Source organism: Sorex araneus, chromosome 4 (genome assembly GCF_027595985.1).
Source record: "Sorex araneus isolate mSorAra2 chromosome 4, mSorAra2.pri, whole genome shotgun sequence".
Taxonomy (NCBI): domain Eukaryota; kingdom Metazoa; phylum Chordata; class Mammalia; order Eulipotyphla; family Soricidae; genus Sorex; species Sorex araneus.
Genome location: NC_073305.1, coordinates 64,399,313 through 64,976,028, shown reverse-complemented (window position 1 = coordinate 64,976,028; position 576,716 = coordinate 64,399,313). Strand labels below are relative to the sequence as shown.

Here is a 576,716-nt window from a genome sequence, read left to right as displayed (position 1 = left end):
AATCTCCTGAGTTTATCTTTAACCTTTCCTTTGTATTTTGCCTCTCATTGTTACATTCTCCAAGTCAGTCTTTGTTACTTATATGTCAAAACTTCTGGTGATTCTGGACTTTGTATTTGCAGTGAATTATTTGCTTTTCTGTTTCCCCTATAGCTTTTTCATATTTTACTATAGAACAATGTTCTTTGCTTAAATGCAGAAAGACTATTGATGCTGTGCTCCTAATATTTGGGAGTTGATAGACTCTGAAATATATCTACTCCTGGACATCCATCATAATACTTGACTAAAAAAGTTTTGGTTACAGTAGTTCTTAACACCCCGCAAAGGGAGGTCCTGCCATTGGACTGGGATGGACACTTGGAAAGCGGCAAATCTACTCCAGCATCAAAATGGGACAATCTAGAAAGCAAAAAAGCATTGTCTTGACACCAGTCATTATAACTTAAGAGACAGGAACCCATGGGGAAGGAAGAGCTAAACAGGCCTGAGGACCTAGTCTGGGATATACAGTAAAAGATTTGCTTGCCCTTGGAACCCAGAGAGCTAAGTTTTGGAATCTATCTCTTACTGTGTTTATCCAAATAACTGCAAGTATTAATAAGAAGTAAAAAACTTAATTGTTTAATATGTACAACTAAAGGGAAAGAGAAAAGCATATAAGTGTCCCTGGGAGACAGAGTGTCTCCTTGAGTTAATCCCCCCAAGAGAATTGCCTCCACCAAAATGTTTTGCCTCTATAAATGATCACACCTACATTCAGTCCTACACCTCGATCTCTCAGATGTGCTAAAGTATGTCAACAGTTCTGCATTAAATGGGCCACTTTGACTATCAATCTGTGGTCCCTAGACTCTTGGTTCCTTTGCTGGGGAGACCAGGGAGATGGTACTCAGCCATCAAATACACACATAGAACACTGACCCTTTCTAAAATTTTTAAAAAAATTTTTTTTGTATAACCATGAGATACAGTTACAAAGCTATTATGTTTGAGTTTCAGTCATACAATGATCAAACACCCATCCCTCCACCAGTACACACTTTCCACCACCAATGTCCCCAATATCTGCCCTCCATGCCACCCTTCCCCCTGCCTTTATGGCAGACAATTTCCTCCATACTCTCTCTATACTTTGGGGCATTATGGTTTGCAATCCAGATACTGAGAGACTATCATGTTTGGTCCTTTATCTACTTTCAGCACCAATCCCCCATCCCAAAAGATCCCTCCAACCATCTTTGACTTAGTGATCCGTTCTCTATTCTAGCTGCCTTCTCCCCCAGCTCATGAGTAGGCATCCAACCTTGGAGCAGACTTCCTGGCCCTTGTATCTACTGCCCTTGTCCCCACACATTTGAAGTCATTCAGATGGATGCTCCACCTCTTTGCAGAGCCAACTGAACAGTTTGGTACTCTGTCCAGGTACACAGCTCAGCTTTACATAGAAGTTACAGGAACACAGGTAATGGTGCTCAGATGACCAGACATTTACCAATGCTAAGGATCAAACTCAAGGCCTAAAATATATCAGGCACATGCTTCACTTCATGAGTTTTCTCCTTGATCCTATACTTGGAATTTTAATACAATTATAGTGTCATAACATTAAATAATCCAGGCCTCTCTCAGAATGTACCTTCTCTTTCAGAGTTTGTTTAGAATCTTCATCTTAATTTAGCATATTTTCTCTACCTAATACTGTCTCACTCTAAGTTACAGTGGCACAGTGGCAATGATTGAGACAGTATTTTCAGTATGTAAGAAAACGATCCTAACATGCATGATTTACCTCTTAATGATGATTAATGCTGGTGGTCTGATGCTCAATTAAATTTATGAATTTTAATGTTTGATTTTAATTCAAATTGTCTCAGAGACCACCATTGTAAAATAAAGGCCACGCAATTAGTCCTGGAAATGGAAGAGCGTTTGTATGTAGATGATCGAGTGTTCAATAGGTTTAAAACTTTGGAGTGGAACAATACAAATTCCAAAATTCTGACTTAAATATATGAAAGTGAAGAACCTGCTTATTTATCTCAAAGTAGAGGCTTTTGATTGAATAAACATATACAATAGAAAATTCCCTCATGTTCATATCAAGTTAGACTTTCCTAAGATAATTTTCCATTCATTTTCCATAAGAATTATGTCCTTACAGTTCAGAATACAAACTCATGGAGACTTTGGAACCCAGCCAACCCTTGTAATGAAAATCACTATATTTTTTCAAAGTCTAGAGTATTTTAGTCCTTGCATTCTAATGAGTAATTAGTACTACTATCAACCCATTAATCACACATATGGCTGCTTTAATAAGTAATTTTTCTGTGAATATTGCTTAAAGATTATGATTAAAATGAAAATTCCCTTGCTTTATCAGCTTATTGATATTCTTGATGAATTAATTCAAGCCTCGTGTTTTCATGTATTTGGAATTGGTTTCACAAAATAAATTATGTCATTTTTCATAAATGTTCATACTCCTAATGTTCAATATTCAATCTGATCAAGCATTACGGTGTGAAATATTAAGATCCAGTGAAAAGTCTGGCTGTCAATTTGTAATAAGATAACTCATTTTAGAAATATTCGTCTTTATTTTTTTGGAAAGGATGCTTGTTGATTTACAAATAAGACTTTAGACAGAGAGCATTTTTTGATATTAAATATTTACATGCATCTATTTCCCTCAACTACAGAAATCCTGGCCTGTCAGCCTTCGGTTGTTTTTAGCTTCCAGCTGGGGCATATGACTATCAAGAGAATCAAGTTCTACGCTTTATTCTTCCCTTTTAAATTGTAGATCTAAGCACAACTTTTCCTCAGAGCTAATATTTGTCTGCCAAACCACAATCCACAGGAGGGCGAGGAATTGTTTTCAAAATAAATAACTTTCTAATTGCAACTATTATACCAATGCTTTTATTTTTCCAAATGATAATTCTAAGTGACTATTTTTAATCTATTGATTTTTAAATTTTAAGTGATATCTAAAGAAGTTAAACTTTGAACAACATAGACTAAAAAATCCATAAAATAAATATGTGAAAATCTATTTTTACATACTTCTTCCCCTACTTCATGAAGTTAGTCCTTATTGTTTTTAAAGCTTTCAGACACTTTAAAGTCCATTTTTGAATTTTAAAAATATATAGAAATGTTCATATATTCTTACATATATATGCATATATGTGTTTATATACAAATGCAGTTTCTAATACCAGCAAATTATTGTCCATTTTAGTATTGTAGAATTTTTAGTATTAGCAAAAGTGTTGGGGAAAAATACATATTATTAGGGTACCAACAAATGATCCATCCATTTATGTAATTTTCTAATACAAAAAGAGAAAAGTTTAGAAATTATTACATGTAATGATTAATAGATTTAAAAGTTATACTGTCAATGGTCAAATTATAAAAAAAAGTATTGTAGGCATACTTTTAAAATTTTCTTGGTTTGTGGCCAAACTTGTACATGAAAATTTCCCTTAGAAAAGCAAACCTGATAATCTTAAAGAAAGAGAATTCAATGACTAGGGGAAAGGCAGGAGTCACATCAGAGTTCATCTTGTATTTTTATTTTAATGAAGTTTAACATATTCTGTGAGATTAATATTTTATGTGAACAGAAATTTCGCTGTTAAGTTTTTTTCTGTGATGTTTTGAATTAACAAATTTTGCTATCTGGCTGATTCTTCAGTGAACCTTGCAACAGCAATGTGTTATAGTTACACTATACAGCACGGTGATCATAGTTAGCAAGACTGCATTAGATCCTGACAGCTTCTAAGAGTAAATCTCAGTTTATTCTCACCACAAATGAAGTGATAGTTATTTGGCATGATGAAGGTTTTATCTAATGATATAGTAGCAATTATTTTGTTTTATATATATGTATATGAATATCACGGTATATGTACATGTATATATGTATGTATATGTATATCACTGTATCACTGTCATCTCGTTGTTCATCGATTCGCTCAAGCAGGCACCAATAACATCTCCATTTGTCCCTGTCACGTGCTAGTATAGCCCGATGGCATATTGGGGGCTCTTTCAGGATCAGGGGAATGAGGACCATTGGTGTTACTGTTTTTGGCATATCAAGTACACCATGGGTAGCTCGCCAGTCTCTGCCCTGCGGGTGGGATACTCTCAGTAGCTTGTCGGGCTCTCCGAGAGGGACGGAGGCTTTGGGGGTGGCCTCTAATCACTTTTACAGGTGTTCCCAGTCTACCGAATGTAAGCTTTTGGTTGACTGGCATGTCGTTATGATCTGCACACTGACACACACCTGCCTGCATTTCTGGGCAGCACTTGGGACTTCTGTGGCCTCAGGTTGATCTCCTTGAGGTTGATAGAGTGCATCCAGAGGTTGTTGAGCAGCTGGCAGAGCAGGACCCTATGGAGAAGGGTCTGTGCCAGGTCAAACACCTGCGCTGAGTCCTAGGTCACCCGATGGTTGGCTGACAGCACTCCACAGTGGATGACTCACTGCACACTGCCGCCATGGCTCTATGTCCAACTGCACTGTGACTTAGCCAGGCCAGGGCAGGGGGCAACGCTTCAGCCACCATCAGAGTTTCTCTGTGTCTCGCCGACACCATTCTGTTTGAATCTTGCAAAACAGCTGGAAATGTCCATCAGGAATCACATGTAGTGCTTCAGCAGGGATCACACGTAGAGTTCCAAGCCTGCCGTGCTAGGCCACCCATTGTCTAAGGCAAGATGGTGAGCTGGGTTCAGGTGAGCACAAGGGGTTTGGGTGGTGTCAGCACCATCTTGCCTCCAGTCAAATATGATGTGGTAATTACGGAAAATGAGTAGGGAGTGTCTTATGATGTGTTGGTTTACGAATATGTTTACTCATACGTGAAGCTCCGCCCGAGCATATGGAAAGCGGCATGGAGTGTGGTGGCAGTTTGGTTGTGGAGGTTGGCTGCCACGGCTGGAGCTGTAGTAGATGTATATATAACATATATTATATACATGTATATCGGAAAACAGAAACGAGCTGGAAGGCAGAAGAGAGATTGTGAGAAGCTAAAGTCTCCACCCCCCCCCCCCCCCACTGAGCCATACTCCCTTCCACCTCCTTTCTAGAGTGCTGAGATGGTGGGGACACGCGAGTACCCCTCAGGTGTAATTTGGGAGCACTGCCTGTTTGATTGCATAAGGAAGCTAGATTTCCAGGACCACACTGAGTAATCTTCTAAATTTTTCTCTGCAAAGGGGGTGATGGTAGAGCAGGTAATTCTGGGAGCCTTTGAGTTTGAGGGATGGAGTGGGACAGTGTTGCTTCAAAGGTCTTATGGCCAAACTTGCGGTCCTGTCCTTATCTGATTCATGTGTGAAGCCCGCATCCCAGTATGGTGGAATGTGACTGTACTCGGATAACCCAAGAGTAATTAAATTAAAACGAGGCCATTACAGTTGCACAAATTTTGACTGACCAGTATCCTTACAAGAAAGGAAATTTGAAAACCTGGGTGCCAGGGTTGTATGCATACAGAGGAGAGGACCCTCGTGACGCACAGTGACACAAAGAGAAAAGGGAAAGACTATGGGAACTTGAAAGGTCTCCTGGAGTTAGCAGAGAGGGCAAAGAGGAGGAACACCAGATTTTGAGTGTAGGGCAGTGAAAGCAGCCTGTCTGATGTTATGTGGGTAGCTATCTACCACGGACAGCCCTTAAGGGCCCTCAGATGTAAACCGTCAAGATTGAACCCTAATGTGGACCCTGGCCTTTGGGTGATATTGATGTGCCCTGTAGATTGATTGATTGATTGATTGATTGATTGATTGATTGATTAATTGATTGATTGGAACAACTGTACCAGTGTTGTGGGATGTTGGTTGTTGTGGGAGGCTGTCTACACAGGGAAAGAGGTAGAAAGTAACGCCGTACTTTTGGGCTTAGTTTTCCCACAAATTGAAAAATGCTCTGAAAACTAAGACCTATTAACAGCGTCCATGTAAAGCTAATCTGTATGCATCTGTTTCAGGGTCTAACTATTATACATATATTCTTCATGATGCTTGGATAGATGGAAAAAGAAATTTCTCAGAAAACTAAAGTATTATAGATAGTACTAATAAAAAAGGATTACTGGGGTGGGGACATAGCTCAACAAATAGGAGCCCTTGCCTTGCATTCATAGACACTAGGTCTGTTTCCAGCACTGTAGGGTACCAAGCCTGAAGCAGACTCCTCACCCCTATGTCCAGCTCTGCAGAGTATGACACTTACCCCCCCAACACCAAAACAAAACAAAAACAGCTATTGGTTAATAAGAAATGACATCGTGTCAGAGGCTTTCTTATATTAGCTCAATTAATTCTCCTAACATAACTAAAAAAGGAGATGTTCTGTTTTTCTATTTTAGCTAATTAAGAAAGTCCCACTCAGCAGAGCCTGGCAAGCTACCCATGGCATATTCGATATGACAAAAACAGTAACAAATCTCACAATAGAGACATTACTGGTGCTTGCTTGACCAAAATCAATGAACAACGGGATGACAGTGCTAGAGTGACGGTGCGTTATTGTGTATATATGCATATTATATACATGTATATATAAATCCATGTATTTATAATGTATCAAATCATTCCACTATATACCTTAAAACTATGCAATATTACCTAAGAATTATGTATCAGAGATAAATATATGTTTTAAAAAATGGAGTGAATTTCAGTTGCAAAAGTAGACAAAGAATCCAACTCTAAAAACTGGACTTAGGAATTCATTACCTTTCTCTTGATATAGCTAAATGACAACACTGCCTACTGTCTTGAAATACCTGTAACTACTCTATAAAAGTAAAAGGCAATTCTTAGAACTTCAGAATATTAGGTGTGCATATTTGTACCATTATGGTTGCTTGTAAATACAACTTGACAAATGAAAAACTGGATGAATAAGTGAAACTTAAGGCAACTGTGAAAAATACCGAATGAAAAAGTCTATGTCTCAAAGTAGTGGATATAATCGTTATTTCTGTAATGCTTTTTTTATAATATGTAAAGTCTTAACAGGATTCTCCCTCACCACAAACCCGAAATCGTGTTCAGAAGAGAACATTTTTCACACAAGTGTGTTACTTGTGTATATACACTTCTCCCCATGGTCTCTGTGTTACTTGTGTACATACACTTCTCCCCATGGTCTGTGTGTGATATTTTTGAAGAAACACAGCTTTGTGTTCAACATTTTCTAAGAATTTTAATTGCTGCCTTGTGGTTATTATTTTAATGTGGGTATTTTAAAATATTACAAAGTAATTTTTATAAACTGGAGTCCTATCTTCACAATATATTTTATAGTGGATATAAAACAACTTATAAATAATAGAGACCATGGGATCAAAAGCATAAATAGCTATTATACAGGTATTCCACAGAATCCAAATGTGTTCCTGAGTTAGAGAAAGTTAATACAGTAAAATCCAGTAGAAAAGAATTTTACTTTATTTAAAATATTTTTGTACATCAGCAGCTTGATGGTGCCTCCAGGCTTCCTGATACCTCAAAATTGCTGCTGTACCTATGGCCAGACCCCAACATCTTGGGACCAAGTTTACCAAGAAATTAAACAGCCAAAAGTTAGGTATGTGGGAGGCATGCCCACAAACCACCTCTGGCTCAGCTATACAAGCTGATTTGGACTGATTTTAAAGACCTATAGATAAATCTCAAAAGAGATCCAAAGCCACAGTTAATCTTGGACCTACACATGGTTAAACAGATAGGGGTACGTCGAGAGGGGGTGGGTTAACATGTGCGTGCCCAAGCAGAGTCCCCGGCAGCTGCTTGCTTCCACAATCCAAAAATCAAGGCCATACCGCCAGCCTGACTCCACCATCTCAGGACAGACCTCACCAAGATATAATCTGATGAAAATTTTGTAATGTGGACCTGAGCACACCAATAACCCTGACCCAGAGACACAGAAGGAAGTCCCAGAAGACACCACAGCACCAGAGATCTCTCTAAGCTCCATACCAAGCCAGTTTCACTGGGACACCCCAGACGGAGCAAGTGTGCTCTCCCCACCTATTCCAGATGAAATCCCAGTGACCAAGAGCTTCCACAAGCAAGGCCCAGGTATGTGGGTTCCAGGACTAAATCTCCAGGCTGATTGACAGCAGAGGACCTGAACTGTTCCTTCCCGGGTCCGCACCCACTCAGAAGACTGCCTGTCATGCCCATAGTTTGCCTATGGGCTCCATCTTAGTGCACCAACAACCCTCCTGGCCAAAAGATTCCCAATTGAATCCCAAAATGTATTAGTGACATACAAAGATGTCTCTGGAACCCAATCATTTACAATCTAGAAGTTTACATTTACAATTATGGCTGTGTGAGCTCTCATGACACTCAAAATGAGCAATGGAAAATAAATTATCTAGCATTTACCCTTGGCAGGTAGGTTTGAATGGTGGTGGGAAATTTTGAGCAAAACATAATGCCCAAAATTAGAGAGACAATATTGGGGAAATCATCTGCCATAGAGGCAGGGTCAGGACTGGGATGTGGGTGGTGGAAAATGTGCATTGGTGGAGGGATGGGTGTTCCATCATTGTATGGCTGAATCTCAAACATGAAAGCTTTGTAACCCTATCTCACAGTGATACAATTTAAAAAAATTAAAAGTAATGTGGAGTTCATGCCCAATTCAATCAGCTTAATCAATGGCTGAACAAATAACAGTGCTCCTACATTATTAAAAATAATAATATTTTTATAGACTTATTTAAATAGTAACAAAATTATCAGAAAATTTATACAAATGGTTGGATGACACTACAATTCTAGTGGTAGGTGCAGTGAATCCTGTACAATATAGAGTCTATATTGTATAGCTATGCCTTGGAGATTATAAAATCTTGCAAAGTAGTCTTAACATGTTTTTAAAACATAAAAAATCGTGTAAGAGAATGAACAGAGAATTAATAAACCATTTGTGTCCTGACTTCAACCGTGGTCAAACTCAAAGTTTAATTCAAGAATGAATGGTGGTGATGATCTCTCAGTATCTACCATAATACACCAAAGTAGAGAGAGAGTAAGACGGAAATTGTCTGCCATAAAAGCAGGGCAGATGGTGGCTCTGGAGTGACAGGAGGGATACTGGGGACATTGGTGGTGGAAAATGTACATTGGTGGAGGGATGGGTTTGGGATAATTGAATAACTGAAACTCAATTATGAAAACTTTGTAACTGTATCTCACAGTGATTCAATTAGAAAAAAAAATGAATATGAGGGACAGGGAGAAAATAGAGCTGGTAAGGTTGCTGCCTTGCATGCTGACAACTGGTGTTTGATCCTGGACATCCCATATGATCTCCTGAGCCTGTCAGGAGTGATTCCAGAATGGAGATCCAGGAGTATCCCCTGAGCACTGACCAGGTGCAGTCAGAAAACAAACAAAAAGAGAATGGATGTTATTTCTTAATCATCAACAATCAGGATGAGATTGAAAGTGATCAGGTGATTTCTTTTCTTCTCTACTCCCACAGTCAGTAAATTTCCTAATCATTTTTGAGTGATTAATTTTGTTTCAATAAAATAATTTACTAGATGGATCACATTTCAAGATTTTTTTAAATTTTTAAATAAATATTTTAATTAGTATCTGAGATATTCTCTGACCATTGAATTTTTCCTTACTTGAGATAAAAAGCATTAACTAATAAGAGACATGTTTTTGATCAAAATAAGATTTGAAGGGACAGAGAGATAATATAGTGGGTAAGATACTTGCTTCATGTACAGCCAAGCTGGATTTGATTCCTGACACTCTATATACCAGAGTGATCCCTGGTACAGAGCCAGAAATAAGCCCTGAGCACAGCCATGCGTGCTCACCCCTTAAAAAAAAACAAAACCTTTTTATGCCGCTTGAACAAGGAAGAAATATTAGTTTTATATAAATTTTACTTCTAACTATCCTGAAACCATTCTGCATTGCCCTGAATAAAATTAATCATTTTTACATACTATAGTCAACCAATAAATTTCTCAAAGTAAAAAGAATCAGTAATGAAATGGGAAGTAAGATTATTTTTCTCATAATGACTGTGTTTTTAAATCAGGTCACTGTGAATTCGATAAAACCAATCTATTTTTGCTCTGTCTCCCATGTTGAGATCAATTCTTCAATTATAAAAGCAATAAAAGAAACCCCACATTTAAATGTCTGAATTAAAATCAATATAATTTATTCTAAATTCACTCCCATTTTCTAGAACTGATGTTCTTTGGAGAATCTCTACATGTCAATTTATGTGAATATAAAAACCTTATCCTAAATACAGTAATGTAAGTACAGCAGTGGTAAAAACAATGAGTCATTTATTGAGTGTTCATGATCTAAAAGGTATCATTAAAGGCAGTAAAAATGCAAATTCTCAGGTCTAAAAGTATGAGATATGAATCCTGTGTGCCAAAAGTTTAAACTCTTAACTAGGTCAGATGAAGTGCACACACACACACTATATCATTTGGAGCATATTATTATAATAATGAAATAATGACCCCTTTAATCATAATTTATGGTCACTCCTCCTATCAAGAAGTCAAATCTATTTTTCTCTTCAACTAAATTTTTACTGGCTTTGGAGCATAATTTAGTGGAGAGAATATGATAAAAGGGACTTTGTGCATATTCAAAAAATTGACAGCTCTTATAATCACTTTTTCAAACCCTGAGAATAGTAGATGAATAAATAAAAAGTAATTCCAATGAAAAATATGTGAAGAGGGACTGTTAGCTTCCCTACTCCAGCCTCATCCAGGTCTGGTCAACCATGAACCTAAACATGAAATAAGTAAGTTTTCAGCTGCTTTGTTTGGGGGAATTTTGTTTTGTCTTATGGATTAATTCATTTGATAAGTATGCACTGGCCATGAACTATATTCCAGTCACTGACACTGGGAAAACAGTAGTGAACATCAACAGTGCTCCATTTTTCCATAGAGTTTATATTCTAATATACAAAGGTAAGAAAATGTGAGGCTGATAAATAAAACTCATAAGTAACTGCTTCACATGCAAAGACGTTTGAATTCTGTAACTTAAACAAACAAACAAACAAAAATAAACAAAAGTACAGAGGGTGACGAGGTGGGTAGATTAGGGTAGGATAAAGATAGAAATAAGAGGACCAGAGAGGGCAAAGTCAAAAAGGGAACTGCACTCTCTGAGTCAAAAGGAGAAATAAAAATACTGGATGAGCTCAATCCTATGTGGAAGAAGCAAAGCATGTAGACCAAATCAACTGAAACAAATCCAAACCACTAGGCTCAAACCAGAGCTGTAATCACCAGAAGGTGGTGGGTAGAGGAAGGATGAGCAGATAATGAAAGGGAACGGTGGTTTTATGGTGTTGTGGTAGCATATAATTTGAAGGGGTGTGAAATTCTACTTCTAATACAGACACATGGAGTCATGTAAATTCAGGATATTTAATGAAAATTACTAAATGTAAATATGAAGTGAAATCATAAGATAATAAGGTCACCATTAAGATGCTAAATTCAGTGTAAATGAAATTGAGGTTCAAGAAGCAGGAACTGAAAAAATATAGGACTTTGTGTACTTTAGTGAGAAGCTATAATATAGTTGAAATAGGTAAGATTTTCTTCAATTTTTGCATTTATTTATTCAGAAAGACAATGCATAATATAAAACGTTTAAATGATTCAGCAATAACTCTTTCCCCTTGTTCCAAAAAGGTCAGATTTAAAACAAAATGTGCATCTTAGTGAGTGTTGGAAATAGTTTCATGCATGATCTCCACTTGATGAGCAAACACTCACCAGTAGTAGGTGTATTTTCAAAGAAACTGTCTTTACCTCTGGAATCTCTGACACAGTCGGGAAACAAATTCAATTTGAACTTGGGTACACGATTCAGGGCTTAGAAAACAGGCATATTGAAAATAGTTGTGTAAATGAAGATGCAGTCATTGGGCAGAAACTCAGAGAAATTTAGGCTAGCCACGGCAGCCTTTCCTAACTCCATACACAAAGTTGAAGAAGCAGTTAATTTTATGACTAATATGGCATTAAACTTATTCTCTTAAACTGTCCATATTGTAAATAATTGTAAATTGGATTTGCTAAAATAATAACTTAAGGAGGCAAGACTAGGATGTTGTTGGAGCAAATCAAATGATGATGTGGAATTTAGAAAGCCACTGGAACAAGTGTCTTTGAGTACTTTATTGATCTGCCAGAAGAACTCTCGTGGCCCCCAAGCTTTGCTTGGTAAATGGAATTATTGCACATTGATTATTCATCATAGAATCAGGTTGTAAGATTGCTCCAGGTGAATTGGTCATTTTCTTTTCTACCCTTTGACTCAATAAGAATAACTGACTTTGGAAGAAGCAGGTAGTATATCCCTTGGATTCAGAGATTGTTGTGACACATTTTTCAGGAGGAAAAGTGCATGGGAAGCAACTGAATACTTTTAATTTTGCTGTTTAAAGAATGCAGCTATAAAGGTGATTGTGTGTCTTCTTTCACTGGAGCTGTCATAACAAATTTCAACAAACTGGATGGCTTATCCAATAGAGATATGCTGTCTCATGGTTCTTTTGGGGACAGGTCAATATAGTTGAGGTTGGTAATTAGGACGAATTTAACCTAATCTATGGCAGAGAATCTGTTTAAGGCCTCCCTCCTAACTTCTGGTGGATGTTTGACAATCTTTGCCAATCCACAGTTCATAAATCCATCACTTCAATCACTGACTTCCTCTTCACACGGTATTCTTCTATATGGGTGTATCTGCAAATACTCTGCTTTAGGGGGGCAGAAATTAAGGCGTTAATGAACACGCCTTGCATATGGCCAACCCTTATGTGCTCTCCAGAACCATATGGTTCCCTAAGCATAGTTGAGTGTGGTACTGGAGGGCACCAAGCATTTCTGGTGTGACCTTGGAGATCCCCAACCCCACCAGCATGAATCAGGTGACACCTAGCACTGAAGAGCACTTAGGCCCCATTTTAACCCATTTTTATAAATACCTTTCTCCAAATAAGATATAAGGTCATGGTTTGAGGTACTAGAGCTAGGAAACCAATACATGATGCAGTGAAAAGATAACTTTTCAGCCATTAATGCAAATACATTAAAATATTAGGGGATGACTTTGTATTTAAGTCTTATTTGTGCATTATAATCTCACAGAAGCTTTGATAAAAAGATATTACCTGAGTTTCACTCATAATGATTTTGATTTAATTTGTTTGCATCGGGTACCATGCATAACTATTTCATGAAACCTTTGTCTAAACTGCTACCAGAAATAAAAAAGCACTCATTAATAAAATTAATAAAATATTTAAAATTAGAGTTTGATATTACTCGAAGGGGCAATGTAAGATAAACCTATTTTTTTACACACCAGTACAGCAAAGACTATATTATGCATTGATGTATTGTGTTTTGATCACTAGTGTATTTTGAAAATTTAACAACAATTATACTAAGTTAGCTGTATCCTAAAGATTTATGTGTATATATGAATAAAAATAAACATTCATTAAATGTCTATATGTTAAACATTTTAAGCATTAGATAATATAATTTTAAGTGAATGGATAAATAAATCAAAAAATGATTTCATATCAATATCCTCTTCTGGTTTAATTACAAAGTAAAATGTTGCAACAAACAATTCTGTGTTTTCAGTATATTGGAACAAGTCAACACTAGCTTAAAAAATTATTTTATACCAAAAAGCAGCCTGTTTTTGTCAAATTTTTTTCTAATTTAAATGGTTCTTCTATAACTAGGGCTTCGGGTTATGCTCATTGGTTATAGACACATAATAACCCATGGAAGTTTGGTTGACACAGCTCAGCATCCCTTTGCCATAATTCTGTGGGAGAAAAACAGACAATAGACACAAAATTATCACAAGAATGCTGGCATTTAAAATAACACCAAATGTCATTGTCAATGAAATAATTCAACTCATTGGCCAATATAGATGTCTGGAGTTTAAATAAAGAAATTAATTCTTAGCTTCTGAATTTGGTAAGTTTTAATAGCTGCTTAAAATTTTGCCCGGTTACAATGTCTTTTTATTTTTATAATCATTTTAGGGCATTGCTATTCACTTGCTTGTCCATAAATCCACCCAGGTCAACTATTAGCCAATACACCAAAGAAAGTTATACAAAGGGGTCCTCTACCTTCAATAGAGTTGACAAATTATAAAATCAATACCCATTTTAGAATTAATAGAGTTCTATAGCAGAGTATGCATTATGGCAAGCTAGATTTCATGTTTTTCATGTTACATTTGAAATAAAATATTTATTTTTAGGAAATATGAAATAGGAGAAAGAAGAGAGAAGAAAAACAGTTTCAAGAGATAGTACAGGCTTCTCCAGAGACAGAGAAAGAGAGGCCAAGTTAGATTTAGGTATACTGTCTCTTAGCTATATGTGTTATTTAAAAGGTGGCTCATTGTAGAAGCCATCTTTGCATCCAATAAACTTTTATGAGGTACCTCAGACCTCTGAATGTCAGGGGTATGTTGTATTCCTGGAGATATAAAAATGTATGAGGTTGGGGCTGGAGCAATAGCATAGTGAGTAGAGCGTTAGCCTTGCACATGGCTGATCTGGGTTCAATTCCCAGCATCCCATATGGATCCCTGAGCACCGCCAGGGGTAATTCCTGAGTGCATAGCCAGGAGTAACCCCTGTGCATCTCCAGGTGTGACCTAGAAAGCAAAAAAAAACGTGTATGAGGTACTGTCTGTCCTCATGAGACCTACTATAAATTTGGGCTGATCCCAAGCCAATATAATAACTGTAGGGTAATGTAACCTGGGTTTCTCTGTGGGTTCCTTCATGTGTGAGGCTCATCCGAGTGTATGGAGAGTGTCAGTCGACCAAAAGTTTGCATTCGGTAGACTGGGAGCACCTCTAAGGGTGATTAGAGGCCGCCCCCAAAGCCTTCATCCCTCTCAGAGAGCCCGGCAAGTTACAGAAGGTATCCCGCCCACACAGTAGAGCCTGGCAAGCTAGCCATGGCATACTCGATATGCCCAAAACAGTAACAATAATAAGCCTCATTCCCCTGACCCTGGAAGAGCCCCCAATATGGCAGTGTTGGGAAGGATGGGTTAGGAGTGGCTGATAAAAGCATGTGATAGGGACAAATGGAGATATTACTGGCACCTACTCCAGCAAATCAATGATCAACGCATGGACAGTTGATACAGGTGATACAGGATAATGTAAACAACAAAGGCAAAAGAGTCTGTAAAGACAGTCACCATCTTATAAAAAAGGAATAGGGCCAGAGTGATAGTACAGCAGGTAGGGCACTTGTCTTGCACATGGTCAACCTGGTTCCATCCTTGGCATCCGGAGCACTGCCAGGAGTAATACTGAGTACAAACCTAGGAGTAGAATCACTGATGTGGCCCACAAACAAAAGAATAAAAAATAAATAAAGGAAGAAACATTAGGTGTTGAATAACATTAGTTTGTTCTTGGTCCTCCTGCAGGGAGCTTAAGTTTATTGAGTTTCTCCTACAACAGTGCACCCTAGGCACAATCCAATACCATCAGACACTAATAATCCTATATTGCTTTTCTCTTTCTTCTATTTCCTTCTCATGGTTTAGCAACATCCTTTTTGTATAAACACGGGAAGACAATTGATGCGATGAGTTTGTAACATAGGAGTTAACTCCGAATAATATTTGTTCCGACATGCATCGTATTTACTTGACATAAGCCTCAGTTGCCCTTGTTTCCTAACAGCCCCAAAAGGAGGAACCCAGCAAGGGACAACGATGAACCCAGGGCAAGCCATAAGCTACCCTGGCATCAAAAAGGGATAGGCTAAGCGCCATCAGAAATATAATAAGTTAGGAGCACAATCTTGGAACAAATTCTGTCATGATCCAAAACTAAGTAAATAAATAAGGACCATGTTGGGGTTAGGAGAAACAAACATGGCCTGAGATATATAGTGAGATGTCCCCAGGAAGAGCTACTTTTTTATATTAAATCACCATAAGCTACAGTTATAAAGCTTTAATGTTTAAGTTTCAGTCACACAATGATTAAAGAACCCATCACTTCACCAGTGTACGTTTTCCACCACCAATGTTCCCAGTATCCTTCACCCCATCCCCAGTCCACCCTTACTCCTGCTTCTATGGCAGACAATTTCCCTCTTACTCTCTCTCCGCTTATGGGCATTATAGTTTGCAATACAATTGAGAGGCATCATGTTTGGTCATCAATCTACTTTCAGACACATCTCCCATTCCAGGCGATTCCTCCAACCATCATTGACTTATTGATACGTTCTCTATCCAAGCTACCATCTTCCCCAGCTCATAAGGCAGGCTTTCAGCCATGGAACAATCTTCCTGGCCCTTGTGCCTACTGTCTTTGGGTGATAGTCTCATAGTATGATATTTTATATTCCATAAGTGAGTGCAGTCATTCTGTCTGTCCCTCTCTTTGACTCATTTCACTTAGCGTGATACTCTCTACATCCATCCACTTATAAACAAATGCTATGACTTTATCTTTCCTAACAGTTGCATAGTATTCCACCGTGTAGCTGTACCAAAGATTTTTTTAACCAGTCGTCTGTCCTTGGGTGCTCAAGTTGTTTCCAGATTCTGATTATTGTGAACAGTACTGCAGTGAACATACAGGTGCAGATGTCATTTCTACTGTGCTTTTCTGCACCCCCAGAATATAGTACCAGAAATGGTATTGCTGGATCATATGGAAGCTCAATTTCTAGTTTTTGAAGAAATGTCCACATTGCTTTCCAAAAAGTCTGGGCCAGTTGGCATTCCCACCAACAATGAAAGAGTCCCTTCTCCCCACATCCACCCAGCACTGGTTGTTCTTGTACTTTCTGATGTGTACCAGTCTCTTTGATGTGAGATATTTCATGTTATTTTGATTTGCATCTCCCTGATGATTAGTGATGTAGAGCATTTTTCATGTGCCTTTTGGTAATTTGCATTTCTTTTTTGAAGCTTTTTTGAAGTATCTGTTCATTTCCTTTCCCCATTTTTAAATGGAGTTGGAGGTTTTTTTCTTGAACAATTCTACTAATGTCTTGAATATCCTGGATATAAACCCTTTATCTGATGGATAGTGGGTAAATATTTTTTTATTCTGTGGGCTCTCTGCATTTTGGTCATTTTTTCTTTAGAGGTGCAGAAGCCTCTTATACTACAAATGTCCCAGTTGTTTATGTTTGGTTCCAATTGCTTGGTCAGTGGTGCTTCATCCTTAAAGATGCCTTTAGCTTCAGTGTCGTGAAGAATTCTGCCTACATTTTCCTGTATGTATCTTATGGACTCAGGTCTAATATTGAGGTCTTTAATCCACTTTGATCTGATTTTTGTGCCTGGCATTATACAGAGGTCAGAGTTTATTTTTTATGCAGGTAGCTGTCCAGTTTTTCCCAGCACCACTTGTTAAAGAGACCTTCCCTGTTCCACTTCACATTTAAGAGTCACTCTTTAAGTTTAACATATATCTTACTGTGTTTATACAAAATGACTAGAAATAATAAGAAGTAAATTTACTATTATCGTTTAAATGGATTATTAGCTGAGGAAAGGAGAAAGCAATATGCCCTACGTGGGATCCTACCCTTGAGTAAATCTTGTAATAATCAAGAGTGCTGAACTCTCAGAAGACATTTTGTCCCTGAGTTAATCTAGAAGAACTTCTCTTGAAGGAGTGGCTTTACCTCTGTTTGTTGTTATGATATTGTTCAACTCCACCTATATGTAATTTACACCTCTGTGTATTTACCCTTCACGATTTCTATATAACTATGCTGTAAGGAGGGAGAAAGGAAAAGGGGGAAATAACTAGGTTATAAGGGAGAGTAGGGAGATGAGAGAAGGAGAATAAACCATCCCTGACTACCAACCAGCCTGTGGCCCCATTTATTCCTTTGTTGTCACCTTTGGCCAGCCTGGGGAGGCGGTTCTTGGTTAATGAATGCAGGCATCCTGCACACTAACACTTTTTGAACTCATAATTAGGAAAATTCTACTCAAGCATAAGTAGAATTTTATTACAAAAAAAAAACAACCCACCACAACCAAAAAACATAATGGAATTTGTAATGCCAGTGTTTGATCACATCACAGCAAGATAAGACCATCAGGTAATACTGCCTACAGAGCCAGAAACAACAATGAGCACAATAGAACGATCGGGACAATGCGTTTGTAAATGTTTATGGCCATTGGAGGTAGAATACTTAGATTATCTAGATGATGGATAGGTATAGATAATACATTAAAGATAGGAGAAAATATTTGGAAATCAAGAATCAGGGTGATGTTAGACATCAAGACTTAGTAATCATTTAAAAAATATGTTCTTTAAAGTAAATCCCCAAAAAGAAGAATCTCCAGGACTAAGCTTTTCGTCCCTTAATGCACTTTTTACAGATCACTTCCATCAATCACTTGGGTCATCAGCAAAATGAATTTCTCAATTTTCCACGTTGTAATGCACTTAGGCTGCTTTCAGTAAAGGGAAATGGAGTCATCTACCTATGTTGGTTATGTCATGTTAGCTTTAGCTTTTTAACTCAGTGGATAACTTTTCAACTGCCTCCTTTTTATAGACAGAAACACTATCATCATGTGATAAGTTTAAGTCAGCTGAAGAGATATGTAGATTATTTGGAAGAATACTTATCACAGGGCTTCTTACCTCTGAGTGTGGGTATATTCTCTAGTCAAAGGAATATGTTCACCTACCATTAATTTAAATATTAAATAGTTTAGTTTGTAGGCACCATTGGATGCTTATGAATGTCTGAATACTTCTACCTGAGGAAGCAAAGAAGCTGTTGATACTGGGGTAATAAAATAGCTTTTTCATGAATAGCAACTTGTTATTAGTAAAGGTGGAAAAACTCTTCTGAGCTTTTCTTTTATGACCTTCTTTTGTTTTTCATTGCTGTTTGACATCTGCAGAGCTGTATGATATTAAAATAATTAATAAACCCAGTTTTAGATTATTGCTTTGATATTATGTTATTGTAACAATTAGTGACTTCCCAATTTCCATAAAATTTAAAAATTGATCACAGTTTGATGTCTATTTTCTTTATTTTCTCAGTACCTTATTTTCCCCAGTGTTTTATATTTTCCCAGTTCCTACTCAGCTAAAACAACATGGAATCTAATTTGAAAAATGCAGTGGAGTTTAACTATAAATTATTCTGTATTATACTCAAAGGCTAGAGGTTTAGAAATTGATCATATCAGCAATATTTAGCTCTAATTGCATTAGGTTATTTGATAATGTTCTAATATACAATTTTCACAGTGTTGCTTGAAAGATAATTCTTCAAAATGAATGGACATGTCAGACATTGAAATCAAAAGGAAGCTGTCAGATTTGAATTTATACAAAGGGCCAAATAAAATGCGCTGTCGGGAAATATAATTGACATATATCACTGCAACTATGTGAGTTGGGAGACTAAGCATGAATCATTTTTAAAATAATTCTGCATTCCTATCAAAAATATTTTTGTAATATTTGTGAACTCCCTGAGGATAAATTAAATAGGAATTACCTTTGCATCCCTACTGCTTGGTCTGTATTTGCATCTATCAAGATTTTTTAAAAAATTTTAGTTTAATGTAGTCCCATTTGTTGATCTCTGTTTTTACTAGATTGCTTAGTTCCGTGTCACGTTTGAAGATACCTTTATCTTCAATATCGTGGAGGGTTTCGCCGACCTTGTCTTCAATGTACCTTATGGTTTGTGGTCTAATGTTGAGGTCTTTAATCCATTTTGATCTGACTTTTGTGCATGGTGTCAGGTCAAGGTCTAAACCCATTTTTTTGCATGTGGTTGTCCAGTTGTGCCAGCACCATTTGTTAAAGAGGCTTTCCTTGCTCCACTTCACATCTCTTGCTCCCTTATCAAAGATTAGATGGTCATACATTTGGGGTTGTGTGTAGGGATATTCCACCCTGTTCCATTGGTCTACGGCTCTGCCTTTGTTCCAGTACCATGCTGTTTTAATTGTTACTGCTTTGTAGTAAAGTTTGAGGTTGGGGATGGTGATACAGTGACCAGAATCCAAAGACTATCCACAGAATGGGAAAGGATATTTACACAATACCCAGCAGATAAGGGGTTGATATCAATGGTATATAAAGCACTGGTTGAACTCTACAAGAAGAAAACATCCAACCCCATCAAAAAATGGGGCGAAGAAATGAACAGAAACTTTACCAAGGAAGAAATACGAATGGCCAAAAGGCACATGAAAAAGTGCTCTGCATCACTAATCATCAGAGAGATGCAGATCAAAACAACTTTGAGATACCACCTCACACCACAGAGACTAGCACACATCCAAAAGAACAAAAGCAACCGCTGTTGGAGAGGATGTGGGGAGAAAGGGACCCTTCTTCACTGCTGGTGGGAATGCCGACTGGTTCAGCCCTTCTGGAAAACAATATGGACGATTCTCAAAAAATTAGATATTGAATTCCCATTTGACCCAGCAATACCACTGCTGGGAATATATCCCAGAGAGGCAAAAAAGTACAATCGAAACAACATCTGCACATGTATGTTCATCGCAGCACTGTTTACAATAGCCAGAATCTGGAAAAAACCCGAATGCCCCAGAACGGATGACTGGTTGAGGAAACTTTGGTACATCTATACAATGGAATACTATGCAGCTGTTAGAAAAAAGGAGGTCAAGAATTTTGTAGTCAAGTGGATGGGCATGAAAAGTTTCATGCTGAGTGAAATGAGTCAGAAAGAGAGAGACAGACATAGAAAGATTGCACTCATCTAGGGTATATAGAATAACAGAGTGGGAGACTAACACCCAAGAACTGTAGAAATAAGTACCAGGAGGTTGACTCCATGGCTTCGAGGCTGGCCTCACGTTCCGGGGAAAGGTCAACTCAGAGAAGCGATCACCAACTACATTGTAGTCGAAGGCCATGTGGGGGAAGGGAGTTGCAGGCTGAATGAGGGCTAGAGACTGAGCACAGTGGCCACTCAACACCTTTATTGCAAACCACAACAGCTAATTAGAGAGAGAAAACAGAAGGGAATGCCTTGCCACAGTGGCAGGGTGGGGTGGCGGGGAGATGGGATTGGGGAGGGTGGGAGGGACACTGGGTTTACGGGTGGTGGAGAATGGGCACTGGTGAAGGGATGGGTTCCAAACTTTGTATGAGGGAAGTATAAGCACAAAAGTGTATAAATCTGTAACTGTACCCTCACGGTGATTCTCTAATTAAAAATAAATAAATTAAAAAAAAATAAATAAAAGTATAAGAACTCTGAACACAAAAGAGCTAGACTTTGGAGATATTATTGAGGACTAAACTTAATGGTGAAAAATTATATGTTCTAATATGGAAAATTCTACTTTGTAAAAAATGTTAATTCTCCCCCAATTTAATCTGCTTATGAATGTAATTCCTCCTCAGCAATAAAGTTAGAAAAGTTTTAAAAAAAAAGATTTTTTAAAAAATTTTAACAAATAATCATGATGATCACACTTTCCTATATATCAAACTACATGAAAAAATGTTTTATGTTAATTTTAACACTCAGCCTTCAAAGTCTCATAATGGAAGTTATTACCATTTGTTAACTTTACAGACGCTCTGACAGTATAGTCACACAGCTGGTGAAGGGTAAAGAGCACGTTTTGGTAACTATGTGATCCAAATTTCCAGTGACTGTGTAATTCTGGGCAAATACACAAAAGGTTTAAGCCTATAGTGACTTACATGTGTGTGTCATTTTTGACCAGTGTTACCCCATTGTGACCAATACAACCTTTCTTGTAGAAATATTCCTTGTGTGTCTTGTTCACCAATTTTTGTATTCTACGTCTGCTATTTAAAAATAGATACATCTGTATCTATACATTTAGGTGGGTAAGTTAAAACACATTTACAGTTATTATTCTGTTTATTATAGTAAACAGAATGTTTAAAATACTTTGAGAAATATCCAGAAATTAGCTATTTTTAACAGAAAAATAAGAAAATCAGTTTTGCTGAACTCTAGACCCTAAAATAAAAATAAAAACATAACTATTTCTACATAATTTAATCAATATTTATTTTAATTGATACAAAATAAATATTGAGGAATTGCATATGATATCTATGATATGTTGGCACACTGATTAATAACAGTTAATGACTTATGGTTAAATTGTTTAAGACATGGAGATATCATGTTGAAACTGATGGCGTCAGCATGAACTCAGGATTTTTCTTTTTTATTCCCATTTAGGTAAATCTGGGATCTTTGGGATAAAATTAACAGTGGAGGTGGGTTCCAATACCAAAAGAAAAAGCATGCAGGGACTTTACAGAAAGGGGCGGAGACCAACAGAGTTCTGCTTACTAGCCATGCTGAGCTGTTCATGTCGGCAGACAAAATGGGCTGTGTTGCATGATAAAAAGTGTTAAGAATCAGAAAGTAAGTAACTGGTAGGTTAACTGGTCTATATCTATAGATAATTTGATGGATATTCTGAAGTCAGGTGGCATAGGAGGGAAGACACTCTCCTCTCCCTATGATATAAGGAAATCCTCTCTAAGATATAAGATATAAAGTATATCCTAAGATATAAGATATAAAATGTTATATCTTATATGCTGAGATATAAGGAAATACTCTCCGTAAGATATATATCCCTAAGATATAAGGAAAACCAATTAACTTTCTAAGGCTAAGGGCTGTAGATCCCTAGAATTAAAATTTATACCATTTAGTTTCATTTATAAATATAATTCTTATAAATATTAATATTTACATATTCACTAATTTAATAAAAATTAGGGTTAAAAATTGCGCCAAAGTATTGGCAATAATATTACTATTTTATTTAAAAGTGCTCAGATAAATGAATGCTCAAGGCCACCCTCCACACGTTCAGACGAGCCTCATGCATGAAGGAACTGGCAGAGGAACCTAGGTGTGCGGGACCTGGGGCCGAGATCTCCAAGGCTGCTCTGATGGGGACTGGGCCTTCTTCCACCCAGGTCCCACATTTTCCAGTAGCTAGGCAATCATACCCAGAAACTGCCCCCGGCGCCATGTAATCCCATCAACAGCCAATATCCAGAGACTGTAAAACCAAGCTCCCGGCCATTGGACATCTGATAGCCTAGTTCTCCCTCTTGGAGAACCTGGCAAGCTACCAAGAGTCTCCTGTCCACATGGGAGAGAGTTTGGCAAGCTCCCCATGGTGTATTCATATGCCAAATACAGTAACAGTGATGATTCTTATTCCCCTGACCCTGAAGAGCCTCTAATGTGGCACCATTGGGAAGAACAAGTAAAGAGAGGCTGCTAAAATCTCAGGGCTAGGACAAATGGAGATGTTACGGGGCCTGCTTGAGCAAACTGATGATCAGTGGGATGACAGTGACAGTGTCTCTTGATCACAATCAGAATTCTTAATAGCCAGTGCTATTAAGCTGTTATTCATGCCAATCAATTATCTGTGAAATTATGGTGTGACTTATGATTCAATTCCTTTCTGATAGAATACACATTTTGTGCAGGTCCCACAAATTAAGGGCTCCATTACTCAAAACCTCATACAGGCTTACCTCGGTTGCAACTTGCAGATTGTTACCTGTATTTTTGATAAACAAATGTTTTTATTTGTTTTGTTTTTGTTTTAATTTGGGGCCATGTTGTTCAGGGACTACTCATGGTTCTGTGCTCAGGGATCATTTCTAATGGTTGCTCAGTATTGCTCAAGGATTACTCATGGTTCTGGGCTCAGGGATCATTTTTCTAATTTTTTAAAATTTTTTGATGAATCACCATGATGTATAGTTACAGACTTACAAATTTTCGTGATTACGTTTCAGTCATAAAATGATCAAGTACCCATCCCTCCACCAGTGCACATTTTCCACCACCATTTTTCACCACCGATGTTCCCAATATTCCTCCCGACACTCCCACCCATCCCCCCAACCTGCCTCTGTGGCAGGCACATTCCCCTTTACCCTCTCTCTCCTTTTGGGTGTTATGGTTTGCAATGCAGGTAGTAAGCAGCCAATATATTTGGTCTATAGTCTACTTTCAGCATGCATCTCCCATCCCGAGCAAGCCCTCCAAGAATCCTTAGTAGTCCCTTCTCTTTCCCAGCTGCCTTTTCCCCAGCATGTGAGACCAGCTTCCAAGCCATGGAGTGATCCTCCTGGCCCTTATCTCTATTACCCTGAGTGTTCGTTTCCCATTCTGTTTCTTTATATTCCACAAACGAGTGCAGTCATTCAATGTCTGTCCCTCTCTGACACATTTCACTTAGAATGATACTCTCTATGTTGATCTACTTATATGCATATTTCATGATTTCATCTTTTCTAACAGCTGCATAGTATTTCATTGTGTATTGCCAAAGTTTCTTTAACTAGTCATCTGTTCTCAGGCACTAGGGTTTTTTTTTTCAGATTCTGGCTATTGTAAATAGTGCTGCAATAAACATACAAGTGCAGATGTCACTTCTACAGTAGTTCTTTGCATCTTTGGGATATATTCTCAGAAGTGGTATTGCTGGGTCAAATAGGAACTCAATGTCTAGTTTTTTGAGAAAAAGGCTAAACCATTTGGCATTCCCACCAGCAGTGAAGGAGAGTCCCCTTTTACTCACATCAACGCCAACACTAGTTGCTTCTGTTCTTCTGGATGTGGGCCAGTGACTGTGTTGTGAGATGATATCTCACCGTTGTTTGATCTGCATCTCCCTGATGATTAGTTGTGAAAACAAATCCCGCGCCTTCGAGGGGCTGTGAAAATTCCCACCTGACTGGGCTGTGTAAGCCACTCACGCATGTGGGGATTACACGTGAAAGGATGTTCACGGGTTCGTTGGGGAGCTCACTCTCACCACCCATGTTCGGTGCTCTTGAGCCGCTTCTCCATCTGGGAAGGCTTTTGCCTTGGACAGACGAAGGAAGAACAAGGGCCAAGCTGGTTTCTGATTAGTTGCCATTTATTCTGTCTCTCATCTCTCCCAGCTCTCTCCAACCCTTTCTCTCTATATCTCTCACTCTCTCTCTCTCTGTGTCTCTGCCTAACCACACAATTCTTTCTTCCTGCTGTATCCGTCTCCTTTCTCTTTCTCTCTCTCTCTCTGCTATCTCTGTTTCAATCAATCCAACCAACAATCGAACTATCCCATCAATCCAATCCTAACAATTCCCTTGTCTCAACAATCCCCTCCTTGCTCCTCTCACCACGCATCCACAATCACACCTCCCCAAGGGAAGCGTGATCAAAACTGTTTTTCCAGACTTCTCAACCGCCTGCAGCCCATGAGGGCAAAACAGCCTTTAGGTGTGTTTCGCCTCTCCTTAGACTTACAACTTAATTATCATTTTTAATTTTCCTAATATTTACTCTGGGCTAGAGTGATAGCACAGAGGGTAGGGTGTTTGCCTTGCACACAGCCGACCCAGATACAATCCCCTCACGCCCCTTTTGGAGAGACCAGCAAGCTATCAAGAGTAACCATCTGCACGGCAGAGCATGGCAAACTACCCGTGGCATATTCAATATGCCAAAAACAGTAACAAAAATGGACATCATCCCCTTGGCCCTGGAAGAGCCCCAATATGTCAAAGACAAGCAAGGAGAGGCTGCTAAAATCTCAGGGCCAAACTAGGCTGCCAATACAAAGCAGAATTAAAATGACTGTCTGCACTTTAACACACTTTGGCTGGCATCAGAAGCATCCATTGAAGACCTGATGATGCAAGCACAGAAGATCAAGTATGATGTCATTGGATTGACCGAGATGAGAAGGCATCAATCACATCACTCCATTTTTGACACTGGAGAAGAACTGTTCCTCAGAACATGTGACAGTAGAGGTCTCAGGTGTCCATAGTGTCGATGTCCTCATCAACACAAACTTGGCCATGAGTATTGATTCATTCAAATGCCTAACAACTCAAATAGGACACTACGTTTGATAGATGTGGCTCATTGCCGGCAGTTTCCATCTTTGTCGTCTATGCACCAACATCCAACTATGATGAAGATGATGAAGAAGAAATTGAGAATTTCTACATGGAACTGGAGAAGTTCTATGAAGGAGACTGCACCTTCTACAAGGTTATTGTCGGTGATTTTGATACCAAAATAGGACCAAAAAGGTCACCCAAAGAACTCCACATCAGGACCCAGGGCCTAGAATGGAACAAACAGGGTGAGAGACTGAGTTTATCATGCTGGCATGCGGCCAAGACCATCCATGGTTACTTGCAGTTCCAGAAGGTCGAATCTAAACATTGGACATGGGAGTCTCCCTGTGGACAGGCCACATCATACTCAATAAATGGTTTTGCATGGCAAATGTTACTATTGTCCCCGAATTCCAAATGGGATCAGACCACCGTCTCCTTCATGCGAAATTCTACTTCACGGAGAGAGGAGAAAGGGCTGCAAAGTTTAAGAAGAGAACTCCCAGAACGAACACCAACTGGGAACTCTTTGGCACTATTGCATCAATATGGGAAGATGCAGTCGTTGACAACATCGACGAGGTATAATACAACCAACTGGTTCAGCACCTCCATGATTCTGCAAGGAAGGCCAAGAGAGAAAAAGACACAAAATGACACCTGTCCCAAAAGACACATGAAAAAATGCTCTTCATCACTAATCACCAGGAAGATATAGATCAAAACAACAATGAGATATCACCTCAGACCACAGAGACTGAACCACGTCCAAAAGAACATAACCAACTGCTGTTGGAGCAGATGTGGGGAGGAAGGGACACTCTTTCACTTCTGGTGGGAATACTGACTGGTTCAGCCCTTTTGGAAAACAGTATGTACATTTCTCAAAATATTAGAAATTGAGCTCCCATTTGACCCAGCAATACCACTCCTAGGATATATCCCAGAGAGACAAAAAAGCATAGTCGAAATGACATCTGCACTTGTATGTCATTGTAGCACTGTTTACAATAGCCAGAATCTGGAAAAAAACCTGTGTGCCCAGAAACAGATGACTGGTTAAAGAAACTTTGGGTAAGTCTACACAATAGAATAATATGCAGCTGATAGAAAAGATGAAGTCATGAAATTTGCATATAAGTGGATCAACATGGAAAGTATCATGTTAAGTGAAATGAGGCAAAAGAGAGGGACAGCTATAGACAAATTGCACTCATTTATGGAATATTAAGTTACATAAAGGGAGACTAACAGCCAAGAATAGTAAATATAAGCGCCAGGAGGATTGCCCCATGACTTGGAAGCCGGCCTCATATGCTGGGGCAAAAGGGAGTTCAGATAGGTAAGGGATCATCAAGTGAAGGGTGCTTGGAGGGCCTGCTTGGGATGGGATATGCATCCTGAAAAAAGACTTATAGACCAAACACAATGGTCACTCAATACCTCTATTGCAAACCACAATATCCAAAATGAGAGAGAGAAAGAGAGAACAAAAGGATATGTTCTGCCACAGAAGTGGGGTGAGGTGGGGGGGATGAGAAGGGTGTGGAGGCACACTGGGATCATTGGTGGTGGAGAATGGGCACTGGTGGAGGGATGATACTGAGCATTGTATAAATGAAACGCAAGCATGAAAGTTTGTGAGTCTAACTGTACCTCATGGTGATTCACTAAAAAAAATGTTTTTTTTAAAAAGGCACCTGCCTTCAGAAACTCTCGAGCTTATTCGCCAACATGGTTTAGGGCAAGCCTCAGGTATTCACAGGCTAATGTCAGAGCTCACAAAGCTATGTAGAGAAGCGATAAAGGAAGACCTCAAAGAGAGAAGAGCAGCAGTGTTGTCCAATCAGGTGGAATCCGGGAAAAGTAATCCTAACGCCTGCCTGTCCTTCGCCAACTATGTCCAAGATGACTGCCCTCCGACGTACTGATGGATCTATTACATCATCCAGAAGGGCAATGGAAAAGGTTATCCACGACTTCTACTCATATCTCTTCGATAGCCATGTCCACCTGCCCACATACCAAATTCCGCAGGATGGAAATGTCATTCCCAGCATTCTCCCTTCCAAAATCCAACATGCCATTCATCAGTATAGAAGTGTACAGCACCCAGTCCAGACAAGGTCAGAACTGAACACCTGAAGAATCTGCTGCCAGTACTCGTCAATACACTGGCTCAGCTCTTCACACACTACCTGTCTGAATGCAAGGTTCTGTCCCAGTGGAAAACCAGCAGGACCATTCTGTTGTACAAGAAGGAGACATACATGACATCAGCAACTATTGCCAATCTGCCTGTTTTCCATCGTCTACAAGTTATTCACTCGAGTCGTCCTGATTAGGATTGGCAGAATACTAGATGAAGGACAACTATAACAGCAAGCCAGGTACTGAAAAGGATTCAGCACAATCGACCATATCCACATGGTGACCAAGCTCATTGAGGTTTCATGAGAGTTCAAGATGTCACTCTATCTAATGTTCATTGATTTAAAGAATGCCTTTGATTCTGTTGAGACTGAAGCAGTCACCGAAGCCCTAGCCAAACAGGGTGTTCAAACTCAATACATCAGGATCCTCTTCAAGCTGTATTATGGATTCACCACCAGGATCTCACCATTCTACAAGGAAGTGATCATCGATGTAAAGAGAGGGGCTCAGCAGGGCGATATCATTTCACTGAAACTCTTCAGTGCCACCCTTGACAATGTCATGAGATAACTGGAATGGGAGTCGGCAACTACACCACCTCCATTTCACCAAGCGACATGAATTAGCCAAGCAGCATGAATGCTGGCCAACTTCGACTGTTAGCGTGGAAAGGTCAGAGTGCAGCTGAATCTCATGAAGACAATGTAAATGAGAAATGGACTAGTTCCTGATATTCCATTTGCTTTCAATGAAACAAACATCTCGAATGCAGCAGTTATGTGTACTTAGGTCAAGAACTTAACATGACAAACCTGAACTGTGCAGGAGGAAGAGAGCGGCCTGGAATGCCTTCAAGAGCATCAAAGAAGTGGTTAAGAGGACGAAGAACCTCCAGCTTCGGGCACATCTTTATGACTCCACCGTTGTTCTTACACCAACATATGCCTCAGAGACCTGGGCCCTATGAAAACAGGATAAGAACGCTATTTGGGTCTCCCAAAGAGGAATCAAAAAAGCTATGTTTGGAATATCACGTTTCACTCAAGTGAGAGAAGGAATCCAAAGTTCTGGCCTCCATTGATGATTGAGAATCAGGGATACTATCTCATTTGCCAAGGCATCAAAAATCAAATGGACTGGACATGTAATGCCTTCCACCTAAAAGATGGTCAGAGTTCTTCATCAAGATCCTGAGTGAACGGATTGAGGCTCTTCATGTTCCTGCAGTGAGCAGATGCCATTGGGCTACACTAACAAGCAATAGGGTTGAATTCAGACATTACTGGCACCTGCTCAAGCAAATCGATGAGCAATGAGATTACAAGTGAATTAGAAATTATATTGGTTTACTTAATTAGTTAATTATATAATAAAATACTAAAATCCTACAGATTAATTCAGATTAATAGATACACATATTATCTATAAGTAATCACAGGAATATAGCAAACCAAGATTTTGGGTGCACATTTTCTAGTTATAGGAATGTGTTCATAAACTTTGATACTCTTTAAATTTCATAATCTTTGTACTTTATTGGAAGATTTATCACATAGATATGTTCAATTGTTAACTCAATCACTACCCCATATCCCATTCCTAGAAAATAAGAAGGTAGGTTTAAAATCCCTACCTTTCTAATCAGGGTTTTAAATTTCTGGTAACCAGTACCAATTATTTAGTCTATCCAGATTATCTCACTAGAAAAATTTTTGTTCCTATCACCCTGGAAATTCAAGGGTTTTGGAACCTATGTGCCAAAAAACTAAGATGGATAACAACATATGTTTACGTATATATTACCATTATTTTTTGGGCCCATATTATCTCCCTCACCAACTACTCATAGGTTATAATGAAATGCTGTGTGTAGAAATACCATTAAAAAGATATCTGGTACAGGGACACAAAATATACTTGTCCAATTCATGAAATCATAAGGTTTTCTTAAGCCTGGTACAGGTGGAGTAACTTTTATTTATTTATTTATTTTTGCTTTTTGGGTCACACCTGGCAATGCATATGGGTCACTCCTGGCTTTGCACTCAGGAATTACACTTGGCGGTGCTCATTGGACCATATGGGATGCTGGAAATCAAACCCAGTTAGGTCATGTGCAAGGAAATGCCCTACCCGCTGTGCTATTGCTCCAGCACCAGGTGGAGTAACTTAATTACCTTGTTTACTGACTATTGATGGCATAACTATGAGAGTTATTAAGGGTAACTATTGAAGGCATAGGGAAATCCATCTTTTACTCCATAAATAATAATCATGCAAAATTGTGGATTTTTCCCAATGCATGTTTTTTTTTAATTTTTTTTTATTTCATTGAATCACTATGAGATAGTTACAAGCTTTCATGTTTGGGTTACAAACACAATGATCAAACACCCATCCCTCCACCAGTACACATTCCCCACCACCAATATCCCGGGTATACCAGTACACATTCCCCACCACCAATATCCCGGGTATACCCCCCTTTCCCACCCTCCCCCTAACTCCATGGCAGACAATATTCCCCATACTCTCTCTCTACTTTATGGGCATTATGGCTTGCAACACAGACACTGAGAGGTCATCATATTTGGTCCGTTATCTACTTTCAGCATGCATCTCCCATCCCGACTGATTCCTCCAGCCATCATATTCTTAGTGATCCCTTCTCTATTTTATCTCCCTTCTCCCCTCCGCTCGTGCATCAGGCTTCCAGATATAGGGCAATCCTCCTGGCCCTTGTATCTACCATCCTTGGGTGTCAGCCTCATGTTATGCTATTCTATACTCCATAAATGAGTACAATCCCTCTATGTCTGTCCTTCTCTTTCTGATTCATTTCATTTAGCATGATACTCTCCATATCTATCCATTTATAAGCAAATTTCACGACTTCATCTCTCCTAACAGCTGCATAGTATTCCACTGTGTAGATGTACCAAAGTTTCTTTATTTTTGTTGTTGTTATCCTTCAAAATTTTTATTTTATTTTTTTATTTTTTAATTGAGTTACCATGAGTACAGTTACAGGTCTTTTAGGATTGAGTCTCAGTCATACTGTGCTCAAACACCCATCCCTTCAGCAGTGCACATGTTTCACCACCAATTACCCTAGTGTACCCCCCCTTCCACTCCTCCTCTACTTGTGTGGCAGATGATTTTCACTTTACTCTTTCCTTACTTTGATTACATTCAATTTTTGACAGGAAACTCACTATTATTATTTGGAGTTTTTCCCTCAACAGTCAGACCTGTCGGAATGGCATCATTAAATCGTATGTTTTCTATTGTTGGTAACAAAGACCATATGATTTGGACAGTCACGAAAGTGGCTGCCCAGATTTGGAATTTTGGTATTAAGTCCAGAGGTATTTCTGCCAACAGCCGCTGCATTCCGAGATTGGTTTCTGTGGCACTGGGATCATGGCTGTTCAGGAGCGGAGGAGCTGTTTATGGGCGACCACTCGGGGTCTCATTTGGGCAGGAGGCAGGGCCGATTCTGCCTCCCCCATAGCAAGATTCCCCATGCATCCCGTCCCATCGCTGCAAACTCCTACCTCTCTGTCCAATTGGTACTGAACGGTGGCAGTCACCATGCTGTCCGGGGGAGGGGGTGGGGAAGGTCAAGGGACAGAAACCCTTCCCCTCCCGGGGCTGCATGGGGCCATAGCTTAGTTCAGAGTCCAGGTGTATATCTGCCAGCAGCCACTGCATTCTGACATTGGTTTATATGCCTCTGGGATAATGGATGTTCAGGGTGGCAGAGACATTCCTGAGCATATATTTTGTATTTTGTATATCAGGAAAGGTCACATGGCCACATAAGCGGCCGCACAGTTGGGAGATGTCCCAGTCCTGCATACCGAAGCCGTATTAGTAGAAGTTCAGTGTTGCCAGGGCTCCATCTGGAGAAGGCGTGCTGGCTGTATCTTCTCCGTCTGGCACCCCGGTGTTGTTGGCCCAGTCTGGGGTCAGGAGCAATCTCCAGCTTGCGGTGCTGCTGGAAAGACCCAGATTCTTCACTATTGGTTGTCCCCAATGCATGTTTTGTTTAAATAAGCAATACCTTAGAAAGGTATTGTTATAATTCACATTTTTCAGAACATAGAAAGATAGCATAAAGTTTCTAATTATAATCAGCTACCAAAATATAAATGATTCAACTATTATTCCTTAGAAAAAAAACCCTAGAAGTAAAACTTATGACACACACAAAAACAATATCTGCATAAGAAAATTGGGATTTATTTTTAGATTTATATAACTATATAGATATGACATATGGATACAATGATAATAAATATATATGATAGAATGACACTTATTAGGAATTCTAATATTTTCTGAGAACAGTAATTCTGATTTATTAATAATTCTGACAACTTAGTCTCAAATACAGTAATAATTTATGTGAAGTGAAGTAGTGAACAAGGTCATTACCGTGCAATAAATAGATGTGTGTGTTAACCTAGGCTCTGCCACCTCCTACATGCATGCTCGTATTTTCTCAGTTGGTTCATTATAAAAAATGTGACAATTTCATTGTCAATATCACAGGTGACTCTAAAAATAATTAAAAAGCAATTATTTATTAACACTAATAGTAAATCCAATAACCATATAACTACTTCACTGCTAAAACACACACTATTATTATAATACCTATGTTGAGAATCAGAAAAATTATAACTTACCCAATGTCACACTATAGGAAGTGATTGAACTGTGATTTCAAATCAAGCTATCAACTTTGTAAGATATTTTAAATAGTTTTATCTATTTAAAGAACTGTGATTTGCAAAGTAATTGATAGCTGATTTTTGACATATAACTTTCTGGCACCAATTTCACTACTAGTGTCAACTTCTCTACACTGGTGTTCCCGAGTTCCTTCCCAGTCTGCCATACCAGCACCCGCACCCTCAACCTGCAATTTTGACAGGAGTATTTTAAAGTTTGGTGGTTATAATTTGGATCTCATGTTTTCAGTGTGGTTTAAATACATAGCTACACAACCATCCACATTACCAATATACCCAAGGCTCCTGACTTTTATTCCTGTTACCTCCCTTTCTCATATTCTTTCTTTCCCTCTCTATTTGTTTCTATTTCCGTTCTTCTCACTATCTTGTGGAATCAAGGGCTTTTTAATGTATATATTTTACACTTTAAAAGGTAGAATGAAAAAAACAGGTAGAATGAACAAAAAAAGGAAGACATACAATAAGAAACATTATGCTATAAAAGGAAATAAAAGAGATGGGAGGAAAGAAGGATAAAAGACAAGCAGGAGGGGGCTGGAGAGATAGTACAGCGGGGAGGGCGTTTGCCTTGCACACGGCACACCTAGTTTCGATCCTCGGCATACCATATGGTCCCCCGAGCTCCACCAGGAGTGATTCCTGAGTGCAGAGCCAAGAGTAACCCCTGAGCATCGCTGGATGTGACCCAAAATAGCGGAAAGAAAGAAAGAAAGAAAGAAAGAAAGAAAGAAAGAAAGAAAGAAAGAAAGAAAGAAAGAAAGAAAGAAAGAAAGAAAGAAAGAAAGAAAGAAAGAAAGAAAGAAAGAAAGAAAGAAAGAAAGAAAGAAAGAAAGAAAGAAAGAAAGAAAGAGACAAGCAGGAAAGGTGAAAGGAGAAAAAAGGAAGAGGAGATAAATGGAGGGAAGAGAAGGAAAGGAGAGAAGAGAGGAAATTCCACAGGGTTGTGGTGAGGTCTAAATGAAATATAGTTATAAAACCACATTGTGATCTATAAAGCAAATTAAATTTGCAAGATATTATCAGGTAATAGAATTGGTACACATCAGTAAGCTTTGGGAATTAACTGTCAATACCAATGGAGGAAACTACTGTAAATAAGGCACCTAAAAGCAAAGCAAATTAAAAAGAATGACTTGACTAGTTATTTACCAAAATTATAGGTAAAATGCACTCCACTTGCCCTGACAGCTAACCCAATCAACTCAATAGTCCTCCTTCTTCTCCCCCCCCCCCACCTGTTTGGTCCGTTAATCATGGAGGATAAATTTACTCTAACAGGGGAAATGTTTCTCTCTGCTTCAGTTGCAGCCCAGAGTGACAGCACAGAGGGCCTGACTTAAATCTGTTGACATCTAACAGATCTAAGTACTCTTTGGCAAATAGCCAAAGAAGACAGCAATTTGATCAGGTTTACCAGGCTGTTCATATAACACTGGGGAAACCTAAAACAGTCCTCCTATCTCCTATCAGTCACAATAAAGAAAAGAAAGAATTAGTTTTCAAGAAGTTTATTGGAAGTAAAGTCTGTGACTACAGGTAAATAAGTATGTTTCCCATAAAATGATTAACTGCTTCCCCTTAACTTCAACACAGGGGAATGGCCTTCTGGAAGTAGTACATGCTGAAAGTCATACAGTCACTGTCACTGTCACTGTCATCCCGTTGCTCATTGATTTGCTTGAGCAGGCACCAGAAACGCCTATATTGTGAGACTTGTTGCTACTCTTTTTGGCATATTGAACACGCCACAAGGGGCTTGCCAGGCTCTGCCATGCGGGCTGGATACTCTCGGTAGCTTGCTGGGCTCTCCGAGATGGATAGAGGAATCGAACCTGGGTCAGCTGCATGCAAAACAAATATACCTTACCGCTGTACTATCGCTCCAGCCCAAACAAACACAACCAGCAAAAACTGAATAAAAATTTAGCACCCAATACAGCCCTAGAAAGATAAGAATGAGAAGTTTAGTGTCTGCTTGATGTCTATGCTGAACTTGATACCTGAACTGTGCGAATATTCACCAAAGTATCTAAAGAATCTTGATGAAAAACATCTGAAAGACTTTCATGGTCCATTACAGCTTAAAAACCACATTCTGAGAAGTCTTTTTTGCTATTCTTCTGGGCCTAGGACCTCTGCATATACTCTCACAACACCTCTACTTCAGCCTTTTTAGTAGTTTAACTTTTTAATTCTATGTTATAAAAAAAATTTAAAAGAATCAAGAATGTTCTCTTATATGCTAAATATTTAAATTCAACAGTCATCTAATTGTGTCACAATTTGGTTTATTTACCTCATCCTTATTTTTTTATAAAATAAGAAAATAAAAGCCACTTTCTTTACCCATTCATGCTTTTATGTCTTGGCTACTGTGATTAGTACTGCATTGAAGATTGAGGTGCACATATATTTTTAATATTTCCTCTAAGTTTTTGGATAAATATCTAGAAACAAAATCGGTAGATCTTATTCTCTATTTTAGTTATTTTCACAAACCTCCATACTGTTTTCCAAGGGGCAGCTCCAATTTACATTTCTACCACAATGCACAAGAGTTCCTTACTCTATTTTTGCCTACACTTATAATTTTTTGTCTCTTTGATGTTTGAAATTATAACAGATGTGGAGTTTATCTCATTTTTGTTTTGATACAGCTGCCAAGTGATTAAGAGTGTTGAATATATTTAAGGTAACTTTTCATCTTCTGTATATTTTCTTTAGAAAAAAATGTTATTTCAAATCTGCCCATTTTTAAGTCATAGTTGTTATATTCTTCCATTACTGAGTTATCTATTTTCTTTATGAATCTATTATCAGATAGTTTGTGAACATTTCCCCCCATTCAGTTAGTTTCTGTTTTCTTTGTTGTTGTTGATGATGGTTTCCTCTGCTTTATAGAAGCTTTTAAATATCATAGTCCCTCTTATATTTATTTTGCCTTTTGTGAAATATTTAAAAATCAATTGCCAGGGCTGGAGCGATAGCACAGCGGGTAGGGCATTTGCCTTGCACACGGCCATCCCGGGTCCAATTCCTAGCATCCCATATGGTCCCCTGAGCACCGAGAGGAGTAATTCCTGAGTTCTGAGAAGGGAGTGACCGCTATGCATCGCCGGGTGTGACCCAAAAACAAAAAGAAAAAAGAAATCAATTGCCTAAACAAATGTCAGGAGCTTATTGTATATTCACCTAAAAGTCTAATGGTTTAAGTTCTTATGTTTAAGTAAGTATTTAATCTATTTTAATTTTCATGTAAGTTCTAAGTCCACTGGATAGAATTCCAGTTTCAATCTTTTACATATCTCTATTCAGTTTTCCCATTAACACTCATTAAATTGTCTAATTTTTACATGTTATATTCTTGGCTCCTTTGTAATTTCTTTTGATCAATATTATACTGGCCAAAAAATCCCATATACGCATTAGTTTATTTTGTATTTTCCAGTTTGTCCAATTATATATGCATCTGTTTATATGCCCTTATCATACTGTTTACAATATCTCTATAATATACTTTTAAATAAGGGAGCACACTTTCTCAAGGTTTGCTTTTCCATAAGATTGTTTCAGGTGTCCTTGTAGTTCTGCAAAAAAGTATAGAGTGTGTGCTGTTTCTGTAAGAATCTCAGTGGAATATTCATATTCACTGCATTGACTCTATTGGTTACTTGGAAAGGCATGGACATGTTAACCTAATTAATTCTTCCAATCCATCAGCACAGAGTATCTTTCAATGTTAATTTTTCTTCACTTCTATTGCTTTCATTAATATCTTATAAGTTTCAGTATATAAGTTTTTCACCTTTTTAGCTAAAATTATTCCTAGCTACATATTTTGATTTTTTAGAGGGCCTCTCCCAGCAGTGGTTTTTCCTAGTAGTCTATTTCTGACTGTCTAACGCTTAGGGACTACTGGGCAAATATTGTAGTGATGTCGTCACACACACAGCAATTCTAGGACAGCAACCAGAAGGGAAAAGAGGAAATAGATGAATTCCCCACTACTATTATGGAAGGAAAGCAACACTTACGGATTTGGAACTTCTTGCCACCAGAATGTTAATACAATAAATTTCAGGTAAGAAGATCCCTGAGAGACAGAAAAGTTGATGAGGTGATGACATTGCTCATGGCTAACTTCAGGTAAATCTCCCCTGCATATGGTCCCACAAGTCCTACCAGGAATAATCTCTAAGCACGAAGCCAAAAGTGAGAATTGAGCACCAGCAGATGTGGTAAAAAAATAAAAGAAAGAAAAGACCAGACATGGTCTCTTCATGGCCAAGTTTCCCATAAGTTTATCTTTTAAAGATTCCATTCCATGATGAATATGACCCTTACTACTTACTATTTAAGGGAAATAAAATAACACTTGAGTCTTTAAATTCTTTTCCTTTCCTTAGTAACAGCTCTTTCATAAAGAATTTCCCCTTGTCATTTTGGGCTCTTACCCTAAAATGCACTTCTTAACAAGAAACACAAGGGCTATAAACTTAGCCTTTTAATTGCCATAGTCCCAGGAAGGAGTTGAAATTACCATAATCTAATTCTTCTTTGAGTATTTTTAGGCCCAAGGAGATAATTCAAAAGACTGGATTTTGTGCCTGGCATGCACAGGGCTCTGAATTCAGTTGGTTGGCCTCTGGAATAGGAATGGGTACAGCTCTGATGGCTACTACCACAGCTGGTGAGACCTCTTCCAGAAGAAATAAAATAGTAACTTTAGTTAGATTCATCCTAGCATTTATTTAGCATAATGTGCGAGGTGTCTCATAAACCCTGTCATCACATAGATTGTTTCTTTTACACTCAACATCCCTTCCAGATCTATTGTTTATACAAATCTATTGTTTATATCTGGGATCATTTGTGGATTTAGGCAAATGTATACTCACAATTTTAGTATCCACCAACTTAGTATATCATAATACATGGTTGATTCACTATCATATATGTCCCTATGTTTTGTTTATTCATGATAATAATTTAAATTTTATTTGAGATCAAATAGCTATCTTCATCATTACCAAACCTTAAGCTCTGAGGAGCAAAAGTTGTGTCAAGCTCCTTCACTGCCTAATCTCTATTACTGTCACAGAGTGGTAGGAACACACCAAGATATTTTCATAAACAAGAATGTCAACAGACCCTAAAAAATCTCAGAACTTCAAGAGCCTTGGTTCCCTGCCCCCTACTTCTGCTTGACTTAAAAAAAATTAATATAAAGTAATGAATGCAGTCTAGTGAAATTACTTTTGCTCTGTCCCAAATCAAGACAGCAAATCCTCTCAGAAAATATTAAGGAGTCCCTATCCCTATAAACCAAATTTTAAAAGGAATGGATGTCGGGTAAAGTAGGTGGTTTCTCTCACCAATCACAGGGTCAAAACTTTTAGACATTTCAATTCAAAAATAACACCACAGTAATGTTAATAGTCATCCCATTGCTCATTGATTTGTTCGAGCAGGCACCAATAACGTCTCTCATTGAGAGACTTATTGTTACTGTGCTTGATTAAACTGTTAATAGTAGTAATAATAAAAAATACACCATGACAATTTCAAAGTTAACCAAATATTCTACAGAAAAACCTCAAGAAATTGTTTTTTTAATCTACTCAGTACTTCTTTTTTTAATTTTAATTTTTTTATTAGTGAATTACCGTGAGGTACAGTTACATACTTACAAACTTACATGCTTTCGTTTCAGTCATACAATGATTGAGTACCCATCCCTCCACCAGTGCCCATTTACCACCACCAATGAGCCTAGTATCCTCCCACTAACCCCACCCTACCCCTCCCTCCCCACCTCATGTCTGTGGCAGGGCATTTCCTTTTGTTCTCTCTTTCCTTTTGGGTGTTGTGGTTTGCAACAGAGGCATTGTCTACTCAGTACTTCTGATAGACATATGTAACTTTGAATTTGGATGATTCTGCTGTAATTGAAAGAGTTAAGAAATATTTTTATTTGGTTGGTTTGGGGGCATACCCAGCGAAGCTCCTGTGTTACTCTTCATTCTGTACTTAGGAGTCATTCCTGCTGGTGCCCGAGGGACCATATGGTATTCTGGTTGATCAAAGTTGGGTCAGCCAAGTGCAAGGCAAGTACCTTGTCTGCAGTGTTATCTCTCCGGTCCGAGATTTAAAAGATATATAATAGAAATCTTTGGTAAATCTCCATTAGATGTCCAGTACATTTTTAAAATAATTTATTTGAAAAATTCTGTGTACTAAGAACCAGACACTGTTCTTATCATTCCTGACTCTTGGTAGATTCAGGCTACAAAGTTGCTCAGTTGGTATCTGCTCATTGTGATTTACTGTATCTCACCTCATTAAGAGCATCAACTATTCTCTCAGCTCATGTTTATCTACTCACTCTCAATTTTTCTTGTTATTCCTGAAACATACATAACACACACACTGACTTAAAGGTGTCTGTACTTGCAGTTCCTTTTGGGTAGAATTCCCTTCTCCCAGAAACCTCTTGTTTTGGTCTGTTCTTTCCTTCAATCATCCACATAATATCACCAGTTTAAAATTCAATCTCATATCTCCCCCACCACCTTCTAATATTCTTTCTTCTTTAAATCTCCCCAATTTTGTTTCTGACATACTTATGTATATGCTCAGGTCTTTCTTTCCTCACTAGAAGAGTCCTTTTAATGATGTGAAGTAGGATTTTTTTTTATTCATAGTTATACCCCAGCACATAACAGTGTCCAATATATTATAAACTCTCACTAAATCTTGGAAGAACATGAATACATAAATATATAGGAACAGACCTGCATTCAGTAATTCTGTATCAACTGCAGAAATTTGCAGCTTTATGTCCGTCACATACCCCTAAATTGTAACTGCCAGTGAATGAAGTCTCACTATCTGCATTCAGATTCTTTCCAAGTGGTGTTAATGAATACTAACAGTTAAGATTCATCACTTGAGTGTTCTCCAAACACCATATAAATGCTCCTCCATGGTACATTATATTGACTGTTTCAGGTTAGTTGGTCTCATGCTTTCCTCTCAACCATTCCAGACATTTTTTGTCTAGACACATTACTCTATGAGATTTCTCACCATACCCAGAAGCTCTGTCTGTGTAATTCCCTTCAATTGTTTTCCTTTTAGCTAGGTCTTGCTAGAAAGTGGCTCTCTAACCTATAGCTTTCTAAAGACACCGCAGAGTTTTTTGACAAGTAATTTTTACACATTAAATCCTACCTTATCTCCAGTGTTTCTTCCCTTGGAAAGCAGTTTATATGAACTGAAATATTGTGTTGTTCAGGAAGCTGATCTCAGAGTTAAAAATTCACCCAATCTCTGTGTTTCTGTCCCATGTGTTTTTCCTGTTAGAAACCAGATGGCACATCTGTATATGAATCTCCAACAGACTGTTGTATTAAAAATGATGTGTGATTGCAAGGCAAAGAGTGAAAAAGAGCTTGTTAAATGAAAGAAAGTGATGTAAAAAATATTTTGGAGTGTGCACTTGTTAAGAGATGAGTAATACATAATGGATACCTTCTACTGGGGTTCTATGGGGAGTGTACTCCTACGCTGACCTGAGTAATGGGGTTTTGTTTTATTAAACAATAAAAGGAATTTTTCACTTTAATACAAATGTTCCCTACAATGTTAATTATTGTGTAGTTCAGCTATGTAAGGTAAGAACTTGTGCTACTGAGATTTCTTGTATTGTTTTTAAGAAGTGAAAAAAAATGAAACTCAAAGAATCCTGGAGCTTACTTTTTAAATTCTTAGGAAACTGCTTGATCATTGGTTCAAAGAACAGTGGGAGAGACAGATAATAATCCCCACTAAAGCATTTACATCCCAGTTCTCAGGATCTATGAATATGCTACATGACAAAAGGCAAGAATGAATTTTGAGAAGTTTTAAATATCTGAAGTAGGTCAGCATTTGGTGAGCATAGTACTCATTTTTAGAATAACAAATTTCTTGAGATTCAAAGAGAGAGATGTGACTATGTATAAAATATTAGAATATAGCTTCCAATTTCGAAGGAAGGGGCCATGAGCCAGGGAAAATGGGTAGCTTTCAGAAGTTGGAAAAGGCAAGGAAACAGATTCTCTTTGGAGACTACAGAAATAAATATTGCTCTGTCTGCATCTTGATCTTAGCCCATAGAGAACTTTTTGAGACTTCTTGTGCCCGAAACTTTAAGGTGATTTATTTGGATGGTTTGAGCTGCCAAAGGTGCGGTAAATTATTGCAGAAATAATAGAAAAGCAATAGCACTAGCATACAAATATAGCAAAAAAATTCAAGAGCTCAGCATTGTTGACAAAATCCCCAAACTGCAAACAATTCAACATATTCAGAGGTGATTGTTTTGTAAACCCAGTTATCATGCTGGTCACATGAGTATAGAAAAATATGTAAAAATTTAACAAACTTTTCTATATTTTACATAACTTTAACTTCTGTATACTATAATACAGTAAAATTGTTTTAAAATGCAATGGTAAGAGTATCCATCGGATGTAGTACTATGAAGCATTAAAAGTCATACTTCTACTTTATTTATCCACATATCTGTGGTATAAAGAAAATCATGACAAAGAAATGGAAAGTATCAAAGGTGAGAAAAAATCCTGGATTACAGAAATAAAAGGAAAAGGAGAAAAATGAAGTTAAGAGTAATAATAGGCAGTCTGGAGGTAACATGGGGGCAAGGGTTCGGGACCTTGGACAAATAATAATGCAGAAGCCAGCAATCTGTATATTTAAACCACTAGGGCCAACATTACCATAAGCATGGACTCAAACCATGATAATTACACTTACAAATATGCTTGTTAAGGAGCCAGGCTGAGTGGGAGAGAAACTGTGTTCTGTCAATGGAGACACCCGAGCACCTCATCGCCACGGTCCTTCTCCTCCCCAGCACAGCCGTAGAAGGAAAAGGGAATTCTAATGTTAAAGCTACAGAATCATATTGAGGCAAATTAAAAGAGCTAACCCAAATGTATAAATGAAAAAAATTCTTCAAATAACCATTGCAAATAAGATAAAACTTGAAAATCAATAATTATGAGTGTAATATTAAAGAAAAAAATAGAAGTGGAGGCATTTGTAGAAAAAAATGGTAAAGAACTATTATAACAAAAGTAACACTCAGTGAATCTCAAACACAGAGAGAAAAGTGAATACATATGTATATATTATGCATGTATCTATATATGTATATGTAGACATATGTATATGTAGATATATGTGCATATATACATATCAGTTGTCATCCCATTGCTCATCGATTTGCTCGAGCTGGCACCAGTAATGTTTCCATTTATCCCTGTCGCATGCTAGTGTAGCCCAATGGCATCTGCTCTCTCCAGGAACAAGAAGAGCGTCGAACTGTTCAGGGTCTTGACGAAGAAGTCTGACCATCATGTAGGTGGGCGGCCACAAGTTCTTTTGATGTCCTGTGGAATCCAGTCAGTAACAGCTCTAGACCAGCGGTCATCTCCAAATCACATTACGTGTTTGGCCCATCTGATTTTTGACGCCTTGGCAAATGAGACAGCATCCCTAATTCTTGATCATTGACAGAGGTCCAAACTCCAGATTCCTTCTCTCACTCGAGTGAAACGTGATATTCCAAGGTAGCTCTTTCAATTCCCCTTTGAGAGACTCAAATAGCATCCTTATATATAAATATATGTATATTTATATATAATATACATTTATATAAATATGAAATATTTTATAAAATATTGTATTTATTTTATACAAAGATATAAATATTTTATAAAATATATAATGTGAAATATAAAATATATATTTTATATGTATGCAATATACATGCATATATAAATATACATTACCATATAATGTTATATACATATATATTTGAGGCGAGAGATACATGAGCACAAGGAGCTCTCCAGCAAAAAGCTTGAACTAATTTTAAAAAATTTAAAACTGTTAATACAGCAGAAAATGGAATGAAATTAAGTCTAACATAAAAAGTATAACAAGAAGAGTCAATCTCATAGCAGAATCACGATCACAATCACAAAATCCCAATAATCATTGATTTCTCGAGCGGTCTCAGTAACCTCTCCATTCCTCCTTTTTCTGAGATCTTAGAAGTCTCTCTCGACTCAGCCCTTCCAACGATGTCACACTGGAGACTCTTTCAGGGTCAGGGGAATGAGATCCAGCTTGTTACTGGATTTAGCATATGTATACACCGTGGGAAGCTTACAAGGCTGTCCCATGTGGGCAGGAAACTCTCAGAAACTTGCCAGTTTCTCCCAGAGGGAGGAGTAGGCTACTAGATATCGAGCGACCGGTTGCAAAGCGCTGCGCGCTCCTGGGAGCTCAAATTTAAGTCTCTGGATGTTGACCATTGATGGGATTGCACACACCTGGGTTCCTCTGCTGGTACATTCATGCATGAGGCCTGTCCGAACATGTGGAGAGAGGTCTCCAGCATGGCTGTAGCTAGGTTCCGGTGGTCTTTGGCCACCGGGATCTCTGCTTGGGGTAGGGAGAGAAGCTGGAGCCCATCCCCTCCGAAGGGCCCTGGGGAAGACAGCCAGGTGTGCAGGCAAGAGACTCTCTGCAGAATAATGGATATTAAAAAATTGAAGATGAAATCATGACAATGACTCAAACGGAAGAACAGAAACACGATTTAGAATACAGGAAAATTGAAGAAAATAGGTTTGATTTTAATGATACTCCAGGCCCAGAGATATAGTACAGCAGCTAAGACACTTGACTTGCTCTCAGCTAAAACCCGATCTGATCACAAACACAAAATCACAGAAAGGAAAGAAAGAAAGAGAGAAAGAAAGAAAGAAAGAAAGAAAGAAAGAAAGAAAGAAAGAAAGAAAGAAAGAAAGAAAGAAAGAAAGAAAGAAAGAAAGAAAGAAAGAAAGAAAGAAAGAAAGAAAGAAAGAAAGAAAGAAAGAAAGAAAGAAAGAGAAAGAGAGAAAGAAAGAGAGAAAGAGAGAGAAAGAGAGAGAAAGAGAAAGAAAGAGAGAAAGAGAGAAAGAAAGAGAGAAAGACAGAAAGAAAGAAAGAGATAAAGAGAGAAAGAAAGAGAAAGGAGAAAGAGAGAAAGAAAGAAAGAAAGAAAGAAAGAAAGAAAGAAAGAAAGAAAGAAAGAAAGAAAGAAAGAAAAGAAAGAAAGAAAGAAAGAAAGAAGAAAGAAAGAAAGAAAGAAAGAAAGAAAGAAAGAAAGAAAGAAAGAAAGAAAGAAAGAAAGAAAGAAAGAGAGAAAGAAAGAAAGAAAGAAAGAAAGAAAGAAAGAAAGAAAGAAAGAAAGAAAGAAAGAAAGAAAGAGAGAGAGAGAGAGAGAAAGAAAGAAAGAAAGAAAGAAAGAAAGAAAGAAAGAAAGAGAGAAAGAAAGAAAGAGAGAAAGAGAGAGAAAGAAAGAAAGAAAGAAAGAAGAAAAGAAAGAAAAAAGAAAGAAGAAAGAAAGAAAGAAAGAAAAGAAAGAAAGAAAGAGAGAGAAGAGAGAAAGAGAGAGAGAGAGAAAGAGAGAGAGAAAGAAGAGAAAGAAAGAAGAGAAAGAAAGAAAGAAAGAAGAGAAAGATAGAGAAAGAAAGAAAGAAAGAAAGAAAGAAAGAAAGAAAGAAAGAAAGAAAGAAAGAAAGAAAGAAAGAAAGAAGAAGAAAGAAAGAAGAAAGAAAGAAAGAAAGAAAGAAAGAAGATCCCTATAAGGATACCCATGACATTCTTCAAAGAAATGGATCAAGCAATCCTAAAATTCATATGGAACAACAAACGCCCACGGATAGCTAAAACAATTCTTGGGAAAAAGATGATGGGAGCCATCACCCTCCTTAACCTTAACTTTACCACAAAGCGGTAACAATTAAAACAGCATGGTACTGAAACAAAGGCAGAGCCGCAGACCAATGGGAACAGGGTGGGATATCCCTACAAACAACCCCAAATGTATGATCATCTAATCTTTGATAAGGGAGCAAGAGATGTGAAGTGGAGGAAGGAAAGCCTCTTTAACAAATGGTGCTGGCACAAGTGGACAACCACATGCAAAAGAATGGGCTTAGACCTCGACCTGACACCATGCACAAAAGTCAGATCAAAATGGATTAAAGAAATCAACATCAGACCACAAACCATAAGGTACATTGAAGACAAGGTCGGCAAAACCCTCCACGATATTGAAGATAAAGGTATCTTCAAAGATGACATGCAACTGGCCAACCAAGTGGAAACAAAGATCAACAAATGGGACTACATTAAACTAAAAAGATTCTGCACCGCAAAAGATACAGTGACCAAAATACAAAGACAATCTACAGAATGGGAAAGGATATTCACCCAATATCCATCAGATAAGGGGTTGATATCAAGGGTATATAAAGCACTGGTTCAACTTTACAAGAAGAAAACATCCAACCCCATCAGAAAGTGGGGCAAATAAATGAACAGAAACTTTCCCAAGGAAGAAATACGAATGGCCAAAAGGCACATGATAAAGTGCTCTACATCACTAATCATCAGGGAGATGCAGATCAAAACAACCATGAGATACCACCTCACACCACAGAAACTGGCACACATCCAAAAGAACAAAAGCAACCGCTGTTGGAGAGGATGTGGGGAGAAAGGGACCCTTCTACACTGCTGGTGGGAATGCCGACTGGTTCAACCCTTCTGGAAAACAATATGGACGATTCTTAAAAAATTAGAAATTGAGCTCCCATTTGACCCATCAATACCACTGCTGGGAATATATCCCAGAGAACCAAAAAAGAATAGTGGAAATGACAGCTGCACTCATATGTTCTTCGCAGCACTATTTACAATAGCCAGAATCTGGAAAAAACCCAAGTGCCTTAGAACAGATGACTGGTTGAAGAAACTTTCGTGCATCTATACAATGGAATACTATGCAGCTGTTAGAAAAAATGAGGTCATGAACTTTGCATATAAGTGGATCAGCATGGAAAGTATCATGTTACGTGAAATGAGTCAGAAAGAGAGAGACAGACATAGAGAGATTGCACTCATCTGTGGAATATAGAAAAACAGAGTAGGAGACTAACACCCAAGAATAGCAGAAATAAGTACCAGGAGGTTGACTCCATGGCTTGGAAGCTGGCCTCACATTCTGTGGAGAGGGCAACTCAGATAGAAAAGGGAACACCAAGTAAAATGTGGTTGGAGTCCAAGCGAGGGAAGGGTGATGCGTGCTGAATGTGGACTAGAGACTGAACACAATGGCCACTCTACACCTTTATTGCAAACCACAACACCTAATGAGAGAGAGAGAACAAAAGGGAATGCAGGGTGGGGTGGGGGGAGATGGGTTTATTTGTGGTGGAGAATGGGCACTGGTGAAGGGATGGGTTCTCGAACTTTGTATGAGGGAAACATGATCATGAAAAAGTATAAATCTGTAACTGTACCCTCACTGTGACTCACTAATAAATAAATTAAAAATAATAATAATAAAGTAGAAAAAATGTTAAAAAAAGAAAGAAAGAAGAAAGGGAGTGGGGAGGGAGGGAGGGAGGGAGGGAGGGAGGAAGGAAGGAAGGAAGGAAGGAAGGAAGGAAGGAAGGAAGGAAGGAAGGAAGGAAGGAAGGAAGGAAGAAAGGAAGGAAGGAAGGAAGGAAGGAGGGAAGGAGGGAAGGAGGGAAGGAGGGAAGGGAGGGAGGAAGGAAGGGAGGGAGGGAGGGAGGAAGGAAGGAAGGAAGGAAGGAAGGAAGGAAGGAAGGAAGGAAGGAAGGAAGGAAGGAAGGAAGGAAGGAAGGAAGGAAGGAAGGAAGGAAGGAAGGAAGGAAGGGAGGGAGGGAGGGAGGGAGGGAGGAAATCACACTCTAAGTAGGTAAATGTCAAAGTTATGGGAGTACCAGAAGTTGAAGAGAGTTACAAAGAGGACACAGGTCATGTTCATAGACAAACTTGCTAGATAACATACTGGATCAAAGAAAGGAAACTCTTCATAGATGTGTAGGAATATGAGTAAACAAACATTTTTATGACATATATCCAGAGAGAGAGAGAGAGAGAGATTCTTGCCTTACATGTGCTGACCTGGGTTCAATTTCCAAGACCAGATATGATCTCCTAAGCACGGCCAGAGTTCACTACTGAGCACAGTGCCAGATGTACCTTTTGAGTACTGCCGGGTATGGCCTAAAAAACAAAGAATGACATATCATTTTGAAATTATCAAAAGTTAATTCTTTTTAAAAATGCGGAAAACTGCTAATGAAAAGGAAAAAGGTTAACTTACAAAAGCATCTCTAATCAGGCTTTCAGAGACTTCTTAGCAAAAAAAAAACCCCATACAACCTAGTAGAGCATGAAATAGCATATTTCCACTACTAATAGACAAAAATTGCCAGTCATGAATATTTAGGACTTTTAAAAGGAACATAAAAATATTATGGAGGAGTCAAAGCGATAGTACTGCAGGTAGGCTATTTGCCTTACATGCAGCTAACTTGGATTCAATCCCCAGACTTCAATATGGTCTCCTGAGCACCACCAGGAGTAATTTCTGAGTGCAAAATCAGGAGTAAACCCTGAGCTTTGCCAGGTGTGACCCCAAAAAATCTTATGGAGAAATAATGGATTTTGTTATGCAACCAAATAAGCGAATAGAGTTTATCATAACTAAGCCTGCTATATAAAATATGTGGAAAAGATTTATTCTGCATGTAAAGAAGAAACTGAACTCCCAGAATTTTTAGTATGGGGATAAATAGCAAAATTGTAATAGAAACAAAGATCATTGTTTCTATGGGATCATCAGTGGTGGAGAAAGGACACTGGTGGTTGGATGGGTACTCAAGCATTGTATGACTGAAACACAAGCACAAAAGTTTGTAAGTCTCTATATGTAACTCATGGTGATTCACTAATAAAAACAAAACAAAACAGAAAACAAAGATAGCTGAGATATCAACAATAAAAATAAGGGACATAACTGATATAGCTGAGTGATGACAAATTGACAAGTATAAATGGGATGTTTCTTAAGATATAGGAAAAGGATACAATGGTAATACACGGTAATCATCAAACAGGCTTCTTCCCGCCCTAACGAGGCCCCAATTTGCCACCCATGAATGGCTCCTGGCTCCTGAGTGGCCATGACCCCAGAGACACACAGACCAATCTCAGAACCCAGTGTTTTTTGGTGGAAAAGCATCTGAACTGAGCATTAAACTATGGCACTGCGCCACCCCAGGTGAGGAAAGGTGTTTGTCCCTCCCGTCTTTTCTCCCCAGTGGCATGGTGGCTACCACCTTTTCAGAGCCTATTGAACAGCCCAGGTATGAGACTGCAGAGAGGAGACACATGGGACCTCATGGGATGGGGGTGGAACCGGCCCTTCTCCCCACCCCAACAAGGCCCCGAATTGCCACCCACAAACGGCTCCTCTGGCTCCTGAATAGCCATGATCCCAGAGGCACACAAACCAATCTCGGAACCCAGAGGCTTTTGGTAGAAATCCCTCCAGACTTATTACTAAAATATCAGAAATCTAAAATCATGCAGCCACGTCATGGCCGCACGACATCATATGCTCTTAATAACCAGCAATAGAAAACAAATTATCGGCTCCCCTTTTCAGGTTAGTGGAGTGAACGGGTGCCATCCCATCTGCGCCTGCACCTCCCCCCACCTGCGCCATCTTCCTCGGACCCTGGCTCCACCTTTCCTGAACAACACCCACCTAGACCCTCATCACCTTCCAGCGCCGGCCCACTGCTCCGCTCCCCTTTTCAGGTTAGTGGAGTGAACCGGTGCCATCCCATCTGCGCCTGCACCTCCCCACCCGCTGAGGTCACCCAGCCACATTTTGTTAGTGGGCGTGGCCTCAACAAAAGTGGGCGTGGCTTCAACAAAATGGGCGTGGCCTCCACGGCTGCAGTTATTTTTTTTTTCAAATACCAAGCAATTATTTGGTACTTATCAATATTCATCACCTATATCCCTGATTATCATCTTCGAGGGCCTTAAAATACTTCCTAAATAAGTTCCTAGCTAATTCCAAATTTCAAAAACTACCAATGAGTATAAGCAGCTATTCAAGCCAAACCTAACGGACCTCACTCTCAAAAAGTATTGCTTGAACTTTCACATAAATAATAGAGGAACATCAGAGAGGGACATCTTCTAGAGGGAGTACAGAAGAAATTGATCACAACTGACCAAGCCCATTTAGAATCCTTTTTCACAACCAGAGGTGAACTTTAAGGCCCCTTTGCCATACTACCACAGCAATATGAAGAAACAGCACAAATCCCCGCCATAAGGGGAGGACGAAGAAAAGGGTCTTGATGCATCACTAGACCTTACCTACAAACTGGAGCTCTCCGATAAAGAATTCAGTGCTGAAATGCTCAAGATGTTCAATCAACTCAATCGAAAGTTTGACAAGGTATTCGTTACATTAAAGGCGGACCTCACAGAAACGATACAACAGACAGCTGAGAAATTATGGGAAGAAATGAGAACAGAAAGAAAAATCCTACAGAGGAAATTCACAAATCAAGGATTCCGTAGATGAATTAAAAATCTCAGTGGGAATCGTCCATACTGTTTTCCAAAAGGGCTGAACTAGCCGGCATTCCAACCAGCAGTGTAGAAGGGTTCCTTTCTCCCCACATCCTCTCCAACAGCGGTTGCTTTTGTTCTTTTGGATGTGTGCTAGTCTCTGTGGTGTGAGGTGGTATCTCATGGTTGATTTGATCTGCATCTCTCTGACGATTAGTGATGTAGAGCACTTTTTCATGTGCCTTTTGGCCATTCGTATCTCTTCCTTGGTAAAGTTTTGACCCAGCAATACCACTGCTGGGAATATATCCCAGAAAAGCAAAAAAGTATAGCCGAAGTGAGACATATGCACTTATATGTTCACCGCAGCACTGTTTACAATAGCCAGAATCTGGAAAAAACCCGAGTGCCCTAGAACAGATGACTGGTTGAAGAAACTCTGGTACATCTATACAATGGAATACTATGCAGCTGTTAGAAAAAATGAGGTCATGACATTTGCATATAAGTGGATCAACATGGAAGGTATCATGCTAAGTGAAATGAGTCAGAAAGAGAGAGACAGACATAGAAAGATTGCACTCATCTGTGGAATATAGAATAATAGACTATAAGACTAACGTCCAAGAATAGTAGAAATAAGTACCAGGCGATTGTCTCCATGGCTTGGAGGCTGGTCTCTCATTCTGGGTAACTCAGGGAAGGGACCACCAAGTAAAATGTGGTTGGAGGTCATGTGGGGGAAGGGTGATGTGGGCCGAATACAGACTAGAGACTGAACACAATGGCCACTCAACACCTTTATTGCAAACCACAACACCTAATCAGAGAGAGAGAACAAAAGGGAATTCCCTGCCATAGTGGCAGGGTGGGGTGGGGGGAGACGGGACTGGGGAGGAGGGGAGGGATGTTGGGTTTACTGGTGGTGGAGAATGGGCACTGGTGAAGGGATGGGTTATCGAACTTTGTATGGGGGAAACATGAGCACAAAGATGTATGGATCTGTAACTGTACCCTCACGATGACTCTCTAATTAAAAATAAACTAATAAAAAAAATATAAAAAAAATCTCAGTGGGTGCCCTCAATAATAGAATGACTGCAGCAGAGGATAGAATCAGTGAGCTTGAAGATCAGCTCCAGGAAGCTGATCAATGGGGCAACAACAATCAATGGGGAGATACCTCAAAATAGCTCTAGGGAGAATTAGAGTTGTAGGGGATGAATTCAAGAGGAACAACATTAGAATCATTGGACTACCAGAAGGACAGGGAACCAACCCCAATGAAAAAGCCACAGTCAAAAAAATCATTGCTGAAAAGTTCCCAGAGCTGGACAATGCAGACATCCAGATTCAAGGAGCCAGAAGGGTACCAGCTAAAAGAGACCCTAACAGAAAAACTCCAAGACATATCATAGTTAGGATGATGGACGTAACAGATAGAGACACATTACTGCAAGCCGCAAGGTCGAAGAAGGAAATCACATACAATGGAGCACCCCTTAGGTTCACAGCAGACCTATCGGAGGAAACCCTTCAAGCTCGAAGGCAGTGGTGGGATATAGTGAAAAATCTCAATGAGATGAATGCTTCACCAAGAATACTTTATCCTGCCAAACTCTCATTCAAACTCGAAGGAATTATACACTATTTTGGGGATAAACAACAACTCAGGAACTTCATAGACTCTAAACCAAACCTAAAAGAAGGTCTAAAGGGGCTTCTATAAGACAAGAAAAACCCCTACAAGCACAACAAATATTTACAGAAAGATGGCACAAAACCCTATGACAATAATCTCTCTCAATGTCAATGGTCTTAATTCACCAATTAAGAGACACAGACTGGCAAAATGGATTCAGAGACTCAACCCAACATTCTGCTGCCTGCAAGAAACACATCTGAATAGCCAGAACAAACACAGACTCAAAGTCAAAGGATGGAAAACAATTCTGCAAGCAAACAACTCCCTCAAAAAAGCTGGGGTGGCTTTACTAGTATCAGACAACATAGACTTCAGGTTAAAAAAGATTGGAAGGGATAGTGAAGGACACTTTCTATTAATCAAGGGATATGTACAGCAGGAAGAAGTCACACTCCTAAACATGTATGCACCCAATGAGGGGCCAGCTAAATACCTACAACAGCTGCTAACAGACCTTAAGAAGGACATTGTGGGCAACACGATAGTAGTTGGAGACTTCAACACCGCCCTATCACCTCTGGACAGATCAAGAAGATTAAAACTCACCAAGGAAATAATGACTTTGAAGGAATAAATAGAAGAGAGAGGGCTAATAGATATATACAGGGCTCTATATCCAAAACAAAGGGAATACACTTTCTTTTCCAGCGCACATGGAACATTTTCCAGAATAGACCATGCGCTGGGCCACGCAACATACCTCAACAGAATCAACAAAATAGACGTTGTACCAGCTATTTTTTCAGACCATGATGCACTGAAAATAGAAGTTAATCATGGACAGATGCAGAAAAATAAATCAAACACCTGGAAATTAAATAGCTCAATGTTGAACAATGAGTGGGTCAGGAAGGAAATCAAGGAGGAAATCAAAAGGTACCTGGAAACAAATGAGAATGAAGACACAAGCTACCAGAACCTGTGGGACGCAGCTAAAGCCGTTTTAAGGGGAAAATTTATAGTTCTGCAAGCATATCTCAGGAAGGAAGAAAGGGCCCGCATAAATAACTTGACTTCACAGCTCAAGACCTTAGAAAAGGACCAACAAAAGAAGCCCAAACCAGGCAGAAGGAAAGAGATAATAAAACTTAGAGCAGCAATTAACGACATGGAAACCCAAAAGACAATTCGAAAGATCAATGAAACCAAGAGCTGGTTCTTTGAGAAAATAAATAAGATTGATAAACCACTAGCAAGACTCACAAAGAAAGAGAGAGAGAGAGAACACTTATAAGTCGAATCAGAAATGAAAAGGGAGACAACGCAACAGAAATCAATGAAATTCAAAAGATCATCAGAGACTACTTTGAAAATCTGTATGCCACGAAACAAGAGAACCTAGAAGAAATGGATAAATTCCTGGATTCTTATAATCTCCCAAGGCTGAACCAAGAAGACCTGGAGTTCCTGAATAGTCCTATTAACATCAAGGAAATTGAAACGGTAATCAAAAGTCTTCCCAAAAACAAAAGCCCAGGTCCAGACGAATTCACTAGCGAATTCTTCCAAACATTTAAAGAGGACCTATTGCCAGTTCTTCTCAAGCTTTTCCAGGAAATTGAAGAAACAGAAACCCTCCCAAACAGTTTCTATGAGGCTCACATCTCCCTAATACCAAAAGCAAACAAGGACACCACAAAAAAAGAAAACTACAGGCCAATATCCCTGATGAACACAGATGCGAAGATTCTAAACAAAATATTAGCAAACAGAATTCAACAACTCATCAAAAAGATCATACGCCACGACCAAGTGGGATTCATCCCGGGGATGAAAGGATGGTTTAACATTCGGAAATCAATCAACATAATCCATCATATCAACAAAAGAAAAGATAAAATCATATAATCATATCAATAGATGCAGATAAATCATTTGACAAGATCCAGTACCCCTTTATGATGAAAACTCTCGCCAAAATGGGTATAGAAGGGACCTTCCTCAATATACTCAAAGCCATCTACCACAAGCCTACGGCAAGCATCATCCTCAATGGGGAAAAACTAAGACCCTTCCCTCTGAGAACAGGGACAAGGCAAGGATGCCCACTCTCTCCTCTTCTGTTCAATACAGTACTGGAAGTACTTGCAATAGCGATTAGGCAATAAAAATATATTAAGGGCATTCAGGTAGGAAAGGAAGAAATCAAGCTCTCACTATTCGCTGATGATATGATATTATACTTAGAAAACCCTAAAGCATCTACCAAGAAACTCCTAGAAACAATAGACTCATATAGTAAAGTTGCAGGCTATAAAATCAATACCCAAAAGTCCATGGCTTTCTTATATGCAAATAGTGAGAGAGAAGAAAGCGACATGATAAAAGCTATCCCATTCACAATTGTGCCTCAAAAAATCAAATACCTCGGAATCAGCTTAACTAAGAAGGTAAAGGACTTGTATAGCGAAAACTACAAAACGCTACTTCAGGAAATAAAAGAAGACATGAGGAAGTGGAAAAATATCCCCTGCTCATGGATTGGAAGAATTAATATTGTCAAAATGGCAATTCTCCCCAAAGCATTGTACAAATTCAATGCGATCCCTATAGGGATACCCTTGTCATTATTCAAAGAAATGGAGCAAGCGCTCCTGAAATTCATATGGAACAATAAGCCCCCACGAATAGCTAAAGCAATTCTTGGGAAAAAGAAAATGGGAGGAATCAACCTCCCCAACTTCCAACTCTACTACAAAGCGGTAGTCATTAAAACAGCTTGGTACTGGAACAAAGGCAGAGCGGCAGACCAATGGAACAGGGTTGAATACTCTGACACATCACCCCATATATGACCATCTAATCTTTGATAAGGGAGCAAGAAATGTGAAGTGGAGCAAGGAAAGCATGTTTAACAAATTGTGCTGGCAAAACTGGACAGCTACGTGCAAAAAAATGGTCTTAGACCTCCACCTATCACCATGTACAAAAGTCAGATCAAAATGGATTAAGGACCTCAACATCAGACCAGAATCCCTAAGGTACAATGTAGACAAGGTCAGCAAAACCCTCCACGACATTGAAGCCAAAGGTATCTTCAAAGCTGACACGCCACTGGCCAAGGAAGTGAAAACAGAGATAAATAAATGGGACTATCTCAAACTAAGAAACTTCTGCACCTCAAGAGAAACAGTGACCAAAATACAAAGACAATCTACAGAATGGGAAAGGATATTTATGCAGTACCCATCCGATAAAGGGTTGATAACAAGGATATACAATGCAGTTATTGAACTCCACAAGAAGAAAACTGCCAACCTGATCAAAAAATGGGGTGATGAAATGAACAGAAACTTTCCTAAAGAAGAAATCCGAATGGCTCAGAGGCACATGAGAAAATGTTCCACATCACTAATCATCAAGGAAATGCAGATCAAAACAACCATGAGATATCATCTCACACCACAGAGACTGGCCCACATCCCAAAAAACAAAAGCAACCGGTGTTGGCGTGGATGCGGGGAGAAAGGGACTCTTCTTCACTGCTGGTGGGAATGCCGACTGGTTCAGCCCTTTTGGAAAACAATATGGATGATTCTCAAAAAATTAGAAATTGAGCTTCCATTTGACCCAGCGATACCACTCTTGGGAATATATCCCGGAGAGGCGAAATGTTATAGTAGAGATGGCATCTGTATTTCTATGTTCATTGCAGCACTGCTTACAATAGCCAGAATCTGGAAAAAACCAGAGTGCCCCAAAACAGATGACTTGTTAAAGAAACTCTGGTACATCTACACAATGGAATACTATGTAGCAGTCAGAAAACATGAAGTCATGAAATTTGTATATAAATGGATCAACATGGAAAGTATCATGTTGAGTGAAATGAGTCAGAAAGAAAGAGACAGACATAGAAAGATTGCACTTATATGTGGAATATAATGTAACTGAGAAGTACAAGTTGGCAACGATGCAACTTCTGGCAGATATTTCTCTGGACTTAGTTACTAAAATACAGAAACCCAAAACTGAGAGCCCGCTAAGTGTGGTCACTCGACCTCATACCTCTTCATCCTCAGCAATGGAAAACAAATTATCTAATGCTTCCTTTTCAGCAAGTCTGACTTTAGGGGAGAGACTCTCCAAACAATAATAGTGAGTTTTGTTGAAATATTGTATGCAATCAAAGTGAAAGTAAAGTGAAATTCATTAGTTACACAGGCGGGGGGGGGGGGCTAAGGGTGGGGGGATTAGGGGTGTGGGGGGGTTAGGGGTGTGGGGGTGCGGGGTGGAGCTATACTGGGATTCTTGGTGGTGGAATATGTGCACTGGTGAAGGGATGGGTATTCGAGCATTGTATAACTGAGATTTAAACCTGAAAACTTTGTAACTTTCCACATGGTGACTCAATAAAAATTTTTTTAAAAAAAAGAAAACAAATTATCTAGTCATGCCTTTTTGTCAGGTCTGATTGTTGGGAAAAATTCCAAATAATAATGGTGGGTCTTTTGTTAAAATATTGAATGTGATCAAAGTGGAGAGAGAGTAAAGTGGAAATCATCTGCCACACAGTCAGGGGGAGGGGTGGGGTAGGCAGTATACTGGGGTTCTTGATGGTGGGAAATGTGCACTGGTAAAGGGATGGGTGTTTGATCATTGTTTGACAGAAACTTAAACTGGAAAGTTTTGTAATTGTTCTCATGGTGATCCAATTTTAAAAAAAAAACAGAATCTATCCATACTATTCATTTAAGAGCTTTATTGCTCAAGCGGGCACCAGTAATATCTCCATTGTGAGACTTATTGTTACTGTTTTTTGCATATCAAATGTGGAAGTCGATGTGGAGGTCTCGTTCTGTTCAGCAGGGAGAACCCTTCGTAGGGCGCAGCCGAAAGAACAGACGCAGAGCCCGGAGGAGGGAGAAAAGGCATTTATTCTATGGCAGTTACAGTATTTTATACCTCCCTGTTGGGAGGAGGTGGTGCCAGGACCCCCAACAGAAATGCAGGGTATGGCACGGGATTTAGCTAGTAATAAACAAATGCTGATAGGATAAAATCAGTAAGATTAGGAGTGGCAACCTTTGCTAGGTGTGGCATGGGGTTAGCGAGTGATTAAACAAATAGTGACAGGATAAGATCAGTAAGGTAAAATGGCTCCCTACATCTCCCCCTGTTTTGTTTTAAATTAAATGTGGTCAGGGGAGGCATTGTCCGGTATCCCTTGTGACATAAAGACTCCATTTTTGCAGGGAGAGGAAGGAAAGGATGATAGGGTCTATGCAGGGGCTCCTCATAGGCCCCATCAATCCTTGGTTTTGGAGTAACCTCTAAGCTATACCGGAATACCTCGCAGGGAGCCGGGCCGGGGTAACAGCCCTCCCTTGCAGTGCTTTGCCTGGCAACCTGATCCACAAGAATAAATCCTTGGGAGCCCGGCATCCTCAAGGTAAAGAACTGGGGGAAGATGAGGTCCTACAAATCAAGCCAAAGATCCTTAAACACTTGAAAATCTCATTTGTTACTCTAAGATATTAACCCAGCCCTGGACCCAAAGTAGCACTTGCTGTAGAGTGTCCAATTGTTGCTCAACATCATGGTTGACAGTAGCCTGCATTGTCCCAAGGTGGTAAGAGTCATTTTGTCATGTTTAGACGAAGTTGTGTCTCTGGACTGAGGCTTGAAGAACTATTCCTGCAACAGCATCAGTGGTGGTTACAGCAATGAGTCCAGGATAGCTGCGATCAGGGGCCCAAGAAATTGTCAGGAGTGCTGGAGCAGTTGTGTCAGGTCTTCAGTCAGGAGCTCTTTATTGGGGGAGCGTTGCCATTCTCTGGTCAGGTTCACTGGTAACCATATGCGATCTGGCCCTTAATAAAATTATACTGTGGGGAGAATCTTGGATTGAGAGGGAAGAATTGAGACAGGTAAATAATGCACAATCACCAGAAAAGAAAAATCTTTTTGTGAGTGATCAGAGGTAGTATGAATTTGGGACTTGGTATGAATCCAAGTCTGAAAGTGAAGAGGGAGACAGGGAGGCACTCCAATGCAGACAGGATCAAGTGAGTATCCTAGAGAAAAAATTAAAAGGTGTTTCTTCTTTATTCGGCAGCTGAGGCATCTGTGAATCCCATGGAGGGGGTAAAAGAAAGGAATTGTTAGCCCAGATACTGGGTCCTGGCATGGTCCAATCTACAACCTGTAAAAGTGGAGGGTGAGGAATGTAAGTCCAATAGATATGTTTAGCTTACTAGAATTCAAGAGGATTTCAACTGTTAATAACTATTAATGTTCTCCCAATATGAAATCTGGATTGAAAATTTCAATTTCTTTGTAGGTGCCACATTCTGATTAGAAATCTTTGTTTAGACCTGATCTAGCAAGCTCCAAAGATACTTAGATCTTTTAAATTGCTGGGCTCCATATCACTCTGACCTTCCTTGATTTTGTTTGCCCGAATCTAAGAATTACTGACTTTAAACTAGCTCTAATACTCGAGTGTTCCACAGACAGAGAGACAGACAGTCAGACAATAAACATCATACATGTGCACAAATATATACTTGATCGATCAATCTGACCCTTCAAGAATGGCAGGAAAAAACTGATAGACTGAGAAAGGAAAGAGCAGTCCCCAGGGCAAAGTGAGCCCTGTCGGCCGATTGGGAACATTGCTCCCCGTTTCTCTGCCTGAGCAGCCAGTTTCCTGCTTGTTGAAAAAAACGGGTCAAGAAAGCACTTTTGTTGATATAAGCTGGCAAAACCTTCTCAAAGTTGTTGAAAACTAAGCAGAACTAAAGATAATGAGACAATTGCACACACACTAGGAGCACACGCACAAATCTTACTCCTGCACACGCTCGGACCGGTCCTTCTTTCACGCGGGTGCGCATCCCACTCACCACATTCACCCTGAGACTCCCGATCCTGCCCTACGGGCATCATCTTCGGTCTTGAAGTAACGCTGGTTCCTGCTCTAGCCAGGCCAAGTCTGAATAACTGTTCTGTGAGCGAGACCACTAGTTGGTCACTCCTGACGCGGCTGACTGAGCAGAAGCAAGTTCCTGGGCAGTGGCAGAAGTGACACTGTCCTCAGAGGATTCATTTATTCTCTGGGTGGAAGTCGGTTCAGCCAGAGCAGGTGTGTCGACCTGCCTTATCAGTCGTTCGGGGAGCCAGCGGGCTACACTATTAGCAGCATCAAATATACAGGCTGATCCTCGGCCCCATATAAGGACTGGATCAGGGCCCTTCCATAGACCACTCAGAGGGTCTTTCCACCTTACTTTTGCATAAGTGTGGCTGGTGGAAGTATGCCAAAAACGGTCCGCTGCGCTGCGACCTTCTTTGTCCAGTATAAGAAAGTTCATGACAAACAAAGCGTGAGATAGTAACGTCTTAGGGGAAAATGAGGCTGGGTACAGTTCCTTTTCTGTCTGGAGCTTTTGAATATATGTTTTAAGAGTGAGATGGGCTCGCTCCACTATCCCCTGCCCTTGAGGGTTATAGGGGATCCCTGTATGATGGGAAATCTGCAGCTTCTTACAAAAATGCTCAAACTTTTTCCCAGTGTATCCTGGACCATTGTCTGTTTTTATTAGCTGTGGTTTGCCCAGTACAGAAAAGCAGTGCAAGACATGGGCAATGACATTTTTTGAGGCCTCTCCAGTCTGGGCTGAGGCGCAAATAAACCCACTAAAGGTATCAATAGTCACATGCACATATTTAAACTGCCCAAAGGAAGGAATATGAGTGACATCCATTTGCCAGATGGCATTAGGGACTAGTCCTCGGGGATTGACCCCTAAGTGAGGCACGGGTAGAAGGGATACACAGGAAAGGCACTGGCGCACAATCTGCCGTGCCTGCTCACGCGTGATTTTAAACATAAGGCGGAGAGTTTGAGCATTCAGATGGTGGAGGGCATGTGCAGTTGTGGCCTCCTGCAGCGGATCTGCTTGTAGAGTTAGCACTGTGAAAGATCGGGTGGCCAAATCTGCCAAGTGATTACCTGCCGCCAGTGGCCCAGGGAGGTTAGTGTGGGCACGAAGATGACCTATGAAAAATGGAGCTCGCCGGGAGCGAATATACTGTTGGATTTGCAAAAACAATGACGTTGCGGGGGAGGAGGGTTTTATGTAACTAATAGTCTCCAGTAATGGTATAGAGAAGGCCACATAGGCACTATCCGTGTATAAATTGAAAGGAAGAAGGGAAAAAATTTTTAAAAACCATTAGAACAGCTGTGAGTTCAACCAGCTGAGCAGAGGACTCCTTTGTGGAAAAAGAAACAGTCTCACCCTCACAGGCATAGGCGGCCTGGCCGTTAGAGGATCTATCAGTGAAAATCACTTTAGCCCCAGGGATAGGGCTGGTCTTAGTGACAACAGGAAAAACCCATTGATGTAAAGCCATAAATTGTATCAACTTATTGGGGGGATAATGATTATCTAAAATTCCTGAAAAGGAAGCGCAGGCGATGGGCCAATCATCAGTATTTTGAAGAAGCCAATCTATCTGTTCCTTATTGTAGGTTTGAATAACAGAAGCCGGTTCAAGACCAAAGTGTCTGTGAGAGAAACTCCTTCCTTCAATAATTAAGGATGCCACTAAGAGATAGTAGGGTACAAGAACTTTCTTTGGTGTGTCAGGAAGGTGAATCCAAGAAACAGGGTTTTCCTGCCAAATTAAGCCTGTGGGAGAATGAGGAGTAGCGAAGATAAGGAGGTGAAAAGGGCGCTGATAATCTAGAGAGCAAACAAAGTGACCTTCAATCGCTTTTTCTATGAGAACTAGGGATTCTCGGGCTGCTGGTGTCAGACTCCGAGGGGAAGAAGGGTCAGCATCACCACGCAAAAGGTCATACAGGGGCATAAGGTCTCCTTTGGTAAGTTTCAGATAGGGACTGAGCCATGTAATATGCCCAAGCAGTTGTTGAAAATCATGTAGTGTCTTTAATGAAGTAAGCTTCAGCTGCGTTTTTTGCAAAAGTACACGGGACCCCTGAAGACGAAATCCAAGAAAGGTATAAGGGTCAGCGATCTGAATTTTTTCGGGGGCAATTTGAAAGCCAGACTGAGTAAACGCACGGATCACCTGATTGCAACAGAGCATAGTGGCCTGTGGGTCAGATCCAGCAAGCAGTATATCATCCATATAATGGATCATATAGATGTCGGGCCGTTGTGCCCTAATGGGAGCAAGAATTTGAGCCACAAATTTTTGACACAGTGTGGGGCTATTTGCCATTCCCTGGGGTAAAACCTTCCATTGAAAACGTTGCATGGGCTCTTTATAATTAATAGCTGGCAAACTAAAGGCAAAACGGGGGCGATCATCAGGATGCAAGGGAATTGAGAAGAAGCAGTCTTTTAAATCGAGTACTATCTTATACATTTCTGAAGGGATGGCTGCTGGGGACGGTAGTCCAGGTTGAAGCGCCCTGAAAATGACCATGGTTTTATTTACTGCTCGTAGATCCTGTAGCAGTCGCCAACTGCCATTTTTCTTTTTTATAACAAAAATGGGTGTGTTCCAGGGGGAAGAGGTGGGTTCTATGTGTCCCGCTGCGAGTTGTTCCTGCACTAACAACCTGGCGGCCTGTAAATTTTCAGTGGGAAGCGGCCATTGGTCCACCCATACAGGCTCATTGGACTTCCATATGATCTTATCCGTATGGGGTGCAGGAGGAGCCGTGGCAGTTACTGAAAATAAACCTAAGCCTGTGCGGTCATTTTTCACTGGGTCGAAGGCTAGTGGCGCAGGTGTGCCCTGGAGGTATTTTCCTAGAACCTTTCCGGGAGATATCCTGCTTCAAGGAGCATGTCAAGGCCCTTGGCATCAATTAGTATAAGGTCCACTTGTGAAAGAATATCCCTGCCCCAGAGATTGAGTGGGAGCCCGGGCAGAACATAGGGGTGTACCATCCCGGATCTTCCCTCCTTGGTGTGCCAATCAAGCGTAAATGAGCTTAACATAGGGTTTTGGGATTGAACTATACCCTGAAGGTGAGTCAGTGAGGGGGTGAGGGGCCACCTTTTTGGCCAGTCTTTTTCAGCAATGACCGTTGCATCCGCACCAGTGTCAATTAGACCTAAAAACTCCTTCCCGTTGATCTCTAAAGTCATCAGGCCCTTGTGATTAAGAATGCGTTGGGCAAAAAATGCAAAAGTCTCTGACATTGGGGGTGGTTTTTGTACTGTTGTTATTGGAATGAGTATTAGCTGTGCTAGCCGCGCGCCAGCGTCCAAGACTGAAAATGGGGAGAGTGATTCAACTACTACTCCAATCTGCCCTTGAAAATCAGCATCTATAATCCCGGGGAGTACTTGCACGCCCTGAGGGAGCATATTGCCTCGCCCGATAATTAGGCCAAAAGTTCCAGATGGCAAAGGGCCACAGGCGTTGACATACACTATCTGGGGACCCTGTTCTTTAACTAATATTGTGCGGGAGGTGGCACAGAGATCCAATCCGGCTGAGTATGGGATGGCTCTGCAGAGGGGTTGGGTGCCAATGGGTTGAACAGCCCATGATTTTGAGGTGCCCCGGTCATGGGAGAGGGAGCGAATTGGGGGCTGGACGCCGATGGGTTGAACGGCCCATGATTCTGAGGTGCCCCAGACACGGGAGAGGGAGCGGACTGGGGGCCCTGGGGCTGGCCCTGTATCCAGTTTCCCGGCCTGGCCTTCTGGCGGCACTCTGACGACCAGTTGGAAACCCTGTTTGCACTTAGGGCAAGGACTTCTAGGTCTGGGCCGCGATTTTTTATTGGGACAGTTTCTTAAGAAATGTCCAGGCTGCCGACAGCCAAAGCACAGCTTGTTCTGACTGCTCGATGGTTGAATAGAGAACTGTTTGAAGGCAGCCCCTATAGCATGCCCTATTTTTTGGGTGGTGGGATCAACCTCGGAGCATAGCCAAATGTATTCTGAGAGGGTCTTCCCACGCTTATAGGGGCGGAGTGTGGCCTGGCAGATGGGATTAGCATTCTCATAGGCCAAATGGCGGATCAGCTCATTATCTGTCTCTTCGTTTCCCATGAGTTTTTCAGCCGCCCTATGAAATCACTATAGGGCTCGTTAGCTCCCTGACGAACCTTGGCTAAGGATGTTACCACCGACCCTTTAGAGGGAAGTCCCTTCCAGGCCCGGAGGGCAGCCACATGTATTTGGGCAAGTAGCCCTGGGGGAAATTGAGCCTGCACCTCATTAGAATCAAAGGGTGCCTGACCCTGAAATTTAGCAAAGATCCAGGATGAGGAAGAGCCTCCTGCCTCGACATTGCGGCGCGCCATTTCTTGGCATCGTTCTAAATAATCTGCTTTCCACAAGAGATAGTCTCCCCTACTCAGGACAGCCTTAGCAACTGAGAACCAGTCGTTCGGCGTGAGCCATCCCTCACTAAAGGAGTCCAAAAGGCCAAGCGTAAAAGGAGCAGTGGGGCCGCAAGAAGAGACAGCAGCCTTTAAATCTTTCAGGTCTTCGAATTTCAATCTACGGTAGCTTTGGCGGATTGGTGCCTGCGGAGCTACGTCCTGAGGGGAATTTTCCTCTTGGGAATGTGCCCCTTCCTCAGGCTGATCGGCCTCCTCAACTTCTCTGTCTGAGGGATCATCATCAGGTGGAGCCGTGGCAGAGGTGGGGTATTTGGGAGCCCGAGAATGGGACCTGGTAACTGGGAAGGCAGCCATAGGTTTTGAAGCTAGAGTGTGGCAGGGCAGAGGAGAGACCGAGTTTACACTAGATTCTTGGGAGAGGGTAGAAGGCTGCAGGGCACTCACTAGTTCCTGAACCAGCTGCCTTATTAAGGCGGCGGTGTCCTGGGCAAGCTGGCGGGGTGCCTCACTGGCGTATGGGAGATTAAAAAAGGCAGTGTCATGGGACAGATAATGGAGTGGTGGAGCTGACGGCTGACACCTCTCCTCCTCATCTACCTGGGTAGCCTTGTCCTCCAGCTTACACCTCTCCTCCTCATCTACCTGGGTAGCCTTGTCTTCCAGGGGCAAGGATTTAAGTTCCGGAGGAGAGGGATCGGGGATATCAGAAGTCACAGGATAAAGTCTCGGAGGTGCCTCTGCTCGGGAGGAGTCAGTCCCCTGCATGGGGGGTGCCTCATCCCCAAAGACTGAGGAAGCCTCTGAACTCTCATACTTTTTCCTCAAAAAAATCTCAATTTCGGAAACACGGTGCTGAATCTCTGAAAATGGCTGACTTTTTCTCGCCTTAAAAATCTCATTTAAGATCCAAATAAAATTAGCGAGACAAAGGATGCAAATAACTGGGGATTCCCAGGAGTAGGTAGGGATGGAGGAATCAGAGGGTAAGTAGGCCATTCCCGCACCACGGTGTGTGCCAAGAGAAAGGCGACCCTCGGAAATACTCACTTTTTCCGTGAATTCGACAGCCACGTTGGGCGCCAGGTGTGGAAGTCGATGTGGAGGTCTCGTTCTGTTCAGCAGGGAGAACCCTTCGTAGGGCGCAGCCGAAAGAACAGACGCAGAGCCCGGAGGAGGGAGAAAAGTCCTTTATTCTATGGCAGTTACAGTATTTTATACCTCCCTGTTGGGAGGAGGTGGTGCCAGGACCCCCAACAGAAATGCAGGGTATGGCACGGGATTTAGCTAGTAATAAACAAATGCTGATAGGATAAGATCAGTAAGATTAGGAGTGGCAACCTTTGCTAGGTGTGGCATGGGGTTAGCGAGTGATTAAACAAATAGTGACAGGATAAGATCAGTAAGGTAAAATGGCTCCCTACAATCAAATACGCCACAGGTAGCTTAAGAGCCTTATATAAGACACAAAGACAAACATAAACTCAGAATGAAAGACTGGAGCAAAGGTATTCCAATATAATAATATAGAGATGATGGTACTATGTATATATTTATTATTCATGTTCTCTTATCTTTTAGATATACATGTATAATTGTGAGGAAAATTAAGAGAACTTCAAGAAGCTGTGGTATGCCTCCCAGATATATTCCCATCTTTCCCAGAACTGAAGGGCTCAATCCCTCAGCCTCTGATAAGGTTGTTACTAAGATTCCAAAACTCAGGTTCCATTTAGAAAGTGCCCTTTGATTAATATTGTTTCTTTCGCTTCCCAACAAGTACTAACCCCAAGAATAGACACCAGTAGATACTTAGAGTCTGCTTACTCAGGAATCCAATAATCAATGCTATCAATAGCAACAAAGTCAAAATAACATAGCCTATAGGTCCAGGCATAAAACAAAGTGTTATGGGTCCAGAGACATAGTACAATAGGTAGGGTGTTTGCCTTGTACACAGTCGACCTGGGTTCCATCTCCAGCATCTCATGCTTCCCCAAACACCAGGAGCACTGCCATCCCACTGTTCATCGATTTTCTGGAGCAGGCACCAGTAACATCTCCATTGTGAGACTTGTTACTCTTTTTGGCATATCAAATTCACCACAGGTAGCTTGCCAGGCTCTGCCATGTGGGTGGGATACTCTCCGTAGCTTGCCGAGCTCTTTGAGAGGGATGGAGGAATCAAACCCAGGTTGGCTGCGTGCAAGGAAAACGCCCTACCCACTGTGCTATTGCTTCCCCAAACACCACCAGGAGTAATTTCTGAGTGCAGAGCCAGGAGAGTAACATCTGAACATCGCTGAGTGTGACACTCCTCCCCGACAAAAAAACCAAAGGGTTATTTGTAAGACTTTCTGACTTAGTTTGATATTATTCACAGAAATCTGCTCAATGATTATAAAAAGAGCCATGGAGCTGAACTTTTTAACATCAGGTTTGCAGACAAGCACATTATTGTACGATGTGCTTCAGAACCAAGGACAGTGTGAGGGAGAATGAGTGTGAGACCCATTGTGGGCTGCACACGTAGCCTAGGAAGGCTTTGAAGTGAGATGATTCAACTGAAGTAGCGAATCCTAGGGTTGACTGAGAAGTTTTCTAAATGATGGCAGCTATAAACAATTAGATGATTTATTATGTTGAAGTTGAGTACAGTTTCTTCATATACATTCTGAAGCAGAGCTTCAGGAACTAGATTAACTAGAGCAGTAATTAATATAATAAGCTTCAGATTAATCTGCTAAGTTCTAAAGTGATGATATCCTGCTGATCAGATCACTGACCAACTGTTACTAAGATATTCGGGTGGACCCAAGTTGATGAGTAAAATGTGTTTTTTTATAAGGTTTTACCTTTGTAACTCCTTTATCCTGGTCCTGGAAATTTACACCTGCTGCTTACTCTCTCTCCTTGATCTCTTTCATTACTCAGGGAAAGATATAAGCTACACTCTATAGACCAATTTCAACCAATTACCTATTTTTAATTAACTGTTCTCAAAATTTGCATAATTTTAAGTGAATGCACTTTAAATGATTCTGCAACAAATTTTCCTGCAACATTTGTGGTCAAGCTCACAAGGAACATTTCTGAGGTGAAAAGATAATAAGTGTCTATCATTAGTTGTAATAGAATTATTCATAAACTAGATGCATGACGGATAGGTGTCCAGATGAAGTATCAGTATGATCAAGATGGAAACTTGCCTGTCCTAAGGCTATACCTTGCCTCCTCGTTCCGAGTAGTTTCAGTTGATGTCTTTTCTTGCGATTCATGAGCATAGTTACAGAGTTAACTATGTAATTTAAAATACTGAAGTAAATAAAATATGTATTCCCAGTGCCTGATGAATATTCTAATACCATCAATCCGTATAGGAAGTTCAGGTGTATCTGGTCCCCCATGAGCATTCTATGTCCCAGCGCTATCAGCATCACCCGAAAACTTAAAAAAGCAAATTCTCAGGCCCCACATCAGACCTGTTGGATCAGAAGTTGGAGAACAGTCTTCTGAGATATTTACCAAGCCTCTGGTGATTTTGATATTTGCTCAAATTTCAGAGCCACTGAGGAAGACTAATAAAGCTTAAACTGACTTTTTAAAAGGGTTTTATGAGCCAGAACCTAAGGAAACTATTTAGTGTCTTTGAAAGAAGGCATTTGGTTGAGCCATAGTAATAGTACAGCGAGTAGGGAATTTGCCTTGTATTTTTCTCACCGGGTTCAATCCCCGGCACCATCTAGGTTCCCTCAGCACCTCCAGGAATAATTCCTGAGTGAAGAGTCAAGAATAACCATTGAGCATTGCCAGGTGTGGCCCAATAACAAACAAAATAAATGGCATTTGGCATGCCTCACTGCCCTATTTATTTATTTTTACAAAGGCTATAGTAGAGAGTTAAAGCATCTCATTAAATAGTCTTTAGTGGGTGCAGTCACTGAACAAAGCACTACAGAAAATACTAACAAAGTAAAGGTCACTTGATGTCTTGCTTAATTTCACTATGGAAAAAACAGTAAAGCTATAGTATCAGCATTATTATATATGAAGTATAAGCAAATGACTTGTGAAAATCCATATGTTAAATATTTTAGTCATTGTGAGCAGTTTCTTCTCTTTTGAGGCTATGCAACTCTTACAGAACTATTCTGTCTGTACAGAAAAAGCATTATAGAGCTTTATGAAATGCAAATGAATAGGAATAATTGAGTCACAGTAACACTGTTTACAAAAGCCATCTATAGACTTCTGGGGTCTAGTTTGCCAATCTCTGTTAGATGCCCTTGACAATTCATTTCAAATGATGCCACAAACCATCCTATACATTTTCTCTATTTTATAGCCCACACTTCTTACACAAGTCTTTTCCCTAAATGTCTATTATCTGATCACCTAATTGTATCTATATTTATAGTCTATTTGCTAAAAAATGCTCAGTATCATTTAAGAAAGACTCGTCCTCTTAGTATCTGTATTGCAAATCATAATGCCCAAAAGGAAAGAGAGAGAGAAGAGAGAGAGAGAGAGAGAGAGAGAGAGAGAGAAGGAAAGTGCCAAAGAAGCAAGGTGAAAGGGGGCAGGGGTGGCAGGAAGGATAAGAGGGACATTGGTGGTGGGAAATGTACACTGGTGGAGGGATGGGTGTTGGAACATTGTGTAACTGAAACCTGATCAATAAAGCTCTGTAACTGTATCAATAAAAATTAGAATTAACAAAAAAATAAACAGCCTTGTTCTAATTATTGAACAAACATATTTCTGTCTCATTATCAAAGTATTAATTACTATGATAAAAATCCTGAAGTTAAAATTATTAATAAAGAATAAAAATTATTGCTAAGTAGATGAATAAATAATTTATACAAATAATAAGTTTAGAGTCAAGGATTAAACTGTGTTTTAATTCTGTTGCAAAAGTTCAGCCCTTTAACAGTACTGGGTATTATCTCCCTATGCATACAATAGACCGTAGGTGATTAATATTGACCCATAATTGAATTAATGATGTAAATGTAAGACTTGTACTTAATTGACTAGTTCCTTCCTTGACTCCATTTTAAAAGCCCTGGTCTTTGTTTCAATATGGTGAACATCTTTAAGTCTAAGTGCAGAATAGTGAATATTCTTTAACAGCTCAATAACCACTATATTATCAAATGTGATATGGCTTAGAAGTTACTTATTCTGAGTCTAACTGCATGTGGCCATTAGAAAAGTTTTGCCTCCTTTGACATTAATTTCCCCCATAAGACATAGGTCTTACTCTATATGTTATAAAGGAGACTATCTTTAAGTGCAAATTTCTAATTCTACAACAAAATGACGTTCTTTCTTCAAGTTTTCTACTCATATAGACAATTCTATGTATTTTTCCATGGTTACAGAATGCACACTTCTGTTGACACATATGTTAAACCAAATGTCCAAATATGTAGGGTTTATAAGTCTAAAAATTAAGAAAATAGTCATTGAAAATGTGGAGAAAAAATGGATACCTGTGACAATGATTTTTTTTAAAAATTTGAACAAAGGCAAAGATGATAAAATTTTCAGAAAGTTTGTAGGTGCTGTTCTGAAAGTTTAAAGGGGAATGAAGAATGATAATATAAGGCATGTAAAATCTGAGAATATGAGCAGATCTGTACAGATGGGAACATCAGTGAACAAGCACCCATATGCATGCTTTCAGGTCATATGGAGAGCCACTGAAAATAGATCGGAAAGTATCAAACAGAAAGGGGTGCATTTGAAAGAGAATTTAAACCCAACCTCAGTGGAGGAGAAAATGCCCCATTACCCTACATTGCTAAAATGACTGAATTTCTCTTATAAGAGCTACTCAGTGTGGATCATTAAAAACCAGCAACATTCAACCAAAGAAGAATACCATTTAGAAAGCATCCCCCCAAAGTTCACACTATTTCAAGGATTTATCAAATTAACAAATGTCCTATTTCAATGATGTTTTCAGAAATTATTTTTATCCAAATCTGTTTGTATTTTAATTTTATTTTCAATTGATATATGAAGTGCTCAGGGGCTCAGTGCTCTGTGGTTACTCTTAATTGTGTTTGTGGATAATGCAGTGCCAAGGAGTGAAACCAAGTCTCCAGCATATTCAAGCTCTTTGTGCTACCACTCTGTCCACACAATGGTTTTCATTTTAGTAATAAATAATTATTTTTTAAATGTAAACTTTTTGTGAAATTGTTTATTTTCTTTAACTCATTCCCTTTTTGTTGCTGTTGCAAACATTTTTCATTTTAGTTGAAGCCTTGAGGTATACGGCACTTGGTAGGCCTTTCTTTTTATCAGAAAATAAATTAGCAGAACATAAATAAAGCTTTCAAATTCAGCAGAATATAAACAAAGCATTCAAATTTTCCTTTGATTCCATAAAAATAAGTAAGCAAAACTATTGCAGTTGATTAAATCCAAGTGTAGGAGACTTTATTTTAGTGGATAGTATTTTGGGCTGTCACTTTGTAAATCCTCACTCCAGCTTTGATTTGAGTGTCCATTTGATCCAAGCATTTTTACATTTGATTTTATCATTGGCTCATAAACCCTGCATAACTTAATAATGAAGATATATAGGTCAAAATGTTGAATCTTAAATAGCTATTAAAATTATCATTCCAATATTAGATGTCATCATTTTATATCATATGTTATCAGAGAAATGAAAATTCAAAGAAACAGTGACATTCCACAAAACACCAATTAGAATGTCCAAAATCCAGACAACTCCTCCACTTGTTGAGGATGACAATATGGAGCAAGGGAATTTCTCATTCATCAGACTAGAGATATAGTATGGTGATTGTCTTATACCCAACCAACCAGAGTTTTAGCCCCACCATCCAGTATCATCCCTCAAGCACTGCCATAAGTGATTCTGCACTGTTTGAGTCAGGAACAACACCAAAGCATTGTTGAGTGTGGCCCAAAAGGAAAAAAAAACGGAAAGAAAGAAGGAAGGAAGGAAGGAAGGAAGGAAGGAAGGAAGGAAGGAAGGAAGGAAGGAAGGAAGGAAGGAAGGAAGGAAGGAAGGAAGGAAGGAAGGAAGGCAGTTTTCATTCATAGTTTGTGATAATACAAATATTATAGTATAATTGCTAAGTAATTTTTAGAAAACTAAATATACTTTCACCACATGCACCAACCATTTTGCTTCTTGGTTTTTGCCCAAAATATTTTTAAAATTCTGGGACTGAGTAGATAGTACTGCTGTTATGGTGCTAGCCTTACACATAGTCAACCTACATTTGATTCCTAGCACCCCATATGGTGCTCTGAGCACTGTCAGGAGTGATTCCTAAGTGCAGAACCAGAAGTAATCCCTGAGCATTGCCAATGTGGCTCCAAAACAAAATCAAACAAACAAAAAAACCTTATAGCCCCACAAAATCTTGTGCTCACCTAAAACAGCTCTATTCATAATTATCCAAGCGAGGAAGCTAGGAGTAAGGAGACACTGCTGAAAATCTCAGGGCCGGGATGAATAGAGACATTACTGGTGCCCGCTCAAGTAAATTGCTGAGCAATGGGATGACAGTGATACAGTAATACAGGAAGCAATCAAGATGTCTAGTAGTTAAATGGATAAATACACTATGTAGTGTCAGACATTCATACATCACGCAGAACTAAATAGAACAGTCAAGGAGGAACTTACATATTAACAAATGAATGAAGTCCATCTAAGAGGACTACATACTGTATGACATTCTGGAAAAGACCAAAACAGAGACAGTGAGAACATCAGTAGCTGTCAGATTCATGGTTAGGGATGAGATATGGTAAAAATAATTTTTGGGGGCTGTGTAAGTTTTTATGCAGATATATTATTTTACGTGCCCAACACATAGACTGCTTACCACTAAAATTGAATTATCACCTGAACTATGGTCTTCAGGTGATAATTATGTATGTCTATTGCTTCATCAGTTATAACAAAATTTTTGGATGAAGCATTTGATGGAAGGGGAGGCTGTGCATATGGAGGGTTTGTGGATTGCTATAACTTCCCCCCAGTTTTCCTTGGATAAAACTGATTTAAAAAGTAGAATATGATTTTTTATGTTTATCCCAATATATATATGACTTTCCTCAGAGATAATGTGGCCCCTGGTCACTAATTCGGATGACAGGACCTTAGCCAGCCTCATGAAAAATGGCAAAACTCATTCCTAACTTCAGTGGAAACAATAGAGCAGTGAAACTCTGAACACATAGGCCACTCATTCTCATCATAAGCTTCATGATTCAAATATTAACATTCCTCTTCCACAGTAAAGAAGTTGCAAGTGATTTTTAAATGGTTACAAATCGTAATATAGCTCAATTTCTCAGAATGCTCCATAACATTTTGGATACACTCCATTTTGGAAGCATTGGAGAAACAGTTGGCAGCATTTTGTGCACTTCATTCTAATTTAGAGAGGGACATTTGAGATCCACAATTTAAAAAGTTTGGCTGTGATGCACTGATGTAAGTCCTAATTTGAACTCATTAGAGGAAAATAATACACCACAGAGTTGTGAGAGGAAACAGTTTGTTGATAGCACTACAGATTAGACATTGAAAGGGCAGAGCCTAGAGCTATAGTACAGGTAAGAGGGCTTGCACTTGGTCAGCCGAGGTGTCAATCCCTCCCATCTTTTAGGGTCCTCAGAACACTGCAAGAAGTGATTCCTGAGTAAGAACCAGGAGTAACCTGTGAGATTCGTCAGGTGTGGCCCAAAACCAATAAAAAAGAAAAAAAGAAGAAAGAAAGAAAGAAAGAAAGAAAGAAAGAAAGAAAGAAAGAAAGAAAGAAAGAAAGAAAGAAAGAAAGAAAGAAAGAAAGAAAGAAAGAAAGAAAGAAAGAAAGAAAGAAAGAAAGAAAGAAAGAAAGAAAGAAAGAGAGAGAGAGAAAGAAAGAGAGGGAAGAAGGAAGGAAGGAAGGAAGGAAGGAAGGAAGGAAGGAAGGAAGGAAGGAAGGAAGGAAGGAAGGAAGGAGGGAAGGGAGGGAGGGAGGGAGGGAGGGAGGGAGGGAGGGAGGGAGGGAGGGAGGGAGGGAGGGAGGGAGGAAGGAAGGAAGGAAGGAAGGAAGAAAGGAAGGAAGGAAGGAAGAAAGGAAGGAAAGAAAGAAAGAAAGAAAGAAAGAAAGAAAGAAAGAAAGAAAGAAAGAAAGAAAGAAAGAAAGAAAGAAAAGAAAGAAAGAAAGAAAGAAAGAAAGAAAGAAAGAAAGAAAGAAAGAAAGAAAGAAAGAAAGAAAGAAAGAAAGAAAGAAAGAAAGAAAGAAAGAAAGAAGGAAGAAAAGAAATAAATTAAAGGGCAGGTCAATTCCCCATGCACAATCATTTGACATTTTACAAAATAGAATGGAGATATTATTCAACAAAAATTTCTAAGGAATTTGTCCAAAAGGATTGGATAATGATAGTCTGTGCACAGCTATAACTTAAAGATGGAGGAATGAAAGAGGAAATATTTCACTTTGAATTGTTAAATTGAGAATAATAGCTGGAGTCCTGAGTGACGGGAGAGATATGGAAAAGGCAATCCTAAAGGAAATTCCTTCCATTTCCTCCTTTGACATGAGAATAAGCTATCTAACAATTTGAGATTTTAAATCCCTGGAAAATTTTTAATAGCTAGGTCCTTTCAGTGAGCCAACTGGGTCAGACAAACTAACATTTACCTCTTGAATGATTTTTGAGAAAGCCAATAGCCTTGTGCCGCTTACTGCAACATTCTCTACCTGAAAAATCACTGCCAGCCAAAGAGCCGATGTCAGAACATGGTTTCCTTCCCTGCTTATGCACTGGGAAAGAGAATGACGTTCAGTTTTGTTTCCATTGAGATGAACTTTATCTATGGCTCCAGGTTTTGAATTTTTATCCAATCAAATAAGTATTCAGATAAGAAGGAAATTATAGTTTTAATATCAGATTTTATTTAGTTTCTTGAAAAGCTGTTGATTTCCTTGATCTTTAGCACTTTTGCCATGAAGGTTAGGTCAAGAAGTTGAGACAGATTGACTCCGAAGAAAGAGGCTGATTTGATTTATAAACAGAACAGATCTGGGGCCAAAGTGATAGTACAGGGCATAGGGCATTTGGCTTGCATGCAACCGACCAGAGTTTGACCATTGGCATCGCATATGGTCTCCCAACACCTCCAGGGCTAATTCCTGAGTGCTAGAGCCAGGAATTACCTCTGAGCATCACCAGGTGTGACATAAAAAGCCAAAGTAAATAAGAACTTGCCTTATTTTTTTTTAAAAGAAGTTTCCCAAAGGAAAATGAGAAAACTTCTTTTTATTATAGGAATAAAAGGAAGAGTCTTTGGGAGACAAGGAAAGAGGTGGTAATTCAGATACACATACCATAATAATATGGGAGTACCCCATAAGAAATTAATCTTTGACAAAGGAGCAAAAAATGCAAAGTGGAACAAGGAAAGTCTCTTTAACAAGTGGTGCTGGGAAAACTGGATAGCTACCTGCAAAAAAAAAAATGAACTTTGACCTGTGTCTAATGCCAGGCACAAAAGTCAGATCAAAGTGAATTAAAGACCTCAATATGAACTAACTTGCTTTTATTCAGGAGAATAGAACAGTTGAGATCAAAATCTCTATATACCACAGAAGGCAAATGAATCTGATATTTATTTTATGTAGTAGGAACATGAGTGGAGACAAAACATGAATGGTAGGTTGATTCCAGATGGTGAAAAAAACATGCAAGATTTTAATAAATTATTTGAAGGATTCCTCTATGCTACTCACCTGTTGATAACACTTCAAGGTGGTAAAATTTTCTGAAATAGTAAAAAAGAGCTTTGCAGCATATTGATCTTTTGTTTTTAGGGCTTCTTGTAAGCAATCAACTATCAGTCAGTCAAATGGCAGTAAGCAATGGTGTACATTCTTAAGAATCCAGTGCATCTTATTGTTAAATTTTGCCCATCTCAATTGGCATTTTTCTCTCCTGAAGCTGTGAAGAAAATTAAAATATGCTGGATTACATTTCATCCCAAAATAATAGATTTTTTTAAATGCTGACAGGAGTGGCAATCTTTGCTCACCGTGATCATCAAATCTCTATTCAAAGATTTTGATCTACTGAAATAATATCAAAAAACACCATCTAAATAGTGATATTAATGCATAAATCTCAGTAAAACATCTGGGAATGTTTGTGCTATAAAAACTAGAATAATTCTGACTAATACGGTACTTTTTAAATTCAGTATGTGTACAGCAATAGCAAGTTTAGAGAGAGGCAATAAACAACAAAAAGTAGTGGGAGAGGAAAGTTTATAAAGCTTATAAAGACATTTATTCCAGTGTTTGGGTAATTGGAAATTTGATTATGGCCCAGACCATTTGGATCCATGTTAAAGGAGAGGTAGTGAATTACAATAGTTAATGAAGTCAACATTAGCACCAGACAAACAAAGGCTCTAATATTAGCTCCCTCTCTTCCAAAATTCAGTTACCCTCTGACCCTCACATTTCCCACCTGCAAAATGAAGCAAGACATAGTTCCTAATTCCAAGGGTTATGAGTAGAAATGGAATATCAGAGAAGTGCCTGACACATGGTCAGAGCTCATTAAATGATGAATATTTTTTATCATTAGATCTTTGCACAATTATTGAGCAGGCATACATGATGGGTACTAGAAATTCATAAGTAAAAATCAACTGACTTGAAAAATTCTATGATAGAATGCATAAATATTATCTAGAAAAATGCAACATTATATAGACTTAACAATTTTTATGTTAAGTCTTTATGGCAATTTTTTGTAAGGGGAGGCACACCTGACAATGATCTGGGATTACTCTTGGCTCAGAGTTCACTCCTGGTGGTGCTTGAGGGACAGTTAGCTGTGCTGGGAATCAAATCTGGGTCTGCCACATGCAAGGTAAGTGCCCTAGCCACTGTACTATCTCCTCTGGCCCTTCTGTATTTTTCGTTTGCTATTTCCCATATCTCTGTGGTTCTCAGTCTTGGCAAAGTTGGCATTTAAGTTGGGATAATGTGTAGTTACACAATGTAGATGCTTTGCCACATCTTTGAACTCTACCTACAATATTTCACTTACTTTCCTCAGCTATGACAACCAAGTCTCCAGACTTTGTCAGAATTTCCCTCAATACAAAAGAATCTTTGATTGAAAAACGTTGCCACAATTTCATGGTTATGTTTTTTCTAAGTCTTCATAACATAGGTTTGTATACACTGACAAATGAAAATATGAAACATTATACCATGTAAGTTATGGAATTTCATTCTCATTTGTGAAAGATATTTTGTCTAAATATCTCATTTTTTTCTAAATATCTAGCATAATTAATATTTTACTTGGCCATCAAACCTAACTCCTACTTTGCATGGTGTTCACTTTCTGCTACACCATTATTTGATCCTTTTCACCTTTCACTATGTGGACAACCTCTTCCCTAATCCAAACTCCCACTAGGTATTATCAGAGCTGTTGTACAATTAAGATGACATTGGAATTTCTTTTTTTTTCCCCACTCATTATACACATGGTAAAATGACTGGTCACCCTAAATTACATCTTTGATTAGATGCGCTCCTCTTCAAAGCCCACCATGCTCTGGAAGTGACTGTAATGGTTTCAGTGGCAGTTTGAGAGCAGCCCTCAGGCTAGAATTTTCAACACTAAAAGACTGAGGGAATCCCTTTGTTCTGGACAGACTAAAAGGTCAGGTCACTCACAATAGACAGCCTGATTATTTCCAGAAAACTCTGTAAAATTCAGAACGTACATAACAGGTAATGAATCTAAGACTCAGACTCAGGGAAACAAAAAGTGTTAGACCTTTGATTTTCAAATTGTTTACTTCGATGACTGACTCGGCTCCTTAGTAGTTAAATCTTTTCCCTTTTTCTAACCTGTGAAACATGCCACATTTCTAGGTTTGAGCCACAATGCTTCAAATCTCACTGTCACTGTCATCCTGTTGCTCATCGATTTGTTCAAGCGGGCATCAGTAACGTCTCTCTTGTGAGGCTTATTGTTACTGTTTTTGGCATATTCAATACGCCATGGGTAGCTTGCCAGGCTCTGCGTTGCGGGCACGATACTCTCGGTAGCTTGCTGGGCTCTCCGAAAGGGACAGAGGAATCAACACAGGTGGGCCGCATGAAAGGCGAATGCCCTACCTACCGCTATGCTATCGCTTCAGCTTCAAATCTGAGCATAGAAAATAGGTTGGGGATTGGATGGCATTTTTCTGGTGTTTTACTATTTAGGTATCCCAGGAAGTGGCTGCTGAGCTCTCCCAGTGTTCCTGCTCACCCGGAAGCTTTCAGAGCACAGGTTCTTGCTGTTGTGTCCATGTGATGTCTCCCAACACACAGCCACTTGTTTAAGCCCTTGTGACAACCAGGACAGTTCTAATGAGAGACATTCAGGAGAATTTTATGCCACTTCTTCCTTCCTTAATGTATTCAAATGTCCACAAGTTTAAAGGAAAGGAATAGGGAAATTACAATTGCTTTGTGTCTTTAGTATAGTTTAGGGTCCCAAGAAATTGTGTACTTTTGTTTCTATGTCACCCTTTTTATTCAGTTTTAGCATAGGTTAGTTTAGAGCTCAGAACAAGTGGCTCTGGAACAGATTACAAGCCACAGACAAGCTTGGTGTGTTTTCTCAGTGTTTTGTTTGTGTGTTTGCACTGAATCTTGAATTCTTTAAAAGAAGAAAAAGCACTCTCCAATTTCCCACAGACATTGCCATTCCTTGTTTGTTTATCCTGTACCAAATCAACTTGACCTGCTTGAATTACCTTCTGGATCCTTCTAGGCAATTGCATTTCCTTACCTACACATTGCAAAAATAAAACAAGAAATAATCAGAGAGAAAACCTTTATTAGGATGGAATTGAATACACAGGGGGGAAAAGCAGCATAGATTCATCTTTCAAAATACTGAGTTAGCCACATATGAAAAGAAAAAGCAAATGGGCAAATGGGGCTGCACTGGATTTGGTAAGGACAAAGTATCCAAAGCTATGACACTTATCTCTCAAGTTAAAATACACAGACACAGACACACAGACACACAGACACACAGACACACACACACACACACACACACACACACCTGCTAAAGAAATGCAAATCTTTACAAAGCCATTATAGGTTTCTGTTAGAAGAAAACTATTCCCTTTTGGAATTCTGTCTCCATCTCAACCTTAATGATAAACTAGATACTTGCTCTCACTACATCTGTCCTGCTTACTTTGTCCTGAAATTTTAGTTCATTAGGCTTACGTCACCCCTGAAGGTCCTCTTTACTGGTATTTAATCAGAAGCTTAATTATCCCTCAAGTAAGAGCTCAAAATTCCTTGTCCTGTGCTCTGATAAAAGTTTCCTGTACCTATTGAAGTTTATTCTCCTTTACCAGCACATGAGTTGTAGGACATCTTTAAGAATATTAAGCCTTGAGCAGAACAGATAGTGTGTAGGAAATTTACCTTGCACGCTACTGAACCGAGTTTGGTCCCTGGTACTGTATAAGGTTTCCCAACATACCAGGGGTGACTCCTGAGCACAGAGCCAAGAATAAGTCCCAGAACCAGAATGGATGGCTCAAAAGCTAAACCGTAAATAATCATCGGCCTTCTTCTGTTCCCGTCCAAAGATCCTCTTCCTCACAATCACAGCTTCAATGAGGACTTTAATGTAGATGTCTTTAATGTAGATCTCTCACACGTATATTTCTAGTTCAGCGGAGACTGTGTATTAAGCTTCCTTTTTCCCATCTCCTTTTTGTATATCTCAAATTTATACAAAGTTAAGGTCAACATGATTTAACTATTGTTCTTCCTTTACTAAATTTGAATTTCCTTTTCAGCAATGGTTGCCAGGATTCAGCAATGGTTAGCAAGTTTGAAGTTTGGGAGTCATCTTGAGTGCATTTCTCTTCATCTATATTTGTAAATAACTACAATTTTTGACACATTTCTCTTAACCTATCTATGTAAATAATTACAAATTTTACATGCTGATGTTTTGTGTTTCTCATAGAAATAAGCAGCGTTTTTATTTCTCTCATCACTGCTTTTTGAAAGCATCACTTATCAATACTGGGACACTGTAGCACTGTAGCACTGTCCTCCAATTGTTCATCGATTTGCTCGAGCAGGCACCAGTAATGTCTCCATTATGAGACTTGTTGTTACTGTTTTGGCTTATTGAATATGCCACGGATAGCTTGCCAGGCTCTGCTGTGCAGGAGGGATACTCTCGTAGCTTGCTGGGCTCTCCAAGAGGGGTGGAGGAATCAAACCGAGGTCGGCCACTTGCAAGGCAAATGCCCTACCTGCTGTGCTATCGCTCCAGCCCCTGATAATCAGACTGGAACAATGGCAATTAGAATTTAGACTTGGTCAGACTGAAAAGAGAAGTGACAGAAATTCTACTGGTTCCCCAGGACAAATGTCATTGTGTGAAGATCTGTGTAACCCATTATTCCAGATCCCCATGCTGCAACAGTCTAGATTCTCTGAAATTGATGCGATTATGTTCATTTTTAATTTAAGAGCCCAATCCAGCAGTGCTAATTTTGTTTGCATTTCTCTGATAAGTGATGCAGAGAATTTTTTCCATGTCTTTTACCTATTTGTATGTTTTTGAAAAATTAAAACACATCTTCTGTTCATAGGTTGGAAGGATTAATATAGTTAAAATAGCTGTATTTCCCAAAGCATTATACAGATTCAATACAGTCCCTTTAAAAATAGCTGTGATATTTTTCAAAGACACAGATCAAACTCTATTGAAACTTATAAGGAATAATACACCTTTTGCCACCTCAATAGTCAATACAACCCTAGGAAAAAGATGGGAGACTTATCTTTCCCATCTTCAAACTATATTATAAAGTTGTTGAAATCAAAAGAGTGTGGCAATGAAACAAGGATGGACTCTTAGACAAATGGAATTAATTTGAAAATCCAGAGACAGTTCCTCAGGCATATATGTGAACAGTAATCTTCATAAAGGAGAAAATAGTATGAAGTGGTTTGAGGACAACCTCTTCAATAGTGGTGTTATGAAATTGATCAGTTAGCTGACAAGCAGAAAAATCAGACCCCTTCCTAATACACTGTACAAAAGTCAAATAAAAATGGATTAAAGCTCTCAATATCAGATTCGTATCCATAAGTTTTATAGAGGAAAACACAGGTAAAAAACTCCATAACATTTAAGTTAGAGGTATCTTCAAGGATTCAATGCAATTAGCCATGCAAATGGAAACAAGGATAAACAAGTGAAGTTACAGAAAATTATCATTTACACTTCAAAAAAAGAAACTTCTGCACTTCAAAAGAAATGATTACCAAAATAAAATACATGTCACAGAATGGGAGAGTATATTTGCCCACCACTTATATGAACAAAGGGTTAACATCAGAGTTATAGAAAGCATTGATACAACTTTACAAGAAAAAAAAACAGTCCTATTGAAAAATGGGGTTATAAGATGAAGCAAAATCGTAATTTAAGAGGTAGCTATTAGCAAATGTTGAGAAAAAGACATATTTAGTTAACTAGAAAAACAGTAATAACAACCACTACAGCTTCTGGGGCTAAGTAGGTCATAGGCACTAATCCATTTAATACTTCTAATGAAAGAGACAGATATTTTTATTACTATTTGACTAATGAAACTGAATTTGAAAAATTAAGAAATATGCTCCAGTTCACACATTACGTGGACGAGTCTGGTTACCTTCATGTCTCAAGACGCCTACCACTTCTATGTCTTACATACTATCAAAACTGTCAAACGGCTCTCTTGCCATTACTCAAAGCACAATTAATGCAAACTTGCAGGGATTTGACCCAGTGCCTGAGTCATTAAAGGACAAAATCCTTGGTGCCCCCTTTGTGAGAACAAACTCTCAGAAGAACTGAGAGTCCTCAAATATTGTCCTTTATTCTGGTAAATATTCTTTCATTGGCCTTCAAGGCCTGAATGTGTCAATTAAAATATAAGACCATAACTGTGTGTCCTCAACTGATTATACAACAAGTGACATAACCCTGGCCCATGCTCCCTGAGAACAATGATGTAAGTCTTTATGTAACCACACCTATTATCTATAAAAATGAATGAACAATGTATCTGAGTGTGACAGTTCCAGAAACTGCTCACTGTGTCTCACTTGTTTTTTTTGATTTTGTTGTCTTTTGTTTGGGGGCCAAACCTAAATATGCTCATTGGTTATTCTGGCTTTGCACTCAGGAATTACTCCTGGTGGTGCTCATGGTACCATATGGGACACTGGGAATCAAACCTGGTTGGACACATGCAAGGCAAACACTCTACCCACTGTACTATTGTTCTGGCCCCTCACTTGTTCTTTTAACTTATTTCTTCACAAAACTCACCCAGCAGACCTGTGAAATGTCGGCATCTTTTTCTTAGATGTATTTTTGGTGTCCAGGAAAGGACTGGGTACACTGAGGGAAAACTTGAAAATTTGTCAGGATTTTCCCCTTTATTTGTTGTGACTCTTAATGTCTTGACATGTGGTTTTTAAAACGAGCATTCATGGGACTAGAGTAATAGCAAAGCAGGTAGGGTGCTTGCCTTGCATGCAGCTTATGTGGGCTCAATCCTCAGCATTCTATACAGCCCTAATGCTCCTTAGGAGTGATTTCCAAATGCAGAGCCAGGAGTAACTCCAAAGCACCATCAAATGTGGACCAAAAAGCTAAAACAAACAAAAAGCTTTTGAAGCTATAGAGGTGGTGCAGTGGTTAAGGCATTTCTCTTGTATGTGGCCAACCAGATTCAATATCCAATACCACATAAGATTTCTCCTACAGCCAAGAGTAAGCTTTGATCACAGATAGAACTTGTTCCACAACAAAAGCAAAAGTAATCAGCATTAGGTCTCCAAGAAGCGCTTGCAAAAGTCAAAGCAAAATGATACTGTGTTCTCATTTCTGTCTGCCATCCATTCTGTTCTCATTGATGGTGTTCTGATGAAAATACTGTGACTGAACATTCTATTTGGAACCTTTCATTATAGAAGAAGGAAATTCAAGGAGATACAATATATATATACACATATAATTTTAAAATTTGATAACACACTATTTTCCTTGTTCTTTGAATATATGTAATTTATCTATTAGAGCAGGCTGTATTTCTTATTCACTTGTTTCTATATCTTTTCCATCTGTATACCAGAGAGAAGAATTTTAATCACTGATGGAGCATTTGTATAATGAAAGTGATCTCTGCTATTCCTTCAGTGAAGAGCATGAATAAATGATCTGTAGATTCTTAATGCATTGCTCCAAATATGAGTTTCAATTTACACAGAACTTTCAATAAATTGTTTTGTGTCCCTAAAGACTATTGGATGCCTCATGGGATACATTACAAAAAATTACATTTAGAAATTTTTTTGTTTATCAGTAATATATTCTCTGCACTTTTCTCCATTCTGTTAGCAGCTGATGACATTGAACAAAACAAGCATGCTATTTTCCTTTTTCTTTCAATGAGAGATTCCATATTAACTTGAATGTAAAGTTGCTTAAGTATTTTAATTCAGCACCAGCTTTTCATTCATGGATTTTAAAACAAAACAACAACAAAACCAACAAAAGCCCCAGAAAATGAGATCAGAATGAAATTTGTATAAAAATTAATTTTGCACATAACAATAATATTCACACTTTTGTTCAATTTTTTAATATTTCTATGATAATGATACTGTTATACCCATTTATGGATTAATGGTTTTGAAGGGCACATAAGAAGGGAAGAAAATCCATAAACTTGAAGAACAATTTTTAGACTAAAAGTTCACACAATTATTAGAGTATTTAAATATTACCAATAAATCTCATCATCTTTAACTTTCTTTTTAATTTAATTTTAATTTTTTTGCTTTTTGGATAATACCTGACGATGCACAGGGGTCACTCCTGACTTTGCACTCAGCAATTATTCTTAGCGGTGCTCAGGGGACCATATGGGATGCTGGGAATCGAACCCAGGTCAGCCACGTGCAAGGCAAATGCCCTACCTGCTGTACTATTGCTCAACCCACCCCTCGTTTTTTTGAAAATGTAGTTCTACTATTTATTCAGTCATTGATTAAACTGATTAGATTTGGCATGAACTCCACATTTATTTTTTCTTTTTTTCTTTTTCTATTTATTAAATCATCGTGAGACACACATACAAAGCTTTCATGTTTGAGATTCAGCTGTACAATAATCGAACACCACCAATGCACACTTTCCACCACCAGTGTCCCCAGTATATCTCCCCTCCCCCGAACCTAGTCCTCATCCTGCCTCCATGGCAGGCAATTTCCCCAATACTCTCTCTCTACTTTGGGGTATTATCTTTTGCTCAAACTTTTTCACCACCATTCAAGCTTGTCTGCCAGGGGCAGATATTAGATATTTATTGTCCATTGCTCATTTTGAATATCTTGGGTGCTGTGGCCATATGCTTCTGTAATTCTAGATTGTAAGTGGTTGGGTTCCAGAAACATTTATGTGGGGCTTCTGGAATTCTAGATTGTAAATGGTTGGGTTCCAGAAACATTTCTGTGGGGCACTAATCCAATTTGGGATTCAATTGGGCATCTCTGGACCAGGGCTGTTGGTGCACTAACATGGCATCCAAAGGAACATTGTGGGTGTGAAAGCCACGCTGACGAACGAGAGGGGAGCCAGGGAGGGACAGCCCAGCACCTCTGCTGCCACACAGCATGGAGATTTAATCCTGGAATTCTCATACCTGGGCCTTGTTTGTGGAAGCTCTTGGTCACTGGGATTCCATCTGGAGTAGGCGGGGAGACAACACCTGCTCCATCTGGGGTGCCCTACTGAAATTGGCTCAGTATAGGACCCAGAGAGTTCTCTGACTCTCTGGTGTCTTCTGGGACTCACTGCTGTGTCTCTTGCTTTTGATCTCTTTCTAGATTTTTTTTTATGGGCATCTGAAGCAAGGCCAGTAATAGAGTTTACGGGGTGGCACTGGAGTTGGTTCGTGGAGGTGACTGTCAGTGCTTCCATGTGTACTGGGAGGTGGGGGGAGGTAGCCCACTTCAACTCTGTGAAAGCCTGGAGATTTCATTCACAAAACCTGCATACCCAAATTTTCAGCAGATTATATCTTGGTGAGGTCTGTCCTGAGACAGTGGAGTCAGGCCAGGAATAAGGCTGAGATTCTGGATTGTGGAAGCAAGCGGCTGCTGGGGCCTCTGCTTGGGCAGGCAACCTGCACCCCTCTGATTTACCCCAGTTTGTTCATCCATGCATGGGTTCTAGATTAACTGTGGTTTTTGGACTCTTTGGAGATTTATCTATGGGTCTCTGAAATAAGGTTAATAAATGAGCTTTTATAGCTGAGTGGAGGTGGTTTGTGGGCATGGTTCCCACATACCTAACTTTTGGCTGTTTAATTTCTTGGTAAACTTGATCACAAATTATTGGGGTCTGGCGAAGGGCACAGTGACAATTTTGGGGTGTCAGGAAGCCTGAAGGCACCATCAGGCTGCTGATGTATTTGCCCCGCAGGTACAAGTTGACCTGTTGGTGCCATTATACCCCCTCTCTTACTTTCATTGTCAGTAATTTTTGGATACTCTCCTGCAGTTTCCTATTAATATCAAAACTACGTTTTTAAAACTTGACATTTGTGCTCAAGACACTAGTATATAATTTACATTGTGTGGTTGAAGGATCACCATATGCTTTCATTGATAAATTGGAGTTTTAACATATATATGATATCCAATTCATTTTAATTTATTTATTGTTCATGTTTTCTTTGCTTCAGTGAAAAGAAAAACTCAGGAACTCAACATACAGAAGTAATGATACTTTTCTGGATTTATTATCCTCTAATAATAAGAGAGAGTCTCTTACCCACGTGCCTGGCTGTCTTCCCCGGGGCCTCCTCGGAGGGGATGGGCTCCAGTTTGCCTCCCCACCCCGAGCAGAGCTCTCAGTGGCCAAAGACCTACGGAGCCTAGCCACAGCCATGCTCAAGGCCCCTCTCCACACATTCAGACAGGCCTCACACATGAAGGAACCAGCAGAGGAACCCAGGTGTGTGGGACCCAGGGCTGAGACCTCCAAGGCTGCTTGGATCGGGACTGGGCCTCCTCCGCCCAGATTTCCCAAGTCTCAGTAGCTAGGCGGTCACACGCAGGGACTGCCCCCAGGGCCATGTAATCCTGTCAATGGCCACCATCCAGAGACTTAAAAGCAAACTCCCGGAAGCTTATCTTATAATTGAGGACCTGGCAAACTACTGGGAGTTTCCTTCCCACATGGGAAAGCCTGTCAAGGTCCCCATGGTGTATTGAAATGCCAAAACCAGTAACAAGCTGGGTTTCATTCCCCTGACCTTGTAAGAGCCTCCAGTATGGCATCGTTGGAAGAGTAGAGAGAGGCTTCTAAAATCTCAGGGCTTGAACGAATGGAGATGTTACTGAGACTGCTCAAGAAACTCGATGATCAACGGGATGATAATGATGATGATGATGATGATGATGATGATGATGATGATGATGATGATGATGATGATGATATTAAAACTGTAAACCATAAATTATTATAGAAAGATATTCTTTTTATTGAATTTTCATTTTAGTATTTTCAGACTAAGGGTGTTGTAAGACTTTGAGTCTGACTTCTGGAAGTTTATATACTCTAACATTAACCAAGTTCTATGTTTAGTAATTGCTTATAAAATTTCAATAAAATAAGAGGGAGAGAGACAATATGCTCTATTTTTTTCCCTCCTCAGATCTCTAATTTGAGACATGTTTCAACACATTCTGCATTCATTCTATTGTTATAACAACCATGCAAAGCAAGTACTAATAATCCAGCCATTTAGCCATTTTCCAAATTCTGCAAGGTCAGAGAACTTGCCTAGCAAAAGTCATCGAGAAGAAGCAAGAAGATTTGAATCTTGGACAAGTTTGAGGGAAGCTCCAGGATTTCCCCTTAAAGAATAGCCCCATACATGCATAGCAAAGAGCTCTAATCTAAACGATGATGACAGGTTAAATGTGTAAATAAGATTTTCATTAGAAATAAAATTAGGGCCTGGAACAATAGTACAGTGGATAGGGCATTTGCCTTGCATGCGGCCAACCCGGGTTTGATTCCCAGCATCCCATATGATTCCCCCAAGCACCGCCAGGAGTAAATCTTGAGTGCATGAGCCAGGAGTGACCCCTGGGCATCGCCAGGTGTGATCCAAAAAGCAAAAAAAAAAAAAAATTAAGAAATAAAATTAATTTGGGTGACAATTGGCAGAAAAAAATGAACTAGTTTTAGTTTTGGGTTTTTCAATGCCTATAATATGTTCATTCACAAGCTAATTTGGACAGTTCCAGTCAGATTCTAATGAGTCACACCAATATTCTACCATCCTCTGGGTGCACATATCTTCTCCCTTTGAGTTAGGGTGGGATTTATGTCCCCCTGTAATTAGTCTACTTTATATGGTTAAAAGAGAGAGAGAGAGAAAGAGAGAAAGAGAGAGGATTCCAAATTAGTTGAACTTAAGTTGAGTTAAATGTAAACTTCATATTTGTGGTGAACTGGAGCGACAGCACAGCTGTAGGGCGTTTGCCTTGCATGCAACTGACCCAGGTTCAATTCCTCTGCTCTTCTCAGGGAGCCCAGCAAACTACCAAGTGGCTTATTTGATATGCTAAAAACAGTAACAACAAGTCTCACAATGGAGACTTAACTGGTGCCCACTCGAGCAAATCGATTAGCAATGGGATGACAGTGACAGTGACATATCTGTGGTTCTGACTTAATCAGGTGAAACTCCATAATAGTCATCCTGATTTTGAGAAAAAATTTTAAAAAGCAATCAATGAACAAAGAGATGCCTTAAGTTCTAGAGCACAGACCTTGCATATACCAGGTTCCAAATTCATTTCCTGATATTGCATGATCCTCCAAGGGCTTCTGGGTGCAACCCTGGTGACTTCTGAGTGCCACTCACTGATGACCTCTGACTGGAAGTGTACTAGTGCAAATCTAAAGTAACAGCTATATGTGACTGTGAATGGTAAGGATCTATACATAGTTACTCAGGGCCTCAGATAAATCTCATAAAGAATTAAACTCTATCAACAACTATAAAGCATTGAAGGAAAACTGAAAGTTAGAATAAGAATACAGCTCAGTCACCAACGGGATTTCACTCCTATGAAAATCTGAGCAGAGTACAGAGTAAAGACAAACTTGAACTTCTTATACATCAACACTGCAGTATGCTTACAATGTAAGCCTATGTAAGGGAGATGGAGTGTTTATCCACCTTCTCTTTTATACTGGTTGAGCACTGCTTCTGTGAAATTCGATTTTCTGTTCTTCTGTCCTGTCCTGCATGTGGGTTTGTCCTGCTCACAAAGACAGAGAAATGGTCATCAGTGGTAGAGAAATAGAAGAGATGTTAGTAATTCAAACCTTCCAAAAACAGAGGTGACTGCTAGGGTAAATGGGCAGAGCCCCAACACCACCTGCTGTATTCCTAAACATGAAGACTGTAATAAATTTTCCCCTTGTTTCTTGAATTCCTATCTCCTCAATTCTCACTCCTTTTCTGAAATTATTAACATATAGGCACACTCTTTCCAATAGAATTGATAGGCATTTTTTTAATCTAAAGATTTTAGGTTGCCAAGATAAATTCTAAGACTAAACCCTTTATAAATGCTAGTTTATGCTGATTGGACTGATTGAATTTAACATCTGAGCTTAAATATCCAGATTTTATACAGGATTGATTTTTGTAGATGCTTTTTAGGAGCTTACAGTTGAATTGGGAAACTGGATATTCCCAAGCTACACTTGGAAATTTAAGATAACAAATAGATGCAGTGAATTATTTTTTAAGAAGTGAGGTATGGGTTTTGTCATTAAAAAACCTGAAGAAATTCCCATTTCCTTCATCTGGTATTATTTTCCACTTTATCAAAAGACTTTCCAGCTACTGAGTAGGGTCCATGAATGGAGCTAATGTCTTAAACTACCAGTTATATATTCCAAGAGAGATGGGCATATGATTAGTAGAATACAAAACATCAAATATATTTTTCAGGGAAATTATTATTGCTATCAAAATACTTTTTAAACATAAAATGATTAAATGGGCTATTTTACAATGATTCCTTGTATCACTTGTCATTTTTTGCTCATTAATTTGCTCGAGCAGGCACCAGTAATGTCTCCATTCGACCCTGTCATGCACTAGTGTAGCCCAATAGCGTCTGCTTGCACCAGGAATATGTAGAGCCTCAAACCGTTCATTCAGGGTCCTGACAAAGTCTGACTATCTCGTAGGTGGGCGGCCAGGTATACTTTTTGACATTCCATGGAATCTAGTCAGTAAGAGCTCTAGTCCAGTGGTCATCTCCAAATTGCATTATGTGTCCGGCCTATCTGATTTTTGACACCTTGGCAAACAAGACAGCATCCCTGATTCTTGATTGTCAATGGAGGTTGAAAGTCTGGATTACTTCTCTCATGTCAGTGAAATATGATATTCAAAGCATAGCTCTTTCTTTTCCTCTTTGGGAGACCCGAATAACGTTCTCATCCTGTTTGCGTAGGGCCCAGGAAGAATGTTAGTGCAGGAAGAATGGTGGAGTTAAAAAGATATGCCTGGAACCAGAGGTTCTTTGTCCTCTGACCAACTTATTCAATGCTCTTGAAGGCATCCCACGCCGCTCTCTTCCTCCTGTGTAGCTCAGGTGCCAGGTCATTTTTCATGTTGAGTTCTTGACCTAGGTACATATAACTGCTGCATTCAGAGATGTTCATTCTATCGAGGACAAATGGAACATCAGGAACTAGTCTGTTTCTTCATGAGATTCAGCTGCAGTCGACCTTTCCACACTCACAGTCGAAGTCGGCCAGCATTCGCGCCAGTTGGATAATGTTTGGTGTTATTAGAACGGTGTCATTAGAAGGTGGTCTAGTCTATCATCACTCCCATTCCTTCCCATTCCAGCCATCGCATGACGTTCTCGAGGGTGGCACTGAAGAGTTTCGGTGAAATGGTATCACCCTGCCGAACCCCTCTCTTTACATCAATGACAACTTCCTTATAGAATGTTGAGATCCTGATGGTGAATCCATATTAAAGCTCTCGGAGGATCCTGATGTACTGAGTTTGAATGCCATGTTTGGGTAGGACGTCGATGACAGCTTCAGTATCAACAGAATCAAAGGCCTTTAAGTCACTGAACGTTAGACAGAGCAGCATCTTGAACTCTCACAAAACCTCAACGTGACCATGTGTATATGGCCGATTGTACTGAATCCTTTTCAGAACCCAGCTTGCTCGCATGTTGTCCTTCATCTAATATTCTGCCAATCCTATTCAGGATGACTCAGTGAATAACTTGCAGATGACAGACAACAGGTAGATCAGGCAATAGTTTCCGAAGTCGTGGATGTCTCCCTTCTTGTACAACAGGACAGTCCTGCTTGTTTTCCATTGGGATGGAACCTTGCATTCAGACAGGTAGCGTGTGAAGAGCTGAGCCAGAGTATTCACAAGTTCTGGCAGAGATTCTTCAGGTGTTCGGGTCTGACCTTCTCTAGACCTGGTGCTGTATGCTTCTTTACTGACGAAATGGCGTTTCAGATTTCAGAATGGAGAATGCTGGGAAGGAAATATCCATCCTGCGGAATTTGGTATGTGGGCAGGTGGATGTGGCTATCAAAGAGATCTGTGTAGAAGTCGTGGATAACTTTCTCTTTTGCTCTTCTGGAAGATGTGATACATCCATCACGTTGGAGGGCAGTCACCTTGGTCTTATAGTTGGCAAAGGACAGGCAGGCATCGCGAATACTTTTCCTGGCTTCTGTCTCATCGGCCAATACTGCTGCTCTTCTCTCTTTGAGGTCTTCCTTAACTGCTTCTCTGTACAGCTTTTCAAGCTCAGATATTAGCTTGTGATTGCCTGAGGATCACGCGAAACCACGTGGTGAGTGAGCTCAAGACGTTCCAAAAACAGGCGTCTTCGTGTGGCCTTCTCTCTCTTGGCGTTCTTCACACAATCATGGAGATGCTGAACGAGTCAATCATATTCCTCATGTATGTAGTCAACAACGGCATCTTCACATATTGTTGCAATAGTGCCAAAGAGCTCCCAGTTAGTGGTCATTCTGGGACTTCTCTTCTTAAACTTTGCGGCCCTCTCACCCCACTCCGTGAATTAGAATTTCGCAGGAAGGAGACAGTGACCTGTTCCCATTTGGGATTTTGGGACAACAGCGACATTTGTCAGGCAAAATATTCATTGAATATTATGTAGTCAATTTCATCAGGAGATTCCCATGTCCAACATTTAGATTCAGACTTCTGGAACTGCAAGTTACCATGGATAGTCTGGTTGACATGATGGACTCAGACAAACTCTCATGCTGTTTGTTCCATTCTAGGCTGTGAGTCTGGTGTGGAGTTCTTCAGTCGATCTTCTCAATCTTATCTTGGCATTAAAATCACTGACAATGACCTTGTAGAATATGTGGTCTTCTTTATAGAACTTCTCCAGCCCTATGTAGAACTTCTTAATTTCTTTTTCATCGTAGTTGGATGTTAGTGCATAGATGATGAAGATAGAAACTGTTGGCAATCAGCCACATCTATCCAAACGTAAGCATCCAATTTGAATTGTTAGGCATTCAAACGAATCAATGCTCATGGCCATGTTCATGTTGATGAAGACACCGATACCACTGACGCCTCTACTGTCACATGTTCTGAGGAACAGTTCTTCTCCAGTGTCGAAAATGGCATGATGTGACCGATGCCTTCTTGTCTTGGTCAATCCAATGGCGTACCTGATCTTCTGCGCTTGTATCATCAGGACCTCAGTGGATGCTTCCGATGCCAGCTTATGTTCAAAAGTGCAGACAGTTATTTGAATCCTCATCCTCCTTCGTTTTGGCAGTCTAGTTCGGCCCTGAGATTTCATCAGTTTCTCCTTGCTTGACCTTCTCAACACTGCCATATTGGGAGCTCTTCCAGGGTCAGGGGAATGAAGTCCATTTTTGTTACTGTTTATGGCTCATCGAATATGCCCTCAGGTTGCTTGCCAGGCTCTCCCGTATGTGGGTAGCATGTTGGTTCACTCCTCAAAGGTTGGTACCGTTACCACCCCCTCGCCATGATGATAGGATAAATAAAGCATAAACGCAAAGAGTATGCTACTATTCTTCTTCATATGTGCATTTTTAAAAATCAAATTGTTTAAATAATCAGTGTTTCATGTGTCTTAGAAAGGTAGGAAAAGTAGAATGAAGTATGTGCCTTATTTAAGGAAAACCCAGACTTAATCTCCACTACTTACAAACTAAGTAATAAATTAACTTAGTTTGATGGGCTTAAATGCCCATAATTGTATAAAAAATAATGTAGCTCTGTAGCACTGTCATCCTGTTGTTCATCAATTTGCTCGAGCAGGCACCAGTAACATCTCCATTGTGAGACTTGTTGTTACTGTTTTTGGCAGATCGAATATGCCACAGGTACCTTGCCAGGCTCTGCCATGCGGGCGGGATACTGTCGGTAGCTTGCCGGGCTCTCTGAGAGGGATGGAGCAATCAAACCCGGGTTGGCCACATGCAAGGCAAATGCCCTACCTGCTGTGCTATCACTCCAGTCCAAAACATTTAATTACCAAATAGAAAATTAGAAAATAAATAATTTGTAGCTGACAATGTTGAGTCAAATATTAGAATCTGTCAAAGAATTAAATCACCTAATTCTGATTAAGATGCCAGTTTTTCTTACAGCTTAATCCATTCTCAAAGGCAACTTCAAAAATTATACCTGTATGTATATTATGACATAAAACATGTTACAGTCGATTAATGGATGTGCAAATATGCAAACCATGAAGTTTATGTATTTGTAATAAAATATTACTTAATAATTAAAAACAAATAACTATAGATGCACAATATAATCTCAAAATAATTTTGTCACAACTCCCAAAATGTTATTTCCATTTTTGCAAAATTATAGAAAATACAAATTATATAAAATTACAAGAAGCACATGAGTCTTTTTTTGAGCATAAAGAAATGTAAAAGTACAGGAGTAAGACTCAGAAAGGGAAATTTCTGGGGTGATGAAGTAGTTTATTTTCTTGATAATTGTGACTTTACAAGTAGAGACATATGCCAAAATTATCAAAGTTATGCTTTAAATTATTCCATTTATTGTATGTTAATTATATGCCAATGAAGCTGTTAACAGAAACAGTCTTAGTGACAAAACAGACATGGCAGGAGATGTGATTTGCCTTATCCAAATTTGTTTATTTTGCCTTGACTCAGTCTGCTTGGAGTCAAATTTGGATAGTTCCAGTCAATTAAACTACTAGAGAAATTTTGTTGCTGTTTTGTCTGTGTTATTTTCATCACCTATTTCTTTCCTCATGTAACAGAACCTTTTCTCTTTGAGAAAATTATCTTTCTTTATCTCCAAAATGTGGTTTTGTGGGGTTTGGCAATCATAAAATTCAACATTCTGGCCAACCAGCCACAAAACTTACTGCAGCCGCAATGGTCCGTTTCCCTGGACGTTGCTTCAAAAAGCAAGCACCTGTAACCTTTCTCAGAGGATTGCCCTTGATCTGCTAGAGCAGCCAGCCTCACCTACAGAGAGCCATAGATAAGTGCTAGGAGATTACACCCTGTCAGTGCAACCTGTAGTCAATAGCAGGGACACAGGCACAAAGGCCTCATTCCCTTCCTTTGAGACTGGGACACACTGTGGCGTGCAATTCATACTCCAGAAATTCCCCATGGCAACAGAAGGAAGCTGTCTCTTCATCTGACACTGTGTGTTTGAATGGCTCTCTACCAGGCTTCATCCTCTTTCACACATTATCTTCCCATTTTCTCTAAGAGCTCCTCCTTAATAAAACCACTTGTACTTGAGTCTGACCTAAAACAGCATGGCAAGCCTCTTTTAGCACAGAGATTTGTCCAGGGATGACCTTATCATGTCTTTGAGATATTTTTAGATTTGAAACTACAGGATGAAGTCTCTTTTTAATATTTCTTTTTTAAAAAGAGATGACCCAGGACCTACTTTTAACTGAATTTTTATCCAAAAAATTGTAATTAAAACATTAATTCAAATAATAATGGTTTATAACATATAATTCAGTGTTGGTACGTGGCATCAAAAATCTTGTTACAAACTCTGCTACCATACTATTCATCTCTTATCCTATTTACAACCTCCAGCCCGACCTCATTTCTCTTCTCTCCTGATGATCATCATTTTATTCTCATGATATATGTTCCATTCAGGGATTACTTCTTGTGGCGCTTAGGACACCATATGTAGTGGCACGTGTGGAACCCCTAGTCAGCTACATGCAAGACAAGTGTATTACTGGTTGGCTGAATTATCTGACACTCCTTGCTTCTTTTTTAAATGTTTTATGTTTACTTTGTGCTTTTCAATAGCTGTGCAAACTGCATTTTGACCATCCCTAAAAATTTAGTCTCCCTCTAATGAAAACAATTGACTCCTCACTTGCCCCTCCTTTAGAAAGAGAGCCAAATTGAAAGAAATCCAGATCAGAGATGAAGAAGGAAAACAGACTCATTGCTGAGCGATATAGTCCAGTGTAGGTAGCTTGCCTTGTGGGAAACTGAACCCAAGTTCTGTTCCAGCATTCCATATAGTGTCCCAACACTGCCTGGAGTGATCTCTGAAAGCAAAGCCAAGAGGAAGACCTGAACAATGCTACATGTAATTCTGGAAAAAACAACAAAGAAATTAAAAATTTAAAAATGACCTGCCATGTGAGAGAGAGAGGGGGGGGAGAGAAAGGGAGAGAGAGGGAGGGAAGGAGAGAGAGGGAGAGAGAAGGAGGAAGAGAGAGGAAGAGAGAGGGAGGGAGGGAGGAAGAGAGAGGGAGAGAGAGGGAGGGAGGGGAAGGGAGAAAGGGAGAGAGAAAAACAGATTCTCATAATGCTGGATCCACTCTACCATTAACAACGAACATTCCTCCCTCCCAAAATGTTCTATATCAGTAAATACCCTGGATTTTGCTTAAGATTCTATCTCTTAAAACAGAGGAGTTTGGACTAACATCTTCGGTAGCATTTGAACTGACATCTCATGCCTCTGTTCTTTGACTTAGCCAAATGGCTAAGTTAGAACATGTTCAGCCAAATGAACACATTTCTGTAATCAGGTAGGCCATAGGAAACAGCTAATAATAAACTTTCAGATTTTGCCTTTTGAAGCTGGGGCAATCATACAGAAGTTAAGTGCTTGTCTTGCACATAATCAATGTAGATTCTATCCCTAGAACCACATATGGCCCCCCCAAATCATGTCAGGAGTGATCACTGAGTGCAGAACTTGGAGTAAGCCCTAAGCATCTCTGGATGTGGCCCAAAGCCAAAAAGAAATAAAAAGGTACAACATTTTTGTTTGAAAATATATATATACACATAATTTTTAGTTTAAAAAATGTAACCTGTATTTTGAGTTATCATCAACTACTTTTAAAAAATCTTAAAATAGTTTAAAATAATTTGTAATTTTTTGTTTTGAGTAATTTCAACTGATTTTCTTAAAATATCAATTCTTCACTTGTATTAACTGATGATATAAACTCACCCAGGGGGCCATTGGGAGGCTAATCTAAGTTATTTTTTATGTTAAAAAGTACACTATTCCCTAATACACAGAGCCATAATATAAAAACTCATTTTGAAAGAGGGAAACAGTCTAAATTGATACAAATACTATTAGTCTAAAAACGACTTCCTGAAAAAGTTTAGTTCACAGATGCTCTTAACCCTTACTAAATCAGATGGAGAGCAGGACTATTATCTGCTTGGAGAATTTTCAAGTTAAAATTGGCTATTCCAAGCAGAATACTAGAATAGCGCTTCCTCAGCAGGGCTAAGATCCAACTAATCACATGTGAATTGCTATTTAATTAATTTTAAGATTGCATGAAAGCATAAACCTTTCTATGTACTTTATACTCTGGTGTCTTAAAAGACTAACTCCCTGAGGCCAGAGTGATAGGACAGTGGGCTAGGTGCTTGCCTTACATGAGGCTGACCTAAATTCAATCCCCATTGCTACTATGGTACCCCGGGTTCCTCTAGGAGTGATCTCTGAGTAGAGAGCTAAGAATTACACCTGAGCATCACCAGGTGTAGCCCAAATCCCCCTCCAACGATTTTTAAGTAAACCCTCTAAAGAATGAGAGATATAAAATTTCATTCATATTCATTCCCTATTGCTTTTAGTTGGAGTTAGTGATGAAGTTAGTAATACTGGGATTATCATGATTAGGTCCCCACAAATTAAGTTTAAACTTAATTTACTTTCTACTCTTAGGTCAAGTTCTTATGCCAGTGATATAAATACTGACACCCAGAAACAGTATGATCCTGTTACTCCAGCACTACTGTTCCCATCTCGAGGACATTTGGAAATATCTGGAAGCATTTTTTAATGGCCAAAACTGGGAAGACGTTTCCAGTTAGAATCTGATGGTGGAAGCCAGGTATGTTGATAATCTTGTGATGTAAATCTACAATAAAGAGTTGTCCAACCCAAAATGCCAATAATATTGAGACCAAAAAATCCTGATTTATACCTTTGTCAGAAAGTTCACTTTCTTTCATCACTCCTAAGCTGCATCCTGCTGTGTTTAAGTCATATTTGCCCATGAATTGGACTCTGGGTTTAAAAGGTAGTCCTGCCACCTCTTAGGTGAATCACATTTTCTTTTGCTATGTTATGTAGCAGTAGCACTAGACTTATGGGTTATTTTTGTAACTGAATAAAGTAAAGTACCTACCACTGAGCAACTGGACTTAGCTATTTCTGTTTTTACTACAAGTAGAACTCTGGAACATTGGGAATGAAACAAGATATTTTCTGAATGCTGTTTTGATGAAGCCATTTGGTCACAAAAAAATATTTTAAGCTTTGATCTTAAAATAAAGCACTTAGCACAATAGCCATAATATGTAAAGAATCCAAATGTCCAACAGATGAATGGATAAAGAAGCTGTAGAATGTACATATACAATGGAATTTTATGCAACCATAAGAAAAAATAAAATAATGGCATTTGGGGTAACTCAGAATTAGAGAGTTATATGTTAAGAAAAATAAGCTAAAGAGAAAATTTAAAAATACCTTATTATGTGATACAAATCATAGAGAGAAATATATATACATACATGTATATATATACATACATACACACACATACCTCTCGGAGAACCTGGCAAGCTACGGAGAGTATCCTGCCCGCACAGGCAGAGTCTGGCAAGGTACCCGTGGCATATTTGATATGCCAAAAACAGTAATGATAGGTCTAATTCCCCTGACCCTGAAAGAGCCTCCAATCTTTGGGAAGAATGAGTAAGGAGAGGCTGCTAAAAATCTCAGGGCTGGGAGAAATAGAGATGTTACTGTTGCCCGTTCCAGTAAACGGACAAACAAGGAGATGACAGTGATACAGTGATCTGGTGTATGCAAATAAATAAATAATAAAAGGGGACAGTAAAAGGATTGTGATATGTGTATGCAAATAAATAAATAATAAAAGGGGACAGTAAAAGGAGGTGAGGAGGGGATTAAAATCAGGCCAGAAATGACAACTAGACAGTCTTGGAGGTACTTCAGTGGTGGTGGTGGCATACAGTAGCTATGAACACTAAGATGATCAACTCAAACACTATTGTAACCAAATTACCTAAACTTTAAAAGTTTTCTGGCTTTTGGGACAACTCCTGGAGTACTCAGTTATTACTCGACTGCACTCAGGAATCGCAACTGGTGGGCTTGGGGGTCATATGGAGTACTGGGGATCAAACCTAGGCTCATGCATGCAAGGCAAGCACACTATTCACTGTACTATCACACGTTACTGTCTACCTGGGGCCCCACTATTTTGCAGTGGCAAAAGTAACTGCCTTTTTTGTCTATTCTTATATCCATCTCCCATTTCTTCAGGTCCACAACTTCTTATCTGACAAGCATTCTCAACCTGCCCTGGACTATTCTATTTTTTTTTTAAGTTTTTTTATTAGTGAATCACCTTGAGGTACAGTTACAAACTTATGAACTTTCATGTTTGCAACTCAGTCACACAGTTATCATTTACCCATCCCTCCACGAGTGCCTGCTCTGGACTATTCTTAGAGCCCAAAAACTCTCATTTTCTCCTTCCATGCCTCCTCTGTGCTTCTAAACATAACAGGATTAAAGAAAAACTCCAAGCATTGAATATGAATAGAGAGTAGAAACTATGGGGCACATTTTGTCAGCAGTCTTGATTTTATTAGGTCTACCTTCAAAAACAAATTATTTTTTTTATTTGACAGCCTTTATATGGATTATGTATATGCTGCCATGGTCCTTACAATCCCTCATTCCATGTTTTGACTTATTTTTATTCTTTTAACTTTTCTTGCTTTGTCTCCTGCAACTATGTGTATGGCCTACGAGAATGGATGCTGCTGGAGGAAAAGACATTAAAAGAGGAGTGTGGGAAGGATTTCATGAGGCTACTGGAAAGGGTGCAGTTCCATGGTGGGCTCCCCAAGGTTGAAGATAAGGTGGCATTAGGGAGAGGAGAAAAGTTCTACTTCCATGAGTTAAAGGAGAATTTATCTTATCTGAGGACAAGAAAAAAATTCCCAGCCTGGCTGAGCAAACCTGTTATACAGGAGAGGCACTACTTAAACAAAAATGTTTACATTTGAGAATCAATAGTCTTAAGCACTAGGCCAAAGATTTTAGACTTCTAGTGATGAGAAACATTGAATATGTTTTATTCAATGTATTGTATTACATTGAACATGTATTAATTTTAAGAATATTAGAAAACATAGAACATAAAAGGAATAAGATTGTTCATTTGTTCTCTTCTTGCCTTTAAGTATTTATAGGTACACACATATACTTTTTTAAAAAATATTATTCTTTAATTAGTGAGTCACCATGAGGGTACAGATACAGATTCACACATTTTCGAGCTTGTTTTTCCCTCATACAATGTTCGCAAACACATCCTTCCACCAGTGCCCATTCTCCACCACCAATAAACTCAGTATCCCTCCCACCCACCCCCAGTCCCATCTCCTCCCACCACACCCTGCCTCTGTGGCAGAGTATTCCCTTTTGGTCTCTCTCTCTCTCTCCAATTGGGTGTTGTGGTTTGCAATTGGGGTATTGAGTGGCCATTGTGTTCAGTGTCTAGTCTACTTTCAGCATGCATCTCCCTTCCCGGGTGGGATCTCCAACCACATTTTACTTGGTGTTCCCTTCTCTATCTGAGCTGCCTTTTCCCCCAGCATGTGAGACCACCTTCCAAGCCATTGAGCCAACCTTCTGGTACTTATTTCTACTATTCTTGGATATTGGTCTCGCACTCTGTTATATTCCACAGATGAGTGCAATTTTTCTGTGTCTGTCTGACTCATCTCATTTTTTTGTGTGTCTTTCTGACTCATTTCACTTAGCATGATACTTTCCATGCTGATCCACATGTATGCAAAGTTCATGACTTCATTTTTTTCTAACAGCTGCATAATATTCCATTGTATAGATGTGCTAGAGTTTCTTTAACCAGTCATCAGTTCTCAGGCACTCGGGTTTTTTCCAGATTCTGGCTATTGTAAACAGTGCTGCGATGAACATGTAAGTGCAGATGTCATTTCGACTATACTTTTTTGATTCTCTGGGGAATATTCCCAGTAGTGATATTGCTGGGTCAAATGAGAGATCAATTTCTAATTTTTTGAGAAGCGTCCATATTGTTTTCCAAAAGGGCTGAACCAGTCGGCATTCCCACCAGCAGTGTAGAGAGTCCCTTTCTACCCACATCCTCTCCAACAGTGGTTGCTTTTGTTCTTTTGGATGTGTGCTAGTCTCTGTGGTGTGAGGTGGTATCTCATTGTTGTTTTGATCTGCATCTCCCTGATGATTAGTGATGTAGAGCACTTTATCATGTGCCTTTGGCCATTCGTATTTCTTCCTTGGGAAACTTTCTGTTCATTTCTTTGCCCCATTTTCTGATGGGGTTGGATGTTTTCTTCTTGTAGAGTTCAACCAGTGCTTTATATACCCTTGATATCAACCCCTTATCTGATAGATATTGGGTGAATATCCTTTCCCATTCTGTAGATTGTCTTTGTATTTTGGTCACTGTATCTTTTGCGGTGCAGAATCTTTTTAGTTTAATGTAGTCCCATTTGTTGATCTTTGTTTCCACTTGGTTGGCCAGTTGCATGTCATCTTTGAAGATACCTTTATCTTCAATATCGTGGAGGGTTTTGCCGACCTTGTCTTCAATGTACCTTATGGTTTGTGGTCTGATGTTAAGGTCTTTAATCCATTTTGATCTGACTTTTGTGCATGGTGTCAGGTCGAGGCCTAAGCCCATTCTTTTGCATGTGGTTGTCCACTTGTTCCAGCACCATTTGTTAAAGAGGCTTTCCTTGCTCCACTTCACATTTCTTGCTCCCTTATCAAAGATTAGATGGTCATACGTTTGGGGTTGTGTGTAGGGATTTTCCACTTCCACCCTGTCCCACTTGTCTGAGGCTCTGCCTTTGTTCCAGTACCATGCTGTTTTGATTATTACTGCTTTGTAGTAAAGTTTGAGGTTGGGGAGGGTGATGCCTCCCATCATCTTTTTCCCAAGAATTGTTTTAGCAATCCGTGGGTGTTTGTTGTTCCATATGAATTTCAGGATTGCTTGATCCATTTCTTTGAAGAATATCATGGGTATCCTTATAGGGATCGCATTGGATCTGTATAATGCTTTTGGGAGTGTTGCCATTTTGACAATGTTGATTCTCCCTAACCATGAGCAGGGAATATGTTTCCATTTCCTCATGTTCTCTTTTATTTCATGGAGCAGCGTCTTGTAGTTTTCTTTGTAGAGATCTTTTACTTCCTTAGTTAAGCTATAGCAAGCATTATCCTCAATGGGGAAAAACTAAGGGCCTTTCCTCTAAGATCAGGGACAAGACAAGGATGTCCACTCTCACCACTTCTGTTCAATATAGTACTGGAAGTACTTGCGATAGCTGTTAGGCAAGAAAAGGATATGAAGGGCATCCAGATAGGAAAGGAAGAAATCAAATTCTCCCTATTTGCAGATGATATTATACTATATCTAGAGAAGCCTAAATCCTCTTCTAAGAAACTCTTAGAAACAATAGACTTATACAATAAAGTTGCAGGCTATAACATCAATACCCAAAAATCCATGGCCTTCCTTTATCCAAACAATGAGACAGAGGAAAGGGACATGAAAAAAGCAATCCCATTCACAACTGTCCCCCAGAAAATCAAGTACCTCGGATACACACATATACTTTTAAAAACAAAATTTTTAATAATCTAGCCTATATTTTGTATCTAATAATGCATTCATATCATTTTTATATTGGGTACATTTAAACGGGAGGAACATTACAGTATAAGAATATACATTCCAGTGTACATTGTTGAAAATCAATTAAGTTCAACACACTGAAATGAAAATTCTGTCCACAACATGAATTTTCCCCTTTGTTCCTTTTACCCACCCATATCCTTCCCATTTAGTAAATAAGAATTTGCATTTTGCCTCAGAAGTTTACTTTCGTTTTATTAGGTTCAGGTTTGTTTACCCAAGATTCCACCTGTGAGTGAATCATACAAAGTTTATTTTTCTCTATTGGGTTTTTTCCCCAGGCATATAATTCTATATGGTGATATATGTGATTTCAGATGGTAGGATTTTAATCTATGTTTTAAAAAATAACTGAATATTTTAAAAAATAAGTGAATAAATATAACCAATATAATTATATTGTATATGTTCGCCACATTTTCTTTGTCCATTCATGAGTTACTTTGCAGTTAACTTGCATCAGCTCTTGGTTATTGTGAATTATGTTGTAATAAAGATGGAAAAGACATATCTCTTTCAATAAATGTCTTTTAATTTTTGAATAAATAACACAAAGTAGAGTAGCTGGAGTGTATAGGATTTCTAGTTTAGGTTTATTTGAAAACCATCTCACCATTTTTCATAGTGGTTGCTTCAACTCACTTTCTGCCAACATGTATAAGAATTCACCTCTGCATAGCCACTTCAATGCTTATTTCTTGTCTTTTGGTGATATTTCATTGTCATTTTGATTTGCATGTCTCTAATAACAAGTAAACATTAGCAATTTTAGACGTTACTGGTGCCCACTTGAACAAATTGATGAGCAACTGGATGACAGTGACAGTGACACTCCCTTCTCAAAAAAAAGATATGCCTATTGGCCATCCATATTTCTTACTTGGAGAGGTATTTAGATATTTTGCTTACATTTTACTCATGCTCTTTTTATTGTTGTGTTCCACGAGTGTTTTATATACTTTAGTTATTAATTCTTATCAGTATAGATAGGGAAACATATCTTCTCTCCTTCAAAATTGGAACAAATCAGTGAGATTCATTTAATATCAATATAATGACGTTTTATTTTTGGTACAAATTTCTTTTACTGTGCACAGCATTGTATTTATTTATTTATTTTTAATAGTAAATCTTTTTTTAATTTCTTTTTTGAGTTTACCTTATTTAATTTTATTGAATCACCGTGAGATTGACCCTTACAAGTCTGTTCATAATTAGATTTCAGTCATACAGTGTTCCAACACCCATCCTTCAATCAGTGTTCATTTCCCAGCATCAGTGTCCCCAGGCCCCAGTTTCCTTTCCATCACTCCTACCCCACCCCCCACCCTACTTCTTTGGCAGGGGCCTTCCCCCCCTCTCTCTTTGGACATTGTGGTTGGCAATATCGATATTGAAATATTGAAAGGTTATTGAGAATTTCCTTTTACTTACTTTTAACACTCAGATCTTGTCCAGCGTGATCATCATTCTCAGCTATTATTGTCATACTGGTCTCCTCTATCTTACCTACCCTCTGCCTCACACACACTTGTGGTTGATTCAAATCATTGATCAGTCCGCCTAGCCTCTGTTTTTCCTGGCCGTGGATATTAGTCTTCTACTATATATTTTTATGCACAACAAATGAATGCGGTCATTCTATATCTGTTCCTCTCCTTCAGACTCATTTCACTCAGCATGATACTCTTCATGTCCAGCTATTTATAGGCAAATTTCATGACTTCATTTTTCCTAACAGCTGCATAGTATTCCATTATGTAGATGAGCCATAGATCCTTTACCAATTTGTCTGTTCTTGGGCACTCAGGTTGTTTCCAAATTCTGGCTATTGTGAATAGTGCTCAATGAACATAAGAGTTCAGATAGTGTTTCTGTTATATGTTTTGGGGCCCATAGAGTATATTCCCAGAAGTGATATTAGTGCACAACCTTTTAATTTATTGTAGCCTTATTAGTTTTTTTCTTCTCTTGTTTCTCTTAACACTAAATTCAAGTTCCAAAATGAATGACAAGGTGCATATTGTCAAAATATTTGGGTCTTCCATGCAAATTTTTACTTAATTTTAAATTAAATGTTTTGTATGATCTAGATCCAATTCTCCGTATATTGCTATCCAGTATCTCCAGCACCATTCCTTGAAGAGTCTTTCCTTACTCCATAATAGGCCCTTTATTGCTTTTTGTTGTTGTTGTTGTTGTTGTTGTTAGGTCTGGATTTTGGAACCACGCCTGGTGGTGCTCAGGGGTTACTCCTAGCTGTGTTCAGGAATTAGTCCTAGCAGTGCTTGGGAACCCAGAATGGATGCCAGGGATTGAACCCAGGTTGGCAAATGCCCTCCCCGATATACTATCTCCCCAGCCCCTTAGCTTCCTTGTTTTAAGTTATCCGTACTTAATTTTCCTCTTAGGCTCTCAATTCCATTCCAGCAATCTCTATGCCTGTTTTTATTGTAATACATTGCTTTTTAACATTACAAACATTTGGCAGTACAATTTGAACATAGGAAATGTAGTACCTCCATTTCTGTTATTTTTCTTTTAACTGTTTTTCCTATTCAAGGAAATTTAAAGTTGCAAATATATTTTATGCTTTACTTTTTAATTCAGTGAAAATACTATTATGACTATTTTTATAAAGATTGCATTAAATCTGCACATTGATTTAGGTAATATAGCCATTTTAATGATGTCAATTCAGCTACTCTCAGAGCAACAAAATAGCTTTATCTCTGTGCTTTAGTCTACTCATTTTAGAGTTTATTAGTTGTTGTGGTGCCATATCCTGTGATATTTGAGGGCCAGCATCACTTTACACAGTGCTTAGGGACCACTTACAGTCATATTTTGTGATTCTCAGAGCTAATTTTTGTTATAATGTTTTATTTTTTTTTTAATGTTGGTTAAAGCTATTCCTGAACTTTATAGCAATAGTTCAGGAGTTGGGCCTTGTCATAGCTGAACTGATTTGATCCCAGGTGCCCCCTACGGTGCCCGAGTCCCACCAGGCACAATCTCAGAGTGCAGAGCCGGTAGTAACTTCTGAGCACTGCTGGATGTGGTCCAAAACAAACAAATATATTATTTCTAGATATTGAACTATTTCTGATGCAATTATAAATGGAATTGATTTTCTGTTGTCTCATTTTATTAGTTCATTTAAAAAACAACCAATTTTTAAAACATTAATTTTACAAACTGCAACTTTACTTCATTGATTTATTAATAATAGTTTTTACTGAATCTTTGGAATTTTCTCTGTATTATTATTATGTCATCAGCAATTGCTAATAATTTTAATTGTTTCACATTTGGAATCAATATCTTTTTCTTGTCAGATTACTGTTGCTTGTACTTCCAACAGCATATTGAAAGTAGCAGTAAGACTGAATATTCTTGCCTTGTTCCTGATTTTAGAAGACATGTTTTTAGTTTTTGACACTGATTTCTTCTGTGTGCTTGTCATTTTTGATCTTTGTTAAAGATATGTGCTTTTTCTGTGTCCCTATTTTGTGACTTTTTTCTTTTTTTAAATCATAAAAGAATGTTGAATCTTGTTCAATGCTTTTTCTGCATCGATTGAGTTTTTCATATGATTATTTTTCTGTTTATGATGTAAGGATTATTGATCTCTGTATGTTGAACCAAACTTCTATGCTTAGATTAAATTCTACTTGACCATAGCATATGATTCTTTCAATGTGTTATGTAAATTCAAGTTTTTAATATTTTGTTGAGGATATTTATATCAAATTTTCATCAGAGATATTTTCCTATAAGTTTTCTTGATTGTGTGTTTCTGTTTGTATGGATTTATAATTTAAACTTTATAGAATGTGTTTGGAAATTTTCTTTTGTTTCAAATTTTACCAAAGCATTTGAGAAAGATTGATAAGTGTTTCTTCGTTGAAAGTTTTCTAGATTTCACCAGTGAAGCAATCTAGTTTTGGACTTTTGCTTTGGGGGAGAAGTTTTCAATTTTATTATATAAGATATGTCCAGTTACATCTTCTATTTCTTTTGGATTCAGGAACTTTGGATGTTTCTAAGAATTTTCCCATTTTTTCTAACTTGTTCAATTATTTATCATTAGTTGTTCATAATAATCTCCTATAATCCTTTGTATTTATGTGGGATGTAATGTAACGTCTCTTTTAGTTTCTGATTTTTGTGTTTACTGACTGGTCTCTTTGAGTCTAAGATATCTAAACTGCTAATTTGTTTTTTATAAAGAATCAATTCTTCATTAAATTGATCATTCTATATTATCTTTGTGATCATTTCTGCTGAGTTTTATTTTTCCTTCCTAGATACTGACCTCTGATTTTTTTCTTAGTATGAAGTTTGATTTTTGGTATGAAGTTTAATTTTACCCTTTTCCCATCCCTTTTTTGTTGTTGATTCCTGCCAAGGGTCACATAATTGATTATCATTCACAGAGACTTGATTGCAGGATTCACTGGTGTGGTGTTGCTTGCTTGTGGAATAAGACCATATTTGGTCTATGTTAATCAGGGTTTGTATACATCCAGTGGTTCCAGGATTCAGGATCACATTTAATAACATGGGGCAGTGATAGAAAACTTGAAGCCTCACACCTGCAAGTCTGTCACTTTACTTCTAAATGGCATCCTGAGGTCCTGAACTTTTCTGTTATTTATATATTATCTAATTATATATTTTTCAAAATGTATTGTGACTGATATAATTGCATAAACAGAGATGTATCTTCCTTGTAGGTTGATGTGTAATACTAGGAGTTCACTAAATATAGAAATAACATGGATGTAAACTAATTAAAGCAATTGGTCACATTTATTCACTTCATAAATATTTATAGAGCATTTACTATACACCAGACACCATTAGAAATATGATAATAAACATACTAGATTAAAATATGTGCATGTCTCTGTGAATTCAGAAATGTTTACATTCATTCTATTCTTGTGAGTTTGTATTGTGGAGCATGGGTGGGAACAAATTTTATGTAAAATTAAAGATATTACATATTCTTAGTTGGTCTCTGTTATGATTAATTCAAACTCTTATGGCATTAAAAAAGCCATATATAATATATAAATATATGGATATAAGTAGGTTTAAATGAAATGTTATTTACAATGTCAAGTTTTGGGATAGATAGATTTATAGATCCACCCATTTATGAACATAGGTACAGATATGTATATGAATACGCATACATGAATGAGTAGTATGCTTTTTTTCTTTCATTTTTGCATCACTTCCTGCTATACTCAGGGATTACTCATAGGTCTGTGCTCAAGGATCACTCCAGATGGGGCTCAGAGTATCATATGTGGTGCCAGGGATGGAACCCTAGTCTGGCGCATACAAGGCAAGCACCCTACCAACCATACTATCTCTCCAGCCCCAGTATGGTCTTTTTTGGTTGTAGCTTGGAACTGAAATTTTGGTGATGAATGCAGTGAGTCTTATTAACATTTAAAGGCCTAAAGCTAGACTCATCAAATTTGATATTTATATTAATTAATGATAAATCTCCATTTAGAATGTATAAATAGAAATTTTATAGATAGAAAATTTCTTAAAATCCATGTTATATATTCTTAATAGCACTTTTACCTTCAGAAGGTTTGACATTGTTGTAGTGTTCATATGTTACTCTAAATTTGGTTTTATGATATTTTTGGTATTGTTCAATATTCTAGCACTTTTTAAATTCACTACCGGTATGTGGTTTCCAAATTTTTATTGTTGAATATGCTGCTGCCACTAATATCCTCAAAGAAATATTTAGCTGAAAGTTTAAGTTTTTGGTTAGATTGATGCCTAAAATCGAAGTTAGGAGACAACAGAGGATTTGAATTCAGACTCTGCATAGCTCTTACTAAATTGTCCTTTGGAAGCATGTAGCTAGTCACCCTCCTCCAACAAGTTAGAAAAGTTTTAATTTCACCATAATTATATCCTATGGAACATTTATTTTGGAATAGGTATAACTTTAACAGTGAATATTATCTTTTGATTGATTTTGTATTTCTTCAATGTAACCAATGAAGCCGACCAGTTTTTTTTTTTGTCATTGATCTCTTCAAACTTTCTTTAAAAATCTTTATTAGTAATTCACTGTGAGTTACAGTTACAAACTTATGAACTTTCATGTTTGTGTTTGGTTTACATCCCTCCACCAGTTCCCATTCTCTCCACCAATGTTCCCAGTATCCCTCCCACCACCCCCACCCCAACCTCCATCACCCACCCTGCCTCTGTGGCAAGGCATTCCCTTTTGTTCTCTCTCCTATTGAATGTTGTAGTTTGCAATATAGGTATTGAGTGGCCATCATGTTCGGTGTATAGTCCACTTTTGGTACTTGGCTTTCAACCCGAGTGGGTCCTCCCAATAATCTCTACTAGGTGTTCCCTTCTCTGTCTCTGCTGCCTTTTCCCCCAGGATGTGAGGCCAGTTTCCAAGCTATGGGGCAGAACTTCTGGTTCTAATCTCTACTGGTCTTGGGTGTTAGTGTCCCATTCTGCCATTTTATATTCACATATGAGTGCGATCTTTCTATGTCTGTCTCTTTCTTTCTGACTCATTTCACTCAACATGACACTCCCCATGTTGATCCACTTATAGGCAAATTTCATGACGTCATCTTTTCTAACAGCTGCATAGTATTCCGTTGTGTATATGTACCAAAGTTTATTTAACCAGTCATCTGGAAAAAGTTTTTTCCAGATTTTGCCTATTGTAAACAGTACTGCAATGAACATAGAAATGCAGATGTCATGTCTACTATACCTTTTTGCCTCTCCTGGATATATTTCCAGGAGCGGTATTGCTGGGTCAAATGGGAGCTCAATTTCTAATTTTTTGAGAATCGTCTATATTGTTTTCCAAAAGGGCTGAACCAGTCAGCATCCCCACCAGATACTATTTTTCTGCGGTGTAGACTCCCCAATGAAACCAAGATCGGGTTCTTTGAGAAAATAAACAAGATTGACAAAACACTAGAAAAACTCACCAAAAAAGAGAGAGAGAGAACCCTTATAAACCGAATTAGAAATGAGAAGGGGTATATCAAAACAGAAAATGAAGAAATTCAAAAGATCATCAGAGACTACTTTGAAAATCTGTATGCTACCAAACAAGAGATCCTAGAAAAAATGGATAAATTCCTGGATTCCTATAATCTCCCAAGGCTGAGTCAAGAAGACCTGGAATACCTAAACAGCCCTATTAATATCAAGGAAATTGAAACTGTAATCAAAAGTCTTTCCCCCCAAAAAAGCCCGGGTCCAGATGGATTCACTAGTGAATTCTTCCAAACATTTAAAGAGGACCTATTGCCAGCTCTTCTCAAGCTTTTCCAGGAAATTGAAAAAACAGAAACTCTCCCAAACAGTTTCTATGAGGCTCATATCTCCTTAATACCAAAAGCAAATAAAGACACCACAAAAAAAGAAAACTACAGGCCAATATCCCTGATGAACACAGATGTGAAGAATTTCAACAAAATATTAGCAAATAGAATTCAACAACTCTATTGAATTCTAGCAAATATTAGCAAATAGAATTCAACAACTCTATTGAATTCATCAAAAAGATCATACACCATGACCAAGTGGGATTCATCCCGGGAATGCAAGGATGGTTTAACATCCGGAAATCAATCAACATAATCCATCATATCATCAAAAGAAAAGATAAAAATCATATAATCATATCAGTAGATGCAGAGAAAGCATTTGACAAGATCCAGCACCCGTTTATGGTGGAAACTCTCGCCAAAACAGGTATAGAAGGAACTTTCCTCAATATAGTCAAAGCCATTTATCTTCAAACCTTTCTTAACAAAAATTTTTATTCACTTAATTTCCCATCAAGATGCTTCTAGTTACTTGAGGTTTTTTGTAAAACAGCTTTTAGGTACACAAAATAGTTACTTGTTTTCATCCACCACATTTTCATCCCCCCTATATCCATTGTATGTATCATTCTTGTGGAAAATGTATCATTCTTGTGTCCTATCTTTGATCTAAACTTATTCCTATTTTTAAACCAGAATTTTTGAAAGGAAATATTCAGAGACTTATTGGGGGGTGGGGAAGAAGTATCTTCAGGCATGTTATTCTTTGTAGCTAAGTTTTCCTTGGCCTCCATGACCAGTAATTGTTTCTGATATAACTATAATAACATTGGTATTTCTGCACATTCTTTCAACCCAAGGTTGTAAGGATCAGCAACTGATCTAGGCCATGAATTTAGGGCTCTCTACTCTGCTTTGTTTGTGAAAGCAAATATATCTCCTTCAGAAGCTTATCTGTTACTTTGACTTGGTCTATTTACTTCTAACATAACCATGTTTATTTTTCCAGGAGCTCAACAAAACTTGCAGTCAGAGAAGAACTCATTATTTACTCAACTTCCTTCTATTTGTCCTGTAAAAGCTGTTTTGTTTTTTTGTTTGCTTAAATTCTAAAGTCATATATAGCTTTATCCAAATGCTCTTAGGGTATTCAATATTTGTCTATATACTTAAAATAAAATTTAACATAACAAGTGGTCTTTGCAGTGCTTAAGTCTCTTTGTAGCTCCACTGAGAAAGTCCTGGATCAGCTATGTTATGGCTACATTGTGGTCCCTGGCTGCAAGGATATTTCAAGCATCCATGCTGAGTTATAAATGATATGGAACAGGATACAAATCAGCAAATGTAAAGTAGGCAAGAGCACAGTTTAAAAATGTAGTTTATTTTCTTTAAGTAGTAGAATCTTTCTTACTAACACAATCTCAAGTATACTTCCCCACATTTAAGGTGAGAAGCAATATCATTGTTCTTGGCAACTCCTCTCCTCCCTCTTCTTAGAAGACATTTGAACCTTTGCAGGACAGTTGTAGCTTCAACAATCTGTGTTTCTCTGCCATTAGATTCTAACTAGACACAGTGGTCATCGTGAAACTGTAAGTATAAAGGTGGGGAGAATGGGTACAGGATAGTAAATGAGTATTCCCAGGAAGAGCCTTCAAGCAAAAAAATGTGTAACCTTGTAGATAGTCATGATCACTGACTTACTCCTTAATTAGCTGATTATAAAATATATTTATAACTGTCTCTGAATGTTTCTTGAAGACATGCACAGCCTAATCCCCATTAATACAGTCTTTATTCTTTTTTCATCTCCTGTGTCTTACTTCTTTATACCCTCATCTGCTACCAATGATCACCTTTAAAATAAACCACGGATGCCCAAATCATTATAATACAGCAGAAGCTGGGGTGTGGAACACCTGATCACTTTAAATCTCTACCCATGGAACAGGTAGCCAATCAGAATAGGTAATGTGATGACTGGGAGTGGGAATTGGCAGAATATAATAGGAAGCCCCGCCCCATCTCTCTCTCCTCCTCTCTTCGGCGGGGCTGTGCATCCCGGAAACAAGACCCAGTATAGGCAGGCAGCATAGACCCGAATAGGAGCAGGATACAGGGCAATGGGGTCTCACCCATGTGCTGTGGCAATGACCAGAGACTGAGAAAAGCTTACACGAAAGAGAGAAAGCAGAGCTTGGACAGGACTTGGCCATCGTCCAAAGGGTCCAAGGGAGGCAAGTAGTTTGGGTGGGACTAGACAGGGAAGTCATTTACGGGCCGGGGCAGAGTGGGACAGGACCAGTGACTTCCTACAAGTGAGATGAATAGACTGCATGGGACAGGACAGGGAAATTGCTCACTGGGACCAGGCAGTGTGGAACAGGACCTGGTCATCGTCCATAGGTAAAAGAGAGGCCTGTACATCTGGGGAGGAGGCACCTGATCCCTTCTGCCTTTATGTGTATAATAAGCTCTAACTTTTCATTCACCAAGCTTTGCATGAAAATCTTTTAGACAATTCTCAAGAACCCATGAGTGCACGAAAATCAACTCTCACATTAACATATGTCTTAAGAAAGACCACGGTGCAACACAACTAAGAAGATAGGGTGATGGTACACTAGCTACAACCTAGACCTGTATTGACTCTAACAGTAACTAGTCACCACTGAACGTTTTACATAATTGCCAGCATTTCTAGGAGATAGTGCTGGCCTACAGGCATCACCAGATGATTGGGTTAGCATCCTCTTCTTTCTTACCCCAGGGACTGTACTCTTTCCTACAGCCTGCACAACTCAGCTTGCACAGTTATGAGTTGTAGCACTGTCATAGCACTCTCGTCCCATTGCTCATTGATTTGCTCGAGCAGACACCAGTAACGTCTCCACTGTGAGACTGTTTTTGGCATATCGAATACGCCATAGTTAGCTTGCTGGGCTCTCCGAGAGGCATGGAGGAATTTAACCTAGATCAGTCACATGCAAGGCAAATGCCTACCTGCTATGCTATCACTCCCATTATGTACAAAATTTTCTGTAAATCTTTTCATAAATAATGAATGGTTAATAAATGTAAAGGAGAGAGAGAGGGAGAGAGAGAGACTTAATAAATGGAAGGGGGAAATCAAGAAAGCAAGAGAAGAATGGAATTGTTGCTATTCTCTTCCTCCACCCTTCTCAAAGTTCCACCTTTGATGTCAGTTATTTCACCAAGGACCATGAAATTAGCACAATATTAATGGTGGTATGGGAAAATTTCTTACAAATATGCAGCTATGAAGACTTCCAGAGTACCTCTAAAAGAATGGTCCACAACTGGAAACTGGTCATAAGTGGTGGTGGGGAGAGAGACCAGCTAGAACAGAGAAGGCACCACAGTGACAATGGTAGTTGGAAATGATCACTGAATAAGAGCTTAGTGTTGAAAGTAAGTCAAGTGACAACGAAATAAGCTTTCAACACCTGTATTGCTAACTATAATGCCCAAAAGAAAAAAAGAAAAGAGGGAGGGGGAGAGAGAGAGACAGAGAGAGAGAGAGAGAGAGAGAGAGAGAGAGAGAGAAACAGAGAGAGACAGAGAGGCAGAGAGATAAGAGTGTCTGCCATAGAGGCAGGCTGGCAGAGGGGGAAGTGGCAGGGAAACTGGGCACATTGGTGGTGGGAAACCTAGACTGGTGAAGGGATGGGTGTTGAAATTACATGACTGAAACCCAATTATAAACAACTTTGTAACTGTGTATCTCATGGTAATTCAAACAAATAAACAAAATAATAATAATGTACCTCCTAAATCAGAATCTCTGGTGGACATGGTCCCAGAGACTCTATTTAAAAAAAAATATTTCTAAAGGAATCATGGAAAATAACATTAAAAATAAAATTCTTATTTCATTTTATATTAGTATCCATAGAAAGGAAGTCCTGAAAATATGGCAAACACTAAATTTAATGCCATGGTTTCCTATTCTAAAGGCAGTGTTAAGCTTTGTTTAGAAAGGAAGTTTCTTTCCCACAATGTGATGCCTTTGTATCCTTCAGTCTATGCAACCTCCACTACAAAAAAAAATTTTTTTTAATTATTTAATTTTTAAAAAATTTTATAAAGTAGTTCACAATATTTGATTACACATAATATTCAAACACCGATCCCACACCATTACACCATCCCACCACAACATTTGGGATATTTCAATCTCAAGCCCCAATCCATGTGCCAGAGCACAACTGGAATAATATATTTTGTATTGTTTGTTAGGAAGAACCACTGAAAATACTTTAAAAAAGTATTCACATAGGAAACAGTGTGAAGATTGTTTTGTTTTGGCAGGGGCCATTAAGACATTCTTTAGGGTATCACTAACATGTTGTTAAAGGTTGAGTGATGTGAGCTTTCAGATATATATATATATATATATATATATATATATATATATATCTTTTCCCCATTTTCCAGTAGCTAGGTGGTCACACCCAGGGACTGCCCCCCAGAGCTGTGTAATCCCACCAACTGCCAACATCCAGAGACTTAAAACCAAACTCCCAGAAGAGAATGACACAGAGAGTCTCTGGCCCATGCTCCTGGCTTTCTTCCCTCGGAGAGGATGGGCTCCAGCTTCCCTCCCTGTCCCGAGCAGAGCTCCCACAGCCACAGACCTCCAGAGCCTTAGCCACAGCCATGCTCAAGGCCCTCTCCACATGTTCGGATGAGCCTCACACATCAAGGTACCAGCAGAGGAACCCAGGTGTGTGGGACCTGGGGCTGACACTTCCAAACCTGCTTGGATCGGGACTGGGCCTCTTCTGCCCAGATTTCCCATTTTCCAGTAGCTAGGTGGTCACACCCAGGGACTGCCCCCAGCGCCATGTAACCCCACCAATGGCCAACATCCAGAGACTATAAAACCAAGCTCCTGGAAGACATCTTATAGCTTACTTCTCCCTTTGGGAGAACCTGGCAAGCAACTGAGAGTTTCCTGCCCTCATGGGAGAGCCTTGCAAACTCCCCGTGGCGTAGTCATACGCCAAAACCAGTAACAATGCTGTGCTCATTCCCCTGACCCTGAAATAGCCTCCAATGTGGGATCGTTGGGAAGGACAAGTAAGAGAGGCTTCTAAAATCTCAGGGCTGGGTCGAATGGAGATGTTACTGAGACCGCTCGAGAAATTCAACGATCAATGGGATGATGATGATGATGATGATGATGATGATGATGATGACAATGATGATATATTTCCCTATATGATTTGTTGCCTACTACCTGCACTTCATCAAATGTGGTGTGGTACTTACGTAGAATGGGTAAAGAGTGTCTTATGATGTGGTGAGGCTCAGCCTGAGCCTGTGGGGAGTGGCCTTAAGAGTGGCGGTGGTTGGTTTCTGGAGGTGTTTGGCTGCCGGGGCTGGGTTCCTTGGGGTGGGGAGGGCACTCATCCACCCCTCTATGGGGTGCCCTGAGTGAAGCAGCCTGACACACTGACACAGAGTCTGGTGGCATGCGTAAGTCAGGCTTCAAGTTATACTCCCTTTCAGGAGAAAGAGCTGTGTGACCTCAACCCCCACTATTCGTATGTAAATATTCCTTATTCTACTTTAGCCCTCTCATTCAACAATCTCAAAATTCCTCCCACCCCAATGTCACTGCCCTCATTTCCATTATTACATCTGTTTCTTTTAGTTTGCTTAGCTGGTCTTGCTTCTGACAACTCCTTCTCTGGGTTTATAATATTCATGTTGCTCATTCTTTTCAACATGACTTTGACCTGTTGCCATGATTAAATGTTTCTACCCTGCATTCTTTTCAGGATATAGTGAAGTTTCTCTTGAATTCACTGCAGTTTCATCATGGAAGACACTTTTAGTTTTAGATCCCTTTTCTTCCTTGTACATTATAGTTTAAATAGGCTGTTGAGAAATGCCATCTAAATTAATCACTTGACTGTATTATATAATGGGGGGGTTGATAATTCCAGGACAATGAAAGTTCTTTCTGTGCCATTGGCAAATAGAACAATTGGCTAGAATGGCTGTCACAGACAGAAAGAGGGATATTACCTATGAACATAATGAAAGGCCAAAGTTTCTTTCCCAGTGAGCTTTTAAAAATCTGTTATTTGTTTAAAAAGAAATCATCAAACAAAATCCACAAATGCCCTTTATTGCACCACTGTAATAGTGATTTTCCTTTCTGACATCAGCATGAACTATAATATGTTATTTATGAAAATTAGAGCTGTTTCTTTAAATATTCTATTCAACTCTGCTAGTTATAATAAATTTGTATTTGTCAAAAGGTTTTTATGCTTAAATGAAAAGGTAATGATAAAGAGACATTGGAACTGCTATATGGACTATCCCTGTGCTAGGTTTCATGACATGCCTTTTTGGCAAATCAGAGCCCCAGGAGTAATCAGTGTGGATATGAAAATGAGCACATTATTTCACTGTTAACATGGACTGCTAAGATGAAAGAGCAGGTGTGTGGGCCTGCTGATGACTTTAATTTTTTTCCTATAATGATTAGCTGAATAATAACAATAAAAAGTGTAGGCAGGGTATTCTAAATCCAAAGTTTGCTTATGGGAGTTTTGAAGTTCATTGTGTCAATGTATGCAGAGTAGTTTGTGCTTGTTTGTTAGTTTTAAGTTGAACAAGATATTTCATACCTGGCCTTCATTTTCCAGTACTGACAAAACAGACCCATTCATATAAAGACATGAATATGAAAAAGGATTTCTCTCAAGATATGAATGCTAAGTAACTGGGATGTCTAATACTTGACAATGATGCCTGTCTCCTTGGCAAAATAAGTAGCATTGTAATCCCCTCCCCTTTTTTATAGATAAAATAATTGAAGCTGTTAAGTAACTTTCCCAAGGTCATTTCAAAGATTTTTTCTTAAGGTAATTTTGGTTTGACACTGTATGTGTTTTGTGAGTACAGACTCAAACATCTTCAAACATATGTTTTTCATAACATACCCACTGCCATATTACCAGTCTCTACCAGAGTCTATTGCAGCCTCTCTCCCTCTCTACATTCTGTCCCTCCATTCCTGTCTGGTAATCTCAGTCCCGAGGTCAGAATCCATGAGTGTCTTTTTCTTTTTTCTTTTTTTAATATTTCACAACAGAGAATATTTCAGACCTCCGGAACCCAGCCACAGTCATGCTCAAGGCCACTCTTCACATGCTCAGAAGAGCCTCTCGCATGAAGGAACTGGCAGAGGAACCCAGGTGTGCAGGACACGGGGCTGAGATCTACAAGCCTACTCAGATTGGGACTGGGCCTCCTCCACCCAGACCCCCCATTTTTTTCTTTCTTTTTTTTTTATTTTATTGAATCAAAGCTTTCAGGCTTAAGTCTCAGTTACATAATGCTCAAACACCCATCCCTTCACCAGTGCACATATTCCACCACCAAGAACCACAGTAAACCTCCCCCCACCCCCCAATGAGTCCCCAAGCCCCCCACCCTGCCTTTGTAGCTGATAAATTTCACTTTACTTTCTCTTTACTTTGGTTACATACAAACAAAAAAATCACGCTTTCCGGCCCCGCGCGAGATCGACCCCGGAGGCAACTGAACCACTTTGGACACGAGCGGCGCCCCCAAAATGCCTCCAAACTGTGTGCTCGGAGCTTCTGGCCCAGGCGCTGCCGGCAGGGTATGGTCTTTTCTCTCTCAACTCTTTCTTTTTGAACGCAGCGAGGCTATAGCCGGTTTTTAGACTATACAGGAAGCCCCGGAAAGCCGATGGGCGGGACTCCCGGATCCGCCCTGTGCCGGCCGACATTTAAGCACAGAGCCATGTGGGGACGCTCCTTTCCGGCCCCGCGCGAGATCGACCCCGGAGGCAACTGAACCACTTTGGACACGAGCGGCGCCCCCAAAATGCCTCCAAACTGTGTGCTCGGAGCTTCTGGCCCAGGCGCTGCCAGCGAGTGATGCAATTACCAAAAGAATTTTCCCTGGACTTCATATAGAAATTCAAAACAGAAATTCAAAGCCGCGAGGCCGCTGCCATGGTCGTGCAACCTATTGTCATTTAATCATCACCAATATGAAATGGTTCCTTTTTAACGGGTCGGACTTTGGTGGGAAATCCTAACAAGAATAGTAAGTCTTTTGCTGAAATATTGAAGGCTACCAAAGTGGTAGCCATCTCTATAGACTGAACTAAGCCATATCCCCACGCCGGCTGAGAAGAAATATCCTTCTTTCTCGGGAAGAAATGCGGCGTGGCATTAACCATAGTATGATGTCCATTAAGCTGACACGGACCTGGTGGCGTGGGAATGGGATACAAGGGAATAAATTATTATGTACTTGGAACAGCGGGACGCTGGTGGAATCTTGAGCCGGGGCCGATACCAGCGTATTACTTTTGGTTCCAGAAACTGCTTGCAGACATTCTACCAGACTATCTACTAAGACAGAGCCCCACACCGGCTGATGACGGGAAATAACCATCTTTTTTGGTTTGTTTTCCCTTTGTCAGGCAGCGTGGTGATTACTAAACAGGCATGATCTCGGTGGCGCGGGACGAGGGGGGAAAAAATAGAAAAGTTATGTAACAAACAGCGGGACTTAATATCTCTACATTCTCAGCAATGGAGAGCCATCAAATGCTTCCTTGACAGTGGGACTGTCTTTTCTTTTTTGGGGGGAAACCCTAGCAACAATAGTGAGTTATGTGTTGAAACATGGACTGTAACCAAGATAAAGCGTAAACGAAGTGAAACTTATCACTTACAAGGGCGGGGACTGGGGGGGCGGGAGGGGGCGGGAGGTATAATGGGGTGGTTGGTGATGGAATATGGGCACGGGTGAAGGGAAGGGTGTTTGAGTATTGTATAACTGACATAATCCTGAGAACTATGTAACCCTCCACATGGTGATTCAATAAAATTTAAATTAAAAAAATAATAAAAATAAAAAAAAACAAACAAAAAAATCACTATTATTGTTTGGAGTTTCCCCCCCTCCCCCAGTGTTGGACCTGCTGGAAAAGGAAGCATTTGATAATTTGTTTTCCATTGCTAAGAATGAAGAGATATGAGGTTGCGTGGCCACAATAGCAGCCGCGAGGTTCTGGATTTCTGTATTTAAGATCCCCCATTTTTCAGTAGCTTGGCAGTCACATCCACAAACTTTCCCTGGCACCATGTTATCCCATCAATGGCCAATATCCAGAGACTATAAAACAAAGCTCACAGAAGCGTGTGGCTGCATTTGCAGCCACGCAACCTCTTTTAGTCTAATTCTTCTCCTCGGAGAACCTGGCAAGCGCCGAGAGTGTTCTGCCCACCTGGCAGAGCCTGGCAAGCTCCCCGTGGCATATTCGATATGCCAAAAACAGTAACAATGATGGGTCTCATTCCCCTGACCCTGGAAGAACCTCTAATGTGGCACTGCTGGGAAAGATGAGTAAAGAGAGGCTGCTAAAATCTCAGGGCTAGGACGAATGGAGACTTACTGGCACCTGCTCAAGCAAATCAATGAACAACGGGATGACAGTAATACAGTGACAGTGATATTTCATACCAAACATTTTTTACTCTCATTATGAATTACTTAGGGCTTATATAATTCCCTCCAGTCCCACTTCACTGCCACAAAATTGGAAAAATTTCATTTTCTATAAATATGGGTCAGATCCAGAGGTATGTAATAACTGGGATGAAACTCAGGCTCTTGCACCGGATCAAACTAAGGGACTTGCACAGATGTATGTGACGACTGGGGTCAAACTCAGGGACTCAGCATATGGTCTACCACTGGAGCTATTTCCCCACTCAAAATTAGTGGATTTTTATATTCTTTGGATAGATACTTAGGAGTGAAATTCCAAGATCGAACATATGTTGGATCTGTTCTTAATATTTGGTGAGACCGTCATGGCATTTTCTCTGGAGGCTGCAAAGTTTACATTCTCATAGCAATTTATAAGTAGTTTCTCCACACCTCATGGACACTTGTTTCAGTTTGTTATTTTTTTTTCAAACAGAACGTTCTCACAGGTGTGAGATGATATTTCATGTGGTTTTGATTTGTTTTTTCCCCCAAATAAAATATGACAAGATGAGGTCAGAAAGATGGAATGGGCATTAGGTGATCTTTACGTATGTAATAGACCTTACCCATGAAACTGATTTGTCCTTGGCTTTTAGTTTTTAGGAGATTTTTGGTTTAGATTTCATTTTTGTTGCTTATAATTGATCTGTCCTGACTTTCTATTTCCTCCTAATTCACGTTTGAAAGTTTGTAAGATTTAAAAACAGTGTGTCCATTCTTTCTAAATTTTCCAAATTATTGACATAAATGTTAATAATCTTCTATCTTATGAGCCTTTGGTTTCTGTATTATTTATGTAATTATCTTTCATTATGAATGCACTTATTAGAACTTTTTCCTAGTGAGTCTAGCTAATGGTTGTTAATTTTGTTTATCTTTAAAAATAAACAGTTTGAATTGCCTTTTATTTTTATTATTTTCTTACATCTACTGCTTTTGTTTCATTTGCTCCTTTTTCTTTCCTGGTTTCTTCAGATTTTGTACTTGAGATATTTCTTGTTTCTTTATATAAGTAGGTCTGTATTATTGTAAAATTCCCTCTATTTAAATACTATCTTTTTTTGCATAGCACATAGGTTTTATAGTTCATGCCTTCACTTTTGCTTGTTTCTAGTTAATTGCTTTTTCTTTAAAAGGAATTTTACAACCATAGAGGTCCAACTTAAACTCTATCCAGTGTCTATGTGTATGTTTCAATCAAATATAAGACAGCCAACGTGGGTTCGATTCCTCCATCCCTCTCAGAGTGCCCAGCAAGCTACTGAGAGTATCCCACCCACATGGCAGAGCCTGAACACCGATAGGTGTGACTCTGGAGCACAGGGATGGGGTGAGCACAGCCGGGTGTGCTTTCTCCCTTACCCCCCAACAATTTTACTAAGGAGTCCAGTCTGTCCACTGGCTCCACTAGACTCCCATGCTCTTTCCTCCTCATTTTCACGTCTCAGCCTGTCTGGTCCCGGTAAGCCTCCTAGTGATGCAGAAGTAGAGCAGGGCACCGTGTCTCGGACAGCGATCGCTCAGGCTGTGCAGACTCCCCACGAGTGAACCTGGCTTCGGGGGCCTTGCAGACTCCCCACGAGGGCGACTGGCGTCGGGTGCCGTGCAGACCCCCAATGAGGGCGGCTGCCTTAGGGGGCCGTGCAGACTCCCCACGAGTGCACCTTGCGTCGGGGGCTGTCCAGACTCCAAGGAGCTCGGCTGGCGTCGGGGCCGTGCAGGCTCTGCAAGAGTGCACCTGGCGTAGGGCGCCGTGCAGACTCCCCACGAGTGCACCTGCCGTAGGGCGCCGTGCAGACTCCCCACGAGTGCACCTGCCGTAGGGCGCCGTGCAGACTCCCCACGAGTGCACCTGCCGTAGGGCGCCGTGCAGATTCCCCACGAGTGCAGCTGGCGTCGGGGGGCCGTGCAGACTCCCCACGAGTGCAGCTGGCGTCGGGGGGGCCGTGCAGAGTCCCCACGAGTGCAGCTGGCGTCGGGGGGGCCGTGCAGAGTCCCCACGAGTGCTGCTGGCGTCGGGGCGGTGCAAACTCGGCAGGAGCGCACTAGCAGGCGTCGGGGCGCGTGCAGACTCTCCGGGGTGCGGGGAGAGGCGCGCGCTGCAGGGCCGGCCGCGGGGGCGGGCCCCGTCGGAGGGGTCCGCCCCCGGGCCTCCCCTTTTCTAGCCGGCGCCCCGCGGCCCGGCGCGGGTTTCCTGTTTAAGATGGCGTCCCCGCTGGCGGCGCGGCTCGGCGGGCTCGTGCGGCCCCGGCTCCTGGCCGCGAGGCCCCAGGTGAGCCGCGGGGAGGGCGCGTTGGGGCTCCGCCGGCCGCTCTGGAGCGCGGGTGCACGGCCGCCGGGCGCTCTCCCTCCCGGGCGGTGCGCGGGCAGCGCTGCGGGGACTCTGCGACCCCCTGCAGTGTCCAGCGCGGGCCTGGAGTCCGGGGTGGTGGGGGTCCCGAAAGTCCCCGGAGTGCAGGCGGAAAGTGTGCACGGCGCCGCTCGCCAAAGCCCCTGACGTGGGTGCTCCAGCTCACTGGGCGGGCGCCTGCCGGGACCGTGCCCCGCGCGCTGCCTTCAAGTTTAGGAAAAGTTACCCCGACTGCGCTTCAGCGACTTGAGATTCTGTGACCTGCTGTGTCGGTTCCGCCCGGCGCTGTCTCTGCCCCGCAGCGCTTTTGTTTGGCCACGTGCGGAAAGCGCTTAGCTGCGGACCCGTCCCTGCGCCCCGCGCACTAGGAACTGCCCGCTCCGCTCCTGGGAACTTTCCTGCTGGCCGCTTGGCCGACTGCAAGGACGGGGAGTTGGTGACTGGCAGGGCCGAGGGGTGGTGCGATGCAGGACAGTGGGAACGTGCAGCTCCCTCCTCTGCTGGTGACTGAAGTGGGGGAATAGTGGTTACCAAATAGTTGCTGTTCGACTTGGCTCCTGAGATTTTTACCCTCTGCAGGCAGCAAGAGTCATAGTCAGAAGGCGGGCTATGAATTGGTGATGACTCGGAGAAATGACACTCAGTCACTAAACTTTTCCTCCCGTCAGGAATGCTTTCTTTTTTAAAAGAAAGGACCGTGGAATCTAGCCACATCAGAGCATTTGACCGTTTTAATTGATGAGAAGACGCAAATGGTCTCATGCAGTCCTAACCAAGATATGCGTAGTGGAATCTTAAGGGAAATTCCAACTATTCCTACTAGTGATTTTTTTGAGTTACTTCAAGCTTTGGTTAATGATCATACCTGCCACAATTCTGAGCCCTCTCCCCATTCCCATTTCTCTGATTTTGCAGCTGTAAATTTAAAAGGTGCTAGTGCTTATTCCTGTAATATAATAGGCGCTTGACGAAAGGAATGGTGGTTTTGTCTAATTAAAATAAAATAACTTCTGTAATAGAGTAAGGAGAATACCTTCAGGTGATCAAGTTCTATTCATTATTAAAGTGTCATAAAAAATACAAGACCAGTAGTACTAACTCTGACACTTGATTTGAGAAACATACGCTCAGGGCAGTGAAAACTCATGGTTTAGCTAAAGTATGAAGTGACTTCTATCTAATCAAGTAATGGGCCTCTGAACACAACATTTTAAGAGATACTCTGGCTGGCCATAAAAATACCTGGGTTTGGCAAGATTACTGGGTAAAAGGATCTTTTGCCTCACTCTTTTAGAAACTTTTATTTATGTACTTGTGTGTGACGCACAGTCCGTAAAAGTAGAGAAATTAAGACTTAGAATATGAGTATTTGTTTTATGTCTTTTTTTTCATAAAAAAGTCATTTTTTCCCTACTGAATTATCATTGGGTACATATACCATGGACTTGAAGGAATTTAGCTGAAAATTCAGTTTTAACTTTGGTAATAGTAGCCCAACTGGCAAAGGACATTATCAAACATTGAGTCCTACCAACTTTTTTTCACAATAGTAAAATTGAGGCCAAAAGAAGTTCAGTGGTTTGTTCCAATGTTAAGGAGAGGTTGTGACAGAACCTTGTGGCAGAAAATAAGATTCTGTTATTTTCCAGAATAAAGGTTTCCTTTTAAATTTCCATGACATGAGGCTATGGCTTGTTGAGTACTAATCTCAACATGAAAATGCAGTATGTCAGCATATAAGTTAGTTTGTACAGCAATATTTATTGTAATTTCTAAGCTACCTATGGCACATATTTCTTTATTGGCATCTTGTAATCGGCAATCAAAATAGGTATTACTTGTGTCTTTTCTTGATGATATATATTATAAGGTACTTCTCTGTTGATCCCCTTCACCTAAATCTGCTTTGATATTGTTACTCTTATCCTTGGCAAACACTGCAGTTAAACATAACTCAGTTTTCCTACCAGACTAAGAATCCTCACCAAGTGTCACAGAAATCTGATACTAATCTTCGTATAGGAGTGCTGTGAACCAGACCTTTTGCAAAACCAAGATATGCGTATAACCGTATAACCATGGGGTTGTAGAGGTGAAAGATCTATTTTCTCCTTTATGAACCACCCTGACACAGACTCATAGACTTATAGTCCTTGACCAGGTTACCCCCTATTCATATTTCATAATTAACATATTCTGAGTGCCAGATGTCGTTGAATTTTTTTTTCCCTTTGGCTCTTGTGTCACAGTTTTGACATTTGGTTGCTTTTTATATCCTTTACTAGTTTTTAAGTTTATATAAGTATTTTTACATATAACCTATAGCATTATGTAGGATTTTTCTGGACACTTTGATTTGGAGATTGTGAAAAGAAAGGCAAGATCTTGGCCACATGCGATTTTATTTCAACAGGATTAGGAAAGACCTAGACTATGCTTGTAGGCAGTAATAAAGATATTTTTATCAAGTGATAAATGGTATGAAAAAATGAAAATAGCCCTAGGATAGAGAATGAATAGCTGGACCAAGAGCATGAGTATAGATCACGTGATAAAAGAAAACTTATTAACATGGGGTTCTTTGTCTTGTTTTAGCTTATGAGAATATAACACCCATGCTTTAAATGTACCTATTGTAGGTGTATAGCTTGATAAATTTTCACAAATAAAAACACAGCTAATCAGATATACATCAAGAAACTAGTTAGCAAAGCAGAATTTTCCTTGATGCCTCTTTCTTCATCCTGAAAAGGATACCAGTATACTCACACTACTGTCCACTAGTATTATTTTTGTTCTTTATAGAATTATACATGTATGCACAGACTCATGTTGAAGACATCTAGAAGACATTTTCTGAGCTGAGACTTGAATCAAGTAAGGCAAGTGAAACACTGGGAAAGGGTATATTTGGCATAATGAACAGCACGTGCAAAGTCCGTGAGGTAGGAAAGTTGGGGATGCATGGCAGTTTACAAGGTAAAAGTTGCTATCAGATGTGGTCTGAGAGATAGACAGGGACATACAAGGGACTGGTAAAGAATCTTTAAGAGTTCAGAGTGACTAAGTGACTTTCTAAATGTTATTTAAAGTAAAAATTATTCAAAGTCTGAATACTAGTCTGGCTCTATTCAGCGAGAAGACATCACTGCTGAATTGTGCATTCCTTGCTCTAAATCTACGCTAGTTTTGAAATTTTTATGGGGAACGTTGTTCTATAAACTCAGAACTCTAGTAGAGATCTCAACATTATGGATGTTTTTTTCCCGGGACCCCGTTAATAGTAATCAGCTAAGAGAACAGGTAATTGTGGTATATGTCAATGTGATACAGCAAGGTGCAGTCATGGATGTAGCATCAGTGTCTGATGTTACAGGAAATCTTTGCCGAGAGTACTTAGTTTAAATAGTTAATAGTAATTCAAAACATGACATAGTAGCCTTCAGAGAATTTTTTCACTCTTTATGGCTGGTGAAGATCGTACAGTTGTTCTGTTGTCTATTGTACATGTATATTCTTAAAGGAAACTAATATGTTTCTGTTACAAACTTCAAAAGATGTGACTAATAGTCTTCTCTTTATGGAAGTTGGAAGAGGAAGAAGGATCTGGAACTTTTAGGACAGCAAAGGATAAAGGTCATGTGCAGGTTCTTATCAGCTCATTAGGGTTGGCAGAGGGCTGTCTTGGACATTGTGTCTGTCTCTCTGCCTTCTTCCCTAGAAAATAAATTTCAGAATTTTTCTCTTTTTAATTTTATTTTTAAAAGAAGTATAGCTGTGGGTTCTGCTGTTGAAAGGGACATTTGTCTCAAATAATTTAGACACTAAGCTGTTGACCGTCTGTTTGAGGAAGAGCTGTCAGTGACAGCTCGTGTCCCAAATTGGCTGTGCTTATGGTAAGTGAGACATTTCTTTTATGGGTGAGTGATGGAACACACAGACTCACAGCAGTGAGAACTTTGCTGTTCTTGCACCCTGGCCTGATTCTGTAGGCGCCTTGCCCAAAGAGTCATGGAAGGATCTTTGATTTGGGGAAGGAAGAGAAAAATGAAAATAACTGCAGATCATTTGTCCTTCAATGGCTCAGATCACTCTGGAATTTTCATTAGATATGTAGCTTTCTGTTCATTGATGGAAACATTTCACCTGGAGAAATGGAAATATCTGTTCAAGTTTCGGCAAGCTGGTGGACTGCAGAGATTTTGCACAATAATATGAGTCAGTTTGATGAAGAATGCTCTCTCTCCCAGGAGAGCGTTTCAAGTGGACTGCCGGCTAAGCAAGAGAGAGTACATGGGCCATTGGAGCAGTCCTGTTTGGAATGGAAGGGAAGGCAGGTGATAAGAGATGTTGAAGGGTGCCGGTGACCCTCCAGTCCATGGGAAAAGGAAGAAACGGGCTTTAGAAAGCTCAGCTCTGTAACTTGGCAGGTGTAGTAGCTCCATGGAAAAGCACTTACCTTGAAAGAGCAAGGTTCTGGTTGAATCTCCTGTACTGACAAAAAAAAAAACACACCCCCACAAATAATAATAACAAAAAATCGAAAATCAAGTACAGCCTTTTTACTTTGTATTATTTTCTGAGCATTCCCTACCCAATGATGTTCATTGAAAGATTTCTGGAGGCAGAGACCACCGATCTATTTCTTTACTATGAACTGAGAATTTAACAGAATGCTGGTTAGAACCTTGTAACTCAGAAATGTGAGTTGTCGGACTCCCTGGATGCAGAGGGAAGATACCCAGATCCTTCCATTCAGGGGCTTTTAGTCAGGGACACAGTGATATGTCACCAATAATTATACTGAAACACCATGAAGTGAGTGGTTTACCATGCTGTGCTTGTTCCCCCAACAGTTTAATTGTGGTTACCCTGTTTGATACACTGTTCCCTCTGATGTCATGCCTTGTTGTAGATCTTTCCCTAATTATCTGAACCGATTCCCCTTCTAGGGATTGCCTGTGCTCTTTTCCTGCTGTATTGTACTTCAGACACATAACTACCTGGTGGTTGTGTGTGTGTTGGATGTTTATTGTTTGTCTTCCTTCTTCTCCCATCCATGCAAGTGCTGTGAAGGCAGATTTTTAAAAACATAATGCAATTTCTTTTTTGGCTTGGTATTCAGAATACAGTTGTGACCTCAGTGAATGGGGTTCAAGAATGGGAGAGAGAGAGAGAGTTAAGTCATAGGGGAAGTTGAGGGATGAGCAATTTAGGCAGGAAAAAGGGGGAAAAGGAAATTTAGAAGTTTTCTTGTGAAAAGGCTTTCATAATAACAGCACTGTTTGGTATTTTTGTTATGTCAGACCCTGTGCTAAGTGATGTCCTCATAGTATACTTTAACCTCATGCATTTCTGCTGGGGGCATTATGCTGAATTTATGTTTTACATAGGAGACCCCCCATAGTGGGATTGTTTCAAATCCCAGTGTCAAGGAGTCAGATGTCTCATGCTGATAAGCCTCTTAGGCTGTTAAACCAGGAAGCTGCCTGTGATAGGAAATCTATCTGGACCAAAACATCCAGTTACCTCGCCCCTTATCCCCCAGTGACAGGCACCATGGTTATTTGGACATATGTTAACTTCTGTATGTATCAAGTCTGTGCAGTCTCTTCTACAACTGCTTCCTTCTATAACTTTGGGATTTGGGAAGAAGCAGAAGAGAAGAAAATTGCTTGAACTCGGGGTGCAAATGGGACTTAAGTTCAAGTTATGAACTTGCTAGGTTCTTGCTCTGCAGATTATTGAATTTAAGTGATTCTTCACTGTTCTTTGGAAGGAATAGCTCTTGGACTGGGAATATGATTCAGATCATAGAGTACCCAGCACGGGGGAGACCCTGAGTTCCTTTGGAATGCTGCATGGTTTTCCAAGTTCTGTCAGACTGAGCACTGAATCATTAGGCTTGTATGGCTGAACTGAGCATCACAGGAATGTCCCTTGTTTTCCCCAAACATAACCGGATGTGCCCTTTTATAAACACATTAAAATGAGGAATAATACTCACAGATGGTTGCGAAGATTAAATAAGATGTTATGTAAGATACTTAGCGTTAATGTGATTCTCTTGCAGTGAATTTGAAGCTAAATTCACTTTTACTTCCCCAGGCTTATTAAGCTAAAATTTTTTTCTCTTCTCATGTTCAAGAAGTGCTTCTTGTTTGCTGGCATCTCAGGGTTCGAGATGGGACTGGTCTCTCCATAAATCTGGATTTAGATTGTTTAGCTGCAAACCCCTTCATACCATTGTGCTGGGTAAGAAAAGAATAAACTGGTTTGTCGGTTTGGTAGATTTCCTATTGACCACATAGGAAATCAGATTTTGCTAGCTGACATAGCATTTTCTAGTGTATAGTTATCTGAGTTGGTTTTATATGCTCTGATTTCACATTTCCAATAAGTTTGAAATCAGAAACATACCCCAAAATATATGCAGGCATACTTGAACTTACTTGGCTTTGCTTTGCTGCACATCCTAGATACTTTGTTTTAATAAATCTAGTTTTGTGGCCACCTTGTAATAAGCAAATCTATCTGTGTCATTCTTCCAGCACATATTCTCTCTTTCTGTCTCTCTGTCACATTTCATTCCATTACTTCACTGGATCACTGTCATCCTGTTGTTCATCGATTTACTCGAGCAGGTGCCAGTAACGTCTCCACTCATCCCAGCCCTGAGATTTTAGCAGCCTCTCCTTACTCTTTTTTCCCAATGATTGGAGGCTCTTTTCAGGGTCAGGGGAATGAGACCTGTTATTGTTACTGTATTTGGCATATGGAATATGCCACAGGTGTCACGTTTAAGGAAGGTTAAATGTAATTAAGGTATGCACATTGTGTTTTAGATATACTCTCTTGTGCAGTCAAGTTGATAGATAACAGTAGAATATGAGCATGACTTAAAACTGTTTTTAAGGGGTCATCCCACCTTGGGGGGCCCAGGGCTATCTCTGGTGATGATCCTTCCAGTTTGGAACTTAGGCTCAGCAGTGAGGTGCTTGCTCCCAGGGAAGAATGGAGAGGCACAGGGTCTCACGGAGCAGAGCTAGGTTTGGGTGCATGTGAAACGGGGACACTTGTGCATGTTAGGCATGTTTTCTACCACTTGAGGCCTCTCTTCCAAGGCCTGTAAAAATAATTTTTATATGCACACATTGTGCAAAAGATGTGTGTGATTTGCTTTATTGAGATTGTTGATTTATTAGACTGGGCTGGGAGCCAGCCTGCAATGTCTCTGAGTATATCTGTGATACTATGAATGAAAGCAGGACTTGGAAGATAAATGCTTAAATCCAATCTCCAAAAGACAGTAGTTTCTTTGCATAGTATTGCTATTATTCTACATACATGTTGAAATGTGTTGGTGCACTTTTTTGTAACTTTTAAAAAAACATTTCATGGTTTTCTTATGGATCTCTATTTTTTCTTTAACCACATGAAAAAAATACTATTTTGTTATGTCCTTTTGAATATCCCTCTTGTTTCTTTTGAAAACTTTTTATTTCATCATCATCATCATCCCGTTGATTGTCAAATTTCTCAAGCAGTCTCAGTAACGTCTCCATTCGTCCTAGCCCTGAGATTTTAGAAGCCTCTCTTTACTCATCCTTCCCAGTGATGCCGCATTGGAGGCTCTTTCAGGGTCAGGGGAATGAGACCCAGTTTATTACTGGTTTTGGCATATGAATGCACTTTGGGGAGTTTGCGAGGTTCTCCCACGTGGGCAGGAAACTCTTGGTAGCTTGCCAGGTTCTCCCAAAGGGAGAAGTAGGCTATAAGATGTTGCTTCCAGGAGCTTGGTTTTAAGTCTCTGGATGTTGGCCATTGATGGGATTAGACGCCACTGGGGTAGTCCCTGGGTGTGACTGCCTAACTACTAGAAAATCGAAATCTGGGCAGAAGGAGCCCAGTCCCAATCTGAGAAGGCTTGGAGGTCTCAGCCCAGGGTCCCACACACCTGGGTTCCTCTGCTGGTACCTTCATGAGTGAGGCTCATCCCAATGTGTGGAGAGGGGCCTTGAGCATGGCTGTGTCTAGGCTCTGGAGGTCTTTGGCCGAGGGAGCTCTGCTCGGGGCAGGGAGGGAAGCTGAAGCCCACCCCCTCTGAGGGGCCCTGGGGAAGACAGCCAGGTGCATGGGCCAGAGACTCTCTGCATCACTCTCTTCCGGGAGCTTGGTTTTAAGTATCTGGATGTTGGCAGTTGGTGGGATTACACGGCTCCGTGGGCAGTCCCCGGGTGTGATCGCCTAGCTACTGTTTTTCACTTTTTTATTGAATTACTCTGAGATAGACCCTTACGAAGCTGTTCATGATTAGATTTCAGTCATACAGTATTCCAATACCCATCCATCTACCAGTGTACATTTCCCAGCACCAGTGTCTCTAGGTTCTTTCCCTCCCATCACCTCCCACTCTCTGCCTGTCTCTCTATGGCAGGTGCTTTTCTTCTCTCTCTCTCTCCCTCCCTCCCTCTTTCTCTCTCTCTCTCTCTCTCTCTCTCTCTTTCTTTGCCTCTGTGTGTGTGTCTCTCTCTTACTTTCTCCTTTTGGGCATTCTGGTTTAACATTGGCAAGTCAATTAACATCATCTATGATATCAATGCACGGCAGAGTCTGGCAAGCTACCTGTGATGATTCGATATGCCCAAAACAGTAACAATAATGGGCCTCATTCCCCTTACTCTGAAAGAGCCCCCAATGCGTCTGAGTAAGGAGAGACTGCTAAAATCTCAGGCTCTTTGTGTTTCTGGAGCAAGCAGATGCCATTGGACTACCCTAGCATGCAGCAGGGACTAATGGAGACGTTACTGGTGCCCCCTCGATCAAATTGATGAACAATGGATGACAGTAATTCAGTGATACAGTGATAATATCAATAAAAGAAAAAGTAACAACCATATGATCACTGGGGTTGGAGTGATAGCACAACGAGTAAGGCAATTGCCTTGCACGCGGCTGACCCATGTTCGATTCCCAGCATCCCATATGGTCCCTTGAGCACCACTAGGGGTAATTCCTGAGTGCAGAGCCAGGAGGAACCCCTGCGCATCGTTGGGTGTGACCCAAAAAGCAAAAAAAAAAACACATGTGATCATATCAGTAGACACAGAGAAAGCATTTGACAGGATCCAGCACCCATTTATGATGAAAACTCTTTGCAAAATGGGAATTGAAGGAACTTTCCTCAATATAGTTAAAGCCGTCTACCACCAATTCACTGCAAGCATTATGATTAATGGAGAAAAACTAAAAGCCTTCTCTCTAAGATCAGGGACAAGACCAGGCCCACCCTTGCCACTTCTATTCAATATAGTATTAGAAGTCTGGCCATAGGTATTAGGGAAGGAAAAGATATTAAGGGCATCCAGTTAGGAAAGGAAGAAATAAAGTTCTATTTGCAGATCACATGATATTATACTTAGAGAAGCCTAAAGCCTCTTCCAAGATTTTTAAAAAAGTTTATGTTAACTTTCTGTGTAACAATTATGCAGAAAAGCTATGTTGGTAAAACTATTAGGTAAAACCATTTTACCTAATCTCAGCAGTAATCACGTGAATTAGAGATGGTTATTCTCAGAGTGTGTCTGAAGAGTTTGAGGCTAGAAGGGTGAATCAACCCTTGGCTCTGGGTAATGTCTTCTGGGGAGAAATTCTTTGGTTGAGTCCCACAGCAATAATATCACATAGAAACTCAGTCGTACCAACTCAGTGTTGCTTATTTTAGAAACGTTTGCATAACTTGTTGTTGACGTAGTATTGATTGCCTCTGAACTGCTTGTGTGGCAACAGTTTGTGGTAGAAAGATAGCTAAAGAGAAGACTAGTCATGTGCCAAAGGGCAACTTGCTCAACCCTTCACTATCTGAGTTGCAGGTACTAACTTTAATCACAGCACTAGATATCTTAAGCCCCTCAGCCTCTCTTCCTGCCGCTAAGAGCACTCTTATTGGAGTGATGCAATATTTCATTTCATGCTGTCAGTTGCTCAGTGAAGTTTGGTTTTTCTTTCTTGGGCTGATTAAAGGATACCAACCTTGACCTCTCTCAAGGCAACATGTTCTAGAATTTAAGATTGTCTCTGCTGTTGCCCCTTTTGTGCCCTTTGCTTATGTATTGTGTTAAATTACTGCAACTTACTAATAACGTACGCTAATCTATCTCTTTAACTTCTTCCTGCACATGACTTGTCCATCTCCATGCATACTCCAACCCACATGCCCCCATCCTCTGTCTCCTTATCTCTCAGAAAGTGATTGCTATTAAAAAATCTCTTTGATCTAGCTCGTCTTTTTTTTTTTCCACTCAGGTTTAGGTCCGTGGCTGGGTGAGAGATTGGTTGGTTTTGCTAAAGAGACTCTTGTGACTGAGGTGGTGTGGGTCTGAAGAGCAGCATTGTTTTGGGCCTCTGATTACAGCTGCAGTGTCAGTGGCACGACCTGATCCTTCAGAGCATTCTCTGATTTTCTGCTTTTTATCAACTGCTGACTTATTTATCTTTTTCTTTCAAGTTCATGTCTTGCTTTGTTTTCTTCTTCTACATTCTTCAACTTATGAGTATTCTCTAGTAATTTTTCTGGCCTGAACTCATAGGAGAATGATTAAAGTGGGGAAATGGAAGCCCAAGAGGCCAGCTCCTCTGTCCAAAGAGCCATGGGAATATTTCCATGACACATGCAGACACAGGGCTTCCCGTGGATCTGAAACACTTCCCTCTGTCTTGCCTGGAGAGTAGGCTGAGCTGAAGTAGCCCAGCTTCTCTCGGCTCACTTCTACTTTGTGCTTCCCTGAGGATTTCCTTAGGTTCTTTTTTACCACCCAGTAAGAAGCTGTTCCATGGTCCAGAGCTTCTTTCAAACCCTCTACAGTAGTTGCTGGCTCTCTCGTTGCTTGGGATAATGTCTCTGGTTTAGTGAGTCAGGACACAGAGGTCAGACTCATTTCACTCCCACTCTAATTAAGGAGACCATATATTAAAACCAGAGCTCACATAAGAATAGAAGGGTGGAGCTGGAGCCATAGCACAGCCGGCAGGGGCATTTGCCTTGCACGAGGCTGACCTGGGTTCGATTCCCAGTATCCCATATGGTCCCCTGAGCACCACCAGAAGTAATTCCTGAGTGCATGAGCCAGGAGTAACCCCTGTGCATCACCGGGTGTGACCCAAAAAGGAAAAAACAAACTAAAGAATAGAAAGGAACATTCTAAGTAATTTTACTATTTTACTAAGATAATAAACATAAAAAAGGATTAGAAGTAGACCGCATTAAAATCTTGCTCTTAACACTTAGTAGAATTGTTATTGTGTACAAATAACATTCATATTTTTATTATAAGTTGCCTTTTTCATATTTATATCCTGAATCTGTATGCATTTTACAATTGGATCATAGTTTGGCTGATAGGATTTTGATTTAAAATTTTTAACCCTCTGCAGCCATAAATGTGGTAAAAAAAATTTTATTGGTGTCTCAGATTTAAAGAAACTTCTTTGTGCCTCAGCTTTCTCATCTGAAAAACAGGGACACTTATAGAACTAACCTCCTAAGGTTATATTGATGTTATATTGAAGAGTAAATGAACTTATAGTTATCATCTTAGCAATGTGTCCAAATGATCAATACATCCTTTATTTGTTGGGTTTCGCTGTGCCCAAATGATTAATGCATGTTTTATATGTTGGGTTTGGCTTTGTTAGTTACTATGTTTTTATTGATACTTTATTTTCAGCACTCTCCCTGCCTCTCTCTTAGTCCTAATGATAGGACGTGTAAAAATGATGAACAAAGCACTAAATCTGGGAATATGTAGAGGTTGGGGTATGATTTTGCAGGAGGGTGGCGTTCCCTAAAATGCCTCATCTTTTGCAGGACTGTTCAAATAATTTGAACTGTTGGAAAATGGATGTTCTTATATTCAGCCTGGATTGGTAACAGAGATCTGCATTTTTGACTTCTTCAGAAAATATTTCATGTTTTTTCTCATCAGTGGAGAACTTCTAGCATTTTTAGAAGGAATTGGTCTTTTGCTAAATGCTTATCTTTTGCTCCTGCTCTCCTAATTGCTGTCAAGATGCCACATTACGACTTACTGGACTTTGAAGGACTTATTTGGGTTAATTTACCTTTGAAAAGAAGTGAGAGAAGAAACACATATACTAAGCACTCTCATTCCAGCCTTAGGGGGCTTACGTAGGCCTTTAATAAGTAATACAAAGAAAGCTGGGAGTTATTAATTTTTTTGATTAAAGTAATGTACTATTATGGTGATTGTTTCTTTGTTAAGATTCAGAACCCTTTTTAAAAGTGATAGATACATTATTAAAACTGAAAACCAGCAATATTGGGAAAAGAAAAATGATTTTAAGTTTTTAACTCTTTTATAATTAGCATGGCAAAATAAATGTACTGTTTGGCTAATTGGAAAGCTAGATAAATTTTGAATTGGTAAAGTTGTAATTATACTCGTTAATTTAAAAGTGATAAAAGAAAGTTCAAAAACTGAGTATTGAATAAGCTAGTTTTAAATGGAGGCAGAAATCTTGTGACTTGTACATGGGTAGGTTAAGCCTAAGCATATAGGTTCTGACTATAAGTCGGAATTATAGATTTTTCAGTACCATCTAGCAGCCTACCCAAACCAGCAGTTATCCTACTCAGTCAGCTCACGTTCAGCTCTGAAGTGAGATATTTAAATTGGAGATTAGGTAAACATCAGATCTATAATTCCTTCCTGTCTATTTCAGAAGCCATTCTCAAATCTGGATTGTCTTGTCATCTGATCAGCTGACAGTAGGTTGAGGAAGACAGTGGACTTCCTCCTGGGTTCCACCCCTTTGCTTGAGCAGCTCACAGAATTTAGTGTAACATTTTACTTACAATAGGCTATAGTTTATTATGAAAACTCCAGAACAGCTAGCTGGAAAAGAAACTTAAGGTTAGTTGTGTGGGAAGATCTACATCTTTCAAATCCATCGTACTCTGGGTGAGTTCACTGACCTGGAAGTCTTCCTAAGATTTCTTCCCTTAGTGTTTCTGTCAATGCTTTTTTATTCAATCAACAGTTGATAAATTTCTTGGCTCAGTGATTTCGTATCATCTCTGGTTACCTGGAGTTCTAGGGTAGGGTCCCAGGCCATACCCAAGAGTGAACTCAAAATGGGTTATAGACTTGGATGTTAGATGGGAAACTGTAAAATACACGGAAGAAAACAGACTAACATTCCCTGGTGTCTCTGGTGATTTGACTCTGTCAGCAAGGGAAATGAAAACAAAACAAAACAAAAAAAAAGTGGAATTATATCAAACTAAAAAGCTTCTGCAGAGAGGAGAATAAAGGACCACTAGAGCAAAAAGACACCCCACTCAAAGGCAGAAACTATTTTACAGAGGTCTTCTATCCAAAATATATAAATTACTCAGAAAACTCAACAGAAGAAGATAATATTCCAAAAAGCTCCTTTCAAATATAGGAGAATATGTGAAAAAAATGAAAACACTTATTAAAGGAAGACATACTGATGATGAACAGGTACATAAAAATGCTTATTATCATGGAGATAAAATCAAATGATGGGGGACTGAAGCGATGATAGCACAGCGGGTAGGGCATTTGCCTTGCATGCAGCCGACCCGGGTTTGATTCCCTGCATCCCATATGTCCCCCGAGCATGACCATGAGTAATTCCTGAGTGCATGAGCCAGGAGCGACCCTTGTGCATTGCTGGGTGTGACCCAAAAAGAAAAAAAAATAAAAAATAAAATTAAATGATTATCATCTCACACCTGTGAGAATAGCCTCTATCCAAAAGACTGCGTGGAAAAAAGAACTGCAGGTCCATTGTTGGTGGGAATGTAAATTACTTCAGCCTTTTTGGAAAGGTATGAAAACTTTCAAAATATGAAAAATAGATCTCACATATAATTCAACAATTTCTTTTCTGAGAATCCCAAAGAACACAGAACACTAATTCAAAAAGGCAGAAACACCTCTATGCTCATCATAACCTTACTTATATTGCCAAAGTCTGGAAACAACTGAAGCGCCCAATGTGTGATGAATGGGTAAAGTAGAGGTATGTATACACACAATAGAATCAATGGGATACATTCTGCTGAAAGAAAAGACAAATTTGATACAATATGTATGGTACTGGAGGGGATCATACTAAGAGCAGTCAGAAGGACAAATACTGGATGATCTTACTCTGGCATGTTGTATAAAGAAAGAACAAAAGATTGTCTACTGAAAGCAAACTCTGAGATCTTTACTCCAGGAGAACAGAGATTCCCCACGAATGGAGAAGTCTGAAGGAACTTTGTGGGAGGGATATTGGGACTTCACTGTTGGATGTGGTATGTTACTGTTGGGCTTCTTAAATATTTGGACATTAACACTCCTGTTGACTATTGTACCACCAGTAAATAAATGGGTTAAAAATGTCAACTCTTGGTCTCAATAAAGTTCACCGCATAATCATCTTTGGGTTGCTCAGAATATTTCAATGGTTGACTTCTTAAGAAAATCAAGAAAGTCATCAATTAGTCAGAGATTTTAGGAACTCTGTGTCAGCAACGATGATAGAAACACACAGACATAGACTCGCACATGTGTGTGCATGCACACACACACACACACACACACACACACTTCTTATAAATCATTGTACCAAAGGTTATTTTTAGAATTCAAGTATAAAATACAAAGCTCTGAGCAGTGTGCATTGTAAGTATAGTGGTTGCTTCCTTTTTTTGGTTGATAGAGGCTCATAGTGAACCATTTATGATGGTGTAACACATTTTGTAACTACCTAAAATATAATTTTAATGCTTTAGTAAAACTCACATTTTAACTTTAGATAAAGGTGGGGAAAAGTGTTACATTTTCTTTTCCATCAATTTGTCCCTATTGGATTTTTTTTCTCTTGATATTGGCAGCATATTAGTAATGCTGTATTTACAGTAACTCATGAGTACAGTATTCATGTTTAGTGCTACAGGGAGATTCTATTTTTTCCCAATATATTTTAAAGTCCTTGTTTAAATGGGCCATACTAGAAACTCTTTCCTGGAACTTTAAAGTTTTAAATTGGCAACATTGTCATAATTTAAATCAACTTAATAATTAATGCGAAGCTATGATTTTGTAATTTTAGAACATTCAGGGAAGTAGCAAATAAACTACTTTGTCTTTATTTAATGTTTGAATTAAAAATAAAAGGCTTGTATGCCCCTGGGACTTTGCTTTTGCTTTCTGAAGCTTTCTAAAATTTCTAAAAATATGAATGTTTAAAATATATTTACTGTTTACCTTACTATTGACACAATAACCATAACATAAAACTTATTATTAAGTCTACCTTTTTGTGTAATGAAGTCCATTTGCATTTTGGTGCAGTTGCCATTGTTCATTCCTAGAAGTTTTCTTTTGTAATACCCACTAAATCTAATTCCTATTCTTCACTTTCCTTGAGTATGAATCTGAATATTTTAGGAAATTCATATAAGAGGAATCTTACAATATTTGTCCTGTTCAGTCCTGGCAAGTTCCCTGTGGCTTATTCGATATGCCAAAAACAGTAACAATGATGAGTTTCATTCCCCTGACCCTGAAAGAGCCTCCAATGCAGCACCATTGGGAAGGACGAGTAAAGAGAGGCTGCTAAAATCTCAGGGCTAGGATGAATGGAGACATTACTGGCACTCGAGCAAATTGATGAACAATGGGATGACAGTGATACAGTGATACAGTGATAATGGTTTCTGGTAACTCAGGTGATTCGGTATGCTGTCCACAATTTCATGCACATTGTAGCTTATGTCGGAAGTCCTTAAATTAAATTTTTTAGGTCTCCAGTGTACCACTCACCACATATTCTGAGCCAGCTGGGCTTGCTATTCAGTGTAAGGGCTAGATACACCCCTTCTTGGTCCCTGCAGTGCTGGTAATTCCTAGACTCCCTGGGGACATTGGGGGGACCTTTCGGGCCACACCCTGTGTCCAGGCCCACAATACTAGTGTTGCTTGGGGGCCTGTGGGGCCTGTTGGGGATCCATGCAGTGTTGGGGAACCAACCTGTTTCAGGTGAATGCCAGGCATGAGCCCATGACAGTGTTACTAACTCCCAGCCCCGAGACAAGCCTGGAGACGTTCCTTTGTAAGGTCATAGAACCTTTGGCTCACGTATGTATTCATCAGTTTGCATTTGGGTGGCTTCCATCTCTGGGTGATTGGGAGAATGCTGCTACAAATAGGGGTATACGACAGCATGCTCAGATTTTATCTTAATACACGAGTAGAAATGTTCTCTGTGGACTTTCTGTTAAGGGATGCCTTTACTTTTAATATTCTTTTAAAGATTCACATTCATTAATTTCTGCAATAGGTATTCATTACATGCAAAATAGAATTGTTTATCCCCCGTAAGTCCTTGTGGATTTGTAGAAAGCCTGACCGTGTGGCTGCTTCCTTGAAGGGACTCACAGTGCAGTCTGCTGGGACTAGAGAGGGAGTAGCAGCTAATCCAAGAGATGTTTGGTGCTCCAAAGAGTCCTCTTAGGGCATCAGCCAACATGCCTGTACTTTGTCTTTTAGATGCACACAGTGACTATTGATAGTATCTTTTGGATAATCTGATGTTGGGCACTTGTAAAAGATAGACACCTGAGTTTTATCAAGTCTGGCTTGCTCTGTGGTAAGTGCTGGTGTTATGCCCTTGAGAAATATTTTGCTGAATCTTCATGGTCAAACCCTAGGACTTAATCATGATCTTTCTTATTGCTAAGCCTATTTTATTTTGTGAAGCAAACTGTGGTCCAGAGACTTCAAACTGCTACTCCATTTGTCTTTTTAGTTGTGCCAGTTCTGTGTTGAATTGTGCACTCCTTCCCCCACATTTTATATGTTGAATTTATAATCCTTGGTGCTATAGGTCATTATAGAGAAAATTATTATTTAAACAATTTTTTTATTAGTGAATCACCATGAGTTACAGTCACAAACTTATGAACTTTCATGTTTTCATTTTGTTTATATCACTCCACCAGTGCCCAGTCCCCTCCACCAATGTTCCCAGTATCCCATATCCCATCCTCCCACCCCATCCCCCCACCCCATGTCACCTCTGTGGCAGAGCATTCCCTTTTGTTCTCTATCTCTCCTTTTGGGTGTTATGGTTTGCAACAGAGGCACTGCGTGGCCATCATGTTTGGTCTATATTCTATTTTCAGTGTGCGTTTCCCATCCCGTACGGGTCCTCAAACCACACTTTACCTGCTGTTCCCTTCTCTTTGTGAGCTGCCCCTTCCTCTAGCATGTGGGGCCAGCTTTCAAGCCTTGGAACCAACCTCCTGGTACTTATCTCTACTATTTTTGGCTGTTAGTCTCCTATTCTGTTATCTTATTTTATATTCCACAGATGAGTGCAGTCTTTCTATGTCTGTCTCTCTCTTTCTGACTCATTTCACTTAGCATGATACTTTACATGTTGATACACTTACATGCAAATTTCTTGACTTCATCTTTTCTAACAGCAGCATAGTATTCCATTGTGTAGATATACCAAAGTTTCTTTAACCAGTCATCCGTTCTCAGGCACTCGGGTTTTTTCCAGATTCTGGCTATTGTAAACAGTGCTGCAATGAACATTCGAGTGCATATGTCATTTCGACTGTACTTTTTTGCCTCTCCAAAATATATTCCCAGAAGTGGTATTGCTGATCAAATGGGAGCTCAATTTCTAATTTTTTGGGAAGCAACCATACTGTTTTCCAAAAGGGCTGAACCATTCGGCATTTCCACCAGCAGTGTAGGAGGGTCCCTTTTCCCCCACATCCACGCCAACAGCGGTTGCTTTTGTTCTTTTGGATGTGTGCCAGTCTCTGTGGTGTGAGGTGGCATCTCATAGTTGTTTGGATCTGCATCTCTCTGATGATTAGTGATGAAGAGCATTTTTTCATGTGCCTTTTTGACATTTGTATTTCTTCCTTGAGAAAATTTCTGTTCATTTCCATCCCCCAGTTTTTGATGGGTTTGGGAGTTTTCTTCTTGTAGATTCCAACCAGTGCTTTTATAGAGAAAATTTAATTTGAGACGAATAGTGTGGTTCTTCATTTATTGTGACACTCGTTTCCTTTGAATAGTGGAAAATTTAAACTCAGAAATTCATGCAGGCATGTATTACTTGAATGTGAAGACAGAGATCGGGTGTTACTTTATGCTGTGGAATTGAATTCTCCAGTAAACCACCAGAAGCCAGGTGAGGAATTTGAACAGAAGATTCTCCCTTAAAACCCCCCAGAAACCTTATGGTCTTATGATCTCAGACTTGGAGCCTTCAGAATTCTGAGGACAAAGACTTCTCTTATTAACACCCTCCCTCCACTTTGTGGTTCTTACAGTGACAGCCGAGGAGCAAACCCAGTGGCCCTCCAGTGTGCAGCCTGCAGCGCGGTGTGTCTCTGCCGAGATGTAGAGGTGTGCAGTGCACTAGTTGTTCATTGTTCGGCATGTGTGCCTCTTGGCTTGTCAACCTAGGTACTTTGGGAGTCTCCTGAAATTGTCGTTAAGATGTTTTCTTCCTCAGAGCTGTCTGCAGGTCGCTCATGAACTTTTTGTGATGACTTGCGTTTCGTTGTTTCATACACTTGTCCTTAAACTATAAACTTGATCCGGTGTTGGATTTGAGAAACGGATCATTTTGTAAACAAATCAGTTGGAATTAGGAAGTCTGTTTCAAGGAATAGGGCATAGATGTTCATGTCACTTTCCAGATAATATTTCTAAAAATAATATCAACTGTTGGAAAGAATTAGGAAAAATACAAATCTTTGCGTTGTATCAGTTTTGTTATTTTTCAGTCTGTTTAAAAAAATTGTGAACTTTTTTTTTAACTTATTCAAGTTTTAGAAAATGTTTTTATTCATACATCTCATTCAAGGTCAAATAGATTTAAACGTATAATACAGGGCTTTTTAAAAACAATTACATAACTTGTGCCAGCTGATTTGGTAATCAGGATCATGATACTAAGAACTATATTTCTTCAGTGAAATCTTTTAAAAAACAGTTACAGGGACCCAGGCAGGTAGGACATTTGCCTTGCATGCGGCTGACCTGGGTTCTAGTCCAGCATCTAATCTGATCCCCTGAACACCACCAAGAATTATTTCTGAGTGCAGAGTCAGGAGTAACCTCTAAGCATTGCTGAGAGTGGCCCCGTCCCCCAAAAAAACCCAGTTACATAACACTCCAGTTGATTTGGTAATCAGACCATAACAAAAAGCACTGTTTTCCTCAGTAGTGTAAAGTTGAAATCTAAGAATAATTAGCATGCAATTGAAATCTGATTATAAATGAACAATAATCATAAAAGTGAAATAAATTCTTAAATTATAATGAAAGAATAAAAGGAGTAATAGAAGTAGTTACTGAAAAATAGAGTAATAAAATGAGTTATGCTTACAGCAATAGGCAAATAGATGAAAACCAGCCAGCAGCGATGGTCCATGAAATTCTCAGGTTTGTGGGGAGGATGAGGGAGAAGAAATATTATGAGAGTGGCAACGTATAAGATGCAGTGCAATGAAATTAAGGCAACTGGGAAAAAGTGATTTTATCTTATTGTGGTTGGACCATACCTGGCTGTGCTCTAGGTGCTAAAGTCACACCTATGGGATCCAACAGGTGAGAAGCACGTGCTCCAGGCCTCAAACAAAGGCCTCCAGCCACATCCCCAGATCCATAGTAGGTTTCAGGACTGAGTCACATCTCCATTCTCACGTTGGAAAAAGGTGTGTGATTTAAAAAAATTTTTGGTTTGCTTTTGTTTTGTGCCACACTCATTATTGATTTTCAGGGATTACTCCTTACTCTGTGCTCAGCAATCACTCCTAGCAGTGCTTGAGGTATCCTGTGGGATGTTGGGATTGAACCTAGGTTTGCCACATGCAAGGCAGGTGCCCTACCTGCTGTGCTCCTCTCTGGCCTTGGTGTGTGATTTTTCATAAAAATTCTGTATCATTGGGACTCAGGAGTCCTCATTAAATCATTTATCAATTGTAAGTTAATTATGTTGAAGAATTGTTTTTGATGCTTGTTACATATGCAATTATGTAAAAGAATTCCTTTCCAGAGTATGGGCTACATACCATTGATAATTCATGAGACTTGAGTTAATACTGGGACACAGCATCGGAATCCAGTGAATTCCATAGGAAGGGAGTTACTTACCTTGAAATATCTTTTAACCTTCTCATTTTATCAAGGAGAAGTTTATGTTTCTGTATCTCTATGTTTAAGGTCTTCAGCTCTGGACTTTTTTACCTCCTCTAACCAGATTGAACTCATTTCTTTTGTAAAATTCTATTGGTAGTACTTCTACTTGATCTGAATAGTTTAGGTAGTGATATAATGTATCCATTAAAAAAAAATTCTTGGGTGTTGGATTATTGTTCTAAGCATTTTAGGCTTAACATTGTGTTGTCCTTTCTCCCTGAAGGAAGCTTATATTATTTGAGCCAATTTCAAGGTGTTTTTTTTTTCATTTTGCAAACAGAAAAAGGGGAGATGTTGGATTATTATTCCCAGCATTTTGGGTTTAATATTGGGTTGTCCTTTCTCCTCCCTCAGGGAGCTTATGTTTGAGTTACAACCACTACAGTGTTCCTGGGGGTACATCCATTCACCCATTTCTACTGGTGCACTCCAAATCCTTCATGTTTTACCTTGAACATCTCCTTTTGTCCTACTCCCCCTATCTGTTAGTCACAAATATCTCCAAATCAGACATGGTAACTTGTAAGGTCGACAGCTCTGGATTTTGTATATGTTAGAGAAATACTTACTTTTCTCTTTTTTATGTCCATTTCATATTTCTATTTTAGAGCAATGCCCTTTTTGTATAGACACAGGGCAAGAGTTAATGCTGTGTTTTTGTAATATGGGAGTAAATGGACTCTAAAAAATGTTTATTCCTGGGCATCCATCATTTTTATTTGACTTAAGCCTCAGTTTCCCTTAGATTGATCTTGGGTCCTTACACTTCAGAAGGTGGGGTCCTACCAGGCAAGCCATAGCTACCCTGGCTTCGACATGGGAAAGCCTAAGGGCCATAAGAAGTATAATAAGTTAAGAGCACAGTCCTGGAAGAAACTCTTATTATCCAAAAAGAAGTAATCAAATAAGGACCCTGATGGTATTAGGAAAAACTAACCTAGTCTGAGAACTGTAGTCTGGGAAATATAGTGAGGTGTCCCTGGGAGAAACCTTCCTTTATCATGAGTCCAGAGAGACCATTTTAAGCTTAATCTAGGGTATAGATAAAAGTCTATATCTTTTTTTTTTTTTTGCTTTTTTTTGGGTCACACCCAGCGATGCTCAGGGGTTACTCCTGGTTTTGCACTCAGGAACTACTCCTGGCGGTGCTTGGGGGACCATATGGGATGCCGGGGATCGAACCCGGGTCGGCCGCGTGCAAGGCAAACGCCCTACCCGCTGTGCGATCGCTCCGGCCCCAAAAGTCTATATCTTTTATTTTATTTATATAAAATTACTATAAATATCATTAAGAAGTAAATTAATATGATTCCTTTAAGTGAATCCACTTAAAGGAAAGAAGAAAGCAATATGCCCTTAAATAATATGCTGACTTTGGGGTGATCTCTTAGAACGAGAGATCTGGAGCTAGAGATCTAGAGATCTAGATCTAGATCTAGAGATCTGGAGCTCGTGGATGAAATTTTGTGATTGGGTGTGGATCTAGAAGAATTTCCCTTGAAGGAAGCACTTTGCATCTCTTCATATTTATGTTAATGTTCACAATTTCTCTATAATAACCCTTACTGATTTGAATAAAGTTGCCATTAGTTACCAGCCTGTGAACCCATTCCTTTGTACATCAGCCAAGGGGTCAGTCAGGAAGACTGTCCTGAGCAACATCCCGAATGAATGTGGGATAGTGACTCAGAGAACTTCAAACCCACACAGGGGAACCTCTGACACTTGGAGTCTGGGGCAGGTAAGGCATTTGTCTTGCATGGAGCTAAACCCGGTTACTGAAATCCCATGTGGTCACTTAAGCATGGCCAGGACTAATTCCTGAGTTCAGAGCCAAAATTGATGCCTAAGTACTGCCAGACATGGTCGAGAGTTCAAAAATAAAATAAGATAAATTTCTCCAGTCTGGTAGGTGGCTCAGTGGTAGAGCAATTACCTCATATGTGTAACAGCCTGAGTTCAACCCCTGGCCCTACTAAAATAAATAAAATTCTGTGTATTAAAACCAGCAGAAGGAAGGGTTTGATAATAGTATTGGTGTTATATAGATTATAGTACGATATGTGTAGTTGATTGCCATTTGGGGAGTATTGAACCAGAGTAACCTAGATAATTTTGTATACTTGTGTCTGCTGGTGACTGATCCATGTGAAAGTGATTTTGGAGGCAGCATTCTTATGAAAATGGGATGAGATCTGAGAAGGTGAACCAGCAAAAAGAGGCTGAAAAAGCTACACTAGTGAACTAAGTCTGAAGAGGTTAACCTTTTTTGCAAACCATAATGCCCAAAAGTAGAGAGAGTATGGGGGAAATTGTCTGCCATGGAGGCAGGGGGAGGGTTAGAAAGGGGGAATATACTGGGACATTGGTGGTGGGGAATGTGCACTGGTGGAGGGATGGGTTTTTGAGCATTGTATGAATGAAACTCCAACATGAAAGCTTGTAACTATCTCATGGTGATTCAGTAGTTAAAAAAAAAATAGTAATTCCACAGAGCACTTTTGAATACACTGTTTTTAGGTATTATCAGAGTTGATTCTTTATGTGGCAGGGAATTGGGTTTTACATATATATGCTTTAATCTCTCTCACAGGAATGTAAATTTTCGAGTTTTTCTAATTATTTGTGCTTAGTGGCAAGTGGACATCATGGCCTCATGTGAAAGACACACAGTCTATCAGAGAGCCAGCCTCAAACCTGTGTATGTAGTCCAGCTAGTCCAGTCTATCCGTTTGCTTCTCTGGTGGACTCTGCTTTTGGTACTATGTCTGAGAGTTATTTACTAAGTACCCGATCTATAACATCTTCTCTCTCACTCTTTCTCTCTCTCTCCTTTTTTTTTTTTTTTGGCCACACCTTGTGATGCTCAGGGATTGCTCCTTGTTCTTCACTTAGGAATTACTCCTGACAGTGCTCCTGGGACCGTATGGGATGCTGGGTGATCAAAGCTGGGTCAGCTGTGAGCAGAGAAACCACCCTACCACTCTGCTCTGTTATTGCTCCGACCTCTAAGATTCTCCTTCTTTTAAGAGATTTTAAGGGTAACAGTACAGGAGGTGGACATCTGCCTTGCACGTGGCTGACCTGGGTTCAATGCCAGCATTCCATATTGCCCCTCTAGCCTGCCAGGAATGATTCCTGAGTGCAGGGTGGGTGCAAGCCTCGAGTACCACCAGATGTGCCCCCAAACCAAAAAATTTAAAAGATTTTATAGTGATATTTAAATATCGATTCTATTTTGGTTTATTTTTGTGTTATCTCAGAGAATTTGTCAAGGGAAAAATTTGTTGGTTTCCAATTTTTCCAACAGCAGTTTTTAAGAAAGACTTTCTTTCCTCAGTTGTGTTTTCTTGGAAAAATTTTACTCTATGTGACAGAATCATAGAATTTTATAACTGCCATGCCAAATTGGCACCATCTCATACTTTCTAAAACAGTGGGTTACAGAGAAGTTCAGTGTGCTGGATCAATTGTGCCAGCTTTGTCAAAGTGAAACTTGAACTTTTGTCTTCTGTCATTCCAGAGTACTTCCCTTTTTCGTTCCAATAAGGTCAATGCTTTTGGATCTTTGCATATAATACATAAATATGACCTTTTAGTATATGTTTGTACCATATATATGTAGATCTCTCTATTTTGTAAATAAATGCAAATATTTGGGGGCTCTATGATATCACTTCACTTTAGCTTTACTAAATTAAGGATCATTTGAGATTCTAGAAAGAGATATTGAGATTTAGCTTAATATTCCCCTGGTTTTTAGGCTTATGAACTCTGGTTGAGTTCTTCTGTCCATCTACATTGTAAAGAATATTACTTTTAAAACTTTATATTTTGATAACATTTTAGATATTTTCTGTTTACCAGCTTTATTCCTACCATTTTAAAGTGGACTATAGAAATTTGGAGAATATATACACATTGGTCACAGTTTTGATAACATTTATAGCATGTTGATCAAATAAAAATTGCTGAAATGAGTTCTAGTGGTTGAGGATAATGGATTTGTTTCTCTCAGCTTTCCTTCTGTGGTTCCCCTAGGAAAAAATTCATAAAAGCTCAACTTTTCTTTGACTCTAAAGAATCCCACATACAGATTATAATTCTACTTCAGTGATGGTTGTAGAATTTCAAGATTATAAAGAAGTTTGGAAATGATCCAGTCCTCCGAAGTCAGGGCCATTTTATTTGGCCAAAAAGAAATTATGGCTATCAAGAACAGAAATCCAAAAATCTGTGTTTAATTTTTTCTTCTATACTGTAATAATTGCTATTATTCAGAATCAAAGGGATACTTAAAAAACTTCATTTAGCTACAGGTAGGGCGTTTGCCTTGCACGCAGCCGACCCGGGTTCGATTCCTTTGTCCCTCTCGGAGAGTTCAGCAAGCTGCCGAGAGTATCCCGTCCGCATGGCAGAGCCTGGCACGGTACCCGTGGCGTATTCTATATGCCAAAAACAGTAACAACAAGTCTCACAATGGAGACGTTACTGGCGCCCGCTCAAGCAAATTGATGAGCAACGCGATGACAGTGCTACAGTGCTACTTAAATAAAGTACCTAAAACTGTGAAGTTTGGTAGGTTAAAAGCATAGGTCAGAGGTTGTAAGGGTTGGAGAAATAGTGTTGGTAATAAGACATAATCTTTTAGATCTAAGATAAATGTAAAGTATAATGTTCCCATAGGGAGGAAACTCTTCAGAATGCATGCATGTATCAAATCATCATGCTGCACATATTAAATATCTTACAGTTGTATAAATTATACTTTACTAAACTTGGGAAAGAAAAGGTAAGTGACAGAAAGGCAAAGAAGTAAACAACAAAATTGCCCAACCCCCAAACCCTGACATCTACATGCCCCCCTCCCCCAATTCCTCAAAAATATGCTCTTGAGATAGACTCTTGGATTCTAATTCCGGTCCTGATCATGCTAGCTTTGTACTTCAAGGCACATGAAAGTTGCATAAGGTTTTAGGGAGTTATTTTTCTCACATTTAAACTAAGGAAACATAAAAAGGTGTATGTGTGTGTGTGTGTGTGTGTGTGTGTGAGAGAGAGAGAGAGAGAGAGAGAGAGAGAGAGAGAGAGAGAGTGTGTGTGTGTGTGTGTGTGTGTGTGTGTGTGTGTATGTGTGTGTAACGATTTGCAGAACTAAAACTGTATTGGACCTAGAATAAGTGTTTACTCATGAAATTGGTAGATCCAGGGAAACAGACCAGGAGTTTAGGTGCTGACCTTGCTTGCTACCAACCTTGGTTAGACAGATACTTGGTACCTCACAGACATCTCCAGGAGTGACTTAAGATGCCAGAGCCAGAGTAGCCTCTAAGCACTGCTAGGTGTGGCCTCCAATCCCCCCTCCCCTCAAATCTAATGATTATGGTTTAAGTACTAGTTTTGTTAGTATTGATAAGCATAATACATTTTGGTCCTTTTGGATACTGTTTCCTGATGGCAGTCCTCTAAGGCTGGATTGTCTGTTATTCTCTTTTTCTTTTTTCTGGGGGGAGGGTCACACCTTGTGTTGCTCAGACTTACTCTTGGCTCTGCACCCAGGGATCAGTACTGGCGGGGGTTTGGAAACTTCAACATTTATATACTCATTTATCATGCTATTTTTTAAATGCTCTTGCTTTCCATCTTACTTTCCTGTCTGAGATTTGCCCAAATGGTATTTCTTGTCATGCATATACCCCTGTTAGTGCCCTCTCTTGCCACTGGCTGAGTCTTTTTCACCTTTGTATCCCCAGCAGCCAACATATGGTCATTCTGTAAAATGACTATGTACAATTGTTGTTGGTTTCTAGAGGTTTACAGTTAATTGGAGGCAAGAAATTTTCTGCTTTTGATAATTAGAAACAAAATATCCACGGGAAAATGTATGTGTATCAGAAATGGCATCTTTAGAACTTACAACACTGAGAGGATTATTCTATATCTCATTTAAAGAAAAAGTGCCTATGAGTAACTAATACAAATTCATTGAGAAAATAAAACATTTCCACCTATCCTCCTCCCTATGTAAAACCAATTACTGCACTCTTCTGCCTCAGCAGCTCTTTAATCGGTTTGATTTAGAATAGATTCTAAGGGAGAAGTTAAGAATTGATAGTTTCATACCTTTTCTTAATTTTCAGGATTGGATAACTTTGTGTAACACCTGTATTTTCTCTATATTATTTTCATTTATTTGCATGTTTTTCATTAGTTTAGAATTTTTTGTACTAAATGGCAAAATTACAAATATTTCTCCTCATGTATATGCCAAAAACAGTAACACCAAGTCTCACAATGGAGACATTACTGGTACCCGCTTGAGCAAATCGATGAAAACAAGATAGCTGGGGGAATGTTTTTCTTTTTCTTTCTGGTATTTGGCCACGTCAGGCATTTCAGAGTAGACTCTTGGCTTTGAGCTTAGGGGATGACTTCTGGTGGTTCCCAAGGGACCCTGTGGGGTACCAAGGATAGAATCTGGGTCAGCCACATACAAAGCAAACACCTTTATCTCTGTACTATCTGACCTGACCCTGTTGAAAAAACTTACTTTAATATAGTTTCAGCTACTTTAAGGGAAGAAAAAGTTGAATTTTTTTCTTTGTTGTTCGATATCTATAGTTTTTTTCCTATATATATATAATTTCTAGATTTTATCTTGGTGGTAACTGATGAATTTTCGTTTAATTTGTGGTAGAAAATAAGGAATGAGTGATCGTGGACCAGGGTGTTATTTTAGGGGACCAGCATTTGAATTCTCAGCACTGGGATTATCCTGTGACAACTTTCTGAGTATTGCCATGGGGGAGCCCTACTAAATCCCATCCCCCCAATGGAAGACAAAAAGAACTATTTGATGAGTAGATAGCAGGGCCAAAATATACTCTGAAATGTTCCATTTGTTTTGACATAAAAATTATTTCAGGAAAATCTTCTAATTAGAAAATTCTTTCTTTTAATATCTGGATATATAAGTCAAATGATTCAAGCATTTAAAAATTGCTATTTCTGTTCGTTTGTATTAGCCATCAGAATAGGATGACTTGACAGGTAGTATTTGATATTATATTGAAATTTTAACTCTTCTAAAAAATGTTTTTGATGTTTAAATAAAATGTTTTGAAGGTATCAAGTTATTGACAGAAAATGACTGATATGAAAAAATAGTCAGTAATAACCTTTGGATATCAGATATTTTGTATGTTGAGTCTAAACTGGTAAAATGTCTTTTCTAATTTTTTTTCTAAATAAGGAAATTTAGCTCACAGAAAAAATGGGAAACTTTAGAAAAATGTTTTAAAGGTCATAAGTATCTCTTATAATCATCTGCTCTGGAGTCTTTGTGAATAATCATTTCAACCTATTTATTATTTTGTAAACATGTGCATTATGTATCTGTATCATATTTTAAACAAAATTAGGATCATGGTAACTAGGTAATTTTGTCATTTCCTTTCCATTTGACATTAAATCAGGAGTACTCACCTGTACATTAGAAACATTATGAATTTTATTTCTGGTACCAGTGAACTTAGAGCAGGAGGTTGCACTCACAGAGGTTTTCAGAATTTATTCTGTTGTTTATCAGTGAGCATTTGTGTTATTTCTAAGTTTCATATTCTAATGTGGTGGTGAATTTTCCTGACCATAGTTTCTGCTTAATCTTCAAAATAAATTCCTGAGATGTACTATCAGAATGCACCTTGGGTAAATTAAAATTCTATTAAATGGTGATTAGAGACAATAAATAATAGTATTAACTACTGTTTACTGTTTGTGGCAATTTATTTACATATAGGACATGGTGCTATGTCCTATTCTAAATACTTTTTATAGATTAACTAGTTTATTTCTCACAAAATATTAGTTTCCTTTTAGAGATAAGGAAATGGACATGCAGTTTTATGAGAATGTTTTCTAGAATCCTGGCCAATTCTAAAAAGTGTCTTCAGCTTATGAGATCAAAAACAAATTCTTACGGTTTTGAACTGCACTGCTTTATTATAGCGAAGATTGTACTTTGCTTTTTATGTGTTTAAAGTTCAATTTTATGAACTTACTCTGTAGTATAAGAAATTTTTCCTAAAAAATGTTCTAGGACAAATTCTCAATTCATGTGACTAAAAAATATGGTTACTTTTAACTTTAATTGAAAATTTTGGATGTGTATCTTAACACTAGGTTTCAGTGAACAGCAATACATCATGTTAAAATAGACTGCTTCCCCCCCACCATTTAAAGTCAATTATTATGTCACAACAAACAGTTTCATTATTTATCTGGTGGCACATCCATTGCTTGTGTTTCATCAATTTTTTTCTAGCCTTTCATATAGCATGTATAATATGCTACTTGCCAAATATTTATATGACATTCAATGTTTATGTAATTAAACTTTTAATACATGACTCATTCAGGAAACCATCAAGTACACGAGAGAAAAATAATCAATGAAAACAATGCAAGAGTTACAGACATATTCAGTATTATGAATTTGCAAACCACAAGCAGACTTACATCAAATGTGCAAATATAAAGTTGCATGCATGATGGTTCTTGTTTCCCAGATTTCAGCTGCTCACAAGGCATTAGAAATGATCCTTGTAAATTCAAATAAATGCCATGTAAGTCAAAGTAGGTTTATTAAATGGAACTCCTCATTATGTCAAATTCGTGTACTGACGATGTAACTCAGGGTCTTAGTGTGTTACAAATAATTGGGTTGTGTGTGTGGGGGGGGGGTGGTTTTGTACTGAAATTTATTTCATGCTATATTTTTCAGTTAAGCATTTTAATTGAGTTTCACCAGTGTAGGATTTGCAGCAAAGAGGCCATGTGATTAGATTTGGTTTTCAGAACACTTTGTCTATTAGCTGAAGAGCAGACTAATGCAGCAAAAATGAAAGCAGTGAGGTCAGAGGTCAAAAGCTCCAGTGGAAAGATATGACTATGCATCAGAATTTTCTGGGACATTTGCTGAAATGTGATTTCTGGTCCTGTTGGATATAATCTGTGACTGAAACCTGGAATCAGCATTTGAATGAAAATTTTCCATATTTATTTTAAACCATTGGTTAAGTAATCCCTAGGGTATGTTCAAATTCCTGCATAGGACAAAGAGTTTGAGGCTGCTTTCATGAAGTTTGAGTATTTAAATATATTTTATAACAAATAATTTTGAGTGTATTTTAGAAGACTGAGGATCATTTACTATATATTTAATAGACACCAGTGTTTGTCAAAAATTCTTAGATAATATATTTTCTTAACACATTGATGTTTGGAGGGGAGTGCAGCTTCTCGTATACCCTCGACTTAAGACTGGTTGTGTCTATTCGTGGAAGGCTGTCCTCTTTGACTGAGTGCGGGTTTGATTCCTCCATCCCTCTCGGAGAGCCTGGCAAGCTATTGAGGGTATCCTGCCCGCATGGCAGAGCTTGGCAAGCTACTCGTGCCGTATTCTTTATGCCAAAACCAATAACAACAAGTCTCACAATGGAGACGTTACTGGTGTCTGCTCGAGCAAATCGATGAACAACGTGACGACAGTGCTACAGTGCAATACATTGATGTTAGTGTATACCACTGGTAGCTCACACTTATATATTGCTTAATGAGCACAAATTGCAGTGCCAGCGTCAAATGTATTAAATATGTGAAATTGCACAAGCTTAGCATTATTAGTTCAATTTCTAGATAAGGAAACAAATGTACAGAACCTGAAGTCATGTTCAATTTGAATTCTTTTCGCTAAAAGTCAAAAATTCTGATCTAAACAGGCCTATGGGATAAAGAATTTATTCGTTTGTACATCAGAAAATCCATCTAATCTATGTCCTAGATTGAATGATTTAGGGTCTCATGTATGATACTAAGAATTCAGGATTTTTTCCGCTACTATGATTTCTTTACTCTGGTTTTGCTTCCTGTTCAGACATGAAATAGCTGTTCTATTGGGGGCGAAACAGTAGCCTGAGGAAGGATATAGAACATCACTTTGCTATTCTCTTTAGGAAGAGGAAGTTCCCATCAGACCTCTGTTCCTTTGTCTCTGGGAAGGTCATGTCTTAAACTCTTTGCTGAACCAGATTTTTTCTTAATAAAGTGATAATTTGTGTCACTAATGGAAACTGTGGAATAGTTTAGAAAAGATACTGGAGAGTTACTTAACAGAGTCACATTACTGTGACTAGCCACATTACTGTCAAGTGGCAGAGCTAGGACCTATTCTAAGCCTTTATCTGCCAGACTGGAGAGTCCACGTTGTGCCTACTCTGTCATATGCCTTTCTATAAAGCTTTCCAGTTGTCCTTTCCCTTATTGGTTTCTTGTGGAGTAAGACTGATAACCGGTGATCCTATACTTCATTTAGGCTTCTCCTTGCTGGCTTTCTTTTTGGAGCAAATCTGCCCGTCCAGGGCATGGGGGCATTTTCTGATCAGTGGAGCACCTAGTCAAGGCGGAAAAAAAACTACATTTGCATTCAGCTCTGTGTTGCCCCAAGGCAGTTTGAACAGCTGCACAGTGTCATCCAAGAGGTGAAATGTCAAGTGTTACTACAAACTAGAGATGTGTTGATGTGAATCAACAGGGAAATGATGCAGAGGACAATATCTGAGCTTTGCACGCTCAGATCAGCCCAAACCAGACCCATGAAGCACCATGCTATGCTCTGTACCTAGGTTTCCTCTGTGACACCTACCGCAGCCTTGAGGAGAATAGACTGTCTTCATTTTCTGCCACTCTTTTCCTTTTACAAATAGAAACTCTGGCTCAGAAGGATTATGAATCTTGCCTGAATTTACCCGATTTGTAAAATGCCAACGTAGATTTGAATTTAGGTCTATGGGACTTTAAAACTTTAAGTTCAGACTTTTTAATTTTGAAAGATAGCAAGCAATACTGAGAGTTTATATAACATGTTTAATTTAACTTTTGTTTGTGGGTGGCCTCCCAAATAGTGCTCAGGGCATCTGAGCTTCACTCCAGGTTGACTATACTTGGCTAAGTTGAATACTAGAATTTGAGGTGATGACACTAACCACTCTTTGGATCCTTAGGGTGCCACGGACCCCTTGGGCCATCCTCAGGATTCTTGAGTTTTCCCATTGTCACTCTTGGCAGTCTCAGGAGGCCTCTAGGACTATACCTGATATGCCATGGAGGTTGTGTGATATGAAGGCTCAAACCTTCATATCACAGGTTTGATAAGGTTAAGGTTCATCTTCTTAACCACTGTACTATCTCCTTGTCCCCATCGTGTTTATTTTAATATACAATTTGTGTAAACACTATTCCCCATGATAAAATAGAAAGAACTTCCGCACAGCTTTCTACCAATGGGTTACCATATTGCTCATTTTCTGTTCAAGTTTCACTCTTAATTCTCCCTAATAAAAAATCCTTAGTGGATCACCATAGCTGACAGAAGAGAGCTATGAAGACCAGAAATCAGGGAATAGACAGTTCCTTTCTGTAACTCTATTTACCTTGAGCAAGACTCTTTAGGGGAAAAAAAGAATCTGGAAAGGCCAGATAACATAAAGATCTCAAGCCCCATTATTTCCATAGAGTTGGTTGACTTGAGCATGAAGATCAGGTTGGAGGGCAGTTTTTGCTTGTTTTTTTTCCGACATTAATTCAGTAGTGTGGTTGGGGAAGTCCTGAAGGATTTCATGGACAGACTTCACTTATTTTGAATAGTAAGTATTTTCTTCCTTCATTTATGCCAGGAGATATCTCTTATACCCTATTGATTAAAACACCTTCACTTGTGAGGACTCATAAGTGTAATTTCTTTGAGACAGATAGTACTTTTGTCTTTTAAAAATCTATTGTTGGGCTGGAGAGATAGCACAGCAGGTAGGACGTTTTGCACCCGGGTTCGATTCCCAGCATCCCATATGGTCCCCTGAGCACTGCCAGTGGTAATTCCTGAGTGCAGAGCCAGGAGTGATCTCTGTGCATCGCCGGGTGTGACCCAAAAAGCAAAAAAAAATCTATTGTTGAGGTCTGTGCATTATAAAGTGGAACCAAGTGGTTATTAATTGTTCATTGAAATCTTCTGAATAAGTGTTTTCTCTTGGTTACTTTCAAAAGGAGTTAGATTCCTGGGTCTAATTAGAGGTAGTTCATGTAGTGTGGGCTTATTAAGAATCAAGAGACTTTTAAAAAACGTACCCTATCTAATATCCCTTTTTAATTTCACTTAAATTTGAATTATTTGAAGCATAATCTGGGAATGTTGAAGATACTCAGTGTTAGTAATAAGGATATTGATGAATCTGCCTCATCTCATTTTTCTCCAGTTCTGCAAACCTTTTCTTGTTCTTGCTTTATGACTCCACACTGCACCTCTCTTCCTGTGGAATGTACCACAGTCAGTTTAGGCACCATTCTGGTAGTGCAACAAGGCCTTTGCATATTGCTTCACCTTGTTTCTCTGGCAGCCATTTCTAGCCCATCAGAGTCAACAGGCCTTTGTCTGTTTTTGTCTTGATGTTGCCTGTTTGGGGTATAGATTTACATTATCAACTAAATGTCTTTCTGAATTTCTGCCTTAGATTTCCATTTTCTAACCTGTTTGTATAGCGATCATTTCCTTTTACAGACTTTTATTTTTCACTTTACTTTATTTCTTGCATACATGCAGGTTTCTCAAGTTACATAAAAGGTACACCAACTTTGAACTTACTTATTCCCTGACCAGTCTTTGCCATTTCCTTTGGGGTTGTTCTCAGAAGTGACTATTTCTTGAAGTGAGAACTCTTTCTTCCTTGAACAAGATGAACTTTCAAAGTGCTCTGCTAATGAATTAGTATGTCCTGGCTCTTTAGAGATCATAACTGCCTGAATCGCTCCTGAATTTAAGTGCTCTGACGAAATACCAAAACCAACCACTGAAGAATCTGGAGAGTGGATTGGCAGCTGGGGGATTCTGGGAAAGAGCTGAAATGGAAAGGGTCAGGCAGGTTCTGAGTTTGCAGTTTGACTTATATTTTCTGGGTCCTTTTTTGTTTGTTTGTTTTTAAGAGCAGACCACAGTTCTGTTTAAAGCCCCAGTAGAGAGGCCAGAGAGATTGTACAGTGGATAAAGTGCTTCCTTTGATCGTTGCTGACCTTTGTTTGATTCCCAGCACCAAATACAGTTCTTTGATCTCTGCCAGGAATGATGCCTATGCTTAGGAGTAAGTCCTGAGTGTGTGGTCCCCAACCTAACCAATCAGCTAAGCAAGTCCCAGTAGAAAACCTGCAGTTTTTCTGCCTTGATATACCAGGGACAAAATCAAGATAGTTATCCTGGCCATAAAGTGAAGGGACCCCAGAGAGGAGCTGCAGAGCAGAAGTTTATTTTGTTTTTGTTTGTTTTTTGCTTTTTGGGTCACACCTGGTGATACACAGGGGTTACTACTCCTGGCTCTGCACTCAGGAATCACCCCTGGCGGTGCTCAGGGAACCATATGGGATGCTGGGAATTGAACCCTGGTTGGATGCATGCAAGGCAAACACTCCACCACTGTGCTATTGCTCTAGCCCCAGAACGGGAAGTTCTTGATGCATGTATAAATGGTATAGATTGCAAACTATCACCTGAAGGATGTGAGCAGGATGCCGACGGAGGTGAGCTCAGCTAAAGTGAAGAAAGAACTGAACTCTGATTTGAGCTGTCGCCCAAGAGAGATTGCAGTTTGTGTCACCCGTGAGTCACTCTTCATTGAGAACACAGATATTTTCACTTCTTACTGATGCACACAATATAAATATGCTCTTTTCCTTCTGTTCCGTTGCCTGTCTGAGTTCATATGCTTCTTTCACAGTTGTTCGGCTTAGAAGATGGGCAAGAGGACTAAAAAATTCATGGCTTACAAAACCACAGCAAAGGCAATAACTTGATATGAAACTTGAAGGGTGATAGTCCTGTCACAGTGCCTACTTCTTTTGCACAATTGTGAATTGTGGGTACGTTGAGATTTCCTTCACGTGCTTCACATGTTCTGATATCATGTTGCCTTGCTGGCTCTCTAGAAAGGTGTTGGAAATTGTGTTGAATATTGTAAAAATAAATCCAGGTTATATTAAATGATAATAACTATTTTTTAGCTTCCAGCACCTAGGGGGACTATTATAAACTTCCTACATATAGAAACTCATTTTATTTATCTCTGTTTACTTTAAGGAAGTAAAGACTCAGGAAGTAAAATGTACAGATATAAAGCAGTAGCACTATTAGGCAAGAGGAAGATAGGTTAGCTCAGTGTATACTTTTGTCACACTTTGAAAGACACCATTAGAGTTGAAAGTTGAAAGCATTATCTGGATATGTATTATAATAATACATATAACACATGCATGTATTATATGTATAAGTCCAGAAGATTTTTAAGCAAGAAATGTGTGGAAAAATGCCTCATTACTCCTATGTTTTATCAAATTTACTGACATGAACTTGGTATGGAACAGGAAAGTATATGACCAATGCTTGAAACCTTATTTCATTAGAGCTATGAATTAAAAAATACACAGTTATTGCATATGATTTAGATTGTCTGGGCAATTGATTATTGACTTGTACAAAAAGTGTCAGGGAAATTTTAAGTTATATTGAGGAGCAAATTATTGAGCTTAGTTAATTCAAATGAAAAAAATGGGAATGCATTGTGATTAAAAACAGTACTTAAAAAAGGGGGGGCTGGAGTGATAGCACAGCTGGTAGGGTGTTTGCCTTGCATGCAGCCGACCCAGGTTCGATTCTCAGCATCCCATGTGGTCCCCTGAGCACTGCCAGTGGTAATTCCTGAGTGCAGAGCCAGGAGTGACCCCTGTACATCGCTGGGTGTGACCCAGAAAGAAAAAAGAAACCTAATGGTTAACTTCGGAAAGGAATCTAAAAGTCTACTCAGACTCCTCAAAACAGGCTCTGAGCTGGTACTGAGATGCTAGTGCCAATCCTCGTCAACAAACAGGTGGCAAAGCAGAGAGAACCTTTTTTTTCTGTGTCGCTGGGGCACTTTCAGTGATGTGCTGCAGTTTGTTGGTTGAAAGAGGTTGTCTGAAATTCAGGATGCCCATGGATACAAAAGGAAGCTGTTATAGGGATTTAGGTAAAAGAGGGTGTTCCATAAAGATGTAATGTTTCTGTTCTGTTCTGTATTGTTCAGATCACATCTAAAAATTGGATCTTTTTAAGACATAAAATTGACCTTGATCCAGTAGCAGAGTAACTCCTCTTGAGCAGTTAAGATGATAAAGAATGACAGCCTTTGGACTAAACAGATCAAATATGTAAAGCATAACTTTCAGAGAGGTTGAAAAGTAACACATCAGATAGAAAATGGAGAGGATTCCATCCTATAAGAAAGAAAAACAGACTGAGTTAGATCCACATTTTTTGTTTACTTTTGGGCTGTGTATAGTTTTATACTGAGGCTACTCCTTACTCTATCTTCAGGGGTTTCCCCCTGTGGTGTCTCTGGGGGGGCCAACTTGGTGTTGGGAATTGACCATAAGCCTTCTGCATGCAAAGTATGCATTCAGGTTATTGATCTATCAATCGCAGACTGAGATTCACAATTTTTTGCAGATTTTTGTATATCAAAAATTTTAGGTCTCTATCTAGCCTCCACCATGCAACTGTCCATTGAAATGTTACTTTTCTGTTTTCCAGGAAAACTTACTGACCTTGATAGGAAGCATTGTGTTTTAATTAATATTTAACTACGAGTAGTTATTTCCTTAGCATTTCAGAGGTTATATTTATTTAATTGTATGTACACTTGGGACTTACATTGTAGGTTAAAGGACAGGAAGAAATCAAATATAGCAAAGGATGCAGTAAGTTAACCATGATAAATTTAGTTTAGAAGTTGTTTTTTTAAGCTGTGCAAAAGTCACTTTCTTTTTCTATATTAAAGATTTGATCTCTGTGCAAATGACTTTACTACAAAAACTGATTGCAGCGTATTACCATGTTTATGAATATTGATATAATAAATGTTTAATAGCTACATTCTGCTAGCAAGTACTTCATCTAGAACAGATATGAAATTGTTACCAGAATCAGTGTGTGAGACAGACAGATATAGTCATGTCCTTTTAAAATAATCTTAAAGACATTTTATGTTTTTTTTGTTTTATTTTTATTATTAATTTTTTCTTCATTTTGGTTTCTGGGCTATTTTTAGCATGTTAATGAAAAATTGCAATACATCCACACTTGTCCTTCTATATTTACATTAGTTTCTAGCAGTGAGGGCAATGAAAATGCAAAATCAGATTGGTTCAAGTTTTTGTTTAAATATGGAGAATTATAAAATAGTTGTATAAATATTTAGCATTAGTTAACCTCTGAAAGAGCTAAATGGGTTCTCTGCTTGACTGTCTAGATGATTATGCTGATATTAGTGATAATAAAGCATTTTTTGAGTCTGCCTTGCATTAGGCCCTCTGATAAAGCTTTCAGAGGGAGAATCTTACAAAATGATTAAGGTCATGGGCTCCTAAAGTTCATTGTGAATTATCATGATCATGGGGAAATCTTAGTTTTCCTGTGCTTCAGTTTTATACACATCCATAATTGGGAATAATAATTTTCTCCTTTTGCTATTTCCAAAATAACTCTGTGGTACATTATCAGTCTTAAACAAAACTACTGGAAAAAATGCCGAGCAACAGGTAAAACTTCTATCTAATCTTTAGTGCAATCAGGGAATTGTTGTATTTTCAATGTATTAATGGAATTGGGGGAGGGGTGAGTTTTTAAGAATTATTCTGTAGAAATGCCAAATGAGGGGCTGGAGCGGGTAGTGCATTTGCCTTGCACGCGGCCGACCTGTGTTCAATTTTCAGCATCCCATATGGTCCCCCGAGCACCGCCAGGAGTGATTCCTGAGTGCAGAGCCAGGAGCCAGCCGTGAGCATCGATCACCTGGTGTGACCCAAAAAGCCAAAAAAAAAAAAAAAAGCCAAATGAAGCCTTTAGTCTTGGAATGCCTGACACTTTGAAATTATCAAGTGCTGGGGAAGGAGGTATAGATCATGAAAGACTGACCAGGTGTTACTTATTACAGTATTTTAAAATACACCATTCTATTTTTGTGATCTGAAATTTTTCAAAGAAAATAATTGTGTAATATTGTTGGAAATGCTGAAACACTGATGGGAATGTTGACTGGTCCATCCGTTTTGGAAAACAATATGGACAATCTTCAAAAACTAGAAATTGAGGGCTGGAGCAATAGGACAGTGGGTAGGATGTTTGCCTTGTACGTGGCCGACCCGGGTTCGATTCCCAGCATCCCATATGGACCCCTGAGCACTGCCAGGGGTGATTCCTGAGTGCAGAGCCAGGAGTAACACCTGTGCATCTTACCCAAAAAGAAAAAAAACTAGAAATTGAGGGGCTGAAGAGATAGTAGAGAGGGTACGGCACTTGCCTTGCATGCACTGGACCCAGGTTTGATCCCCAGCATTTCATATGGTCCCCTGAGCATCACCAGGAGTGATTTGTGATTGCAGAGCCAGGAGTAACCCATGAGCGCTGCCAGGTGTGGCCCCCAAACAAAAAGGCAAACAAAACTAGGAATTGAATTTTCATAGGACCCAGCCCTTCATTCCAAATGCCCCCAAACTCAATGCACACCATATATAGTATATAATATACCATATTATATATATTATAGAGAGCCTTGCAAGCCTCCCATGGTGGATTTATATCCCAAAATACAGTAAAAGATATATACATATCTCTTGGAGAGCCTGGCAAGCTACCGAGAGTATCCTGCCCACATGGCAGAGCCTGACAAGCTACCAGTGGCATATTCAAAATGCCAAAAACAGTAACGATAGGTCTTATTCTCCTGACCCTGAAAGAGCCTCCAATCGTTGGGAAAGATGAGTAAGGAGAGGCTGCTGAAATCTCAGGGATGAATGTAATACAGATGTTACTGGTGTCTGCTCAAATAAATTGATGAACAACTGGATGACAGTGATACAGTGATTATCAATCATGGCCATTATCACATCCCTGTCTTTAGAACTCAAAATTTTATCCACCTTTTTGTATGCCTAAAGAATACTGCTTTTCGTGTAGGTAGGTACTCAATAAATGTGCTCTGAGGTGCATCTCTGTGAAATTGGTTTTTGAACTGCCTCCTTGGGCACTTGTAGATATTAGGCAGCAGAATACAGACAGAAGCTTCAGTTTTAAAATCTTAATGATAAGTGATGGGCAAACTGGCCTTGTTAAATGCTATTTATTGTCATGAAAATCACACTAAGTGGTGTGGCTTGAAAGTAGGCAAGTGGCTCCAGTTTTAGAGTCAAGGTTATTCCGTCAGGGGCCTGATACATAAGAAATTATCATTCAGAAATGTTTGTGAGAGTCTTCATAAAAACTTTGAGTGTCCAAGTATAGGCATGGGAACGTAAAGGGAGATGCTCGGGTATGGTTTGGACCCTTGAAGCCTCGCCCGTTTCTTGGTTGTGGCAGGCACAGATACATTTCACAGTTTTAGAGGTGCTGTTGGGAAAAATATGGACTCAAAACTAAGTTTAACGTGGGCGAGCACTGATACGGGCTTTGTGTAGGAGAGCACAGTCTTTTACTCTAAAGGACGTGATAGTGAATATTTTTGTCATCTGAGCTTTACATTTTCTACTTCAGTTACTCTGCTTGGTCATTTGCTGCTAGAAAGCAGTCCTGGGTATTTTCTGCGCCAGTGTGGCTGTGTTCTAACAAAACTTTATTTCAAAAGCTAGATAGGTCAGAGGATCTGTTCAGAGGGTCATGATGCTGACTTCTGATTTGGGGCATGAAGGAAGGTTTTTCTGGAGAAAACAGTTTATCAGAAAAGATACACGGCTTAAGAGACTTTTAAAGACCTGTCGGATACGAGTGTAAAAGTGAAATCCCTCACGTCTCCATGCCCTTCTTCAGTTTAGATCTAGCTCTTTGGATCTAGCATAATACCTTTGTAATTTTGTAATTCATACCGATTCAATTAATTATTTTTTAAAGGCCACTTTGTGGGGCTGGAGTAATAGTACAGTAGGGAGGGCTTTTTCCTGTCATGCTGCTTACCTGGGTTCGATCCCCAGCATCCCATATGGTAATACCTGAGTGCAAAGCCAGGAGTAACCCCTGAGGATCATCATGTCTGACCCCAAAGTCCCTCCCCCACACGCAAAAAAAAAAAGCACACTCTTCTAGAAGGCCCGAGTGCTAGTACACAGGGCATTTGTCTTGCATGCAGCCAGATTGGCATCTGATAGAGTTCTCTAACTCCAGCAGGAGTGAGCTGAGCGAGGAAACAGGAGTAAGCCCTGGGCACAACCAGGTGTGACCCACCCTCAGCCCCACCCACAAATTGAAAAAGCTCTGCAACGTTGTGTGTAGTTTTTTAAAGCCACACATCTTATTTTGAATACATTTTGGAAGGGGGTTTCAACTTGGTGGCTGCTTTTGGCTCTGTGCTCTACTCAGGGGATTAGGAGGAGACAGGATTGAACCAGGGTTTGCTACATGAAATGCAAGCACTTTAACAACCCCTGTATTATCTTCTGGCTCCAACATTTGAATGAATTTTCATGTTTTGGTTTGTGTTTTCTCCCCTTCCCCCAAATGATTTTTCTTTCCTTTTCTTTTTTTGGTGAAGCTAGGAAGTTTTTATTGAAACTTATTTTTAAAGATGAGAGGGGAGAGAAAGGAAGTACATGTTTGAGAGAGAACACAGACTTCTCCAGAATGGAAATAGGCAAGCGATGAAACACAGAGAGAGGCAAGCAAGATACATATTCAAAGAACACAGGCTTGAGGAGAAGGCTTGAGGAGCAAGCCTTCTGAGTGGTTTTTTCAAAGGTCATCTGTTCAGTAAGCTGAATCAGGCAGGTCAGATACGGGAAAAACAAAACTCGTGATAGTTCTTCTGTATCTGGTGTTATTTAGTGATGGGCTGGAGCTATACATAGAATTTCTCCATTTATAAATGGCACCCTTAAGGCCGAGAGTCTCTTGCCCGCACGCCTGGCTGTCTTCCCCAGGGCCCCTTGGAGGGGATGGGCTTCAGCTTCCCTTCCCACCCGAGCTGAGCTCCTGGTGGCTGAAGACCACCAGAACCTAGCTACAGCCATGCCGGAGGCCCCTCTCAACACATTCGGACAGGCCTCACGCGTGAAGGTACCGGCAGAGGAACCCAGGTGTGTGTAACCCCATCAATGGCCAACATCCAGAGACTTAAAAGCAAGGTCCCAGAAACGCACGGCCGTGAAGTTATCTTGTAGCCTACTTCTTCTGGGAGAAACTGGCAAGCTTCTGAGAGTTTCCTGCCCACGTGGGATAGCCTTGCAAGCTTCCCATGGTGTATTCATATGCTAAATCCAGTAACAAGCTGGATCTCATTCCCCTGGCCCTGAAAAAGCTTCCAGTGTGATATCATTGGGAGGGCCGAGTTGAGAGAGACTTCTAAGATCTCAGGGAAAGGACAAATGGAGAGATTACTGAGCCCGCTCGAGAAATTGGGATTTTGTGATCGTGATAGTGATAAATGGCACCCATTCTTTCAGCAGTTAGTATAGATGAGGTTTTATGAAAAGTAGTGTCTCTTCTGAGTCTTGTGATGATACAAATTATATTAAATAAGAAGTAGCACCTCTGGAATTAACATAGAATTGACTTAGAAAATGAAATTTATAATCTGCTTTCACTCTTATAATTTTAGAGAAGGAACTATATTTAGGTCAGCTGTGTATGGCATTCTGCTGGAAATATGCTTACAACTTGGATTTGATAGCCCCTGGGTAAAATTTCCCATCTTTTAAAATTCCTGTTGTGGAGTCACATGCTGATTTAATCTATGGACTGTGCCACATTTCTAAATGGGGACTAAATTAGCATGACCAGAATCTGTTTCCCTTCCTTTCCTATCGCCTGTTCCTCTAGAAATTGACCAGCTCTTAAAAACTCTTCTCCCATGACCTGAAACAGTGAGAGAGGGCATTTAGATGCGCAGGAAGTAGCTGATTGTCAGGGAGACACATTGAAATCTCCAGGTTTTTATTTGATAAAGTAATTACTTGGTTTATCTGCTCTGGAAGACCACTTGAATGCTGTCCTGTGGTGAGTGAAGTGGGAAGTTTCCCTGTGGGGCTGGTAGTGTTGGTGTAGAGAACATTAGGAAGTAATTTCCTATGCTGGACACTCAGGGAATCAATTTGCCATCTTTCATACACATACTTGTAGGACAGAGGAATGCAAAGGTTTTTTTTTTTTTTTTTTTGGTTTTCAATATAGCATCTGTAGCATAGTAGCACTGTAGCACTGTAGTCCCCTTATTCATCGATTTGCTCGAGCGGGCACCAGTAACATCTCCATTGTGAGACTTGTTGCTACTGTTTTTGATGTATCGAATACGCCACAGGTAGCTTGCCAGGCTCTGCCAAGTGGGCGAGATACTCTTGGTAGCTTGTTGGGCTCTCTGAGAGGGCCAGAAGAATTGAACCGGGTCGGCCATGTGCAAGGCAAACGCCCTACCTGCTGTGCTATCGCTCCAGTCCAATCTGTTTGAAATAACAGTGAACAATCACAAATGTTCACAAAAGTAGAGTGACTAGTATGATGAAATTTGTGTGTATTCATTGCTCGGCGGCAAATCTTTTTTTTTTCCTAAGAACAGTTAGATATTTTAGGTAGATAGTAGATACTTTGCCACCAGATGGTTTCTGTTGTCTGCTTACTCCACTAAGTTGCAGTGTGAAAGTAGCCATAGACAAAACAAATGAGTAGTCATGTCTGGGTTACCATGGCACTTTCTGTTCCAGGCCTATCGACTGTAAGCTTACTCACAGGAGTTGACTTAATATTTAGTTTTCTAGGTGCTATGCACTAAGTGTTTATGTTCCTTCCAAACTCATATATGTTGAAGCTCTAATTCTTGGAGATGGACCTTGTAAGAGGTAATTAGTTCATGGAGGTGGAATACTCACGCATGAGTATTCCATGCACGTATAAGAGCTGAGCTAAGCCTCTCAGTCATGTGAGGGTATGTGATGTTACAGTGGCACAGTAATTTTCCTGGCTTGTGGAAGGTCACCGAGGTAGAGTGCCTGTTACTCTGGAGCCTGCATTTCTCCATCTCTCAGAAGCAGACCTCTTTTTCTGAAATCAGCTATTTTAGGTAGGCAGTCGATACCTTGCTGTCATATGGTCTCTGCTATGACCGCTCACCTTTCTGAGTTGTACTGTGGAGCTAGAGCCCTTGCCAGAGCATGACCGTGCTTGCATCTTGATCTTGGACATCCAGCATTCAGAACTCTTAGTAATACTTGCTTTTCTTTAAGCCACTAAGTTCATAGCAGTGTGATCTAGGACACTAGGCATGCAAGTTTCACCCTGTATTCTAAACCTAGTTGAAAGTGTCCTCTGTGAAGGATTATGTCGAGGAGTCTGTGACTAGGCTGTTCTTTGGGAAAAAGAAGTAATTGTTTTACGATATATATCTTGGTTTCTAATTGTGGAAGTCTTGACTCCCACACGTGCTTATAGACCTTTCAGCCTGCCTGTGTAATGCCTTGAGAAAAAAAACACATTGCTTTGTACCTTTTTTGTATAAGGTCTTTACTGTAAAACATAAAAGTTCGAGAAAGATTTATAAAATGAATGGGTTATTATTTAATCTGCCTTCCTACAGATTTATATTTTAAGTGTTTGCATTGCACAGTATGTACTTACTAAAGCTTATAGCATTGATGTAAATTTATTTTTATTTTATAGGTTTTTCAAAAATTGAAATTCTTTGTATTCTATGTTTTAATGTCCTGATACCACTGTATTTTATCTTTCGCCATAACAGAATCTTCAAAGTCTACAATTGAAATGTTTTTTCTCTGGTTCTTCTCTTAAAGATCTGTGACTAATGGTAGATTTTATAATGGTACAAATAATACAAGGCAATTAAAATTTGCATTAACATTTCTTTTTAAATATGTAAATGCCTAATTTGGAGCATTTAAAAAATTTCTGTGTTGTATATAATCACTTGTTTCCTTGTAGTGAATAGGGTGGAATGCCTTATGTACTTATGCTTTGAATTATTTTCTTTATAAGCAGGATATACATTTTTTCTGACTATCTAGAAAGTTTATGGTTTGAATTTTTTATAGTTATAGTAAGAAAGGGTATGAAAGAGAAGAATAAAGTGCTGTAATTCTCATAATGTTGACGTGCCTTCTGTGGGGTACAATATATAAATATATATGCAATTACACATATATTTGGTTTTTGTCTCAATTTCCTGGCTCAGAGTTCCTAAGAGTTTTCTGGAGCTTTATTATTCATAATGAGCCTTTTCTGCCATAAGTGAATTTGTGAGAATTATGTGATCCCTCAGTTTCAAAGAAGAAGCTGGTTCTCTTAGAAGGTAGGAATTCCCTTCCTCCACCTGGGTCTGGCTAAAGATGAGGGCCTTAAAATTGATTCCAGTCATTACTGCCAATATTTTAATCAGTTTTTTTCTGTGTAATTAAGCTTCAGTGAAAACTGAACAAAGATATTAAAACCTTTTACAGGTTGCTGATCATCTAAATGTTGCCTAGGAGGTTGGCACGGCTGGAGAGGGCAGTGCCCTTTAAGGACCACACACTTTTCCTTGTACATCTCTTACATTTGCTGTTGCTAAGTTTTATCTTTCTTCTTTTTTGATTTTGGGGCCATTCCTGGCTATGCTCAGAGCTTAGTCCTGGCTCTGCACTCAGGGATGGCTCCTAGTGGAGGTTGGGGAACCATATAGGGAGCCAGGGACTCGCATGGACCACATCTAAGTGCAAGGCAAGCACCATATACATTGCACTGTCTCTGCAGCCCCTGAGTTTTTTCTTTTAAATGAGCCTCTAATTGTATGTAACACTTTCCTGTGTTTTGGAGAGTTACAGAACCTGAGGAGCCTCTGACTTTGCAGTTAGCCAGGAAGTGGTACAGGTGAGCTGGGACCCCATTTGAGCCTGGTGTCTGTAGTACAGTGATACTTATGCAGGATGAGCCTTTGTAGGACAGTCTGCACTGTTGGGAGTATTAGTTGAATGTGGGACACCTACTTGGTGCCTGGGAATTGAGCATGGAAGAGGGACGTGTATTCAGTGTTTGATAATACCATACAACATCTACTCTTGCTATTATGCTTCTTCAAACTCTGAGGTTCAGTGTCTCTTCATAGTTGGCCAAAAGAGCTTGCTGACACCAAAGCATCACCTTACTGGCTGTATTATCTTTGGGATAAAGATCTGAGCTAGAGCCCTGCAGGGAAAGGGCTTGCAGGGGTAGTACCCAAGGTTTGAAGGAAGAAATGCTGGCTGGCTCCCATGGCTCTGAGGCTAGCCAGAATGGTGGCAGAGCCAGATGGTTGGGTGAAGCATGGTGGCTGGGGACACATAAAAGGAAGGAGCAGACACTTTCTTCATAGACCAGTCTTTCAGTCTGTCAGTGATGTCTGTATTGGTGGAACCTACAAGGAAGTTTCCACAGACACAGGAGGAACATTTACAGTTTTAGCCTGTAGAATAGTGAGCACTTATCAGGGATTGGAGGATCGGTAAGTTTTGTAACTGTCATGTCATAGATCTGCCCAAGTTTGAATCTTTTATTTATTTACTTTTGCTTTTTGGGTCACACCCAGTGATGCTTCATGGTTACTCCTGACTCTGCACTCAGGAATTACTCCTGGTGGTGATGAGAAAGTCATATGGGATGCTGGGGATTGAACACATGCAAAGCAAATGCCCTACATGCTGTACGATCACTCGGGCCCCAAGTTTGAGTTGTGATCTGCTTTCTCAACCTGTTGTCCTGATCCTGAAGAAGTCATACGGAGAAAGGTGTGAAGATGCTTTGAGATAGCCATTTCATTTTATCTCTCCAGTTGTTATGGAAAGTTGTGTAGGCCATTCTCTCCCCAACCTCTCAAAAAGGTTCATGGCATTTCCCAAAGGAGCAACTAGTTCCATGTGATTTAAAATTGATAAGAAGTAAAAAATGATTTGGTTAAAACTGTAAAATATAATTATATTATTTTAGCAAAAGTGGATTTCTCATAACCCTTAATTTGAATGACTATGTATTGACAATCTCTAAAAATATGTATTTCCCAGATATTTTAATATGACCTCTGCCCCCACCACTTTTCTGGCACAATTTTTCCCTTACTGGTTTGTTTTCTAGTTACAGTTCCTGCATTCTATATTTGTGAATACTTAAGCAATTTAGGATTTTTTTACATTTTTAAAAGACTTGGTGCTCAGAGGTTATTTTAATCTCAGTGCTCACAAGTCATTCAGGGCCATGTTTGCAAATGATGTGACGATATTGAGGATCAAACCTGGGCCTTGCAAATGTTCAGGTATGTATAGCATGTATAGCATGCACTTAGTCTGCTGAGCTCTCTCTCTGGCCCCTGTTGTTTCAGATTTTTATTTTATTTTATTTTTTAATTGTTTATTTTTTATTGAATCACCATGAAAAAAGTTACAAAGCTTTCAGGTTTAAGTCTCAGTCATACAATGATCAAAACCCCATCCCTTCACCAGTGCACATGTTCCACTACCAAGAAACCCAGAATAGCTCCCATTCCCCCTCACCTGTGTGGCTAATGATCTTCACTTTACTCTCTCTATACTTTGATTACATTCAATATTTCAACAGAAAACTCACTATTATTATTTGGAATTTTCCCTCAATAATTAAACCTGCTGAAAGGGCATCATTTGATAATTTGTTTTCCATTGCTGAGAATGAAGAGTATATGAGGTTTTGGATTTCTGGTATTTTAGTAATTAAGTCCAGAGAAATTTCTGCCAGAAGTTGTGTCACTGCAAGCTCGTACCTCTGGTTAGTTGGCTCTGTAAGATAGCGGTCGCTACGCTGTCACCGCCACTACAGAAAGGAAAAGCTGAGAGAGAAAAACCTTTCCCCTCCTGGGGCGGCATGGGGTCAGCAGCTCCGTTCACAGTCTATATGCATTTCTGCAAGAAGTCGCTGTGTGCAGAAATTAGTTAGTAGGCTTCCGGGATCATGATCTTTCAGGAGCAGAGGAGCCGTTCCATTTCAGGTTTTTAAGCAACAGTTTTTACTATGTTCTCCCGAAGCATTGTGCTTCAGCTGTTAATATTCCTGTTCCCACCGTTTTTGTGTTCTTGGTGGGGATAAGATATTTTGTGGACTCCTCCCTTTTAGTTGTATGACCCCCAGTTGGGGTCTATTTCCACAGTTTAAACAGCTTATTTATAAAGTAGGTGTCTGTGTTCAGGGGGCTGCCCCTAGAGGGCTTGGTCTCAAGGCGTCCACTGTCATCACTGTAGTGGTCCCCCTTTCTGTGCCTTCTCTGACTCACGGAGCTCATGCTGTCTATCCCTGAGATAACATGAGATAACATGAGTCATAGAAAGAAATCCCCAAGAGAAGAGTGTGGGAGCCGACAGAAGTTATTGTGACAGTGTGTTCTTGGACAGAGGACTGGAGTGATAGCACAATGTGTAGGGCATTTTCCTTGTCCACGGTCAACCCAGGTTTGATTCCTCAGAGAGCCTGGCAAGCTACCGAGAGTATCCTGCCCACATGGCAGAGCCTGGCAAGCTCCCCGTGGCGTATTCGATCTGCCAAAAATAGTAACAAGTCTCACAATGGAGACGTTACTGGTGCCTGCTCAAGCAAATCGATGAGCAACGGGATGACAGTGCTATAGTTCTTGGACAGCATTTGGCTGCTGGCTCTGTCTGGTTATCTGGACAGCAACAGAACATATGTCGCCTGTTATAGCATTTTCTTCCTCACTGGGTGACTTTTTGATTCCATATTTTATAAAGATTTCTTAGATATTTTATAATTTCATTTTCCCAGTAAACTTTGTCAGATTGTGGCGGCTCCATAGCTATTTAATGTCAGTAAAAATAATTGAAGGAGATCACCTGCATTTAGTGGCTGGGGGATGGTGAGGCACTGGGTTGCCATCCCACCCTTGTAAGCCCCTTTCTCCCTCACAGCATCTGAACCTACCACCAAACATCACCAAACCCATCAGAGTAACCTATGCACCAATGTACTGTTTTTTTCTGTTAACTTTTAAACTGTGTTTAACAGATGTCAAGTTGTACTAATACCATATAGCGAGTTGCTGTAGGTTCCTGAATGAAGACTCATTGGGATTAAACTTGAAGTTTCTTTGGCCTGGCATTCTTCAATTTTAAAAAGGCATTTTATTAGTAGCATATTATTTTCTTTGTTTCTTAGTAAATATCAGGTTGTCTGTGTTGCAAATACACTTTGTGTTTTCTTTCTCTGACTTTTTTATCATCAGTGTGGAATTTTCAAATAACAGTGTTGCAAAGTTTGCTGGAGGAAAATGAATGTCCTGTTTCCTATGTAAAATAAAATCTCTTTACAAGGATTGTTTGGACATTTTATTTTCACATTACCCAGTTTTCTGAAAACCGGAATAGACTTTAACTTCTATGGATTATTCACATGGATGCATGTTAGTTACTGATTACCCCACTACCAGACTCTGTCTAAAGAAATTCAAATCATTGCAATAGATGATTAATGTGAATGGAAAGATTCGACATGTATTTTTTCTTTCATAACTAGAATATTTTATGTGAAATATTGGGGAGGGCAGTGGGATTTAATACTCAAGGCTGAAATTTCTCCTCTAAATGAGGATTTCTGACAATGAAAATGTGAAATAACAATAAACTAATATGTGATCTAATGACTGTTATGATTTTAATAGAAAATTCTAATATTTACTTTTCTGTAGCAGTAGTGTTTCATTCCTCAACAAGAGTAAAATCTCCTTTTAAGCACATACTATGGGCCTCCATCCACATAGAGCTAATTATCATTCTGTACAGTGAACCTCAAAAGGCCAGGGATATGATCCAGGGAATTTTGCCGGCAAGGGTCACTCATTTACTTCTCTCCGAGTCTCTTTTTAAGCCTGCCTGTGTGACATGCAAACCAGAGAGATTGACTTAGGTAGATCACTCAAAACTGGCATTATAAGTAGGACTAGAAGTCAATTTCTACCAGGTAAGGCCTATTCTACTCAAATATACCCTAAACTATTATGCACTATTCAGTTGTTAGAAGGAACTTGAGTGGAATGATTGAATTGATATCTGCCTTTTGCAAACGCTCAGTTGAATTTATTGAAAGGGACTTTGGGAAATAATTCAAGAAGGCCTAATAAATTGGGAGTTTAGGAGATGGTAATGGAAGAAAACTTGGCAGGGAGGGTTCTAAGCAGGTATAGTGTCAATGGCAGCATTGACACATTAACAGTCTGTAATAGATGTGCTGAGGAGAAGTCTAATACCACCTTCACATAATTTATTGATTTGTATCCAACCAACAGCCCTACAATATATGGTATCTTAATAATATCACTGCTTGAGTGGCCCAGTGTCACAAGCTTATTTGAAATGAAGATCTCGAAAAATACCCCCGTAGGTATTCTCATAGAGATGATGCATTTGGTTAATATGATGGAAGAAAAATATGTAGCATTTTCTAGACCTAGCATCCTTCTAGTTCTGTTTAAAAAGACTCTCTGATGGCATATTTAAGAGTATAGGGAGTGATTGGTTAAGGTTAGCCGAGTAATAACTGACCTCACAAGATAATAAAGCCCAAGACTGTCCTATTTTATGCTAGTTTGAATTTGTTTTTCAGTGAATATTTCACCTACAGAATATTCTTGGATCCACAAGTCCCCCCCTATTTCCACTACAGAAATTAATTTGAGTGAGTAATTTATACACATACACACGTACCCACTGCCACATTCTGAGGGGAGATCTATAGTATTGTCATCCTTGAGGCTCCTTACGTGGAAGGATGTAGTGCTGTTGTTGGGGGAATGCCACTTCCGCTGCAGGGCTGGTGAGACACTAATACATGAGCTAATGACTCAAATGGTTTTAGATTCCTCTAGATTGTAGTTTTCTTTTATTTTCTGATTAAATTTTTTATAGCAAGTCTTCTTTCATTATTACTGATTCATAAGTCCATCTTCATGGAACTGTGTGTATTCAAGTAATTATGTACAGTATGCATTTTTTCTTTAGAAAAAATGGAGAATAATTGAGATTAGTCTCACAGTTCTGTTTATACCAAATGTTAAGTATTTTCAGATATTCCTATTTTCTCCTATTTACTAAGGTTATCTTAAAAAGCATAAAGCCTAATTGATTAAAACTTTTGGTGCTTCATTCAAAATTCATGCTCCCTCTAGATGTTATTCTGAACTTGGGAAATTGCCTTTCATACTGTTGTATAACATATACAGGAAAGAAAATAATTTTTCTATTCTACCTATTGTAGGTTCATTGTCTGGGCTAGTACAGATTTTGCTTAAAAGGCAGATTAATAAGAGATAGATGAATCAGCTTTGAAAAATGTACAGTGCATACACACATGGAGACCCTCAGTAATGAGTGGCCAGAAGTTGTGTTTGTGCAGCGTCGCAGCAAAAGAAAAGTAATGTGTTTATAAAGGAGTAAATAAAACAGTGAAACAGTCTAGGTTCTAGGGACAGCAAATTGTGAGGAGGTAAATCTATGAGGGAGCCATTGGAGAAGAATTCATGGGGAGATTTATTCAATACCTCTTGCTGCCTCTAAATTTAGATTCCAGGTTTGTTGTCTAGGCTTATGTATCATTGTGTGTGTATCTGTTTATGTGTATGTGTGTGTATCTGTTTGTATGTGTGTGTGTGTGTGTGTGTGTGTGTGTGTGTTAGGGGTTGGGGTTTGTTGAGTGAAGCAGAGAATTTTACTTATGTCTGCCTCCATTCAGTTGTTTTCTATTAAAATAAATGTGTATATGTGTTGTAAGTATGTATATATGTGTGTGATTATAGGGGGTTGTTAACGAGGGGCAGAGAATAATAGTTATTTTTTGTGGGAGACACATCTGGCAGGATGAGAGCTTCCTCCTGGCTCTGTAATCAGAGCTCTGACGGTGCTGGGGCCACGTGCAAAGGAACATGCTGCCCTCTGTATTGTTGAGCCTGTACGTTATAAATCTCTTCATTTGTTGCCACAGACTTATATAATTTTCCCACCTCCAGTTATGTATTCATGTGCTTAACTTGTTTTCCCCTTTGTTTTGCTATCAACATGCATCTGTATTGTTATCATTTCTAGATCTGGTTCATTCGTTTGAATCATTTTACCATACTCTATTGAACATGCCACATTCTTTTAATTCTTAGTTTTTTAATTTTGTTTGTTAGCCATGCATTATGTCTCTTTAATCAAGAGAGCCTTTGTGTTTCTTGGACAGAAACTATCAATGGATTATTGTAATATGGTCAGTATGCCTGTGGCCTGCTGGGTTTAATATTAAATAATAGAAGAATGTAATAAGATCAAAGACTCAGCAGCTTTGAGTTTTGTGGGAGACCAAACAATTAAGAATAAAGCAAAGGTCAGTTTGGCCAAAAATCTAAGATTACAGTGTTTTTAGAAAAGTGCTATTCATCAGATTTATAGGAACTATAGAAAGTGTGATGTTTTATGTGCATGTGAATGTCTAAAAAATGTTTTTTGTTTTATTACGGGTCACACCCCAAAGTACTCAGAGTTTCTCATTACTCTGATGTCATGAATCACTCCTGGTGGGACTTGGGGAACTATATATGATTCCAAGATCACGTCTGGGTTACATGCAAGATTTGCCATGTTATACAACTGTTCAGAAGCCCTGCATTTCTCACTTTCCACCTCAGTCACCTTCTGTTGTCTTGTTGAGTTGTTGGCAAATTTTGCCTCTGAGCAAAATCCAATAAAATTTTATTAGAGCACAACCACACTTATTTTATATATACACTAACTCTTCTTTCTGTTACAAAAAGAGAGATTTCCATATAGTAGAGATTTTCTGGGCCTCAAAATCTGAAATGCTTATTATTTGGCTGTTTATAGAAGAGGTTACTGGCCTAATGCAACCTTCTTTTAATAATTTTAATCTAGTAAGTGGAACACAGGATGACTTTTCTACCATGTGCATTGGACTTAACTTAATTTCCTTAAAACCAAATGAATTAAATCGAAACCACTGTTTGTAAGCAACTCTGTCTTCAGCTCTTGCCCAAGTTTGTACCCTTCTTACTCTTCATTGTTTTACTCCCTTAATTATTTTCTGTTTCTGAGACCATGTATGCTAAGCCTGTCTTGTGAATTTCAAAGAAAAAATGTGTGGGGGCGTGCGCAGGACTCGAACCTTTGGTGGCAAAGAGCCACCTCTCCAGGCTGGTCCACAGCAGTGATGGATGGACGAAGGACCAGGGCAATGGAGAAATGGGGAACTCGGCTCCAAGCTGGTTGGTAGTCTCTTTATTTTTCTCTCCTCGCCTGCATAGTCTCCCCTCAGGGCACAATCGTAGTCATAGTTTTGGTTGTAGTCTCAGTCCTCAGAATTCCATCATCCTAATCTCCTCGTAGACCTCAAAGTCCTCTACCTCGTTACATTTTCTTCCTCGTCTCATTGTACTCTTATAGTCCTCTACTTCCAGTCATCATCCTCATCTATTCTACATCTTTTAGTCCCCAGCTTTCTAGTTCTTTTGTAGTCCTCAAAGACCTCAAAGTCCCAAAGTTTCCAAAGTCTCCGTTCTCATCCTCACTTCTTACCCCTTACAGCATACTTACATAGGAACCATGAAGGGTAAGGGTACACATAGGTAGGGCTGAACATTATCATCACAACAAACAGAAGTAAAGCCACTCCTTTAGGAGATGGAAGTCAAAGACAAAATCGCATCTGAGGGTTCAGCACTCCAGATTACTAGATTTGCCCAAGAACGGGACTTCATCCAGAGTATATTGATTTTTCCTTTCCTCAGCTAGTAATTCACTTAAACAATCATAGTAAATTTACTTCTTATAATCTTTCTAGTCATTTTCTATGAATACAGTAAGAGATATATTAAGCTTAAAGTTTGGTTCTTTGTGAGGACATCTCGCTGTATATTCCAGACCACAGTCCTCAGGCTAGGTTAGTCTTTCCTAATCTCAGCGGGGTCCTTATTTTGTTACTTCTTTTTGGTTCATGACAGAGTTTGTTCCATGACTGTGCTCTTAATTTATTATATTTATGGTGCTTCACTTGTCTTCTTTTGATGCCAGGGTAGCTTTCCACTGTCCTGGATCCATCCAATCCCTTTGTTGGGACCCTGCCTTTGGGGTGCTAGGAACTAAGGGCAGCTGAGGCTTATGTCAAGTAAATATGGATGCCCAGGAGTAGATATTATTTTGGAGTAATTAACTCCCATGTGACAAAGCATAGCATGAACTGTCTTCTTGTGTCTATACAAAAAGGATATTGCTAAATAAACCATGCAAGTGACATAAAGGAAAGAGAAAAGCAATATAGGATTATTAGTGATTGATGGAATTGGGTGTGTGCAGGGGCACTGCTGTGGGAATAGCACAATAAATCTAAGCTCCCTTCGGAAGTAGCAAGGACAATCCAATGTTATCCAACACCATCTCACTATATTTTTAAAGTGTATCTCACTCTGTTCTATTGTATGGTATCGTAAGTGTCATTTCCTCACTGATGATAACGTGGTCTACAGTTGGCCTCTATAATGCTTGACCTACATTTGTTTCTTATGCAGTACTTGCTTGTATGAACTTATCTTTTCCCCTGCTTCCCAACATAGGACATGAGTTCTTTAATATCAAAAAACTTGTCAATGCTTTTGGTTTGTAGCTCTCAGCTCTTATACACAATAGACATCATTTTATAAATGCTCATTGTTAAATGGTTGAGCGGAGTATAGGTTCTTCAGTTTTCTTAATAGGAATTTTTGGCAAGCATATGTATACATACACATATACACATTTATACATCGCTACCTCAATTTGTTTTAATACATATGTATATATGTGTGTGTATATATATATATGTATATATATATATAGGTATTGAATCACTGTGAGCTACACAGTTACAAAGTTGTTCATGATTGGGTTTCAGTCATACAATGTGTGGAACCCCTTCCCTCCTTTCTTCCCCTCCCACCCGCACCCTCCCAGTTCCACATTGTAGCCTATACGGCAGGCACTTTTATTCTCTCTTTCTTCTTTTAGGCATTACGGTTTTCAGTACAGATATTGAAAGCTTATCAATGTATAGAACTTTACCTCTTTTCAGCACTCAGTTCTTGTCCAGAGTGATCCTTTCCAACTATCTTTCCACCAGCATTGAATGAGCCTCTTTCTCCCCACATCCACTATTCTTATTCTTTTGGATATCTGCCAATCTCTAAAGCGTGAGATGATATCTCATAGTTGTTTTGATTTGCATCTCCCTGATGTTGAGTGATGTAGAGCATCTTTTCTTATGCTTTTTGGTTATTTGTATTTCTTCATTTAGGAAGTTTCTGTTTATTCCTTCTCCCAATTTTTTGATATGCTGGATTCTTTTTCTTGTAAAGTTCTATCCATGTCATACGTATCTTTGTCATTAACCCCTTATCAGCTGGCTGTTGGGTAAATAATATTTCCCATTCCATGATCCTCTTTGTATCTTGGTCATTATTTCCTTTGAGGTGCAGAAGCTTCTTAGTTTAATGTAGTGCCATTTGTTTGTCTTTGCTTCTACTTCCTAGGTCAGTGATGTTTCATCCTTGAAGGTGCCTTTAGCTTCAATGTTATGGAGGCTTCTAGAGTTCTGCCTATGTTTTCCTCTATGTACTTTATGAATTCAGGTCTGACATTGAGGTCTTTATCTTGGTGACTTATGCATGGCATTAGATTTCTGAGTTCATTTTTTCTTTTTGCATGCAATTGCCCCATTTTCCAAGCACCACTCTATGAAGAGGCTGTCCTTTTTCCACTTTATATTTCTTGCTCCTTATCAAAGAATAAATGTTCATATACTTAAGGTTCTGTGTCAGGACACTCGACTCTGTTCTATTGATCTGAGAGTCTGATTTTATCCCAGTACCATACCGTTCCAATTAGTATTGCTTTGTAGTACAGTTTGAAATTTGGGGAGGTGATGCCTTTCATCTTTTCTCCAAGGATTGTGTTAACTATTCATGGAGCTTTATTGTTCTGTATGAATTTCAGGATTGTTTGATCTCTTTCTTTGAATAAGAGATCCTTATGGGTATCCTTATTAGGGACTGCCTTGAATTTCTATAATGCTTTTGGGAGAATTACCATTTTTAACAATGTTAATCCTTCTGATCCATGAAAGGGGGATGTATCTCCATTTCCTCTTCTTTTATTTCTTGAAGTAGTGTTTTGTAGCTTTCTTTGGATAGTTCCTTCACCTCTTTAGTAAACTGATTCCCAGGTTCTTGATTTTTTAAAACACAATTGTGAATGGGATTCCTTGTTAATGTCTCTCTCTTCTCTTGCATTATTATGGGAAAGCCATGGACTTTGGATATTGCTTTTGTAACCTTTACTTTGCTATATGAACCTATTGTTTCTAGGAGCTTTTTGGTAGTTTTTAGGATTTCCTAAGGTTAGTATAGTCTTATCTGTGAATAGTTAAATCTTGACTTCTTTCTTTCTTATCTGGATGTTCTTGATACCCTTTTCTTGCCTAACTACTATGGCAAGTACTTCCAGTGCTTTATTGAATAGGAGTGGCAAGAGTGGGCAAAACAAGAGTGGGCAACCCTGTGTTGTGGATGTCTTCGAGTTTTACTCTGTGGAGAATAATGCCTGCTGTGGGCTTGTGGTAAATGGCTTTGACTACATTTAGGAAAGTTCTTTCACTTGAGGTTTTTAATTATTTATTTTTTATTGGTTTTGCTTTTGGGGCACACTGAGCAATGCTCAGGGTTTCCTCCTGGTTCTGCACTCAAGCATCGCTCCCAGCAGACTCTAGGAACCATATGTGGTTCCTTGGAATCAAACCTGGGTCAGCTGCAAGCAAAGCAAGTATTATGCTCACAATTACTCCACCCATTTTTAGATTTATTATGAATAGGTGTTGGATCTTGTCAAATGCTTTCTCTGCGTCTATTGCTATGATCATATAGGTTTTTTTTTTTATCTTTTATAGACATGGTATATTTTGTTGACTGAACTGTGAATATCAAACTGTCTGGGATGAATTCTACTTGGTCATGGTGTATTTGTGCTCTTTTCCTCGAGTTATTGGATTCTGTATTTTGTTGAGGATCGTTGCATCTGTGATGATGGCCTCTAATTTTCATTTTTTTTTGTGATGTCTGTCTACTTTTGATATCGGTGATATTTGCCTCAAAAAACTGTTTGGGAGCGTTTCTCTTTAATTTCTTGGAAATACTGGAAAAAGATTTGCATTAGGTCCTATTTTATTTTATCTTTTAAAATTTATTTATTTTTAATTAGTGAATCACCATGAGGGTACAGTTACAGATTTATACATTTTTGTGCTCATGTTTCCCCCATACAAAGTTTGAGAACCCATCCCTTCACCAGTGCCCATTCTCCACCACTGGTGCACCCAACATCCCTCCTACCCTCCCCAATCCCATCTCCCCCCACCCCACCCTGCCACTGTGGCAGGGCATTTCCTTTTGTTCTCTCTCTCATTAGGTGTTGTGGTTCGCAATAGAGGTGTTGAGTGGCCACTGTGTTCAGTCTCTAGACCACATTCAGCCCGCATCACCCTTCCCCCACATGGCCTCCAACTGCATTATACTTGGCGATCCCTTCTCTGAGTTGCCCTCTCCCCAGAATGTGAGGCCAGCTTCCAAGCCATGGAGTCAACCTCCTGGTACTTATTTCTACTATTCTTCTATTCTTGGGTGTTAGTCCTATTTTAAGGTTTGAAAAAATTCACTAGTGAATCCATCTGAGCCTGAGTTTTTGTTTTGGGGAATAGGTTTGATCACCATTTCAGTTTCGTATAGTGATAAGTATGTCCAAGTATTCCAGATGTTCTTGGCTCAGCCGTGGAAGTTTATAGGAGCCCAGGAATTTATCCATTTCTTCTAAGTTTTCTTCTTTTGTGTCATAAATATTCTCAAAGTAATCTGATTATCTTTTGAATTTCTCTGATTTCTGTTGTGATGCCCCCATTTCATTTCTGATTTTCATTTGGGCGTCCTGTCTCTTTTCTTTCTTTGTAAGTATTGCTAGTGGTTTTTTGATCTTGTTTATTTTTCTCAAAGAACCAGATCTTGGTTTCTTTAATCTATTGTACTATTTTCTGGGATTCCAGTTCATTAATTTCTGCTCCAAGTTTTATTATTTTCTTCCTCCTGCCTGGTTTAGACTTCTTTTACTGGTTATTTTTTCAAGATCTTAAGCTATGAATTCAAGTTATTTTTGTGGGCCCATCCTTTCTTCCTTATGAATGCTTGCAAACCTCTAAACTTTCCTCTTAACACTACTTTTGCTGTGTCCCACAAGTTCTGGTAGCTGGTTTCCACATTCTTGTTTGTTTCCAAAATTATTTTGATTTCCTCCTTGATTTTCTCTCTGGTTGTTCAATAGTGAGCAGTTTAATTTCAAGGTGTTATATTTGATTTTCTGTTTCAATGTGTAGTTAACTTCTGTTTTCAGTGCACCAAGGTCTGTGAAAGTAGTTGATACAATTTCTTTCCTCTTGTTTATATGAAGGTGTGTTTTGTGGCCTAGCATATGATCTATCTTGGCCATGTTCTAGTATGGCCACCCTAGCCTTTTTGAAGGAGTTATTTGCTGAAACAATTGTTTTCCACCCCCAGATTTGAGTCTATGTTTGCTCTTACTGCTTAAATGTGTTTCTTGTAGGCAGCCAAATGTTGGATTTAATTTTTTGATCTATTTTGCCTCTCTGTCTCTTAACTGATATGTTTACACTGTTGACTTAGAGAGAGATTACTGTCATGGGATTTTGTTCCATCTTTCTGTAGATGTTTGGTATGGTTATGGGGTTATCTTGCCTTAATATAGCCTTTTCAGTTCATATTTCAAAATTGGTTTTGTTGCTAAAGTTTCTGAGCTGTTTTTTTTTTCTTTTTGGGTTACACCCGGCAATGCATAGGGATCACTGCTGGCTCTGCACTCAGGATTCACCCCTGGCAGTGCTCAGGGGACCATATGGGATGCTGGGAATTGAACCCAGGTCTGTCGCATGCAATGCAAACGCCATACCTGCTGTGCTATTGCTCCAGCCCCTCTGAGCTGTTTTTTATCCTTGAAATTGTGTATTATCCTTTCAAACATGAATGAGAGTCTGGCTGGGTAAAGTATTCTTGGTGAGACTTTCATTTTGTTGTTTTTTTTTGTTTGTTTTTGTTTTTGTTTTTCACTATATCTCACATTTGACCATGGGCCTGGAGGGTTTCATTCAATTGATTTACTGTAAATCTAAGGAAGCCCCATTGTATATCATTTTCTTCTTTGATCTTGCTGTTTTTAGTATTGTATTTCTATCTGTGGTTTTCATCATTCTGACTAGGATGTGTCTTGGATTTTTTTTCTTATTAGTGTTTCTTTTGGTTGGTCCCGTTTGGGCTTCCTGAATAGCTCTGATAATTTTTCAGCAATGATGTCTTTGACTTTTATTTTCACATTGGGGTTGCCTTCCTGTCCCCATGGGACTACAAAGATTCTTATATTGTTCCTCTTGAATTCAATCCATAGTTCTCTTTGCTACGTTGAGTTATTTTGAGTTATTTTGAGGTATTTTTCCATCTTTGGCTGTCGCTGAGAGGTTTTCTGCATCTCATCTTCAAGCTCACTGGTTTTCTCTTCAGCTGCTGTTACTCTACTGTTGAGGGCATCCTTTGAGTTTTTCATTTCATCTACCCAATTTGTAAATGATGACATTTCTGCTTGTAGTTTTCTTATTTCTTCTCTCTCATCCTCCTGTGTTTTATTGGATGTTCATTCAGTTGAGCTTATGAATTCTTTATCAGAGTGATTATGTGTGTGGATATTCTGTTAAGACTTCAGGCTTCTCCCTTTGTCCCCTTCCAGTTGTGGTCTGTGCTGTTTTTCTGTGGTGCCTGTGATAGTCTGGAGGTGACTCTTTCCAGTACACTGTAGGTGTCCGTTTTACCCTCCCCGATTTATTACCAGGGAGGACTCTGGACTCAGGGAGGAGCTTGGAGTGTGGTGGTCTCTTCTTTCCCCATCAATATTGTTTCATTTTAGTGTTCATCTGTAATTGTGTGGCGCCTCATGCCGTGATTCAGGGAATTCATTCTTTGCTGTGAACTTATTCCTCCTCTTTGAATAGGGTTGTATTGTTGTGCTCACCACTACTTTTTGTGGGTTTGTGTGGGGGTATTGGTTGTAGCAGGGGCTCAGAAACTATTAGCCTAATAAGGTTGTGTAGCCAGGCTGTCCTGGTGAAAGTCCAGTAGTAGAGGCCAAGATGTGGATCTTACGGGATATGGAGATTAACTGGGGTCTATGCCACCCTTTGGACAACCATGCCCACTGCTGGTGGGGGAGGAGCCAAGCATTAGCAAAGCTCAGGGCCCAGAGTAGGTTACAGAGTGTGTTTGAATCCCACTGCTGGTTTGCTTTCTGGCTTGCAGGAACATGCTTCCCCATGGGGCAGTCTTGTGGGGAAGGCCTTCCATGAGGCGCCAGCTCTGGGGAAATTTCTTCCTGCTGAGTGGTTTGTGCAGAACGGCTACTAAGCCTGCACTCGTAGCAATTCGCAAAAAAAAAAAAAAAATCACTGCAATTTGTCTTCTTTTATATAGAAATAAATATTTCTCCACTTTGGTTCACAGTATAAAATTAAGGTGATTTTCATCTGAGACGTAACTGAGCTGGTACACTCTTGCAGAGCACAGGCAGGCATTTTAAGCGAGCCTGCTGTGTATTTTTTGTGTCTTTGATGCATTTGTTTCTGCTGTTGTAATACGCTAATATTTATCAGGGTTGTATTTTTCCCTCCTTTTTAACATTTTTTTCTTTATCTATTTATCTATTGCTTTTGGCAGAGCAACTGCATGGCATGTGTGAACTCCCTTTTGGGACATTTGTCCATACTACATAGAACTTTATAATGTTTTTATTCTTTAAAAAATACTCTGTTTTTCCCTGCTGAATTTAGGATAAAAAGAACGAGGCTGTGTGAATATTTGCGAATCTTAATTCTGTTGACCTACTGAGATTCACCTTCTCAACCAGAGTTTCCCATTTCCCCTGGTTGTCATTCTCACTCCAGTTACCTTCCAGCAGTGAAGTGACCTCTTGCTTCTCCCTTCCCCAACCTACTCAGAACCCACTTATGTGTGCTGGGAGATGATGCATCTTAAAGCTTCTCCGAAGAACACAGACGCTGCAGATGGGTACACCTAATTTGAAATATGGCTCTGCCTGTCACCAGTTGTGCCGCTCGGATCAGGCAGTGTGAGTCTCTACGCCTGTGAAATAGGTTTCTGTTCAATTTCTTCCTGATAGGATGGTGTGACATTGAGAGTACCGGTCAATTGTATAAGGTGATTTCTCCCACTTGAGGGCTCTCGTACAGGTTAGATCAGTTTCCCAAACGGATTAGACGTACTATCTTCTCTCCTTTTCAGAAATAAAGAGAAATTACTCAGTGCTCACCTAGAAATCTACCATCTTTATATGAACAAACAAAAAGCAGCCCCCCAGTTGCACCGGATGCTACTGCTGCCCCTCCCACAATTTCCAGCACTGCCCGGGGCAGTATCAGCCACTTTGAGAAAGTTTTACCTTGTTAGCTAATATTATTTGGTTTTAAAATACAAGACTTTTCCCAGGTATCCCCAAATTGAATTCTAAGATAGGGATGTGCTATGAGATTCTAAATAGCTTGAAAACTCAGCTTTCATTTCTTTCCTGGTAGGAGAGCTTATGTATTTATCTTTTAGATGCTTCCCCCTTTTACTGTGTTAAAGGAAGAGTTGGTATTATCAGAGATGCACCTTGGAGCAAAAACCGCCGCAGGCGCCTAGTCTCATCATATTCTGGTTTCTTCTTCTTGAAATGCTCACATAGTCTTTCTTTTGATCAGTGAACTTTAAAGTCTTCTCTTCTTTACCCATTTACTCATTAAATTCCACGTCCCATAACTCTGTTTCATTAGGCACCACACCATCCTTATTAATGTTTTTAATATTTCAGCAATTTATCTCTTTGGGGAATGGGAGGGAGGGGTTTGGATCACCCTGTCTGTGCTCAGGACATACTCCTGGCTCCGCACTCTGGGATCACTCCTAAAAGTGCTCAGGGGATTGAAGTGGGATTAGTCACATCCAAGGTATGTGACTTGCCCCCTTTGGCTCTAATTGTCCCTTCTGTTTTTTTTTTTTTAATTTTTTTATTGAATCACCAAGTGGAGGGTTACAGAGTTCTCAGGATTATGTCAGTTATGCAATACTCAAACACCCTTCCCTTCACCAGTGCCCATCTTCCATCACCAACCCCCCCAGTATATCTGCCGCCCCCTCCCACCTCCCCAGTCCCCACCCTTGTACGTGATAAGTTTCACTTCATTTACGCTTATCTCGATTACATTCCATGTTTCAACACACAACTCACTACCGTTGCTGGGGTTTCCCCCAAAAAAGAAAAAGACAGTCCTATTGCCAAGGAGGCATTTGATAGTTCTCCATTGCTAAGAATATAGAGATATTAAGTCCCGCTGTTTGTTACATAACTTTTCTTTTTCCCCCTTGCCCCGCGCCACCGAGTCCACACCTGTTTAGTAATCGCCACGCTGTCTGACAAAGGGAAAAAAAACCGAAGAGGATGGTTATTTCCCGTCATCAACCGGCGTGGGGCTCTGGCTTAGTTGATAGTCTAGTAGAGTGTCTGCAAGCAGTTTCTGGAACCAAAGGTCTTGCGCTGATATCGGCTCCGGCTCGAGATACCACCAGCGTCCCGCTGGTCCATGTACATAATTTTTCCCCTTATATCCCATTCCCACGCCACCAGGTCTGTTTGCTTAATGGACATCACACTATGTTTGACACCACGCCGCGTTTCTTCCTGAGAAAGAAGGATATTTCTTCTCAGCCGGCTTGGGGATATAGCTTAGTTCAGTCTAGAGAGATGGCTACCACTTTGATTGCCTTCAATATTTCAACAAAATACTTACTATTCTTGTTAGGATCTTCCACAAAAGTCCGACCCATTAAGAAGGAACCATTACATATCTGTCTAAAGTCCAGGGAAAATTCTGTCTGAAATTCTATCACTACAATCTTTTACCCTTTTATGGTGCTCATAAGATGGGAAAACCTAGAGAAATACCGGGCCCCCCACACGGGTGGAAGTGGGAAAGCTCCCTTGTCCTCCTCCGTCATACTGGGGCTGCGGGCGCGGCGAGTGGGAAGCCCACGTGGCTGCACTCTCTTTAAGTGTCCGATGTGGGCGGAGACCGGTACTTCCCCGCCCTTGATCTCCCGCCAGCCACGCCGCGCATTTGGGTGCGTCTCTCCATTTTGTGCTCAGAGAAGTGGGGTGGAGGCTGTGCTGTGCTCAGGAGAAGTTGAAGGAGAGAGAGAGAGATTAAAAAAAAGAGAAACGCCGGGCCCCAGCACGGGGGACCTGGTGGAAGCGCTCAAGTCACATACTGCAGGTTGCTGGCGGGCTGCTGGTGTCCAAAGCAACTCCCTCCTCTTTCTCAGTCATTCTGGGGCTGCGGGCGCGGAGAAGTGGGTGTCCCTTCTGTTTTTAAGAAATTACTTAAAATTAAAAAGCGTTTGCATTGCAATAGAAATGAGGGCCAGCAATCAGAATAAAGAGGAACTCCACAAACTTGGAGAGAATATTTGCCCAAGACTCATACAATAAAGGGTTGATATCCAGGATACACAAAACACAAGTAGATCTTCTATGGGAAAAAAACAGCCAAGCCCATAAAATAGTATGTGTGTGTGTGTGTGTGTGTGTGTGTGTGTGTGTGTGTGTGTGTGTGTGTGTGTGTGTAGGGGCAGGGGGATGGAGGGAGGGAGATGAACAGAAACTTCTTTTAAAAGACATACAGATGGCCAAAAGATATATGAAAGTATGAAATATTCTATATCACTTATCAGGGATATCACCTTATGCCAATGAGACTGACACACATTACAAAGAACAGAAATACTGAATTGGCTCAAATGTGGGGAAAAAGGAACCCTTATTCACTGCTAGTGGGGGTACTCAGGGCTTACCCCGGCTCTGCACTCAGAAATAATTCCCACCGGGGATCAGGGGACAATATGGGGTGCTGAGGATCAAACCTGAGTTGGCCATGTATAAGGCAAGTGCCCTACCATCTGTACTCAGAATTCAGCTTTTATATGACTCATTATTTCCACTTCTTGACATCCATCAAAAACCTTATAAAATTACTTGATTCACTTGCATATGGTAGACAGGTCTCTAATATTATCAGCGCTAGATTCCAGAAACAAATCTCCCAGGAAGATTGTATATCAGTAAGTCTTGGACTAGAAAATAGATACTGCTAGGAATGTGTGCTCAGTGAGAACTTAAATAATTAGGGAAAGAAATGTAGCTATATTTTAATTATGTGAAGAAGGATAAGAAATGGTTTTGCTATTGTCAAAATCTAAGAGAAATTTTAATTCTCTTTCCTAAGGGAAATTCTAATTTTTTATTGTTCCCTGAACACTTTCCCTCAGTTTTTCTGTATCAAATAGCAATGCAGTTGATTTTTATACATTAGTCACTTCTTTGATCACCACAGTCTGTTGAGGGTTCACCATGTTTACTTTGATTTGTAAATGAAAAAAAATCATATTTCAGTTGCTGTTTCTCTTATCCATAGGGTAAATATTGTAAGACATTAATAAAAAAATAGTGTCCTGGAACCATCAAAGTTAGACTAAATAAAGCAGAGATGGACTCTCAGGAATCTGTCCTCAGGTGACACCAGGCATTCCTCCCAGGCTCAGGCTGAACAGACACATCCACCACGAAAAGGAACAGAAACAAACCCAGCACCGACTGCCTGTGTCGGTGAAAAGCTACTAATCAATTCTTGACTAACTTAAACTGATTTTCCTATTGTCACACCAATCAGAATGCTACTAACTTGAAATAAATTTGCATAGCTGACTTCAATGCTCTTCCACTTTCTTGAGTGTAAGAGCCCAAGCTATATCCTGGCAACATGGGACACAATTCATGGCCTGCGGACTATGTCTCCCTGGCTGTGGTCCAGAAGACCAAATAAATACTAGCTCAGTTTAACCTGGATTTGGTTTCTTGGTTGACAGGTAACATCTATCTACACCTGCTAGAGTTGAAGTGTACTCAGCCACAGGTCTAATTGGTTGCTTTCCATTATAGTATGCAAAGTGGGGATAACCTAATGGTAAGAAGTAGGGTTCTGGAACATTCCAGTTTTAGACAAAAAAGGCTGCAGTATTTTAAAGGTAACTTACAAATAAAGGCCTCATACTTTAGTAAAATATAATAAAGTCTTGACCCCTTTTTTCTATGTCTGGCAGTTTTCTTTTTTACCACATACTTAGGCTGCTTCTAATAGCATGTCGATTGCTTTTTATTTTTCCTTTTCGATGTGTTCATTTTTGGCATGATCATTTTTTTGAAGAGAAGTTAAAATAATCACAGTAAAGATTAAAGAGAAACGTTCAGTGGTCTCTGTCATGACTGTTAATACATTTCTGCTTACAAATATGATCCTTCTTAGTCTCTTTCAGAGTGACACAGCTGAAATGGCTTCTTCACGAGATTCTGTTTTAAGCAAGCAGGCCTTTCAATTTTATGATATTCCTATTGAGATCCATTGAGTTATATCTGTCTTGTCATTTGCACCAACACATTTATTTGCAGCTTACTATTTCCTAGGTAACATGACTAAGGTAGATATGTGGGTGCTAATTTGCATACAGAACAACATTAGCAAAAACTAAAATATAACAAACACACAGCAACTTTTGCCCTTCTGCAGCCCACTGAGCATCTGCCTTCCTTGCCGTGCCACTAACAAGAGGGAAATATATTTTCCTCAGAGTTTATAGCTAATTCCTTGTTTGTATTCCACTGTCATCATTGCTATTGAGAGCTCGGAATGAGGTTTAAGAGCCTCTTCCTAGTAACAGCAGGAGTTTATATGAGAGATGGTAGCTCTATGTAATTGGGAACAGAAGCTCTTGCTCCCCCACCTCAATTTTGCACTGCATTTGAAGAATTCTGCTACATTTAAGTAAGGGTTCAAGCCCTTCATTATCCAGGCAAGTTAATAGAGAATCAAGACTATGCAGCTGAGTTAAAGCCTCTGTTTGATTACTTCCTCTCCATGTTTTTAAGTAGACTGATTTTCATTGCACAAATAATGATTTTTTTCCTTCTATAAATTAAAAAAAGTAACAGATTAGGTTAAATACTGATTTGGAACTCAACATCCTGACTTCCTGGCCACAAAAAGAACTGAGGCTATTGGGGTGCACGTGGGTACTGTGTACTGTTGTATTGCCTCAGATATCTTATATGCTTCATACTGTTTGAATTTATTGTAGTTTATTTAGCCTCTGAGGGGCACAGTACTCACTTATAACTTCACATATTCAATACCATACAGGTAGCCCTCTCTGTATTTCTGGTGTATATGTGAATAGCCTCTAGTGGAATTTATGATTTGAAGAATGTGTATATTCTACTTTTCATATATACTGTCAGATTGTTTTTGGAGGCAGTACACAGGTTTTTTTTTTTATTACCATGCATAGAGTATGAGACAGGGCATTTCACTAAACCTTCACGTGACGTGGTCAGTTCTTCATTTCTATCCCTATCCATTGGCATCTTCATTATTTTCAGAAGAATGGTTTTTCATTTTTAATTTTTAGTTTCCTGGTTCTGAATGACTCTTATCTTCTTCCTAATATGCTTTTGTGCCATCTTCCTGAGTGGAAGCTGAATTTCTGTTGAAAATTAAGTTGAAGGGAGAGGAAGTTTGGAGCCAGTGAGCAGGTGTGACTCACTGTCTTTCCCGTTGGGCGGCGCTCAGTGATATTTCTATACCTCTTTTTAAAAATTTTCCCCCTAGTGCTGTTATTTCAGTGGTTTCTGCACTTCTAATTTTAAAACCTTGGGGCGAAGGATGATTTCTTGGTCGTGTCATTCGCCCCCTTCCCCTTGTAGCTGTCTAAATTTGTGCTTTGAGTTAGTTTTCTGGGGAGTTTCAGCCTGCTTAGTCATTGTCTTTTTATTTCCTTAGTTCACTCTGACTTTACCCTCGTGTTTCATTCTTTTTCTTCTTCCCTTGTCCTTCTAGTCTTTGTGCTCCTGTATTTTTGGTTGGATTTCCCTCGAGCTGTTTTGAAATCATGATGCTGTTTCTAAGAGTAACTTTGATCAAAGAAGGAAAGAAAATTCTCATTATTCCAGTTCTCATCCTATTAGTGACTCCTGTAGGGTCCTTAGGCATGTTACTTCCCCTCTGTTTGCCCCCTGATTCTTGACTAAAATTAGTCATCTAGTCATACCTTGGAGCCTGTACACTCTGTAGAGCACTAAATCATCCTTCTCCTAGTTCCAGCTATAGATCATGACCACATATAGATCCGTGTTATTGAGTATGGGACTCTCTCTCTGTCTCCCCCACCACATGCTAACAGTAAAAGGTTTCTGAATGTTCAGTGACCAGAATTGAATTCAAAATCAACCATGTAATGAATTTCTGGTAGTACTCACCCATATCACATTTCTTCAGCATAAAAGAGGACATGAATCAAAGTTTGAGCGCCCCGATTTAAGAAATTTAACAGGGGAAGAAAATTATTTGTGAAGTCACAGAAATCCTCAAAAGGCAAACAGGGCTAATGAGGTCACCGAAAGATGGAGAGTAGTCGGGATCTTCCAGCAGCCTTAGGAGAAGGAAAGTGTCCTGAGCTTAGGGCCCACGAGGATACCAGTGATACCAGGTTGGCAGATTCCAGAGTCTGAGAAGTGGCAGGAGGTGTTGTCCTGAGCCTAGGGCCAGTTCGTATTGTTGTAGTTAAGGGAAGGGAGATAATAGAACTGGCATTATGAAAGTTGGTCTTTTTAAGGGGGTCTGGATCATCAAAAGAAATATAATCAGGAACCGGAGCGATAGTCCAGCTGAGAGAACATTTGCCTTGTGTGCGGCAGACCCGGGTTCGATCCCTGGCATCCCATGTGGTCCCCCGAGGACCACCAGGAGTAATTCCTGAATGCAGAGCCAGGAGTAGCACCTGAGCATCCCTGGGTGTGACCCAAAAAGTCAAAAAAAAAAAAAGAAAAGAAAAAGAACAGTGGAGAGACTTGGACACTTTAATTATGGTGAGGGTGCTATAAATTTGTACATCAGAACCATTCATATTAACATTGTTATAACCAAGTTACTGAAACTACAATCACTATATTACTGTCATCCTGTTGTTCATCGATTTTCTCGAGCGGGCACCAGTAATGTCTTCATTGTGAGACTTGTTACTGGGTTTTTTTTTTTTTTTTGAATGTAGGATAGGTCTATTTGTTATAGCTCATCAATCTTGAGGAAATGGCAGTTTGAAATATTTGAACAGTATTGTTTACTTGTTTATTTGACATTTTTATATGTACAATTTCAACATCAATATATTTATCTAAACCATTTTAAGTGATAAATGCTATTATATTTTAACTAATATTTTAATTCATTCATATTATTTTATTAGACTATGAGCAATATAATGCCACTATGATTAAATTGTATACATTTATTCTGTTTTTTTATAATTTCTCAGTAATTTTCTGGATGTGGTCATAGTAAAAAACATATTTTTCTTTTCTTTTTATATATATTTTATTTTTTAATTTTATTCTTTTATTGAATCACCATGTGGAAAGTTACAAAGCTTTCAGGCTCAAGTCTCAGTTACACAATGCTCAAACACCCATCCCTTCACCAGTGCATATATTCCGCCACCAAGAACCACAGTAAACCTCCCCCCATTACCCCCCACCCTCCAGCCCCCCACCCCCCTGTGTAGCTGATAAATTTCACTTTACTTTCTCTTTACTTTGATTACAGTCAATATTTAAAGAGACTTTTTACTGTTTTTGGCATATCGAATACACCACGGGGAGCTTGCCAGACTTTGCCGTGCTGGCAGGATACTCTACGTAGCTTGCCAGGCTCTCCGAGAGGGACGGAGGAATCAAGGTCAGTCGAATGCAAGGCAAACACCCTACCTGCTGTGCTGTTGCTCCAGCCCAATAAACTACAATAAAATAAAAAAAAAAAATCAAAGTGAAATAGACACCACGCTTCAAGGATGGTGGATTGGGGAATAGTATTACAGTTACTATCAACCCAGGTTCCTTTTCTGACCCCCAAGCATCACCAGGTATGGCCCTGGAGCTCCCCAACACCATCAGGATGGTAAAGGTGATCCCTATTACCTTAGAGCTCTAGCAGATTCATCCTTGAGTCTCTGCATTGGGAATTGCAAGCCCATTTGGTCCAGTGCACTAGAGGTTAAAAAAAGAGAGGAAGACCAAGAGGAAAATGGGCATTTAGCTCTCTGGTATTACCTCTGAGCAGTGTCAAATTTAGGTAGAAACTGGTCTGCAAAGAACATTGTGTGATCTGAAGGTGAGCTGGCAGATAATGGGCAGGAGCGACTGAATGGCCCTGGGCCAGATGACTTTGATATTCCTGTCTATTGCTTCCAGAGTTCAGGGGCCCGAGGAGGTCCTTGGCTTCAGCTGCAGTAGACAGAGTATTACTTGGGACTTTAGCAGGTAAACCTTCTAAGAGTTAGAATAAACACTTTGTGCTTCGAAGTGTTTTAGCCCAGCACATCTGCTCTTTCCTCCTTTCAAAGGTCTGGATTATTTATTTATTTATTTTTAATTAGTGAATCACCGTGAGAGTACAGTTACAGATTTACTCATCTTTGTGCTCTTGTTTCCTCATACAAAGTTTGAGAACCCATCCCTTCACCAGTGCCCATTCTCCACCACAGTAAACCCAGCCTCCCTCCTACCCTCCCCAATCCCATCTCCCTCCACCCCACCCTGCCACTGTGGCAGGGTATTCCCTTTTGTTCTCTCTCTCTAATTAGGTGTTGTGGTTGGTTCTCAAAAAAGGTGTTGAGTGGCCACTGTGTTCAGTTTCTAGTCTACATTCAGCCCACATCACCCTTCCCCTACATGGCCTCTGACCTCAGCATTATACTTGGTGATCCCTTCTCTGAGTTGCCCTCTCCCCAGAATGTGAGACCAGCCTCCAAGCCATGGAGTCAGCCTCCTGGTACTTATTTCTACTAGTCTTGGGTGTTAGTCTCCTACTCTGTTATTCTATATTCCACAGATGAGTGCAATCTTTCTATGTCTGTCTCTCTCTTTCTGACTCATTTCATTTAGCATGATACTTTCCATGCCGATCCAATTATATGCAAAATTCATGACTTTGTTTTTTTCTAACAGCTGCATAGTATTCCATTGTATAGATGTACCAAAGTTTCTTCAACCAGTCATCTGTTCTAGGGCACTCGGGTTTTTTCCAGATTCTGGCTATTGTAAACAGTGCTTCGATGAACAAATAAGTGCAGATGTCATTTTGACTATACTTTTTTGCTTCTCTGGGATCTATTCCCAGAAGTGGTATTACTGGGTCAAATGGGAGCTCAATTTCTAATTTTTTGAGGCTCGTCCATATTGTTTTCCAAAAGGGCTGAACCAGTCAGCATTCCCGCCAGCAGTGTAGAAGGGTCCCTTTCTCCCCACATCCTCTCCAACAGTAGTTGCTTTTGTTCTTTGGGATGTGTGCTAGTCTCTGTGGTGTGAGATGGTATCTTATGGTTGTTTTGATCTGCATCTCCCTGATGGTTAGTGACGTAGAGCACTTTTTCATGAGCCTTTTGACCATTTGTATCTCTTCCTTGGGAAAGTTTCTGTTCATTTCTTTGCCCCATTTTCTGATGGGGTTGGATGTTTTCTTCTTGTAGAGTTCAACCAATGCTTTATATACCATTGATATCAACCCCTTATCTGATGGGTATTGTGTAAATATCCTTTCCCATTCTGTAGATAGTCTTTGCATTCTGGTCACTGTATCTTTTGCGGTGCAGAAGCTTTTTAGTTTAATATAGTCCCATCTGTTGATCTCTGTTTCTATTAGATTGCTTAGTTCTGTGTCATCTTTGAAGATACCTTTATCTTCAATATCGTGGAGGGTTTTGCCGACCTCGTCTTCAATGAACCTTATGGTTTGTGGTCTGATGCTGAGGTCTTTAATCCATTTTGATCTGACTTTTGTGCATGGTGTCAGGTAGAGGTCTAAGCCCATTCTTTGGCATGTGGTTGTCCATTTGTGCCAGCACCATTTGTTAAAGAGGCTTTCCTTGCTCCACTTCACATTGCTTGCTCCCTTATCAAAGATTAGATGATCAAACATTTGGGGTTGTGTGTAGGGATATTCCACTCTTTTCCATTGGTTTGCAGCTCTGCCTTTGTTCCAGTACCATACTGTTTTAATTGTTACCGCTTTGTAGTAAAGTTTGAAGTTGGGAAAGGTGATGCCTCCCATCGTCTTTTTCCCAAGAACTGTTTTAGCTATTCGTAGACGTTTGTTGTTCCATATGAATTTTAGGATTGCTTGATCCGTTTCTTTGAAGAATGTCATGGGTATCCTTATAGGGATCGCGTTGGATCTGTATAATGCTTTTGGGAGTATTGCCATTTTGACAATATTGATTCTCCCTATCCATGAGCAAGGTATATGTTTCCATTTCCTCATGTCCTCTTTTATTTCATGGAGTAGCATTTTATAGTTTTCTTTGTAGAGGTCTTTTACTTCCTTGGATAAGCTGATTCCGAGGTACTTGATTTTCTTTGGTATGATTGTGAATGGGATTGCTTTTTTCATGTCCCTTTCCTCTGCCTCATTGTTTGTATATAGGAAGGCCATAGATTTTTGGGTATTGATTTTGTAGCCTGCAACTTTACTGTATAAGTCTATTATTTCTAAAAGTTTCTTAGTAGAGGCTTTGGGCTTCTCTAGATATAGTATCATATCATTTGCAAATAGTGAGAGTTTGATTTCTTCCTTCCCTATCTGGATGCCCTTAATATCTTTTTCTTGTCTAACAGCTTTCGCAAGTACTTCCAGTTCTATATTGAAGAGAAGTGGTGAGAGTGGGCATCCTTGTCTTGTGCCTGATCTTAGAGGAAAGGCCCTTAGTTTTTCTCCATTGTGGATAATGCTTGCCGTAGGCTTCTGGTAGATTGCTTCGCCTATCTTGAGGAAAGTTCCTCCAAAACCCATTTTGGTGATGGTTTTCATCATGAACAGATGTTGGATCTTGTCAAAGGCTTTCTCTGCATCTATTGATATGATCATATGGTTTTTATCTTTACTTTTGTTGATATGATGGATTATGTTGATTGATTTCCAAATGTTAAACCATCCTTGCATCCCTGGGATGAATCCCACTTGGTCATGGTGTATGATCTTTTTGATGAGTTGTTGGATCCTATTTGCTAGTATTTTGTTGAGGATCTTCGCATTGCTGTTCATCAGGGATATTGTTCTATAATTTTCTTTCTTAGTCGTGTCTTTGTTTGCTTTTGGAAGTAGGGAGATGTGTGCTTTATAAAAACTGTTTGGGAGAGTTCCTGTTTTTTCAATTTCCTGGAAAAGCTTGAGGAAAACTGGCAACAGGTCTTCTTTGAATGTTTGGAAGAATTCGCCAGTGAATCCCTCTGGGCCTGGGCTTTTGTTTTTGGGGAGATTTTTGATTACAGTTTCAATTTCCTTAATATTAATGGGTCTATTCAGGTATTCCAAATCTTCTTTGTTCAGTCTTGGGAGATTGTAGGAATCAAGGAATTCATCCATTTCTTTTAGGTTCTCTTGTTTTGTGGCGTATAGACCTTCAAAGTAGTCTCTAATGATCTTTTCAATCTCACTGGTTTCTGTTATGATGTCCCCCTTTTCATTTCTGATTCGATTTATTAGGGTTCTCTCTCTTTCTTTGTGAGTCTTGCTAGCAGTTTATAAATCTTATTTATTTTCTTGAAGAACCAGCTCTTTGTTTCATTGATCTTTTGGATTGTTTTTTTTTGTTTCGATGTCATTAATTTCTGCTCTAATTTTTATTATTTCATTCCTTCGGTCTGGTTTGGGTTCCTTTTTCTGGTCCTTTTCTAAGGTCTTGAGCCGTGAAGTCAAGTTCTCTATGTGGGCCCTTTCTTCCTTCCTGAGGAATGCTTGGAGAGCTATAAATTTTCCCCTTAACACAGCTTTAGCTGCGTCCCATAGGTTTTGGTAGTTGGTGTCAAATGTCTGGATTTTTTAAAAATAATTTTTATTAGTGAATCAACGTGATATAGTTACAGACTTACAAACTTTCATGCTTGTGTTTCAGTCATACAATGATGGAGTACCCATCCCTCCACCAGTGCCCATTTTCCACCACCAATGGTCCCAGCATCCCTCCTACCACCCCTATTCCATCCCCCCTCACCCCACCTCTGTGGCATGGCATTCCCTTTTGCTCTCTCTCTCCATTTAGGTTTTGTGGTTTGCTCTAGAGGTATTAAGTAGGCATCATGTTCAGTCTGTAGTCTATTTTCAGCCTGTGTCTCCCATTCCGAGAAGGCCCAGCTAGCACTCTTTACTTGGTGGTCCCTTCTCTAACTGAGCTGCCTTTTCTCCCAGCATGTGAGGCCGGCTTCCAAGCTGTGGTGTAGTCCTCCTGGCACTTCTCTCTACTGTTCTTGGGTGTTAGTCTCCCATTCTGTTACTTTATATGCTTGATTTATGGTTTTTTTTTCCCTTTCAAGTACAGTGCAGAAATTTTGTCAGTGTCCTATTTCCTGATTGACTCTTGGCCCTTTGGAAACAGTAATAAGGTCTTCATCATTCCATCTTAATCTTTATGATCAAAGGGCCTCTGGGTAGTTGAAGCCTGAATGCAAACCAAGGAAACCGAGTGTTGCAATCTGTCAATAGAGTAGGTTAGTAAAGCTCTTCTGTGTCTCTGCGATCCAGTGATTCCTCCCCCCCCCCCACTTTTCCTAATGATTTAAACTTCAGGTTGAGTTCCTTAATTTATAAGGTATTTTTATTAGTTCTGTCTATGTTGTGGCTATAGATAGGCTACTTTTGCTGAAGCAGTAAGCAATAGCCCTCAGAATCTCTGGGGCTTAAAATTTGTAAAGGTTCACTCTTTACTACTCAGGTACATAGTTTTACCTGGGCATGTTTGTCTTCACTGTTGACTGAAAGATCAACCCCCAGCTTGAATATTGCCCTTCCTCCCTGAAAGAAAGAAAACTTGCTTGTGGAGGAGGGGGTATCAGTAACATTTTGACCTAGATGTGTCTTATCAGCCACCATACATACTCATAGTTTATTGATTAGATAGAACCTAGTTATCTTCCCCCTACTTATCAATCTATTTAATCAAGGAGGATTTTAATCAAAAAGGGAGGAAGATTAAGAGTATATCTTAGTTTGTAGTAATGGCATATAAGGAAAGATAACAATACCTGACTTCCCAGAACATTTTTTATTGTGAAATGATAGTATAGTAGAGCCTACTACAACATAACACCTGCTACACGCTAAGTGCCTATCCAATCCTATTTCATTGTTATTATTCCTTTTTTTTTAGATTTTATTGAATCACTGTGAGATAGTCACAAGCTTTTATGTTTGGGTTACAATCTCACAATGATCAAACACACATCCCTCCACCAGTGCACGTTCCCCCCACCCCACCAATATCTCTGGTATACCCCCCTTTCCCACCCTTCCCTTGCCTCCATGGCAGACAATATTCCCCATACTATCTCTACTTTGGGGCATTATGGTTTGCAACACAGACACTGAGAGGTCATCATGTTTGGTCCATTATCTACTTTCGGCATGCATCTCCCATCCCAACTGGTTCCTCCAGCCATCATTTTCTTAGCGATCCCTTCTCTGTTCTATCTGCATTCTCCCCTCTGCTCATGAAGCAGTCTTCCAGCTATGGGGAAATCCTCCTAGCCCTTGTATCTACTGTGTCAGCCTCATGTGATGTTATTCTATACTCCACAAATGACTGCAGTCCCTCTATGTGTGTCCCTCTCTTTCTGACTCATTTCACTTAGCATGATACTCCCCATGTCTATCCCTTTATAAGCAAATTTCATGACTTCATCTCTCCTAACACCTGCATAGTATTCCATTGTCTAGATTCTTTCACGGCTGATTACAGTTGCAGTGTACTTGGCCGTTTTCATGTGGCCCAGCAATGGTTTCTCTCTATTCCCCATTCCCCTCCATGCAAAAATAAACTTAAGTAGTCCTTTCCTATATTTTTTACAAATTCCATGCAAGTAAAGTTGAGTTAGAGCAAATTTAGAGCCACCAGGGATCCTACTTTTCTAAGTTTTGCATTGACAAAGGTTGGTGGTTAAGTTTTAAGACGATCACTTCTAGACAGTGTTGCCATCAGCAGTAGTTTTGGACTCTATCCACTGTGTTGGCTTCCAACTTAAAGCCAAGTAGGCTTTCATTCTGAGACCATGCAGAAACAGTCAATATGTATCATATGCCTATAAAACTGGTCTCTGGATTAGTTGCAATTAGTTTGTAACACACTGCATCAGCATAACTGAAATGAATACATTTGGTATTCTGATGAAAGGGGATTGGCCATAAACATACTGTGACTGTTTTTTGTCACTCTCAAATGCTCTTTTCCAACTATTTCTTCTTTGTTCTACTAGTAGCTTTAAATTAATATGTCAGCATAGGTGATCTATTGATCCTTTCCCATTTGTCTTTTAAAACTGTTCTCACAATGTGGCACATATCAAATAACTTTTAATGTTTTCTTTGAGTAGAGAGTTTTATTAAGTGCTTTAAATGTAAATATTTCCTGGTAAAATATATGTCATGATTTTAAGACTGTTAAGACAAGGACTATGTAAATGTTTGAAATTTTGTTTATCAAATTATTAGTGTTTTATCAAGACAGAGAAAAAAGCAAGACCAGCAAATCAAATACAATAAATGATGGTGTTCTTTTTTCTGGAAATTTATTTTTATCTCAGTAGTGTTTATTTATTTATTTTTATTTTATTATTATTATTATTATTTTGCTTTTTGGGTCACACCCAGCGATGCTCAGGGGTTACTTCTGGCTTTGCACTCAGGAATTACTCCTGGCGGTGCTTGGAGGACCATATGGGATGCTGGGGATTGAATCCGGGTCGGCCGCGTGCAAGGCAAATGCCCTACCCGCTGGGCTATTGCTCCGGCCCCAGTAGTGCTTTTTTAAAGTATGGGCAATGGCATTCGGTTTTTTTTCCAGATTCTGGCTATTGTAAACAGTGCTTCGATGAACATACATGTGCAGATGTTGTTTCGATTATACTTTTTTGCCTCTCTGGGATATATTGCCAGCAGTGGTATTGCTGGGTCAAATGGGAGCTCAATATCTAATTTTTTGAGAATCGTCCATATATTTTTCCAGAAGGGCTGAACCAGTCGGCATTCCCACCAGCAGTGTAGAAGGGTCCCTTTCTCCCCACATCCTCTCCAACAGCGGTTTCTTTTGTTCTTTTGGATGTGTGCTAGTCTCTGTGGTGTGAGGTGGTATCTCGTGGTTGTTTTGATCTACATCTCTCTGATGATTAGTGATGGAAACTTTGGTACATCTGTACAATGGAATACTATGCAGCTGTCAGAAAAAAGGAGGTCATGAATTTTGTATTTAAGTGGATCGGCATGAAAAGTTTCATGCTGAGTGAAATGAGTCAGAAAGAGAGAGACAGACATAGAAAGATTGCACTCATCTAGGGTATATAGAATAACAGAGTAGGAGACTAACACCCAAGAACTGTAGAAATAAGTACCAGGAGGTTGACTCCATGGCTTGGAGGCTGGCCTCACATTCTGGGGAAAGGGCAACTCAGAGAAGGGATCACCAACTATAATGTAGTCGAAGGCCATGTGGGGGAAGGGAGTTGCGGGCTGAATGAGGGCTAGAGACTGAGCACAGTGGCCACTCAACACCTTTATTGCAAACCACAACAGCTAATTAGAGAGAGAGAACAGAAGGGAATGCCCTGCCACAGTGGCAGGGTGGGGTGGGGGGAGATGGGATTGGGGAGGGTGGGAGGGATGCTGGGTTTACTGGTGGTGGAGAATGGGCACTGGTGAAGGGATGGGTTCCCGAACTTTGTATGAGGGAAGCATAAGCACAAAAGTGTATAAATCTGTAACTGTACCCTCATGGTGATTCACTAATTAAAAATAAATAAATAAATTTATAAAAAATGAAAACAAAAATAAAAATCTATGCAATAGTAAAAAAAATAAAGTATGGGCAATGTCAATACATTATCATTATCAACACTTACTTTTTATTTTGTGAAACAAAGTCAATTTTTATTGAATGATACCTGCATAGAAAGATGTGAGAGGAGAGAAAGTGAGGAGCTTGTGTTTAAGAGAGAACACAGCCTTCACTAGCATGGAAAAAAACAGCAAGCAAACAGAGAAAAATAAAGCAAGATATGTGTTTAACAGTGGACACGGACGAGCATGCCCAGTTCCGATATTTCTGAAGATGGAACTGAGAAATATAATTAGGCTTTATACTCTTTTCCCGTCATTTATTTCTTATAAAAAGTAGTTTCTAAAATCTGTAAGAAGAACAGTTTATCATGGAGGATAAAATGAGAATAATGGATAAAATGAGAATAATTTATTTGTTCACGTGATTCTGCCCTTTGGTTGTTTGCTTTCAGCCGAGACTAAAACCTGAAAGTGCATATTTGAAAACAAGACACAATACTCAAAGCATTCTTTGATGTATCAGTTGCTGTTATGGGAACTTACTTTAGTGGGTCACTCTTTTAAGTCACTTCACAACTTTTTTTTTTTTTGTGGTGGAAGGGGCACACCCTGCAGTGCTCAGTACTTTTTCCAGGCTCTATGCTTACTAGCTCAGGGCTTTCTCCTGAATTATTCCTGGTGGGCCCAGGGGAGCCTGCCAGGGGTCAGATCCTGGTCAGCTCTGTGCAAGACAAAAGCTGTATGTGTTGCACTATCGCTCCGCACTATCCCTATACTGAACTTTTTTGTGTGGAAGAAATACCTCATTAAAGGCATACAGATGGTACCTAGGTTTCTAAAGCTGACACCTTAGAAAGTTTTAGTATAATATCAACTAAGAAGTTGTCATTGGTATATTGTTCTTAACTGGACTTTATATCTTATTCAGTTTCTAACATCCTTCTGCCGTTATTTATGTGTGTATAAATTGTTCTTCATGTTCTTAAAGAAAGACAATGAATTCCTTACCTTTCTGCCTCTTTAATATCTATGTGGCTAAATCCACCTAGTACCCGTATATTGAACATGTAGCTTGACTGGTTTTTGGATTTTCTATTGTACTTCAAAATATTCTTACCACTCTCATTCAATTTTTCTAGGCAATTCAATCAGCGCCCAGAAGATGGCTAAACTTGCAGGAATACCAGAGCAAGAAACTGATGTCTGACAATGGAGTGACAGTGCAAAGGTTCTTTGTCGCAAATACTGCCAAAGAGGCTCTGGAGGCTGCTAAGAGACTAAGTAAGCAAATGTCACAGGTGAAATATGTTTACCCACGTTTGTGAATTCTTAGGCAGAGGTACTTGCTTTACCTAAATCCCTTTGTTGAGGGTCATCCAGATGCAGTGAAGAACTTTCCTTTGCAAAGGCAAATAAGTTTAGTGAAAGACCTTTAATCTTTTGCGTGAGAGCAGTTCTCTCTGGTAATTTTTCTGAATTTTTCCATCTTCTATTTCTTTCACTGGTGGATTAGTGACTGGGTGAAATTTGGCTGAGGACACAACATCATTTTGTTTAATTAATTTTTATTTATTTTTTGTGTTTTTATTTTTTAATTTTCTTTTAAAATTTTTTAAATTTTATTGAATCACCATGAGATAGTTACAAGCTTTCATGTTTGGGTTACGATCTCACAATGATCAAACACCCATCCCTCCACCAGTGCACATTCCCCACCACCAATATCTCGGGTATACCCCCCCCTTTCCCACCCTCCATGCCTCTATGGCAAACAATATTCCCCATACTCTCTCTCTACTTTTGGGCATTATAGCTTGCAACACAGACACTGAGAGGAAATCATGTTTGGTCCATTATCTACTTTCGACATGCATCTCCCATCCCAACTGGTTCCTCTAGCCAGCATTTTCTTAGTGATCCCTTCTCTATTCCATTTGCCTTCTCCTCTCCACTCATGAAGCAGTCTTCCAGCTACGGGGCAATCCCCATGGCCCTTGTATCTACTGTCCTTGGTTATCAGCCTCATGTGATATTATTCTATACTCCACAAATGAGTGCAGTACTTCAATGCCTGTACCTTTCTTTCTGACTCATTTCACTTAGCATTATACTCTTCATGTTTATCCACTTATAAGCAAATTTCATGACTCCATCTCTCCTAACAGCTGCATAGTATTCCATTGTGTAGATGTAACAAAATTTCTTTAACCAGTCATCTGTTTTAGGGCACTCGGGTTGTTTCCAGATTTTGGCCATTGTGAACAGTGCTGCAATGAATATATAGGTACAGATGTCATTTCTACTGTGCTCTTTTGCATTCTCGGGATATATTCCAAGAAGTGGTATTGCAGGGTCATATGGAAGCTCAATTTCTTGTTTTTGAAGGACTGTCCATATTGTTTTCCAGAAAGGCTGGATCAGTCGGCATTCCCAACAGTGAAGGAGCATCTCTTTTTCCCCACATCTACGCCAGCACTGGTTGCTTTTGTTAATTTTAATTTATTATTTTTTAATGGAATCAACCATAAGATAGAGCATTACAAAATTGGTTATGATACATTTCAGTCATACAGTGTTCCAATCCCTATTTTCCACCAGTGTGATTTTCCAGCATCTGTGTTGTTCCCAGTTTCCCTCCCACATCCACCCCAGCCTGCTTCTGTGGTAGGTGTCTCTCCTCTCAATCTCTCTCTCTCTCTGTCTCATTTTAGGCATTGTGGTTTGCAATACAGATACTGAAAGGTTTTAATGTATATCCCTTTGCTTGCTTTCAACACTCAGTCTTTTCCAGGGCGATTATTTCCAACTAATATTGTCATAATGGCCCCTCCTCTATCTTTACTACCATACATCTCCCACACCATTAACCAACCATTGACCTGGCCCATTTTCCCTGGCCTTAGTTTCATAGTGTCTTTTTTTAAATATCCCACAAATGAATGCAGTCATTCTATATCTGTCCCTCTCCTTCTGACTCATTTCACTCAGCATTATACTCTTTGAGTCTATCCATTTATAGGCAGATTTCATGAGCTCATTTTTCCTAACAGCTGTGTAGTATTCCATTGTGTAGATGTACCGTTGTTTCTTTCTCCATACATCTCTTCTCAGGCACTCAGGTTGTTTCCAGATTCTGGCTATTATGAATAGTGCAATTGCAGCATTCTAAAGAGAAACGCATAATCCATTCCTCCAAAATTAGCCAAAATAACTATTTTTTTCAATTTTTAAAAAATTTTATTATGGGCATCATGATTTACAGAATTAACACTGGAAGAGTTTCATGCACAATACATTTCTGCACCACATCCTTCACCAAGTGCAAGCGTCAGCTTCAGTCTACAAAGCTCCAGTGTCCATTTCTCTGCTGCCCCTATACCTATCATACTGATATGCTATGCTTTATTAAGCCCAGCAATACAGACTGAAAATCACAGAGAAGCCAGAGGGGCCAGGGAAGAAAGGCTGCATTTTGACAGCACACTTACTTTATTTCAGTATTTTTCTGTCCCATTTTATATCTCTGTATGGTAAAAGACTTAAGTGCTTTTTCCTTTCTGTGCCTTAGTTTCCTTAGGTGAAGTAAGATTAACATGACTAATATTACTGGTGCCTGCTCGAGCAAATTGATGAACAATGGGACGACAGTGCTACCGTGCAAAAATATAATTATTCTAGCTCCCAATGCTGTTGTATTTAAGGGAAATTGTACATGGTAGAAAATCTGCAAATCCTCCTACTTAAGATATTGAGAATCTTGGTATCTGACTCTGCTATTTTTTCAGTGAACATTCCTTTTGTTGTCATACAGATTCTCTTATAGGGAATTTGGATTTGCTCTGTCCAATAGAAATATAAAATACAATAGACATGTGAGCCACAGAAAAAAACTTTATAATTTTTCCTTTTCTTTTCTCTTTTGGTTTTGGGCCACACTAGGCTTTGCTCCAGGATCATGCCTGGCAGGCTCAGGGAGCATATGTGGTACAAGGGTCACACGGCTAGGAAAATCCCTGACCTCTCCAGTCCTGTGTTTTCTAAATCACCTTAAGTCAAAATGAATGAATAAAGTTAATTTTAGTAGCATAGATTGTTTCAGTTACATCCAAAATGATATTTCAACACAACCTAAAGCATATCTCAATGATCTCTTTTCATTATTTCCCCCTTTAATCTTCACAAATCTGGTTCGTATTTTATGCCTCCAGCACTTCTCATTTTACACTCAAGCACATCGTGCTCCCTCAGCAAAGCTAGATCTCAACCTAGATTTAGTGAACCTTGGTGACCTGTGGTAATAGACTTAGTAAAGGTTAGTATTCTAACATTTTTCTATGAAATGATCATTTTTTTTTTGTTTAATCCTCTTATGGCTTGGGGAACTGGGTAATGAGAGCAAAGAAATGTAAAGTTCACATTGGTCTTTGGTCTTTATTTTCCCCATTATTTTCTTAAATGTGCTGACACAATAGTGTTTCTGGTCTTTAGGGTCTTTCTTAAGGGAATTCTGGAAGACAGCTGATTAACACTCCCCTACCTCTCCTCCCCCACCCAGCTCCAGGCATAGCTGTGAGAGTATTTATCTTTCAAATTTTATGAAGATGGGAAGTTACTGAACTAACTGGCTTCTTTGTTATGGATTTTTTAAAGCATTTATTTGGCCACATTTTTATGTTTGAGGATTATATTGTTTGCAAGGCAGAATTTTTGCTCCATAGGAATTAACAAGGTGTCATTTACATTGTGGGCCCAGGACAATAGGAGAGGGGAAGATCATTAATAATACCAGTTAAGCAAATATTCAAATTGAGGAAGAAAACAATTTGGAGGGGTTTTGAGAAAAACTGGAAACAGAGGGATGGAGAATAAGGCAACTGTGTGTACCATGCTCTGTACATACTTATGATAATCCGTTCTATAGTGTGGGCAGAGGAGGGCCTTTGTAATCCAGTTTAGAGCTAAAGGGAATTTTGAGAACTGACCCAAAATACTTCTGTTGAGGAATGAATAAGTATTCATTGAGCACTTATGGTAGATGGATCTCCTTTGACTTTTTCTTGTTGATCAGAGAGGAAATTTACAATATTGAAAGAGAAAGTGGTACAAAAAATATAACAGAAGTGTGTTTGTCATTGAGAAAGTAAAAGAAGTATCTGGCATGCATAACTTCACAGTGTTTATATTCTTGTAAGTTTTGCAGTTTTGCCAAATTGGCTTAAGGTTAAGAGCAGAGCTTGAGGGTGGGGAGATCTAGTTTAAAGGACTAGGGCACATACTTTGCTTGTAGGAAGTCTGGGTTTGATCCTTGACACCACACAGTTCCTTAAGCACTGATGACAATGGCTGTGAGCACTTACAGCTGTGGCCTCCCAAATGAAATAAAGAAAGAAAACAAATAAAGCTTGATCATGCACATCTTGAACATGGCACCTCTGCCTTACATTTGTGATAGTTAACAGGAAAAATTATATAGAAAGATAATATACCTAGCATGCAGTAAGTGCTATATGACATTTTATTGTTATTATTCATATAAGTGTATAATTTCAATGGATTTGTGTTCAGAGAATTCATTTGTTTTAAAATTTCTAAATGAAATATATTTGCTTGTCTTTCTACTTCAATTCAGATTTGGTCTAAAATAAAATATTTATAAAATACTTTGCGGATAAATAATGATATTATTTATGACTTTGATATCCAGTAATCTTGTTCTAGATTGTCATACAATTTTTTTTTCTTGATGGACCAGAGAAATAGTACAGCAGGTAAGTGCTTGCCAGCCTTTCACACAGCCGACCAGGGCTCTCTCCCCAGCACCCTAGGGTCTTCTGAATGCCATAAGCACTCCTATCCCTGTTCCTGACTGCAGAGCTAGTAGTGACCCCTGATCGTATCTGGGTATGGCCTAAAAGACAAATGAAACTTCTTTAATTTTTTGGTATCTGAACCTGCAGTTCAGGTTGGTGTCCATTGACAGTCCTCTCTGGCTTTCCTGATCCAAATGGGACTTGTTGCCATGTCTCCTCCTTCCCCAGCTTTTGATAACGGGAGACCATCTCTCATGCTGTCAGTCAGTCTGTTCCAAACTGTTGACAGTTTCAGTATAGCATCATTGCAAAGCAAGGAATGGGCAGGATAGAGTTAAAATCTTGCAAAAGTTATACGGCTCCTAATTGACAAAACTGGTATCAGTCCAACCCCCGCCAGATTAGATTTAATCTTCTCTACAAACATTTTTCCTCTTTACTAACTTGATGATGATATTCCTGTGAGATTTTTGTGTTTGAGTCAGCATTTTTAAGATGGAAAATGCATATTAATAAAATTAGATGATTGAATTAAAGCTAAATGTGGCAGGTTCTATGGTGCAATTTATAGAAACTGTAATCTGCATTAATTTTTTCTTAATGATTCATTTTGTTCTATCTCTTTGGGCAATAGAACATTTTTGCTATATAGTTATAGGAGGCTTGTTAATTTGAACGTTGGTTGAAAATGAGTAAAGCAAACCTTTGTTTCTGAAACAATTCATAATGATGATATTGAAAGCCTCATTTTCCTGCACAGAAAATGGATTTATATATGACTTAAATAGTAATTTGGCTTGGTGAATTAAGTTCTTAATATGTAGATAATGTTAATTTCTAGTAGCTTTTGTAATCGAATGTTAAGAAAGGAATTGTTTCTCTTACCTATTCTTAGGAGTTTTATTACATGCCTTACTCCGTTATGGATTACATTTAATAAATGCAATCAGTAGATAATTGCCAGATTCCTACTGTGTGTATGGTTAATGTTTTGCTGCTTTTCAGTTTTGTTTTTTTTTTTTATTTTTTATTAGTGAATCACCGTGGGGTACAGTTACATACTTACAGACTTTCGTGCTTGCGTTTCAGTCATACAATGAACAAGTACTCATCCCTTTACCAGTGCCCATTTTACACCACCAATGATCCCAGTATCCCTTCCACCACCCCCAATCCCTCCACCCCCACCTCACCCCGCCTCTGTGGCAGGGCATTCCATTTTGCTCTCTCTTTCCTTTTGGGTGCTGTAGTTTTCACTAGAGGCATTGAGTGCCAGTGTGTTCAATCTAGTCTACCTTCGGCTTGCATCTCTCAACCCGAGTTGGTCCTCCAAATACCCTTTACTTGGTGTTCTCTTCTGTATCTGAGCTGTCTTTTTCCCTAGCATTTGAGGCTGGCTTCCAAGCCATGGAATAGACCTCCTGGTCTTTATCTCTACTATTCTTGGGTGTTAGCCTCCTATTTTGTTTCTTCATATTCCACAGACGAGTGTGATGTTTCTACGTCTCTCCCTCTGTTTCTGACTCATTTCACTTAACATGATACTTTCCATATAGATCCATTTATATGCAAATTTCATGATGTCATCTTTTCTAATAGCTGCATAGTATTCCATTGTGTAGATGTACCAAAATTTCTTTAACAAGTCATCTGTTCTTGGGCACTCAGGTTTTTCCAGATTTTGTCTATTGTAAACAGTGCAGCAATGAACATACAAATGCAGATGTCATTTCTACTATACTCTTTTGCGTCTCCAGGATGTATTTCCAAGAGTGGTATCGCTGTGTAAAATGGAAGTTCAATTTGGAACTTTTTGAGGATCATCTATACTGTTTTCCAAAAGGGTTGTACCAGTCGGCATTCCCAGCAGCAGTGAAGGAGAGTCCCTTTCTTCCCACGTCTGCACCAACACCAGTTGCTTTTGTTGTTTTGGATGTGGGCCAGTCTTTGTGGTGTAAGATGATATCTCAGTGTTGTTTTGATCAGCATCTCCCTGATGATTAGTGATGTAGAGCATTTTTTCATGTGCCTTTTGGCCATTCGGATATCTTCTTTGAGAGAGTTTCTGTTCATTTCATTGCCCCATTTTCTGATGGGGTTGGATGTCTTCTTTTTTTTATTTTTTTGGTTTTTGGGTCACACCCGACGATGCACAGGGGTTATTCCTGGCTCTTTACTCAGGAATTACCCCTGGCAGTGCTCAGGGGACCATATGGGATGCTGGGATTAGAACCCGGGTCGGCCACGTGCAAGGCAAACGCCATACCTGCTGTGCTATCTCTCCAGACCCTGGATGTCTTCTTTTTGTAGAGTTCAATTAGTGCCTTGTATGTCCTTGGTATCAACCCCTTATCTGATGGTTATTGGGTAAATATCCTTTCCCATTCTTTAGACTGTCTTTGTGTTTTGGTCACTGTTTATTTTGAGGTGCAGAAGCTTCTCAGTTTAAGATAGTTCCATTTGTTAATCTATGTTTCCACTTGCTTGGCCAGTGGCATGTCATCTTTGAAGATACCTTTAGCTTCAATGTCGTGGAAGGTTTTGCCAACCTTGTCTTAAATGTATTTTATGGATTCTGGTCTGATGTTGAGGTCTTCAATTCATTTTGATCTGAATTTCGTACATGCTGTTAGGTAGAGATCTGAGCCCATTTTTTTTTGCATGTAGTTGTCCAATTTCACCAGCACCATTTGTTAAAGAGGCTTTCCTTGCTCCACTTCACATTTCTTGATCCCTTATCAAAGATTAGGTGATCATATATTTGAGGCTGTGTATAAGGATATTCAATTCTGTTCCATTGGTCTGCAGCTCTGCCTATGTTCCAGTACCATGCTGTTTTAATTATTACCTCATTGTAGCAGAGTTTGAGGTTGGGGAAGTTGATGCCTCCCATCTTCTTTTTTTTCCAGAATTGCTTTAGCTATTCATTGGGGTTTGTTGTTCTATATGAATTTCAGGAGTGTTTGATCCACTTCTTTGAAAATGTCATGCGTATCCTTATAGGTATTGCACTGTATCTGTATAATGCTTTGGAGAGTATTGCCATTTTGATAATGTTAATTCTACCAATCCATGAGCAGGGGATATCTTTCCATTTCATTGTGTCCTCCTTTATTTCGTGATGAAGTGTTTTGTAGTTTTCTTTGTACAGTTCCTTTACCTCCTTAGTTAAGCTGATTCCGAGGTACTTGATATTCTGAGGCATGATGGTGAACGGGATTGCTTCTTTCAAGGCACTTTCTTGTCTCTCATTATTTGCATATAGGAAGGCCATGGACTTTTGGGTACTGTTTTTATAGCCTGCAACTCTACTATACAAGTCTTTTGTTTGTAGGAGTTTATTGGTAGAGGCTTTAGGGTTCTCTAAATATAGTATCATGTCATTTGTGAATAGTGAGAGCTTTATTTCTTCCTTTCCTATCTAAATACCCTTAATATCTTTTTCTTGCCTAATCGCTATTGCAAGTACTATGTTGCAACATAGTACTTCCAGTACTTGTTGAACAGAATTGGTGAGAGTGGGCATCTCTGTCTCATCTCTGATCTTAGGGGGAAGGCTCTTAATTTTTCCCCACTGAGGATGATGCTTTAATTAAATTTAATAAGTAAATTAATTAATTTAATTTCATTGCCATAGGCTTGTAGTAGATAGCTTTGACTATATTGAGATAAGTTCCTTTGAAACACATTTTGGCGATAGTTTTCATCATAAACGGGTGCTGGATCTGTCAAATGCTTTCTCACTTTCTCTGCATCTATCGATATGATTATATGGTTTTTCTCTTTTCTTTTGTTGATATGATTTCCGAATGTTAAACCATCCTTGCATCCCCAGGATGAATCCCACTTGGTTTCAGTGTATGATCTTTTCGATGAGTTGTTGAAGTCTATTTGCTAATATTTTGTTGAGAATCTTCACATCTGTTTTCATCAGGGATATTGGCCTGTAGTTTTCTTTTTTTGTGGTGTCTTTGTTTGCTTTTGGTATTAGGGAGATATGAGCCTCATAGAAACTGTTTGGTAGGGTTTCTGTTTCTTCAGTTTCCTGCAAAACCTTGGAAAGAACTGGCAGTTGATCCTCTTTAAATGTTTGGAAGAATTGTTAGTGAATCCATCTATCCATCTGGACCTATGCTTTTGTTTTTGGGAAGACTTTTGATTACAGTTTTAATTTCCTTGATATTAATAGGACTATTCAGGTATTCCAGGTCCTCTTGATTCAGCCTTGGGAGATTATAGGAATCTAGGAATCTATCCATTTCTTCTCTTGTTTTGTGGCATATAGATGTTTTTTTTCTTTTTGGCATATTATTGAAGTTTGGGTCCAGTTATTTCAGTGGTCAGCTAGTGATTAAAAGTGACTTTGATACTTGCAATGGAATAGTAGATTTCCTAATCTTTACTTACAAATTGATTGCGTACTTAGGGCTGCCTTCAACTTTCAGCTGGCAACCTATGAGTCTTTCCTTCCCACTTATAGAAAGCCTCAAGGCTAACCAGATATGAGGGCTGCTATAGTCTTCTTGTCTCTCCCCCCCAAATCAGATGTTGAAATCCAAACATTTCAACATGAAGGTGGAGCTTCTGGGAAACAATTTGGTCATAAATGAGATCAACATCCTTATCAAAGATGCCAAAGCATCTTTTAATAATATGAGGGGCACAGGAAGAAGGTGCTCTGAGCAAGTAGGATCTCATCAGACACCTACTCTGTTGATGCCCTGGACATGGACTTTCAGTTTCCCAAAGTGTGAGAAATAATGATCCATGTTGACAAGCTATCCAGTTGATGGTATGTTGTAGCAGCTCAAACAAAGACAAGGCTGTCTTTTTTTATTTTTATTTTTATTTTTTTTATTTTTATTTTTATTTTCATTTATTTTATTTTTTTATTAATGAGTCACCGTGAGAGTACCATTACAGAGTTTCATGCCTGTGTTACAGTTATACAATACTTGAATACCCATCCCTTCACCAGTGCCCATTCTCCTCCACCAATGGCACCAGTGTTCCTCCCCCCTCCCCTTGCTGTCCCCCTTTTATACCCCCCCATACTTGCAATAGCAATTAGGCAAGAAAAAGACATTAAGGGAATTCAGATAGGAAAGGAAGAAATCAAGCTCTCACTATTTGCAGATGACATGATTCTATACCTAGAGAATCCTAAAACCTCCACTAAGAAACTCACAGAAACGATAGACTTGTACAGCAAAGTTGCAGGCTATAAAATCAATACACAAAAATCCATGGCCTTCCTATATGTAAATAACGAGACAGAGGAAAGGGAAATAAAAAAATATTCCATTCACAATTGTGCCCCAGAAAATCAAGTACCTCGGAATCAGCCTAAATAAGATGGTGAAGGATCTCTACAAGGAAAACTACAAAACGCTACTCAGCGAAATAGAAGAGGACACAAGGAAATGGACGCATGTTCCCTGCTCGTGGATAGGAAGACTTAACATTGTCAAAATGACAGTACTCCCCAGAGCACTGTATAGATTCAATGTGATCACCATAAGGATATCCATAAAATTCTTCAAAGAAATGGATCAAATACTCCTGAAATTCATATGGAACAATAAACACCCACGAATAGCTAAAAGGAATTCTTGGGAAAAAGATAATGGGAGGCGTCACCCTCCCCAACTTCAAACTTTACTACAAAGCGGTAACAATTAAAACAGCATGATACTGGTCCGAAGGCCGATCTGCAGACCAATGGAACAGGGCGGAATATCCGTACATGCAACCCCAAATATATGATCATCTGATCTTTGATAAGGGAGCAAGAAATGTGAAGTGGAGCAAGGAAAGCCTCTTCAACAAATGGTGCTGGCATAACTGGACAACCACATGCAAAAAAATAGGCTTAGACCTCGACCTAACATCATGCAGAAAAGTCAGATCAAAATGGATTAAAGACCTTAGCATCAGACCACAATTCTTAAGATACATGGAAGACAAGGTCGGCAAAACCCTCCATTATACTGAAGTTAACAGTATCTTCAAACATGACACACAACTGAGCAACCAAGTGGAAACTGAGATAAACAAATGGGACTATATTAAACTAAGAAGCTTCTGCACCGCAAAAGATACAGTGACTAGAATACAAAGGCAATCTACAGAATGGGAAAGGATATTCACCCAATACCCATCTGATAAGGGGTTGATATCAAGGGCATACAAGGCACTGGTTGACCTCTACAGGAAGAAAACATCCAACCCCATCAAAAAATGGGGTGAAGAAATGAACAGAAACTTTCTCAAGGAGGAAATACGAATGGCTAAGAGGCACATGAAAAAAATGCTCTTCATCACTAATCATCAGGGAGATGCAGATCAAAACAACTATGAGATATCACCTCACACAACAGAGATTGGCTCACATCCAGGGGAACAAAGACAACTGCTGTTGGTATGGATGAGGGGAGAAAGGAACTTTCCTACAGTGCTGGTGGGAATGCCGAATGGAATCCAAATTCAACCCTTTTGGAAAACAATATGGTCAATTTTCAAAAAATTAGAAATTGAGCTCCCATTTGATCCAGCAGTGCCACTCTGGGAATATAGCCTGGAGAGGCAAAAAAGTATAGTCGAAATGACATTTGCACCTGTATGTTTATCGCAGCACTGTTTACAATAGCCAGAATTTGGAAAAAACCGAATGCCCAAGAACAGATGAGTGGTTGAAGAAACTGGTACATCTGTACAATGGAATACTATGCAGCTGTCAGAAATGATGAAGTCATAAAGTTTGAAAATAAGTGGATCAACATGGAAAGTATCATGTTAATTGAAAAGAGTCAAAAAGAAAGAGACAGACACAGAAAGATTGCGCTCATTTGCGGAATATAAAACAACAGAATGGGAAACTAACACCGAAGAATAGTAGCAATAAGTACCAGGAGGCCTGCTCCACGGCTTGGAAGCTGACCTCACATGCTGCGGGAGAGGGCAGCTCAGATAGAGAAATGAACACCAACTAAACTGTCATGGAGGATCCACTCAGGATGGGAGAGGCAGGTTGAAAGCAGACTATAGACTGAACAAGACAGCCACCCAGTATCTCCATTGCAAACCATAACACCCATAAGGAGAGAGTGTATAGACTTTTGAAGTAGTCTCTGAAGATGTTTTGAATTTCTTTGGTTTCTGTTGTGTTGACTCCTTTTTCATTTCTGATTCGGTGTATTAGGGTTCTCTCTCTCTCTCTCTCTCTCTCTCTCTCTCTCTCTCTCTCTCTCTCTCCTCTTTCTCTTTCTGTGTGAGTCTTGCTAGTGTTTTATCAATCTTGTTTATTTTATCAGAGAACCAGCTCTTGGTTTCATTGATCTTTCATATTGTCTTTTGGGTTTCCATGTTGTCAGTTTTGGCTCATAAGTTTTATTTTTCTCCTCCTGCTTAGTTTGGGCTCCTGTTGTTGGTCCTTTTCTAAGGCCTTGAGCTGTGAAGACAAGTTATCTATGTAGGCCCTTTCTTCCTTCCTGAGTAATACTTGCAGATCTATACATTTTTCCCTTAAAATGGCTTTAGCTGTGTTCCATAGATTCTGGTAAATAATGTCTTCATTCTCATTTGTTTCCAGGTATCTTTTGATTTCTTCTTTTATTTCCTTCTGAACCCACTCGTTGTTGAACGTTGAATTGTTTAATTTCCAGGTGTTTGATTTCGTTCTCTGGTCTCTGGTTAATTAAGTTCTATCTTCAGTGCATAGTGGCCTGAAAAAATAATTGATACAATTTCTATCTTCATGATTCTTTTGAGGTCTGTTTTTTGACCCATCACGTGATCTCTTTTGGAAAATACACTGGAAAATAATGTGTATTCTTTCTTTCGGGGATGCAAAGCCCTGTTTAGATCTATTAGTCCTCTGTCTTCTATCTCTTCCTTCAAAGCCAGTGTTTCCTTGCTGAGTTTTAATCTTGTTAATCTACTTAGAGGTTATAGGGGAGTGTTGAAGTCTCAGCTACTATTGTGTTGCTAGCAATGTCCTTGTTAAGATCTGTTAGCAGTTGTTTTAAGTATTTAGCTAGTCCCTCATTAGGTACTTACACGGTTAGAACTATGATTTCTTGAGGCTGAATGTATCCCTTGATTAGTAAAAAATGACCTTTGCTTTCCCTTCTAGTGTTCTTCAACCTGAAGTTTATCTTTTCGGATACTAGTATGGCCACCCCAGATTTTTTGAAGGAGTTGTTTTCTTGTAGGATTGTTTTACATCCTTTGACTTTGAGTCTTTGTTTGTTCTGACTATTCATATGTGTTTCTTGTAGGTAGCAAAATGTTGGGTTTATTTTTCGAATCCATTTTGCCACTCTGTATTTTTTTTTCTTTTTTCTTTTTGAGTCACACCCAGTGGTGCTCAGGGGTCACTCCTGGCTCTGCACTCAGGAATTACCCCTGGCTGTGCTTGGGGGACCATATGGGATGCTGGGAATCAAACGCAGGTTGGCCACGTGTAAGGGAAAACGCCCTATCCGCTGTGCTATCACTCCAGCCCCCGCCACTCTGTATCTTTTAATTGGTGCATTTAAACCATTGACATTGAGAGAGATTATTGTCATGGGGCTTTGTGCCATCTTTCTATAGGGATTTTTGTGCTTGTAGGGGTTTTTCTTATCTCACAGCGGCCCCTTTAGTCCTTCTTTTAAGTTTGGTTTTGAGTCTATGAAGTTCCTGAGGTGTGGTTATCCATGAAATAGTGTATCGTTCCTTCGAGCTTTAGTGAGAGTTTAGCTCGGTAAAGTATTCTTGGTGAAGTGTTCATTTCATTGAGCTTTTTCACTATATCCCACCATTGTTTTCGGGCTTGGAGGGTTTCCTCTGATAGGTCTGCTGTAAACCTAAGGGGTGCTCCTTTGTATGTAATTTTCTTTTTTGTCCTTGCTGCTTGTGTTTTCTTGTATTGTGTCTCTATCGGTGGCATCCATCATAATGACTATGATATGTCTTGGAGTCTTTTTATTAGGGTCTCTTTTAGCCGGCACCCTTCAGGCTCCTTGGATCTGGATGCCTGCCTTCTCCAGCTCTGGGAATTTCTTAGCAATGATGTCCTTAACTCTATTTTCTTTCATTGGGCTTACTCCCTGTCCTTCTGGTACTCTGATTATTCTTATATTGTTCTTCTTGAGGTCATCCCCTAGGACTCTGATTCGCCCTAGAGCTATTTTGAGGTGTTTTGCTATTACTTGTTGTTTCCTGTAAGCTTTTTGCAACTCATATTCAAGCTCACCGATTCTGTCTTTGGCTATAGCCATTCTACTGTTGAGGTCACCTACTGAGTTTTTTATTTCATGTACTGATTCCTTTATTCGTGTCACTTCTGTTAGTAGCTTTGAAATTTCTGCTCTCATTTCTTCCTGTATTTTCTTGGTGGACGATTCCATTATTTATTTCATATCCTCCATTAATTTATTGGCTGTCTGTTCCATGGTTATTTTGAGTTCATTGAACATATTCAACACTTCATCTCTGAATTCTTTATCTGAGAGATCGTATTTGTGGGTAACCCCTGTTGAGGCTTCTGGAATCTTTTTTTCATCCTCCTCTAATGGTCGGGATTTTCGCTGTTTCTTCATATTGTTCTGGAACTATAGAGGTGGAACCTTCCAGTTCTCTATCCAATGCTGGATGAGCTAAATCAATAATGGTAGCCTTTTTTCCCTTCTAGAATACTTCCTTATTCTCAGGCCCTCCTCCTGGTTTATGTGAGGCCTCTAGTGAAGATTTGGAGGATATGTTTTTTTTTTTTATAAAGGGCTTGTTCAGCTTCTTTTGTTCACTGATATTTTTGGTGAAATTAGAATAGCTAATGGACTACTGTCATATAGTGATTGAGATGGCCAGGTTGTTCTTCAAAGAAATAGGTTATACAGATTGTGACCTAAGTCTGAAATGCAGTGAAGGGGGGAAAATAACTGTGCTCCACAGGAGACCACACCCCTGCTGTTGTGGCTACACCCCCTGGCGTAGAGGCCATGCCCGCAGCCACCTGTTGGGGTAAGCAGTGGAGTGAGGGCCGTTTGCAGGGGCGCCTGGGACCGGATTCAGTTCTGTTTTAAAGATGAAGAAAGCAATGCGCATTACAGAACTTAAAAGGCCTAATTTAAAAGAGCGTTTACAAATAAACATAGAGGGAAAGATATCCAGACCACTACCCTTTAGTTTGGGGGATACGCACAATTTATTAATTACCCTTTCATGTTGGTATGAGACTTTCAACATTTGATTGAGCAAGAAGATTATATTTAAAAAAATTCACTTTTATATTTTTGCCTGAAAAGAAATTGAAATATGAAGGAAGAAATTAATCTTCTCTGAGCTAATGACATGTATCCTGAAAGGGAGATAAGGAGCTTTTATTGAATTTGGTTAACTTTAGATTGCTTTCAGCTACTGTATTTCTGTTCATCAATATAATTTATTCTTTTCGTTTCATATAATTACATCCTAAAGCCTGGTGAATTACTTAGACCAGTAAGAAATTGTATTGTATATAAAAAGAGAATTGCTGCCCATTGACTATTGATTGACATGCACTATTAATCCCATAGACGATTAAAATATAATTCTCCTTGTTTGTTGTGGTTTTGCGATATCAAGTTATGTGCTTAGGATCTTCCAAAAGGATCTTAGAGCCTTTGTGGTGAGATGATGGTCATTATAAACTTATTATAAACTGATTTCTGTCTAGTAAAGTTTTCATTTTACTGCTAAATCAGCTGATTATTATTTTGAATCTGGGACTAGAAAGGCAAACAAAAATTGTAATGCTAATGTAGCCCATCAGAGTTTGAACCAGTGTCTGCTTTCTATGAATAATGGGGAAATAGATTTCTTATGGTGAGTTTCTGACAGTTCCTGGCTACTGCTACTGCCTTTGGTTCTTTCTCCTTTCCTGAGCATGATTCTCCTGTCTTGTGATAATGTGCAGCCCCCCACCCAAGTAATGGCAGTGTCTTTTCTGCAATTCAGCCATGTTTATTTCAGCCACAGTCAGTTTCTGCTGCTTGCTGGGAAGAACCCCAGCTCATGCACACAGAATAAATTAACCTTAGGTGTTGAGGCTTGGTGAGTGGACCATGGTGAATGGACTGAAAATTACTTTTTCCTAAGAAAAATTCTACTTGCTTATATTTGTTTGATCGTTACAGGAATGCCTAAATTGGTATTAAATGTGTCACCTAAATGTTTATCAAGATTGCCTTCAACAAATTGTAGCCTTTCCATAATAGTTTCTAGCAAATATTTACTTTTGAAAATGCATCCCTTTTTATGAAACATTCTTTTTTCTGTCCTAAGTCTGCAACTATACATGACCTTCGCTATCTTAAAATTTCTCTGGCTAGATAGTTTTGTCAGTTGTCGCGCGCCGCTTCGTCCAGCGAAGAAACACGCAACTCGGAGATCCTTTTGGCTGCGATTTATTTAGGAACTTTCTCATGCGTTGGAGAAGAAATCAGGAAAGGGGACGTGGAGTAAGGCGGAAAAAGGGACGCATGAGGGAGAACCGACTAGCTAGGTGACCTCCCCCCTTATATACCTCTCGCTGCCTGCTTACGCCCACGTGTCTGCATCTGATAGGTTAGTTACAGCTTATGGGCGTGGCAAGACATCCTGTTTCCTTATTAGGAGTTGTTTACGAAGCACGGTGCAATTAACAAGAAACAGGTGTTGTTTACGAAGCATGGCCCCGTAGGTAGAGGCTCTCCACAGTTCCCCCTTTTTGTTTTAGAAGAACAAGTCTGTGTAGGGACCTCGGCCCCCTTGGCCTTACCCGTCATTGGGAGCCCTCTCCCTTGTAGGTCCCTGTCTTAGGTTGGTCCAAGGGTCAGGTGGGTATAATGCACCCTTTCAAACTCCTCAACTACAGGAGGTCCCCTGCAGTTAAGGGTTCTCAGCTGCACAATACCTTTGCTACATCCAGCTAGACCTGATTGTTCTAAGCAAGATTATTGTTTCAGAATTGCAAGCCAAAGCTGCGGGGATTGCTGTGCCTCCAGGGCCACGAATGCCTGTAAATATCACGCCTTTGTAAATAGTTGTTCTTGCTGCATTTTATATAGACACCAGGCAAAAAACCAAAGCAGTGAGAAGCAATAAGGATAGTACTACTCCCACCTCCACCCACTCTTTGATAGAATAGAGGGGACTTCTACTCTGGTCTTATTATTAAGGTGGGTAAGGAAGGGATTAAAGCAGGCCATGGTGTAGCAATGGCCCAAAAAGCTGCTTCTTCAGCTCATATCATCACAGGAACCAGGCTGAACAGGAGCACCAGTTTCCACCTCTTGATCTCCTGGAGGCGCGGTCTTCCATGTCAGGCGTTCAGGAATCCACACTGGTTCTGCCCTGTCCTGTGGAAAAACACAAACAGAACCCCTGGCCCAGGTTAACACGGGGTCCGGGCCGTGCCATTCACCAGAAAGGATATTCTTCCATTTAACATATCCTTGGCACACAGGGATCTTTGAAGAGTGCCTGTCTGCTGAGGAAGTGCCCTTATCATTAATAATAAAAAAATTTAGAGTTCTCGAGGGGGCCATCCCAGGCCAACTCCCCCTTTTTGTTTTATTAGGAAATTCAGGCTGCATGCGTGTATTGCCAGCAGCAGTAAGAGCTTGCTCAATTTTGCAAAGGGCTTCTCTAGCTTCGGGTGTGATAGTCCGTGGGGAAGAAAGAGAAGGATCACCTTGAAGCATATTGAATAAAGGTTTTAAGTCATAGTTAGGTAATTTAAGGTATCCCCTTATCCAATTAATGTCTCCCAACAAACGTTGGAAATCATTAAGTGTGTGTAAGTGGTCAAGCCGAAGCGTAATTTTTTGGGGATGTACTGCTTTGGGGGTTATCTTAGCGCCTAGATATTGGACAACTGTTCCTTTCTGAATTTTTTCAGGGGCAAAAATTAAATTGGCACTTTGTAAGAGCGAGGTTAATTTGAGTAGGGCATTATTAAGAGCGTTTTCGGATTTTGCTGCCAGCAGGATATCATCCATATAATGCACACATTGTACTTTCGGGAAACACTTTCGCAAAGGAGCTATGATGGAACCTACGTATAGCTGGCAAAGAGTGGGGCTATTTGTCATCCCTTGAGGGAGGACTACCCATTCATATCGCTTATCTGGTTGCTCATGGTTCTTAGAGGGTAATGTGAACGCAAAACGGGGAATATCCTGTGGATGTAACGGAATAGGGAAAATGCAATCTTGTATGTCAATGGCAATTACATGCCAATCTTTTGGTAAAGTGGTTAATAAAGGCAGGCCACGTTGTACAGGCCCCATCACGCGCATTTGAGCATTAACAGATCGAAGATCATGCAACAAACGCCATTTACCGGATTTCTTTTTAACTACGAAAACAGGAGTATTCCAAGGGGATACAGAAAGACGTAAGTGTCCAGCTGACAATTGTTGATTAACTAAGGCTTCAGCTGCATCTAATTTTTCAGAGGATAAAGGCCACTGTGGAACCCACACCGGGTCCTCTGTTAACCATGTTATGGGGATGATTTCCACAGCGGCCCCTATAATAAATTTTGGTCAGCAGAAACAGCAATAGGGCGCGAAGAAGTGCAAAGCCTAACTTCCATCTTAGCTAGAACATCTCGTCCCCAAAGGGAAAAAGGCAAATTCAGTATAAAATGCTGGAAGCTATCCCGGTGTCCCTCGTCATCCTTTCAGGTGAGGTGACATGCACTCACTTCTGGGGTACTGAGGTACCCCAGGCCCTGCAACTGCTGAGCAGAAGCCTGTGTGGGCCAGGCAGAAGGCCAATCCTTAGTGGCTATTATGCTATGGTCTGCTCCAGTGTCAAGGAGTCCCATGATCCCTCTTCCTTCCACTATTAATTGCATCATGGGTATCGAGGGATAAAGAGATGGACGGGTCATGGATGGTTCTCGGGGCCTTCCTTTCTTTTTTGGGGCGCGTCCCTCCATCAGCGGGGTTCCCCTAGAGGCCTCGCTTTCCACGTCCGAACCCTCCTCTCGCTCAGAGGCTACAATGCCATGACGGCTGCCTCTGTTCAACAGTTCCTTCTTTGTCTCTCCTAACGCTACTTGTCCTGGTTGTACGGCTTTATCGCACTTCTGATCCTCCAACCAACTTCTAACGAACTTACTAAACGAGAAAGGGAGGCGCAGCTCCTCAATACAGCCACAGAAAGCAAAAACGAAAAAACAAAGGGAAAGACAAACAAACATCCAACCAACAAACAAAACATACACATCCATGGATATTATTGTCCTGACTCACCACAGGAACTTGATCGTCACGACTTCTCGTGAACCTTAGTCCTGACTTACCACAGGAACCTCATCGTCACGACTTCTCGTGAACCTTCGTCCTGACTTTACACAGGAACCTGATCGTCACGATTTCTCGTGAACCTTAGTCCTGAATAAATCGCAGCAAGTTCTGAATCCACCAGAGGGTACTGGAGGTCGGGTTCCCCGTACGGGCCACCAGCTGTCGCGCGCCGCTTCGTCCAGCGAAGAAACACGCAACTCGGAGATCCTTTTGGCTGCTATTTATTTAGGAACTTTCTCATGCGTTGGAGAAGAAATCAGGAAAGGGGACGTGGAGTAAGGCGGAAAAAGGGATGCATGAGGGAGAACCGACTAGCTAGGTGACCTCCCCCCCCTTATATACCTCTCGCTGCCTGCTTACGCCCACGTGTCTGCATCTGATAGGTTAGTTACAGCTTATGGGCGTGGCAAGACATCCTGTTTCCTTATTAGGAGTTGTTTACGAAGCACGGTGCAATTAACAAGAAACAGGTGTTGTTTACGAAGCATGGCCCCGTAGAGGCTCTCCACAGTCAGTAGCCTTATGTTCACTTGATAGAGGCAGCTGGAGACCCAGAGAGTGAAGGGCTCCTTCACTCTTAGGAGAGTGAAGGAGGGTGAGTGAGGCAGACGCCATGGAGGTGCATGGGCAGCTTCTTGTCAGTTTCCTTAGAAACAAATCAGAAAATAGAGCTTTGAAAGTCAATGGCGGGGAATGCCGAACGAGTAGGAACCAGATGCAGCTATAAGACTTGGGGTTCCAGCGAATGCTTGCAACCATGTATGCGGACTGTGAACTAAGCTTTTGCCCCACGCCGGCTAATGGAGGAAATATCCTTCTCCCTTGGTCTCTCCTCCCTTCCGGGGGAGAAGGCGTGGTGTCCGACATTTTACGGGTCCTTTGTGCAGGTATGAACTTTGTGGCGCGAAAAAAAAATGTGTGCTTTGAACTTGAAACCGGGACACCTGGGCAGGCTCAGGCCGGGGCCGGAGCTCGGGCTCCAGCCGAGATTCGACCTGGGTGGCCATGCCTCTGCACAGCCGCGGGAATGCCGAACGACCAGGAACCAGAGGCAGCTATAAGACTGTGAACTAAGCTTTTGCTCCATGCTGCTCCAGGAAGGGAAATGATTCAATTTCCAACTTTAATCTCCCTGCATTTAATTACTAAAATACAGAAATTGTATCAGTAGAAAACTGTATCACTAGAAAACTCAATATCAAATATTTCCTTGTCAATAGGGCTGTATTCTTGGGGGATAAATTCCAACAAAAATAGTTAGTCTGTGTTGAAACTCCAACAACAGTAGTGAGTTTTGTGTTGAAATATGGAATGTAATCAAGGTAAAGTGAAGAGTGAAATTTATCATTTACCCAGGCGGGAGTGGGGGGTGGGGGTGGGAGGCATACTGGGGTTTTGGGTGGTGGAATATGGGCACTGGTGAAGGGACGGGTGTTTGAACATTGTATAACTGAGACATAAGCCTGAGAACTTTGTAACTTTTCACATGGTGATTCAATAAAATAAATTTAAAAAAAACAAAGAAAGTCAATGGCACAACTTGAATTTTAACAGTTTTAAAAAAAAGTTTTTTTCATTTCATCGAATAAAAATACTAGCAGTGGCATTTATCTTTTTTTTCTTTTTTTTGCTTTTCGGGTCACACCCAGCGATGCACAGGGGTTACTTCCAGCTCTACACTCACAAATTACTCCTGGCGGTGCTGGGGGACCATATGGGATGCTGGGAATGGAACCCGGGTTGACCTCGTGCAAGGCAAACGCCCTACCCGCTGTGCTATCACTCCAGCCCCTATCTTTTCATTTCTAACCTTGTGCCCAGCACTGTGCTGAACATTTCACCAGCGGGATTTCCTGTAATATACACTTAAATGAAAGGGAAAGCCTTTGTTTTATTGACTGGTTCTGAGTATTGCTGGATCGGTGTGGACCCTTGATTAGGTATCCATGGTAACTAATAGAAGTTTATACTTTCTTTTTAGCGTGCCATTAATGGAGTTATTATTATTTTATTTTATTCCTTTTTATAGGCTACACATTATAAATGAAAAAAGAAGTTATTCTATAACACATGGGTTCATTTTCTAGGACTTTCCTGTAGACTATTTTCCCTTGCAATCTTGATTAACCTGCACTGTACTGGGAAGTGTGGTAGATCCAAATGTCCAGAGGGTACCTGGGCATCCAGAGGTTGTAAAAGCACAGGGTCTCCTGGATTCCAGTGCTATGTCACCTCCTTGTATGGATATGTTGGCCTTTTAAAAGATATATTAAGCATAAATATCTTTTTTTTCCCAAGAGAATATGCTTATTACTTTGATTTTGGAAAAAATACAGATCGGTAAAAAAACCCTTTACTTCCATAACCGAGAGTAAACCTACGATAACACTAACAAAAATCCCTGCATTTTTCTTTCACATTCAGTTGCTTAGGGAATTTATATGCAGTATATAAATTTCTAAAAATACAAATATAATATATTTTCATAAATGTAATTGAAGGTGTGTTTATATAAATTTGGGAAATACTATGCATATAATTTTTCTCTGACTTTAAAATATTTCACACTTTTAAAGATCATTAAATATTAAATGCTTTTCAAAGTTATAGACTTAATGGATATATTATAATATCTAAAGTGAGTATGTTATTTCCTGTTGTGACAGATATTTTCCATGTTGATGTGTAAGGCAGTGCTAACTTCTGAAGCCCGTATGTCAGTAGAATTGAGTACCAGTACTCAATTCTTAGTAGCTTTATAAAATAAATAATTAGTTCTTAATCACATAAAATTGAGTTGTTCTTGGTTTGCCTTTAAGACTTAGGCTGCCTGAGAGACTTAGGCTCCATCCTCATTCTACTCTACCCTCTTCCACTAGTTGCTTCTAGTAGTTACCTGTAAATCGTGTTTATTTCAGCCACCTAAAAGAGAAAAGACTTTGGAGGATATCTTGTGAAAATGTTGCATAGATCACAACATTTCAGCTTATACTCTATTGGCTAAAATTCTTCAAATCACAACAAACTACAAAAGAGTCTCAAAAAACTACTTTAGTGCATTATTAGAAAGAAGAATAAATAGGTTGTTAATCATCTTGTAGTATTCAGTGTTTAGAATTGTTAGAAGATTAATACTTTGACTTCTTAGTTTGAGATGAACATGGAGTATTCAATCAGAGTTGTGTTTTTTAATCTTGTTCTCTTTTAATGATTAAGCTACGGTTTCATAGGTTTTCATGGCTATAAAGAAGGGAGAGTGATGTATGCCATAAGGAATTATTCATAAAGTATAAAGAAACAAAATGTATCTTTCTTTTGGGGGATCTGAACTGAGTGGATGTTTCTGCCACCAAAACTTAATGTAATAACAAATAAAAAGCACCAACAAAATATGAAAATTCTTATTGCTTTTGCAATAACACCTGAATGAATGTCAAACTATATTCAATGTATAGCACAATAGATATTTTATAATATTTATATTTCTCTTACATAATTGGCTGATATTTTCTAGAGAGATGAATGTATATGAAGTAAAAATTTCCATAAATTTGTAAGAAAATGAAAATTTTTCTTTCCACGGGAACAGAATAAATATTACCTGAGGAATTCTACCTTTCAGATGCTACACTATTCCCCAAGGTAGTTGTTACAGGAGTTGGCAATGTTTAACAGATGTTCATAAATAGTACCAAGTCTCCACTTGAGTTTTCTAGGTTATCTACAATAAAGTCAGGCAAAGAATTGAGAAAGTTTAAAAACAGAAAAAGTACTGCTTGATCTACCTCCGAACGAAAACCAGATGAATAAACAAGTTACCTCAATTATGTATTTTCTTCCTTTTCAATCAACTTGGAACAAGCTAAGGGATTTGTGAGTCTGTTATTTCTTTCAAATTAAATGTGGACTAAGCATTAGAATATTTTTTATCTCCAGGCCTTTATTTGAGCAAATATACCAATCCCTTCAGTATGAGGAAAAGGAAACAGATGGGCTGTGGATAACAGGGGGAGGGGGGAATAGCTGTGCTAGAAGTATTTGATATGCAAAAATCAAACTTTTCACAGTGTCTTCAAGGTGTTGGATGTAGCACTGAAAAGTAACATAAATATATATTTTTATAAGTAGCCTATAGATGAATATCACGGATATGAGAAAATCCAGATCCTTTCATGACTTTCTACTTGCTCAGAATTTCTTATTACTCTTTTCAAATTCAGTTTAAATTTGACACGGCCAGTTGTATAGGACATAGTCATGGTCTGCCTTTGCAACTGGTCCCCTTGTGCTTATTTCTGGGACATTTTTTGATAAATGAAACTCAGGCAACTCTGCAGTGACCCTGCAAGCTTCAACCATATACTGCCCCCTCCTCTAGTACCTTTTGTTTTAACTACAGTAAGTATGCTGTATATTACATCTCTGGTACATATTTTATGACTGAGAGTTTGTAACTTTAGATACTCTTCTCCTTCACCCTTTTTTTGGCAGCCATAAATTTGATTTTAGATCTTTGTTACTCTGAGTTTGAATTTGATTTCTGTTGTTGTTATATGGGAAAGGGGGACTTTTTTGTTTATTAGCTACCATGTAAGGCTTTTTTTTTTTTTTTGGCTTTTTGGGTCACACCCAGTGATGCTCAGGGGTTACTCCTGGCTTTGCACTCAGGAATTACTCCTGGCGGTGCTTGGGGGACCATATGGGATGCCGGGGATCAAACCCGGGTTGGCCGCGTGCAAGGCAAACACCCTACCCGCTGTGCTATCGCTCCGGCCCCTCCATGTAAGCCTTTTGTCTTTTTGTTCAAATTATTTGACCTAAAAATAATGCTCTTAGGAGGCATCCATGTTATCTCACGTGGTAGGATCTTTTTATAACATATTCCATTGTCTGTAGAGAAAATTAAAAAAAAATATTGACGCACCATGATTTACAAAGTTATTTATAGTTGGATTTGATTTGGGTGGAACTATAGCATAGCAGGTAGGGCGTTTGCCTTGCACGCAGCTAACCTGGGTTTGATTCTTCCATCCCTCTCAGAGAGCCCGGCAAGCTACTGAGAGTATCTCCCCCACATGGCAGAGCCTGACAAGCTACCTGTGGCGTGTTCAATATGCCAAAAACAGTAACAAGTCTCACAATGGAGACTTTACTTGTACCCGCTCGAGCAAATCGATGAACAACAGGACGACAGTGCTGCAGTGCAGTGGATTTAGACACACTATGTTTCAATACCAGTCCAACCACCAGTAACTGATAATATCTTAGAAAAATGAAGAACATTCCTTACGGGATAACTATGGGCTGACATCTCACAATATTTGATACATAAGAAATAGATTATGTAAATTGGCATAAGCCAGGAAGTAATTTTCAAGATTAATCTGGTATTTCAAGTTTTCATAAGTGCCTCTGAGCATAGATGACAATCCGTATTGATTTGTCTGTGGTCAATTTAGACATATTAATTTTTTCCATGTTACTTTTAATAGCAATCCCATTCACCCTTGAAACTATATTCATTCATGCAGTAAAGTAAATTATTACCTTGTTGGTAATTTTTATCCTTAAAAAAAATGCCCAAATTTTAGGATGGAATATGTAAGGTATAAGTAAAATGCCATGTGTCATGCAACTTTTAAATTAAGGAAAAGCATGAGGAAAAGGATCTTTGTTACACTGTTAGGGGTGATTGCAGGAATCGGACATAAAATCAGTTGAATAGGATGATGCTTAATTGTGTCTGCAGACAACCTTATTTCATCTTTGTATTTCTGATTCCTTGAAAATATTCTAAGTTCTATCGGTCGTTACTGAATAGGAAAAACTAAACTATATAACCCAGGCAATACCCACCCCCCTCCCATCCAAGTTAAGAATTACCAATGCAGATTTCTCTTAGTTATACTAGATCAATTTTCTCCAGTCCTAATGGGTTATGTCCTTAAACTTGGATTAGCAGGAGGTAATCTAAGGATCTTCACACCTGAGAAAGCTCAGAGACATGAGGAAGGAAACTTCCAAGTAGGAAGCTTTATCTGCTATGATTCTTTGCTAGAAACTGGTCCAGGTTTCTCCTCAGGTTGGTCTTCCTGCCTAATGACACAACATAGACAGATCTGGTCAAAATGTAGAATAGACCGATTTTTGGTATTGCTAGGAATGACATTTTTTTTTTTACACAGTATTTTTTCAGTGACTCTTTTTCTTTTTTTAGAATCACCATGAGATACAGTTACAAAGCTTTCATGTTTCAGTTTGTCATACAACAATTGAACACAGATCCCTCCACCAGTGTACATTTTCCACCACCAATGTCTCCAGTACCTCCCCCCACCCATCCCACCTCTCCCCCTGCCTCTATGGCAGACAATTTCCTCCATACTCATTCTCTACTTTGGGGGAATTATGGTTTGCAATACAGATACAAAGAGGCTATTATGTTTGGTCTTTATCTATTTTTAGCCCATGTCTTTCATTCAGAACGATCCCTCCAGCCATCATTGACTCAGTGATTCCTGCTCTATTCCAGCTGTCTTGTCCCACAGCTCATGAGGCAGGCAACCAATCATGGAACAATACTGCTGGTCCTGTCTGTACTGTTCTTGGGTATTATTTTACATTCCAAAAATGAGTGCAGCCATTCTGTGTCTATCCTGCTCTTTTTCACTCATTTCACTTAGCATGATATTCTCCATGACCATCCACTTACAAACAAATTTTGTGATTTCATCTTTCCTAACATCTGCATAGTATTCCATCGTGTGGATGAACCAGAGTGTCTTTAACCAGTCATCTGTTCTCGGGTACTCACGTTGTTTTCAAATTCTGGCTATTGTGAACAGTGCTGGAATGAACATACAGGTACAGATATCATTTTTAAAGTAAAAACAGATTTTATTTGGAGGTTTTTTAGGAAAAGAACAGAGGGAGAGAAAGTGAGAGAGAGTAACATGCTCAAGGCAGAATATGAGCTTCTCCAGAGATGAAGCGAGCCCCTACGTACATCCCAGCATTACATATGAAAGTACACATCTCAGGAGGGGAGATGTGGGTGACACGTGTGCTTGGGTACCACTTGTGCTTGGCCACGTGGGCACAAGCAGCACATGGGCTCGGGCAACATATGCACCTCATCTGTCAGGTTTTTTCTTTCTTTTTGGGCCATGCCCTGTGATGCTCAGGGGTTATTCCTGGCTGTGCACTCAGGAGTTGCTCCTGGTGGTACTCAAGGGACCATATGGGATGCCAGGGACCGAACCTGGGATGGCCACGTGCAAAGCAAAGGCCCTCCCCATTGTACTATTACTCTAGCCCCTTATCTGCCATTTTTTAAACCATTCTTTATTTAAAAAATTAAAACTCAGATAAAAAAGAAAAGAAGACCCAGTATACCAGCCATTTACCTGGCAGAGTTCTTATTGCTTAAGGTCAGGCCAACATTCTTGCCCTTGAGTTGATTTTCTTAGTCAAAACCCTCAGAAATCTTAGTGTTTTTCTCCTCCTCTCTGTGAATACTGGAAGCATCTTCCTTTAGCTGGACGAGAAACTTTTTGTTGTATTTGACATTTGAGTTTTTCTTAGAATAGGAGTCTTTCTCAACGTAGCAACACATCTACTGCCATGACTGTACCTTTCAGCCTCACGTTAGTTGAAATTTAAAGGGGTCTTTTGTGAGTGTTGCAGTTCCTGAAGAAGGCAGGTAGCTAAAATTTCCCATGTGGCCAAAAAAAAGGAAACATAATGATAGAGAATTTTATTTCCATTACCTCTGTTTTAACTTTCGTAGCTGAATGGCACTCAATTTAATACCAGGTTGAACAACTTTCTTTTTGTTCAGCTTCCTTTGATTTAAGCAAAGTAGTTGAAATGATTGTGGTCATTGTAGGAGTTAGATATTGAGGTACTGTTTCATGTCTGTTGTAATTCTCTCTAGCTTTTATAAGCTTATTTACAGCCTTTCCCCCATTAAAACGTTAAAACTCTTAATGTAAAACTGTATCAATGATTGATAAACACCATCTGCAGCTCTACTATCTTATTGATTTTCACTTTCTATTTTCGATAATAATTTTTTTACATTTTAGATACCAGGAGGGTATCATTTTCCAGACCATTGGACACCAATTGATACTCAGTAATTTATTGAGAAAATATTTTCGATATTTGTGTTTGATGAAGAGAGAGAAAGCTAACAAATCAACAAGTAATTTATAGACAAAGAGGAGTTCTTGGGCAAAAATGAACAAGTGGCGAAATTCTGGGGATATAGGATGGTCAAGGAAGACTTCGCTGAGAAGGAGACATCAAGTTGATTTGAAATAATGAAAAGGAGCCAGTCTCGAGAAGAATCAGAAGTGAGGGGTTTCTTTGTAGAGATACCAGATGGGGTTTATATTTTGAATAGTTGGTGACTGTGTCATTTTGAGAACTGCAAAGCAAACTGGTGAAATTGAAAGTGTACTAGGATTAGATCTGCTGTGATTAATAAGGACTTTATAGGTCTAGATCCCTATATTAGAGATAATTCTCAGTGAAATGGGGCCATACTAAAACCCTATATTAATTGGATGTTGCCTCGACAGAAAATCCCAGAACTAAATGAGCAGTTTGTTTTTGCTCACATGTCTGCATGTTGTCTGTTCCTGAGTGTCTGGTGCTTTTTAACTCCCTTGGTTAAAATCTGTTGGTTGGGCCCAGGTCATCCATGTGTTTCTCGTCCTCATTAGAACAGTGGGCTAGATGTGGGGTTTCCTCACATGGGAATTGCCAAAATACATCTGGCAGCAAATCCAACTACTATTCTGTGTCAAGCCTTAGGTAGCAACAATTGGGTTAATATTCTATTGTTTGAGCCCAAAGTCCAAAGGCCATGTGTGACAGGTATACTTGGTAAAGATTGGGCCTCTAGACAGGAGTGAAAAATGGGGCCAATAACTCATTACCCTTAAATATTACATTAAAATTTCACCAGAGAACTAGGACTTGGGATGTTGCTGAAATAGTTAGTGAACGTGCTTTGTGTGTGGGAACCCAGAATTCCATCTTGGAACCACATGATACCCCTACCTCTGCCAGGAGTGATCCCTAAGTATCAAGCCCCAGGCCTCAAATAAATGAACAAATAAATAAAAGATCTTAGACTGAGGTTGCCAACTCTCTTAGGTTTCCCATGATTAGAGTCTTCTGGGATAATTGACTTTTGGTGCTAAAACCTAGAAAGTTCTTGAAAAAGTTATTTCTCTTTTCCATTTTTTTTGTGCCCTTGTATACTTTAAGTGATGAAGACATTGTTTGTGGAAAACATTGATACAGAATGATTCAGTCACACTAGTATGGGTTGTGGTGAATGGATTATCAGGGCTTCCGGGAAAGGGTAGACTGCTATTATGATTATTATGGTGAGGAAAGTTGGTAGTTTAGATGATGACGGTGGCAGAAGAGCTAGAGAAAAATAAATGCCTTTGGGATTTATTTGGAGGTAGAGCTTGTGGAACTTGCTGATGTATGCAATATTGTGGATTAAAAAAAGGAGCTGAAGATTTGTGTGAGCAGTTGAATATGCTTTTTGCAGGAATATAGCGTACTGAATAACCTATAGCAAATTTAAAGTATTATTGCAAGAATATAGTAATAAACCTTTGCCCACGAATTCATGCTGTATTTAGTAGTGGCATATTTCTTTTTGAAACCTTGCTTGATAAATCAATGGATTAAGTGTGGAAGTTATATTTGTATTGGGTCCTATAATATGCAAACAAATTATACCAGAAAAATGATTGTACTTACAGATATAATCTACCTAATAACTTGTTTCAGCTCCTCTGACATATCATAACACTTCGTTTCTATAATCAGGAAAGCCATGGATGTGGGAATATTGGTATGTTGTCTTTCTTTGAATTTGCCAAGGACTCAACTATAATTTTTCATTTTCATCATGAATTTTCAGTACATTATTTTGGATGACATTGTACTTGCTATAAAAAAAGCATTCAAATGGGACTCAGAATGCCTGAATTTTAATTGTGGAATTTGTTTCCAGTTATTCCCACCCATTTTTTTTTCATCTGGACTTTATTGATCTAATTAAATTACATTAAGAATTGAAATGAATTATACATTATTGTGCTCATGTTTCCCCCATACAAAGTTTGAGAACCCATCCCTTCACCAGTGCCCATCCTCTACCACCAGTAAACCCAGCATCCCTCCCACCCTCCACAGTCCCGTCTCCCCCCCCACCCCACACTGCGACTATGGTAGGGTATTCCCTTTTGTTCTCTCTCTCTAATTAGGTGTTGTGGTTTGCAATAAAGGTGTTGAGTGGCCATTGTGTTCAGTCTCTAGTCTACATTCTGCACGCATCACCCTTCCCCCGCATGACTTCCGACCACATTTTACTTATTCCCACCCATTTTTGGTGAAAGAGCCAGGACTGTTTATGATTTGGATTGGTGATTGCTAATTTCATTCCCAGTATGTCTGGATAATATTTTAAAGGAGGAGAACCTTGTCTTCAGACTATTCTTGTTGATGGTTAAATCACCATTGTATACTAGGCAATGGCTCGTAATACTTCAGTGATCCTAAATTACTAGGTTTATCTATTTGGGCTTTGTTTCTTCCCCTATGAATTGGAGAGCTAATGCAGCAATGTTGTGAAAACCCTGGAACATAGGTAGGTGAAGTGCTTTTTTCAGAACATCCCTTTTATTCTCAACCATGGTAGTGAGTTTACATGCCTGGGTTCATATTGCCTTTATTTCTCTTTTCCACTCTTTGTACCTTTGGATACTACAAGTGATTTATGAAATGTCATTGATCAGGTCTTTAACAGCTTTCAGTTCTAGAACTTGCCTTTCTTTACTACAGATTGATTCTGTGCAGTCAGTCATCAGTGTTTTCTCTTAATTTTCTAAAGATCTGGTACTTAATCCCTCTTTGCCTGCCTTAGTTTCATCAGCTAAAATGGGTTGATGATATTTCTTGCATCAGAGAGTTGCTGTGGTTCGCTCTTAATTATATTGATTTTAATAACTCTCTGAGTTAATATAATTAGATCAAGCATGGAAATTATAGCCACCTGGTGACTATTAACAGCATAGTTACAGGTGAGCATGATTCTAAAAGTACTGAATTTCTTGACTTGAAAATGGACTAGAAATATACTCTATAGAAAATTGAGAAGTTCATGTGATGAATTAAAGGTTATCTTGATATAGATTTTCATTCTTTTGGGAAGTGAGCTTATTTATTTATTTGAATTTTTTTTTGTTGAATCACGTGAGATACAGTTACAAAGCTTTCATGTTTGAGTTTCAGTCATACAATGATTGAACACCCATTTCTCCACCAGTGCACATTTTGCACCACTAAGGTCCCAGTGTCCGCCCTTGTAATCCCAAACCTCCCCTTACCTCTATGGCATGAAATTTCCCTGATACTCTCTCCCTACATTTGGACATTATTGTTTACAATACAAATACTGAGAGGTTATCACGTTTGGTTCTTTATCTACTTTCAGCGCACATCTCCCACTCTGAACGATCCCTCCAACCATCATTGACTTAGTGATCCCTTCTCTATTCCTAGCTCAGGAGACAGGCATCCATCTATGGAGCAGTATTCCTGGCCCTTGTGTCTACTATCTTTGGGTGTCAGTCTCATATTATGTTATTTTATATTTCCTAAATGAGTGCAGTTATTCTATGTCTGTCCCTTTCTTTCTTTCTTACTCATTTCACTTAGCATGATACTCTCAATGATTATCCACTTATAAACAAATTTCATGATTTCATCTTTCCTAACATCTGCATAAGTATTTCATTGTGTAGATGTACCAAAGTTTCTTTAATCAGTTGTCTGTTCTTGGTCTTGGGTTGTTTCCAGATTCTGACTATTGTGAACAGTGCAGCAATGAACATAAGGTACAAATGTTATTTCTATTGTGCTTTTTTGCATTCTAGGGATATATTCCCAGAAATGTTATTGCAGAGTCATATGGAAGCTCAGTTTCTAGTTTTTTGAAGATTGCTCATACTGTTTTCCAAAAAGACTGGACTAGTCGGCATTCCTACCATCAATGAAAGAGAGTCCCTTTCACCCCACATTCATGGCAGCTCTAGTTGTTCGTGTTAATGTGTGCCAGTCTCTGTACTGTGAGATGATATATCATTGTTGTTTTGATTTGCATCTCTCCCTGATGATTAGCAACGTAGAGCACTTTTTCATGTGCCTTTTGGCCATTTGCAATTTTTGTTTTTGAGGAAGCTACTGTTCATTTATTCTCCTCATTTTTTGGTGGAGTTAGAGATTTTTTTTCTTGTACTGTTCTAAGAGTGTCTTGTATATCCTGGATATTAACCCCCTTATTAGATGGGTATTGGTTAGTATTCTTTCCCAGTTTGTGGGCTCTCTCTGTATTTTGATGACTTTCTTTTGAGCTGCACAAGCTTCTTAGTTTAATGTAGTTTGATTTGTTTGTGTTTGTTTCCACTTGCTTGGTCAGTGGTGTTTCATCCTTAAGGATGATTTTAGTGTCAATGTCATAGAGGGTTCTGCCTACATTTTAATTTTCCTCCATGTACCTTATGGATTCAGGTATGATGTTGAGGTTTTTTCATCCACTTTGATGACTTTTGTGCCTGTTGTTAGACAGGGGTCAGAGTTCATTTATTTTGCAGGTGCTGCCCAGTTTTCCCAGCACCACTTGTTGAAGAGGCTTTCCATGTTCCACTTCACATTTGTTGGTCCTTTATCAAAGATTAAGTGATCATATATATGAGAGTCTGTGTCAGAATATTCAACTCTGTCTCATTGGTTTGTGGGTCTGTTTCTAGTGTAATACCATACTGTTTTAATTACTACTGCTTTGTAGTACAGTTTGAAGTTGGGAAGGTGATGCTACCCATCTTCTTTTTCCCAGGAATTGCTTTAGCTCTTCATGCGGGTTTATTGTTCCATATGAATTTCAGGAGTGTTTTGTCTATTTCTTTGAAGAATGTCATGGGTATCCTTATAGGAACTGCATTAAATCTGTATAGTGCTTTGGGCAGTATTGCCATTTTGATAACGTTAATCCTCCCTATCCAATAGCAGGGGTTATGTCTCCATTTCCTAGTGTCCTCTTTTATTTTTTGAAATAGTGTTTTGTAACTTTTCTTTATATAGGTCTTTCATCTCTTGAGTTAAGCTGATTTCAAGCTACTTGATTTTCTGAGGCACTATTGTGAATGGGATTGTTTTTTAAATATATCTTTCTTCTCTTTCATTATTTGTACATAGGAAAGCCATGCATTTTGTCCCCGGTGGGCGGGTGGGGAAACAGCGCGAGACCACTGAACGCAGGTGGCGAGAGAGCCGAGGAATTCCTACTCGCTTGGTGAAAACACAATCTTTGAAATCTTGTTTTCTCTGGTGCTGTGTCAGCCAGCATCTTTTTTAACTTTAATAGAAATCTGGCCAACATACTTCTCTTATGTCTTTAGGAAAGTTTACTTTACTTTTGGGATTTACTTTTTATCGCTGGGCTTTCTTATATCTTCTGCTTGTGCTCTTGATTTGTTAAATCACTGTGATTATCACTTTCCACAGGTGGGAGAAAGGCCTCTAGATATACAGCTCAGAGACCTAAAACAACCTCAGGAGTGTGCTTTATGTCGTCCCATTCTACAGACTGATTCATGATCAGTCTGTGTACTGAACTAGTATACATTATGTTGCTTTCCTGGAACAGGGGTTTGTGTTCAGTGGGCTAAGTAGTAGAAAAGGGTCTTTTTAGTTGGCATGTCTCTATAACTATAAGTCACTTTAAATAATTCTAGAAGGTATTTTGGGTTCTTTTTGGGGGGGGCTGTGGGGAGTATAGGGCAACTCTTGGTGATGCTCAGGGGTGACTCCTGGCCCTGCACTCAGGAATGACTCCTTGCAGGCTCTGGAGACCATACTGGATGCTTTGGACCAAATCCAGGTCAACTGGTCAGCCCGCTGCAAGGCAAGCGTCTTACTCACTCTACTAATGCTCTATCCTGTGAGGTTTTTAAAAATCAATTCTGCTATCTTTCCTTTGGAAGGTTGTGAAACTCCAAAGGCTAGGGAAATAATTTTCTGAATCCTCATCACTGGAGAAAGAGAAAGGAAAGCAAAGCCCCAAGTAGGCTCAAGTTTGTCAAAATTTTCAGTATCTTTGAGATTGCTGTAGAAATAGTCTAGGTCCCTCAGATCCTAGAATACGTTGACAGGCATGTGGGGGAAAACATACACACATATTCTTAACTATGCCTTTTACAACTTTTGTTAGGGTCTCATCATTGACGTAATATGGAATATTGTCAGAATAGGAAATGTGGAATTGACACAAAGAAAGTACAGCCCCGAACATTTGTAGGACTAAGCAAGAGTTAAAATAGACGTGGCCAAAATCCAGAGTTGACATTTTCTTATGTCTATTTGGCTATAATACTTCCTGAATCAAATAAAATGTTTAATCTTGTCAGACATCTTTATAAAGACCTGAAAGACCTGGTTTGAATTTTATGTCCTTAGATTTTGTGGGGTTTTCTTTATGAACACACATTCTCGGGATTCCTATCTCTGGTCTCTGATTTCTCTGTACATTCTAGTTCTGTCCTGTGTTATGTGGTGCGTCCCCTGCAAACATCCACCTCTGCTACAAAGAGACATGTTGGCTAACCCTTTAGTTGAAGGCCATACTTGAGGCCCATTTTCATTGGGTGGAGGCTTTTAGTGGATAGGTTATGGGCATATCTTCTTGACTTCCTGAACCCTTCAGTGTTCAGTCTGATTTTGAGGCCAGTAGTTGGGTATCCAAGGTGCATGTTGGAGTCAAATCATTTTCTTTTGTCTTCTCAGTCATGTTAGTGACAAAGTTTGCTTTTGCATTCACTATGTATAGATTCTTGGTATAAGAGAGGGTAGCTGTGAGTAGACTCCTTGGGGTATCTTTACTTCTAATAGAAAGAGATAGAAAATAACCATGCATGTAAAGAATTGCAAAGAAGGACCCGAGAGACAGTAAACATTACAGCAGGCAAGACTCATGCCTTGCATGCAACCAACCCTAGTTCAATCTCTGGCACCAAATATCTTGCCCCTGACACTTCCATGGTAATCTATAAGCACGTAGCTATGAGTGAGGCCTGCACAGACTCAGGTGTGACTCCAAAACAAACAAAAAATCGCAAAGTAATGTTTGCAGTTTAGCAATGAATTTAGAAAATGAAAGAGAGAAGTGAGCTTGTAATTGATGTGTCAGAGCATGGCTGAGTTTTAAGGTTTATTTGTGGAAGTAGCAGGTGTGAGGGGGGGAATATTAAGCATCTGAAAAATGTTTGAAGCAGTTGGAGGAAGACTCAATGCATGGTGACTTCAAGGGACAGGAAAGCGATCACACCGACTTGATGAATATAGCCAAGGAGTGGGAGGAGATGAAGTTGAGAGACAAGATCTGTGAGGTCACCGGGGCGTTATAGGACCTGTAAGGGGTTTGTACTCTGTTCCAGTCGGATCCAGTGGAAGACATTTGGAGTGAGAGTCCTGGTGGAATCCCAGTGCACCCCTTGCCTAGCAGTTACCTCAAAGTGGTCTGTCAAATTCTTAATTATTTTGCCAAAATTAAATGAATCCCACTGCCACACAATTCTCTTCTTTCTTACGAGAGTTGAATGTCACAAATATATTTTGTGGACATTTTGAAGACTTAAACATTGGTGTGCTTGGCAAGGAATGTGAACAAAAAAAAAAAAGGCCATATATTTAACTCTCAAGTTTCATGTCTTCTGCTAAAAATATAGAACCAAGAGAGCTCTGAACATAAATATAGGCCTGCTCTTGGTGTTGGTTATTTCATAACTATTCTTAGGTGCCAGATGTCTTCATCTTCACACGATTTATAGTAATGTAAGTAATGTGTTGGAGACTAACAAATCAAAATCTCATTTCAGATGTGTGACACTAATGTTGTGTTGACTTATTGTTTCATGCGTTAGATTTCTGATAAAATTCCTAAAATACATTCTGGAAAGAAGAAACAGAAAGAAACAATTGTGGTATCAGATAGTTAACTTTGTGCGTTTTCACACTGATAAGCTGGTAATAAAGTCTTAATTGTATTAAATCCTGTATTAGAGAGCCTCACTTTAGGAACACTCAGGAATTTAAAATATTTTGATAGTAGAAGAATGCGAACTAGCTTACTGCTAACTGAGAGAAAACAGAGAAACCAATTTTAAGTTTTATATCATGAAAACTATATATGTGCATATGTTTTTATGTATATTTACTATTAAAGATGTTTCCATAAGAATGACCAAATGTGTAATCTAGAAACAGGGACATCGGATTTTCATTTATATTCATAACATTGGACATCTTAGACAAGGTTTATTGTATGCTATGAAAAATGAAATAGGATTTTCCTAGATGGAACAGCTGTGTACAACAGAATGATAGCATCTCCTCGTGTCTCTAAGTGACCATCTGTTTTTATGGGATTTGACAGGTAATTTATTAATTTTAAAGAGGTTTGTTTTAGTGAAATGTGAGCAAATGTACATGTAGCAGATTTTTAGAAAAGTGTGGCAAAGCTCTGGAATTTGTTAGGTCCTTCCAAAGGTCTGGTGGAATCTTTATGGGATTTTGTTCTTATGTCTTTTGATATTGATATAAAATATTTGCAAACAAATGATGGGATAGGGACAGTAGGCATCAGGAACACATTTGATAATTATTCTTTTTTGTTCGCCTGTTTTGGGGCCACACCTGGCAATGCTCAGAGTTACTCCTGGCTCTAAACTCAGAATCATTCCAGGTGGCGTTTGGGGGACCATAAGGGATGCAAGTGTTCTGCTCTACTATCTTTTCTTGCACCCAGATAGTTACTCATTTTATTCTTTTTTGCCAGATCCAGAAATAGAAAATTTAAAATTTTTCTTCTTCCAATCCTATCATGTTGCTCCGGTTGTCTTTTCTTTTTTTTAAATGCAAACATGAAAAATAAGTGGTAAGTTGCTTTTTCAACTCTGTCCTCCTCCACTCTAGCTCGCACTGCACTTTCCTAGGGTCCTTCTGGCATCTTTGCAAATCTTGCAAGATATGTCAGCTCTTTTTCACATTCATCTGTCACTTTTAAGGTGTTACTGAATTACCCAAGCTGAATGCAAAATGATAAGGAACACCACAGTTATTATGCTGACTGCAGACACAGTGTGGGAATTCTTTATGATGGGCCCTTACTCATGTCTTAATAATTTATTCCAATGTGCTTAAGCAAGCCAGCCGGGCCTTGTTTTTCTCCAGGTAGATCAGATGACTGGAGACAGTTATACCTATTTTCATTTGGGAAATTTTTAAGATGAGTGATAATGCTAGGTGAATAGAGTTGCGAATCATCAGTTCGCTCTCTGCCTCTCAGTCACCAAGTGATGCTAGAAAACTTAATCATTTTTAGCTCAGTTTCCCAATCTACAAAATGAGGTTTATGACATTTTCTTGTCAACTTCACTGGAATAGCATTAGAAAAATGAATGAATGTGGTGACTTATGTATTTGGATGGCATTTGCTGAGTGTAGGTTTTTTCCCCCACCCCAGAATTTGAGACTTGGTTGATTTTTAAAAAAGTTTTAGCCATTCAACAGATGGCCAACAGGCACATGAAAAATACCCATCATCGCTTATTATTAGAGAAATCCAAATCAAGACAATAATAACATATCATCTCAGACCAGTGAGAATGGTGCTTATCAAAAACAATGGGAACAATGTCTGATAGCAGGACTGTGGTGAAAAAGGAATCCTCATCCACTGGTAGAATGTTGTCTGGTCAAACTCTATGGAAAACAGTATGGAAGATACTCAGTACACTCAGAATTGTGCAATTTCAGCAATTGATATGACCCAGCAATTCCACTTTTGGGTATCTATCCACAGGATAGAAAAAACTTTTATTAAAAAGAATGTTTGCACAACACTGTTCATTGCAGCACTCAGTATAATAGCTAGAATTTGGAATCAACCTAGATGTTCAATGACAGATAAGTGGATAATGAAGATGTGGTACATAAGCACAATAGAATACCACATATCAGTAAGGAATGATGAAATCATGCAATTTGCTACAACCTGGATTGAATTGGAAGATGTCCTATTAAATGAAGTAAACCAAATGAAGGAGGATAAACGCAGGATGATATCATTTTTATGTGCTACTTAGAATAACTGGATGAGGAAATGCAGTGTTTTAAAGGAGGATTTCCCTGCTCAACCTTGACCTCATAGTATAGGGAGGAGAAGAAAAGAAAAGGTTCCAGAAAGGAAGGAGAGATGGATGAGAAGTAACGGAGGCCAGGTCAGGAGATTGAGGTACAAATATGGTGTTAAGGGACGACAGTGCCAAATATCCAAAACACAATCAACAACACTGAAATCCAGAGATCCACCTTTAACAACTGAATTTAGGAAAGTGCTTGACAAGAAGGCAGGCCGGAGAGTTTAGGGAACAGAGAGGGACATAGGACAGAACCTGGAAATGTTGGTAAGACGTTAACACTGCTGGTGGGATCAGTGCAACAATACTGTATGTCTAAAACTCGACTGTGAATAACTTTGTAAATCACAGTGCTTTAATTAAAAAAGTGTGAGGAAAAAAGAAATTTTGGAGAAACACTAAATTTTCTTTGAGTAAGTAAAATTCCTTCTTAAAAATGTTTGACTCATTGCCTGTAATATGATAGTAATGAATAGGATAGTGATAGTAATGAATAGGACAGTGATGGGGATGTTTCTGGTTGCTGATGGAAGTAGCTGTGATAGTAGGAAATGGTAGACAGCTTTGCCTAGTCACAGCCTATAGACCCTGGAGACACACTCTTGCTTAAATTCCTCTTGTCAGATACAGTTAATGTCACCCTGGGCAAGTGACTTATACCATAACACTCAGTAAATGTCAACTTCAGTATTTGAATCCACACCTTCTTTTAGAAAGTATTCTGAAGTCCCTTTCATAGTACTGATTTCCAAACAAAGCTCCAGATCATGTTCCAGGGCCTTTGAAAGATCATCAAACAGCATATAAAAGTAGAAACCAAAGGAGGCAAGAAAGTCTTTCTTTACTTAAAATAAACACATTATCCCCCTTAAATGCTTCATAGATTTATGAATTTCACCAATTGTAGAATGTTGATTAACTGCCCGTCTGAGGACAAAGATTGGCATATTAGACTTGCTACTAAGCTTACATTTTAAAAAATCATGTCTGCAAAAAAAAAAAAAAAATCATGTCTGCAAATAAATGAATCTTGGTTTTAATAATAACTTTCTCCCCCCCTTCTCAAAAATAAAGCATTTTATTTGTAAACATAGGGCTTTTTTCCCATGCATTCTTTCTGAAGTTAACTTCTGGGAACTCATCAGTTTCTGTCGTGTAAGTCAGAAAAGTGGGTGTTCCTTTTAGTAAGGAAAGAATTTCTCCTGATCATCACTAGGTTTAGTTTTTTGGTGAATTCACTGACAGTTGTGGGTTTGATGCTCTACTCTTATTACAAAAAAAAACAAGGAAGCATGGTTCAAAATGTAGAAATAATTATTTCTTTTGGCAGTGCATTCTAATTTACTTCACTGCACAAACTATTTTCAAATTATTTTGATAAGGTGGAGGCTATATACTTAACACCTTCTAAGTTTAGGATGTGAGTTGATTAATGTTGGCATTATTTTGCAAGCATTGAGGACTATCTACTATGGAATTAATTGAAATAATCTGACACTCATAATGTCTGGGGTGAGTGTGGCAGCAAGAAACACACATTTCAGCATGGTGGTGACTGGTACATACCTTGTATGGTCATTTGTTATGTTAGAGTATCTCTTGTCATTTATTTGCAGTTGGTGACAGATGATCGAATAGCCCTATTCTGAAGAATGTCCTCTGCGTGCACTCAAAGTATCATGATGCTCAGCTTGTGCTGATTTGTAAATTATGAAAATTATTCATAGATATTATTTTATGTTGCAGGAGAGAAAAAGGGAGCAGAGGGGAGCTTAGGGTATCTTTTCATGGTCAAGATCATGCTGACTTACTACTGATTTAACAGAGAGCTGCATCCAAGTCTAATTTAAATGGTTTGTCTTGTGGAATAAATTGTAACAGGCACGAATGTGTATGGAGAAGTCAGGGGGTCAGTATGAATTAAAGCAGTGAGTGTAACCTGAACAGGATAAAGGGAAATAGAACCCAGTAGGAAATGTTGCCACAGAAGGAGGTTCTCTGTGGTCCTGGGAATACATACAATATTGGACCTTGTAAGCAGTTTGTAGTGCTTTTATCTTTCAAAATTTTACAATTTCATTGAAAGTTATGTTTTACATATCTTAAAATACAGCTATTTCAAGTATATATAATTCAGTGACTTTTATAATCTCACCAGCTATCTCCACAGTTTTGATTTAGAATATTTTCATCTTCTAATAAAATCCTGTATGTCTGTTTTCTTTGAATCCTATTCCTATACAGATACAGATAATTGTTAATCTGCTCACTGTCCCCATAGATTTGCCTTCTACGTAAATGGTATGATAATAATTGTTATGTTTTCTGTTTGGCTTTTTTTCACTTAGTATTTTTTTGGTTATTGTTTTCTTTGGGGTCATGCTTGAAAAATCTTAATGCTTACTCATGGCTCTACACTCAGGAATTATTACTCGTGGTGCTCTGAAGACCATATGGGATGCCTGAGATTAAACCTGGGTTAGCAGTATGCAAAGCAAATGTCCTACATGCTATACTATCACTCCAGGCCCAAGTATTATTTTTTTTATTTTTTATTTTTTTGCTTTTTGGGTCACACCCAGCGATGCTCAGGGGTTACTCCTGGCTTTTCACTCAGGAATTACTCCTGGCGGTGCTTGGGGGACCATATGGGATGCCGGGGATCGAACCCAGGTCGGCCGAGTGCAAGGCAAACGCCCTACCCGCTGTGCTATCGCTCCGGCCCCCCAAGCATTATTTTTGAGGTTCATTCACATCATTGAATATACTAATATTATCTGTATGTTTTTGAACATATTATCTGTATCTTCCACCCAGAACCCCCATTTTCCATTAGTTGGGCAGTCACATCCAGAAACTGCCCCCCAGTGCCGTGTAATACCATCAATAGCCAACATCCAGAGACCATAAAGTCAAGCTTCCGGAAGAGAGCAATGAAGAGTCTCTTGCCCCCACGCCTGGGTGTCTTCACTGGAGCCCCTCAGAGGGGATGGGTTGTGATTCCCTCCCTGCCTCAAGCAGAGCCTCAACAGTTGAAGACCTGGGCAGTCACACCCAGAAACTGCCCCAGCCTCGTGTAATCCCATCAACAGCCAACATCCAGAGACCATAAAACCAAGCTCCCAGAAGTTTGCAGCCGCATCGCAGTGTGCGATATCTAATAGCCTAGACCTTCCTCTTGGAGAACCTGACAAGCTACCGAGAGTCTGTTGCCGGCACAGGAGAGCCTGGCAAGCTCCCCATGGTGTATTCATATCCCAAATACAGTAAAAGATACATACATACCTCTCAGAGAGCCCGGCAAGCTACCGAGAGTACTCTGCCCACGTGGCGGAGCCTGGCAAGCTACTCGTGGTGTATTCGATATGCAAAAAACAGTAACAATAGGTCTCATTCCCCTTACCCTGAAAGAGTCTCCAGTCGTTGGGAAATACGAGTAAAGGAGGCTGCTAAAATCTCAGGACTGAGAGTAATAGAGACACTACTGGTGCCCGCTCGAGTAAATCAATGAACAACGGGATGACAGTGATACAGTGATGTTTTTGAATAGTTCTTCAATGCATATACATAACACATTTTTTCTATTCATACACTAGTTGGTGGACATTTAAGTGGTTTTGAAGTTTTAGCTCTTGGGACCAATCATGCAATGAAGATTGTAGTTACAAATATTTGTGTGGGATATGATTTTATTTCTCTTGGGAGTTGTGGTGGGTAGAAATGCTTCCCTATGAATTCAGCTCCCAGTTCTGTTCGCAAGTAAATGTGACATTCTGTAGCATATTTTCTGATTAAATTAAGGTATTAGTTAGTTGATACTCGCATGATTATCTTCTATTAGCTTGGTGGACCTAAAATGATTGTATGAATCCTTGAAAACAAACAAAGAGAGCAGAAGGTGTCCAGAGAGATGAAACAAGAAATAAGACATACTTAAAAGTTGCATAGAATTTGATGCACTGTTGTGTTGAAGATTAAAGAATGTGTAAAGGACATGGTTACCTTCGTTGAACAGCTGGAAGGAACAGAATTCATCCAATATCTTGTGACTTTGGAATACAACCTTGAAATAAAAATTAACTCTTGGTTCAATAACTCGAAGTTAGAGCATTGAAATCCTAACAGACATCATTGAGCTAGCTGGCCATCATATTTACAAATACTGTGAGATAATAAGTGTTTTAAATTATTGTTTGTTGTTATTTCTTCCAATTGCATCAGAAATTTAATAGCGTGAGATCTATTGTTTACTCTTACGATAATCTTTTCCGATATTTCTTATAGTGATTTCTTACAACAGCATCAGAAAACTAATAGAGTAATTCCCTAGGATGAAATTCTTAAGTCAGTTTCCACTTTAAGAAGTTTGCTTGGATTTGGAACAGAATATTGACATGATTGACCAGAAAGAATCTTCTGGTTATGCTAGAGCCTGTGAAAGAAACAAGAACATAAAACAAGAAATGTTTCAGGTGACAGTGAAGGCGGGGTTGGGGGTTGACTGTGACCAGAGCCACTTTGCCACTGATGGAAACAGGACAGGGCTATGGAGGAAACCTTGTTCTGGAGCCTTCTTCAGAGTGGTATTGAGGAGGTGGTGTAATGGAAATAGCATGAAAGTGATATAGCATCTAAGTGTCCTCAGTTACTGAATGATGACAGTCCCTGGTCAGTTTTACACACAGTCTGGATCCTTAAAAGGGGAGGAAATACCACTCTACTCAGTGGTAATTAAAAGGCCCAGTGATATTCTTCCCATTTATTATTGCCTGTAAAATATAAACAACCCTGACTTACCACTCTGAGAAAATAGTTACTGGTAGGGGTGGTGATAAATATTTTCATTAATTTTTCATTGTTTTCATTAATTTTATTTGAGGCACCCTGATTTATAATGTTAGAGAATAGGGTCTCTTCTTCTCTTTGATTTCTTGAGTTTTACTTATATGTTAAAAGGTAGATTTCAGGGTGAGGAATAACATTATATACAAATAGATGCATGTTATATTGCTATGTCAAGGACCCTGCAATGTCCCTTTGAGACTACTATCTATCAGGAGTTAAATGCAGAATTTTCTAAGAATTTACTTAGCTTTATTTGACTCTCACTTTATTTCCCATTTTGAGTATTACAAGATAATACATTCCCCAGGTTCATTTTCAGGTAATTGATAACTCCTTTACTCATTACCCACTTAGACATCTCAAATGAATGTCTGTTGATTAATCATATGAGAGAAGAAATCTCTGCGTAACTTTTTTCCCCCATAAGCTTTCTTTGATACCATTAAATCTGTACGTAGGTGCTGTTCATTTGTTTCTTTCATAATTTTGTGCTCACCACTGTTCTTAGGCTTTTTCTTCTGGAAGCTTGTCTGACTTTCCATATTAAAGTTATTTGTCCCTTTGGGTATTTTAATTCCAGGAACTTTCCTGTCATATGCAGTTTTGTCTTTGTTTTCCCTATCTTGATTTCATCTCTTCACTGCCCCTCCCCCACCCACACCAAGGTTCATTGTTCTCCATTGCATCCCTGGTACAAAGAGTTTTATGTATGAGCATGCTTAGTTACTATGAACTGAATCAAAACAATCTGTGGCCAGTGGTCACCATCAATCTGTGACCATTGCAAGTAGTTTATAAATATACATAATGATTAATCTTTTAGAGAAAGTGCAAGTGTCCAGAGAAAGTCCTTTGTGATGGACAGATACACCGTTCCTTTTGGCTGTCGAGTGTGGCAGAAGAGAGGACATTTGGTTTTTCCACTGCCTTGCATAAGTCGCATCTGGTTGCCAAGATTTTTTTCAGTGTAAAAGAAAAAAAATCACATGTTCTAAGAACTTTGGTTTATTATTTATTTGGCTGCCTCTTTAGAGTTCGCTCGCAAAAAAAATGACTGCAGTGAGAAAGTCTTCAGAATTTTAACCAGCATTGGTTACATGCCTTAGTAATTCCCTTTGTGTCAATTCATAGAGATGAGTGTATGGGAAATGTGTTTATTAGAAAAGTAACTGAACAGTCAAATAGTTAAAGGTTAAAGTGCTTTACAAAGGAAGCAAGCATGATTTTCTGTGCAGGGCATTGCCTGATTTTAGGAACACAAACTCAAAAAAATACATGGGATCTTCTTTCATAAGGTCTTTGCCCTGGCTTCTCTTCCACACCTGAAAGTTACCACAAACAATTCAATTTTATTTGACATTTATTGGGTGGCATTTGACATTTCCAAATGTAGTAGATATTTTTTTCTGCTGATAACTCAGATGTGAAATTATGATTGACACTTTATAAGTCTTCAGTTTAACACTGTGTTCAGATATAACCAATGGTATTAGAAGATGAACCAGTTCCCAATTTTGTGACCTTTGTGTAATTTTCTCACCCTGAAAGTTGAGATTATATTCATAGTTAATTACGCTGGTGGTCTGAGGTCTGAGCTTCATTTTCCCTTGTCTATAACTGTGATTTAAGAAGATACTCAGTAAATTATTGATATTTTAAATTACTTTTCAATTTATTTAAATCTCTCCCTTATTAAAAATTGCACTCCTTATACCTATAAAAACATATATCTACTGTTTGATTTATAGTTTCCTCGATCAACATTTGAATGTATAGAAAGTAAATAATTGCATACACAGAGCTTTAAAATGAATGCAACTTAAAATGTTCCTTTTTAATTATAGGAATCATTGACATCTAATTCTCAGCAGAACTCTATTATAAACATAAACCAAATAATTATTAGCTACACTTTACCTCATGTAATTAATTCTCTTTTCCTATAGATTTAGTGTCATATCCCCTGAACCCAGTATACTATTAGTGCATTTGTATATTTTGGTAATTATGATTACAGATGGTTGATGACTTTTGAAAATCTGTTGATATATTTTGCCTGTGAAATGTACCAATATATCCTTTTAATCACTTTGATGATTGATTGTTCTTCATCAGAGTGAATCACTGTGCTTGTTTTTCCACATCCTTTGTGAAGTTATACATTGTTATTTTTAGGTTCTTTTTTTGGTACTTCCTTTTACTTTAAGATTCTTTATTGTCCCGATGTAATCAGCAATATTGTGTCATGATGGTGGCCAGAATACAAAGACAGTCGACAGAATGGGAAAGGATATTCACCCAATACCCATCCAATAAGGGGCTGATATCAAGGGTATATAAGGCACTGGTTGAACTCTACAAGAAGAAACCCATCCAACCCCATTTCTGATCCAACCCCATCAGAAAATAGGGTGAAGAAATGAACAGAAACTTTCCCAAGGAAGAAATATGAATGGCCAAAAGGCACATGAAAAAGTACCTTTCACTAATCATCAGGGATATGCAGATCAAAACAACCATGAGATGCCACCTCACACCACAGAGACTGGCACACATCCAAAAGAACAAAAGCAACTGCTGTTGGAGAGGATGTGGGGAGAGAGGGACCCTCTACACTGCTGGTGGGAATGCCGACTGGTTCAGCCCTTCTGGAAAACAATATGGACGCTTCTCAGAAAATTAGAAATTGAGCTCCCATTTGACCCAGCAATACTACTGCTGGGAATATACCCCGAAGAAGCAAAAATGTATAGTCGAAATGACAGCTGCACTTATATGTTCATCGCAGCACTGTTTACAATAGCCAGAATCTGGAAAAAAACCGAGTGCCCGAGAACAGACGACTGGTTAAAGAAACTCTGGTACACCTATATAATGGAATACTATGCAGCCGTTAGAAAACTGAAGTCATGAACTTTGCATATAAGTGGATCAGCATGGAAAGTATCATGTTAGGTGAAATGAGTCAGAAAGAGAGAGACAGACATAGAAAGATTGCACTCATCTGTGGAATATAAAATAACAGAATAGGAGACTAATGTCCAAGAATAGTAGAAATTAGCACCAGTTGGTTGGCTCCATGGCTTGGAAGCTGGTCTCACATGCTAGGGAAAAATGCAGCTCAGATAGAGAAGGGAACACCAAGTAAAATGTGGTTGGAGATCCCGCCTGGGAAGGGAGATGTTCGATTAAAGTAGACTAGAGACTGAACACAATGGCCACTCAATACCCCTATTGCAAACCACAACACCCAATTGGAAAGAGAGATATCAAAAGGGAGTACCCTGCCACAGAGGCAGGGTGGGGTGGGGGGGAGATGGGATGGGGGGGAAGGATACTGGGTTTATTGGTGATGGAGAACGGGCACTGGTGGAGCGATGTGTTTGTGAACATTGTATGAGGGAAAAACAAGTTCTAACATGTGTGAATCTGTATCTGCACCCTCATGGTGATTCACTAATTAAAGAATAAAAAAAATATTGTGTCATGATGTCTATGAGTAGATTACCTGGGCTGCTTCTTTAATAAAAATATTTTTATTAAAATAAACAAACAAAAATAATTTAACAAATTAAACATAATAAAACATATTAAACATATCACAATCACAAAATCCAGTTAATCACAGATTTCTGGGGTGTTCTCAGTAACCTCTCATTTTGTCCTTTCACTGAGATCTTAGAAGTCTATCTAGACCTCCCAACAATGTCACACTGGGAGCTCTTTCAGGGTCAGGGGAATGAGATTCAGCTTGTTACTGAATTTAGCATATGAATACACCATGGGAGGCTTGCAAGGCTGTTCCATGTGGGAAGGAAATGCTCAGAAACTTGCCAGTTTCTCCCAGAGGGAGAAGTAGGGTATAAGATATCACTTCTGAGAGCTTGCTTTTAAGTCTCTCTCTGGCCTTTGATGAGATTACACACACCTGGCTTCCTCTGCCTGTACCTTCATGCGTGAGGCCTGTCCAAACGTGTGGAGAGGGGCCTCGAGCATGGCTGTAGCTAGGTTCCAGTGGTCTTTAGCTGCTAGGATCTCTGCTTGGGGTGGGGAGGGAAGCTGGAGCCCATCCCCTCCAAGGGGCCCTGGGGAAGACAGCCAGGCATGCGGGCAAGAGAGTCTCTGATTAAACATAATAAAACAAATAAAAATAATTTGTTTTATTTGTGAATGACCCTGAAGTTCATCTGTCTATCTAATGATTGATTTAAGTCTTCCTGTGTTACTGATGATTCATTTCCCAGGAAGATTCTGATGGCTTCCTCTTGCTATTCTTTCAGATTTTTTTGAAAATCCTTTTAAGTATTGAAGTCAACTCTGTCTTCCATTTCATCTCTATCCAGTATATTTTGCTTTGAATAATCGATCCTACTTTATTCCCCATCATTAAGGTTCCATATGTAATTTATTTGCATTGGACACTAGTTTTTATTTGAGCATACAATATGTGTATAACATTGTTGATAGCAAAACAGGAATTTAAGAATATGATCATAATTCTTTGTTCCATCTCTCCTTCTGTTGGCTCACTTGTGACTCAGGGAATTTGTAATATAGCATGTACTAGCAAGTATAGTGAGGGTAAAATGAAAACACATCATTCAAAAACTTTTTAGAAATTGTAAAATAATTAAATTACACTTAATTAAATGTTTTGTTTCATTTTTTAAAAAGAGGGATGTAATCTGGTTGTAGGACAAATTTGGGAATATAGTCAACCAGGAAGGGGCAAATACAGGGTGAATGAGGTAAGGTCAGAGGTTCAGAAAGTACAAAGGAAGTAGGTCTAAAGGAAGAAAAATAGTAAAAGTGAAGAGAATAGATGGCAAGGAAAGACCTTGATTCGTATTACCTCATTCAATATAGTATATGTATTTTCTACTGGGGAAATGGTTGGTCTTCTGTGCAATAAATGCTTTGGGGTCTCAAAATTGATGAGTGTGGCTGAGTGAGAGTGTTTGAAAACATAAAGAAAGTTTATCTTTATTGAGGGCCTTTCAAAGCCAGAACATCATATTAAATGCCTCTTAAGAATCTCTTTTTGTGCATTCTCATAATGTGATGAAATTACTTGTCGGAGTGATTGGATACCTTTCTTTTCTCAGAGCTGTTATACTGAGTTGTACCAAACTGGTGGATTCATAAATCTGGATGCCCAGATTAAAGTGAAAAATAAAACATATTTACAGAGTGATAGTGGAGTTAAAGAAAGATTGAGTTTAAAAAGTGACCACTTACTTGAGATTTTGTAGGTTTTTTTTTTCTAATGTAATGTTGCCTCATATTTCCCCCCTTTCGCCACTTCAGTTTTATGGTAACTGTTATGAGGGGTGTGTGTGTGTGAGTGTGTGTGTGTGTGTGTGTGTGTGTGTGTGTGTGTGTTGGGGGGTTTGTTTCCAGTGGAATGTGTTAGTATACACCCAGTCAAGCCTAGACAAGCCCAAACACAACCTTTTCCTGGTCGTGTTCTTTGGAGCAATTCAGGCCATGACCATATGCAGTGCTGGAGATCTTGACCATTGTCTACAGAAGCAGTCTGAGGCAGGGCACTCCTTACCTTACTTACTATCTCTCCAGTGTTCTTAGTTTTCCACATTTTTTGTGTTGTACTGGCTGACGCTGACAACTTAATATTGACAACTTAATATTTTTAATCTGTCTGTTAAGCTCGGAATAATTGGCCCTAATTAACTTGTACCTGAGTATCAGGTTTTTTTTTTTTTTTTACGTACCACATCTTTTTAGGAGATGACTTTCTAATCTGGTTGACAATTGACATGGACCATATATTCCATAGTGTGTTCAATTTTTATTTTTCTAGCAGTCTCCTGATTTGCATGGCGCCTATAAATGTTACATCAAGTGGAATTAGTGTCCAGCTTGGAATATTATTGTTTTTTATATTTTATCAAGTAGGACAGTTAGTGGTTTTTTTGGGGAGATTTTGCAATTTATAGTTTACCTGTGGTAAATTCATATCTGTTTGGATTTCTTCACCACAATCTTATATTACCCATGTAACTGATTTTTGAACAAAATCTAAAGGATGAGAAAGAAAATAAAATTAAGTTCTGAAGCCCAGGGCATTTGAGTGTGATCGTTACTCATAAAATTTTAAGTTTCCTCTTAGAAAAACCTTGTTCTATTAGTACCTGACATTAATTAAATTAGAGGTAGAGAACTTATTTCTTACTTAAATTAATGCCACTTGACATTCTAAATTCTTCTACTCTTAATCTCATAATTGCCTCATTTTGCTATGATTTATATAAATTGTGAACTTGGGCCCTTCATCCTACTGTAAACTCACTTTTAAAACAATCTACTAATGAGAATGAAAATTTTCTCTTTGAAAGGGTAGTCATTTTATTTTTAGCATTCTTTTTATGTGAATTATGATATAGCTTGTAATATACTTAATTTTATAATTACTCTTTTTAAAGAGCTTTTCTATTTCCGGCTTTTGAAATATTATAAAGTCTTAGAAAACATTTTAGAAAATTTTAGAAAAATTCAAACCTATGTTCAGACAGGAACTCCAGAGCCCTCTGGCTGAGCGGTTGCCTCCCCTTGGTCTTCCCTCCAGCCGCAAGCCTGGGTGGGCATCCTTTGTGCCCTCAGAAGGTCAAATCCTACCTCTCCACATTGGGCATCTGAGATGTTGACAGTTTCCAGCCCCCTTTGGACATAGTTGACCAGTGAGAGAAGAAAGCAGAAGGGCAGAAGATTCCTGCCTTTCCTTGCTGTCTTTTCCCATTTTCCTCCCTCCTGGATTGTTCCCAGGTGCCTTGTTTCCTTAAGGATCTCTTTCTGGGGACAGGACATCAGTCATCCAACTGCTGGGCTCCCCCCTCTGCTGCTTCAGAGTCACCCTGGCAACATTCCACTTTCTATTTCTTTCTATTTCTTTCCTACCTTGTTGCTCTGTCCCACCTCATCCAGAGATTTCACGCTACAAGAGGCTACATGGCACACACATTCATAATATGCTTCCTTTTTTAAAATTAAATAATATTAAATAATTGAATTAGGCATGAACTCCACATTACTTTTTTATTTTATTCTATCACCGTAAGATAGAGTTACAAAGCTTTCATGTTTGAGATTCAGCCTTACAATGGTGGAACACCTATCCCTCCACCAGTGCACATTTTCCACCACCGATGTCCCTGGTATCCCTGTTCCCCTCCACCCCCTGTCCCCCACATCCCAGTTCTCACCCTGCCTCTATGGCAGACAGTTTCCCCAATACTCTCTAATTTTGGGCATTGTGTTTTGCTCAAATTTTCCCACCACCATTCAAGCCTACCTGCTAGGGGCAGACTCTAGATAATTTATTTTCTGTTGCTCATTTGAATATCATGAGAGCTCGTGTGGCCTCATTTGTAAATGTAAATTTCTAAATTGTAAATGGTTGGGTTCCAGAGACATCTCTTTATGGCACTAATCCATTTTGGGATTCAGTTGGGCATCTCTGGACCAGGGCTGTTGGTGCACTAAGATGGCACCTGGAGGCAAACTGTGGGCATGACAGCCAGTCTGCCGGGCGGCTGGGGATCTGGGGAGGGACAGCCCAAGTCCTCTGCTGCCATGTGACCTGGAGATTTAGTCCTAGAACCCAAAACTGAGGGCCTTGCTTGTGGGATCTCTTGGTCACCGGGATTCTATCTGGAGTAGGCGGGCAGATGGCACCCACTGAAATTGTCTCAATATGGGACTGGAGAGATCTCTGACTCTGTGGTGTCTTCTGGGATTTGCTGCTGTGTCTCTGGGCCAGGGCTGTTAGTGCACTAAAATCCACATTATAAAATTTTCAGCAGATTATATCTTGGTGAGGTCCATCCTGAGACTGTGGAATCAGGTTGGAGGTGTGGTCATGATTTTGGATTGTGGAAGCAAGTGGCTGCTGGGGATTCTGCTTGGGCGGCCACAGACCAATCCGCCCCCTCCAGTTTACTTGAGTCTGTTCAGCCATGCATGGTCTGAGCTTAACTGCGCTTTTGATCTCTTTCAAGATTTATTTAGGGGTCTCTGAAGCAAGGCCAGCAGCAGAGCTTACAGGGTGGTGCTGGAGTTGGTTCATGGGGGTGACTGCCAGTGCTTCCGTGTGTATTGGGAAGTGGGGGGAGGTAGCCCACCCCAACTCCGAGAAAGCCTGGAAATCATAAAACCGCATACCAGAATTTTCAGCAAATTATATCTTGGTGAGGTCCGTCCTGAGACAGTGGATTTAGGCCAGCGGTATGGCAGTGGTTTTGGATTATAGGTGCAGGTGGCTCCTGGGAGCTTTGCTGGGGCAGGCCACCAGGCCAGCCCACCCTGTTCTGATTCACTCCAGTCTGTTCAGCCATGCGTGGGTCCGAGATTAATTCTGGCTTTTAATCTATTTCGAGATTTATCTTTGAGTCTCTAAAATGAGGCCAATAAATGAGATTGTATAGCTGAGCCAGAGGTGGTTTGTTGGGTGTGGTTCCCACATACCTAACTTTTGGGCATTTAATTTTTTGGTAAACTTGGTCCCAAGTCATTGAGGTCTGGCCAAAGGCACAGCAGCAATTTTGGGGTATCAGAAAGCCTGAAGGCATCATCAGGCTGCTGATGCACTTGCCCTGCAGGTACAGGTTGACTTGTTGGTGGTACCATGTCCTTTGATAATATGTTTTCTTTTAAAGATAAAGTAATCCGAGATTTTGGAAATGGGAGTTTTATCACTTTATCATCAATATTTAGTAACATTTAATTTCAGTTCTATAGACTTTTTCTTTATGTTTTAGATACGGAATAGCCTTTATGGTGATTTAAAATTGTATATAATGTGTAGTTAGCTATACATGGACAATTGTATGAACTGTCATCCCGTTGCTCATCGATTTGCTTGAGCGGGCACTAGTAACTTCTCTCATTGAGAGACTTATTGTTACTGTTTTTGGCATATCCTATACGCACGGGTAGCTTGCCAGGCTCTGCCGCTCGGGCTCGATACTCTCGGTAGCTTGCCAGGCTCTCCGAGATGGGCGGAGGAATCGAACTCGGGTCGGCCTCGTGAAAGGCGAAAGCCCAACCTCTGTGCAATCACAATTGTATATGATTATATATGCCTCCTTATAATTCATATATGATGAGTTGCTTCTACTATACATTGACTATATTATGACATTTATACTATTTATTAATTATACAACTTATAATTAGTGAAAATAAGATGTGGAATTTTAAATGACTTGATATAAAATGTTACTTTTATACCCAAAATAGAGATGTACACAGGGAAAATACAAAATAACTCCCTGGGGCTAAAGAGATAGTATAACATAGAAGATAAGGTGCTAAGCTTGCATGTGGCTGGCCAGAGTTTGATCCCCGTACCCCTTATGTTCTCCTGAGCACTTCCAGGAGTAAGCCCTGAGCATGGCCAAGTGTGGCCCCTCAAATAAACAACAACCACAAACTCCCTTGCTTTTACGTACTCTATATACTCTTCTCAATTGCTTGATGATTGTATTTAAAAAAAAATAGCAGAATACTCGTGGACAAGGCTTACTCTTGACTTTGCACTCAGGGATTACGCCTGATGGCTGAGGGGACTGTAAGGGTCCCAGAGATTGAGCCCAGGTCTGCATTGTGCAAGACAAACACACTACCTACTGTGCTATTTCTCTGGCCTCGTGATAATGTAATATTTGTGGCAAGTTTTAATTTTTTCCTCTCTCCTTCCTCTTACTGTTCTTAATACAAAGGACCAAAGGTAGTAGTATTTACCCTCCCAGGTCTTTGGTTCAGTGGACTAATGGTGATTTGTTTTCAGTATGCAGATAGATAAAATGGAATGCAAAAGTGCATGTCAACTATCTAGCATCTTATTTAAAGTAGGACCTTCCAGATTACAGTGGCCACACTGACTGTAGAATGACTCATGGGTCTCTGGGGAGTACCTATCCTTTCTCTTCTCATTCCTTTTATATGCAAATGATTTTAATACAGAAAATTTTAACTGCAGAATTGTATTTTATTTTTGCCATACCCAACTTTGCTCAGGACTTAACCCCTGGCCCTGGGCTTAGGTATTTATTCTTGATGAGCATTGGGAGATCATTTGCAATGCTTGGCATTGAACCTGGGTCTCTTAGGTGTAAAGTAGGTGCCTTGTCTTCTGTACTTTCTCTCCAACCACAGGATGTTTTTCTTTTAATTTTTTTTAAAAAAATATAAAGTAATTCACAACCACATAATGTTTTTTTGTTGTTGTTGTTTATTTGTTTTTTTCTTTTTGGGTCACACCTGGCGATGCTCAGGGGTTACTCCTGGTGGTGCTTGGGAGACCATATGGGATGCTGGGAATCGAACCCAGGCTTGCCACTTGCAAGACAAATGCCCTACCCACTTTGCTATAGCTCCAGCCCCACAGAATGTTTCTTAAACATAAAAATCTCTTCTCATTCTTGTCATTACTAGAAGACACAAGTTTAATTAAGACAGAAGCTATGATGCCTTGGACTGTTAGGTTTTCACCCTGGTTATTAAAAAAAAAATTCAGATAACATTAAAAAGCAGAACAGTTTGAAATGTTACTAGGCTTCAAGTATCTGCTTTATAATAATCAAAAGCCTCTTACTTAATTTTAATAGTTCTGGAAAATTAATATTTACATCAAGTTATTTACCCTCACATGCCATTTCTTATTTTACTTAGTGTAATGTTCTCATTTAGATTAACTTTTAACTTTTCATTTTTAGCTTATGATTCTAATTAAACTCGTTAGCTAACACCCAGAATTTCTGAGTCTTCTGTAATGGAGCATATACTCTGTATTCTTCTGGGTAATTTTATTTGTTTTCATCTGTTTTGGACATACATCAAGAAGTGTTGTCTCTTTGTGTCATCAGGGAGAATCTGTGATTCTTCTTTAATTTCCTCCTATGCACATTTGAATTCCTTGGTTGTTTAGTAGCTTATTCTTATTGCAAAGTGAACTTGACCCGTAATGCTCTATACTGAAAGACTAACATCTGTCCCATATAATGGCCTGAGAACCAACAATTAAAACCAAGATAGTAGAGGAGAGTTTTCAACCTTCCTACACCTACGGACCTGCACATGGTGAGGGAATGGTGGTTAAAATCAGTTCTTCATTCAGACTTAACACTTGCTGACCCCATCCAACTGGGTCCCATTAACCTCTAGCATTATTTTATATTCTGGTGGTTTATCCATTTTGAGAACTTCCCCATTTTTGTTTAAGCATTGTTTTAAATTGATAGTCAACGTAATTTGACCTGTTTGGTCATCACTTCTTAGTTCTAATCCAGTTGACCAATTAAGTATACTACTTATACTTAGTTAGTAGGATAAAAGTAAAACTCATTTGAAACTTCAAATATCAGCAGCACAAAGTAGGCATGGTTATTTGTAGCACCCAAAGACATTCTTTGAGATGTCCTGTTTTCAGTGATATACTCTCTCCATTACACAGAAGTACAGCTTTCTCAAGTGGGGAGTTGTTCTTGACATTTTCCAGTATGATCACAGCTGCACAAAATTTCCGTGGGAATTTAAACATGTTTACCTAAATTCATCTACTTGCTCTTTAAAGAGGCGTGTTTCACCACACTCGGAGAAGAAAATGCTTCTTTAAGTTGGTTTCATTCCAAATCAGAGACGAATAAATCAGAACATTTATCCGTCTATCATTTCTGTATTAAAAATTATCCATATCCACATGTGAAATTGTGTGTGTTTTGCTTTATGCTAATCATGTAAGAGCATAACACGTCCCTCCCTTCAAAGTGCCCTGAGTTGTAAATGAATGAATAGCTCTTCTGTAAACTCTTGGAATATAGTGAAGATATTATAATCTTTGATTTCTTGAGAACTGATATTGAGGAGTTCTTCCCTCTGTTAGTCTCACTTCAGTGGTTGAATAATTATATTTGTAGTTATGAGCATGTCCATGCAACAGTTTTGGTGTTATCATGATAAATAGTTTTCATGCCTAATACATCCAGTCTTCAGTAGGTCTGTGGAGGGTCTTCTTGTCCATGGAGGCAGAGTTCTAGTCAAGTTCCTTTTGGGGATGGTTCTGTATTTCACATGAAAAAACAAGCCTATTTATCCTGGTCTCAGAAAATAGTTTCTTAGACTCTGCCGAAAGTTGCTTTATGTGGTTCATTTTCTTTGAATACATCTGTATAATTGTATGCTTAAGTTCATTATTAGTAGCATAATTCTAATAATTCCCTGCGATCAGACACATCATACTTGAATTTTTTACTTGAACTAAACAATTATTTAAAAAGATTACTCCCAGTTATTTTGGGGGCTGTGATGATTTAATGATGGGCTACCAATTTACTACTAACTGCTTATCAGATCTATGGTTTACTGAGTCAATTATCAAATATCAGCTTTGACACCTGACCTATTTTCCCAGATTTATATATTAACACATACTATGTATGCATTATATTATATGTATATATATCTACTTGGGGACCATATATGATGCTGGGGATCACACTGCACTTGGTTATGTGCAAGGAAAGCACCTTCACCTCTGTATTCTCTCTCTGGCTTCTAAATAATTTTTAAGCAGCTTTATGGAGAAACATTTTGTGTCACAATTTGCCCATTGACATGACTTTGTAACCTTGTTTTGTAATCATCCTCATAAAATAGTTTTATTCAGGGGCTGGAGCCATAGCACAGCCTTGCATGCGGCTGACCCGGGTTTGATCCCTGGCATCCCATATGCTCTCCCAAGCACTGCCAGGAGTAATTCCTGGGTGCAAAGCCAGGAGCAACCCCCAAAAATAGTTTTATTCATTTTTACGTACTGTTACCACCCAAATAAAATGCTTTATTCTCTTTTTCAGTTATTCTTCATTCTCATGGCAAACCTGTAAAACTCCTAATTTCCTTTGTGTCTTTTTCTTAGGGACTGGAGTTCAAACTTAGTGGTGCTTGGGGATTACTCCTGGCTCTGTGCTCAGGAATCACTCCTGGCAGGCTTGGGATGTTGGGGATGGAACCCAGGTCAGCTTTGGGCAAGGCAAGCACCTTACCTGTATTCGACTGCTTCATCCCCTGCCCTGTGTCTTTTTAAATTTCTTTTTCTGGATATTTTATATAAATTTAAACTTACTATGTAGTATCTTTTGTGTTTGGTTTCTTTTGCTTAGCATTTAAAAAAAAGTCATTCTTGACAAAAGCATAGATTGGTAGTTGTTACCTTTGTAGCTGGGTATAGTATTTCAGTGTGTGTGCATTCATATATTTTATATTTACTTTCTTTCCTTAGTCAATATTTAAATTTGGGCCAAAATTCATAAGACCACAGTGAGTATGCATATGCATGCTTTGTGTAGACATGTATTTTTATTTCTCATTGGGCAGAAATGTGGATTTGGACTGCTGAGTCTTATGCAATCTCTGTTTAATATTTTTGAGATACTGCCAAACTTTTACCAAAGTAACACACTATTTCACATTTTTAGCATTGCAGGAGGTTTTGTGTTTGAATTCACCTCAAGACCTGTTATTTTCTGTCATTATAGCCTCTTCATGTTTAACTTGCAATTCTAGCAACATGTTGAACTTTTTAAAAAATTTTATTTAATTTCATCTACATTTTTTTGGTAAGTCAATTATTTCATTTGCCCTTTTTTTTGCTAGGGTGTGTCTTCTTATTGCTTTGGATTATTTATACATTCTGAAAATATGTCCTTTGATGGATATGAGTTTTTCACAAATTCTCAAACTTTTGCTTGGCATTTCACTTTATTAATGGTGCTATTTATTTAATTATTTTTGCACTCCTACCACAAATAAGACTTTGTATTGGTTTCAGAAGTCTTAATTTCATTTTACTTTATTATTATTATTTTTTTGCTTCTTGGGTCACACCCAGCGATGCACAGGGGTTACTCCTGGCTTTGCACTCAGGAATTACTTCTGGCGGTGCTCAGGGGACCATATGGGATGCTGGGAATCAAACCCGGGTTGGCAGAGTGCAAGGCAAACGCCCTATCTGCTGTGCTATTGCTCCAGCCCCAAGAAGTCTCAATTTTAAACAGATTTTTGGATTGGTGGTTTATATCCATTAGATTGTTTTGCTTTTTTTTTCCTGTCTTATATCCTGAGTACCTGTTCTAGAATAACTACCTTCATCAGGAAGCTACATAAAATTTCCCAGTTCAAACTAAGTCTCTTGTGCACTTTTGATTTTCTAACTTAGACAGGAATTGGTAATTATATTGAAACGCCTTTTTATGTCTTTTCTAATATAGTGTGGAATCATTTTAATGCCTTTTAAGTAATTTGTCTATACCCCTTGAGTCATGATTTCCATCATCTTTCAGATTTAGTGATTTGCTGATTCTGCACATCACAAGTCTTCTGAATCTGACTGTAGTGTTTTTCAGTAAAACCAACCACAGAATAGATGAAGCACACAGCTGCCAGTTTTCTTGATACCAACACAAGCTTCAATCTTGCTTGGCCATTTTTTGACCAGGAGGTACATTTTATCAGAGGTGAAATCCATGCTAAGAAAACTTTGTCAGGTGCTTTTTTTCCCAGAACGTCTTCAGTCATTAGATTGAATTTCCTAAGTGCAATTTCATCCTTCTGTGAATCAGCAAGGGTCATTTAAAAAACATGACCCTAGAGACCATAGATGCAATTGTGGTTTCTTGTATTCTCATAACTAGTGTTTTCCCATTATTTCTTACAATGTGAAATTCCACTACTTTCATATTAAACCAAACTTTCTTAGAAAATGAGTCCACTACTTTAACCTCACTCTTCCTTTCTGTTCTCTCTCTCTCTCTCTTGCTCTCTCTCTATTTTACCAGTTTTTATAAAGCAGTTGATTTTGCCCATACTGCTAAAAAAGTCAGAGACTCAATGTTTTATTTGAAGTGCTAGGGTTTTGAATTTTAAAAAGATCCAACTTGTCAATTTTGACTTTTTGGAACAGTGCTTTGTGTCTTGTATCTAAGAAAATTTTTACTAACTTGGATCTCAAAAAGTTTTCCTGGTATTTTTCCCCTAAAGGTTGGTCATTACATTTAAATCTTTGATCCATTTTGACTTCACTTTTGAATCAAGTGTGAGGTGAGGGTTTAAGCTCCTCTATTTGCAGTTATCCTACTTCTTTTTATTGAACATGCTGTACTTTCACCAAAAGTGCTTTAACACCTTTGTTAAAAATCAGTTCTAAGTATAAAGATTTATTTCTGAACACTCATTTCTGTTCCATTTGTGTATTGTTTATCCTTATAGATATGGCAGGCAGAAATGTTAGTGCCTTAATCTCCATAACTTATTTCTATGTTATTTTATTTAACAAAAAGAGGATTTGGATTGTGGTTGCAGGTAAGTTCAATCTAATTATTCAAGTACTTTGTAAAAGCAGATATCCATGCTGAGTCAGAGATATAAGATGGGAGAAGGAGGAAGTATTTGAACATGATAAAAATTCAATTTGCTGTTGTTTTGTGTTTTAAGAGAGGTGACACTCCCTTTCCCTCCAATCACTGTTATCAAGGAATATGTTTAGTTTCTTGAACCTGGAACAATCCTCAGCTGAAAGTCAATTGTGAAACAGGACTATGGAACTACAGCCCTATGATCTGAATTTTGTTAATAACCTAAATAAGTAAGACAATGAATCTTTGCAAAGTGTTTCCCAAGGTGGATGGTACTATCTCCCCTTTTGGGGGGGACACGACTGATTTAGGGGGTGATAGTAGCCTCTCTATGATTGAGAGTATGTTCAGTTTGTTCACTTAAAACTTAACTTCTTAAATTGTGCATTGTGACCCTGAATGGGGTTGCAAAATTAAATGTGGGGTGGGGACAGGTGCAAAAAATAATACTTGTAATAGTACATTATTTCTGATAGCTAAAATCCAAATCTTGATTCAAGGGAGAGATAGCACTTTCACTGAGCAAGCCAACCCAGGCTTGATCCTAGACCCCATATTGCCCCTGAGCACAGAGCCAGGAGTAAGCTCTGAGCACTGCTGGATGTGTTCCCCAAACAAGACAAAAAGTTCAAAATCAAACTATAGTGAATTAAAGGTCTTAGTGCCAGTGTTTACCCAAAGAGCATAGATTTCTCAGAGGTGGGGAATGTTTTTTTTCTCCTGGAAAGGCAATAGACCAAATAAATTTTGAACTCTTTTCTCTGGAATCTCCAGAAAGGAATGCATACCTGTTAAAACCTTGGTTTTAGTCCAGCAAGACTCATTTAAAAAATGTCCTGAAACTGTGGTCTTTTATGTATCTATGGCTCTTTCAACCTGGTGCATGTGGTGTGATGCTGAGAAATGAGGAGCAGCTTACCCTTTAAGAGTCAAACCTATGTTCACTGCTCTGCATTGTATCCCTTACTAGAACTGGGGGAATATATCTTTTTCAGAGTATGAACCTAAATCAAGTTTCGTTGGACACATTTGTCTTGTGCATGTTTTGTGAGAATGCATAATTTAATTTTATTTGTAGTTGGGCAAAAATTGAGTGACAGGAATACTCTTTGGAAGCGAAAGAACCACTTAAAGTATTTATTCTTCTATTTGTCCCTTTTTCTCATTATTTTTTTGTCATTGTCCATCTGTTCTCTCTCCTATATCAGAACTATCAATTAGCCCATACAACATTCCTGGTGTGATAGTCCTAGGGGTCTCAGTGGACAAAGCTAAGCCTTTTGTTTGAGTTCACATAAACAAAGGAAGTTAGAGGTGGACACAGACTTAGAACAAATTAAACGTCTCCAGTCCTCAGACACATGCATAGGTCTGTGACCTGATTGTCTCCAAACATGAGGCAATTTGTGCTTTTCTGGAATAGGGTCATCGGGAGGAACTTGTTTACATGTTGGGTGAGTTTATTAGGTGGTTGTGTTCTGGTGACTGTACAACAGCGTCATCTAGGTTGTTTGTTTTTGTCATTACCTCTATAATGGTATTCATGTGTAATATAATATTGTCAATTTGTAGAAAATTGGCACGTTAAAAGGTGACTATCCTGATGACCATAGAAAAAATCATTGTCATAGGCAAAGGCAGACTTTGCATAAAAAGAAATATTTAAGTCATTGCAGCTCAGAGTATTATATCAGAGAGTAATTCATCTTTTCTGTAACAAAGAAGAACTGATTCGTGAGCCTGCTTTTACCAGTTTTCTAGTCAGTGCAAAAAATATTTTCATTTTGTAAGAAAAGTAAGTGATACGGGGTGAACAGTCAAGACAGCGCTTAATGGTTAAAAACTTGACTCTCAATTTAATATATACTTTTGTTTCTTCTGTAAATGATCCACTGGCATAAATCTTATTAGTGGTTGAACCACACAAATGAGGAAATTGAGTGCTAACATTGGGTTGAATGTTACCCAGTGTCAAACAAAACTCAATTTCTGTAGAATTGACATTTGGACCACTGATTCTTGGAATTCAGGGAACGATGACTTCTAGAGTTACTGAATATCTGAGGGTTCAAACTAGTGAGTATCAAAGGACTAATGCAGAGTTTTTTCTTAACCTTAGCAGAATGGGTACTTTGAGTTGGGTAATTCTTCAGTGAGGGAGGCTATCATTTGCACTGTAGAGAGTTGATAGCATCTGAGTAGAGTAGTTTCTACTCACTAGATGCCAATAAGTGCCCTCTGTTGGGAGCACCAAAAATATGTCTAGACAGTGTCAAATTTATCTTGTGAAAGACAAAATTGCTTTGAGTTTAGAATCTCCATAATTGACAGGCAAATTCAGATTCTGTGTTCTGGTACACTGAGCAGGAAATCCTGATTTAGATATTTTGCGTAGGTAGAAGAAACGTTCCTGAGATTGTAATAGAAGCAGAGCTTTCATTTCTGCTAACCAAACTATAAAGTTAGAAAGCGCGGTCTCCAGTGCTTCCCCTCAGACTTGGGCGGGCCTCAAAGCCACTTTAGGTTTGGTCGTTTGCTCAGATCTCCCTGAGCACTGCTGTACTTGTGACATAACGTGGGAACCAAGTCTAAACTGCGTGGCTTATTTAAGGAAAGGATATTGATTTACATTAGCCAGAGTAAGAGAAGTGTAAGGAATAGTTTGGAAGGGTTCATAGATGCATTTTCTTGGTGCTTTATTGCCTTCCTATAAGTAATATGTAACATTATGGACAGCATTGCCCAATGGGAAGCTTACTTGAGTCTTAGTCACCCGAGTCTGCAGTGGGACTTCATTACACAGGCCTGAATGTTGTATTGAAAGCCAGATGATTGGTCACAGACTTTGTATGACCCAAAACTATTACCCTAAAATTCATGGTGGGCTTTTCTGGCAGATTTAGAGACAACTTCACAAAGACAATTGGGTGCCTCTCGATCTACCTTAATAGTCCTTGCCCTAGATGAAACTATCAAATATGACCTGGATTAGCTCCCAGAAATTAAGAACAAAGGCAAGTGTACTCCTCAGACATAGACAGAGATTACTTCCTAATCTCTCAGAAAAGGAACTATGGCATGTACCAGTAGCACTGGGCTGGAGCGATAGCACAGTGGTAGGGCATTCGCCTTTCATGCGGCTGACCGGTGTTCGATTCCTCCGCCCCTCTCTGAGAGCCTGGCAAGCTACCGAGAGTATCAAGCTCTCACAGCAGAGCCTGGCAAGCTACCCGTGGCATATTGGATATGCCAAAAACAGTAACAATAAGTCTCTCAGTGAGAGATGTTACTGGTGCCCGCTCAAACAAATTGATGAGCAACGGGATGACTATCTCTCTGATGACTATCTACCAGTAGTACTGTAGCGCTGTCGTCCCTTTGTTCATTGATTTGCTCGAGCCGGCACCAGTAACATCTCCATTGTGAAGCTTGCTGTTACTGTTTTTGGCATATTGAATATGCCACAGGGAGCTTGCCAGGCTCTGCCGTGCAGACGGGACACTCTGTGGATTGCTGGGCTCTCCGAGGGGCATGGAGGAATTGAACCCAAGTCAGCCGCATGCAAGGCAAACGCCCTACCCGCTGTGCTATCAGTAACAATGTAGGGGTCCAGTTTAGTTTGTTATGGCTGCCTCAATCCCATTTTTTGGGGGGTTCCACCAGCTGAGTTCAGTGATCACTCCTGGCAGGCTAGGGACACCATATGTAGCGCTGGGCATCTAACCTGGATTGGCTACATGCTAAGTAGGCACCCTATTAGTTTTACTATTGCTCTGGACCATATGGATGCATAAGCTGGGTGACTTTCCAATAAACTGTGGAAGGAAGGAAGGAATATGGAAGGAAGGAAGGAAGAAAGGAAGGAAGAAAGGAAGGAAGGAAGGAATGAAGGAGAGAAGGAAGGAAACAAGAAAGAAGGAGGGAAGGAAAGAAGAAAGGAAGATGTTAATTGTGAGCATGAAGGTCAAAGAGATGGTAGAGCAGTAAGGCATTTGGTTTGCTTATGGCCAACCTCAGTTGATCCCTAGTGCTACATATAATTTCCTGAGCACATAAGCAGAAGTAAGCCTTGAGCACTGCCAGATGTGGCTCAACTCCCCATTTCTGCCCAAATTTTGAGCAATTTAGGGGCCAGAAGTGCAACGTAAGTTGTTCATATAGTTGGTTGAACTGTGAACTCTTTATCTGGTTTGCAGATTTTTACAAAGAGCTGAGTCCTCACATAGTCTTTTTTCTTAGGCTCACTTACACCTGGTGTCTCTCCTCTTTTAAGGATGCTAATACTGTGGTTTCAGACTTTACCCTAAAGACCTCATTTTAATTTGATCAACTCTCTAAAGATTTTATCTCTATATATGACATTGTTGTATTGTTGGGGTTTGGGACTTCAGCATATGATTTAGGGGATAGGAACACAATTAAACTTCTTTCTTCAAATTTACATCCTCCTTTCATTCAAACTTCACTCACCTATTCCATCAGCACCAGTTTTTTTTTTTTTTTTACTATCCACTCTGACTTCAAGATCATCGAATATTTAAATTAGGTATAGGTGTCCTTTTTGGTTATTAATTAAAAATTTTCTTTTCAGACTTGCATTACTGCTACACCATACTTTGCACCAGATTTCCAGAAAATCTTCATCACTATCACCAGATTCCTTCCCCGAATCCCAGTATTTTGAGCCCTATGAGTTGATGGTCCCATCTTTCATGTTCACTGGGGTAGTATTTACCCCCTCAGCCCTGTGACATCCTCATTCCTATAACTCGTGACCAAGGTCAACTTGATTAAATTTCTATCGTAAAAATAGATCTTTGGTCCTGCTGATCTTCATATGTCTAGGCTTATTGTTAAGATGGGGAGATAAGAACCTATATTAATAATTGCACAAAACTAATACATATTTTCATCAGAGATAGACATTGTGTTCTAAGAATTTGGAATTTTTGATTCAAATGTTCTTAGGGATTGTTTTTCAGATATTTTGCTTCAGATTTTATAAAAAATGATTGATTTAATGAATCATGAAAGGAAAGAATTAATGTTTATTTTGGCAAACTTAAGGTTTTCAGAATTCCCAATAGGATTGGTAAACATATTTGAAAATTTCAGAAGTCAGATCATTACCAAGTCAGTTTCTACTGAATTTAAAACATCCCTAGTCTTTCCTCATGTTTGCGATTGTTTCTCCAAATACTTTGAAATATGTTTTTGGGAGCTTTCAGTTTTTTTAATGCGTTATTTTTGGAAGTACTAGAATTTTGAGAATTCAGGTTTCGTGTTCAGAAAGTATTTGTGACTTTTCTGTATGAGTGCTTACTTACACACACAAAAAACCCTTGCACAGATGTTTATAGTAGCTGTGTTCATGTTTACCAAAATTTGGAAGCAACTTAGATATTATTCAATCGGTGAACAAATATGATAAATGATGGAGCATCCAGACAGTGGAATCTTTTCCAGCCCTAAAAAATGAGTTATTGAGCCTTGAAAGATATATAGCACTAGTATGCACATTGCTAAGTGATATGCTTAACTTGAAAAGACCTTATACTGTGGGATTCTAGCTCTGATACTATGGGATAGGCAAAAGAAATCAGAAAGATCAGTGGTTGCAGTGGTTGTGGGGTGGGTGGGAGATGAATAGTGACAACACAAAGGAAATATAGGGCCATGAAACAACTCTGTATGATATCATAATGATGGATACACTTCATCCATTTGTTCTAACCCATGGACATACAGCACTAGGAGTGGCCTTTAATAGAAGCTATGAACATTGGATACTAGCTTTACATATTGTGAGAAAGGGTCCCCCTGGTGGAGGATGCTAATAATAAGAGAGTTTATGCATTAGTGGGGGTAGGAGTATATGGAAATTTTTTTGTACCTTCTGTTCAATTTTGCTGTAAACCTAAAAGTGATTTTTAAAATAAGGTCTATTTATGAAAAGAATAGAAACGCATTCAGTCAAGTTTTTAAGACAAAATGAGATTTTTTTTTTCACTTGTACCATTGTGTTGCTGTAGCTCAGGCGTACATAGGATCTAAGAACCCTGTTACTTTTCAGTCTTTTATTTTTATCTCTTCTTTTGTTACACTAAAATTTCTTTGATTCTTTTCCTTAAAAGTTATCTCACTATTGCTCAAAAACTATGTCCCTTTTTCTTTTCTCATTTGGAGGATCGCTTTGCATTCTGTTTTCATCTTCCCTATACTGTAATGGAAACATTATTTTCTTTTATACCTGTAGGCCTATGACAATAGAATTTTTAATTAGAAATGTTCTAGGCCTCTCTTACCACTACTATTTTGGTGACTTGGGGTGCCCGTTCAGGCACAACAAAATGCACACAAGGCCAGCTGCAGACCCATGTTTTTCTTTCCCCTAATTTATTTATTTCATTGAATCACCCTGTGGAAAGTTGCAAAGTTTTCAGGCTTATGTCTCAGGCATACAATGCTCGAACACCTGTCCCTTCACCAGTGCACATATTCTACCACCGAAATCCCCAGTATACCTCCCCCCTCTCCACTTCCCCACCCCCGTCGGCTTAGTTGGTAAGTTTCACTTCACTTTCTCTTTACCTTGATTACATTCCATATTTCAACACAAAACTCACTATTGTTGTTGGAGTTTCCCCGCCCAAGACAGCCCTGCTGAAAAGTAAGCATTTGATAATTAGTTTTCCATTGCTGAGAATGAAGAGATATGAAGTCGTGTGGCCGCAATAGTGGCTGTGCGGTTTGGGATTTCTGTATTTTAGTATTTTAGTAACTAAGTCCAAGGAGATTTATGTTAGAAATTGCATCATTTTCCTTCCTGGGACAGCATGGGGCTATGGCTTAGGTCACAGTCTCGAGACATTTCTCCGAGCAACTGCTGGTACCAGAAGTGGTCTAGCTGGCCTCCAGATCGTGGTTGATCAGCCGCAGAGCGGCCACACAAATGTGTGGCCACCCGGGTCACATCTCAGTGGACTGCAGGCCCATGTGTTTTGATGTTGGCCCAGTTTGATTTATACCACCTATTCTTTTTTTTTTTTTTTTGGGTTCACACCCAACAGTGCTCAGGGGTTACTCCTGGCTTTGCACTTAGGAATTAATCCTGGCGGTACTCGGGGGACCTGTGGGATGCTGGGAATTGAACCGGGGTCTGCTTTGTGCAAGGTAAATACCCTACCCACTCTACTATCATTCCAGCCCCATATACCAGCTATTCTTGAGAAAGCTAATCAATCGTTAAACATTTTTATTCTTCTGAGTCAGCTAATAAGATCATTGTGATTTTTTTCTTTATTTCTTTCTTTTTAGAGTTACTTTCAATTGAATTAACTTTCCAGAGTGATAGTTTCTGAAAAACAATTTCACAAGAATGAAACAACAGATTTTCTTGTATATAAATGAAGAAGATGCTTGGTGTTAAGGGAATGAAGTTCTTAATAAAACATTTCCCCTTCTTTTGTTTCAACCGGGAAAATCAATTTCAGGTTCTTCAAGTACGGAGAAAAATCAAAAGAAAAAGCTGTTAGTCTTGATGGATGATGAGGTTGGACTGTTGGCAGGGGCCCCATTTCTTTAGTGGACTTTGAGCGGCCTCTTTTCAAAGGCAAGACATTCAACCACAGACCAAAGTTTTCTCTTGTGGAATGAGCATGAAAGAGACACTAGATAAAAAGATTATCAAAATGTTTCCAAATTATTTTATTTTAATTTTGAAATGCTTTAGTAATTCTTGGGTGTTTTATTAACCTGCAGTATTACTTTGTGTTTAAAAGTATTTTGCTACTTCCTACTCATATTTTCTTCTCTCCTAAAGAAAGTTAAATATACTGTAATTATGAGACATTAATGATGAAGAATAGAAGAAATTCTTGGTTTAAGGGTAACTATAATTTTTAAGATCCTAGACAATTACAGTTTTTAAATTTCTCAGAAAATGATTTATTCACTATGGCACAAAACAAAATATATATATAAAACTATAATTCATTTTTATGAACACAGTTTTATTAGTAAAAGATAGTTGAGTAATTGTTACTTTTTAAAATCCATCTTAAAACATGTTAAGAAATTATATTTTTACTTGAAAATATACATATATTCTTTTTGGAATTTCTATAAATAATGCATGAAAGTAGTGAAAAAAGTGGAATTGAGAGGAAATTATAAAACAAAGAGTCAAAAATTGTATTTAGAAATATAATAATGTAGTGCATTTTCTTTAATTGAGTTTCGATGTGCAAAATATTCAATGATAACAATTTTTATGCAACTCTATTTAAAAAATAGATAATTTTTTATATACACTATCTTTTTTTGGGGGGGAATAAAAACCCATATAACACTTTATTTTTTAATTTTTAAATTTTTAAAAAAATTATTTTATTCTTTAATTAGTGAGTCACCATGAGGGTACGGATACAGATTCACACATTTTCAAGCTTGTTTTTCCCTCATACAATGTTCGCAAACACATCCCTCCACCAGTGCTCATTCTCCACCACCAGTAAAGCCAGTATCCCTCCCACCCCCCCAATCCCATCTCCCCCCCACCCCACCCTGCCTCTGTGGCAGGGTATTCCCTTTTGATCTCTCTCTCTCCAATTGGGTGTTGTGGTTTGCAATAGGGGCATTGAGTGGCTATCGTGTTCAGTCTCTAGACTACTTTCAGCACGCATCTCCCTTCCTGCGAAGGATCTCCAACCACATTTTACTTGGTGTTCCCTTCTCTATCTGAGCTGCCTTTTTCCCCAGCATGTGAGAGCAGCTTCCAAGCCATGGAGCCAACCTACGGGTACTTATTTCTACTATTCTTGGATATTGGTCTCCTACTCTGTTATTTTATATTCCACAGATGAGTGAGTGCAATTTTTCTGTGTCTGTCTCTCTCTTTCTGACTCATTTCACTTAGCATGATTCTTTCCATGCTGATCCAATTATATGCAAAGTTCATGACTTCATTTTTTCTAACAACTGCATAGTATTCCATTGTATAGATGTACCAGAGTTTTTTTAACCAGTCATCTGTTCTCGGACGCTCGGGTTTTTTCCAGATTCTGGCTAATTTAAACAGTGCTGTGATGAACATATAAGTGCAGATGTCATTTCGGCTATACTTTTTTGCTTCTCCGGGGTATATTCCCAGAAGTGGTATTGCTGGGTCAAATGGGAGCTCCATTTTTAACATCCAACCCCATCAGAAAATGGGGCGAAGAAATGAACAGAAACTTTCCCAAGGAAGAGATATGAATGGGCAAAAGGCACCTGAAAAAGTGCTCTACATCACTAATAATCAGGGAGATATAGATCAAAACAACCATGAGATACCACCTTAAACCACAGAGACTGGCAAACATCCAAAAGAACAAAAGCAACCGCTGTTGGAGAGGATGGGGGAGAAAGTGACCGTTCTACACTGCTAGTGGGAATGCCGACTGGTTCAGCCCTTCTGGAAAACAATATGGACACTATACACTATCTTTTTTCATGATTGACATAGGAGAATTTCTCTATGTATTTATTCATATTAGTGAATCACCATGAGGTACAGTTAGAGACTTACAAACTTTCGTGCTTGCATTTCAGTTATACAGTGATCTAGTACCCATCCCTCCACCAGTGCCCATTTTCACCATCAGTGGTCCCAGCATCCCTCCCATAACCCCCACCCTGTTCCTCCCACCCCACCCTGCCTCTGTGGCAGGGCATTCCCTTTTGCTCTCTTTTTTGTGGTGTTTTGGTTTGCAATAGAGGTATTAAGTGGCCATTAAAGTCAGGAGAATTTTTTGTGTTGGTAAATATTTCTCCCAGACATAATTGACGCGACTGTATTATAGCCTATCATTTGGAGTATTAGACTTTATTTGAACTTTTTTTTTCTTTTTTGGGCCACACCCATCGATGTTCAGGTTCTGCACTCAGGAATTACTCTGGGCAGTGCTTCAGGGATCATATGGGATGCTGGAGATCAAACCCAGGTCTGCTGTGTGCAAGGCAAACACACTATCACTGTACTATCTCTCTGGCCTCTGAACATTCTTAGAACTTTTCAAAACACTATTCTACCATAGGATATTTGAGGTTGATTTCTCTAAATTTACAACTGGATAAGTGAACTCTGTCAGATCATAGACTGACTGGAATATTTACTATTTTCAGGAAGTAAGGTTTCAAAATAGGGCAAGAATTTCTGGTTTACCTGTTTGACTTGTGACTATGCTTTGTGGCACTTGCAGGGCCACATTCAGGTCACCCTCTGTCACTGGCATGTTCAGCAGGACTATGGCTGCAGCAGGACTGTGGCTGCAGCAGGCCAGGTTCTGGGGACAGGGGTGACTGGAGGTGGCGTGCAGGAGCTGGTGATGTGTCTTGACTGAGCAGTCCATGATGCCATGAACTCGTGGAGCACAGTGAATGACAGCTTGAGTTCAGTGTGACAAATACAGTAGCAGATTTGGATGTAGTATTATGAGAGGAGGGGGTCTGTTTATCTTGCCTCAGAAACCAAGATTTTGCAGAGGTGGTCCTTCTCATTTTGATGGCTTCTGAAGGGTATCTGTACGTCCTGGTGGTTTAGACCACTTGTCAAGTCAGTGAACAGCGAACTATGTCACATTTTAAGAAATGTGACAGAGTTATATTTTAATAGCTAATATTAGATGAGAGTTAGCACCAAAACTGAACCAAAATTATACATACATCACCAAGGTATTCTATAATACTTCTGTAATTTACTAAAAAGAAAGTTACACTGTATGCAGTAGAATTTTTATAACTTCATAAACCAGTGACGATTTGTGTGTGTGTGTGGTATATGAATGACAACATTCATGTTACTGAAATTGATTGTGGAATTTCCTATCTTGATACTTACCTAAGGACCTTTTCTAATTTACTTTTTTCTGTATCTTTAGCACCTAGCACAGTGCCTGGTATTTCGCATATATTAAATAATGCACTCATGTCAACATTCTATTTAGGATAAGGTTTAATTTATTCTGTTAGGTAACAGAGTTGCCCATTACTTTGATTTTCACTGTCACAGTTTGAAAATCTAAAATGTTACATTATAAAAATTATCCAGTTAGGATAATAGAAATAATACTGTACTACAGGATACATTTTATTTTCCCTGAAAAGGAAAAATGTTGCTCTAAAGATCACAGCTGGCACTATATGCTTATGACAATTATTATTATTAAAATGAAATGTCACATTTCTCTATACCAGGATTTCAAGCTTTGACTATTCTGTGTAGATTGTAAAACAGAGTGACAACAGGAATGCAGTACCCACAAGAAATAATTTCATTTAGGAGCTCTCATCCATTACGGTGAATATCCGGACTCTAACTCTGTTTTTTTTTTTTTTTTTGCTTTTTGGGTCACACCCAGCGATGCTCAGGGGTTACTCCTGACTTTGCACTCAGTAATCACTCCTGGCGGTGCTTGGGGGACCATATGGGGTGCCGGGGATCGAACCCAGGTCGGCCGCGTGCAAGGCAAACGCCCTACCCGCTGTAATATAGCTCCGGCCCCAGTTTTTTTTTTTTTTTTAACCATTTTACTTGAAGATCCATTTGCTCATTTTAGTAGACTGTTTTGTAGGTTTCTGAGCATGTCAATAAAGTTCAAATGGGAAATAAGTATTGAATAATAAAAAAGGAAAAACCAGTAAATCTCCCTATTATCTCAACTCAGCAGTGGTAGATTACTTCCCTTGCAAGTTTGAAACCTTGAGTTTGATTCCTGGCACCAAAAACTAAAAGCAATTCAGCTACACATAGCTAAATGCTAGGATCTGATACTTCAGATCTCATCCTCAAAGGGGAAGAAAACTACCCCCAAATGTGAAGAGTTTATTTTCCATCTGAAAAAAAGAAAAACCATGGGTCTGGAGCTATAGCACAGCAGGTAGGGCATTTGCCTTGCACGTACGCGGCTGACCGGGGTTCGATTCTGAGCATTTCATATGGTCCCTCAGGCACCACCAGGAGTAATTCCTGAGTGCAGAACCAGGAGTAACCCCTGTGCATCACCGGGTGTGACCCAAAAATCAAAAAAAAAAAGGAGAAAAACTATGATAGTTTGGTCAAATTATATTGCTCTTGCAAATATACTTAAAATTTTTATAATGAAACTTAAAGTAATTAATTTAAAATAATTAATATAATGAAAATTACAGCAAATTTTTCTTTTAATCCCTTCCTCCTTATTCCTTGAGAGGAGGGCTTCAGGGATGTAGTGTTTCTTTCCTAGCAGCTACTAAACTTCAAATACAGGTTGCTTAAGAACTTAATGAAACCCAGTTAGCTTGCTGTGATGCATGCTGTACAGTTTGTCCAATACTTTACTCGTTTTCACTGAACAGTATCTTAGGTTATTTCATTTTGAGATCTCACATTTTATTATTTTTTACTGACAACGTGGTTTACAGTAGTGTTAATATTGGCATATGACTCTCACCACAGTGCTCATATTCCTTCGCCATTGTACCTAGCTCCCATCTCTGCCCTCCCCCTCCGTTGGCAATCTCAGTTCCCGGTTCTGTTGGCAATATATCAGAGCTTATCTTCATCGACTGTTGTCTATTCCCTTGTTTTATTTCTTGATATTCCACATTCCTGCAAGATCAGTTTATACTTGACTTTCTCTTTCTGAGCTACTTCATTTAGCAACACATCCTTGAATTCTATCCAGGTTGAAGTGAAATACATGGTGTCATATTTTTTCTTTTAGCTGATTGTGTACAGATACCACAATTTCTTTTCTTATGTTCTTTCTTTTTTTTAATTTTATTGAATCACCGTGAAATAGTTACAAGCTTTCATGTTTGGGTTGCGATCTCACAATGATCAAACACCCATCCCTCCACCAGTGCACATTCCCTACCACCAATATCCCGGGCATACCCCCCCCCTTTTCCACCCTCCCCGTCTCTAAGGCAGGCAATATTCCCCATACTCTCTCTCTACTTTGGGGCATTATGGCTTGCAACACAGACACTGAGAGGTCATCATGTTTGGTCCATCATCTACTTTCGGCATGCATCTCCCATCCCAACTGGTTCCTCCAGTTGTCATTTTCTAGTGATCCCTTCTCTAGTGACCTATTCCATCTGCCTTCTCCCCTCCTCTCATGAAGCATTCTTCTGTACGATGACATTACTTTGTCCTTTCCCTCCTTGCCACAAGTAGCTTGTCCCGGTTTTACCCAGAGTTTAGGCTTACCCCAGTCTCACCCATCGAGGTGTTCCCGACTCTCTCCCATTCCTTTGTTTAGCTATAATCACTTCTCCATGTTCTCTTCCCCAAAACAGTTAATCCGAGGCTTTCCCTTAATCTGACTGCTAATTTGCAAGGTCAGACCTTCCTAGGATACTGAATTTATGTTATGTAAGTTAATATTGCCTTTCTCTTCTTCTTGTGCCTTTTGAATAATTTACTTTAAAGCTATGACTGTTTTGTATAGACACAAGAAGACAATATTATGTTTCTATAACTTGGGAATTAATTGGCCTCGAATATTCCCTCCCGGGCCTCTGCTTTCTCCACTTAAGCCTCAGTTGCCCTCAGTTCCTAGCACCCCAAAGTAGGGTCCCCGACGTGGGACAGGAAGGATCCAGGGCAAGCGGTGAGTTATGTGCTACCCTGGCATCGAGATGGGCCTGGCCAAAGTGCCTAATTCTTAACTATAAGTTAAGAGCTTGATCATAGACAAATGCTATCATGATCCAATAGTAATTATGAGACTGGGACCCTGCCAGGGATAGGAAAGACTGATCTGGCCTGAGCACTGTAGTCTGAGATTGAGATGGCCCCAGGAGAGCAATTCTATAAGCTTTAATGCATCTCTTATTGTGTCCATACAAAATAATTAATATTATGAATTCTTATATGTTTGCTGGCTGAGGAGAAGAGAAACACATTCATGGGACTCCGCCCTTGGGTGGATCCTCCTGCTGAAAGAGAATTAAGTCCTAGGAGAAGCATCCCCTAAGGGAAAGGAACCTTACCCTATTGATGGTGACCACACCTACGTGTATGCCCCAACCCCCTGATGCTGTGGAGATTTAACTAGGCTGTAAGAGTGGGTTGGGGGGCCAGATCCACGGGCCAGATCCACGGGCCAGATCCACGAGCCAGATCCACGAGCCAGATCCACGAGCCAGATCCACGGGCAGATCCACGGGGAGAGACCCAGGAGAGCGGGAGAGAAGCGGAGGGAGAGAATGAAATAAACGGATCGAGCAACCAGTTTGGCCTTCTTCCTTCTTCCTTCCGTCGCCTGCCCTCGACTGACGGCACACACAGCGGTTCTGGGGCACCGGACGCGGGCGGTGAGACAGAGCTGCCCAGAGAGCCCGAGAGTGCACGCGCCCCCTCGGCGTGCTTTAGTTTTTTACATTCTTCCAGCTATGGGGCAATCCTCCTGGCCCTCGCAGATACCACAATTTCTGTTGTGCATAGATATCACAATTTCTATATTTGATTATCTGTATTGGGTTCCTGGTTTATTTTCATATCTTGACTGTTGTAAATAGCATTGCAATGAACATAGCTGTACATTTATATTTATGAATTAATGCTTTTGTTTTCTTAGAAATGTGTCTTCTAGAATTCCTGGGAGGTTTATTTTGAATTCTTTTGAGAAATCTTCAACTGTTCTGATAAAAGCTGAACCAGACACCATTTCATGAATTTGTTCACTGAAAAACCATCAGCTATGATTGTTTTGGAAATTTTTTGATATAGACTATTCTCAATGGTTTAAGGTCATAGCTTATAATTGTTTAAATTTGAATTCTGATTAACAATCTTTGGTAAACATTTTTTTAAAAATATGCTTTTGGCATCTGTCTTCTAAAGAGGTGTTTTTTTACCTTCTATCCCTTATTTTTTATGGTATTATTTTTTGTAGTTGCTGAGCTTTGTGAGTTCTTTGGTACTTGAATAATGATGATTCATATTTTCTCTTATTCAGTAGGATGTCTTTTGATTTTAGGCATCATATCTTGCAGTACAAAAGTTTAGTTTAATGTAGTTTCACTTGCTTATATTTGTTTTCTTTCTCAGTCCCCACTGGCATCTCATTGAAGACCGTTCTGATGTCAATCTCATGATGCATTCTACCGGTGTTTTCCTAGATGTCTTTTATGGATCTTGGTCTAATAGAGCAATGATAATTAGCTAATATACAGTGGGGATTAGCTACTAGGAGAGAAATCCACAAGATGGGGGGCACTGCTCAGGACAAAGCAGAGATAAAGGGGGCACGACCTTTGACTTAATGATAGAAATGGGCTCCCAGCTGTTCCAGATGGGCAGTGAGGCTATGAGGCTCTGGTCAGGGCTTCTAGCTGCTGGAAGGAGGGCCCACACTGAGGGAGGCCGAGCAGGAGAAAGCAGCAATGGCTGAGTTTGTCGAGATATTGAACATAGCATTTTAATAAGCATCTTATTACAAACAGTTTAAAACATTCCTTCATCTCAGCTTCATGAATGAGAGGGTAAAACTCAGCCACCTCCCACAAATTATACTTTCCCAGCTTTCCATTTGTTGTTTGCTTTCTTTACTATCAATTCTCTTTCCTTTCTTTTCCTACCTCCTTCGCTCCCTATCTCCTTTGCTTCAGCCCTTCCTTCCTTCCTTCCTTCCTTCCTTCCTTCCTTCCTTCCTTCCTTCCTTCCTTCCTTCCTTCCTTCCTTCCTTCCTTCCTTCCTTCCTTCCTCCCTCCCTCCCTCCCTCCCTTCCTTCCTTCTTCTCTCCCCTCCCACCTTCCCTTCCTCACCCCTTCCTCCTTCCTTCCTTCTTTTCTCCCTCCCTTCTCCCCCCCTTCTTTTCTCCCTCCCTACCTTCCTATTTTAATTTAGAAGTAGCCTTATAAAGTGATACACGCTGCTTTCATTATTCAAATGTGAAAATTGACATTAAGAAAGCTTATGTGTTTCGACTATACTTTTTTGCCTCTCTGGGATATATTCGCAGCAGTGGTATTGCTGGGTCAAATGGGAGTTCAATATCTAATTTTTTGAGGATCCTCCATATTGTTTTCCAAAAGGGCTGAACCAGTCGGCATTCCCGACTGCTGTGTAGAAGGGTCCCTTTCTCCCCACATCCTCTCCAACAGCAGTTGCTTTTGTTCTTTTGGATGTGTGCTAATCTCTGTGGTGTGAGGTGGTATCTCGTGGTTGTTTTGATCTGCATCTCTCTGATGGTTAGTGATGTAGAGCACTTTTTCATGTGCCTTTTGGCCATTTGTATTTCTTCCTTGGGAAAGTTTCTGTTCATTTCTTCGCCCCATTTTTTGATGGGGTTGGATGGTTTCTTCTTGTAGAGTTCAACCAGTGCTTTATATACCCTTGATATCAACCCCTTATCTGATTGGTATTATGTAAATATCCTTTCCCATTCTGTGGATAGTCTTTGCATTCTGGTCACTGTATCTTTTGCGGTGCAGAAGCTTTTTAGTTTAATGTAGTCCCATTTGTTGATTTCTGTTTTTACTAGATTGCTTAGTTCTGTGTCATCTTTGAAGATACCTTTATCTTCAATATCGTGGAGGGTTTTGCCGACCTTCTCTTCAATGTACCTTATGGTTTGTGGTCTGATGTTGAGGTCTTTAATCCATTTTGATCTGACTTTTGTGCATGGTGTCAGGTCAAGGTCTAAGCCAATTTTTTTGCATGTGGTTGTCCAGTTGTGCCAGCATCATTTGTTAAAGAGGCTTTCCTTGCTCCACTTCACATCTCTTGCTCCCTTATCAAAGATTAGATGATCATATATTTGGGGTTGTGTGTAGGGATATTCCACCCTGTTCCATTGGTCTGCGGGTCTGCCTTTGTTCCAGTACCATGCTGTTTTAATTGTTACTGCTTTGTAGTAAAGTTTGAAGTTGGGGAGGGTGATGCCTTCCATCGTCTTTTTCCCAAGAATTGTTTTAGCTATCCTTGGACGTTTGTTGTTCCATATGAATTTTAGGATTGCTTGATCACTAATTAAAAAAAAAAAAGACTAAATCTAAAAAAAAAAAAAAAAAGCTTATGTGGCCTAGCTAAGTAGCATGCATCTGAGATTGTGACCCTAGTTTCTGTTCTGGCACTGCATTTGGTCCCTCAAGCTCTGCCAGGTGTAGTTTCTGAGCACAGGACCCAGGTGTGGATCCTGAGAACTATTGGCTATAGACCAAATTCTAAAGATGGAGAAAACAGTTTATGTGACTGGTTATGTTCTTGACCACATCTTGATGCTTTATTATTGCGTAAAATGATAGAATTAATTAGCAAATAGGATCTGATTTGGGAAACTTGTGCCCATAGAGTGCATTTTAAAGGGAAAGAAGGGGGCCGGCAGAGGACCTGCACAGCAGTATAGCAGGTTGAGTGTTAACCTTGCACACAGCCAACCTGGGCATTTCATCTGGTCTTCTAAGCCCGCCAGGAGTGATCCCTGAGTGAAGAGCCAGGCGTAAGCCCTGAACACCGCTGGGTATCGCACTAAAATTTTAAAAAACGCGAAAAAAATACAGGGCAAAAAGAAAGAAAAAGCCCCGTGCCTGCAGATTTCATAAGAGAGTTCACGTGGCCCACTCACCTGCCCCCAGAGCGGGGGCTAGAGAGCAGTGGGTGGCTGTCATTGAACAATTCCCTCTGTTCTCCACTGCTGTCTTCCCGTTACTCCATGGAAGAGAAAAGGGGAACGAAATAGGAATGTATAGAAAGGAATGGCCAGAACTTGGGTGGAAACCAAGTTTCTGTCTATCCCAGTTGTATCTACCTTGGTCAGAAATCCTTCATGAAAAACTGAGTTTTAGAGAAAAAGCCTTAAAAAATCTGAAGATTATACTTTTAAACCCCTTGGATGTAATGTGATAGCAGACTAGCAACCACTTTTAAAAAATCTTTTAAATTTTATTTATTTATTTATTTATTTATTTATGTTTTATACAGACTTACAAATTTTCGTGGTTATGTTTCAATCAAGCAATGATCGAGTACCCATCCCTCCACCAATGCCCATTTTCCACCACCAATGTTCCCAGTGTCTCTCCCCCCACCCCACTCCTTTGCACCCCTTGCCTCTATGGCAGACACATTCCCTCTGACTCTCTCTCTCATTATGGGTGTTATGGTGTGCAATATGTGCACTTAAGCAGTCCTCATATTTGGTCAGTAGTCTACTTTCAGCACACATCTACCATCCCAGGTGAATCTTCCAACCATCACTTAGTTAGTGGTCTCTTCTCCTTCACATCTGCCTTTTTCCCCAGCACATGAGAGTTGCAAGCCGTGGGGCAATCTCCTGGCCCTTATCTCTTCTATCCTTTGGTGTTATTCTCCTATGTTATATTCCTTGGATGGGTGCAGTCATTCTGTGTCTGTTCCACTCATTCTGACTCATTTCACTTAGCACGATACTCTCCATGTTGATCCACTTATATGCAAATTTCATGGTTTCATCTTTTCTGACAGCTGCATAGTATTCCATTGTGTAGCTATACCAAAGCTTCTTTGGTTCTTGGGCATTTGGTTTTTTTCCAGATTCTGGCTATTGTACATAGTGTTGCAATAAACATACAAGTACAGAGGTCATTTCTTCTGTACTCTTTTGCATCTCCTGGATATATTCCCAGAAGTGGTGTTGCTGAGTCAAATGGGAGCTCTATTTCTACTCTTTTGAGAAACGTCCATACTGTTTTCCAAAAATACTGGACCAGTTTGCATTCCTACCAGAAGTGAAGGAGAGTCCTTTTGTCCCACATCCACGCTAACACCGGTTGTTTTTGTTCTTTAGAAGTGTGAGATGGTATCTCATTGTTGTTTTGATCTGCATATCCCTGATGATTAGTGAACATGTTTTCATGTGCCTTTTGGCCATTCAGATTTCTTCTTTGAGAAAGTTTCTGTTCATTTCATCGCCCCATTTTCTGATGGGGTTGGATGTTTTCTTCTGGTAGATTTCAACTAGTGCCTGGAATATCCTTGATATTAACCCTTTATCAGAGGGGTATTGGGTGAGTATCCTTTCTCATTCTGTAGACTGTCTTTTTATTTTGGTCACTGTTTCTTTTGAGGTACAGAAGCTTCTTAGTTTAAGATAGCCCTATTTGTTTATCTCTGTTTCTGCTTGGTCAATGGCCTGTCGTCCTTGAATATAACTTTGGCTTCAATGTCGTAGAGGGTTTTGCGAACCTTTTCTTCAGTGTACCTTATGGATTCTGGTCTGATATTGAGGTCTTTAATCCACTTTGATCAGACTTTTGTGCATGGTGTTAGGTAGAGGTTCAGCCCTCTTTTTTTCTTTTTTTGCATGTGGCTGTCCAGTTTTGCCAGAACCATTTGTTACAGAGGTTTTCCTTGTTCTATTTCACATTTCTTGCTCCCTTATCAAAAATTATATGATCATATATTTGAGGGTGTATGTAAGGATATTCAAACCTATTCCACTCGTCTGTGGATCTGCTTTTGTTCCAATACCATGCTGTTTTAATTGCTACTGCTCTACAGTATAGTTTGAAGTTGGGGAAAGTGATGTCCCCATCCTCCCACCCCCCGCCGCCACCAAGAGTTGCTTTAGCTGTTCGTGGGTGCTTGCTTCGTATGAATTTCAGGAGTGTTTGATAAATTTCTTTGAAGAATGTCATGGGTAACCTTATAGGGATCGAATTGAATTTGTATAATGCTTTGGGGAGTATTGCCCTTTTGACAATATTCTCCCAATCCGTGAGTAGGGGATGTGTTTCCATTTCCTCATGTCCTCTTTTATTTCTGACTAGCAACCTCTTGATTTATTTGCCTAGGTGTGTCATGTATAGATTTACCCAAATTTTAAATTGATTAAAAAATACTTAGGATGTAGAAGGTAAACACAGGTCTTTAACTGAAGTTTGAATTTTGAGAAATTCATCAAAATATAAAATGCTTTAGAATTGGAAAGATAGTGCCTGGTTAAGCTGCAGCCTTTTTTCAATCCCCAGTTTGCTTGTTACCCTGAGCCTGAGTATCACCAGGTGTAGTCCTGAAGACTGACATTACTGATGGAAGGGGCTCAAGCATTACAAACCAGTATCTGTCACATTGTTTATCTTGAGAGTCTTGATATGTTTTATGTTATCTCTGAGACAACAGGGCCTGAGATGTATTGCATCCTTGAGACTTAACATTGAACCACAGGCCAACCAGGTCATTGAATAAGGTTACCAGTCATTCTGAATCAGGACCCACCTTTAGAACCTCATTTTGATTGAGAATCACAGGAAATGACCCCTGACTCCCTGAGCACAGCTTGGGAGCCCCCCATCCAAACAGTGAAATACTTAATAGAAAGAATTTCTTTAGTTATTTTCATGGAGGGACTGGGAATAAAGTATGAAGAAAAAAAAAAACCTTCAGAAGCAATAATTGGTGGAGTGATAAATGGTGAGGGGTGAGTATTTGATAGAACATTTGTTTCTACATATATTCATTTTCATGGAATATGAAGATGCATGTACTCTTCATCTCATTTTTGTTTACATAGATAATTAGCAGAGCAGGTAATATGCTGCTGCAGATGCTGAATTTCACTCTTTTTTGTCAAACAAGAGAAGGGTTTTAAAAATATTTTTGATTGTCTTCATATTTGCTTATGGCACAATGCCACATATAATAGTGCCTAAGTGTTGGCAGTGTTTAATCAAAAATTAATGCATGAAAGCAAAAGATAAAAAGAATCCACTTCATTTTCTTGTTTATTGTTTGCAATTTGGGTATAAACAACTGCTGGATTAGTGGTTATTAGCTCCTTACTACAAAAAAGATACAGGCATAGTGCTTACTATAGTACTTTTGTTTATTGTAGTAGTTATTAAAAAAGATGTAAGGAGCCTTTGGGAAAAGATAAACTGAATGAGATACTGAATGTTTGAGAAGATCCTATCACTCATTGTAAGAACAAAAGTTAGCTTCCAGAGAGGGTATTTTTATACATTCCCTGAATATCCGGCAGTCAGAGGTCAGAAGTCTAACACCTAGATGATCAAAGTACATAACTCTTTTACTATCATTATGCTTATTTCATATTTGCTGTGGTGTTTGTATACTTATTTTGTGAATGTGTATCTCTCCTCTTATCCCTATCTTCCTCTTGAAAGGGTGTCTACGTAGTGTGGGCAGACTTCAGACTGCCCCCTTGAATGAGGTTACCAGTCATGCTGAATCAAGACCCACCTTTAAACCTCATTTTGATTGACTGCCTCTGCTGTGACCCTATCTTAATATAAAATCATGTTCTGGCTTTTCAGTACTTCAATATATACATTTGATGGTGATATCATTCAATCCACAACAAAGTTTTTCTTTTGTGTAAACAGTTAAATTTATAACCAATGAGCCTTATATTAATTGCGCCAAGCTCTACTTCATATTTTTAATGCCCAGAAACCTATAGTTGATTTTCTCATTATACATAAATTACAAAAAAAACTTTGACATCTTGCTTTCCCCATTAAAGGTTTTTTTCAACTTCTGCTGCGTGTGTTAGCCATAGAGAAAATTCATCAAAAATGTAAAATAGATTTTTTTCTCATGTGTACAGCAAAAAAGATATGTATTTTTTAATAGTAAATCTACACTTCACTGTTATTTGCTCTCACATAAATACTTGGCAAGATTTAGTTTGAACCTTATAAAAGACTGATAAAATCAAATCAGTTTCTGTTATATTGTTTATCTTGAAGAGAATCTCGATATGATTATTTTTTTAATCTCCTCACTCGATTGCACAGTGAGCAGGCATTTGCCTTGCATGTGGCAGACCCGGGTTCGATTTATCCGCCCCTCTCTGAGAGCCTGTCAAGCTACCCAAGTATCTCGCCTGCATGTCAGAGCCTGGCAGGCTACCCATGGCATATTCGATAAGCCAAAAACAGTAACAGTAAGTCTCACGATGGAGATGTTACTGGTGCCTGCTCGAGCAAATTGATGAGCAGTGGGATGACAGTGCTACAGTGAACCTTCTCACTGAGAGTATCTCACCCATGCAGCAGAGCCTGGCAAGCTACCCATGGCGTATTTGATATGCCAAAAACAGTAATGATGAGTCTCACAATGGAGACGTTACTGGTGCCCGCTGGAGCAAATCGATGAGCAACGGGATGACAGTGACAGTGGCTGATAATCTGCCTAAATGAAGTCTAGGGACATGACAAAATTATCCTGAATGATAAGGTGGACCACTCAGCCAATGAACCCACTCACCGTAGTTTGCAAAGAGAGTGGCTCTGTCCACAGCGCACATTCACTGCCCCCGAATGATCACTGGACTTCCCGGGAGACTGTGCTTTCTCCTTTCTGTGTCAGGCACTGCCTTTAGAAGGCATCAGTAGAAAGATTTTAACACCAGACGTCGAGTTTCCAAAAGAAACATTTCTTTCAACCTGGCTCATCAATGGGAAATGGAAAATCCAGCGCTTTCTGGCAGCTCTTCTAAGTCAGTGGTTTTCAATCCCTGGTCCATCCATCAGTCCCATCTGTAGGGGTATAAGAGCTGAAAGCACAACTCTAAGACATTCGTTTCACCAGAGGAAGAGTGGCGAGAGAAGGGGTAGGCGAGTAGCCAGGTGTGGCCTTGGTCCTCACGCCCCACTACTAAGCTGGAAGCTCGAGTAGCAGGACTCAGAAGTGGAAAGTGGGGCATGTTTTCTAGAGAGCTGCAGATGCTGTGGAAGTTTCAATTTTCTCTGTGGCATTTAAACTGTATGATTTTTTTTCTAGTGTCAAAGAATAGAAAATTAGTTTTAATTGTTACTTATGAGGCACCATATGGCTACTCTATAATTCTGGCTTCCCATGGAGCTGCATGTGCATATGGAAAATGAAATTAATTGGAAATCACACCCTGAAATCTATTATTAAGTTAATATAGCTAACAGCTTGCGGGGTGTCCTCATCCTCAGCGTGATGAAATTGCACATAACAGCAAGTAACTATAAAGTCATATAGTTGACCAGGAGGGATAAACAGCGGTCAAAGGGACAGGCTTTGGAAGGGATTAATATTAATAATGATTGTTGTAGCAAGCTTTTCAGTGCCTGGGTAGCCACCAACTTTGGGTATAGAGAGGCAGTTTAATTATATTCAGATGAATTAATCAGCAGACTTGTGTAGTTCACAGCCAAGGGATAGATTTTTATTTTGCCAGCTAGTGTTAGAGTGAGGTAAGGTCACTCATGGGAGTATTATTGACAGTTATTTACATTAGAAGCTCCCAAACTTAGCTGTGCATTAAAATCTTCTGTGGAACTCTTAAAGACACCTATGTAAATTTAATTTCTGGGGTTTTGTTTTATTCCTTCTAGATTTCATGATTATTAAGAAATTATTACAATAATTTTGGAGTGACAGCCAGGGACCTTGGAAACCACTGATTTAAATGGTATACCACAGATGATGGGCTGGAGCGGTAGCTCAGCGGTAGGGCGTTCGCTTATACACGGCCGACCCAGGTTCGATTCCTCCGCCCCTCTTGGAGAGCCTGGCAAGCTACCGAGAGTATCTTGCCTGCACGGCAGAGCCTGGCCACTATCCATGGCATATTCAACATGCCCAAAACAGTACCAAACAAGTCTCACGATGGAGATGTTACTGGTGCCTGCTCGAGAAATCGATGAGCAACGGGATGACAGTGACAGTGACAGTGACCACAGAAACGGTAAACTTTATATACTAGTGTGTGTTTGATTTACCTAATTAAGCTCCCACTTTTAATATGTAACACATACAAATAAAAAATAGCATTAGATCCAGTAGTTCATTTGATATGTTAGTTTTTAATGTCAAACCCTTTTGAAGACTGGGGACTCAGTGAAGGCAATGTTGTTTTATTCATCTTGGTGCTCAAGAGACAGAGCAGTAGGAAGTCAGTATTCATGTATTGTGAATTTGAATGTGAAATGAAACTAAATATGTTCATTTGTGGATCTTCTAAGATTTTCAGGTGACTCTGGGGCCACCCCAGAATATCATTCATCAATTAGCTTGAGGTTCCATTCTCAGCTCTGCAGATGGAGTGTTGCTCAGGCTATTCGGTGCCAGGGAGCTCCAGAGCACACAGCAATGCTTGACAATCTCCAGGGATACACTGGCCACGCTGAGGATGCCATGAGGATGCCATGTGGTGTGAGGATGGGCCTCAGACCAGGTGCTGGCAAGGCATGCTCACTGACCACTCTACTCACCCCTCAACCCCAGTTGTGTGCAATTAGAAAAAATGGCAAGTTTAAAAATTTTTATTATACACATCTGACACAGTCTCTACCTTACATTGATATTAACAACCAGGTCATAAATGGTTCCACAGTTCCTGATGCTGGTAATTTTTCAAGTGTCTAAATTGATTACCAGCTCATTGAGTACGGAATCAATGGGTTTCCTTGCTCCTGTGTTTTAGAATTTAGGACTTCAGTCCTAAGCTATGTCTCTTGAAGCTCTGTCTAGATTTCTAGCTATAGGCCTCATTGATCAGATTTTTTTGACAAGTAACCAGTCCAGGCTGACATTGGTATCAGATGGTGGATGGTCTTTATGCATAGTACATAAGGATGCTCCAAAGCCATAATCCTGAAAACTGCTGCATTTTTGTTCTATAGTTTAGTGTTCCTTACCCCTTTTTTCTTAAGTTTTTTTTTTTTGTTGTTGTCGTTGTTAAGGGCTGGAGCAATAGCACAGCGGGTAGGGCTTGCACGTGGTTGACCCAGGTTTGATTCCTCCGTCCCTCTTGGAGAGCCTGGCAAGCTACCAAGAGTATCTCATCCGCACTGCAGAGCCTGGCAAGCTCACCGTGGCCTATTTGATATGCCAAAAACAGTAATAAGAACTCTCAAAATAGAGACGTTACTAGTGCCCGCTGGACCAAATCAATGAGCAACAGGAGGACAGCTCTACGGTGCTAACCTTTTTTTGTAATTGTGAACCCCTTCCAGCCTGTTTCCATCTTATGTGACCCCTGTTCCATTGATTGACCCTCTCCTCTCATGCCACTCTACCTCATTTATGTGATACTGACTTTGGGTTCCTTTGGAATATCCTGGGTACCCATAGTGAACAGGTGACTACCAGTTAAAATTTTTGTTCTAGTTTATGCTAGCTCATGCTTTCTACATTACCTGGGTACTAAATTTGTTCTATGGTTTTCTTTTATGTGTTTCTTCTGTTCTTCCATCCCTGCTCAATTTCTGCCTCAGGGCAGAATTGTATCAAGATTTCCTTAAATGCTAAGGAGATTCTCTTGAGTTTGAAGAGTCAAGTTCACTGTATCACTGTCATCCCATTGTTCATTGATTTACTCGAGCAGGCGCCATTAATGTCTCCATTCGTCCCAGCCCTGAGATTTTAGCAGCCTCCCCTTACTCATCTTTCCCTATGATTGGAGGCTCTTTCAGGGTCAGGGGAATGAGACCTGTGCCCCAAATATGTTGCCTGCAGTGACTTTGATTTGAAAGGAAAGTATGTTGGAATCTCAGTGAAGGACCAGAGGGAAGGAAATAATGTTCAGTTGTACATTAGAGACTGAGACCCCGGAAATGAATATTACATTAAAAGTGAATAAAAATAAGTATGACACAGAAATGATAGCAGTGATTTAGCATGACATTGGCATCAGCACCAGGATCACTGTCTGTCTCTATCAGGGCTTTTCTTCATCTTGAACAATGAGGAGTCCAGGGATTTTTTTATTTCTTTATTTCTAAATAATTTCAAACTTCCTTACAAAGTCCAAATACCACATAAACTTCTTCCAGATAAATCACTTCACTCTTATTTCCCAGGTGTTAAATTTCACAGTAAGCCACAATCTCATCGCTCTAAACTTTATGCTGTGTGTGTCTTGTTAAGTGAGGAGGCTGCCCTCCTCGTTGCTGTGCAGTTCCCCTCATCAGGAAACAGGGATGCGGCACCGTTATCATTCAGTGCACAAGGCCTGTCTGGATTCCACCAACTTCTCCAACAAAATCCCCTTCACTTTGCCGTACCAGAATCCAAGTTAGGAACATCTGGTGCCTTTAGTTGTCTTGTCTGTTCAGTCTCCTCTCTGGAGCCTTAAAAAAAAAATGAATCGCCATGAGATAAATAGTTACAAAGTTGTTTGTGATTGGATTTCAGCCATACAGTGTTCCAACACCTGTCCTTCTGCCAGGGTACATTCACCACCACAGTGTCCCCTGTGTTATTCCCACTAAACTCTCCCTTCCAGCATGTGCCTAAGGCAGGAACTTTTCACTTTTCTTCTCTTTCTCCCTCCCTCCTTCTCTCTCTCTGCTTTGCACATTATGGTTTGTTGTACAGGTACTGAAAGGTTATCCTATGTATCTTATCAACAATCAGTTCTCGTTCAGAGTGATAATTTCTAAATATCATTGGCATAGTGGTCACTTCTCTGTTCTAACTGCCCCCCCCCCCCAAACACTGCTCCAATGTGACAAGCTTTCAACTGTGGACAAGTCCTCTTGGCCCTTGTTTCTACTCTCCTTGGTTATTAGTCTCATACAATTTTTTTTTATATTGCACAAATGAGTGCGATCATTCTATGTCTGTCCTACTCCTTCTGATTCATCTCACCCAGCCTGATACTCTCCATGTCCATCCATTTAAATATAATCAGAATTCATGACTTTATTTTTCTTGGTGACTGCATAGTGTTCCATCATGTAGATGTACCATGGTTTCTTTATCTAGTCATCCATTTGTGGGCAATCAGGCAGTTTTCAGATGTTGGCTGTATGTGAATAATGCTGCAGTGAACACAGAAGTGCAAATGGCATTTCTGCTTTGTGGCTTTTGAGCCACCAGGGTATTTTCTGAGAAGTGGCATTTTCTGGGTGAAATGAAGCTCAAGTCTGAAGTTTTTTTAGGAATTCCCATATTGTTTTCCAAAAAGGCTGGTTTAGTTGGCATTCCCACAACAATTTTGTTGGCATTCCTTTTCAGAGCTCATTTAAAGGCATCCAAATACAGAAGCTGAGAGCAGGTCTACAAACCTGAGCTTTCCAAGGGTGCAGTTCCAGTGGGAGAGAGAAGATTCAGACACCATGGTGGAGAAAAGCACACATTCTGGTGGAGGGTATGGGGTTAGAGTGTTGGATACATGAACCCTTATACCCCTATCATTAACTGTCATGGTCACTGTCACTGTCATCCCATTGCTCATCGATTTGCTCGAGCATGCACCAGTAACGTCTCCATTGTGAGACTTGTTACTGTTTTTGGCATATCGAATACACCACAGGTAGCTTGCCAGGTTCTGCCATGCGGGTGGGATACTATCAGTAGTTTGCCAGGCTCTCCGAGAGGGATAGAGGAATCAAATCCAGGTCAGCCACGTGCAAGGCAAATGCCGTACCTGCTGTGCTATCTCTCTAGCCCCATATATTACATATATTGCATATAATATAATACATATTATAATACACAGGTGGAAAGCATTCAGGTGCTTTGCTGTAGAATGGCTGTGAATTTGAATCTATACAGTCATCCTCATGACCAGATTTGGTTCATGCATTCTTGGTAAAAATTCCCTGTTAAGGATGGTCAGCTGTTCACAGTTGGTCACAGCAGGAAGTACAAACTTGTTCTACCATTAATTTTGTTTAGTTTCTGCCAGTTTTGACATATTCCCTCTTTTAACTGGTGTCACTGATAAAGGAAGCTTTTCTGAGATTATACTAATGTCATGTTCCTTCTCTTCCATGTTCCAGCCTTGCTCTTCATAGATGACTCCTACATGGATCTGTATGTTAGCTGTCTAATAGTAATTCTTATTTCAGTCATTTGCTCTGTATTTTTGCAAGAATTTTTCAGTATTTCTTTTATTTGTATCAATAAAGATATATGGATTTCCTTTTATTTGAGATATTGTCTTTTATCTCTATGCTTTTTTATGTTACCTCATTGTTTTTATGAATACTTTCTTTAAAATTTTTTTTAAAGACATCTATGGGGGGACACACTATATACATTTTTTTTCCTTTGCTTTTTTGAGTCACATCCGGTGATGCACAGGGATTACTCCTGGCTCTGCACTCAGGAATTACTCCTGATGGTGCTCTGGGGACCATATGGGAACCTGGAAATTGAACCCAGGTCTGCCTCATGCAAGGCAAATTCCCTATCCACTGTGCTATTGCTCCAGCTCCTTATTTTTTTTATTGAATGACCATGAGATACAGTTACAAAGCTTTCATATTTGAGTTTCAGTCATACAATGATCGAATAACCCATCCCTCCACCAGTGTACATATTCCACCACCAATGTCCCCAGTATACCTCCCATCCAACCCCTGTCTCTATGGCATACAATTTCCCTCTTATTCTCTCTCTACTTTTGAGCATTATGGTTTGCAATCCAGACACTGATAGGCCATCATGTTTTGTCCTTTATCTACTTTCAGCACACATCTCGCATCCTGAGTGATACCTCCAACCATCATTGACTTAGTGATCCCTTCTCTATTCCAGCTGCCTTTTCCTCCAGCTCATGAGGCAGGCTTCCAACCATGGAACAATCTTCCTGTCCCATGTTTCTGCTGTCCTTAGGTGTCAGTTTTATATTGTGTTTTACATTCCACAAGTGAGTGCAGTCATTTTGTCTGTCCCTCTCTTTTGGACTCACTTCACTCAGCATGATACTCTCCATGTCCATCCACATATAAGAAAATTTCATGACTTCATTTTTCCTAAGAGCTGCATATTATTTTCATTATGTAGATGTACCAAAACTTCCTTAACCAGTTGTCTGTTCTCGGGTACTCGGGTTGTTACCAGATTTTGGCTATTGTGAACAGTGCTGCAGTGAACAAACAGGTGCAGACGTCATTTCTTCTGTGCTGTTTTTGCACCCTCGGGATATATTCCCAGAAGTGGTATTGCTGGATCATATAAAAGCTCAATTTCTAGTCTTTTGAGGAATGCCCATATTGTTTTCCAGAAAGGATAGACAAATGGACATTCCCACCAACAATGAAAGAGTCCTTTTCTCCCCACATCCACACCAGCACTGGTTGTTCTGGTTGTTCTTGTTCTATTTTAGTGTGTGCCAGTCTCTGTGATGTGATGTGACATGATATATCTCATTGTTGTTTTGATTTGCATCTCCCTGATTAGTGATGCAGAGCATTTTTTCATGTGCCTTTTGGTGTTCATTTCCTCTCTCTACTTTTTGATGGTTTTGGTTGGAGTTTTTTTTTTTTTTCTATTAACAGTTCTACTAATGTCTTTATATCCTGGATATTTACCCCTTATCTGATGGTTATTGGGTAAATATTCTTTCCTATTCCCTGGGCTCTCTCTGTATTTTGGTCACTCTTTCTTTTGGGGTGCAGAAGCTCCTTAGTTTAATGTAGTCTCATTTGTTTATGTTTGCTTCCACTTGCTTGGTCAGTGATGGTTTATCCTTAAAGATGTCCTTAGCTTCAATGCCAGGAGGATTCTTCCTACAACGTCCTCCATGTACCTTATGGACTCAGGTCTGATATTGAGGTTTTTATTCCACTTTGATCTGACTTTTGTGCCTGTTGTTAGAGCTCTGTGTTCATTTCTCTTCAAGTAGTTGTTCCGTTTTCTGAGCATCATTTGTTGAAGAGGCTTTCCTTGCTCCATTTTACATTTCTTGCTCCTTTATCAAAGATTAAGTGATCATATATTTTAGAATCTGTGACAGAATATTCTGGCACAAAATATTCCTGTTTCAACAGTGCTTCTCATGCTCTACTCCTCATAAGAGTTATTTATCTAAGAAGCCCTCATTTTTATGGTTGGATGTTTTTTAAAAACCAAGGTTTGGACATATGGACATATGATTTTGTTCATTATTGTTGAGATATCATTGGTTTTACGTCATCGGAGGAAACAGTTTGATGTGTATACACACACAAACATATTTTTCTTTTCTCTAATTTGCTTTTATCGTAAGAACAGCACACAGATGTGTGCAAATAAAATATGTATTGAAATTGCTATTGGTAAGTTAAAAATAGGCTATATTTTATTTGTAGTAAGAGATAATACCTGTATTTTTCTACAGCATAGTAGGTTTGCACCCTTAGTCCCCACATTGTCCAAATGTGTCTTTGTGTGTGCAAGTAGTTCACGCCTTCATTTGACTTACATATATATGTATATATATATATTTGAACTGGAGCGATAGCACAATGAGTAGGGCATTTGCCTTGCACGAGGCCAACCCAGGTTCAATTCCTCCGTCTCTCACGGAGATCCTGGTAAGCTACCGAGAGTATCCTGTCCACATGGCTGAGCCTGGCAAGCTCCCCATGGCATATTCGATATGCCAAAAACAGTAACAAGTCTCACAATGGAGACGTTACTGGTGCCTGCTCGAGCAAATCAATGATCAATGGGACGACAGTGCTACGATGCTATATATATTTCATCCCTAAACATTATTTTTTTGTCTGTGTTACAAACAACATAGTGCATATATTGCCATGATGCCATGATCCTAATCCTTAATCACAAGGATCTTGATTTTGTTTTTTGGGTGAGGGGTACAGTGCCACCCAGCATTGCTCATTGCTTACTCCTAGTTCTGTGCTTAGGGATCAGGCCTGGAGGCTCAGAGAACCATATGTGGTGCCAGAGGACTAAACCTAGGCCAACCACCAGTAAAACCTGCTGTACTATCTTTCTGTCCCCATTGGCTTCTTCCAGTTCCCCACACTTTCATACTTAGTAATATTTTTTCCAAGTTGTAGAGAGTCGATTCCATTATCTTCCCTATGTACATACTTCCTGGTTAAATGTATTAAAATCAATAAGGTGAATTTCCTAACTTTGCAGCCTCTTCACGCCCTTCCCCAGTGCCTCCCTCACCCTCCCCAGAAGCCCCATCAACACACACACACACATGCACACACATGCACACACATGCACACACACACACACACACACACACACACACTATTTCTTCCAATGCCTTCAGTTTTTAGGTACTGTCAGATCTGCTACTGACCTATCTGTATAAAGCATCTCTGTTTTCTCTTGGTCTCCTTGTACTTGTACCCTGCTGTCAGGCTGCCGTATTTTCCAATCCCTGTGACCCTTAGTAAGTATCAGGAAGCTCCTCAGTTTTTACTCAGTACTTGGCTGTCTGGGTAAACAGTATTTACATTTCTCTTATAGTTGCTTAGGAACTTATGATTCAGTTATAACCGGTAGTAACAATTTGACCTTAATGTTGAAGTGATACGGGACAATAATGGTTATGGAATGCTGACAACATTTCTTAACCATTTAAGCTCAGGACTTTATGTGAGAGGAAAACAGACTCTTATTTAAGTCTTTAGAATAATTTAAAAGTTCTGCTCTCTTTACTGCTCTAATTTGAACAAATACTAGCCCTGCTAAACATGAAGTCGGAAATGATTCTTAATTTGATGAGGTAGGACAGAAATATATAAAGGGAACCTGCACGAACTATATAGAGCCTCAGCAAATGCTGAGTTAAATCTCCCTTTATCAAAGGATGGTATTTATACAAATTTAAAAAGAATTATGCTTGAATATAAAGGATCTCACAGAATGATACTGGGTCTTTCAGATAATAGGGAGACAGATGCTTGCTTTAAAATATGAAAAATGAACCAAAACCTTCACATAGTGAGTAAGTGAAGATGGTTGTTGGAGTTTTATAGAGGTTCTCATTTTTATCTGCTGGAATCAAATGGAATTCAGCAGAGTGAATCCATAAAATAATCTATGGAAATTCAGGTTACATGTAGTCCACCGGGCTACCCTATTTGGGGGGGGGGTCCCTATATTTCTTTGAAACTGCTGACACTTTTTTTTGATACCAGCATTTGAAAAATTATTCATATTTTGGCAGATAGAGCAATTCTACTGAAGTTGTGGCCTTATCTGTAATATAGCACTGTGGCACTGTTGGCTGTCATTGATTTGCTTAGGTGGGCACCAGTAACGTCTCCATTGTGAGACTTGTTACTGTTTTGGCATATCAAATACACCATGGGTAGCTTGCCAGGCTCTGCTGGGTGGGCGAGATACTCTTGGCAGCTTGCTGGGCTCTCCGAGAGGGATGAAGGAATTGAACCTGGGTCGGCAACATGCAAGGCAAATGCCCTACCCGCTCTGCTATCGCTCCAGTCCATCTATAATATAGGATTATAAAAATATTTCTTTGACCTTATTGATAATTCAATATAAATTTTGAATTTTGCAAAGAGGTTAAATTTCTGAAACCCAGTTGATTATCCCTAATCAATTTTCACCTGCACTTTTCAGCTACTGTGTTTAAGCAGTTTTAGCAATATGTATATTAAAGTTAAAAAGACAAGACGTTGATTTTATCACTGTGCATAATTGAGTAACCAACATTAATTTTATAATTTTTATGTTGAAAGTCAAAAGCTTTTGGTGAAGAAATGTAAACAGTATTCTAATATTTTTGAAGTTTATTGAATATTACAGTTGTTAGGCAGTTGACATATTTCAGTACTTGAGTAGATTTGCTTGCTGGATGAGACAAAATTGGTAAAAAATAAAGTGGATATATTTGATTTATAAATTAAATTAGAATGTTTAAGAAAAGTGAAACTTGTTAATATCCTGAGGAAGCGTGTTCAGTGTTTTTAAACCTTAATCAAAAGTCCTCTTCTTCATGAGTACTAAAATTCTTAACTAACATGGATCAGGAGCAAAGGGCATTCCTTGCATGCATGAGTCCTGGGTTTTATTACTGCCACTGTATTTTAATACAAAGTAGAATGTGTAGAAGAGCAAGACAAACTGAAAGATTTATGCAAGAAGGTGGTTAGAAAATACTCTTTTACAAAGCAAATATTTAGCACTATGGTGGGCTCTGACCTGTAGCAAAGCCACCTTGCGTCTCCTAACACCTTGACTTAGAGAATGGACTGTGGTACAAAGACTGTAACCAAAGACCTAGGGTGAGCAAGATTGCAGTTCTCTGTGGGGACTAGAGAGATGCCAGGCTGTTCTAACCTGACACTACCTGGACCAATGAAATGCGTGGTCTTTTTGCCTTTAGCCATCGTCCTGGGCAACATGATAACTTTCAGATCTCCTTTTTGGTTGGGTAGGAAACTATTAGAAATAATATGGGCTGGAGGTTACAAATGCTCATCATGTTGTTCCCTCGGATCTTTTAAAAATTGTTTTGTCTGTTTTTTTTTTAATATTTTATTTTTTATTGAATCACCATGACTTGTTTGCTCAATTTTTAAAAATAGGTTTTTTTTCTGATTTTTTTCTAATTTAGTTTAATTTTTATTGAATCACTGTGAGATATACAGTTACAGAGCTGTTTGTGGTTGGGTTTCAGTCATACAATGTTCCAACACCATTCCTTCACCAATATACATTTCCCATCACTAGTGTTCCTAGTTTCCCTCCTGCCACCCCCTCCAAATCCTGCCCACCAGCCTGTTTCTGTGACAGGCACTTGCCTTTCTCTCTCTCTCTCTCTCTCTCTCTCTCTCTCTCTCTGTCTCCCTCCCCGCTTTCCCTTCTCTATCTCCCCCTCCCTCCCTCTCCCCCTCCCTCCCTCCCTCCCTCCCTCTCTCTCCTCCCCCCTCTCTTCCCTCTACCCCCCCTTTCATCTCCTCCCCCCTCCCCTCCCCTCTTACCTCCTTCCCTCTGCCCCTCTGGGCATTATGGTTTGCAATCTCATTAACATAATGAGATATTATCAGAAATGTGTAAGAAAGAAAGAGGTAGACATAGAACAGACACAAAAACTGCACTCAACTGTGAGACATAAAGAATAATAAAACATAGTATGAGACTAATACCCTAGGACAGTAGAAAACAGGGCCAGGTCAACAGTTCCAGGATTGGATGCTTGCCACGAGTGCTGGTGGGGGAGGGCATTTGGGATAGGTAAGGGACCACTAAGATGGAGACAGTTGTCAGTGATCACTCTGGATAAGAATTGTTGCTGAAAATAGGTAAGGGAACAAAACTGTTAGTTTTTTTTTTAATTCAGTGTTTTTAACTGTGAATTTAGGACATTAATCTCCAAATTGAGATTGTTGGAAATAATAGTAATATAGATAGAAATCACTCAATACTTTCATTATTGATTTTTTGCCGTATTTGATTTTATTTTGACCTTTCACACAGAGCTTAGGGGGTCCTGGGGCCACTCCCAGATATAGTTCATCAGCTGGGCGATGGTTCAATGCTCGGGACCATTGATGTGTTGGCACAGCTCTGCAGTGCTGGGAATTATCAGAGCTACTCAAGCAGTGTTTGGGGACCCCCAGGGCTGTACCTGGCATGTTCTGGGGGCTCTCAGGGTTACATTCTGTAATGTCAGGAGGCCAAGCTGTGCTGGGGAATGAACTTGGGTCATATACATGCCGAGCATGCACCCTAACCCTTGTACAATATCCTGGGCCCTCCCCACTTTGGAAAGTTTTACAGAACATTTTGTAATTTGAAATGGTGTGGAGCAAAGAAATATTTACCATAAGTTCTTATGAATAAACTTGGCTTATTCCCAGATACACTCCCCAGATCTGCCAAATCCTATCAGTAGCATGAAACATAAAATCATACTGTTATGCTATATGATTTTAGGTTTTATGCTGTTGATATGAAATAGCTTGTCATAGGTTTTATGCGCTTGACATGTTCTCATAAGTTTTATGCTATTTGGGTATCATGCTATTGTTATGAAATAAGTTTCATGCTTTTGACATGAAATTGCCAAATCCTATCAATCGTATGAAAACTAAACTATACTAATGGAGACCAGGAATGCTATGATGAAGACAGACGAAGACAAGGCCAGTATAAAATAGTTGCCAAGGAAAGAGCTTGACAGAGACACTTTTATGACGTGAGATGTGTGTGACTGTATAATGGTTGCTGCACAGTGAATGATGAAGAAATTTTTCTTTTTTTCCCTTTTACTATAAAAGCAAAACTCCATTTTGGATTCCTTTTGTTGAGTGTGAACAAGTACTTTTGTAGGTCTTCCATAAAAGTGAAAGGGTGGGCATGGCTAGAACTTGTGAAAAGTGGTAGATGCCAGTGTGTTGCTTTTCACCCTAGCCAGGACTCCTTGTCATCCCTTAGGGAAGGTTGTGAAGTCTGATGGATTAGCTAGAGAACAGTTTGGAACTGAGTAAGGGGAGGTAAGGCTGACAGCTGGTTCACATTTACAGTTGGAGTTCACATTTAGCAGTCCTTTGCTTGGTTGCCCGGCATGGTGCAAATTCTTTTCATGGGTTGCGGTTCAAATCTTCTGGTAACCCATGAGATACTAACTATTATACTGTTTCCCAGATGAAAAACTGAAGCTGAGGGAGGTCAAGTGACTTGTCAGATTTTTTTGCAGTTTAGTTAAATAATTGAATCAGAATCAAATGTAATAATAGTAAACTTAGGTCTGTGCTTTTACTACCTGATGTCACTGTCCTAGGTGGCTCTTCCTGGGGGGTGACTGGATTCTTTGGGCCCTCTGACTTTGGATTCTGCTTTTTGACATGCATAATGAAAGTGCCTAAGGGTTTCACTAATGGAGTAGCATTTGTGTGTTTTTTGTTGTTGTTTGTTTGTTTGTTTGTTTTACAAAACCAGTAGGCATATGGAATTGCAAAAAAAGATATCTTTAGGTTGACCATGCAAGAAGTTGGGTATTCTTAGGCACTCCCTTGTAGATAGTGCCAAAATGACCAAAGTGCAAGATTTTGTTATTGGCCTTTCTAGGCCGTGTTCTACGTACGGGAGTTGGGGAGCTTGGGCCATACCAGGTGGTGCTCAGGGTTTACGCTGGTTCTGTGCTCAGGAGTCCTGGCAGGGACCATGTGTGCTACCGTGGAATGGAACCCAGATTGGTCTTGTGCATGGTGAGCACCTTACCTGTTATATTATCTCTGCACTCCTGCCCCAGTGCCTACATTTTGTTCGATGGACCATAAGGCATCACCGAGTATTCTGTTCAGATTTGAGGTGCAAGGCTTGTGTTTTCTCTGACTGTTGTCACTTAACTCCTTTCCAACCTCTTGTGCTTCCTGAAGCTTAACCTGGTAGGAGGTAACAGGGCATCACGTTTGATGGCAAGACTAGAACTGCGCTCTTGCTGGATTCTGTGTGTGCTTTTGAACCGAAACTTGTGTGATCTTGGACAAAGCTTATTTCTTTTGAGTCTCATTGTCCTGATCTCTACGCACACTATCTCCTGCAGAGGCTGATAGGAAAATCACATGAGAAAAGGTGTGTAAAGTCCTTCAAAGAGTTGTGAGAGGCAGTCACTGCTGATTTACATATCTTTAAAGTACTCTGACTACCCCAGCCATCAGGGACAGAATAGTAGCAACTAAAGAACAGGTAGACAGGTGTCCCAAGGCTGATATCCAAAACACCATCCCAGTTTAGTTCTAGCTTACTTCCCAGCTCATTTCCATTGCCCAGCAGGCTGCCACAGGACCCGGATGGTCCCAGTAGCAGTGTTAGGGGAGTAGCAGTGTTAGGGGAGGCTTGTACCTGTGCACAGTACAGGTACAAGCCTCAGCCTGCTAATGAGGACTGAAGTTGAGCAGCTCCAGATGGATTCAAGCAATATATTCTCTACCAGGAAACAGGGCGGGTGGACCAGAGCTGTTAGTGCCAGGCAGCGGACATGGATATCAGAAGGGAGATGGGCAAAGAGTAAGGAAATATGTAGGCGTTGGAACTAAACAGACGAACTCAACATCAATACAACCATGACGTGCATTTGTAGAGGGGAGATTCTGAGATTCAGAGACACTGATTTTACTTACAGAGCAATAGTCCATCTGGGAAGTAGCGGGCAGTGCTGCTGAATGTCTGTACTCTTTGGGCAGATCCAGGAAACATCTGACTGTTTTTAACTTGATGGACTCCTATATTTGTGTACCTCGTGATATTGATATAATCTCATGCATGGTATATTCCTTTAAGAAATAACAGGTCGCCACCCTTATGGGTGTTATACATGTTATTTATAGCACATTTGTCATCATAAAGAACAAATTAATAACCCATAAGCTCCCCATACAAATAGTTTTACTATTTCACTCATATCATCTGTATGTTATATGTAAATGAACTTAATGTAAATTATTTGAATTTAGAAGATTATTTCCATCTAACAGTGATATTGCTTTGTTCTTACTAGGTAAAATGAACCTGTTTTATTAATCTAATATGCTAGTGATTTTTTATAATTATAACTGACAGTCAATTTGAGAAAAAATTTAGTACTATTTGAAAAATACTTTACAATAATGAAGAAAGCAAAAGTGACTTGAATGTCACCCTCTCTATATAACTGCTGTTCATGTGGGCTTTTGTCATTTCACACTTATAAAGGCATTTATATTTATATTTTCTAAAGTTCACAAGACATATTTTTCGGTTGAATACTTTCTGGAGGTTTTCTTCCAAAAACCCTGCAAGCTTCTCAAAATTCTGGAATCCCACTCTGTTACGCTTCAGGCAAGTGACCATGGCAATGACTGCAGAGAAAAGCATTGGATTAAAGATGGTCATTTTCATCACCTCATAGCATAAGCACCAGACAAAAGCTCGAAGCATCACTCTGGCATTTCAGGAGGTTGCAGATATCCTCTGAGGAACTCAGTATATTTTTTCCAAGTAGAATAGACAAGATACAGGACAGACCTTGACCAGGAAATAGCAGGGCAGTGATTCTCCTTGGTACTTGTGCCTGAGCAAATGTCACTGCTGTAAAATTTATATTTGAAAATTCATTTATTTTCCATAAGTTACCTCTGCCTGTAGCATAAAAGAATTCCGTTTGAAGTCACTATCTTCTGCATTATTGACTTTGATTTAGTGATGTTTCCAGGGGGATTTTGATTTGGGGCTGGTGGTGGGGTAAGTTGATTCCTTTTACGTCTTCCCTGAATAGTCAGCTACCTTTTGCCAGCAGTTTGAGGCCCGCCATTGATCTAACTCAGAAGTTCACAGTGTTACTTGTGTTACTCCTTCCTTTAAAAAAAAAAAAACCAACCTAAAACTAAAAAACAATTCATCCAGATGCCCAGCTTACAGATTATCCTTTTCATTAAAGAGAAAGTGCCCCATAATTGCATTAGAGGCTGCTAACATCTTATTCCATTTCTCTCTTGGGAGGGGTATCACCCACCCACTTTAGAAAACATCAGCCTAAGTATATGAGTTTTGGTTATTTTGCTATGTTTCATTTGAATGAGAATTAAGTACTAGACTTAAGATCTCCGTATATCCAGTGCTATTATTTTTCAGTAGCACAGCAGGTAGGGCGTTTGCCTTGCATGAGGCCAGCCTGGGTTCGATTCCTCCATCCCTCTCGGAGAGCCCAGCAAGCTACCAAAGTATCTGGCCCACACGGCAGAGCCTGGCAAGCTACCTGTGGCGTATTTGATATGCCAAAAACAGTAACAAGCCTTACAATGGAGATGTTACTGGTGCCCGCTTGAGCAAATCGATGAAGAGGCTACAGTGCCACTTACCCTTCGTGCTCTCTGGTCATATGTTGCCAGAAACAGTTAATGCATTTCTTGATTGTGATTGGGATCTTGCAGGTATGCTTTTGTCATAGTGTAACTGGCTAGGAAACTTCATATTTGGATGTTACATTCTATGTAAATGTCATCAGTCTTCCCAGAAAGTGAAAATAAGTAAATATTGATTTTTTTTAGTTGTTGGTTGATATGTGTGCTGAAGAGTTTAAGGGTCATTGTACTGATGTTTGTATTTTTTGTTGAAAATCACAAGAGAAAAAAAACCCTAAGTGGGTTGTGATACATGTGGAGACATATGAGAAAGCAAACATAGTAAAATATTAGTTGTAGAACCAGGTGGTAAATACATGACATGGATGCTTATTTGTCACTCAACTTTTGTCAAGATTGACTGTGCATTTTATAATGAAATGTGTAGGAGGAAATATAGCAATGAGACTGTAGAAGGTGGTTAAAAACAGTTTCTCAAGTTCTCCCTTGGCTAAAAATTTCTGGTTCTGCTGGATGCTAGCTGTGGAACTCCAGAAAAACTCACCCTCAGGGTTGGTTATTAATAAAGTGTAGATAATGAATAAATGGAGCACAGACCTTGTTTCATAGGAAATGCCTACTAGACATCATGCTGATGATTTCACAGTGCAAATGATATTGTCATTATACTTCAGTACCCATATGCTGAGGACCTGCTGTGTACCTCCCACTCTCATTTTTAAAGGAATGAGATAATTATGTCATGTGTGTCTTTCACTAGAAATCTCCAACCTAGAATGGTGTGAGGAAAGGGATTCACAACTGAGAATAGCTTCATTATGTTAGACAGAATTTCTCTCTGGTTCTGTGGATCACCCTTGGTGTTACTTCTCCTTTGAACTAGAAGCATTTTCAGAGAAGAGTTGGTATTTGTTCTTTCAAACTTTGTAGCATTTCCTGTAGCACTGTAGCACTGTCATCCCGTTGTTCATCGATTTGCTCTAGTGGGCACCAGTAATGTCTCCATTGTGAGACTTGTTACTGGTTTTGGAGTATTGACTATGACACAGGTAGCTTGCCAGGCTCTGCCGTGAGGGCGGGGTACTCTCGGTGGTTTGCCAGGCTCTCTGAGAGGGACGGAGGAAATTTTAGTAGATGTAATTTTGTGTGTGTGTCTGTGGGGGGGTGGTAGGTTGACTAACATGGAATTACTCAGGGCTTATTTCTGGTTTGCACTTGGGAATCACTCTTGGCAGTCCTCCGGCACCAGAGAAACGGTGTGCTGAGGTGTTAGGATGTGTTGAGGATTGAACTCAAGTTTCCTGCCTGCCATCCTATGCACCGGCCCTGGATGTAATTTGTTTTTGACTGCCAAAATTGTTTACCTTTGCATAAAATGCAGCCATCTCCTACCATGGTGTAGTTTTACTTTTACATTTTCAAAGGAGAGGAACTGTTAATGGTTAATAGGACTTGAGGTACGTGCTAGCATTCCAGCTGCAAATAAATATGGATCTTAGGGTCAAATGATTTGTAGTGATTGGATTTTTATAGAGCATCCTATAGGACTGCCTGGTTGATCAACTGGATTTCTCTGCAACATTAGTACTATTGCAGAACTTTAAAAGATGCCCAGACTTCTTTGATTTTTTTCACGAGCTATGGATGCTGGCCAACAGCTGTGTTTCCTTGGGGATTATAATTCCAAACTAAAGTAAAACCATTTTTTTTCTGGCTGGGGAGATAGCTCAAAGAACTGAAGCATATTTTTTGCATACCGAAGCACCTGGTTCAATCTCTTGCATAAGAACCCCCCAGGGGGCTGGAGCAATAGCACAGAGGGTATGGCATTTACATTGCACGTGGCCAACCCGGGTTCAATTCTCAGCATCCCATGTGGTCTCCCGAGCACCGCAAGGAGTAATTCCTGAGTGCATGAGGCAGGAGTAACCCCTGTGCATTGTCGGGTGTGATCCAAAAAGCAAAAAAATAAAAAAAGATGAACCCTCCCCCCCCCCAAGTACCTCCTGGAGTAGCACTCTGAGTACCTTGCTAGAAGGAGTCCCTGAACTCTGATGGCTGTGCCTGCCTCCAAATTATTTCTTCCTGAGAAATAAAATGTACACTAGTTTCAACAATGTAGTTTATGAATTGCTTTCTTTATTTTTGTCTTCTTCTTTTTTTTGTCTATATCTTGTGGTGCTCAGGCCTTACTCTGGGCTCAAGGATCACTCCTGGTGGGCTAAGTAGACCGTATGGTATGCTGGGGATTGAACATGAATCAGCTGTGTTCAAGGCATGTGCCCTACCCACCATACCATCTCACCAGTCCCTCCACAAATGGATTTTAACAAAATATATATTTTTTAAATGTATAAGAACTTACCTAGCTTTCTCCAGTACGAATTCTTTGCTCTACCAGTCTTACGGGGCTGGAACGATAGCACAGTGGTAGGGCATTTGCCTTCCACGCAGCCAACCTGGGTTCGATTCCTCCGCCCCTTTTGGAGAGCGAGGCAAGCTACCGAGAGTATCTGGCCCACAGAGCAGAGCCTGACAAGCTACTTGTGGTGTATTCCTTAAGCCAAAAACAGTAACAAGTCTCACAATGGAGATGCTGCTGGTGCCCACTCAAGCAAGTGTATGAGCAACAGGATGACAGTGACAGTGACAGTGACCAGTCTTAAGAAAAAAAAAAAAAACAAGAAGAAGAAAGTTGCAAAGTATCTAGCTAGCCAGACTGCTTCAGAGATAATTGGAGTTCTTCTAAATAAAGACAGCCTGAAAATGTGGGCCCAGGTTCTGTGCCCTTGAAGGTCAGGAATAAAGCAGGTTGGTAATGAGCACTGCATTTCACTGTGATTGAAGTGTACAAGTCAGTCTTTATATTTGGAGGATTTGGGGAGTGTGAGATGGGACTTAGAATTTTATGTCAGTGCTGATCTTTCTGGTTCTTGAAAGCAAACTATTGAAATTAATTGAGCATGCAGTTAAGTAAGTTGCAAGTATTACAGGGAAAGTGGTAAGAAAGTAGTAAGAAAGGATGAAGGGACAGAAGGAGAGAGGAACAAGGATGAAGAAGAGGAAAGAGAGATAAGAAAAAAAATAAATTTTCTCAGACCTTACAACCTTTGAAAGTGAGCCATATATAAACTCTCCCAGTTCCCTTAAATTGCAAGGTTTCACCTCCAGGATGCAATCTTAAGTTCTTTCTGTGGTTAACATTCAAGCAATAGACTCATATTTCAAATTCAATGAATGGATCAGGACAGGCAGTAAAAGAGCAAGACATTGCAATTTAAAACTCAATGCAATTTGAAAGCAACATAACAGATTATGCTGGACCTCAATAGATGTGTGTATCATAGGAAGGCGGCTCTGAGATCTTTCATCTCTCCTGGCCTGGGTCAGTCCTGATTTCTACTTAACTTCAGTGTGTTATCAACTGCCTTATGACTTTAAGATGGAAAATAAAAACAAACATACAAAAAACTTCTGGGTTCTCTTTTTATTTCAAGGTATTGTTTGGAATCCCCTATCTGGCATTTGAAATTGTAGCAGATTTTGAGTTAGGAATATGTGTATTTGCAGGTTGGAAAGGGTTAGCCAGAATTTTATTATTACCGCTATTAAGAAACTGCTTAATTGGAATCTCACAGATCTCTTTGGAACTGTTACTTGAGATTTGCCTGAGAGTTAGTTGCATGATTGGATTCCTTTCATAGAGCACAGTGCTGAAATTGCAAGACACCTGAAAGACACTTAGGGCAAAAAAACTGAATTTATTATGAAGGCCCAAGGGTATGTTTTTCTATTCACATGCTAATCTTCAGTGTAAGGCTTTAATAACTAGAGGTCTTCTGAAGATCTGAAATAGCAAATTGGAGGGAGTTTTGGTGTGCTGAATCTTGGCATGCTTTACTGGTTTATTTGAAGGGGTGCAGTAGTCATGTCCAATTTAAATAAGAAAGACAGGCACAAATAAATAGAAAAGTAAAGCAGCCTTTCTAAATTGTTTCCCCAGCACTTCTACCTGCCAAACTTTAACTCTGCTCTCTGGTGCTCAGGTCTCTTTATGCATCTTTCCTTCCTTCTCCTGCCCAACTTGACTCTGTTTCCCCTTTGTACTTTGTATTCTTATAGTATTCATATTTTTTAATTATTATTTGTTTTTCCTTTTTTAGATTTTACATTTCCAAAAGAGAGTGACTTTGGATTTATTTTAATCTTTGAATTCCTAGAGTGGGTGCTTAATCATTGTTTTAAAAGAGGCAAATATTTCTATTCCTGTCAGTATCCTTTTTTAAAATATATTTATTTATTTATCATTATTGTTTTTATTAGTGAATCACCATGAGGTACAGTTATAGACTTACAGTCTTCTGTGCTTACATTTCAGTCATACAATGTCAAGTATCCATCCCTCCATTAGTGCCCATTTTCTACCACCAATGGTCCCAGCATCCCTCTCACCATCCCCACCCCATTCCCCCTCCCCTACCCCGCCTCTGTGCCTGCCAGTATTCTTATATGACACTTAAGGATTCCATGTTCTGAGACACCGAGTAAATACATACATGTATATGTATATATAATATGTGTATGTGTGTATACATATTATATAAGAAGAGAAAGAAAGAGCGAGATCTATCTGTATATTTTTATATCTTTGTGGGGGCACACTCAATGATGCTCAGTGCTTACTCCTGGCTCTGCACTCAGCGATCGCTCTGGGCAGGGCTTGGGTACCATATGGAGTGCTAGGGATTGAACTCAGGTCAGCTGTAGGCAAAGCAAGCACCTGCTAGGTATAATATCTCTCAAATGAGAAGACTAACACAGAAAAGACTTTTTTCATTAAGTCTTTTAAGTTTATGCTGTATGTATTTTCCCATGTTGTTAGATAAACTATTAAATCATAATTAATGGAGCTATAGCATTGCGTTATTTCATTATCTGTGTGTCAATAAAATTTGAAAAAATTGGAAGATTTATTTTTGTTTGTTTTTCGGCCACACCAGATTTTGCTCAGGACTTATTCCTGTCTCTGCACTCAGGAATCATTCTGGGCAATGTTTGGGTACCAACGAGATGCTGTGGAATGAACTCCGGTTGGCTCTGTGCAAGGCAAATGCCTTACCTGCTGTATATCTCTCTGGTCCCTAAAATTCAATTTTCCATCCCTGAGTGTTCACATGCTAAATGCACAGTTCAGTTGTCTCCGTATTTCACTTTATCGTTACATTGTGGTGAAAATGTGGTTTCTGAGGTTGATTTTTATTGAAGTAGAATTGCTGTACCTAAAAGTTCGGAACATTGGGCTGATTTGCCTCAATCACCCTAGAACCTTGGTTACCAAACTTTCTTCATCTTTGCAGAAAAAAAAATCACCCAGTGCATCCTCCACCCCCCCCCCCATTCCCCATCTCTGGAAATGTATCTTCTTTAAGTGAACTAAGAAAAGTACCTCCCAACTGCACCATTATTTTTCTCTTCTCAGGTTGTCCCAGAGACCTCCAAGGGCTGGTATCACTGATTACTGACAATGTTATTGACATAGTTAACAATTCACTGTGCTAACTGTTGTGAATTGTTCAGTAATACGGAACTGGCACCTAGTTCTAGCCCTTAGTTTGCTTTGTGCTTAGGAGTCTGTGAGAGGGATTTTTCATTATGCAACCGAGTCTTTAGACCTAGACTGATCTGCTCAGGAAAATGGGTTTGATCTCCCAAAGTTTGATCACATCCAGCATCGAGATGTGAGGGGCTCCTGTGAGCAGATTGAGGGGAGAAGGGGAAAAGGAGTTGATTGCGCAGCCAGGGGCCTGAACTTGGAGGAGCCTCAGATGAAGGTGCTTCTGATTCTGGATAAGAAAAAGCTGTTTTCTTAGTGGCTCAGCTTATCTGCTTGAGAAGCCCTCAGAGAGGACCACTTGAGAGCAGCTGTGGGATCGTCCTTGATTTGGGAGAAGCCAGAGGAAAGTTTGGTAGTGTGGTAGACTGTGGTTGGCAAAATGAAGAGTCCAGAGCCTGAGAACAGATTCCAGATGTGAGAATGACGCTCACCAAGGGAGGGCCAAAGAGGAACTAACTTTTAATGAGCAAGTAGGGAAAACAGATTTGTAATCTAGAAGGTGGAAGTTTTCAGTATATTAGTAGTGTTGCTGGGCTGAATCGATAGCACAGCGGGTAGGGCGTTCGTCTTGCAAGCAGCTGACCCGGGTTCAATTCCTCCGTCATTCTCACAGAGCCCGGCAAGCTACCGAGAGTATCTTTCCTGCACAGCAGAGCCTGGCAAGCTCCCTGTGGCATATTCGATATGCCAAAAACAGTGACAAGTCTCACAATGGAGACATTACTGGTGCCCGCTCGAGCAAATCTGTGAACAAAGGATGACAGTGACAGTTGACAGTGACAGTAATATTGCTTCATTAATGAAACATACTTAAATATGAATGCAGCTGGGCAGTGCAGATATTATAGGCATTTTATATTCCATAGGCATTTTATTTGACTCTGAAAATATTTTTTTTCCTTTTTTTGGGTCACATCCGGCGATGAACAGGGGTTACTTCTGGTTCATGCACTCAGGAATTACTCCTGGCAGTGCTCAGGGGACCATGTGGGATGCTGAGAATCGAACCCAGGTGGGTCATGTGCAAGGCAAGTGTCCTACCTACTGTGCTATTGCTCAAGCTCCTGAAAATAAAATTTGTGTATTTATCTTTCCGTAGGGCTGGAGCGATAGTACAGCGGGTAGGGCATTTGCATTGCATGAGGCTGACCCAGGTTCAATTCCTCCGCCCCTCTTGAAGAGCCCGCCCAGCAAGCTACCAAGAGTATCTTGCCCACATGGCAGAGCCTGGCAAGCTACCGATGGCATATTCGATATGCCAAAAACAGTAAAAAGTCTCACAATGGAGACATTACTGGTTCCTGCCTGAGCAAGTAGATGAACAATGGGATGACAGTGATACAGTGATACATTGACCTTTCTGTATCAGTTCTAGACATTGCTACCTTATTTTTGTGTGTGTGTTTTGTTTTGGGACAGCACCTGGTGGTCTTCAGAGCTTACTCATGTGCTCAGGGATCACTTCTGGTGGGGCTCAGGAAAACAATCTATGGTCAGAGATTGAACCCATGCCAGGTGCATAGGTGCTAGCACCCTTTCCTGTATTCTATCTCTTTGTCCTCAGTTCCACTTTTCAGTTCCTTGTCCATATTCAGAGCTGATGGTCAACAAAATGGCCCATTGTTGTCTGTTACCAAGTAGTTTCCAGTAGCCAGTTACTTTAACAGGATATACTCTGGTCCTAGATAGAGTTTTGAGACATCCAGAGAAATTTTAGAGCTATTTTTTTTCTTCCTCTCTTTTATTTAACCCCCACCCCAAATTTAAGAGCTTTTAATTTTGACTTTGGAACATCTGCCTTCAGATATCCTTCACAACACCTGCAGCCATTTATTCCATGTCAGTTTGGTGAAGCTAGAGCTAAGCTTCCCTGTTAGACTTGGTCAGATGAGGAATTTGAACAGAAGTTGGAGAGCAGCCACTATGGTCTGATTTGATGGACAGTTGTAGACATGCTGGCAAGAGCTGGCCTTTTCTTTGGCATAGTTTGCTTCTATAAGTAGTATTTGTTCGAGATCAAATGTTAATTAGATTGGCTCTAGAAGAACTTCTGGGTTTTGAAAAATAGTTTCAGTTTTGTTGGGATACCCACCATTCTCCCTAGCCACGGTTTCCAGTGTGTGTGTTCCTTCCTCTGATCCTTGTTATTTTCTCTCAAGCGTTGCTCTACTGATATTGGTCAATACAGATTCAGGCTTTGCATGTGATGCTTCACGACAAGTCCTGTGCTGTCCTCACAGCCTCTGGCTGTGTTGGTTTCTATCAATCAAACAATCACCAATTGATTGATTGGTGATTCCTGTCATCCTGCGCTCTCACCTTGAGACCTTTCCTTTTTTCCAGCATCATCTCCCACCATTCTGTTATCTGTAATTCCTATAATAAATTCTTGTCTCTAATCCCCAGTGGTTTAGCAAACCCCCTTTGCTAATTGACAAACACACCTTTGCTTTGAAAATCTGAAAAAAAGTATATAAGTAGTTTTTCTTTATTCCTATACTTTAAATTGTAACAATGCATTTTAGTAGTGTACATCTCATAAATATTTTTCATTGTCTTGGCTCTTTTTATGTTATGCTAAAGCTACCTTTGTTACACAGATAAAATTATTATTAGTATATATTACTAACTTGCCCCATGATCTTTATAGAATACACTAGATATTATGTAGGTCTTCTTTGTTTGTGGGGGTGAGGGTGGATGGGGCTACACCCAGTAACTCGGAGGGCTTACTCCTGGCTCAGTACTCAGGGATCACTCCTGGTGGGCTCAGGAAACTATTTGCATTGCAGATATCAAACACAGGTCAATAGCATGCAAGGCAAGCAAGCACTCTACCTGATATAGTAACTACCTCTCCACCTCAAGAAATGTCTTCTTTTTAAGAAATGTTTTCTGAAAATGTCTATTTTTAAGATATTTGTGTAATATACTCTAGTAGCAATCTTAGAATCTTTGATTAGCTCCTTGCACTTTAATAAGGCTACCTGAGTGCTTCCCTATTAGCCTTTGGAGAATTTGTGAACTTCTGCTAGAGAAATATATCTTTTATAGGCACAAGAAGATTGGTTTATTGTGATAAACTATAGAAACTTTAGTAGTAATCAAGTAAATGAAATATATGACACCGTTCTGGGTGTAATTTTATTTGGCTGTAAATTTTTTTGGGGGGCCACACCCAGTGTACTCAAGGCTTACTCTTTGCTTTGTGCTGGGAAATCACTCCTGCCATCATGGGGGGGGGGGCAGTGTGGGATGCTGGGGATCAAACCTCGGTCAGCCACCTGCAAGGTAAATGCCCTAGGTGCTACTGTCCCTCTGGCTCCAGCTGTAAGGTTATTTATCATCCCCCCCAAATTTTTTTTTAATAATGAAAGGAATTCATAACATGATTTACAAGGTCAGAAGAAAAGGTTAATTTATTATTATGGTTTTAATGAGTCCTATAATGTAACAATAGCCATGCACTTTTTTTCCCAGAACAGCAATATGAGGATTAAATTCCAGTTTAGGAAATAAAATTTCTTTAAAACAAAAGTATGATTTTGTCAATATTATATTTATCATTTTTCTAATCAAGTGCTGAAATGGCATGATCATACCACTGTTCTACCCCATTTCCGAATGAAGTGATTTCTCTAGATAATGGGAACTTAATACCATGTTCAGTAGAAAATTTAAGATTTTCGCTTTATAGTGCTGGAGAAATATCTCACCAGGCGGAATCACATGCCTTGCACGCAGGAGGTCTGGTTTGGTCCCTGACACTGGTTTGGTCCCAGCACTGGTTTGGTCCCTGACACTGGTTTGGTTCTAGCATTGGTTTGGTCCCGGCACTGGTTTGGTCCCTGGGACTGGTTTGGTCCCTGGTACTGGTTTGGTCCCTGACACTGGTTTGGTCCCTGGCACTGGTTTGGTCCCTGGCACTGATTTGGTTCTAGCATTGGTTTGGTCCTGGCACTAGTTTGGTCCCTGGCACTGGTTTGGTCCCTGGCACTGATTTGGTTCTAGCATTGGTTTGGTCCTGGCACTAGTTTGGTCCCTGGCACTGGTTTGGTCCCTGGCACTGGTTTGGTCCCTGGCACTGGTTTGGTCCCTGCACTGGTTTAGTCCCTGGCACTGGTTTGGTCCCTGACACTGATTTGGTCCCGGCACTGGTTTGGTCCCTGACACTGATTTGGTTCCGGCACTGGTTTGGTCCCCCTGAACAACTTCAGGAGTGACTTTTGAGCAACAAGCTGAGTGTGGCCCTCAAATAGAAATAAATCGATACACTATTTAAGTCTTAAGTAAAATTCTTATCAGTATAGGATTTTTTCTGTGAAGACTCCCTGGACAATTTTCTATTTGTATCACAAAACAAATCTGTCTTGCAGATGGTCCTCGTTCCATCGTTCACTTATATTTGAAACTTGCTGTTTTAGGGTTGTGCTGTTTACGTCTCTGATGGGCAGCAGTCTGATGGAGCCGCGTAGCTCCAGAGCTAATTTCGTCAACGGATGTGACCCACATTGGACTGGTTTAATTTTAATATTTTGTACATTTGAAATTTTCTTTCCCAACTTTGGTAAATCCATATCAGATATGCTTAAAAGTGAAATAATTGTCAGTTTCAGAGATGCTGTTGAGCATACGAGAAGAATCAATGTAATTTCTTTTTCCTAGTGACCTAGTTAAAACTTGAGGAAATAGAAGCGAGTCTATAGGAGATACTGCATGGACGATGTGCAGCTCTTCAATTCTCAGTTTGAATTTTGAGTTAATAGTAATAATAATAGCAATGATAATAATTATAATAAAATTTTGGTTCATTTCCTCTGACAATTGGCACTTAGGCCTCTTGTTAACACTGTATAATTATATGTTCTTCATAAAGGCTCATCTTTCTATAATTTCATAAGGCCCTTTTCTCGCAACCCTCTTCCCTTTCTTTCTAGTTATTGATAAATGTAAAATGCTTTTTAACAATGTCAGTGAAGACTATGTCAACATCACAAAAGGTGATGCCCATGCTAAAAAATTACATCATGAAATAATACAAAAAATGGGTTATTAGAATTTTAATAACTTAAAATAACAATTTATTTTAAATTTTTAATTTAATAATTTAAAAACTTGCTCTGCCAGTGAATCATTGAAATCATAGTTACTGCAACATGTTTTGATCAGAAATAGGTGATCATTTTAATAGTCATCTGACAGTCATGCCTGTCTCTGTTGCTGCATTTTGCATTCATGAAAGTATTAGATTGTTTCAAAGAGAGCACTGCTGAATAAAAACCATTCAGTAATACAAATATTTATTTCAATACTAAATTATTTTTAAAAGGTAGTTGAAAATAACATTCTTATTGATATTCTTGATCAACATTTTCAGATATTTACTATAGCCCTTTTGCATTATGTATCAGAACTCTGTCTTGTGAATGTTAGTTTGCATTTGTATGCTGTCAGAATGCCGTCTCTCAAGACCAAAGTGAACCACCAGCTTTACAAAACCCATTTAATGTAAAACAGTTCTCATTTATTCTACTTAAATTATGCTTCTTTAATGAATTTTATTAACATTTTGTTTACTTTTGGATTCAATAATTCTTCTAAGAATGGTTGTTAAATGAGCATTAGAATATTGGGGAACTATAAAAATAAGTTTTAAACTGAATTATTATAATTAGGATAATACTTGTGGTAAGAAATGAGAAAAATATTTGATAAAGCACTATTTTAATTTAAGTAATAGAGTAGAATAGGACCGTGGTGTGAGTTTTGTCTTTTAAAGCTATGTAAATGACTATACATTTGTGTTTTTTAAGTAGTGAAGTATTCAGTCTTAATGTATTTATAAATAATTAAATATTACTTATATAAGTAATTATTACAAGTCTTTATAAATTTTTCGCATGACTCTTACTTTTTCTCCTAAAACAGTATGTTAGTGATATACATAACATACTTAAGTTATAGATAACTGATCCCAATCAAATACAGTGGAATCATAGCCATAAGCATTGCTTATTATGAGAATTTCCCCAGGAAAGGAATGAATTAAGTGGCTCTATTACATGTCAGTGCTGCTTAATTACTAATAATTAACAGAATAGATTTGGAATAATATAGGCTTGGACTATGATATGTTATTAGTGTATAAGTACAATCTCTCTCCATAGAAAAATGTATTAAAGTAGGTCTTTTTTATCTTTATATTTCTCTTACTAATTATCCTAAAAATTTGTTAACTTATGTACTCAGAAAAAAATTGAATTTTGTGTGTGGGACACAATTTGTAATTCTTTGTAGATATAAGGAAGTAATTAGGGAACATAAAACAGGGCTGAAGAGATCAATAGTGGGTAAGGCACTGGCCTTACATGTGTCCAGCTTGGGTTCCGACCAAGGCACCAATAGGCCTCCCTGAAAACAGAGCCAGGACCAAACTCGGGCATCGTTAGGTGTGGCTCCAGGCAACACCAAAAAAAGGAAATATAAAACAACACACACAGACTCATTAAAGAGCAAACAAACTTGATATTTGTGTGAGTTCTAAAGGAAATTCTGTGTTTAAATAAAATGAAAATAGTGGCATTAACTTTATCAACTTGGTGAATTCTTGGTTAAGCTTTGTTTGAATGAAAATCTTACTCTTCCATAGAATTAGGCCACTTAATTTTCAGCACTTGAGTAAACAACTGCTTAATTCAGCTACTTGGGATGATTGCCCTCCAGAGAATGCTTTACTGATTTTGCACTTCAGATCCAGTCTGAAGAAATGATATTTGAGACTTTACTTTTGACCAAGAATGCAGGGCAAAGGTTGCAGAAGTACTTGGGTTAATATATTCTTTTCTTTCCAGTTTTTTGTTTGCTCTAAAAAATTGTTTCATGGTTTCTGAAAAGGGTGCATATTTTATTAAGAAAGCATGATTCCAAAGGTATGGTGTGCCTTTACAAAGGTAATTACACAGGATAATTGACAATGATTTGTTGAGATTATAACTGTTTCTGAATTTTGATGGCTCGTACCCAAAGTTATGTTCAACAAATCAGTATAATGTTAAATAATAATACCCAGTTAGATATTCTGCTAGACCTTCAAAGTTTCGCTTTTGGAAAGTTTGGCAAGAAAACATGAAACATGGCAGTGGAATGCTGCTTCTCATTTTTAATGAGTTTGATGTGTAGTAAATTAACCACCTTTTAAAATTTAATTACCCAGTAAAATTATTTTTAATTTTGCATTTTCAAAATAATTAGGAAATATCTTCCTGTATGTTACTATAAAGTAATTGCTAAACTTCGTTACAATTATAATATATATAATTTTCCAATCTTGCCACCATTTGTTTAGATGATCACTTTATCTGCTGTAGTCAGTTGATCCTTCTCTTATCCTGGTACTTTATTTGACCATTTTACAAGAAGGCTTGAAACTTTTACTTTCTGAATCTAAATCTTTTCTTGTGTTAAAATGGATAAGTAGAGTTAATGATTTTAACTGAGCTCTGCCAAAATCCTAGTTATGCTGTCACTGCTGTTTGTACAATTCAATAGTCTAAATAAGTTATGTGTTTGTTTGACTTGCTTCTTTTCCTGGTGAGTTTCTAATGAATAATCATCAAAATGCTCTGTTTGATGGAAACCGGTTTATTGTAAGAAAAAGTTTGACTGACACATAGCATGATAATTCCCATTCTGGGAACACAAATCATTAGGACATGAAGCTGTGGGGACTGGAGATGTAACACAGCCATTTGGAAGCTTGCTTTACATCTGACTGACCTGGGTTTGATCCATGGTATTCTATTTTTTTTTTTTTTTGCTTTTTGGGTTACACCCGGCAATGCACAGGGGTTACTCCTGGCTCTGCACTCAGGAATTACTCCTGGCAGTGCTCGGGGTACCATATGGGATGCTGGGAATCGAACCCAGGTCGGCCATGTGCAAGGCAAACTCCCTACCCTCTGTGCTATCGCTCCAGCCCCAGATCCACGGTATTCTATATGATTCCATGAACCTAGAGGTGACTCTTGAGCATGCAGACTAAGAAAAAGCCCTGGGTGTCCCCAAACAAAACATGCAACAACAAAAAGTAAAATTGAATTTTGTTTGTGAAAGAATTCAACCCTGGTATTTGAGAAGATATTTAAGAAGATAGATAAAGGGGAGCTGGGGAGATAGTACGGTGTGTAGGTGCTTGTGGCTGACCCAGGTTCAAGCCCCAGCATCTCATATAGACCCCTGAACCTGACAGTAGTGATTCTGGAGTGCAGAGCCAGGAGTAATCCCCGAGTACTTCTGGCATAGTTCCAAAGCAAAACAAAGGGGGAATAAAGGATAAAGGAGGTAAGAAAACCTCTCAGTGTAGCTCTCATTTTTTTTTTTGTTTTACCATGACAAAACAGGGGCTCTAAGGGTTTGAAACTTGTCTATTTGCCTTGTCTGTGAGTGACCATGGCAGGATAATAACAGACACAGTGAACACTTCCAGAACCCCACCTTATATAGAAGTAGACAATGCCATCCAATTTTGCTTCCCTACTTCCCATGACTTCTCCTTCCTTTCTTGCTCTTTTGTGATGACCTGGGTCTGTGGACCTCCCTGACTGTATGTTATGCCCACATTTTAGTGCTGGTGATCACCAGGGTTTTTATATCAGGTTAAAGTGCACACACATGTCACTGGGCCAAGATGCCCACTGAGGTCTGCACTCCTTTGATTACTAAGCTTGCACCCGTGCTTGAAACGTGTCCTTGTATCTGAGTTGAGACGTGCCGGTTATGGTTGTGAACCTTGCTGGCGTTGCTGAGCTGTTCACACACGTGCTCACCAGAGCATACTTTTCACTGTCACGCTCACACACATTTTTGTTAATTCTGCTGTCTGCATGTTCACACACCTTTTTGTGGGGCTTCTGCAAACCTGACTGTGGTGCAGACATCCACTGCTGGGGCGTCAGTGGCCACAGGCAACAGATCTGCCAGGATCATGCTCCCCACATGTGGGATGCCAGGGGTTTGCTTATAACACCAAGTCTTGGCACTGTTCCTCTGGGCCCCAGATTTTAACACCATCTCTGCCAGATAGTAATAAGTATATCTATTCTATACATCCTACAGAAGTAATAACTGAACAATTCACCATAGCAGTAATCTTTAAGAAATCATGACTTTTCAGCCGAAGCATGAATTTTTCACACATGCAATGATTGACCTTCCAAGATAACTCTTGTTATCATTTTCAGATTCAGTAACTGAGTCTCTGAGGTATTAACCATCTTGGCTAGTGTCACACAGCCATGTAAAGGATGAAGCCTGAACTAAAACATGTGTCTTTGCATTCCAATCTTGGTATGCTGATATTTTACACTCCAGCATTGTTGGAGTGTAAAAGTGTGCGACTTAATTTTGTTAGTTGAGGAGGGTAGGGATAGAGATATGGGAGACCTGGAGGCCTCATTTGTGCTTCTCAGACACTTGTTGCCAACAGATGAATGCACTGAGGATGTGGCGCTGCTCGGGCCAGTTGGTCGCAGATAGGTTTCCTGGCCGCCCCTAAGCAGGACCTCCAGGGCTCCCATGCAGTGATGCTGTCTGGACTCTGTGATGCTGGGGATTGAACCTGGGTTTGTGCTGTCTCTTGACCCAGTTATCTAATTTTTCTTCACAAAAGTGAAACAGAATCGGGTAATATTACCTTCATCCTGGAGATGTATTTAGTTTATCTTGTTTATTAAACAGATTTGATTTAGGGGCTGCTGTCTCATTTTCTCTCCTTCCCCTTGTCCATCTTTCTCTTTTTATCTTTCCCCTTTTCTCACCCTCAGCTTTCCTACATGGCTCTTATACTTACTTGAGTTTTTAACTCCAGTTTCAAAGTTCAAGAACAGGCAGTTCTCTCTTCCGCAAGTGTGTCTAGAAAAAAAAAAAAAAAGAAGAAGAAGAAGATTCTACAAGCACTTTCCCCTGGGAGGTTTTGTTTACTCTGCCAACATTTAAAAAATACTGCTTGCTTTTAGTCAGAATCCATTTCCCCCTCTCTTCCCCAGACCTATCAATATATAGAACAACTGCTTGGAAAAGTATTGGCTTCCAAGAAGAAAGTTTTGAATGACTCCCTTTGCATCTTATCTTTAAACTTCACCCCCATGTGATCCAGTCTTTTCTTCTCCTCAGACTGCTGTCAGGGAGCTTATCCATCTGACTTTGCAAAAACAAATGATTGGTGCTCTGGCCACAATTGAACATCAATAGGCCCCAAATTAATACATCCAGCCTGGAGGATTTCAACTCTTCTGACACTGAAAAAGAGCAAGGAAGCATATGCCCTGCTTTCCTGTAGAATGTTTGAATACTTGAGTAAACTGGGAAGAAAGATTTGAATGTCTGCAAAGAGCAGACATTATTTTTAAGCATGTAGTAATTGTGTTGTTGCTGTTTTGTTTTGGTACCACATCCAGACCTTGCTGCTTACTCTGCTCAGGGACCATTCCTGGTGGACTCAGAGAACCACATGGGATACTTCACGGTCAAACCTGAGTCAGGCATGTACAGGGCAAGCTCTTTGTCCACAGAACTACATACCTCTGACCCCAGCATGTAGCACTGTAGCACTGTCATCCCGTTGTTCATTGATTTGCTCGAGCAGGCACCAGTAACATCTCCATTGTGAGACTTATTACTGTTTTTGGCATATCGAATACACCATGGGTAGCTTGCCAGGCTCTGCTGTACGGGCGAGATACTCTCAGTAGCTTGTCGGGCTCTCCAAGTGGGACGGAGGAATCAAACCGGGGTGGGCCACATGCAAGGCAAACGCCCTACCCGCTGTGCTATCACTCTAGCCCAGCATGTAGATTAAAAAAAATGGGAAACATACTTGGAGTCCCTTATTGCCTTCACTTTCAAAGTTGGTTTGAGAGAGCTTTTATTACTTTGAGTAGTTATCTGTCATTACCACATTTGTTACTGTTTAAAAACATTTTAACAGTCAGCTATGCTCTCTTGATTTTTTTTTCTAGATGCAAAAGAAATCGTCTTAAAAGCACAGATCTTAGCTGGAGGAAGAGGAAAAGGAGTTTTCAGCAGTGGTTTGAAAGGAGGCGTTCATTTAACAAAAGAGTGAGTCTGAGGTTTGATTGATCTTTGCACCAAGCAGTTCTGGAAGATCTCAGTGATGACCCAGGAGGCTGATTGCTCCGGAAGGGGAAGAGCTGGGAGGTCCCAAATCAAATGCACAAATTCTAGCTAGAGTGTTCTGGAAGTCCCCCAGTTTTCCTTCTGATCCCAGAAAAGATTTGTCTTCACTGTTGTGGTGAAAACTTTATGTGCATGACAGATTTTTATGGGATGTAACATACAAGCCAACCTATCCCAACTAACAAAAACATTAACACAGAAGACTTAACTTGTAACAATCTCTTAGTAGTCACTAGTATAAGGATTTAATGTCTCCATAGTGAGATAAAACAATTTACACTAATTTTCTTCTAAGGAAATATTTTTTTATCATAGCAAGCAATATAAAATAAATCTTTGGGCTTGCTAAGCTGGCAGGCTTGGGGGGTGGTTGGGAAATTAGAGAAAGTGATGGATTAAAGGTGACAGGGCGGTGGGGTTGGTGTTGGAATAGTGAATGCCTGTTAATCGTCATGACCAAATTTTGTAAATCATGGTCTTTAAATAAAGTATAGTTGCCTACATATGTAGGTCTTACCTCTTTCATGTAAACTCCAAGTGATATTAGCAAAGAATGTTTTAAAACTTTTATTAATGATAAGTTAGACATGATTATTACCATAATGAGATCAAGAATAAGATAAAATTTAATGCAATATATTTTAGATTCCAGAGTTGAAAGCTTACTTCTGTCAGTGATAGTAGGCATTTTATTATATCGTATTAAATGGTTTTAATTTCCTTATTTTCCTTATTTACATAGGTCAAAATCAGGTAGCAATCACAAATTGGCTTTTACTGATTTATTTTCTAATTATTCTATTTGCCAGTTCTTTAAGTTTTGTTGGAGGAGGCAATATAAAGTAAATTTGTTATGTGACTAAGGGGGCAAGTTGGGGTTGGGAGAGGACATTGGTCACGGGAGATCCTACTGGTGGTGTTGGAACACTGAATGCTTGAAACAGCTGTATAATGAACAACTTTGTGGTTTAATAAAAAGAAAACTTGACGCTCCTTTTCTTCCTAGGCAATCAAGGCATCTCCATATACTTTGGAAATAATGCCACTTTCCATTGAAACTTTTCCCGACCAGCTCCCTCTGAAAGCCTGAAGCCGCTCTGCTCTCCCTCATGTCTTCCTGTCTGGGTGGCTGAGAAGTGTGACTGGCCTGTGCTTTCCCCCCTATCCTGTTTGCACACAGCCACACATATGCCCTACAGTGTCCCCCACATCTAAACAGCAGGTGCCTTTGTGCAGAGGTTTCCTTCAAACAGAATGTTCCTGAGAAGAAAATAGTCCGTTCCTGGCAGCCCCATGTTCTGTGTGGAGTCTGCAGTCTCCACCTGTCTTGCTGAGATTTCTCTGGCCACTCCAGAAACTTCTCTCACAGACGAGGCTCTTTGGCCTGTCTCATGTGTCCCTGTGAGAGGGTGTTTGGGGGCTCAGTGTGACTCCCACGTGTCTGTTGATGATGCCTGTGATGAACCTGTTTCTGGTCCAGGCTGGGGACTGCCGTGTGCCCTGAGCCCCCGGGATATGCTCCTCCAGCCTCGTAGGCTCCAGGAGCAGAATAAATGGGCTGGGAATGAACACAGATGGTTGAAGAGTAGAAAAGGTTCTGTGTCTTTATTTAGAAGTTTGGTGATATTTCCTGTCTTGCTTCTATCAATTGGCCTGTGGGAAAATTGCTGTTGTTAGATGGTTTTGCTTTCAGTAGCAGTTTCCAAGAACCTATTGACTCTATTAAGTGAGGATTCTCTGTACTTTCCAAATTTCCTGCCATCAAGTCTTTGTTATTCGACTCGGATCTAAATCTGTTACGTATTCCAGAATAGTCTCCAGAGTTCTATAGCTTGTAAGATAATTCTTTCTTTTTTCCCTCCACGCTTCAAGTTTTCTGTCTTCGATACCTTCCAGACTCTTTCTCTCCCCTCTTTCCCTTCTTAGAGTTTGCTCCTAGTGAGCCTCTGGGATATTTCTGCACAGATGCATGAAAAGTCTATGGCTTCTATGAGGATGATGGTAGACCCTGTAGCATGTGCACATAAAGCCATATTGTGGATTCAGCTTTAAATGATTTCTTCGTAGCATAGACATTTATTTATTTCTCTTGCTCCCTCTTTCTCTCTTAGCCCCAAAGTGGTCGAAGAACTGGCTAAACAGATGATTGGGTACAATCTAGCTACCAAACAAACTCCAAAAGAAGGTGTGAAGGTCAACAAGGTAACCCTTTGTGTTTCGTTTCATGGATTTTTGTAAGGAAAATAAACCCAAACTCACATTTTCATTTTGACATAATTTAGTGATGCCTCAGCACTTGGCAGTATGTGGTATGGTTTTGAGGGGAAAGAAAAGTTCTATGACAGTAATATTAGTGTCACGAGTATGTAGGGTAGGGAATGTGGAGGGATGAAAACAGAACTTTCTAACTTTTATCTCTCTCTCTCTCTCTCTCTCCTCTCTCTCTCTCTCACACACACACACATCTTGTATAACCTAAGCAGAGCTGGGTGTGAGAGTTCTTATAGTCATAAGAATATTCATAAGGATAAGATTCATAAGGATTCATAAAGATTCATAAGATTGATTAGGATGTTCCCTGTTGCCCTCCCCCCCTTACCCCCACCCTTCATGCTTTGCAGCAGAATGCCCAGCTAGGGTTGGTATGTGCCTCTGTCTCTTACCTTGAGATTAATCCTGGGGCCAGAGTATAGTGCAGTGGGTAGGGTGTTTGCCTTGCACGCGGCCGACCTTGGTTTGATCCTCAGCATCCCATATGATCCCCACCAGCACTGCCAGAAATAATTCCTGAGTGCAGAGACTGGTCCTTTATTTATTTATTTTTTTGCCTTAGTTATTGCCAGGGTAGTTTTATCAGTGAAGTCTGTTGGGCATTCGAATGATTATATGTTGGACATTCATGCACAACTACATGGACACACATGATCCACGCAGAAGGTAGCATACAGGGGCCTACGTTCTTGTGAGAGTGTAAGTAGTAGCCCATAGGATGGAGCCTGCTCGCTTTCCTTTTGGTTTGTTCATCTTTGCTCTGCCCACCTCATGGATCAAGGCTCCCTGTTTGACAAGATCCAGTGTCAAACAAAAACACAACCCCCTCATTCAAGTCATCCACAGGGGAATATTCATGCAGGAGCAGGAGCTTCTGAGCCTGGGACCTGTGCACACAGCTGAGTCCCAAGAGGAATCTGTGTTGGGAAGACCCCATCAGAATTGGGAGTTTGTGCTCTGTGTTGTCAGGAGGCGTCTCGGCATGCTCGGTAGGCAGAGCACCGCAGAGTGATGCTGTCCTCGGTGTGCCCTGCTTGGAAACACTGACGTGCAGCCCATGGGTGTGTTTCTCAGAGGGAGTTGTGTGGAAACATTTTGACACAGCTGAAAAAGGGAAAAAAACAAACAAAAAAATAGAGCTTGTTGTTAGCATTCCCCCAGGGATGATCTGTCCTCTTTCTGCAGGGACATTGAGCAGGAGGGAGGTGGGAGGGCTGGGGGTCATTAGCCGCTTAACACCAAGAATAGAAAAGCTTATTAAATGTTGAGGAAGCAGAGAAAACTGGTGATGGTTATTTCCTCTTCCTGCTGCCTCTCAGGTAAACACAAAAATGGTTTGAAACCGAATGTCTTTTTTATTTTTTTAATTTGGTTTGTTTTATTTTTCTGCAGCCCAGCATAGAACCTTTATTTCCCTGTTAAATCTGCTTATGAGCTTTTATCTGTGTAAGTTCTTCAAAATTTGTCCACAGAGGATGTAATTAGTATTTTAATTTGTAGAAATCTGTTGTTGTATATGGAAACATGGGATTTTAGATTAGCGTTTGTGATTTTTTTAAAAGCATATGAAAATATACAAAACAGATTCATGCTCTATGGAAATGCATAAAATTAATTTGTAGATAGGTTCCTGAAAGATAAGTGCATTCTTGTAAATTGAGCCGTTGCCAGGAAAATACCAGAGAGATTTATTTTTGAGCAATCTTTTTCAGATTTCACAAGTGATTAACATATGTATCTGTTACTGGGACAAAAATTTCCAGTAAGACAGAGTATAAAAACTGAAATATTAAAGTTCTTTTTACTTTCATCACCCAAAATAATTGTCGCACATTTTTACTGTCCCTTTTCTGTGAACACACTTATGTAGGCATGGCATTATATGCAATTTAAGGAACAGTCTTCCCAGTGAAATAAATATCAGACGTCAATCAGCAATCTATTTATTAGAGGGATTTTAGGTTTCTAACTTTATTGGAGCAGTTTTAAAATACATGCATACATGCATACAGATGGGCCTTTTATTGAAATCTCTGTGTTTGTGAGATACTCCTTGAGGTCGTACTTGGGAAGGTGAGAAAATACTCCTTACTAAGTGTTCCATTATTCAGTTCCTCTCATGATACTGCTTCAGAAGACACTTGGAATCTTAACTAATAAAAGTTCCGTTACAAATAATTTGCCCACTCTTCATCTCTCACAAACAATAATTTAAGTAATACTACACTAGAAAATAATGCATTCAGTGGTCAAATAGACTGAAGAATGTAAAAAGCTTTCTTTACTGGAAAACTCTTAGCACAAAGGTTTTTAGATGATACTCTGTGTCCGTCACAGATGACACATTTTAAAGATGTGTAACTGAGCTTCTTATAGAAGGATATTAATGGAGTTCATTTAGATTCTTACTATAATGGGTCATAAAATATTCTGAGATCCTGGGTCATCTAGATGGCATGACACTATCTAAAAACTGAGGTTTGCATACAATGTCTGGGATTCTCTCTCAGTTATCATAATTTTCCTGGTATGTTCCCTTTAAGAGTGCTATATTATTTCTACCAAGTAGGTGCCATTTGAGACAGCAGCTGGTCTTTGCAAATAGAAACTTGATGGAATGCAGAGCACATCTGTCAACATTTCAGAAGATTAAGAATAGGACTCTTGAATGACACTTATCCTAAAAAGTTATAATGCTGTATAACTTCTAAGAATAACTACTGAAAATCATTAAATCTTGTTAACTAGCCTAGCTCTATATTAGAAAGTGGAGTTCAGAATGATTTTGTGAGAATCCTGGCACTGTACAAAGATATCTTTCATTCATATTCATGTGACTTTACCATGTTTAAAAAATCAGTATTTTGTCATAGAAAACATTTGTTTCTTATTAAAAATTGGTGTAAAAAATTGGTGTAACAATTGTTTGAAAGATCTCATATTCATATGTTTCAGGGGTACTGTGTTACTATACCACTTACTTCACCAAGTGCCTGTATGCCTCCACCCCAAAAGACGGGACTTTTCAGCATTCCCTTCTTCCCACTTTGTAGTATCAGTTTTTTTATCAGAGATCTTAACTGGTTATAATTTCCGTAAAGTCTTGAAATGCACTTATATATTCACTGCATTATAGTTTTCTTGGACTGGTACGATTGCACAGCAGGTAGGGTATTTGCCTTGCATGAGGCTTACCCGGGTTCCATTCCTCCATCCCTCTCAGAGAGCCTGGCTAGCTACCCGTGGTGTATTCGATATGCCCAAACCAGTAACAACAAGTCTCACAATGGAGACATTACTGGTGCCCACTTGAGCAAATCGATGAACAAGGGTATGACAGTGGTACGTAGTTTTCTTGGATATTTTTTTTCCCGTTTTATGTGGCTTAAACTTATTAAACTTATCACAGGCTATTTAATTTAAAATCTTCTTGGTGATAAGTATTTCTAAATCACTTTTAGGAAAAAGCAGTGTAAGAGTTTTTATTATTATTACTTCTACTACTGATTATAAAACTTAATTTTATAAAAAGTCATCAGGAGTAGCTGAAGAGATAGAACAGGAGTTAGAGCACCTGCCTGGCACTTGGATAGTCCTGGGGGACAATTCTGTTTTAATCCCTGGCACATCATATGGTCCCAAGATTATCACCAGGGATGATCCCTGAGTCAGGTGTAAGCCCTGAGTGCTGCCAGGTGTGGCCCAAAGCTAAAAAGACAAAACAAAAACAAACCCCACCACCCCCCTAAAAAAAAACAAACACGAAAAGATTTTTAAAAAAATTTTAGTTGGGAGTGAAAGTTAGTATGACATTCTCCAGGACATTTTGGATAGTACTTGTGAACATCCTAAACATAAGAACTCTAAAACCTTACTATTTTTAGCTTACTTCTAGATTCCTCAGCTACAGAAATATGAAAGCAAGTTAGCAACAATATATTTATCAGCATCATCACAGAAGTAGCATCTTAGAAAAATCAAATCTACGTCAATGTCAGTTGGTGCATGGTTAAATAAAGACCAACCTGTAAGCTCCATTTGGTCACAGTGAAAGAAGAGGGCCTTGTATTGTGATAGCAAAAAGATCTACCTTTAAAAAATGAAATATGTCTTGAAGTCAGAGAGATAGTACATGGATAAGGCACTTATGGCTAATCTGGTTCAATCCCTGGCACCTGCATGATCTCCCCAACCTGCAAGGATGGATCCCTGAACACAGAGCCTGTATTAAGTGCTGAGCATAGTCAGGTGTAACCCCAAAACACACAAGCAAGAAAGGCAATAGAATATGGATGTAAGGTGATTATGTTACTGCAGTGCTCTCAGATGGTTGTAGCACTGTCGCACTGTCATCCCGTTGCTCATCGATTTCACAATGGAGACCAGTAACGTCTCCATTGTGAAACTTGTTATTACTGTTTTTGGCATATCGAATACACCACTGGTAGCTTGCCAGGTTCTGCCGTGCGGGTGGGATACTCTCGGTAGCTTGCCAGGCTCTCCGAGAGAGGCGGAGGTATCAAACCTGGGTCGGCCTCCTGCAAGGCAAATGCCCTACCTGCTGTGCTCAAATGGTTAGAGACTAAAATGACTGCTGTAGTTTTCCTGGTGGCCCTCTGCAGGCACTTCCTGAGGGTGGGCGTGTCAGGTCATAAGGACTGAGTGGAGTCACTCAGTAGAGAATGATATCCTTTTCTCTCACTTCCCACTTGCTGGATCATAGTACGTGCAGTTGGCTGGGTCCTCCAGAAAGAAGGGGTGATCATTTCCTCAGCATCACAACAACTCCGTCTGGATTTAGGGCCATCCTGACTGCGGAGGCCCCAGGCTGCGTCTATGCAGCAGGGTTCTGCCTTCACTGACTCTATGTTCTTTTGAGATTGTTTGCATTCTGTTTAAAGAAGCAAATAGATGTTTGTCATTTAAAAAGAAAGCATAGATTTAAATAAAAATACAGTCATCCAAGAACCAGAAATGTGCAAACACATGAGGCATCAGCTGTACTGTAAAAAGAGAAAAACTTCTTTGGCAATCAGAATTGGGTTTTTCTACATGTGCAAACTGAGAGAAATCCACTAGTGAATTAATATATATGTACTGTCAATGTTTCTAAATAACAGCTGCTTCCCTGGGGTTTTTCTTAAGTGTCAGGGTTTCTCAAAGAGGGGGAAAAAAAGATTAAAGTGGTTAGGTGCCTTGAGGCAAACCTAATACCTGTCCCTTGATGAAGTTAACAGAATCAATTAAGGAGGTGAAAATGGGCATTGTGCACCATGAGAGCAGCACTCTCCACCATTGGAAGTGAACTCACAGGTTCTAAAGAGCTTGAAAATGAAGCTTTTGATTTGTGTAGCCAGTTTATATAGGTTTCCAAGTGGAAATCAGTTTGATGCTGAATTAATTTAACTTTCTTACTAATGCTAGGTGATGGTTGCTGAGGCCTTGGATATTTCCAGAGAAACCTACCTGGCGATTCTCATGGACCGTTCCTGCAATGGTCCTGTACTGGTGGGGAGCCCTCAGGGGGGTGTCGACATTGAAGAAGTGGCCGCTTCAAATCCAGAACTTATTTTTAAGGTATGTTTAGATGCATGGATGTACTTTGCACATTGCTTGTTGCAGCAGCTGTTCAGGGTTTAATGTGGAATCAGAGACTGCTTAGCAATAAGTCTGTGCGGAGAATTTAAGGCAAGAAGATACTGAGTCCTTTTTCTTTGTGGCATGTAGGTAGAAGTAAGATGGCATCAAGGTACTTACTATTCAAGATCTTTCCCTTTGCTTTTCCTCTTCTTTTTGTCTTCTCTTTCTTCAGTTTTCATTCTTCTTTGTTCCTTCTTATCCAAACTACCATAAGAATTAGCCAGTGGGAGAAGAATGTGATATTTCTATTTTTTCTTGGTTAACTGTGCCCCATTTACATGAGCCAAAATTCCCTCCTGGTTATCTAGAAATGGACCAGGTGTGCCTTGATGCCTCATAGTACTACCAATTTAATTTCTAAGTTCTATCCTTTTATTTTAGTCCTATAGATTATGTCCCTTTTACTGATGTTAAGTTTAGCTTCTGGCCAGAAAGATCTGAAGTCAGCAAGTTGCTCATTGTCACTAAACTTCATTTTTTTTGAAGCAGTAGAAAGAAAATGAAAGTAATTTCTGCCTCTAGAATTGTGAGGATTAAGTGAGGTAATGTGTATATAAAGTGTTTCTCGGCCTAACTCAGCTAAAAGAAGAAAATCCAAAGTCTTCAGAACTGCAATTCCAGTTTTCAATTCTGTGTTCTTTTTGTCAAAAAAAAAATCACATTAAAATTTTCTAGCAGAAACTCTCATTATATCTGTTAGAACACAGTTTTGTTTTCCTTCAAGTACTTTCTTTTGGATTAGGGACAAAAATTTTGTGATTGGTTTTTAAATATTTTGATGAATGTTATATATTAAACTTCCTTGGAAGTCAAATTAAGAGTCTATCTGGTAGTTTACCATGAACGCCTAAAGAATTTAAAAATTAATGGTTTTAAGTAAGCCATTGTTTTTATAAACAGAATGCATGAAATAATGTATATGCTATGTGGCTCAGTAGGTGGCAGAGAATTTGGTACTCTGTAGAAAGAACTAGTTATTGTTAATAATTATCATCATCAATAGAATGCTTTAAACATCAGGTAATATTTAACCTAAGTATGGCAAGCTCGAAACTTCACAGCAATATTAGACAGGAGAATCTTACTTTGGAAGCCTTCCAAAAGATGTCATAAAAATTAACCGACTAAATATTCGTCAGTGCCATCTGTATGGTAATTAAAAGTGAAAACTGGCATCTGATTGTCTTGTCAGCATGCCACCCTGAAGAATTATATAGTTTTTGGAAAGGCTGCTTTATAGATGGTCTGCTAATTAAAACATACCCTATAGGCTGTTGCAATAGCCCAGCTTAGGGATCTTTGGAATGGTGCCACCCTTTAATTACTTATTTGCAAATAGATGCTAAGCATTTTCTTTTCAGGTTGTAAATCTTCTTGCTTGACCGTCACTCTAAATTTTGTTTATTTGATTCATATTTCCTAGGAGCAAATTGACATTATTGAAGGGATAAAGGACAACCAAGCTCAACGTATGGCAGAGAATCTAGGCTTCCTTGGGCCTTTGAAAAGCCAGGTATCTGAATGATTGGAGGGCACTGCGCCTGGTTGGTTTCAGAAAACATTTGGGAACTTGCTTAATTTCCTCTAATTTTTGTGATTATCCAGAAGCAGAATTGTTGTTTTTTTGCTTTTGCTTTTGTTTTTTGTAATTTTTTTAAATTTATTGAATCACGGTGAGATAGTTACAAGCTTTCACATTTGGATTTAATCTCAAAATGATCAAACACCGGTCCCTCCACCAGTGCACATTCCCTACCACCAGTATCCCGGGTATACCCCCTCTTTGTTTTCTGTAATTTATCTCAATCGTTATTGGAAATTTCTGTTGTATTCAAAAACATGTATGTCATTTATGCACATGTAGTGATGTATGTGCATGTGTGAGTATACATCATGCATAAGCACATGTATTTATTTTGTGTAATAATCTGCCTAATTTTTCTGCAGGTGTGCAACTTGACCCCATAAATTATAGGAGAAATATAATGTTTAGAAGTAAATGCCATAGAGTCAGGCCGTTCTGATTTTGAATCCTATCTTGCCATTCATTATCTGTTGAGTGGGCATGGTTAAATATTAACTTAAAGGTATTGTGAGGATTGAGTACACTGATGTCTGAAAGCACTTATTCGTGTTTTTCAGAAAGGTCATATATTATTTCTAGTAATGCACATGCTTAACTCATTGCCATTTTTAATAGTTAATGGGCATTTTATATGAATATTCATGGCAAAGTTGATTTTTATTGAAAACAACTTAAAATTTTCCGACTAAGTAATTATAGCCATTGGCTCCCCAAACAAAAAGTAGTCCTCCTAGTTGTTGAAGGGGAGAGGAGGTCTCAAGCATGCAGTCCTGCATCGCCCTTGGTCCCGCCTGTTGAACATAGCAAGTTCTCCCGTCTCATTGCTAATTGGAATTTCTTTCTATCTCATTGCTAATTGGAATTCCATGGCTCTTTTTTCCTTGTCCATTACTAAGAGGAACTGTCTTAATATCTCTAGATTCTGTGTGTACATAATTATGTGTATGTGTATATTTATGTTTCTATGTGTGTGTTCTCTAGGGGTATTTTTGTTTCTCTGTGTGTGTTTGTTCCATAAGGGTATTTGTGTTTCAGTGTGTATGTATATGTGTGTGTGTTTTCTGTAGGTGTATTTGTGTTTTTCTGTGTATATAGTATATGTGTGTGTGTGTGTGTGTTGTTTTCCCTTGGGATATTTGTGTTTCTCTCTGTGTATATGTGTGTGTGTGTGTGTGTGTGTGTGTTCCCTAGGAGAGTGTAAAGAATTACAATGGGAAGGGGAGATATGTGTTGTTGTGCTGTTGTCCGGGGGCACTCGGACAGGTCTCTCTCAAACACGCCGCTCTCGTTCGGTGTTCTCCAGTGCTGTGTAAGGACCGGATCAGAACAGCTCCTCCTTGTGCTCTGCTTCTGTGTGTGCCGCTGTGCTCTCTTCTGTCTGTCTCTCTCTCTCTGTCTCTGTAGTCTCTCCTCTGGTCTCTTCCAACCTTTCTCTGTCCCTGCTTCTGTGTCTTCTCCGTTCTTCTCCTGTGTCCTCTCATGTGTCTTCCTCTCTCTCTCTTCTGTCTTCTTGTCTCTCTCGTCTTCCCCACAGTCTTAGTTTATACAGCAAATTACATAGGGTGGTAACACAAAGGTGGGTTGAACATTAACAAATCAACAAAGAAGGGTAAGACCATTTATTGAGGAGATTAACAAAATCTCATCTAAAGAGATTACTAGGAGATATTTTGCATCTCCCTAATGATTAGCGATGTGGAACATTTTTTCATGTGCCTTTTGGTCATTTGTATTTCTTGTTTGAGGAAACTTCTGTTCATTTCTTCTCCCCATTTTTTGATGTGGTTGGAGGTTTTTTTCTTATACAATTCTACAAGTTTCTTAAATATACTGGATATTAATCCCTTATCAGACAGGTATTGGGTAAATATTCTTTCCCATTCTGTGGGCTCTTTCTGTATTTTGGTCACTGTTTCTTTGAAGTGCAGCACTGTTCACAATAGCCAAAATATGGAAACAACCCGAGTGCCCTAAAACAGATGACTGGTTAAAGAAACTTTGGTACATCTACAGAATGGAATACTATGCAGCTGTTAGGAGAGATGAAGTCATGAAATGTGCTTATAAATGGATAAGCATGGAGAGTATCATGCTAAGTGAAATGAGTCAGAAAGAGCGGTGTAAGAAAACACGCAACCCGGAGATTCTTCTGGCACCGATTTATTCAAAGACCTTCTTATGCAAAACGGGAAAGAAGAGGAAGGAGGGACGAACGAGGAGGAATCCCACACCTAGCTAGGCAGCTTCCCTCCTTTTTACCCCTCGCTGCCTCCTCACGCCCAAGTGTCTGCAGCCGATAGGTTAGTCACAGCTTATGGGTGTGGCAAGACATCCTGTTTCCTTATCAGGAGTTGTTTTCGAAGCACACAGGTGTTGATTACAAAGAACGCTACAAAGCATGGTCCCTTGGAGGCTCTCCACAGTTCCACCTTTTTGTTTTAGAACAGCAAGTCTGCGTAGCAACCTCGGCCCCCTTGGCCTTACCCGTCATTGGGAGCCCTCTCGCTTGTAGGTCCCTGTCTTAGGTTGGTCCAAGGGTCAGGTGGGGTATAATGCACCCTTTCAAACTCCTCAACTACAGGAGGTCCCCTGCAGTTAAGGGCTCTCAGCTGCATAATACCTTTGCTACATCCAGCTAGACCTGATTGTTCTAAGGGAGATTATTGTTTCAAATTGCAGGCCAAAGTTTAGGGGATTGCTGTGCCTCCAGGGCCGGATACCTGCAAATATCACGCCTTTGTAAATTGTTGTACTTGCTGCATTTTAAATAGACACCAGGCAAAAACCAAAGCAGCGAGAAGCAATAAGGATAGTAGTACTCCCACCCCCACCCACTCTTTGATAAATGGAGGGGACTTTCTACTCTGGTTTTATCAAGATGGGTAAGGACAGGATTAAAACAGGCCATGTTGTAGCAATGGCCCAGAAAGCTGCTTCTTCAGCTCGTACTGGCACAGGAACCAGGCTGAGCAGGAGCACCAGTTTGCACATCTTGGTCTACTGGAGGCGCGGTCTTCTGTGTCAGGTGTTCAGGAATTCACACTGGTTTTACCCTGTCCTGCGGAAAAACACAAACAAAACTCCTGGCCCAGGTTAACACAGGTTCCTTGAACTATCTTAGTAAGGTTGCCTCGGCAGTCCTAGGTACAGCACAGCTCACGCTTGAAAAAATACTCTAAAGTTACTAGAAGCCTCCGAAACCGGGGCTTTTATCTCCATGTCTGTGAACAGAAAAAGTCAGAGAGAAGCTTCAAGACGAAAGGATATCCCAGAGATAAACGAGAAGGTGCTCCTGCCAAATCATTCCTTTTTTCTTCAGGAACCTGTGAATTTCAAGGAAAGGGTAGAAGTAAAGTATTAGTAATTCAAAATATGGAGGCCTGGCATTGTCTGATCCATGACCTGAAAAATAAGAGTATAAGGAAAGGTCTTAATGTGACCTCATGAAATGTGTAAGCTAGAGGCCTTTGCTCTAGGCCCTCTGACGCTGACCTCCTCTTCTTTCCTTGTGACTTCCAGCTGAAATCAGTTTGGCGATGAATCAGAGCTGGAATGTAAAGGGTTGTGAGACTCTGTTGGTCTGAGATCCAAATCAGGTGGTTGAATTCTGCTTCTGATGAGACGTAAAGGGATCCAGAGTTTCTTAGTGGGGTTATCATCTGTTGAAACAAAAGCATAGCCTTTTCCTCGAATGAGGAGTTTTCCTGCTACCCATTCTTTGTCAATCTTAATCCAAATGGGAGAGTTAATAGTTTCTTGAGGCTGTGCATCTTCCTGAAAATGCCTCTCAGCTGCTGTATAGGGTTCTCCCTGAGGTAAATTTAAAAAGTTTAAAGTAAACAATGTCAGGGACAAGGAATCAAGTGGAGGCATACCTCCTTTTTTAATTTTCAATAACTGTGTTTTGAGGGTTCTATGGGCACGTTCGACTATGCCTTGACCCTAAGGATTGTAAGGGATTCCAGTAATGTGTTTAATTTGCCATTCATCACAGAAATGTTGAAAAGCTTTACTAGTATAGGCCGGGCCGTTGTCAGTTTTAATGGCAGAGGGAACGCCCACGACAGAAAAACATTGTAGTAGGAATGAGCAGACTGCTTTGGTTCTCTCAGAAGTCATGGGAACAGCCCATGTGAAGCCAGAATAAGTATCTATAGTTTCATGGAGAAAAGGTTTCTTGGGGAAGCACGTGACGTGAGTAACATCCATTTGCCATAATTCATTGGTCTGTAGACCTCGGGGATTGGCCCCTGCCACATGGGGGGTACAGTGTAAAGGGGCACAAACAGAGCAAGCACGGACAATATGCCTGGCTTCTCGAATTGGGATGCGATGATGAATATGAAGGCGCCGGGCGTTTGTGTGTAAGGCCTGGTGCTCTTCTGCAGCAGAGGTAAAAATTGGTGCTGCCAAGAGATCAGCGGCTTCATTTCCCTGGGCCATAGGTCCTGGAAGACCAGAGTGAGATCTGATATGAGTAATGAAAACAGGTTCAGAGCGCTTTTGTAAAAGCGCTTGTAGCTGCTCAAGTAATTGTTGGACTATAGGATTGGGGGCATTTAGAGCGGCCGTCACGATGCCAGGGAAGAGACCAACCACATAAGCTGAGTCTGAGACTATATTAGCAGGTCCTGGCACATGGGAGAATAGATACACCAAAGTGGCAAGTTCCACTTGCTGAGCAGAGGTATAGTTAGTGTTTACTGTCGTGGTCAGGGCGGGTCCAGAAATTCCGCCTTTCCCTGAGGCAGAGCCATCAATATAATATACAGGAGCATCAGGAATAGGAGAGGGGCGAATGATAGAGGAAATGATAAATGGGGTTTTTTTGAAAAAATCCCAAGTTTTTCCTGCTGGATAGTGGGAGGAAATTTCTCCTGAAAAATCAGCTAAAGCTCTTTGCAAAGCATCACTGAGGGGCAGGATAGAGGCAATTTCTTTTTCAGGAATGGGGAGAACAATGATATGAGGATCAAATCCCAGCATGGCAAGGGCTCTCAGTCTTCCTTTGATTATGAGTTTAGTCATTAACTCAAGGTAAGGCACAAGAGTGCGAGACTCTTTATTGTGCAAATAAAGCCACTCTATTGGGCCCGAAAGCTGTGCTAGAGCAGCAGTGGGCGAGTGGGGAGTATCAAAAAGCAAAAGCCACAATTTTTCTCCCGGAACAAACCGGGAAAGATGGGATTTCTGGAGTCAATCTAGAAAAAATTCTAATTCTTTCCGAGCTTCAGGGGTAAACTGCCTAGGACTGTTCAGGGCGGAGTCGCCTTCAAGGGTCAGGAATAGATTACGGAGGTCTGAGTTGGGAATGCCCAGAGAGGGGCGAACCCAGTTAATATTTCCTAGCAGTTTTTGAAAGTCATTAAGGGTTTTCAGTTTATCATGGCGAATAGAAATTTTTTGAGGTCGTACGGTAGTACGCTCAAGAACATAGCCCAAATACTCATATGGAGACAACACCTGAACTTTTTCTGTGGCTACTTGTAACCCAGCTGCGGGTAGACGAGTCATAACATCCTCATACAATCTCTGGAGTTCTCCATCATTAGAACATGCAAGCAAGATATCATCCATATAGTGAATAACATAAGCCTGAGGAAACTTGACACGGGAAGGGCGCAAGACCAAGTCAACAAAATACTGACACATGGTAGGGGAATTTGTCATTCCCTGAGGTAGAACAGTCCATTGATACCTGCGCATAGGAGCGCGGTTATTAAGAGAGGGAACAGAAAATGCAAAACGCTTACGATCATCCGGATGGATAGGAATGTTATAAAAACAATCTTTTAAATCAATGACAACCAGTGGCCAATCTTTAGGAACGGCAGCAGGGGAAGGAAGGCCAGGCTGGAGAGCCCCCATGGGAACCATGGTGGCGTTAACATTTCGTAGGTCAGTCAACAGACGCCACTTGCCTGACTTCTTTTGGATAACAAAAACAGGGGAATTTTCTGAAAATGAGGTTTCTATATGTCCCAACTCCAGTTGTTCTTCTACTAAAGATTCTAACACCTTTAGTTTTTCATTATTAAGGGGCCACTGGGAGGACCACACAGGATCGTGAGATTTCCACTGAATACAGAGGGGTGCTGGGCGTGAAACCGCAGCAGCTCCGATTAAACAAGGAGAGGCCTCAGAGTCAAAGCCCACAGCAGGAAGTGGAGCGGGAATCCTAATCTCCGCTTTCCACTGCTCAAGTAAATCCCGTCCCCATAAATTCATAGGTACGGGTGCTATATAGGGCTGGAAAGTGGCTGTAATGCCCTCTGGGCCAATACATCTTAGCCACCTGGCACTTTGCCGGACAGAGGAGGAAGGCATCATGCCTACTCCATACAAACCATAAGGCACTGCCTGCACGGCCCAGGTCCTGGGCCAATGTTGGGAAGAAATGACAGAGGCGTCAGCTCCTGAGTCAATCATACCCATAAATTTCCTCCCGTGAATCTCAATAGTTAAAAGTGGGCGGTTGTCTTTCTTCAGAGGGGCAACACAAGCAATTATAGGATTTGTGCTGTCAAAATCTCCCCCACTAGGGCGAGTGGATAGACCTGGCACAACCAAAGGTAGCAAAAGGAGCTGAGCTATGGGTTGTCCCTTGTCAAATGTCCAAACAGTAGGCACCGTGATAACAATTGTTATTCCACCAGTATGGTCAGGATCAATGACCACGGTATGAACAATAATTCCCTTAATAATAAAACTGTTGTTTCCCAAGAGTAGGCCTATAGTGCCTTGTGGAATTGGTCCCTTTATACCCGAATTTAAATTGTAGGGACACTGGGCAGGGGCTATAGTAATCATATCAGGGCAGGAAATATTCAAGGCTGCGCTTCCTGCCGTCACTGGTTGCAGTGAGTCTATTGATCGGAGCTCAGCTGACTGGAGTTCTGAGACTCCACCTTGGGAAGAGTGACTGCAAACGGAAACGTCCCCGGATTTCGCTGGGCCTGGGGCTGGCCCCCTGTCAAGTTTCCCGAATTGGAGTCAGCAGCTGCATGAAAATTAAAGGGACAATCTTTGGCCCAGTGGTTTCCCTTTTTACATCTGGGACAGGGCCCAGGAGGTATTCTCACAGTAGCACGGTCTGGAGGTGCCCTGTAATCTTTACGAAAGTGGTCTGGTCTCCCACGATTGAAATATCCTTTCTGAGCTTGTCTCTGTACTGTACCGGTCTCAACAGTCCTAGCCTGCACTTTATGTCTAGCAGAACCAACATTCCTGCATGCGTCCAAGTACCCCATTATGTCTTCCTTCTCCTTAAGAGGGCGCAGAATGGCCTGGCAATCCTCATTAGCATTTTCAAAGGCCAATTATTTAGTTAACAGCTCATGAGTCTCCTTACCCTCAACCTGCGTTTCTATGGCTTCCATTAATCTTCCTATGAAGTCTGCATAAGGTTCTGAGGCTCTCTGGACAATCTTTGTAAAGCTTTCTTTAAATTTGCATCTGCATCAACCTTCTCCCACGCACGCAGGGCTACGCCACGGACATGAGCAAGAACAGCACGAGGCAAGGCGACTTGCCTTTCAGGATGGCGCCATTTTCCTTCACCAATTAACATCTTATGAGTCAATTTAATCCCTGAAAAGTTTCGTTCAGCATGGCCTAAGCCTTCAAACTCTGCCTTGGCCTCCTTGCTGAGCCACATTCTCCACTGGAGGTACTGAGAAGAGCTTAAGCACGTCTTAGCAACCATGTGAAAATCTTGAGGTGTCCAGTGGGCCTTTTTACTCCAGTCTGTAAGATACTCTCTACAGTACGGAGATGTGGGCCCATATGAGACACAGGCCTGTTTGAAACGACTGAGAGAATCCATCCTTAACCTGCGGAAAGATGGAGGCCACTGCCTCTCTGCCTTGACTGGGCGATTGGGAGCACGTCCCAAGCGGCCTGGAGGCCGATTGGTTGAGTCACTCTCGGACTCAGAATATGAGAAGGCCGTAGCAGACTCATAATCTGCATCACCTTCATCCGATGCACTGGACGTGGAGCTATATTCATCAGTCTGAGAAACATTCAGACTATGACAACCTTTTCGAGGCTTAGGTGTGGGAGGATCTGAAGCCGTATTATTCCTAATGTTCTCCACATCAATTGCACTATTCAAAAACAGGAGAATAGAATTAACAATCTCCCATGTAGTCCAGAATTTCCGGGGGATCTTAGTCCCTTTCTTAGATACCTTATAGACATTTTTCCTAACTTGTCTCCAAATCCTGCTTTCTAGAGTTCCTTCGTCTGGGAACCATGGGTTAACCTCATAAACTACTTTAAGGCAGGACCGGAGTTGGTCTCTGGAAATGTAGAGTTCCGGGTCTCCTATTCTGCGGGAGAGAGACTGAATCAAATTCATAAATGACTTGCCCTCTTCAGTCCGGCTCGAGAAGATATTAAAGATTTTGAAAAGGCCCAGAATCTGCCCCATCTTAGTGGGGAATTGCTGTTCGGATTCTAATCCGCAACACACACACAAAAAATCCTGATCTCCCGCTCACCTTCTAGAGTGGGGCGCACTGAACGCTTATTCTTACCTTTAGTTGATAGTTCGGGCCCACCCAGGCACGCCAGCTGTAAGAAAACACGCAGCCCGGAGATTCTTCTGGCACCGATTTATTCAAAGACCTTCTTATGCAAAACGGGAAAGAAGAGGAACGAGGGACGAAGAGGAGGAATCCCACACCTAGCTAGGCAGCTTCCCTCCTTTTTACCCCTCGCTGCCTCCTCACGCCCAAGTGTCTGCAGCCGATAGGTTAGTCACAGCTTATGGGCGTGGCAAGACATCCTGTTTCCTTATCAGGAGTTGTTTTTGAAGCACACAGGTGTTGATTACAAAGAACGCTACAAAGCATGGTCCCGTGGAGGCTCTCCACAGAGCGGGACACACATAGACGGACTGCACTCATTTGTGGGGTGTAGGGTAGCATCACATGAGGCTAACACCCAAGGACAGTAGATACAAGGACTAGGGGGATTTCCCCATAGCTGGAAGACTGCTTCATGAGTGGAGGGGAGAAGGCAGATGGAATAGAGAAGGGATCACTAAGAAAATAATGGCTGGAGGAACCAGTTGTGATGGGAGATGCATGCTGAAACTAGATAATGAACCAAACAGAATGACCTCTCAGTGTCTGTGTTGCAAGGTATAATGCCCAAAAGGAGAGAGAGAGTATGGGGAATATTGTCTACCATGGAGGCAGGGGTAGGGTGAAAAGTGGGGGGTATACCCGGGATATTGGTGGTGGGGAATGTGCACTGGTGGAGGGATGGGCGTTTGATCACTGTGAGATTGTAACCCAGACATGAAAGCTTGTAACTATCTCACGGTGATTCAATAAATTAAAAAAAAAAATAGAAAAAGTTGCCCCAGGCACTACAGTAGAATTATATCCCCCTCCCCCCAAAAATAAAAGAGATTACTAGGAGATCAGTTCAAGGGTGTGTCCAAACAAGGGTGTGTCGAGGTGTGTCCCTTTCTTCCTTCCTCAGCTAGTAATCCACTTAAATAGTTATAGTAAATTTACTTCTCATATTTCTAGTAATGTCATTCTGTATGAGCACAGTAAGAGATACATCAGACTTAAAGTTTGGTTCTTCCTGAGGACATTCACTATATATTTCAGACCACAGTCCTCAGGCCAGGTTAGTCTTCCTAGCCCCGCAGGGTTCTAGTCTTGTTGTTACTTTTGGATTATGACAGCATTTGTTCATGACCATGCTCTCAACTTATAGTTCAGTATTGTGGCGCTTTGACCTGGCCCATTTCGATACCAGGGTAGCTCACAGCTTGCCCTGGGTCCACTCCTTCCCTTGTTGGGACCCTACATTTGAGGTGCTAGGAACTAAGGGCAACTGAGTGGAGAAAGCAGATGACTGGGAGTAAATATTATTGGAGTCAATCAGCTCCCAAGTTACAAAGCATATTATTAACTGCCTTCCTGTGTCCATACAGAAAGGACATTGCTTTAAGGTAAACTAAGTTCCCTGCGGCAAGGATAAAAGGACAAACCCCATGTTATCCTGCAGGAGAGTTCATAGTATTTCATTTATTTGGACTGCACTTCTTTTTTTTTTTTTTTTTTTTTTTTTTTTGCTTTTTGGGTCACAACTGGCGATACACAGGGGTCATTCCTGACTCTGCACTCAGGAATTACTCCTGGTGGTGCTCAGGGGACCATATGGGATGCTGGGAATCGAACCCAAATCAGCCATGTGCAAGGCAAATGCCCTACACCTACACTCTGTGCTATTGTTCCAGCCCTGGACTGCACTTCTTTCGTTATAAAACAATTAGTTTTGTACACATTATGTTCTTGCTTTTTTTTGTCAATTGATTTCTAGAAGTTTAAGGTACATCACGGAAGTATAAAAGAAGAAAACTTTAAAATTATGTATTTGCATATATAATTAAGAGAGACTGCAATTAATTTGGAGGTGGAAGGAAAGACTGAGAAAGCCAATTATTCAACTTTATAGGAGGACACTGAATTGTGTGGAACTAAATCTCACTAGGGAATTGAAGGAGCCAAGATTCAGTGGACACTTAGAAGAATGAATTATCATCTCTGACACAGTGATGGCTGGCTAGTGATCTGTTAAAATAATGAATCTGGATGATTTCTAAGGGAGGGCTGCATTGGCCAATTGAACCAAATGAGTCTGAAGGGCATTCCCTTTTGTTCTCTCTCCTTTTGGGTGTTGTAGTTTGCAATAGAGGTATTGAGTGGCCATCATGTTTGGTCTGTAGTCTACTTTTGGCACGTTATCTTCCAACCCTAGTGGGTCCTTTTGTAAAGACATGGTAACAGGTGGGAGAGATAGGACAAAGGCTAAGGTGCTTGCCTTGCATGCAGCCAACCCAGGTAAGATAAGCATAGGCTCTCTGATTCCCACTGGGAGTGATTCCTGAACACAGAGCCAGGAGTGAGCCCTGAGCACTTCCAAGTATGTCTCCTCTCAAAAATTAAAGAGACAGAGACAGGAGACAGAGACAGAGAGAAAGATAGACAGACAAGAGAAGTGGAAGAAAGTAGAAAAGGAGCAGTGAGGGAAAAACAAGGGGAGGAAGCTTAGAAGTCCTTAGATTTTGTAACTTTGAAAGTTATTGTTTACCCAGATAAAGTTCAGGTGTTTGTAGGCACCACTCATGCATAGCAGCATAAAGACATAATTATCTGATTAAATTATTAATGCCTTTCCTGTGACTCACGTCTGCTCTCTCTGAAATGTGATATATAGTAATAGACTTAATATGAAATAAATTTCACCTCACATAAAGACTACCAAGTAGATGCTTCTAGTGAAAATACATTTCACCAAGATTTTTTTGTTGGAATGATTAAAACCAACATTAAAGCTAAAATGACAAAAATTTCACAGATTTCTCAAGTACTTTATTTTGCCTCCATTCTCTTAAATTTTGAAAACATAGATGCGCTGAATTATTGACATGTGCCACTATAATCTGTCAATGAATAGATTCAGCGGACCAAGTTAATACAAGGTCATCACCTCCTCTGGAAGTAGTTTATATCTTTGGCTAGATTTAATAACCATATGTAAATATTGTTTATATTCTTAAATTTCGGCAAAGAGCCTCTTGATGATCATGATGATGATGATCATATTTATGGCTAGAAAGGGTATACAGCAGGTAAGGTGCTTCTCTTTTATATGGATGAGCCAAGCTCGATCTCCAGTACCTTTTTTGGTCTCCTGAACCCTGTCAGGAGTGATCCCTGAGAACAGCGCCAGAAGTAATCTCTGAGTATCACTGGGGATGACCACAAACCAGAAAACAAGCAAAACATTTTGAGGACACTTGTAAATTTGTCAGAGTTGTCTGGATAGGAATTAATGATAGTTTCATTTAAGGTATTGGATTTCTTTTATGTTCCTTAAATATAAAATTTAAAATACCATTAATTCGTGGTAAAAGGAAAGAAAAAATTTTCTATACACTGTTTATGAACTGAGGAAAAAAGTAGCTATACTGAAGTAAGTTATCAAGTACAATGATCTCTTTTACTTCATGTTTAATTTATTGTTAAGGATTTAGTGCCTGGCTAGCTCAGTTGATAGAGCATGGGACTCCTAAAAATTGGACACATTTAGAAATCTGACCTTAGTGTCCTACAGACATTACCATTTCCCGTTAGTATATATGGTCAGACAAAGACATTTTGCGTGTCAAGCCTTTACCTACCAATCAGTGTATAGCCTCATACTTTCAGTTTAGTCTCATGCATTCTTCAAGCAAGGATGGTTACGCCATGTACATCTCACAGCACAGATATCATTATGCTTCAGCCCAACTCAAAAATTACTTGTAACCTGTAGATGTAGCTCAGTAATAAAGTACTTGCCTTAAAATGTGTGAAACCCGGGTTTGATATGTGTGTATACATATAGACATTTTCATCTTTGCGTTATAGAAAATTATTATCATGAATATCCCTCAGTATTGTTTTAATAAATGCTATCATTTTCCTCTTATCTACAGGGGTTTATGCCAAGACTTCTGATAGCTGTGATTAATATCAAGAATTATCTGTACCATCTCTTTTTTATGTATAATGTTTGATTTATAACAGCCACAGTTATGTATTGACAACAGTAATTTGTAATAAAATAATATAATGCTAGCAATATGACTTAATGAAAGCTGTGTCAACATGGTTTTTCTATCTCAAAATATCTTTTTGTAGGTAACATTTTTGAACAGAGTTGACTACAAGTAGCTAAAACTGTGGAAAGCAAAACCATTGATAAATATTGATAAAAATTTTGAAGTTCACGTACAGAAATTTCATAATAAGATAGGTTAATGGTTAAGAAGTATTTTGGCAGCCAGATATATAGTACAACAAATAGGGTACTTGCCTTGCACGTATCTGACCCACGTTTGATCCCTGTCACCTCCTGTGTCCCTTAATCTCTACCAGGAGTGATCCCTGAGTGCAAAGCCAGGAGTAAGTCATGAGCACCAACGGGTGTGACCTGCAAAATAAAATAAATTAAGATACACATGGGAAAGAAGTTTTGTGCAATGTGCCTTACAATGAAAGGTTGTTCTGCTTCAGAAAAGGAAGGGGGTTCTGAAACGTAGCAGCATGGATGAACCTTAAGAGCATCATGCTCAATGAAGTTTAGCCATAAATGATATATCCAGATCAGTCAGATTCAGAGTCCAGAGTGCTAACCATTAACACAATGGAACTCAGATTAGTCAGGTTCATAATTACAGAAGTAGAAAGGTGGTAATGAGGGATCAGCAGAGGGAGGAAATGGTGAGTTGTTTAGTGCTTATAGAAATTTCAGTTTGTTGGATAACAATTCTTGGAACTTGGTTGCACAAAAATGGAGTATGAATGGAACTGGATACTACACTTAAAAATGGTTGAATGAATGTTGTACTACAAGTATAAAGGAAGAAAGGAAAATTTTAAAGTAGCTGGTGTACCATCTTTTTTTACATACATACATAGACACACATATATATACACACACCTTGTCTAGTGGTTATTTTATGCATTTTCTATTATGCAACATAATAACATTCCTATTATTGTATTAATCATTAATTTAGCCAATACCTATTGACTGGACAGCTTGTGCAGAGGCTGCATGAATATTGTGGATACCCCTAATATCAGGAGAGAGTGAGCCTCATTCAGCTAAATTGCAAGTCTATATTAATCATCCAGAAATAGCCCTGAAGTGGAAAAAAGGATCCAATAGTTATTTCCAAACTTGTACGCTAATTGAAATAAATGCTATTTCGATAGAAAAGTAAATGTTAATGAAGAAAAGTTGTAAATTATACTTGAAGAACAGTTCAAGAGTTGTTTTAGCACTCAGGGAGTAACTAGCCTTTTTAAGGTCTGACACAAAGCCAGAAGTCATACAAAAGACTAAGTTTACTGCTCGAACACTTGAATGTGGTCAAAGTAACAAAACCATGGACTAAAGATAAATGTTAAAGGGGAAAAGTATTAAAAATTTATGTGGTAAAGAATTTTTTTCATAAAAAATCTTTTTATAATGAATAGAAAAAAATACAGTTGGAGAGGAGATGGTCAAAATTCACAGAAAAGGAGTTTAAATATTTCTTAGGTTCACAGAATAATGCATAAGTTTGTTCAAAATAAGGGTGATTCAATTACAGCAGTGTATTTGCTATACATTTTAAGTAGCAAAGATCTAACTAACTGGTAGTTGTGAGTAGAGATTCTTTTATTACTGATTGGTTTATGGAAGGAAATTTAGGGTATATCTTCTAAGAGCAATTGAATGGAATCTTTTATGGTTTTAAATGTGAATTTAAATTTTAAATTTCAAACCTGTGTTTTGTTCCACATTAGGACATTTATCCTCTAGTTTTGTAATCACCCATATGGTGCGTGTGTGTGTATGTGTGTACATGCACAGGCACACACATCGCATGTATACTTGAATATATGCCTGTGTGTGTAGAGGCTGCATTTTTTAATTGATATCAGCTATCAGAAACCATTGTTTAAGAGACAGATTAAGCACATAACAATGCAGCTATACAGTAAGATATTATGCAGCCATTTGTAAGAAAGGACCTAGGCATGTGAATCATTGTTTGAGTTCTTGCTTTTCCTTGATTGAGGCCCTGAGTCCTGTCCCTGGCCCTGCCTTGCATCTCCAAGTGTGATACAGAGCAGACATGAGACTTTGTCTGTTCCCCCAAATTGCACCAGAAGCTGAAGCTAAACAAAAGCAAGATGAGTATATCACTGTGCTCTTGAAAATCTCTCAAACCTATTAAAGAAATAAGGCGAAGACCTTAAATTTGATTTCAAGTTTATGAACAATGAAAGAAGACTATGCATTTCATATTACATGAAAGATTGCATAGCCTAGACTATCTCTTACTGAAGTACCAATCTGTTATATGACTCTGTAGGATAAGAAGCTGGTAAGATAGACAGTGAGGAGTCCACAAAAGTCAGAGGAGACCTTTATATATCTGGGGAACGTTGTGTCCTATATGTGTATTATCTCTTCCTGCAAAGGAAATATAAAAATAGAATTAATCATTATGCATGTTGTTCATTTACGTCCACTAGATTTAAAATTAGGATTTAAGGGAGTTTTTAATTAGACACAAAATAAATGGAGATAACATTGTATCACGAGCAGTTCTTCAGACAGTGCTGGAAAAAAGAAAACACTCTTGGTATTTACAACAGCAGGACTTGTTTCTAGAGAATTAGTTCCATAGATGCAGCAAGATCTGAGACATGTAGGAGCCCAGAGAGACAATGTAGATCTGAACTGCAGCAGGAGATCGCAGCTCCCTGCATGTTCCAGGAGCAGAGAGCCTATGATCTCACGGAACCTGGGATTCAGAAGCTGAAATGCAGGCAGACCACTGATGTGGGAGTGGAAGATGGCGCTGGGGGAAAATCCAAAGGCAGACAGAAAGGAATATAAGTAGCCCCTATTTCTCCTCCACCTCCTATAGATCTCTATGACTTTTTATTGACTGGAGTTGGAAGCCGGCTACCCCAGGTACTTTGGAAACTCATCCTTCAACTGCCAGCTTCTGATAAAAGAAATAATGAGAAAACACTAGAAATGGATTTGAGGGTAAATAATTTCAGGGCTGGGATGGTGAGTGAGAAAAAAATGAGGAGCCAAGAAATAAGATATAGGAAAGAATAACAACTGCTTCCCCACCATCCAGCCATGATCGCATTCTTGCTGTGTTGCCTTCCAGACCTCGTTCTCAGTGGGTGTGAGTGTTTTGGTGGGTGGCTGACCACGTCCATGGCTCCTTCCCCTACCAGTGCCAGTGTGCTTTCATACAGGCGATGGAGCCACCTCCACAGAAAAGAAAGAATGAATTTCAAAAGAATGATTAAAGTGAATTCAGGGTATATAAGCAAAAAAAACCTGGGATATTCTTATTCTTGTTCTTTGTTCCTTCAGCATAAACTGCTTTCATTTTAAACCATGCTTTTCAGTAACTGTGTTGTGTAAGACTTTTGTCTTGTCTTGCAACAATCTCTGTTAGATGATCAGTAATTGCTGTCTCACAGATTATAGGTTTGGATGGATGAATATAAACAAGTATTATATTTAAACTTAATAAGGAAAAAATGCAGACATTATGAACCCTCAAAATTATGCTTACCTTTTACTTAATTATAACTTGTTTGTTTCAATGATTTTAGTTTATGCTACAGTATAGCATGACTAATAGGGATATGATAATGAACGAAAAGATTAGCAGTGTTTTTTAGTTCTTATTGAAGATTTTTTTTCTTGATAATGGTCTATTTTCATATTTTGTGGTAAGTTAAGCAATATCTACTGATGTCTTTTCCTTTATAAAACATAACTGAAAATAAAGCAACCACTTTTTTTTTGGGGGGGAGGGGCATAACTGGCAGTGCTCATGTCTTATTCCTGGCTCTGTGCTCAGGGACCACTCCTGGTGGGACTTCAGGGACCATACGTGGTACCGAGAATTGAACCTGGGTCAGCCTCATGCGAGGCAAACACCAGACCTGCTGTACTATCTTCCAGGCCCAAAGGTGCCACTTATGACTTTAAAGACTTTATTAATTCAAAAAAAAGAATTTTTTTTTACTGTCTTAATTTTATTTTGCTTGGTTACATATAGGCTGCAGATCAAATCAAGAAGTTGTACAATCTCTTCCTGAAAATTGATGCTACTCAGGTGGAAGTGAATCCCTTTGGTGAAACCCCAGAAGGACAAGGTAAAAAAAATAGAGAAAACAAATGAATATAATTATTATTCAAACCACAAATTAAATTGAACAAAAAGACTTTAGCAGCAGTTTTGCATTTTTTTAAGTAATTTAATTTTTGCCATGATTTCATGTACTCTCAATTCTAATTTAACATTATAACACTTGAATTTGTAGCCAAACACTAATACATTAGTGAAAGCTTGTTGATTTAGAGATAACCTTCCATGGTCATTCCCTAATTTTCAGGCATTTCTGCTACAGTGGTAAAGATTTGGATGAGAATAGCCACCTTACATGGATGTAATAGTGCACTTGTTTTTATGGAACATGAATATTGGGAAGCTATTTTTTGTCAGCTTGTGTAAGTGGTCAGATTAGGCTGTTATTATGCTCAAATCCCTATTATCCCACTATCATACTCTTTCACCTTAGTACTTCTACTGCAGATGGAACAAGGAGCTCTTTCTTTGGGGAAAGAATTTCCTGTCCATAACATAAGGATTTTTATATTTTTGCATAGTCCACTATTGCACTGTATCTTACATACATAAGCAGGAGTTCAGTGTTCTTGTTAATAAGTTATTCAAATCCATATGAATATTTGTGTGTCTTTTGAGTTGTACATGGAATATCAGGTCAATACATAGAGTTTTATAGATTGTATTGTAGATTCCATGAACTTTGTCAGTTTTAGCTCATTTAACTCCCAAACTCTTGCATGTTTCTAAGTATGTTGTGTGTAGTTAGTAAAAAGGAATATTTTTATTGTATGGAAAAATATACCCAAGTTGTAAGTGAATGTGGACAGTACAAGTACTTTCTCCTGAGCATATGTCAGAAACATTTTAGTGTAAACTCAGACTCAGAAAACATAAATATTATGTCCTTGGACCCCAGAAAGGCCTGGATTCAAGTTCTGAATCTTCTATTTTCCAGTAACAGTCTTAACTAGCCAGTAGACTTTTAATCTTTAAAGGAGTAGTAAAAGATGTTAATTATCTTATAGACCTGTTGTCAGAATAATATGATTCTGTTTGTGTGTGTGTGTATGTGTGTGTAAGATAGAATATGTGCCTGTGCCAGGAATCATAAATGTTGGTCAGCAACATGTGAGAGATAGTAAGGGGGTGGGAGTGTGCCTTGTACGCATGCACAGACGTGAATTCAATCCCCAGCAGCCCACTGCCTCCCAAGAAATTCTAGGGTGGCCCAGGTGGTCTGTGGTATTACAGAACCCCGTAGCACTGCATTCTCTGACTCAAATACTGAACTACAAGCTTAGCTGACTTCCTACAGCCGAGAATAGCACCCAGCTATTCTGAGCCCTGTTTGGGATGGCAGTGGTTCAGAAGAGATGCAGATTTCATAAAGCTATTGAAAATAATAAATTTCATATCTTATATAAGGGACCATCAGATTAAAATTTATTAGGTCATTTATAAGCAAATTATCTTTATTCATAAATATGTTTAAAATTGTTTAAATTCATAAGTATGTTTCAATTTCTATTTAACTATCACTTGTATCACTTGTCATCCCATTGTTCATCTATTTGCTCAAGCAGGCTCCAGTAACGTCTCCATTCATTTATTTAACTATGAACTTTCTATTTAACTTTAGTATTTCATTTAGAAAGGAAAGGGAAGGAGAAAATTGCTATTTTATGACTGGTATTTCAAGCAATTTGATAAAGTTTCATTCTTCTTCTGGGGCCCAAGCAATTTTCACAAAACCCTAAGGCCACTCCCAAGAATATTTGGACTAGCTAATTTCATACTAGGCAAAAGGATGCAATGATACTCATATTCACAGTGCCTGACACTGCCAAAGTTCTCTCGGCAGCGCTCAGACACTTTCTGCTCTGTACCTATGGATTCATGCAGTACTGGGGTTAAGTCAGAGTCCCACACATGCAAACCTGCATCCCTGACCCCTTAGCTGTCTTCCTGGTTCCTGCTTGTATCATTTCTCATTGTTTATCACAACTCTCTAAAATTAGCAGCTATCATAGTCTCTTTATAAGAACTGGAAAAAAGAATTGGACCCCCAGGGGGAAAACAATTTGCCAGAGCTGGGACTTATTCCTCTTTGAACATCCTCCTCTGTGAATCAGTACCATGCTGATTCTGGTGCATGAGGGTGACTTTCTTTTCAACGGATTACTTTTCAACTGTGTCCTTCTTAGACTATTAATTTGCCTTCATCAGAGTGACCTGAAAGTGGTTTCCTGTATTGGAATATCAATCAAAATTCTTGTTTTAGAGAGTGACTGATAATTAAATCTAAGAAATGAAAGAGAAAGTTCAGTATAAGTCCTTAAAGGTCATATATTGCTTTTCTAAGTAGGCTGCACAAGACACATTGTTATTTTATATTAGAAATATTGAAAATTCAACCATGGCTTCGGATAAAACTCAGGTGGTGATGCTCTTTTCATTCAGTCCTTTGGTAAGTTATCAGTCAGATTGTGGTATGGCTGTAGGTATCAGGGAATTGAGGAACTTCTGGATAATGTGTATAAAGAATCATGAAAAGAAAATTCTCTTCCTAGTTATTAAATGAAAAAAATTCTTGAGCTTTTGGGAAGAAATAATCATAAAGTATATTCCATGTGTACAGTTCATTAAAAACCATGTCTTAATGTGATATTTTAGGAGTAAATTATCTTTGGCTATTAATTTGTTCATTGTACCATAAACATTGAGCTATTAAATTATAGTCACAATTAAAAGAGTGTGTTGGTTTATAACTCTAATGAGCAGTAGTCAAATTAAACCCAATTAGGAATTGTTAATTAATGGCCAAATATACAGATGTACAGATTGATCTTCATCGTTGTCACAATACCCTAAAGCAACCCTTTATTTAGACCCTGGAAAAACAGTCATTTATATTAGCTATACTGATAATCTGAATATTTATAAACTGAACATTTTAATTCTTTGTATTTATGTCAATTGTAGGATGACATATATCCTTTCACTGTAAATCTTTAATAAATTATTCTTCTGATTTGGAATTTTAAAAGTTCTAAATATCATGCCAAGCATGTTTATTTTATTCATCATTATTCTTTTTTCTCTCTGAGAAAGAAAAATTCTTCAATACTTAATAGCTTGATTAGGAACAGTTTTTTTTTTAATAACCTTGGTGATTTGTCATCTGTTTGCATAGTAGATAATACCTGGTTGAATGAAGAGCAATTGCCTGATAACTTCGGTGCTGCTAGGTCACCCATGGGGAAATTTTGGCCTGGAGAAAGAATTACAATTCAAGAACCAATTTTGTTTTCAATGTGGGTAATAATCTAATTCAAAGATTATAATTTTCTAGTACTGATGAATGTAATTCGGTTCCTATTAACCAGCATACGAATAGTGATAGTGATAAAAACCTATATCAGCCTAGTTTTTGTTTTCAAAAAAAGTGTTGAGAGTTTAGAAGTATTATTTTGCTTTTATACTTAGCATTTTAGTTTCCCCTTAATACTTAATTTTATTTTATTTTATTTATTTTTTGCTTTTGGGGTCACACCTGATGGTGCACAGGGGTTACTCCTGGCTCTGCACTCAGGATCCACCCCTGGTGGTGCTCAGGGGACCATATGGGATGCTGGGACTCAAACCCGGGTCGGCCGCCTGCAAGGCAAACGCCCTACCTGCTGTGCTATTGCTCCAGCCCCAATACTTAATTTTAGCATTCTAATTTTTTCCTTAAACCAGTGGATTAAGGCATGAAAGAAATCAGGAACTTTCTAGTTCTTCCAGACATATCAAAATCTACTTCCTTGTCATCAGACTCTCAGGAACTGACTGCAGCAAAGTAGACACCCAGGTCATATCTCTGCTCCAGCAACCAGAGCAGTACTTTCAGGTGATTCTAACTGGCCCTGCTCAGGTCACATCTTCATACCTACCCAGTTATTGAGCTGAATTATGTTCTATAGGAGAATGATACAGTTACAGATTTTCATGATTGGGTTTCAGTCATAAAATGATCAAACAACTCATCCCTCCACCAGTACATATTCTTCACCACCAATGTCCCCAGTATCCCTCCCACCACCCCCATCCGACCACACCCCCGCTCTATGGCAGGCAGTTTTCTTCTTCCTCTCTCTCTACTTTGGGGCATTATGCTTTGCAATCCAGATACTAAGAGGCCATGATGTTTGATCCTTTATCTACTTTCAGCACACATTTCCTATCCCGAATGATCCCTCCAACCATCATTGACTTAATTATCCCTTCTCTATTCCAGCTACCTTCTCCTCCAGCTCATGAGGCAGGCTTTCAATCATGGAGCAATATTCCTGGCCCTTGTCTCTGCTGTCCTTGGGTCTTGTGTTATGGTATTTTATATTCCACAAATGAGTAGTCATTCTATGTTTGTCCCTCTCTTTTTTTACTTATTTCACTCAGCATGATACTCTCCATATCCATCCACTTATAAGCAAATTTCATGACTTCATCTTTTCTAACAGCTGCATAGTATTCCATTGTGTACATATGTAATAGCTTCTTTAACCAGCCATCTGTTGTCAGGCACTCAGATTATTTCCAAATTTTGACTATTGTGATCAGTGCAGCAGTGAACAGACAGGTGCAGATGTTATTTCTGCTGTGTTTTTTTTTTTTTGCACCCTTGGAATATGTTCCCAAAGTGGTATTGTGGGGTCATATGGTAGCTCAATTTCTAGTTCTTTAAGAAACAGCCGTATTGTTTTCCAAAAAGGCTGGACCAGTCGGCATTCCCACCAACAATGAAGAGTCTCTTTCCACATCCATGCTAGCACTGGTTGTTCATGTTCTTTTTTGATGTGTGCCAGTCTCTGTGATGTCAGATGATATCTCATTGTTGTTTTGATTTGCATCTCCCTGATGATTAGTGATGTAGAACATTTATCCGTGTGCCTTTTGGGTGTTCATTTTCTCTCTACTTTTTGATGGGCTTGGAGATTTTTTCTTATACAGTTTAACTGGCTGGAGCAATAGCACAGTGGGTAGGGTCTTTGCCTTGCATGCGGACGACCCAGGTTTGATTCCTCCATCCCTCTCGTAGAGCCTGACAAGCTACCAGGGGTATCCCTCCTGCATGGCAGAGCCTGGCAGGATACCCGTGGTGTATTCAATGGAGATGTTACTGGTGCCCTCTCGAGCAAATTGATGAACAATGAGACAACAGTGCTGCAGTGCTACAGTTTTACTCATGTCTTTATATTCTGGATATTAACCCCTTATCTGATGGGCATTGGGCAAATATTCTTTCCCAGTCCCTGGATTCTCTTTGTATTTTGATCACTGTTTCTTTTGAGGTGGGAAAGCTTCTTAGTTTAATGTAGTTCAATTTGTATTTGTTTGTTTCCACTGCTTCTTCATTGGTGTTTCATCCCTAAAGATACCTTTAGCTTCAATATCATGGAAGGTTTGGGATACATTTTCCCTCCATGTATCTTATGAATTCAGGTCTGAGATTGAGGTCTTTGGTCTACTTTGAGCAGATACACTTTTAAATAGTAAAAGAGAGTTATCTTTTCCACTCTGGGGAGGCCTGTATTCTCTCTTGAACACACAGTTTTCTCTCTTCCCTCACATTTCTCTAAGAGAACTTTAAAAAAAATCAAACTTTGAAAAAATATAGTGAGATTATTTTTCTTTCAATGTTCAATTGCAGTGCGAAAACTCATTCATTTTTTCCTGTGGTCAAATAGTTCTCTTTATTATTATTTGCTCGTGTACCTTTCATCTTATTTTGTTCAAGCCACCTTGAACGTTTTTATCGCAATTTATTTTTCCCACTTTCATCTTAATGTTCCTACACACTGATTCTTTCCTTTATTTTCTTTAAATCAGTATTTTTCTGGACCTAAGCAATAGTACAGTGGTTAAAGCACTTGCCTTGCATCTATCTCTGTAATCCTGGTCTAAATCTCTGTCAGAATTCACTCCTGAGCAAACACCCAGGAATGCCTCTGAGCACCACTGGATATAGCCCAACCTCTGCCCCACTTCAGGGCCAGAAAGGTAGTACAGAGGTGAAGGAACATTCTCTGCCCGTGGCTGACTTATGGGTCAATCCCCAACAACCCCGTAGCACAGTCAGTTGCAATGCTGAGCCGCCCCCCAAGTGAAACTTGTCCATTGCTCCAGAAAACTATGTTTCAGGATTTTTCTGTGGGGAGAGTAGATGTTTTGTTTCCTGGGGAAGGTGTGGCAGTGTTTGGAAAAAATAATATTTATTGAGTGAAAATAATGAATATATAATATTTTGATTTCATTCATGTGCATATTGCAAAATAGACACCACTGTACATTTACTCTTTTTAAATCATAACTTGGACTGAAGGATGATATGTCATCCTAATATGTGAAGGACAGTGATGCCACTATACATCTAATGATGCTTACAGTGCCCTGCCCCCAGCAAAAAAAATTTATCTTACTGAACATTAGTCGAGAAATTAAAATCTTCTGTTCAAGAGACCAAATATGTGGCTCAGGTCGTCAAGCACATGTGTAACAGATGCACAACCCTGGAGTACTAATCTCTTATGATTCAACAGCTCCAAGAACTGGGCATGACCCTGGTGTCCTTCAGCATGACTGGGAGTGGGCAGATGTGTCTACCATAATAATGACCAAAAATAAATAAATAAAGATTACTTGTGAGGATTTTTTTCATTAGTTTAGGCCCAGCATCAGATGGTACCCAGGACTTACTCCTGGTTCTGTGGTCAGGGATTTCTCCTGGTAAAGTTTAGGGGACCATATGGAGTGCCAGGTATTGAACCCCATCTTGACTGTATAAAAGGTGATTGCCCTACCCACTCTACTGCCTTTCTGGCCCTTAAAAAATATTTTTAAAAGCCTTTGCTTAAGCTTCTCCATTCATTGGAATCCAAATCCACTAACTGATCTAAAAGAATAAGAGACCTGATTTAAAACTTCGGCAATGTTCAGGGGAAAAAAAATTGGCAATGTGACTTAGAGTCTGTGAGAATCAAAGACCACTGGGTGATCAAAGCTAACAGGCACACCAGATTCCTTTATTCAGATTAATTTCCCTAAATAACCACCCTGTTGCTTCACGCTAGCAAGAGCCCATGTTGTTAGTGGGTGTTTCTCTGTTTCTCTCTTTATACACAAGACTCTATTTTCAAGAACCTTTTCAGTTCTCTGCCTCTCCCTCGAGCCCCCGCTCCCACCCTCCCATCTATTTTCTCTTTTCACGGCAACTAAAGTTCTCAAAAGTATGCAACTCTTGGAACATCAATATTTAATGGAAAGTGGGACTAATTTGTAAGTATCAGCATTTTAAGGCCATCTTGGCAAAGCGCATTTCAAAAGCACATTATGCTTATTTATCACAAATCAAATGTAGTAAGTTGCTTGAAGACAGATTATTTTTCAAACTAATTATGACAGCCTTATTTCATGCTGTTTCTCTGTTTCTTTTATGCGCGCGTCTCCCCTCTGAAATGTATTTTTATCTTGTTCAGTTCTGTGGCACATTCTTCTGTTAAAACCCTGGGGTCATAGGTCTCTAACTGCCAGTCATGCTCTTTCTGGAGGTGGTTGAATTAGCAGCTAGCACAATCTCACACCACTAAACAAGACAACAAAAACGCCCTACGAATATAAGTGCCACCGTTCTCTTTGATATTTGTTCAGAGGAAAATTCATTTGTATAATCTATCAAGCATGTAACAATGTGCTTTTGATGGTGAAAATTGTTTTATAAATATTAATAGGTGTGTTTTTTCACCCCCATTGTGTACAGAATGGTCTTTGTTCAAGATGAATTTTCTGTGGAGCTGAGATTTCATTAATGTGACATTTCAAATCTGAGTGTCTGAACCAAACTTGAGAACTCCAAAAATATATATTTTACCACAGTTTGTGTTTTATTAAATGAAAAAGATAAGAGTTGAGCAAGCAAGTTTACTTTATTGCTCTGCTGTTGACACAGACATCAATCCATTTTTAACACACTGCTTCTAAAAGTGTACCGGAAGAGACCTTCCAGGGGAAAATAAACATCAAAGACTCACTCAGTATTCAAGGATTCATCTACTCCTTTGGAAAACCTGCAGATCTTTGTTTATCAGTTTTCTAGATTTCGTTTTTATGCTAAGAGGGTGCATTTTTCTAAGCTTCCCTTTTACCAGAAAAAAATAATGTTTACATCAGTTATTAAAACAGGATACAGATGTGATAAGAACTGTCCTTTTCTAAGGACTGGCAACCTTGAGCAGGGCTGCTTAGCAAATATTTGGGGGTTTGTGGCCACAGTGTATCTTGATTGCCACTCCTCATCCCTGCTGTTGCCCTGAGACAGCAGCCACCGAAATATAAAAATAAATGGGCACCTGCATCCCAGTGTAGTCGTCATTATAGAAATAGGCAGTGAGATCAGAGAGACAGCACGGCGGGCTGAAGACAGGGCTCGAATACGTAGGCTGGGTTTGATCCCTGGTAACCCATGATCTCCTGAGCACAGGCAAAAGTGACCCTCAAGCACTGAGCCTTTAAGTAGACAGACCCTGAGCACTGTTGAGTACAGCCCAAAGGTAGAAAACTGAAACGGTTTTGCTGAACTATATTTTATCACCGCTAACTTAAATGCTCATTTGGGGATTTATTTTTTTTTTAAACTGATCTTAATAATGTTGACTATGCAAAGGTAAGGTGTGGTTTGAGGCTTCTCTTTTACCCCCGTATTTAGGGAAAAATATCACTTCCATCACTCAGAAAGTGAAATTAATTCCAGTCACTAAAAATAGCCCTGTTTTCTAATTATTTTTATTCAGAAAATGACATATATTGAAAACTGAAGGTAATCCATATACATATATGTGAAGTCCAGTAGGTATTACTTTAGATTCATGCCTATTGCAAATCTTGATTAGAATAGTTTTGAGTGATAGGAACTGAGAGATTTCTAGACCCTAGGGTCCAGCTTTGGTACGTTATGGGCATAGAGAGCACAGTGCCCGATGCCCTGGGCCTGGGGACTGTGGCAGCAGTCACGTTGTAGAGATTGTACAGAGGTTAGGGTGCTTGCCTGACTTGTGGCTGACTTGGCTTTGATCCCCAGCATCTCTAAGGGCCCATGGGAGCTTTCCAGAAGTATTGCCCAGGCAGAGCCAGGAATCAACCCTGAGTACTTCTGAGTGTAGCTCCCCAAATTAAAATAAAACTAATGAGTGGAGTGCCAGCCATTTGAGAGCTCACACCATTGGCAAGTTGCCTCAACTTGCATCACCCTCAGGCAGTAGACAATACGTCCTAACCCATTTTGCATACAGAATCGATGGGATTGGATAGGCAATAGCTTTCTCACTGGAAAGTGTCAGAGTCTATGCAAGAGTTGTTCTTCCTACCAGGATTCTTCATAAAAAGGTTCTTGTTACAGAGCTTTGCAAATTCTAGGGAAAGCTTTCAGGTGGTACAACAATACAGCAGTCACCTTACTACCTCAACTTAGTCTTTTACTAAGAACTTTGTACACTGAGGACTAGTTTTTAAATGGTAAGCAGGTATAACAAATATGTGTCTAAGACAGTACATATATGCCATGAAAGTGCTTTATCTTCTCCCACTTAAAAAAATAAAATAAGGGGCTGGAGTGATAGCACAGCAGGTAGGGTGTTTGCCTTGAACGCAGCCAACACAGGTTCAATTCCCAGCATACCATATGGTCCCTTGAGCACCACCAAGGGTAATTCCCGAGTGCAAAACCAGGAGTCACCCCTGTGTATCGCCAGGTGTGACCCAAAAAGCAAAATAATAAAATAAAATAAAAGTTTGACTGTGAGTATGGGAGTTTGGTTTAGGTCCTCTGTTTTGACTGAATAGTGATAGACTTATTTCTAGAACTGAGATGTCCCCTTACTTTCTATTTATGTTATTTTTTTAAGTCTCAAATCTCTCAGACATAACATATTTGGACCTAATTATATAGTTTAGATTTCTCTATAAGAGGGAACAATTTAGGGGCTGGTGAGATAGCATAGCGGGTAGGGTGTTTGCCTTGCACGTGGCTGACCCAGGTTCCATTCCCAGCATCCCATATGATCTCCCGGGCACCGCCAGGAGTAATTCCTGAGTGCAAAGATAGGAGTAACCCCTGAGCATTGCCGGGTGTTACCAAAAAAGCAAAAAAAAAAAAGAAAAGGGGGAACAATATATATGTATATATGTATGTATAACGTATATGTGTCTATATATGTATATATGTATATATATAATATGTGTGTATTTAATTTCACATATATAGTACTTGTTGATGGACTTTTAATCTACTTCTGTTCTTCCCCCTTTTTGTCCACAGTCCCCGTTCTCAAGTGCAGCATTAACTATAAATGTTCTCAAACTGGTCCTCAAATAAATAACTATTTCCTACTCTTTAGTATATCATGCTCTGAGAAAAAGCATTTCTTGAAAGTCTGACTTTTGCAGACATTTAGCTGTGGCTGCCTTCTGAACTTTGCATACATATCCATTAATTATGTTCTGGCTCAAGTAGCTTGTAAATGTAGTCTTTGTAAGGGGCAAAGATCAGCCTAGATGTATTTTGATTTACTGGTTTATTGATCATGGCTAAGAATTCTTTTATTTGGAACTCTTCACTTAGAAAGTCAATTTGATAACCTTTGCCTGTTCATTTAGAAGGTGTCGGTTATAAGTAGCCTTCCCAATGAATAATGAAGGGCCTAAAATTACTAATAAATTAATTAAGATGTGTTTATAAAACCAATGGAAAGCTAAGAATGAAGTTTCTTTCTTATTGATTATTATATAAGTGACTAATTGCTAAGAAACTGACATTGTACCAAGCAAGAATACTGTTCAATTCCTTGGCTAATCATTACTATTTTTAGGATTCTTTAAAGTAATTACTCACATGCTTCATAATTCACAATGTGCAGGGATAAAATGGCTGGACATTTTGTGGAAAGAGTAAAAACTCAGGCACACATTAGCTTCCATATATGATTCTATCTTGTCAGTCTGTGCTATTTAAGTAATTTGTGGTTTAGGCTTTTATTTATGCTAAGTATTCATAGATGTCCAGAGGTCTTCGGCCGCCAGGAGCTCTGTTCGGGGTGGGGAGGGAAGCTAGAGCCCATCCCCTCTGAGGAGGCCCCAGGGAAGACAGCCAGGCGCGTGGGCAAGAGACTCTCCTCATGCATGAAGGAACTGGCAGAGGAACTCAGGTGTGTGGGACCTGGAGCTGAGACCTCCAAGGCTGCTTGGATCGGGACTGGGCCTCCTCCGCCCAGAAGTCCCATCTCCCAGTAGCTAGGCGGTCACACCCAGGGACTGCCCCCAGCGTTGTGTAATCCTATCAACGGCCAGCATTCAAGAGACTTAGCAGCCAGCTCCCAGAAGCGTGCGCCGCTTAGTGGCTGCAATATCTTATAGCCTACTTCTCCCTCTGGGAGAACCTAGTAAACTACTGGGAGTTTCCTACCCACATGGGAGAGCCTGGCAAGGTCCCCATGGTGTATTAATATGCCAAAACCAGTAACAAGCTGGGTCTCATTCCTCTGACCCTGAAAGAGCCTCCAGTACAGCATCGTTGGAAGGACAAGTAGAGAGAGGCTTTTAAAATCTCAGGGCTTGGACAAATGGAGATGTTATTGACACCGCTCGAGAAATTCGAAGATCAATTGGATGATGATGATGATGATTATGATGATTCATAGATGTCGGTGTGTCAATTTTGCACAGATTAGTATCAAACTGCTTGATAATTGTGGTATGAAGTCTATTCAGGGATATAGGGGGACCCATTACTGAGAGTCTTTAACCCAAGGATGCTATTATGTGACAATATTTTCTCTTCATTGGAAAGAAGTAGGATGGACAGGTTATGGTCATTATACTTGAGTGAAACATACCTACAGTTGTTACTTTTTCAAGAATTAAGTGCCCTGCAGTAGTGCTGAAGGAGAGTAGATATAACTTCATATTCCTAGTCAAATGTGTATTCCTATCAACATATCATATAAAGTAAAAGAAAATTATGATGTAATCTCAGCACAGATAATTAATTGCTGCCATAGGGGACATGGAAAAGGGCGCATGCCACTCTCTTGTAGTCTCTTTCCGATTGTACCTATAGGTTATCAACTTGAAGTATAGAGTAGCACTCTAGCTTCTGTTCCTGTCCCTAAGGAATTTTGCTGTGAACAGGGTTCTTGTCCAATGAGAAGGTTGAAAATTTCTCCAAGCTGATAAAGCCTGGTCACCTTTCATTATATTTGACTACTCTTGATCTCATAGAATCAAGTGTAAAATAGTTTTGTATAATTCAAGGTATCGCTGTATCACTGTCATCCCATTGCTCATCCATTTGCTCAAGCGGATACCAGTAACATCTCCATTGTGAGACTTGTCATTACTGTTTTTGGCGTATCGAATATGCCACGGGTATCTTGCTTGGCTTTGATTCAAGGTAGTGGTCATAATTTTAGGAAACCCTTAAATAAGACTATCAGCAGAACAGAGATTGTTATTTGTATCTTCCAACTAAATTCCAAAAAAAAAAAAACCATGCTACTTTACTGAAAGTTCCGGAGTTAGTTAATGACCAACTAAAATAATTTTAATTTTTGCCCAATATACTTTTGCTAAATCTTAAGAAGTTTTAGTGAGGATATTAATGAAATAAAAATTTCATTTGGCAATATCAGAAGGACAAAGGAGGGTGACAGGATTAGGCATTTTTTCTAGACTCTTTGAAAGAAGGGAAAGGTGCTGATTCACGTTAAATTACTAAGGATGAGAATATAATAAAAATCCGTGGCTCAAAATGTAGTGCAGCCATCGCAGGCAGCCTGTAGCTTAACGGGTAATGCTGATTATATTGTTAGTTCATTTAGCAGAGATGAATAGATAAAAGTAATCATTATCTCTAGTAGAGTATAAGTTTCTTGAAAACATGGACTATATCCTTTTTATCTTCATTGCTCTGAATTTTTAAAGGTCAAGAAAAATATCATAGTTGCTTCTTCCCCTTGCTTCAGAGAAAGGGGCAGGATCTTTTCTTTCTCCTGTTCCACCTAGCCTAAAAACATTTAGTTTATGGATTCTCAAGTGATATTCAGACATGTTCTTTCCCCTTTATTTAGTTGTCTGTTTTGATGCCAAGATAAACTTCGATGACAATGCAGAATTCAGGCAAAAGGACATATTTGCTATGGATGACAAATCAGAGAATGAACCAATTGAAAATGAAGCTGCCAGATATGATCTAAAATACATAGGACTGGATGGAAACATCGCTTGCTTTGGTAAGAAATTCATTTATATCAAAAGAATGGTTTACAAATTTTTTTTCGGAACTTAAGAGCTGATCCCTCTCCTAAGAAACAGTATTTTCTAATAACAAATAAGCATATGTTTGTTCAACCTAAAAGTCTCTGAGAAGAACTCATATTTCTCTCTAAAGTTCATTTTGTTCAGTGCTCATGGATTTTAAATGGTCTCTCAACTCTGGCACTGTTACTATTTTAGGCATGATAAATATTTGCCATTGAAGAAAAAAGTTGCTGTGCTTTGGATTGTAAGATATTTAGCTGTGTCTTTGCCTTTATGTCCCTTCTACCATTCCTCAGTTCTGACAAACAGAATGTTTCCAGACATTGACAGATGCTTTCTGACAGATGAAACCATCACAGATGAGATATGATGGTTTATTTATTTATATTTTTTCTGGGGATTTGGGGGACACCCAGCAGTACTTGGGCTTACTTGTGGCTTTGTGCTTAAGGATCATTCCTGGCAGTGATCAAGGGACTATATGTTCTGCTGGGCATCAAACTTGGGTGGGATACTTGCAACCCAAGTTTATTGGGCACCTTTCCTTTTGTACTGTCTCTCTGGCATATCTGATATATTTTAAAGTATATCAGGTAAACATTGCTTACAATCAGCACCTGTACTACCTCTGTCAAGTTACTGTTCTATAAACTATTAGGACGTTGGATTTAAGATAAAATTCTTTTCTCACAGGATGTAAAAGAAAACACATACTTTAATCATCATGCTCAAGAGACAGTTTTTTTTTTGAGAACCAAATGCAAAATGTTTAATCCACTTTTCCAGTTTATTTGTAAAACAACCACAACCATCTAGACTTGTGAAATGCTTATCCAACTGCGATAAGATTGGATTTGTTGGGGCCTGGTGATAGTACAGCACTTGGTTTACATGCAGCCTACTGGGGTTCAATCTTTAGTGCCCCTTATGATCCACCAAGCCCCTCCAGGAGTGATTTTTGAGCACAGAGCAAGGAGTATGTCCTGAACACCAATGACTGGGCCCCGAAACAAAATTCATTCAAAACAAATCACTAAGAATGGTCTATAGAGGCAATACAATTTCTGTTACCATCCACAGCTTATGGTACTGGGACTTACATGTGTTGGTATTTCTAGCAGAACCAATCCATTGCACTGGAAACAGAGGTCTTAATCTTAATGAAATTAAAATAAAAAAGATTTATAGCTCATTAAAACAACAATATTATTATATTCAGAACTGAACATAGACTTCCTCCAGTAGTTTTTTCCTGTATACAATAAAAGATAACATCCAATTATAAGTGATATAAGAAACTCTTGCTTTGTATTGGAACAATAGCTGTAATATGTGAGATAGCTCACAGCATTCTTATCTTCATCGGCTAATATAGCTTGTATATTTGTAGGCATTTAGAAAGGGGAAAGATGTATTGGAATGTCTAGAACAAATTAAATGCAGATTATTTGTACCTTCTGTAGCAATGTGCATGTTTTGACCAAGCTAGCCTCAAAAGCTATAATTATTATATTTCAAGTTACTTTAAGATCCTATAGAAACCATTCTTTATTTCAGTTGCCCCAGAACTAATTAAATTACTCACAGTTCATAGGCTTGTCTGGGGAACTCAAGGATCAGAAAACTGAGGGGAACTTTACCTTGAGACTTGCTGCTGTGTTCCAGGATTTTATTTTCCTCTTTCTAACTCAAGGAAGGTAATTAAGCATTAGAAGCAAAAGAAGTGCAATTAATCATTATAATAAGCTTAGAAAATAAGAATGTTTTACTTTCTTTTTTTAAGAAAAGTTCCTAAGATATTTTCACCTTTTGAAAATAGTTTCAATGATTAGGTTTCTACTATTTTTTTTAAATTTGACAGTGAGTGGAGTGTAGAAATATTGTTTTAATGCTTTTATTTTTTTCTTATGTTACCTAATTTTATGCATCAGCTAAACACACATAGTTGCACTTAGGGTACTGGAACTCTGTTGAAGTTGGGGCCCCTAAGGTTCAAACCCCAAGAAACCCCACATTCAAAGGAATTCATTCTCAACAATAAAACTTTTGAAAGAATTTATTACTTGACTCATTTCTAAAGTGTATTCTAAAAGAATGTATTTCACAGACCCCAGACTATATTCTCATAGTCTTCCTTTGTCTTTCCCAAACTTCTAAAACTTTGTTAACTTCCAGAACTTAAAACCTTTTCTTCTACTGTTTCAAAATATTTATTTACTTAATTTCCTCTCTTCTTTCTGTTTCCCAGATTGATTTAACTTCTCAATAAATCCGTCTGCCCCTTCCCAGGTATTCTTGTTTATTCTTTGTATGTTCTTTTCTGATTCTTAATTCTGTCAGTTTATTTATCTGTGCTAATGTACTAAATCGGACAGATATTGGCCTCATAGTGACTGAGTTCTTTTTTGGTAATACCAAGAGGAAATCTGGTTTTGAACCCTTTTTTCATCTTGATAAATTTACCCTGACTAGTGTGCTATTTGCATTTTGCAGTGAATGGTGCAGGTCTTGCTATGGCAACTTGTGACATCATTTTCCTGAATGGTGGGAAGCCAGCCAACTTCTTAGATCTTGGTGGTGGTGTGAAGGAGTCTCAAGTATATCAAGCATTCAAATTGCTCACCGCTGATCCAAAGGTAATCCCTGTCATCTTAGGGAGATTGTATAATGTTCTAATTTTTTCACGGCCATGATCTGTCTTCTTGCTTCTAAGAGTTAGTAAGCCAACAGACATGCCTTCTAGCCTAACTCATCCTGGGGAAAAGGCTTTTGAACAATATTCAGAGTGATGGGAGAAAAGAAAAATGACATAGTTCATGAGACAGTGAAACACTGGTTAACCTGAATTGTTGTTTGGGTTATTTACACTGATATTATCAGTCTTACTTAGAGAAAGCTTAGATTCTGATTTCTTCCAGAAAGACACTGTTAGAAGATTAGAGACAGGAAAAAAATATTGTAATATAAAGTCATTTACCACTGGAAGATATTGACCTCACCTTTTACTGTTTAAAATTATCATCTCTGTTGCGTATGTTATAGTAACATAAAATATCATTTTCTAACTATGACTATCATACACCCCTGCTAGCTACAATAGTAGATATTACTCAAATACTTAAGTTAAATACTCCTAAATTTCCTTAATATATTAAAATAACCATAAAAAAGAAAGAAAAAACTATTTTTAAATGTTTTGTTTCAAATTTAGGTACTCAGTTGTCCCTCATAATGAGGTTCAGATAGAGGTATATCATCTGGAAAAGATAAGAATTTTTTGAATGATATATATCATTGTGTTCTAACAGTTCTTTGAGATAATACCATAGCTTCTAGATTTTAAAGTTAGAAAATTATTGTCTGGATATTTTTCGTTTACCTAAATAGTCTATTGTTTCCTGGTATCTCAACCTACTCAGAGTCCTATGAATAATATGAGCCACTTCTAAAAATATTGTCAATAAAAATAACACTAAATTTATTTTTAAAGAAACATAGTCTGGGCTTATTTCTATTTAGAAGCAAGCCTGTGTTCAATTTAGAGAAGCCTGTGTTCTCTCTTGCACACGTTTCTCTCTGCCTTTTTCTCCCCTCACATTTCTCTAAATTCCTTTTTCCTTGGGTGGGGGGTTACACCCTACAATGCTCAGGGTTACTCCTGGCTCTGCGTTCAAGAATTACTCCTAGCAGTGTTCAGGGAAACATATAGGAAGCCAGGAGTGAAACCCTATCGACTGCATGGAAGGCAAATGCCCTACCTCTGTATTATGGTTCCATATTTCTCTAAATTTCTTTCAATAACAACTATTTTGCTTCACTTGGAAAAAAAAGAGGCATAAAATCATATTCTGAATGTAATTGGAATTTCCCATGATTATTAAAGTTTCGCATAACAAAATTTATGCTTGTCTGTTTTTATTATGAATTAAATGACATTTTTGTTAACCCTTCATTGAGATTCACAAAGTAAAAAAAAAAAGAAGAATCAGCTAATTATCTTATTTTTCAGTGCTGTTCAAAAATAGCAATATTACTGAAATCTAAAATTCACTTAAGCCATAAAGTATTTGTTAATTTTTCAGTTCACGTGGACACTCCATTTCCATTTGCTAAATAATAGCATGATCAGTGAACTTAGCAATTATTTAATTTATCCTTTAGTTTTCTGTTCTTTCCTAAGAGAAGAATCATTTTCCTCCCGTAGACTTTCAAGCCAATAGAAATCTGTAAATACCATAGAAATAATACACAGCTTTTAAACTGCTTGAACCACAAAGTACCCAGGGAGAGGAGACTATAATAAAATACTCAACTTTTATTGTCAACTGAAATTCAGAGCTAAGAATAATAAGAGATTCATCCAGGGATTAAATCTACCAGGATAATCATTGCATTTTCTTTAGACTATCTCTTCTTAGTGGCTGATCCTGAATTTTAATTTTGTAAAAGTGCAGGAAGGGAATGAAAAATCACTGGCAGGGCTATTTTTTAGAGAACAATCTCTTCAAAAATTTTGACTTTGCCCTATGGAATATTTTTAAATGCTTGGAGTATTTAAAGTCTTTTAAGATTGGCTGTCAACTTTAGTAGATAAAGGTATGTGGGAGTTATTTTATTTTTCTTATGCTATAACAGGAAAATGAATGCATAGCAGATCTCACAGTACTTTTTACAGATCTTGAAGTCTCAAAGCCAGTTAAAAGCTTAGAAATGTAATGGATATTTTCAATCCTGGCAGTGTTTCACAGATTTCAGAGAACAGAGGCTAAAATATCGTATAGAGAAATTGATTTGATTTTGCAAGGAAACTGGTTGTAGTTTTGGCAGTAATTATTCCAAGAAGAACACCATCCAGCTACCCAGAAGTAGAAAGTCCCAAGAGTCGAAAGCTAATTATTTCAAAGTTATTGATTTTCTTGCTAGATATAAGGATAAGTCAGTTGAAAACTGAAAGTCAAAATTATAGGAGTCTGTTGTTAAGCTTAAGCCAACAGATCCTAACGACTCCTTGTTTGTCATATATAACCGCTAATTCTATTGATCTAATAATAAACATCAATCCAGAAAAAAATATTAGGATTGATATATTTCCCACTCACAATATCAACATGAGTGCTGAAACATATATTTTCCTTCTCTTAAAGCACAAATTCTGATTTCCATTGGTACCTAAAATGAGTGCCTTTATTTCTCATGCAACTCAAATTTGATTTTAGTAGGAGTCCTTCTGCCAGACTGTCCAAGAGTCTTTAAGATATCTGACTTAATAAAATGGATTTACATGAAGTGTATTCCCAAAATTCATGTGTTAAGATTCAGTCTCTTTGTGTGGTAGTATTAGGAGCCTTTGGGATGTGCTGAGACTTTAAGCGCATTTGGTAGATAAGCATATTAGGAAAGTAAAACTCTCATCAATGGAATTAGTGACTTTACAAGAGAGATCCCAGAGAACTTACTTGCCCACAGGTGACCACTGGCTTTGGTCAGGTGGACCTCCCCAAACTGAATTTGCTAGTGTTTCCATCAGGGGTTTAGCAGTGAGAGGAAGAAGTAATAGATCAAGCTTGTTGTTTAACCCAGTTTGTTCAACCTTTTCTCCACCCACAGTGGCCCCTTTTTGACACTGTTTCCTTCTTGTGACCTTCCTGTACTACCAGATGATCCATTAGTGTTTTTCCATCTTAGGCTCCCTATTTATGTGGCTTCCTTGGAATATTCTGGCACACTTGATAGGAGCCATAAAGCCATTGGCCTCTGGTTGAGAAATGCTGCTTTAAGCCACACTCTATAGTAGTTAGTTAACGCCACGTGAACAGTCTAAGGCAACAGCCCAGAAACTTACTTCCAGCTTTTTTGTTGTTGTTGTTAAATCTCACTTTATTTCAAAAGGCGACTGCTCCCCTAATTTCAAATATTTGCTTGTTTTCCTATTTTTGAGCTTCACATAGACAGCCATGCAATGTATACTCTCTTATACTTAACTTACTGTTTATTTATAAGGTTAACCTGCTTTTTATGTAGTGTTGGTTCAGTTATTTTTCTAGTCTAGTTTTCAGTTTTCTATTTATTGTGTAACTCTACCAGAATTTTTCATCTTCTTTTGTTGATGGGCATTTGTATTACTGTTTGACTTTTATGGATATTAATATTATGGACAATCTCACATACATCCTTTGACTCAGTGTTTCTCAATATTCTGGGGCTTGGCACAAATGAAATCTGCCTATTTCAAAGCCACAGGAATAAAATTGCATACCATATTTTCAGTATCAGATTTATACAAATACCTTGTTTTAATATGTCTTAGAATATATATATGAGATGAAATACCTGATATAAGCATATATAAAGAGAAAATATTGTTTTTATAAATACTCTATGTCATGATTAAACTATTTATATACAATATACATATATATACAAATATATCTATCCCATACCTTAATCCATTAATTTATTTGCTGAAATTACTTATCTTCAAGGGTATCATTTCATTTCCGCTGAATTTTATAGGATTGATTTTCAGATATAATGACCCATACATCATATAACAAACGTAATTTTTGAAATGATGATTCTGCATACAATAATCCCTATCCTTATGGACCTATTTGAAACCAGATTGTACTCCCATATGAAGTTGAATGGAGTAAAACTCCAGTCAGCCATTCTTTTTATTTTTTATTTGTCTTTTGGGATACACTCAGTTGTGCTCAAGGCTTACTCCTGTAGGACTTAGGTGAGCATGGCAAAAGCTTTGCCTACTGTGCTACCTCTCCAGTCCCTGAAATTAGCCATTTCTCATGGTAGTAGCCTACAGAGTAATCTAGTCTGAGAAGAATAAAATTGTGTGTACATAGGAACATGTAATCTGTATTTGCTTTGCCTTACACTTTAAGTATCTACCATGTGTAAGAAAACAATAGGAAATTGCCTCAGGTTCCATTCTCTTCCATGTTTATTGTGGTGGAAACCATAAGAACTGCAAGAATTTGTAAATGTTGGTAATTACATTTATTTTACTGATATTCAATCGATCAAAATTTTCAGAATGCCTGGTTTTGCATATCCAGCTTATACTCATTTCGTTTTACCTGCCACTACTCCTCAATAAGTCCGAGACCCTCACCTTCACAGCTGGTTTTGTATTTTCCATGTCTAGTGTCTCTGGAGAAATAGCACAGCGGGTCATGTCTTGCGTGCAGCTGACCTGGGTTCGATTCCTCCATCCCTCTTGGAGAGCCCGGCAAGCTACCGAGAGTATCTCGCCTGTACGGCAGAGCCTGGCAAGCTACCCGTTGGCATATTCGATATGCCAAAAAAGAATAATAATAATAACAACAACAAGTCTCACAATGGAGACGTTACTGGTGCCCGCTCTTGCAAATTGATGAGCAATGGTAGGACAGTACTACAGTGCTATAGTGTTTTTAATAGCTACCACATTTCAAAGCATCCCTAATGGGATGCTATAACTCTAGTTTCATACTCCTTACTGACAAACCTAAAAGTAAACAAAATTTGTTCTCAAAATTGAGATATTGATGTGATATTTTTGTTTCATGGTAAATAATATAAAGAACTGCACAAACTTGGAGATATTTTAGTAAATTTTATCATTGATCTGTGCATACTCAGTAATTGATTTTGAATCTTAGATGGGGAAGCTTTTGTAGAGTGTTAAAAAAAACTTACTACAAATTGGGGCTGGAGCAATAGCACAGAGGGTAGGGCGTTTGCCTTGCACTCGGCTGACCCGGGTTCGAATCCCAGCATCCCATATGGTCCCCTGAGCACCGCCAGGAGTAATTCCTGAGTGTAAAACCAGGAGTAACACCAGTGCATTGCCGAGTGTGACCCAAAAAGCAAAAAAAAAAACTTACTACAAATCAAATTAAAATATTCCATAGGTTGGAAGTAATATAATTATTATGTTGTTAGGTTTTAAAAATACTCTCCTAATTATTGCATTAAAAAAGTGTTGAAATTCAGCAATTAGAAAATCATGCAATTTCTAAAGCGATCAATTAATGTATAAGAATAATATGAGATTCAGATATCTTTGAACCTTTAGAATGATCTGGCTGTGGTAGGTAGTCGAATTTTATTAATTTATTTTTTATTAATTTCATTTATAATGATTAATTAATTAATTTAATTCAGGTTGCTAATTATTTTCCAGGAATGTTTCCAAAGTATTGAAGGGATTTCTTTTTTCACTTTTTCCTCCTTTTTTATGGAATCGCTGTAAGAAAGAGTAACAAAGTTGTCAGTGTTCCAGCACCATCTTTTTACCAGTGTATGTGTGTGTGCTTTCCACCCACTACCAATTGATTGTCCCAATTTCCCAGTTTCCCTCCCCTGCCCCCTATAGGGCAGGCATTTTTGCCTCTTTCTCTCTCTCTCCCTCTTTCCTCTTAGGCATTATGATTTGCAATGCAAGTATTGAAAGGTTGTCATGTTTGTTCCTTCACCTGTTTTCAGCACTCATTTCTTATCTAGAGGTTTCACTTACTTCATGAACCAATAGCCTAATTTTTAGGAAGGTTAATTTCTCAGTGAACTCGGTCCAAGACATGGAGTCCGGCCAGAAGCATGGTGGAAATTCAGGAGTGTGCAATCAAGTGACTCTCAGGGCTCTGTTTGGGTGGGCACTGGGCTGACCTGCCCCACTCTGGAGTGCCCCGGACATCTAAGCCATAAGTGGGTACTTTCGATGGCTGGTTAAGCCCTCTCAAGATTTGTTTCTGGGTCGCTGGAGCAGAGCTGATAAATGAGATTACGGGGCTTTTTTAACCTAATATACATTTGAAATATTCTTAGTACATCTGATTCTCCTTTGTGGATTCATGTATGCAAAATTGCCTGTGTTCAAAAATGTATTTTTTACCCCCAAATCAGTACTTGTATTCCTCCTATGTCATTTGCAGAAGTGTGCAAAATAGAGAAAAAGTTGAGTAATCAGATGTGGCTTTCTGCAGCAAAGGTGAAAAAATCCAATGTTCTTTGTAATTTTATCTCTCATATTACAAAGTGTCATGTATGTTACAAATTTGGCACCATATTTTTTTACATTTTGTTTTTTGGATTGTAACCACTGTAATAAAATGAATACATGCATCATGCTAAATGGCTGGGTGCTTTAGGGAAAAAAAAACATGTTAAATAAGATTTGTTGAGGCATAAGTTTTAGTTGAATTGGCCATACATTTAGTATTGGTCAGCAATATGTATTGGTATCCTTGTACGGAATATCACCAAAAAAAACCACATTTGTATGTTGGGGGCCACAGCCACAGTACAGTGGGCTGAGTGCTTGCCTTGCACACGACCTACCTAGGTTCCATCCCTAGCACCACGTAGGGTCCCTAGAGCCCCACTAGGAGGGAGTGCAGAGTTAGAAGTAAACCCCGAGTACCTCCAGATTGTGGCTCAAATATCTGTACTACCAGAAAAGGTTTTATGTTGATTAGTGAAAATCTTATGTCCAGAAACTTTCAGGAATCTAATTCTGTATTTTCTCTGGAAGCACTGATTTAGTGCTAACTTTTTTTTTATATGTAGCTTTATAGAGCATAACTATTCTGGGTAATAAAAACCACATTTATAATGATTTGCACAATTGTGGACCGCTTTTCAGAGATTATGCACTAGAGGAAGATTATTGTCTTTTGAGACAGAACAATCAGAAAACTTTAACAGAAATGTTAAAAAAATTTTTTCCATTTCACAATTTGCATTTATGTATTTCCTCGAGAGGGAGACTTTCCTTATGAGAACCTCCTGAATGTGTCAGAATGTGCATTTTAGAGTCTTTTTATACCTAGAGATTAAAGAAATGAGTTTGTCACTTTTCCATTAAGAATCATTTTCAAATACATTTATGTTGCTTCACTTTATGCTGACTAAATGTTTTCTTTCTTTAAATTAAAAAAAAATTTGGATTTTTTTTTGGTTTTCTAAGTTTGCATTAATTTGTAAAGTATGGGGTTTACAAAATTTGTTCCAAACTTTTTTCCTATAGGACAACTCCTACAATGTCTAGCATTATACATGCATATTATCCTTTCTTTGGGGAAGTAAGATTTGAGATCCCAACTGTTCTCAGGGCTTATTCCTGCCTCCGAGCTCAAGGACCATTCCTAATAATGCCAGGGATATGTGACCATTTGTGTGCCAGGCAAGTTCATAAACACCTAGGCTCTCCTTCGCCAAAATTTATGTATATTATTAATAAGGCTAAAGTTACATTATTCTTTCTTTTGAGAACCTTTAAAAATAAAACTCCAGTATATTGTGATAAACCTCTTCCCATTGTGTTTGCTTGTTTCTTTGAGCATCATCAATATTATTAGCAGGATAAATAATGGGCAAAGTTTTAAAGGTATATTGCATCTAAAAGGTTATCTTGATGAAATTAGTTATTTCAAAACTGTTTCAGAAGGTATGAGGATTTTATAAATCGTTGTTGGTTTGCTAGAGCACAGTATCGCATAGTTTATATACAAACGTAATACTAACAAGTATGAACACCTCTGTGATGCATATCAGACATTTATTCCCATTTTAAAAAAGATATAACTTGCAACAAAGCTAGATTCCTGGCAAATTTTGTGCATTAAATAGTTGATGGATTAGTCATTCGTGTTATTTTTTTAATCATCTAAGAATTACTGGTTAAGCATACATTAATATTTGATACAGTCATTATGAGTTGCCTGGACTCTGAAATAGCTCAGATTTTCACAAGTGGCTTAATGTCCTTTCTTGGTGTTCAGACCATATTTTTCTGGGTTCATCTTACATGCATATCAGTGAGGTGGGTTCACTCCAGATGGGGTCTTGGGGGTCTTGGGGGTCATATGCGATGTTGTGTAGCTAACCAGAATCAAAGACATGCAAGGAAAGTGCCTTCTCTCATGTCCCCATTCACTACCTTGACTGCTGCTTCAAGCTTCTAAAATGCACTCTAGCACCGTCGCACTGTCGTCCCATCCTGTTGTTCATTGATTTGCTCGAGCTGGCACCAGTAATGTTTCCATTGTGAGACTTGTTCCTGTTTTTGGTATATCAAATACGCCACGTGTAGCTTGCCAGGCTCTGCCATGAGGGCAGGTAGCTTTTCGGGATCTCCGAAAGGGATGGAGGAGTCGAACCTGGGTCGGCCGTGTGCAAGGCAAACGCCCTACCCGCTGTGCTATAAGGTATTGTTTTTCTATCTTAGTTTTAATCCATGTCAGTTTAGTGATAGGTTGACTTTCTCATTTACTTTCTTAAGATAATCTATAATTTGGATTCCCCAATTACCTCCAAATACCTTTTATTTGTTTTCTCCCCACATATTCCTTTTTTGCCTTGTTTTTTCATGTTTGTTTGGGGCCTCTCGAGGTACTGCTTGGGGGTGACTCCTGGCTATATACTCAGAAATTACTCCTGGCAATGCTCTTGGAACCATGGAGCCTGGTGATTGAACCCCACTCAGCTGGATGCAAGACGCGTGCCACTGTACGATCTCTCCAGCACCACTTTTTGCTTTCTTCATAAGGTTTTAATTTGTTTCACATTTAATATAATCTCTCTTCATTTGCGTCACACTAAGTATAATCTTTCATTGAGTTTTTTTTCAGCTCATTTATGATTTTACCTACCATTTTGTAATTCCTAGGTATTATAATGGTACACAGGCAAAGTCCTTTCTCCAGAAATACTTTTTTTGACCGAGTTAGTATAAAACAGTAGTCTACATTTTATTAATTTGCTGTAAACCTGAACTTTCTCGATCAGAAAAAAAATCTAACAGTTAAAATTATATTTCTGGGGCCGGAGCGATAGTACAGCAGGGAGGGCATTTGCCTTGCACATGGCGACCCAGGTTCAATCCCCGGCATCCCATATGGTTCCCCGAGCAGTTCCAGGTGTGACTCCTGAGTGCAGAGCCAGGAGTAATCCCTGAGCATCATTGGATATGACCCAAAACAGCAAAAAAAAAAAATAATATTTCTGAATTCATTTCCGAAGCTAGATACTGGTGCCCTATGTCTGGCAAAGCTCTATTAGATGGTACATCCTGGTAGGAAACGTAGTCTGAAGCTAGACTTGATCTCCAGGATCAAGTAAACAAGGGAGGGAAGGAGCTGTTTGTGAAGGCTGGGATGAGATCCTGCTTCACAAAAAGACACAGCTGCAGACAGGGAGATTTGTGAGAGTGAGGAGGGTGTCTTTCCTTGAAAGCAACATGCTAATATGAGACAAAGTGTAAGCAATTCTCAGACAGCATTTATGGAATTCTAACTACAAGAAGATGGTGCTATAGTTCACAGGCTATAGTTCAGAAGTCAAATCCTGTTTACTTAAATAATTTCCTAAGCAGAAATTGATTTCTAGGGAGACTGGACTATGGGAACATAAAAAGGCAGACACTCGACCGTGGCACAAATCATAGATAGCAGCAGCAATGAGGCTGCCAAACCCATTCCAGAAGAAGAATGCCTTCACTGGGTTAGATGTGGGGGAAATATCTTTGTATGTTAATACATATATGCGTGTGTAAGTTCATATAGCATTCTTCTTGGTCTAGAGAGGAGAGTACTGAGTGATAATCTTTTTTTCTAGATGTTATTTCCACAGAGAATATAAAAAAAGGCCTATGAACAAATATAAAAGAAATACCTAGGAGTAACAAGGTAGTACAGTGAATAAAACCCTTCTCTTGCACACAGGTGATCTCGGGTTCTATTACTGGAACCACAAACCCCACCAGGAGTGATCCCTGAGTGTGGAGTAAGCCCTAAGCACAGCAAGGTGTGTTTTAGCATTGCAAAATCCAAAAGGAATAAAAATGAATATATAATATGACAGGGGTTATCTTGGTTAGGTGGAAAACAATTCACAGGTACAAGGAGGATTTTGAGTGTTAGTTTTTAAAATAATAATTTTTGATAGTGTTTTTCAGACTTTGCAGATAATTTTGCCTTGAAAAATGAATTGTTGTAGTGTTACATGATTCAAAGTTCATGTTTGTAGGCATTGCTATGAGTGCTCCCACTGAGGCTAGCTCCTTCTGCTTGTAAGCTGCCTCCCATCCTATCCTTTCTTTATTCATGGTTTACCAAAGTCTTCTTGCCTTATTATGAACCTTAAAAAATATCAAATAAGTATTGGCAGCTAGAATAGTTTACACTGCAACTTTTCCCTAGTTTCGAAACTGCTTTCTTGCAATTAGAGATTTATGTACATCCATGGTATTTTATCTACATGTCCGAACCTTCTCCTGGGAGTGCTCTTTCACCACCTTTGGGGCTTATAGAAAACAAAACACTTGCAGCAGACATATTAGTTAGCATTCCCAAAGGGCAGCTGGCTCAAATCCGAGTTAATTATTTTTCTTCCAGTTTATCTATGAGTTTTTTCATTAATCATTATCTGTAAAAATTCTGGACACATCTCTTTTTTTTCAGAACTCCGGTAGAATATTTTTGAGCAATCATCTTGGTGTAATATTCTGATGAGCACAAAGACAGTGAAAAGAAAGCCAGTTTAAAGCTTTAACCCTTGGCCCAGCTAAATTTCACTTGCTTGTTTATTCCAAGTAGTGTCCTTCCACAAGAGGCCTTGTGGAACCAACAGTGTTGGCATTTTGGTTACAGGTATATAGGGGAATAACCAACTCATACTGTATTTTGTGTATATAATGCGACTCCTGGTAATAATTTGTATGCGGAGCTTCCTTTCTGTTAAGATGAACTAATTGACAATCTAAATACCAGCAGGGCAGATCAAATTTCAAAGAGGAGTTATTTGGTACTTGAGAAATGTAGCACTGTAGCACTGTGGTACTGTCCTCCCTTTGTTCATCGATTTGCTTTTGTGGATACCAGTAATGTCTCCATTGTGAGACTTTGATATGTTTTTGGCGTATCAAATATGCCACAGGTAGCTTGACAGGCTCTACTGTTCGGTTGGGATACTCTCGGTAGCTTGCTGGGCTCTCCGAGAGGGACAGAGGAATCGAAACCGGGTCAGCCGCATGTAAGGCAAATGTCCTACCCACTGTGCTATCGCTCCAAGTCCACTTGAGAAATGTGAGAACAAAACTTACAGAAGCACAAAAGAAAACCAGGTTTCGGTATTTCTGTACAACACAAACTTAAATTAACTAATGAAGGTGCCACCAATTTATCAAACAATAGAAGCTATTATACAAGTCAGTCACAGTCATACAATTGTTCATCGATTTGTTCGAGCGACCAGTAACGTCTCTCATTGAGGTGCTGTGGATTGAATCCAGGGCTCTCACATGCCAACTTACACTCCAGTACTTCACCTATCTCCCTGCCCACCTATGGAAGCTCAATGCTAAAAATAAGGACTATGAACTGTCAGTGTGAGTTCAAGCTTTGGTCTGATACAAATGTAGACTCTTAGCCTTACTCTAGACACAACAAATCATAGTTTGTTTCTACTCAAGATCTCCAGATGATTCCTGTGCCCATTCGAGTTTGAAAAATTGTTTTAGAACACAGGTAGGATAACCCCAGTTTGTAGTAAAATCCTACCCAACACCTATTTTTTGTAAATAATATTTTATTCAGATAGAGCTCTGTTCATTTTTTATCTCAGTTAGTCAGGTAGGTATGTCAGAGATCTGGCCCACCCAGCTCTGAAGATATGGTGCTCAGAGTATGGTATTCGCTAAAGCCCTTGCATGGAGGTGCCGGTCTGGGAGCCTATCTTTGCTCCATGAGAGGTTCAGAGTAAGGATGTAGAACCTGCTTTCCTATGGCCATAGCCATGACATGCAATTGGAGGATACATTTTCAAGCGGTTCATGTGACAGTGTTTGAAATAACCATCAGGGAAGTTTAAAAAATTTGCTTTTCACGACCAGTGTGAAAAACACTTATATATAGCTATAAGTATATAATGTATGTATTTTTGAAAATATATTCAGATATATATAATATATCATTGTCATCACTGTCACTGTCATCCCATTGCTCATTGATTTGTTCGAATGGGCACCAGTAACATCTCCATTATGAGACTTGTTACTGATTATGGCATATCAAATATGCCACGGGTAGCTTGCCAGGCTCTGCTGTGCAGGTGGGATACTCTCTATAGCTTTCCATGCCCTCCAAGAGGGACAGAGGAATCGAACCCAGGTCAGCTGCCTGCAAGGCAAACGCCCTACCCGCTGTGCTATATATATATAAAGGTATATAGTATATTTAAAATACTACTGCTTTGGCATATCTTGATTTCAAAATGTACTTTGTTATAGACTTATCCTATTATTCTTGGCTCACATGCTTTTTCCAGCTTTTGTTCATTTGGAGAAAATTCTTCTTTTGATCTTGGTGATACCATCAAATGTGGTTCTTTCTTTCCTTCTCTAATTCTACTTGCCTGCAATTCTGCAACCATTTATCCTGGCACCTGGGCACTTGCTTTATTGCATCTCTAACAGCATATTGCTCTCAGGGGTGGACGCCAGATACAGTCACTCAATCCAGTCTATGACTTATCCAAGCCTCTTGAAGCCCCTGACAGTGGCCACTTGCCTCGGAGGTCATGAACGAAAACAGTGTGGCCAAGGAAACTAATTGCCTTCTCCTTGAAAGAACCAAGAGCAAACCTGTGTGATGCTGAATCCCTTACACACGGGCTCTTATAGGATGGAATCTCTGTAACTCAGTGGTTCTCAGTGGTTGATCTAGCAGGACTGAAGGATTGGTATCACTTAAGCCTCCTTAGGAATGAAAAGGCTTAAGCTCCACCTTAGTCCTACTGAATCAAAAATGCTGGCCTGAGTTCCTAGCAGTCTATGCCCATTTTGTGAGCCTTGCATGTGTTTAACTTTGGAATGACCACTATAGCTCTGGGACTTCAATTCTGTAACTTCATTGGCAGCCGTTTCAGCCCTGCCAATTCTGTTCTTTTTTATCTGTTAACTTAGAATTTATTTTCTGTTGTTGTCCACACGACAAACCCTTCCTAGTATTATTTCTATGTACTCATTTCATCAAGAATGAAAATATCCCGTCATATGCTTCTTTGTTATAAGCCTCTGCAGACTTAACTCTGTAAACACCTTTTCCCCCCTTTGTGTCCCCCTGTGATATACTCTTACAATCCCTTGTTTCTGTGTCAAAATCTCTCCCTCAAATGCAGAAGTATTTTATTATTCCGAAGCAATGCTTTGTTTTGTTTTTTTAAAATCCAAATCAAATTTAAGCATGATCCTCTAGTTAATAGGTAAAATTCATCACTTGGATTTGTAAATGCCTTTCTTCTGAAGATCACCACTCATGAAGAACTTTTATTTCCCTTCTTTCTGAAAGTAGAATAGAAAAATAAGTTGTGTAATTTTCAAGTGACTTTCTATAAACTTTATGAAATTACCTCGTCTTGAGCTGGTCATTGAGTTAGATATAATTCATTTTTCTCCCGATTAAGTTCCTATCAGCTGCTTCTTTTCACAAGAGATTTCTTTCCTATTATTGTTCTTCCTGCATTTAATCTCTCTGGGTACTTTTCTTCCCTCTCTTGATTTGTAAGTGTTTTGCTGTGATTCAGTCTCCTGTCTATTCTTGTTACAAAGTACAATCTTCATTTGTTATCTGGATTCCTTGAGCTATTTGGAGAAAAAGGAAATGGTCAGATCTTTCACTGTTTGACAAATGTCATGATAATAGAGTGTTTTAAGACAGAGATGTTGAATCAACTTTTATGTTTGGCCAAGAAAATTGATTTATAATGATATGTGACATAAGACCTCTACTGAAATTTTCTTTTATTTATATGGAGAGTGAAAAAATGACTGCTTTTCTAAAAATATAGTTTAATGTTTATCTTGATGACTTTGTTCAAGATACCTTTTATAGATTATTTGATGGTCAGCGACATCACATGTAACTTTCTCTGTTTCAGATCTTTCAAATCATCTTTATGTCAACTATCATCATATAAGTAGGATTTTTCTATTTTTCTTCTAGTTCATAAATTCAGTATCAAGTTAACACTTCATCATTGTTTCTTCCACCTCTGGGTTTGTGTCATATTATTGAGTATTCCTGGCTCCAAAGGAAGTGGGCCAGATAGAAAGTTAGTTTCTTTCTGTTATAGTGCTTGTATGTGTCTATCTTGTTCTTATGTGTGTCATAAGTTGTAGTACAGCAGAACATAAGGCCTTGAAGATCTTTATTTGTTTGTTTTTGATTCACACCTACAATTCTCAGAGGTTACTCCTGGCTTGCTCTCAGGAATTACTCCTGGCAGGGAGGGGGGGACCAGGGATCGAACCCATGTTGGCCAAGTACAAGGAAAGTGCCCTACCCTCTGTACTGTCTCTCTGGCCCTACAGTCAATTCTTAATATTAAATATTTATGTTCAAAATTAGTTTAGCTTTGACAGTCCTGACTCTGTGCTCTGGAACCATATAGGTTACCATGGATTGAGCCAGGTTGGCAGCATGCAAGGCAAGTGCCTCACACTCTGTAGTATCTCTCTGGTCTTTGTAAAGAAAATTTCTTGGTACAGATTCAGTGCCTAATAATTATTAACTTATATTTATGAATATTTGAACTTCTGACTTTGTTTCAGTTGACATTTTTTCCTTTAAGATCTTAATTTATTATATTTTTGGTGATATATTACAGTGGCTAGAAATTCCAGAACTGTGCTTAATAAGCACCATGTTTCTTTCCTCTTCAGTGTCTGCTCTCCTATACAGTAGAAGTTGTTTTAAAAAATTTTATTTTCATTAGTGAATCACCGTGAGGTACAGTTACATACTTACAAACTTGAATGTTTGTGTTTCAGTCATACAGTGATTGAGTACCCATCCCTCCACCAGTGCCTGTTCTCCACCACCAATAATTCCAGAATCCCTCCCAGCACCCCCAGCACCCCCACCCCACCCTGCCTCTGTGGCAGGGCATTCCCTTTTTGCTCTCTCTCTCTCTCTCTCTCTCTTTTGCGGTGTTGTGGTTTGCAATAGAGGTATTTAGTGGCCATCCTGTTCAGTCGATAGTCTACTTTTGGCATGCATCTCCCAACCAGAGCAGGTCCTCGCAACACCCTTTACTTGGTGTTCTTTTCTCTATCTGAGCTGCCTTTTTAAAATTTAGCCCAAAGCAGTATATTTGCCACTCTGAGAGGAAGGAGGATCATGGTAAAAACCAAATGCATACCTGCCTTCTGTGGAATTTATGTGTCATGGTCTTCATGAAAGTCTCGCTTCACACTGTCATTGGGAAGAATGTTGTGAAGAAAGGACCAGAAAGGACACCAGGGATAAGGAGATAGGAAAACCTAGACTTAGTGTTCATAAAAGATAAAATAAAACAGCCTATAGGGTTGATGAAAACTTGAGTTTCAGACCGGGCTCCTCATTAGAAGTGCCTGGGGCGCATTCAGTACTCTGCATCTCTGGATATACTCCAGATCAAGTCAATCAGGAATTCTTTTTTCTGTCTTTCAGCTTACTCCTGCTTCTACTCTCAGGGATTAACCCTGGTGGGACTTGGGGCACCATAAGGGGTTTTAGGGATTGAACCTGGGTCCAACAAGTGCAAGACAAGTGCCCAGCCTTCTCTACTATCTCTCCAGCCCCTCAAACAGAATTTTTTAAAAATTTCTTTAGTTGATAATATGGTACGCTCTGCTTGAGAATGAATGTACTCAAGGCAGTACTGTGAGAATGAATGCAAGCCCACAAGTAGCTACAAAGATGCATTTATAGATTCAGGATTCATGACAGTTGTTTGGGGAACATTTTAAGTAATGAATCTTGTATGAGAGTCCTCTTTAAATCATCATAAAACACTTTTGCCTTCTCCTCAAGACAAGAACCCAGAGCTGGAATTGATAATTTGTTAAGTATAGAATGATGTAGATCCTTCTGATAAAATTATTCATGAACTTCAGTTTTTTTCCCTTTCCTATCTTCTAGAGCTACAGTATCTGGAAATATGGTCTCAGGTTGTATCTGAGGGGCGATGCTTAGTAAATTATCTAACTTTATATATAAAGAATATCATATATGAAGAATTATATACAAAGAATGCACTAGAATATTGTAAGGCAAAGCTGGTTCTTTCACATAAAGATGAACCTGATTCTCAGTTCCTTCGAATCAACATAGAATCATTAAAGAGTTAAAACTGTGTGTAAATTAGTTACATATAAGTTGATTCCCATGGAAATTTTTTTATGCAGACAGACAAAATTAGCTTTGCAAAGAAAAGGAGATGGAGATAGAAAGAATGCAAACTCAAATTCTTTATTTCTCAAAGAACATTCTTTATCATACATCAGTAAAATTAGCCTTCCAGATAGTTTATAACACTGTGTACTTTCAAAAGGAAACACAGATACAGGAGAGTAAATGAAGAAAGTGATTGTGCAAGGTGTGTTATGTTTGGTGATGGTTGAGCTTTATGCTCAACAGATCATTTAATATAGAATTGGAGGCTCAAAAGTCTAACTTTTAATTGCAGACAAAATAGATTACATGATTTGATCCAAACTGCTTAATTTATACTGTTCCCATTGCAGGTCAGGTAAGATTTATTTTCTGTTGGAGCTGGATATGTACAGCCTGTGACCATGAATGAGCAATTCAGAAGATGGAGAAGTTGTGACTTGTTGTGTATGAGTTGGGGAGACCCGTGTGTTAAAAGCTTGAAAAGGATGAATTCTATTCTATACTCACTCTTCTTTTCAAGGTCCAACCTCTTGAACCCCTCCTTGGGGTCATGCATTCTAAATTGTAGCAGATGCCTCTTTACTAAGAATTTCTATACCACTTACCTTCTGTTCCATGAGGGAGAAAGTTTCTCTTACCATTGTCATAAAGAGGAGAAATGTAGTTTTCTCATAAACAAAGAATATTTCCATTGTCTTTAAAGTCTTGCTTCAGTTAACTAAAGTTTATATCATTTTAATTATTTTCCACTTGCTAATATGAAATAGAGCATTGTTATCATGCCATATCAGAAGTGGCTATCCATGACATGGAGCTCAGTGACATTTGGGTGATTTTACATGCCATTCACTTACATAATATATGAAGTGGGATGACTCCGTTACTTGCTTTCTTTTTTTTATTGAATCATAGTGAGATACAGTTACAAGGTTGTTTATGATTGAGTTTCAGTTATATAATATTCCAATGGACTGGAGCGATAGCACAGCAGGTAGGGCGTTTGCCTTGCACGCAGCCAACCCAGGTTCAATTTCTCCGTCCCTCTTGGAGAGCCCAGCAAACTACCTCAAGTATCGAGGCAGAGATACTCTGCCTTGATACTCTCACGATACACTCACACAGCAGAGCCTGGCAAGCTCCCCGTGGTGTATTCGATATGCCAAAAACAGTGACATCAAGTCTCACAATGGAGACGTTACTGGTACCCGCTCACGCAAATTAGTGAACAGAGGGATGATAGAGACAGTGAATGTTCCAACACCCATCCCACCAGTTTCCATTTCCACCACCAATGACCACAGCTTCCCTCCCGCCCCTGCCCTCAGCCTGTGTCTATGGCAGGCCCTTTCCTTCTGTCTGTCTGTCTGTCTGTCTCTCTCGCTCTCTCTCTTTCCCTCCCTCCCTCCCTCTCCCTCTCCCTCTCCCTCTCCCTTTCCCCTATACTGACCTCCTTCTCCCTCTCCCCTATACTAACTTTTCTTTCCTACTTCCTCATAATGAAATAGTGTTTTCCTTATGGCTAACTCTCTGGAAGAGAAAAGGATTAAATAAAAGCTGGTAAGATTTATGAAGGACCTGGATACCTATAGATGACAGACACAGACACAGAAACACACACACACACACACACACACACACACACGAACAGTAAAAGGAAAGATTACACGGAGCCAGCAAAACATGTGCTTCTGGTTCTAAATGAAGAGTCTTTAAAAAACTAACTTTATATGCGACAGTTTCTTAGAATTGGGTGGGATCATTTAAATATGAAATAAAGCAATATCATAAGGCAAGTTAAATTTGAGCAAATATAGGAGAATTTGGCATGGTACTCTGAAGTAGGGCCAATCCACATATAGTCATCAAGCAAATTAAGTCTTGTCTCATCTTTGTGAACTACTTGGTATATAAATCCATAGACTGACATCAACGAGGACATAAAAAAAATAGCTTCATTTGAGGATAGTGTTGAGAGCCTTCAGCATTGCAATATTTCTGTTCTTAATATATAGGACGTATAAATTCTAGAAGTATCTAGAGATTCTTTAGTATCTCAGTATACTTCTTGAATCTGCCATAATCCCAATAAACTGTACATGTTGAACATTTTAAGACCACAGCATCACGAGGACTTTTTCATTTCCATCACTATCAGCGGACACCTTTAGAGAAGAACAGAAAAAGCTTGATAAGGCAAAAGTTATCAGTGTTGACTCTTGTTCTGTTGATTTAAAGCAAATGGGTTTAATTAAACACTGTGTATAACTTTGTTGCTTTGCTTGGGAAGTCTTGAGAAGTTCAGGACTGTTATTGTTTATAGAATTATATGCAAACACACACACACACACCCCTTATATATTTCCCAAATGGAATTTCTTTACAAAAGGAGATTGAATAAAAATTCAAATTCAGGGGGCTGGAGTGATAGCACAGCGGGTAGGGCATTTACCTTGCACGTGGCCGACCCGGATTCGATTCCCAGCATCCCATATGCTCCTCTGAGCATGGCCAGGAGTAATTCCTGAGTGTAGAGCCAGGAGTAACCCCTGTGCATTGCCAGCTGTGACCCCAAAACCCCCCCAATTTTTTTCACATTCAGATCTCCCCAAAATAAAATGTGCAGCATGTAGCCTTCCTTACGCAGCTTTCACAGTGTGTGTAGCCGAGTCTTAATGACTTCTGTGAACTGGGGCACAGAAAGCACTCCTTGAAAAGCAGTGTCTAAGATACCTCCTTTAATGCTTTCTTTTTAATATTAATTACTTTCTACAATACCACTTCTTTTAAGTTTCAGAATTATATAAGCTTTGCTTTTTAAATAATTCAGTTTCACAATATAGCCATGGCCATTATGGAGGATATAGTATATAGAACAGCCTGTACTTAAACATGGAAGAATTTTATTGTTTTTCTCCCTACCTTAAGATGATACTCTGGTGGCCATTTATTTAATTGAATACAATTGGCTTCCATCACTCCCTGAACAAAGATTTTGCTAAATGATTCCAAATGTTAAATAAAAACTGATTAACAAATAGATGATTAGATGTTAACAAATGTCTTCAGAGGGTCTGTATGTAATTAAGCTAAATGAATCTTACTAAAATAGTGAGAGCTGGATTAAAGACAAATTATTATCATCAAGAATAAGACAACTCTGTAACAGAACCTGTGATAAATATAAAAATGTAGAATATCTTGGAGCAAGAACGTGTCCATTAGATTTTAGATCTTGTGCTATAATTTGACATTGCAGTTGCTCGATACCAGGATTTCTGTGACTGGAAACCATGAGGTCCAGGATGTTCTGAAGAAGCCATAGGCAAAAATAAATCATGTAAATGAGCCGGGGCATGAAAGTAGGGGACCAACTGACAGGACTGGGGGCCCCTGAAAGGAAGCAAGATTTGAAGGAGGCTGTGGTCATAAAAAGATCTAGGAATGCTTCTCTAGACATACAGTAAGAATAAAAATGAAAACTTTTAATGTAAAAATCAATAGTAAAACATGAAACATGAGTATGTTAACTGTCTATACCTTACCTTTCCACATGAAATAGTTATCGATCATGCTAAAATTTCCCCGGCTTAAGTCCATTGTTTGCTAGATCATCAATGCACTCATTCTATGGATTTTCATAGATGAGCGAAGTAATTTAGATTAAGCTACATTTGGGTATTTCTTCAGTGATTGTATAATTGACAAATATTATTTTTAGGGGTAAGTGATGCAAATTAAGTGTTAGGACATGATTACATGGAGACCTGACAGAGACCCACAGGTACAAAACACTGGGTTTAATACCAGACCCCCCAGGGCCCACTGTGTCCCGTGGGCATGGCTCTGACACCAACCATGTACAAAGCCTCAGCATCCCTCATCACCACCACCATAAGTGCTCAGTTTTGTTACTGCCCATCACTTGGCTAGGTTTAAGTACAGTCATCATACACTCTCTAAACACAGTAGGCTTATACTAAGTAGCTTTAATCTGTAGTCATCATGATGTCTTCTGTGTCCCTGTTTATGTGTATTGCATTAAATACCTTTTCTTTGGTGGCACTGTGATCTCTGAGGGAACAAGTTTCAGTATGTACTTTATCCTCAGCTCTCACAACTGGACAAGGAAGAGGAAAGCGCTGTGTCTGGTTTATTCCTGAAAGACAGGTCAGTGCTCAGTGACTGGATTGGTGGAGTCAAGACTCAGAGGCCAGGCTTGCTGTAGCCCATTTCACAGGTCCTGCTAACTGACACAGACCAACATTCAAAGTCGGCCACATCAGTTTTCTTTATTCTCCTCTTCATCGTTGTCATTCCTCCACCACTTTCTTTTGTATCTAGCCTCAGAGAAGAAGAGACATCTGCAGAGCAGCCTAGTTGTAGCCATTTATAGAGTAATTTCCATATGCGCTCTGTTTTTCCTCTCCTATTTTCCGCTTACTAGATGAGTGAGGTTTTTCTGGTTTCAGTGCAGAGGGAAATTCAGCAACTTGGATTTAGAAAACTGGAGTTGGACTACGGGAGTAGAAAGAGCAATTAGCATTTTGTAGTGTCTCTGAGTTGACTTGGATAAAATAGTCCTCAATGCTCTCAGACTGCCATAAGAATTAGAAGTATTTGCCTCAGTAACAATAGAGGTCACACTGGCTTGCCTTATGTTGTTGGCACATTATTTCACTCATTGATCATGTATGGCAGCCTCTTTGTCAAGGCTGAGAGGTTTGCAGCTTCTCCAAATTTCACATTAATACCACCTAATAATATATTCACTGACACTATGAATTTTAGTAATTATTATTCAAACAATTCTTGTTCATCTAAGAAGATGCACGAAAAATAAAGCAAATAAGCCACAATTATTCCTATTCTAGTACTGTTAGAAATGCCGCTTTATATGCTGCAAGTTATTCTTGTCACAGTATTTCAAGTTTCTGTGGTTTCTGTGCCTCAGACAGAAAAGTGCTTTTCCCCCTTTTTGTGTGCAACCCTGCACCATCCCAGCTAGCGGAGCTTCACCTGTCAGAGGGATGGCATATATCTGATATGGAACAGCAATGAAAAGCTCATTTTATGTATGCAGGCAGTATGTGAAGATGATAGTAGCCAATTGAAAATACTTGGGCAATTAGAGAAAAAGCATGTACATGAAAGGAAATGCTATCATTATAAATTCGACTGAAGCAAAAACCTGGAACAAAAGTTTCAAGTATGATCTAAGGAAGCTCATTATGTCCACATCTCTGGATAACTTGGACCTGAGTAAACCACCTGCAATGTGATGAATTCAATTAAATTTCTTGCTCAGCCATGTCATTCATTTTGTTTCATTTCCTTTAAGTTTATTAGGTTAAGCCACATTCCACTCCGCGAATTAGGTCAGATTGATGCTTGGCTCCTATACTTAAACTAATCATATGATTTATAAAGTTAGAAATGAGAAAGCATTCTTTATACATATATATATACATATATATATATATATATATATATATATATATATATATATATATATGCTATTTCTATCATGTGAGGCCTGTAGTAAAAACCAAGTTTCACTTCAGGGCATGCTGTACTTGAATCATTTAAGACCTCATATCCAGCCAGATCCCCTTTGATGTCTTCTGAAATCCTTCATGACAGTCACAGTAACTACAAATCTTGCTTCTCTGATATAATTCCCATTCTTAGGATTCAGTTCACTGCCACTTGCTTACAGCTCCCTGGAGTCAGCCCCTGCCCACTTTCCATCCCAATTTGTACCAATTACTTTGCATTTGGTTTAGTCTGACCACATATCTTTCCTTTCTCTAAGTGTATGCTATCATACCCATCTACAGAAATCTGCCACAGTTACTGCCCCAGAATCGTCCCCTTTCATGCTTTTCTTTCATCTGTTCATATTTTTCTTATGTTACCTGCAGTACCGTTCTGCCGAGAGAGACTTTTATGAAATTTCCAGACCTGGTTGAAATTGATGATATATCCCTCCTTGTACCTCCAACCCTGCTTCTTGTATAGTTATATAGGCACATTGACATTTTTGCAATCAGTCCTGCTCCCATTTGCTTCCTGACACACCACAGTCAGGAGTCGTAGCTTCAAGTACTTTTTCTCTTCATGATTTTGTTGGTTAACTGGGATTGAGTGGGTGGTCCTTGCTTAGAATTTATCACGCAGTTTCACTTGTAAACGATTCCCTCCCTTCGGTGTATGGAACTTCATTTCTCTTCAGATTGTTTCTTTCTCCATACCTCGTGTCATCTGCCTGTGTGGGTAAGGCCTGTTTACTGTTTGGTAGTCTCATAGTGATCATGCAGAGTGGCTGGTTTCCAGGACGGATAATATAAAAGCTGTAGGACCAGACTGGCAAGGAGTCTCTTCTGCCATTATCAGTCCTGCCCAGATGATGAGGGGAGAAAAAATAAACCCCAACTTCTTATGTGAGAACAGGAGGACACTCGAATTAAAAATGTAGCACTTTAGCACTGTCATCCCATTGCTCATCGATTTGCTCGAGCAGGAACCAGTAATGTCTCTATTGTGAGACTTGTTGTTACTGTTTTTGGCATATCAAATATGCCACGGGTAGTTTGCCAGGTTTTGCCATGCGGGCAGGATACTCTCGGTAGCTTGCCGGGCTCTCCAAGAGGGACGGAGGAATTGAACCTGGGTCAACTACATTCGAAGCAAACACCCTACCTGCTTTGCTATCGCTCCAGCACAATTAAAAATGTAATAGGAGAGAATAAGTTACTGGCTACCCGTAAAACTGCCCAGCTTTCCCAACTACCATATGTTCTTCATGAAGTCAGAGTTAATGCTTTTACACAATTTTGGTACATAGTAGTTGATCAGATCTATTTTTTGGGCAGTAGTATTGCTGGATTATATGGTATCTTTATTTAATATTTTAAAGACTTAAGTCCCTACTCACATGTGAGGGAGCTTGGATACTCCCAGTAATGTGCTCAGCAGAGCACATCTGAGGGCTCTGCACCCGGGCAGTGAAGCTCCCCCTACTAGTATAAACACAAGGTCCTGCATCTGCCAGGTCTGTCTTCTACCAGTTGAACTGCTGTGCTGGCATCTTACATCATTACTTTTTTAAATTTAATTTAATTTTAATTTTTATAATGTTCAGAATAATTTATTGCATTCAGTATTCCAAACCCAATCCACCACCATTAAACCTTCCTACCACCATATTTTGAAATTTTCCACGCTGACTCCCAAACCCTGCCCCCAAAGCTGGACCTAAATGATTTATTTTATATTCCTTGTAATAAGTAATGTGCAAAAAATCATCCCAAAAATTATCCTTAAATAATAGTGTATGAATATTATTGTGCCTCACCCTAGGAGCCATTAAGCCCTTATGTGAGAGATTGCGAACATGTTATTAAAGGTTGAGTCTTGAATGCTAAGATAGATAGATAGATACATAGCTACATAGATAAATAGATAATGAATATTGATTGTCAGTGTTGGTTGCCTTCTATTTTACATTCCATCAAAAGTGGTGTGCTACTTTGGTACATCATGGCGTAGAGTATGAGATGTCTCAGGAGTCTTCATCTTGTTTCCTCAGACACTGTACCAGTTTTTATTCCCAACAGAGTTTCTTTTACTTTTTATTCTAGTCAACACTAGTATTCAATCATTTTTTTACAGATGCCTTTCTTACGAGAATGATTTGCATTTCGCCTAATAAGTGGTGCTGAATATTTTGCCGTGTTCTTATGGCCACATACAGATTGTATGTTTTCCTTGAAAATGTGCCTGTCAGGTCTGTGACCCATTTTTTAAATTGGATTGCTTGCATTATTTGTTATTGGTTGGTCATACAAGTGCTATAATAAAATTTTCCAGTTACTAGGCTTCTATCTGAAGAATGTGGGAAATGACTTTAAACTGTTTTCACCCTGTGTCATAGTAGCATTATTCACAAATGCCAAAACATGGAATCAACATAAATGCTTTTCAACAGATAAATATACAAAAATTTGTATGTTTTTCAGTGGAATTTTCTTCCAAACACTATTATTCTAGCAGTAGTTTCTTTTTATTTTAGCAATAGTTTATTTTTCAGTGCAGAAACTCTTTACTTTGATGATATCCTATTTATTTATATTTGCTTTTGTCTTATTTGCAGTAGACTCAAATCATTGAAGGCAAATCTAGAATTAGTACCATGGAGTGGGTCTGTGATGTTACTGTTTGTGTTTTTTTTTAATAAATTTGGGTTTTAAATTGATTTTTATGGTTTATATTTTGTAACAATAAAACTAGCATTATTATTTTATACATGCAATGCTGTTACACTTACACATGCCCAGCACCAGACGGCTTGGGTCCCTCCCCTCTAATCCCAAGATCCCTCCTATGAGGATGGAATATTTTCACATTTTCCTGTTTGCCACTCTATTAATTTCAATAGTGACTTGTAGATTTTAGCATGAGTTATCACTTACTAAATTTATTTCAAGAAACTTGATGACATTTTAAATGTTCTTGTTTAAAATGTATTTCTTGTGTAATTTGTTGCTTGCATGTGGAAATACAATTGATACCTTGTCATATATATGTAGCTTACTACTTTACTATATTGGCTCACTGTTCCTAACACAGTTTTTAGTGGAGTATCTGGGGTCTTTTGCAAGTTTATCATGTAATCTGCAAATAGTGATAGTTTAATTTCCTTTGCATTTGGAATGGCTTTGACTTCATTTTCTTGCCTTATTTCTGTCACTGGTACTTTCATTACTGTGTTGAATAATAAAAAAGAGCGAACATCCTTACTTATTCTCATCTTAGAGGAGAAAAGTTTAGGTTTTTACCACCGAGCCTGATGTTAGTTGTGAGCTTGTTGTATATGACTTTGACTATCTTGAGGTTTCTTTTTTCTCTAGTTTGTGATAGTTTTTTTCATAAGTGGGTGTTGAGTCTTGCAGAGTTTTCTCTCTATTGATAAGATCTTACGATTTTTGTTTAATTTTGGTTTCATGGCCACACTTTGCTAGATCAGGACTTATGCCTGACTATGTGCTCAAGGCTCACTCCTGCTCAGGGGCCCAGATAGGGTGTGAAGGATTGAAAATGGGTTGGTTGTGTGCAAGGCAAGTACCCTACCAGCTGCACTGTTTTATCTACCCCACAAACATATGATTTTTATACATTTACTTAAGTGGAATATTATAGTAAATAAAAATAAATACATTTTTATTTATTCTTTGATTTCTTCTTTAACAATGATTATTCAACAATATGATGCTTAGTTTTCAAATGTTTGAGCTTTTCCTGACTTTCTTGTGATTAATGTCTACCTTCAGAACACTCTTTTTCCTTTTTGTCTGTTCTGTTTAGTTTTTGTCCCCACCCACCTCCAGTGGTGCTACTCAAGGCTTAATGCTGGTTCTATGTTAGATATGTTTTGTGTGCTCTGGAAAGAATATGTATTTTGCTATTGTGGGATAGAAGTACTTCTATGTGTCTGTTAATCCCAGTTCTTCTAACTCCTTGCTCTTGTTTTCTTATTGATTTTCCATTTGGTATGACCAATGATGAGATTAGGGTGTGAAAAGTCTCTCATCGTTACAGTGTTTCCCACTGATATATCTCCCCAGGGTTATTAGTCTCTACATTGCTGCCCCTGCATTTGGTACATCCGTGTTGATAACTGTAAAATCTTTTTGTTGCAGTAATCCCTTAATCAGCACATAATGTCCCTTGTGTTACCTTCTTATTAATTTGAGCTGTGTTCATTCTGTTAACTATCTTGGCCATCCATGCATTTTATAGTATACCATTTCTTATATAGTCCTGCTCCCTCCTTCTACTATGAGCTTATGTTTATCCTGAAAGTTAATTTGTTTCTTAATAGCAGCAGACGGTTAAACTTGGTTTCCTGGTCCATTCAGCCAGTTTGTCTTTCAGTAGAGGAGCTTTAAACATTTATAAAAATTACTGATATAAGGTAAGGCAACTTATTGCTTTTTTTATGGGGTTTTGTGCATTCAGTATATTTTGGTTTACATATTTGATCTTCATGTGGGTGAGCAACTGTACTATGCTCATATCCTCTTCTGTTTATTTCCCCCAGTAAAGTTTCTTGAAGACAGATCATAGCCTTCAGGTCACTTGTTTAATGTTTTCCAATATTGCTTTGGTCTTTTAGAACCCAGTTCAGCTTGCAAGTCATCTTGGATTGGAATTCAACTCTTTCTTTTGCTTTGTCATCTTTGCAAGTGAATTAACACCTCTGTTTTTTTTTCCCTAACATTAAAATGGGCATAGTAATAGAATAGTTTGGTATGGCAATTAGTGTTTTCAATGAAACAGTAAGACATATAAAGCTCTTAGAAATACTTTTAGGTCTTTCTCATTTCCAGTAACTCTTGGTTATTATTTCATGTGGATATAATCATCACTCTGGTATTTTGAGTCAATAAACATTTTATAATTTTCTAGTACTCTCTTTCAAGGACATTCTACCCTATACTTGTTCCAGGTAAAATTACAGTTTCAGTTTCTGAAGATATTATCCTTTTATAGAAACTTGAAAACCTGCCATCCCAAATCTTTCCTTTTTCTAGTATAAGGCAAAGTCAGTAGAGATGTTTTTGCCCTCACTTTACTTGTCAGAGATGTTCTCTGTAAAGCATAAGCAACTATGATGTGCACTTTGACCAAACTAATTGCAAGAAATGTTAACAACTTCTCTTTTCAATTTCTAAGATTAAAAAATATATATTACATATGTACACATATACATATATATGAGCTATTATATTGGTTTGTAAAGCTCAGGAGATTCTAGTCCATGTAGTAAAACACGTATCAGAGGGTAATTACATAATCCAGTTTATTTACACCTTCATCCTGAAGAGGTAAGAGAAAAGCAAACATTAGAGAAATTTTTGAAATTCTACAAATAACTTTGTAGGCAAGAGATCATCAGTCTAAAAAAAAGTCATCATTGCTTAGTTCATTATAATGAATATGAAACCAGAGTCTCAGTTTCAAATCAAAGCAAGTATTTATGCTTTTCAGAATCCCGACATACCTAAAGTTATAATGGGCAAAATTTCTTTTCCCCATCCAGACACTAAGGGATTTATGTTATAAAGGGTGCTTTTGCTGCTCTGTTTTATAAGCAGTAAAGCATGTTCTATTCTTTTATCTTGAATGTTTAGCCAGGTGGTATTTTATACTTTATCATCCATAAGTTTTCTGATCGCCGTTTTCATTCATTCATACTTTCACTGGGGTTGAACCATCACTGTTTGCCAAAATCTTAGCATTTCCTTCTAGAGATCACAGCACTTGATCTAATAGGGGGAAAGGAGAGAACAAGCCACAAGTTCTGCCACATAGAAATCAATAGTGACAAACTCCAATGCCATTTCATCTTGCCAGATGCCATCTTGATGGCGTTACTGCTTTTCCACATAAGTGATGGCAGAACATAAGATTAAGTTTCCTCACAACAATGTGGTGTAAACTGAGAAGTTTATTTTCACTGCCTTAAAGCTGCAGTCAGTTGGATACAGGGAGGCAGTCAGTCACAAGCAAATCAATGCTCTAGAAATTCCTTCTGCTCCCTTTGTAAATTTATGTCTATCTATTAAATCCTTATATATTTTTAAAAAATTATAGTAAAACTGACCATCACTGAAATCATTTGCTATGACTAAGTACCTAAGCAAAGTTACTCTAAAGATTGTGCTAATATGAATGTGGGGTTATTGTTATTTGGGGGGATGGGATGTGGGAGCAGGATTCTCAAGTCTTCTGCAGGTTTTCCCAAGGCCATTCCCAATAATATGGAGCCAGCTGTATAAGCCAAACAGTTCAGAGTTAAGACTCAGGGATGTGGTGCTTCTTGGGTCCAGCAATGCTAGGGAACCCTAGGGCTATGCCCATCAGTTCTTAGGGGACCATATAGTGTTGGAGCTCTGTATTGGGGCCTCATGCATGCCTGGTATGTACTCTGGCCCTTTAATTTGTCTCCTTGGTCCCTAACTTTATGAGTTACTAACACTACTGATTGCTCAGAAGTGAACTGGGAATTCACTGGACTGAGTCCTGATACCTACTCTGACTGCCATTGGCTGCAACCGCTTAGTTCATTGTTTCCTAAAATTGCACAACTCTCAGCACTTCTTGAAGGGCTGGTAAAATGCATACTACACTCTACCATTGTAGATCATTTTCTTTACTGGTAAGTACAGAAACAGGAAACCTGGCCACAGTGATAGTGTGTTGGTACAGGGCATCGGATACCCACAATTTTAGTATATATGCATAACTTTTCTAAGGAAAAGTACCTTTTCAAATCAGGAAGTGTCCCGGAAAGAGTGGGAGAGTGATCAGACTGCAGTGTAGGTCTGTCCCTTACAGAGAGGAGGAAAGAGGATTGTAAGCAGAAACATTCTGCACAGGTGCACAGAACGGAGTTATGGCAGGACCGTGGGAGAATCTTGGAAGTCAGTCAGACAGTAGAGAAGTCATAACTTCAGAAAGTGGATCTGACTGACTTGGCATCTTTCTGTGGAAGGATCTTGTCATTCATTCAAATAGACCAGGGAAGAAACCTGGCCTTGACATCTATGCAATCAGCTCATGCTCTTTCTTGCTGTAGACCTGAAGTACCTTGTCATAAGCAGTAACTTTAGACAAAGTTAATGTGGAGTGTATCTGTGAGGAGGTTACATCTGAACCAAAAGTAATGACGGAATTAACCTGTAGTGATGTGGGGCTAAGTGGAAAGGGCAGAGAACAGAATATTCACAGACTCAGAGGCAGCCCTGTCTGTTTCAAGAGCGCGAGGGTGGGAGTAAGAGATGAGAGATCAGCTGAGGCTGGCACAGTAAAGGCTGGCAGATCAAATTGGAAAGCTTCAGTTTTATTCTTAATATACCAAGAAGCTCTGAGAAGCTATAGACTCTTATAGAAGGAGCAAATCTGAGAAAAAGACATTGGATGGAAAGAAAGAGTGAAAACAGGTTCCGTTTAGAATTCTTGTTAGCATTAGTCTAAGCAACCTGGAGGTATCTGCTCTTCAGTTACATCCTTTCTCTCCAAGCCTTAGAGATGGTGAAATGTGGTGGGTTGTCAGTATGTTTATCACTGTATAACTGTCATCCCATTGTTCATTGATTTGCTCCAGCCGGTGCCAGTAATGTCTCCATTCATCCCTGTCGCTTGCTAGTGTAGCCCGATGGCATATTGGGGGCTCTTTCAGGGTCAGGGAAATGAGGACCATCATTGTTACTGTTTTTGGCATATTGAATATGCCACGGGTAGCTTGCCAGGCTGTGCCATGCAGATGGGATACTCTCAGTAGTTTGCCGGGCTCTCAGAGAGGGGTGAAGGCGTTTGGGGTGGCCTTTAAGTGCTGTTAGAGGTGTTCCCAGTGAGGCATATATATATGTATATATGTATATATATGTTTATATATATAATGGAAATAAATCCAGATCCAGGTGCCCTGCTTTATTTTCCCACAGAGTGTATTTCAGACAGTGATTTTATTGAGACTTCTTGCTGTTTAACCTGGTGGTTCTCACTTGTCATCTTACCTGTTATTCTACTCCCTGCCCCTTTGATTTCTCAAACTGTGCTGTGTATATGGCCTCCTGTTTTAAGGAAGCTGACCTAGACCATCACAAATCTTTGCCATCACATTCAAACCAGTTGAAATAGAGATGAACTAATCCCCTCTCTTTCTGCTTATTGTGTCAGATTATATCCTGTGTCATTTTTAAGAACAATGAAGCAGAACACAGGTTCAATATGAAAACAGCTCTTAGAGAGAAATAAATGACCAAAATTTGGCTGGATTCCATTAATTACAGTACTTTCTATTATGACAGTTATAATACCCTCCTACCCCTTCATAGCTTGAAGTCCACAGTATCGAAGTATCATAGTCATCCCATTGTTCATCGATTTACTCAAGCAGGCACCAGTACCGTCTCTACTCCTCCCAGCCCTGAGAATTAAGCAGCCTCTCCTCACTCGTCTTTCCCAACGATTAGAGGCTCTTCCAGGGTCAGGGGAATGAGACCTATTGTTACTGTTTTTTGGCATATCAAATATGCCACGGGTAGCTTGCCAGGCTCTGCCCGTGCAGGCAGGATACTCTCGGTAGCTTGCTGTGTTCTCTGAGAGGGATGATGTGTGTGTGTGTGTGTATACGCATATATATAGTCAACAACCATAACTCTCAAAAGTCTAAACCTTTAATTTTGACATTAAAATTCTCCTGTTGAGGGGCCGGAGCAATAGCACAGTGGGTAGGGCGTTTGCCTTGCACGCGGCCGACCCAGGTTCGATCCCTGGCATCCTATATGGTCCCCCAAGCACCACCAGAAGTAATTCCTGAGTGCAAAACCAGGAGTTACCTCTGAGCATCGCTGGGTGTGACCCAAAAAGCAAAAAAAAAAAAAAAAAAAATTCTCCTGTTGAGTGCTGACTGAGCACAGCCAGCTGTGGCCCAAGAAAGAAGAAAAAAATCAAGAATTTGAACGAAACATTATTGGAAGTGTCATTATTTAGAAACACAAAATGAGGAATTGGAGAGAGCACAGAGGCTGGGGTGCCCAACTTGCACGCAGAAGACCCACACTCGATCCCTGGCACCCCATATGTGTATGTTTGCTCCTTTGAAACCTATTTTGACTTTCTAATAGATCTTTAATAAGTTTCTTTTCAAATTTGTATTTATTTTTCTTTACATATATATTTTATTTTCGTTAAGACACTGCAAGTTACAAAGTTGCTCATTAATACAGTTGTTTCAGGCATTTACTGTTCCAACACCACCTGTGTTGAAAGTTCAGCGTGTGAAACAGATAAGCTATAAAAGCCGTGACTCAGAATTGAAGCATCTATACTCCTGCTCCATCTGTGAGCACGCAGAGTGTCTTTAAACCGCTCTTCACATCGGCATTTTTGCTTCTCCTGTGGATTGAATTTAGCAGTCACAGTGAGTACAAAGCAGATCTTCAAAGTCCCAAAGTAAAGTGAGATTTGTAAATATACCTCTCAGAATTGGGGATATCCCATTTCAAAGAGATTCCAGCCAGGAAAATGCTATTCTCAAGAAGGGTGGCTCGTTGTGCTGGCAAAATGTCTTGCCACTGATAATTTCTCACCTTCTTCCAGTCCTGAGTTTTATGTACTTTGGACTTGTGCAGAGTACTTTGGCCAGAACTCGGTGCTTATGCTTTAAGTAAAGCACTGATTGCCCTGTCAGTCAGAGCAGTGAGAAACTGGGAACTTCCGAGATTGATGCTTGACAGAATAATTAGAAAAATGTCACTTTCAGTAACCATTTCAGCATTCTCGAAAGAAATAGGCCGCCCAGGCCAGGTCTTTGCTGTCCAAATCTGGAGGTTAAATGTTCAGGAAGACAAAACATAGTGTGTCATGGGAGAAAATTGCCTCAAATGTGCAGGAAGTGATGTCCTCCAACTCCTAAACAATGACACTCAATTGTCTGGGTGTTCAACAGAAGTGTTTCCCTGGTTTTCTGCAGGTACCGCTATTTTAATTCCTCCTTGAGATTGTTTCATTCTGTGTCCGCTGTTAGTCTTGGACTGATGTGTGAAGACAGATGATGAGGTAGCTCTTCTTAACCTTTTCTTTCCAAGGATAACACCTTCTTTCTCCATATATCTAGATGGTCCTTAGCCCTTGTATGACCTTGCAATTCTTACACCCAGGGTCTTCAGACATGTCATCTCAGTCAGCATGGTTATGGAATACCCAAATGTGAAAGAGGAAAAGAGTGGGTTTGTAGAGCATTTTAAAGATTTAAGAAAAAATTGAAAAGATTAAACAAGTGTGTGTTCTCATTTTATATGAAAACATATGGTAGAGAATTTAAACATTAACAACAAACTATATGAAAATTAAGATTTTCTCCTATTTTTCATTCTATCATAAATTTCCTTTTAAAATTAAATTTTGAAATGAAATCAAACCAAGGCAATACTATTAACACAATTTTTCTTTTTAGTGAGCATGTATTCATCGATCAATCAGAATCTTTATTCATGTACAGAGTAAGGATGAGAAGTCAGATTTTTTAACTTCTTCCCCAGAACTCTGAAGCCAGTGAAATCCTTCTTTACAAATTCTGACGGCTGCTTCAAAATTAAAGTAAACTAGAGCTGTGATAAATTACAATACTCCAAATATTATTGTCTCCACAGCTGTGAAATGGGACCATTAGTGACTTCAATGTGTCCCAGTGGCATCAATAAGACTTTCTTGATGTTACTACTAGAATCTTATCTTTTTACTGTAAAGTAAAAATTAAAAAATTCACCTCCTATCTCTGTTAAAATCTTTTTAAGGTGGAGCTAATGAAATACTTGAAACTTTAGTGTACAGATTGGTTAAAATAAAGTGTAGCACTTGAGAAAAAGAATGTGGATACTTAGTAAATAATTGATACTACTGTTGTTATCACTTTTATTTTTATCATATGATTATTATAGGCTCCCAATTATAACTATTACATAGAAGTTATTCAGATTTAAGGTATTATTACCGCTGACATTTTTAGCTGTAGTTTTAACACTGGAAATTTTAATGTCTCAAGAAATAGCATACTCTCAAGTCACTTCCTAGTATAAGACGAAAACTATTGGTTATTCAAATATTAACTCTATGTTTCTTCTTTGGTAGCATACTCTCATTCTGTGATAATAGTATCTGCCTGTCAGCAAGTTGCAAACTTGTGACTACTTTCTGAAAAGTCAGATATAAACCAAAGTGTGTCATAGAACTTCCAGCAAAACTGATTTTAAGAAGGTCAAGGCAATAACATAAGGGAATTGGCCAAAGACCTTGCACATCTCATTGTTGTCGAAGGGTATATCAAAACCATTTAAACATTAGTATAAGCATACGACCCAAACTATAATAAGTAATATTTATTCTCTTAAAATCAGTTTGCTAAGGAGTCAGAGTGGGAGAGGGAAGAATCTTAGGTCTTTGGTGGAAGAATGCTGATGCTGGGGTTGGGTTTGGAATTGAGCCACTGAATGTATGATTTTAACAGTTCTGTTCTTGATGACTTTGTGAATAACAGTGTCTGTAAGAAGCTGCTGAAGAAGTTGGCAGAGAAGTTCTGTTTGTCTGTAGTTTTTTTTTCTTTTTCATTTTTGCTATCTTGGAAGCCTACATAATGGCAGCAGCATTCTTGGACTAAGCTTGCACTGTGAAGAAGAAGATCAAAGGGCCCGAGTCTCTGATTTCAGATTGTGACTAGCCGTGCCTAGCTTTTGCCAGTCTTCTATTTGTGTGTGAAAGAATAAGTTCCTATATATCTAAGTCCCTGTGTTTTGTTGTTCTTATTTATGTTTGTTTTTTTTTCTGGGCCATACTCAGCAGTGCTCAAGGTTTAATTCTATTTCTATACCCCAGGATCACCCCTGGCAGGGTTCAGGGAGCCATATGGGTGCCAGGGATTGAACCTGGGTGTGCTACATGCTAGACAAATGCTCTGCCCCTGAACTAACTCTCTAACGTCTAAGTCCCTGCTCATGATTAATCTAGTCTTACTACTAGAAGCTTTGAAACACTTTCATTAACTAGGGAATACTTCCAATATTTCTGTTCTTTCCTGTTAAACTTCTCTTCTACTATAACAGTGCATCATAATATAAATGTTACAACATTTATAACAAACAAATAAATTGACTTTTATTTGAACTGGACCCTTGATAAGAGCAGACAAAATTCTTCAGAGCAAGCATAAAGGCAAAGGCTTTTTGGTCTTATGTTCCAAGAAACTGAATATTTCCTCATCCCTTTCTCATTTGTAGTTGCAGCTACTTTAATAAGTTAATGAAATTTAATTTACTGTTAAGTATGGGTTTTTTAAATAAAACGTGATAGTGATATCAATACTTCTTTAAGGCTATTATAGTTTTCCCCTTTAAATAGATGGTGTAGCATGGATTTGATGGGCTTCTTCTGCAACATTATCTAGGGAAAGGCCATAGAGAAATGTTTTCATTACTGAATACAAAGAATGCATAATGTTTTTCCCCTCTTAAATGTTCTTTGTCAAGAAAATCATATTTGCTCAAATAGGAGAAAAGAGGAAAATGCAACAATGTCATGACTAAATCCATATTAAAACACATACACTTCCCTTTGAATGGTTCACTGGCCTTTAATATTAGATGTAGGCAAAATTAAGAGCATTTTGATAATTGATCTTCAGAGTGAATATTAGATTTGATTGACCGCATAATAGTTTACATCTCTTTTTAAAGCCCCTTTCACTTTCAAGGATTTTTTGTTAATTATGGTGTCAAAGGTAATTAACCATAACATATTTTCCATGTTGGAAGATGCTCATAAACATAAATTAGCAGATAGAAAAGGAATGACAGTATTTACATGTCCCTCTTTTTTTCATAGATGGACGTTGTGACAGATTAAACTATTTGAGGGTTTTTGTAAATGGACTATAAGGTGGGCTTGAGTTATTTTAGGAGGTATTGAATCTTCCCTTCCAGCCTCATGGAATTGGTTCATGTGAATGCCAGGACAAGTTGGATGTGATGTTTTTAGTGTGTGTTTTTTGGGTTTGGGTTTTTTTTTTTTTTGCCCTTATGTCTTAGCTGAGGACCCAACATGTATGTTTATGCCTTTGCTCAGTATGCACGTATATGTTTGAGCTGGTGTGCTGGTTGTGATGCAATGTAAACCATGCTACAGGCAACAAAAAAAGCACTGCTTTTTTTGTATAGACATAGAATTTTACAACTAAAAGAATCTTAGATGCCTAGGTGGATTTACTCTCTTTTACTCTACAGATTAGTAGACACAAAGCTGGTAAAAAGAAATATGCTGCCCTCAAATCAGAAACTGAATTGCGATTGTTCTGCTTTTACATAGAATTATGCTTATATATCGAACTGTCCTAGCTCCGTCGCTTTCTTAGAGGTAGCCATATTCAAATCAGAAAATCCTTTTTATTTTCACAACCACAAGAGGATGTTGTGAACACTATTTTTTTAGGGTTCTTGTGAGATTGGAATGAGATAAATGTCTTTAAACTTCTACTTTGATTATAATTACTGAGTGGCAACAGATCTCCAAAATTTAGTTGTTAACCATTTATTTTCTCATAAATCAGTAATCATGCATCAGTAGAGCTTACTCTAGTTCTTAACTGTCTGCATTCTTTTGAAGGGTGGGTTCGTTTTTATGCTGGGGCTGTTGCACTACTGCCTCTTCTTATTTTGCCTGAGAGACATGCTTTTTTTCAATAGTTCATTCTCATGGCCTTTCCAGTAATTAGAATTACTCTCTGCTAACTCAAGGTTTTCCAGAAGTACAAACTTCCACGCCTTATCAAACTGTAGAGCTAGAACTGTTGTAGTAAATCTTGTTATGTCCTTTTCACTATAGCACTGTATCACTGTCATCCTGTTGCTCATCGATTTTGCTCAAGCGGGCACCAGTAACATCTCCATTGTGAGACTTGTTACTGTTTTGGCATATCTGATACGCCACGTGTAGCTTGCCAGGCTCTGCCATACGGGCAAGATACTCTCGGTAACTTGCCAGGCTCTCTGAGAGGGGCAGAGGAATCGAACCCGGGTGGGCCGCATGCAAGGCAAACACCCTACCCGCTGTGCTGTCGCTCCAGCCCAACTATAGCACATCACAGGTTTATCTAAGGTTCGAGAGGGAAGGGACTATATTCAATAATGTTGACTTGGGTCAATGGAAGTCAGTGGTACAGCAGCCCAGAACAGATTATTACTCTTATGTGGGCGGAAACGGCCTGTTACCTGCAGTCTTCAGATGTATCGCTAGTAGTTTTGTTTGTTCTGCTTTAAGGAAGCATGGATGAAAAAAGTCCATATAGAACTTGATAAGATTATGTAATGTTATCTTTGTCTCTGTTCAGATCTGTAGCTTCCCTATTCATAATTTTCTTAAAATAGCTTCTGTAAAAGTACAGATATAAACTTAAGTTGAATATCTTTCCAGCAGAGTAAATTCCTTTCAGTGGTTTTCCCAATTGGGTAAGTCTTGGTTGGTAACAGAGTTTTTCTCTTTAAACAGAGTGACATTGATTATTGTGAAATCAAAATTGTCTGGGTTAGGAATTGTTCTCTGAATATTCTCTCTTTTAAAAGCTTTTTGATATTTCTAGTAGATATTACATTTTTTAAAAAACAGCTGCAAATGGGAACTTCCTCCAGCATGATTATTCCCTATTCTGAGTGACTTTCATCCTAACAATACAAAGAACTGCAATGAGGAACGAGACCGTGGTCTATAAATCAGACGTCTTGGCCTGAATCATTGCGGTATCCCCAAATCCTGATGCCATTGTGAGGCATCATTGTTTCAGGAAAAGGGAATCATTAACTTTTGTGGAGTATTTAAGGAAAATGTTTAAATTCAGTAGGTCTTCCATATCTAATACTCAGAATATTGTTATAAAGCTATCTAAATGTTTTTCTTTTGTAAAAGCTTTTTGTCTTTCTAAATATATATGAATTACACATCTAAAATTTACAAGTTTTGAAGAATTTAAAGCAGTAGATACAGAAGAAAGACAAAATAAACAAGGATCAATCATTACTGTATGTGTGTGTGTGTGTTTTATGTGTCTAGGTATCATCCCAGATGTATTTTCATTTTAATGGTTACATCAAAACCTCTTTTTCCTCTCTGAAAAAATATATGCATTTTTCTTTTAATTATTCACAAGTAATAGTCTTCAAGAAACTCTCACTTAGCTGCTTAGTTCAAGAGAGACATATATACCATGATGCATTTTTTGCTAATGTTTCAAATGTTGCATTATTTATGGTCTCCCCTTAGAAGCTTGAAATTAAAATTTCTTTCCTTACCGACTTTGATTCTTTCCTGTCTGGCTAACATTGATTTCACCTCCCTTGACTCGAATGATGACTGAAATTACCACACTCTTGTTTGAGGATTTTTTTTTCTGTCTCTCATATACCATAGGCAGCACAGCCCCTCTATTCCTAGTGTCAGGTACATATTCCCCCTCTGTTTAAATGCAACCAAGTCTTCCTGGAAACCTTTGAATGAGGATTTGTACTGGGAGACTGAGATAGCAATATTATTTAATAATATTTAAATAACATTGATTTTTCTCCACAGAGGAAGCTAATTTCCTATAGTTTCTCTGTTACTCCCTATGTAAAACTTGCCTATATTATGATGTTTGCATATAACAGACCATATTTTTGTTGTTGTTGATTTGATTCGTACTGAGACAGTACCAATACTGGAGAGGAGTAAACTGAGGCTAGAGTGAATATTAAAAGTCCTATATGAAACTTTTATTTGTTGCTCAGAAAGCAATCCTAACACTCCAAGTTGAAAGGAGACTGAAAATTACCATGAAATTAACAAAGTTTTGAGACTCTACTTTTCAAATAAAATAAGAATTAAAATTTGGTATCCTAATAGTTCTATCTTTCACTGCTGAATGTTTGGGCAGTGAATCCCCCTGAGGTTTTATTACTTTTATCAGTAGTAACATTATAGGTTGAAATATAACATGGTAATAACATGTTCAGTGTAAAGAGTTCCCCAAACTTCAAATCTCCCTAGGATTTGAAATCTTATTGTTCCTCCTTTTTTCATTCTTGAAAATAGGGACCCAATTTGTCAGGGCTTTAAACTGAGTTTGTTAGACAATGATTTCTCAGCCAGTGCCCATATCTGCCCCTGTGTGCTCTCAGGATATTCCAATGGGGCCACAATGAAAATCTCGTAAATGAGGGGCCACTGCACAAGAGTAGGGAACTAACCAATGAGACAGGGGAAGGTAGCAAAGAGGAAGCAAACTGTCAGGCCAGAAGGTGACACAGATGGAAAAAGTTTGAGAGAAACATAGTTAGACAAATAGGAAAAATGCTTTTAGCCTCTTTAGCATTTTTTTTCTGTAAGCCTAAAGTTTTGTAATATTGTCATTCATGAACCACATCATCATTTTCAGCCAATGACCAACTACATATAAAATAATGAGTTCCAACTTCTATTATTAGTACTTCTTAGCATATAAAATTTTATGAAGGATCTAGCTTTTTTCCCTGAATTTCAATGAAGAGATATTATTTGAAAAGGTATGTATATTTATTGACGTTCATAGACAAAATTGCCTAATCATGGATTTCTTAAATTTATCACTCATTAAGCAAGACATGACCATAATTATTTTTTAAATTTTTTATTAGTGAATCACAGTGAGATACAGTTACAGACTTACAAATTTTTGTTCTTGCATTTCAGTCATACAATGATCAAGTACCCATCCTTCCACCAGTGCCCATTCTCCACCACCAATGATCTCAGTATCTTTCACAACACCTCCACCCTATCCTCCCCACACACACCCCACCCCGCCTCTGTGGCAGGGCGTTCCCTTTTGTTCTCTCTCTCCTTTTTGTTGTTGTGGTTTGCAATAGAGATGTTGTTTTTATCTCCATTCCTTAGCATCCTCATCCTTTCAGTAACAAAGTTTGAATATACAAGTTGTGCTACAAAATTAGAAACTTTATACAAGGTAGCTAAACTATTAGTAAATTAAAACTAGCCCTGGTAGGATTAAATAAAATCTGGAGATTGTTGAACACTAGAGATTAGAGCTTTCCCCATCCTCACTTCCTCACCTCATCAATTAAATAATCTTTAATCTGTCTTTAAAGACTAAATAATCAAAGCCGTTCAGACTACAGGCTCTATGAGCCTCTAATCTGTCACTTAGAATGTAATCATAGACATTATGAGAGATTCAACCACTATTAAAATGAACTCCACAGAACAGTTCCCAGAAATAAGTTTAAGGAAGAGAACAAAATTTTAAATCTACTAAATAGTCATTTTAATGGAATATCTTTTCTCTTGACAATTGGGTCAAGAAATAAAGAATTTAAGAATATCAGAGAGAAGATGCCTGCTAGGAATACATATAAAAAGTCCCTAGTATCTATTCAGAAATTAGTGAAGGAATTCTCTTCTAGGTTATTTAGAATCTGCTGTGTTGTTTTTTAGGATCAATTTTTAAACTGCTAGATGCTAGAAATATTTTCTTCTTGCTTGTTTGAGTTTTTTCTTACACGCATAAAAAAATCACTAGTTTATCTAATGAAAACTTTGACCTTGCAAGTCTAACTCATTTAACGCTCAGTTATTAAAATATTTGTGCTCATGTCACTGAGGAGGTGACATGAGTTGTGTCTAAACAAGTGAGTGCATTTTGGATAGAAGTATGGGAACTACATTTAAGCAGCAGAAACCACAGATTGAAAGTATGCAGTCATGAAAGGTGTTAGAAGAAACATACATGAGCTAAATGAAGTTTACTACAAAAATGAGACATTGAGTAAAATGACTCAGTTGTAGCTATAAAGTCAGGCAGATGTGGGCCAGATTTTAAATTTTCTCTGTTACCATTTGCTTACCAAAAACTGAGAATGAGGGGCCGGAGCGATAGCACAGCGGGTAGGGTGTTTGCCTTGCACGCGGCCGACCCGGGTTCGATCCCCGGCATCCCATATGGTCCCCAAAGCACCGCCAGGAGTAATTCCTGAGTGCAAAGCCAGGAGTAACCCCTGAGCATCGCTGGGTGTGACCCAAAAAGCAAAAAAAAAAAAAAAAAAAAAAAAAAAAACTGAGAATGATAGAAAGATCTTCTTAGAACTCTTCTGGTAGTTCATAATGTAAGATGAGCAAGAGGAAATCGGAGGCTAAAGCCCACCAAATAAGGAGCACTATTAGATAATAACTTCTGGGGTTATCAAGAGGCTAAAGGGATGAGTTCTGGGCAAGATAGGTCATGAATGCCTTTAAAAAATTATAGACATAAATATAAAATAGATTATATGTAAATTATATAAAATTATATTCATATATAAATCACCATGATTTGCAGTATTACCAATGATAGGTTTCATATCTGCAACACTACAATACCACAACCCTTTACCTTTGCCTGCTTCCCTCTATACTGTCCCAATAATTCTCATTTTTTATTTTTTTTTAATTTTTGTTGAATCACTGTGAGATTGGTACAAGATTTCATGTTTGGGTTACAATCACACAATGATCAAACACCCATCCCTCTACTAGTGCACATTCCTCACCACCAATATCCCGGTATACCCCCCCTTTCCTACCCTCCCCCTGCATCTATGGCACACAATATTCCCCATACTCTCTCTCTCTACTTTTGGGCGTTATGACTTGCAACACAGACACTGTGAGGTCATCATGTTTGGTCCATTATCTACTTTTGGCACGTGTCTCCCATCCCGACTGATTCCTCCAGCCATTATTTTCTTAGTGATCCCTTCTCTATTCCATATGCCTTCTCCCCTCCACTCGTGAAGCAGCCTTCCAGCTATGGGGCAATTCTCCTGGCCCTTGTATCTACTGTCCTTGCGTGTCAGCCTCATGTGATGTTATTCTGTTCTCCACAAATGAGTGCAGTCCTTCTATGTCTGTCCCTCTCTTTCTGACTCATTCTACTTAGCATGATACTCTCCATGTCTATCCATTTATAAGCAAATTTCATGACTTCATCTCACCTAACAGCTGCATAGTATTCCATTCTGTAGATGTACCAAAGTTTCTTTAACCATACATAGAAGAAAATGTAAACATAACTCTCCATGATGTTGAAGCTAAAAGCATCTTTAAGGATGAAACAGCACTGACTATGCAAGTGCATGCAAACATAAACAAATGGGACTACATCAAACTAAGAAGCTTCTGCACTTCAAAAGAAACAGTGACCAAAATACAGAAAGAGCCCACAGAATGGGAAAGAATATTTACCCAATACCCATCTGATAAGGGATTAATATCCAGGATATACAAGACACTAGTAGAATTGTACAAGAAAAAACCTCCAAACCCATCAAAAAATGGGGAGAAAAAATGAACAGAAGTCTCCTCAAAAAAGTAATACAAATGGCCAAATGGCACATGAAAAAATGCTCCACATCAGTAGTCAGCAGGGAGATGCAAATCAAAATAACAATGAGATATCATCTCACACCACAGAGACTGGCACACATTCAAAAGAACAAAAGCAACCAGTGCTGGTGTGGATGTGAGGAAAAAGGGATGCTCTTTCACTCTTGATGGGAATGCCGACTGGTCCAGCCTTATCTGGAAAACAATACGGACAGTCCTTCAAAAACTAGAAATTGTGCTTCCATATGACCCTGCAATACCACTTCTGGGAATATATCCCAAAGATGCAAAAAAGCACAGTAGAAATGACATCTGTACCTATATATTGCAGCACTGTTCACAATAGCCAAATATGGAAACAATAATTCTCCTTCAACCCCTCAATCCCCTTTACCACCACTGCCATGGTAACACCTGTTCTGTACACCAATTCTAAGGTTCTATTGCCTTTCACCATTTGTTATCCCATTACTATTCTCATAAAACAAAATCTGGGAGCAACTCAAATAGATTACTGGAAAAAGAAACTATGGTCACAATGAAATACCATTCAGCTATAAGAAGATGTGAAGGCATGTAATTTGCTTCTATGTATAAGGATCTGCAGAATATCAGGCTAAGTGAAGTTAGAAGGAAAATACACAATGATCTCTCCTTTATGGGTCTATAAATGTCCCTTTATGTCATCTTAAATTTTTAGAGGCAGTAACAGAGATTATAAATAAATTGTTTAGACAGGTTGTGGTAGGGACTACTTAGAGATAAGCAGGAAAGAAAAGAATGGACCAGATATAGAAACAAGTCCTCCTGGATAAGTAAAGGACTTAGGATAAGTAAAATGCTTCCAGAACCTGTTTTAAAACTTCTGGATGGAGACTTCTGGTGGTTAAATATTGGTGTTAAATCGTTAGGGATCATGGATAGGGAGAAGCGTTGGGGATATGTATGTTACCAAGGAAATGGAACAAATGCCAATTAGTGTCCTTTAGATGATGAATAACGGGTATTTCCTACTGCATTTGTTTTTCAATTTTTATGTTTCCTTAAAAATAGTTGGGGGAGGATTTTTAGGTCACACATGGCAATGCTCAGGGTTTACTCCTGGCTCTGCACTGAGGAATTCTCCTGGCGATACTCTGGGGACCATATGGGATACCAGGGATTGAACCCAGGTTGGCCACATGCAAGGCAAATATTCTACTCACTGTACTATCACTCCAGCCCCTTCTTGAAATTTTTATAAATTAGTATTGGGAATAACTGACAGAGTTTAATTGCTATTTATCTTTAAATTTTTGAAAATCTCAAGAAAGATTCTTGTGCCAATATGACTTTCACATTTGGCTCTAGTTTAGCATGGTATGTCTAGCTACAATTCAAATGTTAAGGTGGTTTTTGTCCTCCTTCTATTTCTTTTTTTTTTTTTTTTAATAATTTATTTATTTTTAATTAGAGAATCACCGTGAGGGTACAGTTACAGATTTATACACTTCTGTGCTCACACTTCCCTCATACAAAGTTTGGGAACCCATCCCTTCACCAGTGCCCATTCTCCACCACCCGTAAACCCAGTGTCCCTCCCACCCTCCCCAATCCCATCTCCCCCCCACCCCACCCTGCCACTGTGGCAAGGCATTCCCTTCTGCTTTCTCTCTCTAATTAGCTGTTGTGGTTTGCAACAAAGGTGTTGAGTGGCCGCTGTGCTCAGTCTCTAGCCCTCATTCAGCCCGCAACTCCCTTCCCCCACATGGCCTTCGACTGCAATGTAGTTGGTGATCGCTTCTCTGAGTTGACCTTTCCCCGGAACGTGAGGCCAGCCTCGAAGCCATGGAGTCAACCTCCTGGTACTTATTTCTACAGTTCTTGGGTGTTAGTCTCCCACTCTGTTATTCTATATACCATAGATGAGTGCAATCTTTCTATGTCTGTCTCTCTCTTTCTGACTCATTTCACTCAGCATGAAACTTTTCATGCCCATCCACTTAACTACAAAATTCTTGACCTCCTTTTTTCTAACAGCTGCATAGTATTCCATTGTATAGATGTACCAAAGTTTCCTCAACCAGTCATCCATTCTGGGGCATTCGGGTTTTTTCCAGATTCTGGCTATTGTAAACAGTGCTGCGATGAACATACATGTGCAGATGTTGTTTCGATTGTACTTTTTTGATTCTCTGGGATATATTCCCAGCAGTGGTATTGCTGGGTCAAATGGGAATTCAATATCTAATTTTTTGAGAGTCGTCCAAATTGTTTTCCAGAAGGGCTGAACCAGTCGGCATTCCCACCAGCAGTGAAGAAGGGTCCCTTTCTCCCCACATCCTCTCCAACAGCGGTTGCTTTTGTTCTTTTGGATGTGTGCTAGTCTCTGTGGTGTGAGGTGGTATCTCATGGTTGTTTTGATCTGCATCTCTCTGATGATTAGTGATGTAGAGCACTTTTTCATGTGCCTTTTGGCCATTCGTATTTCTTCCTTGGTAAAGTTTCTGTTCATTTCTTTGCCCCATTTTTTGATGGGGTTGGATGTTTTCTTCTTGTAGAGCTCAACCAGTGCTTTATATACCATTGATATCAACCCCTTATCTGATGGGTATTGTGTAAATATCCTTTCCCATTCTGTGGATAGTCTTTGGATTCTGGTCAATGTATCTCTTGCGGTGCAGAAGCTTTTTAGTTTAATGTAGTCCCATTTGTTGATCTCTGTTTTTACTAGATTGCTTAGTTCCGTGTCACCTTTGAAGATACCCTTATCTTCAATATCGTGGAGGGTTTCGCCGACCTTGTCTTCAATGTACCTTATGGTTTGTGGTCTAATGTTGAGGTCTTTAATCCATTTTGATCTGACTTTTGTGCATGGTGTCAGGTCAAGGTCTAAACCCATTTTTTTGCATGTGGTTGTCCAGTTGTGCCAGCACCATTTGTTAAAGAGGCTTTCCTTGCTCCACTTCACTTCTCTTGCTCCCTTATCAAAGATTAGATGGTCATACATTTGGGGTTGTGTGTAGGGATATTCCACCCTGTTCCATTGGTCTACGGCTCTGCCTTTGTTCCAGTACCATGCTGTTTTAATTGTTACTGCTTTGTAGTAAAGTTTGAGGTTGGGGATGGTGATGCCTCCCATCATCTTTTTCCCAAGAATTGTTTTAGCTATCCTTGGACGTTTGTTATTCCATATGAATTTTAGGATTGCTTGATCCATTTCTTTGAAGAATGTCATGGGTATATTTATAGGGATCGCATTGAATCTGTATAATGCTTTAGGGAGTATTGCCATTTTGACAACATTGATTCTCCCTATCCACGAGCAGGGTATATGTTTCCATTTCCTCATGTCCTCTTTGATTTCATGGAGTAGCGTTATGTAGTTTTCTTTGTAAAGGTCTTTTACTTCCTTGGTTAAGCTGATTCCGAGGTACCTGATTTTCTGGGGCACGATTGTGAATGGGATTGCTTTTTTCATGTCCCTTTCCTCTGCCTCATTGTTTGCATATATGAGGGCCATGGATTTTTGGGTATTGATTTTGTAGCCTGCAACTTTACTGTATAAGTCTATTGTTTCTAAGAGTTTCTTAGTAGAGGTTTTAGGCTTCTCTAGATATAGTATCATGTCGTCTGCAAATAGTGAGAGTTTGATTTCTTCCCTTCCTATCTGGATGCCCTTAATCTCTTTTTCTTGTCTAATAGCTATCGCAAGTACTTCCAGTACTATATTGAAGAGGAGTGGTGAGAGTGGGCATCCTTGTCTTGTGCCTGATCTCAGAGGAAAGGCCCTTAGTTTTTCCCCGTTGAGGATAATGCTTGCCGTAGGCTTGTGATAGATGGCTTCGACTATCTTGAGGAAAGTTCCTCCAAACCCCATTTTGGCAAGGGTTTTCATCATGAAAGGATGTTGGATCTTGTCAAATGCTTTCTCTGCATCTATTGATATGATCATATGGTTTTTATCTTTCCTTTTGTTGATATGCTGGATTATGTTGATTGATTTCCGAATGTTAAACCATCCTTGCATCCCTGGGATGAATCCCACTTGGTCATGGTGTATGATCTTTTTGATGAGTTGTTGGATCCTATTTGCTAGTATTTTGTTGAGGATCTTCGCATCGGTGTTCATCAGGGAAATTGGTCTGTAATTTTCTTTCTTAGTGGTGTCTTTGTTTGCTTTTGGTATTAGGGAGATATGTGCTTCATAGAAACTGTTTGGGAGAGTTCCTGTTTTTTCAATTTCCTGGAAAAGTTTGAGGAAAACAGGCAATAGGTCTTCTTTAAATGTTTGGAAGAATTCGCCAGTGAAACCATCTGGGCCTGGGCTTTTGTTTTTGGGGAGGTTTTTGATTACCGTTTCAATTTCCTTAACATTGATGGGTCTATTCAGGTATTCCAGGTCTTCTTTCTTCAGTCTTGGGAGATTGTAGGAATCAAGGAATCCATCCATTTCTTTTAGGTTCTCCTTTTTTGTGGCGTAAAGACTTTCAAAGTAGTCTCTAATGATCTTTTGAATCTCACTGGTTTCTGTTATGATGTCCCCCTTTTCATTTCTGATTCGATTTATTAGAGTTTTCTCTCTTTCTTTCTTTGTGAGACTTGCTAGCGGTTTATCAATCTTATTTTCTCAAAGAACCAACTCTTTGTTTCATTGATCTTTCGGATTGTTTTTTTGGTTTCGATGTCATTAATTTCTGCTCTAATTTTTATTATTTCTTTCCTTCGGTCTGGTTTGGGGTCCTTTTTCTGGTCCTTTTCTAGGGTCTTGAGTTGTAAAGTCAAGCTATCTATGTGGGTCCTTTCTTCCTTCCTGAGGAATGCTTGGAGAGCTATAAATTTTCCCCTTAACACGGCTTTAGCTGCGTCCCATAGGTTTTGGTAGCTCGTGTCTTCATTCTCATTTGTTTCTAAGTATCTTTTGATTTCTTCCTTGATTTCCTTCTTGACCCACTCATTGTTCAACATGGAATTGTTTAATTTCCAGGTGTTTGATTTGATTTTCCGTATTTGTGGGTGGTTAGCTTCTATCTTCAGCGCATCGTGGTCTGAAAAGATGGTTGATACAATTTCTATTTTTCCGATTCGATTGAGGTATGTTCTGGGGCCCAGTACATGGTCTATTTTTGAAAATGTTCCATGTGCACTGGAAAAGAATGTGTATTCTTTCTTTTTGGGGTGTAAGGCCCTGTATAGGTCTATTAGGCCTCTCTCTTCAATTTCTTCATTCAGGGTCAGTGTTTCCTTGTTGAGTTTTGTTCTTGTGGATCTATCTAGAGGTGATAAGGCCGTATTGAAGTCTCCGACTACAATTGTGCTGTTAGTGATGTCCTCTTTGAAGTCTGTTAGGAGTTGTTTTAAATATTTAGCCGGTCGTTCGTTAGGAGCATATACGTTTAAGAGTGTGATTTCTTCCTGTTGTACATATCCCTTGATAAACAGAAAATGACCTTCGCTGTCCCTTTTGATCTTTTTCATCCTGAAATCTATGTTGTCGGATACCAGGATGGCCACTCCAGCTTTTTTAAGGGGGTTGTTTGCTTGGAGGATTGTTTTCCATCCTTTGACTTTGAGTCTATGTTTACTCTGTTTGTTCAGGTGTGTTTCTTGCAGGCAACAGAATGTTGGGTTTAGTTTCCGGATCCATTTAGCTACTCTGTGTCTCTTGATAGGTGCATTTAGGCCATTGACATTGAGAGAGATTATTGTGATGTGGTTTTGTGTCATCTTTCTGTGGGATTTGTTGTTCTTATGGGGCTCCTCCTTGCCTTACAGTAGCCCCTTTAGACCTTCTTTCAAGATTGGTTTTGAGTCTATGAAGGACCTGAGCTGTTGTTTATCCGAGAAGTAGTGTATGGTTCCTTCGAGTTTGAGTGAGAGTTTAGCCGGATAAAGTATTCTTGGTGAGGCATTCATTTCGTTGAGTTTTTTCACTATGTCCCACCATTGTCTTCGGGCTCGGAGGGTTTCTTCTGACAGATCGGCCGTAAATCTGAGGGGTGCTCCTTTGTATGTGATTTCCCTCTTTGACCTTGCTACTTGTAGAATTGTGTCTCTATCTACAGCATCCGCCATTCTGACTATGATATGCCTTGGAGTCTTTTTATTTGGGTCTCTTTTTGCTGGCACTCTTCGGACTTCTTGTATCTGGACGCCTGCCTTCTCCAGCTCTGGGAATTTCTTAGCGATGATGTCTTTGACTATGTTTTTTTCATTGGGGTTACTTCCCTGTGGTTCTGGTACTCCAATGATTCTTATGTTGTTCCTCTTGAAGTCATCCCCCAGGGCTCTGATTCGCTCTATAGCCATTTTGAGGTCTTTGGCCATGATTTGTTGCTGTCTGTAAGCTTTCTGCAGCTCACCCTCAAGCTCGCTGATTCTGTCTTCGGCTGTAGTCATTCTGCTGTTGAGGGCATCTAGTGAGATTTTTATTTCATCTACCGATTGCTTTATTTGTGAGACTTCGGTTCGAAGGTTTGAAATTTCTGCTCTCATTTCTGCTCTCATTTCTTCCTGTATTTTCTTGGTAGACCGTTCCAGCGCTTGATTCATCTCCTCCCTTAATTTATTGGATGTCTGTTCCATATTTGCTTGGAGTAGGTCGACTCTCCTCCATATTTCCTCTCTGAATTGTTTATCTGAGAGGTCGTAGATGTTGGGAGACTGTTTTGAGGTTTCTAGTATCTTTTGTTCTCCCTCTCTTGGTGGAGGGGATTTTCGCTGTTTCTTCATATTGTCACGGAAGTGCAGAGTTGGCACCTTGTAGTTCTTTATTCCTCTTCCTTTTTGTGGGAAGAAGGGGCTCCGATTGTGCTAAACTTCCCTTATTCACTGATAGCTTTTATAGTGTCAGCCTAAGCTAATGGGTATTTTGTGTAGATGTTTGAGATCGCAAAAGTCAGTTTTCAAAGGAATACACAGTACGGATTGAGCTGAGGTAGCAAAGAATAACTGCGGCCGCGTTAGCGTTGGCCGCTCTGGAAAGAGGCCACGCCCACTTTTTAGGCCACGCCCCCTGAGATGAGGACACGCCCCTAAGCAGCAGAGTGGGGATTGGTCAGGATCCGACGGCGGCGGCGGACAGGTGCCAGGCAGGGGCTTCAGGAGAAGCCCCGAGCCGCGGCGGGCAGGGGGCGGGGAGGGGACTTCTCCGTGCTGAGGCAGGCTCTCCAAGGGATTGCCTGTTTACCTGCAGGATGGAGATTGGTCAGGATCCGACGGCGGCGGCGGACAGGTGCCAGGCAGGGGCTTCAGGAGAAGCCCCGAGCCGCGGCGGGCAGGGGGCGGGGAGGGGACTTCTCCGCGCTGAGGCAGGCTCTCCAAGGGATTGCCTGTTTACCTGCAGGATGGAGATTGGTCAGGATCCGACGGCGGCGGCGGACAGGTGCCAGGCAGGGGCTTCAGGAGAAGCCCCGAGCCGCGGCGGGCAGGGGGCGGGGAGGGGACTTCTCCGTGCTGAGGCAGGCTCTCCAAGGGATTGCCTGTTTACCTGCAGGATGGAGATTGGTCAGGATCTGACGGCGGCGGCGGACAGGTGCCAGGCAGGGGCTTCAGGAGAAGCCCCGAGCCGCGGCGGGCAGGGGGCGGGGAGGGGACTTCTCCGCGCTGAGGCAGGCTCTCCAAGGGATTGCCTGTTTACCTGCAGGATGGAGATTGGTCAGGATCCGACGGCGGCGGCGGACAGGTGCCAGGCAGGGGCTTCAGGAGAAGCCCCGAGCCGCGGCGGGCAGGGGGCGGGGAGGGGACTTCTCCGCGCTGAGGCAGGCTCTCCAAGGGATTGCCTGTTTACCTGCAGGATGGAGATTGGTCAGGATCCGACGGCGGCGGCGGACAGGTGCCAGGCAGGGGCTTCAGGAGAAGCCCCGAGCCGCGGCGGGCAGGGGGCGGGGAGGGGACTTCTCCGCGCTGAGGCAGGCTCTCCAAGGGATTGCCTGTTTACCTGCAGGATGGAGATTGGTCAGGATCCGACGGCGGCGGCGGACAGGTGCCAGGCAGGGGCTTCAGGAGAAGCCCCGAGCCGCGGCGGGCAGGGGGCGGGGAGGGGACTTCTCCGCGCTGAGGCAGGCTCTCCAAGGGATTGCCTGTTTACCTGCAGGATGGAGATTGGTCAGGATCCGACGGCGGCGGCGGACAGGTGCCAGGCAGGGGCTTCAGGAGAAGCCCCGAGCCGCGGCGGGCAGGGGGCGGGGAGGGGACTTCTCCGCGCTGAGGCAGGCTCTCCAAGGGATTGCCTGTTTACCTGCAGGATGGAGATTGGTCAGGATCCGACGGCGGCGGCGGACAGGTGCCAGGCAGGGGCTTCAGGAGAAGCCCCCCCTCCTTCTATTTCTATTTCAATTTATGACAATTGCTACAATCTTCTTCTTATTGATAATACTATTGTTAAAAAAAAAAAACTCTGGGGTTTTAAAACACCCAGTACAAATGGTGTATTGGTATGACAAAACAACAGTAACAGTCTAAAGGTGCTAATATGTTTGTGACTGCTACCAAAAAGGTTAATTTTGAAGAATATTTTTTAATTAATTCATGCTGATTTACAAAGTTATTCATAGTTGAGTTTTAGACATTATATTCCAGGGCCAGTCCCACCAGAGCCTACTTATCTCCACCAGTATACCCACATTCCCTCCCACCCTCCAGCCTGCCTCCTTGGCCAGCTTTCAGCTTATTGGTTACTGTGGTTGGATCTCTTGCTTTAGTTTTGTTGACTCTGTGGTCTGGATATATGCATGTAACACACCTCTGCGCAACCAACACCTCCCCAGCCCTTGACCCCTGATTGCCTCTGCCTATTTGACTTCCTTGTTACTATCCACATTGATTTCTTTCTCTCTCTGCCCCACTTCCTACATTTTCCAGGTTCAAGGGTGATTGACTTATCTCCCTTTAATATCTTGGTTTGAAGATTTTTAAGTGTCTTGACTAATCTTCAGGAAATTAAATTAATCACACATTTTGCATGTCGATAGAATGTATGTAGTTTTAGGCTTTTAAATTTTCTCTGCTACTATTAAACTTCCATATGTGGTAGTAGATGCCTGTTTTCACATTCATGTTTTTTCCAGAAGCTTGTAAAATTTAAATTTAAATATTAATTGTATTGGTTTTCTAGTGCATACAAAATGTTACTCTTTGTATTTAAGAAAACATTGATATATGTCTTATAAGAGAAAGAGAGAGCTTGAGATTTCCCTTAAGTTATAAGGAGCTACTTATAGTTATTTGCCACCCAAAATCTAGCCACTGGTTGGATTTTAAACTGTCTGTCACAGTTACTTTTTTTAATAGAAATTTTTTATAGAATTTATAAAACATAAATCATGTCATTTCTACAAAATAAATGTACAATAAAGTGTTATGTAAAAATGAAAAAGCAAAGAATATTCCATGTTAGATGGTGTTCTTATACTACTTCCATCTGTCTCTTATGTTCATTACTAGTTCTGTGAAATTTAAAAGTTTTTTCAGTACCTAAATCAATAGGGAGATTTGCTACCCAACTAAGGGAGAAGTTTATTTATACATGATCAATGAATGCAGTATTCTCATGTACAGTTTAAATAATTTAAAAAATGTATTTGCTTCCTAAAGTTAATGATAGCCAGAATGTAGTTGTGATTTTTTTATTAACCTTTTGATGTTTTGGTGTGCATAGACATTTTCATATACCATATAGATAGATAGGTAGATAGATAGATTTAATTGTTGTACAAATAAATGGACTAGTACTACACATATTTTGTGAATTGCATTTTTACCCAGCAGCTAGTTTTAAAGATCTTTTTACATTTGTCACTGTCACTGTCACCCTGTTGCTCATCGATTTTTTCGAGTAGGCACCAGTAACGTCTCTCATTGTGAGACTTATTGTTACTGTTTTTGGCATATCCAATACGCCACGGGTAGCTTGCCAGGCTCTGCCTTGCGGGCGTGATACTCTCGGTAGCTTTCCGGGCTCTCCGAGAGGGACAAAGGAATCGAACATGAGCTGGCCGCGTGAAAGGCGAACGCCCTACCACCGTGCTATTGCTCCAGCCCTTTACATTTATGTACATGAAAATACTTAGTTCTTTTTCATGACTACATAGCATTATGAAAAGAATGTTGTGAATTACCAAGCTCATTGCGATAACTATCACATGATTTATAGCTTTTGTTTTTAATGACCATCTGTGTGCATTTTGGATGAACGGTTAGAAATAGTATTGTAGGGGCTGGAGTGATAGCACAGCGGGTAAGGCATTTGCCTTGCACGCGGCCAACCCGGGTTCGAATCCCAGCATCCCATATGGTCCCCTGAGCACCTCCAGGGGTAATTTCTGAGTGCATGAGCCAGGAATGACCCCTGTGCATTGCCGGGTGTGACCCAAAAAGCAAAAAAAAAAAAAAAAGAAATAGTATTGTAATACCTATGTGCATATTATAACTGAAGGCACTATTTATTTTTTATTGGTTGGAGGGCCACACCCAGCTATATTCTCAGGGCTTATTCCTGTCAGTCTGGGGTCAAACCCTGGTTGGCTCCATGTAGAGTAAGTGCTCTGCTTGAGATACTATCTCTCTGAACCGTTAAAGTAATTATCTAAGTTTTATAAAATGCTTCTGGATAAATATGGTGGTTTCTGGAGTAATTGAGTTTTGTTTGTTTGTTTGTTTAGAGGGTTCCCAGTATCCAGTCAATGAAAAACAGCTTACTTGTGACCTAAGATTGCTATGATGGGAATCAAAATTTCCCTGTGAAAATACCAGACTTTCTGCCTGTCTTTGCATTGAGATCAGTGTTCTTTCCCTTCTCTCCAGTCTCCCACTTGCACATCATGCTTGTGAGCATCTTCAGACCAGAGGTTTTTGTAGCTTCCATCCGTTCCAGATCCTGCCATGTAATAATTGTTCAATAAATACTGGAGGACAAGGCAGAGGAAATGTCCCACTCCTACACATTTATAAATTCATAAAATCTGTAATATTCAAACAGTTGCTTTTCTGTAATGACTTGATAACATTTCCTTTCTTTGTTACGGTTCAACTTGCTAGTGAATTTTGCACTTAATTGCAGTGTTTTATGGTATTTCTAGTATTATTGCATCTGGGAAATGAGGTAGAAATCCTAGAAAAGTGCAAGGAAAATGATAGTTTAAAAATTAATTCCATTTTATAGACCTTGAATTTAACTTGGTACCTACTTGAAAATGATTCCCAACATACACATCTTGAGAATGTACATTAGTTAAAACTAGTGAGCCGAAGTACAATATACTTTCATGAGCTAATTGCTAGTGATGACTTTTAAAACTTATTCGAAAATCAAATGTTAGCCTTTAGCCTCTTTCTACCTTAAACATAAATGCTTACTTAAAAAATTGCCTTTATGCAGCTGACCCCACTTAGAATCCCCGGCACCAAATATGGGCCCATGAGGGTTTCCAGAAGTAATCCCTGAGCACAGAGCCAGGAGTAAGTCCTGAGCACTACCTGGTGTGAGCCAAATCAATTCTTTTTTAATTTTTTTAAATGCACTTTATTAAAACCACTAATGGAAATCTATAGTTAATATACAAATTTGCTTATCAACTTAGAGTTGAAAATGGTGTGAATAAATAATAATTTTGTCATGCATGTTTTGCCTAAAAAGATGTACATATTGTATACACATCAGATAAATTTAATATAATTTATGTATGTGACTTTTATAATGAAATGGAGTTTCATTATAAAATGGACCTTTTTTATTTTTCTGAATTAGGACTGGGAAATGATTAATTACAGGGCAATATTTCTTGTCAAATTGTGTCTAAATATGTTTAGAATTAGTTTAGTTGTTTACAAACAAGAAAATTCACACAGCTTGCCAAGCAGTTGATTAAAATTTTCATTCACTTCATCAAACAGCCTCTGTAGAAATGATCTTTACATTTGTATGGCTTGGCATTTAGTAATTAAATCTTTTTGAACATTTTAATTAGGCTGAAGGCCACCCAAAACCTTTGCTCTCCTCTTGAAAACACTTTCAGGTATAATAGGCTATCAGGAAGTCATTGTTAATTTGCGGGAGTTTTACATTTAAAGCAGTGCTTCCTGAGCCCCAGCATGCCTGAAAACACCCGGAGAACTTAGCTCAGATTCTTGTATTTCACCTTCAGAGATTTCAGTAGGGTAACTGGAGGTATGCTGCCCAAATGAGAATTTCTAAGAAGTTCCAGGCCTCTACTTAATGCTGTTGGTCAAGGGTGCCACTGTGCTAAAAAATGCTGTTGTGATTTGGAAGAATTGATTGATCTACTATAATGGTTTGTAATGACATTTTAAAAACTAGCTTCCCTTGGGAGGTTCTTTCAGATGTTTTAGAAGATGTTATTTAGGAATAAACTAGCAGAATCGGGAGTCAACAAATGTTTCAATGGGGTGGGACCACACACATTAGTTTAAGCCACTGGGGGTTACAAAAGAGAGTGCCACCAAGGTCACACTCAGTGTGTGAGACAGTATTGGGGATGGAACATATAGTTGTTGCCACGCCACAGACTTGGAACAAGAGGAGGAAAGCAGAACAAAATCAGTATTTCGTGCATGTGTGTGTGTGTATCTGTCTGTCTGTCTGTCTGTCATTCTGTCTGCCTGCTGCCCGTCTGTCTCTCAACCTCCCCACAATCACCATTAAGCAGTGTAAACCAACATTATCATTTATCATTTCCAAGGTTTGCATTATAAAAGCAAATCAACTTGGTTTTTCTGGCTTTGGACTTTACATGAGATTGAAGTCTTTGTAGGCTCCAGAGAAAAGATTCCCAAATTTTTCTCTTACCCCCCTCTGCAAGAAAAAAGATTACTCAGTGCCTCCTTGGAAGTTTCCCTCTTTTACAAAGGATTAATTGGAATAAAAGAAGTAAAAAATATAAAAACCAAAAGATCCAAGCACATTTAAGTGTTTACATACATGAACATTTGAGAAATGTTTGTTTCTGAGAGAAAAAAAAATCTTTGTCGATTTGTGTGTTTGTAGATAAACAACTTAAAGGAAAATATGTCATTTCAGTTGAGATGATGTAATACTTAAAATTAGTATAGTCACCATGTATCATCACTGTATCACTGTCATCCCGTTGTTCATCAATTTGCTTGAGCAGGTACCAGTAACGTCTCCATTGTGAGACTTGTTACTGTTTTTGGCATATCTAATATGCCATGCACAGCTTGCCAGGCTCTGCCGTGTAGGTGGGATGCTCTCGGTAGCTTGCCGAGCTCTCAGAGAGGGACAGAGGAATCAAACCCAGGTCAGCCGAGTCCAAGGCAAACGCCCTATCCGCTGTGCTATGGCTCTAGTCCATATTAATTTTAAAAAAATTAAATGAGTGTTTTAGGAAAATATTGGTGAATCGGAAAATGCACTTGCAGAAGAAAAGTAGCATGTTAGGTCTATAGTAAATGCTAGTAATGATTCTCCAGTGATAATTTAGTATGAGTTGTATAATAATTTAGATGACAGACTTCATTAACATATATTTGTTAGTTCATTTCTACTCCCCACCATATTTGGTAATTGGTTTTGTATTCCATTGTCAAGGGTTTGTCATTGCACAGTACTGTATAAGTTCTTTATTTTTTCTGTGTCTTCCTAAGAGGAGTGATTCAACTTGAAATCTTATGTTCATTTTCTATCATTTATTTTGTATAATGACTTGGTCACATCAAGTGGAATAGTCTCTCAATTACTAAATTTACTTGAATTTTAAATTTTCAAAATGCATCTACACTAGGACCTGAGTTTCTTTAACAGCAAAGACAATTTTGGGAACACTTTTTGGGGCATACAATTTTCATTCACTAATGTTTTAGACAGTCTAATAAAGTGTAACTAAAATTCAACTGGGACTCCGCACGGGGGGGGGGGTTAGAGGGGGGTGGGTTAGAGCCCTTCCCACCACAAGGGACCCAGCCCGGACAGCTAACCTGAACTACCCCAATCTCCAGCATCCCAGGGGTCACACCCATAAGCCACCTCCTGCCGGCGCCAGATAATCTCCTCATCAGCCACCCTCCAGAACTCATGACTGCTCCTCCCAGAAGGGAGCATAAGATGAGGCCCCCATAACCATGTCACTGGACTCCGCACCAGGGGTGCCCCGGGGGGGGGCGGGTGAGAACCCTCCCCACCCCAAGGGACCCAGCCCCAGTGCCGACCTCCACTACCCCACCATCGTCACTCTCCAGGCCACTTTCCACACACTCAGGCAGAGCCTCATGCATGAGTGAACATACTCCTGGACACATCATCATAAAGGCACACACACACACACACACATATACACACACACAAACCACACATGCCTGTTGGAGAGCTCGGCAAGCTACCGAGAGCATCCCACCCGCACAGAAGAGCCTGGCAAGCACCCTGTGTCATATTCAATTATGCTAAATACAGTAACAATAACAGGTCTCATTCCCCTGGCCCTGAAAATAGCCTACAATCAGGGAAAACAAGAAAAGAGAGGCTGCTAAAATCTCAGGGCTGGGACGAATGGAGATGTTACTGGTGCCTGCTTGAGTAAATCAACAAACAATGGGATGAAAGTGATACAGTGATATAGTGAACTAAAATTCAAGAGGTAAATCTATAAAATTATATTCCATGGTCAATGTAAACTACATTTCATTGTAAGCATATTCATTCCTACATGGGGTTACATAGAGGGGAAATGTCATAATTGAAAAAATACATTATGTTTATTATCTATATGTGATAGGTTTAATAAAAAATATAGTTTTAGAACTCATTTTCTTTTAATAAAGATCACATCATAAAGGACTGTTATTTTTTTTTTCTCATTGGTTTTCCTATTCCAGCATTCGTAGAGCCAGATTTACATGGATAAAATAATATGCTCAAATAATGTGTATATTTTATATGTAAGATGGTGGGTGTATTTTTAATATATAAGATGATGCATGCATATTCTCCCCACCGAGTCTTAAGAGCTGCTTCAATTTGAGCTATATAGTAATTTTGCATTTTCATTTTCTCTGATTTAACTGATGTCTATAAATAAAGGCCACAGCTTACTTTACTAATAAAAAACCCATTATCACCATGTGGTAGAAATAACGTATTATCATTACTTCCATTAACAGCCCCTAGTGTTAGTAATACATATTTTCTGCTTTATCCCAGAACAACCTGAATATGAAGCAAAGAATTGAGGTAGTCCTTAAGGCTTATTCTTTCAGTGTTTTGTTCAAAAGAAAATAATGTTAAAAGATCTTAAAAGGACATTGTTTGGATCTCCATCCGTATTACAAGGGAGCAAACTGAAGTAAAAAATTGCAACTTACGTACCTGTGGTTTAATGAGCATGACATACAACAGCAGCTAGAGAACTTCAGTTAGCTGTAGCTGCACCGCCCCGTGGAGGGCAGCGATTACTGTAACTTATTCTGCACTTAAACAGAACTGTAAGTGCAAAAAATTCACAAATGGGTTGACCTGAAATCTTTTCTACTTCATTTCAGAAAATAATTTAATCATTCACAGATTTATGCACTTATGTGATGTCAGTTACTAGTGATGTATTAACCCAACAACTGATGACACGCATAAGGAAGGTCACTTGTGAAGGGTCCAGTTAATGAGATGACTTGGCCAAACTCTACTGGATTTAATACCCTTAATCATTTACTTGGAATGAAAAATTTAAAGCCTTTGCATCTCATCTTTTACATGGTATTCATGTGTGCATATATTTATGAAAAATATTTTCATAAATTAATCAATACATAATTGCATAAATTACCCAAGAAGAAATGTTTTTTTCAAGAAAAGAAAACTTACATGAAATGAAGCTTTGTATTCAGTTTGGACCACTCTTACCCCTCTTCCAAGCAATATAAAATTGCACTGCTGGCATTACCTTTTTTTTTTAAATCATAACATTTATTAATGGGGCAAAGTGAACCTTCCCTTAAGAAACAAATGGCATTCAGAAAAGACAGAAAAGAGAACAGTTTTATTTTACCCCTTGGGGCCAATTGGGTTTACAACAAAATGGCTATATGCCTTTCAGGTTTTGTGTCACATTTTTTATAGGGTCTCATACTTGTAACTGGAGAGGAGCATGTACAAGTCAGCTTCTACGCATGACAGAGCAAGTGATATATTTCTGAAACATGTTGGGTTGAGGGAACACATAAATTTTGTGAACACAAGAACACATAGGTCTGATTAACACAGACCTTGGGTCAGGCTTACCCTGATTATAGTGATGAGAACCAGATCTCTCGTCGAAACTTTGGAGACCTGATGAACCACAGTTTCACAGTAATCCCCCGCTCCTTGGTGTGGAAGGATTTTTCATTTTGAGTTTTCTGTTTTCCATCTTCCATCACATCTTTCTCTTTAGTACGCTATATGCAATTTTAAATTGAACTTAATTTAGCTGTTTCCCATTTCACTCTGTAACAACACAAATGATCATCATTTTGTATGTCTGCACATTTTTGCTCTTGGAGAGATTTTAAATGATTATTTCATTTGATCAATTTGCATATATATCAGTTACTCTCATTTTAATAATTTAAAATTGCAAGATCAGCGGTCTGAGATCCTTTTCTCCCCTCCTTGTACTTTCTCCTCCTCTAAATCTGTAGTAGTATGTTGGACTTTCGTTCATGGCTCTGTTTGACAGAAGTTCCCTGGATATTGGAAGCATCTATTCTTCACCAAGTTTTTTTTTTATATAGAGACTTTAAAATAATAATTAAATTAGCCAGTAGACAGATCTTTTTAAGTGTATTTTATAGGGACTAAACTTACCCAGGCATTTTGGTGCAAATGTATGATGAAACTTAAACATCACAGTGTCCAGATCATATGAGCTTGTTTAATTTGTAGACTTAAATTAAATTTGCCCGATCTCTGAATTTTATTGTTGATTTCCTAGAAATCTGTCCCTCAGAGTGTTTAAGTAATGTCTAATCAGCTAATGGGTTAGGCCTTCTCTTTCTCTGTCTCTGTCTCTGTCTGTCTGTCTGTCTCTCTCTCTCTCTTTGTCTCTCTCATGATTCAGTTTCTGCTTTATTTGTCATTTCTCCGAAATAACAGTGTTTCTTCCTCCAACCCCCAAACCATGGCTTAAAAGAGAACAGTCTTCCAACAACTTTTCTCTGCCTTGGAAAAAACTTCTTCTCTTCATACGTACATCTCTCTCAAGTTCTGGTTATTCAGAAGCCATCTTGTCTTCTATCTGAAATTCCTATTAACAGAATAAAATGGATAGTTTCAGCCAATGTTTACTGCAGGTTAGGTAACAAAGGTAGATGGAATGAGAAAATACACTTCAAGTAACATCACATCTATTTTAAAACCCATTAAACAAAACTTTGGAGATGCCATATGTAAACTAGTTACTTTCAGAGGGCCCACTCCCTGGTTTTTATAGTTATGGAGAAATGTTTTATCCCGGTAGAGTTTATAAGAATACTATTTTGAACTTTCACTAGATGAAATGACCAGTAGCGGTTTCCCTCCAGAAGTATAGTGTTTTAGTTTTTTAGATTCTTTGTTTGTTTCTGTTTTTGCTTTTTCTTAAATTTCTGTTAGTTTTGCTATTTTTGATTTGGGGCCATGCCCCACCTGGCTCTGCACTCAGCCCTGGCAGGCTTTGGGGATCATATGAGATGTCATGTATTAAACCTATGTTGGCCGCATGTAAGTCAAGCCATATGAGATGCCAGAGATTGAACCTGTGTTGCTCCTGTGGGCAACCCCAGGGTGAAGAGCTATAAAAAATTACAACAACTAAGCATGGGATGTGGGCCACCCCAGGGTAGTGCATACCTTGATTTTATTTCTTGTACATTCCAGGATTTAAAGAAGCTAAAATAACTCAAGAGACATTACACATCTCTTAACATTTGAGTTAACTCAGAGGAGCTATAAGCTAAAGTTTTCCTTTTAAAACTCTGATTTCAGTGTTATGGGGCTTCAAGATGGAGAGATTATAAAAGAAATAATACCCTATGCTTGCTCAACCATGTCTATCTTGAACACTCAGCTGGCATTGCAAGTTCTTTCATAGGCTTTTTCACCTAGTGTTTTCACTGCACTTGAGTAACGCTCTATAGTTAGACCATCCAAATAATGTCATAAATAAAGCACTTTCTAGGCACAAATAAAACTAGTAAGGAATACTCAGCCTAGTTTACCATATAACCAGTTACTTGCTGCTTATTTATTGACATGTATGATAACAATCAAAACAATAGAAACCTACTGCTGCAGGATTTATAAAGTATAGGTGCTGGTTGTCATCTGCCAAGGGTATATAGCTGACTAGGTAGTTAGTCCCCAGGTGGTCTGCTATTGTTAAGTCTGACCCCTGTTCCTGCCCTCTTTGACAGCTGAAAAATGCTTTGGGGACAAAGGGAATCTGAGTAGGCCATCCATCATCCCTTCTTCTATTCTTAAGGTCAGTTGCCTCAGTGTACCACCCTGGGAGAGCAAACATGGTCTCCAGTGTGCAACCAATCCACTGTATGCTGACCCCTAAGTGATTATTATTTGTTTATGTTGAATTTCATTTTGAGGGTTGAACTGACCTACCTTGTTGGTAGGAAAATTCGGTTGACCACATCCATTTTGTAGATATGCTTTAACCAAATAAATAGTACTGGAAAATGACCTCCCTGATAACAATGCACCTGAAACAGGCATTTGATTCCATGAACAATATAGTCGGGGTCTTGAGTTGGTGACCTGGTTTCTTTTGTTAACTGTCCTGTCAAGGGCCTCTCCTCCTTGAAGTTATTTTAAAACCAGCTTCACAGCAATAGATTTCATTTCACATGTGAATCCAGGCTCTACTGGAAGAGAAAATAATTTCGCTAAAAGAAAAAAAACAGAACAAAATACTTTAAAATATCTGTGATTTAGATGGCTAGACCATTAGTAATAATTAGAGTACCATTTAGAGAAAACGTATCCTATTTCTGATAATATGTAAAACCTTTCCATTCAAGGACAATCAGCATAAAGAGATCCTACTGTGATTTTATTTTCTTAATGTCATTTTATCCTTTTACTTTATGTTTTTTTTTATTAGTTTATTTTTAATTAGAGAGTCATCGTGAGGGTACAGTTACAGATCCATACATCTTTGTGCACATGCTTCCCCCATACAAAGTTCAATCACCCATCCCTTCACCAGTGCCCATTCTCCACCACCCGTAAACCCAACATCCCTCCCCCCCTCCCCAGACCCGTCTCCCCCCACCCCACCCTGCCACTATGGCAGGGAATTCCCTTTTGTTTTCTCTCTCTGATTAGGTGTTGTGGTTTGCAATAGAGGTGTTGAGTGGCCATTGTGTTCAGTCTCTAGTCTGTATTCCACCCGCCTCACCCTTCCCCCACATGACCTCCAACCACATTTTACTTGGTGGTCCCTTCCCTGAGTTACCCAGAATGAGAGACCAGCCTCCAAGCCATGGAAACATTCTCCTGGTACTTATTTCTACTATTCTTGGGCGTTAGTCTTATAGTCTATTATTCTATATTCCACAGATGAGTGCAATCTTTCTATGTCTGTCTCTCTCTTTCTGACTCATTTCACTTAGCATGATACTTTCCATGTTGATCCACTTATATGCAAACGTCATGACCTCATTTTTTCTAACAGCTGCAAAGTATTCCATTGTATAGATGTACCAGAGTTTCTTCAACCAGTCATCTGTTCTAGGGCACTCGGGTTTTTTCCAGATTCTGGCTATTGTAAACAGTGCTGCGGTGAACATATACGTGCATATGTCACTTCGACTATACTTTTTGGCTTTTCTGGGATATTCCCAGCAGTGGTATTGCTGGGTCAAATGGGAGCTCAACCTCAAGTTTTTTGAGAATCGTCCATACTGTTTTCCAAAAGGGCTGAACTAGCCGGCATTCCCACCAGCAGTGTAGAAGGGTCCCTTTCTCCCCACATCCTCTCCAACAGCGGTTGCTTTTGTTCTTTTGGATGTGTGCTAGTCTCTGTGGTGTGAGGTGGTATCTCATGGTTGTTTTGATCTGCATCTCTCTGACGACTAGTGATGTAGAGCACTTTTTCATGTGCCTTTTGGCCATTCGTATCTCTTCCTTGGTAAAGTTTCTGTTCATTTCTTCGCCCCATTTTTTGATGGGGTTGGATGTTTTCTTCTTGTAGAGTTCAACCAGTGCTTTATATACCCTTGATATCAACCCCTTATCTGATGGGTATTATGTAAATATCCTTTCCCATTCTGTAGATAGTCTTTGTATTCTGGTCACTGTATCTTTTGCAGTGCAGAAGCTTTTTAGTTTAATGTAGTCCCATTTGTTGATCTCTGTTTTCACTAGATTGCTTAGTTCCGTGTCATCTTTGAAGATACCTTTATCTTCAATATCCTGGAGAGTTTTGCCGACCTTGTCTTCAATGTACCTTATGGTTTGTGGTCTGATGTTGAGGTCTTTAATCCATTTTGATCTGACTTTTGTGCATGAGGAAATGGAAACATATCCCCTGCTCATGGATAGGGAGAATAAACATTGTCAAAATGGCAATACTCCCAAAAGCATTATACAGATTTAACGCGATCCCTATAGGGATACCCATGGCATTCTTCAAAGAAGCGGAGCAAGCAATCCTGAAATTTATATGGAACAATAAACGCCCACGGATAGCTAAAACAATTCTTGGGAAAAAGATGATGGGAGGCATCACCCTCCCCAACCTTAAACTCTACTACAAAGCGGTAACAATTAAAACAGCATGGTACTGGAACAAAGGCAGAGCTGCAGACCAATGGAACAGGGTGGAATATCCCCACACACAACCTCAAATGTGTGATCATCTAATCTTTGATAAAGGAGCAAGAGATGTGAAGTGGAGCAAGGAAAGTCTCTTTAACAAATGGTGCTGGCACAACTGGACAATCACATGCAAAAAAATGGGCTTAGAACTCGACCTGACACCATGCACAAAAGTCAGATCAAAATGGATTTTTTGTGTTTAAAGTAGGCAAATGATCCTTGATCAACACAGATCTTTTGCTTTGTGTTTTAAGTGACAAATATTCATATTTTATAAGGATATTAGGTAATTGGAGATGAAATGTCTTGGAGCTAGAGAAAGATTTTTCCTTTAACATGTTAAGTTTATTCATTCCAATCATATTACCAAAAAAATTCTTTTTATTTAATAATGCAAAGTAAATTTTAGACCAGTGTAGATTCAAACAATTAGACGTTGAGATGAGATTATAGTCATTTATGCATAAAGACATTATTAACATTTTCAGTAATAAGGTATTCTTTTAATCTATTATGAATATATTTATTTTCTATCAATTTTTTGTAATTGTTCAAAACATGTGTGGAAACTTTACGTTCAATCTCTAGCAATCCAGAAAGATAAAAACATATAAACCACCAGTAATATCCGCAGGTACTAGTGGATTTTACAAGACACAAAATAATAGTTACTACAGGTTTTGTGGATTTTTGTTTGTTTGTTTTTAGCTCAGGAAAAATTGCTATCAAATGCTAAAATTTGATGTTCTTGCATTCTTCTCCATCTCACTGGAATAGAACTACTTAATATTCACCAATAGACTCTAGTGTAGACATTTTCAGACATCAGTTATGTCTTATTTTATCTTCTTTTATTTGGGTTTTGTGACCTATATTCCATGGGGTTGGGGCTTAACTCTGGCTGTATATTTAAGGAATCACTTCTGGCTACACTAATCGGCCTGTGTAAGGTGCTAGGGATCGACCAGAGTCAGCGGCATGCAAGGCAAGTGCGTACTCCTATACTATCTCTTCAGCCCTAGTTATGTATTATTTTAAAGTCAAGTAGCAAATGTGCATTACAGTATTGTTACTTTCTTCCTATGCTGGATTTACTCTAGAATTATGCAATAAATCCCCTTTGCACTTATGGAAATATTTTATGGGACTCAATTTGAGACTAATTTTCTTTTAATTTAGATTGCCCGAAACCTCAGTTGTCCTAGTGGTAAGTAGTGCCATGGATCCAGTGAAGATTTACTTCAGAGGTTCATGATATTAATTTGAGGGATAATTAACACACTTAAAAATATGACTCAGTCCACTGACACTAACTAGATCTTATTCTGTGTTCCCAGAATGATGTTAAGTGCAAGAAGGCAATACCAATAAGTATGGGGCACTCTTTAACCTGTAATTAGAAAGGCAAGTTAAATTCATGAATCAATTAGGGAGGCATAAATCAAAGTAATCTTATATGGCATTGAATTTGAAAGTTACAGAGCACTTAATCGGATGTGAAATTATTATCTGAATAAAAGTGAGGGGGAATGGGAGGTGACTGTGAATTAGAGGCCATAGGTAGGCATAATAAGCAGATTCTTGGTGGCAGCAGGAGTGTTGAAGGGTTGGAGAGCAAATGGGTGTTTTGCACTGAAAGATCAGTGGGAGACAATAGAGCAGAAACCCTTGACATTGGTAAAACTGGTACAATAAATAAGCTGTTAAGCCAGCTAAGTAGGGATCAAATCAGAAAAACAAAGGGAAGGTGATATCACATCCTCATCCAGTGTTATGCAGAACCAATATTTATTTTTGACGTGTCAAGTACAGTAACAATAACAGGTCTCATTCCCTTGACCCAGAAAGAAGCTCCAATCGTTGGGAAAGACGAGTAAGGAGAGGCTGCTAAAATCTCAGGGCTGGGATGAATGGAGACATTACTGGTGCCCGCTCGAGCAAATCGATGAACAATGGCATGACAGTGATACAGTGATACAGTGTTCACCAAGGAAATAGTACTGATTATGATGGCAGTGATGATGGTGGTGGTGGTGGTGGTGGTGGTGGTAGTTGTAGTGGCAGTAATTGTTAACAGTTACTAAAATATTTCATATAGGCTATATTCTGCAAATCTGTGTGTGGAGTGGGGGATACTTGTATCTAAAGGCATAATTGTAATCAATTTATAACTAAGAAAGAAGCCTTAAAATTTTCATAGCTCATTCAAGACCAGAGAGCTAGTATATAATGTAGAATTTGAACCCAGACAAATTTGTACAACTCTACATATTCTTAAATACTTCTTGTATTATCCCTGGAAGAATATTACTACCTGCCTACATTGTAGAAGGGACAAAGATAACTGAACTCTTTTCAAAGGAAGGTACTAAGAGCACTGAAGAATTGATTTTTTATTAACAGAAGAGATATCAGAAATACAACAATGTATATGAGAGATAGTGGTAAAATTTGCTGCCTTTTATACATTACTGTCATTCTTTTTTCTTATTATTTATAGTGAGAATTACTATCAAACTCCATGCATTGTGCCAGAGACCCTTCTAGTATTAGCAAGAAATTTGCCCCTCATGTGGCACAGTGCTCTTCCTATCTTTTTTATCTTTTTCAATCCCTATGAAATGCATTATCTTGCTCTAATAATTGTAGAGATTGAGAAGTTGTATTGATTACGTTATTCTAAATGGATAAGACTATTTTCACCAGTGATTGAGCATTTCTGAGTCATTCTTTATTGCAGTTACTGTGGGGGGGTCTTCTATGAATTGTATATCATTCATGTGTTTTTCTTTCCCTTAAAATAATGCATGAAAATTGAGTACACACAGAACATTATGATGCCTTGAAAATTCATTTCTGTAGCTGATTCTGAGTCCAAAGCATGAGATGCTATATCAACTTCATGAAGTGGAGGGAGAGGTGGGAAGAGTATTGTCTAATTAATATTAGTGCTTTTTCTGTTACTGTTGGGACCTAACAGCAGAATTACACAGCATTTCTTTTCTTTTACAGTTCCAGATGGTACAAGATTATGATGCTATTCTAACAATGGTGTTTGAGGAACAAAAGCCCTTCTGGTAAAGAAGGCCTGCCTTCTAAAGTTTCTTACAGGATTTCTTTTCATTTGGTTGACAGAAGGGAAGAGTTAATAATAGGTTCTTCTCATCTTCCTAGCCTACATCCTATGCTAGAAGGGTCACAGAGATTGATGTGGTTTCTTTACCTGGAAATTTAGCTCCTTAATTCCCTTCACTTCACTTGTGAAGTCAATTTTAGTTACAAACTGCCCTCTCATGCCACCTGACTTAGGTACAGTGGGCAGCAACAGGCTGAAGGAAAAGGGGTCAGTGTTATCCTGACAGGCTTACAGTTTCCATGGTAGTTGTGTAAGTAGGCGGAGCCTCATCAGTATACTGACCTCATTAGTACATCTCTCCTCCCTCTATCCTCCAAAGTTGCTTCTCTAATATGTCAAATATTTAGGGCTCTTTCTCCAAATTACATATCCAAGGGATACTAAATGAATCTCATGGTAACTACCAGAACATTAACTCACTGGGGTGACAACTAAGTGTGTGTTGTCCACTCTGAGGAGGATTTCCTTCTTGTTGCATAGGTCTGCTTGGCTGGAAGTTGCTCGGAAACCCACCACTTCAGAGGAATACCCAGAGGATATTCTCGAAAGCATATGTTGAAAGAGGATCCACTTCTTATTTGGAAACAAAATTTTAAATTTAACAATGCTTAGTTGTTAAAGAACAGTGTTGAACAGCAATTGGAGTGAGATCTTATGGTAGTATTTCCCAATTCCACATCCTAAAGGGAGGGTGTGTTGAATGGTGCTTCTGCCTTAATGGCTCCTTTCATTCTGCCACATGGTACTTGTCTTTAAGTGTATTTTTGTATGTCAGATTTAAACATTGTAAAATAGCCTCTTGACAAGAAAATGATGTAAAACAAAAATCTAAAGAGCAATATATGGTATATTTCTTTAGTAGTTGAATTATAAATAAATGACAGTGGAGACTGAAGGGATAGTACAGTGAGTAGGGTACTTGCTTTCCGTCATCCCAGTTTGATCCCCAGAACCCCATATTTCCCCCCAAGCCTGCCAGGAGTGATCCCTGAGCATAGAGCCAGGAATCAACCCAGAGCACTACCCCAAATAAGTAAATGACAAGAGCTAGTTGAAATGTCATTCAGAATGTCACTTTCAATATAGATTCATAGACCCATGTAACTTTTTGTCACTTTTGAATTTCTAAACTTTGAATTACAAATAGTATGGAAATGTTTCCAAATAAAAATGTACCTACATTAAAATGTCTGAAGTTTACCTTAGAGTAGGTAGTTAAGAAGGAAATTCTGTCCCTTTAAAATATCTTGTGGTGGGGTGGAGAAAGAAAATTTAGGGAAATTGTAGTCAAAGATTATGTGACTTGTGGGGATTTGAACCCTAAGAGGTAAAGAAAGACAGAGGAAAATAGAATCAAAGACCAGACTCTGGGCCAAATGAAATCAAAGAATGTTCTAGTGTCTGAACTTGGATAATCTTATTAGTTGAGCTAGCATCTAATTTATGAAACAATGTAAAATTATTTCTTAGGATTGCCCATTAACCATCCTCAGATAAAACTCACCAGCTGAGCCTGGTGGAGAAAGCTGAGTGGTCAGGGTCACTGTTACTGTATAGGAATGTCAGTTTGATCCCCTGCTGCTCCCAGTAACTGCTGGGTGTAGCCCCAGTGACCTGGGCAACACAGACTGCATCACTAGGTCCAAGCACTGAATAACCTCACCTGTGCGGTCAAGTATCATTGACACTAGTTCTCTTGAGCAGTGATTTTGAAATGTTCCTACCCCCAAAATTAAACTAAAGGAAAAAGTAAAAATAACCATCCTGACAGTCCAGGTAGAGGATACTGTCCATCTTCAACCTAATGTATCTGTCTTCAGAGATATTGGCCTCATGTCCCTAAGTCCCACTTTCAATTGTCTGGGATACAGTCTGGTTTGATTGGTACCTCTGAACTTCCCACTGTTCACCATGCATCTTAGTAGAAGCTTCTTCAGTGTAAACTAATACGATTATTAGTTTACATGATAGATTAGTTAACACAGTCTCTACAGATTCTCTCCCGAATGTCCTTCAATAAAATATTTGTAGGCTGTTTTGAGTTACACCTTTCAAAATATCTTTCTTGCTCTCGGATTCAATTTTTCTTTCAAATAAAATGTCTTACCTAAGCACTATCATTTACAAATGAATCCATAATAGATTTAGATGCATACAAGGCCCAGCACCAATCCCACCATCAGTGTCACCTTCCCTCCACCCTTATCCCAAGGTTCCCTCCCACCTTCCACCTGCCTCCTGAACAGGTGCATTTTTATGTTTAATTATTGTGATTTGAGTACTGTGCTTATAGTACCCATGACTCTGTGGCTTAGATTGATACATTTACCGCTCCTCTACACACACTGTGTCCATGGTTTTACCTCTGTTACTCCACTCACCAATTCTATGTCCCACTCCATGTCCACCTCCATTTCTCTCTTCTCTGGCCTTTTTATTTTTATAGTCTGTGGCCAATACTTTACTTTCTAATCAAATTCAACAGCCCAGCATAATGTCATTAAAGGCCAACTATGACTTTCTGGTCATCAGTTTGCCCTGTTCCACAATCTCGCCCTGTGGACCATTGAAGGATCTTAGAAAAATTTTTTGGAATGTTCTTTCCTTTAATCTCCCTTTCACACTTTATTCCTCTCAAGACTGGTAGGGTAAAAACATGGATTTTGAGGCTCTGAGAATTAGATAGAGCTGACAGACACTCTTTTGAGTAAACTTCACATTTGAATAAAATTCTCCAGGCCTTGAATAAATGCACACATTTAGACTGATTAATGTGCAAATCTTATTTGGTTTAATTCTTAGAATTGGAAATGCTTCTTCTTGAAAAATTGAGCTCCTCAGCATAACTCAAAACAAACTTTTAAAATGCCAATTTTAATTATTTTTCTTGCCCAGTTTATGTCAGAAGAACTATTCTGTTCTCATGACAGTGTCTTTATATTCTAATTAAACTCTCCCAATCTGCAATTCTTTTTCTCAGTCTTCATTTATCCTTTAAAGCCAAATTTGATGTGGATATGTAGTGGTAGGTGGCGTGGCAAAACATAGACTTTCTAATCTCTTTTCTCCCACAGACTATTACTTTATCATATCCCTTTTTGTCATACTAAAAATGTTTACCTACATTTATCACAGTATATTGAAAGCGGGTGCTAATAGACTCATTCTGACAGGCATGTATTAACTTATACAGTTAATGTATTTGTGCTGAAACCTTTCTCAAGACTTACCTAAGTTGTGATGCAATTCAGGCAATGAAAGAAAAACAATACTTCCGGGGCCCCAGACCAAATTAAGGGCAAAGACCCATCTCTCACTGAACTACTCATGAAATCTTTTTGTGTGTGCTTTGCCTTTTGTGCTTGCTTTTCACTAAATCAGGATTATTTCATAATATAAAAAGAACTTTTAGCCTGTGTTTAAAATAATTTTGTAGTATAATATTGAGTCTGGGATATGATTATAAGGTGCTTAGACAACACCTGAATGTGATAGGTAGTGTCCTATGATGAGAAGAATATTAGATTGATACATCTGGTTAAAATCAGCGTGAACATTAAACAGTGGTTTCAGATCTTGACTAAACTATCAAAGGCCTTCCCCCTAATATCAGTACATGAAATCATGAGTATTAAATGACTCTGTGAGTATGATGTACTTTCTCTAACATAACTCAGAGCCATTCCCTTAAGAGATTGTTAGAGACTGCATTTTATCTATTCACATGTACCCAAAGGTGAAACTGGACATGGCAATTAAACATGCAAAGATATTTATGTTCCTTACTAATTTATAACTTGAATATACAAACTGTACTTAGGTATCTACTTTTTACTTATATTTTATTTTATCATCCTGTTTAAGGACAATTAAAAAAATTAACCAGCATTTATCTAGATCCATATTGTTGCACAGAAGTAGATGGGACAATACCTTTGAAGTTTTCTTATTGAAGAAGTGGGTGCAGAAAATCAGTAATCCTATTTTTTCAACGCAGACTTAGTAACAAGAAAATATTTTACTATTTTTTTATTCCTCCCACCTTCCTGCTTACTGTTCTCTCTCACTTTCTTTTGCACTTTTTCTCCCACCTCCTCTGATGTCAGAAATAACATTTTTAGAAAACCTCCAGTGCGCATTATAATTTTTTTCGGCATGTTGCTGTTCATCACTTATTGACGTATATAGAATGAACTGTAATAAAAGAAAACCCAAACAATTTTAGGTCAGTACAATTTAGTACAACAAGTTCATTGTTGCCTCACATGCTTTCTAGGCAAGATGTTCCAGTTATGACAAGTGCTTTGCCTTATATTAGATTCTAAATCTCCTTGGACCATCAAGCGCTGTCAAGCACTGTCATCCCGGTTTTCATTGATTTGCTCAAGCGGGCACCAGTAATGTCTCCATTGTGAGACTTGTTGTTGCTGTTTTTGGCCTATTGAATGCGCCATGGGTAGCTTGCCAGGCTCTGCCATGCAGGCAGGATACTCTTGGTAGCTTGCTGGACTCCAAACGGCAGGAAGGAATGGAACCCCAGTCGGCTCCACATGCAAGGCAAACGCCCTACCCGCATATCCAACTTTATTTTTCCCATTTTTCTTCTGAAACTTCGGATTTCTGTAACTTAGGATGTCTGACTTTAGAATTTTCTTCAGAGTTTAGAGTGAACTGTGATTAAGAAGTCAAGGTGATTGGTGGTTACTGCTTTCATTGATGTGTAAATTTTCCCTTGTAAAACTAATATATGCTAGTTGAGGTGCTTTAGGAAGTGCTCAAACCATCCCTGTCTTTTCAAATGTTTTAATGTCCCCTGCTTATCCAGCAGTATATTATACACAAATGGTTGCTTATTTCTAAAATTACTGCATATTTCAGCTTTTAATTTTGCTCATGTGATCATGCATCTTTGTGTTCCAAATTTTTATCTACCAAGCTAATCATCACTTCGTAGGCCAATTATACCTATAACATCTCATTTTTAGGTGTGCATCATGATGGTTTAGTGTTTGTATACATTGCAAAATGGTCACTGCAATTAGTGTCATTAATCATCCCTCATATGTAGATTCAAGTTGCTTTCTTACACTGAGAACCTTTAAGATTTGCACTCAGCAACTTTCAAATATGCAGTGGAGTGTTGTTAACTATAATGGCAAGGCTGTGAGTTTTTATTCCTGACATACTTGGTAATTTGTAGCTCTTGATTCTCTAAAAGATAATCCTTCACCTCCTCCCTCCATTCACTCCTCTAACATGGAATTTTACTCCTTTAGGTGCATTTACAGATCAGAACAGTTTCTTTTTGACAGGGCTCTCCTTTGTGGTGCTCAAGAAATTGCAGCTGAAGAGCTGAGTGCTACAGGCAGTGATCATCACCAAAGACATGCCTAGATTTGCTTTTCTCCACAGCTTCTCTGGCTTTTTTATTTTTAAATTCTTAGCAATATCTAATTTAAAATACTATTTTTTTAAGTTTTTATTTTATTGAATTGCTGTGAAAAAAATACAAAGCTTTCAGGTTTAAGTCTCAGTCATATAATGATTAAACCCCCATCTCTTCACCAGTGCACATTTTCCACTACCAAGAACCCCAATATACTCCCCTCCCACTCACCTCCCACCTAAGTAGCTAATGATCTTCACTTTATTCTCTCTATACTTTGAATACATTCAGTATTTCAATAGAGAACTCACTATTATTGTTTGGAATTTTCCCCCAACAATCAGGCCTGCTGAAAAGGCATCATTTAATAATTTCTTTTCATTGCTGAGAATGAAGACTCTATGAGCTCGTGGCGGTGCGGTTTTGGATTTCTGGTATTTTAGCTCAGTTCACAGTCTAGATGCGTTTCTATAAGAAGTCGCTCTGGGTGCCAAAATGGGTTAGAAGACCTTTCGGATCATAGTCTTTAGGAGCAGAGGGTCCGTTTCGCACGCAGCAGCTCCAGATCTTATCTGGGCGGAGGGCGTTCCGGTTACGCTCCCCCTCCCATGATTGCCTTCGAGCCACGTCACTTCAAACTCATACCTCTGGGTTGGGAGTCTTAGGAGGTAGCTCTCACCACGTAGATGTTGCCGCAGCTGCCATTTTCCTTGCAGAAAAACAGGGTAGAGAGGGAAAATCCCTCCCCGGGCGGCACGGGGTAGTAGCACAGCTCACAGTCTAGATGTGTTTTTATACGAAGCCGCTCTAGGTGCCAAAATGGTTTAGAAGACCTCTAGGATCATAGTCTTTAGGAGCAGAGGGTCCGTTTCGTGCTCAGCAGCTCTGGATCTTCTAATTTACAATACTCTTGCAGCCATTGTTTTTTAGGTACAGACCTACTATGCCAATCACGCCACTAGTGTGGAAAGATCTGTTCGCCATTAGTCCATGGTTCCTTCCTTCCTCCCTTCTCCCTGCCTCCCTCAAAGTCCCCTTGTTCCCCCCGCCCCCCACTGCCGATCACGCCTAAGGTTTGCTTGCATGGATGATTTCTCATCCCTGCCCTTTATATTTTTGTTTATTTGTTTCTTTATATTTCACACATGAACAAGACCATCTGGTATTTATCTTTTAAATTCTGACTTACTGCACTTAGTATGACACTCTCCTGTTCCATCCAAGTTGCAGCAAATTGCAAATTTTCATCTTTTCCCATAGCTCAATAGTATTCCATAGGGTATTCATGACACAGTGCTTTAAGTTTTTTTTAATTGAATCACTGTGAGATATACAGTTAGGAAGCTGTTCATGGTTGGGTTTCAGTCATGCAGTGTTACAGCACCCATCCCTTCACCAGTGTACATTTCCCACCACCAATTTCAATTTCTCCAGTCTCTCCCCCCCCCCAACTCTATGGCTCTCTCTCTCTCTCTCTCTCTCTCTCTCTCTCTCTCTCTCTCTATCCCTCTCAAACACACACACACTCACACACCTTTGGTCATTATACTTTTCAGTAAAAATGTTATAATGTTTGTTCTACCAATTTTCAGCACTCAGTTCTTGTCCAGACTCATCATTTCCAACCATCTTTGTCATAGTGACCCCTCCTCTATAGCCGCTGTATCCTCACCACCACTTGTGGCAAGCTTCCAGTTCTGGAACATTCCTCCTGGCCCTTGTTATAATTGCCCTTGGGTATTGGTCTCATACTAACCACAATTTTTGTATGCACGCAACTGCCATTGGGTCTTGGGTTTCTATATTTATGCTGTTGTGCTGCAGTAGACATAAGTATATCTATGTCTTTCAGATTGATGTTTTTCTGCCCAGGGGATTAATGCCCAGTCATTAATTGATACTGACTTGTTAAATATATTTTCTGCATTAATTGAGAATGTTACATATTTTATCCTTGATTTTGCTAATCTTGTATATCAAGTTGATTTCAGGTGTTGAGCCTTTGTTGCAACCCTGGAGTAAATCGTACTTGATCATTGCATGTGATCTCTGCTACACATTGTTGAATTTGCCTTGCTTATACTTTTAGAAGAGTTTCTGATTTATGTGTATTAGTGTAAAAAACTAAGGCACGCTGACGGGCATGTGCACTCGCTGGCTCTCTGAGCAGCTCTGTCTCACCGCCCGTGTTCGGTGCCCTGGAACCGCTGTGTGTGGCCGTTGGTTAAGGGCAGGCGATGGAAGGAAGAAGGACAAACTGGTTGCTCAATCAGTTTATTTCATTCTCTCTCTCTGCTTTTCTCCTGGTTCTGGATATCTCCCTGGATCTGTGGATCTGCCCTCCCCAACCCACTCTTACAGACTAGTTAAATTCCCCCAGCATGAGGGGGTTGGGGTGTACAAATAGGTGTGGTCACAATGAGGTAAGGTTCCTTTCCCTCAGGGGATGCTTCTCCAGGACTGATTCTCTTTCAGCAGGAGGATCCACCCAAGAGCGGAGTCCCATGAGTGTGTTTCTCCTCTCCTCATCCAGCAAACATATAAGCATTCATAATATTAATCATTTTGTATGGACACAATAAGGAATGCATTAAAGCTTATAGAACTGCTCTCCTGGGGCCATCTTGATCTCAGACTACAGTCTTTCCTATCCCTAGCAGGGTCCTAGTCTCGTCATTACATTTGGATCATGACAGCGTTTGTCTATGATCAAGCTCTTAACTTGTAGTTAAGATTTAGGCACTTTGGCCAGGCCCATCTCAATGCCAGGGTAGCACATAACTCACTGCTTGCCCTGGATCTATCCTGTCCCTCATCGGGACCCTGCTTTTGGGGTGCTAGGAACTGAGGGCAACTGAAGCTTAAGTGGAGAAAGCAGATGCCCCGGAATGAATAATATTCGAAGCCAATTAAGTCCCAAGTTACAAAAGCACAATATTGTCTTCTTGTGTCTATACAAAAAGGACATTGCTTTAAAGTAAATTATTCAAAAGGCATAAGGAGAAGAGAAAGGCAATATTATAATATTCAGTGTCCTAGGAAGGTCTGACCTTGCAAATTAGCAGAGTCAGATGAGGGGAAAGCTGATTAACTGTTTTGGGGAAGAGAGTATAGAGAAGTGATTGCAGTTAAACAAAGGGATGGGAGCACTGTGACAGGAGTAACCCAATAAACCTAAACTACCTGAGGCTATGTTATCCTACATATTAGGAGCTAGTTTGTAGTTCTCTTGTGACAGCTTTGTCTGGTCTTATATTGGGATAATGATAGAGGAAAGTGTATTGTGTAGACAAAAGATAGTAGATCACAAAATAATTCTAACAAAATCAGAGATCAACCCTTTAACTTTTGAGAGAAAATATTCTCTAGATTATATGCTTTACCATTAGGAAAGTAGTCACTAAAGTTTAAGTTCAATTTATTTATTCCCTGTGACCTTACCAGCTTCATTAAAGCACATCCAGAGAAAGTCTTCCTGACCCAAAGGAGAATGAATGCTGTTTTCTAAAGTTATAGTTTGACCTACCTGCATTAACTGAGAGCCAGATGCAATCAATCAGGTGATCTGATACACATGTAATTTGGAGGTCAAGTTCTTTTGACTCTTTCTGAAGGACATCCTCTCAAAGGTGAATTGAAAGCCGTAGAAAAATTTTATTAGAAAAAACAGATAACCACTAACCTAACCTAGTATTCTAATTGGGATGTGGTGGATTGTTTTTTATGAAATTAAAGACATTATTTAGACATTATTTAATTTTTTTTTTCTTTTTGGGTTGCACCTGGAAATGCACAGGGGTCACTCCTGGCTCTGCACTCAGGAACTACCCCTGGCGTTGCTCAAGGGACCATATGGGATGCTGGGAATACAACCCGGGTCGGCCGCATGCAAGGCAAATGCCCTACCCGATGTGCTATCGCTCCAGCTCCAAGACATTATTGAATTTGTTTCTCTAAAAGACCATGTATAGCATGCTAGCTTTCTTTCATTATGTACAGTTCTAAAAGATGACTAAATAAGTTACACTTGTGCAACGTCAGAAAATAAGAAACCTGAGAAGTTGAGCGACATGACACTGTGTTTAGTCCCTGGTATTCATGTGCAGAAATGTTTTCCTAATGTGTTTGTAGGGCAACTATTTCAAAGCATGTGGAATCAGGAATGATATTATCATTTGATTACTTTCTCATATAAATCATGCTAAAACTAGTTATATGCAAATCAAAATGGAAAATATATAACTTCACTCACATCAAACAAATTAACTTCAGGTGAACATAAATTTAAAAATTTTACCAAGTCAAAAACCAAAAACCCTACAGAACAAAATACAGAAGAGAATTACTATGATAGAGATAGGAAAGATATTTTAGAATGCAAGAAGCCTCAAAACCAAAAGAAATCACTGATAACTTATAGTTCATCTCAGTCTTGAGTTTCTGAGCTTCAAAGGATATTATTAAACAATACAAAAAGGCAGGCTGAGAAATAATGTGGAGAATGGGAAGACTGTGTTTAACCCCCAGCACCTCATTGCTCCCTGAGCATCACTAGGAATGACCCTCAAGCACTAAGCAGAGTATAACACCTAAGTACTGTTAGATGTGACCCCCAAACAGAAAAAACAAACAAGATCATGAAAAGGCACACCACAGATAGATTATCTGAAAGACATAAGTATAAAAGCATAGATTCACATCATATAATACCCACAAACCAATTATTAGAGGAAGACATGTGCGCGCGTGTGTGTGTGTACATGTACATATATATACACATGTATATATAATGAAACGGTATCAAAAACAGTATTTTTTTCTGCCACTGAATTTGCCTCTGTAATATACAGATCAATATACATGGGTATTGGTTTGTATTGTTTTAGTGATCTACTGTTTTTATTCTAGTAATACACCATATTAACTATTACAGCTTTCTATTGGCTATTCAGATCAGGAATTACTCCTCATATGGTACTCATACTACCATATGAGATGCTGGGGGTTGAACCCAGGTCTTCTGTATGCAAAGCAAGTGCCCTACTTGCTGTTCTATCACTCCAGCCCCCAGGGAGTTTTTCTTTATTTTACCAGTGTAAGTATGCCTGGACTGGAGTGATAGCACAGCGGGTATGGTGCTTGCCTTGCACGCGGTCGACCCGGGTTTGATTCCTCCGTCTCTCTCCGACAGCCCAGCAAGATACCCAGAGTATCTTGCCCGCACGGCAGAGCCTGGCAAGCTACCCATGGCGTATTCAATATGCCAAAAACAGTAACAACAAGTCTCACAATGGAGACGTTACTGGTGCCTGCTCGAGCAAATCGATGAACAATGGGGCTACAGTGCTACAGTGCTACTTTCTCATATATCTGTGCCCATTTGAACTCTCTGTCTCTGCTCTTTATTATCCTTCACAACCAACAGAACCTAGGGACACTTGTGCTATCTCTGGAGAAATTTTCTGAGAGATATTAACCCTGAAGATTGGGGGTTCCAATGCATAGCAGATGAGACATCCACATTCTATAAGCAGGGCATGGAGGCTTCAGTTTTAAAGTCAGTCTCCACTTGAGCCAGAGCTATAGTACAGCAGGTAGGGCACTTGTCTTGCATGCAGTCAACCTGAGTTAGATTCCTGGTCTCCCGTATGGTCCCCCAGACACCACCAGGAGTAATTCCTGATTGCATAGCCAGGAGTAACTACCGATCAGTGTGGGGTGTGGCCTCAAAACAAATGAACAAAGAGCAGTCAGCTTCCACTTCCATCTCCAGAATTTTTTGTTTTATACTGTATAGGAAGGGAGGAATCTTATCATCAACTTTTGTCACTAATTGTAAAAGGGAATATTGAGGACACTAAATAGCTCTTGTCAGTGTTATGTCACATGGAATAGGAAATGACTTTGTCAGAGTTGCTGCTTGGACGCTGCAGTTAAAACTTTTATGTTGGACAAACCCATGTTGAGACCATAGACTGATCACTAACAATCTGTTATTCCCTGCAAGCTGCAGCAGCTCTCAGAACCTCAGTTTTCCTCTCTAAAAATAGTGGTAATAAATAATCCTCATAGGATTTTATGAATAATTGCTTATTTATTAAGTAAACAGTGCTTCTTCAGAAATAGCTAAAGTAATGAGTAACTTATCATTTCCCAGGTTTGGGATTTTGTGCTATATTTGAATTGCCTCATCAAATCCTGATTCCTACCCTGCAGGTAATTATTGCCTTATTCTACAGATGTCAAAATTAAAATCCATAGTAATTAACAAACTAGCCAGTCATACAGCTAGAGCCAGCATTTGTGGTTGGTGAATCAGAGCATATGGACAGAACTTTACATCTACTCCAAGTCAGGAATATGTGAAATTTATCATGCATCCATTTTGGTTTGTTTGTTTGTTTGTTTGTTTTTTAATTGAGTCACCTTGAGATACAGTCACAAAGCTTTCATGTTTGAGTTTTGGTCATATAATGGTCAAACACCCATCCCTTCACCAGTGCACATTTTCCACCAATCAAATCCCTAGAGTTCCCCCCGCTTCACCCCTGCCCAATGCCAACCCTTCCCCTGTCTGTGTGGCAGGCAATCTCCACAATATTCTCCCTCTACTTTGATTATATTCAATATCTCGACACCAGTCCTAAGCTTATGACTTGGAATTTTCCATCACCACTCAACCTGCCAAAAAGGCAATGCTAGAGATTATATTGCTTGTTATGGGTAGCATATAATGTCCTTGCGGTGGAGTGCTTCTGGAATTCTAAAATTTTAACAATCAGGATCTGGAGAGATCACTGCAGTGAGCTGGTCAGTTCCAAGATTCATTTGTCTGTCTCTGGATCATGGCCGTTTAGGAGCTTAATAAATAGCTGGGCGGCATTTTGTGGGCGTCATCTCAGAGTTCCATGGGGGATTGAGGGGGGGAAGAAGAGGGACTGACTCCTCCCATGTCCCGTGAGGCCTGGCGTTTGCCACTACTGTCCCTGACTATCTTGACATTTCATTGAGTTCTGGAAGTGGAGGCTACCAACATTCCTAGGGGTCAGGCGGAGGGACGGCACCTGCTCCTGTCTGGTTAGCCCCGCCAAAGTGGCCTATTGCAAAGTCTGGAGGCATCTCTGCAGCAAGCTGCTTGGTGCCGAGAGTCCCTTCAGGGCATGGGATACATCCAATTTTGACCTCCAGAACCAGAATAAACTTTGTTGCATGTAGCATATCTGTCAATGTAAAGATTAAAAAGTATCTGTCAAACATTTATAACTTCTACAGTGGAATGGACCTCCTGCAAAGGAGGAAGCTTCCTGCCATTGCAAAGGTTCAGCTATGGCTGATTCTCCTGTCTTGGTCTGGTCTAAGATTTTATGGTTCATCAGTCTCTTCAGCCTGTGTACATTGCATATGATGCCCTTATGTCCTGGAGGATGGGGTTAATAGTCATCTGTGGGTCTGTGTTCAATTGTTCAGCTTTCATTCTTGCAAAGTAAAATCTCCTCTTTGAGATTCTACCAATTACTATTGTCTAAGCTTTACTAAAGAATCAGATTTTCATTTTCAGTCCTATTTTTAGGTTTGAGAAGCTGTTTCAGCTTGTTAAAAATGTATTGTAAGTATCGTGTAGCACCATTATTAAGAGATGTATTATATAATGTGAATGAAGTGCTAGATGAATTCATGTGAATTATTCCATGTTCTAGAAAGAACCACTTGGTGTTTGTTCTGAGTAAGATTGCTTAAGGAAAGAAATTGCAGAAGTAGTTTTGCCATTCTTTTTGAAAACTCTTGCCATTCTCTAGGGTAGCTTGCAATGATGCTTGCCCTGAAAACGAAATTGCTGTGTCACACTAGTTACTCAAGATCTTTATTTCTAATATCATTGTCCACTAAAACATTTATGGAAATGCTTAAAATCTAAAATTAAACCAAGAAGCTTGAAAATTTATGCTTATATTGGTAAATTATGAAAGTTTATAGGTTAGTACTGTTAGTTTTCTAGAGACGGGTATTCTCTATGCACCGGATTTTCATTTCTCATCAATTCTTAAATCTGTTCTTATCTTTAGAAAATTATTCTTCAGAGAATTAAAAAAGCTTTCTTCATCATTTTTTCCTTCCAATTCACAAGAGCTCTACTTTTTTAAGTGGAAGAAATAATGACAGCTCTTCCACAAGGATTGGTTATAAATTCCTTCTTGGTACTGAATTACACTGGCCTCTAGTGGATACCTATCACAATTATGCTTCATGTTGATGATGCTTTAACTTATTTATTGGAACACCACGTTACATATTTTAATAGTGCTTAAGTAAATATTTAGGAGCACAATCAGAATCTTTAGACTCTAAAGTAGATTTCATCATGAAATTGATCAAACTTTATGTGGATAGTCCTATGCTTATTAAGTTATTTAAGAAATTTATTTTATCCCTATAATAATTAAAGGGCTGGAGCAATAGCACAGCAGGTAGGGTGTTTGCCTTGCACGCAGCTGACCCGGGTTTGATTCCTCCATCCCTCTCATACAACCTGGCAAGCTACAGAAAGTATCTTGCCTGCACGGCAGAGCCTGGCAAGCTACCCGTGGCATATCCGATATGCCAAAAACAGTAACAAGTCTCATAATGGAGATGTTACTGGTGCACGCTCGAGCAAATCGATGAGCAATGGGATGACAGTGATACAGTGATAATAATTAAAGATGTATTTGTGATGTCAATTGCACAGTACTTTCCGCTTAACACACATTTTCTAAGACATATGAACTATAGTTTTAGAAAACTCAGTGTCCTTTCTTCAGAGAAATTTTAAAATAATTGGTGGAGGGGTCACACAGAGATCCTCAGAACTTCTCACTCTGTGCTCACAAATTGCTCTTGATGGTACTTGGAGGACCATATGAATTCCCGGGGGTAAAACCTCGGTTGGCTGCATGGAATCCAGTTACCCTTGTTATACTCTTCCTCCAAACACCAAAGTGTGTGTTTTTTTAATATAAAGTTCAAGTACATCAGATTACTACAAATTATAATTCCATGACATATCCTAATACTTATAGTTTATTATATCTCAGTATGACATAAGTCTTAATTATATATGCAGACAGTAAATAGCAAAATTACATTTGAATTTAAGTGTTGAATACATTATACTGAAATAGTTTACATCCTTTTCTCACTTTCTTTTTTTATTTTTGGTTTTGGGGTCACGTTCATTTGTGTTCAGGGTAAACTCTTCGCTCTATGCTTAGGGGTTACCCAAGGCTTTGCTTAGGAACCCATATGAAGTTCTAGGAATAAGATCGGCCAAGTGTAAGGCAAGCACCTTAGTTGCTGTACTATCTCTCTGGCCCACAAAATTTCATTAGTTCTTAATAAAGCTAATTAGATTCTTATTGGACTCAGTACTTGCCCATCAATGAACCACTAATTGAACCTCTAACTATTTGATAAATGAGAGATCTAGGTTTTATTTACAAGGTGGTTCTGCCTCTACACCTCTTAAGAGGTTGCAGTCAAGAAGTTTTCTGAGGTGGCTGACATCTGAAGACACAACTGGAGCTGAAGGGTACATTTTTCAGATGACTCATTCACAGGCCATTGTCAGCAGGCCTCATGTCTTGCTGATATAGCATCCTCCGTCAAGCTACATGCGTCTTCTCAGAACATGGAAGTTGACTTTCTCCAAAGAAAGAGATCTGAAAGAAAAACACAAAGAAGTCCAAATGCCTGGTTACCGTCTGGTCTCAGAAGTTAATACGTGGCCATTTCAACCATTTTCTATTTATTTAAGTTGAATCTGCTTGTTGAAGGGAGAAATATTAAGGAATTTGTGGACAGATAACTAACATAGAAAGTGATCTTCATGGAGAATATACCCCTTTATGTTTTGTTTAGAGTACACATATGTAGAGCTGTCTCAAGGACTTGAGCTACGACACCCCAGGGAAGTGACTGAAGGTCACAAGAATTGAAGCTCTGTAACTCTCCCTTCCATCCTCCTTAGCTAGGAAATTTTACTGACATCTTTTAAACTTAACTTCATTCTCCCTTTCATAAGTTTATGTCCCTTCATTCGTTTATGCAACAGCTTTCCACTAGAATGTATTATATGCAGAAACTTTCAAATCCTCTGAGAAAGAGGGAGGAATAAAAACAGAAAATGACAAAAAGTGTAGAGGCAGTAGCAGAAAGGAGGCACTTTCTAAAATATTGATACAAATGTCTAGAAAGGCATCTTATCAAGGTAACACAGAGAACAGATAACTCAAAACTATATCTGGCTAATAAAGTTGACATTTTTCAGTATTAATAGTTCTGGCTTTTGAAAATGTAGCAAGGTCGGCTTTGATAGGGACACATTCTTGTGGCAACAATCAGATGGGTTAGTTGATGGCTGCCCACTTATAAAAAGGCATATTTTCTAAGAAAAAAAACAGAAAATTCTCCAGGGAAGACATCCAAGTGGCCAAAAGGTATATGGAAAAATGTTTTGCATTACTTATCATCAAGAAAATGCAAAATAAGAATGAGATGGCATCTCACACCAAAGAAAGCATATCACAAAAACAACATGTGTTGCCAGGGATGTGGGGGAAAAAAAGACTCTTATTCAGTGCCAGTGAGAATGTCAACTGGCCTCACCTTTTATGGAAAACAATAGGGCACTTCTTAAAAAACAAATATTAAACTTCCACATGATCAACTAGTCAGTTTCTTGGCATCTACCCCAAGGGTCCCAAAATTCTTTTTAGAAAGACAGTTGCTCTCCTGTGTTCATTGAAACATTTTCATAATGGCCCAAGTCTGGAAACAACCCAAGTGTCCAAGATAAACAGTGGGTATATATAAAATAGAATACTGCTCAGGTCTAAGAAAAGATAAAACCGTGCAGTTTGCTGCTAGGTAGATGAATCTGGAAAGTGTCAGTTCTGAGCATAGTCAGAGGAGTGGAACAAAGACCAAATAACCTTCCTCATAAGTGGGATATAAAGAAACACAACAAGGAAATAGCCAGTGCCCACAAGCAACAGAAACTGAGAGCTGGTCTCTAGTGGGAAGCTTCCACAGTGACAGGCAGGGGACACGACAGGAAGGGGTGTGCTGGAACACTGGGAGAGGGCCACAGAAGCTCTGCTGGGGGATGTGGCACTCAAATGTTTTATATATGAAACCTCATCATTAACACTGTTGTAACTCATGGTACCAGAAGTAAATTTTTTAAATGAAAATCACATATTTTCTCTCATATATCAAAGTGTTTTCCTCAGTTACTAGATCCTCCTTACTTTCCTTCTTGATGGTAGTGAGTTTGTAGCTTTCCAATTAAGGACGAGCATGATGCAATTTAGTCATTCAGGATAATCAACCCAAAAGAAGCTCCTCCACCATGAATGTACCCTGTGGATTGATAATGATAGTTACTTAGAAGGGTAGAAACTGGCCCAGGAATTCTTGTTCTCACACCTGCCTGGCAGAGTTCTTTACAGCTAGCTGATAAGAAAGAACTTTGAAGTGTATTTATTTAAGACAGTTCAAAAGGAGACTTTCGAGAACACACTATGGCCAGGATGGGCATGACTACAAATGCCAACCTTGTTGGGGACAAGAAATGGACTTGAGCAATTTAAAAGATTATCTCTGTGTTTCTGGTGGGAAAATTCAGGCATGACATTCAAAGTAATCTGAAAAAGAATAAGGAAAGGAAAGAGGCACTTCAAGGCATCTGTAAAAAGGTCCCTATCAATCCCAAAAGCTTCTAATTTGGTAGAACATAAAAGGACTTGGAATTAATAGAATGTCCCTTAGACACTGCACATAGGAAGACACATATTTATAAAGACGTGCAATGGGGGAGGTGGCTGAGCTCAATCACACAAGGAATTTTGCTCCTGATGATTTAGAGAATAAATGGCGTTTATCAGTGTAGAAGAAAAAAAATGGAATCTCTAATCTAAAGAAAGCCAGGAATGGAATTGAATCTCTAATCTGTGTAGATTCTGGCAGTTTGTTGGCATGCCTGATCTTAGGTATTACTCATTTCTTGGAAAAGCTGTTTAAATTTTGGCATTTCCAAGCACCCATTTCTGTCTCTACATTTTTTCTATATTGTTAGGCCATCTTTTTACTTATTTGCTTGAGCATATACTTTGTTGTTGACTATTAGCTGTTAAATGACACTTCCCTTTCCTTGATAAAAGAAAATAACAGGACTTCTGAGATAAATGTGAGGTCACTACCTAAAACTGAATTACGGAATTTCTTACAAGTTAAATATCCTTTGTTCAAGATTACAGACGTACATCTTTACCTATTAGCTATCTTTTCAAGTTCATCTCCATGTACAGGTTTTCTACCTTTATATTGGAAGACCACCTAGGGACTCAGTCTGTTCAAGACTATCTGTCATTATGCTGCAAATAAGAATTGCAAGTCACCTTTTGCATGGTTTCATTTGCAGCTAATAAACCAAATGAAGCCATTTCTGTGCTGAGAAGCTCATTTTCACCTGACAAACAACCATTTGTCATTTATAATGGACAGGACCCAAGATAATAAAGCATTTGGCTTGTTTTCCCTTTTCTGCCTTTTTACCTGAGGTATAGATCCACACAGCTAATGAGCAATAATTTCAGATCCGTAGGTGTAAGTCATCTCTCCCCCCTAAAAAAGCAAACGGAAAAAGAAGTATAGATGATACTTATTAAATGATTTGAGTTGGCACTTCAGATTGTTTTAGGTTTTTTTTTGCCTTTATTTTTTAACTCAGTGATTGTGGATATATTGTTGAGAGTGTTAAATTGAAAAAGAAAGATTGACCTTTTAGTTCTGGAAGGTTAGGTCTTCAAATAAATGGGGCTTTTTGAATTCAGTCGGGCTTGGTCAAAATTGGTGCTGTTATCAGTCTCACCAGGAAATGATCAGTCATTCAACTCATGGAAAGAAAAGAGAGTATCTTCACAGAGACTGATAATGAGACTGTAGATGGGAGGAACAGAGACTTTTTTAAACAAAGATTCAGAAACCTGGGACAGGCAACCTGGAATTTTTTACATCCCTGAACTAAATATGAGGAGGAGGAGGTTGTTACTTGAGCAAAATAAAAGTCTTCAGATTTTTCTAGGCCTAGAGGGATAGCACAGAGGGCAAGGTACTGTCCTTACATGTGGTCAACTCAAGTTCAGTCCCCAGCACCCCATATGATCTGCAACTCCCACCAGGAGCGATCCCTTGAGCAGAGCTAGGAGTAAACCCTGGACACTGCCAGGATTGGTCCAAAAACAGTTACAACAGAAAAAGTGTTCAGGTATTTTTGAGATGATCAGAAACTTTCTATGAAGGCACAAAGCCACTCAAGGTGATCTTGTTGAGAAGTTTTGAGGAATATAAACACTCTGAGTTCCCTTTTCTCATAAGACCCCAAGATCTCAAGTGGACATGGGTTCAGAGAGAGCCTATTGATGTTTCCCTATACCAAGACCCCCAGAACGAAGAGGAAAAAGGTAGGGAGAGATAGATAGACCTGTATGGGACCCCTGAAGGATATATAGCACTAACTTCCTTTTGATTTTCTTGTGAGCATGTGCCTCAGGGGGTAGAATATGCTGGATTTTTTTTCTGTGAAAAAAGAAATAAGTCTAATGGCTTGTGAAGTGTAAGGTCTGTGAAAGGTTAGGAGAAGGTGTGGCCAATCAATGATTTAGACACTTGTAGCTAGAAAGAGTTTTGCTAAATTTCATTGCTAGCAGCCTGTTGTGAGTGCCTTGCCAATGTAGTTTTTAATTTGCTTCAAACATGGTATTCTGACATTTGCTGAACAGCTAAATAAATAGATCAGACTTCCATACAACAGATCACAGCAAGGTCGGACAGTGATCTCAGTAATTTTAGAATATTGTCTTACAGCGGAGGATGTTTTGGGTGACAGTGACATCTGATGCTGCCGTGAGAATGAATTTTATAAATGCCTCTCCTCCTGATATTAAATATCACTAGGGACCAGGCCTGCTGAGACATTTCAAAGGAGCCTGGATTCAAATGGGATGTTGATTTTCATAAGGATGAATTTTTACTGGGTAATGATCATGGAGTTCTTTTGTGTGTCTTATTTAATTTCCCCGAATTTAAAATTTTGGTGCTAAAGAATATTAGCTTTGTATCAGGAAGATAATTCAAAAGGGTTGAGTGCATGGCTTGTACATGTGAAACCCCAGTTTTGATTTTCAGCCTCACGTGGCCCCTCTGAGTCAAGTGTAGAGTTCATGAGCGCCAAGCAGTGTCCCCAGAACCCTTACACTTTTTTCTTCTTTTTGGGTCACACCCGGCTCTACACCCAGGAATTACTCCTGGCGGTGCTCAGGGGACTATATGGGATGCTGGGAATCGAACCCGGGTTGGCAACATGCAAGGCAAACGCCCTACCCGCTGTGCTGTCACTCCAGCCCCAAACCCTGATGCTTGAATAGCACTGCATTGCTTGGTCTGAGCATGGAAACTTCGGGCCAAAACCACTGAGGCGTATCTCTGGGGTTGGCCGCTGGGTTGCTGAGCACCATTAAGAAGATCCTCCTCCAATTTCATTTTCAAAGAGAGTTTTTGGAGTTTAAGATTCTGGATTTTGAGGGCTGGAGTGATAACACAGTGGGTAAGGCATTTGCCTTGCACACAGCCAACCCATGTTCGATTCCCAACATTCCCATATAGTCCCCCAGCACTGCCAGGAGTAATTCCTGAGTGCAGAGCCAGGAGTAACCCCTGAGTATGGGAGGGTATGACCCAAAAAAGCAAAAAAAAAAAGATTCTGGATTGAGTTCTGAGTTTGGAGGCCATTGTATTGGGATGGATGAAGGGTTTAGCATTTTAGGAAATGGGTTTGGACACTGCTTCTACAAAGAAGTTTGGCAGTTAACAAATTTTCACAAATATTCCAGTGAGATCTGTTATAAGGCTGAACATATGTACATGCTTAAAATTATTTAAATGTAAAGCTATTTAAATTTTAGTGTATGATAAATAGCTTATATAATGTATTGAGGCTACAACTGGAAGCTTATGTTTTTACTTTTCCCAGAAAAAGATATATCTATTAAGAATACTGATATAAATCTTTGTCAGCTCTTTGTTTTGCCAAAAAACTAAATGATCAAGTAGGTTTATTTGAACAGATGTATGCAGCATCACAGAATCATTATATTCCACCTTCATCTTACATTAGACTTGCTATTTACAGAAACAGTGGGTTTTGCTATTAACTAAATTTATCTTCATTTTTCTGTGGTATGAAGTGTGAATCTGTGTGGTCCTAAGTTTTGGCTCAGTTTGCTTAGCTAATTTTTAAAAAATTGATGTCAGGCATGAATAAAGTCCAAAAATCATCTATGAGTGTATAGTTGGCTTTAGTTTTTTTTTTTATTTTGGTGTTTTTTGGTAGGAACAGTTACCCTGTGGAGATCATTATGTTGTAACAATAGATGGGTAGACATCCTGTTCATAGATTAATAAGTGAGTCCTGCACAAGTTGACAATTTTATGGGTGTTCTCTATATTAACTCTCCAACTAATGATGATGGAGTGTGCATTTTCACATTCATCAAGATGACATAAGTCTGAGATGATTGGGCAAAATACCTCTCAGAAAAAATGTGCCAATAAATATTCTTAATCTGCACTAATGTAACTCCCATTACAAATAAAATATAGATATTGTATTATGAGCAATGAGTATGTTGCCTTGAAAGCTATTATCTGTTAAGTGGGGACGGCAGTTTTGTAACCAAAATATTTCTTAACAGTCAATTCTAATAGCTCATTTGTAGTAGAGAAATAATGAAAATTCAGTTTCTTTTTCCCTCCCTAAATCTTTTGATACTTCCTGGTAAAAGAGTAAGACTATACTTTCTTCATATTCATTTATTTATCTTACTCTCAGCTTCAGATGACTCTGTGGCGAAGTTATGTATCTTATATAGTTGCTTTTGCAGAACTATTTTAAACACAGGACACTCAAAAAAAAAAAAACCTTTCATTTGATCTTCATGAGTTCTTCATATATTCTGGATATCAACCTCTTTCTCTGATGTATTGAATGCAAATATATTCTCCCATTCAGTTATCTGTATTTTAGTTTTAGCCTATGTTTCTTTTGCCATGCAGATACTCTTTAATTTGGTTTTTATATGCGTATTTTCTTTTATTCTGTTGTCTTTGCCAGTGGCATTGTATCATTGAATATACCTTGGGGATCCAGTCTTGGAGCATTCTGCCTATATTTTCCTCAATGTACTTTACAGAAATAATTTATAACATTTAACCAGGTGTTTTCCTTATAGAGCTTTACAGAGGCCTAGTGTATCGTGGAACACAATTTTTAAAGTTTAAGAAAACTGGTACATATCTGGAGAAGAATTTGGCTTTATAATTTAAATGTGCAGTACTTTTTGTATGTTTCACTTGTTAAAATAAACTAGTTTTCAAAATAGAATGATGTCCTTTAGTCGTAGTACTAGAAGCCATATTCACTTCAATTTTCAAATGCCTAAGAATATATAGTTAATAAGTGTATTGGTGATCACACTGCATGCAAATTCAGTTTTCTTACCACATGATAATTTCTTGTAAAATACATTCAAATTAGCTCTCTGTTGGCAGATCAGATATTTAATCTTTTGTTATTAAAATATGTTCCACAACTCCAAATTAGGAAATAAGCACATAACACAATTCTTTGATACACAGTCTTGGCAAGTGTTATTAATAAGTTATGGATGTCTCACATCAAGCCTGAACATGAGTGGGCCCACCATAATTTGCAGTGTAGCCCTCTAAATAGCCATTCACAGGATTCAGATTCCTTCTAGTGGCCATTTCATTGTAGTATAGTTAAAGTTTGTATCAATTTTGTTGTTTCTGATGGTAAAAAATTCTCCATTACCATTTTCTCCATGATAATTTGAAATACCAATGGATACATTTTAATGTGTAAGAAAAGGAAAAGACGGCTTCTTGTTCTGTGGCTTGGAGCAGGCTAAGGACACCTTTGCCAGTTAAGAACAGACTGTAGTTTTGGAGGCTAACTCCTGTTCTTAGACCCTCATCATCAGTCTCACATCTCATCTAATTAGAGAATACAAACCTCAAATTGAGGACAACTCATGTATCAGTAAACAGGACACACATTGAGTTGTGAAGATCCGCTAATCCACTAATCCACCAAACCACAAAAAATATTTTACTTACAATTATAACGAAGCAATGGAACATTTGGATACAAGAATATAATTTTCAGAGGCATACCCCTGAAGCTGGAAATAGGACCAAATGGAACTGGAATTTCTGAATAGTCAAGTAAATGGATCTGGAGATATTCAAAAGGATTGGTAAGCATATAGACTTCAAAGTAAGAATGCTCGGGATCATATCCAAGCTCAGTTGTCCAGTACTTATGTGACTTTGAGTAAGTTGTCTTAGTTTTTTGAATCTCAGAATCTTACCAGTGGAAACTGCAGTGCAAATTCCTAGCTCCTCAGAAAACTTTAATGCTTCATACCATTTCATTTATTCTAGTGAGGAGATTGCAGGATATAAGTAGGGTGATGACATGAAAAAGGTATCATATAGGTCAAGGGCAAATTAGACACAATCCCTGTGGTTCCTCTGACCATATCCAGGTATCAGGCTTCATGGGAACTTGGCTCTCTGTAAAAATACTGTTTCTTTTGTGAGTCGTTTCTATGCCATTAGTTTCATATGGTTGAAATAAAACAAGCAGGTTTAGCTTGACTGAGTAATTTTAAACACCAAAATGTTATTTGGTACTAAGAATGCATTGATTAAGGTATTAATTCATTAATTAATTGAATAATGCATTAGTTAATTAAGGTATTTCTTTTTGATGTTTTCTTTTTCTCTTGACTTTGAAATTTACGGGATAAGCTATGAATTCACAGAATTTTTTTTTCTTGGTAGAAATTAAAAGGTTCAAATGGGAGAGTATGTTTCAAGAAATATTGTTCCTTCACTATTACTTACAGCTACTTGAGGGGTAGGCCATTTACTCTAGCCCAAGGATTCTAGTGCTTGGATTCTTACAAAAGAAAATAAAGTTCAAGAACAAACTTAAGGTAGAAAAACAGACTTCAGCAGAAGACAAATCTAGGCACAATTGAATGAATCTGTCACCTTATTTGTAAAATTACAACAAAGCCCAAGATTGAATTCCTCACCTGAATCACTTCCTTATTGACTGAATCCATTTAGACTCCCCTCTAATTTAGCAGAGTATTTTTATTAAAGCCGGGCATACAAACATCAATTATCCAAGCTGCATCTAATTTCCTCCACCATTTATTTTCCTTTGTTGGCTGCCAATGGATTAGAAGACATGATTAGAATTTAGCAGGAAAATAAAAACAACAACAAAAAAAGAGAAAAAACAATTCCACAAATTAAATGCTTAAACAAGAGCAACAATGTGGAGAATTAAAATAACTGGTAATTAAGAAAAAGTCTTTATCTTGACTAATATAAACATGCTTGCTTGATTTTTATCAGCAGTGCCCACTGGAATGGGGCTAAATTTGCATGCTGAATTGAAATAAGCAAAGGCAAAACCCAATAGTTGTACTAACTATATTTAATGCATACAGCCACTGTCAGGGTAAGAAATAAAAAATAAATGCATTCCAGTCATTTTTAATGCACTTGTTAAAGGCACAGGTTTTGTTTCAAAGGTAATGCTAAATTCCTTAAAAAACTAGGAATTTGGGCATTATGGAAATTGAGCTGCCATATGACCCAACAATACCATTTCTGGGAATATTTCCTGAGAGTGCAAAAAAACACAGTAGAAATGACATCTGCACCTGTATGTTCATTGCTGCACTGTTCACAATAGCCAGAATCTGGAAACAACCTGAGTGCCCAAGAACAGACGACTGGCTAAAGAAGCTTTGGTACATCTACACAATGGAATAGTATGCAGCTGTTAGGAAAAATGAAGTCATGAAATTTGCTTATAAGTGGATGATCATGGAGATGTCATGCTAAGTGAAATGAGTCAGAAAGAGAGGGACAGACGTAGAATGCCTACACTTATTAATGGAATATAAAATAACATAATATGAGACTGACACCCGACAACAGTGGAGACAAAGGCCAGAAAGATTGCTCCATAGTCGGAAGCCTGCCTCATGAGCTGGGGGAGAAGGCAGCTGGACTAGAGAAAGGGTAACTAAGTCAATGATGGAGGGATCGTTCAGGATGGGAGATGTGTGCTGAAAGTAGATAAAGGACCAAGCATGATAGCCTCTCAGTATCTTTATCGCAAACCATAATACCCAAAAGTAGAGAGAGAGTATTTGGGAAATTGTCTGCCATAGAGGTAGGGGGGAGGGTTGGGATGGTGGGCCAGGATACTGGGTACATTGGTGGTGGAAAATGTGCACTGGTGGAGGGATGGGTGTTCTATCGTTATGACTAAAATTAAAAAATAAAAGCTTTGTAACTGTATTTCACAGTGATTCAATAAAATAAGGTAATACTAAAGTTGGAACAGATTCTTTTAGCCTCCTCTTTAAACCCAGGGACACTGAAGTTGTACATTGCAAACATTACATTACATTGAACATTACAAACATTGGTAATGGCGAGTAATGTCAACAGAAGAAGGGAGGTTAAAATCTGAAAGTGCTGTTGAAATAGCAAAGAAATAAAGAGGAGGTGGGAATTCTGGTGAATTTGAGTGTAGCACTGTCATAGCACTATCGTCCCATTGTTCATTGATATGCTCGAGCGGACATCAGTAACGTCTCCTTTGTGAGACTTGTTGTTACTGTTTTTGGCATATTAAATACGCCATGGGTAGCTTGCTAGGCTCTGCTGTGCAGGCGGAATACTCTCAGTAGCTTGCTTGGCTCTTCAAGAGGGATGGAGGAATCGAAACTGGGTCAGCCACGTGGAAGGCAAATGCCCTACCCGCTGTGCTATCACTCCAGTCTTATGCAAAAAAAAAAAAATCATGCAGCTGGCTTCTACCTGAATGGATATGGAGAGTATCATGCTGAGTAAAGTTAGAGGAGAAAGACCAACACAAAATGATCTCTCTATATGTGGAATATGGTGGAGGAAGTATTTAACTGGGAGGGGGGAGGGCAGCTGAAAGGTAGTAAAGTTATACTTGACTATCAGCAACAGTACCATAATTACATATGATTACATATGTACACATGATTACATAGTGCCAAAAGTCATAAAAATGCACCTATCAAAGAGGCAGACTGGTGGGTAGGAGGCAAATGGGGACGGGAGCACTGGTGCAGGAAGGGGCCACTGGTAAGAAACACTGTATGACCGAAATCCAATCATGAACAATTTTGTAATTCACAGTGACTAAATAAAAAATAAAGGCCGGTCTGGGTTATTCATGAGATTACCAGTGGATTCAATGGTATATTACGTTGAGTTTAGGTTGTGGCAGTAGAATACTTTAATGACGTCAAACACAAACAACTGAGCTATTTTGAGTATAAAGAAAAAGAATCAGGAGGAACTCTCCGATTGCCCTCCACCCGCGGTCAGGGGCTCTGAAGCCCCCACACCAGCCTCGTGCCTCTCAGTCACCTCGCCCCCCCCCCCCCCCCCCCCGCCTTGACCCCCTCCTCCTCTTGCTCAGATTGTTAGGGGCGTGTCCTCACGTCAGGGGGCGTGGCCTCTTTTTGGAGCGGCTGCAGTTATTTCTCCCATTCCATGCAATGTTCTTTGGCCACAACCGATGCAATCTATTCCTCTGAAGAATACCCTGGTCATCTTAGTCACTATATGTTAATAGTCAACTAGCCTATCATATCCTAATTTCACAAAAACTGTCAGTGAACACATCAAGCTGCACATAAAGTCCTTTGTAAAAAGATCATAGCCCCACGTCTTCAGTTGAGGCCCCTCTCAAGCTAAGGAGGGCTCCTGACAGTAAAGCCCATAACAAAATGAAGAAACAGCAAAAATCCCTACCACCAGGAGAGATGGAAGGGAGAATCTCAGTAACCTCAGCAGTGACTTCCTAGAAATACAACCTCCTCTCAGATAAAGAATTCAGAGAGGAAATCGTGAAGATGGTTGATGAACTCAAAGCAATTATGGAACGGACATCCAATAAATTAAGGGAGGATATGGATGCAGCATTGGAACGGTCCACCAAGATAATCCAGGAAGAAATGAGAGCAGAAATTTCAAAGCTACGAACAGAAGTGACACAATTAAAAGAATCAGTAGATGAAATAAAAAAAACTCGATAGGCGCCCTCAATAGTACAATGACTACAGCCGAAGACAGAATCAGTGATCTTGAAGATGAGCTGCAGAAAGCATATAGGCAACAACAAATAATGGCAAAAGACCTCAAAATGGCTCTAGAGCGAATTAGAGTCCTAATGGATGACCTCAATGAAACAACATAAGAATCATTGGAGTACCAGAAGCACAGGAACCAATTCCAATGAAAAAAAAAAAACACAATTAAAGACATCATTGCTAAGAAATTCCCAGAGCTAGAGAATGCGGGCATCCAGATCCAAGGAGTCTGCAGGGTGCCAGCTAAAAAAGACCCAAATAAAAAATCCCCAAAGCATATCATAGTCAGAATGATGGATGCCGTGGATAGAGACACAATACTGCAAGCAACAAGAGCAAAGAAGGAAATCATATATAAAGGAGCACCCCTTAGATTCACAGCAGACCTATCAGAAGAAACCTTCCAAGCCCGAAGACAATGGTGGGATATAGTGAAAAAAATTAATGAAATGAACGCCTCACCAAGAATATTTTACCCGGCTAAACTCTCAGTTAAAGTTGAAGGAACCATACACTATTTCACGGAGAAGCAACAGCTCAGGAACTTCATAGACTCAAGACCAAACTAAAAGAAGGACTCAAAGGGCTACTGTAATACAAGGAAAAATCCTACAAGAACAAGAAACCCTACAGAAAAATGGCACAAAATCCCATGACAATAATTTCTCTTAATGTTAACAGTCCAAATGCAACAATCAAGAGGCACAGAGTGGCAAAATGGATTCGGAAACTAAACCCAACTTCCTGCTGCCTACAAGAAACACATCTGAATAGTCAGAACAGACACAGACTCAAAATCAAAGGATGGAAAACAATCCTGCAAGCAAACAACTCCCTCAAAAAAGTGGGGGTGCCATACTAGTATCTGACAACATAGATTTCAGGCTGAAAAAGATCAGAAGGGACAGCGAAGGTCACTTTCTATTCATCAAGGGATATGTATAACAGGAAGAAATCACACTCTTAAATGTATACGCACCTAATGAACAAGCTAAATACTTAAAAGAACTCCTAACAAAATTTAAGGAGGACATAACTAGCACCACGATAATAGTTTGTGACTTCAACACTGCCTTATCACCTCTGGACAGATCGACAAGAACAACACTCAGCAAGGAAGCATTGGCTCTGAAGGAAGAAGTAGAGGAGACAGGGCTAATAGAGCTATACAGGGCTATACACCCCCCCCCAAAAAAAAGAATACACATTCTTTTCCAGCACACGTGGAACATTTTCCAAAATAGACCATGTTCTGGGTCACAAATTATACCTTAATAGAATCGGGAAGATAGAAATTGTATCAACTGTCTTTTCAGACCATGATGCACTGAAGATGGAAGTTAATCACACACAGATGTGGAGAACCAAATCAAACACTTGAAAATTAAACAAATCACTATTGAACAATGAGTGGGTCATGAAGGAAATCAAGGAAGAAATCAAGAGATACCTCAAAACAAATGAGAATGAAGACACAAGCTACCAGAGTCTATGGGACGCAGCTAAAGCTGTGTTAAGGGGAAAATTTATAGCTCTACAAGCTTTCCTCAGGAAGGAAGAAAGGGCCTATATAGATAGTTTGACTTCGCAGCTCAAGATCTTAGAAGAGGACCAACAAAGGAACACAAACCAGATCAAAGGAAAGAAATAATAAAACTTAGAGCAGAAATTAATGATATGGAAACCCAAAAAACAATTCGAAAGATCAATGAAACAAAGAACTAGTTCTTGGAGAAAATAAATAAGATTAACAAACCGCTAGCAAGACTCACAAAGAAAGAGAGAGAGAAAACCCTAATAAACCGAATCAGACATGAAAAGGGGGACATCACAACAGAAACCAAGGAGATTCAAAATATCAGAGACTACTTTGAAAGTCTATATGGCACAAAATAAGAGAAACTAAAAGAAATGGACGAATTTCTTGATTCCTACAATCACTCAAGACTGAACCAAGAAGACTTGAAATACCTGTATAGACCCATAACTATCAAGGAAATCGGGGCTGGAGTGATAGCATAGCGGGTAGGGCATTTGCCTTGCATGCGGCCAACCCGGGTTCAAATCCCAGCATCCCATATGGTCCCCTGAGTACTTCCAGGAGTAATTCCTGAGTGCATGAGCCAGGAGTAACCCCTGTGCATCGCCGGGTGTGACCCAAAAAGAAAAAAAAATTATCAAGGAAACCCGAAACTGTAATCAAAAGTCTCCCCCCAAACAAAAGCTCAGGTCCAGATGGATTCTCTGGCGAATTCTTCTAAACATTTAAAGAAGACTTGTTGCCAGTTTTCCTCAAGCTTTTCCAGGAAATTGAAAAGACAGGAACCCTTCCGAACAGTTTCTATGAGGCACATATCTTTCTAATATGAAAAGCAAGTAAAGACACCACTAACAAAAAAAAACTATAGACCAATATCCCTGATGAACACCGATGCGAAGATCCTCAACAAAATACTAGCAAATAGAATTCAACAACTCATCAAAAAGATCATACACCATGACCAAGTGGGATTCATCCCGGGGATGCAAGGATGGTTTAACATTTGGAAATCAATCAACATAATCCATCTTATCAACAAAAATAAAGATAAAAACCATATGATCATATCAATAGATGCAGAGAAAGCAATTGACAAGATCCAACATCTGTTCATGATAAAAACTCTCACCAAAATGGGTTTTGGAGGAACTTTCCTCAAGATAGTCAAAGCCATCTACCACGAACCTATGACAAGCATTATCATCAATGGAGAAAAACTAAGGGCCTTTCCTCTAAGATCGGGGACAAGACAAGGATGCCCACTCTCACCACGTCTCTTTAATATAGTACTGGAAGTACTAGCAATAGCCATTAGCAAGAAAAAGTTACTAAGGGCATTCAGATAGGAAAGGAAGAAATCAAGCTCTCACTATTCGCAGACAATATGATACTATGTCTAGAGAAGCCTAAAATCTCTAGTAAGAAGCTCTTAGAAACAATTGACATGTACAGTAAAGTCACAGGCTATAAAATCAATACCCAAAAAACCATGGCCTTCCTATATGCAAACAATGAGACAGAGGAAAGGGACATGAAAAAAGCAATCTCGTTAACAATCGTGCCCCAGAAAATCAAATACCTTGAAATAAGCTTAACTAAAGAAGTAAAGGACCTCTACAAAGAAAACTATAAAATGCTACTCCATGAAATAAAAGAGGACATGAGGAAATGGAAACATATCCCTTGCTCATGGATAGGGAGAATCAACATTGTCAAAATGGCAATACTCCCCAAAGCATTATAGTGATTTAAGGCCATGGATCAAGCAATCCTGAAATTCATATGGAACAATAAACGCCCACGGATAGCTGAAACAATTCTTGGGAAAAAGATGATGGGAGGCATCACCCTTCCCAACCTTAAACTTTACTACAAAGCAGTAACAATTAAAACAACATGGTACTGGAACAAAGGCAGAGCCGCAGACCAATGGAACAGAGTGGAATATCCCTACACACAACCCTAAATGTATGATCATCTAATATTTGATATGAGGACAAGAAATGTGAAGTGGAGCAAGGAAAGCCTCTTCAACAAATGGTGCTGGCATAATTAGACAACCACATGTAAAAGAATGGACTTAGACCTTGACCTGACACCATGCACAAAAATCAGATCAAAATGAATTAAAGACCTCAATATCAGACCACAGTCCATAAGATACATCAAAGACAAGGTCGGCAAAACCCTTCACGATTTTGAAGCTAAAGGTATCTTCAAAGAGGACATGGAACTAAGCAATCAAGTAGAAACAGAGATAAACAAATGGGACTATATTAAACTAAAAATCTTCTGCACCGCAAAATACACAGTGACCAGAATACAAAAGCAATCTACAGAATGGGAAAGGATATTCACCCAATACTCATCCGATAAAGCGTTGATATCAAGGGTATATAAAGCACTGTTTGAACTCTACAAGAAGAAAACATCCAACCCCATCAGAAAATGGGCCAAAGAAATGAACAGAAACTTTTCCAAGGAAGAGATACGAATGGCCAAAAGGCACCTGAAAAACTGCTCTGCATCACTAATCATCAGGGAGATGCAAATCAAAACAACCATGAGATACCACCTCACACCACAGAGAATGGCACACATCCAAAAGAACAAAAGCAACCACTGTTGGAGAGGATGTGGGGAGAAAGGGACCTTCTACACTGCTGGCGGGAATGCCGACTGGTCCAGCGCCTTTGGAAAACAATATGGACGCAGCAGGTAGGGTCTTTGCTTTGCAAGCAGCCAACCCTGGTTCTATTCCCAGCATCCCATATGGTTTCCTGAGCACCGCCAGAAGTAATTCCTAAGTGCAGAGCCAGGTGTGACTCTGTGTATTGCCAGGTGTGACCCAAGAAAGCAAAAAAAATTTAAAATAATCAATAAAAATTGAATGATTTTATCAACTAAAAAGAAAAAAGAAAAGAAAAAATCATAGTACCTATGGTAATGGAAGGAAAACTGTAGTCTAGTTTCTTTAGTACATCTGTTTCTTATCTATTCATGGAATCAACGAACATGCAAGAAATAGGATGATAGTCACCAAGAGTGGTTAAAACTATAAAATAACATGCAATGAATATACCACACTTTGAAAACAACTGTATACCAAAAAATTTTACAATGTCAAGAAAATAAGACAATTACAAAGCAATAATCTTATTTCCTATGTAATTCTCCTAAATGGAGGTGAAGACCACCCATTTTAATTTGAGGGTAATCCTGAGCCTGTGTGAGTGCTGCCAAACACTTCTTTTGGAACAGGGACATGCTTCTTCATTTGTGTGTTGTCTGACTGCTTTAATACTGCCATTGCAGAGTTGACTAGTTGGGACAGAAACTGCCCAAATGCTAGTTTATATCAGCGGCCAGCTGTCTCAGATGATATGGGGTGTAATTAGGCAGATTATCGTGTTTCTGACTAGTTAATGGCTGTGAGACCCTAAACTGTGAACCATAGTTTATTTGTAAAATGTGGTCATAAAGTCAGGCTGCTAAACTTTATTCAGATACATTTTTTGATACTGCTAAGTGAAGGTTCTCTTCCCACCTTCTGTGAAGTCTGAGTAGGTTTCCTTAAATCACTGACTTTTCAAACTTTCTCACGGTGTATGCTCTGTAAGATTGTGACTTGCTTCCCCCTGGAGTGGTCTATTACATTTCTCAAATGTTCTTTTCTGTCCACTGACCATTGTCTTTGGTAAACTCTGGCTTTATATGTGTTCCTTATTGCTCTCAATGCATCCAGATTCTTTCTGTTTGTCTGTGGGGGCTGAGGGGGGGGGGGGTCACATACAATGGTGCACAGGAGTTACTCCTGGCTCTGCATTTAGGAATCACTACTGGTGGTGCTTGGGGGACCAGTTGGGATGCCGGAGATCAAATCCAAGTCAGTTGTGTGGAAGACTCGCACCCTATCCACTGTACTATCACACCAACCAGTCTTGACTTTCCTTCAGGTCACAGCTGAAATGTTGCCAGTGCTGACCCTTGCTGACCCTCAGGATGACATGGATCCAATTTTCTGAGTAGTTCCCTCCCATTCCCAACTCTTATCATAGTTGCAGTTTAAGATCTTAGATCTAGAACATGTTTTGTCATTTAGGGGGTTGCTGGGATTGTCAGGTCAGGGCTTACAGTGCCAGAAGTGCTCTGAGCAGAGAGCCAGAAGTAAACCCTGAAATCACCAGGTGTGGCCAAAGCCAACACACACAAAAAATACTTTATATTGCTGGTTTAGCTACTTTCCAGACTCACTGGTTCTGTGTGCCATGCACTGCAGCAAGGCATGTTTGATTAACACAGAGAGGGATGCAACCCTGGTGGGCACCATGCCCAGGAGGTGCCACTCCTGGAAAGTATGAGCAGAGTCCCACAACCAGCAACACTGACATAACTGTGCACCTCATCTAAGAGTGTGACCTCAGGTGAGCATATGAACAGATTAACAGCTAAAGGAGTGCAGACCTCTCTGAGCACATGGCAGAAGGAGTAAGTCAGTGTGCTAAGAGCAGCAAGCACCATAGCTTAAAAATGAGTGAGAATCACAGGAACGGGATGGGGAAAAGAATAAAAGAGAATCATTTAAAGGAAATGAAAGAGGGTCTAACAGCTTATACCTTCAGGGAAATGTATTAACTGTATGGCTTTAAAAAAAAAGTAAGCAATATTTGGTAACCTCAGATTTCATTAAAAGGAATAAGAATAATGTCTAAAAATTGAGTTCTTTTATGGAGTCAAAGAGATATTGCAAAGGGTAGGGCACTTGCCTTTCAAATGACTGACACAGGTTTAGTCCCCTTGTACCATATATTGTCCCCAAGCTTTTCCAGGAATAAACCCTGAGCACAGCCAGGTGTTACCCAAAAAACAAAACTTTAATATGCACGTATATATAATTACAAATATATTTAATATATATGTACATATATATATACAATGGCAACATACTAACATACTAGCTGCATGATTTGGCATATTTTAATTTAATTTTATTTTTATAAAGTTCACAATAATTTATTACATTCAATATTCCAGCACCAATCCCACCACCATTATTTCAAATGTTCCCAACCACCACCCAAGCCTGCCCCAAAAGCAGGCCCTAAATAATTTATTGGTATTTCTTGTTGTGAATAATTTGCTCAAAGTGATTTTAAAAAGTTTCCTTAGAAGGAAAACTTTGAAGATTATTGTATCTCACCCTGGAGCCATTAAACCCCTATATAAGAGAGTACTAACATAGTGTTAGAGGTTGAGCCTGTGTGCTGATGTTTTTTTTAAATGAGATTGGTTATCTTCTACTTTATATCCCATACAACGTGGTATTCTACTCCTGGTACATCAGTGGTGTACAATATGAGATGTTGCTTCAGAAATTCTAAAATTTTAAATAGGGTGACACAGCTGGAGTTAAATTTTTAACTGGATGGTGACTTTGGGGTCAGAGGCATCCCTACAGCTTGTTGATCTCTTCCAAGATTTATTTGTGAGTCTCTGGATCATGGCCAATTAATGAGCTTATGTGGCGCCAGCGACTGTTTGTGGGTGTGACTGCCAAGCTCCCAAAAGAACAGAAAGATGGGAGGAGGCCACCCATCCCTGACTCTATGAGTGCTTGGAGATCTCAGTCACAAAATCCGCATACCTGAGTTTTTCAACAGTTTCATTCATGGATGAGGCTTGTACCAAGCCTGTGAAAATGGACCGTGATACTGCACTTTTTTTCCCCTGTTTAAACTTTGGTATTCTCATCTTTAAGTTGGGTTGGATAATACTTATGTCATATATTTATGGAAGAACTGACTATGGTAATAGCAGAGAAGCTACCAGGAAAGTACTTATCGGACCTTAATAAGTTTGCTGATTCTGGAAGACGTGCATCATCAAGGGAAAGCTATATCCTCAGACCTTCTGTGTCTTCAGATACCCTTGGTTTTATTATCTGTAAAATAGGGACAGTAGTCATGCCACCTCCAATAATAATCATGTGTGAAGTATGTTAATACATGTAAAGTAACTCTAATATTGCCATGATCCGCTAAATGCTTCACAGGTGTTATATTTGTGATTATAAATAAGCTTGATTCTTAAAGGTATAAACAGTGTTTCCCAAAAAAAGTGCACATGAAAACAATTTTTAGCTAGTTGCAAAGAATTCATAATTCCCCTGAAATTTGTCCCAAATCCTTTAAGAACCTGCTGTGTATTATTCTTTTCCCATGCCTTTGACATCATATTCTGTAGGAATAAGTTAGCCCTAGGACTTTTCTAAGTTTGTCCCCTACAAAAAAAATTGTTTGTGTGAATATATTTGAGCATGGTTCCCTAATGCTCATCAGACACTTAGAAGGATTAAGTTCCCTGAAAGGTTTCTAGTAGTGATTTTTGTTGGTTTGTATATTTGTGATGGGGGTTGGGGATTTTGAATAAATACCAAAGGCTCTAGCTATCCTTGCTTTGAAGCTTATTCTTTGCTTTTAATTGTGGACAGAAATCTGCAGCCAGAGTGTATTTTGCAAAGCCAAACACACATAGACCTTTGAAAAACTTGCATTTGTACTGCCGCGCCACCTGCATTGCTCCTCACAGCTGCCTCAGCCCTGGCTGTGGGTTAGCGGACTGGAGTCTGGAGACCTCTGCACGCTCTTTGGCACTTTCACAGCTTCATTAAATGATCTTTACTTTGGTGCAACAGTAAATAGCAACTCTTGTAGTTCTCACCCAGGCGTTTAGAAAAGACTCTGTTCCTAAAAGCAATTAAGAACCTTCCAAGAGTCTCTGGATACTTAAATAGACTGGGCACTGACTTTCTCTCTTCCAACACACACACACACACACACACACACACACACACACACACATGCATGCACGCATGCACACTCGCACACACACACAACATGCGCACTATTAAAATTTGATATTGGTATTGTCATGAAACAGCAATTAGTGGTTGTAATAATAAATGAATGCACCAGGCACCCACTGAAAATGACATATTTTATAAGTGCTAAATAATAATGATGATATCACCAGGCTTTCATTTTCATAACTGTCTTAATTTTACTCTCAGTTTGATATTGCAAATTACAGTAGTTAATTATAGAAAGTGGTCCAGAGTGAAACTTTAAATCAGATTTCCATTAAAGTGCATGGCGGCAGCAAATTATTTTATAGTGGGAGAGAACAGTGGGGCCTGGTGCTCGGCTGGCGTGGGTCTTCCCAGCCCCCCGATGGAGTTTATCCTCCCAGAGTCCTGTATACACCCTGTGTCCTTTGTAGTCTGGATTCTGTGTGCTTCTGTGTTTTGTTACTCTCCTTGAAAGAATATTTACTACTGGGGCCAGAGGGAAAACACGGGGGTTAAGGTTGTGCCTAGCATGTACTGACCCCACTCTGATTCCCTGCAACACACGGTCTCTCGAGCATCAGAAGGTTCAGCCCTCAAGACTCCTGAGCACCCAGCAGGACCCAGTGACTGTTTGGCACTGCAAGCCCTAGCTGCTCTCTCAGTGAGCATCAGGCCTGTTGGCCATGAATAGCCAAGGGGTTATCCTGAGCACCACTGGGGAAACAGCCCCCCTCCCAATAGAAGTCCTGTTTTGTTAGTATTGGGTTAAACTCTTTTTCATTCTCTTTCCTTTTCTCCTTTGCTGTGTTCTTCCCACATTGCCTTCTTTCACTCTTCTTGCTCTCTTTTGCAAACCTCTGCCTCAACTCTAGTATACCTCATCACTCACCCCTTCCCTCTGCAGATACGGAATGAGTCAAGCTGGTGACAGCTTTACTTTCTCTATGCTTCCGTTGCCTTCTCCCTGAATTCCTACTGCCTTTCCTTGCCCCCTGGAACACTACCCCCACCAAAAATCTCTCTTCACTGATCCCAACCTTAATTTTTGAGCACAGTGATACATATTTGATCTCCATTTACCAAGTACTTAATTCTGTGTCTGATACAAGGAAGATAGCACTTAGATCTCTATTAATATGTCTCTAGTTCTCTTAATTTTTTATTCTTTGTTTTTCTTTTTAGGTGTTAGTTTACAATATCACAGAATTTCAGGGGTGTGCTGCACACCTCAGTATGTGTCACTTTTTTATGCCACCAAAGTTCCAGCGCCGTTCCACCACTGAAAAGACCCCACTGCTCATTCTTTCCACTACCCCCCCCATTCCATTTGGTAATCACCATAATGTTCACTAAGAGTAGGAGTTAGTTTTGTTGATTCTTAAAACCATAATTTATGAGATGATTGCACTATATTATAGCTTGTGCTAGCTGCTGACAGGGAAAAAATGACGCACTCCTATTGTAGAGGATCACGAAGTGACTTACAAGGAGGCAGCAGCTTGGGTGTAGAGTGAAAGTAAATCAACTCCACTGGAAAAATAGTATTAGTTCATTTAAAAAAAAACTGAAAAAATAAATCTTATGTTGTTGGAAAAGAGGACTTTTTCTTGGGTTTAGCACCAGTTAGAGTGGTTAACTTTATATTGGCCTGTAAGAGATTTCTGGGCATTGATACCTACTGAGACCATACCGTATCTACGATTCATATGTTACCCTCCATCCAGGGCATATACCACCGAGGAACATCAAACACTATGGCTATCTTTTCTCCTAGAGACCCCCTTTTCCCTACCATTGCAGTGAAATATCTGATGTGGTGTAACCACTCTTTAAAATGAACATATTCTGCGGTTGTATTAAGGCAGTGATTTACTCTATAAGAATGGAGAGCTTTAATAATCCTCCTTGTTTAGAGAAGAATCTGACTGCATTCTTATGTGTAGGATGGAAGAGATCAGAGGTTACTCAGTGCCACTGTGTGCTTTAATCGAAGGCCTTCTTCTGCCACAGAAAACTCAGTGAACCTTGGAACTTTTTGAGTTTCTCACTTGGACCCCTGGATATTTATTTCTTTTTTATGGTTCCCCAGCCTACCCGCCCACCCCCATTGTTCTGACAAGTTCTTCATCCCATAGCTTTTAGGAGACTACTGCCATATCTGGTTTCAAAGGTAGCAACATCGAAGAGCTATCATTAGATAGGAAGCTTGGCTTACCAGTTGGCATGTGAGAATGGTGATGATAACTGTCATTACTGGGTGTAGCCACAATTTAATTGGCCTGAAAAAATATTGCTTATTTGTTTTATTCATAAGTTATTATCTTTTTATGGAAGTTAAATTTGTGTTTCTTTTATATGTGATTCAAAGTGCCTCAGCGTATTGAAGGTGGTATTCTTCATACTTGCTTTCTAGATAACTAGCCCTCTTTTATCATTGCTTGTCAAAATTAATGTGTATAGAAACATCCATTAAGTACTTTGCAGACCTTGTGATTCATTTTGTGTTTATTCTCTGAGGTAAGCCTTCAGTAACCTTATCAGTGATGTATTCCCATTCTATAGATGAGGAGTCCATGTTCATGAAAGGGTGGGTTGCCAAGGATCTAACTCATTTGATCTCACCACTGTCTGTGTTAATTGTGCAATGAGGGGCACATCGATTCTGAATGATTTTGTCAGACCCAATGGACCAACCCTTACTGTACTTATTTATTAGGTTTCTAAGAATGATCAAAATTAAAATTTAAGCTTCAGGAAACACTTTTTAAAAGAGTTACATGTTATGTTACACAAATATAAGATCTTCATTTTTATGAGTTAATTTGACAAATTAAAATAATGGGACTTAAAAATGGCATGCAGCATACACATATATGCTCTGCAATTAGTGTAACATAATTTAATTGTGACTCCATTCTTGGAATTTTGATGCCATCAGCTTGATGAATAGCCATTTTCTGTGGGTGTTATCAATTAATCTAAGTAATGAATTCTCTTCATTATCTCATTCTTTATGTTAATTATACAGGATTTTCTTACCCCTATATATCAAGTCAAGACAACTCTGGGTTTTTTTTTGGCCTGCAGCTTTCAAATATAGAATATATGTAAATAAATTAACATGATGCACTTTACATTTCTAAAATTTCTGAAATGCTGACGTTCGTTTTGTCCTTATTTTTGATATGAACTCATATCTTTCTTTGAGGGTAATTTTTTTTTATCAAATAGTTCATTATGTAAGAGAAATATACTATTTGGGGGAATGTAATTCTCATTTACTAATAGATACTAAGAAATCATGCAAATGTTTGAATCTATGCCTCCATACAATAACAAATAATTAACAAGTTTGTAGTTTTGAAATATTCCATGGAGCACCATTGCCAACAAAAATATAATCCTCTGGATAAAGACTTAATTTTTCATTAAAGAACCATGAGATAAGTAGCTACAAAGTTGTCCATGATTGATGTTCTGTTATATGATGATGTTCCTTCACCAGTGTGCGTTTCCTAGACCACTATCTCCAGTTTCCCTCCTTCCATGCCCCACCCCCAGTCTGCCTCTATGGCAGACACTTCTCTTCTGCCCTCTCCTTCCCTGTCCTCCTTCCTCCTCCTTCCCCTCCCACCCTGCCCCTCTCTCGCTCACTCACTCGCTCATTCTCTGAATCTTGCTAGTGGTTTTTCAATACTGTTTTTTTGTTTATTTTTCAAAGAACTAACTCTTGGTTTCACTGATCTTTTGGATTGGAAGGGTGGTGGATTCCAGCTCATTAATTTATCCTCTAAGTTTTACTTCCTTCCTCCTGACTGTTTTATCCTGACTGTTTTAGTCTCCTTTTGTTGGTCATTTTCCAAGATCTTAACTTCAAGTTATTTATGTGGGCCCTTTCTTCCATTATGATGTATACTTGTGGAGCTATAAACTTTTCTCTTTGCTCCGCTTTTTATGAATCCTACCATTTCTGGTAGCTCCTGTCCTCATTTTCATCTGTTTCCAGGAATCTTGATTTTCTCACTGATTCCCTCTCAAGCCCAGGGATTGTTCAGTAATGAGCTGTTTAATTTCCAGGTGTTTGATCTCATTCTCTGGTTCTGTCTGTGTATGATCAACATCTGTGTTCAGTGCATCATGGTCTAAAAAGATAGTTGATATCATTTCTGTCTTCTTGATTTTATGGAGATATATTTTGTGGCCCAGCATATGATCTTGCAATGGAGACTGGAACATGTGCACTGGAGAATAATGTGCATTTGGCTTTTGGCGGATAAAAAGTTCTGTATTTCTCCACTAGCCCCCTTCCATTTCTTTCTTCAAAGCCAGTGTTTCCTTGCTGAGTATTAGTCATTGATCTATCAAGAGATGACAAGGCTGTGTTGAAGTCTCCAACTACTATTGTGTCACTAGCATTTTCTTGCATTGAAGTCTGTTAGCAATTTTGCTTGTCCCTCATTGGGTGCATAAATATTTAGGAGTGATTTCTTACTGATGTACATATCCCTTCATTATTACAAAATGGCCTTTGCTGTCTCTTCTAACCCATTTCAGCCTGAAATCTGTGTCATCAGATACTAGTATGGGCACCCTAGCCTTTGTGAAGAAGTTGCTTGATTCAAGAGTTGTTTTCCAGCCTTTGACTTTGAATCCGTGTTTAGTCTGACTATTCGAATGTGTTTCTTGTAGGCAGTAGAATGTTGGATTCAGTTTCTTAATCCATTTTGCCACTCTGTGTCTCTTAATTGGTGCATTTAGACCATTGAAATTGAGAGAGACTATTGTCATGTGGCTTTGTGCAATCTTTCCATAGAAGTTTATTGTGTTTGTGTTGTTTGTCTTGCCTTATAGTTGCCCCTTTAGTCCTTCTTTTAAAGTTGGTTTTGAGTCTATGAAGTTCCTGAGCTGTTTTTTATCCATGAAATTGTGTATCATTCCTTTAAATATGAGTGAGAATTTAGCTGGGAAATATTCTTGGTACAGCTTCATTTCATTCAGTTTTTGCACTATATCCCAGCACTGTCTTCAGACTCAAGGATTTTCATCTGATAATTCTGCTGTCAATCTAAGAGACGCTTCTTTTTATATAATTTCCTTCTTTGATCTTGCTGCTACTGGTATTGTGTCTCTATCTATGGTATTCATTATTCTTATTAGGATATGTCTTTGAGTTTTTATATTTGGATCTCTTATAGCTTTGGACTTCTGGATGCCTACATTCTACATCGCTTATAGCTTTGGACTTCTTGGCTCTGGATGCCTACATTCTACATCTCTGGGAACTTTTCGGCAATGATGTCTTTAACTGTCACTACCTCATTGGGGTTGCCTCCTGTCCCTCTGGGACTGTATGATTCTTATGTTCTACTTGAATTCGTCCCATAGTTCTCTTGCCTGCCTTTGAACTATTTTGAGGTCTTTTGTCATCATCTGTTGTTGCCTGGATGTTTTCTAAGCTCATTTTCGATTCTCTTGTCAACTATTATTTCCTACTGTTGGGGTCACCCATTGAGTTTTTCATTTCATCTACTGAATTTTTTATTAATGATATTTGTTTTTCATTTTTTTATTTCTGCTCTCCTTTCCTCTGGTATCTTATTGACTTTCCATTTGACTGGTTCTTTCATATCCTCCTGTATTTTATTGGATATCCAATTCACTGTTCCCGTGGGACCATCATTAAACATCCTCACCATTTCATCTCTGAATTCTTTATCAAAGAGATTATATATGTGGGTATTCCTTGTTTAGGCTTCAGGGCTCTTACCTCATCTACTCCCTGTGATGTGGGGGTTGGGGGGATTCTGTGTTGTTTTCCCATGGTGCCTGTGGTAGTCTTGAGGTGGTTCCTTCCAACACTCTGTCAGTGTTACCCGTCACTACCAGAGAGTATCTTGGGAAGCCCAGTGGGTGGTGGTCTCTTTCTCTTTGGTGTCCCTGTATAACTTTTGTGAAGCCTCTTGCAAACGTGTTCTTTGACCTATGCTGTTATTTTTAGATTGAGTTATAGAGTTTCTTGTGCCCACCATAATTTTTGTGAGTTTGGGAAGAATGTTAATTGGATTAGGGGCTAATAGGCTATTGGCCTACTGTTTTAGGGGTAGTCAGGCTGCACTGGTGAGAGTTCAGTATGAGTCTGTGATGAAGGTGTGGGTCTTACAGGATATGGAAGGGGAAACTAACTCCGCATAGCTCATTTTAAAAGTCCTCTTCCAGCTGCACTGCAATTACTAAGTTGGGTCTTCCATGAGAAAAAAAAGGGTCCTGCCATCCAACTTTCCATAAAAGACAAAATTTTATGAAATTTTAAAGAACACTCTACTCATAAAAGATTAGTTCCAGACAACAATATTGGAAAAAGTATATTTTTTAAAAAATGGTAGAGACTGAATTGATTTTGAGTTCAAATAAGTGATTGCTAGTTTAATACAATAATTTGTGTTGCTATTTACTAATTCAGTACTAAATTTAGCTTTCATAGTGTTTTCATTTTATATTTTATAATCTGTATTTAAAGAGGGAGAAAGCCTTATTTTTGTTGTCAATTTTGCAAGTTATTGTTAAGAACTTTGACTGTCAGCATTTTGATAGGCACCCTGCCATTTTCAATTTCAGGTTGAAGCCATCCTTGTCAATATTTTTGGTGGAATTGTCAACTGTGCCATCATTGCCAATGGGATCACCAAAGCTTGCCGGGAGCTTGAACTGAAAGTGCCCCTAGTGGTCCGACTGGAAGGTAAGTTACGGCAGATGCTGCTGTGCCCATCACTGCATCACTGTATCACTGTCATCCTGTTGATCATCAATTTTGCTTGAGCAGGTGCCAGTAATGTTTCCATTCTTCCTAGCCCTGAGATTTTAGCAGCCTCCTTTACTCGTCCTTCCCAACGGTGCCACATTGTAGGCTCTTTTTTTTTCTTTTTGGGTCACACCCAGAGACGCTCAGAGGTCACCCCTGGCTCTACACTCAGGAATTACCCCTAGCCGTGCTCAGGGGACCATATGGGATGCTGGGAATCGAACCCAGGTCAGCCGAGTGCAAGGCAAACGCCCTACCCACTCTACTATCACTCCAGCCCCCACATTGTAGGCTCTTTCAGGGTAAGGGGAATGAGACCCATCATTGTTACTGTATTTGGCATATCGTATATGCCACAAAGAGCTTTTCAGGCTCTGCCATGCAGGCAGGAGATGCTCTCGGTACCTTGCCAGGTTCTCCGAGAAGGAGAACTAGGCTATAAGAGGTTGCACGGTCAGGAATGCCAGGAGCTTTGTTTTATAGTCTCTGGATCCTGGCCATTGCATTGATGGGATTCCATTGGCTGCTGTGCCAATACCTCTGACTTTTCTGAGGGTAGGTGGTCCATGTGTTCTGTACTCAGAAACATCCTGCGAAAGTACAAGGAAGCACTGGACGTAACTGCTACGACACAATGTAGAGTACTCTACTGCTTTCAGCCTCCAACAGGCTGTTAGGGATTGCAGCTCTCCAAGAGTTGCTTATGGTATGATTTTTCAGAAATACCAAGCCTGCTCTAGAGTAGAGCCCCTTCATTATTAATTGGTTCAGGAGATTAGTGTTGTGGGGAAGCACTGTGAGAAACGCTGCTCCACAAACTATTCATCATGGGAATGCAGCAGTGCTCAAACCTTCTGGTCTCAAGACTCCTTTGCTTGTTAAAATTGATGAGCCCAAAGAGCACTAGTGTATTTTGGGTTACATCTGTTGAAGTTTATTAATTCAAAGTTAATGTGGCAAAAGGAATCGCAGCTTGACATTTTAAAAAATACTCTTCAATAGCAGAATTTTAATTTTTGCATTCAACATTTTATATATAAATTTATGTACCACATATTTTATGAAAAATAATGACCCCTTAAAAATTATAGTAAGAATAGCAGAATTTATTGACTGCTAGTCTAGCAAATACCTTTTGTATATATCTTACACCTTCAGTGTATATCTTAAATTTCCTTCCATGTTAGATCTGTTACAATATAATACTTTTGTAGAAGTCTATGAAGAAAACCTAGCCTCATAAACATATGTGTTTGGGAAAGGAAGGGTTTCTTTTAAAAGAAAATAATGTGGCAGGAGGAGGGGTGGTGGGAGGGATACTAGGATGATCGGTGGTGGAAAATAGGCACTGGTAAAGGGATGGGTAATAGATCATTGTATGACTGAAATGCAAGCACGAAAGTTTGTAAGTATGTAACTGTACCTCATGGTGATTCACTAAAAAAAAAAAAATTCAGTGTGAAAAATTTAACCGAATTTTGACATGCTTTCATAATTTAAATAATTTTTAACCAACTAGAAAAACAAGAGAATTAACTTACTATAATAAAGACCCTATATGAAGACTGTGAAAAAAATTGATCGTATAATTGTGATGTTTCCTTGATACTACACTCTAGTCCAAAACTAATCGTTTCTTTATTAAAGATAAATTTCAATGTTAACTATAACACATTTCAATAAACTTTTTGTGCTGTTTTATTATTACTGATCTATCTTGGATATTAAATAGATTGTATGCGTGTGTGACTTGCAGGATCACATATTCATTATATAGGAAATGTGAGGTTATGCAAATCTTCCATATGTTGACAAATTTTAACATACACATTTACACTTGTTAATATGACACCTTCTCATAAGAAATACATCTAAATATTGGGAAGCTGTCAAGATGATAGAGTGTTTCAAGAATCCTAATTTTCTCTTAAAAGCACAAATTTTGTCATCAGCCATGAAATGGTCAGTTTGTTTTCCATGAAGTAACAACTTTGTTTCACCCATTTTTGAGAAATTTTCTGTCATATAATGAAGTTTTGGCAACTACAATATGCCTTCCATTTGGCACCTTTCCCCTGTCCAAAAAATGAGCATTCCTTGGAAAAGTGGTTGGTCAACTTGCTTCTGAAACAAAACCGTTTGCACACTTTTCCTCAGAAAAATAATCACATTTCAGTATGCAGCACAAATGCTTTCTATATACTTTCCATTTAGTCTCATAGAGTATTAAAAGAGGCACTCAAAGGTTGAGATTTAATAAAACTAGTTTTTTCACTTTTCATTGACGGCATTCATACTCTAAAATTTTTTTTTCTTACTCTGAATATATGGTGGTAGAAAATACTACATCATTTGGTTACATACCAGCATTTTACCTGCCATTTCTTTTATTAGTCTGAATACTAATAAGGTATTGTTATTGGTTATATTATTACTACAAAAGGCTTTTTTTTCTACATAAGTCTTTGCCACCTCCCCAGAATTCTGAGACTACCAGTGTAGCAAAAACAGTACTAAAAAGAAGTACTTAATGTGCAACTGTGCAAAAGTCCTTTCCACATTGTCAGCCAATTCAAATTAAAATGTCCTAGCCACTCATGGAATAAATTTCAGCATTCTTGTCCAGGGGCCATTCCCTTACTTCAGTGCTGTTCTCGTCATTTCCACTAGACCTCCTTTCTTCCTCAAAATAAAGTCCAAGGATATTTTGACTTTTCTCTGTGTGTGCTTTGAAGTCAAAATTCTAGTAAGGTTGCATACTTCTTTTCTGTTTGCTGCTTTCTTTAGTTACTTCCTTATACTCTCTCTTTACGTGAAATTCTCTGCCTCACAAACATCCATCTGCACCATATGGACTTGATGCAAATAATGATCATAAAAGAAAAATGAAAAGAGCAGAAGCTCCAGTTGGCAAAGTTTAATATGAACATTAAAACATCCTCGTTAATTAAATCTTCAAAATGTAAATGCAATCTAATTGGTCTCAATAAAAATAATTTTAATGGAATGAAGATGATTGATGGGATTGCAATGTAAAGAAAATTGATCAAGGAGTTAATGGGTTCCTCGCTGTAGATAGAATTCTTATTAAAATGTTGACGTCAGGTGCTGGAGACATAGAACAGGGGCTAGAGAACTTGCCTTGCACAAGGCCAGTTCCGGTTGGATACTTTGTATGTTCCCCCAGGCATGACCAGAAATGAACCTTTAGAACAGAGCCAAAAGTAAGCGCTGAGCAGTACCAGGCATTGCTCCAAACCCCAAATGCAGAACAAAACGTTTATGTCACATTGTGTTCAAAGTCAAAGGGCTGAGTGACAGTGCCTATCAAACTCTCAAGGTTGCCTCTTCTTGTCTTCTTCAGTAGCAGATCTCACTCTCTATAAGCATACCTTCTTCATGTGTATCAACAGGGTATGAATTAGAGAAGAGAATATGCTATATTAGGTTCATTCTTTCTAGTGATCTTTACTACACGGATGTCAGCAGGTACTTGTAATTATTAGTTATTAGTAGAAGAGTATCCAAAGTGTGTGTTATAGAAGAGAATGTTATACCACTTTTAATCTTTCCAAAGTATTAAAAGAAGAATTGTGTAATACACACAAAAAAGGGAAGGGGCATCACACCAGGCACAAGGCAGTGGTGCTCTATCTCTCCCGCCGCCTGCGTTCGGGAATCTCCAGCCGCTTCCCCCACCCCGGGGAGGTTGATGGTGATGACAAAGCAGGCGAAGGAAGGAACGAGTGCCAGGCTGGTCAGTATCAGTTGCAGTTTATTCCAATCTCTGTTCCTGTTCTACTTGTCTCCCCCCCACCCCACCCCCGCTCACTCTCACTTCTTTTGCCTTGAGCTCTGCTTCGGGTGTCTCCCCTGCTTCTGTCTGTCTCTCTGTCTCTCTGTCTCTCTGTCTCTCTCTCTCTGTCTCTCTCTCTCTCTCTGTAGTCTCTCCTCTGGTCTCTTCCAACTGCTCTGTCTCTGCTTCTGTGTTTTCTTCTGTCTGTGTTGTCTCCTTCTCTTCTGTGTCTTCCCGTGTGTCTTCCCTTGTGTCTTCCCTTGTGTCTTCTGTGTCTTCTCTTGTGTCATCTTCTTCTGTCTCCCTCAGTGCCCCACAGTCTTATTTTATATAGCAAATTACATAGGGCAGTAGCACAAAGGTGGGTTTAACACTAACAAATCAACAAAGAAGGGTAAGACCATTTCTTGAGGAGATTAACAAAAATCTCATTTAAGGAAATCTCATGTAAGGAGATCTGCTCAAGGGTGTGATTGCAAGCAAGGGTGTGTCAGGGTGTGAGCTAGTAATCTGCTTAAATAATTATAGTAAATCTACTTCTAATATTTCTAGCAATGTCATTCTGTATAAGCACAGTAAGAGATACAAAGTTTGGTTCTTCCTGAGGACATCTTACTATATATTCCAGACCACAGTCCTCAGGCCAGGTTAGTCTTCCTAACCCTAACAGGGTCCTAGTCTCATCGTTACTTTTGGATCATGAAAGCATTTGTCTATGACCATGCTCTCAACTTATAGTTGAGTATTGTGGCGCTTTGGCCTGGCCCATTTCGATGCCAGGGTAGCTTACAGCTCGCCCTGGGTCCATTCCATCCCTCGTCGGGACCCTGTTGTTTGGGTGCTAGAAACAAAGGGCAACTGAGTTGAGAAAGCAGATGCCTGGGAGTAAATATTATTGGAGTCAATCAGCTCCCAAGTTACAAAGCATATTATTAACTGTCTTCCTGTGTCCATACAGAAAGGACATTGCTCTGAGGTAAACTATGCAAAAGACACTAACTTACAATACAAATTCAGAGTCCTTAGGAGAATCTGATCGTACAAGAATCTGATTAGAGGAAAGGTGATTAACTGGTTGGGAAGGAGAGTGAAGAGAAGAGTTTACAGATAAACAAAGGAATGGGAGTGTCTCCAGAGCAGTTAAACTTAAACTCCTTATAGTAAGGGAGGAAGGACAAACCAATGTTATCCTACCTCTCCCCCTTTTCTTTTTATAAATATACAAAAATTTGAATTAGAGGCACAATTCCAAATCACAATACAGTCTTATTAGTTGTACTAAGATTTCAGTCCAACCCTGGACCAAGAACAGTGCTTGTAATAAAGTGTCCATTGTCCAGCACTGTCCAGGGATGATAAGAGTCACTTTTCCACATTTTGACGACACTATACATCTCCATGAAGTTTGAAGAGCTGTTCTGGCAACAGCAACAGTAGTGGTCACATCATTGAGCCTCTGGAGAACTTCAATCAGAAGACTAACAAATTGTCAGGCAGTCTTGTAAAGAAGCTAGAAAACTCTTTTGCAGTCTCTCTGATGCTGATTCCTCCGATTTCCTTGCAACTTCCGCTGAAATCAATTTGGCTGGCTGGAGTTTAGAGGGTTAAGTAGTTTCTTATGGTTGAGGGTTGAATTCGGTGAATCAATTCAACTTCTGACAAGATGTAGTGGAACCCAAATTTTCTCTGTGGGTCTGTTACCTGCGAAAATATAAGCATAGACTTTTCCTCCTACGAGAAGTTTCCCCAATACATTCAAGTGAGGAAATGCCTCCTTTTTTGTCTTTGATTTAACATACCATGTATCCACTAAACATGGAGAGGTGGTGGGCTTAAAGCCGCAGTGTTCCCATAAAGTCAAACTGCTTTCCCTAAGAGTAGGCCTAAAGAGCCTTGTGGGATTGGTCCCTTTACACCAGAATTTAGTTTGTGGGGACACTCGGCAGGGGTTATAGTATCCATATCAGGACAGGAAATATCCAAAGCTGCACTTCTGCCATAACTGGCTGCGGAGAATCTACTGATTGGAACGCTGAAATTCCACATGGGGGAGAGGGGCTGCAACTGGGAACATCCCCTGATTTTGTGGGGCCGGGGCTGACCCCCTTGCAGGTTACCCAAATTGAGATCGACAGCTGCCTCAAAATTGAAGCGACAATCTCTGGCCCAGTGATTTCCTCTCTTACACATGGGACGGGGCCCTGGAGGTGCAAGTCTGGCTCGGCACTCTCTGGCCCAGTGGTTTCCCATATGGCATCGTGGACAAGGTCCAGGTTGTGCTCTCACAGTAGCACGGTTGAGAGACACCATGCAATCTTTATGAAAGTGGCCTAGATTTCCACAATTAAACATTTGCCCTTATCTTGCCTCTGTATGGCATATGCCTCAACAGCATTAATACAGGCCTGATGTTTTATAGAACCAACATTCCAACATCCCTTCAAGTACCCCATAATGTCCTCCTTCTCCTTAACGGGGTGCAGAATGGCCTGGCAATCCTTGTTAGCATTTTCAAAGGCCAAACATTTCAATAAATGCCCCTGAGTTTCCTTACCCTTAACCTGCCTTTCAGTGGCTTCCATCAACCTTCCTATGAAGTCTGCATAAGGTTCTGAGGCTCTGTAAACAATCTTTGTAAAACTTCCCTTAAATTCGGCATTTTTTGGAGCATGTCTCAAGCAGCCAGGGGACAGACAGCTCAGCCAAAGAGCGGCAGCTCCTTTGAGAAGCCTCCTCTGCTGAGCCTTTCTTAGACAGAATCTGAGGAAGTGGTTGCTGGCTCATCATACCCATCAATTTCCTCTGATGCACTGGAAGTGGAGTCATATGGAGGAAGTGTGATTCTCCCTGGCTTGACATCAGTAGAGAACATTAATTCACCAGCATCAGAGAGATTCTTACTTTGGGAACGTGTTTCCACCAGAAACACATTGAGCTTCTTTCTGGGCTTGGGCACGGGAGTAACCAAGCATTGAACATCGGGCTTCTTCCTAGGCTTAGGTATGGGAGGAGCCAAGGGTATGGCTCTCTCTGTAGTAGGAACTTTCTTCATTTCATCCTCAAATTTAAGACTCTCTCTGTTTAACTCCTGAGAAAGGCCTCCCATAGTATATCTAACAACCTCTTCCTCAGAGGTAACTTCCAAAGCCTTAAGAATGGACTCAACAATTTCCCAAGTTAACCAGAATTGTTGCGGGATCTGAGCCCCTTCTTTAAATCCCCTGAAGACATTTTCCTTAATCTTTTCCATAGGCTCCAAAGTACTCTTATCTGGAAACCAAGGATGAAATTTATAGACAGTTTTAAGTCACTTAAACCTCAACTCCTTGTGGCAAGGGAGGAAGAACAAACCAATGTTATCCTACAGAGAATATCTCTGATTTGCGGACTAAATATCCCAGATGTAAGAATTCCTTATAATTTAATGTATATATAGTGTATATTTGGATAAGAAAAGTGCTGAAATGTGCAAAATACCACATCCAAGATTATTTGGCTGATAATCTCTGCCTCCTGGGTCATAGGTCTCGCTGAGCCATGTCTTGTAAATTGGGAATTTGCTGGACAGTAGTATTTTCATCATTTGATATAATGCACTTTAAAATATTAGCCTCTATTTGTTCTTAATATAAACACAGTTAATTAAAATAATGAATTCTGTGTGTGGGTTATTGGGCTTGAGGAATTAAGGAGAACATATAGAAATATAAGAAATGATCTGTTACCAAAAAACTGGGAATATAAGGCAACTGAAACAAGTAAATAAATGATGCATGATAATATACTTAAGATGTTAGCAGCTTTTTGCTATTATAGAGTGTGTATCTTAGGGGAGTGGCCATCAGGATATCCCGTAAATAATCACATAAGCCCATAAGGCTTGTGATATCTTCAGAAATAATTGATACCTCACAGTACCCGAAATACCATGGGGAAGTGAATGTGAAGACTGAAGCTAAACTCAGAAAGGAAGCTGTCTTCCGAATTTATGTAAGATAAAAATATCCAAAGTGACCTTCTTTTCCTGTCTTCTCCTTTCTTTCATCATGGTAGCCCCTGCTTTATAATTAGCACTTAGATACTTTATCAAGCAAAAGAAAAGACCAGCTTAAAATTAAAGAAGTCCTCCATAATACACAGAAGAAAGAAGAATTCAGCTCTAAGTTTACTCCCAGCACTAATCATAACTAATAAGATGTAGAAGTCTTGAAACCACACCACCCATAAAACTCTTTTGAAAGGGAGCTAAACACAAACCAAGATAGTCTTTTGATTTTTCCTTTTTAAGATAGGGCAATACAGACTCCTGCAAAGCGTGTGTCCTGAGCTGAGTTCTTGTAATAGCTTAGCCTAAATTCACTTGCATATTCCTTTTTAAACTTAATATCTTCTACTATATTATAATGCACTAAGAAGTAGGATAGAAAAGAAATATTATAAAATTATTTCCAAGTTGAAAGGGATTTAATATTTGAACCAGAAAGTAAAGAGGAGAGAATTTATTGGAGGGCTAGAGATAACCAGTTCCACTGATCCTTGGAAAATTGTCTTGACTTTTTTACTGGTAGAAAGTGAAATTCAGGATCTGGGTAGATCTGAAAGATGTTGTAGAGAGACTAATGTCTTTTGAGCAAAGGTTATTGCCAGAATAACAGAATGGAAAAACCAAGTTTTTCAGCCAGAGTCAATATTAATTAGGTAAAATTTTTTTTAAAAAAGGAAAAATACTAGGCAAACCTACCAGATAGAGGTAAAAGTGGAGCAGCAGAAGACACAGAAAAGGAGATAAAAAGCAAGGGTGGATCTAGGATTTTTAATTTAATGGACAAGATAATATAGATTTGGGAAAGTGAGAAATGAGGACAAGAGAAATTAGGAGAAAATCCACTGGGCTTTTGTCATCCTGAGTTCAAGATGAGGCTTTATGATCAGATAGGGTGATGGAGGCCAAAGACACATAGGGGATTCAGCGGGAATCCTAGGAGGTGATAGAATAAATCAATAAGACAGCCCACTTTGATGGCACCCATTGAATCACTCAACTTGCTATATCAGAAATGGTTTTCTTTGAAGGACAGCTAAGTTCTAATGGTAAGCCAAAAAAAAAATCTTGTCAGTTTCACATTATTACCACTGAAGAGAAGGTTGTTAAGGAGAGGCACCTTTAAGAAATTTTTTTCATAGAATCTGGACTTTTTATTTGCATTTCTTTGGGTTAGAACATAATTCTTCTCCTCCCACAAATCTCCCTGAATCTTGTTATATTTTATGCAAACTTAGAGTGTGAGTTGATTTGTTCTGTTTGTGTGTGTGTATGTGTGTGTATGTGTCTGTCTGTCAATCTGTCTGATTTCTAAACTCTTTATTGTGAGTGATGACAGAGAAAGACAATAGTATAAAAAGGCAAGGACATTTTGTGTAATTCTAGTGGTAGTCTCTATTTGATTTACCTAAATATTCTCTATTTCACTTGATGAATTTCTTATTGAACTTTATTCGTATTAATAATAAGTTTTTTTATATTCCAAGAGGGCTGGAATGATAGCCCAGTGGATATGGTGGTTTCCTTGCAGCAGCCGACCTGGGATCAATTCCTCCACCCCTCTAGGAGATCCCGGCAAGCTACCGAGAGTATCTTGACCCCACAGCAGAGTCTGGCAAGCTAGCCATGGCGTACTCAATATGCCAAAAACAGTAACAAGTTTGACAATGGAGACATTACTGGTGCCTGCTCGAGCAAATCGATGAGCAATGGGATGACAGTGATACAGTGATATTCCAAAAACATCCACACCATTGCATATCTAGTGAAATGGGGAAGTGAGTATTCCTTATACTAGCATCTACGAAAAAAATGAAAACACATAGAAATTAATTATGGTAGATTTAAATTGATTAAGAAATTATTATCACTGCGAGCAAGAGATGTGAAGTGGAGCAAGGAAAGCCTCTTTAACAAATGGTGCTGGCACAACTGGACAACCACATGCAAAAAAATGGGCTTAGACCTTCACCTGACACCATGTACAAAAGTCAGATCAAAATGGATTAAAGACCTCAACATTAGACCACAAACCATAAGGTACATTGAAGACAAGGTCGGCAAAACCCTCCACGATATTGAAGATAAAGGTATCTTCAAAGATGACACGGAACTAAGCAATCTAGTAAAAACAGAGATCAACAAATGGGACTACATTAAACTAAAAAGCTTCTGCACCGCAAAAGATATAGTGACCAGAATACAAAGACTATCGACAGAATGGGAAAGGATATTTACACAATACCCATCAGATAAGGGGTTGATATCAATGACATATAAAGCCCTGGTTGAACTCTACAAGAAGAAAACATCCAACCCCATAAAAAATGAGGCGAAGAAATGAACAGAAACTTTACCAAGGACAAAATACAAATAGCCAAAAGGCACATGAATAAGTGCTCTACATCACTAATCATCAGAGAGATGCAGATCAAAACAACCACGAGATACCACCTCACACCACAGAGACTAGCACACATCCAAAAGAACAAAAGCAACCGCTGTTGGAGAGGATGTGGGGAGAAAGGGACCCTTCTACACTACTGGTGGGAATGCCAACTGGTTCAGCCCTTCTGGAAAACAATATGGACGATTCTCAAAAAATTAGATATTGAACTCCCATTTGGCCCAGCAATACCACTGCTGGGAATATATCCCAGAGAGGCAAAAAAGCATAATTGAAACGACATCTGCACATGTATGTTCATCGCAGCACTGTTTACAATAGCCAGAATCTGGAAAAAACCCGAATGCCCTAGAATGGATGACTGGTTGAGGAAACTTTGGTACATCTATACAATGGAATACTATGCAGCTGTTAGAAAAAAGGAGGTCATGAATTTTGTACTTAAGTGGATCGGCATGAAAAGTTTCATGCTGAATGAAATGAGTCAGAACGAGAGAGACAGACATAGAAAGATTGCACTCATCTATGGCATATAGAATAACAGAGTGGGAGACTAACAACCAAGAATTGTAGAAATAAGTCCCAGGAGGTTGACTCCATGGCTTGGAGGCTGACCTCACATTCTGGGGAAAGGACAACTCAGAGAAGGGATCACCAACTATAATGTAGTCGAAGGCTATGTGGGGGAAGGGAGTTGCGGGCTGAATGAGGGCTAGAGACTGAGCACAGTGGCCACTCAACACCTTTATTGCAAACCTGAACAGCTAATTAGAGAGAGAGAACAGAAGGGAATGCCCTGCCACAGCGGCAGGGTGGGGTGGGGGGAGATGGGATTGGGGAGGGTGGGAGGGATGCTGGGTTTACTGGTGGTGGAGAATGGGCACTGGTGAAGGGATGGGTTCCCGAACTTTGTATGAGGGACACATAAGCACAAAAGTGTATAAATCTGTAACTGTACCCTCACGGTGGTTCACTAATTAAAAATAAATAAATTTTAAAAAATTATTATCACTGCTTTTATTACGTGTTTCTAAGTTTCAAAGACATAGCCATGTTACTTTAGAGTCTAAACAGATATTTTTTTTCTAATTTTTCTGATGACTATGCCACTTCAAATCCTAATAATTATCTTTACTATTAGCAAAATATGTGGCCTCTTTTGATGGGTAGGTAGACAGCTGAGTGTCCTTACCATAAATTTCACTAATTTGAAACTCATGTTTTAAAGACTGTTGCCACAAACACCATTTTAGTGTTGTCCTCAGAAAAGTTGTGATCAATCAAATCAGGCTTGATTTAATGGGATTTTGTAGACAAATCTTTGTTCTCAGTTGTATAATAATTACAAGCTCTTTTACCAGTGAATAAGGAACGGATTACTTTCCTCTTTGAAAACGGTAACTTTATAATTACATGTATTTGCTTTCCTTATCAGAATAGAACTCACCAGCTGAGACACGGGATTATTTTTATTTAAAAAGCTCTGGGTAAATTGAACAACCACATTTAGGGGAAATTTCGCTTTTGTAGAAAGCATTTTCTTTTTTTTTTTTTTTCTGGCATGAGTAAGAAAAACTAATACGCAAGGAGTTTTTAGTTTTTTGAAATGTCTACATACAGGGGGCAAATATTACCTAGATATTTAATTTAGCTGAGCCCATGACCCTTTTGAAAATATACAGTTATTAACAGTTTTGTGTATTTTATGTGCAAATGTGTCTTAGTCAGAGCTTTGGTTTTTATATGGGTAGCTTTGCAGTTCTACATTGAAATTTGCAAAGATAATCAAAGGAGGTTTGTTGCTGTTTTAGAAAATGTTTTTAAAATTTTATCCCACTTGAAACCATGACAAACTCCTATTTTCTAGTATACCCAAAAGTGAATTTGCTTTATTCTTAGGTACTCATTAGGATTCCAAAAGAGTATATAAAACGTAATTGTGAAAGTAATATTTTATACAGTGAATTATGTATCTTCTCGTTAGATTATCCCAATTTGATATGTCCACCCATAGCAAAAGGTTCGTTTTAGCAGCATAAACATTTTGCTTCTCTCTTGTCAAATATCTTTAGAGATAAGAGTTCCCCTCCTGGTCGCCTTTCTTATTACAAATCTAATGTTCCTTACTTAAACTTTCTCTAAAATTGTAGGTAATGCATCTCTAAGTAAGAACCTATTCTCTTTTTTTACTTAGTGGGCTAATGAATGAGTACCTCTTCTCAATGGACCCTTAGTTGTCATTGCTCTCTGGAGCCCTGACAGATTGGAGCCACAACCAGAGAAATGCAAATCAAATGACCTTTCGAGCACTGACAAAGTAAAACTGCTCTGTGATACTTCGATCCACAAAAAGAAAAAAGAAAAGGGGGAAAAAAAGACACAAAACCAAAAACCTCCTCTATGAGAACTAAAACGTTCAGAAACAGCTGCAGAGCTTACAGCTGTCTACATACACTTGGCAACTGTCCATTCAGCAAGTCTTCAATTACACTGGAGTAGAGACCAAGAAAGAGAGCAGTAATTATTCCTTTGACTCCCATCAAAAATAAACAAACAGAAACAGCCTTAATATACTGACTGTGTCTGACAAGCTTAAAAAAGTTGTTTTTTGGAATGCTTGTGCCCTAAGTTTGCTGCCCTCGCCAGAAAATAGGCAGCTTCTTGCTGGTGGCGGCATGCTCTGGGATGGAGTGTATTCGGCTGCCCAACAGAGGGCGGATTCTGTCTGATAATCTTCCCAGCCCCTTTGCAACTTCCTGGTTTGTGCAGTGCTCTAGCATTTCATCTTCCTTTCTCTGTCCCTGTCCTCCCTCCCTCACCCCAGCCTTAATGAACTCATCTTATCCTCTCTCCCCTTTGGGTGTATCACTGCATCACTGTCGCGGTCATTAAGAGAAGTTCCTGAAGAATTTGGATTCTCAGGGCATGTGTCTTCTCCATCTTTTCAGTTCTGTGGTGTATGGTCCATTCTCCAGGTGCCCGTTTTCTGTTCATCCCATTCATTGCTCACCTTGTTCTCTGTTTCTCTTCCTCTCCTCCCTTCCTCTGGCTGGGTGATTCCCTGCACATTGATAACTGCCAACCTTCCTGCATTTCCTTCCTAATGTGTAATTCATCAGCACCTGGTTAAACCAAATGAGAATTAGAGACAATCCTGTTCTGCATCAAGCATCAAATCATCTTATTGTCTAAATTGAAAAACACTTAATGCCGAGACTTTGTCACATTTGAACAGTAGACCAAGTCTCATGGGACTTAACCTATTAACCTAGTTAAAGCTTTATTACATCGAACATTTTACTTTCCAGGAGTCATATCCTATTGGTGGATACCTTGAGTTTCCATTTTACTCTGAAACAAATCATGTGAGCAGAGGAAATACATATCAGTGTGGATATTCAGAGCGTCACAACTAATGCCTAGGGTATCCCTAGACAATATTTACTGTGATTAAGGAAGATGGCCTCTGTGTTAAGTCTCATGTCTTTGGTGATGTTTTCTTTAATAATTTGTTTCTGATATTTATCCTCTCCAACCACCTTTATCAAAAGGTTTGTTCCTAAGACGTCGAAGTAATTGATCCAGGGCAACCCCTGCTGAGACTCTCTCTCTCTCTCTCTCTCTCTCTCTCTCTCTCTCTCTCTCTCTCTCTCTCTCTCTCTCTCTCTCTCTCTCTCTCTCTCTCTCTCTCTCTCTCTCCCTCTCTCTCTCTCTCTCCCTCTCTCTCTCTCTCATCCTCTCTTCCTTCTTTACAACCTGACTCTCCCTAATTAATTGAAAATACAAAAATCAATCTTTAGTTCACAGGTGGCATATAAGAGGCAGTGGGCTGTATTTGGCCTGCAGGCTGTAGTTTGCTTGCCCTGGTAAAGAACAGTACAACATGAGCTAGAATGAGGCCTTTTGTGGTTGACTGGGTGAACTGTGAAAATTATTTAACGGCTCTGCATCTCAGTTTTCTCCTAAAGGAGATTACCCAATATTCCTTCTAGCACTCATAAACCTGACCAAGTGCCATGTGGCTTTGAAGTCAGAAAAAACTTCCATTCTACTTCTGGCTTAGTCTTCCACTTGCTGGAGGAAGCTGGGAAATGTTTCTAAGCCTCCATGGTCTCTTCTGTAAGATGGGTGTAAACACAATACCAGTATCAGATGTACAACAGTGATTATAGTCTCTAGCTTGTGAACTCTATGTTAACTCATGCATCATTTATTATATATAATATGTATATATGTATATTATATATAATACACATATACTCACTAAGTGATACTGTTTTTTAAAAGAAACACTCAATTCCTACAAAACCAATAATTTGTAAAAGAGCTTTGACACACTTATAGGAGACATACTGCTTTTCATCAGAGCCTTGTGTTAATAGGCTGACCCAAAAGGGAGGGTAGAGGCTGCACATTTTGTTTCTTCTTTTTATGCATCTTTGAACAACCTATAATTTGTGTCCCTTCATTATCTTCTCACACACATACAGCAAAGAGCAGGTTTTGATAAATTAACCTCATGATCTGTCTATAGCTCTCTCACCCCACCCAGTGGTAAAATATGAAGAAGTGGAAAATGTTCTGAGATTTTAATAATTTTTTCTCATTTTATAAAAGCCTCTGAAAGTTCAACAAAATTTCACCTTAAATTCATTCCTCTTGCATATGTGCAGTGGGTAGATAGACATTCTTAAATGGTAAACTGAGGCATGTTAAAAATTTTAAGTGTAGGTAGAATTCAATTTGAAGTGGGCGTCTAGGAGATTAAAATGAGCTCGAGGATCTGTACAAAAATGTAAGACTTATAGAGGCAAAAGGAACAGAAACAAGGGTTGGGGAAGGATGATTAGTAATTTCAATGCTATATTATTTTCCTTCATGAATGGTATGGGTCTCTTTGGCAGATTACCTGCCAGTGGTCCTTCCTGATTGGATAGTTTAAAACATTGCTGGGTTAAGTAATGTTTTTGTTTTTTTTTTGGGGGGGGGGTTCTGTTGTTGTTGTTGTTTTTTATTGAATCACCATGTGGAAAGGTACAAAGCTTTCAGATTTTAGTCTCAGTTACACAATGCTCGAACACCCATTCCTTCACCAGTGCACATATTCACCAGTGCACACCAAGAACCACAATAAACCTCCCCCCACCTCCCTAGCCCCCCACCCCGCCTCAGTAGCTGATAAATTTCACTTTACTTTCTCTTTACTTTGATTACATTCAATATTTCAACGAAGAACTCACTATTACTGTTTGGAGTTTCCTCACCCCCCCAAAGTCGGACCTGCTAGAAAGGAAGCATTTGATAGCTTTTGGTGAAGAAGGGGCCTCTTGTGTCTTTTGTAGCACATTAACGGAGTGACTTGTAAAAGCAGATGTTAGGAAGTATCTGAAGTTCAACCATTAGACACTAGGAAGTACTGTGAGTTGAGCGGGTGGTTATTAAAAATATTGTCCTACCATGTCATTAAAAATCAGTACAGATGGGGCCAGAGTGACAGTCTCGCCAGTATAGCTTTTGCCTTGTGTGAGGCTGATTCTGCTTCCCCACAGTCCTCAAGAGTGCAGAGCCCAAAGTAAGCCCTGGGTACTATTGCCTGTGGTCCGAACACAAAACAAGTGGCATTTAATGAATATTAAAACATGGCCGCAACATTATGTAAATGTGGGGAGGAGATCAGTTTCCTTAGCAATTGGGTACATTGGCATAAACACTCACTTTGGAATTCTCTATTCCATGGTTGATCTTCAAGTAGCTATCAGGATTTCTATTCATAAATAAAGGCAGGAAATAAATAAATAAATAAATAAATGAAGGCAAGGAGAGCCTGGAGGAGTAGATGTTGGCCACTGGTATAAAGAAAGAAATCTCAGATTCTCAACAAAATATCATTAACGAAGATTCCACAAACTAGCAAATGTTTTCCAAGTGTTTTCTTATTTCCCCCTTTTTATCCTCCAATGACCTGGTTTCTGTGACTGATCTCTTTCTTTCTAATCTGGTTCCTACTTCCCCTCCCAGCTGCTGTCTCAACAGGAAGGAGGAAGGAAGGAGGTTTTTTGAGCAGGGATTGACTTACTTTGCTTCTCCCTGGACTCCATAGCTTTGCCCTCTGAGAAGAAACTTGCCAGGTCCCTTATTTCCTCTCTTCCTCTTCCTCTTGCTCTGTGTGTGTCTCTCTCTCCCCCGCTCCACATCATTTCTCCATTCCCACTTCATCTTCGCTCCCTCCTTCTCTCTGTCTCTCTTTTTCTTCATTCCACTTTCTTGTCTGCCTAAATCACTAGCCTCTCTCTTCCTGCCTTTGTCTCTTCTTTTTCCTCTTTTCCATTCTCCCTCTGTGTATCCCTTACCAATGTATACATTTTACTCCCCTTTTTTTCTGCCTTGGCCCCTCTTGCTCTTTTTTTTTTCTCTCTGTATGTATGTCTGTCTCTCTCTTTTTAGCCTGTGCTTGGAGAATCTTCCCCCACAACTGCCCCTGCATGACAGATTTTCATTTGGCTGCACTCACTCCTCATATTTCTCCAAGTCCTGTGCCTGAGCTTTATATTTTAATAGGAGAGTCCCTTTCCAGTCTGCTTGGTTCTGAGCATGCCCAATATATCCTTAATAATTAAAGTTGTAATTAAAATGTAACTGCAAGTATAATTAAAATTCACTTTAGTGGATTCTGGAATTAGGAAGCAATTAGGCATTTTGATATGGCCTTGAAGGAGCAGCTAGGAGATTTTTTGGAAAGTTTATCATCCCTCTGTATTCTGATCCTTCCCACTGTTTAATCTTGAGTACTAAGATTAAATGCCATCACATAGAACAGACCGGGCTCTCAAATGCTCCTCTTAAAGGCCAATGGAGAAACCCTGAGAATCCTCCAAAGCTCAAAGTTCCTCCTTGTTTTCCTTCCAGCTCGTTGGGGTTTCTATTTTAAGTCTTTCAAATACAGGCGTGTCCTGTCCCGCGGGACTTGGTCAACGTGGATAGGGAGAGGGTGCACAAGTGAAAAGGAGACAGACACAAGAAGAAAGACAGACACAGACAGACGCAAGAATGGGAGCAAGCTCCAATTTTTATTTCTCCTAAGCTAGTCTTTTATAATTGATTATATGAGGAAGTGGGCAGAATGGGAGAATAGCAAAGAATGCAAACATTTAACGAAACTGGATGTGGGCCCTGATGGCAGTTTCCATGGGCATTGTTCTGCAACCTTCCCCAAGAAGCGGTTGTTCCTAGTTACAGGTCAGTTTGTACTGACATATTGGTTCCCAGGCATAGGTTTCTGGCCATTCCCAAGCATTGGTTTCTGGCCGTTCCCAGTCATTGGTTCCCGGCACAGCGGGTTTGAGAGTCCAGCCAGATGGGTCATCAGTCTGCACCTCACCTCCTCAAGCACACTTTGTATATATGAGTCCACGAGCAAATAAATGCTCTGACAGAAGAAGATGCCAATTCTGGAGACTAAGCATGATGAATGTCAGCGCTCATGGGACTTAGGTTTATTGGGGTCAAGAGAAACATCGGTAAATAATCCCAAAAGTACTTTGACTTTGAAAGCCCCCAGAGCTCTCAAAGCTCATTTTAAAGCCCCCATTGACTTTGGAAGTCAGGTTGGTGATAAGAAAACATCTCCTCCAAATGTTATTTAATCTTTTTATGAATACACAGGTGCCTGCTTAGCAGAAAGAGGGCCACTCCAAGCAGAAGGCAGAGCAGGCCAAAGATTCAGCTCGTCTGCCTGTTCTTGGGTTTCTCAATCAATGATTTTTTCCCTTGGCTACATTGGGTGATAGCTAATAACTCACATAGGAGCAACTTGATTCAAATGAAGAGCAGCACATTCAGTTACTCAAAAAATAAAAATAAAAATAATGGAGTGAGAGCTGGTTTCATTCATACACAGAGAACAGAGGCAAAGGTGAACAAACAGGGTCAGAACCACCATAAAGCCGAGGCCTAGGGAGAGACCTACTGGTTTATGTACTTGACTCCCAACACATTTGCACCCCTTACTCCTGTCCGTGACCTTAGAGCTAATTAAGCCCTTTGCATGCTACTACTTTCTCATTTATGCATAGATTCCCAAGAAAGTGAATCTCACTGGACAAGCTACTGACCATCGTTTGCAGTTGACTGCCCTTGAATGGGTACAGTCAGTGTCTGAGAATAGACGATCAGGGTGTCATGGCAGGAAGACCCTGCAGTTCCTTCTAGAGGAGACAGTGGTAGGGAAGCCAGAAAGCGGTGGTTGGAAAGAGCAGGCACCCTTGCAATACCTTGTTCTTATATAATAAATGGCTTCAAAGAGGCTCGTATCTAGGCAAGTGCCACAAATTTTAAATGGCAAACAAGTCATTCGAAAGTCAAGGAATTCAATAAGTCATTAAGCCTCAGTATTCTTGACTAAAATGTGGGGTGGGGAAGGTGGGAAGAGGAGAGAAGAGATGATTTATATACATCTCACCCACAGGTCATTGTAAGAGCCAATAAAATAATGCAGAAGAATTTCATCAACCACAAAACCACATTTAAAAACAAATATACCAGCATTTTTTATGACATTGATTTGAAAATTATCAGAAGTCATTCCAGGTTCAGAATGGATCACTGTATTACTGCCATCCCATTGTTCATCAGTTTGCTCGAGTGGGTGCCAGTAACATCTCCATTCATCCCAGCCCTGAGATTTTAGCAGTCTCTCCTTACTCGTCCTTCCCAACAGTGCCGTATTGCAGGCTCTTTCAGGGTCAGGGGAATGAGACCCGTTATTGTTACAGTTTTTGGCATATCGAATATGCAACAGGGAGCTTGCCAGGCTCTGCCAATATCAGAATGGATATTTCAAGTAATTGTGCCAGAAACAGTTATGAGATCCAGTACGTGTTTTATTCCTTGACTCTCTCTCTATGGCTAAACGGGCCAACCTCTTGTTAGCCTTTGCCTCATTTTTGCCTCACCTCTCTCATCTCTGAAAGGAAGATGATAATAGTTCAGATCCCAGGCTTGTTACTGAGAAGCAAATGAGTTAATACTCTTAAAAGCCTAGGCAAGGTTTGATAGGTGCTATGTGATGTCCGCCTGCCCTCACTGCGTACACTGTTATCACCTGGATGAGCCCAGCAGCTTTCTCTGCCAGCCCAGGTAGAGAGCTTGACAGGGCTGAGTAAGAACCACACTCGCTTTTTAGTTTAATGTAGTCCCATTTGTTGATCTCTGTTTTTACTAGATTGCTTAGTTCTGTGTCACGTTTGAAGATACCTTTATCTTCAATATCGTGGAGGGTTTTGCCGACCTTGTCTTCAATGTACCTTATGGTTTGTGGTCTAATGTTGAGGTCTTTAATCCATTTTGATCTGACTTTTGTGCATGGTGTCAGGTCAAGGTCTAAACCCATTTTTTTGCATGTGGTTGTCCAGTTGTGCCAGCACCATTTGTTAAAGAGGCTTTCCTTGCTCCACTTCACATCTCTTGCTCCCTTATCAAAGATTAGATGATCATACATTTGGGGTTGTGTGTAGGGATATTCCACCCTGTTCCATTGGTCTACGGCTCTGCCTTTGTTCCAGTACCATGCTGTTTTAATTGTTACTGCTTTGTAGTAAAGATTGAGGCTGGGGAGGGTGATGCCTCCAGAGGATGTGGGGAGAAAGGGACCCTTCTACACTGCTGGTGGGAATGCCGGCTAGTTCAGCCCTTTTGGAAAACAGTATGGACGATTCTCAGAAAACTAGAGGTTGAGCTCCCATTTGACCCAGCAATACCACTGCTGGGAATATATCCCAGAGAGGCAAAAAAGTACAATCGAAACAACATCTGCACATGTATGTTCATCGCAGCACTGTTTACAATAGCCAGAATCTGGAAAAAACCCGAATGCCCCAAAACGGATGACTGATTGAGGAAACTTTGGTACATCTATACAATGGAATACTATGCAGCTGTTAGAAAAAAGGAGGTCAAGAATTTTGTAGTTAAGTGGATGGGCATGAAAAGTTTCATGCTGAGTGAAATGAGTCAGAAAGAGAGAGACAGACATAGAAAGACTGCACTCATCTATGGTATATAGAATATCAGAGTGGGAGACTAATACCCAAGAACTGTAGAAATAAGTACCAGGAGGTTGACCCCATGGCTTCGAGGCTGGCCTCACGTTCCGGGGAAAGGGCAACTCAGAGAAGCGATCACCAACTACATTGTAGTTGAAGGCCATGTGGGGGAAGGGAGTTGCGGGCTGAATGAGGGCTAGAGACTGAGCACAGTGGCCACTCAACACCTTTATTGCAAACCACAACAGCTAATTAGAGAGAGAGAACAGAAGGGAATGCCCTGCCACAGTGGCAGGGTGGGGTGGGGGGGAGATGGGATTGGGGAGGGTGGGAGGGACGCCGGGTTTACGGGTGGTGGAGAATGGGCACTGGTGAAGGGATGGGTTCCCGAACTTTGTATGAGGGAAGTATAAGCACAAAAGTGTATAAATCTGCAACTGTACCCTCACGGTGATTCTCTAATTAAAAATAAATAAATTATAAAAAAAAAAAAGAACCACACCCGCAAGCCAAGTCCCAAAAGAAAAGGTAGTCAGAGCAGGTAGACACTCTGAGGCAGAGGGCTCAGCCTCTAGGATGCGCAGGAGAAGCTGTGTGTTGAGATTGGCTGGAAGTCTAGAGAAAGGACTTCTGCATCTTAACTTCTTCCCTGGCAGATTGGATTATGGTGGGGAAAAGAAATTCTAGTTCTTATCTCTACTGAGAAGAGAGAGAAATCCACACATTCAACTTCCACTCACTCTCTGGCGCCAACATGGTTGGTTCACTTCTGCGTCAGCCTGAACTCTCGCTCTACACACGGTGAGCCCTGCCTGCAGATGCATGGCCCAGCACCTTCCCTGCCCCCTGACGGCGGCCGCTTACTGTTTTGAGTTTTGATTTCGGGGCTGCTCTTAGCACAGTGTGCCGGAGGCACTCCTGGCGGTGTTCCAAGGCCCAGGGATTGAACCCGACCATCCCCAAGCAATGCATGTTCTTCAGCCCTCTGAGTTTGCTCCCCAGCCCTGGCCACATACCGAACCTCATTCCTGCTTTAAGCCTCTGGGAACTTGGCTGGAACTTTTACCAAATGAATCGGAATGCACACCCAGACTACATTAGTGGAAGCATAATGAAATATTGAATCTTTCCATCTGTGGTAGTTAAATATCAGTGTGTAACAAATTACCCTGAAATGCATCAGCTTTACACATGGAACATTAATAATCTCTCAGTTTCTCTTAATCTCACAGTGCGGAATTGGGGTAAAATGTGTTCTCTTACCCAGTCTGTCAGTGAGGGCACCGTCAGGGGATCAGCCAGGGTCATGTTAAGCCTGAGCTAGGGACACGCACTGTCAAGCAGTATCCTGATGGTTGCTGAATGCAGCATCTTGTGGGACATTAGAACCAACCATCAGTTCCTCTTTGGCTGTTGGTTAGAGGCTGCCCTCAGTGCCCTGTTTCCTGTGCTCTTCTAGAGGACATACCATGGGGTGGCCTTCTGTTCAGAAGACTCAGAGGAAGCAAGACACAAATCAGTGCCATCATAACAGGCATCTCAAAAATGACTGAAATTCTACCTTTGTACACTATATTCTTAATCATTAGAAGTTAGCCACTAGCTCCGGCCAACACTCAAGAGAGAGTCAGACAGATGTAAAATATGAAGATGTAGAAGCCCATTATTTGAGGGACATTTTATAACCTGCCTACTCTAGGTACAAAGTCATTTGTCCATGAGCTGGAGAGATAGCATGGTATAAGTTGCTTGCCAACACATAACCAACCCAGGTTCAATCCCTGGCACCCCATAAGGTCCCTCGAGACATGCTGGGAGTGATTGTGTAAAGCATTTACTACAGAATTTGCTTGTACATGCCATTAACTGCAGAACCACAATACCCCCTGATTTTTAAACTGTGAACGACCTTGCCCAACGTCCCTTGAAGTAACCATGATTTTAGTCCTCGTCTAATGATGCCCGTGCTGTACTGCATCCCCAGTGTCACTACTGTACTTGATGCCATGATGGAAGTATGCCCCCACCCTGCTGGTGTGTAATTCTCAGCGTGAATCAGAAGGATGAGTTCACAGAAAAGCCCTAATGAATAGTTTGTAGGACTATTCCATATCAGCTTATGTTCTCTGACCCTCTTGCTGTCTGAACTTAGCCCCCCTGTGAAGAAAATCTCCATGTTTTCCCACCAAATCTCTGTATCAGTGTGCTTGGTTAAGCAAACTTCTGGTATAAAAATCCCTAAGTGCAGAGTCAGGAGTAAGCCCTGAATATCACTGGATGTGGCCAAAAAAAAGAAAAAAAAAGAGCAATATGTCTTATGTCCCTGTGTGCTCTCTCCTGTAGCAGTAATTGATGCTGGCATGAGGGATGGTCCTTTCTCAATTGGACACTCTGCCACAGAGGTCCTCAGATGTCCGCACTAAAGGGGTCATTGTCATCTTCACAAAGGTGCCTCCCAGGTTCCTTTGCCTAGCGATGTTCTATAAGGCAGGTGAGGAAGACAGAGTGTGGAGGGTCACATCTGGGCTTTCTGTAGGGACATGGATCATATCCGCTCACATTCCTTTGGGCAGTTCATTCCCCACCAAGATGCAAAGAAGCTGGAGTAACATACACCCGGCAGGGCATTGACTTCCCAGGGGCAGCTCTGTGCTGTTGAAGTGTGACTCTGGTCAAAGGAGTGGCCAGCCCTACCCCAGAGACTGCACTGGGCACTGCCTTCACGTATATACCATCTCATCTGCTATGTGGCTGTCGGCCTGGTTATCTTTGTTTTACAGACAGGAAATCACACTGGCATATCTTATAGAACATCATCCTTTTCTGCCACATATACCCATATGGCCTTGGAAAACTTATTTAACCTTGGTGAGTCTTAATTTTCTCATATGTAGTGGGTCAAAAGTACATACTCTTAGTCATCACAGAAACTTTATGTGCTACATGCAGTTTATGTAGCTTTGTCTGGCTATTTCAGCTTTTTTTTCTTTTTTGGCCATACCCAGCAATTATTAGTTATGAGGAAAATGATCACAGTGATACTCCTGGAGTTAAAGAAGCTGAGGTAGGCCCAAAGGAGTTAAGTGATTTATCCAAAACTGTACAGCTCTGACACTGAAGAACTGACATGAATAGCAGGAGATTTTAAGTAGCAAGTACACTACCTTTTGAATTTTTGCTTTTCAAAGAGATTGCTTATCAGGTACCTGTACAAAACAGTAACAAGTAAGCCTTGAGCCAAAAATTCAGTGCTCAGAGCCCCTTGGAGGACCCAAGGTCCCAGGGAAATTATCACTGCATCACCTTTGAAGCCAATTATTCCTGTCTAACTTGTTCTTCACCTTTTTGTGGATCCTGCTGACTGGTGCCTTCTTTTTATGTGCACTATTAGGCCCTCCAAGGCCTATGTTTCAAGATCTTTGTTTATAAATAGGTTCTATCTTGCTAACTAGATAAAAGCACAGGATGAGATATTTCATTATACTTCTGAATTTTATCACATTTCTCCTAAGGGCTTATTCACTTAAGTGGAGCAGTAAAAGTAGTTTCCCTTTTAACTAGTCGCTGAAACACACCTTTGAAAGAGGTAACTTAGCTGGCAAATGAAATCACCAATGGATACCATCAGAGGTGTCAATGTTCGGCTTCATCTTCGGGGCTTCTTAACCTTGGGTTGAATGGAGTGAGGAGAAAACAAAATTTGACATGTTGAATATTGTTAGTGTTTCAGAGTTCTGTATTTATTGCCATGGTGGGTGGATTTTCTGAAGTGCTGATATTAGTGTAAGGGTTCAACTCAAATTCCTTCATTCCAAAAGATCCAGGGCAGGAGAGATAGTACAGAAATTAAGGTGCTGGCTGTGCACCCGGCCTATCAGGGATCAATCCTGAACCCCACATATGGTTCCTTGAGCACTACTAAGAGTGATCCCTAAGCACAGAGCCATAAGTTAACCCTCACCGCAGCTGGGTGTGGCCCAAAGACAAGACAAAATGAAAAAAACGTTCATTGACCTCTAGGACTGGTAAGATAGTTCTGGCTGCAGAGTTCTTGGCCTTCTGTGTGTGAAGTCCTGAGTCAGATACTTTGATATCCCTAAGTTCCTCAACACCTCAAACAAGATGTAGCCTTAGTGAACTTCCTTTTGTTTGTTTTTGTTTTGCTTTTGGACACCACAGCAGTGTTCAGGGCTTGCTGCAGACTCTGCTCTCAGGGATCACTCGCAGGTTTCAGGGAACCATAGAAGATGCCAGGGGTAGGACCCAGGTCGGCCACGTGAAAGGCAAGCTCCCTCCCTGTGTATACTGTTGCTCTGGCCCCAGACCTTAGAGATCCTTGAGCACGTTTTTCTTCCATAGGTGAGGCTCCTGGAGTGGGGGGCAGAGGAGAGATAATTGACTTTAGCATATGATGACAGTAAATTAATTTCACTTTATCAGCAGAAATTTCAACTATTAGCAGTTTTTAAAAATCTTCATAGACTTTATGTTCCTAAGTTCTAAGTTCTGCCATCTTTTCTACATAGACTAATACTTTAAATTGATCTTTTTGTATAACCTTTCCTGTCTGTGGCTTTGATTAGAACCTTATAATTAATTCATTTCTGTGTGAAAAGTTATAGATGGTTAATCCTATGCATTCTCATACATTATTCCAAATATTCCATGTCATCTCAATTACCACACTCTTACTTATTTTTTTATGAAGTCTTTATTTTTGGATTCTGTATTCAGAGTATTCAATAAAGGTGAAAACACTCCAATTTTGGAGGATTGTCCCCTTTCAAAATCACTGGATAATGGCTGTTTATCTTCCTTTGTGCATAATCTTCTACAAATGCCCTGAGTACCATTTTTTAAATGCAAAAGAAAATATATTTGTGTTATAGTTTGTTATCTCTCAAACGATAACATCAGATATTTGAGGTTAGAAGGTAGAGGTATATTTGTCATCCAGATACAAAAAGGTAACCATCTCTTTCATAAAAGCTGAAACTGTATTGTTATTGAATTATTTTAGTGAAATGCAGTACTTCCTGACTTTACGTTTATGAACCTTACCTTGGTACCTCGAGTTTCATTGACTGTCTGTCATCCTCCCTTCCAGGAACCAATGTACAGGAGGCCCAAAACATTCTCAATAACAGTGGGCTCCCAATTACTTCAGCCGTCGACCTAGAGGATGCAGCAAAGAAGGCTGTGGCCTGCGTAGCTAAGAAGTGATGATTCCGTTGTCTTAATCTCTCGGAAGAAGAATCCCATTTTTCCCTCTAAATGAATGATTCTCTCATTGTAAAGAAAGAATCACTGTGTGAAAAAAAATCTTAAATGGAATTTTCTTAAATTAGATATTTAGACAGTTTAATCTGATTTCACTTATATTCTTTATTTATACCCTGTTCTGCCAGCATTTATAACAATTTGGGGCCACAGTGGCCATATAGTGGCCATAAGTGGCCATATAGTGTTCAAATGTACAGAACTTTAGACCAGGCACTTTTTCCCAATAATTTTTGTGTACTTTTAGTACAGTATGATTGTTTTTTTAATTACAGTCTATATAAACTCAGGCAAGTTTCCATTGAATGGATTGATTGTCACAAAGGTGCATCTTAGGTATTCAAGAATTTATCTCTAATAAACTGCCACTGTTTTATAAGTTTCTATTCCAGGATTTTGGGAGACCCATGAAAATTCTAAAATATAAGTAAAGTGGAATGTTCATATTAATATCCCATACACGCTTTCTACCCTTTGCCTTAAAATGGTAATTTGCTTTCTACTGTTTGCTTCACATTGAAAATAAACCAGAAGCCTTATCTGTGATTCTGGAATACAGATCTTTTTTGAGTTATGATTGTATTATGTCCCTTGCAACTAAGTACAGTACACTGTAGAGTTTTATTTATTTACTTTCATTATTATATGGCTCACTGGGAGCTCAGATGCTGACTTCCTCTGCCCCACATCACAAGAATATAATACTGCCCCAGAAAAAATAAAAATTTTAAAGCTTGGTATGAGGTTTCTACTGGATATCTGGGTAGCTCTTTCACAGCATCAAAGACAAACGAAAAACATAGTCAAACCATTATAATTCAGTGAACTTGATAAAATGTTCTATTTTGATGTAAAAATTAAAGACTGCTAACTCATAGAAGTTTTTGAAATTCAGTCATTTCACCATGAGGCAACTGTAAAGGTCAAATTATGCAGTGAATGCCGGTATCTTTAGTCTCCCACGCCATTCAGAATCTACAAGCAGGAAACAATGGAATGGAGCCATAAACGTGACTCCTTTTCAATAGGGCCCATTTTTGTGGTGGAGAAGAATGAGAATTAAAATGTTTATAAATGTTGGTGAATTTTTATTTCTATACAAATTTAAATAAAAATATGTTTTACAAGTTTCCATACCTGTATATATTTCTTATTTGGGTCAGTTTTACCTCACACATCATTTTCTTCTTATAGAGAAAGACAAATGCCTTTAATGTCTTGAGTAGGTCTCCAAAATTAGAAAATTTGGGCTATGTCAGGATTATTTTCATTCCAATCAACTTTACCAGCAACCATCATTTCTGTTAGGAAATTATTTTGTGAAAAGCTTAAAGTCACCTACAAACCCAAAACACAGGTAAGTATTGCAGATATATAATAAGTTCAAATATAATTTTGATTCTCCTAATCTAAGTGAAAAAATACTGACATAAACTCTGTTTAATTATATTCCACTGTTAGCCTGTACCTCTAAATATGTGTAAGATCATACTTTAGGGTTTTTTATATATTGTTCTCATGAATTTCATATATTGGAACAAGTTAAAAAGTCATTATTTTATAGATTCAAGTTTGCAATAGAGAAATAAACTATTTGGCAGACCAACCAATTTCCTTTATCAACTAGTTCGCTATATCACTGTATTACTGTCATCCCTGTTGTTCATCGATTTACTCGAGCAGACACCAGTAACGTCTCCATTCGTCCCAGCCCTGAGATTTTAGCAGCCTGTCCTTACTCTTTTTTCCCAATAATTGGAGACTTTTTTCACGGTCAGAGGAATGAAACCTGTTATTGTTACTGTATTTGGCATATCAAATATGCCACAGGGAGCTTGCCAGGCTCTTTCATGAGAACAGGATACTGTTGGTAGCTTGCCAGGCTCTCCGAGAGGGACACAGAATGTATATCAGAGAATTCAAGCAAGTATGTTAAAATCAAACATGTGTGCTGCTTTAGGAACATCCACAGGCTAGACTATAAGAATTCAAGGGGCTGCACGTTTCCAGGAGCTTTGTTTTATAGTCTCTGGATCTTGGACATTGATGGGATTACATGGTGCCAGGGGCAGCTTGTGGGTGTGGCCGCCAAGCTACTGGAAAATGGGGGGTCTGGGTGGAGGAGGCCGAATCCCAATCCAATCAGGCTTGGAGATCTCAGCCCGGAGTCCCACATGCCTAGGTTCCTCTACTGGTTCCTTCATGGGTGAGGCTCATCCAGGTGTGTGGAGAGTGACCTTGAGGTGATACCAGTCTTTAAACAACATGAGTGTTTAGGTAAAGATAAAATAGTTTTCTTTACATTTTATCAATACCATTAAAATAGACACGATGTTAAGCAAGAATACCCATAAATGAAGTAACATAAATGTTGTTAAATATCAAAGTTGCTTACAGAATAGCACAGTTGGCCCTGTATATCCACAGATTCCTCATTTGGATATTTAAATAAGTTCAGATTTTTAAAAAAATGTTTATATACTATTTAATAGGGCCTACAGAGTGGTGTCTGCAATGAACTTGTGCAGATTTATTTTTCTTGTCATTTTCTAAACAGTAGAGTATAACAGCTACACATATAGCATTTTCATTGTATTAGCTATTTATTCTATGTAACCTGGAGATGATTTAAAGTGTGGGGGGAAATAAGCATAAGTTAAATGCACACACTGGATTGTTTTTAAGAGATTTGAGGATTTGAGCTTCCTAGATTTTGGTGTCTTTGGGGATCTTGAAACCAGTCCCCATGGATATCAGGAATAACTGTAAACCTTCTCCTGCTTTGCACACAGTAGTTTAACAGACTTGCCAGTCTGCCATGTCTGTTTCCTAGAACAAGCATGCAGTTTACAAAAGATCTAATACAAACCCTCATACTTCTCTGAGTTCATTAGCCTATTGTCCTTGTCCAAACTCTTAAAATCTCAAAAACTCAATATTGAACAAAAAGGAAGAACAATCTTCTTGTCATCGTCAAAGGCAGCAGGTTTCTGGCTATAGAAAAAGATAAATTTAGATAAATTAACCTCATTCAGAATTAAACTCGGCGTCCTAGATGAGCATGTTAGTTTAAATTCTCAGACAGTCCATTTCTCTAAAGTGGCACAGTGACTTCTGGCCTTTGCAGATATATAATCTGAAATGCAACTTCCCTAAAAGATAAAGGCAGAAGGTAAAGGCAAAAGATATTTAAAGAAATAGAAGGTGGACGAAGGAGGAAAGAAGGAAACTTTCTTGGTAATTCTAAGAAACACCAGAATTCAGATAACCAGTAATGAGCCAGGAATCTCCCTTTAAACCAGTTTCAGTCCCATAGTTTACAAAGCTCTGATAGCACAATCTGAAAAAGGTACCCACTCTATATATTTGCTTGAAGAAACCAGCATCGCTTAAACTACTGAGGCTGAGAACAGAGGAGGGAAAAGGAAATTCTGTTAGGAAAACTGGAGCTCTAATAATGGTATGTGGGAAGGAAAGGTAAGAGGAGAAAGCATCACCAATATGTTGAGAATCATTGGAGTAGAACTGATGTTTCATATGGGAGCTGCCAACTCTGAAATTTCATCACTCTGTCCTAAAAATGCTTTATGTTATTTGGAGTCATTTTCATTTGTACATATATGTTGCCAGCTATTTAATTTCCTTATTTAATGGCTTAAATCATTTCATCAAATTTAATGTGATTTTCCATAATATTTTGATAATAGTTTCATGCCTCTCTTTGAGTAGAGGCCAGGTCATACCCATCACCAAAGACCTGAAGCTATGACACAAACATAATGCCCCCTCTGTCCATTCCTCCCATTCCACATCACCATTCCCTCTGGTTATCACCAGACAGTTTTAGCCTAAGAGTTATTTTCTATTGTGTTTTTTTTTCAGTTCATTTTCATTATTTATATTCCAGACTAGAGTGAAACCATTCAATCATTGTCCATTACATTCCTTTATTATTTAGCATAATCCTCTCACACTCTATCCATATTGATTTAAAAAGCATGATACTGGATTATTTAATATCTGAGTCATATTTATGGAGTGTATGGAACCACAACTTCTATATTCAGTCATTCACCAACTGACTTTTAGGTTGATTACATATTTTGGCTGTTATATTGCTATGAACACAATGATGTGGGTATCCCTTTGATTTATTGTTCTTATATTCTCGAGATAAATTCCTAGGACCTGTGATGCTAGATTATATTATACTTAAAGTGTATTACAAGTAATGTCATTTTTTATTTTTAGAAATGCTGCTCCAATTTATATTCTGACCAACAGATTACAAGATTTCCTTTTCTTCCACGCACCAACATTTGCTGTTTCAATTCTTTTTAATATAGCCCTTCTCTATTTTAAACTGTTATTTCATATACTATATACTAATTATATTATATACTATACATAACCATATTATATATACTAATTATTTATATTATGCTATATTAAACTAGTATAGATTGAGATATAATCTCATGGTTTGTGTTTGCATTTTTCTACTAAGTGATGCTTAGCATTTTTTATTTGCCTGTTGGGAGTTACAGTCACTAAATATATCTCAAGGTTGAGATAAAGAAATGGATCACCCATTTTTTCTTCTATATATTTTATGGTTGTGATCTAAGTCCATTTTGAGTTATTTTTATGCATAGTGTTAAAGAATCATCGAGTGTAATTTTTGAATGTGACTATCCAGTTTTCTCAGCACTGTTTATTGAATAAACTTTCTTGATTCATTCGTGGTAAAGTGTCCACATAAGTGTCCACATAAATATGGGTGTATTTCTGGGCTCTCTCCCATTGGAGTACTTCTCCAATCTGTTTCTGCTTCAATACCATACTGTTGTAATTACTGTTGCTCTGTAGTATAATTTGAGGGTACAAAGCATAATTCCTCTGATTTTTCCTTTCACATAAGACTCTTCAGTTATTAATAACCTTTTCTTTCAACTTCCAAATTTTAATATTGTTTGTTCCATTTCCTTGGAAAGCACCACTCGTATTTAGGTGGAGATTGCACTGAACCTATAAATTGTTTTAGGTAATTCATGCAGTATAATATTGCTTTAATACTTTTTTGCTAAATAATTCCTTTTGCATCTCCATTTCCTTTCTTGTTCCATTGCTTCATTCTGTGTTGGTATGCATTTTTATGCAGCTCACTGGTTTTCTTTAATTTACTGATAGAATCCTCTGTTTTCATGTGTTAAGATTTAAATTCTTAAGAATTTTATTTCTTATTAATTTTGTCAAAGGATTGAATCTCTGGGACATATATCAAGTTTTTCCACCAGGAAGCACTGTGGCTTTGTTTTCAAGGCCTATTTGGTCTCAGGATCTCAGGGGTATGGGATGTAAGGGAGAGAAGCTGATCTGTTGGAAGTTTTCTTCGATTCCTGCCCTGACTGGGGAGGACCAGCGGTGAGCAGGAAATCCTTCAGTCACTTCTCTCCTCGTGTGACCAGACACCTTCTTTGAGATCATCACTTTACTCTTATGAGTTTCTTACAGGCCTGCTAGTGATATCTGTTGCCATTGGTGGCTTATTATGAAGACAAACTTCCCTGGATTTCAAAGAACCAGCTTGACACAAAGTGCCAGATTGACTTTAGTGTGACCTGAAGTTAATAGCAGGTTTCTGTAGCCTACAGCTATGATGGAGATGACTGTATACATTGAATGGAACCGATGAAAGAGGTTCCTTTGCTAAGCATGAGATTCAGGCTCTGTTTCTGCATCAGGTAGCCACATGAATCGTTCACTGTTTAATGAAGAAACTTACCAAAACTTAGATATTATAGTGCCTAGAAAGATCCCTCTTTGTGCTACAGATTACAGATCTGCAGATCTGTAATTTTTGCTGCTCTGGTTCCTTTGCTCTCTACTAAGACAGTGGCTGGTGATCTGACTTTCTCCACATTCTACCAATACTACAAGCTCTTAGCCACCACTTTAAGGAATACAGGTATTTATATTGATCAGATATCCTCTATGGATAAGCTGATCTGAGTTCTGTGAAACATGTAGCTTCTGGTTATGTTTTAAAGGACTCATACTAATGCAGTCTATTCCATGTTTTATGAGCATGCTTCTAGTTCTTTTGTATAGTTACTACTGAAGTCATCAAATATTTGACCTTAATTTACTTGCTTTGAACTTTAATTTCCTCACAAGAAATTATGACTGTTAAGCACTTAGCTCAAATTGGCTTCCCTATTTAAACTATATTTCAATTTATGAATTAGTAAAATAGCCAAGAAACTTTAAATTACTTGACTGCATCTTTGAATCATTTCTAATTAGTTCTTTTGCAAATTATATGTTATATATATATATATCTCTGAATTTCTTTTCTGTGGGTGAAATTATCTTAAGGTGTTTTATGTTTTTTAAGATTTTTATTCAAATTAAAAGAAAAAAATATGTTTTGATATGTTCAAATAAAGCATTTAAAAATCTAATAATTTGCACTATATCTTCAAAAGATAAAATAAATGATAAATTGTGATAGTAATTAAAAAAATACAAGTGCATTTTGAAACATATCTGGAATTAACAGCCTAAGACCTGAGTGAAAGCAACTTTTCCCCTAGACAAAAAAAAAAAGCATATTAAAACTAAACTGACATTATTTTTTACTTTTTATATATTTTATATTCAGATCTTGGAAAACCAGATTTTGGGATTAAAATGAAACAATTGAGTAAGTGAAAAATTATAATTTTGATCTTTCCATTTTAAATGCTGTGAGAATGTATTACTCCAAAAATGCTGCTTACCAAAGAAAACTTGCTCAAGATTGTTAATTGGTGTCACTCCTTCGCCATAAGACCCACCATAACAGTGACTTTTGAACATATGTTATTCCTAATTACTTACAGGTGTGTTGGAATAACTTCAAATTATTGACTCTGAATATCAAACTCCCAAAGAGCTCTACTATTAAATTCTCCTCAAGTTGTTCCTTGTTAGTGATTGTGTTGCACATCATTTAATCTCAGGTCCTGGAAGATGGTGAAAATTGGAAATGCTATTTCAATTAACCTGATCCTTACATTGCTACAGTGGTGCTATTCTGTTGTGGTGCAGGTGGTTATTGTTGTTCCCTTTGTAGAAATTGTGGTGTAATCAGATAAATTTGGCCAAAGTTACATAGTGGTAAAGTTTAGATTACTAGACTAATAGTTCTTGTATGATCCTATCCCTTTTATTATCACTAACTAATTGAACTCCCCATGATAGTAGCAATGGTAAAATATTGATGTTGTCCAGCATTAGGCACCAGCCATGTAGGACGGTTCAGCTTTGAGATCTGAATTTAAATTGTTTAGTTTGAATTCATTCATAATCACATGGATGTAAAGGCCACCTTATCGATAGTACAGCTTTCCAAATCAAGTGCGTTTTATGATGCACTACTTTCTTTTTCTTTGGTTATGAACACACCCAGCAAGACTCAGGACTTACTCCTGCCTTTGTGCTCAGTGATCATCCATGAAGGGGCTCAGGGAACCCTGTGGGGTGCCATGGAATAAACCTTGCTCGGTCACATGCAAGGCAAGCACCCTACCCATTGTACTATCTCTAGGTCCTGGCACACTACTTTTCAAAGCAAATGAACTCATATTAAGTGCTTATTGTTTGCCAGGAACCTTACCTGCATTACCTTAGTTGTGCTGTATCACTGTCATCCCATTGCTCATCGATTTGCTCAAACGGGCACCAGTAACATCTCCGTTGTGAGACTTGTTGTTACTGTTTTTGGCATATTGAATATGCCATGGGGAGCTTGCCAGGCTCTGCTGCAAGGGCGGGATACTCTCATAGCTTGCTGGCCTCTCCAGAAAGATGGAGGAATTAAACCTTGGTCGGTCTCTTGCAAGGCAAACACCCTACCGGCTGTGCTATAACTCCAAAAAACATCATGTCTGCTCTTCATGCTGCTTGACTTAAATAATAAAACTTGCAGAGGTTGAATAATAAATTCATCCCTCTCCACAGAGATGATGAACTGGAGCAAGAGAGCGAGCGATTACCTTAGTTAATCTTAGTTTTTCTGGGAATTTGTCATATTTGTCAATTTTTCAACTACTATCATAAAAGTTAGGTCATTATACTGCAGAGAAGGTCAAAACATAACGTAGATTGCATAATTAGCATATGGCAAATGAGAACTGAACTCTGATTCTTTAAGTTTAAAGCTAGAGGGTCCTTTATACTTATGGATATACATTCACAACAGTTGAAAAAAGTTGGGGCATAGAAGACCTTTTGCAAGCTGATTTTTTTTTCAAATATATTGTCTTTTTTAATGTACCACATGCTTGGGAAGCAACAAAAATTCACCCCATGAAATTGGGCAAATTGATAGACTTCAGTGAGAATAACACTTTCCTATTGCCAGCATCCCATATGGTCCCCTGAGCACCACCAGGAGTAATTCCTGAGTGTATGAGTAGGAGTAACCCCTGAGCATTGCCGGGTATGACCCAAAAAAGCAAAAAAAAATTAAAACTAAAAAAATTAAATTCAAATTCCAATTCCGTGGCTCTTTCTTACCACCTGCATTCGGTGGTCTGGCGCTGCTTCCCCCACCCCTGACGGCCACTGGCCATGGACAGACGAAGGAGGAAAGGAGCCTGGCTGGTTGGGATCAGTTGCACTTTATTCCAATCTCATGTCCATTTTCTTCTGATTCTCCTTTCCCCGATTCTACCTGATTCTCTATCTATTCTCCTTCATCCTCCTTCTCCCAATTCTCCTTAATTCCTCCCGGATTCTTTCTTCCTGATTCTCCTTGATTCTCTTTTCTAGCACAATGGTAGGGCGTTTGCCTTGCATGCAGCCGACCCGGGTTCCATTCCTCCACCCCTCTCAAAGAGCCCAGCAAGCTACCTAGAGTATCTTGCCCGAACAACAGAGCCCGGCAAGCTCCCCGTGGCATATTCGATATGCCAAAAGCAGTAACAAGTCTCATGATGGAGACGTTACTGGTGCCCGCTCGAGCAAATCGATGAGCAATGGGATGACAGTGACAGTGACAAACTTGTGTAAAATCAATGCAGAAGTTTTATTTAGAGGACCAAAGTATGGTGTATACTCTCATTATTTCACTGTCTTTTCTTATGTGCAAAACCATAGCCACCCATAAAACAAAAGTCAGAGCTGCCCAAGAGGTGAAAATTAAAGTATTATTATCAGAAGCTGTAGGACAAATCTTAGTTAACCACATTATCATTCTAGAAAACATTAGGTCAAGCACTTTTACTTCATAATTTTATATTAAAAATAGACAATTGCATTTCTTAGGTACCCTAAACCAAACTTCACGAATTCAAACTAAATTAAGTTTTAAACATCAATATGGAAAATTATTCTTGCTATTTTCTTGATGTTCCCTTTTGTTTGCAGAAGTACTTTGAGACCTTTATTTTTTTTAACTAGAGACTCAAATGCCTTTCCTTTGTAGATAAGAAAGAAATAGATGAAGACATTATGTAGAAGGCATTTAGAAATCTGCTTTTAAAGATCAGGCAGAGATTAGGAGAGAATGGAAGATTTTAAAGCTCATATTTGGATTTTTATTTCAATTATAATTGAATACTGAATATTCATGTGCTCCAAATCCTTATAATTATTTGCTCTGAGCAAAGCAAAGGAAAAAACCTTTCAAAGAGCTTATACTAAAAATATAAGCAACAAAGACTAGATTAACTGGGCTTCATTAAAATAAAAAAAAATTGCAGAAAAATTTGCCACAAAGTAGAAATAAGCCTACATGCTTGTCAACAACTGAATGCATAAACAATTTAGGGTAGATTCATATAAAGGAATTATCATTCATCCACAAGGAGAACAAAGTACAGAAATGCTACTATCTAGTTGAAACTTGAGAGCATTTATTAAATAAAAGGATCCAGTCTACAAACACCACATATTGTATGATCTCATTTGTAGAAAATATTCAGAATAAGCAAATATATAGAGACAAGATATGTGGTTGCCAGACTGGAGAGTGGGAGAAAGATGGAGTAACTACTAATGGGTATGGCTTCTTCTCTTAGAGTGATAGTAATTGTCTAGACTTAGATAATGATAATGTTCAATAACTTTAAAAATACCTAAACCACTAAATTGTGTACATTTTTAAAGGATAAAATAATATTGTTTATGAATGTCTCGAAAATATGTTTTAAATAGATTACTAATTGGTACATGATAGGTACATGGATAGGTAGTTATAGGAGACATTATATTAGGAATTGCATGTGTTAGTAAAAGCATAGATTGTGTTTTACTTCTAGTTCTTCATTTATATCACACTGTGTATTTAAGCAGGTGAATTTAGTTCCTGCTATATTTTGTGTACCGTGGAAAGAAAAGTAGTTACCTTCCTTTCTGGATTACAAAAGAAGTCCTTTTTCCTTTCTCTTTTGGGTCATACACAGCAGTGCTCAGGCTTACTTCTGGCTCTGTGCTCAAGGGTCACTCCTGGCAGGGCTCACGGGACCAGTTGGTGTGCCAGGGATCCAGCCCACATTCAGTATGTGCAAGGCAAATGTCTTACCTTCTGTACTATGTATGTGGCCTCCAAAATATATTATTATCTGAAAAACATCTGAACTACAGCACTATCTTGAACATTCAAGTTTATTGTTCTCTTTTTTTTTAATTTTTATTAGTAAATCACCATGAGGTACAGTTACAAACTTATGAACTTTCATGTTTGGATTTGGTTTACATCCCTCCACCAGTGCCCATTCTCCTCCACCAATGTTCGCAGCATCCCTCCCACCACCACCACCCCAACCCCCACCACCCCACCCTGCCTCTTCTGCAGGGCATTCCCTTTTGTTCTCTCTCCTGTTGGATGTTGTAGTTTGCAATAGAGGTATTGAGTGGCCATCATGTTTGGTCTATAGTCCACTTTTGGTACACGGCTTTCAACCCGAGTGGGTCCTCCCAACATTCTCTACTAGGTGTTCCCTTCTCTATCTCTGCTGCCTTTTCCCCCAGTATGTGAGGCTAGTTTCCAAGATGTGGGGCAGACCTCCTGGTTCTAATCTTTACTACTCTTGGGTGTTAGTGTCTCATTCTGCTACTTTATATTCCACATCTGAGTGTGATCTTTCCATGACTGTCTCTTTCTTTCTGACTCATTTCACTCAACATGACACTCTCCATGTTGATCCACTTATAGGCAAATTTCATGACTTCATCTTTTAAGTAAGTTTTAGCACTATAGTATTGTCGTCCGGTTGTTTATCGATTTGCTCGAGCGGGCACCAGTAACGTCTCCATTGTGAGACTTGTTACTGTTTTTGACATATCAAATACACCACGGGTAACATAATAACCCCAAATTTCTTTAGAGATTTCCTTTGGAAGTTGTCTTTTATTAAACTCTTTGTTATACATATAATTAAATAAGAATCCTCTACCTATTCACTTAGAATGCTACAGAGTATGTGTATATGTGTAAGTTTTTAGATTGAATTTTTTAGTTTTTGCATTGATTTTTTTCATTGTAAGATAGTTGAATATACTAAAGTGCATTAAACTATATTTTCTCATGATTTATTTTTATAAAATTCCAATTGTGTTAAAAATGTAACCAGTGTTAAACAAGGCTGACAAAAGCTCAGGGCAGTCAGATTAGGGACAGATTAGCTATCCTCAATTTGACAGTCAAACTTTAAAAATCAAAGCTCTCTAAATGAGAACTGTGTGTTACTACAGATTCTTAACAGCTGTACCTGTTCCAGGAATGGCAATGGCAGGTGGGTGATGGCAGGTGAGAGAGGGAGAAGGAATGCCTGAACTGATCTATCTGAATGACGTTCAAGCTAGAAGTTCCGTGGAAGCAGAAATGATCTGATACCAGTGGGCTGGAGCGATAGTAGAGGGGGTAGGGTATTTGTCTTGCATGTGGCATCCCGGAACACCACCAGGAGTACTTCCTGAATGCTAAACCAGGAGGACGTCTTGAACACTGCCTGAGTACTGCTGGATGTAGCCCCAAAACAAAAACAAACAAAAAAATAAACAAAAGAAACAATATGATGCCAGAGAGTTCTCACTTTAGCACCAGATAGATCATAAGAAAGGTGATGACATGCACTCCTAACAGAATAAAGTATACGTTCCCCAGTAATTCAGTCCCACGATGTTTAGCAAAGTCACAGAAGAGAAAACATAGCATACTTCGTCCAATCAGGACTGAAGACAGACTCTGTTGAAGAGTTTTTATCCACCGCCCATCGTTCCCACCTCTGACAGGCAGCCGAAGATTAGAAATCAGTTCTTTAACCTAGGAGAGGTAGAGAACTGATTTCAGATAAACATTGAAAAATAGTACTATTATGGAAAAGGTCAGAAAAAAAATACTTTAGTTATTCTGCCTAGTTGTACAGAAGAGAAAATATATGAAAGAAGAAAAATTACTGATTTACATTTTAATTGACTTTAATATCAAAAGACAATGAAATAAAATCTATAGAACTTTTAAGAAAAGTGTTGCCCAAGAATACCTTATCCAAAAAAATGCGCACTTTCATAATTGTCAGATAAATATTAGACAACTTCATTATCTAGAAGTAGTGAATTAAGCAAATAAATGATATTCTGTTTAAATGATGCATATTATGTAACTATAGAAATGAAGAAGCAGGAAAATGCTTTATTGTGGGATAGTCTTTATAACATTTTTCAGAACAATTAGTGAAAGAATGCAAATATTATATTTAAAATTTAATTATATTTTTAATCTATGTAACAAAATATTAATCATAAGGATATAAGTGAAGTATGATAGAAAATAGGCAAATTTTGAATTTTAACTTTATGTATAAGAAATGAAATGAAAATCTTCTCTATTGAAGGTAGTAATGCTTTCTCTGGGGACATCGGTAAATTCCCAGAGATGTTTTTATTTGTTGGATCTTGGAGAGTACAACTCTCAATAACACAAGCACAAGGATGTCACTGAATGTCCATACACAGGACAGCCCTCCATAACAAAAAGTCATTCAGCCTAAAGTCAATAGTACCGAGAATAAAAATCCTTGGTTCAGTTGCATTTTCTAACTCAACAGTGATAGAAACAAAGTGCTGATCCGATAAAACTAAAGTATAAAGATAAGTATTGCATGAAGTGAAACTGGAAGAAGAGTTTGCTTAGTAGATGAATACATTTTATTTTTGGGGGGTCACACCTGGCAATGCACAGAGGCCACTCCTGGCTCTGCACTCAGGAATTACCCCTGGCGGTGCTCAGGGGACCATATGGGATGCTGGGAATCGAACCCGGGTCGGCCGCGTGCAAGGCAAATGCCCTACCCGCTGTGCTATCTCTCCAGCCCCAGTCGATGAATACATTTAACTTACAAATCATATAAGTTAATTTATAAGGACCATTATTAAGGATCTTGGAGTAATCTGCAATGCAAATCTTCTCTGGAAATTATAGGTGATTGTGTTAAGTAGAATAAGTTAGGGGAGAAGGGTAAATACCCGATGATCTAACTCAAATTAGTATATAAATTTACAAAGAAAACGAAAGTATAGAAAGATGATAAAGCCTTGGTTATGAAAATTAAAAAACTCAGAGTAGTTAGGGAAGTGTAGGAGGAATGAAAATGAGACTAGAAATAACACGGGGGCAGTAGAGGATGGCCTTAGGCACTTTGCTGGTGGTAGATGCAGTAATTTTGGTTACATCAAAACCATAAATGTTAAAACACTTATAAATATAATCCCAAAACCACAATGAAGTAATAAATACAATATTATTTTAATATAATGAGAAGTTATTTGATTTTTCTTTCCTTTCAATAATATTCAATTTGGGTAGAATAAATGTCAATTTGTAAAAATAGATAAAACCCAGTTAACACAGACACAAGTAAAAGATTGATTTTTTTTTTTTTTTGCTTTTTGGGTCACACCTGGCTCTACACAGGGGCCACTCCTGGCTCTGCACTTAGGAATTCCCCCTAACGGTGCTCAGGGGACCATATGGGATGCTGGGAATTGAACCCGGCATTGGCCACATGCAAAGCAAACGCCCTACCCTCTCTGCTATTGCTCCAGCCCCAAAAGATTGATTTTTTTTATTTGATTTCTTATATAACTTTCAGAAAGCTTATTCAGTCTACATTGTCATATCACAGAATAATGTCAATTGACTCAGACATGAGATTAGGGTAGTTAATTCTCATCTAGCATATAGTTCATTAACATGCCACACAGTTTCCTCAAGAAACAAATAATTATGTCATGAGAAGTGTGATTTATTGACAGTATTTTCCATATTGTTTAGACTCTCTGAAACATTTGTGGTGTGATGTTTAAAATTGCAATATACTACTGGATGCTATATTGTGTCCTGTGATGACTATGAAACATCACAGGAATCTATGTTGAGACATTTAGTGGAGATAACACATGCTTTGTAGTAAGTAACACAGTGTAAGAGTTCCGTAGAAACGTGACTGACTGAAAAGAATGTGGCAGAACTTTGTCTCCGGAGCATCGTAAAAAGCACGTTTGAGGCAGTCACAGTTCTTTCACATGGTGGGGCCACTGGAGAGGGCCAGATGGTGCTCACAGCTGTTGCCACACTTGTGCTCTAGTTGAAAATATGGCTGTTGAGTTTGTTTCTTCTTATTTTTTTATTATCTGGAGCATGATTTCTAAAATTTTAGTACTTGAAAGTATTCCACGAACACAAAAACCTCTTCGGGATTGCTGTTCCAGCAGAGGCCGTTTAAAATAGTTTAATGGACTAGAGAGATAGAATAGAGTGGGTAGGGTACTCGCTTTGCATGCAGCAGACCCTTGTTCGATCCCCAGTACCACCTCTGGTCCCATGAGTCCCACAAGGAGTAATTTCTGAGCATAGAGCCAGGAGTAACCCCTGAGCACACCAGGTGTGGCCAAAAAGAAAAGAAAATTAGAGTTTGAAAAGCAGAGAAGATAGCCCCAAAGGCTGAAGTGCACGCCTGGCATGGGGAGGTCCTGAATTCAATTCCTGGTACTTGCATGATCCCCCTGAGGGGTCACTTCCTGGGTTGCACTGGCATGGCCCAGCATGGCTGACCCCGAAAACCACCACAACACCACTGTCAGCAGGCTCAAGTGCCACCAGTGGTGGCCCCTGAGTTCCCCGAACACTATTTGTGCTCCCTATTCCCCCAAATGATAAGAATTTGAAGAATATAGATAATTGTCAGTTTATAAGCATAGTTCAAAAAATTGTTTATGTTGTGTCTGCTGTCCCCAGCAATATGACAGCTGCTGGAAGACAACAGATTAAGTAATGGTGGACTACTAAACAAGGAAAGGTTAGTCCTAATGTGCTTGGAAGTATTCACTGGAAATTCAAAGAACTTGGAAAGTGGTGGCAAATAAAACATGGAGAAAACTTGATGAGAACTTAACATATATAATAGTTATAAAATTCTTCCATTTAATTTATGTCATTATGAAGGATTTTATATCTCTGGGAACACAGTTTTCAAAGATTTGAATTGTATTAAAAGTTAGCGATTGATTAAGCTAGAAATTTTAAAGATTATCTCCTAAATTTATATCTTATTAGTATATCCAATTTTAACAAAATACTTTGAAGTTACTTTGATTCATGTTTTGACCTTTTGTCAAACTTAAAGAAGGTACCTTAAATTTTCAAATGAGCTAGACAAATTTAATACATTCTATTTTCTTTCAAGCATCTTTAATTTTATGGCAGGTCATCCTGTGTACATAAGTAATTTTTGTAAATTGAGTGAATTAAAATTAATCATTTTAAATTATATGTCTGATACTGTTTGAACTTAATAAGCTATCAATTTAAAATCCTGAGTCCATTAAATGAGTAGTTGCACATGTTAGTTGGAAATATGATGCCAAACTGTAAATTTAAATATTTCTTACATATTTTAAGCTCATAAAGCACCATGTTTTATAAAAAAGTGTTGAGTTTTTCTTATGTTTCTTAAGCATTTCTCTGCTTGACTACCTCTTATGAACTAAGTGTAGTAATGCGGGGTGTTTGACCTGGACAAAGGATGGTAGGCAGCATACTTATTGCCCGGTTCAGGCTTGGCCAAGAATAAGATCATCACTACTGTGGTGTTAAACTAAAGTAGAAAAGTGATGGGAGTCAACAGTTTTGTTTGTATTTTTTATTAATTACTTAAACACTTTGGGTTACAGTGTTGTTTATAACACAGTTATAATACAGGCTTTCAACATTCCACAAACAATCCTACAATGAGAGTAACCTTCCTTCCTCATTTTTTCAATACCCCCACCCAAGCAAGCCCACTTAGCAGGCACACAATAATTAATTTCATTTTGCTTATTACAAATAAATGACTATGGAATTATCAAAAATATAGCAGAACGGGTAGGGCATTTGTCTTGCACGCAGCGGACCCAGGTTTGATTCCTCTGTTTCTTTCAAGAGCCCAGCAAGCTACCAAGAGTATTTCACCCACACTCGTGGCGTATTCAATATGCCAAAAAACAGTAACAACAAGTCTTACAATGCAGACGTTACTGGCGCCTGCTCCAGCAAATCGATGAACAATGGTACAACAGTGTTACTTTAGAGTATCTTTAACTTTAACTCCTTTCAGGGATATACATAACCTTTCAGTACCTGTATTGCAAATGATATTGCTCAAAAGGAGAGAGAGAGAGAGAGAGAGAGAGAGAGAGAGAGAGAGATATCTGCCATAGAGGCAGATTGTGGAGGTAGTGGGAGGGAAACTGGGGACATTGGTAGTGAAGGAATGAATATTGGAATATTGTGTGACTGAAACCCAATCATGAACAACTTTGTAAATTTTTCTCATCAATTAATAAATAAATAAATAAATAATAAAATATGCAGCTGAAAAGAGGAAAAGAATACTTTGGTGAAAGAAAATTTGTGAAAACTGTCCTGTCTCACCACAGGATCCTTAAGTCCTTGACTGATGTTGCTGGCTGAGACTTTTGTGTCATTGATTTTGTTTTTTGAAATTTAGTTGGTTTCTATTTTATTTCCCACATAATTTTGGTGTGTTCCTACCAGAATGTCAGTATTGTAGAATTTGGAGTGGCAGTGTGACCACATCTATGGCTGAGCAGTGCAGAACTTCAGGATCTCCTGAATTGGGCCAGGAGTTGACAAAGCAGTGGCTGTCAGAAGTGAGTGTGACTTCAAGGGCTTCTGGATGTACAGGAAGTTGGAAGAAGGACACCTGCCCCCACTCTGAGAAGACCCCAGAATTCTCAACCTGAAAACCAGTGTGCACCTGCAATCTTCACTGTTTGATGTCTGCAGATAATTTTTTATGATAAAGTGGAATTGGATCATTGGTAACAGCAACTGTGGTTCATAGGTGTTTCTTCTAGGGCTTCACAGGACAGGGACTCAACCCACTTCTTTCCAGAAGACACCCCAGAATTCTCAAACCAGGAGATTGATATATCCACTAATTGTGGGGACTTGGCTTATATTTCTTCAGAGCTCTGGTCATGGGTCTGAAGAGCAGGCCTCGTGACTGAGTCAAAATGGCGGTAGCTGTAGGAACGGGCATGACTGCATGTTGTTTGGGGAGGGGGCCTGGGTCATCACTCTTTGTCTTGCTACATTGCCCCTGTCCTATCCTTTAACCAAGTGAGGAAAAGTTTTGCTGGGCTTTTCTGTCTGTGCCCACTGATATTTCCAGCATGGTTACCAACTTTTTTGACTCTAAATCTGGTATACATGACATCAAAAGAGACCTATAGAACCCAGCCTCTTATTCCATGTTTTTTGCACTCCCTCTGATACCCTTTCTTCACCATATAGGGCTGTTTCATATTTTCTGTGATATATATGTTCAAGACTTTTAGTTGTACGGATTAGAGGGAAAAAAACAAGTGCATCATCTATTTCTTCTTTCCAGAAGTCGAAAACAGTCTCTTGGTTTCTTCAATTGGTTTGTTGAAAGACAAATACTCATTGTTCTCATGATATTTTCACTGAATCATTCATTCCTTTCTTTTAACCATTAAAAATTATAACCAGGCCAGGGACAGAACTCAACATTAAATCCAAGGGAATTCAAGTAATTATATTTGTATCTATAATTATATATATTATGCAATAATATTGTATAATATATTATCATAATATTATATAATATTATATTACATAATATTATATATTAGTATATAATATATAATAGATAGTATTATGCTATGATATTATAATTATATTGCATGATATATTATATAATATATGATAATTATATATTATATGACATGTAATATAATATTATATAACATGTATATTATATAATTATATAATGTAATATTATATTATAATGTTATACAATAATATAATATATAAATTATTATATATATACTTTATACAATGCAAACTCCCTTGCACATGTGAGGACCTGAGTTCAAACCCAGCAGAGCAGAAAAGACCATGAAGGATCCTTGTTCCTTAAGTTTGGAGTCTAGAGAGATAGCTGAAAGGACTGATGCCATCATTTGAGGCTATATTTTATCTTTAGTACCCATGGTTCCTGACCAACACCTAAGGATAAAGCTCGGAGGACCTTTCAAAAACCACTGTCTGTGGTCAAAAGCTAAAAGAAAAACTCATGAGTTAATTTTTTAAATTCAATGTTAAAAAATAGTTCATAGCTCTGCATTGTTGTTCACATTCATATTCTGGTGCCTAAAAAGAGAGATGTCTGGATTTGTTCTTATTATTTGGAATTGTACTATGTTTTACCCCAGAATATCATTTTTTAACCATTATATTATAGCTCTTTTCGTAACAGCTGTCACCTTTTCTTACTTATTTTACACAGCAACAGCCCAAATGTATAGGTGAAATAAAAAATCCTGGTAATCAGATAACAAATGTTCTCTATCTAGAGGGTTCTGTCATGGAATGTGTTTTTGTATAGTGATCCGGTAATGGGAACACATTTACAAGAAGGACAAAACTTTGCCATATGCTCCTGCATTTTATTTTCTCATTTAAAACCCATAGTTGAAAAAAATGTTATTAATAACCACAAAAACTATGACAACCATAAAAATATTAGATGCTGTGTACTTCTCAGACTCTTAAAAATAGCTGGTTCTCTCTTTTTTCTCACTCCAGAAATTTATCCTGCTGGATAATATTCCAGTATTTTGATCTGATGTCCTAAAGTGTGTTACCTGTCTCTAGTTCCATTTCCTTAGAAGCAAAACTTGCAACAGAATTACTGTATACATGACAGAGCAGTCAAGCTCTTTAGGGAAGCATAAAAGTGATTAGGGGGATGGAATAGTGTATTCGAAAGAGTTAGCTTAAAATGTGGTTTCATAGTTTAGTCTAGCTCTAATTCCATAGGCATTCCAGAGCGTGCCCCCAAGATTTTCCCAGCCACAGGGAGGAAGACTGGATTATTGAAGGCCTGCATCAGTCAATCACTACTGATGGGTTCTCCTTTGAAGAGAGGACTGATTTGAATCATCTGTCAAGTACCTCGGAACAGGGCAGCTCCTGTCACTCAAAGACAGACCTGTATATAAAACCATAAGTGTCGTTTAACAGCCATCTCCCAAAGAGAGCAGAGAGATGTGTCTGCTACACTTCCTTTATTAGAAACTAGTGCCTGTCAGTGTGTTAAGTATGATGTACCTGGTTCACTGTATTGTCAACTGCACTGGGGCTCAATAAGAAAACCAGGTTTACATTTCTGTACTCTAAGCTCTTGAACTTAGTAATCTAGGGGAGACTGACTTTAAATATCTCAAAAGTTGAATATAGTTATTAACAGGTTCTCCAGTAAAAAAAGTACTCTAAAAGGCAACACAATATATAAAAATATAAAGAAATTTTACTTACCCTGAATGGGAGGAAAATATTGCTTAAGGAAACTCTTTTATCAGCTGAGTATTTATAAATAAATGTATATCATCAAGAGAAATAACTATGTGGGGGCTGGAGAGCAGTATAGTGGGCAAGGCACTTGTCTTGCATATGACCAACCTGTATTCAATCCATGGCACCCCATTTTGTCCCCCAAGTCACACCATAAATGATCCCTGAGCACAGAACCAGGAATAAATTCTGAGCACTGCTGGATGTGGCTAAAACACCTCTTATGCCCTACTTCCCCCCACCTCCCCCAAAAAGAGATGTAACTACAGCCAAGAACCTAGGGTCAAGACCTAGAAAAACAGTTCCACCAAGGAAGAATACCATGAAAAGAGCTTTTGTGCTGGATACATGGCATATTCTCTTAAATTGGGATATTTAATGTTGCCAGTTACAGAGAGTAGAGAGGAAGTTTTGTGTAGATGAATCAGTTGCCGCAGGAAACTATGTACCATTCCAAAACTCAGTAGCACAAAGCAATAGTATTTATCTTACTCCTGAATCTGAATCAGTGATTTAGACTGGAATCTTACTGCTTTCACTTACATGACTACGAACCAGCTAACTGATGATTGATCTAGGTTGACTTTGGCTGAGGCACCCAGGCAGCTGGCTCTGTTGCACATGTCCTATTCTTCAGAATTGCCAAGGCTGATCTTACTCATAAAGAAGAGCAGGAACAGTGCCCAGACGATGCAGTCCCTTTTTAGACATCTGTTTGCATCACAACTCCCAACACTTCATTGGCCAAAAGTAAACCGTGCAATCTTAAAATTAAGCTGTTATAAATACACTATTGAGAGGAGTTTCTTAAAATCCTCTGGGGGTGACGCGGGGAGTGTGGAATGCATGAATATAAAAATGGGAAATAGGACCATTAATGTGATTGATATAATAACAGAGAGGTGGGCTGAGGTTAGATAATTTGGTCTTGTAGGTTGTACTACAGTTACCACGTCCCACACAGCAGTCCATTTGTATATCTATGTTAGAAATCTACTTCATCTATGTCTTCACTCTGTCGTTTAAAAAAAGGAAAAAAACCAACAACTACCAATGATGGCATCCTTTTCCGTTCAACAAGTTGCAGCTGTGTTGCACAAAACCTAGTATTAAAATTTCCGTTCATAATTCTGTTCATGATTCACAGTTTCTATTTCTCTTTCTATACCACTGGACTTTTTATTTAATGTATGTTTTGCACTCCTCCAAGAAGCTCAAAATGATTTATACTCCATGCATTAATTAAGCTGGAAGCTACCCCTTTGAGATACTTATGTATTCACACTAGATGGTTGAGAGCTCTATAATAGAAAAGTATAATTACCATTTATAGGTGTAGCCCTGTGAAGTGCCAAGAGGTTCTTGAGTGATTTACCTCTGGAATCTCAGAAGTATAATATTGAACAATTGGACCCAAGAGTTCTGATTTCTAGTCTAGCTTCCAGTATAGTCACCTTTCTCTGTTTCGTGAGTAAGCCCCATATGTGGTTTCTATTTCTATCTGTATTTTTTAAAAAAATTAATTGGTTTTGTATTTTCTTATCTAAACATCAGAAAACAGAGGGCACCAAGGAATTCTTTTTATTATAAATTGCACATAAGGAGAGAAATAGAAAGTTGAAGAGATGGAGAGTAAAAGGAGGGGGAAGGAGCAAAATGTGGTGCTCCTAGTATATATAGTGAGAGAAGAACCAGCAATGTAACTTTATCTTCTAATTATGAATGGAAGTAACAAGAACACTTAACTATATTTAAATACACTGAAAAAGATGCCATTACAGGGCCTGGGTACATAGATCAATTCATAGTTTAGATATCCAAGCCCTTGAATGTGAAACCTGGTACTGCAGCCTCCCCATTCCTCCTCCAGTGCTTCCCTCCTCATCCTCCACACCTCCATCAGGTGTGATCCTGGTTGGTTCTCAGCACTGCTGAGTTGAGTCCATAGCATCACATACATCATCAAGTGATCTGGCCCATGCTGCCATCATCTCTGGGAATGACCTGACCCTGGAACCCCCAAAGTGACCGCTAAGAAGGCCCCTCCCACAAAAAATAAAATAATTTGTCACCAATTTCAGGTACTTTTATGAAAGATAAAAAAAATGTATGTACTCAAGTTTCAAGTTGGTCTTACAGAGCATATCATGTTCCAAAATATGAGTAAGTTTGCTATGGACATATTTTTCTTTGTCTTGTTTTTGCTTTGAACCACAGCTGGTAAATTTCAGGACTTACTCTTGTTTTTGTGCTCAGGGATCACTCCTGGTGCTCAGGGAACTATCTACAGTGCCAGGGATCAAATCTGGGTCAGCCAAATGCAAGAAAAGTACCTTAATCCCTGTACTATTTCAGAATTGGCATCTTTTAACTCCCTGTACCATTTCAGAATTGGCATCTTTTATGTTAAAGACTTAGTTAGATTACATCTGCTAAAATTGATTTCAAAAATTAATGAATATATTTGCTAGATTATTTTATGCTTAAGTGAGCTAACTGGTAATGGAATTAGAAAATTGAAGAACTTAGATTATAAATGTTAACTCCCAGCAATATTTTAGGATGTATCTAGGTAGGCAATTGATACAAGATGTGAAATTATTTGATGAAGGTATTTTAAAAGCCATGAGGAAGAAAGAAATTTATGATCAGTACTATTAGGTTTATCAAGTCCTCCAGATACATAATGGCATTGGTCCCCTAATTTTTATTGGCATCTTACATGATATCATTTGTAATTTCTGCTTAGTATTTTGATGAGAAATGAGTAGAGTTTAGAAGTTTTGACAATTGTTTTCTTCTGATGGCTTTTTTTCATTCCTGACCCCAATGTCACATTTGCCGCTAAAGAGAAAAAGCTGCTCAAAATACTTCATTCTGGGTAGGAACACTGAACTTTGCATTTCATCTCTATTTCTTAAATGAGGTTAAGAAACTGGGCTGCTCTTCAAGTCCATGTTCTCTCTTGGACACAGATCTCGCTTGCTTACCTCCGTCTCTTTGCTTTTTTGATTGTTCTTTCAAGCTCATATTTCCCCTTGAACATGTTTTCCTTTCCTTCACTGCCCCTGCATCTTTCCAAGTAAGTTTTGATCAATAAAAACTATCTTGCTTTACTAAATTAATATTAATAATAAAATAAATAAAATTAAGAAACTGATTGTGAAATGCCATGTTCATTAGGATAATTTGGCTCCAATTCCTAGAATGTTCTTATAAGAGCCAATTCAATAATATCTTGTATCATATAACAGGATATGAAGGTGAGGGCTCACCTTCATGTTCAGGGCAATATCATGGTTATTTCCCCAATACCTGGTTTGTTCTATAGTCCAATATAGCTACCATAGAACAAGGACTCACTTCTTAAGACAGTTTTATGAGACATAAACTTAATGTCTTACTACACATATTGCTAGTTAAAATAAATTTCCTAGTAAAGTCTAGTAAAATTGGGAAAGTTTCTGTTCATCTCATCACCCCATTTTTTGATCGGGTAGGCAGTTTTCTTCTTGTGGAGTTCAACCAGTGCCTTGTATATACTTGATATTAACCCCTTAGCAGATGGGGTTAATAACCCCTTATCAAATGGGTACTGGGCAAATATCCTTTCCCAAAGAAGAAATCCGAATGGCTGAGAGACACATGAGAAAATGCTCTACATCATTAATCATCAGGGAGATGCAGATCAAAACAACAATGAGATTATCATCTCACACCACAGAGACTGGCCCACATCCAAAAAAACAAAAGCAATCGGTGTTGGTGTGGATGTGGGGAGAAAGGGACTCTCCTTCACTGCTGGTGGGAATGAGACTGGTTCAGCCCTTTTGGAAAACAATATGGACGATTCTCAAAAAATTAGAAATAGGGCTTCCATTTGACCCAGCAATACCACTCCTCGCGATATATCCTGGAGAGGCAAAAGGTATAGTAGAAATGACATGTGCATTTCTATGTTCATTGCAGCACTGTTTACAATAGCCAAAATCTGGAAAAATCCGGAGTGCCCAAAAACAAATGACTGGTTAAAGAAACATACATCTACACAATGGAATACTATGCAGCTGTTAGAAAAGACGAAGTCATGAAATTTGCATATAAGTAGATCAACATGGAAATTATCATGTTGAGTGAAATGAGTCAGAAAGAAAGAGACAGACATGGAAAGATCACACTCAGATGTGAAATATAAAGTAGCAGAATGGACACTAACACCCAAGAGTAGTAGAGGTAAGAACCCGGAGGTCTGCCCCACCGCTTGGAAACTGGCCTCGCATGCTAGAGGAAAAGGCAGCAGAGATAGAGAAGTGAACACCTAGTAGAGAAAGTTGGGAGGACCCACTCAGGTTGAAAACTGCGTACCAAAAGTAGACTACAGACCGAGCATGATGGCCACTCAATACCTCTCTTGCAAACTACAGCACTGAACAGGAAAGAGAACAAAAGGGAATGCCCTGCGGAAGAGGCAGGGTGGGGTGGTGGGGATTGGGGTGGGGGTGGTGGGAGGGATACTGGGAACATTGGTGGAGGAGAATGGGCACTGGTGGAGGGATGTAAACCAAATCCAAACATGAAAGTTCATAAGTTTGTAACTGTACCTCACGGTGATTCACTAATAAAATTTTTTTAAATGTGATAATAGTTATCATTTTAAGAGAAAGAAACTAAAAATTAAGTGGTGTATTATTCACTACTAATAAGTTAAGTCTGATAACATTTTAGACATATTTGAGTTAATAGGTTCATTACCATTATTCTGACTTTCCTCTGTTTTCTTTTTTATAATGCATAATAAAGGTTTCTTTCTCTAAAAAAAGTCTAGTAAAATTTTCGCTTTGAGTTAGTCTATTCACAATTTTCATGTGTCTGATCCAACCTCAATTACTAGCAAGAAAGGAACCAGCACAGTGAGTAAGGAGCTTTCATGTACATGTTCAAGTTTCCGCCAGGAGTAAGTTCTGATTAATGCCAAGTGTAGCCAAAAAAACAGAAAGGTCTCAGTTACTAGCAAGGAGAATTACCTTGATCTAAGATTGATGATTTGTTTAAATGTGTTCTGGGTTTTTCTTCCCAGTTTTTATTCATTTTTTATTTTTCTTTTATTTGCCTTTCTAAAGAGTTATCTGTAATCATACAACCAATTTCTAGTTCTGTTAATAGTTTATATTGTATTTTTGTCTTCTATTTTATTCATTTTGTTGGTCATATCTATCATTTTTTTCTTCTAATATTTTTCTTAGCACTGTAGCACTGTCGTCCTGTTGTTCGTCGATTTGCTCTAGTGGACACTAGTAATGTCTCCATTGTGAGACTTGTTACTGTTTTTGGCACATCAAATACGCCACGGGTAGCTTGCCAGTCTCTGTCGAACGGTTAGGGATACTCTTGGTAGCTTGCCGGGCTCTCTGAGAGGGACGGAGGAGTTGAACTCGGATTGGCCACGTGCAAGGCAAATGCTCTACCTGCTGTGCTATCGCTCCAGTCCGATATTTTTCTTACTTTTCTAATAGTATTTTTCTAGATCCTTAGTTGAAGTGCTTGTTTATATTTAGCTTTTCTGATCCCTGACCATATTCATTTATGATTAAGTGTATTCTATCTATATTGCACTTGTATTTTTTTATCTTTTTCATTGGTATTCTGTCCTAATTTAAATAATACTAATACTGAAAAATATGGGATAATGTTTTCCTTTGAGTCACATTGGTAATGCTCAGCCTGTGGGGATAGTGATTCTCGGGCCAATCATAGTTTGGGCTCACAGTAACGACACACCTGGTGGTTCTGGGGGGTCACTAGGGTGACACCCCATGATGCTTGTGGAACCACATGCTGCTAAGAATCACACGCATGGCCTTGCACAGCAAGGTGTGTGCTCTATCACTGCGTTGGCTCCCCAGCTCTTAAAAGTGCATTTTTTGAACTTTATAGATATGTGACCTTTAAAGTATCTTTAATTCTTGATTTCTAGTTTAATTCCATCCCAATAGAACATAGTTTTCAGGAATATAAATAACACATAATCATTATAAATAGCACATTTTATTCTAAATTTTGTATTGGTGGATGATTCAATATATTGATATCAAGGCAAACATCAATTCTCTTTTTAAATGGTCTCTTTTTATATTCACTTGTCTTTATATATATTTACATATATATATGTTGTTCAGTTCACTGTATCACTGTATCACAGTCATCCCATTGTTCATTGATTTGCTCGAGTGGGGATCAGTAACATCTCTATTCATCCTAGCCCTGAGATTTTAGCAGCCTCTCCTTACTTGTCTTCCCAATGATTGGAGGTTCTTTCAGGGTTAGGGGAATAAAACCTGTTACTGTTACTGTATTGGGCATATCAAACACGCCACGGGGAGCTTGCCAGGCTCTTACGTGCGGGCGGGATACTCTGGGTAGCTTGCCAGGCTCTCCGAGAGGAACGGAGTATGTATATCAGAGAATACAAGCAAGTATGTTAAAACCGAACACATGTGTGTTGCTTTAGGCACATCAGTGGGCTAGACTATAAGAGGTGGCTTGGCTGCTGAATAACCATTGTTCAGTTATTCATTAATAATTAGATTATCTTTGGGGAGGATTATTTCTTCTGTTTCATTGTTTTTACTCTTTTTTTTATCCCCAGCAATACTTTGGATCTAAGTTTTATTTTGTCTAATATTATAAACACAGATTTGAGGGGTTATCATTTTACTAGCATATATTTTCATTTCCCTTTAAATTTTTTCATGCTTTGTTTTAGCTTATCCATGTTGGGGGTAAAAATCTTGTTGCTGCATTTTGTTTCATATTTAAAATAAATTTAATAATTTTTGTTATAATTGGTTTATTTGTGTATCCTTCACCATCTTATTCTGTGTCCACTTTAATCATTTTTAATGATTTTTATCACCAGATAAAGTTTATATTTCCACTTTTTCCCCACTGTTGCTGGATTTTTATTTTATTTATTTATGTATTTATCTATTGCTTTTTGGATCATACCTGGCAATGCATGGGGGTTATTCCTGGCTTTGCACTCAGGAATTATTTCCAACGGTGCTCGGTGCTCGGGGCGGGGACCATATGGGATGCTGGGAATTGAACCTGGGTCGGTCGCATGCAAGCTAAATGCCCTGCCCACTGTATTATTGCTCCATCTCGTGTTGCTGGATTTTTAATGGGATAAAATTTATGGAAACCTTGGATGGCTGAATTAATGTGTTTGGAAGTAAAGCGAATTTGGGGGTTGATCAGAGAGCAAACTTTGAAAGGCAGAATTCTAGACAGACCTAGGACTCTGTTTTCCCATGCATATGCCCTGTTATTGTTTAAACTACAATAATCTCCTCTTGAGTAGCAGCAGGTCTAGTGAATATGATGCAACAGTATTCCATTGATTAGGTTACATTATATGGCAAAGGCGAAGGGATTTGCTGATGTAATTAGATCTCTAATCAACTGACTTTCAGCTAATCAAGACGAAGGTTATAGGTGTTGGGATTGATCTAATCAGGTGAGTCCTTCAAAGAAAACCAGGAGTTCAAAAACAAGATAGAAAATTTCTCCTGCAGGATTTGTGGATATTTTTTCTTGTGGTATGTTGCCCAGGGAAAGGGGCATACATAAGGCAAGAACCCGGAAACATGCCTTTGGAGCTGAAAGCAGTCTTCAGCCAACAATAAGCAAGAACACCAGGGATCTGCCACACAGTTTCAAGAACATAAGTTTTTCTGACCACCTGAAGGTATCTCTTCCTATTGAGTCTCCGAATGAAGATTTAGTTCAATTAGTACTGCAACCTTGACAAAAAAGGGTGACCTAAGCTATGCCAGACTTTTGTCTTATGCAGCAGGATTGGTGATGACCTATTATAGAGCAGTCGAAAAAGCAAACAGAAAAATACATTGCATTATATAGTTTTAGTAGCAAGCCTTGTTTCTGTACATGGATGTAATTGTAGTTTAAACAAATCTAAAGTCTTTAAGACTACTATTTTCCTTTTAATAACAATTTAAATTCCAGATTTGTTCCTTCCTATATCTTGTCCTATAAACACATTATACTGAACAGTCAATACTTAAATTTACTAGTGTAAATTTAAGCAATTTTATCAATTTATTAAATATCAATTTATTTAATTTATAAAATGAGCAATTTTATCAATTTATTACAGTTTATCTTCTAAAAAACACATCACAGTTTACTACATCAATGATCTTTTTTTCACTATTTTGTCTTTACCTTATACATTTATTTTAAATGTCTCTTCTACAAATATATTTGAGACTTTAGTTTTACAAAAACCAAAAAAATCCACAGTAGTTAAGCCCAGGTTCAATTTCATAGGGAACCACTACGTGGGTTTCTAAGCACAAAACCATTGATAATAGTACCATTGAGTAGAAACCATCGATAATAGTACCATTGAATATAGCTCAAAAATGAAAACTAACACCACTACAGTACTAAAATGTGTGTATTTTCATGTTTATCCCTCTCTTTTTATCTTTCCCCGCCTCTCTATATCTTTTAGCTATTTCCACTCAACAACTGGGCCCTGAGTCTTTATATTACTTTGAGTTGCTTGCTTGTCTATGGTCTTGAGGTTATTAAGTCCATCTTTACTCCAGCTACTGTCTTTATCTCTTAGCTCCTGAACTTTATAGCTGGCTGAAGTCAATATTCCCAAGAGTACTATGGAACTTTCCCCTGAGCTACCCTATCACTAGCTTCTAGCAGTTAAGATGACCCCTATTGCCTCTTTGGTTTCCTACCAAATGTCTCTTTTGGTTTCTATTCTACTTAGTGGACAGCTCATGGCAGCCACTTACCACTATCAGAAACAGTTCGGTAGACCTAAAGTGGGGCTGAGAGATGTCTGAAAGAACACGAGTGCATGTTTTGCTTGCAAGAATTGTTTATGGTAAAGAAAATAGACCAGAAATATCAGCTCGTGATGGAGAGGGGAGGTGATTGGTGACAAGGGGGTATAGGGTTGGGCCACAATGAGCAATGCTAAGGAACTATTCCAGACTCTGCTCAGGTCAGCCCTGACAGTGTTTAGGTGACCATGTCTGTGCCCGGGAGTCAAACGGGGCTGTGGTTGGAAAGTATCATGCTAAGTGAAATGAGTCAGAAAGAGAGAGACAGACATAGAAAGATTGCACTCATCTGTGGAATATAAAATAACAGAGTAGGAGACTAATATCCAAGAATAGTAGAAATAAGTACCAGGAGGTTGGCTTCATGGCTTGGAAGCCAGTCCTACATGCTAGGGAAAAAGGCAGCTCAGATAGAGAAGGGAACACCAAGTAAAATGTGGTTGGAGATACAGCGCGGGAAGGGAGATGCGTGCTGAAAGTAGACTAGAATCTGAACACAATGGCCACTCAATACCCCTATTGCAAACCACAACACCCAGTTGGAGAGAGAGATCAAAAGGGAATACCCTGCCACAGAGGCAGGGTGGGGTTGGGGGGAGATGGGATTGGGAGGTGGGAGCGATACTGGGTTTATTGGTGGTGGAGAATGGGCACTGGAGGAGGAATGGGTTTGAGAACATTGTATAAGGGAAAAACAAGCTCAAAAATGTGTAAATCTGTATCTGTACCCTCATGGTGACTCACTAATTAAAGAATTAAAAAATAAAAAAAATAAAAAACAGGGCTGCGGTTACCACAGCTGAATGCAAGGCAACTGCCTGCCTCCTATACTGTCTCCAACATCTTTTTTTTTCCTATAGTTTTCTTTTTCTAGTCCCTAATGCTCCATTTATCTCAATGGAACGAACATCTCCGAATGCAGCAGCTATGTGAACCTGGGCTGAGAACTCAACATGAGGAACGACTTGGCGCCAGAATTGCGCAGGAGGAAGAGAACAGTGTAGAACGCCTTCAAGAGCATCGAAGAAGTGGTTAAGAGGATGAAGGATCTCTGACTCTGGGCACATCTTTTCAATTCCACACTAACGTATGCCTCAGAGACCTGGGCCTTACACAAACAGGATGAGAACGCTATTCGGGTATCCCAAAGAGGAATGAAAAGAGCTATGCTAGGAGTATCACGTTTCACTCAAGTGAGAGAAGGAATCCAGAGTTTTGACCTCATTGGATGGTCAAGAATCAGGGATGCTATCTCGTTTGCCAAGAGATCAAAAATCAGATGGACCAGACATGTAATGCGATTCATAGATGACTGCTAGACTAGAGCTGTTACTGACTGGATTCTATGGAACGTCAAAAGATTGTGTGGCCACCCACCAAGGAGATGGTCAGACTTCTTCGTCAAAACCCTGAATGAACGTTTTGAGGCTCTTTCTGTTCCTGGAGTGAGCAGATATCATTGGGCTACACTAGCACATGACAGGGACAAATGGAGACGTTACTGGCTTACTGGCACCCGCTCAAGCAAATCTAAGATCAATGGGAAGACAAGTGATACAAGGGATAGTTTTCTCTTTTTTTGGTTCAAGATCAATGTTTTATTATTTCTGTTTAGTTACACTACCTTATTGTTTTTCTTTTAATTGTTGCTCCACTCTTCTTTGCTTAGATTAGTACACGAAAGCTTTATTCTGAGGTTCCATTCTGCCCGGTTCTAGATCCTCTGAACACTGTACTTGCATAATCTCGTGTAATCTCAACTGTTCTCCTCTGAGGTAGGTGTAATTATTACCTTATTTTTTGTGAGTAGAACTTAGGTCTGCTGGTATTAAGCACTTTTCCCTAGGTCACACACGAAAGCAGAATCTGGACCTGTATTTTTTTATTCTGGAATATCAAGATCTAAACTTCTGACACAGTGACTGTGGTAAAGAGACTTGAGCAATTTGGTGGGGGTAAGGATATGAAATAACTTTTTTTTTAATTTAAATTTTATTGAATCACCATGTGGAGGGTTACATAGTTCTCAGGATTATGTCAGTTATACAATACTCAAACACCCTTCCCTTCACCCGTGCCCATATTCCATCACCAACCATCCCATTACACCTCCCACCCCCTCCCGCCCCCCAGTCCCCGCCCTTGTAAGTGATAAGTTTCACTTCGTTTACGCTTTATCTTGGTTACAGTCCATGTTTCAACACATAACTCACTATTGTTGCTAGGGTTTCCCCCCAAAAAAGAAAAGACAGTCCCACTGTCAAGGAAGCATTTGATGGCTCTCCATTGCTGAGAATGTAGAGATGTTAAGTCCCGCTGTTTGTTATATAACTTTTCTATTTTTTTTCCCCCCTCGTCCCGCGCCACCGAGTTCACGCCTGTTTAGTAATCACCACGCTGCCTGACAAAGGGAAAACAAACCAAAAAAGATGGTTATTTCCCGTCATCAGCCGGCGTGGGGCTCTGGCTTAGTTGATAGTCTGGTAGAATGTCTGCAAGCAGTTTCTGGAACCAAAAGTAATACGCTGGTATCGGCCCCGGCTCGAGATTCCACCAGCGTCCCGCTGTTCCAAGTACATAATAATTTATTCCCTTGTATCCCATTCCCACGCCACCAGGTCCATGTCAGCTCAATGGACATCATACTATGGTTAACGCCACGCCGCGTTTCTTCCCGAGAAAGAAGGATATTTCTTCTCAGCCAGCGTGGGGATATGGCTTAGTTCAGTCTATAGAGATGGCTACCACTTTGGTAGTCTTCAATATTTCAGCAAAAGACTTACTATTCTTGTTAGGATTTCCCACCAAGGTCCGACCCATTAAAAAGGAACCATTTCATATTGGTGATGATTAAATGACAATAGGTTGCGCGGCCATGGCAGCGGCCTCGCGGCTTTGAATTTCTGTATAAAGTCCAGGGAAAGTACAGCCAGAAATTACACGTCGCTACAAACTTTAACCCTATTATGGTCCCCCCAAAGTCCAACCCATTACAAAAGAACCATTTCATATTGCTGATGATTAGATGACATTAGGCTGCCGCGGCCGCGTGGTTTTGGGTTTCTATATAAAGTCCAGGGAAAATTCTGCCTAAAATTCTATTGCTACAATCTTTTACCCTTCAACAAAAAACTCAGTACTATTGTTTGGAGTTTCCCCCCAATGGTAAGCCCTGCCAAAAAGGAACATTTACACGTTGCTGACAATCAAGAGATATTAAGTTGCGCGGCTGCTATCGGTCGCGCGGCTGCTATTGTAGCTGCGCGGTTTTGGATTTCTATATGAAGTCCAGGGAAAATTCTTTTGGTAATTGCATCACTCGCTGGCAGCACCTGGGCCAGAAGCTCCGAGCACACAGTTTGGAGGCATTTTGGGGGCGCCGCTCGTGTCCAAAGTGGTTCAGTTGCCTCCGGGGTCGATCTCACGCGGGGCCGGAAAGGAGCGTCCCCACATGGCTCTGTGCTTAAATGTCGGCCGGCACAGGGCGGATCATGAAATAACTTTTTATATCAAAATCTTAAATCTATAACATGGTCTTACCATGGTACCTAAATTAATCTTTTGGTTTCAGAACAAGTGTCTTCCTCATACATGTTCTTGTGTTTCTGTTTTCCATGTGTTGCTCTGATCTGGGTTATACTCCCCTTTTCCAGATGTAGACAAACTCTGAATGATAAGAAGCTTTTCATTCTAGGACTAGGCTATAGGAACAGGTATAGCATAGTCTTGAAATGTGATAATCACTGTCATCTCATTGTTCATCGATTTACTCGAGCGGGTGCCAGTAACGTCTCCATTTGTCCCAGCCCTGAGATTTTAGCAGCCTCTCCTTACTCGTCTTTCCCAATGATTGGAGGCTCTTTCAAGATCAGGGGAATGAGACCTGTTATTGTTACTGCATTTGGCATATCGAATACCTCACGGGGAGCTTGTCAGGCCAGGCTCTTCCAGGAATATGTTCACACATGCATGAGGCTCAGCCCGAGTGTGTGGAAAGCGACCTGAAGCATGGCGGCGATTGGGCTGTGGAGGTTGGCTGCTGCAGTGGGTCCCTTGGGGCTGGGAGCGCTCTCACCTGTCCCCATCTGGGGCGGCCCGAGTGAAAACAGCCTGGCACTTGGAGTCTGGTGGCATGGCTATTGGGGCCTCATTTTATGTTCCCTTCCAGGAGAAGCAGCCGTGAGTTCTGGAGGGTGGCCCATGAGATTATATATGATGTGATAATAGCAGAATGGAGAAGAAACAAGCAACCAAACTTTATAATTCCTCCCAAAGCTGATAAATGTATTGGACATACGTGACATGGTTACATTTCACATGTTTTATTAAGGTCCATGACTCGTAAATATCAATGCAGTTTGGAGGCATTTGCCTCCCAGAAGAGTCACACAAGTCTCAACTGGGAATAGGGATGGATGAATAACCTTTGTGCAAGGAAAAGTGAGGGAGAGAGAAATCACAGGAAAATAGCGTACATGTATACAGATAAATGAGTTATATAAAATTAAATTTCACGAGTGATAGTTGTCCTTTCTGTGTCTGATCATTTGTATCTTCTGTTTTGTTTTTAAAATATCATTGCAACTCACTAAACTGAATATTTGACCTACTGATGTCAAATATTCCGTTTATAGTAGTAGTAGGGTTACTACTAGCATTTTGAAAAGTACTATTCTGTTAGCTTCATCAAGCTCTCATAATGCCTTCACTATCACAATCAGAAGACAAATGGGTCGTTTATAATTACTTTGTTGCAGTATTCTTTCGTGATTCAGAATTTAAGGATATGTGATAGAGAAGATAAAACACTAGAGTAAGATGTTTGAAAGTTTAGTTTTGACAACCAGTGAATATGTGGCACATTCTTTCTCTTTCAAACTTTGACAACTACCTAACCTACGTCTAATAATAAATGGCATGTATAAAAACCTTAATGTCTGTTAAAGAAGAATGTCTGTCTTCTCAATTTTGTAGAAAAAGAAAAAGACCCAAAGAGGTTAATGATCATTAAATGCTAAATCCAAGATGCAAAATCACGGACACCAGCTTCACCACCATTATACTACTATGCTTCTGGAAAATAATATTATTGGCTTGTAAAACCATCATCTTTAAAATTGTGCTATATTATTCTTGTTCATTTTCCAGGAAACTAATGATCTGTTTTTTATTTTTCAAACATTCACTAACAGTGAAAATTGGCAACAGTTCTAATAAGCAGATGTCTTGTTCCCAAGTCAGACACGCAACCAGATGTGGTTTGCTATTAGTTCTGGCACACCCGTTGGTCTGTTGAGTCTCTCTCATGAGACAGAACAGGAACCAGTAAGTTTCACTCAGAGCATGACTGTGCATTTGCCTAATAACAATAACAAGTATAATCACCGTGCATGGACCCCAAGTCTTCAATTATTAAAATTTAACCATAATAAGCTTTGGTCTATTAATTTCACTAGAGCATATGTGTAAATGAGGGTTGTCATTTGTCCCTGAGGCTTATATTTCTGATCTGCACGATGTAATCACTTTCCAGGATGGTTCTTAAAAGACTCCTTTACTGTGAGTGACAGCCCATCCTGCCACGGGGAGGTCATTCCCTAAAAAAAAAAAAAAAAAAAAAAAAAAAAAAAAAGGATCTTTTAAAATGAAAAGATCTGTTAAATTTTTTTTCTCTCTTTTTTTAAAAAAGCTAATGTTTGCAGGTTTATATAAAAGCATTTTGAAAGCTCCCTTAATGAGAGAACATATCAAAGCAGCACATTTTTTGAGGAACTATTTGAGGCAAAATATAAAACCAAATATAATTTCCACTTTATAGATTCTATAAGGGAATTAAAATTCTTTATCAAAACAACTACATTTGTATTTTGGTGTACATTTCTAACCAAATGTACACCAAAATGTACTGCCTAATAAGAAATAGTTTGCAATGATATATAAAATGATTATCAAAGACACAAACTATTAGTACTTATAAATTCTATCAAATTGTTTGTGCTTTCAGATGACATTGGTATCCTATCTAGAAAAATTATGGACTAAGAAAAATTTTAAAAACTTTATTTTTTAACATTACATCTTAAAAGTTGGTGTGCATTATAATTAACAGACATTAAAATTGCACATAGAATAACTTTGTACTTAATTTTAGAAGATTCTTCCCAACTCTTTTCCAAAGTATCTTCATCATTACCATTATAATGTATATAATTCTAGTTGCTCCATGTTTTGCTGAAATTTTAGTTAATAATTATAATTTCACAAGTCTAGTGATATAATGCTATGTAATTGTGATTTTAATTTACATTTCCCTCATCAATAATACAAATTTGTTTCTTTGTTTCTTTTACACAGCGGGTAGGGTGTTTGCCTTGCATGTGGCCAACCCGAGTTCGATTCCTCCATCCCTCTCAGAAAGCCTGGCAAACTACCAAGAGTATTTCGCCTGCACAGCAGAACCTGGCAAGATATCTGTGGTGTATCTAATATGCCAAAAACAGTAGCAAGTCTCACAATGGAGACTGCCCACCAATGAGATAGTGAGATTTCTTCGTCAAAACCCTGAAATAACAGATTGAGGCTCTTCCTGTTCCTGGACCGAGCAGATATCATTGGGCTACATTAGCACGCAATAGGGACAAATGGCGCCCACCAGAGCAAATTTTTTACTATTTTTGTCAATTTAGCTGCCAATCGACAACCCCTTTGAGGTTCATTTTCTGGAGATTACTATGTTTTTTACATATGTTGTAATTTTAGGGTTTTAATCTATTTTAATTAACTTCTGTGTTGATATATAGATGGGCTGGAGCAATAGCACAGTGGTAGGGCGTTTGCCTTTCACGTGGCCGACAGTGTTTGATTCCTCTGCCCCTTGTGGAGAGCCTGGCAAGCTACCCGAGGCATATTGGATATGCCAAAAACAGTAACAATAAGTCTCAGCATGAGAGATGTTACTGGTGCCCGCTCGAACAAATCGATGAGCAACTGGATGACAATGACAGTGACAGTTGATATATAGATATATATAAGGATATGGATTCATGTTGCTATCCAGTTTTGCAACAGCTGAGCCTTTATTCCAGTTCCACATGGTTTTGATAACTGTACCTTCAAAGATTTAAACTCAGGAAACACAATTTCTTCTATCTCTTTTTTTCCTCAGAGTAGCTTTAGATATTGTGATTCCATACAAATTTCAGGGGAGTTTGTTCTAAGTCTTTGAAGAATATCATCAGAATTTTTATGGAAATTTCATTGAATCTGTATAATGCTTTTGGTAGGGTGGTTATTTTGCCAATGCTATTTTTTCTAATCCATTAGTGTAGATATTTTTTTCATTTTCTGGGTCCTCTTCTATTTATTTCAATAGTGATGTAATGTGTAGCTTTTAATATATATCTTTTACAGAGCTGATTTCTAGGTATTTGATGTTTTGGGAACTGCTCTGAATGAGCTTCTTTTTAATTTCTTTCTCTTCTAGTTCATTGTTCATATATAAACATTCAACCAATGTTTTTGTGTTGATTTTGTGGTCTACAACTTTCCAGTATTGGTTTGCTGTTACTAAGAAATTCCTAGTGAAGTACTTTGAAGTATCCGTGTATATTATCAAAACATCTGCAAATATGATATTTTTAATTCTGGTTTATTTTCATTGCTTTTGATTCCTAATATGAATTTCCTTTCCTCCTTCCTACCTACGCTTCCTCCCTTCCTTGCTTGCTATCCTTTTCTTGATTTCCATGGCAAGTACTTTCCAAACTATCCTGACTAATAATCGAGACAATGGGCATTTCTGCCTGTGCCTTATCGCAGAGAGAAAGACTTTAAGTTTTTCACGTTATAAGTTTATTATGGACTAGAGCAATAGCCTAGCGGGTAGGGCATTTGCCTTGCATGTGGCAGACCCGGGTTCTATTCTTCCGCCCCTCTCGGAGAGCCCTGCAAGCTACCGAGAGTATCCCACCTGCACAGCAGAGACTGGCAAGCTTCCTATGGTGTATTCGATATGCCTAAAACAGTAACAACAAGTCTCACAATGGAGACATTACTGGTGCCCACTCGAGCAAGTCCATGAGCAACAGGATGACAGTGACAGTGAAGTTTATTATACATTGTTTTTAAAAAATATTTGGCCTCATCATCTTGAGATACATTCCTTCTATCTCGTTACTTTGTTGAGAATTTTATCATGAACATGTATTGAATATTACCTACAGATTTTTTCCACATTAAATTATATAATCACATAATTTTTATCTTTCCTTTTTCTGGTACAGTATATCACATTATTGGTTTATGTATATTGGGCCATCCTTGGCTCTGGAATGAATCCCACTTAATGATGTATGATGCTTTTGATATAGTGTTGGAATTGATTTGCTAAGATGTTGTTGAGGAACGTTGTATCAGTGTCTATTGGATATATCAGCCTGAAACTTTCTTTTTTTCAGTATTACGTATGTCTGTTTGGGGTATTAGTATAATATTGGCATCATAAAAACTGTTAGGATTCCCGTTTCTTCCATTATTTGGAAAACCTTGAGGTGTGGGAGTACTTGTTCTTCTTTGGACTTTCAATAGAATTTCTCATATAAACCCTTATGGACCTGGTTCTGTTCCTGGGGGTATTTTTAATTCTGGTTTATTTTCATTGCTTTTGATTGATCTCATTACATTTTGTTTCTATTTCAGTCTCAAGATTATATGATTATGCAAATGCACCTATTTCTTCTCCCTTCTCCAATTTATTGGCATAAAGTTACTCATAGTAACCTATTATAATCTTTTGTATTTCTGTTGTAGTTTCTCTCCTTTAATCGCTGATCTGATTCATTGCAGTTTGTTTAAAAATCTTTATTTCTCTTGTGAGTCTAGCTAAGGGTTTATTATCATTATTTACTATTTTTAAAAAGTTAGTGTGTGGTTTTATGTATCCTTTGAATCATTTCTTGATTTCTCAATTATTTATTTCTGCTCAATTTTTTATTATTTCCTTCTATCTACTTTGGGATTAATTTTTTTTTAGTTCCTCAAGCTGTGAGATTGTGTATTTGATTTAAGCTTTTTATTTTTTTCTGATTTAAACCTATATTGATTTCAGTTTCACCATTAGTACTGCTTTGCTATGTTAGATGGGTTCTAGCAGTTTCTGTCTGCATTCTTGCTCATTTCAAGGAGTATTTTGATTTCTTTTTTGATTTTTCTCTTTGACCCAAGGGTGATTTTATAGAATGTTGTTTGATATTGGTATCCAAATGTTAGAGCTTTTCCTGCATTTTTATCTATAGATAATTTCTGATTTTATGTCATTATTGTCTAAAAATACAATTGATATGATTTCTATTTCTATGACTATGGATACTCACACTGAGTTTATTTATTCATAACTTTGAATATATTACTCTGTCCCTCATTGCTTATGGAATTTCCTGTGAGAAATATGATTTGAATCTAATTTGTTCCCTTGTATAAGTTCTTGCTTTCTTTTGCCAACTTAAGGAATCTATTTCTCTCTCTCTCTCTCTCTCTCTCTCTCTCTCTCTCTCTCTCTTCTCTCTCTCTCTGTCTCGTGTTGGTTTTCTAATCACCCTCTTCCTGTTGAAGATATTTTGTGTTATTTCCTCAACCAGTTGTTCTTCCCCTTTTCTTATTTGTTCTCCTTCTGGAATTCTGAATTTATCTTTCTTGACATAGTCAACAAAACTGCATACTCTATTTTTCAAAGTTATTTTATCTTTATTGGAGTAATTGTGCCTGATTGCCTTGACTACAATGAAATGAATACATTATAATGTTTGATTAAATGGTTGGTTAAAATAGAACATTCAAGTTATTTCCAGTTTTAGGGGAAACGGTATTTTCTATGGTAGACTAATTTGAAGATGCTCTTGATAAATCAGATACAGGAAATTATTTCTCTTCAGTGTTTCTAACTCACTGGAAATTTGTTTTTGTTTTCAGTCAGCCTGGTAGTATTAAGGCCTTACTCTTGGTTCTATATTTAGGGATCACTCCTAGCAAAGCTCAATGTCAGCTGGGCTGCATTCAAGGCAATTTCCTTAAACCACTGTTCACTCTCTCTCGATGCTCCAATAAGGAATTCATATACTTACTAATTGTTGAGTTTTGTCAAATGCTTTTTTCAATATCTACTGAGATGAAGATCTGTTGGATTTTTTTTAATTTTCTACTAGCATGATAAACGACGTGGATTTTAAATTTGAGCCAGTCTTATTTACCTAAGATGCATCTCACTTGGCCATTAATGTAGGATAATTAGACTGGAGGATAGGCCAGCGGGTAGGCCGTTTGCCTTGCACTTGGCCAACCGGGGTTCAATTTAACTGTCCCTCTCATAGAGCTCTGCAAGCTACTGTGGCATATTCGATATGCCAAAAACAGTAACAAGTCTCACAATGGAGACGTTACTGTTACTGGTGCCCACTTGAGCAAATCAATGAACAATGGAAAGACAGTGCTATAGTGTTACAGTGCTTTAAAAAAAAATTTGATAGACTCAGTTCTGTTTTTTCATTAGCAATCTCTGCATCATGGTAATAAGGCCTGGAATTGTCTCTTTTTGTAGTAAAGTCTGCTGTTTGTATAATTTGTGTGAAGGCCTTTGAAACGTACTGAGTGATTTTTACTGATGCATTCAGTAGGAAACACGCCACCTGAGGAGGCTGAGAGAACACTTCAGGAAGGAGGCAAAACGGCAATGAAAGGTGGCAAAATGTTATGGAGGAAATCCTGTGGGCAGAAGTACCGTAAACCACAATGCAAAAACTTTAATTAAAAAAAAAAAGAGTCTGCCTCTCGTAGAAGCAGATTGGTGGGTTGGAGGCAGATCGGTTAAGGGGAGCATTAATAGAGGAAAGTGGACACTGGTGAAGGGATTGTTATTAAAACATTGTATGCCTGAAACCCAATCATGAATGACTTGTAATTTCACAGTGACTAAATTAAAAAGTCTAAGTCACTAAATTAAAACAAACAAAAAATGTATTAGTGGAGATATGAAAAAATGAAATCTTTGCATTGCTGGTGGGAAGGTAAATTGGAATTCCACTAAGGAAGTTGAATGGCTATTATTCTTACACTTTAGAAGGTATAGAAGTGGGAAGACATGGCATTTAGTAGTCTTGCTTAACCTTTTAAGCAGGAAACAGGAGGGAAAATTATTCTGACTTTGTAATTTGTTTCTGCCTGTCACTCAGTCTTTTGGTGCAAAGGGTGCCGGGGGTGTGTGCAGGGTTGGGTTGCACCTAGTGGTGCTCATGGATTTTGTGGTAAACTCTGCCTCTTTGCTTAATGATCACTCCTGTTGGAGATTGAGGGAACAGAAGGGGGCCAGGAATCTAGCCAGCTGGGCACATGCAAGGAAAGTTCCTTACCCACTGCGTTGTCTCTTCTGATTACTCTGGCTGAAACTCTTGCTACTATTTCTAAATTTTTCATAAGAGATTCTCAAATTTATCTGGCTCTCTCCCTCTTTTCAGAGATCACTCACTATCCCACTGGAAACCTACCTTCTATAAAGCAGCAAACATAAAGCAACACTCAACTGCATCTGAGCTATTACTGCTTTCCTAGATTAATCCAATACACTGAAGCAGGCTGGTATTAATTATTTTGAAAAAGAACTATACTAGACCTTCTTTTAGGCTTTATTCATTCCTAGCAACACTCCCTCCTTTGTTAGTTCTAAGGATTTTTGTTTATGTTTTTTGAATTTTATTGAATCACTGTTGAGATAGTTACAAGCTTTCATGTTTGGGTTACAATCACACAATGATCAAACACTCATCCCTCCACCAGTGCACATTCCCCACCACCAATATCCCCAGTATATCCCCCCCCCCTTTCTCACCCTCCCCTTGCCTCCATGGCAGACAATATTCCCCATACTATCTCTGCTTTTGGGCATTATGGTTTGCAACACAGACACTAAGAAGTCATCATGTTTGGTTCATTATCTACTTTCGGCATGCATCTCCCATCCTGACTGATTCCTCCAGCCCTCGTTTTCTTAGTGATCCCTCCTCTATTCCATCTGCCTTTTCCCCTCTGCTCATGAAGCAAGCTTCCAGCTATGGGGCAACCCTCCTGGCCCTTGTATCTACTGTCCTTGGGTGTCAGCCTCATGTAATGTTATTATATACTCCACAAATGAGTGCAGTCCTTCTCTGTCTGTCCCTCTCTTTCTAACTCACTTCACTTAGCATGATACTCTCCATATCTATCCATTTATAAGCAAATATTATGACTTCAAATCTCCTAACACCTGCATAGTATTTCATTGTGTTCTAAGTTTTTGATTCATTCATTCATATTCCCAGTACATCCTGAGTAAAAAAAAGTAATTTGTTATTAATTTTTTGAACTTTGTATCTTCATAAAAACTTTATCCACATATTCACATTATCTTTTCCTTTCATTAAGTGAGTGTGTTCATTAATACTCTCTATATACCAATATAGGTAATAGTGAATTATACTTTAATGGTATAAGAAAGTAAGCTATAAAAACATTTTCTTATAGCTTGCATAAGATGGTTACATTAGTGTCAAAATATATAGTATTGATGTGAAAAGTTCCTCTGTCCCCCTCCCCACCACCACCAAAATGCCCATAGTTTTCTACCATTGACACTATTTTGCCTCTGGCCTGGTTATCATTCCACTTTTCATCTCACTTCAGGGTTGATAATTAGTATTATAATCTGGAGGGAAGGGTTGTTTCTTTTTTTCAGTTATTTGCATTGCTTTGTCTCACTGTATTCCACAGGTGACTGAGATTATCTATTATGACTGAGATTATCTGTTATTTGGCCTACTCCCTCTGACATATTTTGTTCATCGTTCATTGTTCATGTTTCCATGTTGCAGCAAACAGCATGATTCCAGCTTTTCTTAGAGCTGTATAATTCTCATCTGCCATTAGACCTTTTGGTTATTTTCATACTCTGACTATTGTATGAATACCACCAATTGTGACCCCAAAACAAAACCTAAAAAATGTTAAGTCATTTGATTTTACTTAACCATAGTCAAAATGCAATGTTTTTCTTATCTCTGGTTATTTTCTTTGGATTGAGTGCTATTTGCCTGGTACAAGCATGGCTCTTCTGCTTAGTTTACTTTTCGGGATTATTCCTGGCAGGTTTGGGAAACCACATGTAGTGCTACAGATTAGACCTGTGTTGGCAAGGTAAATACCTTATCCACCGTATTATATCTTTGGCCCTGTGATAAATATTTTACACAAATACCTCACATACAGTTGTTCACAAGGCAGTCCGCTGCTGGAGTGGGATAGGGGGTCTAGAAAAAAATTATTTTTTTCTTCTATATTTCTGAACAAACCTGATGATGGTAGGTAATTATGGGCTTCTGGAGATAAAACCAGCTGTTCTTGCCCACAGGAACTGGTTCTTTTAACTATATTTAGGGGCAAGAATGAAAATAGAGAATAATTATTACCCAGGACTGGCTCAATGTTGATAGTGGCACCATTTTCTAGGGTGGTGATCCCCAGCTCCCTTTCACAGGCTGCTGTGCACTCCAGCTGCTGGCTTCACTCAGTTTTATTATTCACAGGGCTCCTGACCCCTGTCCCCAAGTTGCCCTCCAGGGGTCCTCCAAACTCCTTTTCTCATTTTGAAATGAATGGAAGCTTGAAGACCCCAGTCCCACCCTCTACCTCTGTAATTCTTCGCTAGATTTTTTTAGTTCAGCTTCCCTGCACTTTCCACGCTCAGAGTGGAAGGTTGGGGCAGCGTTAGTCAGACCTATGAATGCGAGTGGGCTTAAGGGAATTGAAGAATGTTTCAGATTGAGGTGAGGCAAAAAAGTGTTTAAACATTCTGGAGGTCAAAGTTAAGAGAAAAAGGAGAAAGGGGGATGAAGAAGAAACACTCACTTCCTTATTGGTCTCCCAATAAGACTTGGGAAGAGTGGAGGCAGGGTAGGGGTATCACAGACACTTTAAGTTGAAGTGAGCATGGTATGGGGTAGCACAGGGACACTTGCTCCAAGGAGGTACTCCCCCATTCTCCCTTCTGTCACTCAAAGCCCTGGAAGCCATTTCCAAAAAAAGTTGGTAGCTGGAGAATAATAGCTTATTTAGATTACCATTAGTCTATCTGATTGTTTTCCACATTTTCACTCTGAGTCTGTAGCTATTATAGGTGTACAAGCGTGTCTCTTGTAAACAGAAGAATGTTGAATTCTGTTGCAGATTCATTCAGCCATTATGTGACTTTCGATGTGAGAGTTCAACCCCTTGATATTTAGAGAAATTATTATTGACATGAAGGAATTTGTTGTCGTGTGTCTATGAGGAGTTAGGTTGCTCATGCCATTTGATTTTTATATTTTTATAAAAAGGAGACACTTTAGTGATGGTACCACTGTCCTCAGTTCCAATTTTTATAAGAATGTTTTTATTCCGCCTTTAGTGTTAAGTGATAATTTTGCAGTGTGGTGAATTCTTGGTTGGAAATTCATTTCCTTCAATACCATATACAAAATATTCTGTTTTTCTCTTGGTTTTAGAGCTTTGCTAGAGAACTATGCCCTGAATCTTTTTTTTTTAAACTTGTATGTGATATATTTTGTCTCTCTCATGCAGCCTTTAGTAGTCTATTCTTTGTTTCTTGCCCATTTGATCACTGTATCTCAGTGGTTTTCTGTTTTCATTTACTTTGGTGTTAGTTGGGTTTCTTGCCTCACTGCCCTAATCTCTCTTTTTCTATTGGAGAAGTTATTGTCTATTAATTTCAGTTAGCTGTACTTAGTCTTTCCTCTCATGATTCCTCTCATTCTGGGAATTTAAAGATTCTTATGTTTTTACATCTAACATTGTCAATAATATCGTTTCTATTATCTTTATTACTTCATCATCCTTTCTGTTGCCTCTACTTTACTTCTGGGGATATTCACCATGTTTTCAAAGTCACTGGTTTAATTTTTTGTTTCTTTCATTCTGCTGTTGAAGTTTACTACTCTCTTCTTTATTTATTTATTTTTTAATTTTATTGAATCACCGTGAGATAGTTACAAGCTTTCATGTTTGGGTTACAATCTCACAATGATCAAACACCCATCCCTTCACCAGTGCATATTCCCCCCCATCAATATCCCGGGTATACCCCCCCTTTCCCACCCTCCCCTGTCTCTGGCAGACAATATTCCCCATACTCTGTCTCTACTTTTGGGCATTATGACTTGCAACACAGACACTGAGAGGTCATCATGTTTAGTCCATTATCCACTTTTGGCATGCATCTCCCATCCCAACTGTTTCCTCCAGCCATCATTTTCTTAGTGATCCCTTCTCTATTCTATCTGCCTCCTCCCCTCCACTCATCAAGCAGCCTTGCAGCTATCGGGCAACCTTCCTGGCCCTTGTATCTACTGTCCTTGGGTGTCAGCCTCATGTGATGTTATTGTATACTCCACAAATGAGTGCAGTCCTTCTATGTCTGTCCCTCTCTTTCTTACTTATTTCACTCAGCATGATACTCTCCATGTTTATCCATTTATAAGCAAATTTCATGATTTCATCTCTCCTAACAATTGCATAGTATTCCATTGTGGTAACTCTCTTCTTTAACTCTTGTATTTCTATTGGAATAACATATTTAATCGTCAGGTTCTCTTCATGTTTACTGATTTTTTTTGTTCAAGTTTTTTTCAGGTATACCTTTAAAATCAATATTATTGTGTTTCTAAATGATTCTTCAGGTATATTAAAACAGTCTGGAATAGTTGGGGGACTTTCTGAACTTTTGTCACCCTTTGTTTATACAACCCAGTTCCTTCAGTTTTTTATTGTTCCAGATTTTTGTTATCGAGCTGCAGGACTGACTGTCACTACCACTCACTACTCCCGGGCTATCCTCACCAGTGTGTGTATTTTTACTTTCTCCCTGGGCCTCCACATGGGTGGTGCTGTCCTGGATGTTTACATTTACACTGGGGCCTCCTCCTCTCCATACTGGGCCAGCAGAAATGTCACAGGAACGGCACACTTTCGGGTCCCTGTGCTGGGAGGTAGGGGTACCTATACTGTTCACTCGCCCCAAAACCTTTCCTTTCCTCCCTCAGCCCATGACAATGATGAAGATTCTGGAGGTTCTCTGGGTCTCTGCACAGTGAGGGGTTCTACTGTGGAGCATTCGCTGCTAAGGCGCCTCCTGTCTGCCTGGACCAGTGGCAATGGCATAGGTCTGAGGCCTCCATCTGTGACTCTGCACAGCAAGGCAGCTGTGCACTCACTCATCCCGGACCTCCTCTGTCCTGGACCAGTGATGGTCCAGAAAGTAGAAATTACCCTGGCCTTAGTTAATTCATTTTCATAAATATATATACTTTTTATATTTATCTAAAAAGAATTAACTATGGCCTGGGTTATCCCAGGAATATCCCAGGAATCTCAGGTATCAGAAGATAGCATTTATGCTGTCTCAATACCTGTCTCATCATTGTCCAACAGGCACCACTGTGTGTAGTTCTAGAGACCTTGGAACATTAATGGGTATAGCTTTGCTTGTCCCTTACACTTCAGAGTGTAAGGAGCACTGTGTCCTTGGGTTCTTGCATGAAATGTTCTTCTCTGGTTAGTCAAAAGAAAAAGCAGCCCCTGAGCTTCCTGAACATTCCTTGGGAGTAAACACCGCCAGGAAGAATTAGTGATATCTTTGCAACTAGAATAAAAATAGATAAAGCTCTTAGAATTCTTTTATGACTTTACATAAGCTCTTTATTTAAATGTGCTATCATTGAAGTGCAGTTATGTAGACTAAAATTGAATTGTTTTACTTATTTAAAAGAGTTGATATAATGCTATCCAGCACTAAATTATAATATAGTTATCCAGAGGATACAAAAGCAATAATTCAAATAAATATTTGCACTTTGGGTTTCAAAGTAGCATTTATTATAACACTCATGCTATGGAATCAACATAAATGTCCAACATATGACAAGATAAACTCTGATATAAAGGATATATATCCCTGATTTTATATATGTACATATATGTGTAAAAACACAAAAGAGAAAGGGACCAGCAGGGCTCTATCTCTCCCGCTGCTGGAGTTCAGTAGTCTCACGCTGCTTCCCCACCCCGGGGGAGGTTGATGGTGATGATGAGCAGGCGAAGGAAGGAGGAAGGCCAAAGTGGTTGCTCGATCAGTTTATTTTGTTCTCTCTCTGCTTCTCTCCTGGTTCTCGATCTCTCTCTGGATCTTCCTCTATCCCCCTTTCTGCCCTGCTCACTCTCACTTCTTTCACCTTGTGCTCTTCTTATGTGTGTGCCACTGTGCTCTCTGTGTCTGTGTCTCTGTGTCTGCCTCTCTGTGTCTGTGTCTCTGTGTCTGCCTCTCTGTCTCTGCCTTTCTGTCTCTGCCTCTCTGTGTCTTCTGTCTTATTTCCTCTGTCTTCTTCTTCTGCCTCTTTCTTCTGTCTCCTTCTTCTGTCTCTTCTGTCCCCCTCTCTGCCCCATAGTCTCAGTTTATATAGCAAATTACATAGGGCAGTAGCACAAAGGTGGGTTTAACATCAACAAATCAACAAAGAAGGGTAAGACCATTTCTTGAGGAGATTAACAAAATCTCATCTAAGGAACTCTCATCCAAGGAGATCCACTCAAGGGTGTGATTCCAAACAAGGGTGTGTCAGGGTGTGAGCTAGTAATCTACTTAAATAGTTATAGTAAATCTACTTCTAATATTTCTAGCAATGTCAATCTGTATGAGCACAGTAAGAGATATAAAGTTTGGTTCTTCCTGAGGACATCTTACTATATATTCCAGACCACAGTCCTCAGGCCAGATTAATCTTCCTAACCCCAGCAGGGTCCTAATCTCATCGTTACCTTTGGATCATGACAGCATTGTCCATAATCATGCCCTCAACTTATAGTTGAGTATTGTGGCGCTTTGGCCTTGCCTATCTCGATGCCAGGGTAGCACATAACTCACCACTTGCCCTGGATCCGTCCTGTCCTTCATCGGAATACTGCTTTTGGGGTGCTAGGACCTGAGGGCAACTGAGTTAAGAAAGAAGATGCCCAGGAGTAAATATTATTGGAGTCAATCAACTCCCAAGTTATCAGCACAATATTAACTGTATTCCTGTGTCCATACAGAAAGGACATTGCTTTAAGGTAAACTATGCAAAAGACATAACTTACAAGTTCATAGTCCTTAGAAGGATCTGATCTTACAAGATAACAGAATCTGATTAGGAAAAGGTGATTAACTGGTTGGGAAGGAGGGTGCAGAGAAGAGTTTACAGATAAACAAAGGAATGGGAGTGTCTCCGGGAGTGTCTAAACCTAAGCTCCCTGTGGCAAAGCAAAAAGGACAAACCCCATGTTATCCTACACATATAGATATATAAACACACATGAACCCATATATAAATATATACCTATATATAAGTATACATGCACATATATATGTATATGCACACCTATATATGTATATACACACAAACACACACACTTAATGAAATACTACTCTGTCATTAAATTAAAATGAGATCATACCTAAAATTATTGTAATTTTGGGTCAGTATGCTAAGTGAAATAAAAAATAAAATGGTTTTACTAATATGAGGTAGACAAATAATTAAAATAAATATCTTGATACAAAAACCAAAAAAACTAACTTGTAGGCCAAGTGAATTTATTATGATTACTGGAAGTAAAATAGAGTGGAAAGGATTAGTAATTGAAGTATTTGTAGTTGAGGAATGGCATTGGAACTTTGGGGGTAGATAGTGTCTACAGACAGAAGTGTGAAATTCAGACCCTGAAATTTAATGCTATTATACTTCAGTGAAAATTCATGGTAATATTGTAATACAAAATTATATTGAATTTCTTAAGACTATAATTATTAAGAATATCACATTTTTTGGTACAGGGAGGGATTATAGCTGGCAATGCTCAGGGGTTACAGACTCACTCCTGGTACTCAGAGGGACAATATTGGATGCTGGAGATTAAATCTAGGTTGAACAGGTTCAAGATAAACATCTTACCCACTGTACTATCTCTCTAACCCCTTGATATCACTTTTTAAAATGACTGTACCATTTTTGTATTCCTAAGAGCAATAATAATTGTAGTTGCCCTTCATTCTCATAAATTCTTCATGATACTATTATTTTATTTGAGCTATTCTAAAAGATATATAGTGGTATCTCAATGGGTTTTAGTTAATTAAAATATTCAAATAATTTGTGATCTTAATTATTTTCACAGACTTATTTACCACCTCAGAAATTGATTAGCTATACCATACTAAATAATAAATGACGATATAATTATAACTGCTTTCAGTAAAAGTTAGAACTAGTCTATGATACAAATAACTATATCTCTAAGAATAGCTACAATTGCTTATATTGATAAGACCCTGATACCAGTGGTCAATGATGTTTAACGTTTGCCAAGGGTCAGTGGATTCAACCTCAGCTAAGTTTTAGATAAATAATTCCTGTTTTAAGTCAGATTCCTCATGTGAAATAGTGCATGAGGAAAAAAATGACCATGCAGTTATTGTAAATTATCTTAAGGAAGAGCATCAAAATCTGTGGGAGATGAAACTAAGATCCAAGAGTGCTACTGAGCTGATAAATTCATCATTCACACCTGAATCCTTGATCAATATTTGGCTTCATGGAAACAACTATATAAACATTTTCTTTAATTTTCTTAATTTTTTTATTTCCTTCCTTTCCTCTTCCCTCAATACTTCACAATTTACTATCCATTCCATGATAAATAACTTGAAAAATACACAATCAAGGATCAGAGAGATCACTCAGTGGTCTGACTACATACTGTGTATGTGAGATGCCTGAATTCGATCTTTGGTACCCCACGTTCCATCAAGCACTGCCAAAAGTGACTCCCAAGTACTGTTCTTAGAGTAGCTCCTGAGCACTTCCAGGTGTGGCCCCAAACCAATATAAATAAATACAAAATTTTAAAAAGAATCAGACAATCAAGAAGAAATGACCATTGTCAAAAAATCAGAAATACATCTTAATTTTCTTGACATGATTTCAAAATTATGGACACTTTAAAGACTAAAACTATGCACTCTTTTTTTAATACATAAAGCTAGAATATTATAAATAATTTCTTCAGTTGTACTATGAACTAATGAATATATGTTTAGGACACTGCCTAAAATATTAGGTTATTAGAAGGATATTTTCAATATTTTAGTGAAGATATAGATGAAAACTATTTTTACCTAAAAAATAATCTATGCAATTTTAACCATTCCCCAAGTTTTCTTAAAAGTCGTTCTTAAGATTTTTCTCATTCTTGCTATTATATGAATTTACAACCAGGTCACCAATTCATGCAATGCTTTCTCCAAGACTCTAAAAAAAAATCTCTTTATGTATCTGAGCAGAATCTATGGAAATTTCTGATGCATTTGCATTTGAAATCTTGAAGCAAATGCACCTTTTCCTATAATTCAGGCACTAAGACTATTTTTATTCTCACCTAGGTCTGTGAGCAATGATCTATCCGTGTAATAATAAGTTAAATTTATGCAGGTAGGTTTTCTGCATATTTCCATTTGAAGTGCATTCTTCTTCTGTAGCCTGAGTATGAACAACAGCTTTAGTTATAAATGTTTCCCAACGAACCAGCACTGCAGATGATAGAAATGAAACTTGTTGTACTTGTTACAAAACTGACATGAATTCCACTAGTCATCATGACACGCAGCTGAGAATCTGCATTTTACTTTTTGGCTGATGTTTTATCACTTTAAAGACAATGAGTAAGACTTAAAAATCCTCTAATAAGATAAAATTTCTAAGAGAGCTCTTGGTAGGTAGACTATTGTGAAGTGAACATGTTGATGGTTAGGAAACAGAGGATTCTATAGAATAATGACACACTCTACTTTTAAACAATAATAATTACAACACTTTTCATAAAGAAAGGGGATAGCAGAAAGTATATCCTGTATTTCAAAATGCCTTTTATTTCTGTTTACTTTTAGATACCAAACCCCACCTTTTCCCCTCCCTATTGACATATAACCATGTTTTTTATTTCATGAATAATTTGTGAGAAAAATTTAATTAATATAGTATTGTTTTCTCATGGATACAATGAACCTGCTAATTTTCTGTTATGCTAATGTCAATTATTTTGTCTTTTTCTCTAACACCCCACATTAATTATTATTTTTAACATTTGCATAGTATTTTAGCTTGAAAAGCACTCCTGTGTCCTATTTTCTCCCTTTCAGTCTTTACCATTCAGCTGTTAAGTAACAAGCAAGGAAGGGAAAAACAACATGCAGCCTAACTCCTCCAGGCATCATGGGATGATGGGAGGTAACTGTAAAGATTCATTCTCAGCACCACAAAACTATACGAACATAATGGTGAAGACAAGTGAAGTCCACCAAGCTCAATGAGCAAAAATAGGGGGACGGCTTTCCTCACCTGAGCCAGGTATCTGCCTGGTACCCAGGCCTCCTTCCCGGAGCCATATCCATGGGACCACACAGCCCCTTCCCAGCAGGTTTTTCACCTGGAACTGCGTTGGACGGGAACTGAGGCACACTGTGCACACCAATAGCTGCAATGTTCTGGGGAACATCTTTCCTCATTCTATCCAGCTATTTGCCCGGCACCCAGAGCTCCTTCCCGGAGTTGCGGCCGCTGATACAGCCATGAGTTACTCTCCCCCTCGATATCCCATAAGAACCATAAGTTATCCACTTAGGTGGAGCTTTTACTAGGACAGCTTATCATCATCATCATCATCATCATCATCATCATCATCATCATCATCATCATCATCATCATCATCATCATTTTGCTGATTGTTGAATTTCTTGAGTGGTTTCAATGTCTCCATTTGTCCTAACCCTGAGATTTTAGAAGCTCTCTTTACTTGTCTTTTCCAATAGTGCCACATTGGAGGCTCCTTTAGGATCAGTGGAATGAAACCCATCATTGTTACTGGTTTTGGCATATGAATATGCCATGGGGAGTTTTCGAGGCTCTCCCATTTGGCAGGAAACTCTCGGTAGCTTGCCAGGTTCTCCCAGAGGGAGAACCAGGCTATTAGATGTTGCTTCTGGGAGCTTGGTTTTAGAGTCTCTGGATATGTGGAATCTAGGTGTGTAGGAGCCGGGGTTGAGACCTCTAAGCCTGCTCGGATTAAGACTGGGCCTCTTCCACCCAGATTCCCCATTTTCCAGTAGCTAGGCAGTCACACCCAGGGACTGCCCCTGGTGCCATGTAATCCCACCAACAGTCAACATCCAGAGACTACTATAAAGGACAGCTTAACAACCACAAAAACATTAGGCCATAAGTCATTAGCCCTACCTCAATTAATACTGCTCCAAAAACACTAAAGTAAATGTGTGCGTGAAGGTCTAAGCCACACAGGTCACAATGGTAAAGCAACGCAGAAGCCCACCAAGCTCACTTAGTGAAGAGGCTAGCCCAGAAGGTCCCAACAGTAATGAAGCACTAGACAACCTCTCTGTCAAGGAATTTAGAAGGGAGCTACTGAGGATGTATAGGGAGCTAAAAGAAGCAATGAAATGAACTGCCAATAAAATACAAGAGGATTTGAAAGTCAAAATGCAGAAAATGCATACAAAATTACAAATGGAAATGTCAGATCTGAAAAACCTGGTACATGAATTGAAAAACTCAGTGGAAGGCCTCATAAGCAGAGTGACAGTTTCTGAGGACAGAATAAGTGAACTCAGAGATGAGGTGCAGAGACTCTCCAGACAACAGAAGAAAATGGAAAAGGGACTCACAATCCGGAAACAAATGTCAAGAGAAGATCCGGATAAAGCCAAAAGGAGTAACATAAGATTTATTGGAGTCCCAGAGGTACAGGAATAAAATCCTGACAAAGAGGAAACTGTCAGACATCATTGTTAGGACATTCCCACAGCTGAAAAACACATGTGACCATATTCAAGAGGCCTGAAGGGTACCAGCTAGAAGAAATCCAAACAAAAATACCCCAAGACACATTCTGATCAAAATTACAAAAACCTTAGACAGAGGTAAATTCTGAAAGTAGCAAGATCAAAGAAAGAAATTTCCCATAAAGGAGCATCCTTAAGATTCACAGCCGACTTATTTTATGAAACCTTCAGGCCCAAAAACAGTGGTGAGATATAGTGTAAAAACTCAATGAAATAAATGCCTCACCAAAAATACTTTACCAAGCAAGACTCTCATTCATATCAGAAGGAAGAACACACAGTTTCCCAGAAAAACAACATCTCAGGAACTTCATGGACTCAAAACTATGGTTACAAGAACAACTAAATGGACTACTTTAAGACAAGACAAGCCCCTCAAATACACCAAATTCTGGCAAAAATATGGGACATAGCCCTATAACAATAATCTCTCTCAATGTCAATGGGCTAAATACACCAATGAAAGACACTAAGTGGCAGGATGCATCAGAAAATTGAATCCAACATTTTGCTTCCTACAAGAAACACATCTGAACTCAAAGTCAAAGGCTGGAAAACAATCCTACAGGCAAACAACTCCTATACAAAAGCTGAGATGGCCATTCTGGTATCAGACCACATTGATTTTAGACTGAAGAAGGTCACAAGAGACAGTGAAGGACATTTCTTATTGATCAAGGGATCCGTACAGCAGGAATAACTCACACTCCTAAATATATATGCACCTAAAAGGGGATGAGCAAAGTACTTAAAACAACTACTCATAGACTTGAAGCAAGACATAGACACAATTCTAGTGAGAGATCTACTTTACCACGTCCGCTTTACCACATCTCGATAGGTCAACCAGAATCAAACTTAGCAAGTACATACTTTATCTGAGGGAAGAAATGGAAAGACGGGACTCAGTAGATATGTAGAGGACACTTCACTCCTCAAAAAGCTGAATACACATTCTTCTCAATTGTGCATGAAACATTCTCTAAGATAGTCCACGTGCTAAGCCATAAAACATACCTCCATAAAATTCAGAAGAGAGAGACTGTACAATCTTCTCAGACCATGATGCAGTAAAAATAGAAGTAAATCACACACACAAACAGAAAATGAAATCAAACAACTGGAAATTAAACAGCTCACTATTGAACTACGAATGACTTATAAAGGAAATCAAAGAGGAAATCAAAAGGTTACTGGAAATGAATGAAAATGAGGACATGAGATAACAAAACTTATGGGACATGGAAAAAGTTGATATTAAGAGGAAAGTTTATAGGTCTGCAAGCATTCCTTAGGAAGGAAGAGCAAGCCCACATAAGTAACCTAGCCTCACAGCTTAAGAACTTGGAGAATAACCAACAAAAGGAGCCCAATCCGAACAGGAGGAAATAATAAAATTTAGAGCAGAAATTAATGAGATGGAAGCACAAAAAAACAATCTGAAAGATCAATGAAACCAAGAGTTGATTCTTCAAGCAAATAAACAAGATTGATAAACCTCTAGCAAGACTCACAAAGGAAGGAAGAGTGAAAATCCTAATAAAACGAATCAGAAATGAGAAGGAGGACATCACAATAGAGACTTCAGAAATTCAGAGGATCCTCAGGGATTACTTTGAGAAGCTTTATGCCACAAAACAAGAAAACTTTGAGGAAACAAATAAATTCTTGGATTCCTTTACCCTCCCAAGGCTGAACCAATCAGGCCTGGAATATCTGAATAGACCTATCACCATCAAGGAAATTGAAACAGTAATAAAAATCTCTCCAAGCACAAAAGTCCTGGCCCAGATGGATTCACTAGTGAATTCTTCCAAATCTTTAAAGAGGACTTACTCCCAATCCTCTTTAAGCTTTTCCAGGAAATTGAAGTATCAGAAACACTTCCAAACAGGTTCTTTGAAGCAAATATCACCCTGATACAAAAAGCAGGCAGAGATACCACAAAGAAAGAGAATTACAGGTTGATATCCCTGATGAACACAAATGCTAAGATCCTCAACAAAATATTAGCAAATAGAATCCGACAACTCATCAAAAAGATCCTACTCTATGACCAAGTAGGATTCATCCCAATAATGCAAGGATAGTTTAACATTTGGAAATCAATCAACATACTCCATCATATCACTGTAGCACTGTCTGTAGAACTGTCTTCCCATTGTTCATTGATTTGCTTTAGCAGGCACCAGTAACATCTCCATTGTGAGATTTGTTGTTAATGTTTTTGGCATACTGAACGTGCCCCGGGTAGCTTTTCAGGCTCTGCCATGGGGGTGGGATACTCTCAATAGCTTGCCAGGCTCTCTGGGAGGGACAGAGAAATCAAACCCAGGTTGCCCGCGTGCAAGGCAAATGCCCTAACCGCTGTGCTATTGCTCCAGCCCATCCATCATATCAACAAAAGAAAAGTTAAAAACCATATTATCATATCAATGGAGGTAGAAAAAGTAGTTGACAAGATCCAGCACCCATTTATGAGAAAAATGGGCATCGAAGGAACTTTCATCAATATAGTCGAAGCCATCTACCTCAAGCCAATGGCAAGAATCATTCTCAATGGGGAAAAACTAAAAGCCTTCCCTCTAAGATCAGGCATGAGACAAGGTTGCCCACTTTTGCCACTTCTATTCAATATAGTACTGGATGTCCTGGCCATAGCAGTTAGGCAAGAAAAAGATATCAAGGTCATACAGATAGGAAAGGCTGAGGTCAAGCTATCACTATTTGAAGATGATATGATAACATATTTAGAAAACCCTAAAGACTCTACAGAAAAGCTCCTAGAAACAATAGCTACATATAGTAAAGTGGCAAGCTACAAAATCAACACCCAAAAGTCCATGGCTTTCTTATATACCAATAACAAAAGAGAAGAAAGAGACATTAAAAAACAATCCTGTTCACAATAGTACCTAATAAAATCAAGTACCTCAGAATCAGCATAACCAAAGAGATGAAGGGACTATACAAGGAAAATTACAAAATACTGCATCAAGAAATAAAACAGGACATTAGCAAATGGAGACACATCCCCTGCTCATGGATAGGGAGATTTAGCATTATCAAAATGGCCCAAAGCACTATACAAATTTAATACAGTCCCTATCAGGATACCCATGACATTTTTCAAAAAATAGACAAAATACTCCTGAAATTCATATTGAACAATAAACCCCCATGAATAGCTAAAGCAATCCTTGGGAAAAAGAAGATGGGTGGCATCACCTTCCCCAACTTCAAACTCTACTACAAAGCAGTAGTAATTAAAACAGCATGGTGTTGGGCTAGAAACAGACCTACAGACCAATGGAACAGAGTTGAATATCCTGTCACAGACCCCCAAATATATGGCCACTTAATCTTTGACAAAGGAGCAAGAAATGTGAAGTGGAACAAGGAAAACCTCTTCAACAAGTGGTGCTGGGAAAACTGGAGAGCTACGTGTAAAAACATGAACTCTGACCTCTATCTAAACCAGGCACAAAAGACAGATTAAAGGGACTGGAGTGATAGCACAGCGGGTAGGGTGTTTGCCTTGCACGTTGCCGACCCGGGTTTGATTCCCAGCATCCCAAATGGTCCCCTGTGCACTGCCAGGGGTAATTCCTGAGTGCAGAGCCAGGAGTGACTCCTGTGCATCTCCGGGTGTGACCCAAAAAGCAAAAAAAAAAAAAAAAGACAGATTAAAGTGGATTAAAGACCTCAATATCAGACATGAATATATAAGTTACATAGAGGAAAATGGAGGCAGAACTTTCCATAACTAAGAAGCTAAAAGCATCTTTAAGGATGAAACACCACTTATCATGCAAGTGGAAGCAAACATAAAAAAATGGGACTACATCAAACTAAGAAGCTTCTGCACTTCAAAAGAAACAGTGACCAAAATACAGAAAGAGCCCACAGAATGGGAAAGAATAATACCTAATACCTATCTGATAAGTGATTGATACCCAGGATATACAAGACACTAGTAGAATTGTATAAGAACAAAACCTCCAAACACATAAAAAAAAATGGGGAGAAAAAATGAACAGAAGTTTCCTCAAAAAAGAAATATAAATGGCCAAAAGGCACATAAAACAATGCTCCACATCGCTAGTCATCAGGGAGATGTAAATCAAAATAGCAATGAGATATTATTTCACACCACAGAGACTGACACACATTCCAAAGAACAAAAGACTCAGAGTGGCAAATGAATTCAGAAACTGAACCCAACATTCTGCTGCCTACAAGAAACACATCTGAACAGAAAGAGCAAACACATACTCAAAGTCAAAGGATGGAAAACAATTCTGCAAGCAAACAACTCAAAAAAGCTGGGGTGTCCTTACTGCTATTCGACAACATAGATTTTCAGGTTGAAAAAGATTAGAAGGAACAGGGAAGGTCATTTTTTATTAATCAAGGGATATGTAAAGCAGGAAGAAATCACTCTCCTAAATGTATATGCACCCAATGAGGGACTAGCTAAACACTTAAAACAACTGCTAACAGATTTTAAGGAAGACATTGCTAGCAACACAATAGTAGTTGGAGACTTCAACAATGCCTTATTACCGCTGGATAGATGAACAAGATTAAAACCCAGCATGGAAACACTGATTTTGAAGGAAGATATAGAAGTGAGAGGGCTAACAGATCAATACAGGGTTTTACACTCCCCACTCCCCCCCCCCGCCCCTGAACAAAAGAATACTAATTCTTTTCCAGTGCACACAGAACATTTTCCAAAATAAACCACATGCTGGGTCACAAAACATACCTTAATAGAATCAGGAGGACATAAATTGTTTTCTTTTCAGACCATGGTGCAGTGAAGATAGAAGTTAATCATACACATACATGGAGAACTAAATAAAACACCTGGAAATTAAATGACTCAATGTTGAACAATGAGTAAGTCAGGGAGGAAATCAAGGAAGAAATCAAAGGATACCTGGAAACAAATAAGAATGAAGACACGAGCTACCAGAACCTGTTGGATGCAGCTAAAGCCATTTAAGGGGAAATTTATAGCACTGCAAGCATATCTCAGGAAGGAAGGGCCCACATAAATAACTTGACCTCAAAGTTCAAGACTTTAGGAAAGGACCAACAAAGGAGCCCAAACCAAGCAGAAAAAAAGAAATAGAAAAAATTTGAGCAAAAATTAATGACATGGAAACCCAAAAATCAGTTTGAAAGATCAATGGAACCAAGAGCTGGTTCTTCAAAAAAATAAAAAAGATTGATAAACCACTAGCAAGAATCACAAAGAAAGAGAGAGAACCCTAATAAACTGAATCAAAAATGAAAAGGGGGACATCACAACAGAAACCAAACAAATTCAAAAGATCATAAGAGACTACCTTGAAAGTCTGTATGCCATGAACCTAGAAATGGATAAATTTCTGGATTCCTATAACCTCCCAAAGCTGAACCAAGAAGAATTGGAATACCAGAATAGATCTACTACTATCAAGGAAATTGAAACTGTAATCAAAAGTCTTCCCGAAAATAAAAGCCCAGATTCGGATGGATTCACTAGTCAATTTTTCCAACCATTTAAAGAGGACTTATTTCCAGTTCTTTTCAAACTTTTCCAGGAAATGAGGAAAAAGAAACAATCCCAAACCATTTCTATGAGGCTCATATCACACTAATACCAAAAGCAAACAGAGACACCACAAAAAAATAAAATTTACAAGTCAATATCTCTGATGAACATGATGCGAAGATCTTCAAGAAAATATTAGCAAATAGAATCCAACAACTCATCTAAAAGATCATACACCACAATCAAGTGGGATTCATCTTGGGGATGCAAGGATGGTTAAACATTCGGAAGTCAATCCAATAATTCATCATATCAATAAAAGAAAAGGAAAAAACTATATGATCATATCAATAGATGCACAGAAAGCATTTGACAAGATCCAGCACCCGTTTATGATGACAACTCTCACCAAAATGGGTATAGAAGTGACTTTCCTCAGTATAACCAAAGTCATCTACCACAAGCCTATGGCACATATTATCCTCAATGTAGAAAAACTAATAGACTTCCCTCTAAGATCAGGGACAAGACAAGATGCTCACCCTCACCATTTCTGTTCAATATAGTACTGGAAATATTTGCAATAGCAGTTAGGCAAGAAAAAGACATAAGGGCATCCAGATAGGAAAGAAATAAATAAAGCTCTCATTTGCAAATGATTTGATAGCACATTTAGAGAACCCCAAATCCTCTAGTAAGAAACTCCTAGAAACAATAGACCTGTATAGTAAAGTTGCAGGCTATAAAATCAATACCCAAAAGTCCATGGTTTTCCTATATGCAAAAAATGAGAGACGGGGCCGGAGCGATAGCACAGCGGGTAGGGCGTTTGCCTTGCACGCGGCCGACCCGGGTTCGATCCCCGCATCCCATATGGTCCCCCAAGCACTGCCAGGAGTAATTAATGAGTGCAAAGCCAGGAATAACCCCTGAGCATCGCTGGGTGTGACCCAAAAAGCAAAAAAAATGAGAGAGAAAAAATTGACATGCAAAAAAAAATACCATCAACAATCATGCCTCAGAAAATCAAGTACCTTGGAATCAGCTTAACTAAGGAGGCAAAGGACTTGTACAAAGAAAACTGCAAAATGTTACTTCATGAAATAAAAGAGGACATGAGGAAATTGAAACATATCTCCTGTTCATGGATTGGGAGAATTAACATCAAAATGGCAATACTTCCCAAAGCATTATACAGACTCAATGTGATCTCTATGAGGATATCCATGAAGTTCATTAAATAAGTAGATAAAATGCTCCTGAAATTCATACGGAACAACAAGCCCCCATGAATAACTAAGGCAATTCTGGGTAAAACGAGCATGGGAAGTATCATCTTCCCCAACTTCAAACTCTACTACAAAGCAGTAATAATTAAAACAGCAGGGTACTGGAACAAAGTCAGAGCAGTAGACCAATGGAACAGGGGAGATATGCTTATACATACCCTCAAGTATATGATCATCTAATCTTTGATAAGGGAGCAAGAAATATGAAGTGGAGCAAGGAAAGCCTCTTTAACAAATGGTGCTGGAAAAACTGGACAGCTACATGCCAAAAAAATGGGCTCAGACCTCTACCTAACACCATACTCAAAAGTCAGATCAAAATGGATTAAAGACCTCAATATCAGACCAAAATCCATCATGTATATTGAAGACAAGGTCAGAAAAACCCTACACAACATTGAAGTCAAAGTTACCTTCAAAGATGACTCACCACTGACCAGGCAAGTGGAAACAGAGATAAATTAATGGGATCATCTTAAATTAGGAAGTTTCTGTACCTCAAAAGAAACAGTGACCAGAATACAAAGACAATCTGCAGAATGGAAAAGGATATTCATCCAATACCCATTTCATAAGGGTTGATATTAAGGATATAGAAGGCACTGGTTGAACTCTACAAGAAGAAAACATCCAAACCCATCAGAAAATGGGGTAAGGAAATGAACATAAACTTTCTCAAAGAGGAAATTTAAATGGCCAAAAGGCACAGGAGAAAGTGCTCTGCATCACTAATCACCAGGGAGATGCATATCAAAACAACAGTGAGATATCATTTCACACCACAGGGACTGGCCCACATCCAAAAAACAAAAGCAACCATTGCTGGCATGGATGTGGGGAGAAAGGGGCTCTCCTTCACTGCTGATGGGAATGCTGACTTATTCAGCCTTTTGAAAAATGGTATGGATGTTTCTCAAAAAATTAGAAATTCAGCTCCCATTTGACCCAGCAATACCACTTCTGGGAATATACCCTTGAGATGCAAAAAAGTTTAGTAGAAACAACATCTGCACTCATATATTCATTGCAGCACTGTTTATTATATCCAGAATCTGGAAAAAAACCTGAGTGCCCTAGAACAGATGACTGGTTAAAGAAACTTTGGTACATCTACACAATGGAATACTATGCTGCTGTTAGAAAAGATGAAGTCATGACTTTTGCATATAAGTGAATCAACATGGAAAGTATCATGATAAGTGAAATGAGTCAGAAAAAGAGGGACAGGCATAGAAAGACAGCACTCCTTTGTGGAATATAAAGTAACAAAATGTGAGACTAACACCCAAGGATAGTAGAGATAAGGACCAGGAGGATTGCTCCACAGCTTAGAAGCCGGCCTCACATGCTGGAAGAGAAGGCAGCTCAGATAGAGAAGGGACCACCAAGTAAAGGATGCTTGGAGGACTTGCTCAGGATGGGAGATGTGGGCTGAAAGTAGACTATAGACTGAACATGATGGCCACTTAATATCTACATTGCAGTCCACAACACCCTAAAGGAGAGAAAGAGTAAAAGGGAATCCACCTGCCACAGAGGCGTGGGGGGGGCGGGGAGGGGAGAGGAGGATGGGTAGGGGTGGTGGAATGGATACTTGGAACATTGATGGTGGAGAATGGGCACTGATGGAGGGATGGGTACTCTATCATTTTATGACTGAAATGTCACTGTCACTGTCATCCCGTTGCTCATCGATTTACACGAGTGGGCACCAGTAAAGTCTCCATTGTGAGAATTTTTACTGTTTTTGGCATATTGATTACACCGCGGGTAGCTTGCTAGACTCTGCCATGTGGGTGGGATACTCTCGGTAGCTTGCTGGGCTCTTTGAGAGGGGCGGAGGGATCAAACCTGGGTCGGCTGCATGCAAGGGGAATGCCCTACCTGCTGTGCTATCTGTATCTCATGGTGACTCATTAAATAAAGAGAGAGAGAGAGAGAGAAACAGAGAGAGAGAGAGAGAGAGAGAGAGACAGACTGACCTGGGTTCAATCTGTGCCATCCCATATGGTCCCTGGGAGTAAGTCCTGAGCACTACCAAACAAACAGAAGCAAAAATTTAACTACCTTAATGTTTCCCTCCCTAGATGTATAGATATCAGCAAAACTCTAAAAACAACCTGAAAAGTTTAACACTTTACACCTTAAAGTAAACAAACAAAACCTAAACCATAAACCCTTTTAGAACTATTTGTATTATTTGATCAATTTTATATATACATATATACATAAATCTATCCCAAGGCCAAAAAATCACAGTTTTTATGTATTCTCTCCTGCTATATTCACAATTTTAATTAGCTGTAATTACTTGATTATTTATTGTGCTGTGCAGTATATTTTTACTTTGATGATTTGTTTATCTATTTGTGTGTGTTTTAAGTGTGATGTCCAAAAATAATTGCAAATATTTATACAAAAATATTTTTCAGGGCTGTAGCAATAGCATGGGGGGTAGGGCACTTGCCTTACACGCAGCCAACCTGGGTTCCATTACCAGCATCCCATATGGTCCCCTGAGCACCACCAGGGGTAATTCCTGAGTGCAGAGCCAGGAGTAACCCCAGTGAATCACTGAGTGAGACCCTAAAAAAGCAAAAGAAAAAATATTTTCCTTATCCTTCTATAAATGTTCTTCTATAGGTACTACATAACTCTAAGTGTTCAATTTGTTTCAAGTTAATTTTTGTAAATGGAGTAAGATAGAGTGAATTTCCCTTTTTGATATATGAATGTCCAATTATTCCAACACTATTAATTAAAGAGACTGTTTTTCTTTTATTGAATATTCTTGACTTTCTTGTAAAAACTTAGTTCAGTGTATGTATATGGACTTGTTTTTGGTCTCTTTGTTATATTTTATTGACCTATGTGTCTTTTTGTTTGCTTGCTTTATTTGTGGGCCACATATGATGATGCTCAAGGATCACTGCTGACAATGTTTAGGGGCCCTTACATGGTGCTAGGGATCAGAATTTGCCTGATTTTTGTGCCAATAACATTCTCTTCTGGTTATTATATATTTATGATACAGTTTCAACTCAAATTCCATCTCTGTTCTCCTTTCTGAAGATTGTGTTATCTATTCAATGTTTTTTTTGAATTCACATGAAATTTATGACTTTTCACTCTTATAAAAATGCCATTGGTCTCTTAAATAAGAATTTTACTGGATATATACCCATTATTTATGTATCATTGATATTTTAATGATACATTATTTCTTGCAATCAATAATATGATATATTTGTTTATTTGTGTCCCAAGCAATACTTTTTGTCAATGTCTTAATGTTTTCAGTATAAAGCTGTTTTACCTCTATTAAATTTATTCATAAGCATTTTATTGATTTTAATGCTATTATAAATCGGATCATTTTTTCATTTATTTTCCATCTCATTTGCTATTAGTGTATGAAAATACTACTGGATTTTATACATTGATTTTACATTCTGCCTCTTTACTGAAACATTAATTAAATTCGCATGGTTTTAGTGGAAACTTTTGATAGCCTTTGCTTGTTTGGACCACACAATTATGCTCAGGCTTATTCGTTATTGCTCAGTTGCCACTCATGGCTATGTTTGGGGAAAAATAATTGATTCGCAGAATCAAAAGTGGGCTGGCTACATACAAGGCAAGCACCTTACCTCCTGTAATATCTCTCTGGCCTATTGGATTTTTTGTGTATAAAATCATGTTTTATGTGAATAGAAACATTTTGGCCTCTTCTTTTCCAATTATTTTATTTCTTTTCTTGCTGAGAGCTCTAACTAAAATTATGACAGTAGATGTTGTGCGAGTGAGTATTATTGCATTGTTCTTGATCTTGGAGAAAATGATTTCAATTTTTCTTTATTAAATATGTGCACTAAGTGAGACCATTGTGGCCAGATGTAAAATTAAGAAAAACCTTGATCTAACAAATTATTTTAATATTTCTATAAACAAAATTTTGATAAACAATAATTTCTGTGTTTTTCTAAAATTCCATGGAGTCTGAAGAAAACACCACGTGGATTTAATTAAACCCAGAATCTGTCTATTTCGAATCTTGACTGGGTCTACTTCAAAGAAGATGAAATTTCACATTGGAGGTTCTCTATTTATCACATCTAATAAAGACAGTTTTTCCTAATTTTATTAATGTCTGGGCTTGACTCAAATTTATTTGTAGTTAACTAATGGACCACCCTTGCTGTCACTGAAACATAATAAATCAGGCTATTTAAAGGAACAATTAGATAGAAGACAAAATCCATGAGTAGTCAAACACTTCTACTAAAATATGAACTTGTAAACCTTACGTCATTGGCCTTTTAATAGTTATTTACAGAAAATGCATTAATTGAAATTAGCAGTATTATTAGCAGTATTGTTTGTTTTCTAGTGAACTGTTTTTTCATGGACATAAGCTTTGAAGACAAGTTTCCCTTGGAAAAAACATGTTTTCGTTTCTGAAGTATTCACTGCTCATTTCAGTTCCTGTTCCAATTATATTCACTATGCAGTTACTAAATATCTATGTAGAACAAGTGCTGAAGACAATAAATTAAAAGAAAATTAGGGGATGGTTGCACTATAGAACAACTAAAACAACTATGAATCTACTAAATAGTGGATTCTGTAATGCTCTTATGAAAAGGAACTGAGCTATTTATTCAATCCAGTGAATGGTCTGCTACAAATGAAAAGTTACCTGTTATTTCTTTAAAAACAAGTTTAGATCTCATGTCTTTTGTGACTTTATATTGCCACAATATAGAGGCAATCACATCCACAAACTGCCCCAGGTGCCATGCAATCCCAACAATGGCCAAGATCCAAAGACTATAAAACAAAGCACCCAGACGCGCAGCCGCATTTGCGGCCGCACGACCCTGTGTGGCCTAGTTCTCCCTGTTGGAGAACCTGGCAAGCTACCGAGAGTATCCTGCCTGCACAGCAGAGCCTGGAAAGCTCCCCTGGCATGTTCATATGCCAAAAACAGTAACAATGATGGGTCTCTGACCCTGAAAGAGCCTCCAATGGGGCACCATTGGGAAGGATGAGTAAAGAGAAGCTACTAAAATCTCAGGGCTAGGATGAATGGAGATGTTACGGGCGCCCACTTGAGCAAATTTATGAACCACAGGATGACAGTGATGACAGTGATACAGTGATACATATATATATATATATATGAACTACATATAAATATATAAACTACAGATTCACCATATATTGACATGAAATGTCTTTCATTCAGTTTTAGGTTCTCTGGTGTTTCAAGCTCTACCCTTTGGAAATCCTGTGTGGCTTGTCACAGGTGATATTCTCCAGGTGAATAATGTGAAACAGACATATGTGTGTATATGAAGGGGCTATTCCCACACAGTGGTTAGGAGACCTGGAGGCCCATCCATGATTCTTGCCCAACAGGGTTGCCAGTTCAACCTAAGGGCCCAAAGATGTGATGCTGCTGAGTCTTATAGTGCCTGGGATACCCAGGCATGCCAACAGTTCTGGGAGCTTGCAGGAACATGCCAGATGGTGCCTACAGGGCAACGTTTGGTCGTGCCTGGAAGAGCATGTGTTTTTGGGAATCCAACCAGGTTAGGCACATTCTAAAATAGTCCCTAATTATTGTGCTGTCTCCCAACTCACAGAATATTTTATCCAGCCCTGTTCAATATTCAGTCTCTGAACTTGAAACTACTGTGGGTATTAGGTAACCACTAAATTGGAAACGTTCTAATTGTCCATATCAAGTCATACAGGTTATATAAAAATTTCTTCATTTCACCTTCCCAAGTTGCAAGTTTCATCCCAAAGCTGAAAGTGAAAGCAAAAAATTTTTGGGGGGATAGCAAATATTTTTGTTAAAAAGGTGTAGAAAAGTTGAAAAGTTACCATATTTTTTTTCTGATGTCATAGTACATCACTGGAGCACGTACTTTCTAGCTATTTTCATTTCAAACCATACATTGAATATACACAATATGCCAGAGATACTGATGTTCCAAGTGTTCACAGCCTGAATTTTATGGATAAACTTAAAGTTTATTGGGATTAAAATTTTACTTTAAATCTTTTCAAGTTGTGCTTTTTTAGGAAACACTGACTAGGTCCTGCAATTGCTACTAGACTTTTGTTGTTTTTGTTTGTTTGTTTGATTCTGGTGCAGACCTGGAGGTACTCAGGGGACCATATAGAGAGAAGTATCTTATCTGCTGTACTATCTCTCCGGCCCCTCTTAGCCTTGTATTCATAAGTCAATTCACTCATGGAAAAACTTTTGTCATTGTCAGTCTTTCCAATAAGATTCTTTTCTATTATCCTACCAAATAAAAAATGCATGTTAAAAATGACCTCCGATTGGAGTGATAGTACAGCAAGGAGGACCTTTGTTTTGCACATATCCAACCTGGCTTTGAGTCCCAGCATCCCATATAGTTCCATAAGTGTTGCCAGAAGTAATTCCTGAGTGTAAAGCCAGGAATATCCCTGAGCATCACTGTGTGTAACCCAAAAGACTACTTTCTATGTCAGTAGAACTCTTTTACATTTCAGGTATTTGATGTTGTTATCTCAGGAGCCAGATTCAGATAAAATATTCAGTCACAGCTTGGTAATTGTGTATCACATGGTGATTCAATTGAAAACGTTCAATCTCAAATCATTTGGTATATGCCATATCATATGGGTATTGCTATATGGATATATATTTTTAGCAATATAAATACTAAAATAAGGGAATATAAGAGCAAACTACCATATGTCTATACTTACTTAAAATTAAATCTAAAACTGTAAGTGGAATAATTTAGAGTTAATTACTGATTTGGTATGATACATTATAGTTTCATGTCTACTAAAAGATATTAATGGTTCTATATAAACTCAGTAAAATTAAAGTAGTTTTGAAATTAATACTTTTGAGTAGCATGGTATATCTTTTTAATAAGTCATTGAATATTTTTAAAAACATGTATTTTTCTGCTGCCTTCCTATTACCTAATATTATGACTGAGGATTGAGTTATCTCCTACTCTCTGTCCCTTCAGTTCCCATTTCTTTTAACAATAGTGCCCTGAGTTAGTGTTTATCTCCACTTCTCCACTGCCTCTCCCTTTTCTACTCTAAAAGGTATAATTAAATTTGTTAACATCAATATAGTCTAAAAATATGGTGGTTCTGTACTGTTGCCTTTCTTAGTAATTGTCAATTTGTCTTATTTTCACATTTACTATTTGCTTTGTATCTACCTATCCATGAAAAGATGTTGGCATTAATATTAATCATGGATTATGGAGTTTGAGATGATTTTTTTGTATCAGAAAGCTAATGGCAATTAAAGACAATAATATTTAAATATTAAATGTATAGTCATTTTGCTTACAGAGTTTATTCCATACTTACATAAGTTCAATAAGGTACAAAATAAAAAGGTTATCTAATTACACATTGATATAGGAGATTTAAAGTAATATTTTGGTCAATACTGGAGAATGAATGTACTCAATGACTGTTAAAATTTGTTGAAAGGTAAAAGAGTAAAAGCAGTGATATACCACATTCTTGGTCTGCTTTTAAGTGCTCTCTGTATCATGAGGTGAATATAAATAAATGTCCACTTCCAGAAACTATAGCAGAAGATAGAGAAAAAAACTGAACAATTGAGGGCCAAAAAGATAGGGAAAGAATTAAGGAACTTGCCATGCATGCAACCTATCCTAGGTCCCTCCCAGAATTCATATAGTCCCTTACGTACCAGCAGGAGTTATCTCAGAATATGGAGTTCCGGAGGAAGCCCAGACTACCTGTGAGTGTTGGCCCAATTCTCCTCTAAAAACAGGAACAAAATGAAAACCCAGAAAGATTGGGAAAGACATTCAAAATATTTTCTATTCCAGCTCTGATCAGATGCTGTCACAAAACTGTGGGTCCAGTGCTCTCAGGCCCCTTATAAAAAATACTGGAAGTCTGAATTTTTATTAAAGAAAAAGTTTTTTCATGGCTTACCAACTTTAATAGACTACCCTGGAATTGATGAATCATATAAATTATCTGGCTTGGGAGTTATCAGGATCTTTTGACAATCAAACCAGTGTGTCTTAAATACATTGTGAGCTGAATAAAACAAGCACATGAATTTGTTTGTAGACCATCTGTTTTGTTACCCTTGATCTAAAACAATTCCTACAGGGGTTCTTCAATGTAGAATTTTATAGACAAATCAAAAGGATTGAGTGAAAGTGACTGAACTTGTATTCCAACTATAAAAATTACATGCAGTTTAGCAAAGAGAAGAAACTTAGTATGAATGTATACTTCATATATGCTACATGTATGATTGTGTGTACAAGTCCAGGAGTATATGCATTAGGGTGATGAGAAAGTGTGTGTAGATTTATATGTGTGCTTGAGTCTATATACATTATTTATGTTTTTGTGCATTTGTATGTGGATGAATATATGTTTGTGCTGATGTAGGATTATGAATAAATGTGCATTTGTTTGCAGATATGTATGTGCATATCTTTGTGTTTATAATGGGTGCATACTTGTTACAATGAGACAATACATAACTTATTCTATATTCAATAGCTTCTAAAACACTTAGCTTTCTTTTCATAAATATATTTGAGTGCATTACTTATGAAATATAAAATATTGAAATTTAGACAAATGAACATACAAAGAAGAACATTTTAAAATCTGTTCTGGACTTAAAATCCATCTTGGGTTTAATTTGTGTGGAACTTTTTGAGCCTCTTTTATTTTGAATGTTCAGTTTATTTCCCAAATTAAGGAAATTTTATTCTAAAGTTCTTCAACTAATTATTTTGCATTTTCCTCTTTTTCTTGTCCTTCTGGAACTCTCATTTCAGGATATGGTTATTCTTATAGTCTCATAAGACTTTTACATTGTTTTCACATTTTCCAATTCTATTTCCTTTTCTGTTTCAGTTTGCTCTCCAACTTTCTAACTGTATAAAATGTGCCTTCTACTTTACTATTACGTATTTCTTTTGTAACCAATTGCCCAATTATTGAGTTGGTAAGTTAATTGTTTTCTGTTTGGAGCTTTTTAATTGTTTTTCTGTCCTTGTTATAGATCTCATCTATTTCCCCATTATTTTTCTGTTTATCATTCTATTATCAGCATACTACTACCCCATTCTGCTTCATTTAAGTTTCTCCCTGTTTTGTTTGGTGTTCTTTTGCTGTACTACACAATTCGTGGTAAATTCCTATTTCCTCCTAGAGTTTGCATTGAGTGACTATCTTCCCCTTGGTGTAGACCTTATATTTGTAGGCTTTAGAATATAATAAGTAACATTTTACCCAGGATATATTTTACCCATTTTACCCTATAATAACATTTTGCCCAGGATACTATGATGGCATATACTGACATATCTATATCTGTTTAGATTACTAAAGTTCTAGAATCAAGATGGGGTAGAAACTAACACAGTTGAGTCATTTCCATCTCAGAGTAAAATTAATTCAAGGATTATCATGGGTTGCTAGATTTGAACTAAGATCTGCATCCTCCCCTTCTCAAGGCTGGTCCCAGAAATCAAGGTCTAGGATTTCCCAGCTGCTTTGGATTATCAGCTATCTTTTCTACTGTGTTAATACCCTGTCCTGTAGTTACTATTATTCAGCTCTTTCAGGAACATGTAGATAGAAGAAGAGTTATCTAGGAACTGTGGGTTTGGACGTTGGTCAGGCAACAATACCAATCACAGGCATATACAGTGAGAGTGATGCTAAAAGTCTATATATGTCATCAATTTAAAAGCAGTAGTTCCCATACAAACTACAGTCAATCCATTACTTTCCATACAAGCTACATTCATCAGATAAGTTCCAGGCAAGTTCCACATTGGATGTTCCAGGATCAAACTCAGATGCTCACCTTAGCGCACACAGCTCTCCACCACTGTACCTAAGCCAACTCTAGCAAGCATTGTTTCCTCCACACCCACCAACCCATTGCTCAGTAATCAGCTTTGCAATTCAGAAGCAGGTATTAGTCATTGATAAATATTGTTTGTTCTTCTGTTATCTTTCTATTCCACAGATCAGTGATATCATACAAAATTGTCCTCTCCCTTTTCTTGTATTTACTTTGTTCTCTTCAGTTGCACTTGTGTTGCATCAGACTGCAGGGTTTCATATTTTGTTGGTTCTGCAGAGTCTTCCATTGTAGTACAAGATGATTTTCAAACTCCATTAATTTGGAGAGATTAGTTGACTAAGCTCAAGGATCTTCGTGATTTTAGAAACACAGACTTGATATGCTCCACCCAGTTTCTATTAAAAAATTCTTAGTGGTCAGAGAGATAGTACAGTGAGTAACACACTTGCCTTGCAAGCAGCTTACCGAGGATCCCCATTGCTCTATATGGTCCAGCAAGCATCACTACAGGTGTTCCTTGAGCTCAGAGTCAGAAGCAAACTGTGAGCACCACCTGGTGTGGCCATCAAACATGCAAAAAATTCCCCAGAATGTCACACCATTATTCCTACTAGCACATTGGTGAAATTTGAGTATATGCATTTATGGACCCACAAATTTGGTAAAATTTGGTATAAGCATTTGTGGACCCACAAACTCATAGGCTAATCTGTAGGTTTATATAGACAAATGAGAGTTAAGGGAGGGAAGCTCATCATTGGATAAGCCATAGAGACCTTATTAATGCCTCTGTGCCCAACTCTTTTATACCACTTCTGAGCAGCTATGAGTCTTTCAACGTGGAGTGGGCAATATTTTTATCCTTTTTGTCTGTCGAATGAGATTAGAATCTCCTGAGTGCTTTAACTTTGACTGAATATACAGGTATCTTTGACTGGGTGGATTATATTGGCTAGTGTCACTCCTTGGTTTATAGGAAAATATTCAGTTCACTTATATGTTAGACACGCTCATCAAAATTGACATTAAACTATCTTGATTTCAGAAAAAGATATATTTGTTATCATGGTGATAGACATATTTTTCTAAATAAATCACATTACATGAAATTTCCATGTCACTTAATGTTTATTAAGTTTCAAAGTTCCATCAATGTGAAATAAAATTTACATTTGTATCCTGATAGTATTTGTTTTTTTCTTTTACTGTTGTTTACCACTTTTTTGAGGAGTGAATAATAGTGATTTACTAAATTCTAAAGTGAAAAATAGAAAAATAATGTAATGTGTTTTACCTACTCAAAGTAAACGTTTTCCACTAAATAATTTACTCTTTATGTTGTTAGTTTCTTTAGTTCTCACCTAGTAGCTTGATTTGGAAATATAAAAAAAGTCAGCCAAAATCTTTTTAATCTTTTACAAACCAGTTATATTTATTTTCTATGGTGAATACACACAAGTGGGTATAATCAGTCTACATGTTCTTTGGAAATAAGATGACACTTGGGTATGTGTTAACAACTCTAGTATCTTCCTGTTACTTAAGAGGCCCAAAAGAGATAGTAAAGCTTCCAAAATGGTTTAGTTTACTTCAAGAGAAAAATATGACTCACCCACTCATAAATAAAAAACACATATACTTTTAGTAGGTTTTATATTTGCAATATGTGAGGATATCTATTTCTTTTACTTTTCCCTAGTGAAAATTAAGTACAGTGAACATTGTGATAGGGTAGAGTAAAAAAGACAACTTGTGGCCCTAAACAGGAAAGAGTAATAAGTACACTTTACCACCCTGGAATGTATCTTCATCACTGTAGTTTTTCAGCCTTTAACTTTGAATGAATAAATACATAAGACCATAAGTTCGTGTGTTTATTTAACAGATGCTTATGGAGAATTATGTTATCTCACTGTAAGTAAGTCAGAAAATACCCATGCTTTTATGACACTGACATCTTTGTCAAGACATGGTCAAAAAATAAAGTCAACTAGAAAAGTCGTTGACAATTTTTATCAGTGTAACAAAATTAATTGCCTAAGTAGATAAAATCTACTCCATATTTTGCAATAAAACATGGTCCTTTCAAAGAAGAGTTATTTTAGCTGGAATATGAGAATGATGAAGGGTGATGCAAGCAGAGACAACAGCACAACTTGGTAGAAATAATTTTAGTGTGAGTCAAGTGCATGCTATTGTGTTGTTGATTCCGCCGGAAGTGAGGCTAAAGAAGCAAAGTCTTATTCCTAGAAGCTGTCTAGAGGTTAAGGAATTTAGATTTATTCTAAATGGAAGGGAGAGCCATTGAACATTTTAAGGTAGCTCAACATTAAGATGACTGCTCTGATTTGGGTGGAGAAAAAGGATAAAAATTTTAGAGAAATAGCTTTAAAATTTTTAAGAGACCAGGTATCCAAGGGTTAAGATCTGAACAGGGTGACTCAAAAGAATGACAAGTTTGTGGAAAATGGGACAGTTGACAATAGCAGTTGATGATTTGGAAGTGGGTGGAAAGTCTCCATTTAGTGATACAAGTATCCAGCAGGCTTTTGGTGACTTTTACTAATATAAACTAGAATGTGTTTTACATCTGCATGAGAAGAACACCTTGACTAAATTATCATTTTTCATGTTTCCAGGTACATCATTCACATGACAATGTATTTTGTTTTATGCTTACTTATTTTTTTCACTATATCTGTATATATATGCAATGACATGGATAATTTTATATCAGATTTTTTTTAAATGAGCGAAACAGCTTACTGCAAAAGAAATTTTTTGGTATATATCCCGTGGAAGAGACACTTTTATTGTGGAAAAATAAGCAGTGTGTTGATGTTAAGCTTTCCTTCAAGTACTCAATGTGTGTTCTATAATTCACCCTGGAGAGCTGATGCTATGATAGCTAGAAATCTCTCAAATATATTCATAACAATATACAATCATAGATTTCTGCTTTATACAGGTCGGTGGAGAACCATCACTGCTAAATCAATGGATCTAACTTCTTGAATGTCTGAATTTGAAAAAATACATTCCTGCTAAGATTCCTATCAGCTCTTGCTGATTATGGTTCATAAAAGCAAATTCTCCTACAGTGAGCTTTTTAAAAGGACCAATTTTCTGCTTTTCTTGCCTATATGAGACATTCAAAAATTAATGAAAAAAGCAACGTCTGTCTGGGCTGTAAGCGACACAGTTGTATTTCTGCATAAATTCCCACAGGTCAACACAAAAAGCAGTACAGGGTCAAAATCTCATCAAGTCACCTAGATTAAAAACCAATTTCTCTGAAGTATATCTTATATTGAAGCTTTTTCATGCAAATAAATAGCAAGGGCCTTATCCTCTTTTCCTTTATTAGTTGAGCATGTCATGAATTTGAACAGAACATTGTGTTCTGTGCTCTAATTACATGCATTACCAGTAAAAATCTATTCTTTGCATATGTATCACTAGAAGTAGTTTTGAGTCTGTGTTTCTATCATGGGGCTCGTCACGGCAGTTCATTGTGATATTGACAGTTTAATCCTTTTGTTTCATACAAGATTAAAAAATCACTTGATATCCATTTCTTCATTGCTAGGCTGGTGAATCCATTTGGATTCAATCTATAGTTAAGTACCATCTTTATCATAAAGATGGATTCCATTTTTTCCAAATATAGTAGTTAATTATCTACTATTATGGGAAAAATACTTCATTGGTGAAAGAAATTCAAGAAAACTTGTCTGAAAAAAAAGTTTACTAAGAACTAAGAGAATAAACAAGAGGAATCTACTATATCCTTTCCCTTCAGAGAAGCTGACAACCCGAAATTGTCACTTACTCACCCCCATTTTGGTAGTTTAAAGACATAATTTTATTTGATTGTTTGGTTTATTGGCTTTGAAATGTGTTGGCAACTTTTGAAATCAAAGTACTTTTCAAAGCTTTCTTTTAGATCTCAGAATATGTCAGTAAAAAGAAAAGTAAGCAGATAGAATTTGGACATAAAGAAAAACAACCTCCATTCAAAAACTATTTATTAAAATGAGAGTACAATGCACTTTGTTTGTGAGATGGCAAGTCACAAATAAGAAATATGAGAAATGGTAGAGCTGTTGAAATTTAAATGATGTGGCAGTTTCCATCAGAAATTCAACAGTAATTTAGAATTAGATTCTTCTGACAGACTGATGTTTTCACTAGACAAACAAAAGGACTTTCTTGACTGCACAGCCGGCCATAGAAAAAGATCCATGTGGACTAAAAGAATTCTGGGGAATGGCAATGGTTCAGTCCTCTAATTCAAGTTTCCTTCATATTTCTCTCATAGTCATGTTCATGTTAAGGGTCAAATTAATATGAATGTGAGTCAGCACATCCCACCAAACACCCCATTTTAGGGTACCTGGAGAGCGGTACATTAGAAAAAAGGGAGTAGTTTTCAATTTTTACAGTTCTAGAAGTTTCTATGTTAATATTTTAACCACATGATGTGTTGTCCATGACATGAAAATCACATTAAAACCAACAAGTAACTGGTCCAGTGACAATAAGGATGTTTTAATAGAAACAGGAGTTTCAAAGAGACGCTCTGAATACTCTTTTTTAAATTTTTTTAAAATTTTATTGAATCACCATGTGGAAAGTTACAAAGTTCTCAGGCTTATGTCTCAGTTGTACAATATTCAAACACCCATACCTTCACCAGTGCCCATATTCCACCACCAAAAACCCCAGTCTACCTCCTGCCCCTGCCCCCCACCCCCAACTGCGTAACTGATGAATTTTACTTCATTTTTCTCTTTACCTTGATTACATTCCATATTTCAACAAAAAACTCACTATTGTTGTTGGAGTTTCCCCCCAAGAAAGACTGCCCTACTACCAAGGAAGCATTTGATAATTAGTTTTCCATTGCTTAGAATGAAGAGATATGTAGTTCCACTGTTCCAAGTACATAACTCTTTTTTTTCTTTTCCTTTTCTTTTTTTTCTCATCCTTCCCGCGCCTCATAATATGGTGGACGCCACGCCGCGTTTCTCCCCGAAAATGGGAAACAACCGAGAAAGAGGGATATTTCCTCTTCTCAGCTGGGTGTGGGGCTATGGCTTAAATCACAGTCTAGAGAAATGGCTGCTACTTTGATTACCTTCAATATTTCAACAAAGAACTTATAAAGTCCAGGGAAAATTATGCAGAAATTGCATAGCCCAGCTCACAGTACCAGTACATTGCTATAAGAAGCCACTTTGGGTACCAAAATGGGTTAGAAGACCTCTGGAATCAAAGTCTTTAGGAGCAGAGGGTCCGTTTCTCGCTCAGCAACTCCGGATTTATCTGGGCCGAGGGCGTGCCAGTAACGCCCACTTCCCATGATTGCCTATTAGCCACCAACTGTAAAAACCGTATACCTCTAGGTTAGGAGTCTTAGAAGGTGGCTCTCACCAGTGGATATTGCTGCCGCCGCCATTTTCCGTGCAGAAAAACAGGGTGGTCAGGAGATATTCATCCCTGGGCAGCACGGAGTTGTAGCCCAGCTCACAGTCCCATGTATTGCTGTAAGAAGCTGCTTTGGGTGCCAAAATGGGTTAGAAGACCTCTGGAATCAGAGTCTTTAGGAGCAGAGGGTCCCGAGAGGCTCTGAATATTGGAGATAGCTATTAAATGCTTTGAAATTTGCAACAGACAGTGTTTATTTTTTGTTGCTGTCTTTCTGCTTCCATCTCCCCTGAGATGAGATTGTGTATTGTTGATTTCTTGTTCCTATCACCAAGCATTCATAACAACATAATGTTTTAAACATCAGAAAATGTCAGGTGCAGGTAAGTTTTTCTTTGAATCCCAGCTTTAAGACCCACTGACTTAGAGGCAGGTTATGAGGTTGGAAAGGTTGATCATCCAGTTCTTTTTGTACAACTAATCTTGAAGAAATGCCATCAGTAGGCAATGCTATTAGACTTTGTTGGTGGGGATGATCAAATTCAACTGCTGGATGTCATTGCTTGCCTAGGTATGATTCTTTTTTTTTTGTGAGTCAAATTTTATTTATTTTTTTTTAATTTACATTTTATTGAATCACCATGTGGAGGGTTACATAGTTCTCAGGATTATGTCAGTTATACAATACTCAAACACCCTTCCCTTCACCCGTGCCCATATTCCATCACCAACCATCCCATTACACCTCCCACCCCCTCCCGCCCCCCAGTCCCCGCCCTTGTAAGTGATAAGTTTCACTTCGTTTACGCTTTATCTTGGTTACAGTCCATGTTTCAACACATAACTCACTATTGTTGCTAGGGTTTCCCCCAAAAAAAGAAAAGACAGTCCCACTGTCAAGGAAGCATTTGATGGCTCTCCATTGCTGAGAATGTAGAGATGTTAAGTCCCGCTGTTTGTTATATAACTTTTCTATTTTTTCCCCCCTCGTCCCGCGCCACCGAGTTCACGCCTGTTTAGTAATCACCACGCTGCCTGACAAAGGGAAAACAAACCAAAAAAGATGGTTATTTCCCGTCATCAGCCGGCGTGGGGCTCTGGCTTAGTTGATAGTCTGGTAGAATGTCTGCAAGCAGTTTCTGGAACCAAAAGTAATACGCTGGTATCGGCCCTGGCTCGAGATTCCACCAGCGTCCCGCTGTTCCAAGTACATAATAATTTATTCCCTTGTATCCCATTCCCACGCCACCAGGTCCATGTCAGCTTAATGGACATCATACTATGGTTAACGCCACGCCGCGTTTCTTCCCGAGAAAGAAGGATATTTCTTCTCAGCCGGCGTGGGGATATGGCTTAGTTCAGTCTATAGAGATGGCTACCACTTTGGTAGCCTTCAATATTTCAGCAAAAGACTTACTATTCTTGTTAGGATTTCCCACCAAAGTCCGACCCGCTAAGAAGGAACCATTTCATATTGGTGATGATTAAATGACAATAGATTGCGCGGCCATGGCAGCGGCCTCGCGGCTTTGAATTTCTGTATAAAGTCCAGGGAAAGTACAGCCAGAAATTACATGTCGCTACAAACTTTAACCCTATTATGGTCCCCCCAAAGTCCAACCCGTTACAAAGGAACTATTTCATATTGCTGATGATTAGATGACATTAGGCTGCCACCGCCGCGCGGTTTCGTGTTTCTATATAAAGTCCAGGGAAAATTCTGCCTAAAATTCTATTGCTACAATCTTTTACCCTTCAACAAAAAACTCAGTACTATTGTATGGAGTTTCCCCCCACAGTAAGTCCTGCCAAAAAGGAACATTTACACGTTGCTGACAATCAAGAGACATTAGGTCTCGAGGCTGCAATAGCAGCCGTGCAGTTTTGGATTTCTATATGAAGTCCAGGGAAAATTCTTTTGGTAATTGCATCACACTCGCTGGGAGCGCCTGGGCCAGAAGCTCCGAGCACACATTTTGGAGGCATTTTTGGGGCGCCACTCGTGTCCAAAGTGGTTCAGTTGCCTCCGGGGTTGATCTCGCGCGGGGCCGAAAGGAGCGTCCACACATGGCTCTGTGCTTAAATGTCGGCCGGCACAGGGCGGATCCGGAAGTCCCGCCCGTCGGCTTTCCCGGGCTTCCTGCATAGTCTAAAAACCAGCTATTGCCTCGCTGCATTCAAAAAGAAAGAGATGAGAGAGAAAAGAGCATACCCTGCCGGCAGCGCCTGGGCCAGAAGCTCCGAGCACACAGTCTGGAGGCATTTTGGGGGCGCCGCTCGTGTCCAAAATGATTCTAAAGGATTCTCTTCAGATTTTCCTACTGTTCTAAACTGCCACCTACTCCTGGGATGTCTAGCTGAGCATTGAAATCCAGAGAATTTCTAAGAGCTTCTGAAAGCTGTGTATTTTCTGTCCCCTCAGACTTTTTGTGCTCTAACAAGAAAAGGCTGTTTATAATCAATCCATTCCAATAGAGGCCCACGAGAAAAGGCTCATATTTAGCTATCTTTCATGTACTATGATGTCAAAGCCCAACTTATTGGAAACCTTTATTTGTATTACAAAAATTTGTTCTGGGAAAAAAGTATATCAGTTAAATAATGACCAATCTTATTTCTCTTTTCTTTTCTGCTGACATAAATCAGCAACTGCTGTAGGGCTGGTATGAAAACTAAAATATTCTGTCACGTGTACTTCTTAAGCAGATGACATAAAGCAAATGAGTCATGATTGTATAATTATCAAGCAATAAGAATCTTCTGAGGAAAAAAATATTTATTGAGCTTTTCTAAATAGCAAGCATCTCTCATTTTTAGAGGAAATTTTTTTGAGAGTGAAAACTTTTTTGAGACTGTTAACAAATTAAACACACATGTAATAAGAGATTAAGATTTTTAATTTGAATATTCCCTTAAAGGATATGTATTTTCTCTCACTAAGAATTATTTTTAATGCAAAATAGTATTAAATATTTTCTTAAGCTCATATACTTAGGAAGAACATAGTCATAAATTGCTTGATTTGATGACTGTGTTTCTCCTAGAGGAAAAAAATTATTTTTTAAAGTTGCTACAATTTAAGCATGGCTCCTATATGGAAAATAAAGAGAATTTCAAATGAAGAGTGACTGACTACTGTCTAATTTATGAAAAGTGATAGCTAGTTGTGCAGTGGGGATTTAGAGATTTTCAAATTCAATAAATCAGGAAAAATGTTCCTCTTAAGTATTGTATACAGCTGGGGTTTTTAAGTGTTTCTAAGGTGACCGGGGATATTGGCTCTGCCATTTCAATGCTCAGGTTCAATAGTGCCAGCAGCTAGGTTAAAAGGCCCATACCTATTTCACGCAAGGTAAGTTCTCCAGGCTTTTGAGCTATGTCCCCAGCCTCATAGATGTACATTTGAGGTAAGTAGAAATATATACAAAGTATTCATTTTAAACATGTGTTATTATTTCCATTATTAAACAATTTATATCTTCACAAGGTAACTGAATGAAAGCATATTGCTACTTATTGTATGCATTTGTCTGTGCTGTTCTCTGGGCAATTATTACTTACTCGTCACTTATGAACTGTGGATAAAATATGTGACCAATTGACTCTACTCATAAATGTATAACCAAATAGGAAAGTGAATCAAAGATAATTTCTTTTTCATTTTTGCAGACATATGGTGATGACATGTTGAGCAAATCATCTGTGTAAACTGATACATTTTATTCCATGAGCCTAATTTAGCTCTAATTAAATATTAACTGCATTGATAGCAAATCAACTGCACTTTTAACCTGAAATGTGTAGTCTTTGTTTTTTGATCCACAACAGCATAAATGTATATATGTTTAAGGATCAATACTACCATACCACATCCACAAACAAAGTGTTAATATTCCAAACTCAGTGTTCTGAAAATTGTGAGGTGTTTTGAGAGACGAGAGATGAATTATTAAAAATAATCTTGGCCTGCCGCCAAGATGTGATCCCGGGGACCGCACGTGTGTGCGGCCTCTCCGCAGCTGCACGAGCGTGACTCCAGATGCCAGCTAAATTTTCCGGCATGGGCAGATCCTCGAAGAATATCTCCAGACTGAGAACTAAGCCAAGACCCCATGCCCGCTCAGGAGGGGAAAGGTATTTCTCTCTCTTGCCTCTTCCTTGCTGGGGGTGAAGGGCGTGGTGACCGCCATATTATGACGACCACAGATGGGGTTTACAAGCTTGCAATGATCCAATACCTGGAAGAAATCTCCCTGGACTTAGTTGCTTAAGTACAGAAATCCAAAACCTTATATCCCTTCACAACAGGTCTGACTCTAGTGGGGTACTCCTAACAATAATAGTGAGGTTTGTGTTGAAATATTGAATGTAACCAAAGTAAATAGAAAGTAAAGTGAAATTTATCAGTTACAAGGCAGGGGAGGTGCGGGGCCGGGGGGCGGATGGGAGGTGTACTGTGGTTTTGTTTTTGTTTTTTTTGGTGGTGGGATATGGGCATTGGTGAAGGGATGGCTGTTTCAGCATTGTATAACTGAGACTTAAGCCTGAAAAGCATTGTAATTTTCCATATGGTGATTCAATAAAAAAAATAAATTTAAAAAAATTTAAAAAATAAAAATAGTCTTATGTTTGATAATATTATAGAAAAGAAGTTTTACTTTTATAATCCATCTCAGGAAAGTCAGAAAAGTATATTCTTACTTCTTTTCATTTAATTTGATTTGTGTATTTTTTTTTTCATCACACCAGGGATTTACAGGGGTTAACTTCTGGCTCTGCACTCAGGAATAACTCCTGGCAGTGCTTGTTGGACCAGATGAGATGTTAGGAATTGTTACTGGTGCCCTCTCGAACAAATCGATGAGCAACGGGATGACAGTGACAGTGTATTTTTTTTTTATTGAATCACCCTTTATCTACTTTCAACACATCGCTTCTTATCCAGCAATATAGGATAACATTGGTTTGCCCTTCCTCCATGGTTGCAGGGAGCTTGGGTTTGTTGATTGCTTCCACAACCTGTTAATTATGTTTGCCTCCTGATCAGACTCTGTTGACTTGTAAATATTGTTTTTCTCTTCTTTCTCAGCACTATCATTTCCAACTCTTACTGCTATGCAGGTCCCTTCCCTTTCTTACCTACCCTCTGTCCCCCCCACACACTTGCAATGGATTCCAACAATTGACCTGGCCCCTATTTTTCTCTGGCTTTGGATATTAATCTCATACAATTTTTTAAATACCATAAGTAAATGCAGTCATCCTACATTCCTCTCCTTCTGACTTATTTCACTCAGCATGATGCTCTCCATGTCCGTCCATTTATAGGCAAATTTCATGACTTCATTTTCCCTGATACTTGCATAGTATTCCAGTGTATAAATGTACTTCAATTTCTTTATCTAGTCCTCTGTTAACAGCCACTCAGGTTGTTTCAAGATTCTGCCGATGGAACGGGAAAAGTTATTCACCTAATAGCCTTCTGATAAGATGTTAATATCAAAGATAAACAAGGAAATGCTAGGTAGAACTTTACAAGAAAAAAAAAATCCAACACCCATCAGAAAATGGGAAGAAGAAATGAACAGAAACTTCCTTAAAGAAGAAATACAAATACCCCAAAGGCACATGAAAAAATGTTCTTCAACACTATTCATCAGGGATCTTCAAAGCAAGACAACAATGAGATATCATCTCATGCCACAGACTGGCACACATCCAATAAAACAACAACAACTAGTGCTGGCATAGATAGGGGGAGAAAGGGACCCTAATTCATTGCTGGTGGAAATGCTAACTTGTCTAGCCATTTTGGAAAACAATATGTATATTCCTCAAAAATCTAGAAACTGAGCTTCCATTTGACATAGCAATACCACTTCTGGATTATACCATGGGAGCACAAAAAAACCTACAGCAGGAACACCATCTGCACTCTTATGTTCATCGCAGCACTATTCACAATGGGAAGTGTATTCTTATCATTAAATTTCTGGAAGTGTTTTTTCTAACCAAGAACAGGACCAGGAGCTACATAGCAAATGCAATGCAAGCTAGTTAAGCAAGATCCTGTTTTCCCTGGTGCCAATTTTTCTAATGGAATAAACTGTAAAATAAAAAAGCCATGTAACCTTATTTTTATATTGCTCTTTTGTATTTTAAATTTCTCACACGTTATAAATAATTTTGACAGCTATACAAAGGAAATCAACAGAATCTTTGTACAAAAGGAAATTGGGGGTGCACTGGATTCAGCTACAAGATGTTAAGTTAGCACCTTAAGGGTATATGACCATCCAATAGAAATTAAAAGAGAAAAAAATTGCTATGGTTCCTAGAGAAGGAAAAACTAATGCACAGTTCTTGAAAATTTGGCTCTTAATTTCAGAAGGCTTCTGTGCGCAGAGCTTTGGAGTGAGGGAGGAAAACAGGAACAGACCTTCTCATTTAGGATAGAGTAAGAAAGAGAGGAGCTGAAAACGACAGTGAGCTACCTCTACCTCTAGTTGAGCTTATCCTATTTAATAATCTTCATTTGAGTTCTTTCTACTGCATAGTTTCTTCCTGTTACAAGTAGGAAAACCAGTCTTTAAAAAACAGATGTTTAAAGGGCAAGGAGAAGTGGTCCACAGTTGAAAGCTTGCCAGAAGTGAGGGTGGCGGGATGGCAGCTAGGATAAAGAAGGGGCCATAAGTCGAAGACAGTGGGAAATGATGGCTCTGGACAAGAACTGAGTGCTGAAAGTAGGGAAAGGGAGAAACATGATGACATTTCAGTACCTGCACTGCAAACCATAATGTCCAAAAGGGAGAAGGGAGAAGGGCACAACGAGGAGAGAGAGAGAGAGAGAGAGAGAGAGAGAGAGAGAGATGTCATAGAGGGAGGAGGGAGGCTGGGGTCAGGGGGCAGCAGGAAGGAAACTGGGGACATTGGTGTTGGGAAATGTTCACTGGTGAAGGGACAGGTGATAGAACATTGTATGACTGAAACCTAATCATGAACAAATTTATAACTGTATCTCATGTTGATTCTATGTATGTGTGTATATCTCATCGTGACTATATATATGTGTGTGTATCATGGTGAATCTATATCTACATATCAATATATAGATATATTTATACATATACAAAATAAAATCTAAATTACTAAAATAAAAAAGAGAGCATTTAGGAGCCAGAGATAATACAGCAGGAAAGGTGTTTGCCTTTCCTTTGGCATATCTGGGTTAAATCCCCACAGAGGGAGTGATTTTTGAGCACAGAGACAGAAGTAAGCCCTGAAGGTCCTGGGCATTGCTGTCCCTGGCAAAGATATCAAATATAAGATAAAATAAAAATAAAAATTTTTTACGTTGAAAACGCAAACTTTTAAACTCTAATTTGTGAATCATTTCATCTTCCTCAGAGAATAAAAATTTTATCACAGGAAAATTATCCCAAAATGACTAATGTTTATGAAGACTAACTGACATAATTTATATTTTGGATTTACAATAAGGCATATGCCTAGTATCCTCAGTATCCTTGGACCAAATAAAAGGAATAAAATAAAAAGCAGGTCACAAGTACTTTACATCCTGAAAATGATCGTTTATGAAAGGTTCTTAATATTAGTTCCATGAGATATTATAAAACCACCAAATAATCTCATGAATAGTCATTGATAAATGTCTGAAAATAAGTCAGCTAACAAAATTTAAGAAACACGTATTAGAATGAGTTAAAAATACAAAGAAGTGTTAACTAGGCTTTAAAAATTTAACACAAGTTGTTCTATTTATATTTATCTATCAGATTGATGGTAATTGAAGATTTGAAATAATCTAAGGTTGGGTAAATGTGTGAGGAGTATGTATTTTTAAATAATGTTGGGAAGGATGTAGGTTGGTATCACTTTTAAAATAAGAGCTATAATTGACCTGTGACATGCTAGTTTTAGATGTCCAGCGTGATTTCATATTGTGAAATGATCATTACAGTAAGTCTAATTTACGTCCATCACCATACATCATCACAGATTTTTTCCTAGTGGTGAGAACTTTAAAGATCTTATAGCAACTTTCAAATATACAACACACTTTTATTAATTATGATTACTATGCTATACATTGTATCCCTAACACTTAGTTAATTTATGATGAAATTTATGTCTTTTGACCATTTTCACTCATTTCTTCTATCCCCTGCCACTTGCCTCTGGCAACCACTAGTATGATCTCTGCATCTAGCATTGGTTGGTCTTTTGTTTCTTTTTTCACATGCAGATGTTTTCTTTTTCTGTCTTACTTGGGCCTAGTACCCTCAAGATACATTATGCCTTTGAAATAGCAAGATTGTATTTCTTTAATCACTGAATAGCCAATGAATTGTTTTTTTAAAATGGAGAACTTATACACCATGTTTTCTTTTTATCACATTTAATTTATGCATTGATCCATGCATGGGCACAGATTATTTCCATATCTTAACCATTGTAACTTGTTCTGCAGTAATCATGAGAGTAAAGATATCTTTCAAGTTATTGGTTGTTTTTCCTTTTGATAAGTATCTATAAATAGAATTGTTCGTTAAATGATAGATATAACATAGGTTTGTTAAACCATAAATTCTTTGTCAATTTTGTGAAGAAACTTCATATTGTTTTTTATAGTGCCGATACTATAGCTATGATATGTATGCTGTGAATTTACAATTACATTTTCACCAATACTTAAAAATTGCCTCTTTCTGTTTGCTTTCCAGTACTTATGATTTTCATTATCATAGTCATACTAACATATGTCACATAATATATTTTAGTTATTTTTAGTTTCATTCCCATGACAATTATTGTCGATGCTCAGCATCACTGTGGAGCCACTGCCAGTTTGTGTTTTCTTTGAAAAAATGTCTACTTATGATCCTCTGCCTATTTGAAAAAGAAAATTGAACCACACTCAGTGACACTCAGGGCTTACTCCTGGCTCTGCACTCCTGGTGGTGCTTACAGGACCATCTGGGGTAATATGGATTGAAATGGGTTGTCCACGTGGAAATCAAGTGCCCTACCCACTGTGCTATCACTCCAGCTCTCCTCTGCCCATTTTAAATCATATTGTCCCTAATGAGCTGCATGACTTCTTGCTGTATTTTAGATACTAAATCCTTATTTGGTATATTGTAGCACTGTAGCACTGTTATCCTGTTGTTTATCGATTTGCTCAAGCGGGCACCAGTAACGTCTCCATTGTGAGACTTGTTACTGTTTTTGGCATATCGAATATGCCACCAGGAGCTTGCCAGGCTCTGCTGTGTGGGAGGGATACTCTCGGTAGCTTGCCGGGCTCTCCAAGAGAGGCAGAGCAATCAAACCCAGGTCGGCCGTGTGCAAGGCAAATGCCCTACCCGAAGTGCAATAAACAGTCATTGGGTATATTACTCACAAATATTTATAATTTTTAGTAAGTTGCTGTGCATTTTGTTGTTTTTTTTACTTTAGTAATAGATACCACATTAATAATAGTATCAGTGACCCCGGAAGCCAAAAACCTTCAGAATCTAACTGCCGCCTTGCTCAAGGCCACCCTCCATATGCTCGGATGAGACTCACCCAAGTGGGATCTGGCAGAAAAATCCAGGTATGCAGGCCCCGTGACTGAGACCTCCAAGTCCACTCGGATAGGGACTGGGCCTCCTTCCCCCAGCTCCCATTTTCCAGTAGCTTGGCAGTCACCCCAAAAACTGCCCCTGGCGCCATGTAATCTCATCAATGGCCAAGATCCAGTGACTATAAACCGAAGCTCCCAAAAGAGACCAACACAGAATGTCCTGGATTGCACGGCCATGAAACTCTTATACTCTACCCCACTCATGTACCAAAATTAGCACACATTTGCTTGGTTATAATATACTTGCTTGTATTCTTTTACATGTGGGCTTAAACGGCTCCAGAATGAAATACAACATACAACAACCTTCACACACTTCCCTCTTATTGTGGTGGGAAGGTGTTCAGTGGTGGGATTCGTGTTAGAATATTATCTGCAATGAACTATTGTGAACTACTTTATGAAAATAAAATATTTAAATATTGCAAAAATAATAGTAATAGTATCAGTGTAAATGGTTTTGTTTATTGCACATCACCCCCTCTATCCTCCACTAATGTCTTGATGTCACTGCAAGCCCATGTTTACATTCTCCCCCTACCCTTACTGCCCTACCTGTAAATCTAAAGCCATTCAATAGTTTTCTTTGCTCTAGGAAGCATTTGAAATTGACATAGCCTGATTTGTTTAATTTTGCTTATATGACTTTGGTTTTGGTGATAAATGCAGAACAGCATTGCCAAGGTAAATGTAAAAGAATTTATTCACATTTTCTATTATTCTAGCTGTCTTATGGTTTCAAGTCACATATTTAAGTTTCTGATCCAGTTTAAATTTCTTTTGTTTATGGTATAAAATAGTTTCAAGTTTTATTACTTTGCATGTGACATCCATATTTCCCAACATTCATTGAAGATACTGAGATACTGTCTTTTTTTCAGTATTATATTTTCACTCCATTATCATAAATTATATGATTATATGTATGGCTTCCTCCCTCCTTCTCGCCCTCTCTCCCTTCCTCCCTCCTTCCCTCCCTCTCTTCCTTCTTCCCTCCCTCCCTCCCTCCCTTCCTTCCTTCCTTCCTTCCTTCCTTCCTTCCTTCCTTCCTTCCTTCCTTCCTTCCTTCCTTCCTTCCTTCCTTCCTTCCTTCCTTCCTTCCTTCCTTCCTTCCTTCCTTCCTTTTCTTTCCAATTTGGTATTTGGACTACACTCTGCAGTTCTCAAGTCTTTCTCCTGGCTCTGCACTCAGAGATCACTTCTGAGAGACTCCAGGGACCATATAGGGTGCCAGGGATTGATCCAGATCAGCCTCGTGCAAGGCAAACACCCTACCTTCTGTATTATCACTCCTGCCCCTGTGTGGATTCATTGCTATGCTTTTTATTCTTTGCATTGACTTATGTTTCTGCTTATATGCCAAGACCAAATTGTTTAATTTCTATACCTTTCTAATGTAACTCGAAATCAGGATGTGAAAATCACCAATTTTGTTCTTTCTCAAGATTGCTTTGGTTATTGAGCATCTTTTATGATGTCATATGAAAGTTAGAAATATTAGAATTAGATTTATGGAAATTATTCATAAATTTTACATAGATTTCATTCTGTAGATTGCTTTGGGTAGTATTGCTATTTTAACAATATTAAGTCTTCCAATCTATGGACATAGAATATTTTTCATTTATTTGTATCTTCTTTAATCTCTTCCATTGATGCTCTACAGTTTTAGTCTACATGGTTCTTATTGACCTAGGTAACTTTTTCAGTTGTATTTTGTTTTTTGGTATGCAATTATAAATGAGATTTTTTTTTTAATTTCTCTTCTTAACAGTTCATTTTGTAATATACTAAAGTATATATATATATATTTGTTTTGGTGCTTAGGATCAAACTCAAGGCCTTCTGCATATGAGCTATACACCACTGCACTACATCCATACTTCAAAATTCAACTTATTTTTACATATTATTATGTTCTATAGCTTTATTGAATTTATTATTTCTAGCAGTTCAAAACAATCTTTAGGGTTTCTTATATATAAGAATTTGTCATCTACAAATAGAAAGGATTTTACTTATTTTCAAACAAAGTCTTTTGTTTTTTAATTCTCTGGGTAGGATTTCTTATATTAATTAAAGAAAACCCTAAAAATAAATAAAAGAAAATTAGGAATGAAGCACAATCACACAAACATACAAACACTAGTGTAAATCCTTGCTTCTTTTTGATCTTTTTTTTCCTTTTTTAAAACTTATTTATTTTTTAATTAGTGAGTCACAGTGAGGGTACAGTTACAAATTCACACATTTTTGTGCTTGTTTTTCCCTCATGCAATGTTTAAGAGCCCATCCCTGTCCATTCTCCACCACCCATGAACCCAGTATCCCTCTCAATCCTCCAGTCCCATCCACCCCCCCACCCAACCCCGCCTCTGTAGCGGGCATTCCAATTTAATATCTCTCTTTCCTTTTGGGTGTTGTGGTTCCAAATAGGGGTATTGAGTGGTCATCCTGTTCAGTCTCTAGTCTACTTTCAGCACGCATCTCTCTTCCCGCGCAGGATCTCCAATCACATATTACTTGTTGTTCCCCTCTCTATCTGGGATGACTTTCCCCCAGTGTGTGAGGCCAGCCTCCAAGCTATGGAGCCAACTTCCTTGTATTATATACTACTATTCTTGGGTATTAGTCTTCTACTCTGTTGTTCTATATTCCACAGATGAGTGCAATCTTTCTACGTCTGTCCCTCTCTTTCTAGCTCATTTCACTTGATACTTTCCAGGGTTGATCCACTTATATGCAGAGTTCATGACTTCATCCTTTCTAACTGCTGCATAGTATTTCGTTGTATATATGTACCAAAGTTTCTTTAACCAGTCATATGTTCTCGGGCACTCGGGTTTTTTCCAGATTCTGGCTATTGTAAGCAGTGCTGCAATGAACATATAAGTGCAGAGGTCATTTTGACTGTACTTTTTTGTTTCTCCAGGATATATTCCCAGAAGTGGTATTGCTGGATCAAATGGAAGCTCATTTTCTAATTTTTTGAGAATCGTCCATATTGTTTTCCAAAGGGGCTGAACCAGTCGACATTCCCACTAGCAGTGGAGAAGGGTCCCCTTCTCCCCACATCCTCTCCAACAGTGGTTGCTTTTGTTCTTTTGGATATGTGCCATTCTCTGTGGTGTGAGGTGGTATCTCATGGTTGTTTTGATTTGCATTAAGCTTCTTCTTGATCTTAGGGAAAAACAGCTTCAGCATTTGATAAAGTATCTTGTTAGCTATGGCTTTTCATAGTTTTCTTTATATTAAAGTGCATCCTCTTCCATATCCAAGTTATAGTAAGTTTCTAATCATAAACGTGGAATTTTAAAAATGTTTTGCCTGAGACGGTAGAGATAGTACAGAGGATAGGACACTCTGCTTCCACGCAAACAATACTTGGCGCCACATAAGATCCCTCAAACTCTCAGGGAGTGACCCCTAAATGCAAAGTTGGGTTTTTTGTTTGTTTGTTGGCTTTTTGGGTCACAACTGGCGATGCATATTGGTTACTCCTGGCTTTGCACTTAGGAATTCCTCCTGGTGGTGCTTACAGCACCATATGGGATGCTGGGATTAGAACCCGGGTCACTGCGTGCAAACGCACTGCTCACTGTGTTCATCGCTCCAACCTCCTAAGAGCAAATCTTGGAATAAACCCTGAAAACACTCAGAAATGGACCAAAACAAAAGAAACAATTTTTTTTAAAACAATAAACCTTTTCAACATCTTAAGATGACTTGTTTATCCTTCTTGTTGATAGAGTTTCTCAACTTGATTGATTTGCAAATATTTAATAATGCTTGCATCCCGAGGATAAAACCCATTTGACCATAGTGTATCACTCTCTCTTCTAATGCATTGTCAAACTCAGTTTACTAATATTTGTTGAGAACTTTTGTAATTATGTTCAACAAATATATGACCAGGAATGTTCTTTTCTTGTGCTGTTTTTATTGTGTAAGAATGAAGCTAACATTGAAAGTACTGGATCTTCATGATTTATTTTTCCAGAAGACCTTGGAAAGTATTAGCAATAATGTGGGTAGGATTCATTGAGACACAGTCTTCAACTTTTATTTGTTGTAATGTTTTGATTACTAGCTCAATATCCTTATTAAAAATTAATTTCTCTAGATTTTACATATCCTGGTGCATTCTTGGCTACTCGTACATTTTAGGAATCCAGATATTTTTATAAGTTATCTAATTCATTGGCATAATTATATAGTTTATTTTCTTTTCTTTTTTTTTTTCTTTTTGGGTCACACTTAGTGGTGGTGCACAGGGGTTACTCCTGGCTCACGCATTCAGGAATTACTCCTGGTAGTGCTCGGGGGAGCGCATGGGATGCTGGGAATCAAACCCGGGGTGGCCGCATGCAAGGCAAATGCCCTACCAGCTGTGCTATCACTCCAGCCCCTATGTTCTACATATTTCTATTTTCACAGTGTCCTTTCTCATTTCTGATTGCATTCAATCAAGTTCTTTATTGACTCTAAATCTTTGTAAATTTTTAAAATTTTACTAAGGGGACACTCCAAGAAATGGAAATTGTGTAGTCTTTCAGTGACTGGGGTTCAACCTGAGTCTTTGCACAAAAGTACGTGCTTCAACTCTTAAAGTATATCATTTTTATGTATTCATTTTTTAAGACTTTATTTCATGGATCTTTTAATTTTTTTCAGTCTATTTCTTTTGTATTTTTTTTTCATTTTATCTGCTAACTGAGTTTAGACTTTGTTTCTTCTTCTTTGAGAGGCAAAGTTGGGTTTATTTGAAATCTTTCATTTTTCATTCATCACTAATTTTTTTCTCTTAGAAAAGCTTTTTCTGTATCCTGTATGCTTTGGTAAAGTGTATTTCCATTTAAATTTGTCTAGAGATAGTTTTAGCTCTCCTTTTGATTTTTTTCTTTGGTTTATAATTTGTTCAGGAACATGTTCCTTAATTACTTGACTTTTAATTTTTCAATTTTCTTTTTGCAGTTTATTTTTAATTTACCATTGTGGTGGGAAGAGATAGTTAATATTATTTTAATCATAAGTTTGTTAAGACTTACTTTGTGGTTTAATGTGGTCTATCTTGAAGGATATGAATTATGCTGTGGTTAAAATTAATATTATATATATTTATTTAGTTTCTTCTGGTATAAACTATCATTTAAACCCAATGTATTTTATTAATTTTTATGTCTAGATGATTTATCCATTGAGGAAAATAGGGTAATGACTTCTTCGATATTATTATCTTACTTCTGTCTATTTTTCCTTTTAAAATCTGTTAGCATTGCTTTATGTATTTAGATGGTGTAATAAGTGCATAAATATTTATAATGCTCATATCTTCTTGAATAATTGATCCCTTTACACAAAAACTTTCTTGTAATATTTAACATTCTTACAGTTACAAACCAATTTTGTTGGCTAATTGTTACAAATCAATCATGTTGTTTTACATAGGTTGTATTTTGCCTGATCTGATGTAAATGTAGCTATCCTTGATCTCCTTCACTTTTCATTTGCATGGGATACCTGTTTCTGTGTCAGCCTCTTCAGTCTATGTGTGTCCATGAAGCTATAATGAGTTTTTTGCCAACAATATTTTTAAGTGTCTGTTTTTTCTTAAAATATTTTTTATTAATGCACTGTAATTTACAAAGTTATTCCTAGTTGAGTTTTAGACATACAAAATTTCAGAATGGATCACACCACCAGTGACTATGTACCAACACCCATGTTCTCAGGTTCCTTTCCATATTCCACCCACGCCAGTCTGCCGTCTTGACAGGCACATTTCTAAGTGTGGTTGCTAAAGATTGGGTCTCTTGATTTCAATATTGTTGACTCAGGTTTAAATATTTGACTATTTTTTCTTAACAATAACTTTGTACCTGACACCCCTGACCTGGCTCCTATTGCTTTTCATTTGTCCTTTCTTCCTTCCCCTTCAACACTTTCCTTCTCTTTCCTATAATCTGGCACCAAGATTGATCTTAGCACCTCCATTTAAAGCATTTCATTCTTTCATCCAATTATTCTAAATATTACTTATAAGTGAAATCATCCTGTGGTTCTTCTTCTTCTGGCTTAGTTCATTTAACATGATATTTTCCAGTTTCATCAATGTTGCTATAAATTGCATGGTTTCATCATTCCTTACAGATGTATAGTATGTATATACACAATTGAATGCTACAGAACTGTAAATCTATCTTTTCCTAAAAATCTCTTTGGACTTACTCTCTGTCTTTTGATTGGAGAGCTTAATTGACTTACAGTTTTCCTTTTTTTTATTTGAGAACACATAAGGCATTATATTTAGTGCCATTTATAGTCTCAGCAATTTTAGTTAAAAAAAAAGAGTCAGGAAGCCAGATTACGGCTTAAGATACACAATACAATGTAAAAAAGGAGTCAATCTTGTCCACGCTAAACAATAAAGTCTGACTTAAATGTTAGCTGATGAAAATCTAAATAGCTACATGGTTTCCCAGGGAGGTAGTTAATGGTGGGAAGTAGTCTCTTTTTACTTTTTTTATTTTTGTGTTTATTTATTATTATTATTATTTATGAACTGAGTGTTAGAAATAGATAAAGGGATATTTCTGATAACTTTTCAGAAACTGTATTGCAAACCACAATGCCCCAAAGAAAGAAACAGAGAGAGAGAAGAAAAATGTCTGCCATAGTGGCAGGCTGGGAGGTGGGGTAGGGGGACGGTGGGAGGAAAACTGGGGACACTGATGTTGGAAAATGTAGAGTATTGGAGGGGTGGGTGTTGCAACACTGTATGACTGAAACCTAATTATGAACAGTTTTGTAGGGTTTAGCTCACAGTCATTCAACAATTGACACATTTAAAATGAACATTGATAAGTAAAGACTTATTTACATTTTTCTACATGTTTTGTTTTTCTTCTCTATTCGCTGTGATTTTTGGAAATGTTATTCTTGATTTATTCGTATTTTTTGTGTAACTACTTATTTTCATAAGCTATATGAGACATTTGCTTTTCAGCTATGTAGGATAACATAGCCTCTGATAGTTTAGGTTTATTGGGTTACTCCCATCACAGTGCTCCCATTCCTCTGTGCTTATTTGTAGCTTCTTTCTTAGTGTTCTGTTGACTTGTAAATATTGTTTTTCTCTTCTCCTTGAGTTCTTTGCATAATTTATTCAGAGCAATGTCCTTTTTTGTATGGACAAAGGAAGACATAGCAAATGCTATGCTTTTGTAACCTTGTGTCATTTGACTCTACATGATATTTTCCTGCTGGGCATCTGTTCTATCAGCTAAGCCTCAGCTGCCCTTACCTCCTAGCACCCCCAAAAGCAGGGTCCCGACGAGGGACGTGAGGAACCCAGGGCAAGAGGTGAGTTGTGTGCTACCCTGGCATTGAGATGGGCCTGGCCAAAGTGCCTAATGCTTAACTATAAGTTAAGAGCTTGGTCATGGACAAATGCTGTCATTATCCAAACAGTGATAACTAGATTCGGACTGTGCTAGGGTTAGGAATGATTGATCTAGCCTGAGTGCTGTAGTCTGAGTCTGTGGCAAGATGTTGCCAGGAGAGCTGCCTTGCAAGCCTCAATGTATCTCTTGCTATGTCCATACAGAAATAACTAGTATTCAGATGTGAATAAGTTCTTGGACTAAGGAAAGAAGAAAAAACTTTAAGAGGTGTTTTACCTGCCAGCCCTCAGGAAGGGCTTTCTTATGTTGATATTGCTACTTGGCTGTGTGTAGTCTAGAGGGCAAGGTGGAGAGAGACAAGTAGGGGGAGAGACTAGTGAAGAAGAGGAGAGGCTGCAGTAGATCCAGAGAGAGGACGGAGCTAGAAGTGCAGGAGATGAGAAAGATGAAAGATTGAATAAATGGTAACTAATCAGCAACCAGCTTGGTCCTCATTCTTCCTTCGCCTGTCCTTGGCCAACAGCTGTCCTGATCCAGCCCATACACAGTGGTTCCAGAGCACCGTATGCAGGCGGTGAGACAGCCGCCCAGAGAGCCCGCGAGTGCACATGCCCTTCCGCGTGCTTAGTTTTTTACACAGCTAAAGTTACTAAAGTGTAGTTTATATTATTCACCCCAGCTACAATTTCTAATTTTTATATTAACATTATATTTCTATCAATTAGTAAATGATTGAAGAGCGAGTGCTATGGGTCAGTGGTAAAGTATATGTCTCATGTGCTCTTTGTATGAAATCCTGGCTGTAAGCCCCAGCACTGCAAAATTTTCAATGCTTTTGATTTCTTACCCTTTGTACTAGAGTTATATAAGTGGTATACCCAAACCCAGTACAATTTAAATATATGTCTTTTTATAATGATTTATGTTAAGTCCTACCCAATAACATCTGCATACTTTCCTGAGTTTCTCCTGTATTCCACAGAGTTACTGTTATTAATCGATACATAGAGGTCTAAGTAATTTTAGCTGGAAATTATTTTTACTATTTGTGCACAAAATTTGGAAGCTACTAGTAAAAACAATGAATATAATGGAAATTAAAAAGATAATGATATCTATCATTCTATAAAAATGTTACTGTTATTATTCTAAAGCAGAGTCTCCTGATCCCGTGCCTGGCTATCTTCACCAGGACCCTTCGGAGGGGAGGCAGGTTGAGTCTCCCTCCCCGCCAGAAGCTGAGCCCCAGCAACCTCTGGAACCCAGCCACAGCCATGCTCAAGGCTCCTCTCCATGCTCTCAGATGAGCTTCACACATGAAGGTGGCAGAGGAACCCAGGTGTGTGGGACCTGGGGCTGAGACCTCCAAGCCTGCTCAGATCAGGACTGGGCCTCCTCCACCCAGATCCCCCTTTTCCCAGTAGCTGGGCAGTCACACTCACAAACTGCCCTTGGTGCTGTGTAATCCCATCAATGGCCAAGATCCAGAGACTATAAAACAAAACTCCCGTTATCTTATTGTCTAGTTCTCTTATTTTCTTATTGTCTAGTTCTCCCTCTTGGAGAACCCAGCAAGCTACCGAGAGTTTCCTGCCCTCATGGCAGAGCCTGGCAAGCTCCCCATAGCATATTCGATATGCTAAAAATAGTAACAATGATGGGTATCATTCCCCTGACCCTGAAAGAGCCTCCAATGTGGCACCATTGGGAAGGACGAGTAAAGAGAGGCTGCTAAAATCTCTGGGCTAGGATGAATGAAGACATTATTGGTGCCCGTTCAAACAAATCAATGAACAATGGGATTACAGTGATACAGTGATCATCTTATGGTTCATTATATGAAAAATGCTACTTTTATCATTCAAATGGTTCAAGCTAGAAGTAAACTAGATGTGCATAGACACATCGTTATGGTTATATGTTTCTTTCTCTATTTTTAAAGAGAGTGATAACTTCATATAGAGTTTCTGTGACTACCTTCATTTGCTCTATGTTCTATTTCTTTTATAAAACCATTGTTGATGTTTAGCAGGAAAGGAAATCCTGGAAAGCAAATCTGAAAACAAAATTACCAACCTACATCCTGTAGAGATATGCTGAAATTTCTATCTTTCAGAGATGGAAGTGAATTGTTACTAAGTTACACACACTAATATGTCTGGGGATTTAGGATGATTTCTAGCCTTCTCGGAGGGTACAAGCCATATTTAATATAGAAGGGGGCAAAGAGACAAATGAAAGGGATAATTAGACATGTTCCTACTAGATATGTTACCCTCAAAAAGACAGGTTGATTATTGAAAAGCATATATTTAATCACGGCATTACTAGATGTCATAATAGTTTCATGCATCAATCCCTTCTCATAAAATAAAACTCTATCTCTTTAGCATAAAATTTCATAACCCCTAAACTTTGGCCCCTTCCCAGTTTCTCCTTCCTATTTGACAAATCCTTCACATTGCCTTTAACTGCAAATAGCGTGAAATTGCCTACCCTTCTTTGGACCTATTTCGCTGTTTTCAGCTTTCTTTTGCCTTTCTTTTTGTGATCTCTTTCAGGCCTGATCCTCTGCTCGCTTGCTAATTGAGATGATCTACT

The 576,716-nt window shown here is 39.0% G+C and overlaps 1 protein-coding gene across 1 annotated transcript; it reads left to right on the top strand.

Moving 5' to 3' along the window:
• The first annotated feature begins 118,138 nt into the window (after positions 1-118,138).
• SUCLG2 (succinate-CoA ligase GDP-forming subunit beta) lies at positions 118,139-484,150 on the top strand. Its single transcript, XM_004612784.2, has 11 exons — positions 118,139-118,234; positions 194,980-195,121; positions 307,678-307,777; positions 309,967-310,057; positions 315,551-315,703; positions 317,190-317,279; positions 334,018-334,114; positions 347,247-347,408; positions 349,930-350,072; positions 457,303-457,423; positions 482,879-484,150. The coding sequence occupies exons 1-11, from the start codon at positions 118,166-118,168 to the stop codon at positions 482,992-482,994; spliced, it is 1,284 nt and encodes a 427-aa protein (XP_004612841.2). The 5' UTR covers positions 118,139-118,165; the 3' UTR covers positions 482,995-484,150.
• Positions 484,151-576,716: the final 92,566 nt, after the last annotated feature.

Excerpts from the sequence above, each read along its gene's own strand:
- SUCLG2 (XM_004612784.2), top strand. The coding sequence starts at position 118,166 with ATGGCGTCCCCGCTGGCGGCGCGGCTCGGCGGGCTCGTGCGGCCCCGG. Across the intron at positions 307,778-309,966 it reads GGCGTTCATTTAACAAAAGA|CCCCAAAGTGGTCGAAGAAC; the intron begins GTGAGTCTGAGG and ends TTTCTCTCTTAG. Across the intron at positions 457,424-482,878 it reads CCTAGTGGTCCGACTGGAAG|GAACCAATGTACAGGAGGCC; the intron begins GTAAGTTACGGC and ends CCTCCCTTCCAG.